The sequence below is a fragment of the Acipenser ruthenus genome, chromosome 23, assembly GCF_902713425.1.
Source record: "Acipenser ruthenus chromosome 23, fAciRut3.2 maternal haplotype, whole genome shotgun sequence".
Lineage (NCBI taxonomy): Eukaryota > Metazoa > Chordata > Actinopteri > Acipenseriformes > Acipenseridae > Acipenser > Acipenser ruthenus.
Window position 1 is genome coordinate 15,006,484 of NC_081211.1, and position 561,040 is coordinate 15,567,523.

The 561,040-nt window shown below is 41.2% G+C and overlaps 1 protein-coding gene across 4 annotated transcripts; it reads right to left on the reverse strand.

Annotated features, from left to right (window-relative positions):
• Nucleotides 1-24,746: 24,746 nt before the first annotated feature.
• LOC117413331 (pro-neuregulin-2, membrane-bound isoform-like) lies at nucleotides 24,747-424,069 on the reverse strand. 4 transcript variants are annotated; one of them, XM_058996665.1, is made up of 11 exons: nucleotides 423,047-424,069; nucleotides 110,188-110,350; nucleotides 100,087-100,205; nucleotides 71,975-72,095; nucleotides 52,004-52,062; nucleotides 44,824-44,847; nucleotides 38,688-38,790; nucleotides 36,455-36,578; nucleotides 31,098-31,225; nucleotides 30,425-30,649; nucleotides 24,747-26,374 (listed from the first exon to the last, which is right to left on the reverse strand). In XM_058996665.1, exons 1-11 carry the CDS (start codon nucleotides 423,453-423,455, stop codon nucleotides 25,717-25,719), a joined length of 2,133 nt encoding a protein of 710 aa, XP_058852648.1. In that variant the 5' UTR covers nucleotides 423,456-424,069; the 3' UTR covers nucleotides 24,747-25,716. The 4 variants fall into 4 exon arrangements, with proteins under 4 accessions (XP_058852648.1, XP_058852650.1, XP_058852649.1 ...); XM_034022369.3 differs by lacking the exon at nucleotides 423,047-424,069 and adding an exon at nucleotides 126,217-126,425 and having other exon boundaries at nucleotides 24,772-26,374; XM_058996667.1 differs by lacking the exon at nucleotides 44,824-44,847 and having other exon boundaries at nucleotides 24,748-26,374.
• Between the last annotated feature and the right edge of the window lie 136,971 nt (nucleotides 424,070-561,040).

Sequence of the window (561,040 nt, forward strand, 5' to 3'; positions counted from 1 at the left end):
ATCCAGTCTCTGTTAAGCCTCTTTCCATTAAGAATGGTTCAGTATGAATCATGAACAGTATGAATCAGTTTCAGTGGCATATCTGCACAACGCTGTACAGTACCTATAATTCCAACATGCAGCTTATTAAAGGGAAGTGCGAAACAAACACAAACAATAACATGTACAACATGTTATAATATGACTTGTTTATGGATAGATATATTGACATAACTATGTTTAGTTAAAATATTCCTTGCTTGGCTTTGTTTTAAATGTAGTGCTGGATGCTAAGGAATGTTTTTTTACGTTTTGTCATCAGACAATGCTGCGCTGAATTATCACAGCGAAACCTGCTGCTACGAGACTTTTGGAAAGTAAACACTATTGCAGGACAATGCTTGGTGCTGATAGGTTAAAACAATAAGCACCTTTCCTCACATTGCAATGCTTAGTGCTAATTGGTTGAAACACTACACGCCAGCCCTCCCACAGCCGATTCATGACAGTATTCCAGGCAGTGCAGATCAACCATACACTTCTCATACACTGACAAGAGTACAGTTGTGTTCGGCAGCACCGACCGCACTCACATCCTTTAGACACCAAAATAAATACATTTTAACATAACAATTATTATATACAGACGTGCTCAAATTTGTTGGTACCCTTACAGCTCATTGAAATAATGCTTCATTCCTCCTGAAAAGTGATGAAATTAAAAGCTATTTTATCATGTATACTTGCATGCCTTTGGTATGTCATAGAATAAAGCAAAGAAGCTGTGAAAAGAGATGAATTATTGCTTATTCTACAAAGATATTCTAAAATGGCCTGGACACATTTGTTGGTACCCCTCAGAAAAGATAATTAATAATTGGATTATAGTGATATTTCAAACTAATTAGTTTCTTTAATTAGTATCACACATGTCTCCAATCTTGTAATCAGTCATTCAGCCTATTTAAATGGAGAAAAGTAGTCACTGTGCTGTTTGGTATCATTGTGTGCACCACACTGAACATGGGCCAGAGAAAGCAAAGGAGAGAGTTGTCTGAGGAGATCAGAAAGAAAATAATAGACAAGCATGGTAAAGATAAAGGCTACAAGACCATCTCCGAGCAGCTTGATGTTCCTGTGACAACAGTTGCAAATATTATTAAGAAGTTTAAGGTCCATGGAACTGTAGCCAACCTCCCTGGGCATGTTCGCAAGAGGAAAATCGACCCCAGATTGAACAGAAGGACAGTGCGAATGGTCAAAAAAGAACCAAGGATAACTGCCAAAGAGATACAAGCTGAACTCCAAGGTGAAGGTACGTCAGTTTCTGATCGCACCATCCGTCGCTTTTTGAGCGAAAGTGGGCTCCATGGAAGAAGACCCAGGAGGACTCCAATTTTGAAAGAAAAACATAAAAAAGCCAGACTGGAATTTGCCAAAATGCATATTGACAAGCCACAATCCTTCTGGGAGAATGTCCTTTGGACAGATGAGTCAAAACTGGAGCTTTTTGGCAAGTCACATCAGCTCTATGTTCACAGACGAAAAAATGAAGCTTTCAAAGAAAAGAACACCATACCTACAGTGAAACATGGAGGAGGCTCGGCTATGTTTTGGGGCTGCTTTGCTGCGCTTGGCACAGGGTGCCTTGAATCTGTGCAGGGCACAATGAAATCTCAAGACTATCAAGGCATTCTGGAGCGAAACGTACTGCCCAGTGTCAGAAAGCTCTGTCTCAGTCGCAGGTCATGGGTCCTCCAACAGGATAATGACCCAAAACACACAGCTAAAAGCACCCAAGAATGGATAAGAACAAAACATTGGACTATTCTGAAGTGGCCTTCTATGAGTCCTGATCTGAATCCTATCAAACATCTATGGAAAGAGTTGAAACTTGCAGTCTGGAGAAGGCACCCATCAAACCTGAGACAGCTGGAGCAGTTTGCTCAGGAAGAGTGGGCCAAACTACCTGTTAACAGGTGCAGAAGTCTCATTGAGAGCTACAGAAAACGTTTGATTGCAGTGATTGCCTCTAAAGGTTGTGCAACAAAATATTAGGTTAGCGGTCCCATCATTTTTGTCCATGCCATTTTCATTTGTTTTCTTATTTACAATATTATGTTGAATAAAAAATCAAACGCAAAGTCTGATTTCTATTAAATATGGAATAAACAATGGTGGATGCCAATTACTTTTATCAGTTTCAAGTTATTTCAGAGAAAATTGTGCATTCTTCGTTTTTTGTGGAGGGGTACCAACAAATTTGAGCATGTCTGTATATATTTTATTTATCATGTAATCAAAGAAACTACAAAATTATATCGCAAAAGTCTACTGGAAAATAAGTATTTCATGTTAGATTTCAAAATGTCACATTTTAAAATTTTTGTCCGTATATGGAAAACTACAAAGCGGTATGTAATATTGTCAGCAGGTTTGTAGGTTTGTTAATTCTATAGGGTGACACAAAACTTTTGGCCATAGCTCTATGTCAGTGCCCAAGGTCTAAACGATCATAAAACCAACCAAAATGTATGTCTCCATATTAGCTTATTAAATAGCTAATATTAAAATACATTTTCATATCTCACATGAATATAGATTCATATTCATTAACCAAGGTGTATTTTAAATTTTTTTTCCTGAAAACATCCAGATAGAAAACTATAATCATTGTTTTAAATAAAGCTTAACAGTTTTGTTTATTGGCATGTGGCAGTGTTGAATAACACTGTTTGTCAGCTATTCATACCTTACAAGTTACAGGAACAAAGTTTCACGAGTTGGATGGGGCACAACGCCCATGTTAAAAACATTGATAATGCATGCGATTTCCAAAGGAATGAAATATATATTTAAATTACTGCCACCTACTGCATTTTGCCCCATCCTACCCCGTTATTTCCAAAATGTACATTTTTTTTAAACTATTAACTATTTTGAAAGCACATAATAAACAATACATTCAGTTGTATTACAGTTGCAGGCAAATGTACTGTATAGGCACTGGGTAACAAGAAGCTAGCATGGCATTTAGTCTTTAATTACAATTATTATTATTTATTTGTCAATAATGATCTTATATATATATATATATATATATATATATATATATATATATATATATATATATATATATATATATATATATATATATATTGTATAAAGTGGTAAGAAATGGGATTTGCTTGTTAATTTTAATCCCTTTGAGCAAAAAAGCAGTTCAGGATTTATTTTAGTTTGGATAGGACTGATTAAAGTCACTGAAGCTAACAAAATAGTTACATACATTTTTCTCCGCCATGAACATCCTTTAGTAAACTTGTATTTTCATTTTAAAGCATGATATCTGGTGCTACACTAGGATCAATAAATCCTAGTGTAGCTTAGACTATCTTGCTTAGACTATCTTGCACATCCTGGATCAAAGTAGAAAATGATTTGACACAGTTTACCCAAACCAATACTTTAAGTACAGCACAGAGACCAGAATCAGAGGACACAGTTGAAAATGAAGTGGAGATAGACTTAGAACAGCGGGAAGGAGACACGTCTTCATACAGAGGCCCATCTTCATAAAACTTACTGTCTCTATTAAATAGTGTTTAGCATGACAGTATTTCATATACGCTATTTACCGTCACAAAACATCACTCAACGTGACGTTAGAATAACGTGCCCTTAGAGACCTATTTTCTCATTAACATATTATTCGTCTAATTCATAAATCCTTATCGTGCCGTTAATTGACCCTTACTGGCATCATAATTAACACGTGCCTCAGACCAGGAGGAGAATGAGATGTGTCTAAACGTAATAATTTCCTGGCATTATTTCTGTGTTTAAGAACATATTTAAGCCAATAGTAATAATAACAAAAAGTCTATGTTTAATTATCCAATAATTATGTAATTTAAGTATTTTGTTATTTGTAACGCATACATTAAATTGCATTGTTAACTCGTCTGAACAGGATAGACTGCTTACTGGTTGGAAACATAAAAATCATGCTTATTGTAGCCTATTCATTGAGTAGAGAAAATGGCAGGCTTCGTGTGCTTGTGTGGGCTGTACATCAAGTTTTGTAGCCTATTCATTGAGTAGCGAAAATGGCAGGCTTCGTGTGCTTGTGTGGGCTGTACATCAAGTATTGTAGCATATGCATTGAGTAGAGACAATGGCAGGCTTAGTGTGCTTCTGTTCATCTTGAAGTCTGTAATTTACACAGTATTGATTACTAGTAAGTATGCCTATACACAGGGCTTCTGGTTTTTGGTGTTTATTCATTTTATTTTTTAGTGCTTATTTTCTAGCTATTTTCGAGTTTTATGTAAATCTTTTTTTTTTCTTTTTGGGGCTTTCGTTTTTAATATACTGTATGAAATTAGTGTTTTTGGTTACTTTCCAAAATGCTTGAGAGTTTTTTTTTCTTTCTGTCAAAATACGTATATTAGTAACTCGACAGTACTTGCACACTTAAGTTGAACCTTCTTTCCTTTGCTGTCTTCCACAACAAAATTCTTATGGTCACGTGCACATTCTTATGGAGTTTCGCCACAATTTGCAATTCTGTTTTACGTCCTCCATATCTTAACTGTAATACAGCTTTAAATCCTGTTAACAAACCTCAATTCCTAACTGTAATCTCGTTTTAAATCTCGCAAGCAGAGTCTCATTAGAAATGTAGGAATGTGCTGTGTCTCAGTAGTTGGGGCTGGTTATTCAGAACGAATCAATGATAGATACAAGTCAGGAAGGCAAGCCATTCATTGCTCCTACTTTTTTGTTTTTGTAATATGTTTTATTTTTTAGTGGGAAAGGGGTGAAGTCAATGTGCATTGATTAACCATTTCCACTTTCTTTTTTGTATTGGGAGCTAGTGGCGCAGATAAAGGGGTGGTTTTAGGGGGTTTGAAGCCCCCCCCCCCCCAAAATGAATTATTCAACTACTTGGGACAATGAAAAATATCATCCATGTGGAAAAATCTCAATCCATCACAGCATCCATCACAGCACCCCCCCCCCGGCCGCCCCCTGAGCAGGGATCCTGTGTCTAGAGCACCACAATGCTTCTAACATTTGTAATCTGTATTCTGAAAACTATGGTAGATTGTAATATAGATAGATGGGAACAAAAACAGAGAGACAGATACTCGTCCCTGATTCCTCCAAATATATAAAATCTTTGGTTTCAGTTGTATAGTTTTTTCAAACATAAATAAAGGCTAACATGTTGTAAAATAGTTTAGTATTGATGAAGGTTGTGACTTATGATACACATGTAAACTGCTATCAAGTACAGCATGCATCTTCTGTATAGTGTTCTGCAATGCTTCTGAAATGTTTAAAAGACTGACTGTAATATTCACAGAACTCTAGAGGTTAGTTAATGTCAACTGAAGGCACTGTTGGGTTTTGCTTTCTCAAGTCAGCAGTGTGTGTCAAACCCAATTAGCTGCAGCTGCTATTATCAAAGTGCAAATTCATGACTTTTATATACATAGTATATTGCATACGCTGGAAGCCGCTTGCAGCATCAGAAGAACATAAGGAGGAGACAATTTGGCACAGAACGTGGAAACCTCCCAGGCTTTGGAATAATATGGTCCACAGGACCCACTTAACAAGGGGCAAGACCTCACAAACAAGACCAGCCCACTCACGATCCGACATGCACAGTGCTTAACATAATATATAAGGTAGCAATTAATTAATATATACTGTATATGCAGTGTGATTCTTCATGCTGGACAGCATTATGGGGATTATGGGATTTTCTCATATATACAATACACACTCTATATTAATAATGTAGGTCTGTCTATCCTATTTGCAGAACTGTTCTAAAATTTCAACAGCTGGTGTTGCGTTGCAAATTTAAAAGATGTGCAGATAGTTTTTTATATATCTCTGATAAAAGCAGATGTCATAACTCACTTGACAGAGATGCATTGTGGCAATACATTTATAAAATGTGTGGGACAGAGTAAATTAAGGAATAACTTAAATGAGGGGCACTACATACTTTAGACTGCAGGGGACAGTCTTGTACTGGCTCTCACGATGACTCTATCAATGGGCCAATCAACTCTAAAACACAGTATTAGTTGTGATTTACTGAAGTTCATTTGTTATTTGTTCTGAGTCCTCAATCTGATTTTACCATACATCACAGTTACAGATGGAGGTATAACATGAACGCATTAATATCCATGGGGTCACATGATCCAAAAACAGCGGCCACCTGACGTTTATGTTGGGTGACGTCACCTGATCTTGTGTCATTCTGAAGAAGAACATAATGACAGAGCTCGGAGATCATTAAAGTAAACAATCAAATAATATTTTTTGAACAGCGCTATGACGAACAGTATCTTTTTCATGACAATCTCACTGAAGGGGTTGGCTTGGATGGATAATAAAACAAAAGAGTTATGCAACAATGGGCATTTCATAGTTAAGGGCAATTTGTGCTTCTCCATGCTTTAAATGCTTTTAGATTTCCTGTATAACATATTTGTCCTTTGGATGGTACACATTCAATAACAAGCCACATATGTTTCTATACATGATAGCAAATAAATATTCACCAGAGCTTACAAAGAAAATACATATGTTGAAGAATATGAATTCCACATCCAAATTAGAAGGCATTTAAGTATTTTAGCTAAAAAAAGGACATCATCATATGCTCTTTCATTAAGAGTATATGATGAGTTTAATTCAAGATTCAAATAGTTTACCAAATCTATTAGTCATAACACCAGTCCACTGCTGGTCCCCCCCACCCCGGATTGGCTTTCTAGACTTGAGATTGACAGACATCACTGCCCAATTGGAACCAGGAGCTAATTTGATGTAATACAGACAACGTTATGTCATACATTCGGATATGCTGGACAAAACGTAAGTCCCCCAGTAATAACCAATTACTGTAAATGTGACACTTGGTCACTGTGAATTGCATGATCCAAAGAGACACACTTAAAAAAACAGTTGTTATAATGACACCAAAGACGGGTCCGGTTTAGAGAGGCGCTGCTGTAATAGGATCTGTACTCCTGACGGGTCCGGTTTAGAGAGGTCGCTGCTGTAATAGGATCTGTACTCCTGACGGGTCCGGTTTAGAGAGGCGCTGCTGTAATAGGATCTGTACTCCTGACGGGTCCGGTTTAGAGAGGCGCTGCTGTAATAGGATCTGTACTCCAGACGGGTCCGGTTTAGAGAGGCGCTGCTGTAATAGGATCTGTACTCCAGACGGGTCCGGTTTAGAGAGGCGCTGCTGTAATAGGATCTGTACTCCAGACGGGTCCGGTTTAGAGAGGCGCTGCTGTAATAGGATCTGTACTCCTGACGGGTCCGGTTTAGAAAGGCGCTGCTGTAATAGGATCTGTACTCCAGACGGGTCCGGTTTAGAGAGGCGCTGCTGTAATAGGATCTGTACTCCTGACGGGTCCGGTTTAGAGAGGCGCTGCTGTAATAGGATCTGTACTCCAGACGGGTCCGGTTTAGAGAGGCGCTGCTGTAATAGGATCTGTACTCCTGACGGGTCCGGTTTAGAAAGGCGCTGCTGTAATAGGATCTGTACTCCTGACGGGTCCGGTTTAGAGAGGCGCTGCTGTAATAGGATCTGTACTCCAGACGGGTCCGGTTTAGAGAGGCGCTGCTGTAATAGGATCTGTACTCCTGACGGGTCCGGTTTAGAGAGGCGCTGCTGTAATAGGATCTGTACTCCTGACAGGTCCGGTTTAGAGAGGCACTGCTGTAATAGGATCTGTACTCCAGACGGGTCCGGTTTAGAGAGGCGCTGCTGTAATAGGATCTGTACTCCTGACGGGTCCGGTTTAGAGAGGCGCTGCTGTAATAGGATCTGTACTCCTGACGGGTCCGGTTTAGAGAGGCGCTGCTGTAATAGGATCTGTGCTCCAGACGGGTCCGGTTTAGAGAGGCGCTGCTGTAATAGGATCTGTACTTCCAAATAGGATCTGTACATGCCTTGTCATACTTGTTGCCAGCATTCATTTGAACTCGTTACTCAGCACAGGTCTACGTGTTAAGTCAGCAATAACACACAAGGCTCAGCCGAGTGTCTTCAAGCATCAAGCGTGTTATTGCACTTATAAAATGGCTCATTATTTTTCTGATGTTTAAGAATATTTATAAAAAAAAACTATTTGTATTTTTAAGTTATCTGCAAGTTTTATGAAATGTATACATACATCCAAGAAAATTGTTCCTAAATATTGGAAAGAATATTGCAATGAAAAAATGGTTACAAAGTATTTTATCGACGGTTAAAGTTGTTAGAGGAGGGCTAAAAATAAACAATCAACAGAAAAAATATTTTTCATCCCCATTGATGCACTTATTTGTAAACATTTTTTTTGCTGGTTTAAATGATTTTTGTCATCTCCAGTAGGTGGCGCTGCAGTGATGGATGAGCTCCCTTGTTTATGCTGGTTGGCAGTCCAGCAGCTCCTCAGGAGAGGGTGAGCTCCCTTGTTTATGCTGGTTGGCACAGTCCAGCAGCTCCTCAGGAGAGGATGAGCTCCCTTGTTTATGCTGGTTGGCAGTCCAGCAGCTCCTCAGGAGAGGGTGAGCTCCCTTGTTTATGCTGGTTGGCAGAGACAGTCCAGCAGCTCCTCAGGAGAGGGTGTGCTCCCGTGTTTATGCTGGTTGACACTGTCCAGCAGCTCCTCAGGAGAGGGTGAGCTCCCTTGTTTATGCTGGTTGGCACAGTCCAGCAGCTCCTCAAGAGAGGGTGTGCTCCCGTGTTTATGCTGGTTGACACAGTCCAGCAGCTCCTCAGGAGAGGGTGTGCTCCCGTGTTTATGCTGGTTGACACTGTCCAGCAGCTCCTCAGGAGAGGGTGTGCTCCCGTGTTTATGCTGGTTGACACAGTCCAGCAGCTCCTCAGGAGAGGGTGAGCTCCCTTGTTTATGCTGGTTGGCACAGTCCAGCAGCTCCTCAGGAGAGGGTGAGCCTTGTTTATGCTGGTTAATCTGGTTAACACATTTCTTTTTTCCCTGTTTATTTAATATATAATTTTACACAACAGTCTGGGACTGACATATTGCTGAGACAGAAAACACATTTATAAATCTTTGGAAACACTCATATTTGCTTTCTATTGGGCAAAGTCATTATAAATAATACAAAATAGTCTGCACTATAAATGTTTATCACGTTACTATTTTACTTCTCATCACAGCACAATTATGTGTGAAGTTTAAAATGTTTACTGTATTGTTATAATTAATTACTAACAATAATATACTTTTTTTTATTAAAGCCAGCATAAAAACGATCCAAAGGGACTCTGTATAACTTTCTGTCGCTTTGCACTTTCTGAATCTTGTGTTTTCCTTCGTTTTTCTATTGTAAATAAGAAATGTATCAAACAATGAAAACATATTCAACTAGCTGCTATTGATGTTAATAAAATGCAGCCGGGTTAATAAACAAAAACCGTCAAATTATTGTGATGACTATTTATGTTTACCAGAGCATTTATACTTCTAAAAAACACAGAAACACAGTGCTTCACTGATACGACATGTTGAAAACAGCAAAGATCAGAGCAGCACAAGCGATCTCCAGGAACATTCGCCAGGCGCCTGCTTCACCTGTATATCAGAGTGGAAATCCACGCATTCGAAATCGCGCGTGCGTACAGGTGGAAAATGTGGACGTGACAGATTCTCTGTGTTGTTTTTTTTGGTTGTTATTTTTTTTAAAATTAGCGGTTAACTTTGAGCTGCTAAACAAAGATTAAATAAGTATACATCGTGGTTTAGAGAATGTATAATACTGTTAAAAAAATTAAAGATCAGTATTTTTTCTTACTTTCATTTTTATTTGTGTATTTCTGCATTGCCCTGCGTACCCCGTATGACCCTTAGAAATACCCCCAGGGGTACGCGTACCCCCGGTTGAAAACCCCTGGAGTAGCAGACAGGTTTGAAATTCATTTGAGAGCCGGGATGGTGACGAGCTGTGTCCTTACTGGACTAGCAATACCGGCCTGATGGTAGACAAAAACACACTGTTACCTGCATGATCACAGCAAAACTCACGTCATAAAAGACAGAGTCAACTGGACATATTAAATTAGAGCACAAAAAATCACAAGGCATATTTATTACTGTTAGCCATGTCTTTAGAATGTTGTCAGTTGGTAGACGACTGTGCATGAGACAAAATATACCATACGGTTTTGAAATCTGACAAATAGGTCAAGCGCAGAACGGTATGTGTAAGCCATCACTAGCTGCCAGCTGCGCCTCAGAATGTTCAATGTGCATGTGGTTATTTACTGATCACAGAACTTGGAATCAGTGATCAAGCTGACTATTTAAAACATGATTCAGACCAGCTGGGATGTTCAGACATCTCTTGACCATTTGAATTACGGATACCTGCAGAAAAGTCCCTGGAGGAAGTTAAAGGAGGAAGTTAACATCAATGAAAAGGAATGGGTGGCTAAGGTAAGTAATAAAGTTAACATCAATGAAAAAGAATGGATGGCTAAGGTAAGAAAACTGGGTGGAGGAATGGAGGAAATTAACATCAATGAAAGGAATGGATGGCTAAGGGACGCTAATATCACTGTCAAGCCTTCCCGAGGTGTTGTGGGCTAGTCAACGAAACATCGAAGATGGGAGGTGCCCTCCTGATGACCCCTGCGAAGTGCTCCACACAGCCCATGCCAGACAGTTGCCATGCTGAGGCGCTAGGGAGGCAGTACTTTGGTTGATCCCTGGAATCAGCATTACACTTCAGCCATGAACACTGGGCCAATTGGAAATCCACATTACCTGGCTGAGGAAGCACTGGAGGGTCATATCTTACTTCAATTCACACAGATGCTACAGTGAAGCTACGTCTTGGTTGATCCCCACCACTTGTAAGGATTTTGTAATCATTTTTATATTTGAACAGCCAGGAATGCAAAGAGGGCCTCTGCTTGCATGGGGAGGGTGAATCTCAGAGTTAACAGATTCAAAAGGAATGTCTTTGTGCATGTTTGGCTGTGTGACTAGGAAAGTGCCACAAGTACACATGATAGAGAGAGGAGCAGGGGTCATAAATGATGTCATTACAAGGGCGTGTGTTGAAAGTTATAAAACTGTGTTGAATTATTATTATTTGTTTATTTAGCAGACGCCTTTATCCAACGCGACTTACAGAGACTAGGGTGTGTGAACTATGCATTAGCTGTAGACAACGTCTCACCCAAAAGATGGAGCACAAGGAGGTTAAGTGACTTGCTCAGAGTCACACAATGAGCCAGTGGTTGAGCCCGGATTTGAACCGGGGAACTCTTAGTTACAAGCCCTTTTCTTTAACCACTGGATCACACAGTCTCGTTGTACTGGGCTCAGATTCAATCTTATTGTAGCCCAGAGTGCACGACTGTCCATTTAAAATTATTCTCTTCTGCACTATACCAATAAACATAGATTTTACATCAGTAATATCGTTTATCAGTTTTATTTCTACAAGGGGTTGCAATCTTTTCCACAGACCAAACCCGAACATTTTTCTCAGTCAACCTAAGTCTATCAAAACTGCAGTATATTTAGTGTTCTGCGCTTTCGGTTTTTATCTTTAAATTTTTTTTTCCTGGAATTTTAATTTACATATATTAAAATATGGATAAAATCGGCAAAAAATAGTTTTTAATTGAAACATCAGTAAAAATCTCAGTATACACACTTGTGAAATATGATGCGTAGAAGTTCTGGTTTCTGATTAGCTTTAATGTCCCTGGCATGTATGATGAAGCAGAATCTGTGCAAGTCGAAGCCACATTTTCCCATGTAGCTGGTACTTTGCGAACGTTTGGGCAATCGCTGTGCTGACGGAAATAGTATCAACAGAAGGTATGAACATGACTGTAGCACAAAACAAGCCAGGTTTATTTGCGGTGAAATCATAAAAAGAAAAGAAAATTGACAGAACTGGACGGTGTAAGCCATCGGGAGACGCGTCAAAAATCACACTGGACATTTACATCAATGCATTCCATAAGTTTAGCAACTAAAGCATCACCATTTTCTGTCAAATATTTACCATTAAGATTGTCGGCGTTAGGCAATGTTTTAGCTGATGGACAGTACTGTCGCACAAAGTCACCAATACAACCTCTCTGGATTAAACAGTGGCTGTATATATATATATATATATATATATATATATATATATATATATATATACCTTTAATTAAAGTATTCTATCATAATCAAAACTGTACAGTCTTCTGGGAATACACCACTGCCACATGTATTTCAAATTCCTCCACTTCCTTCTGTCCTATCAGATTTCATTAATCCTACTGCTTTGTTTTGGGACTCAATTGACAAATGCAGCCAGACATTCCTTTCCAGTTTTGACAGCATATTATATATCTTCACTTCCAAGCTCTGTACTTTGATCTTCACTTATTAGATTACTAACAGTTTAAGTTTCTGCCTTGTCTCATACCGAGCTCTACATTTTAATTCAAAGAATCACAACACAAAAAGAACACATGACAAATAGTTCCATGCTGAAGGTTTCTCAACCTTTCAAAGCTCAAGTATTTAAAGGATTATGAGAATTCAAGTCTGGGGGACAGAACAACCCAATTTCAGAAATGAAGACGACCAAATGGATGGCATGCAAGCAGTAAATGTTATGTACCTTTAACAATTATCAGAGTTCAAACAAACTCCATACAGGTAAGACTGTTTCCATGGTATCCTTGTGTGTGAAAGTCATAATATGTGGCCCGATATCTCATACAGTAAAGCAAGCTAAATTGTAAAAATGTATGTTTGTGGCAACAATGTGTTTTAAAAAAAACAAAATACGAACACTACATAGAGAACCACTCAAAAGGTTTTCTGGATTAGTGACTTTCAAGACTGGTATCATGTAAATGTGTAGACTTGTAATTAATATTATATTATTCAAAATACTATATTTACTCTTATTTACAGAATAAGACCCTGCATGTGGAATCTAAAAACACCATAAAAAAACAAATCCTAGTCATCAGAGGTTTTAGCAAAAGCACCCATTATAACTGGTATCCGCAAGTATCCTAGAACAAACAACACACACAAATGAAACTATTTTGTATTTATTTATTTATTTATTTTAATTGAGTGCCCAATTATTTTACCTCTGATTTTGTCCCCCATTTAGAATGTCCAATTATGTTCCCTCAATGCAGCAATTCCCCACACAGCTGCTCAGGAGAACTGAAGCTTCCTCTTTTACACCCAGGAGTTCAAGAGCGGATTTCAGATACCGGCCTATGGAGGACAAAGGCCAGCTTTGCAGGAGTCTGTCTGAGCTCACTGGGCACCTGGCTGGCAGGGTCTGCTGTAGGACGATGGGGAGAAACAGTCCCTGGTGGTTTTGCCTCACAAACCCGCAGGAGCGCCAGAGCTAATTCAACGCTCCCTCCAGAATCCCCAGCGAAGACCGCTGACTTGAACTTGAAAATTGTCAAATAAATGTACTTTTTATTTGTATACTGTACATGTACAGCATACTACTGTATGTAAAAGTGTATGCTTGTGCTATATTAAGGGTTTGGGGCCTAACATTGAAAAAAGGCCTGAAAACATTCCCAGCATGCACTTGGAAGTTATAAAAGCAGCTCTTCCTCATTGTCAATAGAGTCTGTTGTGGGAAAAGCTGGAGAGAGAGGCTACTCCTAACAAAGGGCTCATATGTAGCTAGTTCTTAAACTTTAGTGAAAAGCTTAGTTTCTTCTACAGTTAGTTCTTAGTTCCTCAAGACTCACCTCTTCAAAGAGCACCTAGAACTCCTCTGTTTGTATCCTGGGACACTATCACCCTTCATGTAAATGTGCTTTATTTTGCTCTTATCTGCCCCCTATTTTACTGCATTTAATCCTGTACTTCAGAATACTGTAATCTGCCAAGTGTTTAACCTGTAGTACTTTGTATTTAATCACATCTTGATGTAACTATCACTATTTAATCATATCCTGATGTATTTGATATGTATTTGCTTACGATTGTAAGTCGCCCTGGATAAGGGCGTCTGCTTAGAAATAAATAATAATAATAATAATAATAATAACAGTGTGACTAGAAAGTACGTTTACCAGATGAGATATGGTGTGTTGATGTGGTAAACGTGGCTTACTTTCTTATCACCCTGTATATCAGGGGAAAATATTAGGGCTTTGAAGTGGGTCTTTTTGTAGAAAATCACTTTGGACATTGTTTCGTTTGTTTGTTTTGGAAAGTATATGATTACTTTGATTATAATTAACATAGCTGGGAATTGGTGCCAGAACTCCTGTATTATTGCTGCAGGCTACCGACAGCACCAGGCTTGAGCGACCACCTATAGAGTTGAAGTAAAATCTCTGAAAAAAAAAACTTGTTGGTTCCCTGAATTTGTACAAAACGACAAATCCAGACAGGGCTTAACACCATCTTGCTGCAAGCCTTACAGAACAAGGTTCTAGAAAGTCACAAAAATGTCCTGGTGGATTAGCATCTACTGAGAAAATTGTTGAACTCATATAGAATATCGGTATACTGGATCACAAATAACAAAAAAAAAAAAAAAAACCACCACACACATTCTACTGGCAAGAGCCTTGCACTGTCCCTGCAGAATTTGGATTCAGGTGTTTATCTGAGGCTTTGTGGTCCAGTGGTTAAAGAAAAGGGCTTGTAACTAGGAGGTCCCCAGTTCAAATCCCACCTCAGCCACTAACTTATTGTGTGACCCTGAGCAAGTCATTTAACCTTCTTGTGCTCTTTCTTTTGGGTGAGCCATAGTTGTAAGTGACTCTGCAGCTGATGCATAGTTCACACACCCTAGTCTCTGTAAGTCGCCTCGGATAAAGGCGTCTGCTAAATAATAATAATAATTTATTGTTATTATTATGCAGTGGGAAGTGTGGCAGAGTGGGGTAGCCTATTTACTACCAGTATTCTGAAAATCATCCCCAGTCCAGATTAGATCCAGTAGCGGGTTTGTAGTCAGTGTCTTTTATACACATACATTGTGCCTATCCGGCCAGCCAGGGTCGTTCATTATAATGTTGCACTAAACATTTTCACTTGATAATGTCATTAACCTGAAGCACTGGATTTTAGCTCCGTTCATTGACTAAAAATGTATTTGTGTAATGCTACATCTGGGTTTTAGTTTTTTAGACAGATTCACAGTTGTGCCATATTCTCTCCATTTCTTAATAATGGACTTTATTGTGCTCCGGGGGATATTAAATGCCTTGGAAATGTTCTTATATCCTACCCCTGATTGGTTCTATTGAAGAACCTTATTCCGGATTTGCTTTGAATGTTCCTTTCTCTTCATGATGTAGTTTTTGTTAAGAAATGTACTAACCAACTGCGGGACCACCCAGAGACAGGTGTATTTAACCTGAAATCATGTGAAACACCTTAATTGCACACAGGTGGACTCCATTCAACTAATTATGTGACTTCTAAAGACAATTGGTTGCACCAGAGCTTATTTAGGTGTGTCATAGCAAAGGAGGTGAATACTTATGCAATCAATTATTTTCTGTTTTATATTTGTAATTAATTTAGAACAATTTGTAGATTTTATTTGTCACTTTGACATTATGGACTTTTTTGTGTTGATCAGTGGCAAAAACTCCTAATTAAATCCATTTTGATTCCATGTTGTAACACAATAAAATGTGGAAAAGTCCAAGGGGGGTGAATACTTTTGAGAGCCACTATATATATATATATATATATATATATATATATATATATATATATATATATATATATATATATATATATATACTGTATATATATATATATATATATATATATATATATATATATATATATATATATATATATATATATATATATATATATATATATATATATATATATATATATATATACTGTATATATATATATATATATATATATATATATATATATATATATATATATATATATATATATGTCCATTAAGGGTTACAAGTGTGCAAGTGACAAGTGTGTGACAGGGAGGAGATGTGTTGAGAGAAGGAGAGAGGAGTCAAGAGTAACACCTAGGTTTTTAGCAGAAGGAGATGGAGAAAGAGTGATAGAGTCAAGGGAGACTGAGATGAGGAGGGAAAGGAAGCAGAAGGAAAGTAGAGGAGATCAGATTTAGAGAGGTTGAGTTTGAAGTGATGTGAATGTGTCCAAGTTGAGATAGCCAAGAGAGTCTGAGATATGGGAGAAGATGTGGGGGTCAAAGGAGGGAACAGAGAGGAAGATCTGGGTATCGTCAGTACAGAAGTGGTAGGAGAAGCCAAACAAGGAGTACCTTGAGAGCAGGAGTAGAGTGAGGGACCCCAGGACAGATCCTTGGGGTACACCTGTAGAGAGGGGGCGAGGAGAAGAGAGAGTGCCACGCCAGGAAACCTGGAAGGAACTGTTAGAGAGATAGGAGGAAAACCAGACAAGAGCAGTGCCTGAGATCCCCAGGTCAGAGAGATAGAGGAGAGGAGAATAGCATGATCAACAGCGTCAAAGGCAGAGGAGAGACAGGAGAGGCGTAGGTACACTGGCGCCCGCTTACAAATGCCCAGGGTAACCACGGGGGTTACACAGGCGCCCCTTTCAAAAGCTTAGGGGTCACAAGCGGGCTTAAATGGGCGACCCTGACATAAAACCCAGGACCACCTCGGTCGGCTGTTGCACCTGTCCACATCACCTGAGTCGCCTGTCACCGGTTCTCGGTCTCCAGGGAGAAGCACAGGAGTCGGGATCAACCCACAAGAATCCGGAGGGAGAAAGACTGACAATGTGGGAAGGGGGTGGTGTTTCAAGGGGGGAGGTGGCCAGTGGCGGCCATGTGTGCTGCGCACATGGGGGAGGTAAGCCCTGTCGGTGTATTACTTTGAATTAATGCTGCTGCATTTATTTTAAATTGGTAAAAACAGCTGCAGTGCTTATTCAAAGGCAGCGCTTATTCAAAGTATGGTAATTAGAATTATTATGGTTTTTGAAAGGCGTATTTTTTACGGTATTTGAGTGAGGCGTATATTGAAGTTTATTTCCGCAGATACAACTTGATCAATATGGCAAATGTTCCACAACTTTAAACTGAAAGCTGTTGAGCTCGCAGATCAGATCAGTGTTTGACTAGGTGAGGTCACATACCAGTGTAGCGTGGAGAGGGAAATAATAACAAGAGAGAATATCAATTGAACACAGAGGAGGTCGGGATATTTTTCCTTTCTTTCCTTACAGCAGGGTTGAACTCTTTAATATACGGTGCGTTTCTTTCTCTTCAACCAGCAAGACAACTAAACACTCCCGGTCTTCTGATCCAGGCAGGGCTTTGGTGAGGAAGATGAGTTGATCCCGTGGCTATCCCCTAAACAGCAACGCTACAGCAACGCTACAGCAAGAGCTACACTAGCTTCTGCATGACACTCCAAAATACCACACCCACCACTCTCCGAACTTCCTGTCTGGATCAGGATTCTGCAGCGTCTCTTATTAGCCAAAATACTGTGCATACAAACAAAACAGAAATACATTTAAGCACCTCATTTATTTATTTTAGTGCTGCTGTATTCACTCCTACACAGTGCTGTGTACCTACGGTATTCTTTGTTTGTTTGTGTTCCATAAACTTTACAGTAAAATACCAGTATGATCCAGTGTGTAATTGTATACTTTTAAATGCATTGTATTCAAGTTTATTCATTGCATTCTGTTTCTATTTGTGATGTTTTGCCATACTGTGTTTTTTACGCATTTCTTTATTAAGTGCTGCATTTATTTGAGCTGGGTTAGGGAAAGAATTGTACATGTTTCATTACTGAGAGAGGCATTTATTTGAGGGCGGCGTCTATTACAAATCTGATATCTGAGTGAGGCGCTTATTCAAGGGCAGCAGTAATACAGAAGTGGTGGAAATGCAGATTTGGCAGATCACATGTATTTAAGGAAGTAAAATCCTTTGTTTGGGGTGAGTGATGAACTGTATAGTGAAGGCGAATGTCCAGTCTATATTATTTTGTTTGAACTGTTTATTTTGGCCCCTGTGCCTTTTGTTTCATTAGTTTTTTTGTTTGTTAATAAAGTGTGCATTGCACTCAACTGCAGATGTCTCAGGGTGTCCTTCCTGCCAGGAAACAAGCCTTGGCCACTACACTACCATTTCACAGTTGCAAACACTGATGCATTTTTATCAAAAGATTTATATCAAACGGATAAGAGAAAGGCAAGACAAGTATATGGTTTTAGTTGGTTTGATCCTGGTAGACTCTAAATTAAATCACACTCTCAGATCGTTATTGATTGGTACTCAATAATTGTGTAGTGGCAGCTTTGTTTTGTGTTGTGCAATGAACACGTTGCTAGGGTTTAATTCCATTTTAATTAATACCTAAAAACTTAAACCATGCTGAATGAAATGACTTGGTAAACAAGAGTATCTGCACAGCCCTGATAAGAAGCTTGGGATGAAAGCCTCCAAACACTGTGTGGAAATGAAACATGTCTGGGCTCCGGCTGGACTGTTAAAATTCACACCAGCACTCTTATCTTGCCAGCGCTGTCACGGCACACTACTGTCTCTTCCATTTTAAATTGAACTCATTCACAATAAAAATACAGGCTGTGAAGACACAGCTGTAAGGAAATGCACACAGAGGCAGAAATTGACTGCTTATCAAGATGCAAAGAATGCCACCAAGCCTAATGCCACCTAATTCAGACTCACAGGCTGCAGGTATTGAAGAGTGGCTGGTAATTAATTAATTTAAATGATTATTTAGCTAATTGGTCATGTCCTAGTTCTATGGTTTCTGTTATATCGTGTCTATACAATCCTGCATCTTATCTATATCCTTATTCTTTCTGATACAGTTTCTATCCAAGTGGGTAGGCTAGTCCTATAGAAAGCCATCTTTAGCAGTCTCCTTGTCAGTGACACATAAACTCAGGGCTAGTCAAAACCTTGAACTTAAGAAGTTTTTTTTAGTATTTCTAAGCTCAGCAATATTGAGTGTTTAATAGTTATGGATGACATCTGAGATGCCATTACCTTTGACTGATACAAGTCTTTAGAACTGTGATGAAATCTTAAACAGTCTTTTATATATATATATATATATATATATATATATATATATATATATATATATATATATATATATATATATATATATATATCATATATCATGTTTAATATCATCTTCCTTAAACACAGCAAGTGTCGTGTGTGTTGTATTTTTTTTTTTTTAAATGTTTGCAGGAGCAAGGGATGTGTGGAGTAACGACTGGGATGGAATGACAACCGGGAATTGAAATAGGAATTATGTGCTTGTGAATGCAGAAAGAGGACAGGGTTTCCTTTTGGGTTGCGGAGAGCCTCCCTCGCGGAGGTGAGCCCAAACCGATCGGCCTCCAAGGTTAGGAAGCAAGTGTTGCTTCCCCCAAGGGGAAATGAAGGGAGGGATAGTGGATAGATTAGGGAGGTCAGTGTGGCCAGACTTCCAAGGCTGAGCCACGCGGGGAGACATGAACGCTAAAAGATCGAAATAAATAAACATGCAAAGAAGGTGTCTCCAGAGAGGGAGACTGGCACAGAAGAAAGCAGATTGTTAATAGAGTACAGGGTTTCCCCTTGGCTCACGGAGGTGAGCCACCTTCACGGAGGTGAGACCGAACCGATCGGCCTCCAAATTAAATAATTGTATTTATTTTTTATTTTGTGACTAATCTCACCGCTTGAAGAAGAGGTCCTGGCGGCCCCACTAGGCATAATAGCAATATTCTGATGGCCTGGATTCTTTACTGTAAAAACATAAGAAAATGTAACAAGGTGTAGCAGACATTAAATTAGCCCCTCCCCCCAAAAAATAAAATAAAATACAATACAGAAGTTCACCAAAATTTGAAGATCTCGATTTATGACTAGAGGGTGTTATTCCTGTAATAGGTAGGATGGCAAAAAACTGTTTTTCTAATCATCTTTCCTCTCTCATCAGCAGGTCTTCCTCTAAAGCAGGTCTGCCCCCCCCCCCAATTCTATACCCCTCATTCATTCTGTATTGGCGCAGCAACCTCATCAGCAAAAGATAATATCAACCAGTATTCAATCAAAAAAATGCGCCGCTCGTCCTGTACAACAGTAGAGTCTTGCAGCCACTCTTCACTCCAAAATATATCTCAGGCTCAACATAGCATAGCTAGTATGTCTGGAGTGGGGGCCATCTCTCTGATGGGACCACCAGAGGTTTCCTCCCAAAATGTTTTTTTTTTCCCTTCCCACTGAATGGTGAGATCAGTCTTCATTAAAAAAAATCATATTTCATAATTCATTTTCATTGTTTTGTATTGGTGGTGCAGTTGTGGGGTGCCGGGGGTCCTCTTTTGGGGTAAGTGAAGCTCACTTCCGAACCTTAGAAGCCCAGCCACGCTGGCTTTGTCCTCCACGAGGAAGGATCTCAGCGAGATAAGGGGGACCCCCGGCAAAATCTGTCTAACTCTGTCATCTTCCCACTTTCTCACCTCTAGATCCCCCTTGGGGGAAGTATCGGGTGCTTCTCAGCCTTGGAGATCGAACAGTTTGGTCTCACCTCCACGAGGGCTGCTCTCCACGAGCCAAGGGGAATCTCCTTACTCCTATCTAAGTTATAAAGCACATATCTCCTATTATCATTTCCTGAGGTCTCTTCCTCCATGTCGTTCTTGATCATGTCCAGTGAAAGGTTATTTAAATAGCCATCCTCTCACTTTTAGTATTCTTTTTTTTTTTTTTAAGCAGCCAGCTAATTTTAGTACACTCCTGAATGTATAATTTGTGGCTAATTAGTTTAAGTAGCCATATTGTGTTATACATATTGCATACTTTTATATTGAGTTCAATAATAATAATAATAATAATAATAATAATAATAATAATAATAATAATAATAATAATAATAATGAGCAATCGGAATTTAACACATTATTTAAAAATGAATAGCCTGCAGGACAGTCTGACATCATCATTTAAAAATGAATAGCCTGCAGGACAGTCTGACATCATCATTTAAAAATGAATAGCCTGCAGGACAGTCTGACATCATCATTTAAAAATGAATAGCCTGCAGGACAGTCTGACATCATCATTTAAAAATGAATAGCCTGCAGGACAGACTAACACCATCATTCTGCTGAAGCCACGTCTCGGTAATACAAAAAAAAGGAAATTATGTAATTAATGAGCAATTACTTTTTGGCTATAGACCTGGCATTTAATAATCCCACTCAGATCAGTGCGATTATGAAGAACCTCTGTATTGTGCTTGTATTGGTTATACAGGGTGCGTTAAGTAACTGCGTGGCTTAGAGCCTGCAATTTTCCGCTCACTCCGATTACTGATGAAATCAGCTCTGAGCTGCTCAGGGGGAGCGGAACTGAGCATGTCGTTAAGTGCGTTCTTTCACTGAGCTGCTCCGAGTGGCTCACTTACTTAACACAGCCACAGTATTTCAAGATGTAAGATGTAAGATTTTCATGTACAATGCTATAGATCCGAAGCTTAAAATGAAGTTGCTCCTGGAATCTACTCATTATGATGCAAGTCACTTGACGTGATTGTTTCTTAGGTTTTGTACTCTAAGAAACACTGACAAAAGGCAGTACGTGAACTGGTTATCGTCTTGATTTTGGGTCATATTTTCAACGCATTTACACCAGTTAAACATTTTTTGTTTAAAGTTTTGTCTTTAGCAGATAGGAATTTTGCATTAAAAAGACTTACCCATTTTAAGAGTATACTAGACGTTAACCGATAACAGTTGCTTTGTAATGCAGAGGAGAAGGGTTAGGGTTGGGTTAGGGTTAGGGTTAAGATTAGGGCAGCGGCACTCATATCCCCAGGTAGCACAGACCTGAACCATCTTAATTGGACAAAAGCTTTCCCAACCTGGACCTGCTTGTATTGTGGAACATCCGAGCCTCATCAACAAGCTGATCTGGGTGTCCAATAGCCTACAGGTACTACAGATTCTGTATATTAGACAGCACATTGCTCTGCATTACCATGGGAATAAGAATTATCACATCGACACAATTTTCAAGGTCATAATTCAGACACACAGTAGCTGTACCTGTCCCAAAAATTCTACTGTGTAAACTAACAGGGCAAAAACGGCTTCACTTTCAATAAACACTGGATAAAGCCCGATGGAACACCATCACAGAAGAGGGTAATGTAATAATATTATATTCATGTGATCATAGCTTTGGGTTCAGCACGTTGAAGCCAGTAATCAATTGAGCTCCCAGAATTATAGAAGTGACTCACACAGCACCGTAATAAATTACTCGCCTTTTAACGTTACATATTTGTTTTTAAGCCGACCCATCGAGTTGCAGGGGATTTGCAACTTATTTTCAATGTATTCTTTGCTTCTGACCAGCAGCTGACTAAATACGGCTGGGGAAGAGATATCCAAGCTAAGGAAAAACTGATGAAACAGGTGTCAGTCATACCTGACGCTTTCCTGCTGTTCACTTTGGATACCAGTGTCTCCGCCCCACTCAACCACAGATGTCATTGTCTCAGCTGGTCAGAAACGACTCATAAACTGAAAGTGGTGAAACCTGTGGTATAATTAACAGGGCTCATGGTGTTCCAGTGAAGAACCCAGGTCATGTGCATACTCTAAAAGGTGCGTGATACAAATAAACATTCAAAAGGAGCAAGTCTGAAAATAAACTAATACAGAAGTCAAACCAAGTTTGTGAAAAGGCTCAATTAAAATGATCAAAACCTAATGATCCCCATACCTTTAGAAACCCTGTCCTGATAGAGATGAAGAGATTATGTTAAAAATGGTATGAATAAAGATTTATTTTTTCATATGAACAGGTGGTTCAGTTTTTATTTTACAAGTATTTACCACAATCTGGCAAAATCTCCAGCAGTTTCCAGTAATGGACATGAAAAAGGCTTTATTGCTGAATGTTAAATTAAACACACTTTCATTTCTTAAGACTGGAAGTCTTTTCTGTTGCAACTTTACCATGCATCCGTCAATCTGAATTGCCAACGACATGCAGAAAGAAGGTGTTGATTTTTGTTTAGTTTTTTTTTCTGAAAAAGGTCAAGCTATGAAATAAACAAAATAACTGAAATATCCTATTGGGGCACTTTGACATGTAAACAACTAGAAACACTGTGTTCATTTGCATTACCCAAACACAAAAACAAACCAAAAAAAAAACATTGCAATTTACCAGTGACAGACTTAAAAAGGAAAGCAGATTCTACTCTAGAAAATCTTTTAATTATTATGCTAATAACACTGTGCCTTCGATAAGAAGAAGTAGTTTATATTTGTTGTAGTTCTGTTTTTCTCTCAAAGAAATGGAGAATGTTGCCTTTGTGTTAGATTCACTTTATACCAGAGCAGTGTCATCGTCTTATACTTGCATGACTCATGAGGAATATAATGTTATGCAGAATGCACAGCCGCTATATACTGTCCACCAGTCAAACAGGCCAGGGCTCACAGTGGGGCTCCATGGTAGCTGGGCCCAAGTACAACGTCACCCAACATTTCAACTACCCCAATTGTTTTGACCAGTTTAATACAAAATACAGAATTAGTGTAAATATCTCAGCCTGAACTGTGACCCAGTCATAATCTTTCTAAATCCCTTGTTAGCATTGTTGGATTGGGAAGGGGTACAGGCATTGGGGTAGGGACTAGATTTAACAATAGGGTTGAGTCAAGCCCTAGCAATATAGGGTTTACAATTCAGCTGGATCCCACATATACAGGAGGTGAGGAGAAAGTTGTGTGCCATTGGAAAAATGGATAAAGAAAAGGCTGGCCACTGGAGAGGTCACCTTTAGACTGCTTTCTCATTTCAAGAGGCAAGTACAAAGAGAATGAATGGCTGGCTCCACACATTAACCAGAGGCATCAGCAGAAAGAGACAATGGGGCTCAACACAAGCTGCCCTAAATAGACTCTGTATGGTGTGCAGCTTTTGGCCCATCCTGAATGCGTAAATATATACATGAAGAGCAAAAACGTGAAATCATCAAGTCGCATTTCTTTGATATTAAGTCCAGGTGTGAACTTGTGTTGGTGAAACAACAGGGGGCGCTGTTTCTTAGTAAGTTCTTACCTTCTCTAGTAATGCCCCATCGTGGTGTTACTATTAGGAGGTGGCGTCCTTTAAATAGAAGTTAAACTGTAGAGATCATGGATCAATCATAATCATGGCCAATACCCTGTGTACTTCTCAAAAATAAACCACCACTCCCCTCCCCTATTCCCCAGGTCCCTTATTTAAATGATCTACCACTCCCCTCCCCTATTCCCCAGGTCCCTTATTTAACCAATCTGCCACTCCCCTCCCCTATTCCCCAGGTCCCTTATTTAAATGATCCGCCACTCCCCTCCCCTATTCCCCAGGTCCCTTATTTAAATGATCTATCACTCCCCTCCCCTATTCCCCAGGTCCCTTATTTAACCAATCTGCCACTCCCCTCCCCTATTCCCCAGGTCCCTTATTTAAATGATCTGCCACTCCCCTCCCCTATTCCCCAGGTCCCTTATTTAAATGATCCACCACTCCCCTCCCCTATTCCCCAGGTCCCTTATTTAAATGATCCACCACTCCCCTCCCCTATTCCCCAGGTCCCTTATTTAAGCAATCTGCCACTCCCCTCCCCTATTCTCCAGGTCCCTTATTTAACCAATCTGCCACTCCCCTCCCCTATTCCCCAGGTCCCTTATTTAAATGATCTGCCACTCCCCTCCCCTATTCCCCAGGTCCCTTATTTAACCAATCTGCCACTCCCCTCCCCTATTCCCTAGGTCCCTTATTTAACCAATCTGCCACTCCCCTGCCCTATTCCCCAGGTCCCTTATTTAAATGATCTGCCACTCCCCTCCCCTATTCCCCAGGTCACTTATTTAACCAATCTGCCACTCCCCTCCCCTATTCCCCAGGTCCCTTATTTAAATGATCCACCACTCCCCTTCCCTATTCCTCAGGTCCCTTATTTAAATGAAAACCTACTGCTGAAATAAAGAGTTTTAACTGATTTAACAACCCAATCAAACTACAATAAATACACAAATTTAAAATGTTGCCAGAGAAGTGACTTTGATCATTTGACGTCGGCACTCTTCACAGGTTTCATGTTGTATCATTACACCTTCTGTTGACACATACTCACCTCAGAATTACAACAGCATCTTTCTGTTAAAAACTGATTAATGCATCCATGGGTTTTTAATGTAAAAATACTAACTTATATTGCATGAGAGCTTAACCAGCATGTATGATCATATTCATCAACACTGTTCAAATGGGAAAATGCCCCCCTGAAACAGAATCGGGAGAAAACGTGTCTATAAAAAATGATGAGTCTGTATAGAAAGGATACAAAAAACTCAAACCTTAGCAGGAACTCTGGCATTAGCATACAGCAAAAGGCACCACAATATTATTCTATCTTTAAGTAGTGAAAAATTGGCACGTCTTCTCTCTTTTCTGGTAAGCTGTAAATCAAATTTTACATATAAATATTTTTCCCTATAAAAAAGTCTTTGCTGTTAGCTAGTAGACAACTTTTGCTAAAATGAAAATAAAACATTTCCTTTGTTTCGAATATCTGTCTGTTATATAAAATAAAGATATTTGTGGGAGGTGCAGGTCTCGAGCGGGTTCTTTCTTTCTTCCTCATTCTTTTTAAAGAGGAGCAGAGTCTTGTTTTGCTCTTGTGTGTGTTCCTCTGGTTTGTACATTTCCACGTGCATTGTGTCTGTTAGATGAATAATAAGTCCTGCTCTCTGCCGGTCTGTATACAGTCGACGGTTCTATATTTTCCGCCATGTTCATGTTTTGCATACTTAAGAAAGGAGTGCTTTCCCCAACGTGCTCCTCCTCCGAATCACTTTCAGACATGCAGCTTCGTGAGCTGTCGTCCCTCACGGCCTCTCCCCGGTGGGAGACATGCCCGTTGAGTTTGGACTTTTTCCACCGTTTGCTGTTGCTGGCTGTTTTCTTTGGTTGCTCCAGCGAGGAAAGGTACTCCTGGGTGGTTTCGTATTCATCATCCTCCACCATGCGGAGGGGGCTGGACGGCAGGCTGCCCGTGCTGTCGTTGAGATAGCTACGCCGCTGCCGGTACGGGTCATGTCTTTGGACATCCTGCAGCGGCACCTGGTATCTGCGTAACAACGGCTGTTCCTCTTCCACGCGGTAAGTGACGGGGGCCGCAGGGGGCAGGGAAGCAGCATGCCTGGAGTTGGGAGAAGTGATTTCGAAAGTAGGCACCTGGGTAGGCAGTGAGTAATGGGGGTCCACGGGAGAGAGCCTGGCTGGTGTAGTCAGAGCCGACACGTACCTGCAAAAAGGACAAAAGAACGGTGAGTGCAGCTCCTGCAGCCTCACCCTCCTGCATGGCTTTATGGGCCGTGTAAATCGCATTTTACAACACAATCAAACAGCCAAATCCTAAATTCCACTGTAAATCTTATAATAAACTACACAAATGTTCTTGATTTCATTTCTAATACATTTTTTACGTTCAACAAAACTCAAATAATTTAAAAAGACTGGAACAGTTTTCACTGCCGCCTTAATTCTTGTTTGACTTGAACATTTAAATGAAGTGAAAGCATTTGGAAAGGCCTTGGTTGTGAAAGGCACTGTATAAGTGACATGTTGTTGAGTTTGATTGTATTGTTTAATGTATTTTCTAATGAAATGAAAGGAAAGGATCTCTTACTAATTTCTTTTTAATGATGTACAGTAAGATAACCTATATTAATAATCGGTCTACACCTTTAATTTAGGTCAGGAAAAAATCAAATGCAATTGGTATGTACAGCTATTTATAAATACAGCACTCCCAATGAAATGCTTATACTAATGTGCCCAGGTAACCTCACTTCCTTTGTTGTAGGTCACATGGTCTGACAGACTGTTGCTGGTGCTAATAAGAGGTAGAAAAAGCACTTAGTATGTAGAGTAGCTTTTAAAATGAGAGTCCCCTTTCTGAATGATTGCACTGTGGAGAGTAACTTGTAAAGAGTCCCCTTTCTGAATGAGTGCACTGTGGAGAGTAACTTGTAAAGAGTCCCCTTTCTGAATGACTTCTTTCCCGTCTAGGTTCTCTGTATATACAACAACAACATGCCACTTACAGAGTGCCTTTCACAACCAAGGCCCGTCCAAATGCTTTCATATCATTTAAATGTTCAAGTCAAACAAGAATTAAGGGTGGTAGTGAAAACTGTTCCAGTCTCAAAATCCCTAATAGGCTGCGTCAGGGTACTCAAGAGTGTAGCAGCATTGCATCTAAAAGCCCTGTCACCCTGCATACACCTCCTAGTTAATAGGCTGCATCAGAGTTGCAGCTGAAAGCTCACAGAGCAAGCCCAGATTGGAAGATGGAAGAGATTGGAGAGACTGGTAGGGACCAGCAGGTCAGAAATGCATGAAAGTGTTCTGGATTGCCTTGTAGGTCAAAAGCGTTACATTAAAATGAATTCCATAATGCACTGGACCTCAGTTCAGACCCCACGATATATATATATCCTAGGAATCAGATGAGATCTCTTAAATGAGGGCTGTTTCAAACACTGAAACTGAAACTGAAACTATTTCATGAACTGCTCTGTTTGTTCTGGTGGCAGCTTGCATATCTAACTAGCATTTAACTGACCAGCGGCCAATAACTGCTCAAATGTGCAGCAGAGGGGTACGTTCAGTTGGCCTCTTTGTGTAGCTATTGTTGTAAACATCTCCATCACATTGAAATGAAAGAAATGATGGTTATGAAGATTCTATGCGCAACCAAATTGATAGAGGGCCATGGTGAGTCATAAGAAGTGCCTAATATGGGCATCGTTTGCTATGGTTGTTTTTTATTGTCACTCTTTATACAGAAAGTGTTTCCCGAGATAAAGGGTAAAATGCCTTCATCACTGTTATGTATCGATGTTTGGTTTGTATGATACTGGAACAAAAAATGAAAAAAACCCTGACCAATATTTATTTCCTGAACTTTCCTGTTATTGGTACGTGTCTATCTGAAAAGCCGACAAAGTAACATTTCAGTTATGTGGTACAATATAAACCCAGAGCCGAACGCACTGGGATAATAACAATCACATTTACTGGCAATTGTTACCTGTAATAATCTTTACTGATTTTGCTTCCCTTACTAACAGCTCCAGATCGGGTAGCCAGGCTTCCTGTCCTGCTGGTAAATTGCACAGTACCTGCAGCTACAGTAAGCCCTGCTTTACTTGCAGTATTATTTGTTTATTTAGCAGACGCCTTTATCCAAGGTGACTTACAGAGACTAGGGTGTGTGAACTATGCATCAGTTGCAGAGTCACTTACAATTACATCTCACCCGAAAGACGGAGCACAAGGAGGTTAAGTGATTTGCTCAAGGTCACACAATAAGTCAGTGGCTGAGATGGGATTTGAACCGAGGACCTTCTGGTTACAAGGCTCTTTCTTTAACCACTGGACCATACAGCCTCCTAATGCCATTGCCATTGCCCATTGCGCAAGCTGCACTTGTAAGTCGCCCTGGATAAGGGTGTCTGCTAAGAAATAAGAAATAAATAATAATAAAGAAAACAAAATAGAGATGATATATTTTTTGTGATAAAAGCTGCTAAACTGGAAAAGACGGATATGACTTTGCTGCTGAATTTCAGAATGGTACACGTCACTGAGATAAACAGGATACCAAGGAACCACAGTGAAGATTTGGGGATGGGCTGCTAGAGCAAGCATGCAAACTGTCAGCAATTATTAAAAAAACAAAACAGTGCTGGAATATTCTTCCAAAATCTCAAACAAATATTTCAATTTTGAATTAGCTGACAAATAATTAGTACAATAAAGAGTGAAATAAAACTGGTATCATGTCACCTTCAGAACACTCTTCTGTACAGTGCAATGTGTAGGAATTGTTTAATAGTTTATATATATATTAAAACAACTATTTCTTTTAACATTTTTATTTTCTACAGCAAACACACTGAGAAACTGGCTGTGGTGTTTGGGCTCAGGAATGCAAAAGGGGCCTCTGCATGGGGGAGGGTGAAGCTCACTGATAACAGATTCAAAAAGAATGTCTCTGTGCAGCTTAAAGGAATGTCTCTGTGCAGCTTAAAGGAATGTCTGTGCTGTTTGACTGTGTTGTTACTGGCAGAATACTCAGGAAGTAGAGAGAAGAGGGGTCATGAATGATGTCACCACGAGTGCGTGTATTTAAAGTTATAAACATATATTTAACTTCAATAATATTGTTTATCAGTTTTATTTTACCCTACAAATGTGTATTATGTATTTCAGACTTCATTTATGCATGAGTTTCCTTTGCATGATATCTTTTTGATACAGTCAATTATAAATCTGTTATTTAAACAAATATAAACATGGTAATTTCATGTAACTATAAAAACAAGGTCTTTCACAGACTGTATCACCTTATTAACTTCCCTTACTGTAAACGTCATCCATAACTATAGAACACTTAATAGTGCTAAATGCATAAACACTAAACAAAACTTAATACATTCAATGACTAAACACTTAAAGACATGAAAGGTTTGCTGTTGAAGTCATTGTGTTTCTTTGGGTTTTATTAAATTCCCTACTATAGAGTGCTTTATAGTTTAGGAGAAGAGACTACAAATACCTGCATACCTCTCAAACCCTGGTTTCTTTTCTATCTGTAATGAATACAAAGTTACAAAGCAATCCGAAACTGCAGGAACCACTTTCCAGAAAAGAGATTCAAGTTGTCAACATCAAGCCGCTGGATTGCTTGTAATATAGCAATATTTGGATGAGAATGTATCTGTGATGTTTTTAAACACTTGGTCAGAGTGCAATCTTTTGATGACAATGTATTAAAGTAACTGTAGACCCATACATTTGAGCCATTTCACTTCCATTAGCTACAGAGGGGTCAAATGTGCAGTTTTGAAAGAAACACATGCGGTACTACTTTAAGTTAAAGAAAGCTCTCAGTTTCTATGTATTCTCGGGTTATCTGTTTGCACTTGCATATCCTGGGTGATTCCATCCAACAGTGTCTTCTGGGTCAAATCATGCAACTGGCTGAAAAAATGTCAGTCAAAAGGGGAAGTAGCTGATTGCTTATTGACAGGAAAGAAGCCAGTGAAGGGGTGGGGACAATTCCTCTCAAGGGAAGTGCAAGAGTCTGAAAGCATGGCTTGTAAACAGGAACATTTTTTTAACCAAGAGTAGTACCATTACCATGTTTTTAAAATGTTTACTATAACATGTGTTACTGTCACAGCTGCACATTTGAGACCTATATAATGAATAGTGTGTTGTGGAGAAATGTTCTGTCACTATTGTCATTGACCTTCTTCTCAAGGAATAGGAATGCTATTCGAACCTGTCGCTGTGTGGCGAGTCTAAGAGGGAGTCGATGGAGTCTCTGTACTGCACCATGGGCCGCGGTGGTTCGTTGATGCCGCAGTGAGCCGCGCGCCTGGTTCGAGCCTCGATACAGGCAGGGCTGTTGCATTTACTGGTCCCCACCGATGATGACATCATGCCAGAATGGGAGTCTGAAATAACGCTCTCAGTCCGGTCCAAGCTCCACGTGCGGTCTTCATGTCTGTAGAGAAACAGATATAGCACTACATCTCACAGACTTATTCATTCTAAATAGCTTCCTTACCTAACTATTAAACACTCAATAGTGCCAGCATTAGAAACATAATAAATACTCGAAGACTGGCCAATCTATAGTACTGAGATCCTGGTTAGATAACAGTGACAGGAACTATGAACCAGCCTTATGGCTCAGCTGGGGTCCTCATACCTGTAACACAGGAAATTGATTTATAGTGGTGAGGCAGGAAATCTGAAAAATAGCCAGGGACTTTTGAGAATATGTGAGGTAAGAAAATTGGGTATTTTTGCATGGCATCTGTAATTGCGTATCAATCAGATCCTTATTTTACCAAAAATGGTTGGGGCCTTAGTTATTACATCTCCAATATCCAGGATACTAACTAAGCAACTTTTCTCCAAGTGCGTTTCATTAACGATGATGTCATTACCTGTGACTGGATGTGTGGGTCACTGTCGAAGAATGATGAGACACAGATGAAGGGTGGCTGCCAGAAAATGAAGTGTCCGCGTCGTGCCGTATCACATGTTCAGTAGCTGGAACGCTTTTCGAAATGTACTGGAACGGGAAAACAGATCCCAAAGTCAATTAGAAGAGGCTCTGCACACCAGTGTCTGCTTTCCAGTCCTGCTGCAGAGAGCACCAAGCTGTGATTGTAAGTGTGTCTCGTAATGTGAACATGCACACCAAACTGCATTTCTATTTCATTTGTATGCACTTTAACTGCTATGGCAGTGCATCAGAGCCGACTCTGATGGCAACACTATAAACACTCACGCTACACTCTAGACTACCATTGGTTACTCATATTTTTATTACAATCAAATAAAAATACACTAGAGTGCATATCTCATTGTTTTACTGTTTTTACTTTAATTTGAGATGTAGGTCCCTATTCACAGGACGTTAAGAAAAGTCCATTTTTAATTAATAAAATTAAGTTTACAGTTGTTTTAGGAAGGGTTTGTTAGATAATCATCATTTTTCAAAACACTGTTGACCTAAGAATGTTTAAACACTCAAATCATGCCTTAAAAAAAAATCCTGTGAATAGGGACCTAAATATCAAACTGGTAAATTGGGTCTCACTAAAACTATTGAATATCATGAGCACAATTAATTAATCAAAATTAAAAAAAAAAAAAAAATACAAATAAAATTAAATCCCTGAACAAAATATTTTATAAAATAATATTTTAAGGACTGTTTTTTGTGTGTGGGTGTTTATAAGCATTCTCCTAGGTTAAAGAGTTTGTGCTTACATTTTTTTTTTTTTTTAATGAAAATGGGTTTAAAAACAATCCTAAACCAAACATTCCTTAAGATTCTGTGAATAATGTCTGTAGAGCCCAACCTTGAAGCAAGTGCAAACAGCTAAATCTGGGTGCAATGCATCTTATGACATGTCAAAAATGTGACATGTCCCTGTCAAATAAAAACATCAATATTTTTTTTTTTTCTGAGAGGAACAGAACTAGATATAAAACTAGCACTAATATCATCTTAGTTGCAGGAATGAGCAGGTCAGTGATTTTTCAGGGTGGTTTCTTGTTAGATTTATAGCCTTAAACACACTATATTATGACTTCCGGTACAGCTTTCATAAAGCCTGACAACACGACTCATTTAAACAATCTACTTGGGATGGATTAAATAAGTGGAACTTTTCTAGACTGAAAGAAACCCAGAACTTTCTGAAACAGATGAATGCATATCAAACTGTATTTAATCCATCTTAAATAAATCACATGTTTTGTGAAGACAGCCTTATGTTCCTAGTGCTAATTCATGTCATACAGTCTAATATAACTAGCGGTGCCAATTTTTTGTCAGTCTAAGTATATACAGTTTGAACATGTACTCTGATGATTAGCTGCTCTCACGATGAATTGAAGTCTATTTGGCCTAGCTATAACTAATGTTGAGGCAGCTGTTCACATCCATTTGATTGAAACTGGCATAGTGTTACAGGATGCTGATTAGCACAAGCACCACAGTGCTGTCCTGACATTAGGCAGGTTCTGCACAGGCAGAGATGCAGAGTCACAGTCACTGGGATTGTGAGGACAGTTGATCTGAGGTTGTACGGAGAGGCTTGCAGCCTTTCCAAGCTGCTTTTTTGTTGTTTAAAAAGCACTTTCTCTTCGTAGCAGCGCAGCCAGCTCCTAATGCACTCCAGCTGGAAACTACCTCATTATTTAGCAACCCGACTCATTACACTGATGAACGCATTTGTCTGATGTCGTCGAGTCTTATGGTTCACCACGTCTTTACGAGATGAGCCATCACCCCGCTTGCCGCATCTTCACCAGAGGAGCCATCGCCCTGTTCGCCACGTCTTCACCAGACAAGCCATCGCCCTGCTCGCCGCGTCTTCACCAGAAGAGCCATCGCCCTGCTCGCCGCGTCTTCACCAGACGAGCCATCGCCCTGCTCGCCGCGTCTTCACCAGACGAGCCATCGCCCTGCTCGCCGCGTCTTCACCAGACGAGCCATCGCCCCGCTCGTCGCGTCTTCACCAGACGAGCCATCGCCCTGCTCGCCGTGTCTTCAGCAGACGAGCCATCGCCCTGCTCGCCGCGTCTTCAGCAGACGAGCCAGACGAGCCATCGCCCTGCTCGCCGCGTCTTCACCAGACGAGCCATCGCCCCGCTCGTCGCGTCTTCACCAGACGAGCCATCGCCCTGCTCGCCGTGTCTTCACCAGACGAGCCATCGCCCTGCTCGCCGCGTCTTCACCAGACGAGCCAGACGAGCCATCGCCCTGCTCGCCGCGTCTTCACCAGACGAGCCATCGCCCGCTCGTCGCTTCTTCACCAGACGAGCCATCGCCCTGCTCGCTGCGTCTTCACCAGACGAGCCATCGCCCTGCTCGCCGCGTCTTCACCAGACGAGCCATCAAGCCATCACCCTGCTCGCCGTGTCTTCACCAGATGAGCCATCGAGCATTCACCCTGCTCGCCATGTCTTCACCAGACGAGCCATCGCCCTGCTCGCCATGTCTTCACCAGACAAGCCATCGTCCTGCTCGCCGCGTCTTCACCAGATGAGCCATCACCCTGCTCGCCGTGTCTTCACCAGATGAGCCATCGAGCATTCGCCCTGCTCGCCATGTCTTCACCAGTCAAGCCATCGCCCTGCTCGCCGCGTCTTCACCAGACGAGCCATCAAGCCATCGTCCTGCTCGCCGCGTCTTCACCAGATGAGCCATCACCCTGCTCGCCGCGTCTTCACCAGACGAGCCATCGCCCTGCTCGCCACGTCTTCACCAGACGAGCCATCAAGCCATCACACTGCTCGCCATGTCTTCATCAGATGAGCCATCGAGCATTCGCCCTGCTCGCCATGTCTTCAGATGAGCCATCGTCCTGCTCGCCGCGTCTTCACCAGACGAGCCATCAAGCCATCACCCTGCTCGCCGTGTCTTCACCAGACGAGCCATCAAGCCATCGCCCTGCTTGGACAGTTACATCACGAATGGAAATCCACAATCTGTAAGTTAATCAGCGAATCCCAAAGTAACAATGTCACACCTAGAGTTGTTCCCAGAGCATTTTTCCACTCGCCGAACCGACACACTACGAATGCCCCTCATTCTGATGAGTGTGTATGTTAGTTATATGCTCTCTCTATATTAAGACAATTGTACACAGTCTTTGATGATAAGAATAGAACAACTATAGTGTTTATGAAAGAACTGGTGCGGGTGCAGCCTTCTGTTAAAGTTCATAGCGTTAGGGTTAGCACAGAGTATCACACTAGAAAAGTGTTGGCCCACCTCAGACACTGGTAGTGGACTAATCGCAGTCAGGCACCACCATCAATATAATCTCAAAGCAGCAGCAGAGTGTGGTTTCAGAAGGAAGGACCCAACTTGACAGTCAGCTACTAGGAACCGGACAGGCTTAAACAGGCCGAATGGCCTCCTCTCGTTTTTAAATGTTCTTATATAAATTTGATTTTAGAACATTAATATATAGTTTTAAAAGATTCCAGCAATCCCTATGAATTCCCCAGTGAAGGTTATCAATTTCCCAAACCCAGGCTTCCCTGGCTGTACAACTCCACACCCTTGCCCCTGCCTTTACTAGGTGAGCCACTCAGGGACCTTTACTATGCACTTGTCTTAACAGGAAAATTAAGAAGTGGACACGGACATAAACAAACAAGATAGCTACTTCTGCATCCAGCGCTCAAAGAATATCACAGACATTTGCAGAGCTTTTTTTAGATGTTATAGTAATAAAATAATGACTTGGATCGCATTATTGAGGAGTTTGGTGATAAAATGAGTGATCAGGAGATGATTTATCGGTATGCACTACTATCAAGAGATATGTGAAAAAACAGCGAACGAGGGGTGGGGCGGGGCTGGAGATGCAGTACTGAGTGTCCTGTTGATATGCAGTGCCTTTTAAACCTGTTTTACTGTGAAAAATACTTTTAAACAGCACGTGTAAAATAAACTGCGCGTGTGAAAATAAATGTGACCTGACGCGCCTGAGACGCGCTGAATAAATGGACCGCTAAGGGTTAAAATGCCTTGGCTCACTTTTATTCACAAATAAACAAATAAATCACAGGAACAAACAAACGATTTAAACAAAAACCCTACAAAACTCTTCAAAATAAACAGAATACCTCACCCAAGCTACATCTATCACAGTGCTTTCCTTTCTCTCTTACTGTCTCTCTGCTCCAGCTCTTTCTCTAACACACTCTCCAACACACTCTCTCCAAACAAACACTCCCTTCACCAAGATGGCTGCCAGCCACCAAACTCTCACAGACACGTGCACACCCACGTGCACACACACACACACACACACACACACACGTGCACACCCACACACCCATGCACCCACGTGCATAGCCTCTGCACTGCCACAGTCCTCTTGTGCATTTTGGATAAGAGGACACAAAGTGAAACTGCTGCTCTTATACAACCAGCAACAACTTGTGTTAACGTGTTAAAAATCTCCAAGACAAGTTTTGAATTGCTAATAAACATAGAAAGGTGTTGTTTATTTTTGAATTCTGAAATGGTGCCCTACACAGGATAGGATGTGCAGTAACATGTACTGTATATTGTAGCCATATTAACGAACCATCAAATAAAACTATACCAGCTGTAAACACTGCAACTACAGACTGAATAAGAGGCTTTTAGGCACAGAAGTTTTGGGACTCCAGCTAAAACCTGCAGTTATTTATAATTGGCTTCTCAATGCCATGCAAAGAGCTGCTGCAGTGCTCTCTGGTGAGTCACACACCACTGCCCTCCCAACACAACCCCTACACACTGGGAAAGCTTCCCTTCGGAGGACAGGAAGCGGCTTTAACCTTGTAAGAATAAGCGTGCTGTGACGTGCAACATGAAAACCAAACTGCTCATGAGTAAGGAGAATTCAGTTCATTTAACCTTGTAAGAATAAGTGTGCTGTGAAGTGCAACATGAAAACAAACAGCAGAGAAATCAAACTGCACATGAGTAAGTTCATACAGCCTTGCCCCACAGACCAATATTTTGGAGGAAACTTTTAATTTCGATTTACTGTACAGAAAATGAAGCAGCTTCAAGCAGCTCACATCCAGTAAGCAGATGGGATTTTAAAGCATTTGTTGCAATTAACACTTTTTTAATAAGCAATTTTTTTTCACTGTAATAAAAGAGTTTAGATGTGTTCAATTTAATAAGTATTTTTTAACCTTTTGAAGAGAAGCAGCAAATTAGAGCCTGGACAAAACCATCATGAGAATAGGGGTGTTAAAGTACTCTGGTACTCACATCGACCATGGGGATCTCCTCGGGCCCCGGGCCAGGGTGGTTGGGTCCGTTCGCAAGGTTTCTGTTCTGATGATCGGCACACATGTTATGCCTCAGATGGTTATGCATCTTCTTTCTTTGTTTCCTGCACAGAATCACACAGAGGACAACTCTCAACTACTCGAGCAAAACAAGCTGGAATTCAGGAGCCGAACCACGCATTACTGCAGTGAATACAGTGCCACCAAAAACTATTCAGACGCTTAGTAGTTTTACTGTACGGACTGTGAGGAACAGGGCTACACTTGGCATGGAGAAGCCAACATGATTGTACCTAAAGCTATGTGTATTGGTAATGGTCATATTGCTTTACTGCAGCAAGAAGGCAATATGCTACAATGTGAGGGAGGACAGCTGTTTTTAAACAGTTACAGAGCCAACATCACGTCTATATAATACCTGTAAGATATATTAAACCTTGCAGTTGTGTTCCTGTGTTCCGTGTTCACCTGTAATAACCATGCTTTCTACAGAAGAATTGTTCAGGGCCTCCTGCAGGAGGCAGCTCTCTCTGATACGGGAAAACAAAACACAGAGCAAACACATTGGCAGGTAAGCTAAAGAAAAAAAGATTGCACGTACTATGAAGGTTTAACATGATACTTTAAACTTCAAATACCTGCTGCACAGGTCAGATAAATGAGAATAAAGGAATACTTTATATCAACTATATTCAGTGTATCCTGCCTGTCTACTTGAGTGAGCCTGTTGTGGTCATCAGATAGAAAGGACGTACTCCTATCTTTGCAAATTCACGCATGCAAGCCACTGCAAGTACTGCAGCTGGTTCCTCCAGACTTGTATCTTTCCATGCCGCGAGAAACCACAATGTATTCACTGTGGCAGATTAGCATGCTCATTTTGACATGATTTTCCCAAGCAATGCATTAACCACACTTTAAAATAGCGAGTCCCATAATATGCTTTCAATGTGCTTCTTACTGCACTTCTATTGCTTAGCCTTCTATGTTTGCTTACATTACAGCCGTCAATTATAGTTTAAAAAAAACTAAGCCAAATTTTACTTCACTATTGATAATTATGTTTTTTTACAGTCGAGCTGAACTGGTATGCTCTGGCTATTAAATTATAAAAAGATTCAATTCAAATTCAATGTTGTTTTTATCTATAACAGAGCTTCAAGGTGTCATTTATAACCTCCTACCGCTGCATATGAGGGGAGAATACTGTTTTAGTAAGCAGGTTTAAAAAATATATCTTTGGGCAATGTAAACAAACTGGGCGGCTAACTAGATAAACTACAGCTTTAAATTAGAGCCAGGAAGAACACAGGTTCTTCATGTTTGAATATTTTGTTAGAATTGAAGCTTTAATATTTGAATATTCTTTCATGTTGAAGTAAATGATCACTATCATGGAAAAACTTGGTTGTAGTTCTGGAAGGAGAATCCACCCACAAATCAACATGTCATATCCAAGCGCCATAAAAACTCTGTGTGGCTTGCATTCATGTCGCTTTTTGTTTGGCCTCTCAGTCACGCACGGTGAGGCCAAATAGGGAGACGGACGTCTTTAGAGCCTGGAGGAAGGGCTACCCTCAGCCATGGATTCCTTGAGGTTTCCTCCTAACAATTACCTGAGTGCCGAGCGGTTTGTATTTAGTTCCTGCAGGGTGTGGGGCAGGCCGGAGAGGCTTTGGGGGGCGGGCCTGTTTTTCAGCTGCTAACTTTTCACTCATTCCTATTTTGGGGGGTAGGAGGCATTGCGCCACTGCAGTTGCATTAACCATTTATCATTTTCTTTTTTCCAGTCATGGTTGGGGGGAGGTGGCCCTACGAGCCAATCCGCGGCATTAGACTAAATGATGTCATCGTGTTTTCAGCTGTCGGCCAACATTGCGGATAGCTGTCAACACCCATTCATTATCATAATTAAATCGCCTGTTCAATTGCAACTTAAATCATCCACATTGCGGATTCTCCATACTGAATATTAAAGTAGAAATAAATCTGTTACCCCATCAAATGACCTATTAAAGAAAGCTGAGAAGCACTTCTCTGTACAGTAGACTGTGTCTTATTTATTTCTGATCTCATTTATGCATCGGTTTCCTTTGCATTGGTATCTTTTTTGATATTTAAAAAAAAAAATTTTGCCACTGAATACATTCTATGCTGTGTTTGTTTGAATATGTAACTTTATTTAAATATTGAATTGCGGTAAGCACGCTTACTTTGTTTTGCAGTAGGCCACCACACACACAATTCCAACTACAAGCAGCGCGACACAGATCCCGGTAATTGTCAGGACCCTCTTCTGATAGAGCTCCTCTGCTTCTGTGAACAGCAATCGACAATGCAGGGTTTCAGCCTCACTACAAGATTACATTTGGAATACTTTGCCACATTTATATTATTTTTCTGTCTGATTGTCTGCATTTTTTATAAAGCTTTATTTTTCATTGTCAAACCTTTTAATATCACTTTAAATGGACTCTGTAACACTGAGGACAATAAATAACCTCAAACAGAAGTCGTGTTTCAAGCACTATAGACCTCACTCCATAATGCTGTTTGGTAATATCTCTTATTTTCAGCACTGTTGTACTTATGAACTATGTAAACAAAATGTAATGCTGTGCTATGGTATATGTTTCAACATTCAAATGCTGTTTGGAACAGCAAACGTACTTGTTAGTGATTCTTCAGTTTTGTTTTTACTGACTCCTATTATAATTTGAGGGAGGAGGTGTTGACAGAAGTGATATTAAAACAGGCCTGACTGTACTTGTACCCACATCACTATTTCACTATATAACATGATAGCAAATGCAGCAATTTAAACATTTCAGTTTGTAAAATACCAATACAAATAAAAAAAAAAGTGGTCAGTAAGAATTTGAGTGCCAACCAAGGCTTTAAAATCAATTTCTTACCTCGAATTAGCTTCAGGAGCATTATCACTGGTCCACTTACTGTTGAGCTGAAGATCATTTTAATCTTGTTTTTTAAACTTTAAATAGGGCTACGCATGAGTACCTCGATATAAAATGTATAGATATTGTACCTAATTCCATACATTTTCCTGCTGTGCAAATCCACTCATATATAGGTCTTAAATGTACAGTTTTAAAAGAAACACATGTTTTAGCACACAGGATATCTGGTAAACTAGGGTAAAGAAATCCGCTTGCAGGCCTTGTTTTCACATTGCCTTGCACTTCCTTAGCCATTTCACCTAGCACGTAAAATTGGTCCCCCTTCAGGGTCTTCTTACCTGTCAGTAACCAACCAGCTGCTTCTTCTAGTGACTGACATGGTTTGCAGCAAGTAAGAGGCTTTGACTCTGAATACACTGCTGGGGTGAAATGACCCAGGAAGCAGTGAAGCAGGCAAGGTAGCTGGCAACTTTATAAGTAATGTAGTAGGAGATGGCATTCACATTGAGACCTATATAGTGAATACAATTACACAACAGATAGATTTCTGAAATCATTTTTCAGCTACACCATTTGAAACTGCTGCTTCCTAGTACCCAATAACTTCCTGTGCTGCAGGTGACTTGATAACAGCCACACAGCTTAGGAAGTGATTTGGCACCAGGAAGGACCAGTTACAGTATTGTATGTAAGTCAAATCTACACATTAAAAAAACAAAAGAATGATAAGATCTTCAGCGCAAGAGAGGGGGGTGATAGTGCTACTGGGAGGTATAGAATAGATGTTACAGCCTTGTTCAGCTCTCATGTAATAATGCATAGAGAACACATCAACAGGAAATTAGGGCTAATGATATTGCAGCTAACTGACATTCATAATCAGGTGGTTAAGTCTGCTAGAGTTTCTATACTAATGCATTTATCTCACATTTCAATGTATCAAAAGGTGATCATCATTACAGTAGCTTAGCCTTAAAGCTGCTGAGAATTTGCTCACTGATGTACAAAATGTTTCCTGAGCACCAGGATGCACTGAATTGGATATAATTGGGAGCTGTTTGGATAATCAGGGTTCAGATAATTAAGGTGTTACTGTATGCTGAAGATTTGAAGTACAGCGGTAGCCCAAAATGTTATTCATTTTCACACTGAATGTTATCTTGGTAGTCACCATTGCAGAAACCAATTGTGTGAACTGAACTGAATAACAGAATCCATTTGTTTTACACTGGTAGCCAGGGGGTACAATGGGCAACTTTTCTCATCTGTCCCATTACTTTGTGGAGCTATAGAGATAATGAGGAGACAATATTGATTGTTCATCTGTGTTCTTTTATTTCTTCCTCCTCTGAATCCATTATAACATGAATATAGGCCTCTACAACAGGAGAGAATTCTGGGAAATGTAGTTCTTTGGCACAATTAATTTAAAAAATACATTCTCAGCAGTCTTAAGGAGAAGTGTTTTGCTTAAAGAATATATATATATATATATATATATATATATATATATATATATATATATATATATATATAAGAAATAAGACTGCCAGTCCTGTTTTACTATGAGCATAGTTTGACAGACCTGGGCGGTTTGTTTAATCACGCTCAGGTGGGCTGTGTTAAACACATAGTAGAACTAGACATGGCTTAGAGACTTCTTTGCCATGGGAGTCTGTATTTCCATTCCGGGTTTAATGATCGCAAACAAAGAAAAAAATCGTTATTTCTACAATCTCATGCAAATGATAATAGCATGTTTTAGATACGGCCTCTTCCAACATCCATCCAACTTGATACACTTTTCATATTCATTTTCATTTTCAACATGATAATCTGACCAAACTCTGTTGGAAAAGGGATCTCTAAAACATTAACCCTTTCACCCTTTGGAACGATAACAAGATTAAAACAGCCGTTTGCAGTTGCATAACAACAAGGAGACACTAGAGGGCGCCAGACTGGAGCAGTGGCCGTGGCTAGGAAACTGTAGCTTACTTTTTGGAAAGGGGGAAAGGGTTACATTTCTTACACAATTGAATGCTTTTGAATCACAGAAACAAGAAAACAAGAAGAACATGAAAGAACGAAAGAAAGAGAAAAGGACACAAGCATAAGATGGAAGTTATGGATGAGTTGACGAGGTGGAAGATGGTCACAGGTACTAAGTCAACTGTAGGCCTGGCATAGCATGCTTGTTAAAGAAAAAGAAAGGCAGGGGTATTAAAGGAAGAGACTTAAAGCAAACTAGAGAGAGATGTGCAAGACTTCTAATAAAGTACAGGAACCAGAGTTTAGCTATTGCGCTTTTTAGTTTTTGTTTTAGTTTTCCACTAGCAGCACTCATTTATAATGTGATTATTTTTCATTTCTCTTATGGAAATTGGAAATCCTGGAGTGTAATTTTGTAAAGGGAGCTCCAGATAATATGTTTGCAATACGTGTTGTGCAATGTGCTGGCACTCCCTCTCAAGAGAGCTGTTCACACTGAGAGAGAAGGGGCTGTGAGAGTGTGAGATGTGTCTCTTTGGGCTACTGTTTCTGAAGTCTGACTACTGTTTATACTAGGGCTGCCACCTGGACCCATTATTACAGGAGACTTTAAGACAGGTCAGGATTTTTAACTCGCCTCTAAACCTCAAATGAATTCATTTTCATGAACATATAAAGGGAGTGTGAATTTTGTGAGTTGCTTATTAAACAGATTGTTGTATTGCTGGAGGTGGGGATTCCATCCTGGAACAATATTTGTTTATTTAGCAGACGCCTTTATCCAAGGCAACTTACAGAGACTAGGGTGTGTGAATTATGCATCAGCTGCAGAGTCACTTACAACTACGTCTCACCCGAAAGACGGAGCACAAGGAGGTTATGTGACTTGCTCAAGGTCACACATGAGTCAGTGGCTGAGGTGGGATTTGAACTGGGGACCTCTTGGTTACAAACCCTTTTCTTTAACCACTGGACCACACAGCCTCCTACTGCCTGAAAATGCTGGCTCTGAGTTTAATTAATTACAGGCAGATTTCTGCTCTCTCAAAGCCGCATACACCTTTTCCATGTATTTTGTCTTTCTTTTTACAAATAGAGGCTAAAAATACATATTTGTATCTAATTATCCTCGGCTGCTCTGCTGACTTGAAGGTACATGAGGCAGCATTTCATTTTCTCAGCTTTCTGAGCTAGAGCTCAGGGGACCCCCTCAGAGGAGTGAGGCTTGACAGCGTTCATTATTTAGTGGTACATCAAAGTAGTGGTGCAGCACATGTGTACCAGTACATTATACTGTCCCTTTAAAAGACATCACGTTTCCTTAAACGTAGCAATGTGTTACTTTATAGTTAATAGAAGATCTCCACCCATTAGTGTTTGGAGCTCACGCTTAGCCTAGTTACTTGGTAAGTTTCTAGTCTCTTTGTTTATTTCAGTATTGGTAATATTGGTTATGCTGTTTATTGCTTATGGCCTGTATTGGAACTTGCACCTGTTTTGAATACACTTGTTTCCTTAATAAGAGAATATTTGAGTCTAGCATAAACTGCTTGGCTTTGGCGTCATTCATTTTGTGGATTGTATCATCCTGCATGTGGCAGCTGCTCGGGTTAGTCTCCGATATTATTGCACTTGTTTAAACATTCTCACAGAAATAGCTTAATATGTGTTATTGCCCTATAATTACATATGTGAGACATGTACAAATTCCATTGAATTGGCTCTGAGGATCAGCCTTGATTTGGCCTCCCCAGCACATCAGCATGCACAACTTTTGAATGAATATATATATATATATATATATATATATATATATATATATATATATATATATATATATATATATATAGTGCAATTGTAACATTACATTTCTGTTATTTAAAGTGTCCCATAATTATGGGGCCAAGTGCCATGTAGTTTTTCATGTAAATGACAATTAATTGAATAAGCAGCCACAATTGTTCTCAAATGTGTATTGGTGACTTATGTACAGGATTTCCATGACTGTAGAATGACAATACATGCTTTTATTGATACATTGCATTTATTTAGCAATTTGTCATTTTTAACGATGTGCTGCCTGTTTGCCATTCAGTTTCTTTTCATATAGAATATCTAATGTTAAGGGCCGGGTTTAGGAAGATGTTTGTAAAAGGAAAATTAATTACAAAATGTATGATCTGCGGCCATCGGTAAATACACACTTAAAAGTAAACTTTAGGTTAGTTTATGATTAATGATTCTCTGAAAACTACGACGCTGCAAACATCTGGTAGTAATTTGTTGTATCAAATGAAAGCTATTTCTGGAGCTCTAATCGTGTAGTTATTGTAACGGTTTGACCTTGTTCTAATAAATGCTTGAATGATGTTGACCTTTGTGGTACCTTGAGGTCATACAGGTGCATTTACTTTGTCAAATTCTAAGAACAGCATATTTTAATACTGAACTGTTTTTGTGTTTTTTCCAAGAGAGTCCTCTAAACATTCAAGTGGCAGATTTATTTTGCTTTCAAAAAGACTTTCAATGCTCTGTATTCACTGAATGATAAAAATCAATCTCTCTCCTATTTGAAAAGGCTACCTTTTTTATCCAAGACATCTTTAGAAGATGAAATGAGGAGACAGTGATAATGTTTCTTGTTGTCATCATAATACGACTACGACAGCTATCACGACATCTACATACTAGAGCAACTACTGCTTAATACATGTATTAAAATGGGACCTATTACTGAAAGAGCTGGGCTGTCTTGTATTTATTTATTAACTGTGGCTAATTACTCAACCTGAAATGGTTTACTTTTTAGAATTAAAAAAAGAGCAATCTTTTGCAATGTTTTACAGTGTTTACTTTACCTTAAAAATAAACTCCTGTTTCTTTTAATGTAGGCTTGCGTGTGCTCACAAATGGGATAACGGCCTTATTTTCTGAGCTGTTTGCCATAAAAGTTGTTTATGTCCCTGGCAGCCTTCCGAACGATATTATGATCTGTGGCTTTGGGGGTTTACAGCTGAGTGAAGCCACTTTAGCATTCAGTGTAAACCAATCTTGAACTTCAAAGAGGTCTTCAGACTAAATACCAGGCACACTCGTTTAAGGGTAACTGAATGTATTTGCCCACACACATCTGGAGCAAGATTATTACAGGCTGAAATTCAGCCAAGCTAATTTGAGCTGGAGTAAAACGTACACCACTTGTAAATGTGGAAAGAGGTTCGAAGTGTTCACTTGCAAAATGAGTGCTGCTGAACAAAAAGCAAGAGTCCTTTATGTTTCAAATAGTTTGATCAAAAAGGATCAGATAGCTGTTTTGTATTGTTTGGAATTGTTATTATTTCTGGATCAACCCTTCAAAGGAAAAAAGAGAAGAAGTTGCTACAAATTAATTGTATGCAGCTTTTGATTGTCTAGATTAAAATGAATGATTGTTCCATACCTATAAATTCTAATCCAAGATGCTCTGCCAATGCAGAAAGTTGACAAAAAAGAAAGAAAAAACAGGTTTCAGAAAAAGAGTATTTCAAACATACAAAAATATACGTGTCGTGATTAGTGTGACTCGTTGATACAGTCAAACGTGGCAGGTGTTTTCTTTACATATATATGCTAACAGAAACAGCTCTAGCTCACAGAACAGGCATCACATGGACAAGCAAGCACTGGACATGCAGAACAAAACAGGGAATCAGCAACACACTCTACATCTCTAAGCACTGGACATGCAGAACAAAACAGGGAATCAGCAACACACTACATCTCTAAGCACTCTGCTGGCCATTGGTTTAGGATTCAGCTACACTTACACATATCGGACGCAGGGTTAGCAAAACAATACATGACTTTTATTATTTAGTGGTACTGAACATTAAACTTTTGCCATAGCATGCGTTCCTTGGTTTAGTGATTACTTAGGCAGTTCAATGTTAATGAGGTAGTTAAACATTTCTCACTGAAGGCAGATTTCTGCTCTCTCAAAGCCGCATACACCTTTTCCATGTATTTTGTCTTTCTTTTTACAAATAGAGGCTAAAAATACATATTTGTATCTAATTATCCTCGGCTGCTCTGCTGACTTGAAGGTACATGAGGCAGCATTTCATTTTCTCAGCTTTCTGAGCTAGAGCTCAGGGGACCCCCTCAGAGGAGTGAGGCTTGACAGCGTTCATTATTTAGTGGTACATCAAAGTAGTGGTGCAGCACATGTGTACCAGTACATTATACTGTCCCTTTAAAAGACATCACGTTTCCTTAAACGTAGCAATGTGTTACTTTATAGTTAATAGAAGATCTCCACCCATTAGTGTTTGGAGCTCACGCTTAGCCTAGTTACTTGGTAAGTTTCTAGTCTCTTTGTTTATTTCAGTATTGGTAATATTGGTTATGCTGTTTATTGCTTATGGCCTGTATTGGAACTTGCACCTGTTTTGAATACACTTGTTTCCTTAATAAGAGAATATTTGAGTCTAGCATAAACTGCTTGGCTTGGGCGTCATTCATTTTGTGGATTGTATCATCCTGCATGTGGCAGCTGCTCGGGTTAGTCTCCGATATTATTGCACTTGTTTAAACATTCTCACAGAAATAGCTTAATATGTGTTATTGCCCTATAATTACATATGTGAGACATGTACAAATTCCATTGAATTGATTCGAATTCAATCTGTTACAGTAGACTACATAAGTCAGCACTTTCATGTAATACTTTAAATTGGTTTACACATTAAGAATGCATTTATATTTCAGAGCTTCAGAGTTCTTAATTTAAGGAGTAGGCTATTACTACAGGCTGATCGATTCAGTTTTATTAAATATGTGCTTCAGCAAATTTCTGACTGAAGTTTGGTTGAATCAGTGACGTTTAAACAGACCGGTTTTTCATATGCCCCATATCATACAGAAATAAGTGGTCAACACTGATTTATGACCACGGATTTGTCAATAAAAATATATAAACAATCATGATTAGGTTGAAAAAGATATGCTAGTGATTGGTACAACACAAAAGGCAGCAATGACAATGGGGTTTGTTAGAAGTTGTATATGTGTTCAGCAACACTGTTAATCTGGTCTTCTGAGGTGGGGTGGTGAAGTCACCGCCCGCCCCCCCCCCCCTCCCTCCCCCCACACCTCAAAGACAGAAACCGTTGCAGGTGTTGGAATTGAGAAGGAGCTAAAAACGCACAGAAAACAGGTAGAAATGATTGATTCAGATTGATAATGACAGATGCTATCACAGCCAAAAGCATAGCTAGATGAGGTTTTTGTTGCTTTTAAAAAATATATATGCTTCATTAAAAAAAAAAAGCTAATACAAATCTAAATGAAATAAAGTAGATGATGACACGTTTGGTCTGGTTTTTACTATTTATAAATGACCCATATTGTATCCTATTGATGTAGACACTCTTGGAGTTTGCTACTTCACACAGCTACATCTCTTGATGCTTCGGATCTTAATGATTTCTATGCAGGGGGCTATCTGCAGAGTAAGCACATTTATTAATAATAACTTTATCGCTGTTTGCTTGCGTATTTGAAATTTGCTACTTGCGTTTTATATCAACTGATTGTGAATATTAAAAAAAAATGGGTGCCATTGTTTAGTTCTATATTTGTACAAATTAATCAGGTACAGAATTCCGCAGTGTTTAAATACTGTTTAAATGTGTTGCTATTTTTCAGGTTCTAAAAACCCACCTAGGCTACTAATTCTCCCATGCTTGTGCTACCAAATAGAAGTGCTTGTGTATGTGTTCAATTTGGGGTTCTAATAGAGGCGGCCCCACATGGAGGAGGAAGTGCTCTAGCGTTTGCAGCTTCAAAGAGTTCTCAAAGACTGCAGTGCAGATCATTATTGATGGTTTCTTATCAGAACCTGGGACATAAGAAGTACCAAACATTGGGCTGGTAATAACACTGGTCACACTGATGTAGAGTAGATGCATCACCAGTATTGCTAGAGGTAAGGGGGTGCAGAAAATCTGAATACAAAATAATAATAGGGCAGTTATAATATTCTCCAAATGCAAAGGAACAATAAATAATCAGTAATACCAAAAGAAAAAGTGAAGGCAACAAACGCTTCAAGATGCCTTTTTAACTCATACAACAGAGTTGCCCTGCATTCTCATCTGAATTTTAGTTTTTAAAATGTGAAACACTGCTGCTATAAATAAGCCATGGAACTTTTATTGGGGCCTATCTGTCTACCAGACTGGATCTGGCATCACCTTGGAGTGGAGCTTGTTCTGGAATACCCGGGTCCCTGGAGTGGGGCTTGTTCTGGAATACACAGGTTCCGGGAATGGGGTTTGTTCTCCTGGAATACCAGGGTCCCTGGTGTGGGGCTTGTTCTCCTGGAATACCCAGGTCCCTGGAGTGGGGCTTGTTCTCCTGGAATACCCAGGTCCCTGGAGTGGGGCTTGTTCTCCTGGAATACCCAGGTCCCTGGAGTGAGGCTTGTTCTGGAATACCTGGGTCACTGGAGTGGTGCTTGTTCTGGAAATACACAGGTCCCTGGAGTGAGGCTTGTTCTGGAATACCTGCGTCCCTGGAGTGGGGCTTGTTCTGGAATACCCGGGTCCCTGGTGTGGGGCTTGTTCTCCTGGAATACCCGGATCCCTTCATTACTCTGGAAGGCTGAATGAATGTTGTACTTTACTTCATCTTCAGACCATCTGGTTTGAGGATTATGACTTCAGGCCTCTTCCACAGCCACCACACTCCCCAGATCTCACTCCTCTTGTGCATATTTGAGATGAACTTCAACAATCATCATCACAAATCTTCTGGCTACCTTTCTGCACCAGGTGTGTGAAATAATACTGACTGACTGGATTAACATCCCTCGAGACCCCCTCCAGCACTAAGTAGAGTCTATGTGTCTCGACCCGATACTGGGTACAGATCCTAATATAGTGGCTAGACAGTGTATTTAATTATACATATTAATAACTGACAAACTCCCTGCTATCTTTTATCTGCTTTTAATGCCCGCCAGTCCATCTATTACCCTATATATCAATTTAAACTCATACTCATTTCTTCAGGTGCTTTTCCTACCCCCCCCCCCCCCCCCCCATTTTGCCAGCGCTTTTTTTTAAACTGGCTGCTTATCCACCAAACACATTGGTGGGATCCTTCTTTTAAGACTCACAAATCTAACAACTTACTGTATAGATGAAGGCATTTGAAATGAAACGTTTGTCTCCTTGACACAGTTCCTTTTAAGTTTTACCTTTCATTCGCATACCAGGAACGACTAAGTCCTTGTTACTGGTAAGTGATGTCACTTGTTTTAAAGGAAGTTAATGAGCTTGGCACGGGCCTTGATTGAGTGTGGGGTTTCTCAGACAGTGGCTGAGACAATGGCAGTGCCTTGGCTGGAGCAGCTCTCGACTCTCACATTGAGCTGATTACAGTCCCAGACAGCAGTCTGCCAGGAGCCCCTATTCATGTAATGCACAGTAACAGCATTCCTCGCTATAACAGATTGGGGGTTTTGTTTGTCTCATTAACCACGTCTCCTGCCTCTTGTGTAGGAAACAAGTGCTATTAATAATGATGTTATGTTACACATTTTTTTATATACACTGTTTCATCATGCTGCCTGTTAATAAACATTGGATTTGATCTCATGCACCATGCCTCAAGCATTTCCAGTTGCCTTTTATAGTTTTCAGATTATTCTAGCTTAGTATATGCATGCTGATTTCTTTCACTCAAACTTGACATGCTGGATCTACCAAACTGACACTGGTTTTAAAATACTGTTGCGGGCAAAACCATTTTTAGAGCTAATATTCTGTTTAAAAATAAGTTCATTTTTTTATTGATAAGGTTATATAACCAACTTGATTTAAAATAAATGATTAGAAATGTCCTTATAGCTATTATTGTGGCCAACAGAATATTTCCATAACATCCCAGGTTGTGTGCATTATATTGATCTCAAAGGTACAGTTTTGAAAGAAACACGTTCTAGTAAACATGTTTCTTTTAAAACACAATGGGCTGTATTTTCAAAGCACTTCCTCCATTCTTTAATTAACTTTTATTGTTCAAAGTAATATATTACTTGGCTGTTTGGTTCAAGTTTTATAAAATTACCAGGTGTTTTACCTGTTTCCAAAAACAGGACTTTATTCAAGAATGGAGGAAACGCTTTGAAAATATGGCCCAATATCTGGTACTGTACTTGGTTAAAGAAATCTTTGTTTGCAAGCAATGTTTTCAGTTACTGCTGAGGTGAAATGACTCAGGAAATGCACATGCAAACAGAAAACCAGAGAATAAGGTAAAGACACTGAGAGCTTTTATTAACCTAAGGTAGTACCAGATATTAAGTTTTCAAATGAAAAAAAACAAACATTTGCATGTGTTTCTTTCAAAACTGCACATTTGAGAAATGTTTAGCTAATGCACCTGTAAAATCCTGAAACTCAGGGTAACTAGCTGAATCATTTCTGTTGTCACTGTACACTATGAAATATTGTTTGATGCATTTGTATTACATAGTATTGAATATTTTTTTTACTGGAGTCATTATTTATTTAAAGCGCTACATCTATATACCCCCAATAACCTTCAAGTCTTTCTTAATATTTATGAGATCACTGACTATAAAGGGCACTGTAATTACGCATTTGTCCAAAGCAACACTGTAATTATAAAAATGCTTTCACATACGTTTTAAAATATGCCTTCTAGTATCTTATTAACATTTGGGAAACTTCATAGAGAAAACAATAGAAATATATAGCAGAGATGCCATCAGTGGCATACATTACAGGCCTGACATTTATATGTATAAGAGTCCTTCAATGTATTGACTACTAGTAGCTTCTGGTGCACCAGTGATATTCTCTATTGATGAATATTCTCCATTATGCTTTGTACGGATGCATGTTATTGAATAGCCATGTTCTAGAACTGTTCTGCTTGATAAAGGAATGCTAACAAAGATGTTCTATCTTGTGTTGGGTTTGCTCTGAAGATATGTCCTCTTTTATTTAGTTTTAATACAGATATGTTCAATACAGAGATATCCCTCTTACTGGCTGTGCTGTGTGTCAGGTTCAATACAGAGATATCCCTCTTACTGGCTGTGCTGTGTGTCAGGTTCAATACAGAGATATCCCTCTTACTGGCTGTGCTGTGTGTCAGGTTCAACCCAATAGCCTGACCACAATCAAACCTTGTTACCTGCAGTACAAGTAGGGTTATTATGTATAAATCTGTTTCATTATGAAGGAAAACTCGATCTTAAAAAAACAAGTAAGGGGCATCATTTGATGGAGGCATTGATAAAGAATCTATCGAAGGAGGCATTGATAAAAAAATCTATCCAAGGGGGCACTGATAAAGCATGTATCGAAGTAGGCATTGATAAATAATCTATCGAATGGGGCTTTGATAAAGCATCTATCGAAGGGGGCATTGATAAATAATCTATCGAAGCAGGCATTGATAAATAATCTATCGAAGGGGACATTGATAAAGCATCTATCGAAGGGGACATTGATAAAGAATCTATCGAAGGGGACATTGATAAAGAATCTATCGAAGGGGAGATTGATAAAGCATCTATCGAAGGGGACATTGATAAAGAATCTATCGAAGGGGACATTGATAAAGCATGTATGGAAGGGGACATTGTTAAAGAATCTACCGAAGGGGGCATTGATTAAGTATGTATGGAAGGGGACATTGATAAAGAATCTATCAAAGGGGACATTGATAAAGAATCTATCAAAGGGGACATTGATAAAGAATCTATCAAAGGGGACATTGATAAAGAATCTATCAAAGGGGGCATTGATAAAGCATCTATCGAAGGGGGCAATGATAAAGAATCTATCGAAGGGGGCATTGATAAAGCATGTATGGAAGGAGGAATTGATAAAGCTGCTCATGCTAATAAGGTGGGTTTTACAGGCTGGGGTATCAGCCCTGTAATATTTTAATGAATCTATGATTGTGTCTTCTACACAACACTGATACGCTTTCAGGTGTTTAGAATATTGCTGTTTAAATTAAAGCAGTGCTCGAATGTGGAATTTGGTGCCACTGCCACTGTTATTGCATTAACATTATAAGAAATGGAAATAAAACAAGAATCCCTTGTTTGTACAAGTCTCAAAGCTAAAGCAAATGGCTGGGTTTCAGGGAATATATTGGTTGACTTTTTGAAAGATCTGAGTTTTAGAATTGCATTAAAGTTTCATCCAATTTAAAGGATGCCTGACTTCATCTGAACCAAACCCTTTGTGCTTATCCATGGTGCATTCCCATAACCTTAATCACTTCATTTTTACAGGTAAGCACATGCTGTTATATGTCTTTCTCTTATGTCTGTTTGCATGCTGCACTGGAGAATGTTAATTAGGATTTAATGCAGCAAGAAGCTAGATGATTTCTGGATTGGTTTTAAATGCAAGTCTACTTGATGCCTGGTTTAGAGATCTAACACTGTTAGAGGCTTCATAAGGAAGTAGCAAACAGACAGACAGACAAACAAATGGGCAACAGTTACATTATACAAACAGAAGCATGCTATATTTCAACATCACCATGCTACACCAATGAAGGGCAGACAGAAGAAGAAATGAACATACTGTAGAAACTGGCCATTACGTAGGTTTGACAGCGTTCACCTGTAAATTCATTGGGACACCTAACGGAAGAAAGAAAACAAAAACCACAGAGAAAGGAACAAGAAAGCAGAAACATCACATTAGAGCAGAGCAACCATGGAGAACAAACAGGCTTTGTGAAAGCACGGGAGGCACCGCCACAGGCTCCCTGCCACCTGATCAGGAGGGATTCAGAGATGAAAAGGGTGTTATTGAATACTCCCAAGCAGTGGGACCCCAATGAGAGCTATCATGAACATACTTTTATTAGGATTGGGCATGTATGACCTCAGAGGCTCAGTCTGCAAGCATCGCGGTCCAAAGAATCCTGCAGGACATCTGGAGAAAGAAAAGGGGACAAATCACAGAACAAATGAAGATTATAGGAACCAACGCAGGCTGGGAAACCAATGGACATGATATGAGATTAGAAACTGTTAAGATCTGGTCATGCATAAAAACTGTTAATGAAAGATGTATCCCTACAGCCAGCACTGATTGAAGCAAATGAGCCAGACCCTTTCTCTTTTCAACCTTGGTAGTAAAACTGAAGGGACATCTTTTAAGTAACTTGCTAATTTCTTTTACATTTTGACCACTTTTTTAAACTTTTAAATTGCATTCCCTGCCTCAAGATGGCTTCCCATGTACCCGCATGGACCTCTCAGAACTATATTTCCCAACATCCTCTGCTCACATATATAACTGAGATGGATTTCCCAGTGAGCAGGAGGGTGATGGGAAATGTAGTTCTGAGAAGTCCATACAGGTACATGGGAAGCCATCTTGAGAACATGTAACACAATAAAATAAAAAGGTCCTTATGTACCCTTTAATGCCTATTGTTGAAAGAAACAACTTATCACAAACATGTATTTTATTTAACAGATATTGTTGCTATTCCTTCATAACATGCTTTTACTTAAAAGACACTGGTGAGGTGAAATGGCCCAAGATGTTTCCTGAAAGTAAGGCATGGAAACTGAGGTCTTTCTTTAACCTAATGTAATACAAGATATCAGTCCATATGCATAAAACTTATCACCTCCTTTATCATGCCAGTAATAATGTTGACAGTATTTCATCAGGTGATGCATAAATGCCATTTCCCTTCAAAAACCCTTAAAGACCAATTTTCTCATTAGCATGTTATTCGTCTGATTCATAAATCTGTATTGTGCCGTTAATTGACCCTTACCGGCATCATAATTAACACATGCCTCAGACTAGGTGGAGGATGAGATGTAACGGTATAATTTCCTAGAATCATTTCTGCATTTAGGAACATGTATTTGGCCTAGTAATAATGACTTAAATCTATGTTTAATAATCCAATAATTACATCACTTAAGTATTTTATTATTTATAATGCATACATCAAATTACTTTGTTAACTCATCTGAACAGGTTAGGCTACTTACTGGTTGGAAAACACTAAGCTGAGAAAATGTCAGGCTTCGGTGTTATGTGGGCTGTACATCAAGGGGAGGGAGATAAATGATCCTCCCGGAACAGAGAGAAGACCCCGCAGATCTGAGCTGCCACTTGCTCTATATTACTCTGATGACAGGATTCGTAGCAAGTATCGACTTAACAGCAGCACAATTATTCACATTTCTGGAGCACTAACATGAACTGAAGAGTCAAACTGCTAGAAACAAGGCTGTCCCCGTATTAATGAAAGTTACAAACTAAATCTGAATTCTAAAGATAATGAGTTTTGCAGGTAAAAAACCCTAAAAACACACCCTATTTTTTGTTCCTATATTGAGCACTGTCCGTGCACAGAAAGCTAGTACTTCAGTTGATATATTTTTCATAGCGTTCCATCTACTGATAGAGGAGCTCAAGTCATTTTAAAGTAAATTATATTTTATAAGTCTCCCCGTATGTTTACTATTCACAGCTATGGCCAAAAGTTTTGCATCATTAGAATGAACTAATGTTGCTTCATAACGTCGAATGAAACCTGCTGAATAATGTTACGTTAACATATTGAATAACATACTGCTTTGTAGTTTTCCATATACTTAACTAAAAACCGACACAAATTTAAAAAATTGACATTTTGAAATCTAACATGAAATACTGTATTACTATTGTGGTTTCCGGTATTCTTTTGCAATATTGGTATCATTTTGTAGTTTATTTGATTACATGATGTTAAATAAAAGATCTGAATTATGTTTATATAGTTTTGTTTTAGCTGCCCGTATATTGAAAAATGCATATTCATCTTGAACGAGATTGTTAGTTTAAGAAGCTGTATTTACTAACTAAAAATAAAATGCCAAAAATATGTAGCGTTTTTTAATCCAATTTCGCTATGAAACTGAGCAGTATTGTGTGACAGGCAGGATCTTTCAATCTAGCTGTATTTATTAATTTATTTTAGTTTAAAAGAAGCTTTTTATATGGTAAGGTTTACTGTATGAGAAACAGATTTGAGATGTATTAGTATTGTATGTATTTGAATGAATTTGTAACCTAACCTCTCACTCGCATCCAGCACCTGTGTGTGGAATTTATTTTAATTTTTTTTTAAACCTGACATCTCGATATTTCAGGCAACCTGTCTGTCTCCAGTAGCCATAACTTGACAGTGTAAACAGACGGTATATGCCACTCATGTTTAAGCATGGGACACAGCTCATTTGCATGCCTGACAATTGGGTACATAAAATCTCTCAGCAACAATCCATGATGGTAAATCACATCTAAACCCATTACTGGCTGGTAAAATAACCATGCAGCAGTTTTATAAATCATGTGTTAAATACTGCCCAGTTAATTTCTTTAATGGATGGAAGTTTTAAAAAGAGAATACACGTTTGCTCAAACTTTCCAAGCTGCACATGTAAGTATTGTGTAGCTAATGGAAGTGCAAAAGAGATGAAACAATGAGAAGTCAGCTGGAGCCATGTTTTGCTGATGCCATGATGAAGGCATTAGCGGAACTCTCTTCCTCCGTGGCTACGGTTTTACATTACTCTAACTTGCAGACAGACTAATGTTTAGGTGGCGCTCTGATGTTTCTTGTGTGTTTGTCATTTAATGTACAGTAATGTTAAAATATACTTTCATAATAAGACCAGGTTTAATACTGATACCCACATTATAAAGCTGTGTCCAACCAGCAATCTCCTGGACACCTCACATGCTTGATTTTCAAAGATTTTCTAAATGTGGACTCACTTTTTAATTAATTGAAAGGAAGAAAACCTGTGTTAAACTATAACCTATCAACTAAGTGACACAAGAATTCACAACAAACTGGAGAAAAAAATGTTTTGAACACTAAATGTGATTACTGTATACATCACAGTAAGAAATGTCACCCAAGAAACCAACCAAATCAAAAGCACACCCTTTTCATGCTTCACTTTGCAACTCTCTCACCCAAATTGCACTGGGCAATATCTCAAGACGTATTAAGTGATTGTAGAATCGCAAACCTGAACGTCTGCTATCCAGCTTCATGATCTAATCTGTAAATCTACCTCCCGACCAGGGAGGGCGCTAAGTAAGTTTGGTGGTACACCTACACAGGGATGGTCCGACTCGATGATAGGGCTGAACCAGTAGGCCATCTTGACTGGATAGAGCTCGGTGCAGCGACTGGATAGAGCTCAGTGCAGTGACTGGATAGAGCTCAGTGCAGCGACTGGATAGAGCACGGCGCAGCGACTGGATAGAGCACACCGCAGTGACTGGATAGAGCACACTGCAGTGACTGGATAGAGCACACCGCAGTGACTGGACAGAGCACACCACAGTGACTGGATAGAGCTCAGTGCAGCGACTGGATAGAGCACACGGCAGTGACTGCATAGAGCACACTGCAGTGACTGGATAGAGCACACCGCAGTGACTGGATAGAGCACACCACAGTGACTGGATAGAGCTCGGCGCAGCGACTAGATAGAGCGCGGGCTAGGCTGATCACAGGGAGGTAGGAAGCCAGAGCGCTATGTGTTGTTGTTTTGTTTTTGTGCAAGACGGATTTGGGAGCTGAAGCTTTGGAGCCAGCATTACCCCCTGGAGCACCTGCACTGCCACATCACCTCAACCTGAGACAGCACCACGGAGCACCTGCACTGCCACATCACCTCAACCTGAGACAGAACCACAGAGCACCTGCACTGTCACATCACCTCAACCTGAGACTCGATGGTAGGATGGAACAGAGTATAATCTGCAAACACGTGTGGTATCTGCTTCTGCTCCTGGCTGGAATTCGTGTTGCTGTTTGAATCGGCGTTGAAATAGGTACGTGGATTTTAGTTGATCTGTTAGTTATAATTGTCGTCTGCTAAAGGTAACCAGCCTCCTCTCCCAGAATGAACACTGGTAAGTACCTGCTGCACATACTGTTACTAACCCTAACCCTAACCCCTACACAGCCTGCTACAAATTTGAAAATCTCCTTTTTCAATTGTCGTTCTCTGACTAACAAATCTCTGCTTCTTAGCGAACTTAGCAAACTGATACCAATCTTGATCTTCTCTATCTAGCTGAAACCTGGCTCTCTGTAAATGACATGCACTCGCTGCATCTAGCCATCCCAAAGGGCTATTCCCTCTTTGAGAAACCTCGCCTCACTGGCCGAGGCGGGGGCACTGCTGTTATTACTGATTCTGTGCTCGCTTCCTCAGTTCTTTCTTTGCCTGCCTTTTCTTCATTTGAGCATCTTGCAATCAAGCTCCCCTCTCCCATGCCCCTTACCCTTGCTGTTATCTACCATCCGTCTAAGAATAACTCTGGAACTCTGAAACCTGTCTCTCCTGGATGTCCTCTTACCTATCCAGACGCATGCAGTCTGTTTTCTATGCTGGATGCAGTGGTGTCGCAAACCCAGTCGTGTGGTGTCCCCCAAGGATCTGTTCTTGGGTCCCTTCTCATCAATATCTATGCTTCCCTTGGGTCACCTAATCCGCCAGCACAGCCTCATGTTTCACTCCTATACAGATGACACCCAGCTCTACTTAAAACTTGACCCTGGAAGCCCCTCTGCCATGGTCCGGCTCTTGGCTTGCATTCAAGACATCGAGGCTTGGATGTCTGCCAATTATCTTCAGCTGAACACTAGCAAATCTGAACTCCTTCAGTAGGATCAAAAACTCAACTTAAGAATCTCAATATAGCTGCCCTGAACCTCGGAAACTGTCTGCTGCTGCCTTCCCCCACATTACGAAGCCTTGGTGTACTTCTTGACAGTAACCTCTGCTTTGATGCCCACATCTCCTCTGTGGTCAAATCTTCCTTCTACCATCTTCGAAACCTATCCAGAGTCCGTCCCTACCTTTCCTTCACAGATGCAGAGATACTTTGTCATGCATTTGTCTCCTCTCGACTCGACTATTGCAACTCTCTTTATGGTGGTCTCCTGGCAAACAATGTGAAATCATCCCCCGTCTTGCTCAGCTGCACTGGCTATCTGTAAAGTTCAGGATTACTTTCAAAACTCTACTGCTCACCTACAATGCCCTTCATCATACAGGTCCTGAGTACCTCCTCAACCTGCTGACCCGCTTTGTCCCTGCTCGCAAGCTGAGGTCCTCCGACTGGCCTGCTTGTTATCCCCAAGCAAAAGTGCAACACACCTGGAGAACGCTTGTTTAGTTTCATGGCTCAGACTCTTTGGAACTCTCTCCCAGCTTTGGTGTGTGATGCTCCCACCGTCGCTCACTTTAAATCAACTCTCAAGATCCACTTGTTCTCTCTTGCTTTCCATGCTCTTTAAGCCTGATATCTGCTATTAGCTGCTGTGTTGTTGCTACTATTTCATGTATATTTCATGTATTATGCTACTATAGCATGTATTATGCATTTTTCACTGTATTTAATGTATTATGCATTGTTTTTTTACCGTATAGCATGTATTATGCATTTCTCTGTATTTAAAGTATTATGGATTTCCTTGCTGTTACTGCATCTTGTAAAGCGCTTTGTGATGGTGGTCCACTATGAAATGCTCTATATAAAATAAAGATTGATTGATTGATATATATATATAGTAAATATGGACTGGAGAGGAGGGCTATAGTAGAAACTTATTGATCCAAGGGAAGACTATAAAGCTATAATGCCCTGGAGGTAACAATAGTCTTCCCAAGGGGCATTTCATTTTCCACTATGGCTGAGTCTACAGTACATATTTAATACATGAATCAGTCAAGAAACTAAGAGAGACAAGGCTGCATAGTAAATACGACTTTATATATTTGTTTAAATATAGCTGATACAGCATAAGTAAATAAATAAACAACAGAAATAAATAACAGAAAATGTTTTTGAAGTTCATATTGTATAGTTAGTAAAGTTTTTCTCTGTCTGTGTCTGGTTTGCTGACTGCTGCACAGTCCAGTTTATATCCCGCCCGTCATATCTGTTTTCATCGAGTTGAATTTGTTTAAATTTCAGAAAGTCAGAAAACAGTGACAGTGACGTATTAACCACCATTTTAGAGCTTGGAGCATCTTTCTTTTGTAGAATGTTTTGTAATCCAGTGTTCAGTGTACATCGGTATTCAGCCATTTTCTCTTGTGAAGAGTGCAGGGGAGAAAGGCGTTCCTTTGAAAAGGGGCGGGACTGACAGTGATGTGAACCAATCACATGAAAGAAGGAGACTATTGACCGGAGGTGTAAGGATGTTAGGGCAATAGTTCTATCTTTTTTTCCTCCTATGATGAGATTTAAACCAATCACAGGCCAGGATTTCCAATGACTGATTCAGTCATATGATATATATATATATATATATATATATATATATATATATATATATATATATATATATATATATATATATATAACCCTTTAAAATTCATTAACAATTTGATGTGTAATAAAATCTGGTTTCATTTTTCACTTAGGAACGGAAACGGATATGAGTATGGAGAGTACTTCACAAAAGACTAGTTCAAGATCTGCAGTTAACAAAGACATGGAGCTCCAGGTTTGTGTCTGCGGCTGGAGCAAGACGACAACGGTCAGGGGTTTGAAGATTCATCAAGGGAGAATGAAATGCTTGAGGGAGAAGGGACAAGGGCCTCGCATTGATCAGTACTTCTTACGAAGTCAGTCAAGTCAGTCGAATGAAATCCAGCGACAGGAAGCAAACCACAGATCGCAGGATATCAGCACCCCTGTCATAGATGTGAGGAGGACTTGCATGGACACAGTTAGTGATGAACCTAATGATCCTTGTGAACCCGGTCAGACAAACCAGCATAAGAGAGAAAAGAACCTCAACGGGCACAAGCCTGGAGTTAAATGGCCAAGAGCTTGTGAGAAAACTGCATGGGACACAGTAAACACAGATCTCTGCGTTGCATTGGAAAGATTAAGTGGAACAGTTGAAAAGAAGCTGGATAAATTTGGGGACATCATCTACGCATATGGAAGTGAGAGGTTTGGAGTTGAAAAAAGGAAGGAAAAAGTACAAACTATTCCTGGAAAGTCTAGACGGCAGCAGGAGATTGAACGCTTAGTTAGAGAAAGGAGACAGCTGAGGAACCAATGGAGAAGAGCAGAACAAAGTCAGAAGGAGGGACTCAATCTCTTACAAAAGGTCATAAAAGATAAGCTTGCAACATTGCGCAGAGCTGAGCACCTACGGAAACGCTACAAAAAGAAGGAGCGTGCGAGAGCTAACTTTTATAAAGACCCATTCAAATTTGTAAAGAAGTTATTCACCAGTGAGAAGAATGGCACACTAAAAGCATCTAAGGTTGAGCTGGAGAGATATTTGGAGGAAACACATACAGATTCAAAAAGGCAGGAGCCTATGTCAATTCCGTCAGACATTCCACCTATCAATCCACCAGAATACCAAATGGAGGACTGTGCACCTAAGTGGAAAGAAATAGAGCAAGCTGTGAAAAAAGCAAGGGCTTCATCATCTCCAGGGCCTAATGGAGTTCCGTACAGAGTGTACAAGAGTGCTTCAGGAGTTCTACGAATTCTGTGGAAATTGATGAAAGTGGCATGGGAAAAACAGGTTGTACCAAGAGCATGGCGCCGAGCAGGTGGAGTCTTTATACCTAAAGGAAAAGATTCTACAAGCATCAGTCAGTTTCGTCCCATTTCCCTATTAAACGTAGAAGGCAAGATTTTCTTCAGCATTATTGCTCAGAGATTGTCAGCTTACCTATTAAAGAACTGCTTCATTGACACTTCAATACAAAAAGCGGGCATTCCAGGTTTCCCAGGTTGCTTAGAACACATCAATGTGATCTGGCAACAAATTCAATCAGCTAAAAAGGAGAGGAAGGAGCTCCATGTGACATTCCTGGATTTGGCTAATGTATATGGTTCAGTGCCACATGAACTACTTTGGGCAGCATTTGATTTTTTCAGTGTACCGATGACAATAACAAATTTAGTGAAAGCCTATTTTGGAGATTTGCAATTCAGTTTTTCAACTTCAGAATTCAGCACTACATGGCAATGCCTAGAGGTTGGAATAATGGCAGGATGCACCATTTCTCCACTGGCTTTTACCATGGCAATGGAAGTAATCATTAGGGCATCAAAATGGGTAGTAGGAGGAGAGCGCTTGGCTTCTGGAATGCGACTACCACCAATCCGAGCATACATGGATGACATGACAACCATGACTACAACAGTAGCCTGCACTAATCGATTATTGGGCAAATTAACCAATAACATTGAATGGGCACGAATGCAATTCAAGCCCACTAAATCAAGGAGCATCTCTATAATTAAAGGCAAAGTAGTAGATAAAACATTCTTCATTAATGGTGAGGCAATACCAACAGTGTCTGAGAAGCCAGTGAAGAGTCTTGGGAGATGGTACGACGGGGATCTAAAGGACACAGTTCGTGTGGGAGAAGTTAGACAACAAGCAGTGGAAGGGTTGAAGAGCATAGACAGCTGCACTCTACCAGGTAAACTAAAACTCTGGTGCTTTCAGTTTGGTCTACTGCCGAGGTTGCTGTGGCCACTGACTGTGTACGAGGTTTCTTTGACAACAGTAGAGAAGCTGGAAGCTTTAATCAGTTCATACATCAGGAAATGGTTGGGAGTTCCACGCTGCCTCAGCAGAGTGGGACTTTATGGTAAAGGAATACTGCAGCTACCAGTCTCTGCTCTAACCGAGGAGTTTAAGTGCGCCAAGGTCAGACTGGAAATGACATTAGTAGAGTCACGCGATAAATGCGTAAGGGAGGCAGCACCTGTGTTGAAAACTGGAAGAAAGTGAAAGCTGTGGAAGATGCAAAGGCTGCCCTTCGAATTGGTGATATCATGGGGCAAGTTCAGCATGGAAGAGGGGGTCTTGGTTTCAGTTCAGCTCCTCCTACATGGCACAAGGCAGCCCCAGCTCAAAGGAGGAAGCTGGTAGTCAACGAGGTGCAAAAGCAGGAGGAGAGCATGATGTGTATAAAGGCCATTTCCCAGGCCAAGCAGGGAGAATGGATAAGATGGGAGAGTGTGGAACAACGCAAGATTGGCTGGCAAGACCTATGGTCAATGGAACAGAGCAGGATCAGTTTCCTCATCAGGTCAACATATGATGTTCTCCCATCACCACAGAACCTAAACCTCTGGGTAGGAGAGGATCCCTCATGTCCTCTGTGTTCATCACCTGCAACATTAAGGCACATTTTGACAGGATGTAAGGTGGCTCTTAGCCAAGGACGGTTTACTTGGCGCCATGACCAGGTGCTGCGATGTTTGGCCTTAGCATTGGAAGACAAGCGTAACATGACCAATAAGTTGTCACCTGTTCCATCAAAACATTACACACAAAAGACAACATTCCTCCGCCCAGGAGAGCAACCACCAAGAAAAGGTGTTAAAACCAATCCTCGCCCAGGACAACTGGAAGCTGCTAGAGACTGGAAAATGCTGGCAGATGTTGGTCAACGGCTTATTTTTCCACCTGAGATTGCCACCACTAACCTTCGACCAGATATTGTCTTGTGGTCTGGATCAGCACGCCTTGTTCACCTGGTAGAGTTAACAGTGCCATGGGAGGATGCTGTAGATGAGGTGTATGAGAGGAAGAAACTGCGGTATGCTCAACTAGCCACTGAAGCGGAACAGCGAGGATGGAGAGTTCGGGTTTACCCAGTGGAAGTGGGTTGTCGAGGATTTGTGGCACACTCTACAACCCGGTTTCTCAGAGACGTCGGATTCAGTGGCCAAGAGTTGCGTCGCACAGTGAAGAACTTATCTGAAGCAGCAGAGAGGAACATCAACTGGCTGTGGTTGAGACGGAAAGATTCTGGCTGGGGATCTCAAGCACAATAGAAAGAATGAAACGCTGATGTACAGGTAAGTAAGCTGGGCTCAGTTGAGTGGGGTACGGAGGGGGGTGATGCTGGGACGCCAGAATCACCGTCGAGCCCTCTTGAGGTGTCGTGGGCTAGTCGACGAAACACTGAGGATGGAAGGTGCCCACTTGAAAACCCCAGAGATGTACCCTACTTAGCTCAATCCAGACGGTTGTCATGCTGATGCGCTGGGGAGACCGCACTGTGGTTGATCCCCGGAGCCAGCATCGCAGCTGTTCTGTGTGCTGATGTGCCAGGGAGGCAAAATAAGCTGATCCCTGGAGCCAGCATTACACTTCAGCCATTAACACCAGACAGAAGGATATCTACATCATCATATGGAAGGAAACGTAAATGGATGGAGACACATATGGATCACATTAGTTTACTGTAAAGCTAGTTTATGGTGCTTATCTTGGCGAGAGCCGAGTTCAAATCAGCATGAAGTTTTAACATCTACTCTCGTGTAATGGAAATCTTGTGCAATTTAAAACAAATCCAGGGGAAGTGTAAAAGCATCAGTCTCACCGATCTGTACACTGAAAAAAGCCTGCATTCCTGAGCAGGAGTCAAGCCGGGGACAACATCATTATTCAAATATTACCTTCATTTCAGCTTCATAAAACATGTGGCCTGCTTACGGCCCTTTAATTTATTGATTACAATTATTTACTGACTCTGTTAACAGCCCTTTCATAACAAAAACAGGCAACTTTATTGTAGCCACAGACAGCGTTCTGCCTAAATGAAAAACACATTTTTTTTTTTTTTTTTCTTCTGAAGCATCTGTTCTGGCCTGTTGAGAGGTGCTAATGTACAGTTCTGTCACACTACACAGTAAGTATGGCTGGGCCAAGTATTCCAATTCGCTTTGTCACCCCATTAAGAGCTTTTTAAACCAAACTGGTAGTAATTAAAACTAGGGCTGTCAAGCGATTAAAACAATTAATTGCCATTAATCTTATATATATATATATATATATATATATATATATATATATATATATATATCTTGATTTTAATCGCATATTCAGTTGATAAAATTACTACATCCATCTAATTTAAGTTTGTTTTAATACTGATGTTGTTGTTATTATTATTATTATTATTATTATTATTATTATTATTATTATTATTATTATTATTATTATTATTATTATTATCATCATCATCCAAAAAACAACCCAGTATAAACCCCCTGTTTTCCTATTTCTGGATTCTCTTTATAGTTTTATATTTATTTACAATCCAGCATTGTTGTTAAATATTTTGAACCAACTGCTAAATCCCAATGGAGTCAGTTTATTACTCACCTTACTGCATTTACAACGATCAGTTTCATTTACAGTTGCCTTTACTCATAAACTGATGTTTTTCATTGCTGTTTAAATAATAATAATAATAATAATAATAATAATAATAATAATAATAATAATAATTATGTGTCGGTGCTGAATAGCTAATGCCAAAAAGGCCTTTCTTTTCATCTTATTTAGTGGCAGCAATCTGTAAACTAATCTGACAATATTAAAATCACACTAATGCATGTGTTCATTTCATAGTTCCATAATTAAGACTGCTCAAACCTGATTAGTGCCTCCCAAATCAATGTTGGTGAAAGCAGTGAACCTGGCACCATCATGACTCAAAACAAGCAGAATTGTGTAGTAAACTGTAATGCATGCAGAGCCAGAATGGCCGATGCCAAACTGCAGTTTCACCACCTTTTCAAGTCATACAGCTTGGTTCGCTCACACAGCAAGCCAGTTTCTTTCCGTCAGTACCAAGCTCCAGGCCACACTGGTTTGTGATGAAGGATGGCAGTCAGCCTCAGCCAAGCTGAGCACCACTTCCTTTAAAGAACATTCCCCGGCACTTAATTAGCTAAAGTGTCTTTATTAAATCCACATGCCTATCTACTGTAATCGCTATTTTAAGTCTGAGGGGTCAATTCAATCAATAACTGTGCTGTTGATGGCCTGCTTAATTTCCTGTTTTATGTAGCTATTCAATCAAACTTTCAGGCATACAAGCTCAAATACTTGTGGAAATTTGATAATTTAAACCACAGATTTTATTTTAAAAAGATGATTAACTGTCTCCATGGGAAGTAACATGGCTGTTTTTGACTGAATCTTTTTTTTTATACCCCAAAGTCTAACTATGGGTCAAACCTATTTTTTTCCTGAGAAAGTGGACAGGACTCTAAGATTTGAGCTGCATCCTTAATAACCAACCCCTTTTTTGACATAGTTGTCTGTCTGGAACCAAGAAATAACACCATCAATCTGCACAACCTTCCACAGCTAGCACACCATGGTCTGCATGTGCAGATTAATGGTGGTATGCATTAGTTACAGTGCTTATCAAGGAACCGGTGTGCAGTATCGGGAACAGATGACTCCTGGCACAGAGGAACTCACTGCACATAAGGAAATACACAGTAACTAAAGTTAAAATACATGTCAAAAAAACCCATTGAGTAGTATTGAAAATTGAACTACACTGCTCTCCTACAAGGGTTGGGACAGACAAACACCTGTAAAACAACCCCACCCCACTCAATATCTTGGTATCCCTGAATAGATTCCATATTAAAATACATGTATCAGTGAACAATCTGTGCCACAAGTGCAGAGGTACCCCATATATCCCTTTTGGTCCAGGTCAGAGGTCAAACAAGGTCAAGTGATGGGAACCCCCCCCCTGTCGTTGTCTTTATAAGGATTGGTCACACCAGGATTAATAAAATAATCTCCCCTAGAATAATACCAAGCCTCTAATTTGTTGAGTGCACGTTTAATAATTTAAGACAGACTTTGAAATACAACCAAGTGCAATGAATGTCTTCATCTGGCTTGCTGCCATTATAAAAGACCATAGTCTTGGAATTAAAGGCCAAACATAGTGCCACCTACCATGGCCTTTAAGCACCCTGACTTACATGAAATGGTTGGGTTAGGTAAAGCATAGCACAGTGTCCAGACAGGAGAGTAGAAAGCAGTGGTTGAGGTATGTGTATAGCAATTTCAAAACCCATATAAAAAAAGAAATATACTGAATCGTTTCTATACAGTGAGATTATCTGAGCAGGTCCTATAACAGAGGGATATCTTGAAATGGTCACGAAGAGGCAGTCAATTGTATCAGAAATCAATCTAAAATGTATCTACTTTTGGACACTTTGATATATTTTATATATCAACATAAAATATGGCTTTAAAATATCATAGATAAGTGTGAAGAATATATTCTAGAATATTCACACCAAAAATGTACATTTAAATATGCCAGCTTGCATATTCGGAACAACAAAAACAACAAATCTACTGCATTTCAAACATAAGCTACTATACAATAAATCTTTAACATGAATCTCTAGAGTGAAGCCAATTTACACATTTCTAAAATAACCAGGGCCCATACTGTTAAATTCGCGGTTGCTTCAGACATATTTCATTTTTTATACAGGAAGAAATGTAGCATGCAAAGAAGATAGGTTTAGAAAAAAAAGGTGAATGTTTTCAGAGATTTGTTCTGTAATTTCTCCCCAGTTTCAGTTCCTGGCATTCATGCTGGGTAGCCCTGTGTGCCCTGCAAAGCCCTCTGAAGCCACGGTGCGTTAGATTAAAGTGTGTGCAGAGAAGGTTCAGGGCCCGCTCACCACCACGCTTCAACACAAGGTGCAAAACAGACATTGAAACATTAGTGAACAAACAGTCCATTTATATCAATACAACATCACAAGTCATTTAAAGATGCACTTCCCTCTTGTGTTCTGCCAGACCCAATCCAGATTCTGTCAAATTGTGTAGTGAGAGGGCCCTGGGGGGTTTAGAAGTAAACACTTTTCACTGGGACAACAGTTGTCCCTTGAGAAATTCTAATGGAATTCATTATTATGACTGTCCTGAAGTAGACCTAGCAGGACCATGAGCAAACCATGGATTGGGAACACACATTATACAGTCGCACTGATCCAGTATTACTGCTATGAAAACAACAGTGTAGATTACATTGGTGATATTTCCATAGTTTTGACACACATCCAATCAATGCACACTAACCACCCAATGGGACAATATTATACAACTTTTCTGTAAGTGTTACATAGATCATAAAATAATCCTGTTTACTTTCTGTGCTGTCGGTCACCAGACCAATTGACAGGTACTGACAAATAGCACAGGAAATGATTAGGTAATGTATCAGAAAACAACAGCAGCATGTATTAGTAGTCGATATGTCTTTATATCCCAAATTATATGCACCACATGACAAATAAAAAGGGATCAGAAAATAGATGTTAAAATCTTGGCTAGCATTGCTTTAATGGCAATTCAATTCACAACCTCCTGATTTGTCACAAGAAGAAAATCCAAAGGTTGCTCTTCTGCTAAAATTTGAGAAGCAGAGCCAAGATCCCTTGAAAAGCAGAACAGTGCGTCTGGGCAGTTTATTAAGGAGATAATACTAGGGAGTACAGAAGGACAAAGGCTGTTCTTGTGGATTATTACATTAACATGGAAGTCAACAACCTTTTATAAAATTTGAGAAAACAGTGCAAAAGCTAAGACTTCAATTATTCGGAGTGAAAACTACGTTAAGCAGACAAACGTTTCAGCCAGGGCCGGCGCCGGGGGAGGGGGGGGGGGGGGGGGGGTGCAAGGGATGCAACTGCACCCGGGCCCAGCCTTGAGGCCGCTTCTTTATTTTTCTGAGCCCACTTCAATGGCTAAATGTAAAAAATATATAGACGCCGTCTAATCGACTGGGATTCAAAAAATAAACCGTAGCAAGGTAGTATTAAAGGACTGTCAATCAAAACACAAATTTGCAAATGAGAGCACACAGATTGATTTGTAGGCGGGACGCAGAGCAAGCGCTTTGGCAATAGGTCAGTGTTAAGGTCATGTGATTGCTCTGTGGCGGATGTGATACTAACCAAAATTCAGTATTTAAAAAAAACATGCTTGTGGGATTAATTTGTTAAGTGTGTTCATAGAATGTTGTTTTCACCTGTTAAATGTGTTGAATACATTTGTACTGTGGGCTAATTTTTGAGATGCAGGCATGTAGAAATGTTTCATACTAACTTTTGTACTTGATAACATTCAGTTAAAAATCCAATTGATGCCTATGATTAATACGTTTTTGTAACTAATTTAAATATATTAACATGCTTCAATATCCTAGCGCTGGCACTGGTTTCAGCGACTGCCTTTATCAGAGTTGAACTGTTTAGTGGAAGGTTAACCATAGGCTGGGTATTTAGCCCTATGAATATCTACATGGAGACACTTTGGGGGTATTTCCAGTAACCACAATGCTCATCTTGTTGATGATTGAGTGTCTGAATTCCTTATCCTCACAGACACAAACTGCCCTCCTTGTACTCCAGCAGACCTGCAGCTCTGAGCTCCCGTAAATAATTTAGCAAAGAAACATAAAATCTTAATTGAAGATACAAATTTCTCCTGGCATAGAGGACGTGTTGTACCTTTCAAGTGTCCTCCCTTGTGGAAAGATGTTGTGTCCACATGTCCCCACTTGAGGAAACATGTTGTTTCCACACATCCTCCCTTGAGGAAAGATGTTGTGTCCACCCCTCCCTTGAGGAAAGATGTTGTTTCCACCCCTCCCTTGAAGAAAGATATTGTTTCCACCCCTCCATTGTGGAAGGATGTTGTTTCCACACATCCATTGTGGAAGGATGTTGTGTCCACCCCTCCATTGTGGAAGGATGTTGTTTCCACCCCTCCCTTGAAGAAAGATATTGTTTCCACCCCTCCATTGTGGAAGGATGTTGTTTCCACACATCCATTGTGGAAGGATGTTGTTTCCACCCCTCCATTGTGGAAGGATGTTGTTTCCACCCCTCCATTGTGGAAGGATGTTGTTTCCACACATCCATTGTGGAAGGATGTTGTTTCCACCCCTCCATTGTGGAAGGATGTTGTGTCCACCCCTCCATTGTGGAAGGATGTTGTTTCCACACATCCATTGTGGAAGGATGTTGTTTCCACCCCTCCATTGTGGAAGGATGTTGTTTCCACCCCTCCATTGTGGAAGGATGTTGTTTCCACCCCTCCATTGTGGAAGGATGTTGTTTCCACACATCCTCCCTTGAGGAAACATGTTGTTTCCACACACTCCCTATCGGTTAGCCAGGGCTCTGCTTCTATTTTGGTAACTGAACATATTTCTAGCAAAATGGAAAGGAGACAAATTAACTAGTGTAATAGAGCTTGTGGTCTGCACAGAACTAAGTGACAAACCACACATACTATACTACCTTAAAGTAAGTACATTTTCAGGGTAATGTTTCAGTTTTAACATTCTTGTCCTATTGTTACGGTTACGGTTACGGTTTACCATGCTGTCACTCTGCTAGGACACCTATTTCAGCCACAGGAAAAGTGAAATGTGTTTTATTATTATTATTATTATTATTATTATTATTATTATTATTATGACCCTTTGCCAGATTGAAAACTGTTATATTAGAATATGCTTTGTAAATTAATAGAGTCTGGATATATTTGCTAGACCATGAAATAAAATCATGTGTCGCAGGAAACTGGGCGATTGAATCTAAAACTGCGCCGGTATGTCAGATAAGAATTGCTTCTAGATCATTTGTTAACGTTGCCTCTAAACAAGTTTATATTTCAAAGTGAAAGACGTAGCCATAAATAAGGGGCAGCCTGTCGTTCCTGCTTGTAAGAGAGTGAATAATTATGTAGACAGACAGTGCTTTATTGAATGAGATAGCTTCGGGCTACAATTCCCTGCAGGCTTCAAATGCATTTTCTGCTTTTCTGAACTTGAAGCTATTGCGAGTTCCAATTTGTACACAACATATTGACCGGTTGTTACAATCCCAGCAGCATACTGTGATATAGAATAGTGTACTTGAAGGGTTTCTAACCCAGAGGACAGGGAGGTGCAGACAGGCAAGGTAGATGCTGTCTGCTACAGTGGAGCTCCTCTCTCCTGTACTGTACAGTATCTAGGACAAGGTACAGCAGACAGCGCTCAGCTAACACTGAGAGCATCTTTTCAGAAGGTTGGGTGACTCTCCACATTAATATGCCACCCAAAATTATTCAGATAGTTCTAATATGTTTCAGTATACATTGTTTTAGATACCCTCAGTTAAAAAAAAGTTCTTAGAAAAGCTTTAATTTATTAAAAAAAAACAAAAAAAAAAACACTTGACGGAGAGTAATACCATACAATTTAAAACAATTTGCGACATTGAGAAAAAAACAGAACTTGTAGTAAAGGACACTACCTCGATACTGTGTGATAATATCACTTCATAATATAGGCATCTGTACGTCTGTATGCTCTGTCCCTTACACTACCATAGCTGTGATCCCTGGCACTCAGGGAAAGTAGCTGTCTGTATGCGCTGTCCCATACACTACCATAGCTGTGATCCCTGGGACTCAGAGAAAGTAGCTGTCTGTACGCGCTGTCCCATACACTACCATAGCTGTTATCCCTGGGACTCAGAGAAAGTAGCTGTCTGTACGCGCTGTCCCTTATACTACCATAGCTGTGATCCCTGGGACTCAGAGAAAGTAGCTGTCTGTATGCTCTGTCCCATACACTACCATAGCTGTGATCCCTGGGACTCAGAGAAAGTAGCTGTCTGTACGCGCTGTCCCATACACTACCATAGCTGTGATCCCTGGGACTCAGAGAAAGTAGCTGTCTGTACGCGCTGTCCCTTATACTACCATAGCTGTGATCCCTGGGACTCAGAGAAAGTAGCTGTCTGTATGCTCTGTCCCATACACTACCATAGCTGTGATCCCTGGGACTCAGAGAAAGTAGCTGTCTGTATGCTCTGTCCCATACACTACCATAGCTGTGATCCCTGGGACTCAGAGAAAGTAGCTGTCTGTACGCTCTGTCCCTTATACTACCATAGCTGTGATCCCTGGGACTCAGAGAAAGTAGCTGTCTGTATGTTCTGTCCCATACACTACCATAGCTGTGATCCCTGGGATTCAGAGAAAGTAGCTGTCTGCATGCTCTGTCCCTTATACTACCATAGCTGTGATCCCTGGGACTCAGAGAAAGTAGCTGTCTGTATGCTCTGTCCCTTATACTACCATAGCTGTGATCCCTGGGACTCTGGGAAAGTAGCTGTCTGTACGCTCTGTCCCTTACACTACCATAGCTGTGATCCCTGGGACTCAGAGAAAGTAGCTGTCTGTACGCTCTGTCCCTTACACTACCATAGCTGTGATCCTCCTGACCAAGCCTTAATGGGCCACAATTTTTGTTTTATTTTCTTTTTTTTCTATAAAATCTGCTGCTGAACAGTATTTCTGTGCGTGATTCCTGCTTTGCCCACCTGACCATTACACGCACTTAAAATTCTTCAGAACCAAAAAGTTTGACAGCAGCTGTACTGACATGTGTAATCCCAATAGTGTGTTTTGCAAAGGACCAGGTCTAAATTTGGCAAAAAAAAGGAAAGTGCATCTTTAGGGTATACCACCATTGTTTCCATTATTCAGATTTAGTTACATTGAGATTCTTAATTGAAACCCAAGGAAACCTGTTAATTTCATATTTGAATCTGCTGTCTTTATTAAATAATGGTGCTATCCACACTACCTAAATAACAGTCATTTCACAGTCTCGGTCTACAAATCTGCATATCAGCCTAAATATCACTCACAAACTCAAGCAGCTTATGGTCTAATACTTGCACCGCAATTAAAATATGCAATAACCAAGGCTTCAGTCACATTACAATGTCCCCATTCATGTTTTGCTGTTGGTCTTTATTTTCACTCAGGCGATGTCCCTTTCCCTTGCCATTTCAATAAAGGATAACACTATCATTAAAATATATATATATATATATTTTAAGTGCCAATTATTACCCTAGTTGTGCAATTTACCCACTCACTGCAGTAATTCCCATGCGAATCGAAGGTCAGTGGACTCCTCCGATCCCCCTGCCAAGCCAATTGCCTCTTTACACCCAGGAGGATGGTGGCAGGCTGTCAGCCTCTGGAGGACAGATAGCCCTGCAGGTGTCTGCCTGAGCTCAGCAGCCCCTTGGCCAGTGGGCAGAGCCAATGCAACGCTCACTGTGGAATCCCCAGTGAAGATCTGCAGCTATATATACACATCCAGGACGAGAGCCTGCTCCCTGAATGCATGACTCACCCTGCACATCACATGGCCGTGCCTTTTCATGATGAGCACCCCTACCCACTCACTTCCTCTTACAAGGAATACTGTAGCACAGCTCAGGATGGCTCCTAATAACAGTAACACAGCAAGAGAGCAAACTGAGTGCTGCCAGTAAACAAAGTGGGCTTCCCTTCAGTCTGAGTGAAAAATGAAATATCAGCAGTAAAACAATAAGATGAACATGTGAGACCGAAACTCAACGACTGTTTTTTTAAAACCTTTCATTACACCATTAACAAGTTTCCTTCAGTTTGAATTAATACCATCTAAAAACACCTCTGAAGCAAACCTGAATAATCGATACACTCGTACATCACAGTACATAACATGACTGAAGAAAGGAAAGGAGCTGTATTCAGGAGATGTAAACGGAACTGAAAGACTTAGCACAGAGAGCAGTGAGAATAGGAAGATTACACTCACTTACTTGCATGAGAGTTGGTTTATACCATCTATGTAGTAGCACACGCCGCCGTTCACACAGAAATTCTTTTCTGTTTCATTGCACCTTCTTGCATGGCCTGACCCAGGTGACAAGGTTGTTGTGACTGTAAGAGAAAAACACACAGAGAAATGTTATACGATGGTGGAGAAACGATACAGAGAGCGTGCAGAACTGTGAATATACCATGTACTAGCATCACACCAACAGGGAGCACTGGTAATTTACAAGCTGCTTCATCAAATGAACCTGCTTAAATGTGTTTTAAAAAGAGATACTACATTCTTGAAAAACGCATTTTGTTGAATGCCTGCTTGACTCGTGATTTGATAAGCATACACCCTGAGGTGGATTTGTTTGGGCATTTTTCAACCGTGCAATCCCCTTGTGGCTTGTCACGAATACCCTCTGCCATTCAGTCTTGGGACGCTCTCAAGCAGAGACTGTTGGATTGTGTCCTAGCTTTGATACAAACTTTGTCCACTAAGGAGACCGGCAGACCCCTTTCACCGGTGACCTGACGCATCAGAGGTGAGACACAATGGGGGTGCTGAACCATATTGCCCCCTAGCTTTATTTTATTGTAAGAACAGAAATAATGATTGTGTGACAACAATAAACCATATCACACGTGCAGAGGATGAACTGTAGCTATTCCAAGACAGGATAGTCGAGCATTCTGTTTATATAACATTGTATGTTCAAGAAAAGTATGTTCATCCCTATATCAAACCGCTGAATTCAGAGAACTGCTTTCCTTAGATCAAGCTCTTCACCTAGCCAGCAATGCAGTGTCATTTGGAACAGTGCGGTTCTCCCTGTCATACTGTAGCTGGATTTGAATGAATCATGCATGACTATTAAAGATTCACTCGTGCTCAATTTAGAAATACTAAAATAAACTTAAATTCAATGACAAACGGTTTGACTACAGCGTTACAAAATGTTTGTCATTAAATGTAAGTGTCTTGGATTTGATGAAAGCAAGACTACAAAAGAAATAGTCACTCTAGTGCTGAATGTATGTATTCAACGCTAGAACTACTACAGTACATACTATTAATATTTGCTGAATGAATGTATTCAATGCTAGAACTACTACAGTACATACTATTAATATTTCTACGCTAACCTAAGTGGTATCAAACTATTTTTGTTAACAACATAACAACATAGTCTTTTTCCCAGAAAGCTTGCATTAAGGCAAATGCAATCTACAGTACTGCAGGAATGTAGAAAAAAGACAATTGTATGAAAAGCAAATGTCAGCAATTAATTTGTCCTAAGTATAGTGACTTTAAATTCCTAGTTCAATTATAGGGAGAGCCTATCCACACAAGCCCCATAATTTATAGTGATTTCATTAGGAATATATGATTAAGCAATTCATTTCTAATTAGATTAATATGAACTGAAATAACCCCTGTCCTTTTTAACTGAAATACTTAAAGTCTCCAACTAACAATCACTCTATGTATCTGAGACCAGCAAGGGAAATTAAACTGAATGACTGGTAACTAAGCAAATATCTACAAAACTATAACCAATTTGGTTTTACTAGACCAACAGATTAATTAAGTTTGCCTGTTAGAATGTTGTGATTTAAAACTCTTACACATTTTACCTATGGTGACTTGCAGCTTTTATACATTACAGAATATATAATGATTGTAAAGCGGCGGTTAGCACTAAAGGGGAGCAGTGATAATGTTGCGAGTGTTAACAGGAGGTAATATAATGATTGTAAAGCAGCGGTTAGCACTGAGGAATTACTGAGGAATGGCCAGGATATCTGTGGCTGCATTTAAATACATTGCAGACTGAATCACCATGGTTGCTATAAACAACACATTTATTTAGATTGGCTTGTGGTATTTTGTATAGCTCAGCTCAGTAACTATGACTGACTACATGAAGGTTTCAGTACCCTGGATAGCAACCTCTGCTGCTTGAGTCCCATCGTTGGAAAAGACATTTAAAAACGAGGACCATGGTGGAGAGCACAGCAGCTTATTATTTTGCATTTGTAAAACCGAGCCCTCTGACTGAGTGAGAGGCATGTCACCGCTGAGGAGTGGCCAGGTTATCTGTAAAGACGATCAAAGCTTATCTCTGAACAGCCCTGAAGAGTGCACAGGGTGCCATCTAGTGTTCTCACTACTGATAAACCACACTATTTATTCAGCTGCTTATCATTCAGATGCTTGTACATAATAAACGGACTTGAGTACCAGCCCAATCAATTCCCTTGGTTGTATTTTTATGTAATCAGGCAGCAGCTGGCTATCTGTCAATGTATTTATTTTTCAAATGCTAATAAAACAGTAGCAACATTTATATGTTACATCGTCTTGAACTGATTTAAAAAGATCTGCAAGGCCGTCTTGAAGCCTCAGTCTACAGTGTCGAACGTGGTCGTTCTACAGGTACGCAGACCCGGTGTGAATGATGTGAGTCAGCACCTTGGGGGGTGGAGTTATAGTGCACAACTGACATACTGCCCTTGTGGTGAGACAAGGCTAGGAGTCTGGCTCTGTTGTGGTGAAGCGTGTTGACTGGTTTGGAAGCAGCCCGCCCTGTTACACACAGAACAGCTATTTTATAGTGCAGTGACAGGATACGTGGGCTTCATCGAGCCCACAGTGATAATAAAGAGGTCTGAAAATGATCTCAGTTGAAGGAGTTGATATTGTAATATCGCATAAGTAACATTTTTGTATAACAGATTTATGTTCGGACACAATACAACAGCTGTTTGTGTTTATGATAGTGTGGGTTAATTCCTCCTTTAGAAGATAATGCAGTTTGGTTGCCTTGCACTATCCAGCTTGACAGTGACAGGTCTTCCTGACAGAAACACATGGGCCTAGCATCAAAGCTCTTTGCCTTCCCCTCCTCTCCTCTTCTCTAAAGTGCTGCCAGCCTGGGCTTTCCAAGTGCATAATTCAAGGCACACATGTCCTCCCTGGGAACCAGGGAGAGAGGCAGATAGATAAGTTCCTGCTTTTTGTAATTGTAACTACTACATTTGGTGACATTGTAAGGTGGTGTTTGAATTGGCTGAGTTTGTGTGTGATTAGTACCAGGTGAGTGGCTAAATTGATTAGCAGTTGATTTTGCTATTTGATTGGTTTCCACACAGTTTAGTTGGTTCTTTTGCCAAGCAGGGGTAACAACATTTATTCAAGCAGCTTATTTTAGCGCCAGCACGAAGCGCCAGCCAACAGAAGCGCCTCAACAAAAGAGCCGGGAGTCTAGCTGTGGGAGTCCAGCGAGGGGAGGCCTGCGCTGAGACGCTGTTCGACTAGATCCGAACCTAACAGCGCTCTGGAAGAAGCCATCTACTAGTCAGGTCTGTATCCTCCACCCCACTGCTCCTACTGTGCCTTTTGTCTTGCTTGTCCTGCTATGACTGTCTCTCACATCCCTGTTCTGTCCTCCCGTCCTCGTCCTCTGCCCTCCCTCCGCTGTTGCTCCTCCAACCCCTCTAACCTCATTTCTCTGCCTCTCCCCCCCTCCCGCACACTCTCTGGTGCACTCTGGAACTGTCACTCTTCTGCTAACAAAGCTGATTTCATCTCTGCCTTTGCCTCCCACCTCTCGCTCGATTTCCTTGCTCTCACTGAAACCTGGCTGTCCCCTGATAACACTGTTACTCCTGCTGCCCTGTCCTCTCTCTACGTCCTGTCCCATACCCCGCGTCTCACCGGACGGGGAGGTGGGACGGGTCTTCTCCTCTCTCCCTCCTTACTCTTTTCTGTCCCCTCCGATCTCACCTCCCTCTCTGTCACTACCTTTGAATTTCATGCAGTCCAACTAACCTCTCCCTGTCAACTCCTGCTCATTGTTCTGTACCGCCCCCCTGGGCCTCTCACTCACTTTCTGGATGAACTAGACTATCTACTCTCCTCCCTCCCCTCTCTGTCTACCCCGACTGTCCTGTTGGGTGACTTCAACATCCATCTCTCCAACCCCAGCCACTCTGCTGGATTCCTCCCTCTCCTTCACTCCTTCGACTTCTGTCTCTCTCCGTCCCCTCCTACCCACAAAGCTGGCCGTCAACTGGACCTCACCTTCTCCAGGGCCTGCTGCCCCTCCAACCTCTCTGTCACCCCCCTGGACCTCTCTGATCACTATTTCATCTCTTTTTCTCTGTCTCTCCCCCCTCTCCCTGCTCCTCCTACCCCCACTGTCACCTCTCGCCGTAACCTCCGCTCTCTCTCCCCCTCTGTACTTGCCTCCACTGCTCTCTCTCACCTCCCTCCTATCGACTCCTTTTCACAACTCTCCGTAGACTCTGCTACCTCCACCCTCTTCTCCTCGCTCACCTCCTCCCTCGACTCCCTCTGTCCCCTCACCTCCCGACCTGCTCGCCCCTCCCCTCCCCATCCCTGGCTCTCCTCTGTGCTCCGCTCGGCAAGAATCACACTGCGATCTGCTGAAAAGAAATGGAAGAGAACCAAACTCCCTGCTGCTCTAGAACTTTACCGCACTCTTCTATCCTCCTTTTCCTCTACTCTCTCCTCTGCTAAATGTGCTTATTTCCAATCTGTAATCCAAGCCTCCACTAACAACCCACGTAAACTATTCTCTACCTTCTCCTCCCTCCTAAACCCTCCCCCCCCTCCTCCTCCCTCCTCTATCTCCCCTGACGACTTTGCCTCCTTCTTCTCTTCTAAAATCTCAGATATCCGCAAACTCTTTAACACCTCTCCCTCCCCCGCACCCCCTCCTGCTCCAACCCCTACACCCACTACATCCCCTACTAACTCGCCCTCCTTCTCCACCTTCTTGCCCCTCTCAGACTCTGACCTCTCCTCCCTGCTCCAGGGTCACAAACCCACCACGTGTGCCTTGGACCCCCTCCCCACTCACCTCTTTCAAGCTGCTGCTCCTGCTCTACTCCCCTTCATCTCCTCCCTCCTCAACACCTCTCTACTTTCTGGCATCTTCCCCTCTGCCTTCAAAAAAGCCTCTATCACTCCCCTCCTCAAAAAACCTACCCTCGACCCCACCTCCCTCCAGAGCTACCGTCCTGTCTCCCTCCTACCCTTCCTCTCCAAAACCCTTGAGCGGACTGTACACCGCCAGCTCTCTGCTTTCCTGTCCAACCACTCTCTGCTTGACCCTCTCCAATCTGGCTTCCGCTCCGCTCACTCCACTGAAACCGCCCTTCTGTCTGTCACCAACTCACTTAAGTGTGCCCGAGCTGCCTCTCTCTCCTCTGTCCTAATTCTCCTCGACCTCTCTGCTGCCTTTGACACTGTTGATCACTCTATTCTACTATCATCTCTTGCTGACCTGGGGATCTCTGGCACTGCTCTGGCCTGGTTCTCCTCCTACCTCTCCAACCGCACTTACCAGGTAACCTGGCGTGGAGCAACCTCCACACCTCACCCTCTCTTAACTGGAGTCCCCCAAGGGTCAGTCTTGGGTCCTCTCCTGTTCTCTCTCTACACCCGCTCCCTGGGCCCCCTCATCGCATCCTATGGTTTCTCATACCATTTCTATGCTGATGATGCTCAGATTTTCCTCTCCTTCCCCACCTCTGACTCCACCATCTCCTCCCGTATCTCTACCTGTCTGTCTGCTATTTCCTCCTGGATGCACTCGCATCACCTCAAACTCAACCTCTCTAAATCTGACCTCCTTTTCTTTCCCTCCTCCTCCCCCTCCTCTGATCTCTCTATCTCTGTTCCTCTGGAATCTACCACACTCTCTCCCTCTTCCTCAGCTAAGAACCTTGGAGTCACCCTGGACCCCTGCCTCTCTTATTCCCAGCACATCTCCACTCTGGCACGCACTTGCCGATTCTTCCTGAGCAACATCCGAAGAATCCGACCCTTCCTCACCAACTATGCTACCCAGCTCCTGGTCCAGGCCCTGGTACTCTCCCGCCTAGACTACTGCAACTCCCTCCTGGCTGGCCTCCCTGCGTCCGCCACCCGTCCGCTCCAGCTCATCCAGAACTCTGCTGCTCGCCTGGTGTTCTCTCTACCTCGCTTCGCCCACGCTACTCCACTACTCCGCTCGCTCCACTGGATCCCGATCACCGCTCGCATCCAGTTCAAGACTCTTGTACTAGCCTACAGATGCCTTGATCAGACTGCACCCAGCTACCTCCAGACCCTCATCTCTCCCTACACCCCCACTCGACCTCTCCGCTCCGCCTGCACTAGAAGACTGGCTCTACCTCCGCTACGCTCCCCTGCCTGCCGAGCCCGCTCCTTCTCCACCCTTGCTCCGCAGTGGTGGAACGACCTTCCTACAGATGTCAGGACTGCCCAGTCCCTGACCACATTCCGGCGCCTCCTTAAGACTCACCTCTTCAAACAGCACCTGTAGAACTCCTCTGTTGTATCCTGGGACACTATCACCCTTCATTTAAATATGCTTTATTTTGCTCTTATCTGCCCCCTATTTTACTGCATTTAATCCTGTACCTCAGAATATTGTAATCTGCCAAGTGTTTAATCTGTAGTATTTTGTACTTAATCATATCCTGATGTAACTATCACTATTTAATCATATCCTGATGTAACTTTCACTATTATCTGCTGTATTATTGAATTGTGATTTGTCACACTTGAGAATTATTGTATTTCTTGTTCTTATTGTATGACTTATATTGTAACACTTGAATGTATTTGTATTTGCTTGCGATTGTAAGTCGCCCTGGATAAGGGCGTCTGCTAAGAAATAAATAATAATAATAATAATAATAATACAAAACACCCTCCTGGATTGCGGTGCATCAGAAGCTGTTTTTTACGGAACGAAAACATAATTCGGGCTGTCCGAGGTGGCAGCCCGTTGAAATGGACTCCATGACTTGCATTAATAATCGTCCAGCTGGAGGGATCCGGGGCTGGCGTGGAGCCATGCCCATGAAGCCACTGCAGGCTGTAAACACATGTTATGCAATGCTTGAAATGTCTTCAGATGTCTCCTGCTTTAACGGGACCTGCATTTTACTGGCAGGAGTGCTGACAGATGAATTGTGAGCAGCATTGTCTGCCATGGCTGTAAACACAGTGCTGTGTGTCAGAATGTGGCGTTTTATAAAATATAGTTATCATGAAAATAGATACAGCCCCTACTTAAGTAAAACGCATGGAACAAAATTGTGCTGCTGAACTATTTTGTCCTAAGAGGGTACAAGCTCACAGATCATTTATAGCAGACCTATCATTAACTATAAATACATTAACTATAAATCAATAACTACAAATCATATAACGTATGGCGTATAAGGATAGTGAGGCTTGGGTTTGGGTTGGTTTAAGATGTGTTTCTGTTGCAATCAAAATATCTGCAGGAGGAAGACAGTTATTTTACCTGATCAAGTAGAGACAAGATCACAAGTGAACAGACATGCCAGTCATTTCCTTGTATGTTAGTCAGAACTAGGGTATTTTTTATTGACTTCAGTGCAGCATCGTCGCTGATATACAACATGAAATCCGATTGGCTTGCCGGGATGTTTGCTGTAGCCCAATGGATAGGGGACTGGCCTCTGATCACTGAGATACTAGGACGGCATACTGGTCTCATTTTCTTTTTTAAGCATCTGTGACTGAGACAGAATGATTCTTGGAGATAACTCTCCCTCCCGACCTGTGAGGTTGCAGTGTAACGGGAACAGAGTGTCCTGGACTGGATGGCCTGACAATTCATTCCCAGGGTTAGGTGGAAGTCGGCCATCTAGAAAGGGGGCACAGATGCGGTACATTACGTCATTGCTCCAGAGGGAAAGCGATGTGGCAACTGCGGATTGGAGGAGAAATGGCTGCACTCGCTAACCAAGGGGGCGTGACTGAAGGTACAAATAGGGGACATGGCTAGGTGATCTGTTCCTTTGTAATGGTTAAGAGAGAACTGCTGAAGGACGAGTGTAAAATAACCGTGAGTGTTTTGTTTGTATGTATCATCTAATTGTACTGTTCGTTATTTATTAGACAGCGAAGGATGAAGTCATTGTATTTTGTATCTTGCTCTAAATTGTACTGTAATTCTTGATTTATTTTTTGTATACAACTGTAAGTCGCCCTGGGTAAGGGTGCCTGCTAAGAAATAAATAATAATAATAATAATAATAATAATAATAATAATAATAATAATAATAATAATAATAATAATAATAATAATAACAACAACAACACGATCCGGAGCTGTCGCTACAGGCCAGCACAAAACCGGACAACACTTCACCATTGTTCACAAATAAATAGTAAATCCCCACAAGCACAACACTAATCACTCTGGACTTGTGAACCTGTGTCTTGTGTGTGTACTGTGTTTATTCATTACAAACTGTGTCTTTATTATTTTGGGACTGCAACCCCTTGTGTTTTTGGAACAGTTCAATACACATTGCTGTGTATTGACTGGGATTATTCTTTGTGGTCGCCAGACCAGGATTACAAATAAAACCTGTTTGGACCGTGAACTTTGCTGTCTGTCTTCTGTGTCCTAATCACATCACCCCATACACCTGCGCTATGCAAACCACTTTGCCACAGCATCTTAAATAAAAACTATTACTTGCTTCAAGAAGTCTGTGTGTGTAACATGGAACGTGTTTTGGCTGCTATACCAAAGGTATAACCCTTGTAAAAACCATGCCTTTTATTGTGTAAGAACCAGGCTCTTTCCATCTGTCAGCCTGTCATCCCCATTCACCTATTTGGTTGCCTTATGACTGCATTTAATGCACAGTGTGATTGCATATTGTCTCCTGTTTGCTTTGCTGCCATGGTAATGGTGATACTGTAGCTCAATGTTCCATATCCTGGGTAGTTTAAATACATTTAAAACACTAAGATGTATTTCTTAGATATTAACTATCCCTTGACCCTGGATTTAACCCTTTAAAATCCTGAGGAAATCAGAAACAATACCAGCTATACCAGAGCTGTCCAATGTCTCAGGTAATAGAGCCATACGAAGTAAGACACTGCTTAAGTCAATTTTAATGATCTAAACAGTCGCACCATTTAACTAAACCCACTGGTGTTTTCAAGCAGGGATGATTTATTTAATCAGCCAGCTATTAAAATTAGATCCTTAGATGTATAAATATTAGGATGTCAGTATAGAGCTCCACAGACCTCCACATTATTAATATCTAAAGGTTTTAAAGTTAGCATTGTGTTTTGTGTGTAGTCTACGTGTGCGTTTATTTTGTAGGAAAACAATGGAGAATCGTTAGAACAGTCTGGGTCAATTGCAATGTACCACAAACTAGGCTTAAAAAAGACGGTCTATGAGCTCAATTGCAACGTACCAATTTAGACCACAAGATGTCATAAGGCTTTTTCAGCTTCAACGTACCAGCAGTGACTTAATTTGAGCCCATTTTGTGGTTTAACTGTGGGTTCTCTACCTTTGAAGGGACAGTATTTCCATCAGAAAGATACGTATCTATATACAAATATATTACAACTGCAGGAAAGGTGTTCATAAAACATATGCATATGCCATTTTTATTTTATATAAAAACAAAGAGCTGTATGTAATGACATCACGAGTTTAAACAAAATTGTTAGCGCATACATTTTCTTGATCCGAACAAAAAAAAGTTTGATGCATTTCCATCCATTTTGTTCTATTTGCTAGGTAGACTAGCGTATAGACTAGCGCACTGGTTCTCAAACTTTTTTATTCGCAGACCATCTGATTTTTTTTTTTTAATAAGCACATTCAAAAAAAAGAAAATCACTATAATACTAAGAATAACCGTAGACTTACCTTTCTTTGTTTTAATGTGATGGGTGGGCCTGCTTCTGTGAGCAAAGTTATTTTAAAATTGGAGTTTTAAGAATGGTTCTAGTTTACTTTTCATTTACCAAGAGGGGGAAAAAAATGGATTGTTTTATTTTTAAATTGATAATTACAGCAGATGTTGATTTGTGTGAATTAATAATCTGTGAAGTTGCAATACACCCAGGTACCAGCACAGTCAGAGCTATGAATCTCCAGCTATAATCTTTATTTATAAAACGGATTGTCTGGATGCTGTACGCTGATTGGCTGGAACCCTTTCACAGCAAACACAACAACGAACACCAGGAACCCTTTCACAGCAAACACAGAGAACAAACACCAGCAACCCTTTCACAGCAAACACCCAGAACGAACACCAGGAACCCTTTCACAGCAAACACAGAGAACGAACACCAGGAACCCTTTCACAGCAAACACCCAGAATGAACACCAGGAACCCTTTCACAGCAAACACCCAGAACGAACACCAGGAACCCTTTCACAGCAAACACAGAGAACGAACACCAGGAACCCTTTCACAGCAAACACCCAGAACGAACACCAGGAACCCTTTCACAGCAAACACAGAGAACGAACACCAGGAACCCTTTCACAGCAAACACCCAGAATGAACACCAGGAACCCTTTCACAGCAAACACCCAGAACGAACACCAGGAACCCTTTCACAGCAAACACAGAGAACGAACACCAGGAACCCTTTCACAGCAAACACCCAGAACGAACACCAGGAACCCTTTCACAGCAAACACCCAGAACGAACACCAGGAACCCTTTCACAGCAAACACAGAGAACGAACACCAGGAACCCTTTCACAGCAAACACCCAGAATGAACACCAGGAACCCTTTCACAGCAAACACCCAGAACGAACACCAGGAACCCTTTCACAGCAAACACCCAGAACGAACACCAGGAACCCTTTCACAGCAAACACAGAGAACAAACACCAGGAACCCTTTCACAGCAAATACAACAACGAATTCCATATTAGGTACCGTCTGTCAAAAGTTAGCACTTTGTAATTGTTTACGTGGTAGAATCCACATTTAAGACTTTTTTTAATGTGTGTCCCGGTTCTGAGTTTTGGAAATCTGGTCACCCTAGCTTCAGCACAGGAGTTATTTATTAGGAATGAAATACAATTTGCCATTCATAAAAGTGTCTTAGACTTTTGATACAATCTGTCTGTATTTACAGACCCTTATATGTTACCTTTAAGTTTTCTGTTTGTATATATGCAAGGCCATTTATTTAAGTTTTTTATTTGATATGAAATTTCCTGAGAATTCATCAGTGTATTTAAAAAAGTATAAAAATGATGACAAACTTTGAAAGGAATGAAGTTCCCAGTTTACCAGGTAGATATCGGGGGTGATATTCAGGGATGGCTGGAAAGCAGCTCTCCTGCATCTTCAGTGTGTTAAACAGAAAGCCCATATTACACTAAACTAATCTGGTATTTACATAACTGTATCTAGCACATGTAAGCATTGGTGCAGATCAGATCTACTGTATGCAGGCATTGTCTTAGTGCAGATCAGTATTCTCTTGAATGCCAGGTTTTGGGTAAATACTGCCAGGTTCTGGGTAAATACTATAGCTTTGTAAAACCTGGGCCTGGTGTATAAGATCAATTCAGATTCAGTTCAGGGATATACTGTTTCCAGTAAATAAATAAATCCAAATTTAACCATACAACTGTATAAGAGTGCAGCCTTTCACTACGCATTCTCATCACTGATGCAGTCAAACTCTTTCTAGTACAAGCTAAAGAACAGTGCGCATAACACTGAAGTACTTGTTACACAGTAATTTCTCAAATGTGATTCTGCTTGTTTGTGGCACACCGCTGTAAAGTACTCGATGAGAATCACACACAAACTGTAGGACCAGTGGAATAAGATTTCAATGAATGTATGGAATGTGAGCAGAAGAAAAAAAAACATGCCTTCTCAACATTCCGCCATGAAAGCTTTCCCAGACACTGTAACCTATAGAGTCCAGGTGGCTAAACGCAGTGCTATCTCATAACACAGTAAGCACTGCAGGGAGTAGTGCAATGAACATAAAAGGAAACACATAATAGAGTAATTGGGCTCTGTTTAAACAGCATGCAGTATGTCTTTGAGCTTTAAGAGCGTGGTAATTTAATCTTTTCAGTTCAAGCCATGCTGTCTAGTGCAGTGGTTCTCAAACTGGGGGGCGCAGAATGTATCCTGGGGGGCATGAGAAGATTCAGGATTATTTTAAAAAAAGAAATAATTACCGTGCACATCCTTTACCTACATACCTTAAAGCAAATCTTACTGCTAAGCCTCCTGACGTGTCAGCGTTTCTAGATGGCACTGGTCATATGACTGGGGCGTTTTATTTAAGCTTGCATATTATTGGATGAAGTCTGCTGCCATCTGGTGATATACGTTGTTTATTGGCTTACTACGTGGTGTGCACATTAGTAAGCATTGGGCACAATCGGCAGACTATTATTTGCTTTGTTAAGTTTGCTCTTATTAAAAAAAATATATATATATACAAAAAAGTTTGGATTGGCTGGTTCGTGCAAAAGAAAAACAACAGTGACATACAGAGAAGCCAGTGGCATGTGGATTTTAAAATGTTTATTACCGGGGTGTGGTGTGGGGGTGGTGGTGGTGGGGGATCAAGTACCACAGACAAGAAGAAGGGGGGCACGGTCCAAAAACTTTGAGAATCACCGGTCTAGTGGACAGTGCTTTGAATAGACACTGCTTTTCTATCTGGCGGCTGGCAGAAACTGGGCACCACGCATCACGCAAGAGAGCATCTTAATCACTGTGTAAAGGAAATTTGGCACCACCATCCTGTAGTTTAGTGAGCAGTGAGTTTTCAAACCCCAGCAAGAAATGTACAGCAAAACTCCAATGAAATTTGGCGCTTGTGAATGGTGTTCAGGCTGGGAGCCAAGAGAAAGTTTACAGAGATTCAATCACTGTTTACTAGAACGGGGAGCCAGTTGAGTAATTGTTCTGCTATAGAATGAATGGAAATGTACAAATACAGTCCTTTTGGCAACATTCTCTCCTGTTTACCAACATGTCCCTCTGTCTGAATCTTTTAAAAGCTGCAATACTGTTTCTTTATTATTTGTTATCATTGCTGTTAACTAAACAGAGTATATATCAATTAAATCATGCAGAATTTCAAGAGGAAATTTATTTCAAATTAAGTACAGAACATTTCCCTTTGGTGATACCTTTTAATAGAATCAACTGCAATGTATATAAAACACACCTTATAAAAGTTTACCACGGTGATTTTGCACAGTAATGTTGCAGCTGTCCCGTGCTTTTCCCATGGTTATACTATGAATTTGCCATAGTTAACAATGAAGCGAAGCACAAGCCCTGGAGTGTTATCACACTTATAAAACGGATACAATAAAAAATATTTTTTCAAAAAAACTAAGTTTTATTATATATCCTTCTGCTTTGTAGACAAAATAGTCCCCGAAACAAGGTTCTATTTGTTGCAAACATTAAACTGGAGGTTTTCAACATTTCCATTTATTGCAATTAATTCAAATTAATGAAGTCTCCATGGTGGTCTCAATCGCTCCGTAAACAGAGCTGACATAACTCCCAATGTTAGCCTTGTTAATGACCAAGCATTTAAAAATGCCAATCATGTATTTTTTTTGATAATGAAAAGATACAGAAAAGGAGGCAAAGACAAAGTTCACTATCCATGCCTTACTACTTCTGACCTGGAGAAACTAATAGAAAAATACTGTAAAATACCTCTCACACCAATGTGTATATTTAATGAGAGTTTAATATGTTGTGTATTGAATTTATTAACTGAACTGTGCTTCGGCAAAAATAAGTTCCGCTGTGCATTGTACAGTACTATAGAACTGCAGGGTAAAAAAATCCAATCAGCCAATCAGCGTGCAGCATCCAAACATTCCGTTTTATAAGATTATAGCTGGAGATTCATAGCTCTGACTGTGCTGGGACCTGGGTGTATTGTAACTTCACAGATTATTAATTCACACAAATCAACTTCTGCTGTAATTATCAATTTAAAAATAAAACAATTCCGTTTTTTTCCCCCTCTTGGTAAATGAAAAGTAAACTAGAACCATTCTTAAAACTACAATTTTAAAATAACTTTGCTCACAGAAGCAGGCCCACCCATCGCATTAAAACAAAGAAAGGTAAGTCTACGGTTATTCTTAGTATTATAGTGATTTTTTTTTTTTTGTGCTTATTCTTCAGTCAGCTATACTGTTTATTGTGTGGTCCGCCAAGATTAAAAAAAATAAATAAATCAGGTGGTCCGTGAACAAAAAAGTTTGAGAACCAGTGCCTTAGATGTTAAATTCAGTACTGGGACTCTCTCAAGCAGAGACTAACAACTGTGCTAAATTGTATAGAGACCACCAAACTCCTTTCACTTGTGATTTGAGCAGCTGGATTCAAGATGTAAACAACAATGCTGGTGAACTGGCCTGCTGTACTACGCAATAGAAAGCAATGCAGATTGAAAGTGAATATTTAGACCGGGAAGGTATTGGGCCATTGGTGCCAGATTTGGCCAGGAATAACTACCTGATTTAATATCATACTGGAGAAGCCCACAGGGTATATTAAACGCAAGGCCTACATGGTGGCATGAGGGTAATGTGAGATTTATCACCGCTTCAAATATTTGCAGCCCAGAATGAAAAGCAGAGTTCTGCTCCTTAACTAGAAAAATGTGGTGCACTGCAGATAGGGGGATTCAGAGCATGAAAAGGAAAAGGGAAGAGGCTGGATTGCAGGAGAAAGCAGGGAAAGGGAAGACACTGGATTGCAGGAGGAAGCAGATTGAGGCTGGACTGTAGGAGGAAGCAGGGAAAGGGAAGAGGCTGGATTGCAGGAGGAAGCAGATTGAGGCTGGACTGTAGGGGGAAGCAGGGAAAGGGAAGAGGCTGGATTGCAGGAGGAAGCAGATTGAGGCTGTACTGTAGGAGGAAGCAGGGAAAGGGAAGAGGCTGGATTGCAGGAGGAAGCAGATTGAGGCTGGACTGTAGGAGGAAGCAGGGAAAGGGAAGAGGCTGGATTGCAGGAGGAAGCAGATTGAGTCTGGATTGCAGGAGGAAGCAGGGAAAGAGAAGAGGCTGGATTGCAGGAGGAAGCAGATTGAGGCTGGATTGCAGGTGGAAGCAGGGAAAGGGAAGAGGCTGGATTGCAGGTGGAAGCAGGGAAAGGGAAGAGGCTGGATTGCAGGTGGAAGCAGGGAAAGGGAAGAGGCTGGATTGCAGGAGGAAGCAGGGAAAGGGAAGACACTGGATTGCATGCACCAGTAATGATTCAGACATTGAAAATGTAACTTCATCATTAGTAATTGACGTCTCACTGCGAAAATAATTCCACTAATCCCCCCTAACTGACTCAACTATGAGAGTATTCTGTAAGACTGATCGAGACGATATGGTCTTCTTATGTTCCCTAAGCAAATAATACCCATGCAGACACTGTTTACTATGGGGAAACTTTTATAAGGGAATCCACTGTACTTACGTGGTACCATATCAATACCTGACAATGTGTTATTCAAAGCCGTTGCATTCCCATTGCTGGTAATGATGTGGTCTGATAATGGTTCTATCTGGGTTTCTACAGGGTAATACCAGCATAGTATTCCCATAGGAAACATTTTCCTTCATAATACATCATTATGGGAAAATGTATGAAAATGACCCAAAATATGACAAACATGTGACCGTGACCAATCCACCCCCTCGAATCCATCGACATCGAATGTGCCAAAGAATCACAGCCCATCATGCTGCAAACAGCTTTTAAATGGCTTGTTTTTAACTGTATGTTGGTCTCATTAGAGAGCTCATTGAAAAGAGCCTATTTGATGCAGCTGGGAATGCCAGTGGGTGCCAGGGTGGTCTTAATATTGATGGTGACTGTATGTTGCTGTCAAGCTAATCAGGAGTGTAAAATGTGGCCTTTATCCTGAGGTGGCAATTAAAGAGTCCAGTGCAAATGATGAACATTGCCTCACATTATTAATAACACAAGCATGCACTGCAAGAAAATCCACAACAGACATAGCTGAAGAAATCAATTGCAGCTGTCCATGGTGGACAAATGCTGGTAATTTACAGATTACTAAAACTATGGCTCTTACACGCAAACAGGACCACTGGCAATGGAATGACAAATAACTGCTAGACTCTTCGCTACAGTGAATACAGCAATTATTAATTAACTGCTTCTGTTAACCTCACCAAAACATAACTTATTACTTGATGTACACCTGACCCACTATTAATCTTACTTCCACAGTGCCTGCTGCAGATTGTAATACTGTAACAAGGATACGAGAATATAATACAAGTGCATTACCAGGATTGCAATACTATTATTATTATTATTATTTATTTCTTAGCTGACGCCCTTATCCAGGGCGACTTACAATTGTTACAAGATATCACATTATTTTTACATACAATTACCCATTTATACAGTTGGGTTTTTACTGGAGCAATCTAGGTAAAGTACCTTGCTCAAGGGTACAGCAGCAGTGTCCCCACCGGGGATTGAACCCACGACCCTCCGGTCAAGAGTCCAGAGTCCTAACCACTACTCCACAAATATTACAATGGAATTATGCTGGAACAATTCATCTTTACACACTCAGACATGGTGCAACAAATATATTGTGGCTTAATATATTCTATATTACTTTAAACTTGCATGGCTGGTTTCACAGATCCCGTTTAACTCTTGGACTACCTTATGTAAGGTGGTCCAGTGGTTAAAGAAAAGGGCTTGTAAGTAGGAGGTCCCCGGTTCAGATCCCACCTCAGCCACTGACTCATTGTGTGACCCTAAGCAAGTCACTTAATCTCCTTGTGCTCCGTCTTTCGGGTGAGACATAATTGTAAGTTACTCTGCAGCTGATGCATAGTTCACACACCCTAGTCTCTGTAAGTCGCCTTGGATAAAGGCGCCTGCTAAATAAACAAATAATAATAATAATATTACATAGTCCAAGATTACTGATGAATCCAGGTCTGTGAAACCAGCTGTTTGTGTTTTATTTTGTATACCTGCTCTAGTGCAATGAATGTTTTGTAGAGTGTTATGAAAGTCAATCAGATTCAGAATAATACCATTTTTTTATGTTCAAAAAATTATATACCAGATTCTGCCGAGTTGTCATTAAGGTCGTATATTTCTACACCATGTTACTAAGGTGTACACTGTATTAGGGGGGTCATGGCAGAGCCAAGACATCAAAAGGGGGTCCCAGTTTGAGAACCGCTACTCTAGAGTGAACTTAATCAGCAAGCAAACCTTACTGAAGCATGTTTTATATCATGTATCTTTACAGGGATACAAGATTACGTTAAAATGTGTATACTGTCCTTAATATAAACAAGGATCAAGCTCAGGCACTTAAAACCATTTTAAAAATACTCTCTGCACTGTGTTGTGAATTTCCAGTGCGCTGTGCTCTGAAGTGGAAATGCAAACAGACCACAAGATTTAAAGCAGACTTGGAGTGCAACCAGGCTAAGGCCATAAGCTTGTAGGACCGGGTAATTTGTCTGCGATTAGCAAGACAGGCCGTGGCATCTTTCTGGCAGCTTTCACCTTAATAAATCACACAGGAATAGCACATGTGCAGGTTATCATGGCTCCACTGCAGACTAGTCTGGGTATTCACAGACCTGGAAAATACTATACCACTCATTGTGGGGCTGCTGTATATGTTATGGACCCTACAATCCCCCCTCGAAGAACACAAATATATACTGGTCCATTATTCTCAGTATAATCAGAACCTACAGTATATTTGAATCAATTACCTTCTAGAACACCTGCATCGACCTGTAGGCTGAACTACTTTAACAAAACAGGGGTACTTTTGTTCAATCCAATTGTTTGTGTTTATCAGATTTGCGTTTCATCATTTAATTATAAATGTAATAAAACTGTTCAAATCCATTAGCATTTACTGGCTTTGTTTAAAGTGTTGGGTGGCTGTCTTCAATCATGTTGAGAGTCAGTTATTTTGCTCTCTTTGTGTAACAAACCTAACAATTTGTAAGGATTTGTTTTTTTTTTAATATAAACAGTCTCATTATTGTAACTGCTATAGCACGGAACCCAGCTGAAATGAGTTATAATTCTGTACCTGTGATGCACTGTTTCACAACACCATTTGGTGGCATTAGGAGCTGCAACACTCTCTTGGTCTACCCTGTCTTGGTTTGGGTAATGCAAGTGACCAAGGGTGGTCTCCCTTTCATGATGTTGTGCTTAATTAGCGCATCATTGACAGGGAGGCCACCAGCACAGTGAAGACAGTGGCCAGACAGGAGCTCGCTGAGTTTATCAGAGCAGTGGTCCATCTACATATAAGCGCTGTTTAAATGATTATAATAGAGCTCTCCCTGCCAGTTCACAAAACACACTGAAGAGACTCGTATGAGGCTTGTTTGCATTGCGTTGGAGCACAACGCAGGCAGGGCCCTATGTTAAGGATATAACAGTGATAGTGTTTAGATTCACTGATGCTGAGGTTCCTGGGGCAGGCCCCCAGGTCTATCAATCACCTTTTTTTTCAGTGCTAGGAATGCTGGCAGCAGAGACTCAATGACCCAGCTGTCATAGGTTACTGAGAGCAAGGGGGAAATAGTCAAAATACACTCCATTACAGTTTTGCTTTGCTAATAGTCTCTGTCAAGTGGCAGCAGCTGATTTGGTGACTTTTTCCCCTTGTTATTATTTTAAAGAAACATCTGGTAGATTTCATAAGCAATTGTTAATCATTGATCTTTTTGGAGGGAAAAAAGCCGCGGCCTTGAAAACTAATGTGAACCCCTTTGCTAATGGCAATTGTAATGTAGACTGGTGTTGTCTGGTGGTATGTGTTTAATTCCTAGAGAATAACATCTAACAGACCTAAGACTTTTGCTGAGGGGGTTGGGAAGAGAAACAAAAAGACAGAAACACATATAATACTAGAAGACTGCAATTTGTTAATGATGAGGGTTATGACGCATCATACACATGGTAGGAGTCATATGCAAAAAACACTCATTATCATATAATACGCATATCCCCCTCCAACTAAACATGACACGACCATCATGACAGTAAAAATAGACATAATGAAGCGTTCTTACCTTTGTATAAGTTAGTGATCAGCAGATGTGTCAGCCACACAAAGAGCACAGCGTGTGTTTTTCACTAACTACTGTGCAGAATAAATGAATTTTTTTCTGTGGGTCAATATCGGGACTTTCTTCCTATGCATCGGGACGCGGGACATTTGCTAGGAAATCGGGACTGTCCCGACCATATAGGGACTGTTGGTATGTATGTCCGGGCCATACTCAAAAACAAATTTGATCAACTGTTTGCAGTTCCATGCTATATCGTGAAAATTAGGAGGTCATTCAAAACTGGAGTAAATGATTTAAAATATGGTCCACTAATCAAGTATTAATTAAAATTCTGCTTTCTTTGTTCCCCCATGTAAATCCAGTAACCATGTTTTTATTTTATTTTAATACACCTCTGGTCAAAAGATTAAAATAATGTATATGAACTTACTTTAGATGTTGTATTTAACATCATGTAATCAAAGAAACTACACAATTATCTTGCAAAAGTCTACTGGAAGAGATAATAGTTTTCAGTTTTCAATTTGTCCGTTTTCTAAGTTTTTTAAGTATATGGAAAACTACAAAACGGTATGTAATTCAATATGTTAAAATAACATTATCCAGCAGGTTTCATTCCACTTTATGAAGCAAAATGAGTTAATTCTATAGGGGGATGCAAAACTTTTGTCATTCTTCTTCGCTAGATCGTGTAATTCTAAAGAAAAAGAGCTTACCTAGGACATCTGTATGCAAATTCTATACCTCTATACAAAACACTGGACTCCCAATGCATTGTAGTCTTAGCTAGTCCACGTTTCATTATGCTTAATTAGCCACATGTTCACAGCATTACGTTTGTGGAAGCCTCAATGACAGTCGCTGCTATGCAATGGAAATAATAACGCAGTCGCTCAAATATCATGCATTAAACTGTGTGGACTAACCTGGCAGTGGTCTACAATTTGGAGGGCAAAAGGCCTTTTATCCAGAATGTTTTAAGCACAGCCTTGTTTCTGAATTGTAGTCGTGTGTTTATAAGGTCTATTTGCCTGCTGCCTGTTAGCATGTCCCTGCTTTATTAGTGCACATTGAACCCATTCCTCAGCTTTCACTGGCACAGGCAGCAGCTATTATTTTATAGAGGAGTCAATGACTATTACATGCATTCCGACTGATTTGTATGTTTTTCATTATCTGTGACACACTTCTATGCATAGCAAGAAAGCGCTGAATTGCAGGGACCTGTGTGAAGGTGACCCACACAGTCTCTATGGTAAAATGATCTTGTAAATTGAGTATAATGTCATTCTGAGCTATAGCAGAGCTGGAATCATGCGTAGCTCCTGTTGCTGCAGGTATGTACTGCGTGTCTCAGACTGATGTGGTTGCAAGCAGGTTTCAGGGAGTGTGGTTTAAACAAACTGGACTGTCAGTCAGGTTTGGTTCCTGATAGCGCAGAGAACGATAAACTATAGAAGCCTTTAGTAAACTCATATTTTAATCTTTAACAGAACATGATAGAACAGACGTTTATATTTTATTAGCTGTAACATTCTAAAAACGACAGCAGCACACGACTGGAAAAAATGAAAGGCTACAATACATGGAGTTAAGGTATTTCTGAGGTCTAAGGCGCTTGTTTGTTAAATATTAATTACAGACCCTTTGCCTACTTGTTACAGGTTATGTAACGTTATTTATTTATTTATTTATTTTTATTAAAAAAGGGTAAAACTGCACCATTGTATATTTGCTGGATAAGGTAGTAGTAAACCAGGATTTTCTCATGCTGATTGCACGTATGTTCGGTTCTGTAGCTTGATTAACCACGTTTTATTTACCATGCTTTACCACAGTCCCATTTATTCTCTGTGGCTTGCCTGTGCTTCACTATACATTCGCGGTTCTTTTTTTTTATCACGGTGTGTCTGCTCACAGTACAGCCATGGCTCCAGCTCAGGAGCTGCTGGTAAAAAGGATCTCTTGGGGTATTTCAAAAGTGCTGCCCTGGGGAGGCCTGCCTGCATAGAAACTGCTAATTCTGACATTTCCCTCACATAAATGTTTAGATGTCTTCAAATGCATCGTACTTTAAAAAGTTCAAGTTAAACAATAACAGAGCCAAACACATCTGGCTCGCTGACATTGTGAAGAATGCGTGACAATGTTTGTAAGCGGTTTAAACCAAGGTCCAGGAAAGGGCCAGCCAGCTAGAATATTATCTTCTAGAAGCACAGAGAAGGCCTTATAAACAAAGATATTAATGATATTACATTCCAAACCAGCCTACACGAACGGAACCCCATTATGTATGCAAACAATGTGCAATCCCCAAGGTAAACAGCCAGGCACAGTCGAAAAAGTGCAACATGAACTCTGTCTTTCTCTTCTTTTTTAATTTGTCTTTCTATTTGTCTTTCTCCTGTTACCTAAATCCCGGCCCTACTGATTTGCCTGGTCTTGTCTGAAACTTTTCTACAGAGTGGTGTCAAGAACACCTTAAAACAAATCTAAGGAACATGTTATTACACAACACAATAAACAAGAAAGGCAGGGATGCACTTACAAAACTCCTCTGCTGTGTGAATGTTTTCTGTTTGAGATGTAGGCTGTGCTTGGATCTGTGTAGCCAGAGAAAGATGGGTTCTGACCTGCTTGTCTGTATGTTCCGAGGTAAGGAAGGTCACGCTGGGAGTCGGAGATGCAGAGGAGCTAGTGCTCAAAGCACCTGGTGTCAACACATCCACAGCCCCTTTACCGAACTGTTCTGGCAGAGCTGTGGTTTGCAGGTAAGCCTCTGTCGGATACTGTTTGCCACCTTTTAGGTCCATTAGGTCTGAGGGTTTGCTTCGAAGCGATCCATGGGCCAGTACCCACTTTAAGAAAATAATACACAGCCCCAAACTGAGCAAGCAGAGTAAAAGCGGAATAAGGCAGACCTTGTCAGAAAGGAAGCACTTGGACACTTGGTTTCTCTCCACGTAGGTGCAGCAGCAGCAGCTCTTGGAGGGCCCTCCCGGGGAGTTTATCCTGCCACTTTGGACGTGTGATCTGGTCCCCCCTTCCATGTCTCTGGCGCAAAACGAGACCAGGAGAATCTGCACAGGAGCAGACGGCCTGAACTCCACCACTTTAGTCATTATCCTGCTTCGCCAGCAGCATCCAGAAACAAAAAACACAAGGCAAAATAGAAGCGTGTCCGTCCACATTCAGTATATGGGCTTCCCCATGAGACTCCCCATTTCAACCGCATTAAAACAAAACACTTGTTGTTATATTATGTTTCATGCCGCTGAAAGCTCTGAAATAGAAACCTTTTCCTTCAGTGTCCTTGCTATTAATCAAAAGTGAAGGGGTGAAAAAATGATTCTGTCTTCTGTTAAATGTGCAGAACATCTCAGACAATACCTATATTTTATCTTCCAAAGCAGTAGCTGGAGTTTATCAACTTCTTATCGGAGACAACTGCATTCCCTGTGTGGAGCTTGTGCTTCTCATGTATCTGCCACATGAAGTGTTAACAGAAAGCAGCCCTGTGAGGCAGCGCACAAATTAGCCCCTCTGATCCCTCTGTTCCTACCACTGCTGACACACCACTCCAAGGCATGCATCATAAAATTAGAGCGAATCCTCTGGACTCAAGTGCCACGGGTGTGAATATGTCTTTTCAACAAGGAGGGATGAGTAATCGATTACAGTAATACCAAAGACACTCCTGCTAGTGGGCTGGCAGCTCTGACCTAGGCTCTGGGGAATGGGTCTCTGGGGAGCAGCAATCAGAACTTGTGTACCAGCAGGGAAGAGCAAGCACAGTTCATGCTCATGCTGATCAAATTTCAGTCGACCCTGGCAGATTAGGCACAGAGAACAAGGTGAAACCTGCCGCGTCGAGGCCGTTCCTTTGATTCTTTGGCCCAGTAAGCTCCATCTGATTAGTGTGACTTAAGAGGGAGAAGTGGTTTTGATGCTCCTGTTATTAAGCTCCCCTCAATGGGTGACTACAGGGCCCTTAGGAGTTCATACTGCTTGGGTGCAGATGTAGAAACCAGGACGCACACAGCTGAGAATGCAGTTTGCAACCCCCCCCCCCCCCCCCCCCAGGTGACTTGGTGGTCCGTAATTTCAGCAGTGGAATGGATTAGGCGAAACGTATGTCTACTTCTAATACCTCAACATGACAGGTTTCTGAGACAGATCAATCATTCTTAAGCCTGGATTTATCTGAAAGGATAGTAACACTATTGCTAGACATGTTATTCTTTTTGTTTATTTCATTCCTATTCCTTGCTAAGCAGAACATATACTTACAATGTGTTTATTAATGTACGGTAGTGTTGTAAATCTACAGTTTGTCTTTATACTGCACATTTTATTATCAACCTCAGCAACACAAATGTTCTCTCCTATCTGTATTCTAGGGGCCATATTAAGGTTAATACAATCTTTTTCCAGTACCGTGACCTCGTTTATAGTACCACCCTAAATGTATTTGTTTTCTGTCTCAATTACTGAAATACATTTCTGGGCAGCAACCTCGTAGTTTGCACATATATCTACCCTGGCTGTGTTCAGAAACAGGCTGTGAGGTACTAAATCAGTCTATCGAAAGCAAGTGCTCTGCTACACAAATGGCAGGAATCAATAGAATTGATCTGGGGGGTTTTACAACCAGGCCTGACTGCACCTGCTGTCTAAGAAGATTTCTTGTAAAATCAAAACTGCATTTCAGTCACACAGTAAAAAAGAATGAGTTGTGCATGGCCTGTGGCAGCAGCAACGGGATCTCCAGCGTCCAGCTGGCTTCCACAGCTAGAAAACCAACAGGGGCTCTGAGACCACACACTGGAAGAACAAAATGCTGAAAACTGACACACTGCCCCCCAATGGCCCTGAACACGGTGTTCAGGAGCACTTACTGATGAAAAGGGCCAGGTCCACCAACAGCTAATCTACACACCAGCTGCTCCTCACAGCAACTTTCCACACTTACAAAGCACCCGAGGCAGAAGTACATCCAGTTATATTACAGTGTGATAATATATTCTGACCTATATAATATGTTTTGTACATAGTATAATATAATAAAAAAATGAAATTGGTGGATAGCCAATAAACACCGGAAAACACCGGAAAAACTGGAAATGGTTAATTAATTCACGTTGACTTTACCCTTTTTCTATTACAAAATAAAACCTACTACAAAAATAATAACACATACATTTCCCAGTGCTGTTTTCCGCCTTCCTGACTTGTATATATCATTGAGTCATTCTGAATACTTTAAACCCGCCCCAACTACTGAGTGACAGCACATTCCTACATTTCTACTGGAAACCTCATAGGGAGTTCGTTGTGGAAGACAGCAAAGAAAAGAAGATACAACTTAAGTGTGCAAGTACTGTCGAGTTACTACTATACATATTGTGACAGAAAAAAAAAAACGCTCAAGCATTTTGGAAAGTAACCAAAAACACTAATTTCATACAGTATATAAAAAACACAAAAAACGATTTACATAAAACTTAAAAATAGCTAAAAATAAGCACCAAAAAATACAATTAATAAAACCCGAAAAACAGAAGCCCTAAATATAATATATTGATACTTTTTTCAATACAAATTGTTCTATAATTCAATTTTGTAAAACTTATTCACAGAAAACTTGAAGGATTGAAATCCAACTTGGTCACTTTCCACGGGTGTTTCCCTTGGCTTGTGTTTTGAAGGTGAAGCGAGGTTCATGGGAGGTGCTGGGGCTCTAGAGGAGATGAGTGTGATTCAGTTCTAAAGAGAAGGCAGAAGGGAATCAGCAGGGATTATACATACCACAGGGGATCTGGAGAAGGGAGGTGTTTACAACCCTACTTCAGCCTGAGCAAGCCATGGGTAAAAGCTGTATTTATACACAAGAACGCCACATGAAAGGGACACATGCAGATATGTTTGTGTCTCAGCTGTAGTGTGATCCTTGTACACATCGTGTGGGTGTCTCCACCAGTGGTGGTGTGGAAACTGTGGACTTGTGGAGGGCTCTGTAAAAATAAAATGTGTTCCAATCACACATCACTATAGGCTGTTGCCATCCGTTGTAAACAAATCCTTATTTCCATTGAAAATGAAAATTTGAAACTTATTTCCAAAATGATTTCCTATATGGATAGGGTAGATTGCATTTAATTGTGAGTCGGTTGTAGTTCAGATGTGAAAACACAGAAAACACATGTGGGCATATGCTATCCTGAAGGTCCACGCCACTTCACTCCACGGTGAGAGGCGGGGCCTCCAGTTCCAGAGACAGGCCAAAGATGACATGTTGAGGTGCCACAATAATACATGCAGATAAATGTTAAACTATAGGTGAGGTTCAGGGGGCGGAGCTAGGCACCAACAACCTATCATCTGCTGTCACCAATTAAACCTACCTTATTTAAACATTAGTCACCTCTACCTCGCTGTCTTGTGTTTTTTCGTTTCCTCCTCCTCTAGCAATCTCAACCGCCTTTGCATCGGTCTCCTCTGGGGGGTTAGTGATTCCACTTTCTCCAACCCTTTGTTAAGCTCCGCTTCATTTACCTCATAGAGGAGGGTTCTCCATGAGTCAGAGGGGACCCCCGGTCAAACCCTTCCATCTGCATGTATGTTTCTTTTGGGATTCTTCTTTCAGGTCTGATGCCTCTATGTGAGGGTACCCAAGAGGTGGCATCCCTCGTGTTTGTCGGGTCTTCTCAAAGACGGTGGCCCCTCTCCTGTTTGTCGGGTCTCCTCAGCGACGGAACCCCCCTTCTATTATGTTGTGCTTTGAAGAGGCGGAACACCACGCATTATATGTTTTAACAAATACTAACTTTATGTTTTCTTTCCGGTTCGCGAGCCTCTTCGTATGTCGGGTCACCTCAAAGACGGTGGCCCCCCTCCTGTTTGTCGGGTCTCCTCAGCGACGGAACCCCCCTACTGTATATGTTGGGTCAGGAAGAGCCGGAACCTCTTTTGTGTTATCAATACTAATTCATGTTTTCTTTCCGGTTCGCGAGCCTCTTCATATGTCGAGTAACCTCAGAGACGGTGCCCCTCTCGTATGTCGAGTCACCTCAAAGACGGTGGCCCCCCTCCTGTTTATCGTGTCTATCGATCAAGTAAATGTTGGGCCTGGAAGAGGCGGAGCCCCTCTCTCCATGTGTATATGTTTACTAACTCTGTCAATAAACACTATCAGGTGGCATAGCTCCGCCCCGTGAATACAATAATACTAGGTCTGCCTTCATGGTAAATTCACCATATGCTCCAGAACATTTTTTTTTTATTTATTTAAGTTTTTGTTTGTTTTTTATGAGTCATGTTCTTACGACCACATGGAAAAAAGTTGTATTAAGCTAAAAATGGATTTAGAAAAATTACATGTGTGTGAACACCTTGAAAGGGAAGCAAGGCTATGCTGCCATCACTCCTGTTATTGTCACTCCCTCCACTTCTGTGAGGTCTTCTAGGCGTGCCCGCACTCGAGCTGAGCACAAACCTGATTGACTCCTGCCTGAACTCTACACTCCACACTTATCACTGTGGTCCCTTCTGATTGAGTCCTGCTTGAACTCTACACTCCACACTTATCACTGTGATCCCTTCTGATTGAGTCCTGCCTGAACTCCACACTCCACACTTATCACTGTGATCCCTTCTGATTGAGTCCTGCCTGAACTCCACACTCCACACTTATCACTGTGATCCCTTCCAGAGAGGGCACCAGTGCAGTGTGACTGGTCTGAGCAGCTCAATGACACACGCATGAATCATAAGCAGCAGCATCACTAATGCAGGCTGGGGTCAGTGATGACACTAATCAATGACATATGGATTAGACTTAAGCAGCTGTTAGTCTGCACTGCTATTAAGACTTTTCAGGGTTCAGAGTTAGGTGGGTCGCTGTGTATGGATCATTTTAAACAGACTTGTGACCCAGTTGGTTTATGATTATGAATCTCCGATTATATAGTCCATTTGGCAACTGAACTGCAATTAAAGTCCATTGTCATCGGTGTTTGTATTACAGCTCAGGATGTAATGGTTTAACCATTTAAACAGTAATGAAAATAAGAATTCCAAACCATGTGGTATTTTACGAATCGTTTAACCAAAAATGGCCTATTTTATCTTCTATTCAAGGTTTCCTTACATATAGTACCTCTTGATGCTTTGGAAACCACTGTATTAAATATGTGAAATGTCAATGTTTGAAAGAAAAATATGAAGATGACTAAAACACATGAAAACAAGTCTGCTTTTTCAATGAAAATGTGTACAATCGTTTACACAGAAGGTATAAATGTTTACTTTCTTAAACATAGATTTACAGCCTAATTACAAAGTCAGTACACATACACACAGTGGACCTAGAACAAAGACGCCTAGTCTTTGTGAGTAATCAGATCCAGAAATCCTGAAAACCTTTAAAACACTCAGTTTACTAGTAACAAACTATTTGGAAAATTCATAAACCATAAGCTAATACTAAGACAGTCCATCACTTATCCCTGCTACATTTTTGTATCGCGTTGCAATTGCATACTGACTCAATGGCAGTTGGATTCATTATTATACAACCTGGCTTTTTCTCTAGATGTTTTTTTTTTAAATACTTCTGTGCCAGAACCATATGCAAGCTACTGTTAAGAAACTAGAGTCCACAATGCACCTGACCAGACATCGGAGGCTGACCTGAGGAGTATAAATTGCCTTGGTGTATATCGTGATGCTGACAGTTCAGACATTTTAAAAATAATCATTTTTTGATCTCTTGTTGGAAAAGGAGACTGTATAGGTAAAAGTAGGTGAAGATCAATTAAGAGTGTTGGGTTCGATTTTGATGACAGGGCAAACCTGTAACGCAAGTAAACCGCATTTACCTAAAGTCAACCTTTTTATTTTTTAATAAGACACTTTTCATGGATCCTGGTTGCAACTCACATTGGTCAGGGTGAATTGCCTCCACTACTGTCACTCACTATCATACCGCTCACATTAGTCAGGGTAAATTGTGTACTTCTGTCACTCAGTATCATACCATATCATACCTTCAGTAACCGAAGTGTGAGTTCATTACAAGCACCATAACGACATCAAATTGCACATTGATTATGGAAGTTTTTTTTTTAAACTTACTGCTCTGGATGCTGATAGTAGTCTTCATAGTTTCTTTGCCTAAAATGTTCTCCACTTCGCAGGTATAATCCCCTCCGTCGGCTAACTTCACACTGCTGATCTGGAGCCGAGAATTTTTCCTGGTCAAAGCAAACACAACACAAGGGGTGAGAGTACAATAACAATACTCTCTTACATTCAAACCCTTTCATTTTAAAATACTCTCTTACATTCAAACTCTCATTTTAAAATACTCTTACATTCAAACTCTCATTTTAAAATACTCTCTTACATTCAAACTCTGTCATTTTAAAATACTTTAGGAGGTAAATACCCATTCGGTAATGGTTACATTTCGTACTTGAAAGGGAACACATCATTGCAATTGTTAAAGTGTGCACACACAACCAGTACAGAGGACCATCATAATCGCTCAATACCTGATGGTATATATGTATACATTGAGAGTGTATCAGATTATAACCAAATGCAATGCCAAGCATCTAGAGGAGACTCAGAGTGTGTCAGCGATCCTGTTCACCCTGTGCAGTGTGACTGAGGGACGGACACGATCTGATATACTCAGTAAGACATGATATACTCAGAACTCATTCTCTGAAGAATTTCCTTACGAGTTCATCTAAAACAAGTTGTGCCTTCTAATACCTCCAGTACTCATATACTAAAGAAAACCTTACCTCTGAAAATATAAAAGCGGTTCTCTCTCTCTCTCTCTCTCTCTCTCTCTCTCTCTCTCTCTCTCTCTCTCTCTCTCTCTCTCTCTCTCTCATATTATATGTGTGTGTTAATATATGGCTCCACCATATCCCCTTTGCTGTAATAAAGTAATGCACAGAACAATGCAGCTATTACAAACTGAGAGCACTGAGAAAGCTCCCCTTAATACTTTCTGTCTTCCCTTTAACACTGCAGCTTTCAAGATGAGAGAATATTCCTGGTCGTTTCTGCACTGTCTGGAGACAGGCAAGCCTGCTGTGAGCTGAACTCTTTACTGTTATTAATGATTGTCTGTTAATGTCGGGCAGTGCCAGGATTGATGCTGCCGTCAGACTGGACCTGGCTAGTATGGTCTCTGCCAGCAGCGGTCACTGCTGTGGAGCTGTGTTTGAAGAATCCTTTATGGGGATGAGTGGGGGGACATTAGTATCAACACTAAACATGAGAATTCAGCCTGAGACAGTTATAGTGAGTCAGCCACAATGTAATGCTTACAAAATGAATTTAAAGGATGCTATCTATCAAGAGGTGTTAGCCATTCATAATGCTCTCCTTTCCTCTGGTCTGTCATACAAGGAGTGCAAGAGACAGCACTGTCAGAATGATTAGAGGAAGCCAAGGGACACTAACAGTCATTAAAACTAAGAAAACAAACACAAACAAAAAGCTCTTATAATGAATGGGAAGTGAAACTCCCTTTTCTGTTGAAATTGTCCAGTAAAGGTCAAAGCAGGGCAGGTAGACCGGAATGTAATGAATTCATGCAGACAGTCTGGCATCCAGGACAACACTGTGCACTGTGAGTTCGGTAGGCTAATCATTTGGAAGAGCATTCAAAGTTCACTTTTTAATGATAGAAAGCTTATGGTCTCCATTTTTCATGTATCATGCCCAATGCGATAAACAACATTTGAATAATGTGTCATTGACATTCTGAGTGTGAGACACCACTCTGCAAAATACTGTCGCTGCTACTGATACATTCATCAGGGACATGACTTCTAATACGTTTTAATGCACTTCTTAAACACATGTATTACACTGGAGTAGAAGATTTGCATACAGAACCCATGTTCTGTCTCTATCTTCACTTACACAGAAACCCCATTGGATAACCATACAGTATTCCTCTAAGAAACCTTAGCAGAACCAGTTAGCAGACCACAATACTCCCAGCAACAATAGATTGTAATAAATATTGAACATCAGTCTTGAAACCCCTTATAAAAGTATAGCGCTATGCATTTTCAATGGATATACTATGCATTTACCTTACTTTACACCATAGTTTGCCATATTATATGCTTTCTTATACTTTGCTATGATTTTACTCTGAGAAACGTGTATAAGGCACAGAAGCACATTCACTGGCCCTGATTCTACTGGCTGCTGTCTGTGTATCTGGTTTGTCTTTGAGTCTGTAGTTCTTTAAATGGATGGACGATGCAGACAATACATTGTCACTACACTGCCACAGAACACATTTAGTTTGCAGGTTTTAGTCCTCGTATTTTTAATGTAAGACCTTGTTACACAAACGTAATCTTTTTAAGCACTTGCTTGGTCTGGTATATTTTTAACAAGCTTATATCACTACACACGTTGAACAGTAAGCGTGTGTTTTCATCTTTCAGATATGTCCCTGCATGTGTGTTTCAATGTGGATGCCACTGACCCTGGCTCTGTCTTCCAGAGATGTCCCTGAATGTGTGTTTCAAAGTGGATGCCACTGACCCTGGCTTTATCTTTTTATCTAAAGGTCATAATATAATAATAATACATAATAACACCTTTCATAGTGGACCACCATCATAAAGCACTTTACAGAGGTAGGCTGTGAACTGTGCATTATATGCAGAGTCACTTACAATAGGACATTGATTTAACATCTCATCCGCAGAATGGAGCACAAGAAGGTTAAATGACTTGCTCAGGGTCACACACAGTGAGTCAGTCAGTGGCAGAGGGGGGGTTTGAACCGGTGACCTTCTGGTCACAAGCCCTGGACTTTAACCACTGGACCACACTGCCTCCTAATGGAGATAATGATCTCAAAGCCCAAGAGTTGTATAATTTTGAAAAACATTGATAATATTAAATATCAGATAACAATAACCAATCATCAATAAGCTGGGAACAAATGTTGCCATTTTTATCCCATTTTAGGAGCAAATGAGGACTGTAAAAGCATAGCTTTATGTACTATGTACTATGCTAACCCCATCAATCAGTGGCGTGGCTTGTAGTACGAATATGATATACACAACCACGGCTGTACAGAATTAGAGCAACCAGTATCATGCCAAAGTCCATAGTAGTCACAGATGGACGGACAGACGCCTCCCAATATCCCTCTTAAGAAACAATGTACCCTGTTGTGACAGAGAGCGAAGGTATCTGAGCTGTAAATCTCCTTCCCTCCCAGAAATGCGCAGTGTAAGGTTGGTTGTAGGTTTTCCCCTCGACTGGTGGACTCGACGGTTGGTGGAAACCAGAAGTCGGCCATCTTGGGAAGACGCGTAGCTGCAAGTACTCCAAAACTCCATGGCGAACAGATACGGGTCAGGCAACGATTGCTTAAATCATGGCAAGGGGCTGATTGCAGGAAGGAGTTTGGTGGTACAGAGGGGATGCAGTTACGTGAGTACGGCTCCTTACGGTGACGATACTAACGCGCCGGAGCGCTGTGTTTGTTATTGTTTTTTGTATTACAGAGAAGTGAGAGACCCAGGAGTTGCAGCCACTGAGCACTTGCCTTCACTGCACAAGCACAGCACAGACACGAACACCACTTTCTCCTGGAACTACAGAGCACAGTTTTGTGCATGGAGGACTGTGGTTTTGGAGTGTCATTTTTGTTGGGGACTGAAAACCTGCCATATTGGCTTCCCCTATAGGTTTGCGTGGAGTCAAGTGACTTTCACATAGCAACCGATAGCCACTGAAAACAAACCGTTGTCAAGCTGTGTAACATTCGATCTGTGGACATGGCTAATTATGGTGACAACCTATGTGATAATAATAATAATAATAATAATAATAATAATAATAATAATAATAATAATAATAATAATAATAATAATAATAATAGCTAGGACTTAAGAAAGCCCCAAAAAATCAAATCTCTTCGTTTTATGAAATCTTACAATATTAGTCATACAGTAAACTAATCATACATCTATATATATGTTGGGTTAATTTCACTGGAGCAACGTGGGTAAAGTACACTGCCCTGCTCAAGGGTACAGCAACCGTGTCCCACGGGGATTGTTAGTGTTCATGTGTTGTTCAGTTTTTACTTTGTAATGCTCTTCATTGTATGCCCTGTCTGTGGGTGTTTCTGATGGCCTGATAACCCTAGTGTGTCCAGCTTCGGCACCACACATTGACAGGGTTGGCTTTTTACTGTTTTACTGTAATTTTTTATTTTTTATTTGGGTACGTACCTGTTAAACTAGGAACCAGGGCTGGGTTGCACCAGTTATGTGTAATGTTTGTCTGTAAGTTAACACATAAAGCCTTCACTAAGTGCTTAGTAGTTACTAGTTAGTTGATAACTAGGCGCCATCCTATTTTTGGTTGCACCACACATACTTAAGGCAGAACTTAGCTAGTTTATTACTAAGAGCAGAGACTCCAAGTCGATCACGTGTTCCCTTTACAGTAACCAATCAGCACTGAAGATATTATTACTAATAATATAATAGTGGCTGGAACGAACATAAAGATGCGCCAACATGGAGACACGCCCATATTTTCTTCAGAATACCTATACACCTCTCCACGGCATTGCAGGTTTTTGTCTGAGCTTCGTTGTAACGTTCTTGATTTGCATTTCTAGGGTTGAGAAAAGGGACCATTAACCACTTTCTTAATGGATAACCTGACTCTCAGAGTAATTTCCTTTTAAATCAACATACTTCAGATTCATCCCACATATTTCAATGCTTCAGAATAAAGCTGTCATGTTTGGATCCAGGCAACTTTACAACACAATTCGTGATTAACAAATCTGCATTGCAAACCAATTGTGTATTCAAAGAGTGGAAACCCTTTCTGTTTATGTATTCTGCTTCATGCATGGAAGGTGTTTTTATTTTTATTTGCGTTCCATAAGGAAAACCAGCGATCTGAAAAAACTTCTGATGAGTTTCGTCCAAACTTTGCTCACATCTAAATCTAAAATGGTCATAAAGGTCAATGGTCTCGCAAAACATGCTGACGCTGAAAACTTCCAACACAATCGTCTTCAAACAGAAGTTCAGGTAGTAACAGTTGCTGTGCCATCTTGGAATGTGATTCTACGAACAGCTTACACCTACCCGAAGGTATGCGTAAAATTTAAGTAACAACTAAGCCTTACGTTATAACTATCTTACCTGGTGCAACCTGTGTAAGTTTAGCAATGTGTAAAACCAAAGTTAGTAAAGACTTACGCTATAACTAGGGGTTTACCTAAATTGCGATTTTGAGGATTTTGCGGAAATCGGGAAATTGAGGAGTCAATGCGAAATTCACCTCTTTCAGGGGCCAATGCATACCAGACAAGTACGGAGAGAAAAAAAAGAAACCTTGTTTAAATGAACTACTGCACAACGCAAGCGACGCAAACTACATATCTTCCTTCAGCAGATAGACCTTTTTTAATGCTTCGCCGTCCAGTGTACATTGCACTTAGGCAAAAACATAAATAAACCTGTTTTTTACTGTTCAAATAACAATGATGTTTTAATCAGCCTATCAGTGCGTCTGTACTGGCTTTTCTGTGACCTGTACTGTACAGTAGGGGGTGGGACAAAGTCAGTGTTGCATTGGTTTGATTTAAGTTGCTAAAATTCAGTTTTCAGCATTGGAGATAAAATACCAGAAATGGACGACAAAGCAAAAAAAGCAAAGTATATTTCGGTGATTGATCGTGTCAAGATATTTCCCCAAAGAAACTGTACATGCGGATGGAGGTAATTGTTTTGCACATCTTGTAATGTGTCTTTGGAGAAAATACGATCGATCGCTATAACTTCAGAATCACACATTAAACAAAAGGCTACTACAGAGGCTGCTGATCAGGATGTAAAATAAACAGCTTTCAGAAAACAAACTGGAAAATCAGCGCAGACAAAAAGTTAAATCAGTACTACAATGATCTGGCACAGCCACCTCGCTTCAACCTGCTGCTTACTTTTTAATTGCAGTTAGAATGTTAGACTCGAATAGGCACGTTTTCTTTGTGTATGCCAGATGCCCTTGGATAACTGAGTTTTGTAACTTTCTAATAGATGTCCACATCTGTATAACTTGGCAAAGCCTTGCCTTAACTTCCAACCAATTCAGTGGATGCAGAACCTGCAGTGTCAATGTATGGGCAAGTCCACACCAGACAGAGAATGTCAGCAGCTGGGGGATGTTGCATGCTTGCCTTTAACAAATGACAGCACTCTGTTTTAGTAAGGAAGCAAGTACTACTATTTTCAGGCTTTTATGGTGCTCTGAAATATTGTCTACTTAGGTTTATTAAATGTTTAAACAGGTCTGTGAAATGTCTGCGAAATCCTAATTTTATTCCATAACCTACCAGCGAAAAATGTGTAAATTTACCGCGATTTAAGTAGACCCCTAGCTATAACTAAGCTAAGTATGAGCTTACTCATAGCTGGTGCAACCCAGCCCTGGGTGATTTCGTATGGTTTCACAGACCATGATTATCACTCATTTTGGACTGCCTAATGTTAATGTAGGTAGACTAGTACGAAGTACTAAAAAAGGCATTGAGTAAATTAATGCATAATGGCCTTACTACTAAAATTAATCTTCGCACTACTAACGTGCTACAATATCGTGCTTATTATTTGTTATGATTGTGTATTATGATTGTGTATTACAGTAATTTATACTGCAAGTACAACCATGTTTACCATGAATAAAATGTTCGCTGCAGACGGTTCTTGAGTCTGGTGGACTCCATTTTTAGACCCTTCTTCATACTGCTGATGTATTGCAGAAAGCCACTTTTCCCAAGTTCTATCTGGGCTTAAAAGCCTCTTCGGAAGTTCAAAAAAATGACAGCTGCTTGTCTTTCATGTAGCCGTGGTTGTGGCATTCAACAACCACACAACTCCTGAGCATTGTATTAAAAATAGGTGGTAACAACTCTTCAATTAATAAAGGAAACAGCATCTGTCTTGGTTTGTTTTCAGCGGCTCTGAGGTTGCTATGCGGTTACTATGTGCGTGCGCACCAATACCATTGATGGTATAGGGGTGACTGTTTATTATTTTATTTGTATTTGTATTAATAAATATGGACGTATGCATGTATCTGCCTCCACTGTATACTCATTGCTGGGTAACACAATCAATCCAGGATGTGCTTCAGCTTGCAAGCCTCAGAAACAAAAAGGCTGTTCTCATAAAAACCCAGTAACTGCCACCAGTCTGCTAACAGATCTGTATGTCACCCAATCTTCCTGGTGTTGTCTGAAAAGGCAACAGTTTACCAAGCTGACTGACAGAAGGTTGATGTGGCAGCCCAGCTGTTCTGCTGTTACAACAGTGGAAGTCATTAGGGGAAACGCAGATTGAGATTTGCTATTTGTGTGATTTATTAAGCTTCATCATTAGTTTATTTTGTGTGGTATCCATCTCATTATTGCAATATAACTAAACGAATATAATCAGAAAGGTATTACAGTATACTATATTTGTCTTTAAGGTGCTTGCACTGTCACAAAAAAATCTAGTTGGAAATAAAACAGGTTCTTCTTTTTTTCTGTTTAATTACATTTTTGGCTTTGCTTTCTTGAGCTTCCAAGTCACAGTTAATAGCCTGCCTGTTCAGTTCACAAATCAACAGTGCCAAGAAATGCTTCGAGGATAGAGCACACAGAAACACAACTGTGGAAGAGCACCCAAGAATCGGACCTTAGTTTAAAATAGAACAGGATTGCGCAACACGGCAACAAAGTGGTGAAAAACATACAGGTATTCACGAGACTGGATACCCACGAATAGCACTCTGAGTGAGTGCAAATCAGTCTGTATTTTACTATGACAGGCACAGAGGTGGAGGCCAGGGGTACCAGGGGTGCCAGGCTGAATGCAGGTTTGTCACAATTGTATTAATTATAAGATGGACACCACTAAAGAGACATTCCAGATCTAGGAGATTTTATTTTTCTTTTTTCCTTTTTTTTTTAACTGCAATGAAGATCATTTAACAGACGTGAAAAACAGAAAAAAAAAACAATAACTGTGCAAAACACTATTAAAACAAAGATGAATGTGGCTTGGTTTACATGCAATAACCACCCCACACAGCGAGTGCAGCTCTTTCCTTTACAATACTTGTTTACCTCCACTGAGCTTTCCCCAAGTACCTGCACAACAGGCTTCACCGTAACATTCATACAAGTGTTTAGTTTCAGTTTTCTCAGTCCCTCACTCTGTTCAGCACAACGCCCCAGTAATCTGTCTGACCAGGCTTTTTTATAGCATCTAACCTGATAACTGAGTCACTGAACCCTCTCCTCCATTTCCCACTGAAAGCATGGAATTCCAGGAATTTACAATGAACCAATTACCTAATTAACCTGAACACATTTTCTTAAGCTCCCTGCAGTCCTTCCTTGGGTTCTTAACAGCAGGCAGGCTTTGTTCCTGGTCCCCTTTGTTTAAATTACCATTGCCTGCCCTACTGTTACACTTACACAACACCCTATATTATCATGTTATAACATATAGCTAAATCAGAATAAATAAACAGAATAGCCAATGTTGACGTCATTTCCATCTGATGCATCTGATGCAAGCCATCTCATACAAAGACATTTCAGATGGCTCTATCACACCAATATCAGGATCGGTTTGTATTATAATGCAGTGAGCAGCTTTGGATTGACTCTGTTATGGGTGACATTCTGCATGACTGCCTCATTGAAAGATGTGCTCAGTAGTAATCAGTTCCTCCAGCAAATGTGTAGCTTCTAAAGGCAAAGTGTAGGAACTAGTTTGCATTACAATACAACTTCATTTAAAGTTTAAAAATCATCATTTTTATTTTTATTTTTTTATATACAACGCACCCAGGCGTAGTTATGAGATGTCTTACCACACGCCCTGTCACGGGTCACTGCTAATGGTATACAGCCGCAGCAATGGAAATCCCCTTTAGCGTGTAGCAGTCACGACATTCCTTGCACACAGAGTCTGTTGTTTGGGTACTCAGGGGGCTACTTGAAGAATGGAGATCTTTATGATGCTTAACAATGCACAGCATTGCATATATAATTTAAACAACAGCAAATGCAATTAAGCCTTTAGACAAAGGTATAGAAATGGGTAGATATCAATCACTGCACATCTATAGTTTAGCCCACAGGCCAATACCTATGAATACCAGCTATTCTACAGGAGACATGTTATTTGTTGAGGATGGTTAAATATACAACATTCATAGTCTGTACTGTGTAGTCCATTGTGGAGCTGCTGCATTGCTAGTGTGGTGCTCCTGCATTGCTAGTGTGGAGCTGCTGCATTGCTAGTGTGGAGCTGCTGCATTGTTAGTGTGGAGCTGCTGCATTGCTAGTGTAGTGCTCCTGCATTGCTAGTGTAGTGCTGCTGCATTGCTAGTGTAGCTGCTGCATTGCTAGTGTGGAGCTGCTGCATTGCTAGTGTTTAGCTGCTGCATTGCTAGTGTAATGCTCCTGCATTGCTAGTGTAGTGCTCCTGCATTGCTAGTGTAGTGCTGCTGCATTGCTAGTGTAGTGCTGCTGCATTGCTAGTGTAGTGCTGCTGCATTGCTAGTGTAGAGCTGCTGCATTGCTAGTGTAGTGCTGCTGCATTGCTAGTGTAGCTGCTGCATTGCTAGTGTAGTGCTGCTGCATTGCTAGTGTAGCTGCTGCATTGCTAGTGTAGTGCTGCTGCATTGCTAGTGTAGCTGCTGCATTGCTAGTGTAGTGCTGCTGCATTGCTAGTGTAGTGCTGCTGCATTGCTAGTGTGGAGCTGCTGCATTGCTAGTGTGGAGCTGCTGCATTACTAGTGTAGTGCTGCTGCATTGCTGGTGTAGCTGCTGCATTGCTAGTGTAGTGCTGCTGCATTGCAGGTGTAGCTGCTGCATTGCTAGTGTAGTGCTGCTGCATTGCTAGTGAGGAGCTCCTGCATTGCTAGTGTAGTGCTGCTGCGGTGTAGCTGCTGCATTGCTAGTGTAGTGCTGCTGCATTGCTAGTGTGGAGCTCCTGCATTGCTAGTGTGGAGCTGCTGCATTGCTAGTGTGTAGCTGCTGCATTGCTAGTGTGCAGCTGCTGCATTGCTAGTGTAGTGCTGCTGCATTGCTAGTGTAGTGCTGCTGCACTGGCAAGTGTGCTGTACAGCTACTAGACTGGTATTTACCTCCCAGACTTGATTTTGATCTCTGGGCTCTTTTTCAACTCTGTTCCATCCCGGTACCATTTGTAGGTGAGGGTGGGATTACCCGTGGCCTCACATTTCAGGGTGAGTTTTTCTCCCTCCTGAAGGACCTGGTTCTTGATCTTCTTTATCTTTGGGGGAGAGGCTGTGGTGAGAAAGAGACACACGCATTAGGACTTCAACCAGGGAAAGACTCTTGTTTAATGGCCAGCGGTACCACTGCACTTGTAAAGCACCTCTGTTAATAGTCCAAAATTCAGAAAGCCTTGAGTTTGTGAGTTGGCACCTCCCATCAGACTATGTTTTTTTGGTATCATTGTGTTCTTTAATGTCTAGATTCCATTTCTGCCTGTTGCCAAGCTGAATAATTGTCCATTTAGATGCAAACCAACCTATTTTGGACCCTTAGTGCTCTTCAGACAGTAGAACGCTGTCATTGCAGATTATCAAACCAACCTTCTCGCGTTAACTCGTTGCGCTGCTTCAATATAAATATACTCCAGGACTCCCTACAGAAAGTTGTATTGAAATATTTGTATAATTTCTTGATGTTTACTTTTTTAAAACTTATTTCTGTATTAATACACCAGGCTTTTATCAGCATCTAGTTTGTTCGTGCTCTGTGACAATTGCTTCCTGACTTCCCCTGGTAACAGAAGGGTGAAGGAAGGAAGGAAGTGTGGGCACACAAAAAAAACCCTCCTGCTTTGCAGTGAGTGTCTCTTTCTGTCACAGCTGATGTGAGGCAATGGGATGCGATGTAACCAAACGTAGCATCTCTTGTTTTACACAGAATATTCTTCTCATTTGTGAAATTCGACTCCTATTACAAATACTGAATAAAAACATTTTTGGTATATTAATGTGGTCCGTCTGTACATTACCTGCACCTGAAAACATATCAATTAATCTCAACCTGACAAATATAGTCATGTATAATAATGTACACGTATGTTTGTGTGTGTACAGTTTTTAACGTGGCTTAAATTACATTAAAACACTGAATGCTCATAACTACAGACTGATTTAAAACATATATTGATTTGTCAAAGAAAGTGTTCTATAATATGACAGCAAGCCAGCACAACAAAATGAAGTAAAGCAATGACTATGATCTGTACTACTATCATTTTTTTATAAAATTATTATTATTATTATTATTATAAACAATGACACACACACACACACACACACACACACACATATATATATATATATATATATATATATATATATATATATATATATATATTGTGAGACAGCAGGGAGGGGGTTAAAACCTCCCTGCGCAGAAAACAGGTGAAAATGCACACTGGTTTTAGTTTAATTATATTTGTTTATTAATTTAAATTGGTTAATTGTTTTATTGTTTAATTATCCCCTGCACCTGGTGGTTGTTATTAAATTAGGACCAGGTGCAGGGTATTTAAGGAGTGAAGCCAGAATGCTCCGGGCTGCTGAGTAGAAGGAAGCAGGAGAGGTGCTCTGCTTCTGAGCAGTCAGGAGAAAGAGGTACGGTTTAAACCTGTGAAGGTTTGGGGCAGGTAAACGGCGTAGCCGTCCTGCGAGTGAGTCAGGTTCCAGTGTGTATAGTAAGCGCTCCAAAAACGGAGTTAGGTTTTTGTTTTGTGTTTATTTTGTTTCTGTTTAATAAAAATAGCGCAGCCGCGCTTTAAACCTCCATTTCTCTGTCCTGGGTCGCAGTTCTTAAAGGGGCACGAACCCGAGTGAGTGGCAAGCTCGCTCACAATATATACATATATATATATATACACATACATACAGTATATATATATATATATATATATATATATATATATATATATATATATATATATATATATATGATAGATAGATGGATAGATATAGTAAATATGGACTGGAGAGGAGGGCTATAGTGGAAAATGATTGACCCGAGAGAAGACAGGGGGGACCCTGGAGGTAACAATAGTCTTCCCGAGGGGCATTTAATTTTCCACTATGAGCTGAGTCTGCAGTACATATTTAATATATGAATCAGTCAAAATAATAACAGAGGCAAGGTTGACTTTATACACTGTAAAGCCATAAATATCTGCAAGACTTTTATTAGCTGTTCTTGTATGAAAACAAACTTAAACATTTTTGGCACGAATATCTTAGTTGTAAATATAATGAAGTAATATACTGATACCAGTGCAACAGGTCACCAGCATTTCTGGAGCAAAATACGTTTTCTGGGTGTGATTCGCCAAATATTTTGGTCACAAATATTTATGGCTTTACAGTATTTTGTTTAAATATAGCTGCTACATCACAAGTAAATAAGTAAATAACATAAATAAATAAAATAACAATCCTGTAGGAATTTTGGTACATATATATATATATATATATATATATATATATATATATATATATATATATATATATATATATATATATATATATATATAATACAATGTTATTTTCTACAGCAGAAAATCTGAGAGGATGGGTGGGGTGCTTGAGCTCAGGAATGCAAGAGGGGCTTGTTTCTGTGTTGCCTATTCAGAATAGACAGTGCCACGTTGGACACAGAGGAGGGCTTGTAAATGACCTCACTGCAAGGGTGTGTGCTGAAAATGATAAAACTGCATTGAATATGTTTCTCGATGCTCAGTTTTTGATCTCGCTGTAGCCCAGATCACTGTCCATTTAAAATGATTATTTTCTGAGCTATACAAATAAACATATATTTGACTTGAATGATGTTGTTTATCAGTTTTATGTTCTCTACAATCCCTTTCTTGCTTCCCTGAGACTTTTGCTGGCCTTACAGGTCTCCAAGGATCTTCTCGAGTGGAGATTGTTGCTGATGCACACAGAGAAAACTAGTTGTCATGCTAGCAGTGGAACACTTGTGATTAAAATTAGCAACAGTACCCACACGTTTTATGCCAGCTATGGGAGGGCTTGGCATCAGGTTATAAAGGTATTGGAGTCTACACATGAGGAGGCAGATACTTGTATATTTCTTTATGCCAAACATGCAGCTGATGAGGGAAACACCACTGCAGTGATCAGGACTCCCGACACTGATGTGCTGGTCCAGGCTTGCTTTTTGCAGAAGGACATTCCAGCAACAATTCTGATACACACGGAAACAAGAATACGCAGCTGATTTTTCCATGCTGAAGCTATGTGCAAGAACTTGAGCCTATCTGTGTGTGAAGCTCTGCCTGGTATGCATGTTTTAACAGGCTGTGCAACATCCAGTGCATTCCAAGAAAAGGGGAAGAAACTCTCCTTTGACTTCATTGTCAACAATGCAGGACAATGTCAGTCAATGAACCAACTGGAGCAGCAGTTTGATATAATCAAAGATCTATTCAAGTCTTGTGAGGCTTTTGTCTGTTCCTTGTATGGTAAAGCAGGAGTTAATGAGTGCTGTTACAAGCTCTTTTGCAGCAGAAATCTTCAGAGCAACCCGTTACCATGCAGAGATGCCTTAAAGTAGCACATACAAAGGGCAAACTACCAGGCTGCCATATGGAGACGTGTACTGGAAGCTAAACAAGCTATACCAGACCCTCTCATCAGTGTTGAAACTGGAGGACAACAGTCCTTTCATCGATTGTGACTCTTTATTTATTTGGCCTTTGATTCTGCCTTAAAAGTACCAGATTGCTTAAATGAAGTTACAAGCTCTGGACTTTAACCACTGGACCACACTGCCTCCTTTTACTGTCTTCACTTATCAACCGACTACAGCACTTGACCATAAATGCAATTTATACAACATCAAAAACCTACAATCAGGATAAGTAGTATTATTATGTTTAGAAACATGATAAATAACACTTGTTTAACTAAACTGATCTTGTAGAAGTTAACATTGCGTAGCTTGGTGAAACTGAATCCATCACAGAAAATGCATTAAAAAAATAAGTATTTTCAGATATGAGAGGTAAATTTAAAATATACTGTCGCCAAGCCAAACAGACACAAACTCGCCATGGCAACAGGCACAAATGTAATCTAGACCAAAAAACCTTCGTCTGACAGGGGGTGCAGCCAACTTGAACATTTCTGGTCTTGGCCCATGGACTATGACATTTTTTGAAGAGATACCAAGATATTTAGTAAGCAAGGAGTGATTGAAATACAGACTTTATCCACTAGACTGAGAACTAGCAATATTCTGAGACAAACATTCTTACTGGCAGGTCTCTGGACACCACAACACCCCACACAAAGCCCTCTGTGTATGAAAGGCTATTGCAAAGGTGCTTCTTTTTAACACAAGGATAGAACAGTGATCATATTCAAGAAAACAGACAACTGACACCTCCAGAGAAGGCATTTAGGGCACCTGTTTCATTCAGAGGGAATTAGGTTGGTATTAGGATACAAAATATTAGGTTCCAATGGACCTAAATACACGCAAGCCAAAGTTTCTTTCTTCTATGATAACAAAGTTTCCCATTTCTTTTATTCATTTGTCATTGTTCTTCCGTAGGCTTGCCAGCCCTTCCTTTACTGCCCTTTGTGATGCTTTTCCCATAGTACACCTATGCAATCGTCATTGCTATTTCTACAGACATGTACCATATACAGTAATTATACAACAAGTGTTATTCAACGCTACAGATGGATTCTTTTTATACCTGATCTCATTTTGAAATGTATCTTGCATTCAATGAAATCCAACCCCAGAATCGCACTGTTCCAAACTGCATTGCTAAGCATGGGCAGATCTACGGAAAGCAGTGCTTGGATTGTTTTATTTAGGGTTAAACTTCTTTTCCATGCACTGCACTTGTAATAGAAACAGAACACATTGAGTGCTGTGTTTATTTCACTTGGTCGTTCTCATTTGTGGAATAACTATAGTACTCTATAGAATATCCTCTATATATCCACCAAGTGTATTTTTTTATTTAATCAAACTACATAAATAAAAAGGAGGTTTCGTTTTGTGTTTTTTTTAAATAAAAATACACAATGTTCTGTACCAATGTTAGACAACACTACAGGTATTCAAATCTGAATGTGATTGAAGAATAACATAGTCCATTTACTTTCAAGCAGGGAACCCATTCATACATAAATACATTGTGACACACCTGAGTACCTGCTGCTTTAATGCAGTTTAATAGAGGGAAATGACAATTCTGCAGATTCTACTTGACAATAAGATTTATCTTTTAACTGTTGGCAACATATTTTGAACCGTACTTGTTATCCAAATTATTGAGCCATGATAAACAATTTAGAGTCATAAAGGTGTATTAGATATGACAGCAGTATACAATGGGAGTTAACTTTCTCCATCAAAATAGGATATTAATGGCATTGGTAACATTATACCAAGTATACACACGGTAGAAACCGATACATAGTGGCCATTGGAAGCGTTTGTACATTGCAATCGGCTATGGTGCAACTGTTTGAATAGATGATATAATTCAATATAAATTCAATGCATTATTCATATACTGCTCCCCCCTTTAAGTGTACTTAGAATATAAATATTTCATTTGTTTGTTAATTCAAGATATATTATCCATAACTATTAAATACTCAATAGCACTGCATTTAGAAATAAAATACACTTAAAAGCAGTGACAAACGTTTCGACTAGAAGTCTTTTACAATGTCTTCATTTGAAACGCTTGTCACTGAATTTAAGTTTCTTTAAGTATTTCTTAATTCAAGATATACACATATTTAAAATCCAACCCTATAGATAAACTGCTGGATCCTGGTACCTGTGCTATGGGGTCACCTGGTCTGCTGCTAGCCCATTGGTGTGAGTTTGAACTGCAAGGAAGTGATAAGGAAGCAGGAGGCAGCAGCAACATTTCATCTGTAGCATAAAGCAAAATAACTGATAGAATTACTTCAGGAAAGTGACAGTAAACTGCACAATCCAATGAGAGAGGGTTTGTAAACTGCACAATCCAATGATGGAGGGGTTAGTAAACTGAACAATCCAATGAGAGAGGGGTTAGTAAACTGCACAATCCAGTGAGGGAGGGGTTAGTAAACTGCACAATCCAATGAGGGAGGGGTTAGTAAACTGAACAATCCAATGAGAGAGGGGTTAGTAAACTGCACAATCCAGTGAGGGAGGGGTTAGTAAACTGCACAATCCAATGAGGGAGGGGTTAGTAAACTACATAATCCAATGAGAGAGGGGTTAGTAAACTGCACAATCCAGTGAGGGAGGGGTTAGTAAACTGCACAATCCAATGAGGGAGGGGTTAGTAAACTGCACAATCCAGTGAGGGAGGGGTTAGTAAACTGCACAATCCAATGAGGGAGGGGTTAGTAAACTGCATAATCCATTGAGGGAGGGGTTAGTAAACTGCGTAATCCAATGAGAGAGGGGTTAGTAAACTGCACAATCCAGTGAGGGAGGGGTTAGTAAACTGCACAATCCAATGAGGGAGGGGTTAGTAAACTGCATAATCCATTGAGGGAGGGGTTAGTAAACTGCGTAATCCAATGAGGGAGGGGTTAGTAAACTGCACAATCCAATGAGGGAGGGGTTAGTAAACTGCATAATCCATTGAGGGAGGGGTTAGTAAACTGCGTAATCCAATGAGGGAGGGGTTAGTAAACTGCACAAGCCAATGAGGGAGGGGTTAGTAAATTGCACAAGCCAATGAGGGAGGGGTTAGTAAACTGCATAATCCAATGAGAGAGGGGTTAGTAAACTGAACAATCCAATGAGAGAGGGGTTAGTAAACTGCACAATCCAGTGAGGGAGGGGTTAGTAAACTGCACAATCCAATGAGGGAGGGGTTAGTAAACTGCACAATCCAATGAGGGAGGGGTTAGTAAACTGCATAATCCAATGAGAGAGGGGTTAGTAAACTGAACAATCCAATGAGAGAGGGGTTAGTAAATTGCACAATCCAGTGAGGGAGGGGTTAGTAAACTGCACAATCCATTGAGGGAGGGGTTAGTAAACTGCGTAATCCAATGAGGGAGGGGTTAGTAAACTGCACAAGCCAATGAGGGAGGGGTTAGTAAATTGCACAAGCCAATGAGGGAGGGGTTAGTAAACTGCACAATCCAATGAGGGAGGGGTTAGTAAACTGCATAATCCAATGAGGGAGGGGTTAGTAAACTGAACAATCCAATGAGAGAGGGGTTAGTAAACTGCACAATCCAGTGAGGGAGGGGTTAGTAAACTGCACAATCCATTGAGGGAGGGGTTAGTAAACTGCGTAATCCAATGAGGGAGGGGTTAGTAAACTGCACAAGCCAATGAGGGAGGGGTTAGTAAATTGCATAATCCAATGAGGGAGGGGTTAGTAAACTGCACAATCCAATGAGGGAGGGGTTAGTAAACTGCGCAATCCAATGAGGGAGGGGTTAGTAAACTACGCAATCCAATGAGGAAGGGGTTAGTAAACTGCACAATCCAATGAGGGAGGGGTTAGTAAACTGCACAATCCAATGAGGGAGGGGTTGGTAAACTGCACAATCCAATGAGGGAGGGGTTAGTAAACTGCACAATCCAATGAGGGAGGGGTTAGTAAACTGCACAATCCAATGAGGGAGGGGTTAGTAAACTGCATAATCCAATGAGAGAGGGGTTAGTAAACTGCATAATCCAATGAGAGAGGGGTTAGTAAACTGCACAATCCAGTGAGGGAGGGGTTAGTAAACTGCACAATCCATTGAGGGAGGGGTTAGTAAACTGCGTAATCCAATGAGGGAGGGGTTAGTAAACTGCACAAGCCAATGAGGGAGGGGTTAGTAAATTGCATAATCCAATGAGGGAGGGGTTAGTAAACTGCACAATCCAATGAGGGAGGGGTTAGTAAACTGCACAATCCAATGAGGGAGGGGTTAGTAAACTGCACAATCCAATGAGGGAGGGGTTAGGGTTAGGGTTAGGTTAATAATGGGAAAAGCATAGGCACACTGCAAAAGGAGTGTACAGCTATACCATGGTAAACTTTTATAAGTGCATTAGTATTATCATACTATAAATCATGTTGATTATGATAATAATGTCTACAGTTATATGCACATTTAGTACTGACAGGTAGAGTAATTTAAAAATGCATAGGATTTTATAGTGTGGTATACTGCATCTGTCAAAAGAACACAGTTCTCTCTCTGTCAAGTAAGTGTTGCTTGAGTCTGTTCACTCGATCAAGTGTAGCATCATATTACACATCGGTCTAAACCTGGCATTTACTGATTTTTTGAAAGACAACAATACTCTAAACAGATTCATATACACTGTTAAAGTAGTTGGTTTTCATAAAATCCTCGTAATAATTAAAACAGCACCAGTATTCAGATCAGCTATACTGTCTGTTGCCGGCAATGTATACTATTGTTACGACCTATCCATTATACAAGTTTACCAATGTAAATTTACACAGTACACTTGCAATCTTCCCATGCTTTTCCCATGGTTATATTGTGTATTTACCATAGTTTGCCATGTTTTTTAATATGCTGTATCATCCTTGCTGTTCTTTACAATGCTAACCTATACGTTACCATGCTTTCACTGTGCTTTATTACACTTTGCTGTGCTTTAGAGATAGAAGGACTATTAATTTGAGTGTCTTCTAGGTTAAAAATAGACAAATAGGTTGACTAATTGTCACTTAAAAAATATATCTCACGAATTTATAATGTGAAAGTACTGTTTCGTACAACTTTGTTGTTTGTGCACTATATTTTAGCTTGGGGTTTTTAAAACTATATTAATATTCTAAAATGTCCTTTAAATGTTAATGGATTGCAACGTCACTTCAGTTCCTCTAACCCGCAAGCTTCACAACTAATTCCTAATCATGTGACGTGCGATTAGTCGACTACCAGGTTTTGAGTCGACTGTTACTTTTCTATTTGACTAGTTGACTATTCGGTGCTACTATGCTTTTACTATGGGAATGTTTATTTAAGGATTCCTAATACACCCCTTGCCTTGACATATCTTGACAAACTATTCAGTTGAACTGGGGTAAGCAGCACAGCAGGCTGGATTTACTCGTGGGGTGTTTGGTAAGATTAACAGTGTGTCATATCAAGAATTAGACAATGCGTAATGGCGCTTATGCTAATCATACTGAATTTGCATTCCCAAGGTCTTGCGCGTCATTTTTGTCTAGACATGAAAGAAGTCTGGACTTGATTATTGGTCTGTATCAGTTAGACACCCATCTGAGTATATCTCAGTCTCCAATAAAACATATGTTGGGTTGTTATTATTTGTTTATTTAGCAGACGTCTTTATACAAGGCAACTTACAGAGACTAGGGTGTGTGCACAATACATCAGCTGCAGAGTCCCTTACAATTACGTCTCACTCGAAAGATGGAGCACAAGGAGATTAATTGACTTGCTCAGGGTCACACAATGAGTCAGTGGCTGAGGTGGGATTTGAACCGGGGACCTCCTGGTTACAAGCCCTTTTCTTTAACCACTGGACCACACAGCCTCCTTCATTATCAATGATAAGGTTGAAGAGCACAGAAGGCTATGGATCACTGTTAAAGTATCCTGGCCACCGACTATGTTTTTGAAATGTATACATTCAAATACATACATCTATTTAAATTACGGTGGAAACTGCTTAATAGAATCACTGGTTATTAGAATCATATTGAATGAATACACACATGGTTATGTTAAGGGGCTTTTCCTGTGATATAGGAAGCTTATACAATGGTAAGGCTATTAACTCTTTACCTGGTAGGCAGCTTTCTGTAAAAATCTTATTTAACCTTTAGCGGTCCATTTATTCAGCGTGTCTCAGGCGCGTCAGGTCCAATTTATTTTCACACGCACAGTTTATTTTAGACGTGCTGTTTAAAAGTATTTTTTTCACTGTAAAACAGGTCTAAAAGGCACTGCATATCAACAGGACACTCAGTACTACATCTCCAGCCCCGCCCCACCCCTTGTTCGCTGTATTTTTCACATACCTCTACATAGTAGTGCATACCGATAAATCATCTCCTGATCACTCGTTTTATCACCAAACTCCTCAATAATGCGATCCAAGTCATTATTTTATTACTATAACATCTAAAAAAAGCTCTGCAGATGTCTGTGATATTCTTTGAGCGCTGGATGCAGAAGCAGCTATCTTGTTTCTTTATGTCCATGTTATCTATGTGGTGTCGGGGCTATCTGTATTCATGAGATACACCCCTTTTTTTCGGCTTCTCTCGGCTCCTATCGGTCTCACTCGACCATAGAATCGTTTTTTCGGCTTTTTCCGAAGAAAAGACGACTAGAGACCTGTTTTTTACGTCTTTTTGATGATGTCGAACAGGGTCTGACATTGGACTGGAAAGGGAAAATTGCAATGTTGGACCAGGTCCGACATATGACCACAAAGGGTTAAAGCAAGAGTGCCACAGTCAGTTTTGGGGAGTAACACATTACATGTAACTCATTACAGTAATCTGATTACATTTTTCAGTAACTTGTAACTGTAATGGTTCCCTTTTCAGATAGGTAACCAAATGTAGTAACGCATTACATTTTAGGTGAAAAATAACATAGTCCCTTTTAGTTATATTTTTTTTAAAAAAGGACTGATGCATGACATGGAAATTATTTTATGTCAACTTGTTAGAAATGGCATCAGAGGAGGGAAGTGGGTTCCATAGCTGGATCTTTAAAGAATATTTTGTGCTACAGTCTGACTAATCTCTGTACAAAATATCTCTGTAAAATTCATACTGTGCCTGAGAAGTAACAGTTTGTAAATAGTTCACTTTTTTTTTTGCAAAGTAATAAGTTACTGAAACAATCCTGTTAAATGTATTGTAAAACAGGATTCCTTGCTCTCTGTTTATTCCCGTTCTTCCCATTTTAGCATTATGTGCACGCAGTGTTGAAGGGGACCCGGCCCCACAGGTAAATTCTACTGCTGACACTTGTCCTGATGCGTTCCTAGAACTTCAGACATCATATTTATAGCTCAGGGAAGCAAATCAACAAAGAAAACAACATACACAAAACATATTTTAAAATCTGTATGGGGCAACCTTAAACAAGTGCGAACAATTCACTATTAAAAATGTATTAAGCGGACCAAAAACTCATCATTGACGTTGCCATTAAAGCAGTATCTTGTAAATTGTAGCTGTTGCATTTCATTGTTATCTGCGTCTGTATGTTCTCTATGTTTTCTTGACTCTTCATCGCTAGGCACAAGTTTTGTCTACACTGTGAGCCTATTCATTTTGCTGTGTATAGCATTGCATGAACAGTGTCAGCCTTCTCAAGGTGTTGAAGAATCATACCTAGAGAATCATACAATACAACAGTGTAAAAGGTATAAAGCCAATATCTCAAACTGCACACCAGAAACTAAAAAGTGTGTTCCAAACGAAGTCGGCATCAGCAGTGAAATATGTACACAAGCAGGAGTAATTTGGTAAAGCTATTTTTCCTAAAAACTTTAAGAATCTTCGGGAAGTAAAACTCTGATTATATGATAAAACTTGCACACAAACACAGTAGGCGTCAAACATAATGGCAGGCAATGAGTGATACAACAAAGTATGTGCTGTTTGCAACACGGGCTGCCTGACTTGTCTGTTCAAGAATGGGAATTAGTGTACGAGGGTGCTGGCTAGTGTGGGATCATACACAGCTCTCTGTACCTAACTGCTTTAACAGGAGAGCGGTGTCTTTTAATGACAGCCACTGGAGTTGAATGCAACTCTTGAAGCAGTGCAGACCCCCAGCCCTCCTCTGGAGTAAGGAAGATACAGCCTCTTCAGTGGGTCATTGATCTCTCTAGTTTAAATATTTACAAAGAGACTGACAGTGCTTTGAGTTTTCTAGAGCACAGTCAAAATACTGGGATTTTAAAAATACATGCTATTCTTTTTAAAAACTACACAAGGTGATGTTATAGATCTATATTTTACAGTAAGCTAGTATTTTAATAATTACTATGTTTAAATTGTACTCATTCACCAGATAGAAGTAGTTGGTTTTTAATTAAGTTCAGTTCTAAATGTAAAAACTTAAAACATTCCTTAAGTGTAGCCTTCTATTAATGTTTACCAGCTGCACATTTAACACATCAACAGCAATGCTACTGCATCACGGATGTGTCTTCCTATAATTGACAGTTGTGAGCCAGCGCTGTAATAGATCACCTTGTGCAAGCCAGATCTCCTTTGCACTCGACTTTACTACAAAGAAACTATGACTATGGTTGGAAACTTGTTTGACAAAACATCACCCTGTGAGCCACATAGAAAAAGCAATCAATCTGTTTTGCTTACACATAGAACAATGAATCAATCTTTATTGCTTATACATAGAACAATCAATCACTCTGCATTGCTTATCCACGGAACAGAATCCCAGCCCTGCACCAGCACGTGGAGGGGATTCTGTAGCTCAGGAAACTAAACAGTATTTCTGTTGTAATCATTTTACACAAAACACCCACAGAAATGAAACATTTTCAACATACCTCTCTGTTCTTTATGATGCAGGCCTATGCTTTACCATACCTCTCTGTGTTTTACAATGCTTTACTATGCTTTACCACACCTCTCTGTGCTTCACAATGCTGGCCTATGCTTTACCATACCTCTCTGTGTTTTACAATGCTTTCCTATGCTTTACCATACCTCTCTGTGCTATGTGATGCTGGCCTATGCTTTGCCACACTTTACAATGCTTTTACTATAGTACACTTTCATAAGGGTAGTGTTATACTGTTATAACTCATTTATGGATTTGCACTTGCTTCAATATACAGCTCTGTGTCCCAATACATTGTGTTTACCAAGCTGCACCATACTTCAGTGTAGTAAATCATGTTAGCCTGTGCTTTTCCAGTCCCACCAAGGTCTCACTTTCCTCCATACTGTATTGATTGGTGTTTGCCATGGTATACTGCAGTACTGTATTAGGTTTGCACAGCCCTTATGTACAAATCAGTAAACCTGACCTTAGCGACCAAGGTTACTATGTGCTGGTATGCCTTGCATGGGTGAGTGCTGGGCAGTGCAAGGTTTAGGAAGCCCTCATAGAGTCACAATTCTAGAAGCCATTCATGCACTGAAGCGTGGAAACCTGGCAGTTCAAGGAATGGGTCTTCAGATGCACAAAATTAAAAGTCAGTATTTGGGAATCTCTTCGGAAACACGTGTATTCACTTTCTATTCTGCAAATTATAAATAATCCAAAATAGTCTGCACTGTAAATGTTTATCACGTTACCATTTACTTCCCATTCCAGCATAATTTTGTGTGCCATTTATGTTGCACTTACTGTAGACTCTTGTGTTTTCTTTCTTTGTTTTTCTTTTGCAAGTGAGAAATGTATAATTTTTTTACTCGAGAAACACAGAAAACAATTCAACCTGCTGCTATTGCTGTTACATGCAACCGTTCCTAATATTAGATTGGAAACCTGCTCAATTGAAATCCGGCATGCATACAGGTGGATGGTAATATTGAAACTAGTGCGAAACTGTAAACTTTGAGCTGCTAAACAAAAATGAAACATTCATGTAGTGGTTTAGAGATAATATAAAATACTGTTTAAGAAATCAATTCAAGACCATTATTTTCATTTATTTGTCTTGCATATCCCCCATTGCCCTTCGAAGTACCCCAGGGGTACGTGTACCCCCCATTGAAAACCCTGCCAGAACTATCAACGTGCACAATAAGGACATGCGTCCTGTGTCTCCTTGCACATTGTGCACAGCAGACCATATTGAATGACAAAAGACAACAGGAACTCAGAACTGAGAGGCAGACTCATACAGCTAGGTGAGGACAGTGACTGATCTGATAACACCAACCACACAGAGCACATTTGGTGTGAAGCATCCCAGCTCCATTAATCACATACAGTATCTCACTCTTTCTAGAAATAGGCTGTTGAGTACATTTTAAACAGCCCTGTCTTTAGCCTCACCTGGACATAGCTGTGTTCTGCACTGCTGCAGTTTAAGAAATAAAATGAAAGTGAGCTGGCAATGGTCCCCAGGATTTTGTTTCACAAAACACAATTAAATGAAATCTTTGAAAATGACGCAGCACTTCAACAGGACTATAAAAGTACTATTAACATTTGAAAACCCATTATTTATAAGGGAGATCGTGTTTAATCGTCCTCTAGTGGTTATTCTCTGTGGGGACCACATAATTCAACTTAAAAAGACCCTCAGTTTATCAACTGCTCTGCACTTATTGCTAAACTTGTGTTTTTGGGGGACGCATTGTTCAATGTATTTAATTTGTACTGATGCCTTTAAAAGTACTTTACATAGATTCGTCAGGCAACTTCTTTAGTCCTTGCTGGAGTAGTATTTCACTGAAAAATAAGACCTCACTGTATTTACAGGACACATTGCGTTACATTTGGTATATAAGCTACAGATAGTCAGGTACAGCTACCTGCTGTGTTACAAAGAACCATGCTTTTGCCAAGATTATATTATGCATTTACCATGGTTTACCACGGATATGCTGTACCATACCTTTCTGGGCTTTACAATGGTTACCTATGCTTTACCTTGCTTTCACTCTGTTTTTTTGACACTTTGCAGTGCTTTTACTATGGAAATGGATAATGCCATCAATAATGGAAAAAAAAAACAAAAAAACACATGCACTTTTGTGGGAACAACACTTTGCTTCTTCAGTATAAACACGCAGCAATTGAATTACATGTCGGTGTTTTTATAATTCCTTCACAATTGACCAAGATTTTCATAGTTAAGATGAACTCACTGTGAAATTCCTGGGAGATATACTGTACCGTATTTCGTGTACAAACAATGATAACAGTAAAGGAAGCAAGGGCCCCTTGATCTCTAATCACCCCATCATTCACATTATAATTAGCGCTTGAAACCTTAGCTGCAGGGCATATGTAGATGTCCTCAGCTGTAAAGACATTAAGGGCTTATGCTGGTTGTAATAACTTGAATCTAAAGCAGGAAAGCGTAGTCTAAAGTGCAGATAACAATCAAGCAATTCTATGAGTCCGTTTCTCACACTTCCATTCTCCACATATGGTCTATAGAAAAGCAAATCCTATGCAGAGTCGACCCTGTCTTTTATAGAAATGTGTAAGGTCCTTTATAGAACAGCACTAGTAAACTCACTGAAAAGGGTACAGTGCAGATCGAAGTAGTTCACACTCTGTCATTTCCTTCAAATTGGATCTCAATACCCTCTGAGGACCGTTTTGCTTTGAACTTTTTATTGTCAATGTATTTTATATATGTAGCAGAACTAAGGTGGTTTTAGCGCAAGTACACACACATATATATATATATATATATATATATATATATATATATATATATATATATATATATATATATAAAAGATAAGCTACTTTTGTCAGAAGAAATTAAAAGTTCAATTAAGCAAACAAATTTATCAAGAAAGTAATTCTTAGAATAGCAATCAATTCATTCAGCACAAAGCAGGCATGAGTGCAAAAACCTAATAATGACTGCACCAAGAATTATAAGCAGGGGCGCACATCTCTATCAAATAATATCAAGAGAAATAAAGTAAGCCCATTCAAAAACATTGTGTTTTTCTCTCACTACAAACTCTTCATAGGATGCAATGCCTCCTGATAGTCTGTGCAGTATGCATTGTAGACTCAGAATACTCAAGATACCTTGAAATGATTATGAGAAAAACTCTCACTATAAAGTACATTTTATTTCAGTTTACCTTTACCTAATACTATGCTGCTAGTGAGTTGAACAGCACAAATCCCTTTCTGAATCACTATGCTTACTGTGTACATTTATGACACATTGCAAACTCCTACCCCAACCATTTCACATTACATGTTACAGAAAAATAATAGGTGATTAACCAAATAGCCCTGAGGTGTGTAGCAACTTGCTTTTCTTTAAATTAAACTCTCTGTTTGTGCATGTGGGGAAAAAAAATCTACAAGCATTAACAAGGACAAGTTAAAAACTCCAGCCCAGAACCTGCCAATGCATTATTGAAATGCCGCTGGAGCAGAGAACACCACATTCTTTACCTTTTCTAGGTCTCCTGTCTTCTCCAGGTTTCCTATCTTCTTTATCTTTCTGATTCTTCTTTTTCCCTTTCCCCTTTTTCCTCCCTTCGGACATTCTGCACGCGTCAGTGCTGTGTAATCCCTAACCGTATAATCCAAAGAGATCAGCACAGTCCCAGACTGCCTGAGTCAAGACGGCTTCCACTGTGGGCTCCCCACTAGCCCTTCTGTGCTATTATATATACAGGAACACCCAGCACAGTGTGAGGATACACCTACTTTTACTAGTAGTAGGATGGGTGGAGAGAGAGAGGTATTCCCATTTAACTGTCTACTTCACTGACCTTGCATGTACAGACTAGACCTCCCCACCCTCCTTCCATCCCAGTGTATTAAACGAGGGATTCATAGGAGGTCAATAGGTTATTTCAGATGGGCGGAGAGGTGCTTAAATTAAGATCAGCTAGCTCTTGCGTCTGAGTTGCTCACTTAAAGAGACAGGAGGGATCCACTGCTGGGATCTCTTTCACAGGTTGCCCCCTTCTGAAGCATGCCGCTGTTTGAGACTCTAAACGTTCCATTTCTTTGAAAACACTGAAAAAGACTTGAAATGTTTGACATTGAATTTTAGTTTATTTTAGTATCTCTAAATATGTGAGTATCTTCCTTTAGTTTATCCACGATAGTTTTGCATTGGCCTCTGTCAGGATTCAGTAGACTTTGCGGAACACTGTTTAGGTGATGTATAGAACTGCGGAATACTGTTCAGGTGATGTGTAGAACTGTGGAATACTGTTCAGGTGATGTATAGAACTGCAGAATACTGTTCAGGTGATGTATAGAACACAGTTTTCAAGATCAATAGTAATTTATTTATTTTCCGATAAGAATGCATGCCTTTTAAATTACTGTGGAAATGTACAAATATTATGTTTGTGTGTGTCATGACATATACATATAATATTAAACAGCTCTTGGGTAACTTCTATACTTTCAATAGTGCTTGTTTTGGAAAATACAAGCAATGCGAACAGGAATATAAATAGGGTGAAGTTTTAATTGAAAATAACATGACAAATGAAGTATATTGCGCTAGTGCTGGGATGAACGCGAGTTTTTCATGTTCGAATATCCTTTAAAAATTTGAAGAAATATTCAGATTGTGAAACTCATTGCCATTTTCTATCAGAGATGCTGCGTCTGTCAACATTAAAGATTTACTTTTATGGTTGAGCCTTTTTAATCTGACTTGCAAACATCATTGTTTTTATCTTTATTATTAATTTCTTAGCAGACGCCCTTATCCAGGGCGACTTACAATTGTTACAAGATATCACATTATACATTATTTCACATTATACAGATATCACATTATTTTACATACTATTACCCATTTATACAGTTGGGTTTTTACTGGAGCAATCTAGGTAAAGTACCTTGCTCAAGGGTACAACAGCAGTGTCCCCTCCACCTGGGATTGAACCCACAACCCTCCGGTCAAGAGTCCAGTCCCCTAACCACTACTCCACACTGCTGCCCATCTATTTGATTTGCTTACTTTTGTAATCGTGTGTTTTTGTTTATTATTATAGTGTTAAATATCACCTGCACCTGGCTATTGCAGAGTATTGCACAGCCAGGTGCAGAGTATTTAAAGAAAACAGCCAGTCCCTTCAGGGCTGCTGTGTGAAAGAGTCCAATTGAAGAGGTGCTCAATCGTACTAAAAAATGTAACTTCCTTTTGTTTTGTTGTTAAACTGTGTGTTTATTTTTTAACAGGTAAACAGCTTAGCTGTCCTCTGTATTATTAGTGTTTTGTTTCGTTGTGTTTATTTTGTTTAATAAAAATAGCGCATCAGTGCTCAAAAACTCAATTTCTGTGTCCTGGGTTCATTTTTAAACGGGCAACAAACGACTGTGAGTGGAGGCCGGGTTACTATATATATATATATATATATATATATATATATATATATATATATATATATATATATATATATATTAGATAGATAGATAGATAGCGATAGATATCGATGCACAATGAAAACGTAACAGTCAAAGTTTTACATCAATAGCTTATTGGACACATACATAATGTTATTTACTTGTTAATTATTACATATAGTAGTATCCTTTTTATAAGCCAATACAAAAACTGTTGTACAAACGTGATCCCTACGTCAAAATCATCATCTCCAACTATCACGTTTGCACAACACTGCACAAGAAAGAGACATCCAGTGATAACACTGAAACAGGGTTAACTTTGTTTAAGACACTTTCATTTTTTTTTACTGTCGTAATGTTTTTCTAATGAGAACACATTTCATCCTATACATTAGTTACTCTGTACAAACTATCAACATGACATTAGCAACATGTTAATAAACTCAATATTAACATTTTCTAAACTTAAAAACACTGCCCTTATAAATAAAGCATCACCAATTTTCCTACAGCACTGTCCCAATACTTGTTGGAGAGCAGCACACTCAAGCCCTTTATTTTCGTTTTTTTTTTTTTTGTTAGCTGTGCTACAGATTTGAAGTTAACAAGTTTCAGCTTGTGTCTGATTTTGTGCTCTGATAATGCTTTTAAGCCTCCACTCTGAAGCATGTGATTCAAGTCAAACACATGGCAGAATGAAAAGCTGAGGCAGGTAAGAAATTATCTGTTTACATTTCTGAAGTCTATTTAAAACTCTTAAGAAATTGAACAACATGTTTAGAGATAAGTTTCAATATGAATAGTTATATATACTACAGTTCAATTGTGATTCCAGTACTTTGTCTACAGTAATTCCTAAAACATCTGACCCACACTGAAGAATGCTATAAAATACACGAAGGATGGACACTGAATGCTGAGTGAACATTTGTTTTCCTAACACATTTTCAAATCTATGTTGTGTTCAAAGGACAGAATGACTGGGTAAATTGTACAGTTCCAAATCATGTTGCTAAGTAGGTGCGGTGCTTGATCTGAGGCAATTAATGATCTGACATCAGTTGCTTAACTTAGGTATAAAAATACTTTCTTTTCCATACATTATACTTTAATGGAGTTCTGTGGTTAATGCACATTAATGAGAATGAAAACAAAGGGTGGATATTATCTTTTGTGGAGTAACTACAGGACTCCATGAACTCTCAATAGTTATGGCACATTTGTTCACACATTGCGAAAATTAACGGAATAATGTGTCAAACAGTTAAAAGACAAGTTTCCATCCTGTGTTATCAATGATCAATAACGATATAATATACTGCTGAAGGCCACTGCTTGAGAGAGACGGTAATCTGACTATAATATACTGTACTGAGTTTTAGTGCCACTGTTCACCAGCTCAAGTCTAAACATTGTGCCAGTAATAACCCAACAGCACAGCAATTCCTCGAACTGGGATCTCTCTCATTAATCAGTCAGTACAAACGTCACAATCCCAACTATGTATGCAAACTGGATAAAGCTTGTGAGAGAACTTGCTCGAGCTCAAGGACTCAAAGAACACTGTATTCTAAGGACAGTCCAGGCTTGAGATGGGAGCTCTTAATCACCAGAGCAGCTTTTTCGGACATCTCAGTTAAAGCACCTACCTAGTCCTTAAATGGCCATGATCTGCCTTGCACACAGGATATTGCAGTCAGTGAAAGAAATGTTGTCTCTTGAAATGAGTCCACTGTGGTGACATTTTCATACTGCTATCCTAATAGCATGAACACAGAATACACATGGGTATACACTGCAGCACAAACAGCTAAATCAGTACCAGACAAACAGTGTGCTAACCCATGAGGACCGCTGTGCTTTATTATTTCAAATCCACTGCGTTCCCCTATGAAACTGCTAGGGTTCCCTTATAAACCTTTAGCACAGTAAATGTGCACAATGATTTTGCAGTTTTACCATGCTTTTTCCATGGTTATACTATCCATTCCCATGGTTTTGCAAGTTTTTTTTTTTAAATATGCTTTACTATACCTCTGGGCTTTCCAATGCTTACCTATCATATTTTTACTATGCTTTATTACACTTTGCTGTTGTTTTACTGTGGTGCATTTTATAAGGGAATTCCTTCAAGGTATTAGATTGCCAATACAATGTGATATACAGGTAATGGGTATACACTCTGTTTCAGGCATGCACTTTCACACTGGGCAGTGGATTGCTGTGGTATACACAAGTGCTTTGTCGGCATTCTCAGACACATATAAACACAAGAAATTCCAAGATTATTAGTGAGTTGATGACACAGTTAAAGCATCAATGACACAGTCAAAGCATCAACCCCTTTGGCAGCTATGTATCTATGATTACAGAGGATCTAGGACAAAAGGTATTGTTGTATTATCACCCAAATAATCCCCCAATTTACACTAAACATCATAAGCCCAGTTGGTCTTCTTATCCCATGTACTATATATCAATGGAAGGAGCTGTCAAACTGTGTGGTTTAGGCAGGAAATAATTAAACTCATAACTTCACATAATCCTTCATTTTTAAAACTTAATGGAAGGCACGTTGAGAAACGTTTCAGCTGATGTCTTTATTAGAGTTAAAAACAGGTTCTTATATTACCTAATATAATAATAAAAACAATCTACCTTTGCAATTTTAATTCCTTGAAGCTAGAATAATTGAAATCATGAACTAAGGACTAAGTAGTTTCTTACAGTTAATGATCTGAGTGTTTAACTCCTTCAGTAACTGAAACACTACCCTGGGATAATGAATTCTTGTCTTATAATTAAAAACAAATACAAATGGTATGGATGCCAATTGATTGGTTGACTGGTCTGCAGTTTTGAATGGATTCATCTTTCCTATATACAGCTCTGCAGTGTTGAAAGACTTTAATTACGTTTCCAAACATTTTACATTTTTCTAAATATCAGTCCATTTTGAAAATAGTCTTAGCTAAATATTATAATAAAAACACTGTTTGGAAAAATGATGATCCACTTCCTGAGCGTCTGCAAATCCATGCCCTGCAGAATAGTATGTGCAGAATCAGGCCTATTCAGAATGAGTAACATAGCGACAAGGCGTGGGGAGGCTTCACTAAAGCAAAAACAAGGTCTTCCCTTGAAAGCAACACTATGGAAGAATGTATTTTACAAGGGATTATTTTCCAGTAAAATTGCGTACGACTTTTGGGAGCGGCAGCTTTACAAAAATGGAAAAATACTATTCTGCAAAAGCATAAACATGCAACCCCCACAGGTAATGTGTATTCCAGGTCAAACGCTAGCCAAGTGCTTCCATGCAATGTTTAGAAATTCACCGTCATCTGATTGGATTTATAGCCGCTCGCCAACACAGCCTCTCAGAGTGAAAATCTTTAAACGGCATATTTATTGCAGACGAACTGAAACATAAAGAAGGAGCTTCCCAATCCACTGAGAAGTGGCTTTTTGATCACACTAGGCATTTCTAGCATTGTAAATATTCTGGATGTATTCTTGTCTACTGGACCGATTATGTAACTGCCATTTAGGTGGAGGCTGGGGTTCTGGTACTGTTCCAGAGCAGTCTGTGGACAGTACTGTAGTAACAAGATATTTGCTGAGATTAGAAGAGTGTTCATGCCAATATTTCTCATTGCCCCTCACCTTTAAGAAAACAGCATTTGAGTTGTGATTCAATCAACTGTTATGTTGTTACTTCTAATTACAAAATTGATGTTTTGCACATAACCACAGATTTTTTGCACAGATTATTAAAGGTAATGCCAAATGCTTCTTTTGTCAGGCAGAAGAAATCAAACCCGAGGCTCAAAAGGTTAGTAGCTGTATAACAAAAGAGATCTCGATGATGTGGAAACACCTTAAACAATTCATTCCATCCACAGCACACCCACGTGGCCACACATACTTAATAAGTGACTAACTATCTACCTATATACAGTATACAGTATAGTAATGTTCAAATACAGTACATTTAGACGTTATAATTCTAATTTATTTTAGTATTACTACATCTATAATCTATATACTGAACAAGGTTATTCAGAAGTCACACATTTACCACAGTGCTGTGAGGCATGGCACAAGTCCTGCTGCTGTCAATAGTGTGTGTGTGTGTGTGTGTGTGTGTGTGTGTGTGTGGGAATGTAAGGGTGGCAGGGATGGGGTTAAATCTGTCCCTACCAGCTATCACAGGTGTGGCCATTCCCCAATTAGGTTACTGATGCTAATTGGGGAGTGGCCTCATGTATAAAAGGAAGCAAAATCCTTTGTTTGTGCGTGTGTGTGTTGTAATTGTTGTATTGTTTTGCAATGTGGTAGTAAAGGCTAATGCCCAGCCTACAAGTGTGTTGTTCTTTTGTTTAAACCTTTTATTTTGGCCCTCGTGTCGTGTTTTGTTTGTTCCTGTTTGGTTTTGAGTTTAATAAATATGTGCATACGCACTTAAACTGCAGCTTTCTGTCTCTGGTTGGAATTCCTGGCGGTAGCCAGCCTGGGCCATGACGCAACCCTGTGTCACAATGCTGGCTGCAAACTCCCAACCCAGCACTCTAACCGCTGCACAGTAGGACCAGGCATGTTTGTGCAAGCAGTTGCAGAGGCTGACTATTTGCTTTAATGCACTACCACATTCATCCCACAGAGGCCAGTCTTCAATACATGACTTAATTGTGACATAATTAAGGAACATATTCCAAATCCAGACTCTGTGTTCACTGTTTTAAGGACAGTTTTTATTTTTCTATAACTGGTGCTAAAATGTGCCGCCCAGCAGTATAGGCCCAGTGATGATGATTCTAGACAAAGACACTATTTGAATATTCAAGTTATTTCCTTTCATTAAGAATATGCTCCGGTTCTTTAGAACACAATGGGCTGAATTCTCAAAGACATTTACTCCAAATCGTCATTGTGACAGGGCAGAAGCCCTGCACTTGCAAATAAGGTTTGGCTTGGGGTGTTATTAAAGATGTATTATTTTGTATTTAGAATTTGGCATGGATTGAACTGCAGGGTTCTGCTTCGGGGTCTCCTTCCTGCTGGGTAACAAGCCTTGGCCAGCACGCTACACTTGCACAGTCATTAACACATTTTTTTCCGAAAGGAGAAACACACAATAAAATTACCAAAGCAGATAAAAACAACTAAGGGCTCCTGTCACAGAATGTTTTTATTGGCATTAGTACCATTTCTGGCTCAATATCAGTGCCAATAACATTCTTCAGCAAATTAGCTAACCCGCAAAGGTCAGTCTGTTTGCCTGAGTTAGTGCTATAAAAAAAACATTTTAATAGCACTTCGTGAGTGTATTTGGGGCATTCCCGTGTTAGTTATATAATCTCTGCAATCCACGCAGGTGTGGGACAGTTGTTAGCATCTTCTCAATGGAGCATTATTAAAACCAGAAAGGTCAGCTTTTACACAATGATGTCTTAACTCCATTCTTATACACGGAAGTAATAGGAAGATGTCTGTCATTCTTTGGTTATATAGAAGGTCAGAAAGCAATAATTAGGCAGGGAAATCCCATCAGCCCCAAATCTGACCCCGAAGAAATGTGACCAGATGAGATGCTTGTTACAAGGTTCCACCTCACACTGCAGCAATATCAGAGCTATGAGAACATTTTCTTTACAGTGTATGTTACTTCCTATTACAGTTATTATTTGTTTATTTAGCAGACACCTTTACCCAAGGCAACTTACAGAGACTAGGGTGTGTGAACTATGCATCAGCTGCAGGGTCACTTACAACTACGTCTCACCCGAAAGACGGAGCACAAGGAGGTTAAGTGACTTGCTCAGGGTCACACAATGAGTCAGAGACTGAGGTGGGATTTGAATTGGGGACCTCCTGGTTACAAGCCCATTTCTTTAACTACTGGACCACACAGCCTCATTATTATTATTAAAGGGTACATAAGGACCTTTTTATTTATTGTGCTACATGTTCCCATGTGTTGCTACAACTGTTCACGTAAGGTGTGTGTATTGTTTTATTTATTTATTTTTTTACATTTTGACCACTATTTTAAACTTTTAACTTGCATTCCCTGCCTCAGGATGGCTTCCCATGTACCCGCATGGACCTCTCAGAACTACATTTCCCAACATCCTCCTGCTCACTGGTAAATCCATCTCAGTTACGTATGTGAGCAGGAGGATGATAGCCATTTATTAGCGCATGGAAATGTATTTAAAGGGGATAATAAGAGTCCTACTATCATGATACAACATATGGTATTAACGCACATTAATTATTCATAAGCGTTGTTCAAATGCCATGGAAAAACTACCATTTGGACAGGGCAGCAGTGTGGCGTAGTGGTTAAGGCTCTGGACTCTTGACCAGAGGGTCGTGGGTTCAATCCCAAGTGGGCGACACTGTTGCTGTATCCTTGAGCAAGGTACTTTAACTAGATTGTTCCAGTAAAAACCCAACTGTATAAATGGGTAATTGTATACAAAAAATGTAATCATTTATAGGCATGTTTATCTATCAATTTAATAAATAAATTGTTAATTTTCATTCTTATGGTGAATGTCTCCTTTCTGAAATGTAAAACATGATATCTGGTTCTGGTTAAAGAAATCTGTTTGCAAACCATGCTTTTATACTGCCTGGTACTACCCACGTCATTTTGTCTGGTAGGTGAAATTGTCTGGCTTCACTGGCTTCTTTCCTGTCAATAACCGATCAGCTGCTTCCTCTATTGACTGGCATGCTTTGAGCCAGTAACATGCTTTGAGCCAGAAGACACAGAAGATATATGGAAATGCAAACAGATAACCAGAGATTAATGCATAACAATATTAGCTCAGTATTGACCTGTATATCAGCATTTCAAAAACACCACTTTAAATAAGGAGATTGATTTTGCTTCCCTGAGCTACAGATTATGACACGAATAACCTAATGCTGCAGAAGGTAATAGCTTTACCCCGTCTGTTAAAATGAAAGAGCGACAGAATGACAAGACTTCAGACAGGGAAGGAAATGGTGTAGCGGTTGTAAAAAAACTGGAAAGCGCTTCGTTCCAGTACAGTGCACAGAAAGGGAATTATGGAGGCATGTAGTAAACAACCACCAGTATATAATAAAACACGACTGGGTGGGACACTAGCTTTAAAGATTCCACTCATCATCACTTCCAGCCTCTAGCCAGTCAGGGAAATTACAATACAGTATGTGCTTTATTCTTTGAGCATGCTTCATAAAGGAACCCCCTTAGGCCTGGCATAGACAGAGCTGGAGATTAACACATTATTCTAATGTAAAAGCAAACACACTGCCTGATAGGTAAAGACAGAGCTGATCTGCCAGGCTAGCAGAGACATGTCATGTTGCTCTCGTCACCACATTGACAGCCTGTGATAGATGGGAATGTAGTTTTTACATCTTTAGGACGGTTGTTATCTGATAAGTCCATGTTTCCTGTAAAACAGTTGAATGGAAGTACAAAAATGAACCAAATGGTAAAGATGTGTTCCCTTTGTACACCTATACCAGAAAAAGTAACGTACAACCTCCCACTGCTGAAAGCAGTAGCAGACTCCTGCTTGGAAGACAGCTGATTTGTAATGGTATTCATGTGATGTTATGGTCCAGGATGAAACATTTGGCCTCAAGCCTCCTTCGTTTGAGGGTCCCTTGCCTGGATGTTCGAGCGAGACAATAGACCCCCTGAGGTAACCAGGGGTAACTGAAGAATGGTGGCGAATGGGGGAGTGGGGTATGTGAAGCAGAAAGGGGGTTCGGTATGACTGATAGGTGATACGTGTGTGGGGTCATTTCTATCTCCTGAATAGAAGTTACATGTAGTGGCAAGCAGGTTTGAAGGGAGTATATACGATAATTGTAGTAACAAGGTTTTACATTTTATTAGGAAATGGAAAATGATTGTGGGATATTGCATTGTAAGTACAACATATAAATATGGTCTAACGAGACAAATAACACCTGATAACGATACAGTTATCTGCTTAATACCAGAAAAAATACCTTAAACAGGCCATCAACAATATTTTTTGTTTATTACGTGCAGCAATTGTGAGCAGTCATACAAATGTATTTCCAATTTCTAACATTCAGCTGCTTCAGTCTGCTGCACTTTAAACCCCACTATACTCTAATACAAAATAAACAGAATGACAAAAAACAACAACAAAAACACCTTTTCAGTCCTGTTGTTCAGAGTTAAACAGAGGCTGGTTTATAATGCAACACAGTCTGTCTGCTGTGTGTGGTTGCCGGCTGTGGATGGTCAGCGGGTGGATGTGTTCCAGCGGGGTGTCAGGTATGAAAAGGTCATGTTCATTCACCTCAGGGCTGCTGCAAAGCCAAAGACAATGGGCTGAACGCAGCCCACGCTACCTGGACAAATAGACCTTGGTGTAATGGGTTTGTTTAAGTATTGAACAGAGAAGGTTAGATCAGGGATTGTAGATCCCACTCACGTACAGAGAGCAAGGTGAATAAGCAGGACCTACCTTGTATTAGGAGTAGCGCACACCGTTTTCACCTTTTATTTGATAGTTTTTGTACAGTGTTTTTGTTTTGTTTTTTGTACACTTGCCCATTGTTGGTAGCATCACGTGGGGTTCCTGTATGTTCTGTGTGCGTCTGTAACTTCAACGTCACAATCTCCTGCCTGTCACTCAACAGTGAATACACGCACCCACACACCAGCAGCCTGTCACATCCTTTTGTATTAAGGTGAATAGATTGCCAAATGTCGTTATATACTTCAAAAGCTTACCGCATTTTTACACTCACCAAAAGTGATTGGAAAGTGTGCTAATCAAGGCTTAAAAATCTTTTTTTTTTTTACATCATAGTAACAGTGGCAACATTTTCACGGACCCCCTTTCTTGTGGTATTTGTAGGTTATTTGTTCATTGATATATGAAAGATAAGTTGTATCACTCCAGGTGCGGTAGGTCAATTACACTCTGCAATCAGACCATGTGAGCTAACACATCATTTTTATCAATACAGTTTGCTCACCCTGATATTAAAGAAGCAAACCCATACTTTTCTAGTCCTTAAGAAGCTGGTAAACTTCTAAACTCAGTGGAGTCCCAGGAGACTGAAAGGAGTGAATATATGGCGTGATACAACAAAGATCATGTAATTCCAGACAACAAAGGACCGGATAACAGAGATAGCTTAGGAGGATTTGCAGATTAAATACCAGCGACCTTTATGTGATCTAGTTTCCAACAAGGGGCTTGAATTCTTAAGGAAAAACGGCACACCCTCACAATTTAATTATAGATAAAACCTCTTGGCGCAACCTGCAGTTGCGCCAAGAGCTGGCTGTGGAGTTATTGATACTGTCGAGCTGAATCCTACACTGTCAAGAACTGGCTGTGGAGTTATTGATACTGTCGAGCTGAATCCTAAACTGTCAAGAGCTGGCTGTGGAGTTATTGATACTGTCGAGCTGAAACCTACACTGTCAAGAGCTGGCTGTGGTGTTATTGATACTGTCGAGCTGAATCCTACACTGTCAAGAGCTGGCTGTGGAGTAATTGATACTGTCGAGCTGAATCCTACACTGTCAAGAGCTGGCTGTGGAGTTATTGATACTGTCGAGCTGAATCCTACACTGTCAAGAGCTGGCTGTGGAGTTATTGATACTGTCGAGCTGAATCCTACACTGTTCAAGAGCTGGCTGTGGAGTTATTGATACTGTCGAGCTGAATCCTAAACTGTCAAGAGCTGGCTGTGGAGTTATTGATACTGTCGAGCTGAATCCTACACTGTTCAAGAGCTGGCTGTGGTGTTATTGATACTGTCGAGCTGAATCCTACACTGTTCAAGAGCTGGCTGTGGAGTTATTGATACTGTCGAGCTGAATCCTAAACTGTCAAGAGCTGGCTGTGGAGTTATTGATACTGTCGAGCTGAATCCTACACTGTTCAAGAGCTGGCTGTGGAGTTATTGATACTGTCGAGCTGAATCCTACACTGTCAAGAGCTGGCTGTGGAGTTATTGATACTGTCGAGCTGAATCCTACACTGTCAAGAGCTGGCTGTGGAGTTATTGATACTGTCGAGCTGAATCCTACACTGTCAAGAGCTGGCTGTGGAGTTATTGATACTGTCGAGCTGAATCCTACACTGTCAAGAGCTGGCTGTGGAGTTATTGATACTGTCGAGCTGAATCCTACACTGTTCAAGAGCTGGCTGTGGAGTTATTGATACTGTCGAGCTGAATCCTACACTGTCAAGAGCTGGCTTTGGAGTTATTGATACTGTCGAGCTGAATCCTACACTGTCAAGAGCTGGCTGTGGAGTTATTGATACTGTCGAGCTGAATCCTACACTGTCAAGAGCTGGCTGTGGAGTTATTGATACTGTCGAGCTGAATCCTACACTGTCAAGAGCTGGCTGTGGAGTTATTGATACTGTCGAGCTGAATCCTACACTGTCAAGAGCTGGCTGTGGTGTTATTGATACTGTCGAGCTGAATCCTACACTGTCAAGAGCTGGCTGTGGAGTTATTGATACTGTCGAGCTGAATCCTACACTGTCAAGAGCTGGCTGTGGAGTTATTGATAATGTCGAGCTGAATCCTACACTGTCAAGAGCTGGCTGTGGAGTTATTGATAATGTCGAGCTGAATCCTACACTGTCAAGAGCTGGCTGTGGTGTTATTGATACTGTCGAGCTGAATCCTACACTGTCAAGAGCTGGCTGTGGAGTTATTGATACTGTCGAGCTGAATCCTACACTGTCAAGAGCTGGCTGTGGAGTTATTGATACTGTCGAGCTGAATCCTACACTGTCAAGAGCTGGCTGTGGAGTAATTGATACTGTCGAGCTGAATCCTACACTGTTCAAGAGCTGGCTGTGGAGTTATTGATACTGTCGAGCTGAATCCTACACTGTTCAAGAGCTGGCTGTGGAGTTATTGATACTGTCGAGCTGAATCCTACACTGTCAAGAGCTGGCTGTGGAGTTATTGATACTGTCGAGCTGAATCCTACACTGTTCAAGAGCTGGCTGTGGAGTTATTGATACTGTCGAGCTGAATCCTACACTGTCAAGAGCTGGCTGTGGAGTTATTGATACTGTTGAGCTGAATCCTACACTGTTCAAGAGCTGGCTGTGGAGTTATTGATACTGTCGAGCTGAATCCTACACTGTCAAGAGCTGGCTGTGGAGTTATTGATACTGTCGAGCTGAATCCTACACTGTCAAGAGCTGGCTGTGGAGTTATTGATACTGTCGAGCTGAATCCTACACTGTTCAAGAGCTGGCTGTGGAGTTATTGATACTGTCGAGCTGAATCCTACAGGATTCATCAATACTAATCAAACCACAAGAACATGCACATGATGGCATGTGTGGAATTTCTTTTTTTTTTTTTTTATTAGTCTCCATGCCTCAAGTCAGCCTGGACTGCAGGGTGCACCCTTTCTCTTAGTGGGCGAGGGGGGGAGCAGTTTGGTCTCCATGCCTCAAGTCAGCCTGGACTGCAGGGTGCACCCTTTCTCTTAGTGGGCGAGGGGGGGAGCAGTTTGGTCTCCATGCCTCAAGTCAGCCTGGACTGCAGGGTGCACCCTTTCTCTTAGTGGGCGAGGGGGGGAGCAGTTTGGTCTCCATGCCTCAAGCCAGCCTTGGACTGGAGGGAGCACTCTTTCTCTTAGTGGGTGAGCAGTTTGGCCTCCATGCTTCAAGCCAGCCCTGGACTGGAGGGATCCCACTTTTTTTAAATGGTTGTAGTGAAACAGATACCCATCCATACTTCCAGTATTCACAATAAGGTTTAATTACCTTGAATTAGCTTCATTTCTCTTTTCACTTGTCATAAAGGCTTGCCTGTGTGCTTTTAGTTCACCACACTTTGCTTTACTGTAAGTATATATACCTGCCTTCTGTGTTTTCCTGGAAATGCCTCTTAAACAATTCAGGTTACCTTTTCAATCCTTGAAGGGGGAGTCTTGTCATCAGATTGAGGAATTAAACTATAGTGTAGAATATTTTCTTGGACTATCCATTTGCCCAGTTAAAAATTGTTTAGGGTAAAGAAAAATACAGCAATCTAACATTTTCTGACAATAATACAATTATTTAACAGTATGAAATGTACCATATATATATTAAAAATAGGTTATAGTTACATTGTCATATTTGCTGCGTTTTATTTGTTATACAATAATACGTAAATAAAATAAAAATATATATTTATATATGTGTATATTAACAATTACCGTTTTGAAGGCAGATTGAGGTATCAGTATCTACATTTAAATCCCATTCATAATTTTTATATAGCAGCTTGATCGTGGTTGTGGGTGTCGCCGTCTTTCTGTTGAGTAGCTGTGAGAGTTGGTGAGTTCGTTGAGTCAGTGTTGAGCCAACGTTGCGCGTCACTAGCTTGCTTCTCAGCGTTGAATTTAGGAACGCAGCCTTTCTAAAGGTCGTTTTACCATAGCCACATTACAATGTGATTTACCAAAGTACTCTAAAGGGTGTTTTACCATAGCATGAATAGATGTGGACTGGCAGCAAAACATACAGAACTGCAAAACTTAAAAGAAGTCAAGCGGACAAACATTCAATCTGGAATCAGAAATTATAGCAGAAGACCTTCACAGAGGCACACAAGTGTAGATCCTGAACAGAAGCTATATGTAGGTGTATTTACCTATAATAGAAAGCCATGGTGCACACAGAAACTAACTTGTACAAGTGTCTTTTACAACAACATCCAATTTTAAGTGATTCTAGCCAACAAAATAATTCCATGCACTTCTATTCAATATATAGGTCTAAATTGTGTAGTACTGTATGTTTTAGCAAATATTTTCATATTTGGTACTACACAAGGTTAAATAAATCTCTGTTTGCAGGCCTTTCATTCAAACAGTTGCAATTCCTTGGTTACCTGGAGAGTGATTCTTAAGAGGGTTTCTTTCCTGTCATAAACGAGCCAGCTGCTTCCCCTATTGACTGACAAGATTTGCAGCCAGTTAGATGCTTTGACCCTGAAGACACTGAGGTGACATTGGAAGTGCGGGTGTAATATATTTCTTTTTTTGCTAGTGTAATACCAGATGAAAATACAGTACATGTTTGTGTTTCTTTCAAAACTGCACATTTGAGACATATATAGTCGTGAATTTACTGCCCCATTTATTAACAGAGAACACATTAATTTACATGCACAGTATTTGGCTAATTTACATACCATACCGTGCACACTACATGTATTGTGAGCGATAATTTAATGTGCACGATAATGCAACTACACGTGACCACCTTCATATAAAAAGCCCCAGCAGTCCAGGCGTATCTTTTGGTCAGTAGCGAAAGGTGGAGGTGGCTCACATTGACTGAAAATGAGCGATCAACAGACACAGCACTCAGCAGGGACAGGCAGAGGCAACGTAAAGTGAAACTGTACTGCTTACCTTTGAATTTTAACATGTATTCCTTGTCTGATATAAAAAGCCTTTTTCCTTTCCCCTTTAATGCATACGGCCCGCCCATTAGTTTCTAGAATTGCATTAATGTACTGTATCGTTTTGAAATTCTTTAAAACAACCCGCCTCTTTAATATAACACCCGTATTCAACACGTGCAGTCTGCGTTTATGAGTGACATTCCCATTAAGGCAATCACAGCTCACAGAGGTAGTAAAATAGCCAATCAAATGGCGCACAGGATCCGTTTCCTCACGCAAACGTGTAACAGCACAGCACACATAATTTGGATTAGGATAGCGAAGCGAAGGCTTGTTTAATATTTATTTTACTTTACGTAAAATTTAAAACCAGTAGCCAAAAAGTAGTTGGAGATGTCACAGGAGCGAAACACAGAAGATTAGAAAATTGTTAGCCAGATGATTCTTTTTTCACAGAATAATCTTGACAGCAAGGCAACATGTCTGACTTGCAGTGCAACGGTTGCAGTTATGAAAGATTATAAACATACAACGTCACTATGACACGCTGCACAAAGCAACATATTCTGAGTTTACTGGCTATGGAAAGTGCAGAATTACCTTGGAAGAAACTAACTGGGATTACAACAGATGGTGCACCATATATGACTGGCAAAAAGAGTGGCCTGGTTAGCAGAGTGCTGGAAAAAATTCAAGAAAGAAATGCAGAAGTACCCATTTTCTTACACTGGATTCTGCATCAACAGGCATCATGTGGAAAAGTTGCAGAATTAGAACACTAATGAGCATTGTTATCAAGTGTGCCAGAAAAGAAGTGCCAAGCGTCCGGACAGAAGTCATAAAAGGTACATTTCAAACGGTACTGTTTACTAAATCACATTTTCACAGCTTGCAGGTATCTTTTTTTTTCAGTGCTGTTAAAAATGTTATATTTGGGGCGTGGCTATGGCTTGCTGCTGAAAGGACTCAAAAATCTGCTCTGCCGTTTACCACTTCTTATCCTTTACAATCCTTCAAGAAAACACGCTAGATTCAACTCATTCTGATCTCTGTGGATATACAACTTGATTATCTTCCTAAAAATGCCTAAAAATAATAAGTCAAAAAAAGGTGATTTAATAAATGAGAGCTCGATCGAGACGGAGGCCTGTGATCCGCCCTCACCGTCGACAAGCCAGCACATCCCTAGCGATCCTGATGCCGATGCTATTCAAGGTAACGGCCAGGACCGTCTCTCTGGTAAAATACTGAATGAAATTCGTTTAAAGAAAATTGAACGGCTTGTTAGCGGCGGTGGACTATTAAAGGGGTGTGGCAAAGTGCCCCGCCCCTGTGTGCATTTGTGTGTTCTGTGTTGTATATATGCGTGCGTATGTTAATGTTGGTGTATAGATTGGTACACGGGATATAAACGGGTCTGTGTTTCACGTGTGTTAAATTGTATATTTGTATTTAGGCACGGGATTGCACATCACGCACGTGCATTTAAAATATAATATGCGAGCACGGGGTTGCACAGAATTAATTCACGTGCTGGGATTCAAGTGAATAATTAATTAGTAATTGAATCCCAGCACAACAGTATATATAGATGCACATTTTCATTCAGTCGGGGTTAGGTGTTCGGAAGAGGAGAACGGGTGAGAGAGAGAGAGAGAGGAGAGTTAAAATCATTAATCGTAAACGTAAAGTGTTTGTACTCACCGTGTTTGTTTGTCTGTCCGTGCACCGTTTGTTTAGTGTTAGTCGTTTTGTATGTCTGTTTATTTTGGCTACCAGTGCCGTGTCCTGTTTTGTGCTGTTTACAACCCTTTTATTTGTTATTAAACGCTGAGTGCAGCCATTGCACTCGGCTCATCATCACAACCACCGTCTCTGTGTATTCCTTTTCTGGTCTGACGCCACCCACTCTGGCCGTCTTTGTGACACGTGGTGTCATCGTGGGATAGCCGCGCCTCCAAGCATCAGACCAGGAGGGGTCTGGATTAAAAAAAAAAAAAAAAAAAAAAAAAGTCAATGGCAGAAGACGCCATCAAACTGCGGGGCTGGTTCCTAGAGAATGCTGGGCTGGAGGCCCAGTCTCTGCCCATAGTCGTCCGGGCCCTGTGGATGATGGACAGTGAGAGATGGGAGGCCTATCAGGAGGAACACACCCCAAACACCTTGGAGGAAGGTGTGGAGTTTGTCCTCAGCTACCTGGAGGCAACCATAAATGGAACAGCAGCCCAGGTAGCAGGACCACCAGCAGAGGAGTACCTGCTGTCCCCATCTCCACCAGCAGAGGGTGAGTACCTGCTGTCCCCATCTCCACCAGCAGAGGGTGAATGCCTGCTGGTTTTGCCTTCACAGCCCAAATGGGAGGAGCCTGAACGTCCTACGCCTGAGTGGGAGGAGCCCAAACATCCTACGCCTGAGTGGGAGGAGCCCGAACATCCTACGCCTGAGTGGGAGGAGCCCGAACGTCCTACGCCTGAGTGGGAGGAGCCCGAACGTCCTACGCCTGAGTGGGAGGAGCCCGAACGTCCTACGCCTGAGTGGGAGGAGCCCGAACGTCCTATGCCTGAGTGGGAGGAGCCCGAACGTCCTACGCCTGAGTGGGAGGAGCCCGAACGTCCACAGCCCAAGAGGGGGGAGTCGGTGCGTCCACAGCCCAAAAGGGAGGAGTCGGTGCGTCCACAGCCCAAAAGGGAGGAGTCGGTGCGTCCACAGCCCAAAAGGGAGGAGTCGGTGCGTCCACAGCCCAAAAGGGAGGAGTCGGTGCGTCCACAGCCCAAAGGGAGGCAAGTCGGGGCTTCCACAGCCCTGGGACCCAAGCCACCAGCAGAGGGAAAATGCCTGCTGGTTCAGCCCCAAGAGCCGGAAGGGGAGGGGTTACAGGCTCAACCCCCTGAAAATTTTTGGGTGGGAGAAGGGCAGGATGCTGGTGTCCCCCAGCAGCCTCTCGCTATGCTGCTGAAGGCAGCACGGCGCGCACATGCCCAGCCGCCACAGCAGAGGGAGCCAGCACCGCCAGGAGCAGAGGAGCTGGAGCTGCCTCTGCCTCCACCACCTCCAGGAGCAGAGGAGCAGGAGCTGCCTCTGCCTCCACCACCTCCAGGAGCAGAGGAGCAGGAGCTGCCTCTGCCTCCGCCACCACCACCGCAAGGAGCAGAGGAGCAGGAGCTGCCTCTGCCTCCACCACCTCCAGGAGCAGAGGAGCAGGAGCTGCCTCTGCCTCCGCCACCACCACCGCAAGGAGCAAAGGAGCAGGAGCTGCCTCTGCCTCCGCCACCACCACCGCAAGGAGCAGAGGAGCAGGAGCTGCCTCTGCCTCCACCACCGCCAGGAGCAGAGGAGCTGGAGCTGCCTCTGCCTCCACCACCACCAGGAGCAGAGGAGCTGGAGCTGCCTCTGCCTCCACCACCGCCAGGAGCAGAGGAGCTGGAGCTGCCTCTGCCTCCGCCACCGCCCGGAGCAGAGGAGCAGGAGCTGCCTCTGCTGCCCATACCTCCGCAGGGAGTACGGTGGCCGGAGCCCCACAGGAGGGAGCTGCCGGCTACGAAGAAGGGGGAGGTCGTGGGACCACCTGCCCCCGCAGCTTTTTCGCTGCAGGACGGGACCAGCATGCTGTCAGCCGTGCCACTACCGGCAGGGGAGCTGACAGCATTTCCAGACATGGGCCCACTGAAGCCTCCCTTCCCAGCCCGAGACTTTGTCCTGGACTGCTGGATTTTTAAGGGGGGAGGTGGCCGTTGAGGCCATGTGTGCTGCGCACAAGGGGGGGTATATGTGGCAAAGTGCCCCGCCCCTGTGTGCATTTGTGTGTTCTGTGTTGTATATATGCGTGCGTATGTTAATGTTGGTGTATAGATTGGTACACGGGATATAAACGGGTCTGTGTTTCACGTGTGTTAAATTGTATATTTGTATTTAGGCACGGGATTGCACATCACGCACGTGCATTTAAAATATAATATGCGAGCACGGGGTTGCACAGAATTAATTCACGTGCTGGGATTCAAGTGAATAATTAATTAGTAATTGAATCCCAGCACAACAGTATATATAGATGCACATTTTCATTCAGTCGGGGTTAGGTGTTCGGAAGAGGAGAACGGGTGAGAGAGAGAGAGAGAGGAGAGTTAAAATCATTAATCGTAAACGTAAAGTGTTTGTACTCACCGTGTTTGTTTGTCTGTCCATGCACCGTTTGTTTAGTGTTAGTCGTTTTGTATGTCTGTTTATTTTGGCTACCAGTGCCGTGTCCTGTTTTGTGCTGTTTACAACCCTTTTATTTGTTATTAAACGCTGAGTGCAGCCATTGCACTCGGCTCATCATCACAACCACCATCTCTGTGTATTCCTTTTCTGGTCTGACGCCACCCACTCTGGCCGTCTTTGTGACAAGGGGACATAAAAGACATTTCCGGGAGGCTGACACAGGCCGAAACTCGATTTAGCGATGCTGAAGACAACATAACTACTCTACAATCGAAAACAGGTTGCGTGGATAAAGACCTGACAGCTCTCATCCTAAAAGTGGACGAATTGGAAAATCATAATCGCCGATCTAACTTAAGACTAATTGGTCTCCCCGAGGGTACAGAGGGCAGGGATGCAGCACTCTTTTTGGAGACATGGCTGCCGGAGGTTCTGGGCTCGGCAAACTTTCTGTCACCTCTGATTATCGGAAGAGCGCATAGACTGACAGGACCAAAACCCGCTCCAGATGCTCGCCCAAGAGCTCTCATTATGAAGTTTCTCAACTTCAGAGATAAAGAACGAGTGCTGTACATTGCCAGGAACAAGGGCAGGGTGATATATGAAAATCATCATGTAATGTTTTTCCCAGACCTGTCCGCAGATCTACATAAACAGCGAAGACAATTCGACGGAATTAAACAAGAGCTGAGGGCCATGGATATCCGGTACGGACTTATATTCCCTGCAAGGCTACGTGTTACCTTCAAAGGCCAGACTCACATTTTTTAATCTCCTTCAGCAGCTGAGGTGTTCCTTAAGTAGATAAAGCGAATAGACGATTGAAAAATCCTATCCAACTCAACAATGAGGATTCAACATTAAACAAGAGACTTTTTTTTCTAGATAAGTATAGTAGTGAGTTATGTCTTTCCCCTTCTCCCTCTTTTTTTTATTCGTAACCTGTTGAGAATGTGTGTTTTTTTTTTTTTTTTAAATATATATTTTCTAAAATATAGAGGAAGCTACTAGCGGGGATGAAGGGGGTTATAAGGCTTTCACTGCACACTGTATAGGGGACGTGTTTGAATTATTTGCATTTTGTTTTGTTTCTTTACAGTCAGCAGAGCAGGTATTGTGGGTATAACTGTCAGCAAAGCGGGTATTGCGATACCGAACTGGCGTATAGGGTTAGACTGCTCCTCAGCAAAGTGGATCAGTTTGCATAGCTGCTTTCCCGTGTTTAGTGGGATGGGGGGGGGGGGGGGGGGGGCAGAGCTATGTGGAGACCAGTAAAAGATCTGTGTGGGTAAAAAGGTATCGTTTGGGGAGACGGACCGGGAAATTTAATAATAGACGGGGGGTTTCAACACTTGAGTGTTTCGTGCATAGTGACCATTCTTTTATTTACTATTGGACTCGTTTTCAGAACCGCGCACTTCTTATTGTGCTTAATAAAGAAACTACAACAGAAACTGAGAACAACTGTGACTCGATCCCAGTTTGGCAAAATCTTGTGCTCCCCATGCATCCACTTCAACGGTAAGGTTAATGACTGCTGCATGCATTTTAGAATGCAGTTAGATAGTATCGGCAAGGTGTGTGCCATCATGGACATCAAAAGGAGGTATATAACCGATATGGTTTTTATCTGCTTATGTCTATGACTTTTAACCTTCAAGGTGTAAAATAAGATGATGTCTCCAAATGCAGGGTTTAAAATAACCTCTTGGAACATGAGGGGCTTAAATAAACTCTCCAAAATAAAACAGGTACTTACCAGGCTTAAGCAATTAAACTCTAAGATAGTGTTTTTGCAAGAAACACACCATCATATTCTACGCATGCAAGAGGAGTAATGATTCTTATACATAAATTAAAAAAATTAAAATAAATCACTCATCACCCGATCCGGCTGGTAGATATATTATTGTTCAAGGGTCATTGCTTTCCCAAAATATTAATTTAGTAAATGTATATAGGCCTAATACAGACAACCCCAAATTTTTCAGTAATTTATTTTGATCTCTCCCATCGCTCCCAGGTCATATTATTATGGGGGGGGGGACTTTACTTGTACTCTGAATCCACTTCTTGATCATTCTGCAAACTCAAAGACATCTTATACGCAAAGTAGGAAAATATTACTGGAATCCATTTCGGATCTCAGTTTGTGCGAGGTCTGGAGAAAGATTAATCCAACAAAAAAAAGAGTACTTCTGCTATTCAATCTTATTCTTGAATAGATTATTTTTTAATCTCTAGCACACTTATTCCCGAGATCTTGGATGTAAATATGACTGTATTGTTATATCTGATCATGCACCAATTTCACAATCTTATATTGATTCTAAACTGATCGCTGACCCCTCAAAGTGGCGTGTGCACTCAGAGTGGTTTAAAGATTTAGACTTTCTAGGATTTGTAAGAGAACAAATTGATTTATATTTTGAAATTAACACAACCCAGACCACGGCCTCAATTGGATGGGAAGTCTTTAAAGCATTTAACAGAGGACAGATCATTAGTTATACTAGTTCTAAAATGAAAGCTTTTAAACTCAAAATGAGCGAATTAGAAAATAAAATTAGAGCTTTGGAAAGGGAGGTTCTTCTGAATAATACTTCAAAAGCTCAGAAAGACCTTGTTTCCTTGAGAGCACAGTACAACAAACTTTATATTAATAAAGTAATATCTAGCATGACGAGGGTAAAACAAACGTATTATGATCAGGGAGAAAAGGCTGGAAAGCTTCTGGCCGGGCGCATTAAAGCTCTACAGTCTGAAAGAGCAATGAATGGAATAGAATTAGAGAATGGCTCTGTGTCAACAGACCCTAAGGAAATTAATAATACCTTTAATCCTATTATGAAACTCTAAACAAATCAGAGACTAACAGAGACTCGGTAAACCTGCAAAACTTTCTGGGTAATCTTCAGATTCCATCTATTTCTGAAGATCAAACCATTAATTTAGATAAAAAATTGGAGACATCTGAAGTAATAAATGCCATATCTAATATGAAAGGTGGTAAAGCTGCTGGTCCTGATGGTCTCCCAATTGACCTATATAAAATATTTAAGGACAAACTAGTGGATCCTCTCTTAGCCATGTATGAGGAATCATTTGAAAATAAACTGCTCCCTGCTTCTTTGAGATGTGCTATGATCACATTAATTCCTAAATCTGGAAAAAATCCATTAATTTGCGGCTCGTATAGACCAATATCGCTCTTGAACTCAGACACTAAGGTCCTTGCAAAGGTGTTGAGTAGCAGAATGGAATCTTTACTCCCACAATTAATAGACAATGATCAAAATGGGTTTATTCAGGGCCGACAGGGATTTCACAATATTAGAAGAGTAATTAATGCTGTTTATGAAAACGCAGGGGCGCCAGACAAAGCTGTTTTGTCGCTGGAAGCAGAAAAAGCCTTTGACCGGGTTGAATGGAGTTACTTATTCCATGCACTTTCACGATTTGGATTTGGCAATAATTTTCTTCAGTGGATACGGGTTCTCTACTCTGACCCTCTGGCAGAACAAATAATATAATATCCAGCCCATTTCAACTGTCAAAAGTCACCCACCAGAGGTGTCCACTCTCACCTTTACTTTTTGTCCTAGCGATTGAACCCTTGGCTATTGCCATACGTAATCATCCGAACATAACAGGTATAACAATGGGTCACTTAGAACACTGTATAGCACATTGTGCTGATGATGTTATTTTGTTCCTGTCAAATTTATCTGATTCTATTGATGCCCTGTCAGAACTTGTATCTAATTTTGGAAAATTCTCGGGGTATAAAATAAACAATACTAAATCCTCAATACTATTTTTAAATGAGCAGGAGAGACTCAATATTTAAACTCCCCAGAGGGCTTTACCTATTTGGGTATAAGAATCACTCCTGAAATAAATAAAATTATTCTAGCCAACTTTAATCCCCTCGTTTCATCAATAACTAAATCATTAGACAAATGGTCTGAAATGCCTATCTCACTGATTGGTCGCATAAATATAATTAAGATGAGCATCCTTCCCAAATTTCTATTCCTTTTCCAATCTATTTCCCTCTCTCCCCCCTCCACTCTTTTTCTCCAAAATGAAAAGCCTATTAGTAAATTTTATTTGGAATAAAAAGCATTCTAGGATCCGCTTAACTATTATACATGCCATATGACGGGGGGGGGGGGGGGGGCTACAACTCCCTAACTTACAATGGTATTACTGGGCAGCACAGTTGAGAGCTGCTATGTGCTGGTTTTCACTTAATGAACCTTTGCCCTGGGTAATTGAAATGCACTCTGTTTCAGACATGCCTCTATATATGTATTATGTATAAATATGTCATGACAGTAGGACCTGTATGATCGCACATAACAGTTGAAGGCGAGACTACACCCTGGACGGGACGCCAGTCCATTGTAGGGCATCACACACACACACTCACAGGGCAATTTAGAGTGACCAATCAACCTGGACAGCATGTCTTTGGACTGTGGGAGGAAACCGGAGTACCTGGAGAAAACCCACGCGAACACGGGGAGAACATGCAAACGCCACACAGACAGTATAGGCTGGATTCGAACCTAGGACCCTGGAGCTGTGAGGCAGCAGCGCTAACCGCTATGCCACCGTGCTGCCCAATTTTTGTTTAAAAGCAAAAATTTAATAAACACAATTATAAACAAAAAATATATATATATATAAGTTAAATATTGAGACTTAGCATTATATACTGTGACATCTTTTTTTTTGTTTGTTTGTTTTAGTGTTTTAGAATTCCAGTAAAATACTCTTCCATTTCCTCCATGATATTACATTTGTGAGTTTTTTTTGTCAGTGTTCTAGGAAAGCTGCTTCTAGTTTTATCTGCCTATTTCTGTACTATAAAATACATTAAGTAATATGTTGATTAATTGATTGAAACCATGCCTGCATACTTACTGATGACTAGGAATCGTGCAGTGGGGGGAATGTGTTTTGTGTAAAGTAGTATATTTGAGTATATTGGCATACATTTTCAGGGACATTAGGATGTATAACTTTTATTAGTGTGCGCCATAAAATGCCAAGTATCGCACGCGATAATGAATACAATTGCAATAGTAAATACGGAAATCATTAACGTGCACAGTAATTGCAATTATCGTGCACCATAATGTTTAGCGCCCTTTCTTAAATGAGGCCCTAAAGGTAAGATTACATAGTCCTGAATGGGAGCATACTAAAGGTAGGATTGATTATATTATTTTGTTAGCTACAAACACAAACCTGGCTGCTTCATTCTTTTCGAGATCCAATTTCTTTCAAGATGCTCATTAGAGGCACGTAAAAACAAGCCTTTATAGTAAAAAAAGAAAAAAAAAAGAAAAATACAGCTCTAAAAACATGATTGGCAAGTTTCTGAGCGATCTTTTTAGAGACTGTTGAAATGTGCAAATCAAACCTACAAGGAGTTCAACCAGACCTCACTATGCCTGTAACTTCTCAACAACTCAGAGGCTCTCTTTAGTGAAAGATTGTAGGGTTAAGGCATTGTAAATTCCACAGTCGTTCATGGGTTGGAATGAGGCTGTTTATCTGAAGAAATGTTGAATTATCATCAATTAATGGTAAAAAAATTTAAATGTACAAGGAGTTTTACCGGTATTAGTCACTTTTCTTGGTTGCCCTGTTTCTCTGTTGTTGAAATTGTCTTTAGTTTCTGGTGTGGGTGTTTTGTTTTGTATTTTCATGTTGTGCTCCACCCTAAAGGTGAATTCAGTTTTGTTTTGCTAGGAGAATTTATAGACATGGGAAATTTTATTTTGAACCAAAGGATTTATGATATACATTTAGGAGTTGACTTTCTTTGATTAAATAAAAAAATCGAATTTTTTTCAGTAACCAGTAATAAAACTTAATTATATATCGTAAAAAAGATAATTATAATAATAAACTGTATAATAATAAAATAAGCAATTTAAAGACTAGTCACGTCTCATTCATTGGGATTGAGAACCATTTTGGCATCAAATTTAGTACCCTCACAATGCATTTTCATGGGGTGTAACCAAATCTCACTCCTAATTTTTTCAAATCTTACTCATTCAAATTTTCTGACATTGGAATTTATAACCCTTAGGAGACAGGGTTAAGGAATGAACTACTCTGGGGTTCTCTCATTCCTATTATTATTATTATTATTATTATTATTATTATTATTATTATAATTATTATTATTATTAAATTTGCCAGACGCTTTTATCCAAGGCAACTTACAGGTGTTACAGGGCAGTACAGGGTTACAATGCAAGATTAATATTGAAATACAGTATAGTTAGGGCTTCTGATTTTTGGTTTTAACTGATAAAAAACAATAAAACACCCCGATACAAAAAAAATGAATCTGTGTATATCCAATAAATACTGGAAAAACACTGGAAAGTGTTACTCAAGTCACGTTGACTTGACCCCTTTCCTGGTGAAAAAAATAAAATAAATAGCCCACATTTGTTTTTTTTTAAATACTTTCCCAGTGCAGTTGGACAATGTCCCTCCTTCCTAACTTGTATCTCGCATTGAATCGTTCTGAATACTTTATACCCACCCCAACTACTAAGTGGCAGTAAATTCCTCCATTGTAGGATTGTACATGCTTGCGAGATTTAAAACGAGTTTACAATTTAATACGGAGCATTGTTCCTCCTCGTGAGACTTAAACTATATTACAGTTCGATAGGATTGATGTACGCGCTCGTGGAATTTTAAAAAATGTAAAACAGAATATAAAAAAATTCCTAAACACTCAAAAACCCCAGAAGAATATGCCTGTGACCAAAAGGATTTCATTGTGGAAGACAGCAAAGGAAAGAAGATACAAGTGTGCAAGTACTGCCAAGTTACTATACATATTGTGAGAAAAGAATGCCCAAGAATTTTGGAAAGTAACCAAAAACAATAATTTCATACAGTATATAAAAAGCAAAAGCCCTGAAAAAAAACGATTTACATACAATTCGAAATAGTTAAAAATAAGCACTGAAAAATGAAATTAATAAAAACCGAAAAACAGGAGCCCTATGTCTAGTTTGCAGTAAGTGCAAATAATACAATATGAGATATGATGCAACACGTTATATCTACAATGACACATTAGTAGTGCAATAATGCAAGGACAGTGTGCATTAGCTGAGCATCCAGTAACATGGTGCATAGGTCAGGCAAGTCCAGTGCATGGTAGGAGGGTAAATCATGAGATCTACAAGTGCAGCGTGGGTAAAAGAGCACCTGGGAGACTTCACTGCATCAGCTGCTTAAAGTTACAAAACCACCTGCAGTGTTTATAAGAAACACATTTTCGTCTGCTGTAGCACGTGTTGTCCATTTCACAGCAATATAGTTTTCAACATAAAACCGATGGTTTTGATATTTTTATTCACTCATCATAGGTAAAATCAATTAGAAAATTACTTTTTTTCAACTTTTACTTGAGAACATTGTTCTTCTAAACATCACAGTGTATCCAATTCAATATATCCTCCTGCACAACACAGGGACTGACTGAAATGAGTTCAATATACCCTCCTGAACAAAACAGGGACTGACTGAAATGAGTTCAATATACCCTCCTGCACAACACAGGGACTGACTGAAATGAGTTCAATATACCCTCCTGCACAACACAGGGATTGACTGAAATGAGTTCAATATACCCTCCTGCACAACACAGGGACTGACTGAAATGAGTTCAATATACCCTCCTGCACAACACAGGGACTGACTGAAATGAGTTCAATATACTGCATAAGCAGTTGCAGCTGTGTAATTTACACCTGCTTGATGCACTCCGCCCCTGATAACCATGGGAAAACTGCTAGATTACTGTGCAAATGTACCACAATAAACTTTTCTAAGGGCTATGCTGGCTATTCTAAATGGCTGTAAAGACTGCGTCTGAAGAGTCTGATCGTATTAATGAAAGCATTTTGTTATGCCATCCTTCAAATCTGTCAGGGGCGTTTTCAATCCACATCAGCTTTTCAAAGTGTCCAAAGAGTTCAGATTTTGAAATATGCAATGGCATTAAGGCCATAGCGCCGAGTTTATGGCGGCCTTAAAATTGCCCCGTATGTATCATGACACTTTTAACAAGCTAAGGCCGTGTTAGCACCGCCAAAATGCGCTCCACCATGCAATGTGGCCGCCGCTTATTAGCCATGCATTTTAAGGCTTGTCAAGCCTTAATTATATGCATGTGCAAATTGTAGGTGTGGCTCATTTGTAAATAAAGTCTGTGATATTAAAATGAGATTCATGAAGCGGCAGAACAGCAGCGCTGGCCCTAAACGGGTCCACAAATAAATTGGTCTTATTTGGGCACAAAGAAAAAGTCAGAAAGCAGCCGATAGGAAAGAGAATTATGGCAGCAGTCATTTAGAAGCCTGGAAAATTCACGGTAAAAGAAATTAACGAATGACAATACAAAAAAAAAAATTCACAATGTCACGAAACCAGCTCCAAGCTAGTGCTATTAGAAGCCCACATTGTTACTTTTTCCTCTAGATCAATCCTCAGAGAATGCACAATTGAAGATATAGCCAGTTTGGATAGAACTATGTGGTACTTTAACCTCACCAAAGTGGCCAAAAGCAGTGCTCGAATGCATGACAAATGCAACTTCAAAAATCTGCCAAAAAAACCAAATCCCCAGGTACCAACATATTTTGCTTGATGCTTGTAGATCTCATTAATATCTATCGAAATATATCTTTGGGTGATTTTTTGGAGTCCCCCACGCAAGTTATTACAGCCTAAACTTGGTACAAATAGCAAAAATTATAATTTCAAGGGGGTTTAATGACCAGTGGTGGGACTTGAAACCAAATGTTTTTCAGAAAATTTGGAAGACTGGTTCCTAAGGTTCTTTACAGCAATACTTACATTTCAGGACCCACATCCCCTATAGGGTAAAGGGTTAGGCTGAAGTTTGAATAAAACTTGTGAGTTACCCCTTGTCTGGCAATTTGCCAGAAATGAGTTGGGTGCTCCTAGTATTTTTTTTCTGAAAAGCCCTATTCATTACGAGTAGAACGAGGTGCTACACATGGTAGCATCTAAATTGCACCCTGGTCCCTTTCTCACTTTAGGTTGACTTTTGCAAGGTCACAGGTCAAAGGGGAAATGAAAAATAATGGCTATCATTTCTGAACCCCCAAGTTGAATTTTTCTAGGAAAATCTGAGACGGACAGGCAACAGCACTGGTTGAGTTGGCATGGAATGACCCACATTGTAACTCGATTCGCTATTGAAACAATCTTTAAAAACGTAACAAACTTCTGCTGGAAACAAGACGTTTAAAATGGTCTGTGTTGGCTGCAAAAAAAAGCAACAAGCAGACAAAATAGATTTTTTAAAACAACCTTGAATGACAAATTCAGCAAAATGACTGTGTATACATCTTATTTTGCTGCCTCTAATCCCAAAATAATTGCAAACCTGAAATGACAAAACCGACGCTTTTGTGTTTTTCATGAAGCCGGTGTTACGCAGATTTCTGTATCCCCATAGGATTCTGTATCCCCTTAGATTTGATGCCTGCGTAGATCAAGATTGCGATACGTGCTCGGATATATTGTGAGAAGTGTTGAATTTAAATCAAGGGAAGTAATGTTAAAACTTTACAATGCATTAGTAAGATCTCACCTAGAATATTGTGTTCAATTCTGGTCACCTCATTACAAAAAGGATATTGCTGCTCTAGAAAGAGTACAAAGAACAGCAACCAGAATTATTCCGGGTTTAAAAGGCATGTCGTATGCAGACAGGCTAAAAGAACTGAATCTATTCAGACTTGAACAAAGAAGACTATGCGGTGATATGATTCAAGCATTCAAAATCCTAAAAGGTATAGACAATGTCGACCCAGGGGACTTTTTTGACCTGAAAAAAGAAACAAGAACTAGGGGTCACAAATGGAGATTAGATAAACGGGCATTCAGAACAGAAAATAGGAGGCACTTTTTTACACAGAGAATTGTGAGGGTCTGGAACCAACTCCCCAGTAATGTTGTTGAAGCTGACACCCTGGGATCCCTCAAGAAGCTGCTTGATGAGATTCTGGGATTAATAAGCTACTAACAACCAAACAAGCAAGATGGGCTGAATGGCCTCCTCTCATTTGTAAACTTTCTTATGTTCTTATGTTCTTAACGCTTGATGTTTCTGAACAGTATTTACATGTAATAAAATTAAAATGTGTTTTAATAGAAAAATACAGTTTTATAAGGTTACTTTTAATCAAGGGTTTTGTGTATTGAGCAACGCAGGAGGCTGAGCATGCTGCAGAAAATCAGTGGTGTTAAATGCTCTGTTTTATTTTGCTACAGAATTAGTTTGGTCTTGTTTTCAATATTTGTTGCAAACTGCAGCAGAACTCAATGGTAGTGCTTGAGAACACAGCGGGACTCGGGCACAGGAATATCGCGCATCCACGTCCAGCTTTGAAAAACTGCATCTGCACAGGCATGGAATCATGCGGGGATACAGAATTCTATGGGGCTACAGAAATCTGCGTAACACCGGTATTTCTTTGACCCTGTTGCATGCATTGAGTGAAGAGCTACTGTAGCGCTGCTTCTACTTAATAAAAGTATGAAATCAACAGTGGAGGTGAAGAGTACAGTAATGTAAAATAACTGTAAGGAAAATACAATGCATATTTTTCACGGTAGGCAGTCAAATACACGATTTCTGTGAAATTCGTGATATTGTGAATTTTCTGGGGCATTTCTTAAGACAGAGAGTGCAGGCTCCTAACCTTCCTGCAGAACCCAGGAACAGAGGGAGAGTGCTAAGAAGGGAGAGTATTTAGGGTCTGCATTACCCTTTTTGATCTCCCTGGGGATTAAATTATAGCTCGATACCAGCTATTTCATTATGTACAATTGTTTGTATTGGTCGTATAATAAACCTGGTTCATCATATCCTTTTCATTATGTATATTTGGTTTTATCCGTTGTATAAAAATAACATAATATAAAATACGTTTGGGATGAGGTAAAATTTGTGCCGCAGCAGAGCACTACTTTACACTCCGTCAATCTTGATACATGTCCCCCTATAAGTTTTAAGCATGGATGCGTGCCACTTACCTCAATGCTGGGATTCAAGAAAGTACAAAATCCATCCATCACCTCTCACCTTTTCAGTTTAGTTCTGTAAACAGTATCTGGAACCATATTGACATGTATCTCTAATATGTCAACCACTTTCTCATGTTAGCTATAAGCAGGGACATGACCCAAGACTTTGAATTCATGTTAAAAACCAATTAAAAAAATATTGATGTAGGATACAGAACAATCAGGCTGCAAACACAAAACAGAACTTGTGAAGACAGATATATTGTCAGTTAGCATTTAACTTACACAAACAAAAACAATTTTCTACATTGAGTATCTTTTACTGAATAAGCTAATAAGCTCTTTATGCTGCATGGATGTATATCACACACGAGTATTATGTTGGATATCCACAGAGAACTATGACAAGAGGAATGTTGACACTTGCCATAGGCTACTATGAGAGAATGCCAACAAACTACAGGTGTGTATGAAGATTCCTGGCAGACTTTAAACGTTTTCAGATTTGTAGGGCCAAAACAGAACTTAATGAAAAGGCTTGTTGTCTTTCATCCATTCCAGGTTTTACAATGAGGTGGCAGATCTAAATGCTGCCGCCCTTTACTCCAGCCTGGGCTTTCACCCGGGTGATTTCTAGACCCATTTAACCCTTTGCGGTCCATTTATTCAGCGCGTCTCAGGTCTTTATTTTCACACGTGCAGTTTATTTTAGACGCGCTGTTTAAAAGTATTTTTTTACACAGTAAAACAGGTTTAAAAGGCACTGCATAACAGGATACTCAGTTCTGCATCTCCAGCCCCGCCCACACCTTGTTCGCTGTATTTTTCACATACCTCTTCATAATCATGCATACCGATAAATCACCTCCTGATCACTGGTTTTATCACCAAACTCCTCAATAATGCAATCCAAGTCATTATTTTATTACTATAACATCTCAAAAAGCTCTGCAGGGTCCAACATTGGACCAGAAAGGGAAAATTGTAATGTTCGGACCTGGTCCAGCATTGGACCGTAAAGGGTTAATACAAGATGTTAGTGAGCAATCCTGTTTATAAGATAACAGACCCAGCAGTGGCAGAGGTGTGCCCTAGTAAACAGGAATCCAGGAATGACTCAAACTGTATGCAGTGGGGCTGTGTCTATTCAAACACTATTCCCTTACCATACCCTCGGAATACCTTTTTACTGTCCACTCCAACTAGATATTGCTTTGTATTGGTTTTGTATTCACCACATGTTACCAAAGCAAAGGTGAGTGGACACTTCTTTTAAAAACACTGTCTGCTTTTAAACCTCAGCATCAGTACAGCAGTCCGGCTTGGCTAATGAGGTGTGTTGGGTTGACAATCGTTCATTCAAACTGAGAAGTCAAGTGAGTGGTTTAAGGCTAGGTTGCTACATGCAGAAACACAAAACAAAGGCTGTACCAATATCACTGACCACAAAAACTAGAGACCAGGCACAAAAACTAGAGAGGGCTGACCACAAACAATAGAGGGCTGACCACAAAAACTACAGAGGACCGAGCACAAAATCTAGAGAGGACCAACCACAAAAACTAGAGAGGACCATCCACAAAAACTAGAGAGGACTGACCACAAAAACTAGAGAGGACAAACTACAAAACCTAGAGAGGACCGAGCACAAAAACTAGAGAGGACCGAGCACAAAAAATAGAGAGGACCGAGCACAAAAACTAGAGAGGACCGAGCACAAAAACTAGAGAGGACCGAGCACAAAAACTAGAGAGGACCAACCACAAAAACTAGAGAGGACCGACCACAAAAACAGATGCTTAGCTGAGGCAATCAACCACAGGAAAACAAACCCCTATGATAAAGTTGATCCTTTATGGTTTTAGATAATCTTATCTTAAAGACCTCCCTGTATGTTCCCGCATAACACTGATCTACTGGTGATTCCAAAAACCTGGTTAAGATCAGCATGGGCTTTTAGTTGTCATGCCCCCCAATATGGAATTCCGTTCCAATTGATACAAGAAAAGGCAGCATGACTGAATCCTTCAAATCTAGAATGAAGATGTTTGAGTGTGTTTTTTCATTGCTTGAACAGATAACCACAAGCTCATTAGGAATCTATTGTAATTTATCATTTTGTGTATTGTAATTTATATTAAGCTGAACTACTGTGTGTGTTACAGCATGGCATTTGCCATAAGAAGTCACTCGTGTTTTGTGGATTAGGAGGTCTGAACGGCAGGCTTGAGGGGTATTGCTTCTGTAAAGACTCACTGACACTCCTCCACTGACTGAAAGGGGGGTGAGCTGGATTAGTTTGTCAAATGAATGAATCACTTTTGCTGAAGGACTTTTCCTTTGTATCTACGCTGTGAACCCATGTCGAGGATTTAGTGGTTAGCAGTGTGTGGCTGTGTTATAACCACAGATATATATTTTTCATGCGAAATTATTTTTAAAACAACACTGTGTACAAAAGACATCTCTGTCTCACTGCAACTATATATAACAACTTTTATTTATTTAATATTTAGCTTTCTTTAGTCACAGAATGGATGTTACAGTGCTTTTTACTTTGAGACCTCAAACAAAGCTCTCATTCTTTGATACTGAAGGTATTTTAGTTGTCATTTCAACATTTGTTGATCCAAGAAAGCGATTGACAAAGAACTATAAGTGGAAGGACGGCGATGGTGAATTGCTAGCCATGGCCGTAACTGCACTACTGATAACAGGCTCAAAAATGTAATCTGTTACAATACATATTACTGATTACTTTCTTATACTGTAGAGGTCATATATTACCAATAACAATAATAATACCGCACAGCTAGATAACAGGAACAGTACAAACGCTTGTCCTTGGACATGCCAGTCAAGGCAGTCTCCAATGCAGAAGACACTCTGTATTTATTCATCCCTTAGTAGTGTATTTGACCTGCTTTGTCCAAAACAATATAACTACAGGACAATTATAAATTACACTGTATTTGCAAAGTACAGCAGCTGATTTACTTGTATAAACAAAATACTGCAAATACTGCATGGGTGTTCACAGACAGCTGTGTTTATTTCACCCATGAGAATACCTGTAAACCGAAGTTGATGAATGTTCATGAAGTCTGTACTCTTTTTACAGCAGGATAAAAACTGTTCAGGCAGCATCCACACTTCTATATAATATTACAGTTGTAGTTGTGTTTAGTAAGTTAGTCAAGCTAATATTGAAATATTCCTAAACGAATGTAAAAAGTTTGTACTAATTAAACTAATTAGTGTTACTCAAACAATCTACCCAGCTATTTATAGCTGTGTACTGCAAGCTCTGGCATCACCTAGAATTTTGGGAATGAAAAAATTTAGATATTTTATTTAACTACAAAATCATATTGCAAGTCTACCGGCAGCCATAATCGTAGTACAGCATTTCATGTCAGATTTCTAAATCTCACATTTTTCAATTTTTGTCAGCTTTTCGTTAAGTATATGGAAAACTACAAAGCGGTATGTAATTCAATATGCTAACGTAACATTGTTCAACATGTTTCATTCGACTTTATGCAGCACTTTATGAATTAGTTAATTCTATAGGGTGATGCAAAACTTTTGGCCATAGCTGTAGTATAAGCCAGTAATAATATGGCATACTACAGCAAGAACATGGTATCACCTCTTAATGGAGAGTTTTAATGCTCTCGTTTTTACTGTATTAAAAAGGGAACCTGCATGAAAAATATCTGATGCCACCATGTTTAATATGATTTAGCATTAATCTATTCAAAATGGCAACATATGATTTTGCATTACATTAGCCAGGTGGCCAGGGGTGGGGTTGAATGAATTAGTGGTGATATTAGTGGCTGGTAATGACATACTAAAATTCTGACCAGAAAAAAACAGGAAAAGTGAACATATTACCTCTGTTTTGGCCTCTTTACACTGGCTCCCTGTGCAGTATATAATTGATTTTAAGATTTTGCTGTTAACTTACAAGGCCCTGAATGGATTAGCATCTAGTTATTTGCAGGAGTTACTGACCCCGTATCTTCCAAACTGCACTCTGAGATCACAGGATGCGGGGCAGCTGGTTATTCCTAGAGTCAGCAAAAGCAACATGGGAGGAAGGGCTTTTTTCTTGTAGAACTCCTAAATTATGGAATGCTCTGCCTTCGTTTGTCAGGGAAGCTGGGACCGTTACAGTTTTCAAGTCAAGATTAAAAACACACTTTAATAAAATGGCTTTCTTATCTTAGTGGGTTTTAATGTAACTTTAAAATTGCTGATTTTGTATAATTATATGTATACTGTTATTGAAATAGTCCGACTGTGGTAGTTGTATGTGTGACATACTATACAAATATATTGTTTGTTCTTTTTTCTGCTATGTACTGTACAGTGCTTTGTGATATAAAAAGCGCTATATAAATGCAATAAATAAATAAATAAATAAATAAATAAAAATAAAATACTGTCATGACATTCAGGGAGGTGACACAAGAACGCTGTCACAGTGCTCATCATTAGTCTCCTCATACCCAATACACTGTGAAGCACATCTGTTTTGACATGCAGCACAGCAATGTGAATCTGCTTGGAATTGTCAAAGCTAGTCATCGATGAAACACAAAAGCTATCCTCTGACCTTTACTGGTGTTTGTTTACTGGAACCAAAGCCACATCAGTCGACTCCTGACATACTATCAGACACCTTATTATTACAGTAGACACCCGGACATTCTGTAAACACCATTACTGACCATGACTGTATAGCAGTGACTGGTTGTGATGTACGCCCATGTCATCAAGCTCTGATAATGACAATCTGTATTGGGTTTAGCATGGTCCTTCTGTGGTGCCATTTCCCAAGCATGGTCTGACAATGGTGACCCATGGTAAATCTGACCATGTTCATAGTTCATGGTTTAGCTATGTAAAAACATAGTGTAACCTTGTTTTATCATGATCACAGTTTCTTGGCAGGACACACTGTTAGTAAAACTATGACTGTAAACCATTGGTGGCCCTTGAGAGCCATTCCAGACTGTACCAATCAGGTCCTTCATTCAAACTCCATTCATGACCGTTATAGATGTGCAACTTTCCATCAGAACCCACATTCAAATAACACACCTTTATTGTTTCAGTAAAGAAGGGGAAATATAATTGTTTTTAAAAACTCCTGTCTGAAAAGAACTACTATCGTGGTTTCAGTCCTTTCGCGGTTCTACATAAGTTAATTGACCCTTAGTCAGTTCAACAACCTTCTTTTGGGCATCATCTTTGGCTGCAAATTGCTACCCATGTTGCGGCTGTATTTAGCTGCTCTGGTATGCTCTGGTAGGTTTGTATCACATGACACGTGCAGATGGAGCAGCAGCCTATACTCAGAGCGGTGATGTTTAAAAGTGTCCCCTCATGTGTAACCACCAGAGGAGCGGTGTGACACAGGGCAGCCAGAGCTATCCGGTACCGCTGCGCTAATGTATGTCCAGGCCTTTACAGCCGCCCTTGTGCTACCATTGCTCCATGCCATTGAAAAGGATACTTCATAGACTTCTTGGCATCTCCATGGTGTTACTTTCTAATGTTAGTTCTAATTAGTATATTCAATTATTGGGATTGTGCAGGGTTAACGATCACTGCATCACTGATCCAAGCTCTTTAGCTAAATATCAACAAAGATAAGAGCTGGGCATGAACCGAAAATGTTTCATTAGTTCACCTTTTAAACCGAAAGCCCATCCCAATCTAACACACATTTGAAATAGCAGCTAAATAAACTAGCCCCTGACAGAACTCGCTGATGACTCATCGTAAAATCCTGGTATTTGGGGCACCCCCAAACCATCTTTTCTCAGATTGTGACGTACTGTACCTAGTCCCTACAGAAACTCTCCTTGTTTGATCTCTATTATGTGATTAGCACAGTCAAAAATCATGCCCTGACTAGTATCCCTGCACCAGATGTTTTTATGATCAGCAAAGGTGCATTAACTTCTCACTTCAAAGATGAGAACATCAGTGTTAGTCAGGCAGGATATAATTAAAGAGTTAACAACCCTCAGGTTTCCCATCGATACTGCTGAACTAGAACGATGCTCTCTCTGTACGAAAGAGCAGCTCTGATGTCTTGTGTATTGAAAGTTTGTCAGTAATCGTGACAAGAAACTGTGATAAAACTAAATAAAAGAGCTGCTATTCCGTTCAGCAACGCCTACTCCCTGTTTAAACAAGCAGCAACATGTGTCCAGCAACACACGCACCTTCCAGCTGTTTATTAGCCTCTCCCATAGCTAAGCGAGGGCCTATCAGAGGCGGTTTCACCCCAGCTCCCTGTGTCTACAGACTACTGCCCTGTGTAGGTGGCTACAGAAACCTGATAATACAGTATCCGCACGAAGGTGTAGCTGCACTGACTATGAAAGTGCAACAGTGTGAGGAATTGGGTAAACAAGAGCTGTGTCATGAACTGGCCATGTGCATGAGCTGAATGTACAAGAGGGCTTTCACCCCCACCGCCCACTCCCATCATACCACTGAAACTGGGGGCTTGTTGTTACATGCAATCTCAATAGGTGACTGCAGAGAAAGAAAAAATATGAAGGAACTCTGCAGTGTAAACCGTGGAGCTGGAAGACAGCATGGCAGCACTGCCTATAGAAAGTAAACAGGGTAACACATAAGAGCTCATTCCTGTGCAGGCAGTGAGAAAGACCTGCTCTCTACATATCTGACACTAAAAAAACTGCTGTTAACTTCAATCATAAGTCTGTTATGTGTAACATATGATTTGTATAACAGTACCAGAGTTTTGCATTAGCCAGAGTTAAGAGAAAAATACCACAAACAAGGTGGATAGGTTATTTAGAAAGTGATGAGTTATAATGTATTAATATAAAACAGTAGAACAGTACTGCTGGGAATTCTAAATTAGAGCTATCAGTGTGATGAAAAAGTTAATGACCATGCCACCCTTCAACAGTATGAGCAGAATAGTCTAGAATAGGAATTAACAATGATGTTTAATCACAAATCGATCATTCTACAGATGCAGTATAGGAAGAAAAAAAAAGTGTGACATATAGATGGACGGACAGGCCCCCTATATATCACTACAATCTGCTATTCTCAGTAACTCACTGTACGCCTCATGATAACTGGATAAGTGGTTCTATAAGTGTGTGTGTGTGACAATACCATTCCCAGCATGCTACTGAATCAGGACCACATAGGTGACCACTTTTCCAACAGAACATTATAGAAGTCCATATTTGTGTATACATATAATCTGAGATACAGAGAAAGACTCCTTGCCTCTGAATGTATTTTAATATTGCTGCCTGTACATATTGTTTATATCCGATATAAGTTAGACACACAGCATTTCATTCTCTGGTGGAGCTTGGCACCCAAATGGGTGTATGGCTTTGTTTATTTTAAAAAGCTAGCATGGGAAAAGCAGACAGAAAAAGAACTACAAATTAGGAAGAAAGTCACCATTAATAGGAGTTCAACTTATGATTTAAGATAATCGTATTTTTACCTATAATTCATAACAGCATTTATTTTAAATGACATGAATTTGGAACATTCCAAATGTGTGAATGTACAACCACAAAAAATAAAAATGTACTTAAAAATGTCACAGCATGATAAATATTAACAGGCATTTCCCAGTAGTGAATTTCTTATACAAACACATACATAAGGTAACAGTTTTGTTTTTGCAGTAATTCAAATGTAAGTTTGCATGGACTAACACAACCATTTCCCATCGATTTCTTATGTATAAACAGCGGCCAGGTTTTCATGCAGGTTAGAAAGTCGATACTCTCTCTCCACCGTCATGAATCATGATTCATGTGTCACAACACTCACATACTACTAGAATATTATAGTTTGGTTGTTTTAAAAGCAAAATTATATTAAAAAAAAAAATACATAAAAAAATGAGGAAGCCCTTTGCACAGCACAGATATTTTTATACCCCCAACATGTATTCAATTAGCATAGCTGGGAATTCGCTGCCAGTGTCTTCATTATTGCTGCAGGGTTGTTGTTTTTACTTTTTTTGTATTCATGTAACTCTGTTTATTACATTTATTTGGTGGCCAAATGAGGCAGGCTGCACTTGCACTTCAACACAACCTACAAAGTGAGTAGAAACCCAGTTTAAGAAAGCTGCACAATATCAATAGTCATGCAAAGCCACACTGGAACTCAAGACAGAAATATTTAAATATACCCTCCCGTATTTTAATATTAATTAGGTTGTTTGCATTTGGAAGGAGAATTACTCTGGCTAAAAGAAAACTGCATGAAAACACACACAACCCGAAAGTACTATCAAAATAAAATGAGAAAAATTGGACTTTTTTTTCTTTTTCCATGGAAACTGCCCATTGTTATGTTCATATTAAAGTCTAATTCTAACATGTATTCATCATGAGCTGCCACTTATTTTAAAGTATAAATACCTGCCTTTGTAAATTCATTATCTAAGTACATAAAGGTGCATTACCACCACAGACAGGGTCATATGGGGGACACGAAGCAGAAGACTGGGTGAATGAAGATCAGAGTGCACTTTGTACCGGCTTGGAATCCACTTAGCAGTCATTCAAATCCAATGACTGAATGACCAGGCTAAGCTAAGCAGATACAGAGCTTGATCTAAGGAAAGTAATTCTCCAAATTCAGCTGGGAAATATAGGTTTAAACTTTATTTTCTATTCATGATATTCTTGCTCTTAATTGTACTGTAATTCTTAATATGTATTTTTTGTATACAACTGTAAGTTGCCCTGGGTAAGGGCGTCTGCTAATAAAATAATAATAATAATAATAATAATAATAATAATAATAATAATAATAATAATAGTGCTGTGGTTATTTCGTAAGGATAACCCTTGAAATGTATTTGCTTACGATTGTAAGTCGCCCTGGATAAGGGCGTCTGCTAAGAAATAAATAATAATAATAATAATAATAATAATAATAATAATAATAATAATAATAATAATATATTACCGTAGGGCAATCATTGCATGTCCCTGATAAACACCCACAGGAGCCGATGGTCGGTGTAAGGAGGAGGAGGGCAGAACTTATTAACCTCTTTGCTTACAACTACAGCCTAAGCATCCATTATCATTAAACATCTGAATTTAAAAGGTTTTCAGACTTTAGGGACTGTTTTTACCCATAAGAAGACCATGATCTATTTGCCGCACTACAATCTAGTCACCGGGGCTATCTCCGTTTTCAGAAGCCGTAGTGCTAAGGACAGATCAGCGAGCAGATTCCCCAGGTAGAAGCACGATTTCCGGTCAGTTAAAAAACAGAGCTCCGTGCTGCTGCTGGGAGTTGGGCTACGATACATTTTCTTACAGCTGCATTTCCATTAAGTCGAGTTACAAGAACACGAATCACAGCATCCCCATTTAGTTAAAAAGCCCGTCACTGACAATTACTGAAATAGTCATTGTACTGTTGTTTTATTTCTGTTTAGATTTGCCCGAATGTATAAGAGGATAAAAATAAATTGCTCAGATGAAACTGACAGAAGCCTGCGGTCACGTTAATATTTATGCAAACAAGGATTGATTTGCGTGGTTTATTTATTTAGTTTAGTAATACGTATACGGGTATAAATAAATAAATAAACAAACACATACATTAATTCAAATCTAAAACGTGTTTAGCTAAATCACAATACGTGTGTTTTAAATGCAGTTTGCCTTAGGCCTATATTACTCAAGTTTTTTTTTTCCTTAAGACAATATTTAAGAAGTTCTTAACAAGAAATTTAGGAAGATCGTAAGAAAAATTGAAGAATTGAACATAAGAACAATCTTAGGAAGAAGATCTTAACTATTTTCTTATGAACTTTCTTAAGTTTTGTCATAAGAAGACTTTCAAGATCCCCAGGTCTGCCTGAACCAAGCAGACAAAATAGATGACAGAAGCAGCAAAGGAAGCAGTTGCTGCTACTGTGAAGAACACAGCAATGTAAACACACTCAAATATGGGGTTTGCTATTATTCAGGTACCTTATTTGTGGAGTAACTGCAATGCTCTGTGCATCCTCGATTTTTGTAAAGACTGCTATGGACAATGATACATATTATATTGCAGTCCTATGGTAGCAGCAACCCAATCAATCATTACTCCACAAACCCAAGAAAAATGTTACTTGTGAGATCTCTTTCTCTTGTATACCTTTTGCATGTATTTTTTTTTTTTTTTTTTTGCTTTTGGACTCCTAGAACGGCCCGAAGTCATTTTGCAAATGGAAAAAAAATGTATCTGTCTCGCGTCTGCCCTAGTTACTGTGGGTGGATACCTTTGAAGTTTGGAAGCTGTTAACTTAACAATAGATTTTAATAGCAATCGCAATACAGGCATCAACTTGATGCATCATATTCTGTAAAGATGATGAGTATTTAATATTTGACTCATTCACTGATGGAAAGAATTAAACCAATTATTTTTGAAGATTTGAAATGTAATGCTCATGAATAACACTTGATACAGTCCGGCTCAACGCCTCAATCCTGACCTAAATACTCCCTGCCTGCACTCAGTCCTGGGCCTCTCTCTCTCTTGAGCAGTGCAGTGAACACCCCCTGCCTGCCACAGTAATCGTATCCTGGTGTAACTATCACTGACATTGTTATCTGCTCAGATATTGAATTGTATTTTGTCATATACATGTACTTACTAGAACTGAAGTCATTGTATTTTATCTTGCTCTTAATTGTATTAATACTTGTACTGTGATTCTTGAAATGTATTTTTTGTTTACGACTGTAAGTCGCCCTGGATAAGGGCATCTGCTAAGAAATAAATAATAATAATAATAATAATAATAATAATAATAATAATAATAATAATAATAATAATAATAATAAAAGAACCCTAAACAAACGGCAGGGAAAAAATATACAATTAACTGCATCAAGTCCATATTGTATTCCAGTGGCGCAGCTAGGGGGTGGTTTAGGGGTTTGAACCCCCCCCCCCCCCCTCATTCAATGACGTGGGAGAAATAAAGGTCAGCCCCCTGCAACACTGTAACCCCCCCCCCCCCGATCCGTGAGCTATTTCCTTCACTGCCCGCCTAAGCACACTTCAAAAAAATAATAACAAAAATCAGTCAACACACATATCTAGTTGTGATTGGGCAGAGTCCTGTCATGTTTACACCAGATTCAGCCTTCGACTCCCTTGATTGGACAACGCGTGTGCACGTACTGTTCAAACTGACGTGTGATGAGACATCCGAATCAAAGATTTAGAAATGATGGCCTCGGGGGACGGGCAAAAATACAAAACGTAATTGACGACTCTTAAAAAATGAATGGTTTTAACGGTGTGAGCAGTGTGGAGTAGCGGTCAGGGCTCTGGACTCTTGACTCGGAGGGTCATGGGTTCAATCCCAGGTGGGGGACACTGCTGTTGTACCCTTGAGCAAGGTACTTTACCTAGATTGCTCCAGTAAAAACCCAACTGTATAAATGGGCAATTGTATGTAAAAAATAATGTAATTGTATGTAAAAAATAATGTGATATCTTGTAACAATTGTAAGTCGCCCTGGATAAGGGCGTCTGCTAAGAAATAAATAATAATAATAATAATACAATTACTGCAGCCATCTCATTTAGTTTGTTTTATTTCTGATGCTATTGTAATGTTGGAATGTATTTTCTATTGTTTTGGCTCGGTTACAGTATCTGCACTGTTCAGATTATTTTATTAATGTTATTAGTGTAGATGTAATACAGCAAAAATGATGCTGCTGAACTGTGGTGAGTTTGGTGGTGTGTCTTGGTTAGAGGGGGAGAGATCGTTACCACCTGGGAACTTCGTGCAAGTTTCATTGAGCTCTGTATTCTAATGCTGTAACTAAAAGCAACAAACCTGTGCCAAAGAAATAATGAACATTGCTAAGAGGGACAGGAGTGTGGTTAAGGTGCATTAACAAATTAATCTCCCAGTAAATGAACGTGTAATATAAAGCAAAGGTGATGGAAGTCTAAGAAAGGATTGCATGCTGTGTAACAGGGCAGAGCAGTTTGTATCTGTGGTTATAGAGCTTTTAACATCATCTCACCCACAGGGGACAGCCCAGTTTGTTACACTCGTCCTCCCTTTAACCTCAGCGATCAGCTGCAGCCATGCTATGAGATGTGGGTCATGGCACCAATAAAACATAGGCTGGGCGCAAACCAACGACCACGCACACCACAAACGAGCATCTTAACCACTATCCAAAAGACTGTCAGCAACAGGGACTAGAATTCATAATGCCCATGGATCACAAAGCACTTACACACGTCTTGATCAATATGAAGGAATACATTACAAATTTGATCATAAAGAGGTTTTCACTTCATTAATTAACATTGCTTGCAATGGCGCCAGTCAGCTAAGGCAGAATGCTGGGCAGTAGTTAGAAATCCCAATAATTGCAGCAAACATAAACAGGAAAATAAAACAATAATTAAACAATGAAACTGGTAATTACCAGGATGCCTATGTCTCTTCCATTTCACTGAGGGTGTTTTTGCAGGGTAATTGTGTTGTGACATATATATCAGTAATTGATCCTGCTTGTGGGAAGGACGAATGACTTAGGAGCTGGCACTTTGGAATTAATTACGAGATCAACTCCAACTTCAACCACCGAGCCAGACACACTTGTCATAATATACTTTATTTTGCAGCAGGTGCTTTGTATGCATAATTAATAAAGTCACCGTGCTGATAGGTCTACACCCTGGACACGAGCTGTGCCTGTCAATATCTTTTTTTCTTCTTCTTTTTTTCTGTGCTTGAAGCAGGTTTGTGACTGAAATAAGTTATTTATCCTCCAGCAACATTCCCAGGGTCAAACGATAACTGAAAGCTGATACAAGCACAGCAACAAGGTCCCTTTGCCTACTTGCCTGCCATTAAGATGAAGAAATGCAGGTTCAGACAAGTGGTTTTCAGATACACCCTGCCAACTGAAACTTAACTGATATAAGGCTCAATTTTCAAACGATTTGTAAATTATGAGTTTCAGATACAATTTTCAGGCTGTTGACAAACATTTTCTAAATACCAATGTAATCATATGCAAGTAAAGTACATTGCACTAAAGTGTGGATTACATCTGTCATAACTTAATGCAGTATGGGTATGGTACTTCCCTATTACATTGGGAATACCTGAAAGGCATAAACAAATCTCTTATTTGTATGTATTACATGTGACTGAGTAGGGCCTGAATCCATGGTCTTGATATTAGGTATGTCCAGACGCAGGCTTGTGAGAATTGAATGTGGTGAAACTCCATAGTTTTGTCTCCCTAGCATGTATATAAACTCAAGCTTCACAACAGCTGGTACCTTTTGCTCCAAATAGGCCATGTACAGGCCCAAACCAAGCCTAGGGAGTCAATTATATTTGCAGACAACTGGAAGCCCAACTCACCCAGACAGAACTGTGTAAACAAAAAAGAAATCTTAATTTCTGTCTTGGTTCCTTTTTTCATTTTTCTTTTTTCCTCTCCTGCTTTCGCTGCATGTAAACCCCTCAGCTAATGATTTATAAGCCTGCCATAGATAATACATAGCTTATGATTCCCATACCCCAATCTGAATAAAGTGACTTCCTCATTTCTGAAAACTAAGCACTCAATTAGCAATGATGTGTCTACTAATGGTTCAGCAATATAGTTTCTTCAGGATAAGACACTGCTTGTAAAAAGGTTACCAATGGTAATATTTTCAATCACATGCATGTTATATGGATTGATTGTGTTTGTTCAGTTAAAACAATACGCTATTTTGTTGCCAGGTTCCCTGTCAGTGTTTCTTAGAATGCCTGCCAAAGCCAAATCTGCTCCTCCTAAACCGATCACTGATCTGCCCCTCTCAGCAGCTACAAGCATGGTTGTAACTACGGAAACCCATATTAAGGGTTGTCTAATTGACTTAAAGACGTTTTAAGTCATTTTGCTTCTAGCCCACAAATACGTCTCACTCTGTGCTGAAAAAACTAAGTAAAGTCATCCCTGACTGACTGGCCTAGATTGTGGTCACAGTGTGTCAAAGATTAACATACTGGCCAAGAGCCAACAGATTCAGTGGACCTGCAGTAATAGCTACAGCCAAGATACTTCCAGCTGGATTCTTAAAGCACTCAAAATATAAAAGGTAAAACTAAGAAACCAAGGGGCCCATTTGATCATCCTGTACCGTGCCAGGATAACCCACAGCTGGATTTTATTCAAGTATTTCCCTCATCACGGCAACTCCACGCAACATCTCAGGAGAGATCCCATCACCCAGCCAATTGGATGACAAAAGCCAGCCCTGCAGGTGTGCTGTACACTTAAGCTCACTAGGCTCCTGGCCAGGAGGTATGCTGTACCACGATGAGGTGGCACAGTCAGGGTTGGGATCAATTCCTTTTTCTCAATTCCAATTCCATTTCAAATTCCTTTTTAAAAACCCATTCCCAGTTCCTATGCCAATTCCCACTCTCTTTTAAACAATTATATTAGATGATTAGAAAATGGAATTGGAATTGAAAAAAGGATTTGACCCCAATTTTTGTAGATCTCCTGATTGAAACAAAAATATGATTCTGAGCTAAAAAATGTGATCAACATGTTTCATCATAATGGGAAAACTGCTCTGTACATATCAAATGTTAAAGTGACATACTTATTACAGAGATGGAGGTCCATACACAGACTGCTCCACATTTCTGATACTCAATAACTGGTGGTAAAGAATGCCATTACAAAGTTTCCCAACGATTGTGTTAGCAGATCACTAGATAAATGTAAATATATAACTGTACTGTATCCCTGTATATTTGTATCAATGATTTCCTAGAAGTCTGTAAGAGAATGTTCATTTCGCTAATGCAATGTGAGACTCGTAGCGGAGACCTTAATCTTTCGTCACAAGAATAAGGTCACAACATTTCTACCTATTTAGCTGTGATGTTAGAATAACGTGCCCTTAGAGACCTATTTTCTCATTAACATATTATTTGTCTGATTCATAAAGCTGTATTGTGCTGTTAATTGATCCTCACCAGCATCAGAATTGTGCCTCAGACCAGGCGCAGAATGAGATGTGTCTTAACGGTATCATTTCCTAGCATAATGTCTGCATTCAGGAACATGTATTTAAGCCAATAGTAATAATAATAAAAACATCTATGTTTATTTATCCAATAATTTAAGTATTTTGTTATTTGTAACGCATACATTACATTGCATTGTTGATTTGTCTGAACAGGATAGGCTACATATTGGTTAGAAAACATATCAATCAAGTTTGTAGCCTATTCTTTGCATAAAGCTGGGGAAATGTCAGGCTTCGGTGTTACGTGGGCTGTACATCAAGAGGAGGGAGATATCTTAGAAAATGATCCTCCCAGAAGAGACCCCGCAGATTTAAGCTGCGACTTGCTCTATATTACTCTGACGATGTAATTCATAGCAAGTATTGATTTAACAGCAGCACGATTACTCACCTTTGTGGAGAACTAACATGACTGAAGAGTCAAACTGCTAGAAACAAGGCTGTCCCCGTATTAATGGAAGTTACAAACTCAGTGCATGATTTGGATTGTGATGTTAGCAGACAAACAAAAAAACATACTATTTCATTCCTATATGGATCACGGTCCATGCACAGAAAGCTAGTACTTAGCTTTACATATCGTTCATAACATTCCATCTACCAGAGGCAGCTCAAGCCATTTTAAAGTATTTTATAAATTATATTTTATAAGCCCCCCAACACTTACGTGTGTTTACTATTTACAGTTCTGGCCAAAAGTTTTGCAATTTAAAATGGAATGAAACCTGCTGAATAAGGTTATGTTAACATATTACATACCGCTTTGTAGTTTTCAAGAAACTGACAAAAACTGAAAAATATGACATGAAATACTGTAGGCTCTACTACTATTATGGCTTCCGGCAGAATTTTGTGATATCATTTTATAGTTTCTTTGATTTATAGTCTCTTTGTATACATTTGACTTTTAATATACAGTATACACTGAGTGTACAAAACATTAGGAACACCTGCTCTTTCCATGAAATAGACTGACGAGGTGAATCCAGGTGAAAGCTATTGATGTATTGATGTAACCTGTTAAATCTACTTCAATCAGTGTAGATGAAGGGGCGATAGGTTAAAGAAGGATTTTTAAGCCTTGATACAATTGAGACATGGATTGTGTACTGTATGTGTGCCATTCAGAGGGTAAATGGGCAAGACAAAACTTTAAGTGCCTTTGAACGGGGTATGGTAGTAGGTGCCAGGCGCGCCGGTTTGAGTGTGTCAATAACTGAAACGCTGCTGGGTTTTTCACGCTCAACATTTTCCCGTGTGTATCAAGGATGGTCCACAACCCAAAGGACATCCAGCCAACAGCAGGCCAGTGGTCAAAAACGGCTCATTGATGAAAGAGGCCAAAGGAGGCTGACACGAATTGTGCAGAGCAACAGACGGGCTACAGTTAGTCAACTGACAGTCTGGTACAACGTTGATGCCGAAAGACCCAGAATGCACAGCTCATCGTACCTTGACACGAATAGGGTATGGCAGCCGACGACCTAACAGAGTTCCACTTCTTTCAGCAAAACACAAGAAACTGCGGTTGCAGTGGGCTAAGGAACGAAAACACTGGACACTGGAGGATTGGCTAGTCTGATGAATCTCGGTTCCTGCTGTTTCACACTGATGGGAGGACTAGGGTATGGAGAAAACCACATGAGTACATGCATCCATCATGCCGCGTGTCAACATTGCAGGCTGGTGGTGGTGGTGTGATGGGGGGTATGTTTTCATGGCACACATTGGGCCCCTTGATAAAAGTGGACCAACGTTTGAATGCCACAGGATATCTGAACATCATTGCCAATCAGGTGCATCCCTTCATGGCAGCAGTATATCCATCTGCTAATGGATTTTTTCAGCAGGATAATGCCCCATGCCACAAGGCTAGGATTGTCCAGGAATGGTTCCACGAACATGACAGTGAACTCAGCTTAATGCAGTGGCCTGCCCAGTCACCAGATCTCAATCCAATTGAGCATCTGTGGGATGAGATGGAACAAGCTATTCGGAGTAGAGATCCACTACCAGCCAACTTGACACAACTGTGGGAAGCATTGGAGTCAACATGGGCCAGCACGTGCCCCGACGAATTGAGGCTGTTTTGAGGGCAAAAGGGGGTGCAACTCAATATTAGGAAGGTGTTCCTAATGTTTTGTACACTCAGTGTATACTTCTGTATGCCAAATAAAAACAAACAAGATTGCACTAAAACATGGCACTAAAATCACCTTTACAGATTAATAAAGGTAGCAATACAGGTCTTTTTACAACACCAGAGGTGTTATTTGGCAGAGATTAAAAAACACAGTGACTCACCACTCACTAACACAAACAGAGGCACACAGGCACCTCCCCAATTTTATGGACGCACACACCTCTCAGGGTGATTTTCACTGATTAATAACAAATCACAGAAATGCTCCCAAATTAACCATAAACATGTAAAACAATAACTTGAACAATTGCCACAAAAATAGTAATCAAATATTTACAATAATCAACAAATAATCTCAGTTTTCACACAAAAAACCCAACCCCCAGCATCCTTTGCAAGCAACTCATTTACATGAGTCTGCTCCGGGAATATCCATATATTGTATGACAAATACGTACATAAAACGAGCAAGAGGGGCTGAATGGCCTCCTCTCATTTGTAACCTTTCTTATGTTCTTATGTTCTAATGCTTTGTATAATAAATATATTGATTAATATTAAATTAAAACAGGTGAATACATGTTTCAAAACAATTAAATATATAATTTATGTACTGTATGGTATATAGATTTTGTTAATGTTTAATCAATGTCTGAGGTCAACATCGCATATTAACATCATTATACAATTCAGGGAAACTTATGAATACATTCTTAACACTAGAACCGCCAAGGCTGTCAAAAAAAAAAATTGGAGGATCTGTGGTTGTCCGTTATTGACATTTCCAAAATATATCTATTAGATACCCTGACAGCGTTTTAAAGGCAGTATCACAAAAATAAAAAAATAAAATTCTAAAACACTTCTACCTAGAACTGCCTGACGCTGTCATATTGACGGTTATATAGAGCACAATAGCATTGGATTGTACAGTATAGTATTCTAATTTTAAAATGTTCTATTCATCAATCAGGGCAGTGCTGGCGAAGTATTGAATTGATTAGATCAGTCTGCAGCTCTTACATGAATGAAACTGTGAATACAGCGAAGTGTGGAGCTGGCATTTAGATCAGGTGGCATGGGGTATTTCCAAGCCACCAGGTCTAAAACATCAATTCCATACTTCATCTTGCAGGTGGATGGTACATAAGTTCATGTGTTTTACAATACATTACAGCATCATTGCTTTTATTCTTTGCAATGAAATACCGTGCATGTGTTTTACAATGTGTATCTCGCAGACACCAGTTGCAACAAATGCATAGGCAATAACTAGGAGTAACTATACTGTATATAGCCTAATGTATAGCCTATTGCAGCTAGCCAAATAATCATTTTGTACAGAAAAGTGCAAAGGAACTGTAGACGTGAGATAAAAATAATTAACAAAGTGCAATCGATCACTTTATTTTTTCCCTGTGCATCTGGCTGCCTACTGTAGCCTATACTGCATGCACTTTTTAGGACTGTATGGTATATATAAATACATTTTACTTTCAATTTCATCTTACTTATTTACAGAGTTTTCCTGGTAGTATAGAATGTCTTCAGAAATATTTTGTATAGAAGGAAAAGCAGCGCTGAAGGTATCGACCTCCGTGCCAGCTGACAAATGCAATAGTAACAAGACATTAGCTGTGCCCAAATCGTGTGGAGAAAAAAAGTGCACTGGATGCAGGTATGTGGTTTATTATTATTATTATTATTATTATTATTATTATTATTATTATTATTATTATTATTATTTATTTATTTATTAGCAGATACCCTCACCCAGGGCGACTTAGGAGAACACTTTGGCTCAGTTTTGTATAATAATATACTTGTATATAGACACATTTCTGTTCAAAAGTTTTTTTTGTTCACAGAGTGTTTGTTGAGGCTGTAAGGATAGAACAGAGGAAGCAGAAACGGGCTTGAGGATCTGAAAACACATAAAAGGGCTCTGACTCGGCAGAGGCGCCTCTCAGGCGAAGGAAAGTCCGATGAATCAGAACCTGAAAGGAGAGATAGAAAAGGGTTCCCTGACTGATCTGGTGCTGCCCTCGGATGAGGTGAGGCACAGGCCTCCGAAGCCAGGCATCCCGCCGAAGAGAGGCATCCCGCAGGGAACCTGTACTAGAGAGAGAGGGTTTAATCTGGGACTCGGCACTGAGAGCGTAAAGAGGGCCACATCCCGAGGGAAATAGAACAGAGCCTCGAGTGACGAGGTAAGATTAGCGGAGAGAACCCCCCAGAGCGAGGACGACGTTGTTGAAGCAGATCTGAGGTCGGGGAAGTGAGACTCACTTGCCCCCCCAGAGGAGACCGATGCAAAGGCACGTAGAAGAAGGAGGAGGACAAAGTGAAAACACTAGACTGGGGAAGTGCGTAAGATTGTGGCTTAAATAGACAATTAGTAATGATAGACATTAATTAGGCAGCCCCAACTCCCGCCCCCTGAATCTCGCTCAAATGCTAACATTTATTTTTATATTTTTACGCACTCGGCTGGTATATGTGCGTTTTAGTATATGAACCCAATTATTTTCAATTTCGTCTTGCTTATTTACAGTTTCGGTTGTATAGTATCGTGTATAAATAATATACCTGTATAAACACTGATTTTTTGCAGTTGCGCTTTATGTAATATGTGTGTATATTAACTAATTTCTGGTTGTGCAGATGCTTTATGTGACATGGCTGGATAAAACTATGACTTAAATCAGATTGTTTGCCCTTTCATTATTATAATGATATTGTTTTTAATACGGCCGTCAGGCTCATGGTGGTTCTAGGTATGCCTATAACGCCGGTGGTTCTAGTGTTAATGTATTTTTATTCCGTTCCAAAATATTTACACCAATTTGTTGCTAAATATATATTTTTAATATATTTAAACCGCATCCATAAATAATGTTTTTAAAATATATGACTGATGTAAGGCAAAAACATAATATATTTTAAATGTATGGTGAGTTGGTTGCAAATATATATTGATAACAATATATTGTAAAATATATTTTTAGTCAGTTCAATAAAATGAATTAGTATATACATTAAAAATAGCTGATGCATTTGGAATATATTTTAATGTTATTATTACTTGTTTATTGAGCGACTTACTAGGGTGTATGAACTATGCATCAGCTGCAGAGTCACTTACAATTACATCTCACCTGAAAGACAGAGCACAAGGAGATTAAGTGACTTGCTCAGGGTCACACAATGAGTCAGTGACTGGAGTGGGATTTGAACCGAGGACCTCCTGGTTATAAGGACGTTTCTTTAACCACTAGACCACACAGCCTCACAGTGTGTGAGCCATATATTTATTTTATATGTTGAAAATATATGGTTAGGTTATTAATAAAAAATCATATTTAACATGTTTCCCATTCATAAAAAATATATTAAAAATGTATTTTCTTTCCGTATGGGTTTGTATACTTCTGACAATTGTTTGGATAAAATCTCTCGGTAACAATCCGTGATGGTAAAAACATCTAAACCCATTACTATCCAGTAAAATAACCAGGCAGTAGTTTTATAAATCACATGTTAAATACTGCCCAGTAATTTTTGTTTGCTCGCTTTGTCTGGCAGGAAATCTGTTACACCTGTGCAGTGCTATCTTATTGCTGCATGTCAGTCATTAAGGAAAGCAGCTGGTTGGGTAATGACAAGAAATTGTTTACATCCAGGAAAGCTGAAAGTGCAGCACAATCTGAAAGCACAGGAGAGATTTCTTTATCTTAGTGTAGTACCACATATAATATTTTAAAATGCAAATACATGATAAAACTACACACTTGAGCCCTAGATAGTGAATGGATGTGCATGTGAACCATGCATGGAATTGTGTTGTTAAGTGCAATCACTTTCAAATAAAACATTAGCGCTTTATTCAACATTGTCAGAAAGGGCTTAATCAAGAACGGTCTGCAGTCCGAGCCAGTTCTGTAGCTGCCTGTATTGCCTGTCCACATGCAAGTGCCTTCTTGCAGGAGAGGAGAGAGGTGCTGCAAATGGAAATGGACCTGGGGCCTTTTTCAAAAACCTTGTCAACACACATTTTCAATGACTCATGAACTACTTTAGGTATCTTAGTACACAATCTCTATCTGGAGAAGTCATGACAACATCCTCCAGGCATTTCTTTGAAATGTATACAGGCAACATGGTCCATCCCGGAAACCATACAATTATTATTATTATTATTATTATTATTATTATTATTATTATTATTATTATTATTATTATTATTATTAATAATAATAATGTATTTATTTGGCCGACACCTTTATCCTAGGTGACTTATAAGTGTTACAGTGCAATACAGGTTACAATGCAAAACAATATTTAAATACAGTATAGTTTACAGTAAGTGCAAATTATACTAGTAAAACACAGTATACGAAAAGATGCAACCAGTTAGAATCGAAACAGTTTCTATATATAATGACGTAAGAGTGGTGCAGCAGTGCAAGGATAGTGCTTCAGCTGAGAATCCAGTAACATGGTGCTTAGGTCAGGAACATGATATTCATAATACTTTTTTCTGGAATAATCACAAACTATTAGGTTCCAGCTCAAGCGAGCCACTTTGTGGAGAGGTGTTATCTGTACCTCCATTGTGGACGACACATAAACCACATGTGATAGGGTGCCTGGGTAGGTGTTGTGCGCATTCAAAAGAAGAGCAATAGAACTCATGCCACACATGGTGGGAATATGTCTGAAGGTGGTAAAAAAAAGGCCATTTTGAGCAATGTTTCTCTATGTGGGGCTGTCCAGGACTAGAGATGCCCAATGAGTGGTCGGGCAATCAGGCTGGACAACCTGAAGTGCTGTGCAGCCCTCTTCAACCATCGCTTTTTTTGTTGTTTGTGATGTTTTGTTTCGACGAACGGAATATCTCTTTTAGCCAAAAAGGTTGGATTTACCTATTTTTTTTTAATTTATTTCTGTAGCATTTTATACAGTAGCTTATTTTAAACAGCCTTACATATACAGTGCCTTGCAAAACTATTCAGACCCCTGACCAATTCTCTCATATTACTGAATTACAAATGGTACATTAAAATTTCATTCTGTTTTCATATTTTATTTTAAAACACTGAAACGCCAAATCAATTATTGTAAGGTGACATTGGTTTTATGTTGGGAAATATTTTTAAGAAAAATAAAAAACTGAAATATCTTGCTTGCATAAATATTCAACTCCGTGCTGTGGAAGCTCCCAGTTTACACCGATGAAAGAAATTGCCCTAACGAGGACACAATTACCTTACCATTGGCCTCCACCTGTGAACCATTAAAGTTGCTGTCACATTTTCTGGATAAAAACCCCACTGTTGAAGAATCATTGGTCAGGCTGTGAATCTGAAGGAAAATGAAGACCAAAGAGCATTCTACAGAAGTTAAAGATAAAGTAATACAAATGCATAGATTAGGGAAAGGGTACAAAATAATATCCAAGTGTTTGGATATCCCAGTGAGCACAGTTGGATCAATAATCTCGAAGTGGAAGCTGCATCACACCACCCAGGCACTGCCAAGAAAAGGCTGTCCCTCAAAACTCAGTGCTCAAACAAGAAGGAGACTTGTGAGAGAAGCCACAGAGAGGCCAACAATCACTTTGAAGGAGCTACAGAGTTCAGTGGCTGGGAGTGGAGTAATGGTGCACCAGTCAACCATATCAAGAGCTCTGCATAACACTGGCCTTTATGGGAGGGTGGCAAGAAAGAAGCCATTACTCAAAAAGTACCATCTGAATGCACGTCTGGAGTTTGCCAGAAAGCATGAGAGTGACCCAACTGCGATGTGGGAAAAGGTTTTGTGGTCAGATGAGACCAAGATAGAGCTTTTTGGCCAAAACTCAAAGCGCTATGTGTGGCGCAAACCTAACACTGCCCATGCCTCAAGACACACCATCCCTACAGTGAAGTATGGTGGTGGCAGCATCATGCTGTGGGGATGCTTCTCATCAGCAGGGACTGGGCATTTTGTTAAAATTGAAGGAAGAAGGAATGGAGCAAAATACAGTGAAATACTGCAAGAGAACCTGCTTCAGTCCGCTACAAAACTGAAGCTTGGGAGGAAATTCACCTTTCAGCAGGACAATAATCCCAAGCACAAGGCCAAAGCAACATTGGAGTGGCTCAAGAACAAAAAGGTGAATGTCCTACAGTGGCCCAGTCAAAGTCCTGATCTCAATCCCATTGAGAATCTGTGGCACTATTTGAAAATTGCGGTCCACAAGCGTTGTCCAACCAACCAGAACAACCTGGAGCAAATCTGCCAAGAATAATGGGCAAAATCACTCTGTGTGCAAAGCTGGTACATACTTACCCCAAAAGACTTAAAGCTGTTATTGCAGTGAAAGGTGGCTCCACCAAATATTAATGTGTGGGGGTTGAATACTTATGCAAGCAAAATATTTCAGTTTTTTATTTTTCTTAAAAATATTTCCCAACATAAAAGCAATGTCACCTTACAATAATTGATTTTGAGTTTCAGTGTTTTAAAATAAAATATCAAACAGAATGAAATTTCAATGTACCATTTGTAATTCAGTAATATGAGAGAACTGGTCAGGGGTCTGAATACTTTTGCAAGGCACTGTATATTCTAGCTAGATACAAGTTCTAAATATGCTGTTTATTTTACCATATATATATATATATATATATATATATATATATATATATATATATATATATATATTCCAAACAATATTGAAATAATATCCCAAAATAGACTTAAAAAAAGTCTTATATATATAGTATTTATAAATATTTTTTAAATTGCCAATGTGCTACTATAAAGTAGCTCCAATTCTCCTGTACTATAATGGTTGGTATTTTGAAGTTATTATATGTCTACGATCTCACAAGGAGGGACCACCCTTGACTGAGTCCAAATGTTAATTGTGTCACCATGTTATTGAGCCCAGGGTCTCTGGAGGCCAGAGCTCTTAGCTGAGCTGCACCAGCGAGACCAGATTCAGGATAAGAAAAACTGCCTTTACCTGAGGGCAAATACACTAGGGGAGTGACATGTGGTCCTCTGCCTAGTAACAACCACTGAAATAATGTGATACTGTGATAGGGTACACCTCGTCCCTGTATTATTATTTTTATATTTCGTATTATATTTGTATTTGACGGTGGGAAAGCCGTGTTTTCTTATTGTTCGTTTTGTTTATTAATTTAAAAAAACCTGTGTGAATGTGGCTGGAGCCTCAATAAGGTAATTGTTTTATTGATAATTAATTAAGGCTCCAGCCACAGCTTAAAAGAACGAGCTCCAGGGTAATGGGGGGAAGATTTTCCTTTGAGTTAGAGACGGGAGGACGGTTTAGAACGAGATCATACATCCGAAGCAACTGCTACCGCTGTACCACTCGGTATTTGTTTCTTTATGTATTTTTGGCCATCGAGCCCTTTTGTTTGTTATAGTGTTTTGTTTATTGTTTGATTTATTATTAAAACCCGAGCGCAAACGCGTCTCGTTTCCCCTACCTACCATTGCCTTTGTTTTTGTATTGCTTCTTCCTGGTCCGGGACGTCAGTACTGCAACCGCTCTGTCACAGATACACATTACACATTATTTATGTGTACTGCATTTATTCATAAGAACATAAGAAAATACGAACATTTGGCCCATTTATGCTCATTAGCTCATTCAGATTAGCTGATCTGAAAACACTGTCGTATCGGCTCTTGAAGGATCCCAGTGATTTAGCATCAACAGCATTGCTAGGTTTTCAGACTGCAGCGGCTACAGCACTAGAAATTCCAGGAAGAAATAACCAGCGCATCAGCAGAATGACTGTAGCTCGCCATATGCATGAAAATGATTTGCATGCTCGGAGGCCATTCAGGGGTAACATGTTGACAGCTGTGAGATGAAATCTCCATCTTCTGTGGGCCAGAGAACATCTGAGGTGGCGGTAGAAAGAGTGGTGGAGTGTTTTATTCACCGTTTTGCCCTTGACAGACCTGACGGAAGACAACGTGTGTGAAGACATCGTGATAAGTATTATGTTGACTGTTGCATTGTTCAAGCCAACCGGTGGGGCAGTGGAAGTATGATGATGTGGGGAGGAATCTCCTTTAACACAAGAATGCCTTTGGTGCAGATTGAGGGCAGCCTTACTGCTCAGTGATACATTGACAAAGTCCTTGAGGCAACCGTTTTTCCGTTCCTGCAAGCCAATCTGGAAGTGTCGATTTTCCAGCAGGACAATGCAAGACCACACAGTGCTAGGATTACAATTGCACGACTTCAAGAAAACAGTGTCGAGGTCTTGCCGTGGCCAGCTTTTTCTCCTGATCTGAGTCCAATAGAACATCTGTGGGACCAAATTGCCAGTGCCATCCACAGAAAACCTTCGCCAGCTAGCTGCAGCTACACGGGAAAAGTGGTGGAACATCCCACAGCAGTCTATCCAGAAGCTGATCAGGTCTATGCGTCAACGGAGGTCATACCCAATACTAACTTTGTAATGTTTTCATTTTGACAGTGTGTCACGTTTTATACTGAAAACGTATCATGATTCTTTGATCTGTATTTTTGTTCACATTTTCTGTGATTTTGTTTGATATCTATGTTTAAAATATTTGATTAAATCCATTAGACCTGAGTGTTGCATTTCTTTTGTGCATCAGTATATATATACCATTGACGCATCCAGTTTACAAAAGACACATTTACAGTGGGGGGGAAGTGGAAAGCAACCTTCTGTTTTCTTGAGTTAAGTTTAATATTTGAAGAATAATAAAAAAAGATTGTTTGACAGTTACAAACCTGAACAGGTATTTCCATTAAAGAATGCCCCAAAGGAAATACCTTTGATATTAAAAGGTATCCCTTGGTAAATTTACCTACCCTAATTGCACTGCGATGTGATGAAGAATGTATTTCCTGTACAACGTTTACACCAGGAAAGGTGAAATGGTCTGTTCCAACACAGCCTCTGCTGCTGTCTTACAAAACGCAAAGCTCCTTCTTACCAGCGTCATAATAAATTGCTTGCTTCAGGCGGTGAGAATCTCTGACAGCTAATTCAACCCCACACGAACCTCCCTGTCAGCACTTGTATTGCTGAAAGTAAAACGCATTTCTTTTACTTTCTTTCAATGACATTCCCTCTGCTCCATTCAAAAGCAGCCCCTGAGATCTCCTGATTCAGTGTTCACCTTTGACTGGGGTCGCCCAAGCCAGGTGAATTGTTAAACAGCATGTCGTGTGTTAAACACATTCATTCCGGGCTGCAGTCCACCAGCAGTGCCAGGCCAAAATTAAGAATGAACACCTGTCCTGTCGCGGTACAGCCTTCATCCACAGCCACTGTCATACGTTGTTTTATTTATTGCAGACATCACATGTAAAATCTAGTTGTAAGAAGGACAACGGTTTACTGTATAGTCATATGTAATGTGTCTTTGGTGGTGTTTCGCATGGTGTTGGCATGGAGGCAGTGTGATGAGGTGTCCTGTCACTGCAGTATGGTGTTAGCATGGAGGCAGTGTGATGAGGTGTCCTGTCACTGCAGCATGGTGTTGGCATGGAGGCACTGTGATGAGGTGATGGTGTTGGCATGGAGGCACTGTGATGAGAGATGGTGTTACGCTGTAATTCAAGATGCCACGGCACTCTTCTGAAGAGTGGGGGAGTGAACCTCAGTGTCGTGGCCGTGTCCCTTACAGTTCAACAGACTGGCCTGAATAAACTCCATTTCCTGGTTAATTTTCAAATACAAGTCTCCTATTTCCTGGGTCAACACTGACTAACAATGAGAACCTGGTCTCAGTTATGTGGTTAAATAGGGGATTTGACTAAACAGCTACAGGGATTTGACAACACAAAAAGGAATCCCCTGCAATGTAAAAAGGGGGTATTTAAATGGAATACCGGACATATATATCAGTAAGAAATAGAGATTCCCTGCTGAAAGTGACAATGGGACTAAGAGACTACAGATGAGGTCTAAAGCAGCCTTATCAAAGACTATACACATTACTGGAGAACAGACACATTTTGAGGCAGATTTTGACGCCCAGCTTCCCTGAAGATACAAGAGGCGGTGATCACTCATGTAATTGCAGCTATAAAAAATGTCCATGCATTTTCTCTGCCATCAGCATCCATCCATTTTATACAGTGGGTCTCAGGTGTGCAATTTGGAAGAAGCACATGTTTTAACAAACATGTATTTGAGTTTTAAAACATGAAATGTGGCACTACACTAGACTAAAGAAATCAGCTGCTTGCCCTATTGAATGACATGCTTTCAGCCAGTAACATGCTGGGACCCAGAAGACACTACTGGGGTAAAATGAACTGGGAAGTAAAGCAGTCACAGACTTCTTGGAAGGCAAGAATCTTTAATTAACCCAGCATACTACCAGATGTTTAAAAATGAAAATGCATGGTTGCTATAAAATGTGTTTCTTTAACACTGTACATCTGAGACCTGTGCAGCTAATGAAGTGCTACATGGGGAAGATGTATGGAATTATTTTGTTAGCTACAATCACTTTAAGGAAGGTTCAGTATCCTTCCAGAACAACTGAAACTACTGAATCAGCAAGTTTGTCTATTTTTTGTAACCGTACATAGGCACCACACAACTATAAAGATTTTCTCTGACTTTAAAGACAGTGCACACGAGTTTGTATTCAGCATAGAGTTGTCAGTTCAAGCAATTCCTCTAAGTGCCATTGCAAAGCCTGGGTGGTAAGGCTCTGGCCAGGACAGGCAGTATATTCCACAAACTGCTGCAGAAGCAAATGCACTCACTCCAAGGTCACCTTTATATCGAGATGTTTAAAAACACACATCATGGACTGATACCGCTTTTGGTGCTTTAGGCAGACACAAAGATAACATTTCACAGATTTGCCATGGCATATATATATATATATATATATATATATATATATATATATATATATATACAGTACTGTGCAAAAGTCTTAGGCAGGTGTGAAAAAATGCTGTAAAGTAAGAATACTTTCAAAAATAGAGATGCAAAGTGAGTGAACAGAAGAGAAATCTACATCAAATCAATATTTGGTGTGACCACCCTTTGCCTTCAAAACAGCATCAATTCTTCTAGGTACACTTGCACACAGCTTTTGAAGGAACTCGGCAGGTAGGTTGGCCCAAACATCTTGGAGAACTAACCACAGTTCTTCTGTGGATTTAGGCAGCCTCAATTGCTTCTCTCTCTTCATGTAATCCCAGACAGACTCGATGATGTTGAGATCAGGGCTCTGTGGGGGCCATACCATCACTTCCAGGACTCCTTGTTCTTCTTTACACTGAAGATAGTTCTTAATGACTTTCGCTGTATGTTTGGGGTCATTGTCATGCTGCAGAATAAATTTGGGGCCAATCAGATGCCTCCCTGATGGTATTGCATGATGGATAAGTATCTGCCTGTACTTCACAGCATTGAGGAGACCATTAATTCTGACCAAATCCCCAACTCCATTTGCAGAAATGCAGCCCCAAACTTGCAAGGAACCTCCACCATGCTTCACTGTTGCCTGCAGACACTCATTTGTGTACCGCTCTCCAGCCCTTCGGCGAACAAACTGCCTTCTGCTAGAGCCAAATATTTCAAATTTTGACTCATCAGTCCAGAGCACCTGCTGCCATTTTTCTGCACCCCAGTTCCTGTGTTTTCGTGCATAGTTGAGTCGCTTGGCCTTGTTTCCACGTCGGAGGTATGGCTTTTTCCATGAAGGCCACTTCTGACCAGATTTCTCCGGACAGTAGATGGGTGTACCAGGGTCCCACTGTTTTCTGCCAATTCTGAGCTGATGGCACTGCTGGACATCTTCCGATTGCGAAGGGAAGTAAGCATGATGTGTCTTTCATCTGCTGCAGTAAGTTTCCTTGGCCGACCACTGCGTCTACAGTCCTCAACGTTGCCTGTTTCTTTGTGCTTCTTCAAAAGAGCTTGGACAGCACATCTGGAAACCCCTGTCTGCCTTCAAATTTCTGCCTGGGAGAGACCTTGCTGATGCAGTACAACTACCTTGTGTCTTGTTGCTGTGCTTAGTCTTGCCGTGGTGTATGACTTTTGACAGTAAACTGTCTTCAGCAACCTCACCTTGTTAGCTGAGTTTGGCTGTTCCTCACCCAGTTTTATTCCTCCTACACAGCTGTTTCTGTTTCAGTTAATGATTGTGTTTCAACCTACATATTGAATTGATGATCATTAGCACCTGTTTGGTATAATTGTTTAATCATACACCTGACTATATGCCTACAAAATCCCTGACTTTGTGCAAGTGTACCTAGAAGAATTGATGCTGTTTTGAAGGCAAAGGGTGGTCACACCAAATATGGATTTGATTTAGATTTTTCTTCTGTTCACTCACTTTGCATTTAATTCATTGATAAATATAATCTATTAACATGTCTATTTTTGAAAGCATTCTTACTTTACAGCATTTTTTCACACCTGCCTAAAACTTTTGCACAGTACTGTATATATATATATATATATATATATATATATATATAATTCATTTCTTAGCAGACGCCGTTATCCAGGGCGACAATTGTTACAAGATATCACATTATCTTTACATACAATTACCCATTTATTCAGTTGGGTTTTCACTGGAGCAATGTACGTAAAGTACCTTGCTCAAGGGTACAGCAGCAGTGTTCCCCACCAGGGATTGAACCCACAACCCTCCAGTCAAGAGTTCAGAGCCCTAACCACTACTCCACACTGCTGCCCATAAAGGATATATATATATATATCCTTTATGTGATCGAAATCACAAAGCTGCCATCCTTACTGGCACACACTGTATACGCAGTTCCTAAAGGTGAAAAGGGCAGGTGCTGCTAAGGCATCTTTTAAAGTACGAGCTAACACAATAATTACTGTAAATCATATATGCATTACCATCTTCTCTTAGATCTTACAGTTTCCTATATGAAAGATGTAGTCATTATGATAAAGGGGAATTTGACTGTGGAAAAGGAGCGGCCACTCTGTGCAGATACTTCAATGCTGAAGAAGAGTCCATTTACAAAACTCCCAGAAGCAACCTGTGAATTTCCAGTGCTTCATGACAGGAAGTGCAGCGTTAAGAGTGCCAACGACATTCACAATAGGTATGGAAAATAAAATACACACAGCATAATGTGTGCATCTTTGATATAAGAAAATGTAGATCTACCAAGTGATAGCAATACATATTAGGTAAGATTTTGTTTTGTTATCTCTATATAAGAATAACAGCATGGTTTTAAAAGATATTGTGGAATAGGAAGACGTGCTCTAGTTAGACCCCACTTGTACTAGGAGTAGAATCTGGCTGTCAAATTCAGGAGTAGTTAATGCGGCTTCACTCCCCGTTCTGTTCACACTAGAAACTAATCCCAGATTTGATGCAGTTTAGTTCTTCTTCAGTGCAGACACACTAAAGCTGGAGTTGACTCTGCAGTGCAGTTCTTTGATCTATGTATGTGTAAAGCACAGACACAAAAAAGTAAGTTGCATTATTGTTTTAATGTGGCTTACTTTGTTTACACACACACTAATGCGGGTAAAATGACTCAGATAGTAATTACTGCAGATTTAAAACTATTACAGGAGGTGGATTAGCAAATCCAGTAGTCAGTCACACTCAAAGACACACTAAGGCACAGTAAGTGTGAACAAAGCAGGTAGTGAGTCTTGCTTCAGTGCGGACTCAACACCGCTCTAAGAGCCAGTGTGAGAATGGTATTAGAAGCAGTTCCAGTCAACTCAATACAAAAATAATTACAATAATTACATATCTAGAAGAAAGACAGGACAAGGATGGATTTATTTGAAGTCATGAAATCCTAAAAGGAACAGATAAATACACATTATTTTTTGAGAATAAGAGGACCAGTACACTAGTACTCTCTTCATAAGGTGACCTATTGGAATTACAGACAGGCTGTATTACTCTGGGCTGATAGCAGTCAACTCTGCATTTTTAAACATCACATGGTTGTGCAGTTTAGTATCTTTCAAAACTACAAACGTATCAGTGCTACATAGTTTAACCTTTAAAAGACTTTCCTTTGTGCAGTCTGGCAAATGAATAGGCACTGGAGGTCATATCTGCTGATCCTCACACTAGCTGGCTGAGGAGGGGCTTCACTGTATTCTCATATTGAAGGCTCTGTTAATATGCCAGTTCCTATCCAATACCTTCTGTCTTGAACCAGTGCACATTTCTGCATGGGAATCGAAATCAACAAGTCCCCAGAGGACTGAAAGGCTACCCAGCAAGTGATTTCCAATAAGGCTGTAGTGCCATAATTAGTTTTCCTTTAAGAAAAGCTGCAGAACTTGTAAGTATACATTATCGAATATTGCATTGGAATTCACAGTTTTGCCTAATAAGCTAGCAAACCCTCTCTGACCGCAAATGAAGAAACTGGAATGAAAACAGATCGATTTAAGGGACTTTGTAACAATAATTGTAGCCTTCAGTGCAGTGTAATAAAATCCAGACACGAAAGTACTCTCTACTCCCTCCTGTAGAATCACTGATTGGCTCTGAAAATGACAACAGGGTTTCTCATTGGTTCAGTTACTTGCCCATCCAAGTAAGTGTTTCCGTCGTTCATGATGGAAACCAGAAAACATAAAAACAACACAGGTAAGAGATGAAACATCCAAATAAATGCACAATCCGTGTGTGAATTAGAGTTGGCTAACTGGTAAACTAAAACTGCATTTCTAAATTATAGGAGTTAGGAGACAGAGTAACACCCACCACAAGATGTGTTCTTTTTGCAGAACACATTTAAGAAAAAGTAATTGGAAACTGCAACATTTCAGTAGTTAAGATTTCATTGAGCCAGGAATATAGCAAAAATAGTGTGGGATTGTGGTGAAAGACAGACACAGAATGGGTGAGAATGTGTTCCTCCAGCATCTTCCTGCTGTACAGGCTGAAAATGGGAGTCCAAATGCGCCACCAAGTCAGGAATTATCTATGACTTTCGTAAACCAACATCACTCTGGATTCTCCCAAGGAGCATCTGGGATCGTTGACAGACAGCTCCATAGATCCCCAGACTCTGCTACTCTTCACAACTAAAGAATGTCTTACCACGTTTCATCATAACTGGATAGGCAACATACCAATATACACGTACGAAGGCTGTATATGTAATCCTACTGTGTATCGTCTCACTTTCGGTTATTAATGATTCAGGTATTGATAGGACTACCTTAAGGCAGTATAAGGATGTCACTATGGGCTACATTCTCAAATCTATTTACTCCAAATCATCATAAGCAATTTTTTTTTTCAGAGAGGAGAAACACAATCAGAAAAGTTACCAAACCAGATATAAACCACCGAGACTTTTAACACAGGAACTGAGTAGTCTGAAAATTGTTTATTATTCATTTTAGAATTGCAATGTTTTGTTTTCCCTTTCAGATAAAAATTGCACTAATGACGATTTGGAATAAATAGCTTTGAGAATCTAGCCGTATTGCGTGCATGTGTTGGGTGTGAGTACTGGATTTATAACTCAGAGTTGCTGCAGGCACTGTCTCCAGCAGGCCAGCTGTCACAGGAGGCACAGCACAGCCTAGCCCCAGGCCCTGAAACACCTACATCGGCTACATGTGTGTGAACATTGACTGGGGTGACTACATACCCTGAGCAAGACACCTAGGCCTCCTATTTATACCATGTATTGATATTTTGGGGATTTTATTGTGGTTCGATATTTAGAAATCAGTAGAAGCTGTCGTACTTTATATCTGATTACTTGTTTTTTGAAATGTAATGTGTTATTTAGCCAAACGGTTACTTTTTAAAAGTCAGGGGTTGTTTTGTTTAATTAATTTTTTAATGTAGTTTCCCTTATAAAAGCTTAATACTGAAATTGCACAGTAATGTTGAGCTTTTTTCATGCTTTTCCCATGGTTATATTATGCACCTACATAGCAAATGCATGCCTTGCGGTATTTTTTCTAAATGCTTTACCATAAATACCTGGTCTTTACAATGCTTACCTATGCCTTGCTACACATTCACTATGTTTTATAACACTTTGCTTTATTATACTTTGCATGCTTTTACTATGATAAACTTGTATACACTTTTTTGTTTGTTTTACTGGTCTTGTGGATCAGTAAAAATGTAATTACTGTATAAACTGCAAAATTGTGTGGTGGGTTATAACAAGGAATACTGGAGGCTAAGTGGAGACCAGAATGCAAACTCATTTCAATCATGCCCTGCAGCAAGCAGCTGGATTTGTACCAGGCCTTCGTGACAAACGCCATGGAAAGCTAGAGAGTCTGTTGTGCCACTTAGCCTCCAAACTGCATACAATCACATTAGAAATGTATGAGCCAAAATCTGTTGAGTTTTGCTTTGATGATTAAAAAATTCATTTAATTCAGAAATGACAGCACTCCACGGCAAGTTAATTTGCCTGCACCTGGAGGATAATTGGGGTTAATTGGGCCACTTTACCATCTAGGTGGAAGTAATTGAAGAGCAGGGGGTCTTTGTATTTCAGCTGATTATCCCAGGTGGAGAGAAGCTCGGAAAAGCTGTGCCCTGAATTGGTGAGCGAGAAATTTGAGGGTTTTCAGGTTTAGATTAATCTAATACAAAAATATGAATAGACTGAATGTTAACTATTGCAGTGATAATTCATATACTGTAGTGTCCTTTATGTAAAACAATACTAGGGTGCTTTACAAACTCAGTGGACAAAAGCAAAATGAAAATGTTTTTTAGTCTGGTTAGGCTGAACTAATGGTGACCATCCACAGCGACACTGCAAGCGAGCATCTTAAGCACTATGCACAAGAGCCAAGTGCTACCCTTTCAAGTTCTGGAAGGGTTACAAGATGCTGGTAGAACCCCAGAGTTCAGTCTCTGCTGTCCTGACTGGCCTTATTATTGTAGGACGCACTGTTTACATACATTTTCTTTTGCTTTTCTTATATCATTTTTTGCAAGCTCGAGTTTCTCTGTATATAGTTTTGTTCATTTGTCTCCTCCTGAAAATGGTATTTGTTCAAAATAAAAACAGCTGATCACAAAGGAAATAAGTGTAAATCATCTCTAAATGCTCATTCCCTCGCTGTGAAGTTCAGAAAGGTTCAGAGAGACTGGAAACGTGGCGTGCTCCTGCACCTCTCCTGACCCACTTTCATCAGCTCATCCAAAAACAATAGAAAACAGGAAGGGACATGGTGGGGAGCAAGCGCCTATGGAGGAAGCTGCTAATCTCCTGGTTAAACTGCACACATGTCGCTCGGCTGCACGCGTACACAGCCAAACGACAGGCTACATTATTCATTGGGTCTGGGAGGGTTACCAAATCTCCTATAATCCCTTTTATGTTAGGTTTACCCTGAAATCCAATAATCAATTCAAACTGATGGCATCATAAATAAGGCTCTCCTAAAGAGGTCTGCCAATAGCGTTGGCTCTACAGTGAAATGTGTAATTGATTGAGACCTGATTTAAGTGAGACTGTGATTAAAATGAAAGCATGCCCTGGTTTGGGGGGCAATCCTCTTGTCTGATTGATGTGGTGGAACACCTATCTCCTGGCTGAGACCATAGGTGTCAAGCACAGCCCCACTAGAATGGATGAGGCCCATGAGACTCATCCAATAAGAGCTGCCGGTGCTTTTCAATAAATCCCTTTGTGCGCAGTGTTGTCACCACTAAGATGAATGTTTAGGCTTTTTCTTTCTAGAACAAGACATGTCTGCTTTGACAAACGCGAGGAATCCTGCTTCAAAGAGTAAGTGCCTTCAGCTTTCATTTGATTCTTCTTTTTTACACTGTTTCTGATGTTTGAAATCCTTCTGAGTGGTTCCATTCATTTTGATGTCTGTGTTAAGAAACCTCCACCTGACTTCAGGAGCAGTTCTTCAGTTTTAGTTGCCCATCACAGATGTAACATCGTCTAGATCAGCCACAACACCTCCGCGTTTGAGAAACTGTTTCATAAGCATGCTACTCAGCTGTACTCTGTCTGAATGCAAATGCAACATAAACCTGCTCCCAAAGGTACTTCTTTATTTGAATTAAATTATGTTGACTATATTAATGCAATATATATATGAATCAAAAAGTCATTTGTGCACAAAAAGTTAATGGCGAGGTGCTTACCACAAGGAAAAAACTATTTAAAAAATAAATTTGTCTTTGAAATAGCTGATAAAGTCACTTGGTCCAACAGAAGATAGGCGTGGCAGCACTCTCATATAGATCTTTCAAAATAATGAGCAGTTTAAATAAGATGAAAGGAACAAGTTTTGAATCAAAATTGATATTTTATTCATGTTAAAAGAATTTGCATATAGCACTACGTGTTTCGACATGAACATGTCTTCATCAGGTTTGTTAGTTTTCAGTGTATATGTACACACAGTGTACACACAGTATTAGCAACCCTGATAAAGACAACTTTCGGTTATTAACAACATTTTCCCAGGAACCAATCCCGTCCCATAGACTTTAATGTTAATGAGATTCTGATATTAGCAACTGTACGCCACTTATTGACAGCTTTATTACTAGCTGCCAGTGCTAAAGAGCGCACTTGCATGATTTATGCACATACTTCATGCAGCTTTTATAACACACTGATTTCGCAACTGCGTATTTCTGGCGTACTGAGGCAGAATCATGGCTTTCGAAGCTGCATGCAAAATTGAGATGGATTTACATCGGGAGGTGGTACATTGTAAAAAGCAGACAACGATGGACAATTTCTTATTTTAAAAGTGTGTTCTTTAGAATTGATTGTAAGTACAACACATATTTTTTATGTTTGCTTTACTCATTGTAAGGACAACTGTAGTACATCGTTGTGTAGTACTATTTAAGCCTACTCCCTTTTTTGTTTACACACGTGAAGTAAACAGTTCTATGTTTGGGTATTTCGTGTTCCTCATGTTCATTTTTTAACATTGTAACATTCAAAGCACATGTATTTCAGTGCCATATTTGTACAACTGCAGTGTATATCGCTGATCCATACAAATACACTTGAAAACAGGGGGCTTTTCGCTTATTGGCACCTTTCGGTTAACGACAACTTTTTGCTAGGAACTGGGAGCATGTTAATAAGCAGCATCTACTGTATGTGTATATATATATATATATATATATATATATATATATATATATATATATATATATATATATATATATATATATATATATATATGCATTGCATTAATATAACTGCCTATTTTGCTCACCTTACAATAACCCCCTTTTGTTGTATAATGGTACCTACCGTTAGTGCAGGCACGGGCTGACGGCAGTGTTACATTCTAAATAACCCCACGCACTTAACAGCCGTTCATGGAGATGAGCTGATCCGCCCGGTCTGGGGAACATTGCTTTGTCAGGATCATTTGGGGAGATTTTATGTGTAACAACCCCTTGAAACAATCTTGCAGCATTCCAGGGGTCCCCGGCCCCCACAGTGGGAACCCTGCAGAGATATAGCACTTTGAAAGAAAGACCTTTATAAATCTGATCTAATACTGTTTAGGACACAAATCAGGGAAAAGAAGATGGAGTTACATGCTGTTGAGTTTTATACATGTTAGAAACCGTAACATGTAAATTCCCCTTTCCGAGAGAAAACGTATCATGTAGACACACATTTTGACTAAATCCTTCATCAGAAAACAACACTGACAAGTTTTGCCTCAGAAATGGATAGATGTTGTCACCTTTTCCCAGTGAGTTTTGCTCAAAGACCAGGGTATGGCTTGGGTATCTTTATGTTTATGTAGAAAATAAACACATTGTTCTGTCTCCACCATAATCATATTCAGCTGAGTCCCACAACACCTGGGACTCATTCCCAAATACTGCAGATATTATATGCTCTTTATACATACTCAGGATAAATAGGCTCATTTTTGCCCAGTGGTTAGCCTTGCAATAAATGGCCCATCAATAGATGTGTTGTTCTAATAGATAAGCAGGCCTGTGACATCTGCAAGCTCAAGCTCCATTGGCAGGGTTCGTCTGAGGATCACAAGTTAACATCCATCATTTCAATAGCTTCTGCTGTTCTATTGAGAACCTCGCAAATACTGGAACAACACAAGTATGATCTGTTTATAAATACAAAAGCTGTGTGCTTGAAAACCAGTGCCTTTAGTATCATGCATTGAAACATTAATGAGAAAGTGCAGTGGAATCACAATAGTTCACCTCTGGGGGCCTGGGCTCCAAACCAGCTTACCACAAATTAAATGAGTTTGTGGCTGTCAACCTAGCCCCCAGATCACAAAGCGAGCACAGCATGGAATCTCACTTTAAAGGGAATGTATCATTCAAATCGTATTTGTCTTGCCTTGTTCCTGATCCCCTGGTTACCCATGCACATTTGGTACGCGCCCTCGCATTTTCACTTTGCGTGAACATATAGTATGTACAGCCCACCCTGTGCTTCTCATTTCCAGAATCCTACTAGAAAATGACGCTGAAGTATGGTAGAAAGTTAAATATGTGCACAATGCAATCCAGACCCCAAACCAGGACCAACCACCATTCAGGCGGTGGATATTAAAGGAGATGATTCTGTTTGACCGACATCTCAGTTGTGAAAACAGAAACCCTATTAGGGTTGTGGCAATAGCCACACACAGTGTTGCAGGAAATGCATCACCTGCTATTCATAATTCTGAATAGCAGAGCCTGGCCAGGCAATGTCTTTTCTTTTTTATTATTAGCTCTTTTTTTTCGTTCGCCTTATAGTGTTATTCCTGTCTCTTATTTTTAGAGCTTTTCAGGACATCTATATGTTTCCATTGAATTGGTTTGTTTTACCTGTGTTTTTTTTTATTACCCTTTTACTGGGGGTTTTACGGTAATGATTTGTGCTTGCTCCTTTTTTCCCTCCACTAGTCACCTGATGGGGGAAGGCCTTGAGTTCCTGTTTCCTGTTTTAGGGGTGGGGAGTAGAAGGAAGGGGAAGAAGGGTTTGGTTGTTGCTCACCTTTGTTGGTTAGGATCTTTGGTTGTATTACTATACTTTTTTTTGTTTTTTCATTATTTTGCTAAATATAGTTTTTGTTTTTCTCTTTTCAACTATCCTAACTGCGCAGGCTGCATTTTCTTTACCACCAGGTTTTTTCCTGCATTCCTTTTTTGTTTGGGGTTCTGTTTGTTTTTGCCAGTTTTGTTGTTCAAAGGATTTACATCAACTGCATTGCAGATTCACAGAACCAGCACCGGATCAAGAGCAGCCAGGGTGAGATCTTCTTCAATTATTTCTCTACTGGATTACACTTTTTTTTCTGAATGGGCATTCATGTGCTTTATTTTTGGGATGTTTGCATAGGATTTTTCTGGGACATTGTTTGTTTTTTTGGTGATTTTTATATTGCTTTTATTGTTTTGTTTGTTTGGGACTGTTATTGTGATTTCTTTATTTTTCACTACTAGTGACATTCATTGCCTTCCAGTAGTTTGCTATAGGATGTTGAATAGACAATTAGTGTCCATTTTCCTTTGTAGTAATAAATGTATTTTTGGTAGCCTCTGTGTGGCCCCCTATTCATAATTATTTTTGCTGTAGCAATTGACTGCTGTTATTAGTCAACTTTGTTATAGAATTGGTGGCCTGTACGGGGACTCAAACAGAGGTTTATTTAAGAGTTTGTTGAAGGATAGGTCACTTTTGTCTTATTCATATTCACTGGTGTTAATGGGCATAGGTTTTAAACATGTCTCTTACCCTGTCTACTCCTGCTAGAGAGCTAGGGCCTGGTGGTGAACTATTTGATATATCACCTATTGAACATGTGACTAGGCGAAAACCCAGAGAAGCAGTGGGGGAATAAACTACTTTATTGAGTGAACTTTATGTTAGCGAGCCAGAGGAGCCTGAAGGCGTTGACATTGAAGAGCCAGTTTTGGCTGTTGATCGGCAAGTGTCTGAGGAATGGGCTAACACTGTGGAGGAGATAACGGAGCAGATTAGGAGCTTGGGGAAGAGTTTAAAATGCCACAAGATAGCAGCATTAATAGAGAGGAGTCACTGCGGCAGTATATTGATACTCGGTTTCAGAGAATTGAAAAGTATGTAGATAGCGTTGTCCTTCAGCTGGACAAGGCAGTGGTTGACTGCCTTCATAGGCGAGACAAACAGTGGGCCAATACACTGGAGAAACTGGAGAAGAAAATAAACACCTCCAAAGTTACTCTAACAACACCTCATTCTCAACGGTACAGCTCTGAGCCCTCTAGATTGGTGCTGGAGAATTTGGATGTCCCTCAAAAATCGAGTGTTCACTCTAAGTCCAAACTCCCTATAAAAATTAACTTCCCAAAGTTTGGGGGGGAGAAGGAAGACATGGATGCTGTGGGATACATAGATCTCTGTGAGGAGTTTTTAGCATTGCAACCACTGGCTGATAATGAAATAATGGCCACATTATCATCAGTTTTAAAGGGTTCTGCTAAGAGCTGGTGGATGGCAGAGTGGCAAGGAATTTGTACTTGGCTGGATTTTAAAAGTGCCTTTTAAAGGCTTTTCTCCCAGTGGATTTCCTAACCACGGTGGAAGATAAATTACGGGACCGAGTGCAAGCACCAGGGGAGAGCATAAGAGATTTTGCCTATGACTACCGCGCCCTGTGTCTCAGGTGGAAGCCTGACATTTCTGAAACAGAGGTTATACGAAGAATACTGAATAGCTGCTACCCAAAGCTAGCGAGCTGTCTGTGGGGAACAGTGATTTCGGTGTCAGAACTGGTTCGGGTCGGCACCATGATAGAGAGAGACTGGAACATGCAAAAGGATTACTGGGCCAGGGTAAACAGCAAGTCCTCCACTGATCGTGCAGAAAAGAAAGGAAGTAATGGGGATTCAATGAAACCAGCAGAGGTGAGTGTGGTGCAAAATGTCCGCCAGTTTATAACCACCTCACCTAGCCAATCCGGACTTACATTGTTGGTTGTGAAGATTGGAGTGAGAGATGTGCACATCCCTGCGTTGCTGGACACTGGCTGCACTTTTACTCTGATTAGAAACAAGCTCTGGAAAGAGATTCAAAGGCCCAGTGACTCTGTGATGCTGTGTGGCGAGCAAGCGTTTGTGTTGGCTGATGGACAGACTCACTCATCTCTGGGGAAGACCTGGCTCACATATGACTTTCACGGTGAGATTTGGGTCATAGACACCTATATCATGGCTGACGAACACCTGGCTTTCCCTTTGATACTGGGCCTTGACTTTTTAGGTATAACAAATACCCAAATTGATATGAGAGGAAAACAATATGGAGTAAAAGGACCAAAGGGGTATAGCTTTTATCCATTTGTACCTAAAGTAGAGTGGGGGGCAGTCTGGAATATTGAAAAAAAGGCTGAATCACCATCTGTTATGCTCTACATGGCTGTCCAGAAGAAGACGGTGGCTACTGCTGGTTTTTCCCCACTGATGGATGAGGAGGCTGTTGCGGATCCCAGTGTCATAGGGCTACGTCAAGATCTTCGGCAACTCATGGAGGAGTGGCCCTCTGTGTGCACCTCACAACTGGGTAAGACTACAGTGTGTACCCACAACATTTACACAACAGACGAGATGCCAGTGAGATGTAGGGCTTATCAAGCATCACCTCAAAAGAAGGCCCTGATTCAAGAACATCTTAGACAGATGGATGAGGACCGGGTTACTGAACCGTCTTCCTCGGATTGGTCAGCCCCGGTAGTCCTCATTAAGAAGCGTGATGGATCCTATCATTTCTGCGTGGACTACCAACAGCTAAACAAGAAAACCCAGTTTGACGCCTATCCCATGCCTCACATCCATGAAATTCTGGAGTCCCTCAATGGAGCTGTGGTATTTTGCTCATTAGACCTGCGCTCTGGATACTGGCAGGCTGCGATGGATGCAGATAGCAAAAGGAAGACTGCTTTTGCTACTCCCTTTGGTCTGTTCCAATTCAAAGTGATGCCATTCGGGCTCAAGAATGCGGCTGCAACATTTCAGCGGTTGATGGAGCAGGTGCTGGGAGGGTTGAGAGGACGTTGCTGTTTTGTGTATATTGATGACATCATCATTTATTCACCCACGGAAGCCCGGCATCTGGAGGACCTCAAACTGGTCTTTCAGAAATTACATCAAGCCCGCCTCACCTTGAATTTGTCCAAGTGCAAGTTTTTTAAAACCACCTTGAAGTTTCTGGGGCATGTGGTGACCAAGGATGGAGTGGCTGTTGCCTCAGAGAAGTCAAGAGCTATCCAGGAATACCCAACTCCCACCAACCTTAAGGAGATTCAGCGCTTCCTTGGAGTGGTTGGATGGTATCATAAATTTATTCCTCGGTTTGCGGATATCGCAGCACCCCTCAACCACCTGAAAAAAAAGAGGTAAAATGGGAGTGGACAACTGAGTGCCAAAACAGCCTGGAACAACTTAAGAAAGCTCTACAAGCTCCGCCTGTGCTGGCACACCCTGATCTTTCCAGAACCTTCACGGTTTACACGGATGCCAGTGAAGTCGGGCTGGGAGCTGTTCTTGCACAGATGGATGAGGAGGGGGAACACGTAATAGCATATGCTTCCAGAGTTCTCAACAAGGCCGAAAGAAATTATTCCACATCGGAGAAGGAATGTCTGGCAGTAGTGTGGGCAGTGGAGATATGGCGGCATTTTCTGGAAGGCGTCCTGTTTGACGTGGTCACTGACCATGCTGCATTAGCATGGGCTTTCAATACCCCTAAGACATCCTCTTGTTTAACTCGCTGGACATTGAGGCTTCAGCAATTCACCTTCACCGTTTTGTACAGAAAGGGTAGCCTTAATGTGGTCCCTGATGCACTGTCCCGGGCTCCAATCTCAACAGATGTGGAGGCATCGGTATGTGTGAGCCAAGGGAGGAGTTATAGCTCAGACCTGCTGGCTTCCCTTGATGAAGTGGCTGAAGCCCAATCCAGAGACCCCATGATCTCCCGTGTACTTGAAGATCTGAAGACGTCGACTCCGGTGGCAACTAACAGAATTACTTTTTTGTTACAGCAGGGTTTAGTCTATCGTAGGGTTCCCATACCAGACGAAGGTTTTAGATTTCAGTTGGTTGTGCCAACGACACTTACTACTTCTTTTCTCTATTACTACCACAACAATCCTCTGGGGAGACACCTAGGTCAGTATAAAACTCTGCTGAGGATATTGGAAGTTTCTTGGTGGCCATCCTTCCGCAAAGACACTTGGAGGCACATAAAGGAGTGTGGCATATGTCAGAGATATAAGCCCACAAACAGAAAACCTGCTGGATTGTTGCAACCCACTACTGTCCAGGAGCCAGGAGAGAAGCTGGGGGTTGACTTAATGGGCCTTTTTCCCCGAAGCAAGAAAGGACACGTCTACCTTTTAGTGGTAATAGACTACTTTTCTAAATGGGTGGAAATGTTCCCATTAAGAAACAGCAAGACACCGAGTATCGCTAGAATACTTACTCAGGAGATTTTCACTCGATGGGGTACCCCCCCAATACCTTGTGTCTGACAGAGGTCCCCAGTTCACCAGCCAGCTGAATGAGGAGATCTGCAAGTCCTGGGGGGTCATCTGTAAATTAACCACTGCTTACCACCCACAGGCAAATCTCACAGAGAGAGCGAATCGTACCATCGAAACCATGATTGCCTCCTTTGTGGGAGAGAATCATAAGCAGTGGGATGAATGGCTACCTGAGTTCCGCTTTGCCATAAATTCAGCCAGGCAGGAAACCACTGGTTTGTCTCCAGCTGAAGTGGTCATAGGGCGTACCCTTAAGGGCCCTCTGGATCGATTAATTGCAGTGGCTCCCTCTCCGGGTTCTCAGCAGTATTCCTTGTTAGAACGGCAGCACAACCTACTCAGGGAAGTTCGACATAGGGTTAGCCTTGCCCAAAAACGCCAGGCTAAAAACTATAATCTCCGTAGGAGAGATGTTCAGCTGGAAGAAGGGACATTGGTTTGGGTTCGAACACACCCATTGTCTGATGCCCTTGCCAATTTCTCTGCCAAGCTAGCACCAAAATGGTCAGGGCCTGCCAAAATTATTAAAAAGCTGGGTCCTGTCAATTACCAGGTACAGTGGACAGACCAGAAACAGAGGGTTGACACAGTGCATGTGGTCAATCTGAAGCCATATTTTGGAGCTAAACCCCTGGTACCTCCGGTTGGGGAGGGGGGGGGGGGGACTATGTGGCAATAGTCACACACAGTGTTGCAGGAAATGCATCACCTGCTATTCATAATTCTGAATAGCAGAGCCTGGCCAGGCAATGTCTTTTCTTTTTTATTATTAGCTCTTTTTTTTCATTCGCCTTATAGTGTTATTCCTGTCTCTTATTTTTAGAGCTTTTCAGGACATCTATATGTTTCCATTGAATTGGTTTGTTTTACCTGTGTTTTTTTATTACCCTTTTACTGGGGGTTTTACGGTAATGATTTGTGCTTGCTCCTTTTTTCCCTCCACTAGTCACCTGATGGGGGAAGGCCTTGAGTTCCTGTTTCCTGTTTTAGGGGTGGGGAGTAGAAGGAAGGGGAAGAAGGGTTTGGTTGTTGCTCACCTTTGTTGGTTAGGATCTTTGGTTGTATTACTATACTTTTTTTTGTTTTTTCATTATTTTGCAAAATATAGTTTTTGTTTTTCTCTTTTCAACTATCCTAACTGCGCAGGCTGCATTTTCTTTACCACCAGGTTTTTTCCTGCATTCCTTTTTTGTTTGGGGTTCTGTTTGTTTTTGCCAGTTTTGTTGTTCAAAGGATTTACATCAACTGCATTGCAGATTCACAGAACCAGCACCGGATCAAGAGCAGCCAGGGTGAGATCTTCTTCAATTATTTCTCTACTGGATTACACTTTTTTTTCTGAATGGGCATTCATGTGCTTTATTTTTGGGATGTTTGCATAGGATTTTTCTGGGACATTGTTTTTTTGGTGATTTTTATATTGCTTTTATTGTTTTGTTTGTTCGGGACTGTTATTGTGATTTCTTTATTTTTCACTACTAGTGACATTCATTGCCTTCCAGTAGTTTGCTATAGGATGTTGAATAGACAATTAGTATCCATTTTCCTTTGTAGTAATAAATGTATTTTTGGTAGCCTCTGTGTGGCCCCCTTTTCATAATAATTTTCGCTGTAGCAATTGACTGCTGTTATTAGTCAACTTTGTTATAGGGTTAACCCTTGAAAAGCATTGGACAGCCACATGGGTGCAGCAAATACATTCAACAAATGGGATATGTGGTGTGATGCGGGCTGAATTCATGAGCAGGGAACTGCATTAGATTAAACACGTTGTTTTGATCACAGTTCATGTGTCCATACAGCTTTTGGGATCAAAAGAAAAACCCTTCCAATAGTTTGTATAGTGCATGTTGTTGGTTTTGTATTATCCTCAAATCCCCAATCCCCTTTAATCATTCATATGCTCAATATGTCTTCACAATAACACATATTTGAAACTGTTCACCCCAGTATTTATTTTTGAAAGATTCCATGTTACTATTCCAAATACCTTCAGTTGTATAAGATTCCCTGGATATGCTGATATGCATAATGACTGCAGTTAATAACAGTATTCCTCTTAATAAAGCATCAAGACGCCATGAAATGTAAAGGTTAATCAGCTATGAATGAAACACATCCCAGCTTATATATTGTTCACTGTGACAAAGCCTAACAAGAATGAGTGATTCCTTAACTGGATGAGGAGACTCTCCAGGTTTGCATGTTGGTTCGTGTCTACAGTGCTTCCACAGCAAGTTCCATTTGGGATCTTGGTATGTAACTGCACAAAGAGAAGATGCATTCAGTACCCTGAGCTACTTTCTTCACATCCCTTTCCCTGAAGAAATGACCAAACATGTCTGACTACTAACTGGATACCAAGAGGGTTTGGTCTATTTCCACTTCCTAATTACACTGAGACCAGTCAGGATTATGTGTCTTGATAACTTTGGCATGCTAACTACAGCAGTTTCAACAGCTAAAAATACCCCCTTTTTCCTGGAAAACAGGGTCAGGAGTTTAGTTAAAGCCTTTGTTTACTGCATTGTCGAAATAAACAAGACAGGCTCACACTGTTCTGTGCTGTAGTATTAGAAGATGAAGCTCGATGTTGAATATACAAGAGGGCTGTATTTCTTAAGTGCTTTGTCCAGTCTTTAAATTGGTGGGTTGTTTTAACAAAAGGACTTAGTCAAGACTGAATAACAGCTTTCCTATATGCTTGTAAAATACAAACTTAACCAATAGGATCGTAAGACTTAGGATCATTATACCTGTAATACTGGCTTTCTGTTCTAGTGGAATTCCATTGGAACAAGAAGCTAATCCAATGGAATACAAATAATTGCATAAGCTGGTTAAATGAGCTGAATTTGAAGTAAAATGGGCTCTGCACTTCCACTCAACCATGCTGAGTAATAAGTTTAGGAAGTGGCTTATTCCTGCCTTACTGAGATGTCCTAACAGGGTGCTGTTTACAATGTTCTTGTTACAATTGACATGAGCACATGTTCAATCTTCAGTACAAGTTTGCTGGTGCAGAATGACAATGATGCTTCCCTTTTTGGTTTTGTGCATTACTAAACTGACTGTTTCTATGATTGCTGGATTGTATTGCCAATTGAATGTCGTGTGTTAGGTTACACCTACACCAAGTATCCATCACTGTTAGAAAAAAGGGAGACGGATTAAACATATTACTGTAATCAGGCATTGCCAATAATATTTCAAGCAGGTTACAAAGCGCTAACCCTCAAGCCAGGCATTATATACCAAGTATAAGAGCCAAGGTCCTATTTAAAGCACACACTCATTGAAATGATGTGAACTGCAGTCTGTGTGTTGACCGTTACACAATGACAGCACATACAAGTTCCTAGGAATCGGTCTCTTGTCAGGGTGAATAAAGCTAATGCAGGGTTTTCACACGTTTGCCAATTATATGTTGACTGACTTAACCTACCCTGCAACCATTAAGGTTTTTCACCCCCTCTAATGCAGTTGTACCAGTAAAGGCTACAGCTCCAGTAACATTACCCATGACTCACATCACTCTCTGAGGAAGATTTACACATTGTGACTCTGCACAGAGCTGCTGCTGAAGCACAATATACAAAAGCACAATACGCCAGAGCGCAACTGCCCCACTCAACACAACAGGCACATGGCAGAATCAAACATTAAACTGCATCTGCCTGTGTACATTACTACATTTCAATTAAGTAGAAACGTAAAACACAAATAGCATTGGATTTTCCATACTAAAACAATTAGGGCAAACATTGCACTGGTAGACCATCAAGACTGGGCTGATCATGATCATCTTTGAGGTGTTTCAATTCCATGACATACTGATCCTCTAAAGGATCTTGAAAAAGATCCCGCCAGTGCTGCAGCTGAAGCCATACAGTAACAGAGACACAAGAATTGTGCATATGACTACAACAATAAGGATACACCTTGAACATGACCACAAAGACTGATGTGATTGATACCCTGCCTAATAACCTGGCAGCTTAATTTGCATCAAACCTCACCAAGACTGGAAAAGGTCTGTTCCACAATCTCACCCATTCTCTGCTTGTGTCTCACCAATTCTCTGCTTACACAAGCCTGTCCACTCATTAGGCTCATGCTAGTTTGTGTTTTGTAATAAGATTTACAGGAAATAGAGCTGCTGGTGCTGTCATTCTATCGGAGTCCAGTTTATGTCATAATGGACTTTTGTTTTGATAAGGCAAGCTGTTTAACTCTAGGAGTCATGTAGTTCAACATACCAAGCCAGTGCAGAGATCACAGCTACATTGTGTGCATAAACCCGTTGATACTGCAGGTACCTTTGCATTTTCTTTCCTGTGATTAAGTCTGCAGTATAAAGTAAAGTCAATTAAACAAAATAAGTGTAGAAATCTTACCTGGTTTTCATTTCCATAAGATAAATAGGTCTCACATGTGCAGTTTTGAAAGAAACACATGTTCTAGCACACACATTTTCATTTTGAAATATGATATCTGGTACTACTTTAAGTAAAAGGAAGCTCTCAGTTGCTATGCCTTATTTGGGTTAGTTGCATTTACTGGGTCATTTCACCTCACCAGTGTCTACTGGTTCAAAGCACACTGTCTGAAAGAATGTCAATCAATAGGGGAAGCCATTGAAGGGGTGGGGACAATTTCACCCTCCAGGTGAAATGACCAAGTGAACGCAACACTAACAGAAAGATCGTAAACAGCAATTTCTTTAACCAAGAGTAGTACCATATATCATGTTTTTAAAAATAAACTACACATTTATAATAACATGTATTTCTTTCACAACTGGATATGTGTGACTTATTTTCGAATGGAAGTACACAACCTGTAAGCTTCATTGTATTATTTTGTTAGCTGCAATCACTTTCATGAGCAGAAAGTCTCATTTAAAATAGTTTTATTTTTCAAGAAAACCACAGGCCACGTCAGAACAATAACTGAGCTTAGACACATGGCAGTTCCTGTGTGTTCTCCAGGATCCCTTTGTGTTTTTATAAAAAGGTATTTCCTGGAAAACAAAGGCTGCAGTTATCCATGACTGATACACTTCACAAAAAGGCTTCCCAAAAATGTTGACAGTCTCACAAAGTTTGCTTAAGAATACGTATAAACAAAAGCACTGCATGTGACGATAACAGCAAACAAAAGCTATTATGCGATAGGCCCCTGTTATGGAATGTGTGCGGGTAACCAGGCAGGAAGCCTCAATCACAGCTGGCCTTTTTCATTTTAACTAACCATGGCCAACAATGGCAGGGACTGGGTGGCGCAGTGGCTAAGGCCAATCTCCTGCTGAAATGACAGCAGAACCACAAGTAGCAACACAGTGTATTTAAACAGACCCTGTACCACACAGAGCTGCTGCCAGATTACTGCAATGGATTACCCGTAGATATCGAGATATTGGTTGGTTCTACCACTCTGATTTTAGCGCCAGCCAGACGCGCCAGCCAACCGAAGAGCCTCAACAAAAGAGCCGGGAGTCTAGCTGTGGGAGTCCAGCGAGGGGAGGCCTGCGCTGTCACACTGTTCCAATAGATCCAAACCTACCGGGGCTCTAGAAGAAGCTCTCTACTAGTCAGGTCTGTACCCTCCACCCTACTGCTCCCACTGTGCCTTTTGTCCTGCTATGACTGTCTCTCACATCCCTGTTCTGTCCTCCCGTCCTCGTCCTCTGCCCTCCCTCCGCTACTGCTCCTCTAACCCCTCTAACCTCATTTCTCTGCCTCTCCCCCCCTCCCGCACACTCTCTGGTGCACTCTGGAACTGTCACTCTTCTGCTAACAAAGCTGATTTCATCTCTGCCTTTGCCTCCTACCTCTCGCTCGATTTCCTTGCTCTCACTGAAACCTGGCTGTCCCCTGATAACACTGTTACTCCTGCTGCCCTGTCCTCTCTCTACGTCCTGTCCCATACCCCGCGTCTCACTGGACGGGGAGGTGGGACGGGTCTTCTCCTCTCTCCCTCCTTACTCTTTTCTGTCCCCTCCGATCTCATCTCACTCTCTGTCAGTACCTTTGAATTTCATGCAGTCAACTAACCTTTCCCTGTCAACTCCTGCTCATTGTTCTGTACCGCCCCCCTGGGCCTCTCACTCACTTTCTGGATGAACTCGACTATCTACTCTCCTCCCTCCCCTCCCTGTCTACCCCGACTGTCCTGTTGGGTGACTTCAACATCCATCTCTCCAACCCCAGCCACTCTGCTGGATTCCTCCCTCTCCTACACTCCTTCGACTTCTGTCTCTCTCCGTCCCCTCCTACCCACAAAGCTGGCCGTCAACTGGACCTCACCTTCTCCAGGGCCTGCTGCCCCTCCACCCTCTCTGTCACCCCCCTGGACCTCTCTGATCACTATTTCATCTCTTTTTCTCTGTCTCTCCCCCCTCTCCCTGCTCCTCCTACCCCCACTGTCACCTCTCGCCGTAACCTCCGCTCTCTCTCCCCCTCTGTCCTTGCCTCCACTGCTCTCTCACCTCCCTCCTATCGACTCCTTTTCACAACTCTCCGTAGACTCTGCTACCTCCACCCTCTTCTCCTCACTCACCTCCTCCCTCGACTCCCTCTGTCCCCTCACCTCCCGTCCTGCTCGCCCCTCCCCTCCCCATCCCTGGCTCTCCTCTGCGCTCCGCTCGGCAAGAATCACACTGCGATCTGCTGAAAAGAAATGGAAGAGAACCAAACTCCCTGCTGCCCTAGACCTTTACCGCACTCTCCTCTCCTCCTTCTCCTCTACTCTCTCCTCTGCTAAATGTGCTTATTTCCAATCTGTAATCCAGGCCTCCACTAACAACCCACGTAAACTATTCTCTACCTTCTCCTCCCTCCTTAACCCTCCCCCCCTCCTCCTCCCTCCTCTATCTCCCCTGATGACTTTGCCTCCTTCTTCTCTTCTAAAATTTCAGATATCCGCAAACTCTTTAACACCTCTCCCTCCCCCGCACCCCCTCCCGCTCCAACTCTTACACCCACTGCAACCCCTACTAACTCACCCTCCTTCTCCACCTTCTTGCCCCTCTCAGACTCTGACCTCTCCTCCCTGCTCCAGGGTCACAAACCCACCACGTGTGCCTTGGACCCCCTCCCCACTCACCTCTTTCAAGCTGCTGCTCCTGCTCTACTCCCCTTCATCTCCTCCCTCCTCAACACCTCTCTACTTTCTGGTATCTTCCCCTCTGCCTTCAAAAAAGCCTCTATCACTCCCCTCCTCAAAAAACCTACCCTCGACCCCACCTCCCTCCAGAGCTACCGTCCTGTCTCCCTCCTACCCTTCCTCTCCAAAACCCTCGAGCGGACTGTACACCGCCAGCTCTCTGCTTTCCTGTCCAACCACTCTCTGCTTGACCCTCTCCAATCTGGCTTCCGCTCTGCTCACTCTACTGAAACCGCCCTCCTGTCTGTCACCAACTCACTTAAATGTGCCCGAGCTGCCTCTCTCTCCTCTGTCCTAATTCTCCTCGACCTCTCTGCTGCCTTTGACACTGTTGATCACTCTATTCTACTATCATCTCTTGCTGACCTGGGGATCTCTGGCACTGCTCTGGCCTGGTTCTCCTCCTACCTCTCCAACCGCACTTACCAGGTAACCTGGCGTGGAGCAACCTCCACACCTCACCCTCTCTTAACTGGAGTCCCCCAAGGGTCAGTCTTGGGTCCTCTCCTGTTCTCTCTCTACACCCGCTCCCTGGGCCCCCTCATTGCATCCTATGGTTTCTCATACCATTTCTATGCTGATGATGCTCAGATTTTCCTCTCCTTCCCCACCTCCTGACTCCACCATCTCCTCCCGTATCTCTACCTGTCTGTCTGCTATTTCCTCCTGGATGCACTCGCATCACCTCAAACTCAACCTCTCTAAATCTGACCTCCTTTTCTTTCCCTCCTCCTCCCCCTCCTCTGATCTCTCCATCTCTGTTCCTCTGGAATCTACCACACTCTCTCCCTCTTCCTCAGCTAAGAACCTTGGAGTCACCCTGGACCCCTGCCTCTCTTATTCCCAGCATATCTCCACTCTGGCACGCACTTGCCGATTCTTCCTGAGCAACATCCGAAGAATCCGACCCTTCCTCACCAACTATGCTACCCAGCTCCTGGTCCAGGCCCTGGTACTCTCCCGCCTAGACTACTGCAACTCCCTCCTGGCTGGCCTCCCTGCGTCCGCCACCCGTCCGCTCCAGCTCATCCAGAACTCTGCTGCCCGCCTAGTGTTCTCTCTGCCTTGCTTCGCCCACGCTACTCCACTACTCCGCTCGCTCCACTGGCTCCCGATCACCGCTCGCATCCAGTTCAAGACTCTTGTACTAGCCTACAGATGCCTTGACCAGTCTGCACCCAGCTACCTCCAGACCCTCATCTCTCCCTACACCCCCACTCGACCTCTCCGCTCCGCCTGCACTAGAAGACTAGCTCTACCACCGCTACGCTCCCCTGCCTCCAGAGCCCGCTCCTTCTCCACCCTTGCTCCGCAGTGGTGGAATGACCTTCCTACAGATGTCAGGACTGCCCAGTCCCTGACCACATTCCGGCGCCTCCTTAAGACTCACCTCTTCAAAGAGCACCTGTAGAACTACTCTGTATCCTGGGACACTATCACCCTTCATGTAAATGTGCTTTATTTTGCTCTTATCAGCCCCTATTTTACTGCATTTAATCCTGTACTTCAGAATACTGTAATCTGCCAAGTTTTTAACCTGTAGTACTTTGTATTTAATCACATCCTGATGTAACTATCACTATTTAATCATATCCTGATGTAACTATCACTATTACCTGCTGTATTATTGAATTGTGGTTTGTCAAACTTGTACTTTACTTGAACAAAAGTTATTGTATTTCTTGCTCTTATTGTATTACTTGTATTGTAACGCTTGAAATGTTTTTGCTTACGATTGTAAGTCGCCCTGGATAAGGGCGTCTGCTAAGAAATAAATAATAATAATGATAATACCACTGGTATGTGACGCCCTTACCACGGCAAACATGTGTGTTCCCATTGGTAATGTTGCTGAAGTTTACTCAGTGTAATACACTGGTGTTATAATGGTAGGTATTTTATGTCCAGTCCACTGTGTTTCCACTGTGATCCCAGTGGATCTGCTTCTAAGCTGCTGAGGGCCATGCAGGCTCAATACTGATGACTAGACTGCCATTGGAAATGCTGAACAGCCCTTCTTTCTGTGATGATAGACTCTCGCATTAACTAAAACCCTTTGTACCACATGTGTTAGCATTGATATATAACAGAGCTTCTAGAGCTACTGCACAAGAGCTTCTCTATTCATATGTCCACTTCAAGCAAACGCATACCTGTATGTACTCATAACAACTATTGTGGGAGCTACTGCACATTATGTGAAGTGGAACAAGGAGGTACCCTATTTAGGGGTGTATCCATGAATTGTGATGCTTTCTTTCATGATATATCGTATCGTAATAGAGGTACATATCGTTTGTATCATGATACGAGGCCAAAAGCACGACACAGCTCACTGTAGTTCAGCGAGTGGTTCTTTGAATGAAGAATAGGTGTGTTTTATAGTTGATATGAATACATTCTCTCCCCAGCTCCTTTAATGTGGTCTTTTAATGCAAGAGTCCATCATGAATTGATGATTTCATCTTATTATTCATCATCCAAGTAGCCCATCAGGATCACCACATGTATCATGATTCATATCGTATTGTGAACTGCATATCATGACGATTAGTGTATCGTTGCAGCCTTAAGCCTAAGGAAAGTTTCCCATAATAAAAGCTAGAAAAGTGTAATAAATCAAATAGTTACCTTGGATTTTGCTAATACACTACATGGGGGTCTTTATGAGTTGGTAAGTTGGGCCGCTCCTGAATACGAATGTCCATGCAATACATAAACTGTGTTCTTGAGCACGTACAAAGCAATACAGCTACACTGTGCACGTGTGTCAGGGGCGTGTTCCTGAATCCAGAATTCCCTTGCACTTGCAGGAGACAGAGAAGGTTCCATTGAAATCTACCCAATACACCAAGCAAAGCATTACATACTGTATGCAAAACAGGACCAGCCACAGCTGGAGTTTATATGTAAATATGGGTTTGGTTGGGGTGCGCTGCCTTCAAGAATCTTCAAACAAAAGGGCGAAAGGTATTTACACATCTGGTGTGATTCATTTTCACTTCTTTTAGTCTTTTTTTAAGAAAAGAAACACAAGCACAGCTACATTCCACACACTTAAGAAAATATTAAATGTCTGTCTCAACTGGTCAAATGATAAGACAGCACTATTTAACAATTGTGTTCTTTATTGTGATGATAAAACAGCACTATTTAACAATTGTGTTCTTTATTGTGATGATGAAACAGCACTATTTAACAATTGTGTTCTTTATTGTGATGATGAAACAGCACTATTTAACAATTGTGTTCTTGGTTCCTATCTTCTATTATTGACCACTGGTCTATTTTCACCATAATACTGTATCAATTACAAAAATGATGTATCTGAACTATATCGAAAGACACATAATTTATATTGAATAATATATATATATATATATATATATATATATATATATATATATATATATATATATATTCTATATTCAATATAAATTATGTGTGGAGTAGTGGTTAGGGCTCTGTGGGTTCAATCCCTGGTAGGGGACACTGCTGCTGTATCCTTGAGCAAGGTACTTTACCTAAATTGCTCCAGTAAGTAAAAACCCAACTGTATAAATGGGTAATTGTATGTAAAAATAATGTGATATCTTGTAACAATTGTAAGTCGCCCTGGATAAGGGCGTCTGCTAAGAAATAAATAATATATATATATTCGGTCTCGTAATTTATGATGTCACAGAAACCCTAGATGAAATTATTTTCCTATAACTCATCTATTACTCTATATATATATATATATATATATATATATATATATATATATATATATATAGGGATAACACACGTCGGGGCGTGGGTTGTGTTGCATTAACATACGGCTGTGGTTGGGTTACCAACAAAGCCGTATGTTAATGCAACACAACTCACAAGCCCTGGAGTACGTTATTCCGCTTATAAAACGGACACAATAATACAAAGAAAAAAACACTTTTTTAATATTTTTTTTAAAAAACGAACAATTTTCTTGTATATTCTTCCGTTTTGGAGAAATAATAGTCCATCAGACACGGTTAAACTGGAGGTTTTCAACATTTCCAACAATAATCTATAGTGTAGCACAGCAGGGAGGGGGTTAATATCCTCCCTGCCTAAAAACATGAGAATTGTTTTTGATTATTATTTTATTGTTAATTATCCCCTGCACCTGGCTATTACTGTAAATTAGAGCCAGGTGCAGGGTATTTAAGGAGAGCAGCCAGTCTCTTTGAGGCTGCTGCTGTGTGGAGAGCCCGATTGATGGTGTGTAAAGCCTTTTTGTGTTTTTTCAGCCGGTAAACAGCTTAGCTGTCTGGTTTATTAAATAGGTTCCTGACAAACGTTGTTAGCGCTCCGAAGGAGCCAGGTGTTTATTTTGTTTTATTAAAAGTGCGCAAAAGAGCTAACCCTCCATTTCTGTGTGCTGGGTCTCATTTTAAACGGGGCAAACGAACAACCGTGACTGCGGCCGTGTTTACAACAGTAATAATATTTTTTTGAATTTAGTGGTGAGGGGCGGGCTATTGTCATGCCTCTGGACTCAGCTAGCTCAGTCATCATAGTCGACACTATAGCACAGCACAGGTACATTACATACAGTGCAGGTAGCTGAGCGAGAGCAGAGAGACAGGGAGCACACCAGTGAGAGCCACAGCACAGGTACATTACATACAGATAGTTATAAATGCATGGACTAGCTTACTGGGTGTAGTAGTAGGATCAAAAACAGTGAAAACATTGAAAAACTGACCAGATGATGTGCTTTTACATGAAATCCCCCTAGCAGGGAAGAATGAGGTGCCAAGAAGGGACAAGTCTTAATAAGCCAAACAGCCTCTTCTAATTCCCACACCTTTTGTTTCTATAATACCTACAGTGCATTATAGTGTTTTCAAAGCTATGGATGAATACATCTTCTCAAGGAGTCTCTTTAGTGCTACAGGATAATATGAGCTGCATGTTGGCAGGTTCTTTGTAGTCCTTTGCCCCCGACACAAGCCTATCAAAAGCACACAACAGGGAAATTAAGTCAACAACTGACTGTCTCACTGTGCGTCTTAGTAAAATGTTTCTTGTTGATGTTATGAGGCTGCTTTGCCCCGGTTATCAGAAATGTACACGCATCTGCAAGCTTGCCAGACAGCTAAATGAGTGGACCAGGAAGAGCCCTGTAATACCAGTGAATAATAACAGGCTGAGGAGCACAATACCAACACCCTGAAGTGTGTTAAACTGCACTGCCTTGCTGTCTTTCCCATCATTTATCCCATCCAGCACAAACCCCAGAGCACCACTATCACTGCACAGCACAGCACAAACCCTAGAGCACTGCTATCACTGCACAGCACAGCACAGAACAAACCCCAGAGCACCACTATCACTGCACAGCACAGCACAAACCCCAGAGCACCACTATCACTGCACAGCACAGCACAGCACAAACCCCAGAGCACCACTATCACTGCACAGCACAGCACAGCACAACCCCCAGAGCACCACTATCACTGCACAGCACAGCACAGCACAAACCCCAGAGCACCACTATCACTGCACAGCACAGCACAAACCTCAGAGCACCACTATCACTGCACAGCACAGCACAGCACAAACCCCAGAGCACCACTATCACAGCACAGCACAGCACAGCACAACCCCCAGAGCACCACTATCACTGCACAGCACAGCACAGCACAAACCCCAGAGCACCACTATCACTGCACAGCACAGCACAGCACAAACCCCAGAGCACCATTATCACTGCACAGCACAGTACAAACCCCAGGGCACCACTATCATTGCACAGCACAGCACAGCACACACCCAAGAGCACTACTATCACAGCACAGCATAGCACACACCCCAGAGCACCACTATCACTGCACAGCACAGTACAAACCTTCCCATTCCTGGAGCACTGGATTACTGTTGTTGTTGTTTTTGTTTGGGACTGTAAACCCACCATATATACCCCCCGATACCATTGCTGGCAGAGGGGCGGAATTATTATTTACAATTAATAAAATACGGACGTTTGGATCACTGAACTACTGTTTGGACATTCCCACACCACTCACATCTGACTCACTTCTTGAAGAAGATAAATATAAGATAATATTGATCTTTGCACCAAAATGCAATTTCAAATGTTACTCAACTAGTAAGTGTGCCTAAATTGTTTGTTACTAGTTTTGTATAATCAACTTGTATGATTTCCCTTTAAAAAAAAAAAGCATTTTGGTGCAAAGACCTAAATCTGACTCTACATGTTTTCTTCTCAAAACACAATACATGTTCCACTGCCGTATTTTGTATCTTTTTGTTGTTGCTGTTTTTCGAGTAACTGTGCTGCCCTGTATGGACGAGAGAGAAGACCAACCTAACCCTGTGCTGTGTGCCTGTGCACCTGCCCCTATACGGTTAAATCTGCAATTCACTGACAACTGTCTGCACAGGAAACCGGGGTTATATATCTTAAACGGAAAGGCAAAGAATGTGCTTCTATTTTATTTTCCATCATTTCTTTGTATTATCTGCAGATTCTGGCACCTTTGTTCTTTTTTACCGGCATTCATTAACAGTTGTCCTCATGTCCGGGATGTTTATCGAGCAATAACACAAGTGGAACTCACCAATACAAATAATACAAGTGGAACTGGCCAATACGTAAAGTCATTGCTGTTAGCAGAGTGGTTCAGAAGCGGGTCAGAGGGATTCTGTACACACAGTACAAAGCCCTGTTTGCAGTCCCTGGGTTCAGAAGCGGGTCTGAGGGTTTCTGCACACACAGTACAAAGCCCTGTTTGCAGTCCCTGAGTTCAGGTGCGGGTCAGAGGGTTTCTGCACACACAATACAAAGCCCTGTTTGCAGAGCGGTTCAGGAGCGGGTCAGAGGGATTCTGCACACACAGTACAAAGCCCTGTTTGCAGTCCCTGGGTTCAGGAGCGGGTCAGAGGGATTTTGCACACACAGTACAAAGCCCTGTTTGCAGTCCCTGTCCTCACAGGCAATCAAGAGCATTTATCCACAACAGTAGGCCATACACTGTATTACAATAAGGTGCAGGGCAACAAGAACAGCACTGATTCAGCGAGTTAGCAAGTTCTTTAAAATGTGACCCAGTAAGTGTGTAGGGTGGAAGGTGCGACAGAGACTGCGTTGTTATCGTTATTGTCTTTCTCACTATCTTCGTTGTTTTGGTCGTAGATCACTGGTCTCTGCCAAGTATGATCAGAGGATGTTGAGATCAGAGATGGTTTTCCTGATAGTGTTGGTATTTTGCTGCTGTGCTACAAACTTCTGCCTTTCAGCCTCTGACACAACAGTAAATCGAGAGGACTTTTTTTTAACAAATAAGCTTTCTATTTGAAAATGGTCTACTTGAACTTTCAAAGCACTTCAAAGTTGTTCATTCCATCACCATTAATAATACTCAACATCATATTTCGCTATAAAATCAGTTGGGATAAAACAGCACTATTACCCCTGAATGGGGCGATGAGAAATATAATCTTGCCCTTGAACATATCGGTGGTTCAGCACTTTAAATATCTGGGTGTGGAGATACCCAGATATCTACCCCTCCTTACACTCTAATGTAGTAACTCATTTCAATAATATTTTTAAAAAGGTGGAGACAGATTTAGATAGGTGGTCTGAACTTCCTAATTCATTTCAAGCGCGTATCTCTATAGTTAAAATGAATGTGCTCCCACGTATTAATTTTATTAGCTCTATGATTCCCCTCTCACCCCCTATAGCAGGGGTGCACAATTCCGGTCCTGGAGGGCCAATGTCCCTCCTGGCTTTTGTTCCAACCTTGCCCTAAATTACTTAATTGGACCAATTATTACCAATTATTGGTCTAATTAAGTAATTTAGAACACAGTTGGAACAAAAGCCAGGAGGGATCCGGCCCTCCAGGACCGGAATTGTGCACCCCTGCCCTATAGGATACTGGGATAAATTACACTCTTTAACTTCCAAATTTATGTGGAAGGGTAAATGCCCGCACATTAAATTATCCACTTTACTGTGGGAGTGGTGTACAGGAGGTTTATCTTTCCCAAACTTTAATTTTAATTTTTGCTCATTTGTTCTGCGCCCGCTTACTATATGGTTTGACCCTAATGCTCCTGTCTCTTGGCGCTCCCTGGAAGAAAATTTGGTGTACCCATACAGACGCCAAGATTTAATCTATTCAAATATTGCTCTCAGACATTGTAAGCTACGGTTTGGCCCCATAATCACGCAGTTAGTTACTGTTTGGCGCTTAGTGGAGAAGCATACAAAAGCCCAACTTAAGCGGCACTCTCACTCTCCTATATTTCACAATTTTGTACTTCTTCTAGGGGCTGGCTCATCTCTTTTCCGCACTGGAGGGAGAGGGGGATACATACCCTCACTGATATTTCTAATGGGGGCTCTCTCCGCGCATTCCAGGATTTACAACTCCAGTACAATTTGCCAGGTATTTCTTTCTCTTTTTTTATCTCCAACTGAGGTCATCATTGCGTGCCTATGGGGTGCCTTGGGGGACAGCACTGTCAACACACCCTCTCCAGACTATGTTAGACGAAGGGGGTAAAACTAAGGGACTGGTTTCCACAATTTATGTTTCTCTCTTAAAGGCTTCTTATAAACCATTAACAATTAACACAATTTGGAGTAGGGATTTACCACCATCAGATACTGAAATTAATTGGGGGACTGTATGGTCTAATATAGGCTTTGCCTCCAGGAACCCTAATCACCATATGATTCATTATAATTTTCTTCACTGATTATACAGTGCCTTGCGAAAGTATTCGGCCCCCTTGAACTTTGCAACCTTTTGCCACATTTCAGGCTTCAAACATAAATATATGAAACTGTAATTGTTTGTGAAGAATCAACAACAAGTGGGACACAATCATGAAGTGGAACGAAATTTATTGGATATTTCAAACTTTTTTAACAAATAAAAAACTGAAAAATTGGGCGTGCAATATTATTATGCACCTTTACTTTCAGTGCAGCAAACTCTCTCCAGAAGTTCAGTGAGGATCTCTGAATGATCCAATGTTGACCTAAATGACTAATGATGATAAATAGAATCCACCTGTGTGTAATCAAGTCTCCGTATAAATGCACCTGCACTGTGATAGTCTCAGAGGTCCGTTTAAAGCGCAGAGAGCATCATGAAGAACAAGGAACACACCAGGCAGGTCCGAGATACTGTTGTGGAGAAGTTTAAAGGCGGATTTGGATACAAAAAGATTTCCCAAGCTTTAAACATCCCAAGGAGCACTGTGCAAGCGATAATATTGAAATGGAAGGAGTATCAGACCACTGCAAATCTACCAAGACCTGGCCGTCCCTCTAAACTTTCAGCTCATACAAGGAGAAGACTGATCAGAGATGCAGCCAAGAGGCCCATGATCACTCTGGATGAACTGCAGAGATCTACAGCTGAGGTGGGAGACTCTGTCCATAGGACAACAATCAGTCGTATACTGCACAAATCTGGCCTTTATGGAAGAGTGGCAAGAAGAAAGCCATTTCTTAAAGATATCCATAAAAAGTGTCGTTTACAGTTTGCCACAAGCCACCTGGGAGACACACCAAACATGTGGAAGAAGGTGCTCTGGTCAGATGAAACCAAAATCGAACTTTTTGGCAACAATGCAAAACGTTATGTTTGGCGTAAAAGCAACACAGCTCATCACCCTGTCATGGTTTGGGCCTGCTTTTCTTCAGCAGGGACAGGGAAGATGGTTAAAATTGATGGGAAGATGGATGGAGCCAAATACAGGACCATTCTGGAAGAAAACCTGATGGAGTCTGCAAAAGACCTGAGACTGGGACGGAGATTTGTCTTCCAACAAGACAATGATCCAAAACATAAAGCAAAATCTACAATGGAATGGTTCACAAATAAACATATCCAGGTGTTAGAATGGCCAAGTCAAAGTCCAGACCTGAATCCAATCGAGAATCTGTGGAAAGAACTGAAAACTGCTGTTCACAAATGCTCTCCATCCAACCTCACTGAGCTCGAGCTGTTTTGCAAGGAGGAATGGGCAAAAATTTCAGTCTCTCGATGTGCAAAACTGATAGAGACATACCCCAAGCGACTTACAGCTGTAATCGCAGCAAAAGGTGGCGCTACAAAGTATTAACTTAAGGGGGCTGAATAATTTTGCACGCCCAATTTTTCAGTTTTTTATTTGTTAAAAAAGTTTGAAATATCCAATAAATTTCATTCCACTTCATGATTGTGTCCCACTTGTTGTTGATTCTTCACAAAAAATTACAGTTTCATATCTTTATGTTTGAAGCCTGAAATGTGGCAAAAGGTCGCAAAGTTCAAGGGGGCCGAATACTTTCGCAAGGCACTGTATCTGACCCCTCGTAAACAATTTCGAATGAAACTTGTCTCTACCCCTGTCTGTTTGCTTTGCTCTCAGGGTAGCCATGGCACTTTCTTACATATGGTCTGGGAGTGTCCAGATGTAGCCAGTTTGATCAAAATTTGATCACAGAAAAAAAAAAAAAACTGTTCATTCCATTTACGTCAGATCGCTCCTGTAATCAGAAATATCAGAGCGATCTGTCGTCACAATAGGGAAAACAGTACAGTACTGTCGTCACAATAGGGAAAACAGTACAGTACTGTCGTCAGTAGTAGCCTGTAATCCTATAATTAAGAATAGAGTTTTATAGGGAAATATCAGTTACACAGGTATTATATCAACAAGTAAACGAGGTATGCATGGGTGCTTAATTCTCCATTACTAAAAACAGTTGTGGGAAGCATTCTTTAGTCTACAAAATACCATATATTGGTCAGCACCCCTTTTATAAAAAGCTTTCATGTGCACAAACGCATATTGGGTGCCATTGTCTTTTTTTCCAGATTTAACTTAAATCTTGTACTTTTTCACAGATTTAACTTTAATCTTGTACTTTTTCCCCAGATTTATAAATGTTGTGAAAATAAATATTTTTTTAAATGTGTACATTCAGATATAATTTATAAATCTAGCTACACGATTTAACATTTAGCTAAATATTTAACTAAATCTTAAATTTCTTAACAAGATTTAACATTTAACTAAATATTTAACTAAATCTTAAATCTCTTAACAAGATTTAACATTTAGCTATATATTTAACTGGCCAGCTAAATCTGGAGTTTGTATGCAAATGAGCTCTGCCCGCTTTGTGCTTTCCGGTGATTTGATTGGCTCTTGTAATGTAATTTGGACATATGCAAATTTCAGCACTACAAGAGCCAATCAAATATGTTTTGTCATTAAAGGTGAAATGACAGTTTTGCTTCTAGATTAACATTTAAGAGGCGGTATTCTTCGACTCTTAAGATCAATTGAATAGACCCCATTGCTTCTAATTATTATTATTATTATTATTATTATTATTATTATTATTATTATTATTATTATTATTATTATTTATTGTATATAAATGACGGCGAATAGCCGTGTGTGTTTTGTTATTGTTTGGCAGCATGGATGGGTTTAAAACACCCATCTTAAAAACCTTGTGCAGAAGGTGACCATCTAATTGTAGCTAATCGGGAGATGGTCACCTGCATAAAAGCCTGCAGTTTTCTGCGCTCAGGGTGGAGAGTAGTGGAGAGAACGAGAGCAAGAGAAGGAGTCTGAAACAGAAAGTAAAGTAAAGATAAGGATCAGTGAAGGCAATTGCTCAGCCTGACCTTAGTGTTTTTTTGTGTTCGTGATTTGTTTTTGTTTGATTATTTAACTTGCTCTGTGTGTTTATTTTTGTTTAAATCTTTATTTTGCATTTAATTAAAAATAGGAGCGCAGCAGCATAGCATATAGCATATTTACCCTGTAAGACATTCTTGAACCCTAATCACACAGGTCCATCGCATCACATTTTTCATACAAAAGGCCTATTCAGCATTATCTTCCAATAACAATGTCAACAGGCAACTAGCAACAAAGGAGCTGCTTGTACGGGCAGATAAATGAATCTTGTGTCGGTCAAATCCTGTAGACAAGAACAAATAATGGGACAACTGAACTCTCCATGTCAATTAAACTAGACAATTCCCAGATATTATCTTCAGATTGTAGCATTAACAAGTACTGTGGTAGCGGCACTTCCTTCAGCACTGTGAGGATGTTACCATGGTGTGTTGCCATGTGACTACAGGGGTCGCTGCTGCGCGGTGAGCTGAGGACACCCTGGCCAACCTAACCCTCCCTCCCCCCTGGCGACGCTCGGCCAATTGAGCGCCGCCCCCTGGGAGCTCCCGTCCACGGTCGGCTGTGGAATAGCCTGGACTCGAACCGGCGACGTCCAGGCTATAGAGCGCATCCTGCACTCTAGCGAGTGCTTTTACTGGATGCGCCACTCGGGAGCCCCCCCTATATTCATTTTTAAATAAAAATGTGTCTATATCTTTAGTTCTAAACTCTAGTAACCCATTTTCTAAGCACAATAAGACACTCCAGGGTGTTGGTTGTGTAGAATAACAGCAGTTCCTACAGCCTCGTGCCTTACTATGCCCGTGGGCGTGCGGTTATTCTAGCACAACCAACACCCTGTCGTGTCTTATTGCTTACATAATATATGTAGCAGATGCCGTCTTTTCTGTTCAGCAGTCACAACATCAAAGAAGTGTTTTTCTTTAACTTTTCCTAAGACCAAGCACCGCGTGTCTGATTAAATGGACTGAAACACCTCTGTAGCACTGGCATTTATTTAAACATTGAATAAACTGTGTCACATTAAACATTTTAAAAAAAATAGTGAATAAAGAGATTTCTAAACCCCTTGTGTGCTTATGTCTTTCTATTTGGTCAAATAAGCTTTCCAGGGCTACTTTCAACAGATCCCAGTTGTTAATAAAGAATTACTTGGTACTGCCTTTTTTTTCAGTAGAAAGTTGCGCAAGGTAACGTCACAAACGGGGTCTTCACTGCTGAAGTCTTGTAAACATAAGGTACGGCTTTGAAAATGTACTCACCCTTTTTAGTCGTACCATGTTTTGGTCACGCACTTTATAGCGTAAGGAAGGTGCATGATATTCTCACGACAATAGAGAGGATTTGAAGTTTCTAAACTGCATGTATAAACCAAGCCAGTACACTGACTTCCTTTGTTATAGGTAACAGGGTCAGTGTAGTCAGGGTCAGTGTTGTGTGATGTGCTGCCAGTACAGATTCTAACGTCTGTCAGTTTAAAGTTTTATACCACACCAGCCAACGAGCCTGGCTCTTATCCTGCTACACTTTCCCTTGCTTTTGGGGAGTCTTTGTGGAGTCTTGTGGGATCGCATAACCTGTAACACAGGAAGTGAATGTGATAATGTCTGTCCATCCATCTGATTTTGCACCATTCTTCACCAAACCTTTATCCTACACTTAGTCTCCTTTATCTGATAAACTCTCGATTTTATACAAAAGTTAAAAATATTTACAGTATGCATTTATTTATGTATCTATTTATTATAAATTTACAGTCCCCGATTATTTTAACCCCAATTTTTCTACCCAATTTAGAATGTCCAATTATGTTCCCTCAATGCAGCAATTCCCCACACAGCTGCTCAGGAGAACTGAAGATTCAGCTTCCTCTTTTACACCCAGGAACTCAAGAGCAGATGTCAGTGAGCTACCGGCCTCTGGAGGACAAAGGCCAGCCCTGCAGGTGTCTGGCCAGAGGTCACCAGGCGCCTGGCCAGGAGAGTCCGCTCGAGAGTGATGAGGAGAAACAGTCCCTTCCATTTTGTCTTTCTGACCCGTAGGAGCACCAGTTAATGCGACTCTGCCTCTGGAATCCCCAGCAAAGACCAGTGACTTTGTACAGCCAGGATGTGAATCTGTGCTCTACTGACTATATAACAGCCTGCATACCACACAGCCATTACCAGGTGAGCCACGGGGACCCCCAATACGCGAGTATGAGGACATAGTAAGGCATATGCACAAAGTATAAATATATATATATATATATATATATATATTTGGAAAAGGTTACAGCACAGTTTGGTATTTTGCATTTCACAATTTCATTATGTCGCTTTAAAAGAAGACTGAAGAAGCTGTCTATACTTTAATGTTGACCGAAAGAACCTTTCATTTTGTTCTTTGTTAATTTGTAAATGCTCAATCGCGATATATGTGTATATATATATATATATATATATATATATATATATATATATATACACACACACACATAAAGTCAACCTCAGTTAACTCGTGGATAACTCAACACCTTCCCTTAATTCGACAGACAGTCTTTGTCCTGAATCATTATAAAATATATGCATCCTGCCTCTTTTAATTTTTTAATTCGACACCACGCTTTACTCGTAACTTGACACTTACCAAAGGGATAAAAACTATTAAAAAGACTAGTGGATAACTCTACACTGTCGTTTCACGTGACTGACCTGTGACTGGAAATGGATCGTTCATTCATTCATTCGCAACTACCAAGTGCAGCTGGTTACAGTGTCAGTTCTTAATGAGTGAGAAGCGAAAAATGTGTTCTCGTTCAACTGGCTTTAAAGCTCAGGTTATTCGGGATAACAAGCTTGTCAGCAGAACTTTCAAAGCATGTGTGCAACTTTTTTGCATGCGAAACAATCGACAATGTTTGATTTTTGTTGTTTTTGTTCACTGAGTTAATTCTGTATAATGTACATTTGTTAACTTTTGCTATTTAAGCCGTCAAATTAGACAGTACAAGCGAATACATAAAAGTATAGTCAACAGTTTGTTCACAGTTTGTGGTTGGATTGTGGGGTGTCGAGTTAACCGAGGCTGATTGTATATAACAGTATTAAAATAGGTCAAATGAAGAGGGAACAGAATGCATTGTACAGATGACGTTTACATTTAACAAAAACAATGTGATTTTGATTATTTTAATATAGTGGGGCCCCCACCTTCACACTCAAAAAGCTTTTCATAATCATACAGTCGTCCCACGCTAAACCATCCGACATAAGGAGGTGTCGGGTTTAAAAAAATACAATAAAATCGCACACACATACATGGTCCAGGCCCTGGTACTCTCCCGCCTAGACTACTGCAACTCCCTCCTGGCTGGCCTCCCTGCGTCCGCCACCCGTCCGCTCCCCGTCCGCTCCAGCTCATCCAGAACTCTGCTGCCCGCCTGGTGATTTCTCTGCCTCGCTTCGCCCACGCTACTCCACTACTCCGCTCGCTCCACTGGCTCCCGATCACCGCTCGCATCCAGTTCAAGACTCTTGTACTAGCCTACAGATGCCTTGAACAGACTGCACCCAGCTACCTCCAGACCCATCTCTCCCTACACCCCCACTCGACCTCTCCGCTCCGCCTGCACTAGAAGACTAGCTCTACCTCCGCTACGCTCCCCTGCCTCCAGAGCCCGCTCCTTCTCCACCCTTGCTCCGCAGTGGTGGAATGACCTTCCTACAGATGTCAGGATTGCCCAGTCCCTGACCACATTCCGGCGCCTCCTTAATACTCACCTCTTCAAAGAGCACCTGTAGAACTCCTCTGTTTGTATCCTGGGTCACTATCACCCTTCATGTAAATGTGCTTTATTTTGCTCTTATCTGCCCCTATTTTACTGCATTTAATCCTGTACTTCAGAATACTGTACTCTGCCAAGTGTTTAACCTGTAGTACTTTGTATTTAATCATATCCTGATGTAACTATCACTATTTAATCATATCCTGATGTAACTATCACTATTATCTGCTGTATTATTGAATTGTGGTTTGTCACACTTGTACTTTGCTTGAACAAAAGTTATTGTATTTCTTGCTCTTATTGTATTACTTGTATTGTAACACTTGAAATGTATTTGCTTATGATTGTAAGTCGCCCTGGATAAAGGCATCTGCTAAGAAATAAATAATAATAAGAATAATAAGAATAATTTATAGTGCTCAATGTATTTTAAATGTATAAATCATTGCGCTGAAATAACACTAATGTGTTTTGGGTAGGCTACACATTACATTATGTAAACATATAAATCTGTACAGTAGGCCTATACAGTATATAGTACAGTAGTAAAATCAAATGAATACCTAGTGCACTTTCTTTTTACTTTAGCCTGTAGGCTACCGATAACACAAAATAAATCATGCTTGAAACTAAATTATTATTTTTTTAATTATTATTATTTTTAACTTGGCCTACTTAATAGCTTAGACAATTAACACAAAATAGATCATGGTCCTATACAGATGCTCAGAATGAGCTGGAGGGGTTAGTGGCACATGTGTGCAGTCTATTGCTCCCAGCACGTTGGGGGAACTAGAAAAGTCACAGAAATGTGTTTTCAAGGCTTGTAAGTAAGTACACAAGTGAAAATTAGGTGTTCCCCTCAAAAATGCATTGAGCACAACTGGCAACGCACAAGAAATGGACTGGGAAATGGTAGCAACAATTGCGACTGTTTAAAACGTGCTTTCAAAAGTTCTTAACAAATTGATGGAATTGTAAGTGTTGCAATTGCCAGCAGCTTTAGTACATCTCATTATAATTTTGAGAACACTATCTCCACCCCATTTTTGCGAATTTATATAGGAACGCCCATAATTACATATTCATCTAAGGTTGAACCACAAAGAAAAACTGCAGCCGGAAAGCATTCCCTAAAAAGTCACTAATAGGATTGCGCTTGTTTAGTACATTTCACCCAAGACTCGTTTGAAACTAGTTTGTGACATTTGACTATTGTGACAGGTGCAACACTAGTACATCTACCCCTGAGTTTCTGAGAGAGGTGGTATACATTTTATCTGTTAATGAGAGATCTTTTGGGATTTATGAAGTACAGTTGAGATGCTGTGCTATATTACAGGAGTTCATGAAGTACAGTTGAGATGCTGTGCTATATTACAGGAGTTCATGAAGTACAGTTGAGATGCTGTGCTATATTACAGGAGTTCATGTACAGTTGAGATGTGCTATATTACAGGAGTTAATGAAGTACAGTTGAGATGCTGTGCTATATTACAGGAGTTCATGAAGTACAGTTGAGATACTGTGCTATATTACAGGAGTTCATGTACAGTTGAGATGCTGTGCTATATTACAGAAGTTCATGAAGTACAGTTGAGATGCTGTGCTATATTACAGGAGTTCATGTACAGTTGAGATGCTGTGCTATATTACAGGAGTTCATGTACAGTTGAGATGTTGTGCTATATTACAGGAGTTCATGAAATACAGTTGAGATGTTGTGCTATATTACAGGAGTTCATGTACAGTTGAGATGCTGTGCTATATTACAGGAGTTCATGTACAGTTGAGATACTGTGCTATATTACAGGAGTTCATGAAGTACATTTGAGATGCTGTGCTATATTACAGGAGTTCATGAAGTACAGTTGAGATGCTATGCTATATTACAGGAGTTCATGAAGTACAGTTGAGATACTGTGCTATATTACAGGAGTTCATGAAGTACAGTTGAGATGCTGTGCTATATTACAGGAGTTCATGAAGTACAGTTGAGATGCTATGCTATATTACAGGAGTTCATGAAGTACAGTTGAGATGCTGTGCTATATTACAGGAGTTCATGAAGTACAGTTGAGATGTTGTGCTATATTACAGGAGTTCATGAAGTACAGTTGAGATGTTGTGCTATATTACAGGAGTTCATGTACAGTTGAGATGCTGTGCTATATTAAAGAAGTTCATGAAGTACAGTTGAGATGCTGTGCTATATTACAGGAGTTCATGTACAGTTGAGATGCTGTGCTATATTACAGGAGTTCATGTACAGTTGAGATACTGTGCTATATTACAGGAGTTCATGAAATACAGTTGAGATGTTGTGCTATATTACAGGAGTTCATGTACAGTTGAGATGCTGTGCTATATTACAGGAGTTCATGTACAGTTGAGATACTGTGCTATATTACAGGAGTTCATGAAGTACATTTGAGATGCTGTGCTATATTACAGGAGTTCATGAAGTACAGTTGAGATGCTATGCTATATTACAGGAGTTCATGAAGTACAGTTGAGATGCTGTGATATGTTCTGATGTGTTCAGAGAGTTAGGAAGTGTGTTCCAAGTGAGGTAAGCCCGTTAATGTAAAGTTCGGTTGTGTCATTCTCTCTAATTATATAATTAAGATGTCTAACCCAATTTCCACAAGCTTTTGTCATGTCAGTTAAGCAGCAGGAATATAGATGTCTAGAAGAAAAAAAAAGAAAATTGTATATGCCAAAGAGACAGAGGTATCTAGAGAACAATTAGCTGAACAAAGCTCAATTAGTGTCTGTGCTTGTGAGACAGAGGATTCTAGAGAACAATTAGCTGAACAAAGCTCAATTAGTGTATGTGCTTGTGAGACAGAGGATTCTAGAGAACAATTAGCTGAACAAAGCTCATTTAGTGTCTGTGCTTGTGAGACAGAGGATTCAAGAGAACAATTAGCTGAACAAAGCTCATTTAGTGTCTGTGCTTGTTCAGCGCTTCCCTGGGAGTAGAGGACCCTCCTGTATGACAAGGTCATCATTCTCAATCCCTGGAAAGCTGAGCTGTTTCACTGGGAGCTTTCTAGATCTCATTCACACAAGGGGACTACGGTGAAACAGCTGCCATTATGGATCCTGGATTTTTGAAAACAAATTAAATTAAATAAATCAGTGTCACAAAGACGGCTGGAGTGGGTGGCGTCAGACCAGAGCCAGGAAAATAAACAGAGAGAGATGTGGAGTTTGGTGAAGCTGAGCGCGTGATCGCGCTCAACATTTAATAATTACACAGAACAGAAAATAAAAAGTTTGAAACAGAAACACAAAACAGGACACGGCACTGGTAGCCAAAAAAAGAGACAAACAAAAAAACGAACACACACTAACAAACGGTGCACGGAGACAAACAAACACGGTGAGTACTAAACGCTTATTATTTTCCTTAATTTCACGTGCTCCTTCTCTCTCACCCGTTCTCCACTCTCGAACACCCAACCCCGAGTGAAAGAAACGTGCATCTATATATACTGTTGTGCTGGGATTCAATTACTAATTAATTATTCACTTGAATCCCAGCACGTGAATTAATTCTGTGCAACCCCGTGCTCACATATTATTACATACTTTAAATGCACGTGAAGTGATAGTGCAATCCCGTGCCTAAATATAATTATACAATTTTAACTCACACGTGAAACACAGACCCGTTTATATCCCGTGTACCAATGACTATACACCAACATTTACACACACAACACGCAACACACAAATGCACACAGGGGCGGGGCACATTGCCACAATCAGCCATTTAAGATGAGAAATCTACAAAAACAACCAGTAACAACCAGTGAACACACATACAAGGGGGTCCTCATAAACAAGGCTAAGACTATTTATATATAATGAAGTGTGTATCGGATTACAGCAATCTGAAACACCTACAGGAGGCTAGGAGTGGAAGTTCTTGGTGAAGATTGCTTTTGTCTTCCCATGCAGGCAGACAGCCGGATGGTCTTGTTTAGCCAATTGAAGGGTATAGTCAGAGTTATTAACACCAGGGTAAACTGCTCTCTGTTACAGCTACCAGTTACAGGACACTCAGTCTATACTCCTGTTCTTTATTCCTTCATTAGAAACTGCTCAGGATTTCTCAGCCAATCAGAGTCCACATTTCGCTTCTGTATTCCATGACACATCACAGAGAAACCCTATTCATGACATCACCGTGCCGCTTTCACTTGTTACCATGCTGTATTCTCCATAACAGCACGGCTGACGTCACCTGCTTTAAAACATAATACCAGGGGGACCTTTTTGAATTATATTCAACTGCAAAGCCATTCAAAGCAAGTCACTTAACCTCCTCGTGCTCCATCTTTAGGGTGAGACGTAATTGTAAGTGACTCTGCAGCTGATGCATAGTTCACACACCCTAGTCTCTGTAAGTCGCCTTGGATAAAGGCGTCTGCTAAATAAACAAATAATAACTACTTCTTCTTCTTCCTGTATACAACCAGCTTGTCTTGGATTTGCCCATAAAGACATTGTGGGGGTTATTAAATAAGTGGAGAGAAAATTTCATTTTTAGTTAACTCATCATTTAAGGTGTTTGCGATTTTCAGCCAATAGTTAAAAACTGAAAATGAAAACCGCACATGATTACAGTATACAGCAGCTATATGGGTGTGTGTACGCTTCACCTTATGTGCTGTGCATGAATTAAATAATAAACTGGAAAGTCTGAATAAAAGGAATTTGAAGCTTAGGTGTTGCACCTCCATAGGAAAACCGTAGTGATTAATCACAAGGAATCCCTTCCCTTGACGTCACCTTAGTAATGTGTTCCGTTCCAGACCCTGAATAGCTGCTATCTGGTTGAAACCCTGTAATCTGGATGTTAATGAGTTTGTGAGAGACTGTGTCACATGAGCTACTCCTAAAATAAAAGAGGGCTAACATGGGAAATCTTGTCTGGTACATGCCAGCTGTCATTCATATATCCTCCCAGTGTATCCATAATATGTGACAGAACCCTAAATAGCATAAAGAAAGAAAGCTTGGGAATGTCCATACAAAGTGTAATCACAATTGGATAAGCAATTCAAAAGAGATAGCCAACAAGTATTACCAGTGGCATAATAAAAAGGACTTTCAGTATGACTGTATTTCAAGGGGTTGGCTGTGCTACCTTTTCGGATTGCAAATGGCATGTTTTGTACACAAGGGACTCTAGAAATAGTTTCAAAACGCCTCAAAACATTCTTAATGTGCACCATTGAACCTACTGAAGAAGGTATTGCCAGTTTCAGATCTGTGGGAGGGCTTTATGATTAGCAGAATCTTCTTGTAGTGACTGATACCTTCCTACAGTTCTGAGGTCACTCTTCTCTTGATTTGTGATGATGTTGTAAGAACGTCTACTCTGCAATCATAATTGACATTTCTCTTAACTGTAAAATGTCAACATGAAACATTTTGAGGTTTAATTACCAACTGTCACATTTAAGTAAGCCTCTACATGCTTCAAGTCAACCGTTGTATACACATACAGTTCCCTTTCAATTCGAAGACAACTACTTTTGGGATAGGCCTGCTGCTACAAATTTCAGGCTTCCAAGGGCAGGCCCTGGGCAGAAGCTTGGCGGGGTCTTGTAGTGGTGCGCAGACAGCTTTGGCTGTCACAGGCCAGGGTCCCGGATGCGGACAAGGCGGCCCTATTAGACGTGCCTATCTCCCCAGGCCATACCGTCAGGCCAGCGGTGGAGGAGATACTGCAATGCTCCTACCGAGAGCGGGAGGCATCTCAACAGGTGGCTGCGATGCTCCGTTCCCATGCTCCGGTATGGGATAGGACGAAGTGCTGGCGTCCGAACAGTTCCGATCCCCACTGCGCCGCGTGGCGACCTGAGGCACCGTCTACAGGCCTCCACGGCAGCTAATACCCGGGGCCGCCCGCAAGGATGGGGGAATGCCGGACGTGGAGCTCCAACGCAGCAGCGCTCTGGGAGACAGTTCCCATAGAACCGTCCTAGACAGCCTCCAAGACAGGCTCCACCCCAGCCTCAGCAGATCCAGCAGGGCCCCTGAAGGCTTGCGACCCACCCCTTCTCACAACACCAGCTGCAATACTGGCGCAATTGCACCTCAGACTCTTGGGTGCTCGCCACCGTACAAACTGGTTACACATTACAGTTCCGCACAGGACCTCCTCCCTTACGAGGGATCACGGTTACATCCATGAGCAACCATCTCCATTTCTTGGCCCTCAGACAAGAAGTAAAAACATTACTTCTCAAGCAAGCCATTCATCTCGTAGAACACACCTCTCAAGAAGAGAGGTTCTACTCAAGATACTTTCTAGTGCCAAAAAAGGACGGGGGCCTTCGCCCCATCCTAGACCTGAGACACCTCAACGGGATCTTGGGGGAAAGGAGGTTCCAGATGGTCACACATCGCCACATCCTCCAGTCCATCCGGCCGGACGACTGGTTTACCACTGTGGACTTAAAGGACAGGTATTTTCACGTCCCTATTCGTCCCGCGCACAGGAAATACCTCCGCTTCGCCTTTGAGGGAAGCGTCTGTGAGTTTTCTGTGCTGCCATTCGGCCTCTCTTAGCCCCCCTGCATGTTCTCAAAGTGCGTGGATGCCATCTAGCACCCTTGCGGCTGCAAGGGATCAGGGTGTTGAATTACCTAGACAACTGGATGATCTACTGCCAGTCGCAGGAAGGAGCAGTGGCCCACACGCCGATTGTGACAGAGCATCTGGCGAGACTGACCCTCAACAAGGCCAAAAGCCAATTAATACCGGTGCAAAGTACGGTTTACTTGGGTCTCCAGCTGGATTCCCTTATAAAGTGAGCCTACCTGTCGGACGACAGAGTGGCCACCATTTACAACTGTCTAGCTCTGTTTCAACAGGGATCCACAGTACAATTGCTGTTGTGTCAGAAACTATTGGGTCTGATGGCCGCAGCTTCATCAGCCATCCAACTGGGTACTCCACATGCGCCCAATCCAAGCGTGGCTCAATGCATTCCAGCTACACCCCAAACGCGACAGACTCCGTCGGCTGACTGTGTCTTGCGTATGCTGGGAAACCCTAAGCTGTTGGAGGAAAGCTTCTCATCTACACGAAGGCGTAAGGATGGGAGTGATCCACAGCTGTCAGGTGGCAGTTCCTGTATGCGTGTTTGGGATGATAGAAACAGGGTGTCGTTACACATGAACCCCGCTTTTCTCCCTCCGGTAGTTATGGCTTTCCACTTGAATCAATCAGTAGAACTAGAAGCTTTCCATCCCCCTCCTTTTTCTTCAGAGGAGGATCGAAGATTGAATTTCCTTTGCCTGGTTCGGGCATTGAGATGTTATGTGGATAGGACGAGAGCGCTGCGTCCTATCCACATAACATATACTAATGCTGGCCTACCCCCACCTGGGAGGGTGGCTGCACACTCTACCCGAGGAGTGGCTACGTCATGGGCCCTCTTTAGAGGTGCCTCATTGACTGATATCTGTACTGCGGCTAGCTGGACTACTCCGCATACATTCACCAGGTTCTACCGACTCAATGTGGTAGGTCCCGCTATGCCTTCATTAGGCACAAGGGTCCTTGAGGTTGCACGCTCACACCACAAAGATTAGTTTGGTGGTAGCGAGACGTCCCTCATCTGCTGTCCGCACATGCTCCCTTGCGACGGCTTTGACATACTTTCACAAAAGTATTGTTGTTGGACGTCTTCGAATTGAAAGGGAGTGATTTCCCTGAAAGAGAAGATGACCAACAAACCTTACTTATTATTATTATAATTATTATTATTATTATTTATTTCTTAGCAGACGCCCTTATCCAGGGCGACTTACAATTGTTACAAGATATCACATTATATATTATTTCACATTATACAGATATCACATTATTTTACATACAATTACCCATTTATACAGTTGGGTTTTTACTGGAGCAATCTAGGTAAAGTACCTTGCTCAAGGGTACAACAGCAGTGTCCCCCACTGGGGATTGAACCCACAACCTTCCGGTCAAGAGTCCAGAGCCCTAACCACTACTCCACACTGCTGCCCAGGTCGAGGTCGCATCACTCACATTCGCGGGTTCGATGCAAAAGAGAACGTGATCTCCATGGAGTGACTACTTAATCCCTCGGTAGGCGAGACCGTGGATGTCACTCCCCGGAGGGGCCTATCGGCAGCTCTGACTTCCCTGACCTGTGGCAGGCATATCGCAAAAGTATTATTGTTGGTCGTCTTCTCTTTCAGGGAACCGGGGTTACATCCGTAACCTATCGTACTGGCCTTAGAAAAGCTTCCCATAGTAAAAGCCAAGCAAAGTGTAATAAAGCACAGAGAGGTATGGAAAACATATAAAGAAACATGGCAAAGCATGGTAAACTATGGTAAAAGCATAGTATAATCATGGGAAAACTAAAAAATGTGCTTTTCATTATAAAGTGAATACTTTTAAAATGCTCAGAGCCTTCTGTAATGGACTGTCCTGTATTAGTATTATGTATGTTTATTAGTGTTTCGTGGCTACCTCTAAACAAGTTGAAAGTGTTTTTCTCGCCCACTCTTTGCTTTGTCAGGTCTGTCAAACAAAAAGTGCAAGACAAAAGCACGCTCTCAACTTGATTAGAGAGAGCCACCCAACACTTATAAACATATGATAAGTCATTAAATCTAAATAAAAAAAAAAATACAGCGGATGCAGTATTAACATATTGAATCTGTTCGTGTATATTCTGTTGTGGCTTAAACGTCTTGAATTCTTTGTTGCTGACATTCTGACTGCAGATCTACACTCTCAGTGAAATTATAAGTGTAGTTGCTGCTAACAGGTTCCAATGGGGGCTTGATGTCTTCTTTTTCTTATACATGGTGAATGATCATTTTCCTATACACTTTGGTGTTTTACAATCGTATTACACACACTGGTAGCGTGAGACCCTTGTATAGTAAGATTAGGTGGTTGTGCAAGACCCATGTATATAGAGTATTAACTATAGGTAAGTGTGTGTAATAAGCCTGTTAGGGGCTTCGAGGGGTTATGGGACATCATAGGCTACAAGACTGTAGGCAAACTACCACCAGTACATGAATCTAACAACCGTCAATATCAAAACAAACAACAACAACGGCCTGGAGATTTAAAGTTGTATCCGCAGAAGACAGGGAGGCATTTGTGGAAGAGAAGAATAAAGTAAGAGCTTCTAAAAAAAAAAAAAAAAGTGAGATACATTTAGTAAGAAATGACCTCAGCCACATGCCCTCTGTAGCCTGATGGCCCTCGGAAAGCAGAGGAATTCATCCAACAGAAAAGCCACGGGAGTTTTCTACTGTGATTCTTAGTAATAATACATGGAGTTCTCCTGCGTGCCCGCCCAAAACACTGTTAATAAAATAAAAAATACTGCAGCTTAAAATGATTTGTTAAAATATAAACCTTTTTTATTGTTTTCCAATTATTATTATCAACACTTCTTCTTCTTCAATTGTTAAAAATGAACACTGCTACTTTTACAATTTCTGTCTGTATGTCACCATGTATTAACAAATAATATACAGCAAAAACACATATGTGGCTGTAATTGTACTGCAGGTTTCTGGTGACATTGATAAATAACTTGAGCTAGCGCTCTCATGATTATATGTAACGAGAAACCCTCAATAGAATTACAGCGTTATTATGTACAGTTGTGTGTACATTATCCCTTATATTATTATTATTATTATTATTATTATTATTATTATTATTATTATTATTATTAGTAGTAGTAGTAGTAGTAGTAGTAGTATACTGTTTTCAAGTTGCTTCCTCTTGTAGCTCCACCTGAATCTCCAGCTCCCAGTGTAGATGAAGTGATGTGGGTGCTAAGCTGAACCCACACCAAAGCCAGTTTGCCTGCTGCGCCACCGTACCACTCGTTACACTGATTTCTCAGCGGACATCAACAGCAGGCTTGATTTATTTTACAAAGAGGGTTGATGTTGTAACAGAGGGAATTGTATTATAAATAAGAGAGGGCTGGCCAATACTCTCCTAAGAGATAAGCTAAACATTCATGAAACGGGTTCTGCTTATTTTGCAATAGACCCCAGCCATTGACGACATGGTTGCATGACCAGGATTAAGTTTGTGTAAATACAGAAACCAGCAGATGTTAGCACAACAACAGACCCTGTAAACAACATTGCATCTTCAGACCAGCTTGATGGAAGAATCAGTGCCTACATGTACCATGAAGAAATGGTCTTCTCCATATGATCTGGAAACTGGAGCTCGCTCTAGCTCTGCAGAGATTCCCCTTGGTGGTTGTACTAATAGAGGATTTCAACTGCATCACATTAGCCAGGTCTGGGAAATACTCATATGACATATTACTATATATTGTTCTACACTGTTAGAATTTCTAGATATAAACAATACATGTTACCCTTGTTCTTTTAGTATAGAGACAAGCTCTATTTCATGATTTAAACTATATCATGCATTTTTTCCATTTGTCAATTTTAACAATTCAGCACGTGGTTTTAGTTCCCCTGACGTATTCTTTACTATATGTAAAGCCCTATTGTTTACTCCACATTCACCCGTGTTGTCCAGTCTGAAAGATTTAGAATCATTTTCAGACCACATTGCAAACTGTTAATTAGGCAACCGGCACAATGCCACAGAAGTGTCATTTTAAACCAGCTTAGGTCTATGGATACGGATTGTGATGACAAAACCAATACATAAAAGTTAAACTGTACAATGTTATCTACTGTGGCATTTCCAAAAATCACTGTGGCAACCAAAAACCAGGCTGCATAATACTGTATACCGTAAACTATTAATGAGTTAACATAGCTCTCTTTATGTTATGAAAATCGCTCATACAAATATTTAAATCTCTTCATAAAACACATTTCAGGATTGATATTTATATCTGCCAACCTTTATATCAATTTGATAAAATAACAGTAAACAATGTTTGTTTTGTTAGGTCCCCCAGTTTTCCTCCTCTGGAGTAGAATTGGTGCATCATTCGAAGTGCACATCTGTGAGGAGCAGATAACACTGCAGGCTGCTCACATGCACTGACTCAACACTCAGGTGACACCACTCAACCAAGCATACAAGGAGCTGAAGCCTTTGCATGGCATGCAGTGAGAAAGTGTAATTGCAGAATGTGACAAAAAAAAGATTTACCACAAAAAAATGAATCCAGTGGAGACGTACTGTATATAATGCTCCAGTACCGTTAATTAAGCTAGTGGGAGAGTGGACTGGGAACCGGGAGAAGAAGCAGTAGCTTGAAAGGTAACTGGTGTGTAAGAGACTGGATTGGAAGTCTTTAGATTTTTGAGTTGTGTAATCAGTTTGATGGCATATAATTTAGTGTGCCCAATAAGTTCTCTTCAAATAAGAATGTCCAGTTATGTTCCACAGTAATCCCTACAACAGCTCAGGAGAACTAAGCATGAGTGGGTGTCCTCTAATCCCATGACCAAGAACTCGAGAGCGGATGTCAGGGAGCTCACAATCCCTGAAGGATAAAGTCCAGCCCTGCAAGGCACCTGGCCAATAGGGGCCACTGTCACGTGGTGAGGAGAAATTCTGATTTTAACTCTCTCTTAACTCGTGGGAGTGTCACAGCTTTGCACATCCAAAACACAAACCGACGCTCCCCTGACTTACCCTGCACACCCTGACCCGCCCTGCACACCCTGGCTCGCCCTGCACACCTTGACTCACCCTGCACACCACACGCTTGTGCCATCATCAGGGCAGCTTCAAACACCGGAACAGCTCTACTGACTGAGACTGTGGGAACGAACATAGAGGTGCCTTAAATTCTCACTATCCTAGAATGAAATGGAAAGTGGAATACAGGCCGACAGTTTTCAGGTGCCAGTGTCAAGTGTGCCAAAGCGGAAAGCTCAACTATCAAAAGCATTTCTGAAATAAAATAGTGCATTATTCAAATGATCCCATTTCATCAGACAAGTGTGACCTGCTGGAGATCTGTGTAGTGTTTATATCAAGGAGAAGCACTCATGAATTTCAAATGAAAAGCCATGACCGTTATTTCAATTTGCACACTAAAAAGCCAATAAAAATAATCATCATAATAAGGATCTCAACATCACCTAAGAAAATGACAATGTTCTCTAGCTATGCTACTATTTCAAATAAATAGAAGACATTATCCAAAGCAGAACTATATATATATTTGTTTCTGTAAACAATGAGTTATTCACCAAAGTGCATGACTGCTGAGTCGTACAGTCCACAGACAAAAGAAACTACAGCTCTTGAATCCAATTATTACAGTATAAAAAGGATTGCTTTTTCTTCCCGCTGTGCTAACTCTTCAGCCCTGTATATTGTACAGCACTGGATTCAAATATTACACACTTCTGTGATAGTTTCTTTGTGACACTGGGCTCAAAGGATTGATTACAAATACAAATTGCATGGTATTCTGTAACATACAACAATCGGACACTGCTCTTATTGTTTCCTATTGAGATTAGACATTCTGTCATTACTCAATAACGGAACAGCAAAAAAGAATAATAAAGACAATTAAAAAGGCTAATCAATGACACTTGTTGCGATGGATGCTCGAGCCCTGCTCTCAAACAGTCTCTCAGTGGACTGCAATGATTACAGGTATTATAAATGAAAAGCTGTAAGAGTTAGTATAATAGTGATGATGGTATGTGATCCTGCAAACTCCAGTATGTGTTGTGTGTCTGTCTGCTGATATATTCGTGTGGTACTACTGTGAACAAGTATGCATGAACTGGCTGTTTTATACATGTAAAGAAATGTAAAAAAAATGTTTGACATGCAGACAGACCAGCAGACAGACAGTTAATTTTTCTAAAGTGACCCACCAGCTGGTAACGTTGGTAACCGATTTTACAAAGTACCCCATTTAGAATACTATTACCAAAGTATATGGTGCACCTTCTAAAAAACTAGATAAAACATGCAGAAATCATCCTTTTGTATTTGTAAAATGACAGTCTACCCCTTCCCCTTCCCATACGCACCCCTGCAGTAGATAATAAAACACATTAACACGCATAAATTTCTTAATTATCCAAATAACCACTACAGCCAAGAGTTTATTCTACAAATGTGATATTACTGTAGCTTCCCACAAGTAGCACTACTTCCTTACCTCCGAGTCAAGCTGTATTGCACACCCTCTTAGCCATTCCAAATGCACAGCAGTAAATGATGGACGACCATGTTAATGCGTAGTACATAAACCCAGGCTGGTTGACCTTCATTTTAATTTCACCTCTTGGAATAGCAAGCCCATTAAAGGTTCAGGGCCTGCCTTATTGCTTAACCTGTTCATGACACTGTATAATTATTTAGGGCTGTTTATATTGGCGATTTAGAACTGACAAATAAACTGACAAGCAAAGCCAGCATTGTTTTAGTGAAGCTTTGCTACTCCGAGTAACCACTGCAGTGACAGTAAGACACCCAGTAAATCCACCACCGGCACTCCGTTCACATGCAATATCAAAGACACACTTATTAAAGCGTTTATTTGAATAACTCAGAATGCACCATTATTTTAACCCCCATTTTCTTACCAATTTAGAATGTCCAATTCCACTCCTTCGCCACAGCAGCCCCCCACAGCAGCCCCCCACAGCTGCCTGGAGGAACCGGTCAGTATGTGTCCTCCAGTCTCATGACCAAGCTAATTGTATCTACAGCCAGTGACTGCAGAGCACATGGCTTCAAGGAGAGCAAAGGCCAGCCCTGCAGATTCTATGTGATTACAATAAAAATGCCTGTTTTAAACATCATGAAGCCCACTACCCTGGAGGCTCATCCAGCCCATGGCCAGTCAGGCCACTGCAGTGTGATGAGGCGGTCAAGTCTCTGCTGATGTCATCTCCCCAACCCATAGGCACCTCAAAGGCAATGCAACGCTTCCCATCGGATCCCAAACCTGTGCACCCCTGACTGCATCACTTATCCACACTATGCGCTTATGCCTTTACCAGGAGAGACCCTCTAGGACCAAGAGTTAACCATGGTTTTGAAACAGCTTTATCATAGTTGCTGTGAATTCCTTATGCAATGCTTTCACAGTGCTTGTACTCACTTGTGTTTGCATGACCCAGTCATTCACAAATATAGTTTATCTACATGTTTTCTACTTAAAAAAAAAAAAGAAACAGCAGCATGATTTATTTTGTGTTCCCATACTGGTAGCCTACAGGCTAAAGTAAAAAGAAAGTGCGCTAGGTATTCATTTGATTTTACTACTGTACTGTATAATGTATAGGTCTACTGTACAGATTTATATTTTTACATAATGTAATGTGTAGCTTACCCTAAACAAATTAGTGTTATTTCAGCGCAATGATTTATACATTTAAAATACATATATATATATATATATATATATATATATATATATATATATATATATATATATATATTTAAATCCGGTTTAACGAGGGGCTGTTCCTGTATGACTATGCCTTTCATTATATATATATATATATATATATATATATATATATATATATATATATATATATATGTATTTATATATATATATATATATATAATTGTATGTAAAAATAATGTGATATCTTGTAACAATTGTGGATAAGGGCGTCTGCTAAGAAATAAATAATAATAATAATAATAATAATAATAATAATAATAATAATAATATAAACAGTATTATAATAGGTAAAATGAAGATGGAACGGGGCTCCCGAGTGGCGCATCCAGTAAAGGCGCTCCACGTGAGTGCAGGATGCACTCTATAGCCTGCAAGTCACGAGTTCGAATCCAGGCTATTCCTTTGCCGATCGAGGACGGGAGCTCCCAAAGGGCGGCGCACAATTGGCCGAGTGTCGCCCGGGGGGAGATAGGGTTAGGTCGGTCAGGGTGTCCTCGGCTCACCGCGCACTAGCGACCCCTGTAGTCTGGCCGGGCGCCTGCGGGCTTGCCTGTAGCTGCACGAGAGCTGCGTTGTCCTCCGACGCTGTAGCTCTTGGGTGGCTGCATGGTGAGTCTGATGATGTTTACATTTAACAAAAACAATGTTAGCGCTGCTGCCTCACAGCGCCAGGGTCCTAGGTTCGAATCCGGCCTAGAGTACTGTCTGTGGGAAGTTTGCATGTTCTCCCCGTGTTCGCGTGGGTTTTCTCCGGGTACTCCGGTTTCCTCCCACAGTCCAAAGACATGCTGTCCAGGTTGATTGGTCACTCTAAATTGCCCTCTGTGTGAGTGAGTGTGTGTGTGGTGCCCTGCGATGGACTGGCGTCCCGTCCAGGGTGTAGTCTCGCCTTGCGCCCTGTGTATGCCAGGTTAGGCTCTAGCTCACCGCAATCCTGTAAAGGAGTAAGCGGTTAATGATAATGGATGGATGGATGGATAGAAAAACAATGTTATTTTGATTCTTGCACCCTTGCATGTATAGACGTTATCCTTCGAGTACCCTCCGCTGCAGCAAACCAACTCAACTCCCGCTAATTATTTGAACAACACGCTCAACTCTCGCAATGTATAAAGCTAGCGATCTCGCTAAGAAGACGCAACAAACATTTAAATTAGTTCATTTCAGCTGTCTTCATTAACATATTTTCTCTTAGTACATACAACAACATTTGTGTGTCGCAATGAAAATGCTAATCACGGTTTGTTTGCGCTGCCACTGGCCCCTCTTAGTACACCTAACCCTTACAGTTGAAAAGTTTGTCATTGAATTTATTAAGATTCTTTTAGTTTTTCCAAAATGTAGCACTATTGAGTGTTTAATAGTTAGGGATGATATACTTTACTGTATAAGGGCCCTTCACTTATACATTGTCTTCAATATGTAGTCAGGGAGCCCATCAACATTACTAAATTATCATTTTACTACAGGATACCACTGTATACTTTGATAAAGTGTTTCTTAACAAGTGACAAAAGCAAACTCTGTCTCCTTGCTTTGTTTCCCTTGCTGGGTACAGAGGATAGGCCTCAGCCCAGCATGAGCTGTTTATAAAATCACACCACAAACCAGACAGAAAGCAGCCTGAGATCTGAGGCTCAGTCAAAAACAGCACCTCATCAAATGGATCACCAGGCTTCAGGATCCCTGCCCTCATTAGCTGGAACTGGGTCATGCCAAAAAAATAATGATTATGATGTACCATTAATTCACTTCTGCGCATTTATATGGTCAAAGATGTGCTAAGAATATACACCCAGCAGCATATCATTTATACAATGTTAATTAGGTTTCAAGACAAAGAGTTAATTAACTATGTTACTCCACTGTAGCTGGCAGTCCAGTGGACCAGCATCTCATTAATTCTGGGGGTTCACTGAATAATAGTGGGGTTCTCTACAGTATATTATTCATTGTGACTCAGGAAGAAAATATTGGTTTTATTGGGCAACCCTCAAATGACCCTCTAGACGCATAACATTGTCCTACTTTTAACAGTATATTAAACCATGACCTACAAACAACTAAAACAACTGTACAGTAGTAAAACCTTTATACAAAAATCACAGTTTCAGAGGGGACGGAAATTACAGATGCACACAAGTGCTCATTTTTCACACTATTGTACCTCAGTTCAGATTGTAAGGTTTCTGAAGCAGACTTAGTGAATGAAGAAGGACATTCGCTAGTAAGCCTGGCCAATAATGATCTAACAAGTGTAACAAAGGCCTTCGGCCAAGGCTCATTTGCACCCTTTAAAATACAGGACGCAGACGCAGAACTGAAAGCTTAGCGTGGTTGTGCACTTTTATTAAACACAAAACAAAATAATAAAACAAAACAACAACCTAACTCCCATTGGAGTGCTAAACTAAACTTTTCTTCAAGTCTAAACTATACTGGACGGATGAGCCATTTACCGGCTCAAGAAAACACATAGGCTCAGATATTGGAAAGGTTTGCGCACTGCGCAGAGGGTTATGCGCGTCGCAAATGGCTGTTATGCGTGAATGAGCAAAATGTGCCCTATTAGAAACTTCTTTTTGCGTGCCACAATCTGTTTTGTGCTGTGCACAAATATAACGTGGCCGACAATTTGCGAGATCCTGCCATGTTCGAAAATATGCGCCAAGCACAAAACCAGTTTTGTGAGGCACAAAATAACGCTTTTAAAAAGCATGCCTTAACCCCACGCACATCACTCCAGAACTCACTCACTGAAGTGAAATGCAGGCGCTTTCCGAGGTACTACAACAATGGAAAACACCCAGCGATCACACAAGGTTCTGTCCACATCTACATAATGATTATATTCAAAAGAATGATTGTGATAGCAGCATCACTAGCTTAAAATACATATTTAAAAAATAAACAGGGAAGCTGCAATCACGATAATTCTTTCGGACTGAAACAAAACTAATCACTTTCCCAAGTACGCTTTCTTGGTGCTGAAAGAATAACTCCCAAAACAGAATCCAGAGTACAGCACGGTATCATAGTACATACCGTTGGTATGTAACATAGACCGAGCCGGCAGATACTAAACAACTACCTGTATAATGCAGGAACGCTTTACTTTAATAGACACATACAGCAGTAAATCAACCCTAGATCGATCAATCAACAGTTTGCACCTCCATACCTTGCATTGAGATAGATTTCAATATCAAAGACACTGCTTATACAGTAGTAGGCTAGGCTACTGATTACTGTATTGGTACATTTTGTCGACGTTTTGAATGTAAAATGTACGAAAGGTGCTCCTTTCTTATTCCACTGCCTGTTCATCCTGTGTTTTTGTTTTGTTTTGTTTGGCGTTGGTTTTAACAGGTAAACAGCTTAGCTGTCCTGTTTTGTAGTTAGGTTCCTGACGTGTGTAGTCAGCGCTCCAAAAACTGAGTTAGGTTTTGTTTTGTTTTGTTTGTTTTTGTTTTGCTTATTAAAAATAGCGTGTAAGCGTGGAAATTCATGTTCCTGTGTCCAGGGTCTAATTTTAAATGGGCAAATGAACCGTGGGACAGAGAGAGAGAGAGAGAGAGAATAATAGATGGGCTTCAGTGAGTTACAGGAAAATAATTTCATCTAGGGTTTCTGTGACATTACAAGACTGGAGGCGGTTCCAGGTGGATTATTTATATTATTAATTATTGTAGTTGTTAATGTATGTATGTATTTTCTTATAACAGATGTCCCTATCCAGGGCGACTTACAGTTCTTACAAAAGAACACATTACAAAAATCAGATCAGTCCAGACATGGAGTAATAGCGGTTTGATAAGCGGGATCACGGCTAATACTGAAAAAGAAAACAAAAAAACAGCTGGTACTGTAACAGAAAACAAGAAAGTCAAAACATGTAAATTAATTAAAATAGGTAACATGTACTCATATTTGTGTGACACCTGTCAAAATTATGGCAACAGAAGTAGAGAAATCATAAACTCACTTCCCAGCAAACAACACAACATAGATACATCTGTTTGAATTCTGTAGAATATGTGATGGCCTGTGGCAGGATGACAGAGGTTTGAGGCTCAGAGACAGTGGAAGAGGCAAAATAATGATCTTTATTAAACCAAAATAATCAAATAAATAGGCACAAGGGCCCAAACAAAAGGTTTAAACAAAATACAGAAATGTAGGCTGGGCATTAGCCTTCACTACAGTTTCTTTTTCAAAACTAACCAGCACAGCATACCAACAAACAAACTCACCCCAAAAAAAAAAACTCCCCTCCCGCAAAGGGTTTCACCTGCCCTTTTATAGTCTGTGGCTGGAGCCCAATTAACTAATAATTAACAATTAAACACTTAAGGCTCCAGCCACATTCTCACATGTATTTTACAGGGAGGAATTTAACCCCCTCCCTGCCAATCCAAAACAAACCAAGAATCATAAAAACATAATGAAAACAGTAAAAATAACAACAATAACAAAACACAAATTTATAGGGGCGAGCTGGCACCCCATCACATGGCCCTTTAAATATTTAGCTTATTAGTCATGCTAATGCCTGTGATAATGATACACATTAGATACAAATGTATGTATGTGCGCAAATCTCACATGCTTAAGCACAACATTATTTGAATTGCTCCGAAGCCCAAATTTGAATGAAAATGGCTAAGTTTTGCGATAAGCGTGACAGACTTGCAATGTGCAGAATGTTTCCATTACGTGCGTTTAGCTAAATGCCCTATCCTCAGCAACACTGGCAAAGGGCAGCAGTGCCCAAGGGCTCAATCCATAAAATATCCCTGTATTTTGACACCCACGATCTGCATTCCATGCTATTGACTATGCCATACAGGTGTGGTAGGAGCTGGGTGCGTGCTGAGTGGGGGGCAGTTGGTAGGGGCTTTCAGCAGGAGTATGAGTAAGGGATACACATGTGCGGGCTCGATCCACAGGCAGTGTTCTTGGCCGGCTCCATGCTGAGATTCCAGTCTTCGGGGCTTCCGAACAGAGTACTGTTTTCAGCATTGTGGGTTTGTTTTACAGTCCACACTTCTGTAAATATGTTTATGTATAGTGTAAGGATCACGGGTCGGAGCTACTCAGAACACAGGTGCGTTTCTGTAAAATAAAGAGTGGCGTTTGGTGCTACAGAGATATTTTGTCTGTCTCCTTCATGTTGACACTTATCCAGTTAGCAAGTCGCTACAATATATTTTTATTTAAGTTATATGTTGAATAGCCTACACTATCCTGTGGTCCACTGTTTAATTTCTCCATTTATTAGCTTATTTATATATTTGTGGGGGTGGGCATGCAACTTCGGGGGTGCCAATGCTACCCATGTGTGTTGAGCTTTGATTCTGCATTCCATGTGCAGGTTACATTTGAGTGTAGATTTGTCTGAGGAATAGTAGTATGTACTGTACACCTATGACAGCTGCTTGGCAGGCTATTGTTAACAGTCCATTGTCGTGTAGTATTCCAATTCTGCGCATTCCCGCGTAGCTCTTGTGCATTTGTGCTATATTGGTAACGCAGGTGGTTTTGTGAGGCACAAACACATTTTGTGAGGGGATTGTGCATCGCTTCGAATATCTGGGCCATAATATACTCTTTTTGAGGTTCACACAGTACATTTTTGTTCCGACCACACAGGTCTCTGCACAGGCTTCACACAGACAGCCCAGACCAAACATTTCTGAGCTGCTTCTATACCTGCCTGCTAATTACAGGCAGGTGATTGCTAATAAGATTAGAGCCAAGTGAAACTCCTCCTGGCTCACTCCCGTGGCATTCTGGGAAATGTAGTATTTTTTTTGAACCCCAAGACTACATTTCTTTTCTCTCCTCCCCCTACTCTGCCACACAACAAAACAGCGGTCTTTCAGATCATCTAGTTCTTTAGTGTCTGTTTTACAGCATGTCCCCTCAGATCATCTAGTTCCTTAGTGTCTTTTTACAAGATGTCTCCTCAGTTTATCTAATTATTTAGTGTTCTTTAAAATCTTGAATGACAGTATCCCCAAAGGTTTTAATTGGGAGAAAATTCTTCTAAAAATACAATATTTCAAACCAATTGCTTAATTTATAACTGCACATATTTGTGACATCCCTCCATGGACAATGAACATGCTTTTTCATGTCTCTAAGTGTTGGAGCTGAAAGATGAACAGAGCTCAGTTAACATTAGCGGTGCTGAACCCTGAAAGATGAACAGAGCTCAGTTAACATTAGCGGTGCTGAACCCTGAAAGATGAACAGAGCTCAGTTAACATTAGCGGTGCTGAACCCTGAAAGATGAACAGAGCTCAGTTAACATTAGCGGTGTTGAGCCTGATTAGCCGACAGGTCCCAGTGCTCTGAAAAAGACACTGTGCACACCGTATGTTTCAATTTAAATGAACTGCTTTGTCACATGAAAGAGCTGGGCTAAGGATTACAGATAGAGGATTTCTGGCTCCTAAGTGATTGAGGTAATTGTGCTGTAATTGGAAAATGGAACTTCTAAAAAGAAACAATTTGCAAGCTGTTTTGGAGAAACTGGAAGCACTAGGAGCTAAATCACTGCCTGCAACGCAATCACAAACACGCACACACACAGACACACACACACACACTCGCACACGCACACACACTTGCACCCGCACACACACACGCACACACACACACACACATTCTCGCACACACAAGCACAAACTCACATGCACGCACGCACTCACACACACACACACGCGTGCGCACGTGCGCACACACATGCATTTAAAAAGGCTCTGAGGCTACAACCAGAGGTCACGGTCCTGAACCTCTATCACATTTACAGATGTTGTAAACTGTACCCTTTACCCTCAAGATGCTTGATAATCAAATTTACAAAGAATAAGCACGATCTAAGGGAAATGGATAATTAAAACCCCTGTTCATGTTCATAAAGCTCTATATAGCTTGTACTCCATGTACTCCATATTGAGTTACAGAGCGTACTCCTGTTCCAGTAACAGAAAAGCAAACAACTGAATGAATTTAGTGGCCTTCTAGTGAACAGCTAATCTAAAATGAAATGTGTACATGTATAAACTTGACACCCCATCTCAAGTCTGTCACCTGTCTGGATCAAAATAAATAAATATATTCTTCTTCTCCATTATTATCAGTCCCATCAAATAAGAACAACAAACGAACAATACAGAAACGGTAAAATGAAATGTTCGTATCATTGGAACGACCCCTTCTTTCAGGGCTGCTTTTGGCCCATCACCCAATAGTGATGAAAATGATATGCATGTGCCCCACCAGCCCCCTGCGATGTGCCTCCTAACTGGGGTGCCAGACCCACATAAAGCCCTCATTCTGTTGTGGTAAAAGAGCTCCATTTGGGAGTAGGTCTTTATATTACTCAAGTCACTTATTTACTGGAGAGAGTTCATTACACATTGTGGCACACAGGGATTGGAAATGGGGTTAAAACAGTTCATTTCCAGCACACGTCTGCTTACTTCCACAACAGCTCTTCACATATAGGGTATACCAGTGCCCCACTTATTTGCAGGTTCCTTTTAGCATCAAACTAAACACATTTGCTCTTCCTAAACGCACTGCTTTCAAGATGATTGCGCTTGCTTATTCTGTAGGCTATAATTAGCCTTTCTATCTCTCGCTTTTCCCATGTCATTCTCTAAATCACATCCATTAATCACAGTAAACATGTATTTGGATAATACTAAACAAGCTTTCATCAAACAACATTAACTCGCAAAAGTTTTTCTGCTTTGTTTATTTTCTGTGGTCTTTATTTACATTTAAAAACAAGAATAGATCTCTTTCCGTGTGCCATTTTAAAAGGCTAAAAAATTATTCCTGAATACAGTATTATTTGCACTCTGAATTTGTTTCATGTCTGCCAGGGTAAATCCTGTCTATATTACAGCAGCCGCCCTCTCTCCCAGTAAAGCAAACAGAATAGACAGAATACTATAATTAGATCGTACAGATTACAACCCTTTTAAAGAAGCTTTGTTAGACAACTATAGTGCAAAACATAATTGTCAGGCCATTTCTGTCTAATTTGCTTTACAGTGAAACACCCGCAACACACATGGCTAGTTATGTGAAAAGATATTCATTTGAAGCTTATTGTGTTATTTAAAAGGTACAATGTTTGATAGTCATTTCAATGTCATACTAAAACAGGATTATTTGTCTCTTTAGGACATTCCCCAGGATTTTACCCTTCAGTGCTCTCTTTTTTTCAGAAAGCAGTCCTTGCTTAATTTGCAGTTTGTTTACATTACTCGCATGCAGTTTCAGTGACATGACATTGTATCACCTGAGAACCCTGCTGGCCTCTTTCTAAAACTTCAAGAGTCATCCTACTAGTGCTGGAAATCAAAACAACAAATAAAAAGGACCTACGTTGTTGTATGCTGTCAGCAATTTGCAGAGGATTCCTACAATATGTTTCAGCATTGGGGTCAGCTATTTTTAAAATGCTATTTTTAAAATGCTACTTGTCTCAACTCCTTTTACTTGGCAGTACTTCAACAGCGAAGACCCTTTTGTACCACATGTCAAATATAGTACAGTGTTGATGTTCCACACATCTATATTGTCTGAACAGCCCCTTGGTAATCTGTCCTGTTGTGTGTATCAGTGCTCTTCTACCCTTATAGAAAGTGTGCTCTTCAGCCCTCCACCTCTGGCATTAACAGTACAGTGCAGTACTATATGCTAGCTATTCCAGTGGTCTATTTTTAACTTTAGGTAGGAAGTGGATTGCTCTCAGTGTTGTGTGTGGTGAAGTACGTCGATGTGCAGGAATGACAAGGAAAGTAGTTATAATGCTTATATAATGATAGAGCCAGGGCCAGGTGGTGCTTGGGTTCGAGTGTGACACAAGTGGAATTAGTTTGATGGTCTCCACCTCGCCTCCACTGGTCATTAGTGCATTCCACAACACAAAACAAACAGCACTATTGCCAGTCTGTGCTTGAGAGGCCCAGAAGTAAATCCATCAGGGGAGTGTTTAGCTCAGGACTACAGAGCTGTGAGGTGAGGCTCTCATGGCTGCTGCCTGCCTGTTGTAGCCAATGCCTTATCCCTCACCTTCACTAAGCACTACATGTACAATAAAGGTAATAACACAAGCAGCAAGGCAGTAAGGAAACCACATGTTAGGTAAAAAAATAAAAAAAACTGCCTAGCAGGTCCATTCCGAAAGTGAACGATCCAGAATGAAATTATAATTCCCCATCAAACTGACAGGTAATATCCACAGAGCACCAGCCCTGCGCTTCATCATCATGCCGTGCAAGGATCTCGTCAAGGCATCAATCACCCGCTCCCAGGACAGCAAATCACCAAGCAGCAGCCTCTTGCTTGGATATACATTCCAAGCTCTGCACGTCAGACTTGTTTGTAAAAGGTTATTTGAATCTCTTGACCTGTGTTCATACATAACTAGTGCTTCTGCTGATTTTAAAAGTCAGTTCACACCAGACCTACAATGCCAATCAGTCTTCGTATGTGACAATTTCTGTCACTGATGTCCTTAATGGATGCACACAGCTCCACCTGCCCCAGCCTCCCTCTCGCTAGCAAGCAAGTGCTTCATTAAGTGTTTATTTGCAAGGGCAGCAGGTCCATGCTATTGTCTGAGACCAATTACACCCACTTAGAGGCTCCAGTCTGCTTTGTAATTGCATGCAGACTCTAGTAAAGCTGACCACATGTCTAATTTGTATTCACTTTTGTGTTCTCGGCAGCATTTCAAATGTTTTCTTTCTGAACTGTTCTTGTTACATAAACATTACTGAGAGCATGCAGTTTTGGTACTGAACTCAGTCAAGCTGTTGCAGTATTAACTGCATGCATTATAATGGGTCCATATTCTGCAGTACGTTTCTGCTTTGGTGAACAAAAAGCAATTCCAGGTAAGCAGACAGACAATGTGAACCCGATGAAGACACGGTAGTGTCGAAACGCGTTGTTTGCTTGTTTTTATAATTGTGTTTTTAAATGAATAAAGGAGTTAAATAATTAATCCTTTTGAAGCAAGATGACAAGAGTGCGACCATGAATGTCTCTACAGAAACTCTTTTGGAAAGTCATTTAAACTGAAAGTTTAGCTGAAAGAATTTTGGACTTTTACATTGCCGTAGAGACTCTGCCTTTATTACATATATATACAGACGTGCTCAAATTTGTTGGTACCCCTTCACAAAAAACGAAGAATGCACAATTTTCTCTGAAATAACTTGAAACTGACAAAAGTAATTGGCATCCACCATTGTTTATTCCATATTTAATAGAAATCAGACTTTGCTTTTGATTTTTTATTCAACATGATATTGTAAATATTACAGATGTCAGGACTGCCCAGTCCCTGACCACATTCCGGCGCCTCCTTAAGACTCACCTCTTCAAAGAGCACCTGTAGAACTCCTCTGTTTGTATCCTGGGTCACTATCACCCTTCATGTAAATGTGCTTTATTTTGCTCTTATCTGCCCCTATTTTACTGCATTTAATCCTGTACTTCAGAATACTGTACTCTGCCAAGTGTTTAACCTGTAGTACTTTGTATTTAATCATATCCTGATGTAACTATCACTATTTAATCATACCCTGATGTAACTATCACTATCTGCTGTATTATTGAATTGTGGTTTGTCACACTTATACTTTGCTTGAACAAAAGTTATTGTATTTTTTGCTCTTATTGTATTACGTGTATTGTAACACTTGAAATGTATTTGCTTACGATTGTAAGTCGCCCTGGATAAGGGCGTCTGCTAAGAAATAAATAATAATAATAATAATAATAAATAATAAAACAAATGAAAATGGCATGGACAAAAATGATGGGACCGCTTACCTAATATTTTGTTGCACAACCTTTAGAGGCAATCACTGCAATCAAACGTTTTCTGTAGCTCTCAATGAGACTTCTGCACCTGTTAACAGGTAGTTTGTCCCACTCTTCCTGAGCAAACTGCTCCAGCTGTCTCAGGTTTGATGGGTGCCTTCTCCAGACTGCAAGTTTCAGCTCTTTCCATAGATGTTCGATAGGATTCAGATCAGGACTCATAGAAGGCCACTTCAGAATAGTCCAATGTTTTGTTCTTATCCATTCTTGGGTGCTTTTAGCTGTGTGTTTTGGGTCATTATCCTGTTGGAGGACCCATGACCTGCGACTGAGACAGAGCTTTCTGACACTGGGCAGTATGTTTCGCTCCAGAATGCCTTGATAGTCTTGAGATTTCATTGTGCCCTGCACAGATTCAAGGCACCCTGTGCCAGGCGCAGCAAAGCAGCCCCAAAACATAACCGAGCCTCCTCCATGTTTCACTGTAGGTATGGTGTTCTTTTCTTTGAAAGCTTCATTTTTTCGTCTGTGAACATAGAGCTGATGTGACTTGCCAAAAAGCTCCAGTTTTGACTCATCTGTCCAAAGGACATTCTCCCAGAAGGATTGTGGCTTGTCAATATGCATTTTAGCAAATTCCAGTCTGGCTTTATGTTTTTCTTTCAAAAGTGGAGCCCTCCTGGGTCTTCTTCCATGGAGCCCACTTTCAGTCAAAAAGCGACGGATGGTGTGATCAGAAACTGACGTACCTTCACCTTGGAGTTCAGCTTGTATCTCTTTGGCAGTTATCCTTGGTTCTTTTTCTACCATTCGCACTATCCTTCTGTTCACTCTGGGGTCGATTTTCCTCTTGCGGCCGCACCCAGGGAGGTTGGCTACAGTTCCATGGACCTTAAACTTCTTAATAATATTTGCAACTGTTGTCACAGGAACATCAAGCTGCTTGGAGATGGTCTTGTAGCCTTTACCTTTACTATGCTTGTCTATTATTTTCTTTCTGATCTCCTCAGACAACTCTCTCCTTTGCTTTCTCTGGTCCATGTTCAGTGTGGTGCACACAATGATACCAAACAGCACAGTGACTACTTTTCTCCATTTAAATAGGCTGAATGACTGATTACAAGATTGGAGACATGTGTAATACTAATTAAAGAAACTAATTAGTTTGAAATATCACTATAATCCAGTTATTTATTATCTTTTCTAAGGGGTACCAACAAATGTGTCCAGGCCATTTTAGAATATCTTTGTAGAATAAGCAATAATTCATCTCTTTTCACAGCTTCTTTGCTTTATTCTATGACATACCAAAGGCATGCAAGTATACATGATAAAATAGCTTTTAATTTCATCACTTTTCAGGAGGAATGAAGCATTATTTCAATGAGCTGTAAGGGTACCAACAAATTTGAGCACGTCTGTATATATATCTGTACATCTGTGAATTAATTGAGTATCATAGTGTAGAGAGTTAGACACTAAAAGAAGCATTCTAAGAAGCGGCTGCATGGCTCCATGAATAAAGCTTCATCTCTATTCCTCACTCCCCTGCAGCGGGAGCCTTCATCTCTGATTGATGGCAGTGGCTCATACCTCAAAGTGCTGCATCAGGCTTTTTTTGCTTGCACATTCATTTTTAAAAGATAAATTCCATAATCCAACTAATTGATGTAACAGGCAACAAAACCGTCCCAACAATAAACTCCTGTGCCCTGTGACGGGAAGTTATTGGGGATGTCAGTGTAACAGATCCACAGAATCTATTAGGAGTCCGTGGAGGAACTGAAGATGCATTGTGGGTTTTTTCCAACTTCTGGTTAGCCTTCATTGTTGAGAGGTGCGGCTTTCAAACCATGTAGGAAATTCCTAGACTACAGCTCGGAAAATCCTTATCCAGCACACAATTAATAAAGGGTTTGCTTTATCTAATATCAGACACACGTAGCACCACTTCCAGTTGCACCATGAAACCAATCTGGACAATGCGGACGGATTCATCAATTTGACCTCGCTCTGCTGCTGATGGAAGCCTGATGGAAGTTTGATATAAGTCTGATGGAAGCCTCATTTCAAACAACTTTCAATTCAGTCCCAGTGGCAGGTGGAAACATGGTGTAAGTGGTGCAGCAGGTTGACTCACTTCTGAGCCTGGGTTCAAATCCATCTCAACTGAGTGTGCCGGAACCCAGTAAACACAAGCACATTCCACATCACAAAACCACCTCCCAATTCAGCACAGTCCCTGCTAGAGAGGCCCAGGACTGAAGCGCAGGCAGGGGGCGTGCAGTTCAGGAAGTACAGATGCTCACAGAGATTATGTTATGCAACTGTTTCCTGTTTTATTCCTAGTTTTGTTTGTGAAGCTGCATTCAGCTTAATCACGTGGACTTCCACTACTTTGCTGTGGCAAGAGAGAATAGAAAGAAGAAAGCAGGTGATCTGTTTTAGGTAATGGGTGCAGCAGTGATAAGGCCAGCTAGCCTTTCCCTTATAAAAATACTGCATTCATAGAAATCAAATTCAATATATCAGCAGTTTTACAGATCTAGAAAATGATTTACAGAGACAAGTCTGAAAACGATCTACAGATATACCTATAGGGAAACTGTAAACTCTATAGTAATCAACATAAGGATTATAAGAGTTTGCTACTTCTTCACTTAGTAAAGACTGAAACCACAACACTGATTATGAAATACATTAGCTCAGAACAGATTCGTTCAATTGCATGCAACTCCCTTACTTTAACAACCACAACTGCTAATAAAACAGAGAAATCCCAGAACCTAATTGAGCCCTAAACAACACTAATGAAGATTTCCAGGATTTATAGCAGTGGTGCCTAAATGCTGTGGCAGCGTTCCCAGAGGGCTTGCTGCCCGATGTGTCTGTATTGTGTTCTGTTGTAACTGAAGGAGGATGATATGCAGATAAGCTTTGGAGGAAAATTCAAATAAATGGCTGTGCTGCTCCCACGCAGATATTCAACTGAACAAGCAACAAACAAGAACAAAACAAGAACAAAACAAGAACAAAACAACAACAACAACAACAACAACAACAACAACAACAACAACAACAACAACAACAACAACGAAACAACTACAATAAAAGGTTTCAAAAGCATCATAAACCGAGGAGGCATCTCATTTTAAAGATGTCTCAAACCTAAAGCCGGGCCTGCTTCTATGCTGGTCCATTCTACACCAAGTTTAACTGATCAAACTAAGCTGCTTTACAAACCAGACTGCAGGTTTCATTGGTTTAATTAAACAATTAAGGACATGGTTGGAACAAAGAACTGGTGTAAAGGGGCGAGAGTTGTCCATTTCCTGTCTCAACCTTTTCAACGAGTCTCTTTATAAAGATTGACAGTTTTAATTCATATTGCTCTTCAAATCAGAATGGTTACTCTGCCTGGCACATGGCTCTTCATTTCTGAAGGAGCGGTACAAACAGAAATGAAAAGGGCATTCCTCACTAGTATATATAATCTAGCATGGATTTTGAAAAATAACATCTGGAAATACACTATCCATAGGGGGCAGTGTGATCTATTCAACAGTGACAGATTTAACAACCAGCACTGTTTAAAATATGAAATTAGGATCAAACCTGTTATTTTACTTACTTTTAAAGACTCACACACATGCAAAGGTTTTCTCAAATGCCCTTCTTTAAACAATGGCACTATTGGGTTCCACTGCTGAGTAGATCATATAGACCACAGTCAGTATAATAATTCTGAATACGTACAATAAGAAACGTGGCAGACAAACCGTTAAATGAAGAGGACTTTGTGGAAACCAACATCTCGAAATGCATGGGAGTCTCTTTAGTGTAGCTTTAAGGCAGTGGTGTGCCGTCTCTGTATGCAACGCATGCATTACATGCCTTGGAATAATTTCCTTCCACATCATGTTTAAGAATCTGATATTGTAATGTGCACAGGGGTAGGGGTCAGGGCTGGTAGGTGAAGCAATCTGAAAGACATAAGCCTGAGGTGCCAGGTTCGCCTCCCACCTCCACCTGTGTAAAGCCCCTGCATGCAACTTTTTGGGAGCTGAAAACAATGAAAAAGGTCTAATTAGCAAATGATTAGTTCAATTAAGGGATCAGTTAAGTAATTAAGCACTCAGTTGGAATGAAAAGCAGCAGACACAGGTGTCCCCCAGGACCAGGATTGGGACACCCTGGCCTAGGCAACGTGACCCAGCATGCACCTCACTTCCTGATGGTTGTGCTCTGGAAAACATAGGCATGAAACTGTAGAATTGAATCTTCCTTTACTGAACACTGACATGCAAACTCTTGTCATCAAAATCAAAATGGAAGACTTAGTGAAAAGCTTATTGATTAATCTGTTTAGTGCAAGGGACTTTGCATCAAAAACAGAAATGATAAAAAACAGAAGGCCAAAACCAAAATTGCAAGTAGTAAGTACTTACAGAAAAGCAGGGAAAGAGTTGAAACAGTATTTTAGCGAAGCAGAGTGTTCCTATTTTTATTATTTACACAGTGACACAATGTTGACTGTCAACAGTTTAAAACAATTTAAATGTTTTGATTTACATTTCAAACTTTAAAGCACTGTAAAAGCTGCAGTGGCCCTCAGTCCTGTTTAAATGCACACACTGTATTATTGTTCATTGGCCTCTGCTTCAAAGATTCTGTGGCACAGGGCTATCCAGCAGCAGCAGTACAGTTGCTATAGAAACCTGGCTTCAAATACATTTATAATCATTAAAGATAAAGCGCTCCTTTAACACTGCCCATGTCAAAGATAATGTAAAATCATCACAACAGCACAGCCATCAGTGTCCTACGATATTGGGAAGAGGAATGATAATTGAAATCCTAATCCTAATTATGGCTGCAGTATATGGATACACTTTCTAAAACGGTGACATCACAATCAGAATTCTCTTAATCAACCTTTTCCCTCTTATCCAGGGAAATTACACAAGACTAAAAGTGGATTGTGTAACTTGTATGTTAACAATAAATCATTCTATACTCGAGTTTTAGGACAGAAAGCATCTGTGTATGGGTTACATCAATACTTGCAAGTAAATGTACTACATTCACTTTGGCGTCCGATATTCCCTCATACACAGATGTTAGACGTTCTATAAACTCTAGACAGGAGGTGGATGAAACTTTAGTAAGCCTACAGTAAACACTGTGCAGTGCCAGCATGTGACGTCAGGATGGCACAGGTTCAACGTGACCAGTCTACAAAGAGTTTCCATTGTTCTGGATGGGTGTGTGACCACCCTGCTACACTGCATTAATTCATAGGCTGTATTATTCAGAAAACAGCACAACAACGCACCTTGAACTCAGAGGACTGAGGCATCAAATATGTATACAGAGCCAATCCCTGTTACAGCTTTACTATATGAAGTGTTCCGCAGGAGAGCAAAATTCCGACAAACTCAACATCCAAGGACAACACCTTTGTCGCTGGTTCAACCACGGTGCCAATGCTACTGTAAACTGTGGACATTTTGTAAGCAAACAAGTGCTCCCCTGAATCTAAGTCTCACTGCACCCACGCTGTAATACTTACAGGTCCTCCACTCGGGACTCCCACAAATCAACTTTTTACTTCATTTTTAGTCCCAAATACAGTTTGCTATATAGAATGATTTACAGGGACTATTTTAATGATCTAAACATAGGTGGATTATACAGAAGCCTTCCCCATTAACATCACAAAAAGCACCATTATTTTAATAACATTATTTTCAGAAATTTGTCCATTTATTTGACCACCTTTATTCCTCAATTTAACATGTTCAGTTATATTTAGGGCTTCTGTTTGCTGCCAGTCAGTAGTTGGGGTGGGTTTAAAGTAGTCAGAACAAATCAATGGGGCATACGAGTCAGGAAGGAAGGACATTGCATAACTAACTGCACTGGGAAAAGGGTGAAGCCACTGTGAAGTAAGTAACCATTTCCTGTGTTTTTCGGGTGTTTATGGGATTTCATTTTTTTGTATCGGGGGTGTTTTATCAGGACCCCACACATACACCCCCTGGTGGCTGATTATTGGAATTGCGCTGCAAAGATTGACGACGTTCACTTTCTTTGTTGTGATTTCTATTTCTTAAATGATTTACCTCCAAAGCACTGTCACAGAATGCTGTACCTTTTGTTCTTTGATGCGGTCCTGACATCCTGGAACATTCTGCAGTGACCTCATCCCACTGTGATTCCCCCAAACGTGTCTGACGCAGGTCATTTCATTACGCTAACGGGCTGCTGTCTGGTTCATTGCTTTTACTGTATGTCTGACAATATGATTTCAACAGGAAACAATAACCAACTGGAGACCTTTACCTTATATAAAGTGTCAGTAGTTCCAGGGCTGACACATTTTCCCCTGTCAAATTTGTTCAGATGATGTATGGCTTCATAACTCCTAAGGAACAACAATGTTTTTTTGTTTTTTTTTTAAAATTTAATATATATTTTTTATACAATTTACTAGAAATGCAAAAACCTAACAAGTTATAGTAAATAACACACTCACAAAAATATCAGTTCCTTCTCTTTGCAATTTTGCAAATATAATGCCTAGATTTATGTGTTGATCTTGTATTACTGCTGTTTTGATACTGTATAGCAGTTTCAGCTATATGTATTATTTTGAAAAGGAATATGTAGTAAAGAGAACGTATTAATTCTGCTTGCTTTAGAAGACCCTCCCAAGGACTTATCTCCTCAATACTCTTAACTGCCAGTTCACGATGCCTCATTCAAATCAGTCCCAAAGAGCAGTATACCCAAACCACTGCATTCCAGGTGTGTTGTTAGAATTCTCATCCCCTGTATCTAATGTAGAATAGAATCTGTGACACAAAGAGAGATCAAAGTAGCAAGATCAAATGCGATACACTGCGTAACACACAGAATGTATAATCACTCCAGCGTGGCTATCTCAGTGCTGCAGCTTTGCATGTTACTGTGTAAACAGATGTTCTCAAAAGAGCTTGCTTGAGTTCAAACTCGAATCAGAAACGCAATGAAATGTGCTAGTGTCAGAGACATACATTTCCTTTAGGTGAGAGAGATTAGATACTCATGTTTTTACAGTGTATGAATAACACTATGTAACACAATTTTTGTTCCTGGGTAGTAAGTGTTATTTCCTAATTGCTTATGCCTCAAAAGTATAGAAAATGGCTATTAATCCCCACAAACTTTGCTTTTGTGACCAGGACAGTGATATTTTGAAATTGACCTATTTCCAATGAGAAAACGGGCGAATTTGTGTCTTTTCGTTCACATAAAGTCAGAAAAAAACAACATATGAATCCAAATTAACATGTATTTATACTAAAGTAATACAAAAATGACTACAGAAGATTTAGAAGTGAGTAGTTTTTTGAGATTTACGATTATACTGTAAATCACTTTCACGAATCAGCCCCCAAATGTAGTCTCCCATCATGTTCTCATTATACTGTCCTTGGTAGCGATGTTCAAAGTCCAGTATATCCTGGTGGAAGCGCTCGCCTTGCTCCTCCGAGTACGCTCCCATGTTCTCCTTGAATTTATCAAGATGAGCTTCAAGGATATGGACTTTGAGGGACATCCTACAGCCCACTGTGCCGTAGTTCTTCACCAGAGTCTCAACCAGCTCCACATAGTTTTCGGCCTTGTGATTGCCCAGGATGCCCCGAACCACTGCGACAAAGCTGTTCCAAGCCGCTTTCTCCTTACTAGTGAGCTTCTTGGGGAATTCATTGCACTCCAGGATCTTCTTTATCTGTGGTCCGACGAAGACACCGGCTTTGACCTTTGCCTCAGACAGCTTAGGGAAGAAGTCTTGAAGGTACTTGAAGGCTGCCGACTCCTTATCTAGAGCTCTGACAAATTGTTTCATAAGGCCCAATTTGATGTGCAGTGGTGGCATCAGTACCTTCCGGGGGTCCACCAGTGGCTCCCACTTGACGTTGTTCCTCCCCACAGATAACACGGTCTGCTGTGGCCAGTCCCGCCTGTGGTAGTGCGCCTTGGTGTCCCTGCTGTCCCAAAGGCAAAGATAGCAGGGAAACTTGGTAAAACCGCCTTGGAGACCCATCAGGAATGCCACCATTGCAGCCTCTTGATGCCATCTCAGAAAAATGCAGTAGTGTATCCACTTAGGCAGCTGGAACTAAACTGAACTGGTGGGCTTAAGGCCCCTGTATTTATACTACTATTTATATTACTGGAAAGTTCTAGAAAGTTCTAGAAGTTACTCCAAGTTTACTCAACACTGACTCTAGCTGGAATGTTCTGGGAAAATAGGTCAATTTCAAAATATCACTGTCCTGGTCACAAAAGCAGTTTGTGGGGAATAATAGCCATTTTCTATACTTTTGAGGCATAAGCAATTAGGAAATAACACTTACTACCCAGGAACAAAAAAAAAAAATGTTATATGGTGTAATCCTTTTGCCAAACCTGAGTCACATTTTTCTTGCAAGTTTGCCCTCACAACAAACGCTGTTTTATGTTGGTATTATTATTTTTGCATCTCAGATAAACCCACAATGCAGTGAGGATTAATTAAACCAGGTAGACATTTATTTTAGAATTGCCCACCTGATTCAAAGCAACACGAGTTACCTTGGGATTCCAGAATTATTAGAGTGCCATCTGCCTTGATACCAAATCTGAAGTGGTAATATACGGACAGGAGGGGCATGCACTTAGACAAGCCTGCTACATGCACACTCTCCGTTAGTGTCCCATATAGCATAGGATGACATGATGTTTGTGTGGAAGAAAGATAGTTGAGTCCAACAGACTGCAGTATGGCCTCTTGTGAGCTCTACACTGGGAACGAGGCCAGGCACATTTCAGAAAAGATTCATTTGAAATGTCTTCAGATTTCCGTAGGATTGACAAGCTGACCTGCACTAAGACCACCTGCACCCCAGGAGAATAAGTGGAATGGCTTGTCGTGACGGAATGCCAAAGCCAGGGTAAATCAAGCGTGGGTATATCATCTCTTTAGCCAGCAGTTGCATGCTTCCCAATAATCTGGTTGCTAAAAATAACAGGTTGTGTAGCTCAGGTGGGTTCTGCTGCAGCACCTGCAACACCAATGCAGCATAAGAAGCTTAATTGATTGGAAGAATACCTGGCCAGGTTATTCCAATCTGTTTTAGCTATTGGCTAAATCATCTAGAGAATTTTTCTTAATTAACAGAGGGTGAATATCAGTTATATTTGGTAGAATGGGTAGGCTAATAGAACTATATTATAAGCTCCGTATGTCTCCCTATCTCTGTGCGGGCCGTCGTAATGTGTGTGTGTGGTTTATTTCTATATCAGGCAGATTCTATGACATTTCACTCAAATTAGAACAAGTGAATTGGGTGATAATCTGCAATTAGTTCTCATTGTTTAATGAATTCAAGCTGTGTCTAATTAAGATGTCTTTAAATACTTCCTGCGTCTCTGCTACAGGGTGAGTTGTTTGTTGGAAAGTGTTCTTTTTTGAAGTCCTGGTTTGCGAGGAAAGTTAGTTTTCTAGGCTATCAGATCACCACACGAACTCTGACAAGAAAATAAAGTAAGTGAATACATTCATCGTTAGCCAGGTTATTTCATTCTCAGTCAGAGCGTCATTTAAAATGTAATTCATTCCAGTCCCTATTTGAGAAGTATAATAAGCTTGTTGTATAATAAGTCAAAGAGAAGCCTACGAATCCTGTAATGGCAGACAGTGGATCAGCTTTTTTGTTTGTTTCCTGGTGGATTTAAGGGACCTGGGTTATGATTTACTGCTTTTTTGCTGGATAATTCCATTGCTATTTTCCATTGGCCGAAGATTAATGTAATCTGGGTTAAAGGAGCGCCTCGTATAGAAGTCTCAGGAGGTTTTGTTGATAGCATCATTAAATACATTGCAATACATTCACATGTTTGTCTCATGGCCATATGTGCTACCAATGGGGTTTCATTTCTCCCCATGCTACACTTAGTACATACTGATGCTGTATATTCATATACATTTGGTGCTATGTAATGTTAAATGCCAATGCTTTATCAAGCATTCACTTCTAAACTAACTCTTTTGCAGTTTTCCCAGGCTATACTATTTTACAGGTTGTGCTATGCATTGAACCCAGTTTACAATGCTTTGCCATGTTTATAACATGCTTTACCATATCAGTATTTACAGTGCCTACCTATGCTTTACTATGCTTTCACTGTGCTGTCTATCCATTTAGTATGGGGAACCTTTATAAGGGATACCACAGCGAACTTGTTCTGAGAATCTAAAACTAAATATAAAACTAAAAATGGCATGTACGATGTCTGAATGAGACAGTTACTTCGTAAAGTAGACAACTTTGAGAACAAAACACTAGAACATTTGAACAACAAAAAGATAATGAAATTACACAGATTAAGAGGTCAACTGGGATTACAAAATAGAATAGGTCTAGAAAAAATTAAAATTTCAAATCATAACAAATCAGAGAATTGGGAAAACAGTGCTGAAACACTTTCAAATAGAATGCTTGAGCAATGCGAGTATAAGAGTTATGACGACTACAACATAGTTCCAATAGAGAAGGACGGGAACTGTTTCTTTAGATGTTTAGGTGTAGTTTTATACGGTTCACAAAATGACCATCGAACAATTAGACATAATGTAATAGAACTAATGGAAAGCAATATAAAACAATATGAAATGTACATTGACTCAGTGACCCATATTGAAAAAATGAAATTAAGTGATGGGAGTATAGATTCTTGGGCTACAGAGGCAGAAGTTATGGCAGTTGTAGACCTCCTAAATAGGCCCATACACGTATACATAGACTTAAAGAATAAGGACTGTTTTAAATACGAAGGCACAATAGAATATATTAAAAATAAGAACGATCCAATTAATCTTTTATACAACAATAACCATTTCTCAGTTATTGTATTTAAAGACAATGAAACCGGAAGAAAATCTAAATACTGTGGCATAATTAAGAAAGATAATCAAAATAAATCTAAAACAGTAAAAATAAACCAGGTTAAAGTAAATAATAAAATGCAAAATAGAGAGTTAAACATGAATAGGACAGAGAATTCAAAACAGAAAGATAGGAGACCCAAAAATAGACATGGTACCAAATACACAAGAGATAAGACAGAAGACATAGTATTCAATTGATCAAGTAAAACTTTAACCACATCCCAAAAAGCGGTACTGAGTAAAGGACTTAAGTTTATACCGACTAAAAGATACATCGATAAAGATAAACTGGCCACTGAATTAAAGGAGTGGGAGAGACGCATGAGATTAGCAGAATATTTTTTCAATGAAAATATCTCTGATTCAGAGGGTAATTATGAACATGGGATTAAGGTTAATAGTACAAGCACATGGACTCCTCCGGATGGAAGAGATAAATGGTTAGATATGTATATTGAAGTAGTTAAACAAGAAATAATAGTAAGACTAAAGAAAAGATGTAAACTTAATTTAACCAATATTGAAGAACACGCTATGACTGAGTTGTTAAATGATGATGATATAATGATAAGATCAGCAGATAAAGGCTCAGAAATAGTGATAATGAACACAGATGACTATATGAAATCTGTAGAATGTGAATTAAATAATACATATACATATGAAGAAGTTAAAAGCAATAAGATCAATAAATCGATAAAAGAGGTTAAGGAAATTGCGGAGAGACTATACAATAAAGGCATTATATCAAAAGAATTTAAAAAAATACATGCAGCCACATAATGCAAGAACAGGCCTAGCAAGAGGAAATCCTAAAATGCACAAAGAAAATCACCCTATGTGAATGATAGTCAGTACAATTGATAATCTAACACACATAATAGCTGAAATAGCAGAAAAACAACTTAGGTCGCACGTTGAGAAATTACCAAGCTATGTTAAGGATACAACACAATTTTTAAAAAGACTTGAATCAATAAAACACAACCTTCCAGAGAATACAATTTTATTTTGCATGGATGTAAAATCCTTGTACCCTAGTGTCCCTCGTAAAGAAACTTTAGAAGCTTGTCAAAAAGCACTAGATAATAGACTAGATAAATCAATACCTACAGCAGAGGTACTGAACATGATCAACATAGTTTTAGAAAACAGTTATTTTACATTTGTTGATAAGAATTACAAACAAAACGATGGTACCGCAATAGGATCTAAATTAGGAATGCATTTTGCCAGTACATACATGGGGAAATGGGAAGAACAATTACTTAGAAAATCAGAAAGAGAACCTTTAGAATACATTCGGTTTGTAGATGATATTTTTGGGGTTTGGACACATGGAGAAGAATCTCTTTCCCAGTTTCATAAAATGGCAAATGAAATACACAGTAATATTAAGGTGGACCTTCGATGGACAAGGAAAGAAATAGAATTTTTAGATACCATAGTAAAACTTGAAGGTTCGATTGAGACTGACCCTTTCTGTAAACCTACTGACATGCACCAGTATTTACACATGTCCTCTGCACATCCGATACACACTAAAAGGGCAATCCCAAAGGGTCTAGGAATAAGAATACGAAGAATATGCTCAAAAGAAAGTGACTATGTAAAACAAATAAATGTATTAAAAACAAATCTTAAAAAAAGAGGATACAAAGAAAGAATTATAGAGACAGAGTTAAGAAAAGTGGATAAACTAAAAAGAGATGATCTACTAGATTATAAAAATAGAGATAAAAAGGTCAAAAGAGTCCCATTAATAATGACTTACTCTAAACTTTTGCCCAATATTTCTAAGATAGTTTGGAAACACTTGCGGATTCTACATAATTCAGAAAAATAAAAAAAAAGTATTTCTTAAGGCCCCAGTTGTAGCATTCAAAAGAGAAGCTAATTTTGGTGATATTTTAGTTCACAGTAAACATAAAAGAATAATTGACAAAATAGGTTCTACGAACATATGCACTAGTAGAGTGTGTAAATACATAGACAAATGTAAAAATATAATTAAACATAAGAACACCACATATCCACTAAAAACTAATACCTACTGTAAAAATAGCAATGTTGTTTATGGAATAGCCTGTGAAAAATGTGATGAAATCAAATATGTTGGAGAGACTGGAACTACTTTATATAAAAGAATTCAGAACCACCTTTCATTAATTAGAAATAAAAAAATGAATGAACCAATAGTACAGCACTTCACCAGTCAGGGACATGACATAAATGATGTAAAGTTTGTAGTATTAGAACAGCTCAAATTAGACAATGCGACATATAGAAGAATAAAAGAAAGTAAATGGATAAATAGACTGAACACGATTATGCCGGCGGGACTCAACAGAAAAGAATGAACTAATTAACTTCAATAAATATATAACATTTAAATAAATAAACAAAATTCATTCAAAAGTTGTGCATGCTGATGCGCTGGGGAGGCCAAATCTAGACTGATCCTCAGAGCCAGCATTGCATGATATAATAAAAATATAAGTTTATATAAAGTAGTGTTAATTAGAATTAATACAGATTCAAAGATAGAAGTAAAAATGATGTCACAATATATAGAACACCATTACATCATGTAAGAATAAATCATGAATTTGAATGTAAACAATAACAAGTAGTTGTCATGCCGTCAAAAACCTATAAATACCTCCAATGTTTGGATTCAAACACAGGCTTCCTTGAGAAAGATATGTACAACATATCGAAACGTTGGGCAGCTGGCTGTTTGAGCTATATATATATATATATATATATATATATATATATATATATATATATATATATATATATATATATATATATATATATATATAATGTATATGTATGTAGCCCGGAGTCAGCCTCCCCTGGAAGGGGGCTGGCATGTAAATGAGGTACGGAGGACGCTGGGATTGGGAAGTGATTTTGTTTTGTTTATTTACTGTTGTTCAGTGCTGTGTAAAGACCAGTGTGTCGTCCTTATGTTCCAGTTATAAAGACGTTTTCACTACTGTACAGTGTTGTTTAAATACCAGTGTGTCACCCTTGTGTTCCAGTTATAAAGACGTGTTCACTTCTGTACAGTGTTGTGTAAAGACCCGTGTGTCACCCTTGTGTTCCAGTTATAAAGACGTGTTCACTACTGTACAGTGTTGTGTAAAGACCCGTGTGTCACCCTTGTGTTCCAGTTATAAAGACGTGTTCACTACTGTACAGTGTTGTGTAAAGACCCGTGTGTCACCCTTGTGTTCCAGTTATAAAGACGTGTTCACTACTGTACAGTGTTGTGTAAAGACCCGTGTGTCACCCTTGTGTTCCAGTTATAAAGACGTGTTCACTACTGTACAGTGTTTTTTACAATGGCAACCCCATGGAAATCGAGCGCACGCACAGGACTGGCCCAACCAACCCACACATTGGCAACAGACCACGGCCAATAATATTTAAATTACTAAGATATCAAGACAAACAGATAATTATCATGTTGACAAGTCAAATGGCTCAGATCAAATTCAAGGACAAAATTATCTCCATATATCCCAACTTTTCCACGGAATTACAATGAAGAGGAGAATTCACTCCCCTCTGGATTTTTCTCAAGCAACAAGACATCTGCTACGGTCTTCTTTACCTGGCTCAACTAAAGGTCACCTACAAGAGCAGGTCCTACCTGTTTAAAACTGCATAAGAAGCCAAACACTTTGTTTAGGAAACATTCAATTACACCGTCCCTGAGAGAATGGCTAGTATTGGATTAACTTGTGTTACGTTTAGCGATGGTTTTACAATCTAATTAGATACAGAAGTTTTTTCTTCTGTACTTTTTAGATTATAGGTTTTAGTGTCCGACCACAGAGTAAGAAGTCAGAATGTGGGGTTATTATACTGTAATGACATGTGTGTTGGATATTTATATCTCAAAATGTTACAAAGATAACATTCAAGTTTTTGAAAGATAGGTGTTTATTGTTTTTTAATGTAGATGACAAGGTTCTATTTGTTTATCAAAGATATAAGGAATGTTATTGTAATGGACGTAAAACTAAATTAGTCTTCTATGCTACTTATTACACAGATATGAAAGCACCCATATCTCTCCATAATGTATGTCCTACAGTGGCTTTGATGTATTATGAAATGAATAAATTAATTTACACAAGACTACATATAGTACAAAATGTCTGTTAGATAACAGTATTTCCCTATTAAAAATAATTTCTTGGAATATAAGAGTTTTTTTTAAAAATCCCATTATCTCAGTACGAATGTGATATTGCATTATTACAAGAATCCCATTTGAAAGAGGATGAAATACAGAAACTTAAACAAAGATGGGTCGGCATGTTTTTCATTCATCCTACTCTTCCAAAGCAAGACAAGAAAAGACAAGAAAAAAGATAATGAAGGGAGATTTGTAGCACTCGGACTGAAAACTGGAACTCGGGAACTGGCAATTGCTAATGTATACGCTCCCAATATTAACCAGAAAACATTTTTTAATGAAATACTGGCTAATTTACTTAATTTCAGCAATCTACCCTTAATTCTAGCTGGAGATTTTAACACAGTTGCTGACTCTGTACTAGACAGATCAAACCAAAGTAAAAAGACAGTAGATTACAACTCTCAATCGCTTATTAATATGATGGAAGAATTGCAATTAAAAGACATTTGGAGACTGTTGAATCCTTCTGGTAAAGAGTATACTTTTTTCTCTCCAGTACACAAGTTTTTGAGAATTGATTTATTTTTAATATCTAAATCAATAACTGGGAATATTATGGATGCAAAGATCAAAACAATTCACATTTCTGATCACGCCCCTCTAACAATTACATACTCAAACACTGAAAGAGAAAATAAAATGTCATGGTGGAGGTTTAATAAAAAAAAAATGATAGAGTTTAAGGAATTTATAGATAAAGAAATGAAAGAATTCTTGGTTATTAACAAAACTCCAGTTATCTCCCCAAATGCGTTATGGGATGCTCTGAAAGCCTTTATTAGGGGACATATTTCTCATAGCACAGCAAGGAAGGGAAAACAACTTCAAGAAATACAGGATTCAGAGATTGAACTTAAAAGAGCTGAAAGGGATTTTCAAAATGATTTGTCTCAAAAACATTATACCTCTCTGATTAAATGTAACTAAATAACCTTTTAACGGCTATAGAACAGTTTAAATTGATCCAAACAAGAAGAAATGACCATGAATTGGGTGAGAGACCAGGACAAATATTGACTTATACATCCAAAAAATACAAGAACAGTCTATTTCAGCAATTAAAACAAAAGATGGGACAGTATCATTAAACCCCCTGGGCATAAATGAGACTTTTAAAAACTTATATCTAGTTTTATATGCTTCCCAAAACAAAACAAAGAAAACATGTATGATTTTTAAAGAAATATTAAACAAAAGAAAAAGAAAAATCCCCAAGATAAATCTTTTTTGGATGAACCAATTACCTTGGATGAAATTAAAACTACAACTGATAATTTACCCAGCGATAAATCGCCAGAAGAAGATGGGTTTTCCAGTGAATATTTTAAACTAAACTAAACCTTCGCTCCTGTTTTACTGGAAACTAAACAGTTACCAAAATCACTATATAATGCACCTATTACACTACTCCCAAAACCTAACAAAGATTCATTAGAATGTGCAAATTATCGTCCAATTTCTTTACTAAATAGTGACTGCAACATTTTAACCAAAGTATTGGTCATTAGTTTACAGAAAGATATTCATAAAATTATCCACCCAGATCCATACTTGCCAACATTTGGAAACTGTTTAGCGGGACGCTCACCCCCTGGGAGGAAATCGGGACTGTCCCAACCATACAGGGACTGTTGGCATGTATGCAGATCAGACTGGCTTTCTTAAAAGTAAACACTCATCAGACAACATCTGAAACCTTATCAATGTAATGCTACTGGCAAAACAAGATCCATCTCCTTCTGTTGCATTATCCCTAGATGCAGAAAAGGCATTTGATACATTAGAATGGCCCTATTTACTTAGTACATTGGAAGAGATGGGTTTTGGCTGTTCATTCCAGTCTTGGTTTCAATTCTATAGAAAGAACCTATCTCTTCTGTATCTACTGGTTTTAAAGTTTCTCAGACCTTCTCAGTTACTAGAGCAGTTAGACAAGGGTGCCCCTTATCTCCTCTTCTTTGTATCATAGCTCTAGAACCACTCACCACAGCCATTCGACAGGAAGAACGCATTCAAGGGATTAAAAGAAAGGCGTTTCATCACAAAATTAATTTATATGCGGATGACATTTTACTAACTCTTAAAAATCCAACCACATCCATCCCTATCTAATGGATATAATTGACAGATTTAGTACAATTTCAGGTTATAAAATAAACTGGCATAAATCAGAAGCAATGCCCCTTTCAATAAATTTCTTTAAATCAGAATGAAAACATTATCATTTTAAATGGACAAAAAATTGTCTTGGATATCTAGGTCTTATAGTCCACAGTGAGTTTAAACATATGATTCATATTAACCTCCAACCATTAATACAGAAACTTAAAGTGAAACTAGAAATATGGAACAAACTCCCTTTATCTTTATGGGGTAGAAGCGTTACAATTAAAATGGAAATAATGCCATTTTTAGCATACATATTGGCAATTCTACCATTTAGAATCCCCCAAATATATTTTAAAAGTGCAAATAAAATGTTTACAGAATTCCTTTGGTGTTTCAAAATGGCAAGAATTAAAATAAATACATTATTTGATGGAGGGTTGAATGTACCTAATGCTTATTGGTATTTCCCAGCAAAGTGAATTCCTTAAAGACTGGTTAGTAGAGTATAAAGATCAAACACCTTCTTGGAAACTATTTGAACAGGTCATTGCAGATCCTGTAAATACACGGTCCACTCATTGAAAGCAAAGAACACAGCGACGGAGATGAGGGTTCTGTCGCTGTCAGGCAAACCATGCCAGAGAGAGGGGAGAGAGATGCAGCTGGAACTGCGGGAGCCCTAGTCACCTACAAGCCTGCTAGTGCTGCTGCCGCCCAGTACCGTCGACATCAGAAAGCGTTCAGCCGGCGGGGAAACAGGAGCCTGCAACTCCCCCCCCTCTCCCCTCCAAAACAATGAGAGCGACACGGTGGCGATGGTGGGCCGTATCGGCCAGGGTAACAGTCTGCCAGGGTAACAACCTGCTGTGGAAAGAAGCGCACTTCCTCGGGCAAGTCGTTGGTACAGACGGCATTGCCACAGACCCTGCTCAGGTGGCTGCAATACGAGACTGGCCAGTCCTTGGGACTGTGACAGAGATGCATAGTTTTCTGGGCCTCCATATCTTCTAACAACGCATAACCCTGTCATTACAATTCCCATGACTGGAAAATAATACAAAGAAATACACAGCGGCATACACTGTACATACATCAAAACCTTTTACTTAAGAAAGCACATTTCGCCCCCTTGAACCTAAACTTTCAATACCACTGTACAGCTGTCAAAAACAATTTAGAATGATTCATTATGAAATCCCTTCAAGACAGATGTTTTTCTATCTTGTAAAGGTCCTGTATGTGTTATGCATGTGTAAAATGATCATGTGTTTAGGAAGCTTAATTAGTACCTGTAGAACCGAAACACATGTATCTATTTACTGTGCAGGAAAATGGTCATTCAATAATCATTTGTATCATAACAGTTGGAAACAGCCTCTTTTTTTCTCCTTTTAAATTCTTGTCATTGGGGGTGTACTGTTGCAAGAATTATATGTATCAGCCAATAAACTAACAGTATGAATAAACTATCCAAATTACCATATCAGTACCAGTGACAGTGTATCTAAACCAGTACTGTGCAGTATTACCAGAGAGAGGGACATATTTTCAAAAGCGTTAGTTGGCAAGGGGTCTGAGTGGGGGACAAAACAGGAACCAATGCTCTCCTACCCTATTCGTTCTCTATTTATTCATATAGTGGATGGTTTGTATTTTATTTCTTTGCTCGCTATACTACCTTTAAAAAATGTGAGTCTCCAGAAGTGACCTTCATCAGTCCTAATGTTTTATTCAGATGTTTCGAGAGAGAGAATGCAAATAGACAGGCTCTCAAGATAATAGACCTGCCTTAATTCAATTGAGCAGGTTGGGATGAGATCAGATGGGCAGATCTACTGTGAACTGCATCAAACGCTTCACAATATCTTCCAATGATGTCAAAGTGTAGGGTGATTATAATGCGCTGCTGTGGCTGCTGAAATAAAAGTAAATGTAATGTACTTTTATCATTTTAAATTCAAATCCGTTTGACTTTTGTATTTAACATATCTTTTCTTGGTCCCCGAGTGGCTCCCCTGGTAAAAGCGCGGCCGTGTGATGTGCAGGGTGAGCTATACAGTCAGGGGAGCGCAGGGGTCCCAGAGGGTCTCCCCTGGTAAAGGCATGGCCACGTGGTGTGCAGGGTGAGCTATACAGTCAGGGAAGCGCAGGGGTCCCCGAGGGTCTCCCCTGGTAAAGGCATGGCCACGTGGTGTGCAGGGTGAGCTATACAGTCAGGGGAGCGCAGGGGTCCCCGAGGGTCTCCCCTGGTAAAGGCATGGCCACGTGATGTACAGGGTGAGCTATACAGTCAGGGGTGCGCAGGGGTCCCCGAGGGTCTCCCCTGGTAAAGGCATGGCCATGTGGTGTGCAGGGTGAGTCATACAGTCAGGGGAGCGCAGGGGTCCCCGAGGTTCTCCTCTGGTAAAAGCATTACGCTCAAGCTGACACCTGCAGGGCTGGCTTTTTTCATCCACAGGCTAGTAGGTCACTTGTATCCAATATGGGTGTGAAGAGGCCAGTGCCTTGGTTGTGGGATCAGAGGATGCTCACTGACGTTTAGTATCTTAGTTAAGTGTATAAGAAATGTGCTTGTTTAGATCCATAGCATTATTAGAATATCTTTATTCAATATAGGGTACCAAGCTTCCTGGTACAGCAACACCAATAGGATTTTTTCCATTTGTATCCTGCAAATTATACAGTGCATTAATTTGACTCTGTTAAGCTATTCAAAAGTGGCCTGCTTCCTTTAATAAACCCTGCATCATGTAGCTTGCTGAGACCTGCTGAGGTGTTGTATTGCAAATACAGTTGTGTAGAAACAAGGACACTGAATATGACAGAATATATTTAATTCTAATAACATTAACAACTGTATGCCAAGTACTGTAGCCATATCTGCATAATCTGAGACGAATCAATACCTTTGTTGTTTGCAAAACTGTAAGGTTCCACATTGAAAGCAGAAAATAAGTGATATTCTGAATTGTTTGCAGTCCTCATTTTTCACAATTATTTCGCTCACAGATGTAACAGGATCTGAATAAATACCACACAGGCCCCAGCTCGGCTTTAAGTTGAGACAGTGCTTTCCAAGGCAAGGGAAGCAGTCTTCTTATATCACTGAAGATCTTTTATAGAGATTTAAGCATTTCTTGGTCTAGTTTACTCCAAACAATCAATCATACACTAAAGCTAAATGCATTTGGTATTGAATCAAGCTATTGATTGCATGCACATGATTTTTGACCTTGTACACAACTGCAATATATTACATCAGAACATGCAATCATAATGGTAAAACAGTGCTGGGTCACTGGGTTAAAATTGTACCAGGTTGAATTACAATTCATGTCCAAATACCCAACCTTTTTAACATTTGAATTAATCAACGTTTGTCAAAATGATCTGTTGGCTCATAACACACCTGTGGGAACCATACCCTTCCAAAATGCAGTGTCCAATACAGAAGTTAAACAAAACCACGCAAACCTAATTTCATCTTATGGTTCCTTCTTAACTGTGCAATGCACTGCCGTTGCAGATACTGACCCCTGTCGATCTCTATAACCGCAAATGCAGACAAGCCTTTTCTGTATAGTGGTTAAGGCACTCGTTTGCGGTGTGGGAGGTTGCTAGTTCGTGTTCAGCCCCCCAAGCTACACACTCATAAATCCTTAGATAATATGTGTCAGCTACTTCTAAAACAGAAAAAGGCATCAATCAAAACATTTAGTTCAGAACCACTGTGTTGCCATTGATGTACATTTTGTGCATTGTGCTGTGATTGATTAAAACAGCCTTGAGCATTGTTTCTCGATAGATTACAATGTTCGATTACATTTGGATAAGCAGATTAACTAACGGACGCTGGGGTTCACCCCCCAGAAAAAGATGCAATTTCTGTTAAGTGAGCACCAGTATGCTTCAGTGCTACAGAAACCAGCCCTGGTAAGGTGTACACAGCCAGAGCTGGAATAAAAGAAGAGTAGTCTATTCGTGGAGTGGTACATGTTGCATTTCATTAATTAGTACATTTTCTATTTTAATCTAATAAAACACTGAATAGCTGAGAGCAACGGTGTGTGTTTACCTCTTTAACACGGGTATTTATAAAACTGTCATCTTAGTTCTGACCTGTAATTTGTTTAGGTTTTCAAAGCCTTAAAACACAGCATCCATCTCCTTCACCTGCAGTTCCACTTCACAGTGGATTTCAACAGTACAGATTACATCCGACACTCAGAATAATGGAAACAATTTGATGACATATGACCAGGAAAGCGACACACATCAGCACATGCAGCCAATTCACCACTGTGAAACAGTTTATCTACCCAATAGGGTATCGTAGAACTTTAATATTTTATATTCACCTTGATGAAGATAGCCCTGCTTACTGATGAAGCTCTAATATACATATTCAGTCTGTGACAAAGAAATACATTCAAAAGAGAGCCACGTGTACACTGGGTTCAGCAATGCTGGTGCATTATTGTGTCAGTAGATTAATCCACATACACATTTTCAACATAACCCTTAGTTTAGCAGAAAACTACCAGGAACAGCCTGTTTGATGTCAATGATTATTAGCATGATATATTCTCACATTGCGTGACATGCTCGGAGTTATATTCTCCTCCAGTAGCAGCTTTGTTATTGTACCCACTTCTCCCCTTCGCATAACTAGAACTGGGAAGGGCCGGCGCTCTCCATTCACAAGGTATGAGAGACTGGCAGCTTTGAAAAACATGGGACTCCAATTAACCTCCTACAGTCCAAGCACGGCCAGGAGCTCAAACAGCAATCTTTACAAAGGTTACAGTACAGTATTTCTGTTAGAACCATTTTTATTAGATTAATGTGAAACATAGAACTGTTGATGGAGCTTTGTTAACAGCAGGCAAGTAGGATGTGATATTAAACCTTATTTAAAATAGACTGAGCAATTGTGATTCGTTCATCCATTCATTAATTTATGCATTTAATTCATGAATGCATTCATTAGTTTGTAATATGGAGTTGGTCATAACAAAAGAAGATATACTTTGATATTACTGCTAATAGTAATAATGGTAAAAACAAAATACTATTTTAATAATTATCTACTTAATAATAATAATAATAATAATAATAATAATAATAATAATAATAATAATAATAATAATAATAATAATAATAATAGTCAATCACAGAAGGATGTGCCATTGATAGGGTTGTGTGAAATCCAAAGCAGTGTTTTAAAACGATTCACTTAATGGAAAACAATATAGTTTTAGTTTGTAAAAGCAAAACTGACTTTTATTAAATAGTCTAGTCTTGGTAATGTGACAGTTGGTAATGAAATATTTTCTTTAAAAAAATAATTTGAATCGTCCTATTTCTTGTTGATAATTGAAGGGTTTTTTAAGAGAAAAATAAAATGTGATTGCAGAGTATAAGCTGCTGCAACGTCATCACAAATCAAGACAAGTTTCCCCCCCAGAGGACAAGCGTAGTCTCAGAACTGCAGGAAGGGATCAGTCAATACAGGATTCAATTTGTATTTATTTGAAAGCACTGGAAATGGTAAAAAGTGTCTGACATGTTTGAACTTTTTATGAATGAATTTGCTGCTGTTTCCCATTCTAAAGAAATGAATGAATCTCTCACGCTTGCTCTGGACATGCAGCAACATGACCGGCTAAACACAGATCAACCGAGAATAACTGTTTCTCAGCACACCTCTCGCTGCTGTCACGGACAAGCAAGTCTTAACACAATCTGAAAGAAAATGTTCCAATTGAAAGCGGAGATAAAGAAGGGTTTCTCGTGAGAAGCTTGCGCTAATATCTATGAAGTGGAGACTGGCTGCTCGGCATCCCCCTCATAAATAAACTGTGCTGCCCAGTGAGTTCACAGTGCACTGCTGCAAGGCAACCTCCTGAGCATTAGCAAGTGCATTTTCTTTATTTTAAGAAGCCATTAGCAATCGGAGGCAACTAATTCATTCCACTGACACCACTGTACACTTATTACACAACACTTCTCAAATAGCCAGATGTGACTGATGAGCTTTCTGTGACACCCAAGGCCTATATAATGGCTGCTGCCTGGATACTACAGTGTGTATCCAACTGCCTCATCGATGTACATAGCGATCTATCTACCTGGCAGCACCAGCACAAAAATATCAATTTAAACTTTCAAAATATTGTTTAGAAACTTCCCTCCAAGTATTGGGACAGAAACGCTGTTCATTTTTACTGGATCTTAACTGACAGAATTATAGAATGCAGATGGATATAAAAGTATACTGTCTCTTTACTCAATCCTAAAGTTATATAACCTCATTATGGCAATGATATGAGGTCAGATTTAGCAAACATGGTGTATAACATTGCAAATAAGAAGTCACTACCTCAAACTGTGTCTGGGACATCAGGCTGTGGTACTGTGTAGTGAAAGTGACTACCTCAAACTGTGTCTGGGACATGAGGCTTTGATACTGTGCACTGGTAGCATTGCATAGAATTGTTCTTGTATGACATCTACAATCAAACTTTTCACACACAGACTAAAAGGTCACATGATGCTAATATGGTAGCCATCTTTGGTCACGGGTAAAAGTGAAGAGTGCCCTTAGATTATTTAGCATTAGTATTGGGCAACTTCTTCTTAGGATGGAATGACCTCAGATTGACCTGAGTACACACAATTGAAGCTAACTTTAACTGCTGTGTTTGTGCTGCTCCGAACAGTGCAATCTAATTGGGAAAGTGCAATGTGCCGTTTCTTCCAGGGTGAGAACAGCTTGCATGCTTTTCATCAATCTGCTTAAAATGACTAACAGTTTCCCTATTAAAAATACGCATCCAGCTAGTGGAGCATCAAAAGCCCTACACTGGAAAATGAAAACGATCAAATAAAGCCGACATGCACAGAATGTGGAAAAACTTCTGCTCTAAAGATAACACTGACGTGTTAACAAATTATGCAGATGCTCCTGCTGCCATGCAGTTTGAGGTTTGTGTTTTCCCATACACACTAATAGTACTGTTTCAGAGAGGAGAAGAGTTTGGCTGACCCCTCAGGACTCTCTCATCCACAGTACACCTTTGTACCTCAGCAGCTCTCAATGGTCCTGGTGTTTACCTGCTACAAGTTCACCTGCTAAACTATTCCATGCATGTATTAATCTCTGCATAATTATAAATGGTAAAAGAGTAACCTGGGCTAACGTTTCTGTAATCTGTACTGTTTAACAAACTTGTAATAAATCCCTCTACCCTTTACTTGTCTTTTACCTGGGCCTCTGGTCTGTTTCATTCCTTTTCATCCTGCAATTACACCTATTTATCCTACTCTGTACCTTCCAACAATTAAAAAATATGAATACAGCACATTTGAGTGACAGTTCATTTTCCAGTGAAGGGAGATGTGACTGTGCCTAATGGGCTGTACCTAATGCTAGTTTTGGTGGATACAGTGTGGTGTATTTCAACACGCACATTCCGTGATGTTAAAAATCTCCTGCAGGACTCTCTCAGATTCAGTAGCATGTTCAAGATACAAGAAAGGATTATCCCCAAAAATATGTGATATACAGTACTGTAATGATGATCTGGAGCCGCCTTGCCCTTACCTACCTTCCATTGACAAACTTGTACAGCTTGTGAATACATCTTCTCTGTACAGCTTGTGAATACATCTTCTCTGTCACTGAATAGAGGGCAGGCCCAATTGTGTCTTGTTTCTGTAAGTGTTTTGATCAGATATACAATATGCAAATACATCATCCCTGACAATAGTTATTAGCTCAGTGGTGACATATGGTATTATTTTCATTATTATTTTAAAGCTTCCAGTTCAAATTGATATTTCTTTAAAAAAATGTCCCTCTTATTTGCCCCTGGACTTTCAAAAAGGGTGTGACGGGGTGGCCACCCCTTTTATTAATGTATATATTCTGTTATGATTTATTTTTGTGTTTATATATATATATATATATATATATATATATATATATATATATATATATATATATATATATATATATATAATTTGTTTCTATTATGATTTGCTATTGTGTGTTTTGGATCGGCAGAGAGGGGGTTAAATTCCTTCATGCCAGAAATACATGTGAGAATTTGGCTGGAGTCTTAATTAGGTAATTGTTAATTATTGATTAATTGAGCTCCAGCCATATATTATAAAAGCCAGGAGAAATCATTTGTCTGAGTGGAGAGTTGGAGAGTACAGAAGGCGAGGTGAGGTGAGGTGAGGTGAGGTGAGGTGAGGTGAGGTGAGGTGAGGTGAGGTGAGGTGTATTTTATTATTATTTTTTATTTTTATTTAGTGTTTAATAAATACAAGTGCAGTTGTGCCCCGCACTACTGGTGTGGATGAGTACTTCTTCCTGTTCTGACATCACCCACCTGAGCCAGCTTGTCACACAGGGCAACGACTATCTGCATTGCCTTTTACAACAGCAATCACAAAATAACACACTCACAAACAGTTACAAATGAACCTTTTGTGCTTTCGTAGTGGCAAAGTCTGCAATTCTAGCTGAATAATCCAGTTCGGCAAATCTGGAGCACATTGTTCTGCAACATTGTAGAAAGTAAATAGTTTTTGATTTATTTCATGCTCAAGTATGAAACGTTTCTCTCCACTGACACAACTGGCACAGTCAAAAGCAGACGCAAGGCAATGCTGAGGTTAGGATACAGGTCCAACACATTTCCCTTAGATGTAGTGAATAATGAATTAGTAATTGAATCCCAGCACAACAGTATATATAGAGACACGTAGCACTTACTCACTAATAGTTAAAAGTATCTGCTCACCGTGTTTGTCTGTCTAGTCCGTTTTGTTTGTCTCTTTGTTTTGTGTTCTCTTGTTTTGTTTATTAAATGCTGAGCACAACCAAGTGCTCTGCTTCACCAACCTCGCTGTCTCTGTCTGTTTCTTCCGGGCCTGCACGTATTCACCACTTTGCCACAGATGGCTATACATGTATTCCCCTCACGTTTGCAGTACTGACGCCACGCGCAAGCAAACTTTGTTTGTAGTGTGTCGAAATTAGCATATTGTTAAACCCCTACATGTTGTTTTTTTCTGTTTATGGCTTGTGGCGTATAGATAAAAAGAACGGTAAAATGGCTAATAAGTCTTTCATTTTGGTGCAATTGCATGGGCTGGATATGCATAAAACTGCTACTGTCTGCAAAATGATTTGAGTATATTAACATTATATTCAACATAAAGCCATACAGATAAATAAAATAAGGAAATGTATTAAGTTATAAAACAGTTTGTTTAATAGTTTAGGCACCTTTTTTTTGTTGCGGGTGCCTGTGTAGCTTTGAATTGTTCTTATTCTTACTGTGATTGGCTGCAAAGAGAACAGGGCTAGCCAGAGATTGGGTAATGTTTGTTGGGTTGTTTTTCTTGTGTACAGTTTCCTAGTAACTGAAGACATTGTATTCTGGGAGATGTAGCTGTTAGTGGAAGTTTTAGCGTGTCATTTTTAATGTGTAAAAAGCAGCAGGTACGCATCTTATCTCTACTGCTGCATACACCTTCGCACAAGTCCCTTTTTTGTTTGCTGTTTTGTTTCATTCTTTGGCTCCAGCCTCTTTTCCCAGCCGGAAGCTATTGCTTAGAACAGTTGAAGTCAATTTACCCTATTCTTATAGCAGGCTTTACAATTAATATCAACTCCCAAGGTGATCTAAAGCTTACAAACAAGCTCATCTAAAGAGCATTCATTAGTTCACATCACATTTCTTCTGTGCTTTTTTTCATAACTATTACTCAGCATGCAAGGTAGAAAATATTCAAACTGCTGAGGAATCAATATTTGCTGACCAAATCCTTATTGCGTTGAGCCCAATATAGGCCGTCTATTTTTAACTGTTAAGTACTGACACTCAAACTTCATTCACAATATAGTTTGAATTAAAAAAAACAGTGGTGAAGGTAAAGTCAGTTCAAAGGACGTTTGTTAAAGGAGTTTTATCTTTAGAATTGTGCTGCATATTATATAATTCCTTTAATGGGCAGTGGATGATTTCTCACACATCCCAATGAAATAAGGAACACATCTCTACAGACATGTCCTAGTGATGCATTCTTTCTCACCCATGATTTGAGATAATATTCAGTTTGCTGGTGCTGTGCACTCCAGATGCAATGCGTTGCGTCCTTCAGTTCAATAAACAAACATTTTGATGCGATGACATTGAATAAGGCACCTTGTCAATGTTTGTCTCCCGACCTCAAGTTTCTTTATTTGTTCAAGTAAAAAAGCCATGCTGTGTGTTGTGACACCTCCGCACTGCTACACAGCAGCCTCGTATACTACCTGTGTGGTTTGCACCTTCTCTCTCCACGCACTGCTACACAGCAGCCTCCTTTACCACCTGTGTGGTTTGTTAGCTTCTCCAGACCGCTGAGACCCATTGTTGTGAGCTGCAGTCATTTATCATCCTGTTTTTAACACTTATTGGGATCGCTCAAGGTCAAAGGTGGTCTCTAGCGGGCCTGAGTTTTGGATTGTTTTCTTGGGATCAATTTTTCACTCATATGTGCCAGCCCAGAACTATGGATGTTTAGTGATCCTTTGACAAGTTAGACAGCTGACTACTTCCCTTGACTGATACCCAGAGAACTCACTATCCAATTTGTATTTGAAGTGTTTGGCTAAGAATATTGAATGCTTTCTGTGAAATAAAAGTAAACCACCCGCATCTGGCATTCCCCCCTTACATTTGCATTGTGTTAAACAACAAGTGTTGAGATAGTGAATAACTGTTTTTATTCTATATTCCGTGGTCCTGAGGGAATATTTCTTACCGGAGCTCATTTTTTAAATCTATCTTGCCTTCATTCAAATCCAATGACAGAATCAATCAATATTTATTTTATATATTTTATATATAGTGCCTTTCAAAGTGGACCACCATCACAAAGCGCTCTAAAGAATGACTGTCGTGCCACACTGTTTATATTCCTCAGCAGATGCAGAGCTTTATCTAAGGTCAGTCATGTTCTCACATCAGCTATTAAATACAGGGCTAACACTCCTCTCCAAACACTGTACTTATAAAAACACAGAACTCCATGAAAGTTCATAGAGTTAGTGGTTATGTGGTTTGTTCACTGACTTGACCCCTTTTGATGACAGATGGGCTATGCAGCTATCCTCATGAGTGAAATAACCACAGCGCTCTGAACATTTCTGGAGTTTCTGTTTATAAAACAAATACAATGTTTGGAAAAGAAACTGTTTAACCCTATATAGGTAACAGCTGAATTCCTATCCTCTACACAATCTGCAGGGGTGGTAATAAACTATTTTTAAGCCTATATGTTTAACAGCTGAATTCTTATCCTCTTCTATGAAGAAACAGTAATAGAATCTGCATAAAAAAGGAAATACACCTTCACAGAAGCAATATGTAACTGCATATGAATGAACACAGTAATATTTGTTTTTCTGTGAATCAAACAGTTAAATCAGTTGCATTAAAACTCAAGGGGATGATAGTGGGGAATGCAAACAATTTAATTTTAGACCAAAAAAAAGTTTCCCGGTAAGTTCATAGAAATGAACATTGAAGAATGGAAGAATATTCTTCAACACTTTCCAGTCTGAGCTTCCTACCTGGTGCAGATACATGTAGAGTTATTAGTTGCTGTCTTGAAATGCACAGTAATACAGATATCTCTATACGCTGCTATACACTAGTACATTGGGTCATAAAAAGATCCCCACAGAGACAAGCAGGCAGTCATGACAAAGTGCAGATCACTTGTAAGAACATGTTGTTGAGTGTTAAGCAACACATGTTTTCCCTCTTAGTTAATATTCAAACTGCTTGGGCAGAGCTTCGAATTCTGAAACAGTATCCGAATACATTAAGAACCAAAACGTCTAGGGCAAACTTGCAGTTGCTTGTAAAAACAAAACAAAAAAACAAACATTTTTTTATCAGTAGCTTGCGGAATCCCAATTTCACTGATCTTATTTCCAGTCCAATTATCCATCCTATAAAATAAACTGCATCGTTCGCTCCATGACCCTGGTAATGAAACACACTGTCCCTCAACACAATGGGCCATTCTGTTTCCTGTTTCAGGGCAGCTTGTGAAGTTTTCCTTTTAAAATCCTTGTGAATAAGAAGCTTGGGACTTTCAGCTCTTTAAAAAAAGAAATGGAAATTGCACTGCTAATTTAAGAAGACGGAGGGAATATCTCAAATAAATCTCAGCCAAGAACCAAGACGTGCAAGTACTGCAATCCCACTGTAGCCAAACAAACCCTTCCTTGTAATTTTACACTTGTGTCAGCCTGTTTAAAAGATCAATTACTTAGCATTGTGTTGTGTGATGCAAGAATGCAATGAGAAGGCTTTGAAGCTTCTCAAATAGTATAACTGCTTGTATTCAGTATCACTGTAATGTAGTCTGATCTGAGGAGTAAATCCTCTAGCTGGCATGTGACTGTTAAGAGGGAAGCTCGACCTGTTTGTTCACGCCGTGAGAGTCTAGTGATACACGCTTTCTCTGAAGGGAAAAACAAAGATTCCCAAGCTGGTTCATTTCAGTATAAATCTTTTCCCTGAAGTAATTTTCTTGTGAAATGTGAATGTTCTTGTTTATCGACAGTTCTGTTAATGTCTTGCTCCTTGCTGCAGTATTTAATGTGTTACTGTCAGTCCTCATTAGTCCAGTGTCATGTTCGTTCAGTGAGTCTTTAGGGTGCTGCTTTGTTTTCACTTTAGTTTGGCATTCTTATTCAACGATCATTTTAATCCTTATTCTGACGCCATTCCCCTCTGATGCAAGCCCATTTCTAATTGTGTCACTGTGGCAACATTTGTGTGTTCTATGTTGTATGTATGCGTGCGTATGTTAATGTTGGTGTATAGATTGGTACACGGGATATAAGCAGGTCTGTGTTTCACGTGTGTTTAAATTGTATATTTGTATTTAGGCACGGGATTGCACATCACGCACGTGCATTTAAAATATAATATGCGAGCACGGGGTTGCACAGAATTAATGCACGTGCTGGGATTCAAGTGAATAATTAATTAGTAATTGAATCCCAGCACAATAGTATATATAGACGCACATTTCATTCAGTCAGGGTTAGGTGTTCGGTGAGTGGAGAACGGGAGAGAGAGGAGAAACTAAAAAGTGAAAGAAAGAAAGAACGTAAATATTGCTTTACTCACCGTGTTTGTTCGTCCCTGTTTGTTAGTGTGTGTTCGTTTTTGTTTGTCTCTTTATTTTGGCGCAAGTGCCGTGTCCTGTGTTTTGTTGCAAACCTTTTTATTTTCTGTATTAAATGCTGAGCGCAATCACGCGCTCAGCTTAACCAAACTCCACATCTCTCTGTTTATTTATTTCCTGCATCTGGTCTGACGCCACCCACTCCGGCCGTCTTTGTGACACGTGGTGTCATCGTGGGATAGCCGCGCCTCCAAGCGTCAGACCAGGAGGGGTCTGGATTTAAAAAAAAAAAAAAAAAAAAAAAAGTCAATGGCAGAAGACGCCATCAAACTACGGGGCTGGTTCCTTGAGAATGCTGGGCTGGAGGCCCAGTCTCTGCCCATAGTCGTCCGGGCCCTGTGGATGATGGACAGTGAGAGATGGGAGGCCTATCAGCAGGAACACACCCCAAACACCTTGGAGGAAGGTGTGGAGTTTGTCCTCAGCTACCTGGAGGCAACCATAAACGGAACAGCAGCCCAGGTAGCAGGACCACCAGCAGAGGAGTACCTGCTGTCCCCATCTCCACCAGCAGAGGGTGAGTACCTGCTGTCCCCATCTCCACCAGCAGAGGGTGAATGCCTGCTGATTTTGCCTTCACAGCCCAAGCGGGAGGCAGAGACGGATAAAGAGGTGAAGGACAGGGAGGAGGAGTGCCGCCTAAGGGCCAGGCATCCACGGCGATGTAACAAGCCATCGCCGGGGTGCCTCCTCTGCGACCAGGATCACCTGTTCGCCCACTGTCCCTTCCGCAGTTATGGGGAGGAGCCTGAGCGTCCACAGCCCAAGCGGGAGGAGCCTGAGCGTCCACAGCCCAAGCGGGAGGAGCCTGAGCGTCCACAGCCCAAGCGGCAGGAGCCTGAGCATCCACAGCCCAAATGGGAGGAGCCCGAACGTCCTACGCCTGAGTGGGAGGAGCCCGAATGTCCTACGCCTGAGTGGGAGGAGCCCGAACGTCCTACGCCTGAGTGGGGGGAGCCCGAACGTCCACAGCCCAAGAGGGGGGAGTCGGTGCGTCCACAGCCCAAAAGGGAGGAGTCGGTGCGTCCACAGCCCAAAAGGGAGGAGTCGGTGCGTCCACAGCCCAAAAGGAAGGAGTCGGTGCGTCCACAGCCCAAAGGGAGGCAAGTCGGGGCTTCCACAGCCCTGGGACCCAAGCCACCAGCAGAGGGAAAATGCCTGCTGGTTCAGCCCCAAGAGCCGGAAGGGGAGGGGTTACAGGCTCAACCCCCTGGAAATTTTTGGGGGGGAGAAGGGCAGGATGCTGGTGTCCCCCAGCAGCCTCTAGCTATGCTGCTGAAGGCAGCACGGCGCGCACATGCCCAGCCGCCACAGCAGAGGGAGCCAGCACCGCCACAGCCTCCCTCTGAGTGGCCAGCATCAGCCCCATCGCCTCTACCTCCGCCACCTCCACCAGCAGAGGGTGAATACCTGCTGGTTCCACCTCCACCAGCAGTGGGAGGACTGCTTGCCCCTCCCACCTCCACCAGCAGAGGGTGAATACCTGCTGGTTCCACCACTGCCAGGAGCAGAGGAGCTGGAGCTGCCTCTGCCTCCACCACCGCCAGGAGCAGAGGAGCTGGAGCTGCCTCTGCCTCCACCACCGCCAGGAGCAGAGGAGCTGGAGCTGTCTCTGCCTCCACCACCGCCAGGAGCAGAGGAGCTGGAGCTGCCTCTGCCTCCACCAGGAGCAGAGGAGCTGGAGCTGCCTCTGCCTCCACCACCGCCAGGAGCAGAGGAGCTGGAGCTACCTCTGCCTCCACCACCGCCAGGAGCAGAGGAGCTGGAGCTGCCTCTGCTTCCGCCACCGCCCGGAGCAGAGGAGCAGGAGCTGCCTCTGCTGCCCGTACCTCCGCAGGGAGTACGGTGGCCGGAGCCCCAGAAAGGGGAGCTGCCGGCCACGAAGAAGGGGGAGGAGGTCTGGAGACCACTTTCCCCAGCAGCAGTTTCGCTGCAGGAGTTCTTGTGGCCGGAGCCCCACAGGAGGGAGCTGCCGGCTACGAAGAAGGGGGAGGTCGGGGGACCACCTGCCCCCGCAGCTTTTTCGCTGCAGGACGGGACCAGCATGCTGTCAGCCGTGCCACTACCGGCAGGGGAGCTGACAGCATTGCCAGCCATGGGCCTACTGAAGCCTCCCTTCCCAGCCCGAGACTTTGTCCTGGACTGCTGGATTTTTAAGGGGGGAGGTGGCCGTTGAGGCCATGTGTGCTGCGCACAAGGGGGGGTATATGTGGCAAAGTGCCCCGCCCCTGTGTGCATTTGTGTGTTCTATGTTGTATGTATGCGTGCGTATGTTAATGTTGGTGTATAGATTGGTACACGGGATATAAGCAGGTCTGTGTTTCACGTGTGTTTAAATTGTATATTTGTATTTAGGCACGGGATTGCACATCACGCACGTGCATTTAAAATATAATATGCGAGCACGGGGTTGCACAGAATTAATGCACGTGCTGGGATTCAAGTGAATAATTAATTAGTAATTGAATCCCAGCACAATAGTATATATAGACGCACATTTCATTCAGTCAGGGTTAGGTGTTCGGTGAGTGGAGAACGGGAGAGAGAGGAGAAACTAAAAAGTGAAAGAAAGAACGTAAATATTGCTTTACTCACCGTGTTTGTTCGTCCCTGTTTGTTAGTGTGTGTTCGTTTTTGTTTGTCTCTTTATTTTGGCGCAAGTGCCGTGTCCTGTGTTTTGTTGCAAACCTTTTTATTTTCTGTATTAAATGCTGAGCGCAATCACGCGCTCAGCTTAACCAAACTCCACATCTCTCTGTTTATTTATTTCCTGCATCTGGTCTGACGCCACCCACTCCGGCCGTCTTTGTGACAGTCACACATCAGTGACATCTGTACCTTTTTATAAGAGTGATTTGTGTTGCAGATTGACATGGATTACACAGGAGCAAGATGACTGAGAGAAATGCCCTGCGTAAGAATCAAATTGAATGGTCTACAATGGATTGGATTGGAATTCATCCAGAATGTATGTAGAAGACTGAATCTCCATGTGGTAAAATGAATAAATAAAAACACGCCCTTTTGACACAAACAGGAGCAGCTATACTGAATATCATAAAAGCACCCAAGCCAGTATTATTAATTTGGACTCGCAGCACACAAAGAGCTTACTAATGTACACTGAATAACAGACCGATAATTCAGTGGTTTAATCTCTCGGTTTGAAATATGTAATATCACTACTAAATGCACTGAATGCTAATGACAGACACCAGTATTTGTGTTACCTTCTGCTGCTTGCTACTGGCATACACATGAGTAAGTTTGCCTCGTAAATGAACCTCCCTAACATTGAAACAAAACGAAAACGTGCTGCTGTTGTGTTACATATACTCCTGTCACCTCCCCTTCAAGGCATACACTTGTGCTTTTGAATGGGCCCGTATACACCAGATACTTGCATTCCTGACACAAATTCCTTCAACTCAGTGATTTAAGTTAAAAGCGCTTTTGTAGCATTGCTTTTACCTATTCTTTTTTTTTTAGCCATGTCTCTTAGTCACAACATGAAACAACTACAATTGAACATGCAAAGAGTGCTTCAGAATGGCAGGGAGGGCAATAGAGAGCTGCTGAAAGATCCCAGATGAAGGTAAATCACTGAGGGTGCCTTGTACCAGGTGGCATTTGTGTGGGATTAGGGGGTCCATAGTAAAATGTTGTACCCCACAGTGTATATCAAATCATGATATGATATGGTATGTCAATAGCATGCTTTTGTATAAATAGGGCTCACAGTTTTTAGTTTTAACTGATGATAATCTAAAACAAAAACCTGAAGACCTATTTAGAAAATGTGTGTTTTTTTGGGGGGGGTTTTAAACCGATAAACCTGGGTTTTGGTCATATATTTTAAATAATGTCAACCATGCACTACTCTCTTTCCTCATAAAGGAAAAGGCTTTTAGAAGGCGGGAAGTGTGCAAAGACATTGCTACTGACCAATCAGCAATCTTTGTGGACCTACGTAATACTAGAATATACTTGTTAGAGTGACTTGTCACTGAGGCAGGCTGAAAAGAAAACACCACCACTACAGTGTGACAGATACGCGGCCGGTAATCTGTTACTTCTCACAATTCTCTGATTCAAAATGCATCCACATGCGTTTGAGTGCTGTTTATTTTTAAGAACCAAAAATAACTGAGAAATAGAAGCCCTATGCATAAAACATATTTTTTGTAAATGCTCTCGTATATACCATGCACAGGTTATAACACACACGCACACGCACACGCACACGCACACACACACACACACACACACACTGTGTAAACAGAACCACACAGGCTCATTCGTTTCACAACCAGCCAGGGACCTGTTGCCCTCTTGCCCCCTTGTAAAATTAATCACGTGGATAATGTGCACACTCAATTTTTAGGGCCATTTTTAAATGTGGAAATGTGCACTGACTTTGATAAGTGATGGTTTAGTGACTAGTGAAACTTGCTTTCAGACCTTGTTGTGCTCATATACAAAGGGACCTTTTTTTCAAGTGGATTGTTACTAATTCTATTTTCCATTTGTGCCTTTGATTTGGATCCAGTCACACTTGAGTTTGTTGGTCTCAACTGAGCTCCCAATGGACAACAGTATAATCCACATCACAAAACACTGATCTCCCAATAGACAACAGTATAATCCAATCACAAAACACTGAGCTCCCAAAGAACAACAGTACAATCTGCAACATCGACAATGGATAATTGCAAAGTGTATGACATGGTTTATTTAGATTTCCAGGAAACTTTTGACAAAGTCCTGCATTAAAGATTAATTCTCAAACTGAACGCAGTAAGGATTCAAGGAAATGATACACATGGATTAGGGAGTGGTTAACATGTAGAAAACAGAAAGTACTGATTAGAGGAGAAACCTCAAAATGAAGCGAGGTAACCAGTGGTGTACCACAGGAATTATTATTAGGTTCTCTGCTATTCCTAATCTACATTAATGATTTAGATTCTGGTATAGTAAGCAAACTTGTTAAATTTGCAGACGACACAAAAATAGGAGGAGTGGTAAACACTGTTGCAGCAGCAAAGGTCATTCAAAATGATCTAGACAGCATTCGGAACTGGGCAGACACATGGCAAATGACATTTAATAGGGAAAAGTGTAAGGTACTGCACGCAGGCAATAAAAATGTGCATTATAAATATCATATGGGAGATACTGAAATTGAAAAAGGAATCTATGAAAAAGATCTAGGGGTTTATGCTGACTCAGAAATGTCTTCATCTGGACAATGTGGGGAAGCTATAAAAAAGGCCAACAAAATGCTCAGATATATAGTAAAAGGGTTGAATCTAAATCAAGGGAAGTAATGTTAAAACTTTACAATGCATTAGTAAGACCTCATCTAGAATATTGTCTTCAGTTCTGGTCAACTCTCTACAAAAAGGATATTGCTGCTCTAGAAAGAGTGCAAAGAAGAGCGACCAGAATTATTCCAGGTTTAAAAGGCATGTCGTATGCAGACAGACTAAACGAATTGAATCTATTCAGTCTTGAACAAAAATGACAACGCGGCGATCTGATTCAAGCATTCAAAATTCCAAAAGGTATTGACAATGTCGACCAAGGGGACTTTTTCAACTTGAAAAAAGAAACAAGTACCAGGGGTCACAAATGGAGATTAGATGGTGTACTCAAAACAGAAAATAGAAGGCACTTTTTTTACACAGAGAATTGTAGGAGTCTGGAACCAACTCCCCAGTAATGCTGTTGAAGCTGACACCCTGGGATCCTTCAAGAAGCCGCTTGATGAGATTCTGGGATCAATAAGCTACTAACAACCAAACAAGCAAGAGGGGCCGAATGGCCTTCTCTTGTTTGTAACCTTTCTTATGTTATTATAATCTACATCACAAAACACTGAGCTTCCAATGGACAACAGTCCAATCCACATCACAAAACAAACAATTGAGTACAGGTGGCAGTCACTGCTTGACAGAAGCCCAGGATTGAACAACAGGACTCAGACACTGACAAGACCATGCATTTCAGGAACATGCATTTCCCAACAAATCATATAACTAAAACATCACAGCTGTCATTATCATAGTTTACAGAATAGTAGATTGATTTAAACAGGGGTCCATCTAAATACTTTAAGTAATACTAAAACGCACCTCATAAGTTCAATGATACATTTTTGAATAAAGATAGTCTAGTTGAAACGTTTGTTGTTGAATTTAAGTTTCTTTTAGTGTTTTAGCGTTTCAGTGGGAGGAAACAATGCAAAGGGATCGGTGGCAGAGATTTTCTAATTAGGAGTGTGCAACTGAAAGCCATGTCTGCACTTCAGTTTAGTTTACTACTACTGCAGTATATGAAAGCGATTCACTAAGCCTTTCACTCCAGGATGTCGGCCACTACAAGGGCGTAGGTTTGGTTTGAACATTGGTGGGACACAATTTTTTAGGGGGGCGGAGTCACGGTCGCTAGGGGGGTTCGGGGGCATGCCCCCCCGGGAAGAAATTTTTTAGGAGACAGCTGTTAAATGGTAACTTCTGGTGGCTTGAAATGAATGCTGGACATGAATCGAGGACAATCTGATTGACATGAAGTTGGCTGGTATACACTTAAAACACTATGATAAAGTGTCCCTCCTGGAAGCTGGTTTGACATCCCTGCTATAGAATTACTAATAACCTGAATTATAACCTATCCCAGCCTTACTGTAAGCTACCAATACCCCTGGCGCTATAAGCATGAGCACATGCACGCTCACGTGCTCTGCCTGCCTCTCCTGTGTCTGTGCTGCTGCTCGTACCTGGGTGCATTGCTTCATTCACCTGATAAAATAATAAATTGATGCATGCCATATAGAGAGAAAATATATGGCTATGCTAACTTTATTTGCTGAGTATTACTATACAGCATTAGCCTACTATTATATCACAATGTGCCTCAAACAATAATATATCTCAAAACTGAGTCTAACACTTTCACTGTTATAATCACTAAGCCATTACAGATCTCATCTGCGACCCTGTTGCTCCACCTGCCTCTGTACTGCTTTTACCAGGTTGCACTGCTTCACTCGCCTGATAAAATGATAAATTGATGCATGCTGTTTAGAGAGAAAGTATGACTCTGCTAACTTCATTAGTAAATTATTTTTACATTTGCTATGAGAATCATTATCAATTGTGTTTATTACTTTAATAACATCTTCCTACTTACACTTTGACTTTTTGTAAAAAAAAAACGTCCTTATGTCCATCTTTCTTTTTTTGGTTGCTATTATGCTTGTCACCTAAAGCTAAATTGAAGTGATTAGCTAACATTAGTTGAATGACGATATCAAAACATGCTCACGCACACTCACACACACACACACACAAACACACACACACACACACACACACACACACACACAATGATTTAGTGTGAAACAAGCTAGCTAGCCACCAAGGACGTGGGGTTAGCAGCTAGCAATGGGTCGCTAACGTAATAGGTAGGTAGGTAGGTCGGTAGGTTTATTCACTCAAACTATGTTGCTGACGACCTGACAATACCTTCAGCCCCGGCACCTGGCTTTCATTCAGTCAGTGGCTCACACTCCTATCAGACTGACCAGCAAGCGGCAACATCAGATGAGCGTCTTTCCAGAGTCCAGCCTAAGCCAGCGGTTCTCAACCTTTTTTTACTCACGCCGCACTGAAATTTATTTGTATATCTGTCGTCGTCCCCCCCCCCCCCCCCCCCCCCGATTAATCTGACTTTTTATATATTTTTTATTACTGCCTATATAATATAGTGCATTTATTTAGCCGCCTGGGTAGTCACACTGTCCATTCAATCAAATACATATGTTCGTGTTCGCTTTTTACACAAACACTACAAAAATATCAAGCTAGGAGTAAGTTAGTTACAAAGGGAGGAAGGAGGAGGATTGAAATAATGTGACAACGCATTAACCAACAAACACAAACTAAATATTGAATTAAACTGATTATATTTATTCTTATTTTTTAAAATAAATGTGAAAATTGTGGCACAATATACACCGTTTAAGAATGACTAGAATTTTTTTTTTATTTTAAACCCGGAGATTTACCTTTCACTCCCGAGTCCTTGTGCACTTTCGCACTTCAATGAAAACAACACACTCTGCTGGTCCCTGACCTCAGCCACGCACTGAGTCTGTGTTATAGTGATGCATTATGGAAGGGCCTAAGCCAATCAAATTAGCGTTTTTTTTTTTGTTTGTTTTTTTGGAGGAGGGAGGAGTAACGAGAGGGGGGAGGGGGGGGATCTTGAGAGAGTTAACCCTTTGTGGAACGGATAAAATGACTTGACAAAAGACGTTTCAGATTTATCAAAATTATTGGTAGGGACAATTCAACGGTCCCTTGACATTGGTAGGGACATGTCCCTACCGTCCCTAGCTAAATCTACGCCGGTGGGCCACTACATTCATTTCCTGTACTGCCCTGATTGGAAGTATGGCTCATTTTTACCATACTAGTTAATTGCTTGTTTAGTCTTATGTGTTTGGTCTTTATATTCAACCAGTAATAACCCTTTAAATAAAAAGACACAGCTGTCAAGGTGTAATAGATTCATTGGTTTCTACAATCAGCATTTTATTATGACCAGATGGTTCAGATTAGTAATTTGGGATTAGCAAATCTGTACGTGATTTGCTTTCTTATAGCAGAAACGGTGTATGTTATTACATTCTGTATTGCTTTAACACGACACAGCACTGCTTTAGCGATGTAAGACCATATGTGCCCTTTGTTCTTTAATTAACTCCTATTTAATGAAAGGATTACAAATCATGCTAATGTTACAACATGAAAAAAGGAGGGTGCTACAGAGAACCTGAAATATAAAACATTGCTTCTAGTTGTGTAAAATGAACAGGTGGTTAGACTTTAAAACGCCTATTATAAAACCATTACCTAAGATATACATTTCAAGTTCTCTTAAGCACTTTCAAGGTGCTCTGTTTTTCATCTCCATTATATAGGAGTTAATTAACAAATAGAGGCTCGTAGAGTTTAATTACACACTTTCTGAATGGTTCATTTGTTGGTTGATTTTTAATTGTGCTCTGGTTTTTTTTTTTTAATTTGGCACAATCAAATTGTCTGTGTGTAAAGCCTATGGTTTAGTTTACAGCAGTCAGTGCTCATGTTTGCAAATATTTGTAAACCTGGAAGCTGTAGTTATGATATATCATTAAATGCACCTCCCACACATAAACACATGTGCCTTATTGCATAATTTTACTAAAAAAAAAACCACACAATTTGGTCGAGTAACATGATAGACATTCGTCTTGCTTTGAAAAACAACTTGTAGTTCAATGCTGGGCTTTTTGAATATTTTAAGCTTGCTCCAAATGTGTCAATACCTCCCTGAGAGATCTGCTCTGGAGAGTCTTGAGCTGACAGGTATTACGACAGTTGTTCGGTGTCTTTTTTTAACATGTTTTCAGAAAAAACATGGGATCTCAGGAAAAACATGCAAGATAAAAACATGTATGACATGTTATTGCCAGCTGTCAGCATCAACACCCCAGTGCCAAATCAAATCCTCAATACAGCAGATGTGTGCTGCACTCTCACTGCCACTGTGTTGAGGTTTCTACGTGCGCGGAGTACAAAAGTAATTGTAGATGCATTACAAACCAAAAGTGCAACACATAGATGTGCAGTATCAGGTATCAGTGGTCTGCAGTCAAACCAATTACTACAAACAGAAATATGATAGAAGCACTAGGCTGCAGCTAAAAGGGGAAACAAATCAGTCCTATTTAATTTCAAGTGGTCCCTAGGGCAACAGAATGGCAGACGAAAATGCAATTACCTTTGCAAAGAGAAAGGTAGAAACCTTGAGTTCGAATGGAGCTCATTGGCACGGCAGGTTAGTTCACTATCTTCTTGCGCCCATCACCTCTGGAGCCCGGGGTTCGAATCCACCTGAGTTTGGTGTAATTATTATTGCAAAGCCACCCCACCAGAATGGAATGGCATGGGGTGTTCAGATCAGGTTATGAGGCCCTCACCACTGACACCCAGCAGAACCACATGGGGAATGGGTGTGAACCTGTCTGTCTATGTGTGATCATTTAATGTGACCTGAATAAAACACCTTTAACCTGAGGAATACAAGAAAGATGAAGAAACCAGGAGAGCTGTGTTTACCTCAGGGGTTCTCAAACTGGGAGTCGCAGAGATGTCTGAAGGGGGTCGCAAAGGATTTGGTAGATTACATTATTTTTATTTTTATTTTTTTATTACCTTTATGCACATCGACTTACAAAAACAATACTCCCTCCCTATAGTACTATTAATTAGTACATTCTATTTTCTTCTCCTTCCTTCATATCTGGAGGATACATGTTAAACTGTGAAGGGTGAACGGTGATCTCTTTAGAATTGGGTATGATAATTATGTGGTCCTTTTCTTGACATTTCTCACCAATTTATTCTGGAAACCATAAAAGAGAGGAATCAGTGAAGCAAAGAAGAGTTCATCTCATATTAAAACGTAATAAACTAAGTGACCATTTTACAAAGACAAGCTTTTTTGTGGATGAGTTTCAATATTAGTGAACTACATTGTGTAATAAAATTGATTGTTTTTGAAAAAGCCTGCTTCTAAGACAGCCAGTGAGGAATGTGAGCATGGAAGTCATGTTTCAAAAATATACTGAGCTGCGGTACATGTGCTGGATCCATGACTAATCCACAGTGTGTTCTTTATGGTGAAATACGTGCTCATGAAAGTGTGAAGCCTTCAAAAATGCACCGTCATTTAGAAACCAAGCATCCTTCCCTGAAGGACAAACCAATAGAGTTTTTCCAGAGGAAGTTGGCGAATCTGAAAAAACAACAGGATGTCATTTTTCAAGCAAGCAGTGTGAATACTAAAGCTCTCCATGCGTCCTACATGGTGGCTTTAAGGATTGCAAAAGGCGGTAAGCCCCACACCATGTCTGAATCACTTATAGCACCATGTGCTGCTGGCATGGCAGCCATTATGCTGGGACCTGATTCACAAGTACATTAAAAGTTATACCCCTTTCAAATGATTCGGCTGCACGGCACATTCATGAAATGGCTGCTGACGTTCCTGAACAGCTTTACATGAAAGTGAAAAACAGTGACTTTTTTGCAATCCAACTCGATGAATCGACTGGTGTGTCAGGGGGCTTGTGACAGGGAGACAAAGAATCTGATCTGCAAGTCTCCCTCCTGACCTGAAAGGGCACTGTGTAAGGTTGGTGGTACGTTTTCCCATAGAGTTTGGCAGTACAAAGGGGACGCGGCTACGTGAGTATGGCCCCTTAAACCGAAGGGACCGGAGAGCTGTGTTTTGTTTTTGTGTTGCAGAGGAATAGGACCCAGAGAGCTGCAGCCACAGAGCAAGAACATACCCCAGAGCATCACCATCACTGCACAGCAAAGCACAAACCCCAGAGCATCACCATCACGGCACAGCAAAGCACTAACCCCAGAGCATCACCATCACTGCACAGCAAAGCACATACCCCAGAGCATCACCATCACTGTACAGCAAAGCACATACCCCAGAGCATCACCATCACTGCACAGCAAAGCACAAACCCTAGAGCATCACCATCACTGCACAGCAAAGCACAAACCCTAGAGCATCACCATCACTGCACAGCAAAGCACAAACCCCAGAGCATCACCATCACTGCACAGCAAAGCACATACCCCAGAGCATCACCATCACTGTACAGCAAAGCACTAACCCCAGAGCATCACCATCACTGCACAGCAAAGCACAAACCCCAGAGCATCACCATCACTGCACAGCAAAGCACAAACCACAGAGCATCACCATCACTGCACAGCAAAGCACAAACCCCAGAGCATCACCATCACTGCACAGCAAAGCACAAACCCCAGCTAGTTGCTTCTGACAACAAATCTCGCCAAGTCAGCCCTTAAAGTCACTAGATTTGGCAACACTGCTTGAAGACGGGACTTGATCAGTGGCTTGCTTATCTTGCGGATGTGTTTGAGCGGTTCAATAAACTAAAAAAAAAAGTCTACATGGTCGTGATACAAGATCGAAGCAAGTTTGAAGCAGGATGGTGGTTTTGAAACTTTCTCTCATGATAGCAGATTTCATGAGAGAAAATGAATTCTGTGAGTTGAAGATAAAGGACATCATCCTGTCGCACTTGCAAGGCCTACAATACCAGCTACGGCATTATATTCCTCAAGTTAAGGCTGCTACTCAACAGACGCGATGCGGCGAGTGAAACTGTGCAACGATGCGACAAAATGAATAAAACCTATACTTTTGATAAGTATCTTTCACGCGACAGGCGATGCGGGAGCGACACCGGGGCCATCCTGTTTCTTGTGATTTGTCACGCGTCAACTAGGGCATTGAGCAATCTGAGAACAGCTTCAATGCACGTGGTCCAGCAGGCCAATGAAGAAATTTCTAAAATTACAATGAAAAAAAAAACTTGCTGTGGAGAAATACCCAGGGCTTTACGACAAAGGACATCACAATTATAAAGATACAGGGATAAAAGATCATATATGGGAGTCCATTTTGGAGAATTGCCATATATGTTAAAATACCGTCAGCGAAGCCACTCACAATTTCCACATCATGTTGTCAAATGTGTACCAGTCTTGATCCTAGTTTTGTCAATAGCATTTTTTAACAGTTGTATGTATCTGGCAGTTTTCAAACCTGTCGGATCGCCTCTGTGTTGCTTCTGGTGTGTATGGTCACGTTGCTGCAAAAGTTTTTGTCATCCAATTAAACAATCGCATTGCGCCTGGTATGTGGCAGCCTCTACAGATAAGAAGCCCATTTGAAAAAGATGCTGCTAAAATACAGCCTTGCCCCCAGCAGTACAGGACAAGCTTGTTGATTTAGCATGCGATAATACCCTGAAGCTCACTTTTCCAAAACAATGACTTTGTTATTTTTGGTTATCTCTGCGCATGGAATACTCAGAAAGCGAATCCATGGCCGTGCTTGTGTTTTCTGCATCAACATACCTTTGTGAGTCAGCATTTTCGAATCTGGTTGCAATCAAAAGCACATACCGTAACTGTCTCAATGTTGAAGATGATCTGCGAATGTATATTACCAGCATAAGACCTCGTCTGAAAAGCAGACGCACCCATCACACTGAAAAGTTAGGATATATTGTGTTTTTGTATTTGAATGTGTTTTGCTTTTTTGAAGTTGAAAATGTGTAGATTACTAAATTAGTCTTTGACTGCCAATGCACCTTTTTGAAATCATAATTTTTTTTAAAAAAAAGCTGTGTATGTTTAAATTTTACTCGCATGGAAACTGGGGGTCATGAGTTGTTCACCCTCAGAAAAAGGGGATCCCAGACTGAAAAAGTCAGAACCCCTGGTTACCTGCTAGACTTCCCAGCGGCTCATCGGCCCTGTTACTGTGTTTTGCTTGCCTGGTCAGTTTGTAAGTGTGGGCTTTCTATCTTTGAGGTTCTATGGAAATACCTTACAAAGATAATTCCCTTGGTAATTTGGCAGATATTATTTTTTTGAATTAAGAAAAATATATAGCATTTATGGATTGAATTGTGCAAAAGTATGTATCTACTACATGCATGTTTAATCTGCACACAGTATGTGGTAAGCATGTCAGCATTCTTAGCAAGGATGTAAACAAGCTATGCTATAATAAAGAGAATAAAGTACAAGAATCAGATAGTAAAAGCCACCAAGGAGTCACGGAACTCCGAGGTGGCTTTACTATGTGATTTCTGTACAGTAGCTTGTGTTTTATTTTGTATAACACCAGCACAAAAAGAAAAAAGAAATGGAGATGGTTTTCCTGATAGTGTTGGTATTTTTCTGCTGTGCTACAAAGTTCTGCCTTTCAGCCTCTGACACAACGGTAAATCGAGAGGACATTTTTTTTAAACAAATAAGCTTTCTATTTGAAAATTGTCTACTTGAACTTTCAAAGCACTTTGAAACTGTCAGATCATTTAAAAAAGTTTTTAAAAAATGTTCATTCCATTTACGTCAGATCGTGCCTGTAATCAGAAATATCAGCGCAATCTGTCATCACAATAGGGATTACAAGATAGTACTGTCGTCACAATAGGGATTACAGTATAGTACTGTCGTCAGTAATAGCCTGTAGTCATAGAATTGAGAATAGGGTTTTATAGGGAAATATCAGTTACACTGGTATTATAGTATTATTACCCATGACTAGACCTTGTTTAACAGCAATGTCGTCATGCAGACCTTCTAATTATAAAAGCAACCAATCCTTCAGGAACTTCCAGGAAACTGTATGAAACAGTGTCACTCGGAACGTTCAGTGATTCTCAAGCTGTTCAGAAGCAGCTGAACAGTGTGGAACGCCACAGCAGCTGTGCTTAGAGAGAGCTACCTGAATATAGCCAACTGAATATAAACATTACAACAAGTAAGTACGTTTTACGAGGTATGAAGCGTGTGAGATCACTGCCTACAACTCGTCTAAATGTTTGAATGTGTATACTGCACAGCTGTTGGTTTTGTTTAGAGTTAAGGTAATCACCATTATTTTACATGCACATGTAGGTGTCACGCTCCAGAAACCAGGTCCTTGGGGTGACTGTATTGGACCCAGTGACCCATTAGAAGAATATATGTGCTCTCTCCCCTCTCATCTAGTATCATTTCACAGTGCTCCATAATAGAACTGGCTAATCAATACATTTAAAGTAAACTTTTATTTGTACGTGTTATTCATTTTATTAGCTGCGGTAGACAAATCACAGGACCTACTGTATTAAAAACCCTCTGGGTGGATTACATCAAGGTTGTAGACTAGACTGGTTCCTTAACAGTCTAGAAAGGTTTAATGCATAGAAAATACATGTTTTGTGACTGGCCCTATATGTCAGTCATTGAGAAAATGGGTGACAATCTGAGGTTTTATGGGTAAATATAAGGGTGTTAAAACAGAAAACACCAGATAAACAGCTCACTCGCTTCTATTTGTTGCAAACCCTTAATCCCTTAAAGGAATTGAGCGCTTGTTCAAAAGGTTTCTTCTTAAAAAACATTTAAGAGTGACTCAAGTATCACGAGGAAACTGACACTATGGATGACCGGATCCAACCTGTGAGCACATTTTATATCTGTGTGGCGCACCTCATTGCAAAAATAAGAAAGTTAGCATTTTTTGTTTTTGTGGGACCCTTGTACCTTAAAGGGTTATAACTTCCAGTAACCATGAAGAACTGGAGAAGCTGATCTGTGTCCCTAACAGACAGAAGTGTTTCATACAAACAAACAGACAGATACCTCTGCATATTCCCAGAATCTGACCCTAAATTATTAATACCAAGTTTCGTTACAGTCTGATGAGCGGTTCTCCATAAATATGCAAAATATAAGTGAATCGTAAAGATGGACTGATGTGCGGACAGACAGACACCTCCCATATATTCCCAGAATCTGATCACCTCAATAATAATAATAATAATCGCAACAACACTACCTTTTAAATGCAGGTGAAAGAATTGATTGCAATTCTTTCTATTCAGTGCTCTGATCTGATGGGCATGCAATCTGTGGCTGAGGAAGCATTAAATTGGGCAACTGAAGTGTTCAATCATGTAGCGTAGATTGCCTCTTCAGCGGGGTTTTGTTGTTTCACTATTCCAGGAACACAACAAAAGAAAGTGTTTGGGAGACTGACTTTGCAATATCAGTTGAAGTTTTTGTAAATGCAAATGTCTCCTTTGGGTTTCAGTTTGTAACCCCAACTGAATACAATGAAACTAAATCTGAATTGAACTTGGGCTTTCTGGTGTTTTTTTCTCGGTTATGGAAATGGTTATTCCAACACAGAAAAAGATGCACTGTACACTAACGCTGAACTACTTATTGTTACCTGTTGGCATCAATAAAAGAACATCAAGGCTACTCCCTTCTCAGCACACCATTTTCCCGTACAGGGAGATCATATTTATAGGCCAGAATCTATCTGATTTTTAAATTCCTAGTTTTACTGCAAATCCTACTGATTGGTAGGCTGTTCCATGCATGTATAACTCTTCTAACATGAGATTCTTTCCAAACTTCTCTACAGCAGTGTAATACTACTCCAGTGTGCTTTCTTCCTTGCTAATGAAGCTTTGCACACTTTAAAGCTACTCTGGTGCAGTGAACTCCCAGAGTGAAGTGGTTTCTCTAGGAACACATTTATTTAGAAATAAGTAAATTGATTAGACTTTAGAAAGATGTTCAGATTTAGTATAGCATGAAGTCAGCATTTAGAATGTTCCTTGTTAATCGTGGGAAAGACAGACAAATGGAGATCAGTGAGAGCTACTTTCATCAGAACTTAACCAGTTTTATGACTATTGTCTCCTGTAAGTGGTGTACTAGAGAGGTGACACCTCTGACACAATAGGTGTCTCTCATGGTGGAAACTTCAAAGAACTCCAGGAAGCTCTCTCTTTTTCCTCCCATCAGAGTTCAATTTAGGAAGAAGGACAAGACAGCATTTTAAATTAGATGCGCTGACCATGTAGGATGTGAATCTTTTGATGTAAGGATTGTAAAAACTTGGAAATGTGTTCTCTTGTGATTGGTTTTAAGGAAAAACATGATGTCACAAGAAAGCACATTTAAACTGGAAAATGCTCAATGTTCTTTGTATTCTTTTTTAACTGCTAGCAAGATGTATACCTACTAACTATCTACCATGTCTTAATAAAGGAATATACTATGTTGAATTTTGCAACGAAAGACTCTGACAAATTCTTTTCTTCCACTTGTACGGGAGGAAAAGGGACTCGAAGAAATAAATAACCCCTAATATATTCTACAGTTTCCAGGAAGTAACAGCTTTTTTTTATTCTATAGTGTTGTCATTTGAAATGTCTGCATTGTCAAACCCGAGTAAATAATATCATTTAAATATCTAATTTATCTGAGAAGAAAGACCTATGCTAATAAGAAGTAAGATTTTAAAATCTGGTGACGCAGATTACAGAGTGGAAAATGTTTTGACATTGCATAAAGTCAGTTAGATAAATGTTTTGGCTAAGCGTTCCTTGGTGACAGACACATTTGTCTATTTTATTTTCCTAAAGTTATGTCAGGAATAAACCTTAACAATAAAAAGCATGCCTAATAAGTACATCTTCTAATGAACAACAGATCTGCAATAGTATTTGCTGTGTTTAGATAACGCCGGAGGAGTCTGTGGGGGTTGTTTTCAATCCAGTCACAAATAACCCCTTTCAAATATCTCTCCTAAACCCAGTGAATGAAAAAACAGAAACACAAAGATTTACAACACAGTCAATTATCTAAATGACTATGATCTGAACAGTTGTGTTATCTCCAGAGAGTCCAATGTTAATGATATTGGAGAGTATGAAACACAGAGATAAATTGTGGTGGACGAACACATCCATTAAGTGAAGTGTCTTGTTCCTTCTCTTTTACAGCCAGTAAAAGTACAGAACCTTGTGTATGCAGCGCTTGCACACAACACTCAAAGACTTGTACTGGGGGTCCTTTAAATTGAGTTCAGGCCAGTGTGACCTCAAAGTCCATCCCTCTGTCTTTGGCAGGCAAAGTTGTACAGGCTGAAATAACAGCGACACAGCAAATTCCACCAGTGGACAGCATTCAACCACCCCTATGGTGTAAGCAGAGTACTTGGAATGGGTTTTCCAGTTTGCCACATTCAGACTGCTCTTTCTGCAATGGTGAGTGGCATTGCTGCTCCACAACAGAAGATGAAGAACAATTATACAATTGAGATATCGAGCATCACATCACTTGCCCAGTCGCTGCTGCTGAATGATTTCTTTTTTCTTCTCATTTTGGAATCTATCTTGCATTCATTCAAATCCAGCGACAGCCTGGTGAATCGCATTGTTGTTCAGCAGATGCATAGCTTGATCTAAGAAAGGCAATTCTCTGAATTCTTCTATTAAATATTGCTTTAAACAGGCTTTCTTATTAAATACATTGTGCTTGTTAATACTCCATGAATGCTCATAGAGTGCTGTGGTTCTTCCACTCAAGAGGGGCTTGTGGGTCATTCAGCTGTCCTCATTCGTAGAAAATATTAGCCTGTTTCCAATGCAATATCAAAAATAGTACTTAAAAAGAGGTAGAAAAATAATAGATTGCGGCCGCCAATAAGAAAATCCTGCTACGAGTGCTATGTAAGCTTTTGATTTGTCTCAAAAACATTTTTTCATTTAGAATAATAAACAAAAGAGGGAATGTGACACATATTTCTATTTCTTGTTGTAATTAGAATGATATTGAAATCATTAGCCAGATAAGCGCTGCTGTTGGTTCACAATCCCAGGAGTGATATTTTATTATTAGCAGCATAAGAATGAGCTCTAGTAATGAATATGTTTTTGATAGTGACTCAGCCTGCTAGGATTGCAGCATTTGTCAGAAGCACACACTGCGTGGGGAGCTGTAGCAGGGAATTATGGATCACAACAGACAACAGAGTGGCAATGTCCCTCGACTCCTGCCGCTTCTATACAATTCTGTAATGTTCCCAATCCTTCACTCACATGCCAAGAACTCTGTGTATTTTTCACATTGCAAGCAAGATGATGGTACATGAATTAATTAAGCAGTAAGACCGAACACTCTGGAACGACTGGGAACGCGGTTAATGTCATAAATAATAGAGCTGAGACCAAGCATCTTGTGGATGTGTTGTGAGCTTTAAAAACTTCAACCTTACCACTTTAGGATTATATCTGGTCCCTATTTATTGTGCAGAAGATCTTTTGTTCTTTTATTTGAATACTAAAATGTGTAATTGTAAAGCCTGAGGAAGTGATTTTGCACATGACATATGTAATGGGAGGAGGCTGGGCGTGAACCGGCGCCCCTGCAAACGAGCGTCTAAACCACAATGCAAAAGAGCTTCTACCCTCTTCTCATCTCACCAACGGGGCTCGACCCAATCTGTAACGGCAGTGTGACGGTGTATCACACTGCCCGTTACACATACCGTAAATGAAATAAACGGGGGGCAGAGGGCAGTGATGGTTCTCATGCTAATAAGAGGTAAGAAAATTATTCTAAAATCTTAGTTGGCATTTTTAATATAGGGAAAACATACGCAATTTAACCAGAAGCACATTTTCTGTTTTCTTTATATAAAAACCCAACACAGTTTTAAAGCAAATGAATTGATTAAATATGTCAATGTTGTAATCAGTGAAAACTGGCACACTACCAAGTTTGTCAAGGATAAACCAGGAGTACTAAAAAGAAAATTAGACAAACATTTCACTGAGAAATCAATGTCAATGTCATAGCAGGTACTTGTTCTGTACTTTGGCTGCCGTTGTGTTGGGTCATTTGTAGTTCATTCATTTGTAAATACAGATCTGTGGTAGGACTTGAATAAGATATTTTCTCTATCGGCTAAACAGGAGACTGCAGCTGATTTCCGAAGAACCGTATTAGTGTGCAGCCACGGTATTCAATCTGCAGATTACCTTTAGGGAAGAAACAGAAACATGTTGCCCGTGGAAGCAGCATCCCAGACAGGAATTTTTAGTTGGCCAGACGTTTGGCTTATGTCAGCAGTTTGGTTAGCCCTACGTTGGCAACTGATGGCGGACCAACGTTGGCATTTAGTCATTTTCCCCAGGTGGGCCAAAGTTTAAAGTAAATTATATTTTATTACAAGCCTCCCAACACGCATGTGTTTTTACTATTTACAGTTATGGCCAAAACGTTTTGCAATATTGAACTCATTTTGCTTCATAAAGTCGAATGAAACCTGCTGAATAATGGTTAATATATTGAATTGCATACCGCTTTGTAGTTTTCCATATACTGTACTGAACGAAAAACTGACAAAAATTTAAAGAATGTGACATGTACAACTATTATGGCTTCCAGTAGACTTATTTTGTAGTTTCTTTGATTACATGATGTTAAATAAAATATCTAAATTATATTCATATATATATATATATATGAATATAATTTAGATATTTATATATATTTAGATATTTAGATATATTTATATATATAAGTGCAAAACTTTTGACCACAGCTGTATATTGAAAAATACATATTTGTGTCAAACGGGAGTTAGTTCAAGAAGTTGTATTTTAGTAACTACAAATAAATTGCAAGAAATATGTAGCATTTTCTAATCCAATTTCGTAGTATTGTGTGACAGGCAGGTGTTTTCAACCTAGCTGTATTTATGTATTTATTTTAGTTTAAAATAAGCTTGTTGAAGGTATACTGTATGAGAAACAGATTTGAAATGTAGTATGTATTGTATTTCAATTAATTGTGGAGGTATTTGCAAACTGAGGGAATACAGTAATTTATTCTGCTATTTAACAATGAATTGTATTTTAGTGTAACTGTGGTGCTGTCTTTCTGTGCCATTTGTAATTCAAACAAGTTTTAAACATATGAGAAAAATAACCGGAACTTGCTGACGCTACAGTGCGTTCTATATTTTCTTCTGCAGTTATATTTCAGGAAGGCATGTGCATATGCTATTTAAAAATGACATCTTTTTTTAATCAAAAAGCGTACACTGCCCCTAACCTAACCTAGCCTAGCCTCTCACTATTTCGGACAACCAGTTGGCCTCCACACATGCCTGAGGGGAAATATCGTGGCTCACGTGAATAGAAAAAAAAACTGCCCTGAAGTATTTGCTCTGTGCATTGAATGATTCAGGGTTAGGGTTATGTTAGGGTTATCTTTGGTTCAGATAACAAAGACGTGGAGTTTGATGGTTTTGGATCGGATGATACAGACTCCACAGTCTGATAGATTACACTTTCCTGTTGTGATGCTATAATCCATATTTTGGATTTTATTTTATTTTTTTAGACACTGCAAGAGCTTGTAACTTAGGCACATTGTTTTGTATTGGACATTTTAATGCTATAGTGCTACTTAGGATGTTCATTTATTATTTTGTTTAGTGTTTTGTTTTCACACTGGATACTGCCATTTCTTACTTGCAAAGATTATGTAAAGCCCTTTATTTTAGAGGTCCGAAAATGTCATGTGTTTTATATATTTTTAAATGTAGCACCTTTTTTTCACCTACCAATGTGTTTTTTCATGATGTTTTGTACTAGACACTGCAACTTTAAAGTTTTTAGTGTTTGTTTTGTGAAAAGATTTTAAATGACAAAACAGAGGACATACTGCAGAAGCTTCGAATTATATTTCACCATTATATATGTTAACTGCACTTCTTTATCGTGACTGTGTGCTGTGCTCTATCTTTTGAATTTTCAAAAATCACTAAAGAATCATGCCAAAAGCTCATTGACAAATAGCCTAATCGTTTAAAAGAGGTTATTATTGCTAAAGGTACCTCAACTAGCTATTAATTTCATTTTCCTTGTCAGGGTATGAATATGTTTGAATTAGCATTTTTGGAGTTTTGCAAATAAAATTGCTGAAATAAACAAATTTCTTGTAACTTCAAAAGATTTTTCCTAAAATTATTTGTTTTCGAGAAATGTCTAGAAATTATAAATTTCCATTGGGGTATGTAAACATTTGACTACAACTGTATATATAATTTCAAAGAACACTACCACTGTGATAATCCTATTCTCTTTACAATGGACTTTAAAAGGCTCTACACTGTTATCCTCAACAGTGAAGGGTTAATAGCTTTAAAACACTTCCTTGATGAACGGATAGTGAAGGAGACCCAAACAGATATCCTTTTGAGACTAGCTGAACTTGTGCTCACTTTGAATTGTTTTTCTTTTTCTGGAAATGTTGTAAGAGGTGTCAGCATGGGAACCATCATCATATGCCTACTTTTTTGTAGGATCAGTTGAGAACACATTTTTACAGCAATCCAATGGTAACACACTGAAACTACCTCAGATACATTGATGACATCTTTGTAATTTCAACTACCTCTTGTGAAGATTTGAAACAGTTCATTTAGTCAGCATCAAATTCCCACCCAACTTTAGAATACACATGGGACATCTCAGAGACCGGCACCAGTATATTGTTTTTAGACATTTCCATCACAGCTGAGAATTCCACTATCAACACCTCTATTCACTACAAACCTACCGAGTCTTATTCATATCTACAGTATGACACCTCACACCCAAAGGCTTGCCGTGACTCAATTCCCTATTCCCAACTTTTAAGACTCAGACGTATTTGCAGTGATGATCAAGACTTTTTCATTAAAAGTGAGGAAATGTGTGGATTTTTTTGCAAATTGCAGTTTTCCAGATGAGATCATCAACAGTGCTAAATCCCATGTTTTGTTTTTAGACAGAAAGCATGCTTTATATACCACTAAAAAAAAACACAGTGAACGGAATTCCTCTAGTCCTCACTTACCACCCCACCAACAGAGAAGTACACAAAAGTGTGCAAAGAAATTTTAAAATTCTACAGCAAGATCCATCTACAGCACCTATTTTTAGCCCTTTACATGTACTTCCAAAGGAGTAGTGTACTGCATCATTTGCACAAAATGCAACCAATTATACAGTGGGGAAACTATTTGGTTTAGCAGGTCCTGAAATAAATGTTTTTTTTAACCATTTAAACTCTTTGTGTACATCAATTTTATTTTATATATATATATATATATAAGTAGTGTGGAGTAGCGGTTAGGGCTCTGGACTCTTGACCGGAGGGTTGTGGGTTCAATCCCAGGTCGGGACACTGCTGCTGTACCCTTGAGCAAGGTACTTTACCTAGATTGCTCCAGTAAAAAAACCCAACTGTATAAATGGGTAATTGTATGTTAAAAAAAACATGATAGCTTGTAACAATTGTAAGTCGCCCTGGATAAGGACGTCTGCTAAGAAATAAATTATATATATATATATATATATATATATATATATATATATATATATATATGTAAAATTAGGTCATATTAATATATCAATTATGTATTCTTATTTTCTAGTGACTGTTAAAGAAACCTTAAAGTTGGAATGTGAAACTTTTTAATTGATCAAAATTCTTAGTTTCAAAGTACTGTAGATACTTCATGCATTCTTTTTCAGTTTGGTAAATTTGATTAATTATTTTATTTTGTATTGAAATCTTTTATACCAGTAAATTAATGATTGATAAAATACATTAATTGCCCATTCACCCAAGCCTGCTTGCAAATGTAGCATCTCCTGATTTTTCAAAGTAATTCTTTTTGGCTTATTTTTGGAATCTAATTTGAATACATAAAAAAGGAAAGCAGCTTTGAATGAATGCTTTTTGCGTCTCAACAATGCTGTCTGGATTACAGCCTTGCATGTGTGTCCCATTCAATGAGCGCAGAAAAGCTCATTCAGCAGAGACTGCAAGGCATGGAGGTGGGAACCGGAACACCACACTTCCTTTCACATACACCATGTTGCAGAAATCTTTTCTTTTCCTTTTTTATTGAAACAGATGGTCCATAAAGCTTCGAACAAGGATTCCAGAGGCAGAGAGAAAAAAGAAACGCGCTTGTCTGAATCCCTGAAATCCTGGGTTTGTTCATTTGGTTTAGGAGGCTTTGTTTTCCCATGACGGGGCTGAAATTACCAGGCTAAGTCTTTGTCTTCCTGATATTCTTCCCCTTGACATCAGGCATCAACTACAGGCAGGGGGATTCATAAATCTCTGAACAAGAAAGCAAAGACAAGGCAGGCAATTCAATATATCCATTGACTTCCAGGGCTTGCGGTATCTGCTTTGATCTTTCCACAGGTTAAGATGTTTCATCATCCCATAATGTACTTTAAACTGCCTTCAGTGGCCTCCCCCAAGGGGATGTTTGCAGCTCTCACATTAGAATCCTCCAGCCTACCTGCAGACTACACAGTCTTCGATCACTCTCCCACTAACACCAACACATCTCATAACACAGCACCCTGGCAACCAGTGCCCACTAACACCATCACATCTCATAACACAGCACCCTGGTAATGAGTGCCCTCTGCGATCACTCTCCCACTAACACCATCACATCTCATAACACAGCACCCTGGTAATGAGTGCCCTCTGCGATCACTCTCCCACTAACACCATCACATCTCATAACACAGCACCCTGGCAATCAGTGCCCTCTGCGATCACTCTCCCACTAACACCATCACATCTCATAACACAGCACCCTGGCAATCAGTGCCCTCTGCGATCACTCTCCCACTAACACCAACACATCTCATAACACAGCACCCTGGCAACCAGTGCCCTCTGCGATCACTCTCCCACTAACACCTTCACATCTCATAACACAACACCCTGGCAATCAGTGCCCTCTGCGATCACTCTTCCCACTAACACCAACACATCTCATAACACAGCACCCTGGCAATCAGTGCCCTCTGCGATCACTCTCCCACTAACACCAACACATCTCATAACACAGCACCCTGGCAATCAGTGCCCTCTGCGATCGCTCTCCCACTAACACCATCACATCTCATAACACAGCACCCTGGCAACCAGTGCCCGCTAACACCATCACATCTCATAACACAGCACCCTGGCAATGAGTGCCCTCTGTGATCACTCTCCCACTAACACCAACACATCTCATAACACAGCACCCTGGCAATCAGTGCCCTCTGCGATCGCTCTCCCACTAACACCATCACATCTCATAACACAGCACCCTGGCAATCAGTGCCCTCTGCGATCACTCTCCCACTAACACCAACACATCTCATAACACAGCACCCTGGCAATCAGTGCCCTCTGCGATCGCTCTCCCACTAACACCATCACATCTCATAACACAGCACCCTGGCAATCAGTGCCCGCTAACACCATCACATCTCATAACACAGCACCCTGGCAACCAGTGCCCTCTGCGATCACTCTCCCACTAACACCAACACATCTCATAACACAGCACCCTGGCAATCAGTGCCCTCTGCGATCACTCTCCCACTAACACCATCACATCTCATAACACAGCACCCTGGCAATCAGTGCCCTCTGCGATCGCTCTCCCACTAACACCATCACATCTCATAACACAGCACCCTGGCAATCAGTGCCCTCTGCGATCACTCTCCCACTAACACCTTCACATCTCATAACACAGCACCCTGGCAATCAGTGCCCTCTGCGATCACTCTCCCACTAACACCAACACATCTCATAACACAGCACCCTGGCAATCAGTGCCCTCTGCGATCACTCTCCCACTAACACCAACACATCTCATAACACAGCACCCTGGCAATCAGTGCCCTCTGCGATCGCTCTCCCACTAACACCATCACATCTCATAACACAGCACCCTGGCAATCAGTGCCCGCTAACACCATCACATCTCATAACACAGCACCCTGGCAATCAGTGCCCTCTGCGATCGCTCTCCCACTAACACCATCACATCTCATAACACAACACCCTGGCAATCAGTGCCCTCTGCGATCACTCTCCCACTAACACCAACACATCTCATAACACAGCACCCTGGCAATCAGTGCCCTCTGCGATCACTCTCCCACTAACACCATCACATCTCATAACACAGCACCCTGGCAATCAGTGCCCTCTGCGATCGCTCTCCCACTAACACCATCACATCTCATAACACAGCACCCTGGCAATCAGTGCCCTCTGCGATCACTCTCCCACTAACACCATCACATCTCATAACACAGCACCCTGGCAATCAGTGCCCTCTGCGATCACTCTCCCACTAACACCATCACATCTCATAACACAGCACCCTGGCAATCAGTGCCCTCTGCATAAACTCTCCCACTAACACCTTCACATCTCATAACACAGCACCCTGGCAACCAGTGCCCTCTGCGATCGCTCTCCCACTAACACCAACACATCTCATAACACAGCACCCTGGCAACCAGTGCCCTCTGCGATCACTCTCCCACTAACACCATCACATCTCATAACACAGCACCCTGGCAATCAGTGCCCTCTGCGATCACTCTCCCACTAACACCATCACATCTCATAACACAGCACCCTGGCAACCAGTGCCCTCTGCGATCACTCTCCCACTAACACCATCACATCTCATAACACAGCACCCTGGCAACCAGTGTCCTCTGCGATCGCTCTCCCACTAACACCAACACATCTCATAACACAGCACCCTGGTAATGAGTGCCCTCTGCGATCACTCTCCCACTAACACCTTCACATCTCATAACACAGCACCCTGGCAATCAGTGCCCTCTGCGATCACTCTCCCACTAACACCAACACATCTCATAACACAGCACCCTGGCAATCAGTGCCCTCTGCGATCACTCTCCCACTAACACCAACACATCTCATAACACAGCACCCTGGCAATCAGTGCCCTCTGCGATCGCTCTCCCACTAACACCATCACATCTCATAACACAGCACCCTGGCAACCAGTGCCCTCTGCGATCACTCTCCCACTAACACCATCACATCTCATAACACAGCACCCTGGCAATTAGTGCCCTCTGCGATCGCTCTCCCACTAACACCATCACATCTCATAACACAGCACCCTGGCAACCAGTGCCCTCTGCGATCACTCTCCCACTAACACCTTCACATCCCATAACACAACACCCCGGCAATCAGTGCCCTCTGCGATCACTCTCCCACTAACACCATCACATCTCATTACACAGCACCCTGGCAACCAGTGCCCTCTGCGATCACTCTCCCACTAACACCTTCACATCTCATAACACAACACCCCAGCAATCAGTGCCCTCTGCGATCACTCTCCCACTAACACCATCACATCTCATAACACAGCACCCTGGCAACCAGTGCCCTCTGCAATCACTCTCCCACTAACACCATCACATCTCATAACACAGCACCCTGGCAACCAGTGCCCTCTGCGATCACTCTCCCACTAACACCAACACATCTCATAACACAGCACCCTGGCAATCAGTGCCCGCTAACACCATCACATCTCATAACACAGCACCCTGGCAACCAGTGCCCTCTGCGATCACTCTCCCACTAACACCATCACATCTCATAACACAGCACCCTGGCAACCAGTGCCCTCTGCAATCACTCTCCCACTAACACCATCACATCTCATAACACAGCACCCTGGCAATCAGTGCCCTCTGCGATCGCTCTCCCACTAACACCAACACATCTCATAACACAGCACCCTGGCAACTAGTGCCCTCTGCGATCACTCTCCCACTAACACCATCACATCTCATAACACAGCACCCTGGCAATCAGTGCCCTCTGCGATCACTCTCCCACTAACACCATCACATCTCATAACACAGCACCCTGGCAACCAGTGCCCTCTGCGATCACTCTCCCACTAACACCATCACATCTCATAACACAGCACCCTGGCAATAAGTGCCCTCTGCGATCACTCTCCCACTAACACCTTCACATCTCATAACACAGCACCCTGGCAATCAGTGCCCTCTGCGATCACTCTCCCTCTAACACCATCACATCTCATAACACAGCACCCTGGCAACCAGTGCCCTCTGCGATCACTCTCCCACTAACACCATCACATCTCATAACACAGCACCCTGGCAATAAGTGCCCTCTGCGATCACTCTCCCACTAACACCTTCACATCTCATAACACAGCACCCTGGCAACCAGTGCCCTCTGCGATCACTCTCCCTCTAACACCATCACATCTCATAACACAGCACCCTGGCAATCAGTGCCCTCTGCGATCACTCTCCCACTAACACCAACACATCTCATAACACAACACCCTGGCAATCAGTGCCCTCTGCGATCACTCTCCCACTAACACCATCACATCTCATAACACAGCACCCTGGCAATCAGTGCCCTCTGCGATCACTCTCCCACTAACACCAACACATCTCATAACACAGCACCCTGGCAATCAGTGCCCTCTGCGATCACTCTCCCACTAACACCATCACATCTCATAACACAACACCCTGGCAACCAGTGCCCTCTGCGATCACTCTCCCTCTAACACCATCACATCTCATAACACAGCACCCTGGCAACCAGTGCCCTCTGCGATCACTCTCCCACTAACACCATCACATCTCATAACACAGCACCCTGGCAATCAGTGCCCTCTGCGATCACTCTCCCACTAACACCAACACATCTCATAACACAGCACCCTGGCAACCAGTGCCCTCTGAGATCACTCTCCCACTAACACCTTCACATCCCATAACACAACACCCTGGCAATCAGTGCCCTCTGCGATCACTCTCCCACTAACACCTTCACATCTCATAACACAACACCCTGGCAACCAGTGCCCTCTGCGATCACTCTCCCTCTAACACCATCACATCTCATAACACAGCACCCTGGCAACCAGTGCCCTCTGCGATCACTCTCCCACTAACACCATCACATCTCATAACACAGCACCCTGGCAATCAGTGCCCTCTGCGATCACTCTCCCACTAACACCAACACATCTCATAACACAGCACCCTGGCAACCAGTGCCCTCTGCGATCACTCTCCCACTAACACCTTCACATCCCATAACACAACACCCTGGCAATCAGTGCCCTCTGCGATCACTCTCCCACTAACACCTTCACATCCCATAACACAACACCCCGGCAATCAGTGCCCTCTGCGATCACTCTCCCACTAACACCATCACATCTCATTACACAGCACCCTGGCAATAAGTGCCCTCTGCGATCACTCTCCCACTAACACCTTCACATCTCATAACACAACACCCTGGCAATCAGTGCCCTCTGCGATCACTCTCCCACTAACACCATCACATCTCATAACACAGCACCCTGGCAATCAGTGCCCTCTGCGATCACTCTCCCAATAACACCATCACATCCCATAACACAGCACCCTGGCAATCAGTGCCCTCTGCGATCACTCTCCCACTAACACCATCACATCTCATAACACAGCACCCTGGCAATAAGTGCCCTCTGCGATCACTCTCCCACTAACACCTTCACATCTCATAACACAACACCCTGGCAATCAGTGCCCTCTGCGATCACTCTCCCACTAACACCATCACATCTCATAACACAGCACCCTGGCAATCAGTGCCCTCTGCGATCACTCTCCCAATAACACCATCACATCCCATAACACAGCACCCTGGCAATCAGTGCCCTCTGCGATCACTCTCCCACTAACACCATCACATCTCATAACACAGCACCCTGGCAACCAGTGCCCTCTGCGATCACTCTCCCACTAACACCATCACATCTCATAACACAGCACCCTGGCAATTAGTGCCCTCTGCGATCACTCTCCCACTAACACCATCACATCTCATAACACAGCACCCTGGCAACCAGTGCCCTCTGCGATCACTCTCCCACTAACACCTTCACATCTCATAACACAACACCCCGGCAATCAGTGCCCTCTGCGATCAATCTCCCACTAACACCATCACATCTCATAACACAGCACCCTGGCAACCAGTGCCCTCTGCAATCACTCTCCCACTAACACCATCACATCTCATAACACAGCACCCTGGCAACCAGTGCCCTCTGCGATCACTCTCCCACTAACACCATCACATCTCATAACACAGCACCCTGGCAATCAGTGCCCGCTAACACCATCACATCTCATAACACAGCACCCTGGCAATGAGTGCCCTCTGCGATCACTCTCCCACTAACACCATCACATCTCATAACACAGCACCCTGGCAACCAGTGCCCTCTGCGATCACTCTCCCACTAACACCATCACATCTCAAAACACAGCACCCTGGCAACCAGTGTCCTCTGCGATCACTCTCCCACTAACACCATCACATCTCATAACACAGCACCCTGGCAACCAGTGCCCTCTGCGATCACTCTCCCACTAACACCATCACATCTCATAACACAACACCCTGGCAACCAGTGCCCTCTGCGATCACTCTCCCTCTAACACCATCACATCTCATAACACAGCACCCTGGCAATGAGTGCCCTCTGCGATCACTCTCCCACTAACACCATCACATCTCATAACACAGCACCCTGGCAACCAGTGCCCTCTGCGATCACTCTCCCACTAACACCATCACATCTCATAACACAGCACCCTGGCAACCAGTGTCCTCTGCGATCACTCTCCTACTAACACCATCACATCTCATAACACAGCACCCTGGCAATCAGTGCCCACTAACACCATCACATCTCATAACACAGCACCCTGGCAATCAGTGCCCTCTTCGTACTCTGCTCAGGTGGATTAGGTAAAGCTATAATAAATGCTTTGGCTAGTGTCTTCTTCACTGTACTACTAGGAACTGTTGGTTACTAGGAACTGTTGGATTTTTATATCAGTAAGGAGTGAGTAACTCCACACTGAAAATGTGTCCACAGAACCCATAATTATGATTGGTCTGTTGATGTGGGTGATCAGGAGTGGGGTAGATGCTTGAAAGGTGGGGTGGTGAAAAGGGTGGAGGATTTTCACTGTTTCACAAGGTTACAGTTTCTAATAATGGGCAGCAGTGTGGAGTAGTGGTTAGGGCTCTGGACTCTTGACCGGAGGGAGGGTCATGGGTTCAATCCCCGGTGGGGACACTGTTGCTGTACCCTTGAGCAAGGTACTTTACCTAGATTGCTCCAGTTAAAACCCAACTGTATAAATGGGTAATTGTATGTAAAAATAATGTGATATCTTGTAAGTCGCCCTGGATAAGGGCGTCTGCTAAGAAATAAATTATATATATATATATATATATATAATATATGAGGAATTTCTAATGATTGTCACCGATAAATTAAAGGTCAGCGTATTTTTTGTGTGTACCAACGTCATGAGTCTGCAAGGTGTTTAACATGTTCAGGAAGGGTGAACCGGGAAGCTGTACTGGAGGTGGACATGCGCACTCAGTTCTGTAATGTCAAACACTCAGAGTCTAAGATAATATTCAGAAGATACCAGGTAAGTAAACATGAGCCTTATATTCAGTTTCTTGAGTGAGTTTTACCTTGGAAGCCTGTTCTCCAATTGCAGGCAGTCACTGTTGAAAGACCAGTAATCCCAGTCTCAGACACTGGACATAATAACCTGTCAAAGTCATGGAAACAGGCTTGCAAAAGGGAGATGCAGCTTTTATATATCACACAATACATGTCAGGGGTGCTCACTCATTCAGAAGGCAGTGAGGATAATGATGTAACAGGCCTGCAATACGTTCCCTCAGTATGTTGCTGATTACACACTGAAATAGTGAATTACCAGTGTTATGTATTAAACCATTCACACTTAACATCAACTTCAATAAGCACTTAACTTGTAATATCAATGGTGTGTAACATAGTTGAAATAATGATATTGGAGGTTTAAATAAAGGGTTCACTTTCCTGCACCACTTCAATGAATACATGGGGCTCACTTGAGTTCCTCTTGAAACTCAATACCTGTTGTTTTGCTGTAATGTTTACAATGGGCCATGTTTTTCACTGGGTGGAAATGTACATGGCTTTTGATTTGGTATTTTGTGAAGTGCTCATGAAAGGTGTGGTACAATGGCACACTGTCAGGCAGGCAGAGGCCATGATAGCCTCCTCTCACAGCTGTGCACCTCGGTCTCACCTGAACACCCCCCTGCCTGCATTCACTCCTGGGCCTCTCAAGCAGACTGATTTTTGCTGTGGTTTTGTGATGCGGGCTAAACAGAGATCACCAAACACACTTAGTGTGTGAACTAAGCAGGATTTGAACTCAAGTCTTTGGTGGTAAAATGCTAATTAAATAAGTGCATATCACAAAACTACCCAACAATTCAACACACATCTCTGAACTGAATAGCAGGAAAGTGTTCAGGTCAGGACTGAGGTGTGCTTTTCTCCTGCAGAGCTATGAGGGAAATCTCTCTGAGTTCCTGACTGAGTAAATTCACAAAATAATGTTTTCAGCCAAATTGAAATGGGTGCACCATCTGTTTACCACACAAACAACCTAGGTTCCAGCCCATAGAATTATATTGTTTTTACGGCCAATAATCTATCTATGTTTGTGGTGCCGTAAGGATCAAATGAAATGATACCTAGAGTCCTTAAACAGAAACCTGGCTGAACCCACGGGCTTTCAAAGCCCTTTGAATGCAGCTGTGGCTGGCTAGCCCATCACTCCCACTATTTCTCAAAGCGCTGCTTCACAGTCCCATGCAGTGTTCTGGCTACATGAATCCCTGATTGAAACTGCAGAGCTCACTGTGGTAATAGAGAACAGGCTCTGCTGCTGTTAAGGTGACTCTGTGGATCGTTGGCAGCTGTTTAATGGGCAGAGCTGGGAAAGCACTATAATTACATCCTCTTGCAGAACTGGGTCCGCAGCGCCTCAGAGCTTGGAAAGAACAGAATTAGGAAACTGCAAATGTACTGTACAGACAGTAGCCTCAAGGTGCATTTCGATATTAGGGTTTTTTAGGGTCCTCGATTAAAAAACGGGGACCCTAATTCGCTGATCATGTCTGTCTATCTGTCACACTCGACATGGTGAATACAATAGATGCCTTGATTGTGCACCAGTGTTCACATACTTCTAGCCTCTTATTGATCCTTCAGATTGTACTCAGCTATAATACGATAAAATATGTGTAATCTTTCAGGTGCAGTGCAGTTATTACAGTGCACAAGCAGTTTCTTAAATCACGGATTTGAACCCAAGACCTCTCGCACCCGAACTGAGAATCAATCCTTTATTTGAGGTCCTTTTCACTTTGTTCTGTTTTTAGTTCTTCAGACGGTGTCACTTTGACTCAAGTCCATTTATAATGCCACCTTACTATAAAATCACTTCCCATACAGTGAATATAAGACCCAGGAGGGATCCTAATATCTGTTGAACAGGAAGTGACCTTACAGTGTTGTGGCAAGATACATTAGCTTCATTTAGTGATTTATAGTTAAAAAGCCCATGTTAAAAAGATGACCTTTGTAGTTTATCCTGTAAAATGTTATCAGCAAAAACATAAAGGTGGAAGAAAACCTGTTTGCTTCCTGAGATATAGCTGAGAATGTAGAAAGACATGCATAACCTCCTACTGCTGTAAGTAGCCCTGAGATATAGCTGAGAATGTAGAAGGACATGCATAACCTCCTACTGCTGTAAGTAGCAAATGGACAATTATTATTATGTATTTATTTAGCAGACGCCTTTATCCAAGGCGACTTACAGAGACTAGGGTGTGTGAACTATGCATCAGCAGAGTCACTTACAATCACGTCTCACCTGAAAGACGGAGCACAAGGAGGTTAAGTGACTTGCTCAGGGTCACACAATGAGTCAGTGGCTGAGGTGGGATTTGAACCGGGGACCTCCTGGTTACAAGCCCTTTTCTTTAACCACTGGACCACACAGACACTATCATTTAGACCTGGGTTGTCCAATCCAGATCCTGGAGGACCTGTCCCTCCTGGTTTTTGCTCCAACTGTGCCCTAAATTACTTAATTAGAACAATAATTGGTCCAATTAAGTAATTTAGGACACAGCTGGAACAAAAACCAGGAGGGTACATCGGCCCTCCAGGACCAGGATTGGACACCCCTGCTTTAGACCGTGCAGCTGAAATACATTTTGGGAATGTAAATTAATTGGAATACAAATAGCCATCTGCTGACTAAATAAAGGAAACATTTAGTACTTAAACCAAATAATCATATTTTAGGGTAAACATTGAAAACTGTAGTCCTGTGGGAAAATACAGGTTCAAAGTACAGCTATTAATATTTATGGACGGATCTTTCTAGAGAGCCGTACTCTCAAATTCAACTAAAAAAAGCACACTAATACTTTTAATACTTTGCCGTCCATCTTAATTGCGTGTTCTGTGACCATTTAAAAATAAAATGGAATACTCAGACACCTCAAAAGAATAACTACATTGTATTTTGTTCTGAAAGATTGTTTCTGCACTGAAATTATCTTAATACATCTCTGTGAAACGACAATGACTGTAACAACCCTTTTAGCATGACATTAACTGATCTCTGGTTTCATGATCTATGTAATCCCATGGCTGCCTTTGTTGTACTGCCCCTGTGTGGTGAATATGATACACACACACACACACACACACACACACACACACACACACACATATATACTCTGTAAAGCCATAAATATTTGCAAGCTTTTTATTATGCGTTTTTCACGTATGAAAAAACCGCAAACACCAAAGGAACTGCCAGTTTTAACTAGTACACTCTTGAGTGTTTTTCAAGACAATCGAGGCATGGACACACAGCCGGGGGAATGCTTAAAGAACAAAGAGGTTCCTCATGTTCAATCAGATACAGAATCAATCAGGAGAACAACAAATAACAAAAAGGCTTTCCTGCAACAACATCTGGAGAAGCTAAAATTAATGCTGTAAAAAAATTAAAGTTTATTTTTTTACAATTCATTTGAAATTTTCATTTTACAGCACAAAAAACTTCATTTCAGCAATTTAACAGTCATGCATCGGTAGTGAGAAGTGATTCATTATTAACATTATAATAATATATAACATTGTTATATTATTATTATTATTATTATTATTATTATTATTAAAGTGTCCCCTATCACTTAATGATACAAGAAATCCCCATGTCTCAGCCATCCTCTGAAGGCAAGCAAGCAATTGGCAACAGCAGAAAATAAGGTCGACAGCTGAGGTTGTTTACTGCACTGCACAGATTCTGATGGTTGCATCTGTCCTTCAAGCCCAATAACAGCAGCTCTTAATAAAAGCATCAAACCACCCCTCAGTAGAGCGCAGATATGCCTATAAACAAATACTACCCAGAAGAAGCAGAAATGAAGCAGTGTTTAATATAGAAACGAATACTACCCAGAAGAAGCAGAAATGAAGCAGTGTTTAATATAGAAACGAATACTACCCAGAACAGCAGAAATGAAGCAGTGTTTAATATAGAAACGAATACTACCCAGAACAGCAGAAATGAAGCAGTGTTTAATATAGAAACGAATACTACCCAGAACAGCAGAAATGAAGCAGTGTTTAATATAGAAAGGAATACTACCCAGAAGAAGCAGAAATGAAGCAGTGTTTAATATAGAAACGAATACTACCCAGAACAGCAGAAATGAAGCAGTGTTTAATATAGAAACGAATACTACCCAGAACAGCAGAAATGAAGCAGTGTTTAATATAGAAACGAATACTACCCAGAACAGCAGAAATGAAGCAGTGTTTAATATAGAAACGAATACTACCCAGAACAGCAGAAATGAAGCAGTGTTTAATATAGAAACGAATACTACCCAGAAGAAGCAGAAATGAAGCAGTGTTTAATATAGAAACGAATACTACCCAGAAGAAGCAGAAATGAAGCAGTGTTTAATATAGAAACGAATACTACCCAGAACAGCAGAAATGAAGCAGTGTTTAATATAGAAACGAATACTACCCAGAACAGCAGAAATGAAGCAGTGTTTAATATAGAAACGAATACTACCCAGAAGAAGCAGAAATGAAGCAGTGTTTAATATAGAAACGAATACTACCCAGAAGAAGCAGAAATGAAGCAGTGTTTAATATAGAAACGAATACTACCCAGAACAGCAGAAATGAAGCAGTGTTTAATATAGAAACGAATACTACCCAGAACAGCAGAAATGAAGCAGTGTTTAACATAGAAACTAATACTACCCAGAACAGCAGAAATGAAGCAGTGTTTAACATAGAAACGAATACTACCCAGAACAGCAGAAATGAAGCAGTGTTTAACATAGAAACGAATACTACCCAGAACAGCAGAAATGAAGCAGTGTTTAACATAGAAACGAATACTACCCAGAACAGCAGAAATGAAGCAGTGTTTAACATAGAAACGAATACTACCCAGAACAGCAGAAATGAAGCAGTGTTTAATATAGAAACGAATACTACCCAGAACAGCAGAAATGAAGCAGTGTTTAATATAGAAACGAATACTACCCAGAACAGCAGAAATGAAGCAGTGTTTAATATAGAAACGAATACTACCCAGAACAGCAGAAATGAAGCAGTGTTTAATATAGAAACGAATACTACCCAGAAGAAGCAGAAATGAAGCAGTGTTTAATATAGAAACGAATACTACCCAGAACAGCAGAAATGAAGCAGTGTTTAACATAGAAACGAATACTACCCAGAACAGCAGAAATGAAGCAGTGTTTAATATTTACTGTATGTTGTCTGTGAATGGATCTCACGTCCCAATAAGCACCACCACTAATGACTGCTCATAGTGCTCGTTGAAGGGGCTTTGATCAACTCAGCATGACCCAGGAATGGCTGTTCAAAAGCCTCTGTATGCATTTGAGAGCAAATGTTTTAGCATCAAAAACATTACCAACATTATTACCAAGAAAACTTAATTTTTTAACCGTAGCTGAAGAACCGCTGCAAAATTGGTTTCTCTTAGGACTGATCAGTGCATTATACAGATTAGTTGTGTATAATACGATATATTCAGCACAACTAATCTAGATATAAGTAAAACTGTAAAAAAAATACTGTAAAATAAGTCAGTGTGATATTCCAATATATCTCCAGGATTTACCCTTCTGCTGAAAAATATAACAGTCCCCACAAGTTTGTTGCTTATGCAGTATATACAGTTGTAGTCAAAAGTTTACATGCTCCAATGGAAATGTATAATTTCTAGAAATGTATCAAAAAAACAAAGAATTTTAGGAAAAATCTTTTGTAGCAAAAGTTTTGCTTTTGTGGATGAAGAAAAAAAGTTGCTAGAAATAGATGTCTACAATTATTTATTTCAGCATTTTTATTTTTGCAAAACTCAAAAAATTCAAAAGTATTCATACCCTGACAAGGAAAATTAAATGAATAGCTAGTTGAGGCACCTTTAGCAATAATAACCTCTTTTAAACGATTATCATATTTGTCAGTGAGCTTTTGGCATGATTCTTTAGTGATTTTTGACCATTTTAATGCAAAATTGCTCCGGTTCATTCAAATTCCGAGGACTTCTCTTGTGCACAGCCTTCTTCAACTCATACCAAAGATTCTCAATCGGATTTAGATTGGGACTTTGACTAGGCCATTCCAGAACCTTGATTTTATTCTTCTTTAACCATTCTGAAATAGATTTTGATGTGTGCTTTGGATCGTTGTTTTGTTGGAATGTCCCATATATTATTTATCTATCTATCTATCTATATAGATATAGATATATATACAGACATGCTCAAATTTGTTGGTACCCTTACAGCTCATTGAAATAATGCTTCATTCCTCCTGAAAAGTGATGAAATTAAAAGCTATTTTATCATGTATACTTGCATGCCTTTGGTATGTCATAGAATAAAGCAAAGAAGCTGTGAAAAGAGATGAATTATTGCTTATTCTACAAAGATATTCTAAAATGGCCTGGACACATTTGTTGGTACCCCTTAGAAAAGATCATAAATAATTGGATTATAGTGATATTTCAAACTAATTCGTTTCTTTAATTAGTATCACACATGTCTCCAATCTTGTAATCAGTCATTTAGCCTATTTAAATGGAGAAAAGTAGTCACTGTGCTGTTTGGTATCATTGTATGCACCACACTGAACATGGACCAGAGAAAGCAAAGGAGAGAGTTGTCTGAGGAGATCAGAAAGAAAATAATAGACAAGCATGGTAAAGGTAAAGGCTACAAGACCATCTCCAAGCAGCTTGATGTTCCTGTGACAACAGTTGCAAATGTTATTAAGAAGTTTAAGGTCCATGGAACTGTAGCCAACCTCCCTGGGCGCGGCCGCAAGAGGAAAATCGACCCCAGATTGAACAGAAGGATAGTGCGAATGGTAGAAAAAGAACCAAGGATAACTGCCAAAGAGATACAAGCTGAACTCCAAGGTGAAGGTACGTCAGTTTCTGATCGCACCATCCCTCGCTTTTTGAGCGAAAGTGGGCTCCATGGAAGAAGACCCAGGAGGACTCCACTTTTGAAAGAAAAACATAAAAAAGCCAGACTGGAATTTGCTAAAATGCATATTGACAAGCCACAATCCTTCTGGGAGAATGTCCTTTGGACAGATGAGTCAAAACTGGAGCTTTTTGGCAAGTCACATCAGCTCTATGTTCACAGACGAAAAAATGAAGCTTTCAAAGAAAAGAACACCATTCCTACAGTGAAACATGGAGGAGGCTCGGTTATGTTTTGGGGCTGCTTTGCTGCGCCTGGCACAGGGTGCCTTGAATCTGTGCAGGGCACAATGAAATCTCAAGACTATCAAGGCATTCTGGAGCGAAACGTACTGCCCAGTGTCAAAAAGCTCTGTCTCAGTCGCAGGTCATGGGTCCTCCAACAGGATAATGACCCAAAACACACAGCTAAAAGCACCCAAGAATGGATAAGAACAAAACATTGGACTATTCTGAAGTGGCCTTCTATGAGTCCTTATCTGAATCCTATCAAACATCTATGGAAAGAGCTGAAACTTGCAGTCTGGAGAAGGCACCTATCAAACCTGAGACAGCTGGAGAAGTTTGCTCAGGAAGAGTGGGCCAAACTACCTGTTAACAGGTGCAGAAGTCTCACTGAGAGCTACAGAAAATGTTTGATTGCAGGGATTGCCTCTAAAGGTTGTGCAACAAAATATTAGGTTAGCGGTCCCATCATTTTTGTCCATGCCATTTTCATTTGTTTTCTTATTTACAATATTATGTTGAATAAAAAATCAAAAGCAAAGTCTGATTTCTAATAAATATGGAATAAACAATGGTGGATGCCAATTACTTTTGTCACTTTCAAGTTATTTCAGAGAAACATTTTTTGTGGAGGGGTACCAACAAATTTGAGCACGTCTGTATATATATATATATATATATATATATATATATATATATATATACATATATTGTGAAAGGATTACACTCACTTGCGTTCGTTGCCCCTTTAAAAACTTGACCCAGCAGACAGAAATTGGATTTTCAGCGCGTTTGCGCTATTTTTTTAATAAACACAAACAAAATAAATACAAAATAAACACCTAGCTCTTTCTGAGCACTAACTACACACGCAGGAACCTAACTACCACAGGACGGCTAAGCCGTTTCCCTGTCCCAAAACTTAACCACACAGGTTTGCACTATACCTTTTACTTCGGGACTGCCAGGAAGCAGAGCACTCCCTTCTGCCTCCTTCTCCTTAGCAGCCCCGAGCAGACTGCCTGCTCTCCTTTTAAACCCCGCACCTGGGCCTAATTTCCAATAACGCCCAGGTGCGGATGATAATTAATAATAAAACAATTAAACAATTAAACAAACAATAAGACAATAAACTAAACTAATTAACTGAAAAAAACAGAACAATCAAACAAAAAGGTGTATTTCTTTCGCAGGGAGGTTTTAACCCCCTCCCTGCTGTCTCTCACAACCCTCTATCTCACAATATATATATATATATATATATATATATATATATATATATATATATATATATAGATAGATAGATAGATAGATAGATAGATAGATAGATAGATAGATAGATAGATAGATAGATAGATAGATAGATAGATAGATAGATAGATAGATATAATAACATATGGTTCTGAATATATTAGCATACAAAAATAGGTCTCCAATTGGTTTTGAGCTAGCAATGCACAAGTGCAATGAGAGGAATTCAATTTTAAAGCCTTGGTTATCTGCACTTTGTAAAGCCTTGGTTATCTGCACTTTTAACCACTGTTTATGCTTCAAACATGCAGACGATGCATACTGCTGTGTCAATTTTGAATAACATATATAGAAAAACAAGATCTTGGAACTGTATGGTACAAATTATTTATACCGGTAGCACTTTCATCTGGGATACGCATCTCTTTAGGCTGAATCCATTTTTCTTATTGTTCTCAAGTATTGGTCTAATTGGTGTACGGTCATTTCAGCTCCAAGTGTGCATGTGTGGGTACAGCCGAGGAGAAGCATAAGGGAAACATCAGACTTAGAAGAAGAGGTTGTCACAGGATACACAGCTAATGCTGTTTAACCTCTAGAGTTGGTGTTGATCATCATGCAGTGGATACTGTCCATGCCTGCAGAAACACAGCGAAGCTGGTCAGCACGGGGCCTCAATTAGCGTTTCAGAGGACGCGTGTATCCATCTTCGTTCCTCCCGAGTCAGCGTGGGGGTGGCAGCGGTGAGCTGGGTTCAAATAAAAATAATTGGACATTTCAAATTGGGGAGAAAATAAGAAAAATAACTGGCAATTCCAAAAAAAAAAAAAAAAAAAAAAAAAACTTAAATACAAAACAATACCACTGAAAAAGCCTCTGATTTGAAAGTAAGAGCCAGACTAGTTTTACATACACATGATAATGATGTGTCAGACAGGGGCACTCTAGAACACATCTGCAGCACGAATTATACAATACAGCTAGTGTATGTAGAGACTGCTTACACACAAACTGGTCAATATAATCACGATAATCAAAAATAGAGAAAATAGTTGCAGTCACTAACTGTAACCTGCTAGATTGCGAAAAAGCCTTCTTGTTCCTAAAAAGAAAACCTAATGTAGGTCTTATTTTTTTTTTTTTTTTCTAATTTAGTCGTTGCCATTTATTTTTATTATTTTCTACCAATTTAGAATGGCCAATTATTTTTTAAGCTCAGCTCACCGCTACCACCCCTGCGCTGTCCTCCGAAGCGTGTGGCGTCAGCCGACCGCTTTTTTTCACACTGAGGACTCACCATGCAGCCACCCAAGAACTACAGCATCGGAGGACAACGCAGCTCTCGGGCAGCTTACAGGCAAGCCCGCAGGCGCCCGGCCAGACTACAGGGGTCGCTGGTGCGCGGTGAGCCGAGGACAACCTGGCCGACCTAACCCTCCCTCCCCCCGGACGGCGCTCGGCCAATTGTGCGCCGTCCCCTGGGAGCTCCCGTCCACGGTTGGCTGTGGAATAGCCTGGACGAACTTGCGATGTCCAGACTATAGAGCGCATCCTGCACTCCACGTGGAGCGCCTTTACTGGATGCACCACTCAGGAACCCCAAGATCTTAATTTTAATACCAATTTAACAATATGGTAATAAAAAGCAAGATGCTCATCAATCCACTTTCTCTAGTAACTCTCCATGTAGTGTAACAAGAGCCCAAATCAGATTTCTAATCTGACCCCTATTAGAACAGAACAGCATTGTTTCTGTCTTATATTAAGTAATCTGTCCTGAAATAGTCTGCCCTGTACAATATTAAATGCAATCTGTAAATCCCCCTGTACTGCCTGTATGGAGTATCCGGCCATATACAAAATAGTATAATCAGCATATAGATGTTTATTAGCATTACCCAAATCAGATCCCTGGTCATTTATATAGAGGGTAAAGGATTGTTCCAGGGACTGAACCCTGAGGTACCCCCTTACACAGAGGTTCAGAGGTGGAAATAATTCAATTTTAACCTGCTGTTAATAGAATCTGGATTGGTAAACAAACACACTGCTGGTGATGAGGCCTGGTCTAGTTACTATGGCAGCCCTGGGATTATACGATCTGTGGCCCTGTGGCAATGTGCCCTGCCCCTGTGTGCATTTGTGTGTTATGTGTTGTATGTTGCGTGCGTGTGTTAAATGTTGGTGTATAGATTGGTACACGGGATATAAACGGGTCTGTGTTTCACGTGTATTTAAAAAGTGTAGATTTGTATTTAGGCACGAGGAGAGCACAAATCACTTCACGTGCTGGTTAAATGTAATATGTGAGCACGGGGTTGCACAGAATTAATTCACGTGCTGGGATTCAAGTGAATAATTAATTAGTAATTGAATCCCAGCACAATAGTATATATAGACGCACATTTCTTGCAGTCGGGGTTGGGTGTTCAGGGCGAAAGAACGGGAGAGAGAGGAGGTAAAAATAATAACAACAAGAATAATAATAAGAAGTGTTTCTCACCGTGTTTGTTCGTCCCTGTTTGTTAGTGTCTGTCCGTTTTGTCTACCTGTTTATTTTGGCTACCAGTGCCGTGTCCTGTTTTGTCCTGTGTTTTTGTCTGTTCAAACCTTTTATTTTCTGTGCTGTTTATTAAATGCTGAGCGACAGCATTCGCTCAGCTTCACCAAACCACATCTCTCTGTTTATTTATTTCCTGGCTCTGGTCTGACACCACCCACTCCGGCCGTCTTTGTGACACGTGGTGTCATCGTGGGATAATAGCGCCTCCAAGCGTCAGACCAGGAGAGGGGGTTTTGTGGAAAAAAATATATATATATATATATACATATATATATATATATATATATATATATATATATATATATATATATATAGTAAAGCGAGGATGGGAAGAAAGAGCTGCAGGAAGCAGCAGAAGCAGCAGCAACAACAACAGCTGCAACACTCATCCTGCATGCCGGGCTGGGAGGAGGACAGCCACAATGGGGCACTAGCCACCCCTCTACCCCCACTGGCACCGGGTCCCCCACCGTCCCGGGAAATATGGGACTGGCTGGTGCACCCCGAGGGGAACTTCGCCAGTGACCTCCCCTGGGTTATTCACGCACTGCAGATGCGAGATGGGAAACGATGGGAGGACTGGGAGCAACAACACAACCCGGCATCCGTTCGTGACCTCACCATGGTGGTGCTGGGGTACCTAGCTGCAGACATGGGAGGGATGCCTTCCAGTGAGCAAGAGGGAGAGGAGCAGTCGCTGCCCTCTCCAGTACCCGAGTGGGAGGAGCCTGAGCGTCCACAGCCCAAGCGGGAGGAGCCTGAGCGTCCACAGCCCAAGCGGGAGGAGCCTGAGCGTCCACAGCCCAAGCGGGAGGAGCCTGAGCGTCCACAGCCCAAGCGGGAGGAGCCTGAGTGTCCACAGCCCAAGCGGGAGGAGCCGGTGCGTCCACAGCCCAAGCGGGAGGAGCCCGAACGTCCACAGCCCAAAAGGGAGGAGGTCGGGGATGATGGCTGGGAGGTTTTTTTAAAGAACCTCGCGGCAGAGTTATGCCCTGGCTGTGGGGCTTATGGGCACACGTTAGCCATATGCCCCACCCAGTATGAAGAGGAGGAACCAGCGCCCAGACGGGGGGACCGCGAGCGTCCAGCGCCCAGACGGGGGGACTGCGAGCGTCCAGCGCCCAGACGGGGGGACCGCGGGAATCTGAAGCCTGAGAGGCAGCTGTTCCCACCTTCACCAGCAGAGCAAGAATGCCTGCTGGTTTCCCCAGCACAACCAGCAGAGGAAGAATGCCTGCTGGTTTCCCCAGCACAACCAGCAGAGGAAGAATGCCTGCCGGTTTCCCCAGCACAACCAGCAGAGGAAGAATGCCTGCTGGTTTCCCCAGCACAACCAGCGGAGGAAGAATGCCTGCTGGTTTCCCCAGCACAACCAGCGGAGGAAGAATACCTGCTGGTTTCCCCAGCACAACCAGCGGAGGAAGAATGCCTGCTGGTTTCCCCAGCACAACCAGCGGAGGAAGAATGCCTGCTGGTTTCCCCAGCACAACCAGCGGAGGAAGAATGCCTGCTGGTTTCCCCAGCACAACCAGCGGAGGAAGAATGCCTGCTGGTTTCCCCAGCACAACCAGCAGTGGAAGAATGCCTGCTAGTTTTCCCTTCAGAGGCAGAGCTGCACCAGTCCCCTGCAATAGGAGCGGAGCCGCACCAGTTCCCTGCAAGAGAGGCAGAGCAGCACCAGTCCCCTGGAAAAGGGGGAGACTACACGCTGCTCCCACCTCCATCGGCAGGAGACTACACGCTGCCTCTGCCTCCGCCACCTACACCGGCAGGAGCAGAGGAGCAGGAGCTGCCTCTGCCACTTCCAGGAGCAGAGGAGCAGGAGCTGCCTCTGCCACTTCCAGGAGCAGAGGAGCAGGAGCTGCCTCTGCCTCTGCCACTGCCAGAAGCAGAACAGCAGGAGCTGTCTCTGCTTCCCGTACCTCCACCATGGGGAGTACGGTGGCCGGAGCCCCAGAAAGGGGAGCTGTCGGCCACGAAGAAGGGGGAGGAGGTCTGGAGACCACCAACCCCAGCAGCAGTTTCGCTACCGGAGATCGTGGGGGAGGTCAGGAGACCTGCTCCCACTGCAGCAGTTTCGCTGCCGGAGATCGTGGGGGAGGTCTGGAGACCTGCTCCCACTGCAGCAGTTTCGCTGCCGGAGATCGTGGGGGAGGTCCGGAGACCTGCTCCCACTGCAGCAGTTTCGCTGCCGGAGATCGTGGGGGAGGTCCGGAGACCTGCTCCCACTGCAGCACTTGTGCTGCAGATGAGACTGTGGCCGGAGCCCCGGAAGAGGGAGCTACCGGCTACGAAGAAGAGGGGAGGTCAGGAGACCATCCCCCAAGCAGCCTTTCCGCTGCCAGGACTGCCCCGGCTGAAGGAGTCAGTCTGGGAGCTGTCAGCACGTCTGCTGACAGCATGGCCAGTAGCAGCCTGGCTACTGGCAACATTGCCACCTGTGGGCCCCTGGAAGCCTCCCTTCCCAGCCCGAGACTTTGGCCTGGACTGCTGGATTTTTAAGGGGGGAGGTGGCCGTTGAGGCCATGTGTGCTGCGCACAAGGGGGGGTATATGTGGCAATGCGCCCCGCCCCTGTGTGCATTTGTGTGTTATGTGTTGTATGTTGCGTGCGTGTGTTAAATGTTGGTGTATAGATTGGTACACGGGATATAAACGGGTCTGTGTTTCACGTGTATTTAAAAAGTGTAGATTTGTATTTAGGCACGAGGAGAGCACAAATCACTTCACGTGCTGGTTAAATGTAATATGTGAGCACGGGGTTGCACAGAATTAATTCACGTGCTGGGATTCAAGTGAATAATTAATTAGTAATTGAATCCCAGCACAATAGTATATATAGACGCACATTTCTTGCAGTCGGGGTTGGGTGTTCAGGGCGAAAGAACGGGAGAGAGAGGAGGTAAAAATAATAACAACAAGAATAATAATAAGAAGTGTTTCTCACCGTGTTTGTTCGTCCCTGTTTGTTAGTGTCTGTCCGTTTTGTCTACCTGTTTATTTTTGGCTACCAGTGCCGTGTCCTGTTTTGTCCTGTGTTTTTGTCTGTTCAAACCTTTTATTTTCTGTGCTGTTTATTAAATGCTGAGCGACAGCATTCGCTCAGCTTCACCAAACCACATCTCTCTGTTTATTTATTTCCTGGCTCTGGTCTGACACCACCCACTCCGGCCGTCTTTGTGACAGGCCCTCACTACTCAAACAGGATAATGACAGTCTTTGTTTTATTTTGTAGACTGACACAGAGAATACGGAATTGTATCCCTTTTTTGAATTATTAAAGACCTAAATACATTGTTGGAGTGAAACAGCGACATATTGGGAATAGCATAGTTGGTAAGTCAGGGAGACTTTGCTTCAGCATATAACGGATCTGAGGAGCATTTAAGGTGGAATTCAAGAAAATTAAAAATAGAACACAAAATAGTTCCCAGCTTTTAATGACAGGAGAGAGGGTGTTTGAAGTCTTCAGTATAAAGCACTTTCCGCTTTAAAATGTGCTCTGATCAAATATATCAAAACTTGGGTTTTATTATTAATTCCACAGCCTATTCTAAATCACTGAGCCGACATACAAATAATGAGCAAGCTAACCCCAGCCCTGAACATCATCCAGCTTTTGGATTAAAATGTTGGCTCAAGTCATACAAACCGCTATTAGTGTGCATTATTTTATGTGCGTGTTTGAATTTGTCTTTTGCTAGATCCGTGTTAATTGCCCAATAATAGACCTTTGTAATACTTTGTTCAAGATAAGCGCCAAGGAGAAAGACTTGCATTGGGATGGCAATGTTTAGATCCAATTGCTGGAAGATGTCTAAATTAGTGTTGGTCCAGAGTGAATATTTTGGAAGTCACATTCATTCAAATCCAACAACAGAATGAGCGTGCGAATCGCACTGTTCTGAATGACGCTGTGTGTCTCAGCAGATGTGGAGCCTGATCTATGGAAAGTACATCTCTGAATTCAGTTGTTTAATGAAGGTGTAAATATATTTTGGCTTATTTAAACAGAATAACCCCAAAACATTCATAGCGTCCTGTAGTGATTTCACTCACGAGGACAGCTGTAAACCCCTTCGTGTGGCTCGGAGGTTATTATATCCTCATTGGTGGAATAACTACAGAATATGAACATTCATGATGCATCCTCTTGTTTTATGAACCCTGTAAAGTATTGCTATAATAAATAATACCATTTAAAAATAGACTTTACATGCTGTATTTGGAAGTGCTAAGCAAGTCTTTGAAATCCACATCTCGACTACTATACAGGCAATGATATGGAACAACAGAAACCTCTTATATAACCATTTAAGATTAGACATAATTGATAAACTGAATTGATCAATGCATTCTGGGAGCTATAACAGAGCCTGAATGCACCATTTATAACCTCCAAGTAGCAGCTAGAGCCTGCCGCTGACGCAGTAAGAAAAAGGTTAGGCTGAGATGCACCAAATGGACTTCTGATAAAGCAGGTTGTAATAAAGTCAGCAAGACGTTATATTGGAGTGTAAATCTGAACCTGATTGTGAGCTTCAGCTTTCAATGTGTTTCCTGTGCTTTCATAACTAAAGCACTTCTCTGAGCCTTTTTTTCTTTTCTTTCCATCTCCACTCAATTACAAAAGTACATTGGGAATGTGCTGTTGAGCTGCAGAGAGCCAGGCACACAGTGTAATACACACTGAGCCAGGCCCAACAGCACACTCAAACTGATGGTCTGTGACCATATAAGCGCGATGCTGTCAGTCCCACACAGCCACGGCGCGTATTTCATACATTATAGAGAAAATATGACAGAAGGGCATATTCCTAGCACCCGCCTGTAAATGAATGGCATTACTTGTTATTACAACACAGCTCCTGATTTCCACACTAGGGCAGCTTATACTAGATTGTACCCCTTATTAGAGATTCAAAGTCCTGGAAACAACCTCCCTCCCAGTCAATAATGAATATGGAAATGACCCCTAATTATGCATGAGCCAAATAAGCAGCTAGCTCCGTCAATTAAAACAGACAGTTACATGTGCCAAAGCCAAGTGAGCGCGTTTGAATTTACACATTTTAAATAAGACTCTGTGTCAGGAAAAGGTGGGGTGTCACAAACAGAAGAGCTATAGCTGCAGTGTTGCCAAAGCGAGACAGATTGCCACCTGCAGCAGGGACCAGCTGTGTGTTTGGTTTCTTTCTCAGCCTGAGATACTGATGTGCTGCAGTCCTTCTGGAATGATAATCCTCAGGGCCAGGACGTGTTATTCACTGTTAAGAGAACAGTAATTGGAGTCACAGTCAAAGGGTTATAAATTGGCACTGGTATTTTGGGACAGTTACCCTAGGTCAATATCGATAGTCTTGCACCTTCACATCACACCTGTACTAGTTTTGTCTTTTTGGGCCATATGTCGTGATCATGGTGTGTCTTATAGTATAAGAGATATTATATTGTGCAGTTTGGACTGCTCATAATCTAGTCAGACACCCTATACACATCAACTTATTATAAATCACACAAAATGACTGCAGTCCTGGGGAACTGCTTTTACATATAAAAAAACTGTGTATATCATTAGAAGTGTGTATGGGATGACATCTGTATACAAGATACTAGAATCTGTTCTTCTACAGCAAGTGTAGAAAGTCCATCTTTTAGTAAAGTATAAGTGTTTTAAAAATAAAGGTGCATTGTTCAACCTGTCGTATGCTGCGTTAGGCTATGTGTTTTTTGATAGTACAACTCCAGTCCTGGTCCATCTAGATTCTGTGCTCTAGCTGTAACCCTTGCAGTGGGGTTGCCTGACCGTACCCTATACATTTCAATAGGAGTAGTCAATTGCAAACAGAATGAGTAAAATAAGAACTTTCACATTCAAATACCTGGAGAGACAGCAGCTGCTGTTAGTATCATTTTAGAAGGAAGATTTGAGTTACTTTTAACAAACAACTGATTTCAGCTATTGATAGACTGCTACATCTTTCAACCATTAAAAAGTGTATTGCTCCTGCAGGTATTCTTTATAACATTTCTTTAAAAAACAAACAAGCATATGAGCACATGGTCACTGCTGCGTGAAGTAGTCAATTAAACCCTTTAACAAATCCCAGCCTGCTTATTTTATTTGACTTCCTTGTTATTTTGGCAAAAAGCTTACTTAAAACACAAGCTATGAACAAACAGCATCTGTTGTGTGTGTAAAGCTCCCTGACACTGGCTGAGAAGACTATCTCTGTTTTCAGAAACGTATAATCTTGTTTTCAATTTACAGCTCTGTTTATGCATTGCACATTCAGCACTCTACCCCTTCAGTCAATAATCGCATCGCATGCCTGCTCTATAAATAGACCAGTACAGCCAGACCCTGTCAATTATCCATATTCTCTCAACTAAAGCAGCCCACTCATTTCCCCCTCTGCGTCTGTCCAGGAGTTCAGTTCTGACTCCGGTCACGACGCTGCCGTGTATCTCAGACGGAGTGATATTTCCTCATTATTGTGTTTGTTTGTTAAATCCCGCGCTCTGCTGGTGTATTATTAAACGAGCTTTGTTAAGCTGTCAAGTCCCTGCAATCATTACAATGCTCTGGTGTCTGTTTCAATACGTGCCGCTTTCTATGCACTCCCCCTCGTAACATCCCACTTTGTTTACACTGATATATGGTTCTTGCAACTGAAACTCAATAATAGTGTGTTGTCAACTGCAATAATACATTTTATAAGTTATGTTGCTACAAAAGAATACCGTATTTGAACCTTTAAAAAAGCCATAGAACCAGTAAATATTAAATAGTTTTTTATCAATCCACGTCATAACCTATATAAAGCCTTCAGGGGCCTGTTCTCATTCCAAACTTGATTATGTTTCACACAGAGACTTTCCCAGTAAAGCTCAACACCTGTAATGCTGTGTTTTAAAGTGTAAAGGCCTGGGAAACCCCCAGGATATAAGCGCTGTGCTGCATTATGTAAGGTGAGTTTCAAGTTGGGTCACTGTTTAGAAAGAGGATCTGCAGTTCCCTTCCCAGATTTGGGAGCCTCCTCTAATGAAACGCTTCTATCGAGCTCCTTTACTTTGTATTCATTTTCCCTCAAAGCACGGTGTCTGTAATAATCTCACGAAATCTAGTTAAGAAAGGAATTGGAATGGGAGATCAGCTTCTCAAAAAAAAAAAAAAAAAGCACAACATGTAATAAGAAATGATCCTGATATCAGTCAGTTGCATGAATTCTTCATAAGGATATACGCCTGGAATAACTGAAAACAGGCTCCACCTTAGCCAGGCCTGCTCTGAGACACACTAGTATAAAGGCACTATAGTTAACATGGGATACTGTAGAGAAGTCTTTTGTGATGCTACTTGATGAGGCTTTCTTTGCACTTGCATGATTTCTCCTGTATAAAATACTGCAACCATATGGAGAAGGTGAGGAAGGGTGTTTTACGTTGGGATGCACACATGTATGCATATTCTTTTTAGGAGGAAACAGTTGTTTGAAGTATTAAAAGACAATCTGACTGGCCCCATTTCTTTGTGCGTTATCTTTTGGTTCTTTTGTATCATTTATTTAACTGTGCAGACTAGTGCAAACAACCTGTACATGTATAACACAAGAAACAGCTGGCAATGACAATGCAGTGCTAACAACAAGTTTCAAAAAATACATTTTAAAACTCAACTCAATTTAAATAATCCATTTTTTAATCCGTTGTTAGCTGTCACAAAATATGTCTAAATTATCTGAAGAAAAACACAACATTTAGGTACGTACACACCCAAAGATAGTATTTTGGGGTTCATCTGCTGTGCTTGCGTGCATCGGTGGAATTATTGCTTTTTAAGCAGGGGCCTTAAGCTAATCCAACACAAAGAAAAGATTCAACCTGTCCTTGCATATCCACACATCAAAGGCAGCAGCAAAAACTTTCATTAACACATTTAATCCAGACTGCGAATGTGTCACAGGTTTTTCTGGTAACACGTTAATTAAAAGTTTACTGTGAAACAAAAGTGTCAAAATAATTTTAAGGAAGATAGAGCATGCACACAAGGATTTCTTTCTTGCTTTCTTCCTTATTTGTGCTTGGAAACGTATCCATGACTTCACACACCCAGATATACAGGAGCACTAAAAGTGAGTCTCTGCTTTTCTTTTTAACACCACAGCAAGTTCTGGACTAGCTGTCTACATTGAATGAAAAAGATTCTTTTCAAGTGCAGCTGCCTGTGTACTTAATACAGTGATGCTGGCTGTACAGTCAGAATCTGGTACCTTACCAGAATTTGCTACACCATAAAAACTCAGACGGGCTCCCAAGTGGCACATCCAGTAAAGGCACTATGCCTGGAGTGAAGGATGTGCTCTATAGTTTGGAGGTCGCCGGTTCGATTCCAAGCTATGCCACTGCCGACCGTGGACGGTGCACAATTGGCCAAGCACTGCCCGGGTGGGGTAGGGGTTAGGTTGGCTGGGGAGTTCTTGGCTCACTGCACACCAGTGCCCCCTGTGGCCGGCCGGGCACCTGCAGGTCGGGCTGTACACAATTCAGAACTGCGTGGTCCTCCGACACTGTAAGTTCTGAATATGGCTGTATGGCGGGCTTGCAGAGGGAAAAAAAGCAGACAGGAGTGCTCGTCTTCATCTCTCCCGAGTAAGTTCGGGGGTTGCAACGGTGAGTCAGGTCGAATAATAATTGGACATTCCAAATTGGGAGAAAATTGGAAAATGAATAAAAAATAATTTAATTAAAAAAATCTGACAAACACGAACATCAAAATGTACCTTGCCACAAATCTCAAACTTTTGTCTTAAAATATAAAATTCAGATTCCGCTTCATATTATCAAAAATACCTTTGTATTTCTGTTTTAGGCATTTAATATTACCACCATTTAAATTGCCTGAAGTTTAGGACACATGAACGTCATAAGAGCATGAACAAAAATATTTATTACAATGTTCCTTATCCTAAGGGTTATCAGTATTAAGAGTTATCACTGGGAAACTGGGAATGGTACAGTAAATTAACTTATTAATTACTATTTATGTTTCATGTCAATTATTGCTTGGTTAATTGAAACAGTAACCAAAATAGTGAACAATAATAATACATTGTCTTCTGGCACAAAGTCAGGTAGGAGCTGCTGATGGATGTGCTGTAAAGGTTGTCATGTTACAGCAGGACTGTGCAAGCCATGCTGAAGGGTTTAGGAAGTACCAGAAGTATGTTAGCAGCACACAGCCCTGCCACGGCTGCACATTCTAAATCAGTGCTATCGGTAAGACAAAGTGGCTAGTGGCTGACCATGACATATTGCAACAGTATGTACAGAATAGTATAGAAGAACACATGGCAGTAAATGGGCTCATTCGAAGGGGTTACGTGGTATTTAAGACCTAGACAATGGCTATGTGAATGAGGTGTTGTGTTCTCAAGATGTATGTAATAATGTAAGTGTTACATACAGATTAACAAATGTATGGCCAAACAGACACCCCCATATGTCCCCAGAATCTAATACTCTCAATGGCTTCTGCTAAATCATGTTTATACCGAGTTTCATCACAACTGGTTATGCGGTTTCCAGAAATATAGGAACATGTAAAGTGTGCCTTACATAGGGAAAGATATATCATAACATGTTTTTTAAGCCACCACCAAATGTGTAATTTCACTAAATAATAATAATATACCGGTACTTCATTTGAAAGCTTAGTTGTGGATGTGTAACAACTGAGAAGGCAGTTTCATGGACAGAGCTTTTTATTATAAGAATGTTCTGACTTTCCTTTAACCTGATTGGTCAATATGACGGTCCTTAAACTCTGGTAAAGGACCTTAATTGTTATCATTCAAACTATGTTTCATCTATGTTCCAAATCAATACAGTATTAATTTATGTATTAATTTATGTATTTTATCTGTTAATACTTGATGAAAGAAAATCTCTGTTCTAGCGCAAGCCATCTGAATGTTGTCTTTCAATGTTGATTAAAGTCTGCTTCCTCGCGGTCTTATACGCTCAAGCTATCAATTTAATTTTAGTATAATAAAGTGAAAATAAAATAGTGTTTACTGTCAGTGGCAACACAGTCACCACAACAGCTGTGAGAAGCCTACGGCATGAGACAGCCCTTACCAGACGGTAAAGCCCTCTTCTTCAGGTTCTAGTGCTTAATTAAGCCCCACCCAGCTGCACTCTATGGCTGCAATATCTTCCAGTGTGCTGCCTGACAACAAGAAGTGTTTCTTCAGCAGTGTCTGCGGGAACAGTACAGTCCCCTCTTTGAGAAGCACGTCTGTGAAATCAGGTTTAATCTGATGTTTATTACAATCAGACTTTCACCTTGCAAGACTGTGGTGCCTGTCACTATCCACAGCAGGAACAGCACTAAAACGAACCAACTTTTAACTCCAGCAGGAAGAAATATAATCCCCTCAGTCCAAGGAGAACCGAAACAGCGTTCTGTAGCAGCATCCAGGTGTGATCTTTACCGACACGCCCCCTTGTTAAAGCAGAGCTTTGGTGACGTGAAACCCAGCCCGCCAGAGGTAACTGGCAGTGATTTTAGCCTGTAGTGCAACCTAGTCCCCTTAAACAAATGTGATTGATCAGACCATTCATCTGTCAATTCCAAACCCGAACAAAATAGGAGGAGTTGGACCCTAAACAGCTGCCCAACCTCACTACCTCACGTTGTGTGCAGATGTATGGATTCCATCAGTACATGGAACATAAAACTCTAGGCTTATGAAAATGGCATCTGGCAATTGTAACTACATGTCAGAGTATTGCAACTGCAGACACGCAAGCCAGAACATTATGCAACAGCTTAATATGCAACTAACTGTAATGTTGACCCAGTATCGTCAGTATGTTGACTAATGTTGACTAATATTGTCAGTCAGCCCTCACGGAGGTGAGACCAAACCGATCAGCCTTCAAGGCTGGGAAGCAAGTGTTACATCTGAGAAGACTAGAAATCATCCCAACTAACAAGGAACGCCTATGCTTTGGTAGATCAGCACGGCCGCCCTCCGAGACAGAGCCCCGCGAGGCGACAGTAAATCTGAAAGAGAAAATACAATGAACATGCAAAGGGGTCTGAGAGGAACACTGGCATAGATGAAAGCAAGTGGTTTGTAAAGAATACAGGCTTTCCCCCAGGCTCAGGGAGAGCATGTATGCTGGCCCCAGGGGGAACGATAGAAAATGGGAATTTGAGGAAAGTGCAGGGTTACCCCCTGGTTCAGAGAGAGCATGTATGCTGGCCCCAGGGGGAACGATAGAAAAAGAGAATTTGAGGAAAGTGCAGGGTTACCCCCTGGTTCAGGGTTGAGGCCAGCTCGGCTGGGCCTAAGGTTGGGAAGGGACAGTCACTCGCCCCCAGAGGGAGACTGTTGCAGAGGCGGCGTTGTGTTTTGGAAGAAGGCGGGGAGGAAGGTAAAAAAATGAAAAAACAGACAGAGAATGAGTGTTCGACCCAGGGCTTACATAGGGAGGTTAATTAATTGATAGATTGCTTGGTTAACTAAGGAGAAACCCCTGCACCTGACCCCTGAACAACACCCAATGGTTAAAATTCAAAATACACATTCCTGCAACAAGTGGAGGCATTCTCTAATAAATATCATCTCTGCCACAGTAAAAGGTGAAATATATAAAATCAATAAATAATAATGAAGGATCCCATCTGTGTTAACACCTTGCAATGTAATATGTCTGCTTCTGGTGAGGGCAATATAACTTATATGTATGGGCGGTGTGAGATGCCTTTAGGAGTATATTTCTGACTTAACAAATGCAGTACATAACCAGCAAGCCTTATGACTATAAATTACAAGCACAGCGCAGGGCTGAAATGCATGCACACCTCATTGTGAAATTAATAGCCTATATACAGAAATACATAAACATAATGAAATTCTTACAAAGTGTCATATGCTCTTGAAATACACAGAAAATAACATATTATTATGGATATTTGCAGCTATTTTCCACCTTGCCACTGACTTCATTCACTGTAAATGTCAGAAAGAAAGCTTACATTTGTGTCTGTACTTTTTGTTAGAGTTATTTGTGTGGCCAAAAATATGTTAAATCATTTCAAGAAACACAGGACATGTATTGGGGGGGTATTATTGTAAGTCGATTGTAAGTCGCCCTGGATAAGGGCGTCTGCTAAGAAATAAATAATAATAATAATAATAATAATAATAATAATAATAATAATAATAATAATAATAATAATAATGGGATCTGTGTCATATGAACTCAAGGAAGAACCAGTTATTAAGCCAATTAAGTTTTCAACAATTGTGTCCTGAATCATAAGGTGTTTATTGTGTCTGTATGCCTACTGCATATCACGAGTGAAATATGTAATCCAAAGGGATTCATAAAAAGCCCTGTTTGTGCTGGAGTGATGTGTGCACTGCATTGAATTGAAAAAAAAATAAAAACTTCTTGTCTCTGACTTTAACATATCTTTTGTAAAACTTGAGCATGCTACCTGATGCAGAGTTTACAGAGAACTTGCTTTCATAAAATAAATAATTAGAAAAAAGTTTTTAGATTTCTGTAACACATTGACCATTCTGTTATAGAGGAAGCGCCAGAAATACAGCCCTTCTTTATGATTCGTGCTATGCCATTGCTGCTGCCCGTTGCAGTCAGAAAGACCTATTGTCTTGCCATTGAGGATCATGGACTGGGCTGCAGTCTATTGCCTTTCTCAAGACCTCTTAAACCTGTGTAAAATGTATCAGTTTGTGTTTGTGGGACAGATGTGTTAACAAGCATTTAGAGACATGTATTGGATCCCACATGAAATCGAAAGCAGTGTCTAGAGATGCATTTACGTTCCACCGTAACAAAAGCACTTTGCAGCTTTATTGATGGTATGCAAACGATGCACTTCTAATACAGAGAGCCCTGGTGGAAGTGGACAGAGGTGTCAGGGGGAGCACTCTGGAGGGGCTAAGGTGAAACAGAGAGCCCTGGTGGAAGTGGTCAGAGGTGTCAGGGGGAGCACTCTGGAGGGGTTGAAGGTGAAACAGAGAGCCCTGGTGGAAATGGTCAGAGGTGTCAGGGGGAGCACTCTGGAGAGGCTGAAGGTGAAACAGAGAGCCCTGGTAGAAGTGGTCAGAGGTGTCAGAGGGAGCACTGTGGAGGGGCTGAAAGTGAAACTCAAGATTGATTCCTTAATGAGCTGCTCTCAGTCAAAAGCACAAAAGTCACAAGTTACAAACCTTAAAAGGGCACAACGGCACTTTTATTAGAAAACAAAAAGACTATGTTGCCATTATGGAAAAGAAAAGATCTAAAATGAAAAATTACCTATATGGTAACAATATCCTGGGAGACAGTCAGCATGGTTTTAGGAAAGGGAGATCATGTCTAACTAATCTGCTTGATTTTTTTGAGGATGCAACACTGACAATGGATAATTGCAAAGCATACGACATGGTTTATTTAGATTTCCAGAAAGCTTTTGACAAAGTCCCGCATAAAAGATTAATTCTCAAATTGAACGCAGTAGGGATTCAAGGAAATGCATGCACATGGATTAGGGAATGGTTAACATGTAGAAAACAGAAAGTACTGATTAGAGGAGAAACCTCAAAATGGAGCGAGGTAACCAGTGGTGTACCACAGGGATCAGTATTAGGTCATCTGCTATTCCTAATCTACATTAATGATTTAGATTCTGGTATAGTAAGCAAACTTGTTACATTTGCAGACGACACAAAAATAGGAGGAGTGGCAAACACTGTTGCAGCAGCAAAGGTCATTCAAAATGATCTAGACAGCATTCAGAACTGGGCAGAAACATGGCAAATGACATTTAATAGAGAAAAGTGTAAAGTATTGCACGCAGGCAATAAAAATGTGCATTATAAATATCATATGGGAGATACTGAAATTGAAGAAGGGAACTATGAAAAAGACCTAGGAGTTTATGTTGACTCAGAAATGTCTTCATCTAGACAATGTGGGGAAGCTATAAAAAAAGCCAACAAGATGCTCGGATATATTGTGAGAAGTGTTCAAGGGAAGTAATGTTAAAACTTCACAATGCATTAGTAAGACCTCATCTAGAATATTGTGTTCAGTTCTGGTCACCTCGTTACAAAAAGGATACTGCTGCTCTAGAAAGAGTGCAAAGAAGAGCAACCAGAATTATCCTGGGTTTAAAAGGCATGTCGTATGCAGACAGGCCAAAAGAATTGAATCTATTCAGTCTTGAACAAAGAAGACTACGCGGTGATCTGATTCAAACATTCAAAATCCTAAAAGGTATAGACAGTGTCGACCCAGGGGACTTTTTTCACCTGAAAAAAGAAACAAGGACTAGGGGTCACAAATGGAGATTAGATAAAGGGGCATTCAGAACAGAAAATAGGAGGCACTTTTTTACACAGAGAATTGTGAGGGTATGGAACCAACTTCCCAGTAATGTTGTTGAAGCCGACACCCTGGGATCCTTCAAGAAGCTGCTTGATGAGATTCTGGGATCAATAAGCTAATGACAACCAAATGAGCAAAATGGGCTGAATGGCCTCCTCTCGTTTGTAAACTTTCTTATGTTCTTCTTATGTTCTTATTAAATTGTTAGAAAATGCCAGTATTTCAGCTCTGTTTTATGTGCTCCATAACCAATGCAACACAAAAGTCAATTATCACCTCCAAAATGGCTTTTTCCTTAAAAGTGAAGTGTTGCTTTCTCACTTTAAATGAATGTGTTTTTTTTTCCCAGACTTATTTTAGGAAGTGATGATAACTTTACCATGTATTTTTTATGTATGTACGTATATATAAGAAACCAAATCAAACTGACGCAAGCATTTCAGCTTCAACCTTAATAACTACAGTGCCTTGCGAAAGTATTCGGCCCCCTTGAACTTTGCGACCTTTTGCCACATTTCAGGCTTCAAACATAAAGATATGAAACTGTAATTTTTTGTGAAGAATCAACAACAAGTGGGACACAATCATGAAGTGGAACGAAATTTATTGGATATTTCAAACTTTTTTAACAAATAAAAAACTGAAAAATTGGGCGTGCAAAATTATTCAGCCCCTTTACTTTCAATGCAGCAAACTCTCTCCAGAAGTTCAGTGAGGATCTCTGAATGATCCAATGTTGACCTAAATGACTAATGATGATAAATAGAATCCACCTGTGTGTAATCAAGTCTCCGTATAAATGCACCTGCACTGTGATAGTCTCAGAGGTCCGTTTAAAGCGCAGAGAGCATCATGAAGAACAAGGAACACACCAGGCAGGTCCGAGATACTGTTGTGGAGAAGTTTAAAGCCGGATTTGGATACAAAAAGATTTCCCAAGCTTTAAACATCCCAAGGAGCACTGTGCAAGCGATAATATTGAAATGGAAGGAGTATCAGACCACTGCAAATCTACCAAGACCTGGCCGTCCCTCTAAACTTTCAGCTCATACAAGGAGAAGACTGATCAGAGATGCAGCCAAGAGGCCCATGATCACTCTGGATGAACTGCAGAGATCTACAGCTGAGGTGGGAGACTCTGTCCGTAGGACAACAATCAGTCGTATACTGCACAAATCTGGCCTTTATGGAAGAGTGGCAAGAAGAAAGCCATTTCTTAAAGATATCCATAAAAAGTGTCGTTTACAGTTTGCCACAAGCCACCTGGGAGACACACCAAACATGTGGAAGAAGGTGCTCTGGTCAGATGAAACCAAAATCGAACTTTTTGGCAACAATGCAAAACGTTATGTTTGGCGTAAAAGCAACACAGCTCATCACCCTGAACACACCATCCCCACTGTCAAACATGGTGGTGGCAGCATCATGGTTTGGGCCTGCTTTTCTTCAGCAGGGACAGGGAAGATGGTTAAAATTGATGGGAAGATGGATGGAGCCAAATACAGGACCATTCTGGAAGAAAACCTGATGGAGTCTGCAAAAGACCTGAGACTGGGACGGAGATTTGTCTTCCAACAAGACAATGATCCAAAACATAAAGCAAAATCTACAATGGAATGGTTCACAAATAAACATATCCAGGTGTTAGAATGGCCAAGTCAAAGTCCAGACCTGAATCCAATCGAGAATCTGTGGAAAGAACTGAAAACTGCTGTTCACAAATGCTCTCCATCCAACCTCACTGAGCTCGAGCTGTTTTGCAAGGAGGAATGGGCAAAAATTTCAGTCTCTCGATGTGCAAAACTGATAGAGACATACCCCAAGCGACTTACAGCTGTAATCGCAGCAAAAGGTGGCGCTACAAAGTATTAACTTAAGGGGGCTGAATAATTTTGCACGCCCAATTTTTCAGTTTTTTATTTGTTAAAAAAGTTTGAAATATCCAATAAATTTCGTTCCACTTCATGATTGTGTCCCACTTGTTGTTGATTCTTCACAAAAAATTACAGTTTCATATCTTTATGTTTGAAGCCTGAAATGTGGCAAAAGGTCGCAAAGTTCAAGGGGGCCGAATACTTTCGCAAGGCACTGTAAATGGCTAATTGTATTTAAAAATAATGTGTAAAAAACAATGTAATTGTATGTAAAAATAATGTGATATCTTGTAACAATTGTAAGTTGCCCTGAATAAGGGCGTCTGCTAATAAATAAATAATAATAATAATAATAATAATAATAATAATAATAATAATAATAATAATAATAATAATAATAATAATAGGAGTACATCTTAATTGTGCCAACATTATCCTCACAGTGGGTTTTAAAAAGTACCAAGTGCCAGAAAATCAAACAAATGTTTTTGAATATTTTGTTCTGTGTTAATTTACCATAGTTTTTATTTAGAACTAAATCAGCCATCAGTATTGCAATGTCATCTTAAAATGAAATCCTAGCCAAAGTCAATGTTTAATCATGCAATCTATCAGCCAAACTCTTTGTCTGCTTGACTTTGCTTTTACAGTTTGAATTTGTTATATGGTTATTAGTAAGAGATCAGGATTCGGCAGTGCAATTACTGAAAAATACAATGCAGACAAAAGTTAAGACAATCGCTCCAGAATATCTGAAATTGCTTAAACAGAAAGCCACATTTTTACTGTGGCTGTATGCAGAACATTCATCAGCCTTGAGGGAGTGAGCCACAAGCATCATGCAACAAGCAGCATGAGAAGAATACATACTGATACTGACACAACCTTTTAGACACCTTGCAGCCACGGATTTTGAAACAAACCTTTCCTCAATATGCCCTTTGCCAAATAGAAACAGGGGCTGAGAGACAGGGCAAAACATCCCACAGTAAAAAAAAAGTAACAGAATTATAATTAGGGCTTCTGTTTTTTTTATCAATTTCCTTTTCTGGTGCTTATTTTGAGCTATTTTCGAATTTTATATGAATCATTTTTTTTTTTTTTTTCAGGGCTTTCGCTTTTTATACACTGTATGAAATGATTGTTTTCGGTTACTTTCCAAAATGCTTGGATGTTTTTTTCGGTCACAATATGTATAGTAACTGGACAGAACTTGCACACTTAAGTTGTATCTTCTTTCCTTTGCTGTCTTCCACAATGAAATCCTTCAGGCACATTCTTCTGGCATTTTTTTTACATTTCGCAACATTTTGCAATTCTGTTTTAAATTTTCCCTATCTAACTGTAATATAGCTTTAACTCCCACGAACAAGCCTTCTAATTGTAATCTCATTTTAAATCTCACAAGCAGAGTCTCCAATAGAAATGTAGAAGGTCGAGATTGAATCATTAACATCAGGACTCTTTCAAACCCAACACTGCCATCACCAGCAGGTCCAGATTGAATCGTTTACATCAGGACTCTTTCAAACCTGACACTGCCATCACCAGCAGGTCCAGATTGAATCGTTTACATCGGGACTCTTTCAAACCCGACACTGCCATAACCAGCAATTCGAGATTGAATCGTTTACATCGGGACTCTTTCAAACCTGACACTGCCATCACCAGCAGGTCCAGATTGAATCGTTTACATCGGGACTCTTTCAAACCCGACACTGCCATCACCAGCAGGTCCAGATTGAATCATTTACATCTGGACTCTTTCAAACCCGACACTGCCATCACCAGCAGGTCCAGATTGAATCGTTTACATCGGGACCCTTTCAAACCCGACACTGCCATCACCAGCAGGTCCAGATTGAATCGTTTACATCAGGACTCTTTCAAACCCGACACTGCCATCACCAGCAGGTCCAGATTGAATCGTTTACATCGGGACTCTTTCAAACCCGACACTGCCATCACCAGCAGGTCCAGATTGAATCGTTTACATCGGGACTCTTTCAAACCCGACACTGCCATCACCAGCAGGTCCAGATTGAATCGTTTACATCAGGACTCTTTCAAACCCGACACTGCCATAACCAGCAGGTCCAGATTGAATCGTTTACATCGGGACTCTTTCAAACCCGACACTGCCATAACCAGCAGGTCCAGATTGAATCGTTTACATCGGGACTCTTTCAAACCTGACACTGCCATAACCAGCAGGTCCAGATTGAATCGTTTACATCAGGACTCTTTCAAACCCGACACTGCCATCACCAGCAGGTCCAGATTGAATCGTTTACATCGGGACTCTTTCAAACCCGACACTGCCATCACCAGCAGGTCCAGATTGAATCGTTTACATCGGGACTCTTTCAAACCCGACACTGCCATAACCAGCAGGTCCAGATTGAATCGTTTACATCGGGACTCTTTCAAACCCGACACTGCCATAACCAGCAGGTCCAGATTGAATCGTTTACATCGGGACTCTTTCAAACCCGACACTGCCATCACCAGCAGGTCCAGATTGAATCGTTTACATCAGGACTCTTTCAAACCTGACACTGCCATCACCAGCAGGTCCAGATTGAATCATTTACATCGGGACTCTTTCAAACCTGACACTGCCATCACCAGCAGGTCCAGATTGAATCGTTTACATCAGGACTCTTTCAAACCCGACACTGCCATCACCAGCAGGTCCAGATTGAATCGTTTACATCGGGACTCTTTCAAACCCGACACTGCCATCACCAGCAGGTCCAGATTGAATCGTTTACATCAGGACTCTTTCAAATCCGACACTGCCATCACCAGCAGGTCCAGATTGAATCGTTTAAATCCGGACTCTGTCAGTCAGCCAGCCCCGGTTGGGATTGCTGGCTGTGTCCTCAGTTGCAGATTGGATTGTAGACTGCAAATGGAGCTGGCTGCAGCCCCAGTTGGATTAGACTGTGTTTTACAGACTGGTTTCACGGTGCAGATGGAACCGGCTGCAGCCCCAGTTTGCTGTTGGATGAGATTGTGTTTCACAGACTGGTTTCACAGTGCAGATGGAGATAGGTTGAATGGAAAAATAACCGATACAATGTGATTGTGTTTAAGAAGAGAAGTACAGGCACATTCAGGGGGCTCTCGTAATCACACGCTAGCTGAAAGGGATTGTCTGAAACCCCACAGGGAGGTACAGTGTGGGTGGAGCTGATGTGCCGCAGCAGCAGTTTTAATGCAGGTGCAAAGGTAAGTATGTGAGGTAGTAATGTCCACATGGAAAATATTTGTGTTAAATTGGCAGTTTATTAGATTATAGCCAAATCTGAAACATCTATACAAGGCTGTAGTGTACGGTAAACGTTTGGTGCAAAATTCAAGGCAGTCATTGTGTTCACAGTGATCTTGAGGGATAATGGCATTGCTGTGGCGTGTTGCAGAGTAATGCAGTTATTGTGTTCACAGTGATCTTGAGGAATAATGGCATTGCTGTGGCGTGTTGCAGAGTAATGCAGTTATTGTGTTCACAGTGATCTTGAGGGATAATGGCATTGCTGTGGCGTGTTGCAGAGTAATGCAGTTATTGTGTTCACAGTGATCTTGAGGGATAATGGCATTGCTGTGGCGTGTTGCAGAGTAATGAAGTTATTGTGTTCACAGTGATCTTGAGGGATAATGGCATTGGTGTGGCGTGTTGCAGAGTAATGAAGTTATTGTGTTCACAGTGATCTTAAGGGATAATGGCATTGCTGTGGCGTGTTGCAGAGTAATGAAGTTATTTATTTATGTACCTCTGCTTGTCTGAAATGATCACTGTAGTCCACTGAAAGAGTCTCTGTGAAGCATTTCATCAGTAAGCAGAGGTTTGAAAACAGGCATCATTACATTTTCAGCTGTGCTTTATCTGTCGTTTTGTTACTGAGCTATTGTTTTAGTTCACATCGTACACCCTATCAGCACACATTTTGGTTTCGCCATGCTGCTAGGTTGCAGTAGAATGTTGGAAGTGGGGGTTCACATGGATACCTGACCTGCACATGTTTAATTTCCGTTTTTAAATCACCTCGCCACCCAGTGACGGACAGGACCTGACCTCCCCTGAAATGATTAACAACTGCACTGGCATTTGCCACATCATTAATGGATTGCTTTGTGCTTCCTGGGTGTGGGAGAGCACATAATGTCAAGTCTAGCCCAGGGCACAAAAAACAATAATTACAACTCTTAGCAACAGGCCTGGTGACAGGAAAACACTGCAGACGGTTGCCTGGACAATTCAGATTTTAGGGTTTTAATACGGAGCCTATTTATGGCAGATTTATATTGACGAATATACTGTGTTTCTGCATGGCACTGCAGTAAGTTCATAAGGGATATACTGTGTTTCTGCATGGCACTGCAGTAAGAGCATCAGGGATGTACTGTGTTTCTGCATGGCACTGCAGTAAGAGCATCAGGGATGTACTGTGTTTCTGCATGGCACTGCAGTAAGAGCATCAGGGATGTACTGTGTTTCTGCATGGCACTGCAGTAAGAGCATCAGGGATGTACTGTGTTTCTGCATTGCACTGCAGTAAGAGCATCAGGGATGTACTGTGTTTCTGCATGGCACTGCAGTAAGAGCATCAGGGATGTACTGTGTTTCTGCATGGCACTGCAGTAGTCAGAGGGAGTCTTGTCAGCCCCTCCCTATTCCTCCCGACACTGTCTGTGAGAGCAAGCTCAAAGAGAAGAGCGGGGGCTAAAGAATCAAGTCACGTAAAAGATAAATCCCACTCCATCTTTTCATAGGGGTTATAAATAGCCAGCCTATTTTTAGCGACTTCCATTTTCCTTGAAGGATTACAGCTTTTAATGTTTCTATTTCTGTGGCAGCCCTGTTACTCCTGAGAGCTGCAACATCAAAAATTGAACAGAAAATAGACTTCCCAAAGAAATCTTGTAGCCTAATTTTGAAAACCTTACATACAGATTTGCCAGTACTCAACACACTGTAATTCTTTATAGGAACATTTATACCCTGTTAAAGGTACCTAAATATTGCATATTTTCATTCATTTTGAAGTGAATGGCAATCATGTGGTTATGTATGTAGTGTGGCTAGGATCACACTACAGATACCAGGTTCAGTATAATTAAACCTCTACTGATAGTGTATTGGAATTCAAGAGATCTCTTCATCCCTGTGATTGGCTATGACTCATGAGTGGCACCCAATTCAAATAGTATAGGCAGCGATCATGTTCACCCACCTACACTCTTCTTAGCCATGCTTCAGACTCACACAAGCCATGAGATGCTGTAGCACAGCGCTACCAGAATTGTTTGGTGAGCAACCCTTCTGGATTATTAATACACACTGACTACACTATTGAGCGAGCTCATTTATAATGTATGCTCAATGTGGCTTGTTCTGTTACAGTCACAATCAGAAAAACAAAAACATTTACTGGCTTTAATCGTAGCGCAACACTTGCTTGCTGCAATCAAATGGGTTTCGTTGCAGTGCAATATAAAGTGATGCTGACTCCTGCTTCAGGTGGTTCCATTACTCTGCTGTCTGGGACTATAACAAACAATAGATCCTTTCACACTGATGCATTCAGTACTTGAGGTAGAGGCTACATTGTTCTTTGAGGGTTCTGAATAAAGACAGGGTGGGGAGTGTCACACCCAACTGAACAGAGGGTGGGGAGTGTCTCACCTAACTGAACAGAGGGTGGAGAGTGTCACACCCAACTGAACAGAGGGTGGGGAGGGTCACACCCAACTGAACAGAGGGTGGGGAGTGTCACAACCAACTGAACAGAGGGTGGGGAGTGTCACACCCAACTGAACAGAGGGTGGGGAGTGTCACACTCAACTGAACAGAGGGTGGGGAGGGTCACACCCAACTGAACAGAGGGTGGGGAGTGTCACACTCAACTGAACAGAGGGTGGGGAGGGTCACACCCAACTGAACAGCTTCTAAAGATGAACTCTGAGAACAGGCCGGGACTGAAGCCTGACATCCTGACATAGGTCCCAAGTTTCATCAACTGGAATGCAGGTCCAGTGGGGGGGTTCGTGGTTGCATGCAGGCAATAAAAATGTGCATTATAAATATCATATGGGAGATACTGAAATTGAAGAAGGGAACTATGAAAAAGACCTAGGAGTTTATGTTGACTCAGAAATGTCTTCATCTAGACAATGTGGGGAAGCTATAAAAAAGGCTAACAAGATGCTTGGATATATTGTGAGAAGTGTTGAATTTAAATCAAGGGAAGTAATGTTAAAACTTTACAATGCATTAGTAAGACCTCACCTAGAATATTGTGTTCAGTTCTGGTCACCTTGTTACAAAAAGGATACTGCTGCTCTAGAAAGAGTGCAAAGAAGAGCAACCAGAATTATCCCCGGTTTAAAAGGCATGTTGTATGCAGCCAGGCAAAAATAATTGAATCTATTCAGTCTTGAACAAAGAAGACTACGCGGCGATCTGATTCAATCATTCAAAATCCTAAAAAGTATAGACAATGTCGACCCAGGGGACTTTTTTGACCTGAAAAAAGAAACAAGGACCAGGGGCCACAAATGGAGATTAGATAAAGGGGCATTCAGAACAGAAAATAGGAGGCATTTTTTTACACAGAGAATTGTGAGGGTCTGGAACCAACTCCCCAGTAATGTTGTTGAAGCTGACACCCTGGGATCCCTCAAGAAGCTGCTTGATGAGATTCTGGGATCAATAAGCTAATAACGACCAAACAAGCAAGATGGGCTGAATGGCCTCCTCTCGTTTGGAAACTTTCTTATGTTCTTATGTACCCTCCTTCCTCAAAAACATTTTGGACAATGATTAATCTGACCTAAATTATTAATCAATAAAAGAAGAAGAAATCAACAACATTGGTTATTTTAAAATGATACAATTTGCAACTAATTAGGAACCCATCAATGAATGGAGTGTACATACAAACTTAAACTAGAAATGAAGAGTTTGGGGGGTCATCTTTGATTCTGATATCACTTGAGACATATTCGGGAAGTTACTAAAGTATCTTTTTACCATTTGAGAAATATAGCCAAACTTAGACCAATTATTATTATTATTATTATTATTATTATTATTATTATTATTATTATTATTATTATTATTATTATTATTTATTTATTTATTTATTTATTTATTTATTTAATTATTTCTTAGCAGACACCCTTATCCAGGGCGACTTACAGTCATAAACAAAAATACATTTCAAGAAGTACAAGTAATAATACAATTAAGAGCAAGATAAATACAATGACTTTGGTTCTAGCAAGTACAAGTATGACAAAATACGATTCAATAACGGAGCAGATAACAGTGTCAGTGATAGTTACATCAGGATATAATTAAATACAAAATACTACAGATTAAATAACACTTGACAGATTACAGTACTCTAAAGTACAGGATTAAATGCAGTAAAATAGGGGGCAGATAAGAGCAAGTAAAGCGCATTTAAGGAAGAGTGATAAGTGTCCAGAGGGAAAAAAATATATTATTTCCATATCTGATGCCGAGAGACTAATGTATGCCTTTGTTTCACCTAGAATTGATTATTGTAATGCACTTTTTTCTGGTGTCCCAAAACTTGTGGTATCCCGTTTGCAGCTTGTTCAGAATACTGCCGCTAGAATTCTGACTAAAACCAGGAAAAATGAACATATTACCCCTGTTTTGGCCTTTTTACATTGGCTCCCTGTGCAGTACAGAATTAATTTTAAGATTTTGCTGTTAACCTACAAGGCCCTGAATGGATTAGGGTCAACAAAAGCAACACGGGAGGTGTTCCGAAATTATGGAATGCTCTGCCTTCATTTGTCAGGGAAGCTGGGACCATTACAATTTTCAAGTCAAGATTAAAAATGGACTTTTATAAAATGTTTTTTTATCTTAGTGGGTTTTAATGTAACTTTAAAATTGCTGCTTTTGTATTATTATGTGTATTCTTTAAATGGTCTGACTGTGGCAGTTGTATGTGTGACATGCTATACAAATGTACTGTGGTTTGTTCTTTTTTTCTGCTATGTACTGTACAGTGCTTTGAAATACTTTTGTATAAAAAGCGCTATATAAATGCAATAAATTAAATAAATCATATGTTGCTAATTGCTCTCACACCTACGTTTGTACAGTTGTGGTGGGGCTGCGGGTTGTACAGTGACTGTCGCGGGTTGTACAGTGACTGTCGCGGGCTGTACAGTGACTGTCGCGGGTTGTACAGTGACTGTCACGGTTGCTGCGGGTTGTACAGTGACTGTTGCGGGTTGTACAGTGACTGTCACGGGGCTGTGAGTTGTACAGTGACTGACGCGGGGCTGCGGGTTGTACAGTGACTGTTGCGGGTTGTACAGTGACTGTCACGGGGCTGTGAGTTGTACAGTGACTGACGCGGGGCTGCGGGTTGTACAGTGACTGTCACGGGGCTGTGAGTTGTACAGTGACTGTCGCGGTTGCTGCGGGTTGTACAGTGATTGTTGCCGGTTGTACAGTGACTGTTGCCGGTTGTACAGTGACTGTCACAGGTTGTACAGTGACTGTCGTGAGGCTGTGAGTTGTACAGTGACTGTCACGGGGCTGTGAGTTGTACAGTGACTATCGCGGGGCTGCGGGTTGTACAGTGACTGTCGCGGGTTGTACACTGACTGTTGCGGGGCTGTGAGTTGTACAGTGACTGTCACAGGTTGTACAGTGACTGTCGCGAGGCTGTGAGTTGTACAGTGACTGTCACGGGGCTGTGAGTTGTACAGTGACTGTCGCGGGGCTGCAGGTTGTACAGTGACTGTCACAGGTTGTACAGTGACTGTCGCTAGGCTGTGAGTTGTACAGTGACTGTCACGGGTTGTACAGTGACTGTTGCGGGGCTGTGAGTTGTACAGTGACTGTCACAGGTTGTACAGTGACTGTCGCGAGGCTGTGAGTTGTACAGTGACTGTCACGGGTTGTACAGTGACTGTCACGGGGCTGTGAGTTGTACAGTGACTGTCACAGGGCTGCAGGTTGTACAGTGACTGTTGCAGGTTGTTTTAGTATCCTGAAGCTCTAACATGCATTTATATGTTATGTTTAAACTGTGATCTTAAAATGTTAAAATATTGAATTTGCATAAAATGAAAGCATGCTTTAGTTTAGTTTCACTGCAGTAGTTTTTTGTCTTTAAATGTCTTTCCTTTTCTGCAGCAGCTGTCATGTAAATGATCTAAAATGGAGATGCACCCAGCTTTAGTATTCATAAAAGGCCAACACAATTGTAGTACTTCATTTATTTGGTTCTAGTTTTATAAAAATCAGCAGCTTTTTTTCTCCTTCAAAAAAATAGGAGTTTATTAAAGACTGAAGTAAACCCTTTGAAAACATATCCCTTACAGTGTTATGCCATGGTGAAAGCATAGCCAAGTGTAGTAAAGCACCCTGAAAGCATGGTAAAGAAGCATGGTGAAAACTGTGGTCAACGGTGAACCACAGAAAAGGTGTAAACACAGATCTGCCCACATGAATGAATACAAGTAGTGATGGCTCAGAGCTCTGTGTCCAGCTGCAGTCATTCCCTTGAGTCTGCTTAAACATTTTCTAAACAAACATGAGCTCTCAAATTGCATTCACTCCACTCAGGCTGACACACACATTTCAGTCCCCTGCAACATAAAACTCTGACTAATGTGAGCATATATTTCCATAAGCATGTTTGCATTATTGTAAATCTTTGGGATAGCCAGCAGTCTCTTCTCACAGTTAAACATGTTCTCGCCCCCCAGAGCCTGTTTCTGCCCACTTCATTTGTTTTTCTCTCACAAGGCGGATTCTGAGTTCAATTACATGGATAATGGAAGTGCGGACTAATCTTTATGACAAACTGCTGCTAAAAATAGGAATCGGAGCTGTGAAAATGTGACAGAGGTGTGACAAATAGCAAAGCAGAATTCCAAACAAAGATGAGCAAACAAAAAAAATACAACCAGAGAAAGCCATTATCATTAGCATTTTGTAGCTGTGTCGTAAATGCTTTTAGTAGACGCTTGTTAAAGAATCGGCAGGGAAAGATTTTTCTTCATCAGACAGTAAGTGAGCAGGCTTCAGTTGTATAGAAATATTGTTTTGCTTACTTCCTGCTTGGGGCAGGGAGTCAAAGTTAGTGTTGCGTCTCAACCTCGAGGGTTACATTTGTCCCCACCTCTTCAATGTCTCCTTTCCTGTCATTACCAACCAACTACTTCCGAGTTCAGTTTGCTAACCTCAAGGCTGTGGGCTCCAGCTCGGTCTCTGAGGATGAGGAGGGTTTAGTACAGAGTTCAGTCTGCTAACCTCAAGGCTATGGGCTCTGGCTTGGTCTCTGAGGATGAGGAGGGTTTGGTACAGAGTTCAGTTTGCTAACCTCAAGGCTATAGGCTCTGGCTCGGTCTCTGAGGATGAGGAGGGTTTAGTAATGAGTTCAGTTTGCTAACCTCAAGGCTATGGGATCCAGCTCAGTCTCTGAGGATGAGGAGGGTTTGGTACAGAGTTCAGTCTGCTAACCTCAAGGCTATGAGCTCTGGCTCAGTCTCTGAGGATGAGGAGGGTTTGGGACAAAGGGAGGGTGGCAAAGAACGTCTGAGTAGCTCAGGCAGTCTCACACCGTGTTGGCTGTATCCAGTTTAGGCTCAATCAAGCTGAATTACACAGTGTCTACAGAAGAGGTTTGTTACTACACTGTGGGTTACAAAACCAGAAAACGTTAATGTTTGATCTGGCACATCTACTGTTACACAAACCCATTCTTACCCTTAGGTAACCTTTACATACTACCCACCACTAACTTCATGTGACTTCTTTAAGTATGCATCTTTGTATATTCTTTTCAATGTCTGATGGAACAGAATTGCATTATTCTGCATGGGCATCAGTTTCAACAGTAGAAAATCACACAGAGTCGGCAGGCCCATCTTGGTCCTGTGCCCAACGATATCCAGGTATAAAATGGCTTGCCAGTTCTTACAATACTGGCAACCCAATCGAAATCACTTCCATGGGAACTGAAGAGCGTATCAGAATGGAAACCTGAAGACATGTTCAGTTCAATAGCAAAGCAGCAGGCTTGCAGTGAAAGCTGCTCCAGAGACCGCAGTTCAGAGTTTGAGATCAACAGCATCTCTCTTCAGACACACACATCATTAACTTCCATCCTGAGGGTCCTGACAATATTTCTTCCTTTTAATTTGCTCAGCGAGGTTCAGCTATATACCCTGGATTTACCAGCAATTGTTTTATGACAAGGAAAATGCTCATGACGAAGCCCTTAACCTTCACATACAGTATTTGTCCCTCCCTTACTGCTTACTCATAATAAGGTGCATCATTCATCAAGCCTGTAATGGATGTGCTGACTGTAAATAGCTGTAACTGTGGCATTAACCTCTGTGCTCGCTATTCTATTTTGTGCACCTTATTTATCATCAGAATTGGCATGAAGGGTTGAAAAGAGTCTGGCTGCGGCAGTGAAAACCAGAGCCTAGCCCTAGTGAGTAACACTGAGTAATGCTGGCCAGCTCCTCCTCTTGAACAGTACTGTGCACCGTTAATATACACTGCGACGGCACCATCACACCAGACTACTTGTTAACTTCCCCTGCCTACCATTTCAGTCCTGGGCCTCTCTCAAGCACAGGCTGGCAATGGTGCTGAATTGTGGGGTAGTTTTGAGATGTGGTCCCCTGGGACCACCATACTGACCTCACTTGTAGATTCGAATCGAGGCCTTCAGAGGTTACAAATGTAAGGCTGAAAAACGGTCTCATCCCCCCCGCATAGCACCCTTTCATTATATAATCCGGCCCAAGATTTACAAGCACCACATTCCCTTTTCACCTTTTATTCGAAGAACAGTCCACCCTATAGACGGCCTCTCATCTTATTGTTTAATTGGTGGTAGAATTACATCCCTTATACCAGCACACTGGACCATGTGTCAATATCTGTATATAAGGGGCACCTTCAAAATAGATGATTGTGCTTAAAGATTCCTGATTGTAGTGCACATAAGACAGCAAAACTACATTTAAAAAGGAATATGGCTATGAAGCACTGTGGCAAAGTGCCCCGCCCCTGTGTGCATTTGTGTGATCTGTGTTTGTATGTATGCGTGCGTATGTTAATGTTGGTGTATAGTCGTTGGTACACGGGATATAAACGGGTCTGTGTTTCACGTGTGATTTAAAAAGGTAGATTTGTATTTAGGCACGAGGAGAGCACAAATCACTTCACGTGCTGATTAAATGTAATATGTGAGCACGGGGTTGCACAGAATTAATTCACGTGCTGGGATTCAAGTGAATAATTAATTAGTAATTGAATCCCAGCACAACAGTATAAATAGGCACATTTTTAGGCAGTCAGGGTTGGGTGTTCGGAAGAGGAGAACGGGTGAGAGAGAGAGGAGTAATTAAGAGAAGTAAAGTAAAGATAAGTTTGTTTGTACTCACCGTGTCTGTTTGTCTGTCCGTGCACCGTTTGTTTAGTGTTAGTCGTTTTGTATGTCTCTTTATTTTGGCTATAGTGCCGTGTCCCGTGTTTTTGTGCTGTTTAAACCTTTTATTTTGTTAATAAACGCTGAGTGCAGCCATTGCACTCAGCTCATCATCACCACCGTCTCTGTCTGTATTCCTTCCTGCTTCTGGTCTGACGCCACCCACTCTGGCCGTCTTTGTGACACGTGGTGTCATCGTGGGATAGCCGCGCCTCCAAGCGTCAGACCAGGAGGGGTCTGGATTTAAAAAAAAAAAAAAAAAAAAAAAAAAAAAAAGAGGCAATGGCAGAAGACGCCATCAAACTGCGGGGCTGGTTCCTGGAGAATGCTGGGCTGGAGGCCCAGTCTCTGCCCATGGTCGTCCGGGCTCTGTGGATGATGGACTGTGAGAGATGGGAGGCCTATCAGGAGGAACACACCCCAAACACCTTGGAGGAAGGTGTGGAGTTTCTCCTCAGCTACCTGGAGGCAACCATAAATGGAACAGCAGCCCAGGTAGCAGGACCACCAGCAGAGGAGTACCTGCTGTCCCCATCTCCACCAGCAGAGGGTGAGTACCTGCTGTCCCCATCTCCACCAGCAGAGGGTGAATGCCTGCTGGTTTTGCCTCCACAGCCCGAGCGGGAGGAGCCTGAGCGTCCACAGCCCGAGCGGGAGGAGCCTGAGCGTCCACAGCCCAAATGGGAGGAGCCTGAGCGTCCACAGCCCAAACGGGAGGAGCCTGAGCGTCCACAGCCCAAGCGGAAGGAGCCCGAACGTCCTACGCCTGAGTGGGAGGAGCCCGAACGTCCTACGCCTGAGTGGGAGGAGCCCGAACGTCCTACGCCTGAGTGGGAGGAGCCCGAACGTCCTACGCCTGAGTGGGAGGAGCCCGAACGTCCTACGCCTGAGTGGGAGGAGCCCGAACGTCCTACGCCTGAGTGGGAGGAGCCCGAACGTCCTACGCCTGAGTGGGAGGAGCCCGAACGTCCTACGCCTGAGTGGGAGGAGCCCGAACGTCCTACGCCTGAGTGGGAGGAGCCCGAACGTCCACAGCCCAAGAGGGGGGAGTCGGTGCGTCCACAGCCCAAAAGGGAGGAGTCGGTGCGTCCACAGCCCAAAAGGGAGGAGTCGGTGCGTCCACAGCCCAAAAGGGAGGAGTCGGTGCGTCCACAGCCCAAAAGGGAGGAGTCGGTGCGTCCACAGCCCAAAGGGAGGCAAGTCGGGGCTTCCACAGCTCTGGGACCCAAGCCACCAGCAGAGGGGAAATGCCTGCTGGTTCAGCCCCAAGAGCCGGAAGGGGAGGGGTTACAGGCTCAACCCCCTGAAAATTTTTGGGGGGGAGAAGGGCAGGATGCTGGTGTCCCCCAGCAGCCTCTCGCTATGCTGCTGAAGGCAGCACGGCGTGCACATGCCCAGCCGCCACAGCAGAGGGAGCCAGCACCGCCAGGAGCAGAGGAGCTGGAGCTGCCTCTGCCTCCACCACCTCCAGGAGCAGAGGAGCAGGAGCTGCCTCTGCCTCCGCCACCACCACCGCAAGGAGCAGAGGAGCAGGAGCTGCCTCTGCCTCCGCCACCACCACCGCAAGGAGCAGAGGAGCAGGAGCTGCCTCTGCCTCCGCCACCACCACCGCAAGGAGCAGAGGAGCAGGAGCTGCCTCTGCCTCCACCACCGCCCGGAGCAGAGGAGCAGGAGCTGCCTCTGCCTCCGCCACCACCACCGCAAGGAGCAGAGGAGCAGGAGCTGCCTCTGCCTCCACCACCGCCCGGAGCAGAGGAGCAGGAGCTGCCTCTGCTGCCCGTACCTCCGCAGGGAGTACGGTGGCCGGAGCCCCAGAAAGGGGAGCTGCCGGCCACGAAGGGGGAGGAGGTCTGGAGACCACCAACCCCAGCAGCAGTTTCGCTGCCGGAGATCGTGGGGGAGGTCCGGAGACCTGCTCCCACTGCAGCTTTTTCGCTGCAGGAGTTCTTGTGGCCGGAGCCCCACAGGAGGGAGCTGCCGGCTACGAAGAAGGGGGAGGTCGGGGGACCACCTGCCCCCGCAGCTTTTTCGCTGCAGGACGGGACCAACAGGCTGTCAGCCGTGCCACTACCGGCAGGGGTGCTGACAGCATTGCCAGCCAAGGGCCCACTGAAGCCTCCCTTCCCAGCCCGAGACTTTGTTCTGGACTGCTGGGTTTTTAAGGGGGGAGGTGGCCGTTGAGGCCATGTGTGCTGCGCACAAGGGGGGGTATATGTGGCAAAGTGCCCCGCCCCTGTGTGCATTTGTGTGATCTGTGTTTGTATGTATGCGTGCGTATGTTAATGTTGGTGTATAGTCGTTGGTACACGGGATATAAACGGGTCTGTGTTTCACGTGTGATTTAAAAAGGTAGATTTGTATTTAGGCACGAGGAGAGCACAAATCACTTCACGTGCTGATTAAATGTAATATGTGAGCACGGGGTTGCACAGAATTAATTCACGTGCTGGGATTCAAGTGAATAATTAATTAGTAATTGAATCCCAGCACAACAGTATAAATAGGCACATTTTTAGGCAGTCAGGGTTGGGTGTTCGGAAGAGGAGAACGGGTGAGAGAGAGAGGAGTAATTAAGAGAAGTAAAGTAAAGATAAGTTTGTTTGTACTCACCGTGTCTGTTTGTCTGTCCGTGCACCGTTTGTTTAGTGTTAGTCGTTTTGTATGTCTCTTTATTTTGGCTATAGTGCCGTGTCCCGTGTTTTTGTGCTGTTTAAACCTTTTATTTTGTTAATAAACGCTGAGTGCAGCCATTGCACTCAGCTCATCATCACCACCGTCTCTGTCTGTATTCCTTCCTGCTTCTGGTCTGACGCCACCCACTCTGGCCGTCTTTGTGACAAGCACATAAAACTATTTTTCAAACCGTATTACTTTAAGAACTGGATTTGAATTATTTAACTCAGTCTGCTGCGGCAGGGAAAGACAATGCATCCCCTCACTCTCAAGGTGAATATCTCCCCTCTCCACTGTTAGGCTCTTAATGGGACTCCAGAGCCAAAGGCAAATTGTAGCTTGGGTTTCATACTGCAGGTTTGTTATGGAAGAGCTGTGTTAGGAAATGAAGAACCACCACCAGGAGAGTCTTGACGTAGCCCACACAAGACACAATTTAATAGTCAAGAAATTGAGAAGTACTTTTTTTTAACCCAGAATAATTGATTAACGTGCCTGACTGTCTGGTATTGTATAAGAATGAACAGGTTCCTGCTTTGATAAGGTACCATAAACATCAACTGATGACAGGGTGTTTAAAGTGTAACCGTTTAAACACTGGCCAAGTGGAAAACAATTGCTTCCAAACATGCCCAATATGTTAGCGTTCGCATGCCCTATAGAGAGTGGGGATTCCAAACAAATCTTTGAGTGTACATTTACAAAGCACTGATTCAGAGTCCCTTATAGAGAGGAGGAGGGGGTTCCACAGCTTGGTAGCTTACGGAGACAACAGCGGGAAGAAATACACTTCCTGGGTTACTTAAGAGGAGATCAAAGGGTGGGGTCAGGATAAGGGACTTTCTGGAGAAACAAACACATGTGAAACCAATCAACATGGGGAAGCACTTTCCAATTGTATTAAACTAATGCTACATTACTTGTCTATGCAACTTATGTTTTAAGCAGACAAATCTGTTTACATAGGAACAATAGCTAATACAGTGCTATGTTAAGTGCTTTCAGTGGGTCCAGCTTCTCCGGTCCAGCACAGAAGAGTTGTTAGCAGTGGTGAGCTCACGGTTTAGCATGGTGCTGTAAATTAAAAAATGGATCTGAGATTTTCTTTAACCTGAAAAATGCGTAAATACAGTATTCTTTTATGTATTTGACGTTTTCCTGCTTGATGAAAGAAAATCTCAGTTCTAATACACACCCTCTGAATGTGTGATTTCATCACAGCATGGCACGGCCATACTGGCGGTCAAAAAGCATAGGCAAAGGCAACTTAACTAAGCGCGGTCATTAAACTTTTCATTTTACAATGCCAGATGTATTGTGCTGTTGGGTGCACCGATTAGAAGAGAACAACTTTGCCCTCCTGTCTGCTGAGCCAGACTGGAGGGCAAAGTGGATTTCAGCCATTAGCAGGGCAGCAAAAACAGATCCACGTAACCCAGTCAAAGACTATGTAGTGGGCACTTCATAAAAGGTTAGTATCAGCAATACATTGGTAGTTAGTTCTGGTTTTACGTTATTATTATTATTATTATTATTATTATTATTATTATTATTATTATTATTATTATTATTATTATTATCAAATATTGACGCAGGTTATATATTTATATCTACTGGTCATTTGAAGTTTGCAACAACAATACGACTACACTTCTACCGTGACTACGACTACTACTAATAATGAGCTTGCTATCTGAATGTGGGGTAGTGAGTGGTGTCCCACAAACACCGTTTAATTTACTGCAAAATAAATGAAATGGTTATTTTGTAAAACAAACAAAAAAAGAAAATGACCATGTACAGCATTTACATTGATAAAGAATATATTGATACTGTCTACAAGTATTTGTTTAGCTTTATGGCCTATGGAGCTATTTTTTTCTTCTGTTTTTTTTTGTTTGTTTGTTTGTTTAAGTTCTACAGGCACAAATTAGCCTACATGAAATGGTAACAAATGTATCAACATGTTTCAACAGTTCTTGAGTGTTACAAGATGACGAATGCAGCAACATTCACTGCCACACATAAACTCTGCGCTCATTCTTTCCCATAGGATCTGTTAAAAGCTTCAGTGTTCCTCTGTAGAAGCTGGTGGCACAGCGAGCGAAACATTAGGATTATTGTCTATCAACACAGTTCCGGTGTCGTCTTAATTTGTGGATTTATTTGACTTATCTGTGTCACTGTGTTTTGGAAGAACGATGAGATTCAAGGTATTCAAGGTATATATATATATTTTTTTTTTCTCGTCCTCGTTGTTAAAAGTGGGTGGGCAGGGCCCCCCCCCCCCCCGTTTAAAAAATGTGTGGGCAGTGGCCCGTTGGCCCTCCCCTCTCCGGCGCCTATGGTGCACAGTAGGGTCACAAATTCCAAGTATCTGGCACTTATCATTATATCTTTCTAATGGAGGTGAGAAGTGTGCTCTGTGGTTGCAAATACATTACATTTTGTTGTGGAAGATATCGTTTTTGCATTAGTCACCATGGTTGTTTTGACTGCCAGTATGGCGACGTAGCCTGCTGGGGTCACATGACTGCAAAACTTCTATTGTCTGTCAATGCCAGTGGCAATACAATAAGCCCAACAGGAATAGCAACTAGTCTCCGGTTTGAATAGAAATCAAACAACTCGATGCCCAACTGTAAAAACCTTCTGCATGCGTACGCAGTTCAAGTCTGGCTAAAAAGAACACTTCAATAGAAACAGAATCAGTATACATTCCCAATACCTCTCTACCCATAGAGATGCTGGGAAACAACGCGCCCCATTTTGCACATATTTCAGACTCTCTGTTTAGAAAAGCTTTCAGTAGTCTCTGTGAGTCTTTTAAACACGTCTCTGTGTGTTTGCAACTTTTAAGTGCATCCTACCACCTTGTGATACAGATGTGAGTGTTTCATTTTATATAGTTAATAACTTCTAAATCTCGATCTAGTTTTGTATTTTAAAAATAACGTTTTCCTGGAATACAGTGGGATTTCCAGTGACTGTAAAACACTCCACGTACAGTATAGGTGAGGGGTGTTTTTATTTTATTTCCTAAATGTTTCAACCTTAGTGCTTTGTAAACCTACATTAAAAACTTAGTTTGGAATCCCCCCCTCTCTCTATGGGGGGGCTCTGTTTCAGTGCTTTCTAAATCTACACTAAAGGCTTCATGTTTTTAAATGGCATTTTCTTAAGTGCCATTTTTAGTAAAAGCGCTATAAAAGTGTACATAACGTTGTTTTTGTTTTATTGTAGTGGTGTATGAAACACATAATCCAGGTGAGCAGACAATGCCCAGCTTGACACTCTGTGCTTCTGCTCTGTTGAGTCATCCTGAATTGCCCACCTTGACACACTGGGCCTGATTTTCCACTGTGGGCAAATTGCCCATGTAACAGATGTACAATGCTGAGGGCAATTTGACAGTGATTTGCCCATCGGGGAAAACACAGTCCTCTGTGTTTCTGCTTTGTTGAGTGATCCTGCATTCTGAAAACTCTCAGCTTGCTTGTGTCCTGCTTTTTCAATTAAGGGAATACAAATCTGTGGTTCACCAGCAGCATAAATATTCCAGTCAGCTCGGAGTCTGCCTCTGCATTTAGTTAGTCAGAAAAATCGTTTTATTTTCACTTTAATAAGATTGTAATTTAGAGGCAGTTTTCAGTATGGCAGTCAAGGGTTTTGTAACGCTTATTTGATGGCAGGCCAGGTTGTATAGTCCTCTTTTTTCTTTTTCTTTTTTGAATTGAGATGAAAGCTGACACAAATTTTCTGGCAATAATGGCTGATGTCATTGTAACAGACTCTGATTACTAAGCACTGGGGTAGCTCTTCACAGTCAAATAGTCAACACTGTGTACCGTTTTGACCTGTGTTACACTGAAGTATGGTGAAGGAACCCCACTGGTCTGCATTTCTTATGGTGCTATTCAATAAAACCTGGATAGCAGAAGTGCCTAAACATAACAACGGGCCCTTGATTTAAAACACATTACATACATGCTGTATTAATTTAAAATACATTGCATAGATGCTGTATTCATTTAAAACACATTGCATAGATGCTGTATTCATTTAAAACACATTGCATAGATGCTGTATTCATTTAAAATGCATTGCATAGATGCTGTATTCATTTAAAACACATTGCATAGATGCTGTATTCATTTAAAACACACTGCATAGATGCTGTATTCATTTAAAATGCATTGCATAGAAGCTGTATTCATTTAAAACACATTGCATAGATGCTGTATTCATTTAAAACACATTGCATAGATGCTGTATTCATTTAAAATGCATTGCATAGATGCTGTATTCATTTAAAACACATTGCATAGATGCTGTATTAATTTAAAACACAATGCATAGATGCTGTATTCCTTTTTGGTTGAATCCGGTTGTTGGTGTTTAAATTGAAAGATGAAAGATGTCTGTGCGTGAAGGTAAAGGAGCATTGATCTTGCTTTGAAATATTAGCCCCACCCCGTATACACAGTCAAGCAAAGTTTTTAATTGACGCCTCTTAGCCATGCATATATGGTTATTCTATATGAAATTAAGAGCAAATCCCATGTCTCCATTGCTGGATATTTCTTTTCTATTTGAATTAACTGATATGATACACACATTTTCCTCTGTTAATACTGCTTTGTTTAAAGATCCTGTACTGTGTGACAGTGAAATCAGGACTATGACTTCCCATAGTCGTACCCTATAGCACGTCAGACTCAGTGACAGTGGCGGATGTATGCTGTGTAATCATTAGGCATGCCCAGTGAGTGCTTGAAAACAGTTGCAGATTTATAGTTTGCAGATCAAATGGCATCATTAAATCAGGGTCTGAATTAATAGAAAAGGGGTTTTATTGCTCTTTAAAGTAACATTAACTCAGCATAAACAGAGTACTTTACAAGAAGTACAATAGAACATAGCAATGTTATTCAAAGGCGCACAAATGTAAGTGCACAATATAACAGAAAAGCAGCAATTTAGTAAAGACAGAAAATGCAGCACAGTAATCAAACAGCACACAGCTCCTAGTACCTCCAGGGAGTTGTGCTGAGAATCTGCTGGCTGTGTATTGCAATGCAAGTCTGTATTCTCTTTATTTCTCAGCACCCCCCAAACATTATACAGCAGATTAGCTGAATTCAATTATAACACGATAGAGTATTGTGATGCATTAACCATTTAATGTCGTGCTACGCAGGAATATTACATGATTTATAATCATAATGGGTACTCTGCTATACTGCAACCATCACACTGCAGCATTTTACAAGCCATGACAGTTAACCCACAGCAACTTTAAATACACTGTGCACATGGACAGGCAATTGCAAAGTCCCTTATAGAGGACATGTCAGCAGGCTCCCACAATCATGTTCATTTGTTTAAATATATAACTTTGGTGTCCTACAGAATGTTCCTCCATAGATGTGTTTGTGTGGCTGAGAACATGATACAACTTCAGTCAAACATTTACAGAGAGAGGAACGAATCCAAGCAGTGTACTCATTATTGAGCCTGTAGATTCAGCCTGAAATTCAGTAACCAGTTAAGTTTCAGCCATAGCTTTACACATTATAGTAAGACTGTAAATTTATCAGCTCAAACCTCAGTTCACCTTTTAACTACCAGACAGTGTCATCAGAAAGTACATTGAATTTAATATGCATACTCCTGTTTAGATGTCATTCTTTTTCAATTTGATATCACTTTCACACACTCTATTGTGGTGGTTTCTGGTGCACCAGGGATAGTAAAAATGAATGATCCTCATCGAACATTTCCACTTAAAATGTTTCATTAAATACTACACTGTATATTTATTTCCATTTCCCGTTTAAATGTTTACAGCCTTACATCGTAAGATCCTTCTCTCCACAACCTTCTCCTGCCATGTCGCATTACTACTGGAATTATGACAGACCTGAATGGCTAAACAGCTTACCCCATCGACACTCATTGAATTAGGAGGCCGTCCTTTAACAACAGTATACCTATGCATCTAAACTGTCACAATAATTTCTGCTAAATTTGTTCCAGTGTTAACAATGGTGAAACTGCTGCAGTGTTGACTCCTTGATCGCCACCTATCAATGCTGATTTCCCATGTGCTCTAAAATATATGTTGTTGCAATCCTGTGCTAATCTTTAAAACTGCGTACAGTTGAGAGCAGGCATATATTTTAAACACTGCAACAAAAACAGAGTGTTGTAGCTTAAATGAAAGGTTTTCATTAGTTTGTGAAAAGCTAATAAGTAAAATGCTGCTGACTGTGCTGCACCTGTAGAGGCCCACAGTAATGTGCATTCATTCTCCTTGATCTCTGATTTCCACATGTTTCCACAGTTTAGCATTCCCTGTTGGACAGACCTTCCCCCGCCTCTTATGATTTCCATTACACGAGAGTAGATGTTAAAACTTCATGCTGATTTGAACTCGGCTCTCGCCAAGATAAGCACCAACTAAGACGTAGCTTTACAGTAAACTAATGTGATCCATATGCGTCTCCATCCATTTACGTTTCCTTCCATATGATGATGTAGATATCCTTCTGTCTGGTGTTAATGGCTGAAGTGTAATGCTGGCTCCAGGGATCAGCTTATTTTGCCTCCCTGGCGCATCAGCACACACAACGGCTGCAATGCTGGCTCCGGGGATCAACCAAAGTGCGGCCTCCCCAGCGCATCAGCATGACAACCGTCTGGATTGAGCTAAGTAGGGTACATCTCTGGGGTTTTCAAGTGGGCACCTTCCATCCTCAGTGTTTCGTCGACTAGCCCACGACACCTCAAGAGGGCTCGACGGTGATTCTGGCGTCCCAGCATCACCCCCCTCCGTCCCCCACTCAACTCAGCCCAGCTTACTTACCTGTCCCCAGCCAGAATCTTTCCGTCTCAACCACAGCCAGTTGCTGCTCCTCTCTGCTGCTTCAGATAAGTTCTTCACTGTGCGATGCAACTCTTGGCCACTGAATCCGACGTCTCTGAGAAACCGGGTTGTAGAGTGTGCCACAAATCCTCGACAACCCACTTCCACTGGGTAAACCCGAACTCTCCATCCTCGCTGTTCCGCTTCAGTGGCTAGTTGAGCATACCGCAGTTTCTTCCTCTCATACGCCTCATCTACAGCGTCCTCCCATGGCACTGTTAACTCTACCAGGTGAACAAGGCGTGCTGATCCAGACCACAAGACAATATCTGGTCGAAGGTTAGTGGTGGCAATCTCAGGTGGAAAAATAAGCCGTTGACCAACATCTGCCAGCATATTCCAGTCTCTAGCAGCTTCCAGTTGTCCTGGGCGAGGATTGGTTTTAACACCTTTTCTTGGTGGTTGCTCTCTTAAACAACGCTACTGCAGAGTGTTAGAAATAACACCTCCAAGCTCAAAAAATAAATGAATTGAACCCTAATCAACCTATCTGGTTATCCTGGGGTTAACCCTAATCCTGTACTGTAAAATGCTCTAATTGTGTAGGCATTCACACATTTAGTGTGGCCCCCTGGCATATATGGTCTCCAGCTCAAGCTTTAGACCCCAAGTCAATTAACTAGCTGGAGAAAAAACAGGTTTAGAAAATATGAATGCAGTCTATGAACAAAGTGGAGATTATTTATTTGTTTTGTTGCTTAATATATTTGACACATTATCTCTGGTTAATGTATGAATTCATGAAATACCTTTTCCAAGCTAAAAGCTAACTGAATTGTAGGGGTTGATTTCATCAGTCTATATCCCTGCTGGATTGTATTAAATCACGTTACAGAGCAGATAACTTGGATTCCATCAATCTCCTATTCGTGGATATTCCGGGGTTATACAATCCAGCGGGATTCCACAGTGCTGTAAAATACTCCAATAAAATCCAGCTGTGGGATACAGGCTGATCAAATCGATCCCCTGGCCTCCTTGAAATAGTGACTCATAAACTGGGGTCTGAGGAATCCAGGGTGTCCAAGAAAACTGCCTGGAATCTTCTCTTTTCATCCAAGAAAAATACTGTTTTCCTGCAATCACATTCTGTATTTGTTGCCTGAGCAGACCTTACACCACTTATATTTGTAGCAGACTCAATCTGAAGCTATCATTTAGCTTTGCTAAAGTACATTTTTGTCTCGGTGGGTTTTTCATGAGGGGTCACCCAAAAAAAGGAGGTTTAGGAAATTGCTAAGCACAGGATTGTACAGCCAGGAATGAACATAGCAGCAGGTACAAGAGGAAGATAAGCCACAGCTGTGTCTGTGAACCATATGTGCTTGACATACAAATACCTCAGCCTGCTCTGTCCACACACGAGTATTACTCAGTAGCTCTTACTTGCTTACAGAGACAAAAAGCTTTCACTGTAATTCTGCTTATTCCAAGGGCAGACGACATTAAGACATCAACGTACTGCTTGGGAAGCTGGCACAGCAATTAGGAGCCCCATCATTTAAATCTAGCCGAAACAAGATAATCACTGCTGCAGAACTCAATACGAAACACAGCAAACTAAATCACTGCTGCAGAACTAAATACGAAGCACAGCAAACTAAATCACTGCTGCAGAACTCAATATGAAGAAGGGATTCGAAACAGAAATGGAACCGGAACAATAAACAAACAAACAAAAAAAAAAAAAACATGAGATTGTTGGGAAATGTCGCTGTTTTGAACTATTTAAAAAAAAAAAAGTGTAAACTTAGAATCTGTGGCAGCTCTGCTATCTGACTCCTCCCTGGACTCTGAGAAAGCTCTGCCATCTGACTCTTCCCCCTGGAATTGTGGAAGCTCTGCTATCTGACTCCTCCCCCTGGAATCTGTGGAAGCTCTGCTGACTCCTCCCTGTGGTATCTGTGGAAGCTCTGCTATCTGACTCCTCCCCCTGGAATTGTGGAAGCTCTGCTATCTGACTCCTCCCTCTGGAATCTGTGGAAGCTCTGCTATCTGACTCCTCCCTGTGATATCTGTGGAAGCTCTGCTATCTGACTCCTCCCCCTGGAGTTGTGGAAGCTCTGCTATCTGACTCCTCCCCCTGGACTCCGAGAAAGCTCTGCTATCTGACTCCTCCCCCTGGAATCTGTGGAAGCTCTGTATCTGACTCCTCCCCCCGGAATCTGTGGAAGCTCTGTATCTGACTCCTCCCCCTGGAATCTGTGGAAGCTCTGTATCTGACTCCTCCCCCTGGACTCTGTGGAAGCTCTGCTATCTGACTCCTTCCTGTGATATCTGTGGAAGCTCTGTATCTGACTCCTCCCCCTGGACTCTGTGGAAGCTCTGCTGACTCCTCCCTGTGATATCTGTGGAAGCTCTGTATCTGACTTTGCTTTTGTAATGAGACTCTGTATTGAGACTTTTCTGGAGGAACATGCAATGTCAGTGCCACAGGTTTGTGTTTATGAGGAGCTACACAGTAAATATGCTGGCTGCAGAGAGGTGGCTAATTTTCTCAGCTCAGAGGTACACACACACACAGACACACACACACACACACACACAGACACACATCCACTGCTGTGAAAAACAACCCGACTCCCTCGGCAACAAAGCAATCAATTACCACCATTTAGACCCGGCCAAACCGCACATTTTAATAAGCTTCATTTAATTAAGTGGTAGTAAATCCAAAAATACAATGTTTTTTTCAGAACATGGTGAAGTATAAAATGGATTCTTTAATAGAGCTATGCTTTTTGCTTCCTCACCATTTCATTCACATATTTTGGAGATAAGAATGATGGTAGAAAAGAAACGCAGATTAAGGCTGTTTGGAGGAGGAGCCAAACATTAGAAATTAGAAAAACAAAAAAGGTATATATTAAAATATATATATATATATATATATATATATATATATATATATATATATATATATATATTTAAATGTTGCTCAGTAGTATCTCATTTATAGGGCTGCCCTGTCGATGGCAGTAGAAAAAAGTTTGATTTACTGAAACAAAAGACATTCTACAGATTAAATCAATGCAGTGTTTCCTCTTGTAGTATTTCATGATCTGGCTTCCCCATCATAAACACTAAATATTAAAACAGTGAATTAGTGAAGTGCTCTTATACGGTTATAGTACTTGTACCATTTACTGTCAACATAGACTAACCATGATTTCCAATTCAGTGAATGACAGAATCATTAAGTAACGAGGGAGCACTGTGTTTGATTGTTAGTTTGCTGTAAAAGGCGTAAGATTTTAATAGAACAACTGCGAATGATTACCACAGCACAGCGTTCAATTGATAGTAGCAGTGAACAGGTTAAGTGACTACCATGACTCTAACAGACCAAGCATTGGATACAAGCCTAACACCAGTTCCTCACAATAAGAATGACCCGACACTGAATACAAATGACTTCAAACAACAAAAAACATTTAAAAATGATGTGTGATTCAGAACTCAAGGACTGGGGACAAGCATAGTGAATTACACATGTGTTTGGGGGTGACTCATTTACGGCATTTTCTCCATTATTTATGCATTTACGACTTCAAAGATCACGCAGCAGAAGCCCTAGCTGACAAAGGTTTTCAAGGAGCAGCTTCACTTGGGAAATCTCTGAGAAGCCATCTGAGGACCAGCCCCCTCCATCCCCTCAAAGGAGAAAAAGGAGAAGTCTCCCGTCATTCTCCAATAGCTTGTAAATGTAACGGAAAAAAACAAAACCATTGACTTGTAGTTGGAATCTTCTCTCCTCTTGTGAATCTTTTGTTGCAGCTTAGAGAGCAGGCTGCTGTAATTTAAACAAGCAGCTACAGATCCTACATACACTACAGTACAGTATATAAACAAGCAGCTACAGATCCTACATACACTACAGCACAGTATATAAACAAGCAGCTACAGATCCTACATACACTACAGTACAGTATATAAACAAGCAGCTACAGATCCTACATACACTACAGTACAGTATATAAACAAGCAGCTACAGATCCTACATACACTACAGTACAGTATATAAACAAGCAGCTACAGATCCTACATACACTACAGTACAGTATATAAACAAGCAGCTACAGATCCTACATACACTACAGTACAGTATATAAACAAGCAGCTACAGATCCTACATGCACTACAGTACAGTATATAAACAAGCAGCTACAGATCCTACATGCACTACAGTACAGTATATAAACAAGCAGCTACAGATCCTACATGCACTACAGTACAGTATATAAACAAGCAGTTACAGATCCTACATACACTACAGTACAGTATATAAACAAGCAGCTACAGATCCTACATGCACTACAGTACAGTATATAAACAAGCAGTTACAGATCCTACATACACTACAGTACAGTATATAAACAAGCAGCTACAGATCCTACATGCACTACAGTACAGTATATAAACAAGCAGCTACAGATCCTACATACACTACAGTACAGTATATAAACAAGCAGCTACAGATCCTACATACACTACAGTACAGTATATAAACAAGCAGCTACAGATCCTACATACACTACAGTACAGTATATAAACAAGCAGCTACAGATCCTACATACACTACAGTACAGTATATAAACAAGCAGCTACAGATCCTACATACACTACAGTACAGTATATAAACAAGCAGCTACAGATCCTACATACACTACAGTACAGTATATAAACAAGCAGCTACAGATCCTACATGCACTACAGTACAGTATATAAACAAGCAGCTACAGATCCTACATACACTACAGTACAGTATATAAACAAGCAGCTACAGATCCTACATACACTACAGTACAGTATATAAACAAGCAGCTACAGATCCTACATACACTACAGTACAGTATATAAACAAGCAGCTACAGATCCTACATGCACTACAGTACAGTATATAAACAAGCAGCTACAGATCCTACATACACTACAGTACAGTATATAAACAAGCAGCTACAGCTACAGCTACAGTTATCACACTGCAATGCTTAGCATACGCTAGACTCAGGAGTGCCACAACATTTAAAACGCTCCAGGCTCCCCACATTAGTATCTTGAAAAGCAGTGAAAAACTGATTTCATTAGAAATGTTTGGGGTAGTCGATTATAGTATCATCTGTTACCCTGAACAATTTAAAAGTGTTGCACAGTACCTCTGTTTCATGCTATATAACACACAAAGAGGTGGATTTCATGAGCCTATACCCTGCAGGGGTAAATCACAGCTAGATCTCTCTGCACCGGGATCCTCCTGAATTGCATCACCTAGTATACCTGCTTATTCTGTGATGACCCCACAAATAAGTGACTGATTCAATCCAGGTGGATTTTCTTGGTATACGGGTTCAACAAATCAACACCTAAAAGACTCACATACCTTTACAGTGTAAAAACTAGAAGATAAAACTACAATAGAGAAATTGAAGAGTGGATCTCTACAGCAAATGCACTTCTCATCCCTTTTTAAAACAGCTGAAACTGTCTTACCCATTGTGACTGAAACTGGCTTGAACCAGGGAGATGCAGCTTTAATATATTACAGAACCAGGAATTGCATTTATACAACAAGTGTAATATAGCAGTCATGTGAAAGACAGCCCATATACACAAGAATGCATGCAACATACTGCAGGGCTTGTGTTAATCTGTGTACTGCACCTGCATGCATTCATAATGAAGTGTCATGTCACTGTGGCTGGTGGTTTTGGCTTTGCTAGATTTCTGGGGAGTAAATTACAGTTGCAAACATTCATGCGCAATGCACCATCTAATATGGTAATTTGGATGACATTTTTAGCACTACTTATGTTGAGCAGAAAAACACCCACTCCAGGGTATTGTTTTTTTGTTTGTTTGTTTGTTCTTCAAGAATAGCTAGGTAAGTAGTAGCACATATTTAAAGCTGCTGCACCCCACAACAATGAGAATGTCTTTCTTACTTCCCTAGTCTCAACAGTCTCCATAGATTACCCTGTACACCAGACCTTGATGGCAGTCCGGTTTGTTTGAGGACTAATGGTAGTTTCAGCTGGCAGCACACAAGTTTCCCCGCTCCTCCAAGCAGCATTCTCTCTTTCAGCAAACTAAACTGGCAGTGGTGAATCTACTGATTGCAAATGTGTACACATGAATTGCGTGTTACTAATGTGTGTGTGTATACTGGTAATCGTTCAGTAAATGCAGATCTTGGCACAAAGGCATTGCAGCTCAATATATTCCTTTTTGATCAAAGTTGAAAGGCAAAACTTCAGTTTGAACATTTAGGCCTTGTGATGGCATGTGTGCCCTTTAGAAAGGTATGCTAACCACACCAGAACATTGAGCAAAATAATATTATATTTTATATATGAGGTGTAGCCGATGCTGGGCCCTTTACCAAAGTTAAGTCATACAAGCATATAATCACCCCTCTACGATTGTCCTCAAACAATTTGAAAGACTTGGAGTTGTCCGTTCTCAGATTCACTCTGCTCATGTGGACCACCAGCATCGTAACATTCTCAGATTCACTCTGCTCATGGACAGCATCGTAACATTCTCAGATTCACTCTGCTCATGGATAGCATCGTAACATTCTCAGATTCACTCTGCTCATGGACAGCATCGTAACGTTCTCAGATTCACTCTGCTCATGGATAGCATCGTAACATTCTCAGATTCACTCTGCTCATGGATAGCATCGTAACATTCTCAGATTCACTCTGCTCATGGACAGCATTGTAACATTCTCAGATTCACTCTGCTCATGGATAGCATTGTAACATTCTCAGATTCACTCTGCTCATGTGGACCACCAGCATCGTAACATTCTCAGATTCACTCTGCTCATGGATAGCATTGTAACATTCTCAGATTCACTCTGCTCATGGACAGCATCGTAACATTCTCAGATTCACTCTGCTCATGGACAGCATCGTAACATTCTCAGATTCACTCTGCTCATGGACAGCATTGTAACATTCTCAGATTCACTCTGCTCATGGATAGCATTGTAACATTCTCAGATTCACTCTGCTCATGTGGACCACCAGCATCGTAACATTCTCAGATTCACTCTGCTCATGGACAGCATCGTAACATTCTCAGATTCACTCTGCTCATGGATAGCATCGTAACATTCTCAGATTCACTCTGCTCATGGATAGCATTGTAACATTCTCAGATTCACTCTGCTCATGGATAGCATTGTAACATTCTCAGATTCACTCTGCTCATGTGGACCACCAGCATCGTAACATTCTCAGATTCACTCTGCTCATGGACAGCATCGTAACATTCTCAGATTCACTCTGCTCATGGATAGCATTGTAACATTCTCAGATTCACTCTGCTCATGGATAGCATCGTAACATTCTCAGATTCACTCTGCTCATGGACAGCATCGTAACGTTCTCAGATTCACTCTGCTCATGTGGACCACCAGCATCGTAACATTCTCAGATTCACTCTGCTCATGGACAGCATCGTAACGTTCTCAGATTCACTCTGCTCATGGATAGCATCGTAACATTCTCAGATTCACTCTGCTCATGGACAGCATCGTAACATTCTCAGATTCACTCTGCTCATGGACAGCATTGTAACATTCTCAGATTCACTCTGCTCATGGATAGCATTGTAACATTCTCAGATTCACTCTGCTCATGTGGACCACCAGCATCGTAACATTCTCAGATTCACTCTGCTCATGGATAGCATCGTAACATTCTCAGATTCACTCTGCTCATGGATAGCATCGTAACATTCTCAGATTCACTCTGCTCATGGACAGCATCGTAACATTCTCAGATTCACTCTGCTCATGGACAGCATCGTAACATTCTCAGATTCACTCTGCTCATGGATAGCATTGTAACATTCTCAGATTCACTCTGCTCATGGACAGCATCGTAACATTCTCAGATTCACTCTGCTCATGGACAGCATCGTAACATTCTCAGATTCACTCTGCTCATGGATAGCATCGTAACATTCTCAGATTCACTCTGCTCATGTGGACCACCAGCATCGTAACATTCTCAGATTCACTCTGCTCATGGATAGCATCATAACGTTCTCAGATTCACTCTGCTCATGGATAGCATCGTAACATTCTCAGATTCACTCTGCTCATGGACAGCATCGTAACATTCTCAGATTCACTCTGCTCATGGATAGCATTGTAACATTCTCAGATTCACTCTGCTCATGGATAGCATCGTAACATTCTCAGATTCACTCTGCTCATGGATAGCATTGTAACATTCTCAGATTCACTCTGCTCATGGATAGCATCGTAACATTCTCAGATTCACTCTGCTCATGGATAGCATTGTAACATTCTCAGATTCACTCTGCTCATGGACAGCATCGTAACATTCTCAGATTCACTCTGCTCATGGATAGCATTGTAACATTCTCAGATTCACTCTGCTCATGGATAGCATTGTAACATTCTCAGATTCACTCTGCTCATGTGGACCACCAGCATCGTAACATTCTCAGATTCACTCTGCTCATGGATAGCATCGTAACATTCTCAGATTCACTCTGCTCATGGATAGCATTGTAACATTCTCAGATTCACTCTGCTCATGGACAGCATCGTAACATTCTCAGATTCACTCTGCTCATGGATAGCATTGTAACATTCTCAGATTCACTCTGCTCATGTGGACCACCAGCATCGTAACATTCTCAGATTCACTCTGCTCATGGATAGCATCGTAACATTCTCAGATTCACTCTGCTCATGGATAGCATTGTAACATTCTCAGATTCACTCTGCTCATGGATAGCATTGTAACATTCTCAGATTCACTCTGCTCATGGATAGCATTGTAACATTCTCAGATTCACTCTGCTCATGTGGACCACCAGCATCGTAACATTCTCAGATTCACTCTGCTCATGGATAGCATCGTAACATTCTCAGATTCACTCTGCTCATGGACAGCATCGTAACATTCTCAGATTCACTCTGCTCATGGATAGCATCGTAACATTCTCAGATTCACTCTGCTCATGGACAGCATCGTAACATTCTCAGATTCACTCTGCTCATGGACAGCATCGTAACATTCTCAGATTCACTCTGCTCATGGATAGCATCGTAACATTCTCAGATTCACTCTGCTCATGTGGACCACCAGCATCGTAACATTCTCAGATTCACTCTGCTCATGTGGACCACCAGCATCGTAACATTCTCAGATTCACTCTGCTCATGGACAGCATCGTAACATTCTCAGATTCACTCTGCTCATGGATAGCATCGTAACATTCTCAGATTCACTCTGCTCATGGATAGCATTGTAACATTCTCAGATTCACTCTGCTCATGGATAGCATCGTAACATTCTCAGATTCACTCTGCTCATGTGGACCGACAGTATCGTAATGTATTTAATGTATTTCCTCGCTCCTTTACCAGCTGACAATTAAAGAACTTGTTCACACAAATGTTTTATCCATCACTTCATTTCAATGAAAGATAAATGCTTGGCACATGACGCTACATTATATTTAAGACCCTTTTCTTAGCAATATGTCTAGTGGCAGCTCGCAGTGAGCTTGCCAGTGCTGTATTTAAGCTGCTTTTGAGGCTGTTCCAGGACTCATTAAATGTCCAGCTCTACATAAAAATAAGACACTTATAGCAGTTCCACAGGAAAGGGGGTTTCAGAGTCTCTCGTTATAGTACCATTGATTAAAAAGTGGTTCATCAACCTGCAATACTGAAATCAGAGAATTGCCAGTTAATAATGCGGCAAGCACCAAACGCAGAATTTCTTCCAATAAATTAGCGTGCCTCAAAGGCTGAATCCAATTGAATATAGGGTCCATTTATCGTTTCAGTGACAATTAAATTGAAATGACTTCATTTCATCTGTGATAAGCTCTACCTCGTCCTTTGTACAGGACCAGGATCCCATTAAATCTTGTGCTGGCATTGATCCTGAGAGTCGACAGTCAAATTTATGTATGCAATAAAAATAAAGCAGCTTTTGCTGGCAAAAGCAAATATGTTCTAAATAAAAGATGCAATTGTTGCCACATTTAGAAGACACTGCAGAAATGCTTAAAACATTTGCCACAAATGACCCTGATTGCATCTGATGACTTCAAGGTGTTTTTCATTTTCTAAAGCACATTTACTGTGCGTGTAAAGTTGTTTTATACTTGTACAGGTTTGTTGTATCACGGTTCCAGGTATTATAGAAATATAGATATGTCAGATATGAAAATGCCCCCATCATTCTATTATTTCATTCTATTCTGCAGTATTTTAATAGCAGTCACATACCATTGTACACTGGCTGCTCTTGTGCTTCCATGTGGCTCACAGTAGAGAATCAGTACAGAAAAGCATGTGTTAAAAGTCATCACTACTAAAGCCATTCATTTCTTTAGTTACCCTGATCATTTGGGACAGTTTTGCCATGTCCTGATAAAAATAGCACTTGAGCAGCAAAACGATCATTCAGAATGACTGCCGACATCATAAGGTAACGCAGGGGTAAGCACTATGTAAATGTAGTTGGTAGCTATTTTATGAGATGCTGTTATTTTAAGACAATCATCATTTCTGAATGATTGTGTTTGTAATGCAGCAATGGTGTGCATGAACGAGAAGCTGGTTCAGTTCCATGTTGGACATAAATACTTAAAATATAAATCATAGCTTGTTCTTTAAACATCGGTTTAAAAAGCATACCGGGCTTGGAAATCATTGTAACTATTTATTGGAAACAAGAACAAATGCACAGATCAGAGGTATCTCGGCATCTTCACTTGCTTGGTTTTGGCGCTCTGCCAAGGATGGTTCACATCTCAGAGCCTGCACAGAGAGGTAGGCAGGGAGGCAGGGTGACATCACACAGCCTGCACAGAGAGGTAGGCAGGGAGGCAGGGTGACATCACACAGCCTGCACAGAGAGGTAGGCAGGGAGGCAGGGTGACATCACGCAGCCTGCACAGAGAGGTAGGCAGGGAGGCAGGGTGACATCACACACCCTGCACAGAGAGGTAGGCAGGGAGACATCACACACCCTGCACAGAGAGGTAGGCAGGGAGGCAGGGTGACATCACGCAGCCTGCAAAGAAAGTTAGGCAGAGAGGCAGGGTGACATCACACACCCTGCACAGAGAGGTAGGCAGGGAGGCTGTTTCTGAGGAGCTAAACTCAATAGCACAACACAGAGTGCAAAGAGAGGTACTTTTAAATGCCCCTGGTTTGAATGCTGTTGGAACTGACACTTTCTGAAACTTGGCATAGCTTTACATGGTGGTGGGGAGAAGAGGGAGATTGATAACAAGGACACCTTGCTGGTAACAAAGTGCAGATTATATAGCCTGCAGCGGGTGACTCTCCATCCTCGTATAACACTTTGAAATGAAACGCTTCACCAGGAGACCAAACTGGGACTGCCAAGTGGCAGATTCCCATCCTCTAAATAGCGAAATAATGATTTCATCACGTTGGTTAAGATCACTTGTATGTTTCACGTTTGGTATAATTGTAATTTATTCATTTATCAATATCCAATATTGTTCTAAAACTGGAAGCGATTCACAGCTCTCCAGCCTGTCTAGATGTGTTCATAGCAACTGTGCCGTAGAAAATGATCTCGCATTGCAAACTTGTATTGAAGCCCAAGTTCAAATCTGTTTCTGTTGCTGATGGAAACAAATGGGGCAATAACTGATCAAGTTTAATCCCAATATTGGCAGTTCTTCAGCTGTACAGTATGCAAACCCATCCGTACATGTGTGCAGGCACACGGACAGGCATTTAGATAAAGAAGGTCCTGACAAGGTTTCATTGCAGTGGTTCTTTAGATATCTTTTAAAATGTGTGTGTGTGTGACACACATACACACAGGTAGCTCCGCTATACCCTCTGCTGTGGATAATAAAGTGCAATCCTGGGTGTATTTAATCACACTGGATTTTTGATTGCTACTTGTATTATTCTCTGGAATTGCTAAAGGGTTTGTCTGACTTACAATAAAATTCAAGCAAGTGATCAGAAACGGAACCGGCATGATTTAACTAAAAGGTTGAATAAAGAAGGAAGTCATCTCTAAGCAAATCTGCAATGGCAGTCCTAATTATGATGTGACATTTCAGATCCCAAGCAAAATAGTGCCTCTGGCATTTAAGCATTTGTATGTGGACTAAGATAAAGACATTTCTACATGCCTGGTGATTAACAAACTATCCATTTATGAGCCTGCTGTGCAGTCATATTACATTATTTGCAGTCACTTACACTGTTTCTGCAGACTCTTCATTTTGAGCAATTTTCCTCGAGACCTATTAAACATTCAATAGTGCTGAATTAAGAAAGGCTAGGCTTGATAAATCTGGCCCTATGCATGTTAGTGATGAAGCGCATCCTTTTAACTTTGCACTGCATGGTTTTGAGAATGTCAGGGTCAATCAATGCGATTTTCATTTATTGCAAAATGGAATATTCAACAAGCTATTTCCAAGAAAAAGGTACCAAAATCAAGACTGTAACTCATCCCCTGATATAGCAATTTGAATACCGATGGGTAAGACCTGCTTTAGAACCGTGTCACTCTGTAACGAATGACGTACAAATATATCAGGACCTCTATGGGATATCTGTTCCAAATCCATTGTGATGCCCCTGCTGGTCAGTCTGTGGTTCTGCAAGCTAAAGTTTATTTGGGTTAATACATTGCGATTACAATGGGATTTTCAACCTTTGCTTTGGTATGCGATGAGCTCCATACTGCAGCCCCTACTACTGTATAACACAGGCCTTTTTAGTAAAGCCACTCCTATGATACAGCACACTATTTTATGTGTCATTAAAACTGCCATCTTTCACAGTGGCTCTCCAACCATGGCTATGTACTAGCTAAGGCACTAACCACTTGTCAGCATGTGACTCCTCTATCCGAATCAAGTCATACAAACCAAAAAGAGAGAGCGATTCCGCAGCAGAGGCTGTCGTCTTCAGGATTACGTCAGGGTGGCCTGTGATCACAGCTCGGCTCTGCAGCTCTGTAAGCTTGTGGCTGTGATTTTAAATCAAGCATGCAGTAAAACAGCAGTTTAATTCTACAAATGAAACATTCCCCAGTGGCATGATATCAATCCACCCACAAATTGAGATAATAGGAATAGAAACTACCCCTGCTTCTTGTATTTTCTCCAGTGACGCTTTACCCAGTGATTACCATAGGCTGACACTCCCTTTAATCATACTGCAGGAGTACACTGTGCAGAGGCTTCGCTGACTGCAGACCCAAGCACAGGGAATTCCCTGCTGCTCAAACCTGTAAACACAATGGATCCTGCACAATGGTGCACAGCTCTCTGGAGCAGAGTGGTGCAGGCTGCATGTAAACACATGTTGCTGTATGTACACTGGTGCTAAAGACTGTTTGATTAAAAGCATGATTAAAAATTAGGGGTGTAAAAGATTAAACGTTAACCAATCTTTTATCAGCAACGTTTATCAGCAATAAGCATGTGAAATGTAGGTGTCAGCTATAGTGTTTACATAGTGGTATGTGTACAGTGTAGGGTAATTTATTTCATATTCAATCATTCTTCACAGCCTGCTTATAATAGTGGCAGAGGGCTTCTTAGGATGGCTTTTCTGACAGGTTACAACATTACCAACATGGGAAAGTGTACAGGTTTAATAACAAGGTTTTTAATGTTTAGGAAATTAAAACCCCTATTTCAGACAAAGAGAGAGAGAACTGGTTTGGGAATGGTTCAGAGAGAGAGAACTGGTTTGGGAATGGTTCAAAGAGAGAGAGAACTGGTTTGGGAATGGTTCAAAGAGAGAGAGAACAGGTTTGGGAATGGTTCAAAGAGAGAGAGAACTGGTTTGGGAACGGTTCAAAGAGAGAAAGAACTGGTTTGCGAATGGTTCAAAGAGAGAGAGAACTGGTTTGGGAATGGTTCAGAGAGAGAGAACTGGTTTGGGAACGGTTCAAAGAGAGAGAGAACTGGTTTGGGAATGGTTCAAAGAGAGAGAGAACTGGTTTGGGAATGGTTCAAAGAGAGAGAGAACAGGTTTGGGAATGGTTCAAAGAGAGGGAGAACTGGTTTGGGAATGGTTCAAAGAGAGAGAGAGAACTGGTTTGGGAATGGTTCAAAGAGAGAGAGAACAGGTTTGGGAATGGTTCAAAGAGAGAGAGAGAACAGGTTTGGGAACGGTTCAAAGAGAGAGAGAACAGGTTTGGGAATGGTTCAAAGAGAGAGAGAACTGGTTTGGGAATGGTTCAAAGAGAGAGAGAACTGGTTTGCGAATGGTTCAAAGAGAGAGAGAACTGGTTAGGGAATGGTTCAGAGAGAGAGAACTGGTTTGGGAACGGTTCAAAGAGAGAGAGAACTGGTTTGGGAACAGTTCAAAGAGAGAGAGAACTGGTTTGGGAATGGTTCAAAGAGAGAGAGAGAACTGGTTTGGGAACGATTCAAAGAAAGAGAGAACTGGTTTGGGAATGGTTCAAAGAGAAAGAGAACTGGTTTGGGAATGGTTCAAAGAGAGAGAGAACTGGTTTGGGAATGGTTCAAATAGAGAGAGAACTAGTTTGGGGACGGTTCAAAGAGAGAGAACTGGTTTGGGAATGGTTCAAAGAGAGAGAGAACAGGTTTGGGAATGGTTCAAAGAGAGAAAGAACTGGTTTGGGAACGGTTCGCAACCCGATTTAGACAAGTAGAGCAAGTCGTTCAAAAAGTAAAAATAAGGCTTGAGACCCATGACTCAGATCTTATTTGACTTGTAAAAAGAATTATGTGTAAAAACATTTGATAATTTGCATGTCTTCTCTTCCATAAAAAAAATCAATTACTGCAGTTTAAAATAATGTAAAATATAAAACTGTGAAGCTAATGTTTTTAACACCTAATTTAAAAAAAAAAGATAAAATAAGCTGTTTGTGAGATTTAAGGGACAGTATACTTGAAAGTGAAATGTCTCTTTTTCTATCACAGTAAAACCTATGCTGCAGCCATCTATACTAAGATGTCACCCGCTACTACCAGCCAGCAAACACCAGCCAGGATGACCTTCCTTCATGAGAACACTACCAGCCAGCAAACACCAACCAGGATGACCTTCCTTCAAGAGAACACTACCAGCCAGCAAACACCAGCCAGGATGACCTTCCTTCAAGAGAACACTACCAGCCAGCAAACACCAGCCAGGATGACCTTCCTTCAAGAGAACACTACCAGCCAGCAAACACCAGCCAGGATGACCTTCCTTCAAGAGAACACTACCAGCCAGCAAACACCAGCCAGGATGACCTTCCTTCAAGAGAACACTACAAGCCAGCAAACACCAGCCAGGATGACCTTCCTTCAAGAGAACACTACCAGCCAGCAAACACCAGCCAGGATTACCTTCCTTCAAGAGAACACTACCAGCCAGCAAACACCAGCCAGGATGACTTTCCTTCAAGAGAACACTACCAGCCAGCAAACACCAGCCAGGATTGCCTTCCTTCAGTCTGTGAATATGCTAACTGATAATGTATTTGTCTTTGACAATGTGACACCTATGAAGGGGTGACAAAAAAATATTTACTACAATTTACAGGACTTCTTTTGTTAAGTCTGTGTGTCATTAAGCAGCCCCAAATGTTCAGATGTGTGATCACATTCTAATGAATTGGCACCTCAGCCCAGTGAATTGAATGGAAAGGCAAGTGGAGCCCTATGGTTCAAAGACTAACGTTTTGCCACTCAACTAAAGAAAAACAAGTATGTGCCTTCTGCTGATGCCAGTATTATTAACTCATCAGCTGCTCAGAGGAGATCCATTAGGTCATGCCTGATAAGGCAAAACCACAATTCAGAGTTGTTTAGTGCTTGGTTGGCAACAGCTGATATCAAACATATGTGCTTCAAGTCCTAGGATTTCCTAACAAAGTATTTGTTGTTTGTTTAGTACAAGTAAGCTACTAGAGCCATCTGCCATCCTCCACAATTTCGATGTGTTTTAGTATGCATGTGCAGGGACCTGTTTTTTTTTTAATTGAATGTGGTATCAGTTTGACAGTCAGCACTGCAAAGTCCCCACCCAGTCATTCAGCATTGGTAGTATAGACACTACTACCCTTATAAAAGTTCCCCATCGTAAAAGCATAGCAAAGTATAATAAAGCATTGTGAAAGCATGGTAAAGCAGAGGTAAGCCGTGTAAAGACCAGTGAGGTATGGTAAAGCATATTAAAAAGCATAGCAAACTATAGTACATAGTATAACCATGGGAAAGCTGCAACATTGAACATAGTATGCTTGGTACCACTGCACTTTTGACACTGCCTGTGCATTATGAATGCTGCATGCAGTACATTTGAGGAGGAGATGATTTATTCAGGGGGGAAGCAAAGATATGTAACGACTGAGGGGTCTGAGTGCTTATAATGGGCAGCTGTCCATTAAATGGAGGACTGGGTACGCAATGCTAAACAATTGAAAATGTGAATTTCAAAACCAGTTTTGAATAATATCCGTAGCTGGTTACACTGTTAGTAGAAACCCTAGTAAATGTGTTTCTTTCTTTTCAAATGGAGAGTTCAAAAGAAAATGCACGGCCTGGCTCTGTTCTTCAGCATGTTTGCAGATGGAACTTGTATTTGTTCAGAAGATTTGCTGGCCTTCAGGGATTCTAACGTGAGCAACATGAGGGCCAGTTTTCCTTTAAAAACGAACAGGAAGTGATGCTGCTTTGAGTTCATTAATGTTATTACTAGCAATTGAAAAAGAGTGTTAGCAAGCAGCAAAAGAATCAGCAACTTATTAATACAAAGCTGTGCTTTGATTGGATACTACAATGGCACCATGGATATCAACATTCTTAGACACTCACTGTGTCTTGCTGGGAGAGATGTACCCTGTTACACATACTATATTTGTTGTCCTATATACTAATTGCAATAAACTAGTGCTCCCCATTGAGTCTACAGAAAGTACTGAAATACCAGTACACTGTTCAATCATAACAAAGCAAATGTGGTTAATGTAGAGTATTGGAGTGTTACGGCTTTAAGCAACGTATGCTAGACAGGTCAAAGGGCAGAAGGTGGGAGTGGAGATGAAAAAGGTTTTGTCTGGAGAACGGGGTCTGGTGCATGGCTGGTGTAATAAAAAACCAAGAGTTCACTTATTAAACACGTCTGGCTTGAATATTTTACATTGGCGACGAGGATAAAACTGCTCCGAAGGTTTCCAAAAAAAAAAAAAACAGAATGGCGGCATACGGCAAAATTGAAGAATATAAGGCAGAAGAAGAGGACTGGATTCAGTATACGGAGAGACTGTCCCAGTATTTCATCGCAAATGAAATTAAAGAAACTGAAAAGCAACGTGCAATCTTGCTTAGTGTATGCGGGGCTAAAACGTATAGCCTTTTGAGAAGTTTAGTGGCTCCACTTAAACCTAGTGAAAAAATATTTGCCGAGCTCATGGCAGCTCTTACAGAGCATTATAATCCGAAACCATCAGCCATAGTACAGAGAAATTTGATAGCTGTTCTCGCAAGCCAGGCATATCAGTAGCTGGGTTCGTAGCGGAACTCTGCGCACTTTCAGAGTTTTGCGAGTTCGGAGACACATTGAATGACCGTTTGAGAGACAGACTAGTGTGTGGAATTAATGACGAACGCATACAATGCCGATTACTGTCAGAGTCGACGCTGGATTACAGAAAGGCACTGGATATTGCGCAAGGGATGGAAATTGCAGCAAAAAATACTTCCGATCTACAGGCTACAACAAGCGGCATTCTACTGTTAAGCACAGGTACTGTCAATGAGATTTCATACGATAAATCAGGAAGACAGACCAGTTACTCAGAGAACCAGCACAAATTGCCATGTTATAGATGTGGGGGTAAGCACTCACCTGATGTCTGTAATTTTAAAGATGCTGAGTGTTACTCCTGTAAAAAGCGTGGCCATGTTGCCAGAGTCTGTCGTAGTAAAAAGAAAGATACACGGAAACAGCCCAGGAAGGAGGAATCGATGCACGTAGTGGAGGAGGAAAGTGAAGTGTATACAATGTTCAATGTAAGAAGCAAGCAGCAGAGGGAAAAGCCAATCACTGTAGAGGTTATTATAAATGACCAAGTAACCACCATGGAGATTAATACTGGAGCTTCAGTATCAATAATTAGTGAATCAACTTACAACAGAAACTGGCCTTTGGACAATAAACCTGAACTTACCACATCTGATGTGGTTCTACGCACCTATACAGGGGAACAAGTTCCAATACTGGGGTCCATCAGCGTTTTTTATTAAATACCAAGGACAAGAGATATGTTTACGACTCACTGTAGTTAAAGGGGAAGGCCCCAGTCTACTGGGTCGGGACTGGTTAAAACAGTTGAAACTAAACTGGACAGAGCTATTTTGGACACAAGCTGCAGGATACCAAACATTGTTGGAGAAGCATAGCGAACTCTTTCAAAGTGGTTTAGGTACACTCAGGGGAATGACAGGAAAAATTCAGGTGGACCCAGCAGCTAGGCCACGTTTTTTTCAAACCGAGACCAGTCCCATACGCCATGAAAGACAAAGTGGATCAAGAACTGGACCGATTGATAGCAGAAGGGGTTATTGAACCAGTACAATTTTCTGAGTGGGCAGCCCCAATAGTACCAATCCTAAAAGCAGACGGCAGTGTACGTATATGTGGGGACTACAAGGTCACAGTTAACCAAGCGGCAAGAATAGATACATATCCCATTCCCAGGATTGAAGATCTTTATGCTACGCTCGCAGGAGGACAGAAATTTACAAAAATTGATTTGAGCAACGCTTACCTGCAAATTCTACTGGACAAAGGATCCAAACCTTATGTGATCATTAACACACATCGGGGACTGTTTTGCTATAACCGCTTGCCTTTTGGAGTGTCAGCAGCACCTGGCATTTTTCAAAGAATAATGGATTCGCTCTTACAGGGCATACAGGGTGTGTGTGTGTACCTTGATGACATTCTCATTACAGGCAGAACTGAACAGGAACATCTTGCAAATTTAGAGGAAGTGTTACACAGGCTCTCACAGTCAGGAATGCGTATAAAAAAAGACAAGTGTGTTTTCCACGCTCCTGAAGTCATCTATTTGGGACATAAGATAGACGCAGCCGGTCTACATCCCGTGGAAGAGATAGTGAGAGCCAAAATCTGTTACTGAGCTAAAATCCTTTCTCGGCCTGCTCAACTATTATGGATGTTTCTTGCCAAATCTGTCCACAGTTTTAGCACCATTGCATAAACTGTTGCAGAAACAGGTCCGGTGGCATTGGGGTTTGGAGCAGACAAAGGCGTTTACGCAGGCAAAGGCTCTGCTGCAGTCTTCAGACGTATTGGTGCACTATGATTGTAAGAAAGCCCTGGTGTTATCATGTGACGCTTCGCCTTATGGATTGGGAGCTGTGCTTGCACATAGGATGTCGGATGGTTCAGAGCGGCCCATCAGCTATGCATCACGCTCTTTGGCACCTGCCGAGAAAAAGTATTCTCAACTGGAGAAGGAAGGGCTGGCTGTTATTTTTGGCGTAAAAAGGTTCCATTGCTATCTGCTGGGCAGACATTTTACAATAAATTAGGATCACAAGCCTCTCCAGAGCTTGTTCAATGAAAATAAACCAATACCCCCAATGGCCTCGGCTAGAATTCAGCGCTGGGCTCTAACTTTGGCTGCATATGACTACAATTTCCGATATAAACCGGGGGAGGACCTTGGCAACGCAGATGCACTGAGCAGACTTCCTTTACCAGAAGGCCTACAAAAAGGGCCAATGCCAACCGAAACAGTTCTTTTATTGGAATGGCTCTCAACGTCCCCGTTAGATGCGAGACAGGTCAGCAAGGCTACCGAAAGAGACCCAGTGTTATCAAGGATACGCAGAATGGTTACAAATGGTTGGGTGGGGTTGCCAAATAGGGAAACCAAGCCTTATTTTAGCAGGAAACAAGAAATAAGCATCACAGAAGGTTGTCTCCTGTGGGGAGCACGTGTCATCATTCCACCTACAATGAGACCGCAAGTCCTAAAATTACTGCATGAGGCACACCCAGGGATAGTGTGCATGAAGTGTTTGGCACGGAGCTATGTGTGGTGGCCGAAAATGGACCAGGAATTAGAAAAGAAGGTCCAGGAATGTACCAGATGCCAAGCAAATCGGCACGCCCCTCCAGAGGCACCGCACATCCCTGGAAATGGCCACAAAAACCATGGGAAAGAATTCATGTGGATTATGCTGGTCCTGTTAATGGAAAAATGCTCCTGGTGATAGTGGATGCGCATTCCAAGTGGATCGAGGTCCACCCAATGACCTTGTCCACAGCTGAGGCTATTATTGACAGACTCAGAGTCACTTTTGCTGCTTTAGGACTGCCAGAATAAGTTGTTTCCGACAATGGACCACAGTTTGTGGGAGAACTATTCAGGCAGTTTATGGACCAAAATGGCATTAAGCACATTAAAACATCCCCTTATCACCCCTCCTCTAACGGTTTAGCAGAGAGGGCAGTTCAGACAATCAAGGAAGGATTAAAGAAAATGGAAAAGGGGAATATGGAGTCGAAACTGATCAGGTTTCTTTTCAAGTACAGGGTGACGCCCCAAGCCACCACAGGTAAATCACCAGCGGAGCTCCGATGGGACGGAAACTTCGCACCCACCTGGATTTGCTATACCCAGATGAGAGAGCCAGGGTCGAGCAGAAACAGGCACAACAGAAAGCAAATCATGATATACACGCCAGACAACGGTTCTTTAAGGTGGGGGACAGTGTGTTTGCTCGCAACTTTGGCACAGGGCCGCAGTGGTTGTCAGGCACCATAAGCAAACAGACAGGTCCAGTATCATACGTTGTATAATTGCAAGATGGTACAGCCTGCTGGAGACATGTGGACCATGTCCGTAGGGGTTTTCCTAAAGAACCTGAGACAGACATGCCGCAGCCTGGCAGTCCCCAACTAGAAGTAGAGGACACTGTGTCTGACCAGCCCAGTGTGGACCAGGGTGACTCAAGGACAAAGACACAGGATCAGCTTGCAAACTATGAAGAAGAACAGGAGATTCTAGAAGACACTTCTGAGAATCAGGACATTACAGTGGGGGACCAAACAGAAGACACAGCCCCTTTGCGTCGCTCTAGTCGTATCCCGAAGCCTCGGGTACTGATGGACGGGTAAAAGCTAAAACCAGATAGTTACAGGCAGTTACGGAAGAGAGGGCAGAATAATCCCTCATAATTGTCTGGAGGAACAGGGTAGTCCACCCCTGTCCTCATAGTGGGGTCAGGGATTGTTTGTGTTCTTGTTCTACATGTTATTATTAATAATAGTATTTTGTTTAAAAAAATAAAAATATAGGGGTTGACAAATACTTAAAGGGGGAGGAATGTAGAGTATTGGAGTGTTACGGCTTTAAGCAACGTATGCTAGACAGGTCAAAGGGCAGAAGGCGGGAGTGGAGATGAAAAAGGTTTTGTCTGGAGAATGGGGTCTGGTGCATGGCTGGTGTAATAAAAAACCAAGAGTTCACTTATTAAACACGTCTGGCTTGAATTTTTTACAGTTAATGTCTATGGGCTGTATTCTGATCACAGCGCAAACGCAAATGGCGCTTGCCCCTGATTCTGTGGCGCAAACATGGAGCGGAGACGTAAAAAAACCCCACTGCACTGAAATGTATTCTGAAGACATGTCATGACATGTCCGGGAAAAAATTGCATGGTTATATTAAAACTCTAGTACATTACAAGCTCAGAGGGAACGTGATGCGGCAAAATGAATCCGCTGCTGCTTACATGTAGTAATGTCAATGCCATGAAATAATGTACCTTGTATAATTATTATAAATAATAAACGATTGCCTTACGTGCCTCTACCTCTTCTATTAATATATCTCCTGTGTCGTGAAGCGTGGTTTACGTATTCTCTCAGCGAGTGACCTACCACTTGCAGCTCTGACTTGCGCTAGTTGTTCTTGCTCTGTGCTACTGCCGCAAGACATGATCGCCACTTCTACATTCAAAACGGAGCCTTGCTGTGACTCAATCGCATTCTGTCTCTTAAAGGGATTGTTGCCTGGCCCTGATTGGATAGCAGATTCCCCAACCTACTCAGCATTGATTGGCTGGGTGCTCTCACTGAGCCACAAAACGCACTTACGCTGGGTTTTTATTTTGATCAGAATCGCACTTTTGGAGAAGCCACACCCCACGGGGCAGATGCGTTTGACACTTTAACCACTGCGTCTGTGATTGCACTTAATAGTAAAAGCATAGTGAAAACATGGTGAAGGATAGGTAAGTATTGTTAAGCACAGAGAGGTACAGTCAAGCCTATTAAAAAGCATAGCAAACCATGGTAAGTTATAGTAAACTCGGCCAATGGGAAACTCCCAAACAATCTCTCTTTAAGAACAGTGGGGTTACGTTTTCAGAATGCATTTGTGGCCTACTGCGTAAGGTAGTACGCTTTAAAATAAAAACTGAAGCTCTATTCGGCTGTGCCTCAGCAGTTTCTCACTGTCGCATTGTTTGTGAAGAAAGCTCTTTGTTATCCTATTGTGGAAGAAAGGCGCTATATAATTGCAAGCTCTATGTCATTCCATTCTGTCACTCCCTTGTCACCGACATACAATCGGCTTGGTGATCCAAAGCAAATAGATATTGAAATGTGACGGTTATTGAGCTGTTTGCAAACACGGCCTGTGCAATCAGGGACTGGTATGCAAGACGATACTCCCAGTGCTCATCGCTGATGTGTTGTATATTTCCATGCGCGCATTGTTAATGCTGCTGCGTGGGGAACTGAAAGGGATCGTGGCAGTCTAGAACAAGCAGAGTAGTCACAGCAGATTGTATCAGAAATACAATGAGCGCTCTGCTCAGATATTATCTGGCTTTGTTTTAAGCTGGAACAGGCAACCCCTGTTTGCAAGGACAGAGAAAGAGGCCTATACCCTTTCCTGTCTGGAAAAAGCAGATTTGAAATAATTGTAGATAATAAAATTAGTCTCATAACATCCATTCAATAAACTGTAAAGATCTCAAATGTGCAGTTTTGAAAGAAACCTTTTATAGCAAACATATTTTCATTTTAAAACATGATATCTGGTACTACACTAGGTTAAAGAAATGTCTGCTTTTAGTTTGTCTTGTGCTTCCTGGGTCATTTCAGCTGGTCAGTGAAACTGCAGCTTCACCTATCTCCTGACATGCTCTCAGCCAGTAGCACACTTTCACCCAGAAGACACTGAGGTGAAATGACCCAGGAAGTACAAACAGATAACCCAAGAATAAAACGTCCTTTAACCTGAAGTAGCACCTGAAGCAGATCATATTTTTAAAATGAAAATACATGTGTACTAAAATGAAACTTCACAAAACAAAAAATGCCCTACTGTACCCGGGTGATGTGACCTCGCTCTAACCTTTCACAAGTAAAACCTCTCCCCAGTTAAACATCAGGAGCAGTCAGCCCTCCAGCCCAGCCATGGCAGCTCCCCTGGGCTTGACGAGGACGATTAAGCCAGGGCAGACAGTCCTAATTCCAAGATCTTTATTCACGTGTGCTCTGGGCCAGATAAAGCCATACGAATAATAATGTTACCCTCTGAAGAAATGCAATGTCATTCCATACTGCTGCCCTGTGCAAGTCCTTCTGGGTGTTCCAGCAAGATAACAACTGCCAGCCCCCCTTCACATTAATAAATGAATAGCCTGCACTGAACAGAGGGCCCAAAGTGACTCCTGACATGATTACATAGCTGGACCTTAACTCTGCACATCCTTTTCTAGACTCTCTGAAAACAATGACTCAAGGGTGTACTGTGCGAGATCTCTGGGACTCGCTCCGGGGTTAAGCACCCAATCAGAACAGCCATGCTGAGTGCTGCTAGCCACTTGATTGAACCCGCAGCATTACAAGGCCTGTACCAATAGTTTTTGGACAGCACTAGCTACATGCTTCACTGCGACTGCTTGAGTATTTCATAACTGTACAGCCCCACATTCAAGCACTGTTAAATCTATACTTCTAAATGATGAATGAAAGCGTCCAAGTCAGAAACATTCCAGTCCATCTTCAAACAAGGTGTGCTCTCAGCCCATTCTTCATGGCTGTGCTCGATGTGCTCACCCGGACACATTCTCTTACATTATAAGCTAGCAAGCAACAACTCACCATACAATAAAACCATGTTATCCATCTAAACTTCCTAAAAAGAGTCAACAATTCAACCTTACAGTACTGAGCTGTTCTGTAAATAGCAGAGATGGTCTGGGGAGCGCATTTTCTATGACAAATGGACAGAAGAGGACAGGTTACCAAGGGGCTGTTTGGATAACAGATGTTTGGATAATTGCTATTGTGCTGCTTTCTAACTGCTCTTCCCTGAACCCTTTTTGTTATATCCTTGCTACTAATAAATAAACGCAAACCCTTGAACATGGGCACCTTGTCTGTAGTAAATAAGAGCCAGGTAAAAAATGCATACAGATTGCAGCATGGAAAATACAGCTTTGCTCTTGAGTGTGATTGAACCAGTACAGGTAAGCATGGGAAGCTGATATAGGATACATTGTATTTTAAAAGATCCAGTGTTATGACCATTACTTTTTGAAGACAGCAAAGAGCAGATACAATAAAGCTATGAAAACTGACAGAATTAGTTCTGTGCATCCCAGTCCTGATTCCAGTAATCTCAAAAGCATGACTGGACTCAACCAACACTATAAGCACTCTGCAACGTCACTGAGAGTCAAGGATTGGAGGAGACCCAGTGAAGGACGCCCTAACCCTGTGAGTGTGGGCTCTGTGCTACACAGGGAGTCTCACTGGGTGTAACAGTGTCTCTAGAGTTAAATTAAATATAGGAGTAAATATTTTTTGTTTCAAAAACATTTAGCATTTAATGAAACATTTGTATTTGTGCAAAACTACAATTTCATATACAGTATTAAATCGATTGATAATTTAAACATTTCTTTATGGCTAATGTATGAGACACTTTAGCTTTTAATAACCAATTTTTGATTTACAAACATTTGTTTTCATATTTTAATTCAATATAACAAGTACATCTTTTCTTTGTGGTTTATTTTTTGATGTAACATAAATACAGCATCAAAAAACAAAATACATGCATGGATTTTTTTTTAATGTATCCATTTAAATTAAACAAAAAAATAATAACTTTCCTATTTGGACTTCCTGTGGTAAACACCAGCAAGTACTGTAGACATGACATTGAGCAGCATCTGAGAAGGTAATCTGTAAAGTGCATTTAGTCTATAACACATTCACCTCTATAAATCTAGAGGTACAGATAAGTAAAACTGAATCACACAGATAACTAAAGTCAATCTTACTGATTGATTCTAAAAAAAGCTCAATTTAAATAAAGCTTGTGTGCTTTGCATGAACATGATGGCCCCCTGGTGGTTAATGAATAAATCTCAAAAGCAGCCTACAGTTTAGACAATACAAATAAGCAGTGAAGCTGGTCCAGAAAAAAAAAACCCTCCTATTTGTTGAAAAGGGTGCAAAGAGCAGAATTGCTACTGCATGCCCCAAATCATTTTCAAGACATTTCAGCAAAACAGACCCACCTCAAGGATGGCAAGTCCTTCTACATCGAACCTCCTCTGAGCCGAGTATGTACATCTCCAGCATGGGATAACAAGTCAAAGGACATTCATCTTCAACTACAACTCTAAAACACTCATTTCAAGTAGTACAAGTCATTTTGGATTTTGACATTTTTCCCAATGTACATCCCAACACTTTGTAGACTCTTTACAGATGCGAAACCGGGTTCTATCTGCAGAAAAGATGTAGACATGCTTCTGCTGTCGCCTGACGGAATGGAGCTAATTCTATTTCGTTTATAGCTCAGGCAGCATACTGTACACACACAATATGTGTGTGTCTTTGTGGGTTTGTGTGTGTGTAATTCATGTCAAAAATTATTTTAAAGTTCAGTAAAAAAGCACTCAGGACTGAAAACCATCTGTTGTTTGCTCAAATGACCTTTACAAATGCAGAGGAGAAGTCAGTGGCATTGTATTGGAGCTACAAGCAGAGGTGGGGGAGTTTAAGACAACATTTATTGACAAGCCTTTACATGAAGCGGTCTTCCTCTTCTTATTTTTAGAACAGTTTTAAAAAATCTGGAAAAGCGGCCTAGCGAAGCAAAGAAAGTGCACGGTATGATTCCTGCGGGTACAAGCTTTAGCTGTGTGCTGGTGTAGTGATGCAACACTGTGAGATGACACTCTTTCTGTGCTATAACGGAAAAAAAACTCTATGTTGCCACGGAAACCATACATGAACCTGCAGCCATGACGATTCCAAAGCCATACAGGCAGACCCACAAGCAGACCAAATAGCATCTTGCATTCATAAAATCCAACTTCGCTGGCCTCTGCTGAAAGATTTCTACAGCCACAAATGTCATCTGTGTGTTCATTTCAAATCAGAATGTTTCTGTTTGGTCATTCCTTAAAAATAAGTGTCTCTATTGCAGAATCCCAGTTATGAAGAGCAAGGGCAGTCATTCTGTGTTGGTTATCAATCAACAATCATTCTGTGTTGGTTATCAATTAGCAAGAAGGACGCCTGACGCAAGATTGTTATTGTTGCTAACTTGATGCTTGCAGTTCCTTCAGTTTGGAGTACAGCGAAACCTGGCTATTAAGGCCAGTTTAGGGACCAACAAAATGTGGCCTTCATAGGGGGTGGCCTGACTACTGAAGGTACGTACAGTACAAAGTCAAAACATGTGTCTTTTATTTTGGTTTTCTTCTATGCAAACTGTTCTAATTCACTGTTTAGTTTCCAATACATACATTTGCAAATGTGAAAATGAGTTCCATCATATTGCAGGCAGGTTTTTAGAGGGTTTACAGTATAATGGCTTTATTAGGGAGATCATTTAACAGTTTGATAGTACTGATAGTGGTCTGAATACAGTACATGGGAGGCCTTAATATTGAAAATGGATTTCTTTTTAATTCCAAGAATACAGAAAGACTGGATGTTAACAGAAAATATGCATGTTGTTAATATTATTGAAGGTAATTCTGAAGATATGTATAAATATTGCTTTTAAGATATTTTATTGGGATCAGTATCGAAGAAAAGGGGCAGCACCAACTACATTAAAAATAGCATCCAAAACACAAACAGTTCCCATGATCATCACCCAGTAGTGAACCTGTACACTATGTACTCAGTGTGATAGGAATATATTAAGGAAACATAACCCGGAATAGGGGCATTACCACCCAGTAGCTGACCATGTCAGTAAGAGCCCAAGCCATAGGCTTCGGATCAGGATGGCTGCAGTTAGAAACTGGCCTTGGTTTCTAATTTAAATTACAGATGTTAGTTAGTTAGTTAGTTGGTTAGTTTTCCTATAGCTCTGTGAATTCTGTGATTGTTACTGCTAGATAATAGGGCTTTGTGCCTGTTGGCAATGCACATTATAAGTAATATGACCATGTATTTAAATACAATGCCTTTGCTATACAAACTATGCACTGAATTCCATTAGGCCCCCTAATGCAGTTTCCTTGTACAGTATTATTGAAATGGGGGTTCATTCCTCACTTTGCACCACTGTGTTTTCATTCCATGTGATTCTATGCCACCGCTCCCTTGGTTTAGACTTCATGTTTCAGTCACTGCAGGACTGATCGCCCTCGGGATAGTGTTTATCTGAATCTTTCACTGCTCCTCACAAGCAGCTTCCACATGAAACAGAAGACATATGTCTGCTGGAACTTAAAGCTGCAGTGCCTCAAATGGTTTAACGGTATATTCATATATTTCAACAATTACCATGTTGTAAAAATAGGCTTCCTTGCCACCCTGTCCCTGTATGTAATGCATTAACTGGCATGCGAAATATCAGCAGCATTACAGACTAGAACAGGATAAGAATTAGCAATGAAATCTTTAATCACAATTTAAAAGCATTTCCCCATATTCATGCAAAAATATCAGTGTGACTTACACATGGTCAAATGTACGGACAGAGAGACACACACATATATACCCGGGATCTGATGTTCTCAACAGCGTATGATAAATACTGTCAATACCAAATGTGATCACATTTGCATAAGCGGTTCTCAATATGAATGCATAAAGGTGTGAATTGTGACATGTGGAAGTACAATCTGCTTCACTAGATCTCCTCATCCCCAGTGTGGGATGCAGGGTTTCTTAATATGCTTGTAAGGTAATGTGTACAGGGTTAATTTCAATTCTGAGACATGCTGTAATTCTGGGTTGTACTGTATTATACATGACCTAAATTACAAAGCTATTTCAATATTGAAGCTGGAGACATGCTTGTGCCTCCAGTGGAGTACAGCAGCGCTTCTAGATGACAGCCATAACCTCCCGCTGCTGCGGCTAGTATCAAGAGCACGTCTGTTTGGTTCAGTGACAGAGGGGCAAGAAGGCTGCTTCAAGGAGGGAGAAAGCTGTGCGTCTGCAGCTGGAACTACCTTTAGGGAATGTAAATGTTTCTAAGTGCACAGAAAGCTAAACTACAGGAGAATCATTAAGTGTAACTCAGGAATCATTTCTGAACATGAGTGTGGGACACTGCAGGTGTTAGTGTTCAATCACTATTTCAATTAGTCTGTAGAAGGAAACCATGAACCAGAAGGGTGCTTTCCTAAGACGGTAAATGCTCATTTTTCAATAGCCAGCTGGTGGGTTTCTACAGTGCTCAGGGAGTAGGAATTGTTATAAAAAGCTCTAACTGTGTGTGTTGTGTTCCCCCATCGTTATGAAGTTGAATAGAATTGTTCAAATCAAACAGGCTTATACAATAATGTAAAAAGGAAACATGCAGTATGAGACTGAACATGAGAACCTAACAGATACCATATTAAAATGACACTTAATAATATTGTATAAACATACAAAGCAAATATAGTATAGAGCGAGTGTTAATAAATATTAGTGCTGGGACAAGTTTTCAAATATTCAACAGCTTTAAACGTATTCAGGGGTGACGAAAATGACTGTGTTTGTATTCGTTCATATAACAAAATGACTGACTGCTATCAAAAAGATGCAAAGGAAACTAAATGGTGCCTGAAATAAATAACACACATTCTACTGTTTAATAGATCATTTGATGGGGTACCCCTGAAAGACACAGTAATATGGTGTACAATAGAATATTCAAATATTTGTTTAAAATGTGAAATAATATTAAAACACGAAAACCCCATGTTTGCCCCATAGCTGATACACCTGTGCAAGTGCTCTTCTGAGACTGGTTAATACTCTACCACACTGAATTATTCCACACTCCCTTCAGAGTGTGCATCCTCTGCTGCTCTCCCTGACCCTGTGCCTGTGCTTCTCCCCCCGTCTGAATGAGGCACCGGGGAAGAGAGCATGAACACAGTCCACTGGCTCATGAAGGGTTTGTGTGCCAGGGTTCCTCCTGAGACTGCTGGGGACCGCATGGATACAGACAGTGCTAAATATAAACATGGCAAACACATTTCTGCGCCAACGCCGTTGCTGTCCCTGTCAGACTGGAGGGGGAAACTGTACATGCTAGGGATGCAGGAATCCAGTCCAGCATCTGTGCTCTTCTTTACGGTACAGAGGAGAGCATGATGAATGAAGCTTTGTGCTGGGTCCAGGGAGGAGACTGCACACTCCCCTTGGGTGGAAGCAGAACACCACCGCCTTAAAAAGTGCAAACATTTCTGTCTCAACTATAAGCCATTAGATAATTAGAAATGAGTGCTTTTGCATAGATTAATCAGAGAACAACAATTGAATCAATTAATCCCGTATCGAAAATATGATATGGGATTGCAATAATCAACACAAAGCATTCTAAAGAAGAATTTTTATATTCAAGGCAGGTTTTCAAAGATGCCTCTTTCTGTCTACATTTCTAGTTTAACTGGTCTTTAATGTATTTAGTGTTTACTTCATTATATTGTAGATTTGCTTACTCAATTACCAAGAATTGTAAAGACAGTAACTTGTGCAAGTTCGATTATCTAGCTCTATTTAAATATCTAGTAGAAATCCATTAAGAATGTCTTTTTTTAGTTTTATTGAGGAAAAATAAAATTGTTCAAGCATTTCCTTCTATTATTATTTGTTTATTTAGCAGATGCCTTTATCCAAGGCGGCTTACAGAAACTAACTAGGGTGGGCAAATTATGCATCAGCTGCAGAGTCACTTACAACAACGTTGAAAAGATGGAGCACAAGGAGGTTAAATGACTTGCTCAGGGTCACACAGCGAGTCAGTGACTGAGCTGGGATTTGAACCAGGGACCTCTTGGTTACAAGCCCTTGTCTTTAACCACTGGACCACACAGCCTCCTGCATGCTTTGTTGCTAAAATCTTAAAGGCATGTACCCATTACCTTTTTTACTGCACCCCCCTTCAGAGATTATTTTTATTGCTACGCTCCCCCCTTCTAGTAAACAGTACAATATTTAGAAAAATATGTTTTTTAAATAACATATTGTAACGCTGCATGTAAAATGAAATCAGGCTCCACACAGGCAGTAGCTTCGTGCTTGAATTCAACAGTTTATTAGCACAGGACAAATAAACAATTAAGGACCATGCCAAAGCAAAACAAAACAATAGAAACCTATCTCTCTGTGCTAAATTCCAGTGTACCTCTCCCTCTCACTGAGACAGCCTCTGTCACTCACTCGCACAACTGCACTCAGGCGTACACTGCTATTTATCTCTTCGCATTAAACCGTGCCCTCCATCCATCTTCACCAATCCCAGGCATGCCATGGCCATCATTCTGGGGGTACAAATGCATGTCCAGGATTGGTGAACCTGGGCAGACTGGCAACCAACACTCCCCCCCACCGCTAGCTAGTGGTGTGGCACAGCAAAACATCTAAATAGGTGACTAATCTTTAATAAAATTGTAATATATATTTCTAAGATGGATACACTATTACAATCACTATTCATAACTGTATTAACAGAAATACATAAGTCACTTATTCTCGTTCTTCATTCCCCATTTAAATGTAAGGACATGAAGGATTTAAAAGCCCATTTAATTGTTTCACAGCCAAACCCCGTAAATTATTATTATTACAGTTTTGTTATTACAGTATACCTTTTATTTATATCACAGTCTGGTTTTACTAGTAGAAACACCCTTCATTATTTTAATCTACAGTCATTGAAACGCATTTCAATAAGTGACCAGTCTTTATTAATGTTTATGCAATTATGAATAGTAATTGTAATGTTTATCCAGCTAAATTTTGTTATTATAACTTTATAAAAAGATGTATTTAATAAAATGTTTCACCTTTGTTTTCTACATTCTGCAGCAAAACCCATAAATTAAACTAAAAGCTAAGACCCCTCCCACTCCAATTTATAAACTGCAGGTGTATCTAAATCTATTTTTTTTTTTATTTGATTGATTTGTGAACAAGTGTATTTGATATTAAAACCCGCCGCCGCTGCACTTTCAAATCAAGGAGGGCAGGACAATGGACGCGCTGAGCTAGGATAGGTCTGAAACGACACAAGCTCTGTGGACAGGGATTGGTCAGATTTAACAGAGGGTTGGTCAGATTAAACACGACCTCTGCCTGCATCACACAACCTCTGCCTGGAGGCCCATCGACTCTGCCATTTACAGCAGAGCTTTTACAATTGCCAAGAAGTCAGAAAAAAAGTATTTTCCAGTCAGGTATTGGCGCCCCCAAATATCCTCGTCCCACAGTTTGAAAACTTCTGATAGACATGAACACAGTTTGCAGAACTGTAACAATGTTATCAAACTGGAGCGGCAACAAATCCTGCTTTCTTAGTAGAATGTACCAAAGACCAAACCAAAGAAGAATCTAGTTTGGATACAAAACTTAAATATTTTAACAAATACTGCTTAGAAGCAGACATAACTTATCATGAACAAAAAACATATATTGTGCAAATAATCAATCCTACTGCATGAAACAGCATTTCTCTCCTTTGTTTAGAAGTCCAGTTAACTCCAATTAAAAATGAAAGATTAGTCAAATATTAAATTGTAACAGGAAACCTAGTTTTATGTTGGGACATTGTGAACACACAAAATAATACTTGTTGCATGAAGAACAGATACATGAAAAATGACTTTATGGGTTGAAAGATTTTCCATCTATAGGTCCTGTTAGCTAGGGGTTCTTCAGGGTCATACACTGGGATCCAATGCTTGTTTTCAAACATTTACGAAAGGGTGGTGCTAGCAAAACACTAAATCATAAATGGGAAAATACCCCCAAATCTTCTCACAAGATCAAACAAACAGCTCTGTATGTTTAATGACGCACCCATTCAGTTACTGCATTTGCTGTGGAGCTACCCCATTTCTGACACTTAAGAAGCTATTTTTTATTTCGTAGTTCTAAATAAGGATCCATAACTAACAGCAAGTTAGATTAGCCTAAATAACTCCTGTTACATATGCTGTGTGTTATCTAAGAATTTTCTATCAAAAGAACTGTCAAATATTTGTTTTTATTATTATGATTAACAACAACTGTGCAATGAAGAATTATTCAGTCCCTGGTCTTCTGAACAAATGCAAGCCAATAATAATATTTGAATATGCACATATTGTAAAGCAGTGCCTGGGTTAATTAATAGATCCTTTTACAGTACTTTCAAACTGAAAGGAAGGAAAGTACCTGTAGAAAATACACAAGGGTTCTATGTGGGTAAAGAAAAAAAAACACAAGTGAGGGAAGAGTTGTTTATGTCTTTACTCACGATTTATTTGATTTGAGTTACCCACGAAGAACCATTGTGTTTTCTGTTTATACCACGCCTAATTAACCATTTACACATTACGATAGATTTAATTATGGATTTTATTTTTATGGATTAAACACTGCAGTTGCTGTGCGGAGGTCTGAATTCAAAGCTTGTCGAAGCCGCTATAGTGACATCACCACTACAAGCTGGCCTTTGCAGTAAATAGCTTTTGAACACCCACACATGTAATATAAATAACAAATAAGACCACCTGAGAGACTAGGCATAGCTTATATAGCTACAAGGGGGTTTGACAAATCATGCTGTGATTGCATTATAATACCAGTCTACTACCTTAAAAAAAACTTTAGCAGAAACGATAACAGGCCACCATTACAAGAAACAGCATAATAATGGATTTGGAAAAGCATTATACAGTAGTTCTGTTAGCACAGTGCCTGGTACCTTGGCACTGTGATAGGTTACCTGTCGTGTGTATTGGCTCATTGCGACACCACTGGCAGGCTGCTCTTGTGTTTACATTATCTCGTAGTAGTGACCCATTGCATTGCTGTTGTACCCACTGCTGCAATGCTACTGAAGATCTTTTGGGAAGGGATCTCCTAATGGATTTAATGGATTTGTAGCCTGAACTAAGGCAGGACTACATTGCAGTTTCCACCAGCCCCAATTAAGGCTACCAACTCCTGTTAAAATCTATTGGTTGGAGTATATGCGCCATAAATCAGAGGCAATGTACAGTACCCTCATGTTTCCATTGGGCCCAGGTTAAAATATCCTGAATGGACAGGGAAGTGTCAAAGGGAACGCTAGGCTCTAGTGTGGGGGAGGTGCTGAGAATAGCTGGTGATTACTACGGCTCCTTTGGGAGCTTTAAAGGTGGTAAAGCCATCTGGACGGCTGTAGGGATTGATTTATTTATTCATTTCACATTCTTTTACCAGGAAAAAAGCAGTACAAAATTGTATTCTATAGTGTTAGCAACCACCTTGGCTTCGTATAGCATTGTCGCTGCTTACTGTGGCAGCCTGCTGTTTAGTATTGCTGCAAGTTTATTTTTTTTTGTCTTATATTTTTGCCCACATGGAGTCATGAACCAGCTGTTCAGCGGGTCTACACCTGAGCAATCTGTTGCTTAGCTTAGTTGCGTGCAGCTGAATCACTTATATGAGGGCGTTTCTGCAACCAGTTGCAAGCAGTTGCACAACTGGATGCTTACAGTAGAACTTTCAAGAGATATTAGTGACATTTTTTATCATATGCACGGTTGCAAAATATGATTGGTTACAATCTAGCCCATACTGCTGCACTGCAAATGTCTCTGACAGATGCACCCTGGAATAAAGCCCACGAAGTTGCCATGCCCCTGGTGGAATGGGCAGTGAGCTTTTTTGGAGGGGGCAAATTGACCAGCTCATAGGCAGTCTTGACCGTGTCTGCAATCCACTTGGACAACCGCTGCTTAGCCGGGCTTGACCATGGGACCATCAGACTGCCTCCAACTTTTCGTCCTGTCAACATAGTACGCCAGGGTCTGCACAGAGCAGAGTGTATGGAGCTGCAGCTCTCCATCAGACTGGAAAGGAGGTGAATGGAAAGCCTCCAATTCTACAGACTGGTTGACATGGAATGCCAAGATGGCTGAAATAGCTGACAGATAAACTTTTAATGTAGAGGGGGATTTCCCCTTGTCAAACAGGTCCAGCAGGTCACGGTGCTTCGGCAGTCTCCATGGCTGGCCGCTCAGGAGCTGCATCAGGATTGAAAACCAGAGTCTTCTGGGCCAATATGGGGCTACTAGGAGCACCTTGGCCTGATTCTGCCTGATTTTCTACAGACACAACAATAGCAGGGCAAGCAGTGAGAAGGTGTATAACAAATGTCTCGGCCACTGGTGTGCCAAGGCATCTATTGACTGCACCCAGCTACCTCCAGACCCTCATCTCTCCCTACACCCCCACTCGACCTCTCCGCTCCACCTGCACTAGAAGACTGGCTCTACCTCCTCTACGCACCCCTGCCTTCAGAGCCTGCTCCTTCTCCACCCTCACTCCACAGTGGTGGAATGACCTTCCCACAGATGTCAGGACTGCCCAGTCCCTGACGACATTCCAGCGCCTCCTTAAGACTCACCTCTTCAGACAGCACCTGTAGAACTCCTCTGTTTTTCCCCTGGGACACTTAACACCCTTCCTTAAATGTGCTTTACTTGCTCTTATCTGCCCCCTATTTTACTGCATTTAATCCTGTACTTCAGAGTACTGTAATCTGCAAAGTGTTTAATCTGTAGTATTTTGTATTTAATCATATCCTGATGTAACTATCACTGACACTGTTCTCTGCTGTATTATTAAATTGTATTTTGTCACACTTGTACTTGCTTGAACCAAAGTCATTGTATTTATCTTGTTCTTAATTGTATTATTACTTGTACTGTGATACTTGAAATGTATTTGCTTACGATTGTAAGTCGCCCTGGATAAGGGTGTCTGCTAAGAAATAAATAATAATAATAATAATAATTGCCAGCAAATCTTCGTCTCCTATTATGGAGAACCAGAGGGAACAGTGGGTTGATTCCTGGAAGGCAAAGAGATCTATCTCTGTTCTCCCGAACCTCTCCAAGATGAGGCTCATCCCTTGGGGTGAAGCTTCCACTCTGAACTGCTGGGGACTCCCCTTTAGAGGAGGTCCACCGCCCAGCAGATGTATTGCCCGCAGTGAGAGGAGGTTCTCATATGCCCAGAGAAAAAATTTGCGGGCCACACGATGGAGACTGGGCGACCAGAGGCCACCCTGGTGGTTGATGTAGGCCACCACTGTTGTGTTGTTGGTACGGACAACCACGTGTCTCTCTCGAACCTCCTGTGCAGGAGACCCAATGCAAGGGTCTGGAAAGCTGCTGCCATCAAGCCCAGATGTTTCTGGAGCATCACTACCATGACGGCTCTGTTGAGAGGCAAAAGCTCCAAACAGGCGGCTATTCTCTGCACTCTGCCATCCAACATTTTGAGCCTCCTTCGGCTCAGATACAGGTTGACCTGTCTGAGGTCGAGGATCGGCCACCATCCCGCTTGGGCACTAGGAAGTACCTGGAGTAGAACCCTTCCTCCAACTGGAGGGGGTCTATCATGCGAATAGCCCAGTTTTGCAGCAGAGCTGCTACCTCATGAGACACCACAGCGGCGTCCTGTGGGTCTGTGGCTGATGTTGCAGTCACACCCCAATAGGTAGGGGGACCGTGCTTGAACTGCAGCAAATAGCCTGTCTGAACAGTATTAAGCACCCAGATGGTTCCCTGAGAAGGGGCCCTGGGCCTATGGCAGCAAATTCCTTGGACTGCTGCTTAGCCTGTGGCTAGGCCTATTAAAGCCTCCACGTCAAACAGCTGCAGGCAGCTTCCGAACATCACCTTTGGCAGTGGTCTTTAACATCACCTAGGGCACCAATTTGCCGTTGGTTTACGTACTGGCGGTGGTCGCTTGGGAAGCAGGTGAACCAGCTTAAAAACTGAGATTAAAAATTGCTCCTCACTGAACACGATGCTTGCATATAGACGAGTCCTCATTACCGTGACGACTGTAATAATAACACCATCATACCACCAACCTACCTCTCCTCTAATGGACAAGGCTTCAGACATAAAACTTCAAATCTAGTCTTGCATCTAGACCCTTGTGTAGATCATTGACAAGAGACTGCACTAGAAGTAATAAGGAATCAGGAAGAAACCAGCATGTTCAGATTTAAAACAACAAGTTTAAAACCAAGAAACCCAAGAAAAGGTGGGCTTTGAAACAATTGCTTTTGCTAGTAGGGGGTTATTAATTTTAAAATTTTGACAAGTAGGTTGGATATCTGTTCTTGATTTTACCCCCCAAAGAATGTGTTTTTGCAATGATGACGGCGAGGACAGCTATCACACGCAATGCTGTACTCGTCTTGGCTGTTGCAATTTCAGTCTTCAAACAAAGGACAGATATCCCAGCTAATATGTCTTTATTAGTTGCAAATTGATAACATTTGCGGTACCGCTGCACTTATGGGACATTTTGCTTATTAAAATCCCTGTTTTTGAAGAGGGTTGATTCGAAAGCCTTCTGAGTGGGGTACAATGTACAGCAAACCCCCCACTCCACAGCACCACAAACAAGCAAAGTTTTTTTCTTTGGGTCATGATAAGTGCAGACCTCATGTTTCCCAGGAACAGATAACAAGCATGAGGTCTGCACAGTAAGATCTCCAGGTCCCATAACTGCTCCCTAGGCCCTGTACTAACTGACAGTCAACGGCCTGTAGTGGGGGAACAAGCAGAAGAGCGAGGCCATTCCCCTGCTTGATTTAAACAGTAGAGTTCACAGATTTTCAAAAAAGACTAGCCAGTGTAAGTATCCTCGACATCGGAATGCCTGCATGAACATTGATGAAGCTGGCAAGCTCCTCTTACTTAAAACTGATGTTAACAGTCTCTGTGCACTGTGAGTATTACAGCATGCAGACTTCAAAAGAAATGAAACATGCCAGCATGCTACCTGTCCCTGCAGACCTAGTCACAATAGAACTGTGTTTATTGGAAATGTGGAAATGAAAAAGGGGAAGGGGGGTCCAAACCAAAGTATTGACAGGAAATCCCACATTTCAGTGTTTTACTACATCCTCTGGAGTCGTGTACTCACTGCAGTATGTCAAGGGTTTATTGCAGTTGAGAAATCAAACATTCCGACATTGTTTTCTTTGGTTTTCTTTTTCTTTTCAGTCAGTTCATTGTGAGATAACCCAACTGTTCTGCTTCAGTTTTTCCCATCTGGTCACAATGCTGTTAAAGGGTGATCTGGATCATAATCAGAGAGAGCACTTCCCTAATATACCCGTCAGCAAAGTATTATCAGAGAGGCAATCACATCTCTTAAGACTAGCTAAACCAGCAAGTGAATCCCTGGAAAAGGACGAGAAACACTGGCTTGTAATCTAAAATAATTTCTAATAGGAAGAATAATAGCCGCCAACAACTTCTCTAAAGCCCCTTCACAAACAGCATGAACAAAGCAGAGCTCAGACGTTTTAGCTTGCAAATCTTTTCCACTGAATCCTAATAAAGTGCTAATTCATTCGGTTCCTGCAATGTGTAGCGCTGATCCATCCTTTGCTAAACCCATCCCCTTCTTTTTTTTTGCATTGCTTGGTTTGGAGCAGAATAATCCCTGGATCAGACTCAGCGCAGGTCATGAACTGTTCTGTCACCAGCTGTTGGAACGCTGTGCTCAGCCTGATCACAAACGGAAGGCAGATACACCCGAGCATTCTATAAGCATCACATTGTTTTATTTATCAGGCTGCTTTCAGCAGCATAGGTACAGCGCATTCAATTGTTCCAACCAGCATCAGTGTAAATACCAACACTGTTTAGATCCTTAAAACAGGGCCCTGTTTTGTACAGAATGAACAGTGGGTTTCTTTACTTTACAAACCCCGAGGAAACGAGGAAACACTGATCAACATGATCCAAGTAACATAACATGATCTGAAAGCAGCACCACATAATTATTGAACCCAAATGCTGAACTGTTTCATTACATAGCTATATTCTGCCTCCTAACTTTAAACATTGTTCCATGACAGCACTGAATCGGTACAAAACCTGGATTTCTGATCTCTGGGCACCAGTGAAGAAGGGTTTCGAAGGGTCAAGTGTATTATTGTGCAACAACAAAGGCTGGATATTTTTAAAATGAATAGGATGATGTGTGTGAAGTGTGTATGACAAAGCTGAAAACGCTGTGAGAGACAGCATTCAGACAATCCCACCACCTTTCACAAACAGACGCTTTTTTATAGACCGTAATTTTTTATAGACAGTATTTTCTTTTGTATCGACAGTATTTTTTTCAGACTTTTTTGTACAGTGATTTTTGTATAGACAGTGTTGTTTTTGTAAAGACAGTATTTTTTTGTACAGTGTTTTTTTGTATAGACAGTGTTTTTTTGTACAGTGTTGTTTTTGTATAGACAGTGTTGTTTTTGTATAGACAGTGTTGTTTTTGTATAGACAGTGTTTTTGTATAGACAGTGTTGTTTTTGTATAGACAGTGTTGTTTTTTGTATAGACAGTGTTGTTTTTGTATAGACAGTGTTGTTTGTGTATAGACAGTGTTGTTTTTGTATAGACAGTGTTGTTTTTGTATAGACAGTGTTTTTTGTATAGACAGTGTTGTTTTTGTATAGACAGTGTTTTTGTATGACAGTGTTGTTTTTGTATAGACAGTGTTGTTTGTGTATAGACAGTGTTGTTTTTGTATAGACAGTGTGTTTTTGTATGACAGTGTTGTTTTTGTATAGACAGTGTTGTTTTTGTATAGACAGTGTTTTTGTATGACAGTGTTGTTTTTGTATAGACAGTGTTGTTTTTGTATAGACAGTGTTGTTTGTGTATAGACAGTGTTGTTTTTGTATAGACAGTATTTTTTGTATAGACAGTGTTGTTTTTGTATAGACAGTGTGTTTTTGTATAGGCAGTGTTGTTTTTGTATAGACAGTGTTGTTTTTGTATAGACAGGGTTTTTTTGTATAGACAGTGTTGTTTGTGTATAGACAGTATTTTTTTGTATAGACAGTGTTGTTTTTGTATAGACAGTGTTTTTTTGTATAGACAGTGTTGTTTTTGTATAGACAGTGTTTTTTTGTATAGACAGTGTTTTTTTTGTATAGACAGTGTTGTTTTTGTATAGGCAGTGTTGTTTGTGTATAGACAGTGTTGTTTGTGTATAGACAGTGTTGTTTTTGTATAGACAGGGTTTTTGTATGACAGTGTTGTTTTTGTATAGACAGTGTTTTTTGTATAGACAGTGTTGTTTTTGTATAGACAGTGTTGTTTTTGTATAGACAGTGTTTTTGTATGACAGTGTTGTTTTTGTATAGACAGTGTTTTTTGTATAGACAGTGTTGTTTTTGTATAGACAGTGTTTTTGTATGACAGTGTTGTTTTTGTATAGACAGTGTTGTTTTTATATAGACAGGGTTTTTTTTTGTATAGACAGCGTTTTTTGCCAACATTTTATCTGTTGTTATTCTCTGTATAGTTTGACTAAAGTTACTAAAGAAGTCTGAACTACTGTACTACATTTATTAGCAATATTGATATAGACTAGAAAAGGCGTTGCTTTTGAGACACTACACAAAGACTTACATATCAACCACATGCACCATGCTGTTTCATTAATGAATGTCCCAGTTCAGTCAAAGTAATGTTAAATCAAAATACAACGAGTGCTATCTAAAGCACCAAACACACGACCCACATGTAAAACGACATTAGCTCTTTCAGGAGTGAGATGTGATGAAAATGTCAAAAAGAACGCTTAACTGACTAACTACTTTCATACAAAAAATGCAACCCAAAATCCACAACATTGCATGAGAGTAAATTAGTGACTTTTCTTAACATTTCAGGTGGTAAACAAGTTCCAAAGCCCCTGCCTCCCTAGCAGGCCTGTATTCATTCCTGCTATTACATGCTCCTCTTAAACTACAGCTGTCTGTGCTCACCTCCAGGGATTAGACATTGGTTTCTACTTGTGATACAGAGAAAAAGAATTGATTATAATAATAATAGCATTCCAACCAGGGGCATCCAAGTAATTTATTAATGTAGGTTGATTTGCATTCGAGATACAGACAAGTAATTTGTAATAGAACATTTTTCAAAACCCAAAATGAATTTAAAAAGACTACACTGGTGGAGGGTGTATTATAAATCTGTCACCTATGAATGCATCAGGCTAAACAGAGTTTAATGCCTTGACTTACTTAAATTAGTTTCATTTGATTGCACAGTCTTGGTCATACACACAAGGCCCTGGCAGGAACTCTAGAATGTGCTGTCTGTTACCAAAGGATTGTTAAAGAGTAAAAGCTCTTTTCAAAATGTCCGCTTTAGTGCACTGGGGTTTGAGATCTGTCCTCTAAATCATTGCAGGAAGAGCAATAGAAAAAAGCAAACATAACAAGAAGTGCTCTGGCTTTTCTGTTCCGTACCACATCATGGATCGTTATTGTTTGTTACCTGTTGGACAATGTGGATAATAAAAAATTGTCAGGATGTTAACAATGAAAAGAAAAATGACAGGTACATTATTTAAACAGTTGTAGCAACACGTTGGGACGTGTAACGCTATATTTACCAGAAACGTATAACAAAATGACATACTGGCACAGACGATATTTTTAAAACGTAATAATGTTTAGTTGAAGGTCTTTAAAACAGTTTTTACACTGGTGTTCCCTTAACCCGGCGACTGTCATCTGGTGGACATGCCTCCCTAAAGGGGGTAAGATTCTGGTTGAAAGAAAATGTAATTTTTTTGTAACCTTGGTGTGTTATTCGGGGAGGCATGAGCTAGGGCTCCTCCTCCCTATTTCCTTTCCTGCCAATAACATCTGCTAAACCCTGGCCAAATCTATCTAACTCTGTCGTCTTCCCATTTTCTCACCTCTAGGTTCCCCTTGGGGGAAGTATCGGTTGCTTCCCAGCCTTGGAGACCGAACGGTTTGGTCTCACCTCCGTGAGCCAAGGGGAATCTCCTTACATTTCTCTAAGTTATAAAGCATATCTCTTCTATTATCTCGAGGTTTCTTTCTTCCTGCAGCCCACGCTCGTGTCCAGTCAATAGGATCTATGTAAAGACTATTTTTTTTTTTAAATGGCTTTTCAGGGCTCAAATTTGGCCAAAATCCTTAGGGGCATCTGGCTCCTAGATTTCAAAATGTGGTCGCCAAATAAAAATTTAGGGGCCAAGTAAATACTCTTAGTTAAAATATTTCGTGACATCAGTTTTCCCCCATTGATTAAATCTACACAAATCTAGTGTTTTTTTTATTAAGCAACATGTATTTAATAATTACTTAATAGTCACTTCAAACGGCACCTAAAACACTTTGGATTTCAGTTTAGCATTTTATGGTTGCAGAACATGATATTATAACTTACTGTATAGAATATGGATATGAGATTTCCTGTAACCTGATTGGTCAACAAGCGTGCCTTAATCCACTGTAGAGCCAGCCCGAATATACAGTATTCAAACTGTTTAATCACAGTTCCAAATCAATCTGCCTGAAAAAACATAAATACAGTACAGCATCCATTTGTTTGTGTAATTTATCTTGTTCTGGTTTATTAAAGAAAATCTCTGTTCTCGTTGTACCCTATGAACGCTATCTGTCAATGTGGTATGCGTATCCAATCGATTTAAATTTAGTAAGCAAAGAAAAAGTAAAAAAAAAGTATATAAATAATGTTTGTAATCAGCGGCAATGTCAGCTACTCTGGGTTTTTTTTTTTTTTTTTTTTTAATTTAGTCGTTGCCAATTATTTTTTATTATTTTCTCCTCAATTTGAAATGGCCAATTATTTTTAGGCTCAGCTCACCGCGACCACCCCTGCACTGACTCGGGAGGGCGAAGACTAACACACGCTGTCCTCCGAAGCGTGTGCCGTCAGCCGACCGCTTTTTTTCACACTGCAGACTCACCATGCAGCCACCCAAAAGCTACAGCGTTGGAGGACAACGCAGCTCTTGGGCAGCTTACAGGCAAGCCCGCAGACGCCCGGCCAGACTACAGGGGTCGCTGGTGAGCGGTGAGCCAAGGACACTCTGGCCGACCTAACCCTCCCTCCCCCCGGGCGGCGCCACCCCCTGGAAGCTCCCGTCCTCGGTCGGCAAAGGAATAGGAATAGGGCACATCCTGCACTCCACGTGGAGCGCCTTTACTGGATGCACCACTCGGGAGCCCTACTCTGGTTTTAATGGCAAGTTGTAAAAAATAAAACAACTTGATATCAGTAGCTCATCACAGCAGACTTTGAATAAACTTTATGAACACACTGAAGTAACTGAACAAAGCACGATTAGCAACAACATGTTGGCTGTACCAGATATTATCAATTATATTACTTTTGCTAATACATCTTATGACGTATGATGTAACTTAAAAAAGAGGATGATGAGTAAGTAGATTCAAGAAAATACACAGAGTCCTTTTCTTCACTCAGTTGTTAGGTTTATTGAAATATGCAGGGAGTCTGGTCCCAGGTACAGGACAAACAGAATACTCCTTCTTACAATCGTTGCATGACATTAAATACCCTTCTGCATAGGTGTCTCTCTCCTCCTCTTTCTCTGACACTTAACCAATAGAAAAGGTACAACTCATTATCCTGTTACCATATATTCCATTTTGTGTGAGTGTGTGTATGTGTGTGTGTGTGTGTGTGTGTGTGTGTGTGTGTGTGTGTGTGTGTGTGTGTGTGATCTAGTGTGAAGATCTCTGAACTCAGTGCATTCTTCAGACCCTGGTGCCACAAAGGTCCATACATCTGGTTTTTGTCATCTTCCTTGTTCCTATCTCTCCGATTTGCCTAAGACCCTTTGATCCCAGTGGCACTATCTCTTTGGATCTCTCTGAAGTCTTAGAGCCTGGTCTCTTCTGGTCCCCTTGAAGACTAGCTTTATGACCCCCTCATAAACCAGCTGTATTTTCTAAGCAAAAACCTGTTTAACTAGTTTTATACCCCAGTGGACTCCCCGAAGGGCAAGCTTCTTTCATGTCAGGGCTGGAGATCAAAGGACTTGTTTGTACAGCCATGTGCTGCTGGCCAGCCATTTGCTTTGACACAAAATAATCTTTTTCAGTTGTTACAACTTCAGAGTAACTTCTCTACCATATTGCAGCTTTCATCTATCACAGCAGTGCTTGCATTTTTGGAACTAACAGTTTTTTCTATCCAATGTTAAATCACTTTTCAGAAAAATAACATGAATACAGCCGTCATTCCTCATGCGTAGCAAACTGCTATTCAATACTTGTTCCATGTTTTCCAACAACGTAAGTAATAGTAACCCTGGTACCCCATCAAACGACCCAATAAAGAAATACGAGAGACACTCCTCTGTACAGTACAAATCGGGGCTATTTATGCATCAATTATGCAATGTTTTTCTTTGAAAGATATATTTTTTCCAGCATTGAATAAAAAGGAGACTGTAGTCCAAAAAATGATAAGAACATTACTGGAAAATCTACTATCATTTATAACTGTTTCTGCTGACTTAGTAGAAGAGGCATGCATGTGGGTCATTGGAGGCTACATAACCTTTTACATCAATGTATTATTATTATTATTATAATGCAGTGCACACAGGCTACAATACAGGAGATTGATCTGATAAATTATGTCGGCACCAATACCGCAGAACATACAAAGACTAGAGTTGGGTATGCCAGCGATGATGGGTGAATTAGATAAATATTGATCCTCATAGCAATCAGCTATCCTATTTTACATATTAATTTAATATGGTTAATTTTGTAGAACGCAAAGGGTTCTCTTGGATGAATTGGGAAGTGCGTTTCCCCAAAGCAGCCTCAAAAGAAGACGGAGCAAGTGGTAGGTACCTCAGTCATACAAATCAAAGTTTAATTCCATTCCCATCCCTAAACTAAAACAGTTCTCCTGCTGAGCTAGTCACTGTTTTATAATGTGGGTCTTGTTCTCTTTTATTAGATGCAATTGAATGCTAATAAGTTATGAAGCAACACAAGTGGGTATATGTATATTGATACCAGAAGTGAAACCAGAAGAAGAGTTACCAATGACAGCCTTATACAATCGCCCCCTAGTGGCTTAGTACAGGACTACTGCATTGCCACTGTGGTTGTGCTGATACCTGCCTGATTAAAAAGACAAACTCGGATTGACAGACACTTGTCACGACCGTGCATTTGTCCTTGATAGAACCTTTGGGCCACTCTAATTTATTGCGTATTCCGATTCTAACATGCTGGTGAACGATCATTTTTGGATCACAAATTACCAGAAATAATGTTTCAATAGTGACAGATGGCTTGAAATTTGCAAGCATTTATTTTTTATTTGCTTCAATTAATGTTTTGTGAGTGCCCGAAAGGCAGATACTTTCCAGTGAAAAGTCTTCCTGATTTATATAAAGCTGCTTGAATTAGCTAGGCTAACCCGAACAGCATGGACACCTGTGATCCAGGATCTTCTGCTCCACATATCAGGGTGCATTACTGCACAAGCAGGCCTCTCTTTTTCTTTGTTGTGCTTATAGGATTTATTTTTCATGCACACTGTTTTCAGGGCTTTTATTTTTATACTATAGAAACGTGGTTCTGCTCTTGCCCAGTTGTGCCCCTCAGGAGTTTTGATGGGTTGAGGCATCTCAAGAATTGCTAAAATCAAATTACAACACAGCAAGCATTGTGCCTCAATTGCAACAAAACACTATCTCATGGGAGAGTGAGCTTAACTAGCATTATGTGAGATACTGCACTATATAACCCCCAACATCATTATAAAGAGGATATAACGACCAGATGGACAAGCATGCCTTTTTCATGTTGTAACAGACCAAACTACTCCAGAAATGTCATATAATTTATAACATTCTGGCAGTCCCAGAGGTGCCCGCTTATTAGTGGTATGATACTGTGATCTTCTACACGGAACTTCAGTGGTCAGAACGCAACGCAATCTGCGTATTATTATACACCAGAGTATTGTTTCAGAAAAAGTAACAGGACTGCTTTTTTTATTGAAAATAAAATAAATCTTTTTGACTGACCAGTTTGGGCCATTAAAAGAGACACAGCTGCTTTTGGTTCTTAAATTCAAATCATTTGATATAAACCCAAAACAAACTAGTCATCAAGTTTAATAGCGCATAGTTCCATTTAATACGGTGTGTGTGTGTATCACAGACCTCTCCTATTGGTAAACCAACACTCACAAGAGCAAATGATTGTGTCTGATTAACAGCCTGCAGGAATTCCAGCTCTCAGAGTGTGGACTGGGCCCTCATGCTAGCAGGGCTACAGGACCCACAGCTGTTTCTGCTCAGGTTTCTGGTACTGGTTCTCTCATTCATGCCAACATCGCTGTGTGTTTACTAATACTCACACAGCTGGACTGGACCTGATGAAATCACATGACTTTCATGCACATACTGAAAGATAATGAAATCAGCCTTGATAAGGGGGCTCTCGGTGGCATAGCATATTCACCCTTCTGAAGACCTGGGTTCGAATCCAGCACAAGTGGAATAAAGATTTTTTTTGTTACCACTTAGCCTTCAGTGGACATTCGTTCTCTGCTTGAGAGAGGCCCAGGACTGAATGGAAGGAAGTGGGTGTTCAGCTCAGGATTGAGAGGTGCTTCCCTGCAGAGCTGTGATGGGGCTCTCATGGTGCCTGCCTAAATAAAGCCAGTGTCACTGCCCCTCACCTACCATGAGCACTAAACTACTGATTCAAAGCTGGTTAGAAAAAAAAACACAAACACAATTGACTCATTTTTAGGCGGCTATAGTGACGGGTGAGATGTGGCCATGTCTGTAATTGTAATAATATTTCAATAAACTATCCCACATACGGTAAGTACTTCCTTGGTGTTAGTTTACTACATTCCTCCATTGTTTAGGACACAAGCTTCTTCATCCTTTGAAACCTTTGAAATCCTGTTACAAGAAGACAAAAATGTGAAAACAAAATCTTCCCCCTCAATATTTGTTGTTATGTTGATAACATTTTACCGGAAACACAGCATATATCCACTACACCTGACATAATGATATGCAATCTACTTTAACAGGACCTCAAAGTTTTTTATTGTTGACAAGCAGCTACTGAAATTCCCTATCTTCAAGCCCTTGAGTTTAAAAGCTAACGATTGCCCACAGTTTTGAATGAACCTTGCTCTTGGTGTTGTATGGGCAAACCCTGCAAAGCTTGTACATGAAATGTGTGCTGGATCTGATGGAGTCTGATCCTCCATAGTCTGCAGTGCAATGGGCCCATGCAGGACCCTGTCTCCTTCTGCAGCTGCGATGTTAATGCAGATCATGTTGCGGTATCTCAGGGAAGTGACTCTGCTGCACAAGGGGTAGGAGACGGGAGCAAATACTCCTTACAGTAAAGTGTGGAAAACACCTTGGTGACGCCCAAGCAAAACCACCAGAATCTCGACTCTGCAAGTAAATAGCAAGCTAATTGTGTGCTACTGCTTCAATGTTACCACACAGACAGTGGCCACGCAAGCTGTGAATAAAAAATTAAAGGTTGAAACCTTGCTGCATTGCAGCCAACAGGCTATTGGAGACTTTGACTTGAGATCACGATGGATCTGGTAGCACACGTCCTGATCTGGTGGCACAGTGTCTGTCTGGTACTGATGTGCTTCAATGGAACAGCGGCAGCAGATTTCATTTTTATTCAACCAAGAAGTTCCCCTGTGTCCAGGACTCCAGCAACCTGTCCTAATTATAAAACACAGACAATACAACACACCATCTGTCCACAAATAACTTCTACAGTAAATGATAGAAAAGACTCCAGGTCATTACATCTGATTAACAAAAGTATGTATCATAATACAGCTGTGACCAAAGGTTTTGCATCACCCTATAGAATGAATTAATTTTGCTTTATAAAGTCGAATGAAACCAGCTAAATAATGTTACGTTAACATGTTGAATTACATACCGCTTTGTACTTCTCCAAAAATATACTTCACAAAAAACTAACAAAAATTGAAAAATGTGACATTTCAAAATCTAACTTGAAATTCTGTACTATTATTATGGCTTCTGGTAGACTTTTATATCATTTTGTAGTTTCTTTGATTACATTACGTTACATAAAAGATCTACATTGTTTCGTATAATTTCTTTTTTTTTTAAATTGTGTTTCAATGCTAAAATTCTAGGTGATGTGAAACCGTTGGCCATAGCTGTATATTCCCTAATTGAGTCTCAAATCCTTATGAATATTGTTCCATAACTGTGGGACATATTTTTTAAAAGATCTTTTTCCAAATACTGTATGCACCCTGAGACTTGAGTAAGACCAGTTCATTGTGATAAGAGCAAATGTTATTGACAGATCAACAATAAAACCAATACACAGCAGCACAAATACATCGCTCTGAATGACCTCACATGAGTTTACACAACAGTATATATAAGCCACTTGTTTTGTCCCTGTTACAATATTGCTCTTGGCTTCTGTCTATCTGTCACTGACACAAATTTACTCATACCACGAAGATTAAAACAATATGCATGCGTGTGAAGGTCTCTCTGCTCGCTCCACATCACAGTGGTGGTGTCTGACAGTGATGCGAGGTATTCATCTTGCCCAAGGCAGTCCAATTCAAGCAGGATCTTCACAGTGACCTCTACATCGGCACTCCAAAACACAAAGCAGCACTCCTGTCTGTTATTAAAGTGCCAAAGATACTGAAACAATTACTAGCTAATAAAGTAGCCAGCATACCATAATCGTAGTTCTCACAGCTGGGCTGTACATTAGTATTATAGTGATGTGTGTATGTGTGTCTGTGTTTGTGTGTATGTGTGTGTGTCGCAGTGGCTGTAGGTGTGTGTACCTGTGTGTCTGTTTGTCTGTGTCTATGTGTCTGTGTCTGCGTGCGTGTGTCTGTGTGTGTCTGTGTCTGCGTGCGTGCATGCGTGTGTGCGTGCGTGTGTGCGTGCGTGCGTGCGTGCGTGCGTGCGTGTGTGTACGATTGTATTGGGGCATTTCAATATGAAAACAGATTCATGAATGTTCTAACCAAGTTTCATCACAATGGATTAATGGTCACTATTGGCACTAGAAGACTACGCGGTGATCTGATTCAAGCATTCAGAATCCTAAAAGGTATAGACAATGTCGACCCAGGGGACTCTTTTGACCTGAAAAAAGAAACAAGGACCAGGGGTCACAAATGGAGATTAGATAAATGGGCATACAGAACAGAAAATAGAAGGCACTTTTTTACACAGAGAATTGTGAGGGTATGGAACCAACTCCCCAGTAATGTTGTTGAAGCTGACACCCTGGGATCCTTCAAGAAGCTACAAACAACCAAACGAGCAAGATGGGCAGAATGGCCTCCTCTCGTTTGTAAACTTTCTTATGTTCTTACGTTCTTATCCATGAACCCTGACCTGTATCTGTGGCAAATATGTCTTTAGAATGATAACATTTGCAAACTATGTTGGTACTTGTGGCAGGTGGAAGCCCTGCTGGTGTAATGTGTGGGTGTGTGTGGGGAATATTGGGTTGGCAAGGAGGGGGTTAAATTCCTCCCTGCCAGAACACATGGAAATGTGGCTGGGGCCATAATAGAATAATGGATGATTAATTAGAATCCAGCCACAAGTGTATAAAACGGCAAAAAACTGTTTGTTGGGTGCTTGTCAACACCTCTCATAGTCCAGAACAGACAAACTACAGTGTTTATCAACACCTCTCATAGTCCAGAACAGACAAAATACAGTGTTTATCAACACGACTCATAATCCAGAACAGACAAACTGCAGTGTTTATCAACACCACTCATAGTCCAGCACAGTCAAACTGCAGTGTTTATCAACACCACTCATAGTCCAGAACAGACAAACTGCAGTGTTTATCAACACCACTCATAGTCCAGAACAGTCAAACTGCAGTGTTTATCAACACCACTCATAGTCCAGAACAGACAAACTGCAGTGTTTATCAACACCACTCATAGTCCAGAACAGTCAAACTGCAGTGTTTATCAACACCACTCATAGTCCAGAACAGACAAACAGCAGTGTTTATCAACACCACTCATAGTCCAGCACAGACAAACTGCAGTGTTTATCAACACCACTCATAGTCCAGAACAGACAAACTGCAGTGTTTATCAACACCACTCATAGTCCAGAACAGTCAAACTGCAGCGTTTATCAACACCACTCATAGTCCAGAACAGACAAACAGCAGTGTTTATCAACACCACTCATAGTCCAGCACAGACAAACTGCAGTGTTTATCAACACCACTCATAGTCCAGCACAGACAAACTGCAGTGTTTATCAACACCACTCATAGTCCAGAACAGACAAACTGCAGTGTTTATCAACACCACTCATAGTCCAAAAGGTCACAAGTTGCCTCTTCTGGTGGGAATTCGCCAGGAATGTATGGAGATCTCCAATGGGTTTCAGGTCACAGAAACACTGGGCTTCTGGCTGTTAAAGACTAAATAAACAGGCATTACATCCCAGCCAGCTTCAATGCATGGCAACACCTAACCCACCCGCCAGAGGAGAACTGCTACATTGTGGGGGCTGGGTGGTCAAGGGTGCTTGAAGCCCAAGACAAGTGCACTTAACAGGGAAGAGCGGGGATACGCTTAATTTACATGCCATGATAATTAGAAGGGGAATCAACAGGGAAGAGTGGGATATGCTTAATTTATATGCCATGACAATTAGAAGGGTATTCAACAGGGAAGAGTGGGATATGCTTAATTTACATGCCATGACAATTAGAAGAGGAATCAACAGGGAAGAGTGGGATATGCTTAATTTACATGCCATGACAATTAGAAGGGTATTCAACAGGGAAGAGTGGGATATGCTTAATTTACATGCCATGACAATTAGAAGCGGAATTAGGTAGGGTGACACATGATTGAAGGTTGGCTCTGTGTCTTTTCATAGCTTTAAATTAAAGGGCTTGTTAACTCAAAGAGCAGTTTTGATTTGGTGTAAACAAATCAATGGTGTTTGTGTTGGGTTATAAGGTGAATGTCCAGCCATTTTGTTGTTTGTTTCAACCATTTATTTTGGTCTCTGTGCCGACTTGTTTGTTGCAAGATGAAAGCAAGCAAAAATACAAATGGCAGGAAATGCTGTTGACTATGATCCTGGGTTCTTCTGCAGTGAGTGGGGGTTTGTTTACACCAACTCAAAACTGCTCTTTGAGTTAACGAGCTGTGTTTTCTTTTGTTTTTTATTTAAAGCTATGAAGCATGCAGTCTCCAGGGATTTTGATGTGTTTGTGACAGTGGGAAAAAATCCTTTGGAGTACTGTGACAAGTGTTGATAAACACACATTGTGTTGATAAACACTGCAGTTTGTCTGTTCTGGACTACGAGTGGTGTTGATAAACACTGCAGTTTGTCTGTTCTGGACTATGAGAGGTGTTGATAAACACTGCAGTTTGTCTGTTCTGGACTATGAGTGGTGTTGATAAACACTGCAGTTTGTCTGTGCTGGACTATGAGTGGTGTTGATAAACACTGCAGTTTGTCTGTTCTGCACTATGAGTGGTGTTGATAAACACTGCAGTTTGTCTGTTCTGGACTATGAGTGGTGTTGATAAACACTGCAGTTTGTCTGTTCTGGACTGTGAGTGGTGTTGATAAACACTGCAGTTTGTCTGTTCTGGACTATGAGTGGTGTTGATAAACACTGCAGTTTGACTGTGCTGGACTATGAGTGGTGTTGATAAACACTGCAGTTTGTCTGTTATGGACTATGAGTGGTGTTGATAAACACTGCAGTTTGTCTGTTCTGGACTATGAGTGGTGTTGATAAACACTGCAGTTTGTCTGTTCTGGACTACAAGTGGTGTTGACAAACACTGCAGTTTGTCTGTTATGGACTATGAGTGGTGTTGATAAACACTGCAGTTTGTCTGTTCTGGACTATGAGTGGTGTTGATAAACACTGCAGTTTGTCTGTTCTGGACTATGAGTAGTGTTGATAAACACTGCAGTTTGTCTGTTCTGGACTATGAGTGGTGTTGATAAACACTGCAGTTTGTCTGTTCTGGATTATGAGAGGTGTTGATAAACACTGCAGTTTGTCTGTTCTGGACTATGAGAGGTGTTGATAAACACTGCAGTTTGTCTGTAGGCTTGCTGTATTTCATTAGCTTTGCAAGAAGATTGCAGTTCATTTCCAGTCAAAATCAGAAGACTGTACTGTACTGTGGAACTGTCAAGTTCAAATGTATAAAAGCTGCAGTTTAGTTTCCTTCTGTGTTTAGCCCAGTACACTGAAGAAGGAACTGGCTGAAATATTTGTCTTCTTCAGTTAGTTTTACCTTTAAGGTGAAGTCCCTTGTTAAATATGAATTTAACATATGTTGTATTCCTGTTGACATGTATGTCTCATGGTTTTCACAGATTTTGTTTAAATCTCAAATAATAACAAATAATGTTAAAAACATGGTGTTGGATACCTCCTGTTTACCTTTTACCACTGCCTATGATCCCTGAGCAGAGCCTGATTGAGACGATGATCACTGAGGTTTCTAATATATTCAGAAGGACGGCACGATGCAGTGGGTTTGCAGTTGAAATGCAGGCTGAGTTCTGACCCTAAAGCTTCCTCTCCTAATAGCTCTTTTATTCATTAGCCTCCTCATGTAACCTCCTCCGCCATCCCGGACCTGCTAATTAGCTTCATTATGTTATAGAATTGATTGGCTTTCATTTCAATAATGTTTAATTATTCGCTCATTTTAATAAAACACAAGAAGCAGTCAAATATACAGACTCCTCCAGCTCTACACAGAGGGGTTCAGGAAATCAACTTTGCATTGGATTGTGTGAAAGAATTGTTCATTCATATCCCCTAAAATAAAACAAGCTACAGAGGTGATCTTAAGAACATAAAAACGTTTACAAACGAGAGGACGCCATTCGGCCCATCTTGCTCGTTTGGTTGTTAGTAGCTCATTGATCCCAGAATCTCATCAAGCAGCTTCTTGAAGGATCCCAGGGTGTCAGCTTCAACAACATGACTGTCCCATAAGTCCAAATGAGCAAACATATGTACCATGAAACAATGAGCAAGGTTTTTATTAAGGTTTTAAAAGCACTAGCCAAGATGGATTTATGCTACATTCAGTACCAACACATTGTAACAAAATAACCTTCAAATTACTCAAAACAAAACCCAACTGGAAGAATAGCAACACCAAGACTTATTTGAACACAACTGGATTATTCTTCCGCAATGGGGCTGCAATAGGATACAGATGCTACTACAATAGTACTATTGGCAACATGAAATTTGTTCCGATAATCCAGAATATCAGATTCATGACGTTTGAATAATTGAGTGTCAGTTTTGTGTTAACTGGTTTGTTTTTAGGGTCCTCATTCAAAAGAATGGGGATTGTTATGCACTGATTGTGTCCATCTGTCTGTCTGTCTGTCACACTCAACATCATGAACAGGATAACTGCCCTGATTTTGCACCTTCATCAAACTTGCATCACACACTCCTAGCCTCCGTTTCGGATTGCATTCAGCTAGAATCTGCTCAACTTGCAAATTCAGAGAAATATTTGTAATCTTTCAGTTACTGTGCGATTATTCAGCGATTCTGAGGACTTAGTTTTTATTGTACCAGAACTGATAACACAAACTGTACAGGAAACAGCCTTAGAGATGCTAGTTCCAGCACTGGGCTCATAAGGAAACAACCTTCATTAATATGTAAAACTGGTGCTGCAGCACACTGCCAGTGTCGAGAGGAAGCTACATCACTAGGCCTGGTCTGAAAGTGGGCCACTGTATCTGAGGTCTAGCCTGTTTTGAATGTGTCAGGAATGGCTTGTCTGAGGTGTGCTGGGCTCCTCCCCTGTCACTGAGATACTTTACTGGGACGTGTGCTCCACACAGTTACTCCCTAGTACAGGTTTCTTTATAGGCATTCAATCTAGGCTGAGCCTTGAGGGACCAGCATATTTTTATCCCTATAATTGAAGCTCCAAGCGGAGCTGCCAGATTAACTGAAACATATCCAAGATTACAGACTTTATATATATATATATATATATATATATATATATATATATATATAGGTCTGGCAATGGAATGTGAAACAAGCAATGTGATTGGACGAGCAAGGTTCCAGCTGTCCGTATATAGGATGGATACGGACAGTTGGAACCTTGTCACATACTAGTAATTGCTGCGCTGCTTCACAGAATTTACAGTACCGGTAGCCATCTTGTTTACAGCAACTATAAAACTGAGTGACCAACTACCTGCAAAAAAAAAACCAAAAGTAGTAAGTAATAAGTAAACCAATTTCGATGAAGGACAATTAAATGAACTGGAAGACAGCAAAACAGAAAAAAATACCAAAAAAATCAGAAAGAAATTGTCTCAACTGGAAAATGCACATATTAAGAAAATCTTAATGAAATCTTAAAGAAAATACTAAAGGATTTCTATGTGTACTTCATCAGCATAATAACCCCTTGTAACATGAACAAATACATAAATACCCTCATCTCATTCGCTGTAGTAAGCATCCATTTGTTACTTGGCAAATGTGGCCGTCCATTTTTTACTGCATATTTATGGATGGGCCGTCTGTCAAGCACATTTCCTGCCAGTGAAAAACAAAACTGCAGAAAATTGTCCACTAGCCAGCAGAGAAAACAGTAGCCCATAATAGTTTCTTCCAATAAACTTAACTGTTACACACTGTCACCATGTGTTCCTTTCACTCTTGTCAGGTGCATCCGGGGTCATCGGTGTGGGAGAACACATGGCCAGTGATTGGCTAAAACAGGCAAAAGGGGAGGGGAGGCATGCCACCCCTATTTTTTTGGTGACTTTACTCAGTGTTCCGTGCAAGCCAGCTGAAGAAATGGAAGACTATGATTGGTTAATAGACATGCTAATTATAAATAGAAGAGACAAGGGTGTGTCTGCCTCATCCGAATGTACAGCGTTGACTGAATGGAGAATGTGGATCGGATGGCTACCTTTGCATACAAGCTATATATTTACTGTTGCATACTACATAGAAATAAATCAATACATACAAAAATCTTATTCTCGAAGGGGTCACCTAGTGGCTGACCTGGTAAAAGCACAGCCGCGTGGTGTGCAGGGAGAGTCATACAGTGCAGGTTTGCATCCTGGCTATGTGAAGCAGGGCGAGTCATACAGCGCAGGTTCACGTCCTGGCTGTGTGAAGCAGGGCGAGTCATACAGCGCAGGTTCACGTCCTGGCTGTGTAAAGCAGGGCGAGTCATACAGTGCAGGTTCACGTCCTGGCTGTGTGAAGCAGGGCGAGTCATACAGCGCAGGTTCACGTCCTGGCTGTGCAGCGTCACCGGTCTTCACTGGGGATTCTGAAGGGAGCGCTGCATTGGCACTAGCGCTCTCCTCGACTGCTTCTCCTCATCGCGCTAGAGTGAACACTGCTGGCCAGGTGCCCGGTGAGCTCAGACACCTGCAGGGCTGGCCTTTGTCCTCCAGTGGCCGGTAGCTTGCTGACATCCGCTCTCAAGTTCCTGGGTGTAAAAGAGGAAGCTGGCTTGGTCGTGGGATTGGAGGATGCCCACTGAACCTTGGGGTCTCCTGAGTGTGTGGGGAATTGCTGCGGTAGGAGAAAAAATAATTGGACATTCCAAATTGGGGAGAAAATTGGGGCTAAATAAAAATAAAAAAAATCGAGAGTGGGCAGTGCCTCTTCTGATGAGCCACCACAACTATACCTATATTACACATTGAAGTCCAGTGTTCTCTTTTTTACTATGTGTCTTACAAATAAAAAAGTGAAACATTGACTTATACTTGTGCATTTCACTAACAATATGGTCTGATTATAGAAACAGGATCATCAGTATAAAGACATGTTTCTACAAAAGAGGCAAAAATGACCACGTTCATATTCATATCTATAAAATATTTCATAATTGACTGTAAAAATATATACCATGCAAAGGAAACCAATGCAGATGGGGTCAGAAATAAATAACCCATTCCCTTTGTTTAGCCATATAAAGATGCCACATAAAAAATTGCAATTACAAGATGCCATTTTTGAATGTAGCCCATTTTAGTTACAGTATGTGTACTTGTGACAGAGAAAGAATGAATCTTGGTTATAAATCTCCCTCCCAACCTATGAGGGCACTGTGTAAAGGGAACAGTGTGCCCCGGACTGGATGGTTTGGCAGGTCATTCCAGGGTCGGCCAGGAAGGGGGCGGAGCCACAGTACACCAAGTCATCGCCCCAGACGGGAAGCGATGTGGCAATCGAGGATTGGAGGAAAAACGATTGCACTCGCTAACCAAGGGGACGTGGCTGAAGGTACAAAAGGGGATGTGGCCGAGCGAACGACTCCTTTGTTATGCTTACGGATGAACCACTGAAGTACTGTGATATACCGTGAGTGTTTAGTGTTTGTTTTCTTTGTCGTACTAATTGTAAACGTTTGTTCTTATTAGACGGCTATCACGTACCAGGAGCTGTCGCTAAAAGCCAGCACCAACCTGGACAACACCGCACCATTGTTCACAAAATAAATGTATTTCACCACTGGCACTTAAAAAGCACTCACTTTGGACTTGTGATCATGTCTGTGTTCTGTGTGTGTATTTACCATCATTATTATTTCGGGACTGAACCCCGTGGGTTTTACTGAGCAGTACACATAGCTGTGTATTGCCAGTGATTCTTATTTACAGTTCTCAAGTGACTTTGGATTATAAATAAAACATCATTGCACCGTGAACGTTGTTGTTTGTCATTACTTGAGCACCGCATCACCTCTACACCAGCGCACTGCAAACCATTTTGCCACAGTACTGTATTTCACTGACATTAAAACAGGGGGGGCAAGATTTACTCAAGAAGAGACTACAGCAGGTTCTCCAGCAAGAATGAAACAGGTAATATTTTTATAACAAAATATCTGGTGCTATTTGTTTTCCAGTAATTTCCTGGGAAGATGAATGGTGACTGCAGAGTCCTTAATGTGAGTCAGTGGTTAATCAGCATTTTTAAAAAGCCCCCCCTTTTAATCTGCAATTAAATATTCATGGAATGCTACTGTAGATTGCCTTCTGCTGGCCCCACTGTGGACCGAATCCCAAATGGCTATCTCACTGAAGGTCAAGTGAACCAAATGAAATGTGTTTCTGGACAGATCACTTGGGAAGTTGCACACGCCTATATATATGATAGCAAGCAAGTACAATGTTGAGGATACACTGGAGCCCTGGGGACATGCAACAGGGCTCATTGATTGGCTTGAACTGTTCTATTTTTAGAAGTAAAAGGATTTGTCAAAAAAAGTATTTTGGCTTCTAGCTGCCTTGAGAATTGAATTTTTTATGTCAGTTTCTGTAAGTTCTGTAGAAATGTCTGTTGGAATAGGATAAGCTGACAAAAAAAGAGGAAATGGAGGAAATATTTGAATCTCCAAGTTATGACTATTTTCCCCATATAACTGATTTTAAAGCAAGATTTCCACAGAACTGATTTTAAAGCTAGATTTCCATAGGAGTGATTTTAAATCTAGATTTCCATAGAACTGATTTTAAAGTTCAATTTCCTTCCAGGTTTCAAGTACAATGCTAAATATTTGAAAAATACTGTTGGGATTATGAGGATTAAGTAGCATGTTACAGAGTGGATGTTTACACTGGCAGTATAGACATGTAATAACAGAGTAGCATGTTACAGAGGGGATATTTACACTGGCAGTATAGACATGTAATAATAAAGTAGCATGTTACAGAGGGGATGTTTACACTGGCAGTATAGACATGTAATAACAAAGTAGCATGTTACAGAGGGGATGTTTACACTGGCAGTATAGACATGTAATAATAAAGTAGCATGTTACAGAGGGGATGTTTACACTGGCAGCATAGACCTGACATAGGGAATCTCAGCATCCATATGTGCAGTGGTTTGGAAGTCTGTAGCATTAGGTCTTAATCAGCATAAAAAAATGGTCACATGACCAAACTATGGTAGCCATCTTAGATAGGGTGACCAGATGTTCCGGTTTAGCCAGGACAGTCCCGTTTTTCTATTAAAGGTCCCGGTGTCCCGATATTTTTCTCAAAATCTTAAAAGTCTGGTTTACAGCTACTTCCTGTAGTGCGACGCACTCTAAATACCTTGTGTCAAAATAACGTAAACCACCGCTTCCTTAGTTTATGGCATATTTTATGTATTAAACTAATTAGCCACAAATTATACACCTAGGAGTGTACTGAAATTAGCTAGCTGCATAAAAAAAACAAAAGGAGTGAGAGGATGGTTGTTTAGATAACCATGACATATCCTTTATTTAAATAGTTTAATTAGTCATCAGTTATTTAACAATGTGTCCCGGTTTTGAGCTTTGAAAATCTGGTCACCCTAATGTCAAAGAAAGTTGCCATTAGACTGTGTCCACAGTTTTCACAACAATGGAAATATGAAGATGAAAATATAAAAAAGGCTCATGAGATAATAACAGTAGGTCGTCCAGTGGGCTTAACATTCAAGCTCCTTTTACCAGGATGCTTAATTATACTAAAACCTTTTAGATAGCTTACCATGGCAAGTTCTTTTGAGATGAAAGACTGCAGTCTACAAATATAGGTAAGTCAATATAATATAAGAAAACAGAATATACTTTGTTAGTAAACCAGTAAGAATAATTGAGGATATAGTGACAGGCTTGGGTTGCAATAAGATGAACTCCCTGCTACATGATAGCTTTATTATACCGTAGCTGAAAACGATGGCAATTCCTCTTATAAAAATACAGATTTAGGCTACTGCATGTAACCTTGTTATAGATACCCAAATGGTTTGAACTGCTGCAATACACATGGAATAATTCCCATGCTAGAATATAAACCCTTTGCCAATCAGGTGTTAGTCCTGTGAAAACACAGCCCAGATGCTGTTATCCTCATTAACCTCTGCTAATACATGTCCACATAACGTTTCACGACAATTGGATGAGTGTGGAACAAGATACTGGAATAACACAGCAAACAAACGGACAGCCCTCCACTATATTCATATAAGCTTTATAAAGCAATTGAAATGGAAACAGAAAATAATAAGACCCCTAGCTGGATAAGTCTCCCCAAAATAGAAATCACCTTTACATGATTTTGAAATAAAGCCTTTCTGCCATTTTGGAGGTCTTGTTTCTACAATGGCTTCTAGACAGACATTTTGAATAGGAGGTTTTAAGGGCAAGGTAACCTAACAAGGGGGGTCCTGGTGATAAGAAGGGTAAGAAAGTGTTTTTAAAAGCCGGGGTTACCAGTCCTTTAATGAAAACACGCATTATAGAAAGGGTTCAAAGCTTTGACAGTCAAAGCTCATGTAAATCAATGCACGCTGAAAAGAAAATAGTTTATGGCCTCTTCATTTAAGCAGCAAAGTGATTACCAGCTGATGTATAGCAAAGTGAGTGAGCTAATCCAATATTGAATTCAGTCGTTCCAGAGGTCATTTCCCATTACGGTCACCTGGAGCAAATGCAAGACCATTTTCTTTTCCTGAGTTTAGTTTTCTTTCGTTATTCAATGGTGGTGAAACAACAAGGTACCTTTGGGCCTGACTTATCAATTAGAAGCTATTCATTAGAACTGTTTTCTCTGCCAAGCATTCCCCTTATAAAAGTTTAAAAGTGAAAGCATGGTAAAGCATAGATAAGCACTGTAAAGCCCAGAGAGGTGTGGTAAGGCATATTAAAAACCATGATAAACTCTGGTAATGAATAGTGTAACCATGGGAAAATAATGCAAAAATACTGGTAAACGTTCATACAGACGTGCTCAAATTTGTTGGTACCCTTACAGCTCATTGAAATAATGCTTCATTCCTCCTGAAAAGTGATGAAATTAAAAGCTATTTTATCATGTATACTTGCATGCCTTTGGTATGTCATAGAATAAAGCAAAGAAGCTGTGAAAAGAGATGAATTATTGCTTATTCTACAAAGATATTCTAAAATGGCCTGGACACATTTGTTGGTACCCCTTAGAAAAGATCATAAATAATTGGATTATAGTGATATTTCAAACTAATTACTTTTATTGGTATCACACGTCTCCAATCTTGTAATCAGTCATTCAGCCTATTTAAATGGAGAAAAGTAGTCACTGTGCTGTTTGGTATCATTGTGTGCACCACACTGAACATGGACCAGAGAAAGCAAAGGAAAGAGTTGTCTGAGGAGATCAGAAAGAAAATAATAGACAAGCATGGTAAAGGTAAAGGCTACAAGACCATCTCCAAGCAGCTTGATGTTCCTGTGACAACAGTTGCAAATATTATTAAGAAGTTTAAGGTCCATGGAACTGTAGCCAACCTCCCTGGGCGCAGCCGCAAGAGGAAAATCGACCCCAGATTGAACAGAAGGATAGTGCGAATGGTAGAAAAAGAACCAAGGATAACTGCCAAAGAGATACAAGCTGAACTCCAAGGTGAAGGTACGTCAGTTTCTGATGGCACCATCCCTCGCTTTTTGAGCGAAAGTGGGCTCCATGGAAGAAGACCCAGGAGGACTCCACTTTTGAAAGAAAAACATAAAAAAGCCAGACTCGAATTTGCTAAAATGCATATTGACAAGCCACAATCCTTCTGGGAGAATGTCCTTTGGACAGATGAGTCAAAACTGGAGCTTTTTGGCAAGTCACATCAGCTGTATGTTCACAGACGAAAAAATGAAGCTTTCAAAGAAAAGAACACCATATCTACAGTGAAACATGGAGGAGGCTCGGTTATGTTTTGGGGCTGATTTGCTGCGCCTGGCACAGGGTGCCTTGAATCTGTGCAGGGCACAATGAAATCTCAAGACTATCAAGGCATTCTGGAGCGAAACGTACTGCCCAGTGTCAGAAAGCTCTGTCTCAGTCGCAGGTCATGGCTCCTCCAACAGGATAATGACCCAAAACACACAGCTAAAAGCACCCAAGAATGGATAAGAACAAAACATTGGACTAGTCTGAAGTGGCCTTCTATGAGTCCTGATCTGAATCCTATCGAACATCTATGGAAAGAGCTGAAACTTGCAGTCTGGAGAAGGCACCCATCAAACCTGAGACAGCTGGAGCAGTTTGCTCAGGAAGAGTGGGCCAAACTACCTGTTAACAGGTGCAGAAGTCTCATTGAGAGCTACAGAAAACGTTTGATTGCAGTGATTGCCGCTAAAGGTTGTGCAACAAAATATTAGGTTAGCGGTCCCATCATTTTTGTCCATGCCATTTTCATTTGTTTTATTATTTACAATATTATGTTGAATAAAAAATCAAAAGCAAAGTCTGATTTCTGTTAAATATGGAATAAACAATGGTGGATGCCAATTACTTTTGTCAGTTTCAAGTTATTTCAGAGAAAATTGTGCATTCTTCGTTTTTTGTGGAGGGGTACCAACAAATTTGAGCACGTCTGTAAGGGTAGCTGTGTCTCATTTTCTTGGTAAGAAACTAAGGGCTGGTACTGCACGAAAGGCTCTATCTAAAGATTAAATCAGTAGGAATAAATGGTAAAGTAGCAGCATGGATTCATAACGGGTTACAAGATAGAAAGCAGAGAGTTATAATTAGAGGCCAGGCATCAAACTGGAGTAACGTAACAAGTGAGGTACCACAGGGATCAGTATTGAGACCATTGCTATTCTTAATCTATATAAATCACCTGGACCAAGACATAATTAGTAAACTATGTAGATTTGCAGACAACACAAAACTGGGAGGGATAGGGTAGCCAACTCCAAATCAGCAACTTTAATAATACAAAGAGATTTAGACAAGATTCAAGCTTGGGCTGACACATGGCAGAAGAAATTTAATGTGAATAAATGCAAAGTCTTGCACATCGGGAACAAAAACATTAGAGGCAAGTATAACCTGAACAGTAATGAAATAGAGGCGGCTATGTATGAAAAGGACTTGGGGGTAGTAGTGGATGAATCTCTTAAGCCAACTAGACACCTAGCGGAGAAGCTATAAAAAAGGCAAATAGAATGTTAGGTTATATACCAAGACAGTTGAATTAAAATATAGAGAAGTTATATTAAAATTATACAATGCACTGATACGACCACACCTAGAATACTGTGTCCAGTTCTGGTCCATATAAGAAAGACATGAGAGTATAGAGGAGCGCAACATGATTAATTCCAGGATTGAAGGGTATGTCATATGAAGATAGGCGGAAATATCCTAGAAAGAAGGAGAGCCAGAGGTGACTTAATAGATGTATTTAAAATTGTCAAGGGGTTTAACAAAGTAACTGCTGAGAATTATTTTTCACAGGTCACAGAGAACAGAACCAGGGGCCCCGGGTGGAAGCTGAAGAAGGGCATATTCAGAACCGAGGGGACAAGGAGCTTTTTCACAGAAAGGGTGGGGAACTATTGGAACAGTCTGCCGAACAGAGATGTTGAAGCAGAGACTATTGGATCCTTTAAGAACAGACTGGATGCTGTCATGAACAATACTGTATAACCCTCTCTGTAACCACATTAAGACCTTTAGCTAGCTGCCTGGAGGAAGGGCGGTCCATTTAGCCATGTATTCCTAGAGGTTTCATTTCCCCTATTAACTTTGTTTTTCCTCTCCTGAGTGCTAACGGACCATGCTTTCATCAAAGCGAGCGAGCATAGGTCACTGTATTTGTACCTGGAGGTAAACACTAGCAGGGTTAAAGTTAAAGAGTGGGGGGATTAAGATGTGCTGCTGTTTAGATTAATAAAATAGTCCAGAAGTCCAGAACCACAGGAGCACACCTAGAACAGTGTTTTCAATGGAGCAGTCCAGAACTACAGGCGCACACCTAGAAAAGTGTTTTCAATGGAGCAGTCCAGAACTACAGCAGATTCAGTAATACTGTTTGCCTGCAGTCCTTCTTCATTCGTTCTAAAGCACACCTGCTATTCAACACTGTTTTCCATGAGAACAGTCTCTAAGGAGAACAAACCTGTGACATTCAATTCACTGAGCCAGTAGTCTGCTGCAGCTCCATCCAATAGCTCCATCATTAGTTACATTGTTCACTTCTGATACTCAAGAATAGATGTTTTATATGACCACAAACTATGTAGGAATATTATTAAAAATCATCACAACAGCCTTTATTTTAACTGTAGATGTTGTACATAGAACGCTGCTTTAGTTACAAGGCATCGGAGGTTTGAGATGGAATTGTATTTACATATATTCTGCTTTTGAACATGATTTAAACACACATCAGATTGAATACATTGTCCTTGCTGGGTGACCTGCATTTGATACCCCTATATCTTGCAGTATATGTATGCAATAACACAGTACAAAATACCACTGGATTAGATGAATTAGTATTATATAATAATAATACAAATTATATTTGCTAGTTAGTCAGAGAATATATGTACACTGTTATTTTTTTTTATTTTTTTTAAAACATTAGGCCATTGCTGTATTAAGGCACACAATAACACAGCATTCTGCACACCAAGATGCTGTTTTAACATTCAAATAAATAATGTGGCCACAAACTAAGAATACATCGGGCAGTTATATTAATCCAACTGTCTTCTATGATTGGCTATACTTCGATCCATTTGAGTCATGTGTACAATATCTGTTGAAATACCACCCTATACAATAATAATATAAAATAATGAATGACATGTCCCAATTACCTGTAGCACAATGATACCAACGGGTTTAATGTATTGAGCTAGTGAAACGCTTCAAATGTTTGTTTTAAGAATGCACTGTGTGTAAACTACAGCAGTAGCACTCTGCTCCTACGTGCTTATAAGTAGTTATACAATTGGAATATTATGTAAAGCGTGTACAATTCATGTGCAATAAAATGGAACCACTATAAAACAGGTTGGTGTAAAGAACGCCAACCTTGCCTTCTGTTTCAAACGTTACTGTACATTACTACCTCTCCAAGAGCAGGTGTACCGTTGTTCTTATATGCAGCCCTGTAGGAAATCCTACCGAAAACAGAATTATAGCTGGCCACTTTAGTCTAATTCGCCTGCAAAAGTGTATACAGTCTTCTGATGTGATGCATTCTCCTGTTTTCAGCTTCACTCGAATGCAAACGCTTTCGCCATGGGGGTAAGGGAAGGCACCGCATGCATTGCAAAATAATGAAACTAAAACCCCAAATATACCTCCTATTTAACAACTTTGGTGTCGACACATAATGCATATATTTCACGCAGATGAAAGCGAGAAAGCTGCATGTTAAAAGTCAGTATCCAGTACCAGGTAACATGTAAATGTATTATCGATATAATTTTCCTTTCGACGTGAATCCGGTGTTATGTGCGGGTCTGATATGACCACCTACCCAAGAGGAAAACTGGCTCGTGAAACCACAAACAAAGGTTACAGTCCTTTATGTTCCGTGTTCTCGGCAACGTCACAGTATCTTCTAGATAATCTGTTAAAAGAAGCCCTGTTGTGTCTGCCTGTGCCCTGGATACAGTGACAGACACAGGAACCTTGTATAGCGCATTCCAGTATGAACAAAACACATTCAACATGTAAAACAGCAAAAACAAACACAATCATATTGCAACCACAACTTCAGCTTTTGGACTTCTGCAAAGGTGTTACTTTGGTCTTGCTGTATTCTGCAACCGCTACACTATCACTACTGTATGACGCCGTAAGCATAACATTTCAAAAACTCAAGTTCTTTGCTTTTTGCAGTATCCCTAACAAAACCACAATACACTGAACAAAAGTTTATCACATAGCGGCAACCTGTCAATGTAACTAATGGCACCGCACATAATGTACATATTTATATCTACTGTCTGTGTGTGTGTATATATATATATATATATATATATATATATATATATATATATATATATATATATATATATATATATATATGACCAAACCAATGCTGCAAAGATATAATTATGAAAGAAGAGACGCCCCATCTGTTAGTTAGTTTAATAATCGTTTAATCTTATTAGTGTAATTAAAACGCAATTCACTCAAACAGTGCAATCTGCAGTAACGTCCGGGTCCTAGTGTAGTGTAAGAAAGAATAAACTTACCGCAGTCTTCGCACAAGATCCTCCCAACATCTTTTTTTAGATTCTTCCCGCTGGTGTCCAGAGGAGCGAACGATGCCTTGAATACCAAGGGCTTGTCAGTTAGGTCCATGAAAAACACGTATTTGTGGTTATTTTTCACTTTGATGCACGGAGGCTCCGAACCAAAATCCCCGATGGTCACAAGCTGGTCCCTTTGAAGCCCCCCGCTGTTAAGGGGCCACACGTCCAGCACTATGACATTCACACTGTAGGGCTCCTTGGTAACATTAGTGGGTAGAGACTGGACCTTTCCTTCAATGACTACCGCCGATCTGTAAGCCTGGTCCTGCAGAGAATTTAAACTCGGGGAGTAGCAGGCGAAGGATACCCCGATGACCAGCATAGAGAAATGGACTGGATCAAGCCTCATGCCGTCTGCTTGGGCTCGGTAGTCGCTCTTGCTGCTGCAGTGCTTTCGATGCTGCTGGTTGATGATGATGGAGTTGAGTTGAAATAGGAGACTGCAAATAGACCCCAGCAGAACGGCAGAGCAGCAGACCTTGCGTAAATGTCCATGCCATTTGGATCTGCTGTTTTTCCAATACTTTGTAATGGGGAAACACCAGCTAGGAACCGGAAACGGCGTAATGCTACTGGATTAAAAACCCTGTCTCTGCATTCTGCTACTAAGTAATTCTAAAAAAAAAAAAAAAAAAAAAAAATGCAGAAAGATTTTGTATTATTATTATTAATTTGTCAGGCAACCGCTAGCGATGCCAAGCCCAGGCTTTCATGTTCGCCCTTCTGTTTTTTTATTTTTTCACACACAAACGAAGGAATCAAGCAAGCGCTACAGCGCTACAGTCAGATCTAAAATAATGCAAACCACAAAGTCTCACACACAACTGATGCGCATAAGAGCTGCAGAATATATCCTTTTAGGTGTCTCTTTGCTGTGTGCATGTCCACCTGCACGATAATGTCATTCTGCCAGAGGAGACTGAAGCTATTCGGTTCTGTCTTTATAAAAGCACGTAGCTTTCGCTTGGGTTTGATGCCCTTCTCGCCCTGCACAAGCGTCTCTGCTTGCCGTGTGCACACAGCACCTGTCTGCCTGCAGTTTCGTCTGGTGGAAGTTATTACATAAAAAAATCTATATATTTTAGTTTGATGTTACAGTATGAATGATATCATGCACCTATCTGAATAATGTATTAACCTGACAACATCATTTTAAACTGTTGCAATACATTCAGATCAACCGGTTGTATGAACCCCGCACATTAAACGTTTCACCTGAAGCATCGCCTCCTTATCTATGATACCGATATTCTCTAAAGAGTTACAAATATCACTGCTTCAGAACGAACACACGCGCGCGCGCCCACACGCACACACAAAACCTGTTTGCATTGCTTGATACGCTGGCTAACGTAAATGTAATGCCAAGATGTTGCTTCGGTTCTCAAAAAATGGATTTAAAATGAGTTGTGCGTCTCATTCTATTATTAAATCATACATTGCATTCAGGTCACATCCAGTCCTCTGCTTCAGCTAAACAGATATCTAGACGTCAGTGCTGCATTCGATCCATATTTGAAGACAACAGCACAGTGTTACACTGTACTCGAGGATAGCACTGAAATGGTCTGATTACAAATAAGCATTTATTTTAAAAAAGAAAAACGCAATGAACACTTGAAAACGCCCGGTTTATTAAATGGATGCATACCGATAACAACCTGTTATTTCTCCCCTCCCCCCCCCCACTTGTGTCTTTATACTGCAATGCCATTTACACGAACAAACAGTTTTGTTTCACGGTAGCAGTCAGTCAGTTAACATACGTCAATTTAAGCGCCAAATAAATAAGAGCAATATTTTATACATCAGTGGTAAATTAGCTTTGCTGTGGGAATTGTCCAGCGTGTGGAACTGTGCGAATGTAAAAACCTGCCAAGGACTTACACACAGCGCCCCCTACTGTTTCAAACAAGCTTACCTCTGCAGGTAAGGAAAAATGCTGCATTCAGCCTCACCTCTCCAGCATCCTCAATTCAAAACACACGCGCGCGCGCACACACACACACACACACACACACACACACACACACACACACACACACACACACACACACAGAGAGAGAGAGTCGAGAACTGAACGGACATATTCCCAGTAATGTTACAAATTAATGTACACAGTGTTTGCACAGGAGTAATAGCAGAGTCTCAGCAGACATGCATACATTAACCATACTGTTACCATATATAATGCTAATCAATATTCCTGCTGGGTTTTGTAACATATATTGTCAGCAGCAGCATTCCACACTCGTTCTGTTTGGCAAGAAGCAGTAGGTTATGATTCTGTAAAAAAAAAAAAAAGATAAGCTTTTCTGTCCCACTTATAATATTTAACATCTTCTTTAAAAAAAAAACAGGAGTTAAACACTGTAGGTACTGAAGTAAATATAATCCACTTTATCTTAAAGTGGTACTAGCCTATCACCAGTTATACATTGAATATACAGCCAGATATTGTATTTTAAAATTAAAATACATGGTTTCTATAACCTGTAAACATGTTTGCTAAAACTCCACATTTCAGATCTATGTAGCTAAAGTAAGTGAAAAGGTAAGAGCTTTAAGCATTGGCGCTACTGTGCAGCCCAGGTCAGCTACCATGTAATGCCCTATAATCAGTTTTATTAGAAACTGGTACACAGTTAATGTTATTTTAAAAATGTTAAATCTTTCAATTACAGGTTTATTTACCCTTTTATTGTTTTGCTTTTGTAATAATGGACTCGAGATAATTGACTTGTTCACTGCTTTCAGTTCTCCATTGCTTTCTTTTTTTTTGTAATAACGTGTGGCACAAGATTTAAACTATTTGTTCTTAATGTATTGTATTTAGTTTTTATTTACACATTAATATTTTCTTATTTTTATGTAAATCTATCTATCACTATTAATTGATGTAGTCTAATTACTAAGTGTCTCATATAGCGTGTGTCGTCATTCATTTCAATCGTGGAAAGCTCACTCAGTAATTAACCAGGTGGTTTATATGAAGATGGACCTGTGTAGGCACACTGAAATGAGAACATGGACACATTAAAATTCCTCTGGGGAACAAAGAAAAAATTGGCAGGAAACATGGGAGACAGGGATGGTTCTTTTAGAATAAATTGTAGACAATAACAATGCTTACAGGCAATAACAATGCCTACAGAGAACAACAATGCTTACAGACAATAGCAATGCTTACAGACAATAACAATACTTACAGGCAATAACAATGCTTACAAACAAAAACAATGCTTACAGGCACAGACAATAACAATGCTTACAGACAATAACAATGCTTACAGACAATAGCAATGCTTACAGACAATAACAATACTTACAGGCACAGACAATAACAATGCTTACAGACAATAACAATGCTTACAGAAAATAGCAATGCTTACAGACAATAACAATGTTTACAGGCAATAACAACGCTTACAGACAATAACAATGCTTACAGGCACAGACAATGACAATGCTTACAGACAATAGCAATGCTTACAGACAATAGCAATGCTTACAGACAATAGCAATGCTTACAGACAATAATAATGCTTACAAACAATAACAATGCTTACAGGCAATAACAATGCTTACAAACAAAAACAATGCTTACAGGCACAGACAATAACAATGCTTACAGACAATAACAATGCTTACAGACAATAGCAATGCTTACAGACAATAACAATACTTACAGGCACAGACAATAACAATGCTTACAGACAATAACAATGCTTACAGAAAATAGCAATGCTTACAGACAATAACAATGTTTACAGGCAATAACAACGCTTACAGACAATAACAATGCTTACAGGCACAGACAATGACAATGCTTACAGACAATAGCAATGCTTACAGACAATAGCAATGCTTACAGACAATAGCAATGCTTACAGACAATAATAATGCTTACAGGCACAGACAATAACAATGCTTACAGACAATAACAATGCTTACAGGCACAGACAATGACAATGCTTACAGACAATAGCAATACTTACAGACAATAACAATGCTTACAGACAATAATAATGCTTACAGGCACAGGCAATAACAATGTTTACAGACAATAGCAATGCTTACAGACAATAACAATGCTTACAGACAATGACAATGTTTACAAACAATAACAATGCTTACAGGCAATAGCAATGCTTACAGACAATAACAATGCTTACAGGCAGACAATGACAATGCTTACAGACAATAGCAATACTTACAGACAATAACAATGCTTACAGACAATAATAATGCTTACAGGCACAGGCAATAACAATGTTTACAGACAATAGCAATGCTTACAGACAATAACAATGCTTACATGCAATAGCAATGCTTACAGGCAATAACAATGCTTACAGGCACAGACAATGACAATCTTACAGACAATAGCAATGCTTACAGACAATAATACATCTTACAGGCACAGACAATAACAATTTTTACAGACAATAGCAATGCTTACAGACAATAACAATGCTTACAGACAATAACAATGCTTACAGACAATAAGAATGCTTACAGGCAATAACAATGCTTACAGACAATAACAATGCTTACAAACAAAAACAATGCTTACAGACAATAAGAATGCTTACAGGCAATAACAATGCTTACAGACAATAACAATGCTTACAAACAAAAACAATGCTTACAGACAATAACAATGCTTACATACAATAGCAATGCTTACAGACAATAACAATGCTTACAGACAATAGCAATGCTTACAGACAATAGCAATGCTTACAGATAATAACAATGCTTACAGGCAATAACAATGCTTACAGACACAGACAATGACAATGCTTACAGACAATAGCAATACTTACAGACAATAACAATGCTTACAGACAATAATAATACTTACAGGCACAGGCAATAACAATGTTTACAGACAATAGCAATACTTACAGACAATAACAATGCTTACAGGCAATAACAATGCTTACAAACAATAACAATGCTTACAGGCAATAGCAATGCTTACAGACAATAACAATGCTTACAGGCAATAGCAATGCTTACAGACAATAACAATGCTTACAGACAATAACAATGCTTACAGGCAATAGCAATGCTTACAGGCAATAGCAATGCTTACAAACAATAATAATGCTTACAGGCAATAACAATGCTTACAGCCACAGACAATTACAATGCTTACAGAAAATAGCAATGCTTACAGACAATAACAATGTTTACAGGCAATAACAACGCTTACAGACAATAACAATGCTTACAGGCACAGACAATGACAATGCTTACAGACAATAGCAATGCTTACAGACAATAGCAATGCTTACAGACAATAGCAATGCTTACAGACAATAATAATGCTTACAGGCACAGACAATAACAATGCTTACAGACAATAACAATGCTTACAGGCACAGACAATGACAATGCTTACAGACAATAGCAATGCTTACATGCAATAGCAATGCTTACAGACAATAATAATGCTTACAGGCACAGGCAATAACAATGTTTACAGACAATAGCAATGCTTACAGACAATAACAATGCTTACAGGCAATGACAATGCTTACAAACAATAACAATGCTTACAGGCAATAGCAATGCTTACAGGCAATAACAATGCTTACAGGCAGACAATGACAATGCTTACAGACAATAGCAATACTTACAGACAATAACAATGCTTACAGACAATAATAATGCTTACAGGCACAGGCAATAACAATGTTTACAGACAATAGCAATGCTTACAGACAATAACAATGCTTACATGCAATAGCAATGCTTACATGCAATAACAATGCTTACAGGCACAGACAATGACAATGCTTACAGACAATAGCATTGCTTACAGGCAATAACAATGCTTACAGACAATAACAATGCTTACAGACAATAATAATGCTTACAGACAATAGCAATGCTTACAAACAATAACAATGCTTACAGGCAATAACAATGCTTACAGCCACAGACAATGACAATGCTTACAGAAAATAGCAATGCTTACAGACAATAACAATGTTTACAGGCAATAACAATGCTTACAGGCAATAACAATGCTTACAGGCACAGACAATAACAATGTTTACAGACAATAGCAATGCTTACAGACAATAACAATGCTTACATGCAATAGCAATGCTTACATGCAATAACAATGCTTACAGGCACAGACAATGACAATGCTTACAGACAATAGCATTGCTTACAGGCAATAACAATGCTTACAGACAATAACAATGCTTACAGACAATAATAATGCTTACAGACAATAGCAATGCTTACAAACAATAACAATGCTTACAGGCAATAACAATGCTTACAGCCACAGACAATGACAATGCTTACAGAAAATAGCAATGCTTACAGACAATAACAATGTTTACAGGCAATAACAATGCTTACAGGCAATAACAATGCTTACAGGCACAGACAATGACAATCTTACAGACAATAGCAATGCTTACAGACAATAATAAATCTTACAGGCACAGACAATAACAATGTTTACAGACAATAACAATGCTTTCAAACAATAACAATGTTTACAGACAATAGCAATGCTTACAGACAATAACAATGCTTACAGGCAATAACAATGCTTACAGGCACAGACAATGACAATCTTACAGACAATAGCAATGCTTACAGACAATAATACATCTTACAGGCACAGACAATAACAATTTTTACAGACAATAGCAATGCTTACAGACAATAACAATGCTTACAGACAATAACAATGCTTACAGACAATAAGAATGCTTACAGGCAATAACAATGCTTACAGACAATAACAATGCTTACAAACAATAACAATGCTTACAGACAATAACAATGCTTACATACAATAGCAATGCTTACAGACAATGACAATGTTTACAGGCACAGACAATGACAATGCTTACAGACAATAACAATGCTTACAGACAATAACAATGCTTACAGACAATGACAATGTTTACAAACAATAACAATGCTTACAGGCAATAGCAATGCTTACAGGCAATAACAATGCTTACAGGCAGACAATGACAATGCTTACAGACAATAGCAATACTTACAGACAATAACAATGCTTACAGACAATAATAATGATTACAGGCACAGGCAATAACAATGTTTACAGACAATAGCAATGCTTACAGACAATAACAATGCTTACATGCAATAGCAATGCTTACATGCAATAACAATGCTTACAGCCACAGACAATAACAATGCTTACAGACAATAGCATTGCTTACAGGCAATAACAATGCTTACAGACAATAACAATGCTTAGAGACAATAATAATGCTTACAGACAATAGCAATGCTTACAGGCAATAACAATGCTTACAGGCACAGACAATGACAATGCTTACAGACAATAGCATTGCTTACAGGCAATAACAATGCTTACAGACAATAAGAATGCTTACAGACAATAATAATGCTTACAGACAATAGCAATGCTTACAAACAATAACAATGCTTACAGGCAATAACAATGCTTACAGGCAATAACAATGCTTACAGCCACAGACAATGACAATGCTTACAGAAAATAGCAATGCTTACAGACAATAACAATGTTTACAGGCAATAACAATGCTTACAGGCAATAACAATGCTTACAGGCACAGACAATGACAATCTTACAGACAATAGCAATGCTTACAGACAATAATAAATCTTACAGGCACAGACAATAACAATGTTTACAGACAATAGCAATGCTTACAGACAATAACAATGCTTACAGACAATAACAATGCTTTCAAACAATAACAATGTTTACAGACAATAGCAATGCTTACAGACAATAACAATGCTTACAGGCAATAACAATGCTTACAGGCACAGACAATGACAATCTTACAGACAATAGCAATGCTTACAGACAATAATACATCTTACAGGCACAGACAATAACAATGTTTACAGACAATAGCAATGCTTACAGACAATAACAATGCTTACAGACAATAACAATGCTTACAGACAATAAGAATGCTTACAGGCAATAACAATGCTTACAGACAATGACAATGCTTACAAACAATAACAATGCTTACAGACAATAACAATGCTTACAGACAATAATAATGCTTACAGGCACAGACAATAACAATGCTTACAGACAATAACAATGCTTACAGACAATAGCAATGCTTACAGACAATAATAATGCTTACAGGCAATAACAATGCTTACAAACAATAACGATAGGTTGCGGATGCAACCCCGGTTCCCTGAAAGAGAAAATAACCATCAAGGTATGGGATATTGCCGTCAGGCAGTAGCGATTGGCTGAGCTTTTATAGCAAAGCTGCCGATAGGCCTCTGCGCGAGCCGCCACGTAAGCCCGCCCCCTTGGGAGCTTACTATACGCAGCGCGCAGAGACTCACTTCCTCTTTTGCTCTTCAGGCCGTGAAGGCTTCTGAAGCGACCACGCGGCTTGATGGTTATTTTCTCTTTCAGGGAACCGGGGTTGCATCCGCAACCTATCGTTCCCTTTCAAGTCGAAAATAACCATCAAGGTATGGGAACAGTGTACCCAAGCCGTCGCGAGGGAGGATTCTCGGCAGTAGGACAGACTTACGTCATAACGCAACTGCGTAGGCAGTACATCTAGGCATATGCGGAGCTGCGCCTCAGCGTCTATGCTCGTAATGACACCTGTCTTAAAGGTGGAACAGTCAACACCATGCTATCAACCACTCTATACGTCCGCATCCTGAGGCGTCATAGAGTGCAAAACAGATGCTCCAAAAAGTGGAGCAGAGGAATCCAGTACATTTAACCTGTAAAACCTCATGAAAGAATGCGGCGTAGCCCAACTGGCTGCCGCGCAAATATCAGACACCGGCACCCCTCGAAAGAGGGCCCAGGATGTCGCCATACCCCTGGTAGAATGCGCCTTCAACTGCCCTGGTGGTGGAAGGCCTGCAGATTCATACGCTAATCTAATAGCATCCACTATCCAGTGGGAAAGGCGCTGTTTAGACAGCGGCTGACCCAAAGGTCTAGAACCATGGCATATGAACAACTGTTCTGTCTGCCTCACAGTCCTTGTACGGTCCATATAACACCTCAATGCCCTCACGGGGCAGAGCCTGTGTAACCGCTCTTCCTCTGGGGAAGAAAAAGGAGGAGGATGGAACGCCATCAACTCGACTGACTGGTTCATGTGGAACGGGGATATAACCTTTGGTAAAAAGGCCGGATTAGGGCGCATGGAGACCTTAGAACCGTCTCCTGCAAAACGAGTACAAGAAGGATGCACTGAAAGTGCATGTAACTCGCTCACGCGTTTTGCTGATACCACAGCCAGCAAAAATGCAGTCTTAATAGATATGAGCTTCATATCCACGCTGTGGAGAGGCTCAAACGGTGCCTTGGTAAGGGCTTCTAGCACCACATCAAGGCTCCACGACGGTAAACTGGTCGTTCTTGGAGGCCGCAAGCGTCTTGCGCCTTTCAGAAACTGAGATGCCAAAAAATGGCAACCAGGTGATAAACCGTCAATGCGTACATGACAAGCCGAAATGGCGGCTAAATACACTTTAAGTGTAGAAGGAGATTTCCCTTCATCCAGCAGTTTCTGCAGAAACTGCAATATTACTGCCATAGGACAGGAGACTGGGTCATGGCTCTCAGCCAGACACCAACTCTGAAACAACTGCCACTTATATGCATACTGCGACCTAGTAGAGGGCGCTCTCGCACTCTGGATGGTCGATATAACTGCAGTCGAAAGCCCTAAGGCTGACAGGCGCTCCCGCTCAGGGGCCAAGCCCACAACTGCATGAGTTTGGGGTTCGGATGCCAAAGCTCTCCTTGAGCTTGGGACAACAAGTCCGCTCGCAGAGGGAGCTCCCTCGGGCGACCGTGCAGTAATTGCACTAGACTCGGGAACCATATTCTCCGAGGCCACCGAGGAGCGATCAGAATCACTGTCGCTCGCTCTACCCTGACCTTCTCCAAGAAGGCGGGGAGCATCGGAATCGGTGGAAAGGCATACAGGAGCCCTGGCGGCCATTCGTGAGCCAGTGCATCCACCCCCAGGGGGCTGTCGAGGTCCTTCACCGAGAACCATAGGGGACAGTGCGTGGTCTCTCGCGAAGCGAAGAGATCGACCTGCGCTGTGCCGGACCATTCCCAGATGCTCTCCACCACTTGAGGGTGGAGACGCCATTCGCCCGCAAGAGGACCTCCTCTGGACAGGAGATCCGCTGCGTAATTGACTCTGCCCGGCAGATGAACTGCACGCAGAGAGGCTAAACGCGGTTGAGCCCAGAGCAACAGCCGCGTTACCATCTGGTGAAGACTGGGGGACCGCAATCCGCCCTGGCGATTGATATACGCCACTACTGTGGTGTTGTCTGACCGCACTAACACGTGCTTGTCTAGAAGCACTGGCAAGAAGTGCCGGAGGGCGAGGTCCACCGCTCTGAGCTCCAGAGCGTTGATGTGGGCTGACCTCCAGGGTCCTGACCACACTCCACGGGTCCCTGTCCCGTTCCAGACTGCTCCCCAACCGTGGTTGGAAGCGTCGGTCGTGATGACCTGCCTTCTGAAAATGGGACCCAAGCGTACGCCTTGGCGGAGGTTTGACGGAACTCTCCACCAGCGTAGCGCTTCCCAGCAGGCTTGGGATACCCTTAGCCTGCGGTGTTTGTCTCTCCGCGGATGCAACGCGAAGGCATTGAACCAGGCCTGCAGAGGTCTCTGGTGTAGTAAGCCCAAAGGAAGGGCTTGTGAGGCGGCAGCCATCAACCCCAGCATGCGCTGACACAGCTCCATGCTGACTGTTTGTCTCAAGCTGAATAGGGCAAGACACTGCTCTATTGAGGCAACTCTTTGTGTCGACAGGGTCGCTTCCATGGACACTGAGTCCAGATGTAGACCCAAGAATTCGGTCTGTTGGCTCGGCACTAGGCGGCTCTTTTCTGAATTGATCTTCAGACCTAGCCGCCGAAGATGGTCTGTAACCATCACTGTGTGCTGTGCCACCTGCTCCTTCGACTGCGCGCAGACGAGCCAGTCGTCCAGATAATTCAGCAGTCGGACACCTTGAGCCCGCAAGGGAGCTAGAATGGCATCCATACATTTCGAAAAGGTTCGAGGAGCTAGTGACAGGCCGAATGGAAGGACACAAAACTCGTATACCCTGCTCTGGAATGCGAAACGCAGATACTTCCTGCGACCCGGGCAGATGGGAACGTGAAAGTACGCATCTGTCAGGTCCACGGTGGTGAACCAGTCGCCGTGTCGGACTGACTGGATGATGTGCCTGTGCGTAAGCATCCTGAACGATAACACCCGCAGGTATTTGTTCAGTACTCGCAGATCTAAAATAGGACGGAGCCCGCCGTCCTTCTTGGGCACCAGGAAGTATTTGGAATAGAACCCCTGGTCGATCAGAGCAGGGTCTACTTGTTGAATGGCATGCTTGCTGAGCAATGCTTGTATTTCCACATTCAGAGCTGAGGACTGAACCGAGTCCTTCACTGCAGTTACGACCACTCCCCGAAAGGGGGGAGGTTTTAACTGGAACTGAAGGGTGTACCCGGTGGATATAGTTTTGTGCACCCAGATGTCGTTGGTGCATTGTTGCCAGAACTGGAGCTGGGAGACAGTGTAGGGGAGGGTTAACAGCTGCCTGGTGTTCTCAGGGCTGTTTGGGCTGGGCTCGTTCGCGAGGGGCCTGGCCAGAGCCCCGAGGGCGTGGCTTGGCACCACCTCTAGGGCGCCACCCTCCGCGCTGCGGTCTTGAAAAAGGAGGTTGACCGCGCGCTGCTGTGCTTGAGGGAGAGGTCTTAGTACCCCCTGGCCGTGGCTGGTGCTGCGGTGGTGCCCTGCGCCACTGATGTTCCTGAGGCCGCTTTGGCTGGAACGACGGTTTTGGCCACATTTTCGCCATTTGCTGTGACGCCTCCCGCGCCTTGGCGGAGCGTTGCAGCATCTCCTCCACCGCTGGACCAAATGTGTGTCCCGGTGTAATTGGGGCATCCAGCAACGGGGCCTTATCAGGTTCCTGCACTCTCGCCTGCGAGAGCCAGAGCTGCCTTCTGGCCACCACCAGAGACGCGATGCTCCTGCCCTGAGCCCGCGCGTTGAGCTGGGCCAGCTTCACCAGCAGTTGACTGACGGTCCCCAACTCGCTTCTGAGGGCCGCCGAAGGGCACTCAGGCAGGTCTTTGATTAATGCCGCTTGGTAGACCGTCAGCAAGCTGGCCACATTAGAGAGCTTGACCGCCTCTGTGGCCGCAGCGTACCCCTTCTTGAGGTGTACCTCAGTGGTCCTGCACTGCTTATTGGGGCATGCAGGATCTTTCGTCAGCCCCGATAATGTTGGCGTCTTCACCAACGCGGCGAACGCAGCGTCCACAGGTGGGAAGGACGCCAACCCAGCCTCACTTGCCCCTTGCATGTTAAAGGCCGAGGCCTTGCGAGAAGTCGCCGGGGCAGAGGCCGGAGCCCCCCAAGTGGACTGTACCTCCTTAATAAAGTCTGGGAATGCCGGAAGCATCCTGGACTGACTGGACTGGGCTGAAGGCGACTCAAACAAGGAGCGCCGAGGTGGTTCCACCATCGGCCACTCGACGCCCAAGTGGCGGGTTGCTCTGTCCACCACAGACCACGTAGGGTCATTGGTGTCCAGCACGTGGAGCTCGTCCTCAGAGTGCTGGGAGGCTACCTCAGCCTCTGTACTGTCCCCCTCTAGGATGTCAGATGCGTCTCTAGACAGCGCATCGATATCCCACTCCCCTTGAGACTGCACTGGAGGAGCGACGACCGGTGCAGGTTGTGGAGGGGCCACTGGCTGACTAGCAATGGGCCCAGTCGGTTGTCCTGGCCACATTTGTTAAGGACATGAGGATGGACTGCTGCCCCATCATAACCTCCATGAATTGAGACATTTTGGAGGTTAGCTCTGCCACCCCCGACCTGTCTCTGTATCGCCTGTCCCGACGAGGGGAACGAGAGCGTGCTCTCCGTCGAGGCGATCTGGAGTGCGACCTAGACTCCCGACGGGGGCGTACCCTACGAGGGGAGGGGCTGCGCTCCCGAGCGCGTCTGGTGGGGGACCTCTGACCAGCCGTTAGCTGGGAGGACGGGCTCCTGGAGAGCTGCAGCCGCCCTGGCGGCGTCGCCGTAGATGACGGCGGGGCAGAAATGGTGTGGGACGATCCAGTGGAAGGAGAGCGCCCACCCACTGCTTTCTTCGCCCTTTGGCGGAGGGTGCGTGTCTGGAAACCAGCACAAAGATGGCAAAAAGCCCTATCCGCCAACGCGGATGCGGCGTGCTCTGGCCCCAGACACGCCACACAGTCCTCATGGGGATCGCTCGCTGGCAATTTTGCCTGGCAGGTGACGCAACGGTGGAACCCGGACATGGTTGCCGAAGCGTGGACGTGCACTGATGGTAAAGGCGTCGATGCGCCAAGCGTCGAGCGCCGAAGCGTCGAGCGTTGAGGTGCGTGCACCGAGCGTCAAGGCGTCGAAGCGCCGAGCGTCGAGGTGCGTGCACCGAGCGAGCCCCGAAGTGCGTGCACCGAGCGTCGAGGTGCGTGCACCGAGCGTCAAGGCGTCGAAGCGCCGAGCGTCGAGGTGCGTGCACCGAGCGTCGAGGTGCGTGCACCGAGCGTCGAGCGTCGAGCGTCGAGGTGCGTGCACCGAGCGTCGACGCATCGAAGCGCCGAGCGTCGAGGTGCGTGCACCGAGCGTCAAGGCGTCGATGCGCCGAGCGTCGAGCGCCGAAGCGTCGAGCGTCGAGGTGCGTGCACCGAGCGTCGAGCGTCGAGGTGCGTGCACCGAGCGTCGAGGCGCCGACGCGCCGAGCGTCGAGCGCCGAAGCGTCGAGCGTCGAGGTGCGTGCACCGAGCGTCGAGCGTCGAGGTGCGTGCACCGAGCGTCGAGCGCCGAAGCGTCGAGCGTCGAGGTGCGTGCACCGAGCGTCGAGGCGTCGACGCGCCGAGCGTCGAGCGCCGAAGCGTCGAGCGTCGAGGTGCGTGCACCGAGCGTCGAGCGCCGAAGCGTCGAGCGTCGAGGTGCGTGCACCGAGCGTCGAGGCGTCGACGCGCCGAGCGTCGAGCGCCGAAGCGTCGAGCGTCGAGGTGCGTGCACCGAGCGTCGAGCGCCGAAGCGTCGAGCGTCGAGGTGCGTGCACCGAGCGTCGAGGCGTCGACGCGCCGAGCGTCGAGCGCCGAAGCGTCGAGCGTCGAGGTGCGTGCACCGAGCGTCGAGCGCCGAAGCGTCGAGCGTCGAGGTGCGTGCACCGAGCGTCGATGCGCCGAAGTCCCCAAGCGCAGACGCGCTAGCACCAAGCGCTGATGCGCTGCACAAAGCGCCGAAGCGCTGCACCAAGTGGCAAAGTGCCGACACCAAGCGCCTAAGCGCAGCACGCCGGAGCGTGAGTACCGAGCGTAGAACGCTAGCACAGACGCCTAAGCGTCAGCTGACCCGCAGAGCGGAGACGCTATGTGCTGGTACAGTGTCTGATGCTGTGCACTACTTACCTGCTGGTGCTGGGGATTGAGGCTTAGTGGTCGTCTTCCTCTGTGTAGTGAATGGGATTTTATTTATTTATTTTTTTTTTTTGCTGCAGCAGTACTGCTGGTGGTGATTAAGTGACTGGGACACAGTATATGTGGGCACAGTACAACTACCACGCGGTTTTTTTTATTTTTTATTTTTTTCACCGCAGGCAGTACGTGGGAGACAGCAGAGCAGGCTCCACACACACGCGGTCTAGCCAAGGCAAGACCGGGGCTGCAGACACGCGCGCGGCCAAGGCCAACGCAACGTGCGTCACAAATATATAAAAATACACACAGAAAAATATATATTTTAATACAACCCAAAACACAACACAATAATCAAAATTAATTAATAAAGGAAAGACGGGAGACCACGAGACAACGCGATGCAAGCAAAGCGTGAAGGAAATATATAAAATATATAAAAATATACACAATATATAAAATCCTTAAATAATAATAACGACTCCGAAGAGTGTAACTGAAATAAACTCTGAGAAGGGGCAAAAACCAGCTTCTCAAGCTTTAAGCTTATTGAGTACAATCAGCTACGGGCTCTAATACCTACCGCTACCAATGCTGAAGACAAAAGAGGAAGTGAGTCTCTGCGCGCTGCGTATAGTAAGCTCCCAAGGGGGCGGGCTTACGTGGCGGCTCGCGCAGAGGCCTATCGGCAGCTTTGCTATAAAAGCTCAGCCAATCGCTACTGCCTGACGGCAATATCCCATACCTTGATGGTTATTTTCGACTTGAAAGGGAACAATGCTTACAGGCAATAACAATGCTTACAACAATAACAATGCTTACAGGCAATAACAATGCTTACAAACAATAACAATGCTTACAGGCAATAACAATGCTTACAGACAATAACAATGCTTACAGGCAATAACAATGCTTCTTCCAAACAGTCGTCTTTAAACAGCTGGGGCCAGAGCTTTTTGCTGTTGTGCTCCTAGGTTGCAGAACTCTATACTGATTACCATTAGACAGGCTGAAACACTGGATTATTTTAAATCTAAATTGAAAACATGCTCACATGGGATAGTAATGCTTACAGGGAATAATACTGTACCTGACTGTGTGAGTGTTGTCACTGCACTGCTAGGAGTCTGAGAGAGTTCTTAATAACACTGTACCTGATTGAGTGAGTGTTGCTGCTGCACTGCTAGGAGTCTGAGAGAGTTCTTAATAACACTGTACCTGATTGTGTGAGTGTTGCTACTGCACTGCTAGTAGTCTGAGAGAGTTCTTAATAACACTGTACCTGATTGTGTGAGTGTTGCTACTGCACTGCTCGGAGTCTGAGAGAGTTCTTAATAACACTGTACCTGATTGTGTGAGTGTTGCTGCTGCACTGCTAGGAGTCTGAGAGAGTTCTTAATAACACTGTACCTGATTGTGTGAGTGTTGCTGCTGCACTGCTAGGAGTCTGAGAGAGTTCTTAATAACACTGTACCTGATTGTGTGAGTGTTGCTACTGCACTGCTAGGAGTCTGAGAGAGTTCTTAATAACACTGTACCTGATTGTGTGAGTGTTGCTGCTGCACTGCTAGGAGTCTGAGAGAGTTCTTAATGACACTGTACCTGATTGTGTGAGTGTTGCTACTGCACTGCTAGGAGTCTGAGAGAGTTCTTAATAACACTGTACCTGATTGTGTGAGTGTTGCTACTGCACTGCTAGGAGTCTGAGAGAGTTCTTAATAACACTGTACCTGATTGTGTGAGTGTTGCTACTGCACTGCTAGGAGTCTGAGAGAGTTCTTAATAACACTGTACCTGATTGTGTGAGTGTTGCTACTGCACTGCTAGGAGTCTGAGAGAGTTCTTAATAACACTGTACCTGATTGTGTGAGTGTTGCTACTGCACTGCTAGGAGTCTGAGAGAGTTCTTAATAACACTGTACCTGATTGTGTGAGTGTTGCTACTGCACTGCTAGGAGTCTGAGAGAGTTCTTAATAACACTGTACCTGATTGTGTGAGTGTTGCTACTGCACTGCTAGGAGTCTGAGAGAGTTCTTAATAACACTGTACCTGATTGTGTGACTGTTGCTACTGCACTGCTAGGAGTCTGAGAGATTTCTTAATAACACTGTACCTGATTGTGTGACTGTTACTACTACACTGATAGGAGACACACAGCGAACCCAGCTATCTATTGTTTTTACCTTTAACCGGGCTTATATACAGCATTCACTGAGTCATCAGGCACTGTGACAGACTCAGTTAGGAGGTTAGCAACAGCATCTGCACTGAACTGCCTTCTTACCATTTTCTCTGCAAATATAAGGTGACCAAATTTTTAAGCCCGTAAACTGGGACAGTATGTAAATATTGTCAATAATTTACGACTTCCAAGCTACAGGGAAGCTCTGGGAAGCTCAGAGTGGAACAGTTTTGCCAGAGCAGGAACCGCAGTTTCTCAGAGTCACAAAAAAAAAAAAAAAAAAAAAAAAAAAAACGAGGATGGGAAGAAAGAGCTGCAGGAAGCAGCAGAAGCAGCAGCAGCAACAACAACAGCTGCAGCCCTCATCCTACATGCCGGGCTGGGAGGAGGACAGCCACAACGGGGCAGTAGCCACCCCTCTACCCCCACTGCCACCGGGTTCCCCACCGTCCCGGGAAATATGGGACTGGCTGGTGCACCCCGAGGGGAACTTCGCCAGTGACCTCCCCTGGGTTATTAACACACTGCAGATGCAAGATGGAGAACGATGGGAGGACTGGGAGCAACAGCACAACCCGGCATCAGTTCGTGACCTCACCATGGTGGTGTTGGGGAACCTAGTGGCAGACATGGGAGGGATGCCTTCCAGTGAGCAAGAGGGAGAGGAGGAGGTACAGTCTCTGCCCTCTCCAGTACCTGAGCAGGAGGAGCCTGAGCGTCCACAGCCCGAGTGGGAGGAGACTGAGCGTCCACAGCCCGAGCGGGAGGAGCCCGAGCGTCCACAGCCTGAGCGGGAGGAGCCCGAGCGTCCACAGCCCGAGCGGGAGGAGCCCGAGCGTCCACAGCCCGAGCGGGAGGAGCCCGAGCGTCCACAGCCCGAGCGGGAGGAGCCCGAGCGTCCACAGCCCGAGCGGGAGGAGCCCGAGCGTCCACAGCCCGAGCGGGAGGAGCCCGAGTGTCCAACGCCTGAGCAGGAGGAGCCCGAGCGTCCTACGCCTGAGCGGGAGGAGCCCGAGCGTCCAACGCCTGAGCGGGAGGAGCCCGAGCATCCTACGCCTGAGCAGGAGGAGCCCGAGCATCCTACGCCTGAGCGGGAGGAGGCCGAGCGTCCTACGCCTGAGCGGGAGGAGCCCGAGCGTCCTACGCCTGAGCGGGAGGAGCCCGAGCGTCCACAGCCCAAGAGGGAGGAGTCGGTGCGTCCACAGCCCAAGAGGGAGGAGTCGGTGCGTCCACGGCCCAAGAGGGAGGAGTCGGTGCGTCCACGGCCCAAGAGGGAGGAGTCAGTGCGTCCACGGCCCAAGAAGAGGAAGGTAGAGCGTTCACAGTCTCCACCAGCAGAGGGTGAATGCCTGCTGGGTCCCTGTCCACCAGCAGAGAGTGAATGCCTGCTGGTCTCCCCTTCCGAGGCAGAGCTGCACCAGTCCCCTGCGAGAGAGGGAGGGCCGCACCAGTCCCCTGAAACAAGGGTAGACTACACGCCGCTCCCACCTCCGCCGGCAGGAGACTACACGCCACCGCCACCTCCACCGGCAGGAGCAGAGCAGCAGGAGCTGCCTCTGCCTCCGCCAACCCCACCAGCAGAGGAGGAATGCCTGCTGGTATCAGTTCCCCCACCAGCAGAGGATGAATGCCTGCTGGTAACACTTCCCCAACCAGCAGAGGATGAATGCCTGCTGGTATTACTTTCCCCACCGTCACGAGGAGAGGAGCAGGGGCTGCCTCTCCCTTCACCAGAAAAACCAGGACTAGATGCTGGCGGTCCTCAGCAGCCCTTGCATAGGCTGCTGAGGGAAGCACGGGGAAGAACCGCCAGGCCGCAGAGGTCGAGAAGCGGGCCAACACCCGCACCCCAGTTTGTCCTGACTCCCTGCCTCGCTTCGCCCAAGGATGCCCGCCTCGCTTCGCCCAAGGATGCCCGCCTCGCTTCGCCCAAGGATGCTCTCCACGCTTCGCCCAAGGATGTCTGTCTGTCATCGCCTGGGGTTGCCAGCCGCTCCGCATCGCCTGGGGTTGCCAGCCGCTCCGCATCGCCTGGGGTTGCCAGCCGCTCCGCATCGCCAGGGGTTGCCAGCCGCTCCGCATCGCCTGGGGCTGCCTGTTCCGCATCGCCTGGGGCTGCCTTTTGCTCCACACAGGGTGCAGGGTGCGGGGGAGAAGTGGAGCTCCCGCTGCCGCCTCTATGGCCAGGGGCTCCCCTCCCAAGTTCGCCTCCCGAGGGTCCGCTGCTGCTGCCGTCGCCTCCTGAGGGTCCGCTGCTGCTGCCGTCGCCTCCCGAGGGTCCGCTGCTGCTGCCGTCGCCTCCCGAGGGTCCGCTGCTGCTGCCGTCGCCTCCCGAGGGTCCGCTGCTGCTGCCGTCACCTCCCGAGGGTCCGCTGCTGCTGCCGTCGCCTCCCGAGGGGCCGCTGCTGCTGCCGTCTCCTCCCGAGGGGCAGCTGCCGTCGCCTGGGGTCGCCAGGGATCCTGCTTCGCCTGGTGTCGTCGAGGGTCCTGTGTTGCCTGGGGTCGCCGGGGCCTCTGCTTTGCCTCGGGTCGCTACACTGTGGCCGGAGCTCCATGAAGGGGAGCTGGCGGCCACAAAGAAGGGGGGGGGAGGTCAGGAGACCAGCTCCCCCCGCAGCAGTTTCGCTGCTGGAAATTGGGTGGCCGGAGCCCCACGGAGGGGAACTGCCGGCCATGAAGAAGGGGGGGAGGTCAGGAGACCAGCTCCCCCAGCTGCTCTTTCGCGGCAGGAGATAGTGTGGCTGAAGCCCCGGAAGAGGGAGCTGCCAGCCACGAAGAATTGGGGGGTGCCAGACATTCCACCATGGCCACCCCCAGAAACAACTTGCTTCCCCCTCTTCCGGGACTTTGGGACTGAGGGTGGAGGTGGCCCATTGAGGCCATGTGTGCGTTGCACAAGGGGGGGGTATATGTGGCAAAGTGCCCCCCCCCTGTGTATGTTATATGTTACGTGTTGTGTGTAAATGTTGGTGTATAAGCATTGGTACACGGGATAAGCGGGTCTGTGTTTCACGTGTGTGTAAATTGTATATTTGTATTTAGGCACGGGGATAGCACATCACATCACGTGCAAGTAAAAAGTAATAATATGTGAGCACGGGGAATTGCACTTTAATTAATTCACGTGCAGTTGTACCGAGATTCCAATTGAATGATTGACTAGCAATCGAATCTCGGTACAACTGCATAAAAGCTGCATGTTTTCACTCACTGGGGGTTGGTGTTCGGTGAGTGGAGAACGGGTTAGGAGACGGAGGGAATTGTAAAAGTAAAATAAGTAGTAAAAGAAGCTCACCGTGTTTGTCTGTGTAGTTCTTTTTGTTTGTCTGTTTATTTTGGCTCAAGTGCCGTGTCCTGTGTTTTTGTTGCAAACCTTTTTATTTTCTGTGCTGTTAATTATTAAATGCTGAGCGCGATCACACGCTCAGCTTAACCAAAATCCAAGTCTCTGTGTGTTACTTCCTGGCTCTGGTCTGACACCACCCACTCCGGCCGTCTTTGTGACAAGCTATCACACTTATGTAACAGATTAATCTTAAATACGAGTACTCCATTTTATATTTTTTTTTCTTAAACTTTTCAGGATAAAATACTTTACTTCTATAATACATTTAAACACAGAAATTAAAATAAGGGGTCACCATATTAAAAATAGATGTATCCTGCCTCTAAGGCTTATTTCGATCTTTCTAAAGAAGAAAGATAGAATTAAATGAGGATGTGATTTTTTTTTTATTGTTTTAAACTATGTGGTTCAGTGGTTAAAGAAAAGGGCTTGTAATCAGCAGGTCCCCAGTTCAAATCCCACCTCAGCCACTGACTCATTGTGTGACCCTGAGCAAGTCATTTAATCTCTTTGTGTTCCGTCTTTCCGGTGAGATGTAATTGTAAGTGACTCTGCAGCTGATGCATAGTTAACACACCCTAGTCTCTGTAAGTCACCTTGGAGAAAGGCGTCTGCTAAATAAACAATTAATAATACAGTACTGAACTATGAATGGGCACATGTAGACCTGAAACTATTCTATTTAAATATTGCTTGAAACAAAATGTATACTTACAGAAAGAACAAATGTTGTGAAACACATGTGAAAATTATTTTGTATTATTCACTAACATACATTTCTTAGAGGGTACCTGTGGTGAAAGTGACACTTCCCTTCAGTTTTATGTTTTTAAAGCCAGGCATTCTGTCAGAATGATCCGTGGTCATCTATCGTATGGTAGGGCCCTGTAATGGCGTTTTCAGTTTCTTGTATTTCTGAAGCCCAGTTGATAACAAGTGAATTGCAGTTTCATGAATTCACTCGGCACTCTAATGAATTAATCTTTGTGCTGCAGCACCCATACTGAACCCTCCGGATGAAAGGGCAACCTAATTCACCATCCGCTGCTGGGGTCAACAATCAATTCAATAAAGGTGTACTACAATTTTACCAAGTGTAAGACACATGCTCTTCAGAAATTAAAATGACTTAAAGCTAATTTCTTCAATCGCACAGTACATTGCACGCAGTTCTGTTGCTGTGCTTTTACCATATTCCTGGTTTGTGAAAGTACCACACAACTAGAATGGAATATTTTAAAAAGAACCCCAAAACACTGTAGCAACCCCACCCCCAACCCGCCTCCACCACCCTGTCACCTGCCCTGAACCGTCAGAGAAAGAAGGAGAACAAAGACGCTAAAACCGCAGATGACCGTGCGTGTAACCAGGGTTGAGGCTATTTATTTACCAGAGGTAATAATAACTGTTTGAATAAAATGTGCGTGTCTGTGCGGCGTGTCAAGGGCAATGTACTGTGTCCGGCTCCTTAATAAGAGTAGAAAAATGCAGCATGTCTAAGACTTTTGCACAGCAGTGTATACATTATATACACACACACATATACACACATATATATATAGATATAAATTGCATTGACATTATTTTCTTTTCAGTGCCGATATGTACAGCTGGGGGAATCATTTCAGACTGATAATCAAGGCTCCATCGGCATGTTTACTGTAAAAAAGAAACCTTTTATCATGAAGCCAGAATATTGAGCAGAGCAAATATAATTACAGGGATTAGATGAAGTGTGTTGATGGAAATTATACAACTTGTAAAAAATACATTTACAAAAGCATTTAAGAAAACAATGATCCATCGTTTTCTAGCCTGCTATAGTACAATCTTCTCTATGTTGATAATATTATAAAGAAGAGGATTTCTCTATTTATCTTGCAGTAGGCCAATCAGTGGCAGCACTACTACAAGCTAAAAAGTATACCACATAGTGGAACGAATCGACATCTCAGCCCATTGCATCGAATGGAGAGGCGAGGGCTGCACGTGAACTGCAAGCCTGACGCTTCAAAGACAAAAGTCTTTGCATTCAACTAGGGAGCAAGCTCTGCATCTGAGAGCATTCAACTAGAGAGCAAGCTGTGCATCTGAGAGAGCATTCAACTAGAGAGCAAGCTGTGCATCTGAGAGCATTCAACTAGAGAGCAAGCTCTGCATCTGAGAACATTCAACTAGAGAGCAAGCTCTGCATCTGAGAGCATTCAACTAGAGAGCAAGCTGTGCATCTGAAAGAGCATTCAACTAGAGAGCAAGCTGTGCATCTGAGAGAATTCAACTAGAGAGCAAGCACTGCATCTGAGAACATTCAACTAGACAGCAAGCTCTCTATCTGAGAGAGCATTCAACTAGAGAGCAAGCTGTGCATCTGAGAGAGCATTCAACTAGAGAGAAAGCTCTGCATCTAAGAGAGCATTCAACTAGAGAGCACGCTCTGTATCTGAGAGCATTCAACTAGAGAGCAAGCTCTGCATCTGAGAGAGCATTCAACTAGAGAGCAAGCTGTGCATCTGAGAGAGCATTCAACTAGAGAGCAAGCTCTGCATCTGAGAGAGCATTCAACTAGAGAGCAAGCTCTGCATCTGAGAGAGCATTCAACTAGAGAGCAAGCACTGCATCTGAGAACATTCAACTAGACAGCAAGCTCTGTATCTGAGAAAGCATTCAACTAGAGAGCAAGCTCTGTATCTGAGAGAGCATTCAACTAGAGAGCAAGCTCTGCATCTGAGAGAGCATTCAACTAGAGAGCAAGCTCTGCATCTGAGAGAGCATTCAACTAGAGAGCAAGCACTGCATCTGAGAGCATTCAACTAGAGAGCAAGCTCTGCATCTGAGAGAGCATTCAACTAGAGAGCAAGCGCTGCATCTGAGAGAGCATTCAACTAGAGAGCAAGCTCTGTATCTGAGAGCAATCAACTAGAGAGCAAGCTCTGCGTCTGAGAGAGCATTCAACTAGAGAGCAAGCTCTGCATCTGAGAGAGCATTCAACTAGACAGCAAGCTCTGCATCTGAGAGAGCATTCAAATAGAGAGCAAGCTCTGCATCTGAGGGAATTCAACTAGAGAGCAAGCTCTGCATATGAGAGCATTCAACTAGAGAGCAAGCTCTGCATCTGAAGGAGCATTCAACTAGAGAGCAAGCTCTGCATCTGAGAGAGCATTCAACTAGAGAGCAAGCTCTGTATCTGAGAGCATTCAACTAGAGAGCAAGCTCTGTATCTGAGAGAGCATTCAACTAGAGAGCAAGCTCTGCATCTGAGAGAGCTTTAAACTAGAGCGCAAGATGTGCATCTGAGAGCATTCAAATAGAGAGCAAGCTCTGTATCTGAGGGAATTCAACTAGAGAGCAAGCTCTGCATCTGAGGGAATTCAACTAGAGAGCAAGCTCTGCATCTGAGAGAGCATTCAACTAGAGAGCAAGCTCTGCATCTGAAGGAGCATTCAACTAGAGAGCAAGCTCTGCATCTGAGAGAGCATTCAACTAGGGAGCAAGCTCTGTATCTGAGAGCATTCAACTAGAGAGCAAGCTCTGTATCTGAGAGAGCATTCAACTAGAGAGCAAGCTCTGCATCTGAGAGAGCTTTAAACTAGAGCGCAAGATGTGCATCTGAGAGCATTCAACTAGACAGCAAGCTCTGTATCTGAGAGAGCATTCAACTAGAGAGCAAGCTGTGCATCTGAGAGAGCATTCAACTAGAGAGCAAGCGCTGTATCTGAGAGAGCATTCAACTAGAGAGCAAGCGATGCATCTGAGAGAGCATTCAACTAGAGATCAAGCACTGCATCTGAGAGAGCATTCAACTAGAGAGCAAGCGCTGCATCTGAGAGAGCATTCAACTAGAGAGCAAGCGCTGCATCTGAGAGAGCATTCAACTAGACAGCAAGCTCTGAATCTGAGAGGTAAGTACATGTCTGATGCTGATGTCAGCTGCTTGGAGGAGATCCATTACAACAATACATTAAAATGAGCTACAGACACTACAATTAATTGATTTATCTATTATTGATCACCATCGTTGATTGATTAATTGCCCTGGTGCCCTACTTTGAGCATCACATCGCACATATTAGTCTAAGTGCAAATGGTAAAAGGTGCCACGCTCAGCGATTCTGTGACCCACCCCATGTAGAAAAATTCAGCTTGCGTAGTGTGTCTGTCCACTTCTCTACAACGTGTAATGCTGTGCAGCAGTCTGTCCTTTACAATTCCCTTTTCTACGTCATGCAACAAATGTGCACATGTTTGGTTTCAGAACGGGAATTTCAATGGTAACTATTCATTCAGACATGTGTAACTGCTGAGCACTGGCATAGCCAGGACATTTTTCAACTGGGGCAAAAATACAAATATCTCTAGAAACCTTCCATTTTTTGACAGTGCCAAATGGTCCTGTTTAATCTGATTCAGTTTTAAGTACAGCTATGGCCAAAAGTTTTGCAGCACCTAGAATTTTAGGATTGAGACATAATTAAATTAAAAAAATAAAACATAAATATATGAACATGATTCAGATATTTTATTTAACATCATGTAATCAAAGAAAATACTAAATGATACCACAGAAGTCTACCGGAAGCCATAATATAGTACAGAATTTCATGTTAGATTTCAAAATGTCACATTTTTCAATTTTTGTCAATTTTTTGTTAAGTATATGGAAAACTACAAAGTGGTATGTAATCAATATGTTAACATAACATTATTCAGCAGGTTTCATTCGACTTTATGTGTTAATTCTGTAGGGTGATGCAAAAGTTTTGGCCAGAGCTGTATGTCAACATAGGGTTTAAAGGGTTTCATAAAACTTAACCAAAATGCATGTCGCTATAGCTTATTAAATAGCTAAATATTAAAATAGGTTTTTATATCTTACATGAATATAGATTCATTTTTGTTAGCCAAGGTGTATTCTTTCTTTTTTTCCTGAAAACATCCAGATTGAAAACTATAATCATTAGTTTAAATAAAACTTAACAGTTGTATTTATTAGAGTGTGGCAGTGTTGAATAATGCTTAGAATAGAAACACTATTTGCCAGCTATTCATACCTTACAAGTTACAAGAACACAGTTTCACAAGTTGGATGGGGCACAACGCCCATGTTAAAAACATTGATAATGCATGCGATTTCCAAAGGAATTAAATATATTTTTAAACTACTGCCACCTGTGCGTATACAAGGCAGTAGTAATTTAAAAATAAATAATAGTAATCTGTTGGAAACTGTATTAATCATATTTTAATCAACTCTGGAAGTCACGCTCACCAGTATTACTTTTCTGGTCAACTGTCTGAATGGGTCCATGTTTAATATAATGCTCTCGAATGAGATGATCTTTTGGCACTGAATCACATAAAAAAAATTCTAAACATGCACATTTAACCTCATCCATACTGTACTGTGTGTAAAGATTTTTTTAAACTGTGTGGAGTTGGCGGTTAACATATATCCAGTGTATATCCAGTGTCTATCCAGCCAATCAGAATAGCTTAATAGGCAAGCGGCTGGAACTTTCTGTAAGAAAGTGTATTTTCGAGTGTATGGTTTCCCTGGCTGAGACGGGGATATCCAGCCAATGGGATCACTGCTATCCTGACACCTCCCCAAGAACAAATCTCAGCGGTCCCTGGCCAAAGATAATTATCACATAAATGCATTAAAAAAAATTAAAAATGGCATGACCCATCCTGACGTGGCGACCCCGCAGACTCTTTTAAAACAGTATTTATCATTTGTGTATGGTCAGGTGTACAGGAAAATACTAAGTAACATGTCCTGCTAAAGGATATGGGATTGTAGAACGCAGGCTGCCCCCAATGTTCACCAAAGCTAGTGTAATGGGCAGTGTTGTGTGATGCAGGGCTAGTACGGATTCTGCCCCTTGTAGGTGAGATGATAATAAAAGCTCTTTAGCCTTTTTTGAATAAAATAGAGCAACACAAGTGAGAAATATAAAAAAATAAATATTAAAATGGCATGTTATGCTTTTCCCCTGAAAGTGAAAACTGTGGAATTGCTGTCCTGTATTGTTAGTTCCTGTGATTGATTCCTGGACCTGCTTCTTCCTGTCTATCCCAGGCGGTCCAGTCGTTTAGCAGTAATCTTTTGAGGTGACCTGATTGTGCCTGTAAATACTGAACCATTAAACTGATGCGTGCATTCCACTGAATTATTAATATTTGGAAAGTCTGACCACTTCTCTGTATTGTGTAATGTTGTGCAGCAGGCTGTGTCCTTTGTAATTCCCTTTTCTGCGTCACACAATAAATGTCCACATGTTTGGTGCCAAGCAGCTGGACTCTCGTTAGTCCCCTGTTTGATCCCATTGCTCCTTCTTGAAGGTTATTTTATTTTCCAGCTGAGTAACATTTTGCAAAGTGACTTAAAGCAATGGTTAGAAAAGCTGTACTGCTCTCCTCAATTCATTTAACCTGGATAAAATAATCATCAAAATCAAAGGTCACATTTATTATATTGTACAGCGTGGTCTGGCAACAACACAATCACCCCGACTCCGAGAGAAACGATGCACAAGTCCAGCAAAACATCCTTTTATAGATAGTCACATGACTCAGAGAGAAACGATGCACAAGTCCAGCAACACATCCCTTTATAGATAGTCACATGACTCAGAGAAACGATGCACAAGTCCAGCAACACATCCCTTTATAGATAGTCACATGACTCAGAGAAACGATGCACAAGTCCAGCAACACATCCCTTTATAGATAGTCACATGACTCAGAGAAACGATGCACAAGTCCAGCAACACATCCCTTTATAGATAGTCACATGACTCAGAGAAACGATGCACAAGTCCAGCAACACATCCCTTTATAGATAGTCACATGACTCGGAGAAATGATGCACAAGTCCAGCAACACATCCCTTTATAGATAGTCACATGACTCGGAGAAACGATGCACAAGTCCAGCAACACATTCCTTTATAGATAGTCACATGACTCAGAGAAACAATACACAAGTCCAGCAACACATCCCTTTATAGATAGTCACATGACTCGGAGAAATGATGTACAAGTCCAGCAACACATTCCTTTATAGATAGTCACATGACTCGGAGAAATGATGTACAAGTCCAGCAACACATTCCTTTATAGATAGTCACATGACTCGGAGAAATGATGCACAAGTCCAGCAACACATCCCTTTATAGATAGTCACATGACTCGGAGAAACGATGCACAAGTCCAGCAACACATCCCTTTATAGATAGTCACATGACTCGGAAAGAAACGATGCACAAGTCCAGCAACACATCCTTTTATAGATAGTCACATGACTCAGAGAAACAATACACAAGTCCAGCAACACATCCCTTTATAGATCGTCACATGACTCGGAAAGAAACGATGCACAAGTCCAGCAACACATCCCTTTATAGATAGTCACATGACTCGGAGAAACGATGCACAAGTCCAGCAACACATCCCTTTCTAGACAATCACCGCGACTCAAGTCCAGCAACTATGATGTAAAAACATGTACAGGGCTCAAGCATCCGTGGGAAGAGTTGCATCAGTAAGCTTTGGTTTTAGAACAGCCGTCATTAGTGTCATCTCTCATCTGTGCTTTATTTGCAGTTCCTTAACTGAGTAATAACAGAACGGCTGACTTCCATAGAAAACAATGGGAGTACAGGGTCCACTTGTATAATTTAACAGAATGCAAGGCGCGCATGATGTAATGCGGTCCCAGTTTCATAGGGCATGTCTATACCTACATCACCCCTTAGTATTCAATTATATGACGAGTTGAAAAGTGCAAAGTTCATGAGCAGCGCAGAACGATCTGAGCAGAGCTCTCCATACAGAATCACCAGATGCCTGTTTCACTCACCCTAATAGCAGCGTGGCAATCCGCTCAATCGGAATCACACATGCGTACACGTGGATGTTCATTTTGAAACTATACTATAGATTTAATTCAGGATCATTATTTTCTTTCACTTTAATTTTTATTTTTGCATTTCCCCCTATGACCCTTAGACGTAACTCAGGAGTACATGTACACCCTGTTGAAAACCCTGCTCTTCAGAAACAGTGGCTTGGTTTCCATGGAAAAATAAAAATAAGTTATAAGTTAAATAATAATATTTCTCACGCTATTTTGGTAGTGCCTTTCGGGTAATTTGTGTTTCCATGTAGTTTTCTTTTTGGGAGAGAAGTTCTCATTCCACATGCAAACGACCTAATTAATATTAAGATATGTGAGGGTATATATAAATGCTTCTGTCTGCATTCCAGTTTGTCCTTGCGTGACGACTGATATCGTGCAGGAGCTTGTAGGTTGTGTTAAAGAACTGCAAGTGGCTTTCTATATGACTGTAGCTTAAGCAATTCTGATCCTCATTGTCTACGAACAGAGGTCAAATCCAGCACTTTAACTTAATGTTATAAAAATGATCCAGTCAAAATATTTCAATATTCAAAAAAACTGATAGTAAATCTACAAAAGGCTACCCTACCCGCCCACATTTCCCACTACACAATATTCTTACAATAATAATACTATAAATACTGATAATAATAAATACCTATTTGTCTTTTTGAACAAAATTGTGGAACCAACAGTTTTTTTTCTTGTTTTCGTTCTTCTAAACAAATTTTGCTGAATGAATTAGGTTTAATAGATTTTACTTCAACTCTATGGGTGTTCGCTCAAGCCTGGTGCTGTCAGTAGCCTGCAGCAGTAATACAGGAGACCACTGCCACAAATTCCCAGCTGTGCCAAATGCATAGACTTTGGGGTGCAAGCCTGACTTTTTTTGTCCTGTGCCCATGCTAGATGCTACTTAAGGCTAGTGTACAATGGGTTCTATTCATCATTGCTGGTTTTCATATTACGCCAACGTTCATTTTCTAACAAGGAGATTTACGATCTAAAATGATTCATTATCATGTTTTTTTGTTTGCAGCTTTGTGCTAATGTGGAACTTTAGTTACCTCACGTTTTCCTCCAACAACTAACATGTTCTTAATTTAAATCTGTGCCACAGCCTGCTGTGATTGTTTCAGATTGATTTGGAATCCACCACTTAATTACCCCTGTGCCTATCATTTTCTGTACATGTATTTGATTGAAATATTTGGCTACCTTGAAAAAGGGCTGTGACTAATTGCTGCTATAATGAACGATGAGGAACAAGAACTAAGGTAGAAAAAAGAATCTATGGATAGGAAATATATTTTATGACTATACCAGATGAAGAGATAAAACAGAGGGTCAGATTAATAAAAAGGCACACACAAACATACTTCTCTGGTGTTTTATTTTCCAGACAAGACACTACTGTTTATTCACACATCCTTCCAAAATGCAGCCGAGGGAAAAACACCTTTTAAACTTCTATTACAGCCTATGTGTCTACAATGTTATAGTTTACATAATGTTCCAGTATTGTGTATACATGCCTGCCTTTTTTTGTTTCTGTTCTACGTTTTACACCCGTATATTTAATTGGCATTTTCTTTACTCACTGTTTGTCAAATTGAGTCGACATATACCGTTCTGTTTGGGTTACCTGCGATATTTTGATGAGTGTTTTTTTTTATTATTATTATTTTATTGACAGCTTTTTGCAAATAAAAAAATATATATTGTTGGAGAGTTATTCACCTCAAACTGTCTTGACAAGATGACAATGTAAAGAAAATAATGAGTTGTTATGACGTGCAATAAGTTCACCCGATGTTTAATTTGTAAACCAGCATTGTGTTATTACAGGAGTTTTCAAAGGTTTTAGCTCAAGTGCCCCTTTATAGTTTTCGCTCAACTGAATGTTAACACAGTTGCAATGTTAGAGCGTTAATCATGTTCTCAAACTGATTTCTGTGGTTAGATTTGTGTGATTCATTTTAGAAAGGAACAGGTTCCTTCAGATATGTGTGATTCATTTTAGACAGTAACAGGTTTCTTCAGATACGTGTGATTCATTTTAGACAGTAACAAGTTACTTTCAGACAGTCTGGATTTGATGGCTCAATGCGTAACCTTTTTCATTTTTAGCTGGGGAATTTCTAGCATAATGATTGTTACACTGCAGTGGCTCTAATAAATATGGACATAGTGCATTTTATAAGATCACATAGCCTACTTAAATAAATAAACAGACAAATACAAAATAATAACTTGATAAATATGAACCCCTTTTTTACAGAGCCTCTCAAGTCCTGCCAGCGCACATCAGCGACACTACGATGGTATAGTCCTCAAGTACAGTGTGTTTGTTATTGATTCTTATATTGTTATTGATTTCTATATTGTTATTGATTCATATATTGTTTATCTTCCCGAAGGTGATAAAGCTTTTGATCCAAATAAAGAGGAACATTGTTTAACCACCTCCTTTATTAAAAGACCATTTTCATTTGATCTGACCTTAGGTGTTCTGTGGCAGATTTCATGTGTGTATCACTATGTGAACAATCGTTTTCATCCATCTCGAGAGTGACCGACGAAAGAGCAGATTAACTTTTATAAAGGTGTGCGATCAACAACATTACCAGAATGCAACGTTAATTACAACATTAATACCAATGAGGGGGCATTCCCATGAAGAGATATACTATTCATTAAAAGCCATTCTCAAATGCGTGAACTGCCTATTTCTTTCATGAATGCATAGTAAAAGCATGTGCGATGGGGTATCGCAAAAAAATGACAACTATTAATGAATAGAGCCCAATGAATTGCATCTTATTGCTAACGGACAGAAAAGTCTAGGCTTAAACAATCAGCGATCTGATGACTAAAAATTAAGATACCAAAAGTGTAAGGCAAAGAATATCTGTCTGGGCATTGCAAAGGGCTTTATTATTATATGATATTTATGTATTTATTTATTGCAAATGGTTGCATTTTTCAACTTGTAGTAACTTCAGTATGTTTTATAATTTAATTATAAAACAACTAAACTGTAAAGCACTATAATTTTATGAGTCAGTCGGAGATAGTACAAATGAGGGTTCTCAAATATTATAATGAGATGTACTAAAGCTGCTGGCAATTGCAACAATTACAATTGCATCAATTTGTTAAGAACTTTTGAAAGCACGTTTTAAAAGTCGCAATTGTTGCCGGCATTTCCCAGTCCGCTTTTTTTCGTGTGTTGCCAGTTGTGTTCAATGCATTTTTGAGGAGAACGCCCAAGTACCTAATGCAGAACAGATTGCATTGTACAGATTACATTTACATTTAACAAAAGCTATGTTATTTTGATTCTTGCACCCTTGCATGTGTAGACATTATCCTTCGGGCACCCTCTGCTGCAGCAAACCACAACTCAACTCCCACTATTTATTTGAAGAATGTCGCACGACACACAAGCTCACTAAGAAGACACAACAAATATTTAAAGTAGTATATTGCAGCTCTTTTCATAAACGTATTTTCTCTTCGTACATACGACAAAATGTATACTTCATACGAATTGTTGCAAGGAAAATACAGATTGTGGTATGTTTGCGCTGTGACTGGCCCATCTTAGTACATCTAACCCTGAGTTCTCTAATCCCCTCGTACTGTATGTTTATTGTTTCCTATTTGGTCAAAGAAGCTGCCAGGGCTACTTCCAGCAGACATCAGTTATTAATAAGGAATTACTTGGTACGGTCTTTAGATGTAGTAGAAAGTTGCATGAGATTACGTCACAAACGGGATCTTCACTGCTGAAGTCTCATGAGCATAAGGTAAGGCTTTCTGACATGTTTCCATGCAAAAAGAAAAGGCTACGTTTTTTTGTCAATTTGCGCTTTTGTTTTTAGCGTCAGAAGGCGATTTGCCCACCCTTTTAAGTGGTATCATGTTTTGGAGTCACACTTCCTATAGCGTGAGGGATGTGCGTGATATGTACGTGCTACATCACATTCTCACAACAATGGAGAGAGGATTTGGAGTTTCCAAACTGCATGGAAACGCTGCCATTGTTCATTGTAAGGAGTGAATGCTCCTTAATGCATCAGCTGATCCACTAACTGAGCATCTTAGTTAGCATGATCTTGTGTTAGAAACAGTGTTGACTTTCCATAAATGTATTAATTCCTGGAGTATAGTGAAATAAGCGAATATAATATATATGAGATACTCAGGTGCAATGTTCACACAATTCATATTGTCTCTACAAAAACTAAATAAAATACAATTTTCAATAAGGTTGCAGAAGAGATGCATTATTCAGCAGATACAGTATGAAAGCTATTTAAATGAATGCAGTAAGCTTAAACAGGCCCATTCACTGGGGCTACAGAACAACTGAACAGAAGTAAAAAAAGACAACTTTACAGAGGAAAAGACTGATATAACTCCAGAAATCACTCCAAATGACTCTGTTTATTTGGAAAAGGTATAAAAACATTTCTTTGACGACCGAGAACACGTCTACTCTTCTCTAAAACAGTTTTTAAAAGGTTTTGTAAGCTGAACCTGGTTTTAATCAATCAAAATGGACTTACTAAAACATCCCTTAAAACAGTCCTTAAGGTTGTGTGCCTCTTAAAGGAGTGTGTGATGAAATATTCTTTAATAACTTGAAGTCCACTGGGTGCCAAGATATTAAATGTTTTCAATAAGGGACAGGCGAGTTGTACATGATGTAATGGTAAAGCCGTACTAGTCCTGAGACAATCAATGCATTAGATTAAGTTTCAACGCTGGGTATTAATAGCGAACACCTGCACACTTATCACCTGCCCTCAAAACATGCAATACTGATTCCTGACCTTCAGTGTTGCACTCTGTGTACTTGCACACATGGAGCTCGTTAGTACCCCTTACTGTGAGTGGTCACTTTACAGTATAAATAAAGTGTGTTAGTCTTCAGCCCCAAGCCATTCATTGCTGGTGCTGGAAAGTAGAAGCATTTCCACATATGTCATGCTGTAAACTTTATGGGTCTAGATGGCGTTGTTTGCCTGTGTTTGGCTGTGTTTACCTCTGGGGAAATTAGCACACCAGTCCTGCTTTTGGGGTCTCTATGGCTGCCTGGTGCACAATATGAGCATTAGTCCAATAGACAACAATGGTATATTAGTCCATGTCACCTGCTGGTCAACAGACACCTGTATTCTAAATGAGTCCTTGACGCGGGCTGGACAATTACCACTTTACTGGTTCACTATCCATGTGTCAAGAATTGGTCGCTGTATCCAATCCTATTGACGCCTGCATCGTTCCTTCAAGTTCCATTAGATTTAAAAGGTATTACAATGTTACACTGCAGTAAATGCTTAATAGATGCATCAGGGGATTACAATCCTGGACGATTCTTGTGACCCACACATCTTGGGATATAATAATACCAGTGAAAGTCCAGGGCCCGAGCCCAGATTTGCCCCATGAGGAATAACATTTACCACATGTTGCTTTGACAGAGGGACCCCTGTGGATCCCAGTGAGGTTGTGAGACAATGATAGATCAGTGGCAGGGCCAAGATATCACATGATTTGTAGAAGCATAATATTACCACTGTTTTCAGGCTTCTGGTCATTTAATAATGGGGGTAGGACAATATATTCCACAATCGTGTTCAATTTTTTTATTTCTGGTGACCCTGATAATGGTCCCTTTGCTAATGAAAGTGGAACCAAGGTCAAAACAAATGTATGCTCTTATTAGTTACTAGCTCATTAATTTTTACTGCTGATAATAGTACTACTGTATTAAACTGCTGCTCCACAGAAAAAATGCTTCTAAATGTGAAATATAGTTATAATTACCCGGAACACTCCTCTGACCTTGTACTGGCCCCATGTTAGATGAAATAAAGATGCAATAAGGCATGGCATAATTTTCACAAGGTTCCTGTACTAGACATCCAGTTTAAAGCTGTCGTACAACTGTTGCCATTGCCTTTACACTATACCACTAATATTTCTTTGTTTCATATTCATTAAAACACAAATCTTTACATGTAACATTATTGGCCAATTGCTGTACAGCGCAGTACAAGCAAAGGAGAAATCTTTTTAGGGTATGTATGATAATTTGTAGAATTTTTAAGGCAGATGTGGATTTCAGTGAATTACTAATACGTATTTAATGTCTGCATCAGATTCACACATTATCAATAATTTGGCAGCTATCTCCATTCATGCATTCACATGCCTCCCTGCAGGCTCGGCTGTTCTGATTCCTGTATCCACATGAGACTGATTGCAGCACACATCAGGGGCTGCTTTAATGTGGCATTGTGACGGTGCAGTGGGTGTGGAGGTGGAACACACGTCAGAGTCACTTTATAGAGGTGAAAAACCTCTACCACAATGGTAGAGGGTGAATTTTATTAAAAGGGAATCAGTCCAAAACAAAAGTACAAATAATAAGTCCCAATAAAGCACGTCCCTCTCGGCTCTTTGGGTGCACTTGTGGGGTGGTGAAAAGTGCAGGTGCTCAGGTGCTGAAGTGTCCAGTTCAGTTGTGCGGGCCGTGTGATGTCCAAGGTGACGAGTGCTGGCAGTAGTGCGGCAGCTCCTTGGCGTGTGACCCCGGTCCTGACGATAAATAAATCACAAACACATAGACCACCAACAAACACAACAAACAAAACAAACACACAGCTCAGCAACACAGGCTTACTATTACCTCAAAGGCCCCACACTTACAGAATGACAGCCCTTATATACTAGGAGACTCCACCCCATGATCAGCGCGACTCAGCACACCTGCCAGTTGTCTAATGCAGCACAGCTGATCACAGTAATCTTGTCCCCTAATATGGTCATTCCGCCCTGCACCAAGATGGCCGACTTCCTTTTCCGCCCCTCTCTCCAAGCCGGCCCATCTCTGAACAGGCGTGCAAGTACCTCTCCTTCGCGCCCTCTTGGGTCGGGAGGGAGATTTGCAGCTCAGATCCTCATGTTCCCTGTCACAGGCATCAATAGGGGTGTAACGAAGGGTACACTTTGACCTTCGGAACAGATTACCCAAGGAAGGTTTGAACATTAGCTGGTACTCATTTGCATACTTTACTAGTGATGTCACCATAGCTACTAGTTTATCTTACAGGTAATTCATATAAACTGAATAAAACATTCACATGTACATTAAAAATATTCTGCATTACTGTAAGCTCATTAATGATTATTTTGTTAATGGAAAATGTGTATGCAGAAATACATATATTGTTCAACATCAATGCTGTTTGTTAGTGGAAAATGTGAATGCAGGAATAAATTCATTCTTCGATGAAAAACCTGCATTTACCAATAAGCTTAACCGGTAAATGTCTGAAAAGCAATAATATTTCTTCATAATTTCATACATTTACCAATAGGTTTTGGTAAATCATAAGATTAACTGGTAAATGTCCCAAAAGCAAACTATTTCTTCACAATCTGGTTGTGGATTTTAATACAACTTTTGTTTAAGTAATAGACATTATACAAATCAAAAGATCGAAGTTTGCATGTGAGTGAAACTTAAAGTATGATTTACTGACGAACCTTGGAAGGCTCAGAAGTACCTTTGGATTCCTGGCTATTGAAGGAACCTTTGCCCCTTCGAACACAGCCCTAGACATCAATGTGGGCACCATGGCACCACTGGCTTCACCCGCAGCCAACCATGACCAGTGGGTGAAGCACTTCAGGGTTTGCCACTGAATCAGATTTTGCTGGTTGATAGGTTGCCCACATTGTATGTTGTCAAAGGAAATTGTTCATTCTTCTTCTTGTAGTATAGAAGAATCACAGCATCATTAACCTCACCTCCATACATTGTATGCACCAGACTCTCCACAACATTAGTGGGGTTTCCATGCAGTTCAGAAACTGCAACGCCTCTCTCCATTGCTGTGAGAATGTGACGTAGTACTCACATATCACACACATCCCTCACGCTATAGGAAGTGCGCAGCCAAAACATGGCATGGCTAAAAAGAGTGGGCAAATTGCCTCTCACGCTGAAAAGGCTTGCAAATTGACCAAGTTTTTTTTTGTATGGAAACATGTCTGAAAGCCATACTGTATGTTCACGAGACTTCAGCAGTGAAGATCCCGTTTGTGGCGTAACCTTGCGCAACTTTCTACTAAAACTAAAGACCACACCAAGCAATTCCTTATTGGCTGGAAGTAACCCAGGCAGCTTCTTTGACCAAAGAGGGAAAACTGATTGCCATTTGTCTCATAAAAGGATAGTGCTTTATAGTTCAGTTGTTATATAAGCAAGGTTATAAAAAAATACAGATATTTGTGCTTGTTCATCGGATAGCTGATTGCTTTATATGACCTAGACCTTTCTGTCCCTTAGAAGTAGGATGCAATTCATTGTACACTAGCCTTAAGTAGCATATATCATGGCATATACCAAGGACAAAAAAGTCAAGTATGTACCTTAAAATGTATTACATTAGCACAGCTGGGAATTCGTGCCAGTGGACTCCTGTATTACTGCTGCAGGCTACCAACAGCACCAGGCTTGAGCGACCACCCATAGAGTTGAAGTAAAATCTCTTAAACCTAATTCATTAAGCAACATTTGTTTAGAAGAATAAAAGCACGAAAAAGAAAAATAATTAAAAACTGTTGGTTGCATGATTTTGTTCAAAAAGACAAATACAGGGCTTAACTTCAAGCTGCAAGACTTACAGAACTAATTATTATTATTTATTTCTTAGCAGATGCCCTTATCCAGGATGACTTGCAATTGTTACACTATATCACATTATACATTATTTCCCATTATACAGATATCACATTATTTTTTATTTTTTTTTACATACAATTACCCATTTATACAGTTGGGTTTTTACTGAAGCAATCTAGGTAAAGTACCTTGCTCAAGGGTACAGCAGCAGTGTCCCCCACCTGGGATTGAACCAACAACCCTCCCGTCAAGAGTCCAGAGCCCTAACTGCTACTCCACACTGCTGCCCACTAAATTCCAGAAAGTTACAAAAAATGCCTGGGTTGATTAGAATGTACTGAGAAATGTGTTGAATTCGTATGGAATACCAGTATACTGGATCACCAATAACAACAACACCACCACAAATATATACAACCTCATTCAATAACAAAAAAAGAGAATATATATGTATATATTTATATATATATATGTATATATATATATATATATATATATATATATATATATATATATATATATATATATATATATATATATATATATATATATATATTATATATCTCTCTCTCTCTCTATATATATATATATATATATATATATATATTGTAAAAGAACTTCACCCACTCGTTGCCCCTTTAAAAACACGACCCAACACACTGGAATGGATTTTTACGGTGCTGGTGCACTATTTTTTTAATGAACACAAAACAAAACACAAAATAAACACCTAGCTCTTATGGAGCGCTTAACTAAAACTTCCAGGAACACCCTGTCTAACACGGGACAGCTAAGCTGTTTCCCCGTCCTTACACAAAACACAGGTTTAATACCACACTTACTTTTTATTCACTTTGGCTACTCGGAGACAGAGCACCTCTTCTGCCTCCTTCTCCTCAGCAGCCTCTAGCAAAATGACTGCCCTCCTTTAATACCCTGCACCTGGTTTTAATTTAACAATAGCTACCAGGTGCAGGGGATAATTAATAATAAAACAATTAACAAACTAAATTAAACAATAAAGCAAAACAATTAAACTAAACAAATGTGCATTCGCACATGTTTTCTTCCATGCAGGGAGGATTAACCCCCTCCCTGCTGTGTTACATTTCCCCCCCCTTAAGTGCACAGCACTGATCGGCCATTCCAAGGCCACATTCCTCCCCCCCCCTTTGAAGTCCGGTGCCCAGAGGAAGGGACTGCAATCCGTCGAGGAGGGACCCAAACGGCTTGCCAGGGGCGACCGACGCATAGGCCGGTAACCTGGACGGTGCAGCAACAGGCAGAGGTGTGAGCCACGGGACCGGTGCAGCGACATCTGAGCCTCCAGGGGGGAACAGAGCGGGAGGAAGGGGGAACACAGCGGGAGGAAGGGGGAACACCAGTGACATCTGAGGTTTCGGGGGAGCGTAGCAAGGGACCAGGTGAGCAACTGTGCCTGGCGGTGCCCCGACCTGGGCACGAGGTCGAGCACAGGGAGGTCCATGCATTCCGGCAGGGTGTCAACGAGCACGGGGCAAAGGACAGTACCCATCAGCGCCGGACTGCTTTGCAGGGGTGGAGGTTGGGGCAGTGGTGGAGCTGGGCACTTTAGCTCCTCTTCCTCAGACAGCTGCAGCTCCTGCAGTGGCGGCTCCTCCCCTCTGGGCTCCGGAAGCGGCGGCTCCACCCCGTTGGGCTCCGGAAGCGGCAGCTCTTCCCCTCTGGGCTATGGAGCTGGAGTCAGCGAGGCACCTCTTGCTTGCTCCCACTTTTGGAGTAGCAGGTCTAGCTCCGTTGGCTCCGGATCCGGTAGCCCCCACTCCTGTCTCCACTTCTTTGTCTGCTCTTTCTGAGCAGCGGTGTTACGATTGATCATTGCGATCAATTCTTTAAAATCCATTTTCTGGGTCGTAGGGGCGCCCACACTTTCTGACACCATATGTAAAAGAACTTCACCCACTCAGGTTCGTTGCCCCTTTAAAAACACGACCCAACACACTGGAATGGATTTTTACAGTGCTGGTGCACTATTTTTTTAATGAACACAAAACAAAACACAAAATAAACACCTAGCTCTTTTGGAGCGCTGTGGCAAAGTGCCCCCCCTGTGTATGTTATATGTTACGTGTTGTGTGTAAATGTTGGTGTATAGGCATTGGTACACGGGATATAAGCGGTCTGTGTTTCACGTGTGTGTAAATTGTATATTTGTATTTAGGCACGGGGATGGCACATCACATCACGTGCAAGTAAAAAGTAATATGTGAGCACGGGGAATTGCACTTTAATTAATTCACGTGCAGTTGTACCGAGATTCCAATTGAATGATTGACTAGCAATCGAATCTCGGTACAACTGCATAAAAGCTGCATGTTTTCACTCACTGGGGGTTGGTGTTCGGTGAGTGGAGAACGGGTTAGGAGACGGAGGGTATTGTAAAGCAAAATAAGTAGTAAAAGAAGCTCACCGTGTTTGTCTGTGTAGTCCGTTTTGTTTGTCTGTTTATTTTGGCTCAAGTGCCGTGTCCTGTTTTGTGTTCTGTTTGTTAAACCTTTTTATTTATTTGTTATTAAACGCTGAGTGCAACCATCGCACTCAGTTTCTCTCATCATCACCGTCTGTCTGTGTGTTTCTCTCTCTGGTCTGAGTTCCTCCCTGCAGCCGTCTTTGTCACACGTGGTGTCAGAAGTGGGATGACAGCGCCTCCAGGGCTCAGGCCAGAGCGGGAACCGCAGTTTTTTTGGGGGGAAAAAAAAAAAAAAAAAAAAGGAGAAGAAATGGGGAGAAGAGGCTGGAGAAGAGCACAGGAGGGCAAAGGGAGAAAGGCGGAAGCAGGGCTGTGGTGTTTCGACTGTGGCCAAACTAGCCACACCACCATACCCTGCTCCGTCCACAGGACCCTACAGGCAATGGCCCAAAGACTGGGATGGGGGGAGTGGTGCCCTGGCTGTGGGGCATATGGGCACACGTTGGCCCTATGCCCCATGCAGGATGAAGAAGAGGAGCCCTTGCTGCCACGTCCTATGCCTGAGCGGGAGGAGCCTGAGCGTCCACAGCCCGAGTGGGAGGAGCCCGAACGTCCACAGCCCGAGTGGGAGGAGCCCGAACGTCCACAGCCCGAGTGGGAGGAGCCCGAACGTCCACAGCCCGAGTGGGAGGAGCCCGAACGTCCACAGCCCGAGTGGGAGGAGTCGGTGCGTCCACGGCCCGAGAGGGAGGAGTCGGTGCGTCCACGGCCCGAGAGGGAGGAGTCGGTGCGTCCACGGCCCGAGAGGGAGGAGTCGGTGCGTCCACGGCCCGAGAGGGAGGAGTCGGTGCGTCCACGGCCCGAGAGGGAGGAGTTGGTGCGTCCACGGCCCGAGGGAGGAGCCGGTGCGTTCTAGGTCCGGAGGGGAGGAGCCAGTGCGTCCTGTGTCCGGAGGGGAGGAGCTGAAGGCCCAAACCCCTATTTTTTTTTGGGAGGGACGAGGGCGTGAAGCTCAGGCTCCACAGCAGCCGCTGTTTTTGCTGCTGAAGGGAGCCCAGCGGAGACGCCTGCCACCAGCTCTACCCCCGCTGTCGGAGGAGCCGGCAGCGCCTCCACCACCAGAGGGAGAGGAGCAGGAGCTGCCTCTGCCTCCACCACCACCGCCTGAGGGAGAGGAGCAGGAGCTGCCTCTGCCTCCACCACCACCACCTGAGGGAGAGGAGCAGGAGCTGCCTCTGCCTCCACCACCTGAGGGAGAGGAGCAGGAGCTGCCTCTGCCTCCACCACCACCACCTGAGGGAGAGGAGCAGGAGCTGCCTCTGCCTCCACCACCACCACCCGAGGGAGAGGAGCAGGAGCTGCCTCTGCCTCCACCACCACCACCTGAGGGAGAGGAGCAGGAGCTGCCTCTGCCTCCACCACCTGAGGCAGAGGAGCAGGAGCTGCCTCTGCCTCCACCACCACCACCTGAGGGAGAGGAGCAGGAGCTGCCTCTGTCTCCACCACCACCCGAGGGAGAGGAGCAGGAGCTGCCTCTGCCTCCACCACCACCACCACCACCACCCGAGGGAGAGGAGCAGGAGCTGCCTCTGCCTCCACCTCCCGAGGGTCCGCTGCTGCTGCCGTCGCCTGGGGTCGCCAGGGATCCTGCTTCGCCTGGGGTCGCCAGGGATCCTGCTTCGCCTGAAGTCATCGAGGGTCCTGCTTCGCCTGGGGTCGCCGGGGCCTCTGCTTTGCCTCGGGTCGCTACACTGTTGCCGGAGCTCCATGAAGGGGAGCTGCCGGCCATAAAGAAAGAGGGGGAGGTCAGGAGACCAGCTCCCCCAGCTGCACTTTCGCGGCAGCAGATAGTGTGGCTGAAGCCCCGGAAGAGGGAGCTGCCAGCCACGAAGAATTGGGGGGTGCCAGACATTCCACCATGGCCACCCCCAGAAACAACTTGCTTCCCCCTCTTCCGGGACTTTGGGACTGAGGGGGGAGGTGGCCATTGAGGCCATGTGTGCGTTGCACAAGGGGGGGTATATGTGGCAAAGTGCCCCCCCTGTGTATGTTATATGTTACGTGTTGTGTGTAAATGTTGGTGTATAGGCATTGGTACACGGGATATAAGCGGTCTGTGTTTCACGTGTGTGTAAATTGTATATTTGTATTTAGGCACGGGGATGGCACATCACATCACGTGCAAGTAAAAAGTAATATGTGAGCACGGGGAATTGCACTTTAATTAATTCACGTGCAGTTGTACCGAGATTCCAATTGAATGATTGACTAGCAATCGAATCTCGGTACAACTGCATAAAAGCTGCATGTTTTCACTCACTGGGGGTTGGTGTTCGGTGAGTGGAGAACGGGTTAGGAGACGGAGGGTATTGTAAAGCAAAATAAGTAGTAAAAGAAGCTCACCGTGTTTGTCTGTGTAGTCCGTTTTGTTTGTCTGTTTATTTTGGCTCAAGTGCCGTGTCCTGTTTTGTGTTCTGTTTGTTAAACCTTTTTATTTATTTGTTATTAAACGCTGAGTGCAACCATCGCACTCAGTTTCTCTCATCATCACTGTCTGTCTGTGTGTTTCTCTCTCTGGTCTGAGTTCCTCCCTGCAGCCGTCTTTGTCACAAGCGCTTAACTAAAACTTCCAGGAACACCCTGTCTAACACGGGACAGCTAAGCTGTTTCCCCGTCCTTACACAAAACACAGGTTTAATACCGCACTTACTTTTTATTCACTTTGGCTACTCGGAGACAGAGCACCTCTTCTGCCTCCTTCTCCTCAGCAGCCTCTAGCAAAATGACTGCCCTCCTTTAATACCCTGCACCTGGTTTTAATTTAACAATAGCTACCAGGTGCAGGGGATAATTAATAATAAAACAATTAACAAACTAAATTAAACAATAAAGCAAAACAATTAAACTAAACAAATGTGCATTCGCACATGTTTTTTCCCCCATGCAGAGAGGATGAACCCCCTCCCTGCTGTGTTACACTATATATATATATATATATATATATATATATATATATATATATATATATATATATATATAGGAATGGAGGAATGGAGGCTATTCGTAACTCTGAAATGCCTGTAACTCTGAAAATGAGTTTTCAATGGTTTTAATAAATATGTACACCTGCTATACACCCTCAATCTGAAGAATAATACAAGGATACAGCACAATGATCCAATTGTAATGGTTCTAAAGTCTTTAAAATGGTAATATAAAATAGAAAAAGGCAACATTTAAAGTTGAATCATAACTGTAGCAAATACAGAGATTTAAACAGCTAAGAAAACATTGGTACACAGTGCTTTTTATTTTATTATAAACAAAATGCATTTGTTCAGTCATTCAGTCTCCTGTGGCTTGAAAAAAAAAACTGTGCTTTGTTTAAAACTAAAATGTTCCAAGTAAAATTGCCCGTACTTGCTTTGGAATCTGCCTCACCTTTGTCTGGATACATTTTGCCTGACCATCACACCACTTATAGGATCACCTATCTGGTTGCATTTCATGCATTGTTGAGTGACTGCATACATCTAGCTGCAAGTGGGTTGACCAGTCAGTTTGTAAGTTTGGTGTTTGTAACTCAGCTTTTATGTATATGTATATAACCACATTCAACTGGCGAGAGCCTTTCACTGTCCCTGCAGAATTCAGATCCAGGTATTTATTGTTATTATTATTATTAGTATATTATGTAGTGGCAGAGCAGGGTAACCTATTGCAGAATTGCTAGTACAGTATTTTGCAAATATACTGTACAGAACATGAGAAACCCCATTGACACTTGTGTAGTACCATCGGCAACAGCCAGATAGGAATCAAGATATATTTATAAAATCTATGTCACAGTTCAGAACAATATCACCTGCAACTTCGGAACAAGGAACATCGGAAAAGAAATTTACATGAAAAAGCCCATTGACACTTGCATATAAAAAGGACAGTATTATTAATAACTGTCCAATCAGAGGCTGTGTGTTCCAGTGGTTAAAGAAATGGGCTTGTAACCAGGAGGTCCCCAGTTCAAATCCCAGCTCAGCCACTGACTCATTGTGTGACCCTGAGCAAGTCACTTAACCTCCTCTGCAGCTGATGCATAGTTCACACACCCTAGTCTCTATAAGTCGCCTTGGATAAAGGCATCTGCTAAATAAACAAATAATACTAATAATAATCAGAGAGGTGGATGCAGTTACTGGATGGAACATGAATGATTAGCTGATTCACGTCTGACAGTGTTTATGACAAGCGATCTAAGAGTTCGAGAGTGTGGCTGAGAGTGTAAGTTAAGTATGTAATACATATCTAGAGTGTGGCTGAGAGTGTAAGTTAAGTATGTAATACATATCTAGAGTTTAATCATTTGTTTAAAATAAATTAGTCATATATCTCACTAAATATTTTATATAGTCATGTCATCAATATATGCCTATTTTCTGAAACCGGACTTCCTGTGAAGTTTTTATGAATGACGCTACGCAGGTAGGCGGGTCAATCAAGTTCTTCAATCGTAGCTCTGTCTCTGTCCCCTGAAAACCTGTAATGAAAGATCTTTATGATTCATGTGGAACTTTTCCCTGGCAATTCGCGAATCACCCGGGCAATCCGCAAATTGCCCAGTTTCACGGTATGCCCATAACATACATATGATATACAATGCTCCAGATAATGTTTTGGGTCAATGAGTAATTTACTCTCCAATATAGACACTATGGCCCATATGCATAAAAAATGGCATACACCATTATGGCTACAGGACATGTCTGGAGACTGACAGGTTGTCCGAAACATCAAGATGTCAAGTTTTAAAAAAAATAATAATAATTGCACTCACAGGTGCTGGAGGCGAGTGAGAGGTTAGGTTAGGGGCAGTGTACGCGTTTAGATTTAAAAAACGATTACATTTTGATATAGCTAATATGCACATGCCTTAATGAAAAAGAACTGTAACCACCAGAAATGTATTTTTTGTCACAGTTCATATTTTACGTTTGGTTGTATAAAAAGGGTCCTCTAATGTGAGCGCACGTTTCCTTTCCAGCGCACAAGAAGGTATAGAAGCACTGGAGCGTCTGCAAGCGCCGGTTATTTTTCTCATATGTTTAAAACTTTAGTTTGAATGATAAAGGGCACAGAAAGACAGCACCGCACAGTTACACTAAAATGTAATTAATTGTTTAATGGAGTGTGAACAGGCTGGCTGCTGGTTACGTCAGGCCTGGAAATGCAGGACACAGACAGGACTGGTGAGTGAGTGCACTGTTGCGCTGGTTTATTGCAAAATAAAAGGTTTAAACAGAAAACAAAACACTGGAACAAACGAAATGGCACGTTGGCCAAAACAAACAGACATACTAAAAACAATGACACAAACAAGTACTGTGCTGAGCCTTTTCAGCACGAGTAGCAATTGTTGTTATATTTTAATTATTTTCCTCCTCCTCCTTTTAAATCACCTGTGTTACATAACCTACACTCCGTGAAGCAATACATACACACCACATAAAACGTAAAACACAAAAATATGCACAGGGGTGGGGCACTCTGTCATATGGAGGAGAAAATCGCATATGCTTTTATTTGTTACTGTATTCTCTCAGTTTGCAAATACCTGCACAATTCATTCAAATACAATACATGCAATAATAATACATCTCAAATCTGTTTAAATAGCTTCTTTTAAACTAGAAGAAACTAGATTGAACAATCCTGCCTGTCACACAATACTACTCAGTAAAACCATTGGGTTTTATTCTGGGAGCAGGTGCAGGGGCTCCTCCCTAGGTAATCAAGCCAATCTATTAATTAAGCCAATCTATCAATTAACCTCCCTATTTAAGCCCTGTGTCAAACACTCATTCTGTTTTTCGCATTTGCTTGTTGTCACACAGCGCTGCAGAACCCACTTGTCGTTTTCATTTCTGCAGTCTATGCTTCCCTGTGCGTCGCCAGGCTTTCGATTACATTGTTACATTTTCAGTGCTTTAGTTGTGAGAACATGTAATAGAAGCGGCTTGCCAAGCTTGTTTAAATTTGTATGCGTTTTGTTTGATGGCCGCTGCGCCTCTTATGCTCTGCCGCGCCTCTTATGTTTCACCATGCTCTGTGTTTCGTTGTGCTCTTTCTTGTTTGTACAATCCTGAGCCTGCCGCCTTGGTCCCGCTGACCCATTCAGGCTCCACAATTACTAGCAACACATTCATTCATACTCAAATATTTCATTACTGCCATGCCCCTTACACTCACGACTGTGGTCATTCTGTCTACATTAATGATGGAGCGGCAAAAACCCACACCTCTGGGGAATTCATTGCACTCCAGGATCTTCTTTATCTGTGGTCCGACGAAGACACTGGCTTTGACCTTTGCCTCAGACAGCTTAGGGAAGAAACTTGAAGGCTGCCGACTCCTTATCTAGAGCTCTGACAAATTGTTTCATAAGGCCCAATTTGGTGTGCAGTGGTGGCATCAGCACCTTCCAGGGGTCCCAGCCGTACTCATCATACTTCAAGGCGTCCAGTAAGGTCTTGATGCTGTTGTAATCCTCTTTGAGGTGCACCGAGTGAGCCAGGGGAAGAGACGGGTACTTGTTACCATTATGGAGCAGCACGGCTTTGAGGCTCCTGGATGAGCTGTCAGTGAAGGACAGTATAACGAGAACATGATGGGAGACTACATTTGGGGGCTGATTTGTGAAAGTGATTTACAGTATAATCGTAAATCTCGAAAAACTACTCACTTCTAAATCTTTTGTAGTCATTTTTGTATTACTTTAGTATAAATACATGTTAATTTGGATTCATATGTTGTTTTTTTCTGACTTTATGTGAACGAAAAGACACAGATTCGCCCGTTTTCTCATTGGAAATAGGTAAATTTCAAAATATCACTCCTGGTCCCAAAAGCAAAGTTTGTGGGGAATAATAGCCATTTTCTATACTTTTGAGGCATAAGCAATTAGGAAATAACACTTACTACCCAGGAACAAAAATTGTGTTACATACTGTAATAAAATGTTTCCTACGTGAGACAATTTCTGCAAATGTCTGTGCAGAATTGTGAATTCTGTAATAATGTCAGCGATCACAGAATTGCGGAATCCTGGTAGGATTGGTGATTAAGATTAAAAAAAAATAGTGTAGTGCTGGATGTAAAGACATATGCAAAATAAAATTAAAGTAGGCAAATAGAAAACGTTCTTATTACGTACTGTTTCATACATGCTAACATTCTGACAATTAAATATAGTTAATTATTGAACACTTGATTTGGTATGTTTGATGTTTATAAATAAGGGTAAATTAAAGTTTGGGTAGGGGGGGCCCACAATATTGTCCTGCACTGGGGCCCATATTTCTCTTCCTCCGCCACTGGTTCGAGAGCCAGAGGGGACCCTCAGCCAAATCTCTTAACAATCTCTCTATCATTCCAGGTTCCCCTGGGGGCAGCATACATGCTCCCCTGCCTTGGAGGCTGTTCCATTCAGTCTCACCTCTGAGAGGGGTCTCTCCTCTGAGAGGGCAGCTCTCCCTGTGCCAGGGGAAACCCTGTATTCTTTACTAACACCTTCCTTTCATCTATGCCAGTGTTCCTCTCCGGCCTCTTTGCATGTTCATTTCCTTCTCTCTTTCAGAATTCCTGTCGCCCTGCATGGCTCTGTCTCGGAGGTCTGGTCGTGTCGATCTCCCTAAGCATAGGCATTCCTTGTTAGTTGGGGCGACTTCTAGTCTTCTCAAATTTATTTTATATCCTTCTCTTCATTTTCCCCTTGGGGGAAGTAACACTTGCTTCCCAGCCTTCTGTCTCACCTCCGCATGGACAGCTCTCTGCGAGTCAAGGGGAAAGCAATGTCATCTTCCAAAGCATGTCATCTTCCTAAAGTCACGAGCACATCATTCCTATTTCAAGTCCCAGGACTTACTCTTCACAGCCCTTGCTACTGTTCAGTGAATAGCAAAATTGCAACATATTTCTTGCAATTTATTAGTAGTTACTAACTTCTAGAACAAACTAACAATCCCGTTTGACACAAATATGTTTGTTTTTTTTGCATCACCTAGAAATTTAACATTAAGACCTAATTAAAGAAAATAACTACATGAACATAATTTAGATATTTTATTTAGCATCATGTAAACTAAGAAACTACAAAATGATGTTGCAGAAGTCTAATTCAATATGTTAATGTAACATTATTGAACAGGTTTCATTCGACTTTATGAAGCATCATTAGTTCATTCTATAGAGTGATGCACAACTTTTAGCCATGGCTATAAATAGTAAAGCTGGGGTAGCGCTAGCCGTATTGACGGCACCTTTACTTTCTTAGCTGTGTTTTACATTTTCAATCAGATTTCTGTGTGTGTCTACTGGAGGTCAGGTTTCCCATCCCATTTTCACTGTAGTATTTGTCTGAGCAAAACCCCAAAAATACTTTTTTGAAATCCACTGAATGAAAAAACCCTCTTAACCCCCCCACCCCTCCCCAGGACTTCAATCCCACAATTCACTGCAGAGATGAAGCATTTTTAAAGAAAAGAAAAATCATATCAAATGCGTAAAGGAAAGCGCTTATAAATGCTTATAAATAAAATTGATGACAACAGGTTCTATATAAAATAACACTTATTGAGTGATACTCAATAATTGTGTAAACAAGGAGAACCGAGGGACTGCATTGTTTTGCGTGAGTAATTAACACATTTTATTCCATTTAAATAAAATTCTAAAAGGTAATTACTTGGAAAATGTGTGTTTCAGCACACCCCTAGTTAAAAATACCGTTGGAAACCACTCAGCTAAGAGCCGTGTTTGGAGTGAAAGTCATTGGTCTATCTGGTTGTTGCATTTCATAAAATACATTAGACCGACAGCTCCATGCCATGATAACTAAATGAATGCCAAGATTCTTTTTTCAATGAATATTGTGAATGCTATTTAGAGGCACAGGCATTTCAGCAGAAAATAACAATTGATCTTGGAGTAGCAAATCTAGTTCTGTGAGCCAAGAAAAAACTATTATCACAGCATGAATTGAAGCAGGGGACACCTTTTCACAGCCACAGCAAAACCTAAAGTCTTTAACTGCTAAGTGACTGCTTGATAGCTGCCTCCCTGTACCATCTTCGAGGTTAGTCCTACACAATTTTCTCACAGTCAAGATCGACAAGAAGTGGTGCACGTCGGCCTACAAATCCCCGTCGTCAGATCACTACCGAAGCCCTGCTGGAACCTTCAATCTGCAGATTGGTCTGGTTATACGACAACTGTCAAGAAAACCATTTGCCAGATCCCACCAACACCGGCCAACTAAAACAACCGCCAGTACCAGTTTTACACCCCTTACTGGTCACTTCAAAGCGAAGCACTGTTCCAGCAGTACAAAACCAACAACAATCCAGACCTGGCAGACCTTTTTACCAACATTCACAGTTCTGGCAAAATACACAAAGAATGGAAGATTACAGGACTACCAATGTAGTTGACGACCCCAAAATCTACTGGTCAATATCCCGTCTCAGCACTTGCTACAAGCTGATGGCGCGACTTCTCTGAGAAAACATAAGCTGATCCTGGAGCAAGTGATCCCCAAAGAGCAAGCAGGTTTCAGTGCCGGTCGTAACTGTTGCGATCAGGTTCTGGCCTTGACAGGCTATATAGACTGGTTAGACTGCACTCTCTTGATCTACCCCTCCTAGTATGCACTGAATTTGTCTGACCTAAGAACCATATTACTGGATCCTCAGATAATGTATTATTGCACCACTTTGTCATTGTAGATATAACATGTTGTAGTCCTAACTTGTTGCATCCTATTTCATATTGTATTCTACTGGGATTATTGCACTTACAGTAAACTATACTGTATTTAAATATATCATCTTGCATTGTAACCCTGTACTGCCCTGTAATACCTGGAAGTCGCCTTGGATAAAGACGTCTGCCAAATAAATTAATAATAAAAATAATAATATAGAAGCCAGCTTCCAACGTAACTTGAAAACAGCAATTGTTTTCGTTGACCTTTCTTCTGCTTATGATGCTGTTTGGAGCAGAGGCTTGTTGCTGAAGCTGTCAACAGTCCTCAAGTGCCGAACTACCATCAGGTTCATCAACAGCATGCTGAGCAACCGAAAACTCCCTGTTAACTGTGGTGACCTAACCAGCCACACATGAACTTTGAACAACAGACCCTCACAAGGATCCGTTCTCAAACCGGTACTCCTCAATCAACTACAGCGACATTCCACCCACCTCTCAGATTCCTCTGTGCGGACAATTGCTTGTATTAATCAGCTGCTAATATAAATAGTATCCTGCTTGGATTGACCCTCCTACCTTCTGGAGTCTGTGTTCAAATAAACATGTTGACTTTTATTGTGTCTGTGTCATTTCTTCACTGGTTATTCCTCCATTTCTTACCACTGAAATAAACTATTTAACAAGACTGTGTGCATTGTTAATTAATAGCATTGGCATAGTAGAGCTACTGGTCTGAACCCCACGATGTTTACTGTAGGCTGCTGTACCTAGGAGGCGCTACGCTAGGATAAAATGTACATTTAAGTATAGGTAAGGATAGCCTTGCCATTTCTTGTGCAAGGCATGCATGAAATCATTCCATATACCTGCACAGTTGTTGTTTTAAACTTTATGGTTTTGCTTGATCCTAGAATGATTCTTGCAGGTTTCTTTTTGGTATGGGCATTGATAAATGTGTATTTCTGTATCAAAATGTTTTCTTTTACAATAATTTTACCAGTACAAAACCACTCAAAACAATAATTTAACAGTTACTTTCTACTTTTTTTTGTAGTTTGCTTTAATAATTTTACAGTCGTTGTATTCCCTTTTGGATACGTGCCCGGGGAGGCTGCGTGCAGCTCAAAAGGTGTCTGCACCACAGCTGGAGGCGACTGCACCGCAATGCTACACAGAGGGGAGCTTTGTTTACATCAAGGAGGAGAGCACCCACGCCGCAGGATTAATTACTGCAGAACCCTTCAACTGCAAGACGGTGCCTGTGAAGGCTCTGCTCAGCCAGGACCGTCACAACGACCCGGAGTCGCTGGAAGGCCGGGACTTCGGGAGCATCAGCAGAAGGTCAGTTTAGGGGATGTTGATCCCAAACAGTATAGAGAGGGTTTGCGTAGTGTAGTAGGTTCCTGGAGTGGGACGTCTCGTTTAGTGAGGCTAGCACTCGCCGTGTGTGGTAAAACTATTTTTAGCTTCAAATGTGACACTAGGGCTACCATTGTTTGTACCCTAGTGTCAGCACTTGTATTGAATTAAATCTGCATGCCTGTGTGGTGTGTCAACACCCAATACTGTGTGTTTGCCTCATTATTATTCAGTGATGACCCACATATGTAATATCACCCTGTTACAACCTCTGACAGGATTCTAACCTCAATCCCAAGATTTACCATCCATGATAACTAAACAAAGAAGAACACATACATGAACCAGAGAGAAACAGCCCGCGTGTAACATCCCACCAGGCTTACTAAACAAAGAAGCACACATACATTAACCAGAGAGAAACAGCCAGTGTGTAACATCCCACCAGGCTTACTAAACAAAGAAGCACACATACATTAACCAGTGTCGCGGCCCGCCCACAAATCAGGTGATGCGGCCCAATACCCTTGAGCGCTATAAATTGTAGTCCGACTACGCCAGTCCTGTGCCCATGGCAACAGGACCTTATTTAAAATCTTGTTTTACTTCTGTATCTTTGGTCACACAGGTCTGAGGCATCCACAGTGAGGGGACAGCAGCAGGACACACCAGACAGGACAACCAGGTAAGTATTGAATAAAATGTTTATTGCACAAGCCCTACTATTTTTATTACAGAAAAATATTAAATCTAACTATTAAAATAGGTTTACAAATATGCTAACATTCGGTTTTCACGTTTCCCCTGGCCAAGTCATCAGTAGCAGAAGTGGTTGCCCTATCCACCCCCAATTTAGTAATAGTAGCCTAATTCACCTCACCCACAGCCGAGGGAGCCACTCTGCCACTGAGCCAAACCGACAGACTATGGCGGATCAGCCGTGTACACTTTCCGATTTGTGCTGCAAAAAGTCCACTCAAACTGAGCTCTGGTTCCAGGAATGGCACTTCCAGTCATGTAGCACACCAGCAGGAGTCACAGCACCGCCCGCCCCGTGTTCAAGAGGCTGGAGTGTTCTGGTTCAAAAGAGTCAAGGCAAGATAATGCAGTTAAAATCCTAATTACTGTTATTCATTGTGATTAATTCCCAACAACTATGTCTATTTATTTAAGCAATCCCTTCTATTTGGCAAATAACTAAAACTGTTGTATTCTCTATAGATCACACATATTATGCAATTACTGTAAGGGTGCTAAAGTACCTCAGTTTCCAGAACAACTATAGTAGACAATTTAAAAGCACCTGAAATCTTCAGTTAGTCAACTACTGTAATAAAATAACTAAAACAGTCACTAATACAATCAGTAGCAAAATCGATACAAAAAAAGGCAAAGTGCAGCAAACAGTCAGTCTTATAATACTTTTTCTAATACAAAGTTAAACTACATATATATAATCTTTCCCTCCAGTAAAAATGCGACAAGCAAAAATTACTATGCTGTATTTAATACAGTATGATCAGAGCATATGCTATATAGGAAAATGCAGCAGTAAAAAGCTTGGTCTAATACTAAATTTAAGCAGGATATTTCTTTGTACAAACACAATACGGCAAGCAGAATGCAGAGTTTAGTACCATATACCCGGAACGTATGCTTCTATATATATATATATATATATATATATATATATATATATATATATATATATATATATATATATATATATATATATATATACATATACTGTATGTGGCTCCTTTGAGAAAGATATGTACAACATATCGAAACGTTGGGCAGCTGGCTCTTTGAGCTAATATATATATATATATATATATATATATATATATATACTGTATATGCAGCAAGCAAGCAAGCAGTGTAGGCTAATTTTTCTAATACAACAAGTGCAATATAAATTCTCTTTACATAACTCACAAGCACTTGGTGTTCCAGTAGTTCTCGGACAATCCAAAACACCTGCTTTCCACCGGCGCTCAGGTTGTTATAATATCAGCTGCTCAAGTCTCTCTCGCCCTCCGAGTACTGCTGCCGTCTTCCCAACTCCATTGCAAACCCCGGCTTCACGTCTTCGGTATTGGCTCCCCTTTCGGTCGATGTATGCAGGTTCATTGTTGTTTTCTCTTTCTCTTTCTCCTTCTCCTTCTCCTTCTCCTTCTCCTTCTCCTTCTCCTTCTCCTTCTCCTTCTCCTTCTCCTTCTCCTTCTCCTTCTCCTCAACCGCCGCCGCTGCTGCTCTCCACCTCTCTTTTGAAGCCTGACTTACATACGATGGCTCTATTGGGCACACCTGTGGACAATCTTGGACAGGTCAGTAGTGTCTGTTGCTAAGCAATTCTCCTGCGGACGTGCTCTGAGTGAAAACAAAACAGTGACATTCCAAAGAAATCATAATGTGTGCACACAATCAAACAAATATCCTTTTACAAAAACAGTGAAATAATAAATACATAATACCAAAAAAACACAACTAATAATCCACACAAAGGAATACAAAACATCATTTTAGTCACCCGTGGCAAGAGAGAAAGAGCCTGTGTGTAACATTCCATCAGAAATGTAGACGATGTATTGCTGAAATAATAACCATGGTGAATGTCATTTTAAAGCATGAAATGTTTTGCAGAACCTCTTGGTCTGACAGTTTCATTCTTCGCTGTTTATACTCATCAGAGAAAAGCATGTTTTCAGTAATGAGATAATGAGACACAGCGATGCAAAGTAATTACACACTCTGCTTAATTGACTAAAGGAAGAAAGAAACCCATCTGTGCTTTCCAATGGAAGACACTTTATTGTACATGACAATTCTCACACACCAGTGTCAGGGAGAGTCAGTTTGCATCATCGTGTGTTCATGATGCCCCCATCCCATTGTAACTGAAGGTGCGAGATTGTAACCCTTATATGCTCTTTACTTGTCGGTTGTTGTAGTCACCCCCAGAAAGAAATCTAGTAAATTAGTTAAATAAGATCTGCCCTTCCTATAATGTTGTTATTATAATATACAGTATAAATATTATTCTTGCTGTTTCCATGATTTTACCTGTGATTGATTGATGTTAAACTTCTAGGTCTTAAGTTCCCTGGGTTACATTGATCTCCTTTTTAAATACAGGAACACTATTGCAAATTCTCCAGTCCAATGGAATGGCTCCTTTTATTTATAAATGCTTTTACACAATACAGATATATGCATATAGTCATCGAAGTACCTGTATTTATCAAAAAATAATGTGTTAATATTAAACACAAAATGGACACAGAGCAAATAAAAATAAAAAAACAATAAAAAGCCTGGAATGGCTAGGCTCATTGCAGACCAGACATTTGCATTTTTTGCCATGAAGATGTTAACCTTTATACAAAAACACATTAATACAAAAACAATGTATAGTAACATTTCAAAATAATATTATTAACCAGTCTTGCAGCCTAACACTGTTTCAATAAGATTTACACCCAATCAGAGCCAATGGTAGAATCCCAAATGTTTTCTTTATTACACAATAAAGTAAAAGACTCAAAGGGTCAGGATTTAAAGCAAAAGTACTCCTTTACATGTATCCCCCGTTCCACTGGCAAGCTCTGTGCTTCACATGTCACTTATTAAATAAATATGAAACTTAATAGCCTGGAGTCAAGTTATCCTATACCAGCGTACTGCTTCCAGAAACTGTAAACAACGCTTGTATTTTTATATATTTAAACACTTTAAATCTCGAACAGGTTTATTTACATTTAACTTGTTTTGCCCTCCTGTTTGTTTGTTTTTTTCAAAGCTAGACATTATATCTGAAAGTTATGCTGTCAACCTCTGTGTGTCAGTGTCCTGCAATGCTGCTTCCTGATTGGTGGATGAAAGTTCTGAGATTTCTGAACCCAATGGGAGGACATCTTCAAATCTTCGCTCAAAGTTACCGTTTGCAGTTTTTTCAAAAGAACTAATGTGAAAGCAAGAGAGTCTTGCCAAAATGGAAGAATAAGCTACATAAAGAGTGGCAGAAAAAGGATTACTTTCTGTGAAAGACATGATGTCAACGATCAACAAGAGTGTTTCAGAAACTGGGGACTTAAAATGTGGCAAATAATAAATACATTTTTAATTTACATTTATTATTTGCCACATAATAAATACATTTATTATTTGCCACATCCTTTGGGACTTAAAATGTGGCAAATAATAAATACATTTCTTATTTTGTAAAAATAAAACAAACACATTAGCAGATTATATTTGTCCCAACTGGTTACCATATACGACTGCAACAAGTGATGAAAAGTAAAAGCTGTATTTTACTTCATTTGAACCAAACTCTGGTTAAGAGCCAAACTCTAAGAACATGGTTCACTGTTCCAAATCCTGTCTAGCAATGTCTGTCAGAACACCCACCTAACAGCATTTTAGTAAATGTCATGGAAGTAATCATATATAGAGGTGCCATCAATTATGTGGGTGTATTTATCTAAATAAAATGAAGAAAAATAATGTTTAACAAGCTGTTGCAGTAACTTAATATGTCAGCAGCCTCTGTATCTCTCTGAAGCGTGTGTGTGAATGTACAGAAACCAGGAGCAGAGGTCCGCGGGAAAATAAGTGGAGATATACTTAGGACAGAGGGAAGGAGACACAGCTTCACACAGGGTATGGTGAGGGGATGGGAATGGGCTGCCTGGTCATGTTGTTGAAGCAGAATCACTTGGATCCTCCAAGATCCAACTTGACAAAGTTCTGAGATAAATCAGCTACTTGGAACCAGGTGAGCTTAGATGGGCCGAATGGCCTCCCCTCATTTGCAAATGCTATGTTCTTAAAGGTTTATAGGGACATTGTACTTTAGGTGTTGGAAATTGACTTATTTGCTTATTATCCAGGTGTCAGTTATTTATCCTTTACCTCAACATGAAGCGGCACAAACATATTAAGAACTAAAATGGTGCCGTCAGCATTTGTCTGAGATTGTACCCCTCACCGGACCAATTACACAGAAACACACTTCTCTTCTCTATTTACTTCTGGCACATGTAATCAACCAAACCTCTGGTATGGTTTCACTGTGCTTCCACCATTCTAGCTGTCTGCTACACTGAGCAGACATTCTGTAGAAGGGGCTGAACACATGAAATATACATATACCCCAATAACCCTCAAATACCTTCATATACCCCAATACCCCTCCAATACCTTCATATTCCCCAATAACCCTCCAATACCTTCATACACCCCAATAACCCTCCAATACCTTCATATAACTCAATAACCCTCCAATACCTTCATACACCCAATAACTCTCCAATACCTTCATATACCCCAATACCCCTCCAATACCTTCATATAACCCAATAACCCTCCAATACCTTCATACACCCCAATAACCCTCCAATACCTTCATATAACTCAATAACCCTCCAATACCTTCATACACCCCAATAACCCTCCAATACCTTCATATACCCCAATACCCCTCCAATAACTTCATATAACCCAATAACCCTCCAATACCCCTCCAATACCTTCATATACCCCAATAAACCTCTAATACCTTCATACACCCCAATAACCCTCCAATACCTTCATATAACCCAATAACCCTCCAATACCTTCATATAACCCAATAACCCTCCAATACCTTCATATACCCCAATAACCCTTCAATACCTTCATATAACCCAATAATCCTCCAATACCTTCATATAACCCAATAACCCTCCAATACCTTCATATACCCCAATAACCCTCCAATACCTTCATATACCCCAATAACCCTCCAATACCCCTCCAATACCTTCATATAACCCAATAAACCTCCAATACCTTCATATACCCCAATAACCCTCCAATACCCCTCCAATAACCCTCCAATACCCCTCCAATACCTTCATATAACCCAATAAACCTCCAATACTTTCATATACCCCAATAACCCTCCAATACCCCTCCAATACCTTCATATACCCCAATAACCCTCCAATACCATCATATACCCCCATAACCCTCCAATACCCCCCCAATACCTTCATATACCCAAATAACCCTCCAATACCCCTCCAATACCTTCATATAACCCAATAACCCTCCAATACCTTCATATACCCCAATACCCCTCCAATACCTTCATATAACCCAATAACCATCCAATACCCCTCCAATACCTTCATATAACCCAATAACACTCCAATACCCCTCCAATACCTTCATATAACCCAATAACCCTCCAATACCTTCATACACCCCAATAACCCTCCAATACCTTCATATAACCCAATAACCCTCCAATACCTTCATATACCCCAATAACCCTCCAATACCTTCATACAGACGTGCTCAAATTTGTTGGTACCCTTACAGCTCATTGAAATAATGCTTCATTCCTCCTGAAAAGTGATGCCTTTGGTAAGCCTTTGGTATGTCATAGAATAAAGCAAAGAAGCTGTGAAAAGAGATGAATTATTGCTTATTCTACAAAGATATTCTAAAATGGCCTGGACACATTTGTTGGTACCCCTTAGAAAAGATAATAAATAATTGGATTATAGTGATATTTCAAACTAATTAGTTTCTTTAATTAGTATCACACATGTCTCCAATCTTGTAATCAGTCATTCAGCCTATTTAAATGGAGAAAAGTAGTCAATGTGCTGTTTGGTATCATTGTGTGCACCACACTGAACATGGACCAGAGAAAGCAAAGGAGAGAGTTGTCTGAGGAGATCAGAAAGAAAATAATAGACAAGCATGGTAAAGGTAAAGGCTACAAGACCATCTCCAAGCAGCTTGATGTTCCTGTGACAACAGTTGCAAATATTATTAAGAGGTTTAAGGTCCATGGAACTGTAGGCAACCTCCCTGGGCGCGGCCGCAAGAGGAAAATCGACCCCAGATTGAACAGAAGGATAGTGCGAATGGTAGAAAAAGAACCAAGGATAACTGCCAAAGAGATACAAGCTGAACTCCAAGGTGAAGGTACGTCAGTTTCTGATCGCATCATCCGTTGCTTTTTGAGCGAAAGTGGGCTCCATGGAAGAAGACCCAGGGAGACTCCACTTTTGAAAGAAAAACATAAAAAAGTTGACAAGCCACAATCCTTCTGGGAGAATGTCCTTTGGACAGATGAGTCAAAACTGGAGCTTTTTGGCAAGTCACATCAGCTCTATGTTCACAGACAAAAAAATGAAGCTTTCAAAGAAAAGAACACCATACCTACAGTGAAACATGGAGGAGGCTCGGTTATGTTTTGGGGTTGCTTTGCTGCTCCTGGCACAGGGTGCCTTGAATCTGTGCAGGGCACAATGAAATCTCAAGACTATCAAGGCATTCTGCAGCGAAACGTACTGCCCAGTGTCAGAAAGCTCTGTCTCAGTCGCAGGTCATGGCTCCTCCAACAGGATAATGACCCAAAACACACAGCTAAAAGCACCCAAGAATGGATAAGAACAAAACATTGGACTATTCTGAAGTGGCCTTCTATGAGTCCTGATTTGAATCCTATCGAACATCTATGGAAAGAGCTGAAACTTGCAGTCTGGAGAAGGCACCCATCAAACCTGAGACAGCCGGAACAGTTTGCTCAGGAAGAGTGGGCCAAACTACCTGTTAACAGGTGCAGAAGTCTCATTGAGAGCTACAGAAAACGTTTGATTGCAGTGATTGCCTCTAAAGGTTGTGCAACAAAATATTAGGTTAGCGGTCCCATCATTTTTGTCCATGCTATTTTCATTTGTTTTCTTATTTACAATATTATGTTGAATAAAAAATCAAAAGCAAAGTCTGATTTCTATTAAATATGGAATAAACAATGGTGGATGCCAATTACTTTTGTCAGTTTCAAGTTATTTCTGAGAAAATTGTGCATTCTTTGTTTTTTGTGGAGGGGTAACAACAAATTTGAGCACGTCTGTATAGTCCAATAACCCTCCAATACCCCTCCAATACCTTCATATAACCCAATAACCCTCCAATACCTTCATATAACCCAATAATCCTCCAATACCTCTCCAATACCTTCATATAACCCAATAACCCTCCAATACCTTCATATACCCCAATAACCCTCCAATACCTTCATATAACCCAATAATCCTCCAAAACCCTCATATAACCCAATAACCCTCCAATACCTTCATATACCCCAATAACCCTCCAATACCTTCATATAACCCAATAATCCTCCAATACCTTCATATAACCCAATAACCCTCCAATACCCCTCCAATACCTTCATATAACCCAATAACCCTCCAATACCTTCATATACCCCAATAACCCTCCAATACCTTTATCATGGATTTCATCCTTATTGACTGGTTCACCTTGACTAAATTAAAGGAGAAAAGACTTGACACATCCATCTTTTATGATACTGGCAATACACATTGATTCATCAATTCAACATCTGCACAACTGGGTTTGAATGGATATTATATTTGCAAACTAGGGCTGGCCTGTAAAGTGACACTGACTGGAGCATAATCTAGGAGTGCCAAGGCACAAACCTGGACAATGTGCTGTCAGATACAGCATGTGAAGAGTGGAGTACCTTTTATTATAGAAAGCCCTACGTATACAACAAGGTGGCACAGACCTCCAGTGCCAAGCTGCCTTCCTACTTACCCTGGGCAGGGAGTTAGCACTATAGTGGGTTATAATAGAGATGTGCGAAGTGAGTTATCAGTCTGGTGGTTTATAATAGGGATGTGCAAAGTGAGTTATCAGTCTGGTGGGTTAAATGCTATGCAGTGTCAGCGTTTAAATGTTTAAACCATATCTACATACACACACACTCTTTTATATTACACGTGGTCAGTATTTTCAAAGCAAAGAAAATGTAAATAAGCAAATAACTAACACAAAGTAAAAAAATAAGTAAACACGTACTCACCAAAGTATATATTGAAACGTTTATATTTAAATGTCCTCTTCTGTAACCTCTTCCATTTAAAAAATAAAATTATAAGTAACTTTTTCAATTTTAGCAATTTTGTTTGTCTCGTTCCTCTGTTTAGAGATGCCATTTTATTAAAAAAAAAAAAGTGTCAATCTATCTGTTGCACCAATTAGAAAAGCTACTTGGAGGCAATTGCCAAACCCCTTCCTTTTTATAATATCCACCCTTACTCTGGCACCACCGCAGTCGGATACGCGACAGACTACTGTATGTGATAAATTACAAAAATGAATACTTTAAAAAAAATATGTGTTTGGTGAAATTTGTCATGTGACTGGTTATATGTCTTGCATATTAAACATTTGACCACTTCTTTAGAGTTTATAAGTTTAAAATTCCCATCCCTACTAAAATAGTATGAGGTACTGAATGGGGGAAGCTAATAGAATAACCAGCCTCTCTCCACCCACTGAGACAGGGGAAGCCCATTGTTACTGTATATTTGATGCACTATGAATTATGTATTTAAAGTTTTACCTTTGACATGTAACATCTCATTTTGAAAAGTGCCCTGGAACAGACGGAAGCACATTCAGGAGATCTCAAGACTGAGTTGATGAACAGGGAACTAGGGAGATAGCAGGATATACATGACCATTGCTTAAGGATTGCCATCTCCTTAGCTCCAAGGAAATCAGCAGAGAAATCTCCAAAAGGGTCCATTGAGTTTCATGTGAAGCCTCAGTAGTTGGTGCAGTCTCCAATACAGATGCACCTGCTAACTGAGCGACTACCATCACCCCTCTTATCAAAGTCTGTCAGGTCTGCTGTTTAGCCCATTGTGAATGTCTGACCTGTGCAAATAGTCCAGACCTTGTCCTCAGTATGTTCCTTTATGTGGTCCAGTGAAGGCGCACCGCTCTGGTTGAAGGTTCAGATGTGCTGAGGATCTGAAAGCTTGTGTCTTGAGCAGGTGCTCAATGTCCTCACATCCCTTTAGGCACCAGGAATCCAGGCTCTGTAGACCAGCAGAAGCAGAGATGGAAGGAAATAATAATAATCACTGTTAATTGGCTGTGTACTCTGTGGATTCAAAACCAGTCCCAGCACCTTAGTTTGGTATTGGCTATCTCATTCTTGACATGCGTCCTTCTTTATTTGTAGCAGTCCCAACCCCTCAGTGCCACATCCAATCAGAGTCATGGCCGGAATTGTGGGAGCCAATAAAACCACATGAGTGGTTATTGAGGAGCAAGTCAGTTCAGATCTGAACCACACTCCACCCCAGTTATAGACTACAGTACAATACTAAGGACTGTCCTGCCTTCAGTGTCTGTGTGGAACAGGTAATATGTTCACCCTGGTTTGGAAATGTCCATCCAACAAATGATTTCCCAATGGAGAGGTAGCTCGGACGAATAATCTTTTTAAATCCCAGGGTAAAACAGGAACAGCTTGGTGAGACAATGAACAGTAATCCAGAGGGTGGACATAATGACTTCGATAAATCTCTATTAATTTGCTAAAGCAAAGGTCAAACTCAGCTAAAGAAGTTAATTGTAGCATCGATTCTGTTTTTTGATATAAACTTATTTCCTAAGTGTTTTTTTATTCTTCAAAAGCAGTAGATTAGAAAATACTTCTTCTAACAAACACAAACACAAACACAAACACACACACACACACACACACACACACACAGCCACCACATTCTTCTCTCCCCTCTCTACACAAAACTGACTCTCTTAACCAGTCAGGTTCCTGTAACAAAGAAATTGCCAAGTGGCTTAATGAGACAAAGATAATCAATTAAAGTAGAACCAGTCCATTGCTATAAGGACACTTAAAAACAATGAACTAGATAAACAGGAGAACAGATGCAGGGATAATTACTAATATGTTATGTATGGAAAACAGAATATGTAAAGATTAATAACTTTCAGCATTTACCGGGAAGCCTCCGAAAAAATAATATTTCTGGCTTTAATATATAAATGCTTAATAAGCTTTCAATTAAACTTTGATAACCTGGCCAGGTTTTCTGCCATTCAATTAAGTACAGCAGGCAGCAAACTTCTCATGCTGCACAAGTGTAGCTAATGCTACACCTAAATCCAAGGTAATAACTCCAAGGACGCCATATCAGATTTGCCTCTGTCTTTATTAAACTTTAATTGCATTTGCCTGTTTTGCAAACGCTTCTATTTTGTTGAGAAAATCACTTGAAAAAACATGTTCTGGCAACTTAGGAAAAGCACAGATGAGTATTGATTGAGGAACAGGAGGTCAATTACTACACCTAAATATACTGCTCCTTAACCTCTATGACCTTAACCTTAATCAAGCCCACCCAGTACCTGACAGTAAATATTTCAATTCAATTGTCCACATCAAAAATGAAGGAGCACTGACCCTCGTTGCTGAGTATCCTTTACTGAGCAGGCAATGAAGGAGCACTGACCCTCCTCTAATGTTTGATTTCTTCTTAAAAATAATAAATTATTCTTCAGGTAATTTCAATCAAAGGAGTTTTATTCAGGGACAAAGCAAATCCAAAGATAGTACACAACGCAATCACAACAGTACTGTAAGCAAACTTACAGGCCTCAGCAGATGGAATCTTGAGCCCCGCGCCGGCCTCAAGACATTGTCTGAGCTGCCATGGTGACAGAGGTGGTATGTCTGAGCTGCCATGGTGACAGAGGTGATATGTCTGAGCTGCCATGGTGACAGAGGTGGTATGTCTGAGTTGCCATGGTGACAGAGGTGGTATGTCTGAGCTGCCATGGTGACAGAGGTGGTATGTCTGAGCTGCAATGGTGACAGAGGTGATATGTCTGAGCTGCCATGGTGACAGAGGTGGTATGTCTGAGTTGCCATGGTGACAGAGGTGGTATGTCTGAGCTGCAATGGTGACAGAGGTGATATGTCTGAGCTGCCATGGTGACAGAGGTGGTATGTCTGAGTTGCCATGGTGACAGAGGTGGTATGTCTGAGTTGCCATGGTGACAGAGGTGGTATGTCTGAGTTGCCATGGTGACAGAGGTGGTATGTCTGAGCTGCCATGGTGACAGAGGTGGTATGTCTGAGCTGCAATGGTGACAGAGGTGGTATGTCTGAGCTGCCCAAGGCATCAGAGAGTTCATTTCTGAGCTGGCACCTGGCAGGCACCGAAGAGATTAAGTTGTTCTGAATTGTGTTAGAGGTACCCGAGAGTACTGTAGCTATTGAGAAAGTAATTCCACATAATTACCTCTATTTGAGGAATTGGTGCCTTCATCGTGACTTCTGAAAGCCAGTTCTTGCTTGCCAAGATAAACAACAGAATCAATCAAGTGTTTAAGAACATCACGATTTTTGATTGTGAAGTATTGTATCCCTACGCTTCTGCTCATCCAGTTGAACATCAATCCTGGTTTGTCCAAAAGTTTAGAGTGTTACAGAGGCTCGCAAGGGAATGCTCATTTTTTTGTGCTGACTTTGACATCCTAGATTGCTGTAGCCAGTGCTGTTCCATATCACCTTTTCTGTACTGAGCAAAAGATGGTTCCAGCAGTATAATTTTTTTTAATTGACAGCTACCGGTAAGCCACAGATTCCTTTAATAATTTAATTGTTGGAAGTGGTGAATATATCCTTTCCCTTCCTGTGCCAGTTCGGGTGGTGTATACCTCCCTTTTTTAACAATCTCTGCAGTCCATTATAACCAAATTGACTACAATGTCTCTGTTGTCTGATTACATTTTTTTTTAAATGTGTGAAAAATAATCTGAAATATTACTTCGAAGTTCTCAACATAATTCTCAGTAATGGTTTCTATAATTAGCAATATCGCACTAAATTCAGCCATTACTTTTACCGCTTACCCCATCATATTTATGTCCTGCCTCTGCTCACCAATGATTGGACAGCTGCAAAACTAGGGCAGATTTTTGACTCTCCCATTGGTTAAACTTACTCAAGACCTTCAGCCCAGGCAGAGAATAGCTTCAACTGTTTATGTCCTGCCTCCTCTCACTTATGATTGGACTGCCACAGAGAAAATGCAGATCTCCTATTGGTTGATTTTATTTTATATAAAAAATTTAATTCTACACAATTAAATTGTAAAAAAAAAAAATCTGCAATCAGTTCTTTAGTTGATTCATTGGTCCGATTTAATCTGTTAATTGGAACAGCCATAGTTTATTCTAACAAAGAAAAAAAACACCTGAAATTTAAAAAAAAACGTTTAATTTATAGAGCTTGTATTGTTTCTGTTTCATTTTGCATGATTTTCTATCTCAGTCATCAAATCCTGGTAACATTTTAAAAACACACCAGTTGCCTCAATAGAGCTCTCAGAATCATGTCTAATCTCCTAGTTCTTTCACAAATGAAAATATTTAAGCATCAGCTGTAAAACAAAATATAATTCATACAGATACTCTTGTAGTAAAATAACCCTGGTGCGGCACCGAAAGGAGAGAAACACTCTTCTGCACAGTGGAATGTGTGGTATTCATTTGACATAATTTATGCATTGATTTCAAGGCATCATTTGTGACCGGAAAATTGTGCCTGTTTATACAGTGTTTATACAGTGTGCTGGTTAAAACTATTACAGTACATGCAGTCGAAGTACTGTCCAGGTATACCCTGTAATTCAAGGACTGCACAGTCAGATTTACATTGGTTTTAGGCAGACAAGACTTACAAATCATGCATATCATATAGAAGGCTGTGTGGTCCGGTGGTTAAATAAAAGGGCTTGTAACCAGGCGGTCCCCAGCTTGAGCAAGTCACTTAACCTCCTTGTGCTCCGTCTTTCAGGTGAGACGTTGTTGTAAGTGACTCTGCAGCTATTGCATAGTTCACACACCCTAGTCTCTGTAAGTCGCCTTGGATAAAGGTGTCTGCTAAATAAACAAATAATAATAATGCTGGATTCCAGAACAAATAGGTTCCTGATTATAGTGGGCACCACACCATTCATTTCAATAGGGATGATGTTGAATTCTACAGAGGGACTGGTGCAGTGTGTGGAACGGCTAGATTTGACAGGTTTTACTGTATGATATCTTTTTCATACAGTCAGTTATAAATTCTGTTATATGAATGAATACGATCATGGACATTTTTTATACCATTTCCATTTAAAGTAGTGTTAGCTCAAATATTCAAATACTAGTTCCTGCACTATTTCGAGTCAATAACTCACAATGCAAATAGACGAGGCTCCATGACATTATACACTCTGGGTTTTGCATATATAGGTTACATCAATCATGTCTCTCTAGAGTGTTGACCTTTGCGAAAATAGCATAAGCAGCAATTAACATGAACAGAGGTACTTATTCAAATGACTGAAATATATCATGTAACACAAAGCCACATCCTGGGACATCAAGACAGCAGGTGTAACAGAAGACAGGGGCTCCCTCCTCATCCCAGACTACATACATTTGTGCTCAACACTGGTGAGATCCCTGGTAGGAATTCAGGTGGTAATCCTTGAGGAATGCTCACCTGCCATTTCAGAATTATTCAAACGCCTTGCAGGCACGTCCAATCAGTGTTGTCTTAGCTGCCCGTGGGGACTTTATACCCGATTGACTAGTTACTTATAATTAGTCAAATGTTCTAAAATGCTTTCTAGTGAAACCTGGCTATCAAGGTCATTTTAGGGACAAACAAAACGTGGCTCTGTGACAGGCTGCTGCCGTGTGGGTGCGTGCATTCGCTGTTGAATGACAGGCAGGAGATCGAGACGGAGGTTGTGATTGATACGCCCAGCAGACGAACAGGTTTCATTTATATAGACAACACGCTGCACACATGACACTACTAGCAATTGTAGCGCCCGGAGTACATACGAAAAGCTAAATAAATGGAGGTCCCACTTCTTCACCTCGCTATACTTTTAAGGGAATCTAACATCCCTGAACTCACCCTGCCGTTGGTTTTACACATACAGCTGTCGGTGAATTTCCGCGGGAACACACCTACCTGCTGATTATAATTCCACACCTGGCAATCACACACGGCAGGCAGGCTCTGTACACACATTTTACACACATATACACACAAAACCCACCCTTCATGTTCAGGGCTCCTGCTCTGCCGCAGGCTCTAACAGCAGCTTGTCCTTACTACTGAAGGTATAGTCCGAACGTTATTGTCAAAGAATTTTACTGAGATGTGATTTATTTTTCTATACAAACTGTTTTACTAATTTACTGTTTTAGTTTCTACGTAAAAAAAAATTAAATTTTTAAAAAAAAAATATATATATATACACACACACACAGTGGAACTCCGTTTATCTGCGTGCTTGGGGGGTCATAGGTCCACAGATAAATGGGGTGTCATTGCGTGTGACTAGAATGCATGAATAAAATACAGAAACTAGTAATGTAAACCAAATTAGTGTTTACTGGAGATGTATGCAATACAATATATTACAAAGACAGAAGAATGTTTTAAAATGAGTTTACTTTGACAGTGTTACTCCTAGCAAAATCAAAGTGTGATACACCTCCAACCCCGTTTCCCTAGCTTTTTCTGTTACCAAAATAAATAAATAATAAATAATAAATAAATACTACAAAGCTATAAGAATATAAGACATTTTATGATGGGAATAAGCTATTCAGCCCATCAGAGCTCACACCTTTCTTATAAATTGTTTTTCTAAGTTGTGTGTCTAGCAATTAGAAATATCACATGGTATTATTGCTAATTTATTCCATGCATTAATATTAAATAACAGTAGCTAAGTGTTGCTAGTTTTCTAGGATTTCAAACAAAAAATGCAATTCTATTATTATTTATTTTACTTTAAAAGTAAATAAAGCCTGCTGTGTAATTTTAACAATTCACTGCTGAACCTTTAGAAAGTCCATCACTGTCTTTTGTTTCAGTGAGGCTAAATATATTTGCTGGTATTCACTAAGTAACTGCCTCAGGAGAACTCATTTTACAGAATCGGCATCCTTAATAATAATAATAATCCTTCTGCTGTTCATACCAAGAAATGAATCCTCCCATCTGTAGTGCTGCTGTCTTCATGTCTTTGCCACAGGTTTCAGACTGAAGCATGCGTCGTTATGTGTGTGTATGTATTGTATTTCAGATATATATATATATATATATATATATATATATATATATATATATATATATATATATATATATATATATATATATTGTAAGACAGCAGGGAGGGGGTTAATTTCCTCCCTGCAGAAAAACATGTGAAAATGCACTCCCAGGGCAATTGTTAATTGATTTATTGTTTAATTATCCCCTGCACCTGGGCGGCAATTGTAAATTAGTACCAGGTGCAGGGTATAAGAGAAGAACAGTTAGTTAGTTCGAGGCTGCTGAGTAGAAGGAGGCAGAAGAGGTGCTCTGCTTCTGAGCAGTCGAGAGAAAGGTGGCTGCAGTTTACACCAGTGAGGTTTTGTTTGGTTGTTCTGTGTTTGGTGGGGAAATGGCTTCGCCGTCCCACTTATAGTCAGGGTGTTCCGGAGAGTTTAGTTAGTGCTCGTAAAGAGCTAGGTGTTTGTTTTGTGTTTGTTTCATTTTTGTGAATTAAAAATAGAGCGTAAGCGCATAAAAATCCATTCCTGTGTGTGTTGGGTCAGTTTTTAAAGGGGCAACGAACCCGAGTGGAAGCAGCTCGGTTACATTATATATATATATATATATATATATATATATATATATATATATATATATATATACACTGAGTGTACAAACCATCAGGAACACCTTCCTAATATTGAGTTGCACCCCCTTTTCCCCCAGAACAGCCTCAATTCTTCGGGGCATGGACTCTACAAGGTGTCGAAAGCGTTCCACAGGGATGCTGGCCCATGTTGATTCCAATGCTTCCCACAGTTGTGTCAAGTTGGCTGGTAGTGGATCTCTACTCTGAATAGCTCCATCTCATCCCACAGATGCTCAGTTGGATTGAGATCTGGTGCCTGGGCAGGCCACTGCAGTAAGCTGAATTCACTGTCATGTTCGTGGAACCATTCCTGGACAATCCTAGCCTTGTGGCATGGGGCATTATCCTGCTGAAAAATCCATTAGCAGATGGATACACTGCTGCCATGAAGGGATGCACCTGATTGGCAATGGTGTTCAGATATCCTGTGGCATTCAAACGTTGGTCCACTTTTATCAAGGTGCCCAATGTGTGCCATGAAAACACACCCCACACCATCACACCACCCCCACCAGCCTGCAATGTTGACACGCGGCATGATGGATGCATGTACGCATGTGGTTTTCTCCATGCCCTAGTCCTCCCATCAGCGTGAAACAGCAGGAACCGGGATTCATCAGACCAGGCAATGTTTTTCCAATCCTCCAGTGTCCAGTATTTTCGTTCCTTAGCCCACTGGAACCGCAGTTTCTAGTGTTTTGCTGCCATACCCATTTCGTGTCAAGGTACGATGAGTTGTGCATTCTTTTATGGGTCTTTCGGCACCAATGTTGTACTGGACTGTCAGTTGACTAACTGTAGTCCGTCTGTTGCTCTGCACAATTCGTGTCAGCCTCCTTTGGCCTCTTTCATCAATGAGCCGTTTTCGACCACTGGCCTGCCGTTGGCTGGATGTCCTTTGGGTTGTGGACCATCCTTGATACACACGGGAAACTGTTTAGCGTGAAAAACCCAGCAGCATTTCAGTTCTTGACACACTCAAACCGGCGCGCCTGGCACCTACTACCATACCCTGTTCAAAGGAACTTAAATCTTTTGTCTTGCCCATTTACTCTCTGAATGACACACATACACAATCCATGTCTCAATTGTGTCAAGGCTTAAAAATCCTTCCTTAACCAATCTACACTGATTGAAGTGGATTTAACAGCTTACATCAATAAGGGATCATAGCTTTCACCTGGATTCAATTCGTCAGTCTATTTCATGGAAAGAGCAGGTGTTTCTAATGTTTTGTACACTCAGTGTATATATATATATATATATATATATATATATATATATATATATATATATATATATATATATCACATGAGTTACATTCTCCATGTTTTCATTGGGAGGTAATGAACAGAAATGGGACAGCATATGCTGGCCTCAATACTGAATACAGCGTGGTCTTCATATTGAAGGTGGTTTTATAATGACGTCAGAAGGAGCAAATCAGGACTTTACTGCATTTCTGTTAGTTTCCTCAATTGCTAAAGCACAATTACTGAAACTATTACCACAGTCACCAAAACCGTCTTTTCATTTTCAGAACCGCACAGGCATTTGCAAAATGAAGTATCCATTTCAAATGTTATTATACATCTTGCAAAACCAAATACTTGCATGAAATCTTCAAATACAGAGATATGTTGCATTTAAGTTTTGCAAAAGTAATGCACATGGATATTACTGCAAAATGATAATGTGAAACAAAATTCTATTAATTACAAATTGGTACGTTCTGCAATGTGCACTTCCCAATTCTCATCTTGAAATGTACGAATGATAGATGTACAAATGATAGCTGATGGCTTCAGATTTAGATGCACTACGAGCCCAGCTTCTCTCATCGTCAAATCTCTGTTAATGACATGGTCGACAATCATTGCCCGGATTTAATTTGAATCATCTGAGGAGCCAACAGCACTCACCTTTTCTTTTGAGCTGACTGTACTTGTACTATTGAAGACAGAGCTGTGTTAGTCTTCATGTAGTATGTATGTGTAATAAAATAATTACATAGAAAGAATACACAATGGTTACATTCAAAATTGATAGATATGTTTTCCATCCAACTATTTCCAAATTTGCTTTCCTATTTCTTATATCTGTCATTGTGACAGAGATCGAATGAGTCTTAGTGTTAGATCTCCCTCTCGACCTGTGAGAGCACGGTATACGAGGAACAGAGTACCCTTAATGAAATGGCACGACAATTTATTCCGTAGGGTAGATGGAAGTCGGTCAGTTCGGAAGGGGGCGGAGCCATGGCACCCGAGCTCAGTGACCCAGACGGTAAGCGGCGTGGCATCCGAGGACTGGAGGAGCGGATGCGCTCGTTAACCTCGGGGTCATGGGCGAGGGTATAAATAGGGGGCATGGCTTGAGTGATCTGTTCCTTTGCAGATGGTTAAACCAAATAACCTAGAAGGAGCCCGTCTTGTTTGTGCTAAAACCGTGAGTGATTGCTTGTCTGTGTATTTACACTGTTTGTCTTGTGTGTCGTTTCTCACAAAGATTACTGAGCATGATCCGGAGCTGCAGCCGCCGGCCAGCGAAAAACCCGGACTTCACCACGCACCTTTGCACTACAGGAACTGTCTTTTGTTTGCACCTATAGCACTTTAATCACGCACTGTCTTTGTGTTTGTGTTTAGTGTGGGTGTCTGAACGGGACTTTGGGGTTGCGGGTCAAACCCGTGGATTACAAATAGAAGTGATACACGCCGCTGTATCACTTCCAGCACTATTATTATTTGCAGGTTTGCCTTAAGGCTCTGGACATTTATTAAATTAAATAAACACCCTTGCACCTGTACCAACGTTGTCTGTGTGATTCTTCTGCACTGCACTCACCTGCACGTCATTACCACTTTGCCACAGTCATTCATTGTATTAAGTGGCGAACCAAGAAAATGTTTCAATGAATGACCCCAGTCTGCTAAAAACAATTACTCTAAAAGGTGAGTGATTTATGCTGGTATTTATGCTCAAATATCATCAAAGGAGAACCCAAATTACAGAAAATACACAAACCCCCACCATTATATGGATTTGTCTTTCTGCAAAAATCTTCACAATCAGTAATGTGGAAAACTAAATATCATATAATCGTGCTGAGAGCTCTGAAATTCATTCTGAACCAGGGGAATTCTAAAAGTATGGTTGTTTTAGCCTTTGTTTAATAGCACTTACTGGGAGAGTTAACCCCTGAATTGAAAATCAATAGCCAACTGAAGGTTAGGTTTAGGTTAAACCCTTTGTGCCCCTTAGGGAGCATAGGTCATCCACTTTGATCCTCCATCTGGCTCTGTTTGGGGCTGGTTTCTCCAGTTCTTTCCAGGAGTAACCAATCTCTTTCAGTTCTGCCTCTGTGGACCTCCCCCAGCTGTTTCTTGGTCTTACAGGTTTTCTTTTCCCTTGTGGTTTCCAAGTCAGTGATTGTCTGGTTATGTTTATTGTTGGTTTTCTGCTTGTATGTCCAATCTAGCACCACTTTCTTCTCCTGATTTGTGTTTCTGGTAGGTAAAGGAACGTACCTCTTCTGGCTTCTCCCCCTCCAGAATCATACAGTCTTCTTTTGAATTATTGATGTGCATCACCTTAGTTTTGTCTTTGTTAATGGTGAGCCCCATTTTGACTGCTGTTCTTGCCAACTCAGTGACTTTGTGCTGCATTTGTTGGTGTGTGTGTGTGATATTAGGGCAATATCATCTGCATAATCCAAGTCATCCAGTTGTGACCAGAGTGACCATTGTACCCCCAGTCTTTGGCCTTCTGTGGTCTGTCACATTAACCAGTCTATTGCAAGTAAAAACAATAGGGGGGATAGTAGGCAGCCCTGCTTGACTGCTGTGTTGATGGTAAAGGGCTCTGTAAGATGACCATTGTGCACCACCCTGCATGAGGATTGTAGGTACAACTGCTGAATGATGGTAATGAATTTCTCTGGTATGCCATTGTGTCTCATGAGCCAACTGAAGCTGTAACTTAATCAATGCTGTCCCTTAGTCTCAATGCCCGGTCCCACAGGGGGCTTCACCAAAACTCCAAGGGTTGGTAAAAGTAATCAAAGGAAATAAAGCATTCATTTCTGTCTTTCACAAAGAGTATGAAAGACTAACATACATTTGTGTTCAGAAACAAAATTAAACATAAAAAGGTGTATTTTTATAGCTGTTTCCAGAGCGATATCTCCTTCCCCCACTCAGCTGTTTAAATGCTGGAAGGCGAAACAACTGCAGGACCATGCATAATGCATTCTGTGAACAACTGATTTGGTGTTTCTTACATTTACAATAAACAACCTAACAGCCAGTATCCTGAGGAGCCTCTCCAGTGGTAGAACATGACTTGCTGAAAGAAAATGGATTTGAATGGATTTCTCCTAGTTGTTTATTGCAGGTGGTTCATACTCAAATTGCCTGTTCTGTATTACACAGAGACCTATCACGTAAGATTTTCCAAAAGCAGTTTAAAACCCTTTAGGGTCTGAGCTATTTTCGCCTGTTTTTTACTGTTGTTGGATTTGTGGCTATAACTCTTTAACTATAAAGGTTACAGGTACATCTCATACATGAAATGAATGTGAAAACACTAGGCTTCCATAAAAGAAAGTTAAATACTTTGAGACTCACCTGTTCAATACAGATAACAAAACCCACAGAAAAAAGAAATGGAAGAAAACCAATCTCCCTGCTGCCTTGGACCTCTATCGCTTGCTCCTCTTCTACACTCATCAAAGCCAAACGATCCTACTTCCATTCTATTATTCAGTCCTCCACTAACAATCCTCGTAAACTTTTCTCTACCTTCTCATCCCTCCTTAGCACCTCCCTCTTCCACCCTCCTCCATCTCAGCTGATGACTTTGCCTCCTTTTTCTCCTCCAAAATCGCAGACATCCGCAAACTCTTCACTACCTTGCATCCTTCCCCACCCATACCTTGTTCTCTGCTCACTCCCACCCCACCACCCTCAGCAACCCCTACTATTCTACCCTCCTCCGCCTCCTGTCCCCTCTCAGACTCCGGTCTGTGCTCACTGCTCCAGAATCATAAACCCACCACGTGTGCTCTGGATCCCTTCCCCTCTCACTTCTTCCAGGCTGCTGCCCCTGTCTTACTCCCTTTTATTTCCTCTCTCCTCAACACCTCTCTGCTCTCTGGCTGTTTCCCCTCTGCCTTCAAACAAGCCTGCATCACCCCCATCCTAAAAAACCCTCTTTGGATCCCTCATTCCTCCATAACTACCAACCTGTCTCCCTCCTCCCGTTGCTCTCTAAAACCTTGAGCGAGTGGTACAATAGCTTTCTGCTTTCCTGTCAACATTCTTTGCTCGACCCCGCCAGTCTGGTTTTTGCCCGGCACACTCCACTGAAACTGCTCTTCTCTCCATCACAAACTCTCTACTCTGTTCGTACCGCCTCCCTCTCTCCTGTCCTAATTGCCTTTGACACAGTTGACCACTCTATTCTCCTGTCCTCCCTTGCTGACCTGGGACTCTCTGGCACTGCTCTTGCCTGGTTCTCCTCCTTCCTCTCCGAGCGCACATACCTGGTGTCCTGGCATGGCTTATCTCTGACCCTTGCCCTCTTTTGATTGATGTACCCCAAGGCTCAGTCCTGGGATCGCTCCTGTTTTCTCTCTACACCCGCTCTCTGGGTCCCCTCATCTCCTCCCATGGCTTCTCGTCTTACTTCTATGCTGATGATGCCCAGATCTTCCTCTCCTTTCCCACCTCCGACATTCCCTCCCGTATCTCTATCTGTCTCTCGGCCATCTCCTCCTGGATGCACTCGCATCATCTCGAACTTAATCCCAGGTATCAGCAACATGACTAGGTAGCCCCTTCCATAGCGACACCACTCTGTGTGAAGAAGTGTCTCCTACCCTCTGTCCTGTCTCCACTTTATTTTCAGCTTTGTCCTCTGGTCCTGGGTTCTGTGCTGCTCTTAAAGTATTGCTTAGGGTTAACTTTGTCAACTTCTTTAAGATTTTAAAGACTTCTATCGAGTCTGCCCTTTATTTTTTGTTCTAGGCTAAACTCTGACAATGTGAAGCACATACTGTGACCTATCAGATGTTGGTGCTTTTTCTGCGTGTGATTAATACCTTTAATTCGCTGTCGCTGTTTTGTGTCCAACTTGTGTCCAACCACCATGCCTAACATCATAAAAGTAAACAAAAATGCCCAGAGCTCTGAGCTGCTGAAAGCTGCCATTGATTTACATGTTCCTGCTAGGTGTCTCACACAACAGCTGTGCTTTCCAACACTTTGTGCAAGGTATTCAACATTGACAGGGGCCCAAAAGGGAGTTATAGCATGACTTGTTTTCACCACATAATGAACTCATAATAAGAACATGCTTGAAAAGACAGGGATTATGGACTAATATTCTGTCACACTTTATGTATCAAAATAACACCTTCGAAGTGTGTTTCTTGGCAAGGGCATGAGGCAAAAAGAACAAAGTTAACTTGCTAGAAAGGTACAAAAAGAACTTTAGGATATGTACGTTCTAAAAAAGAGTGATTTGTGGGCTCTTAAAGCAAACCCTTTGTATAACCATTGGGAGACAACAGCATTATCAGCAATGGCAACATAATGGAGTCAGAACAAATATTGCAATATTGTGGACAGTAGCACAGTGACCGTGTATATTGGGTCATACAATTGTGAAACCGTTGTCATCTCAACATAATGTAATGACTTGGCATGTCAGCCCATTTCATTGAATGAACCACTAACCTCACGGTTCAAAGACTAACATCTTACCATTCCACTAAAGAGCAAACTCGCTAGTCGAGACAGAAGTACGTGTTTTATGCTGTCAGTATTATTATTATCTCATCAGCCTCTAGGAGGAGACAGTATGGGAATGTTTCCACTGTGGTAGCATGTGACAGCTTCATCTCATGGTAGCTGTCCTTGCTAACATAGCCCATTAATACAGAATCATCATTGTAGTGTCGCTGTCTGTTTCATTGCCTTTGAACATCATTCTGTTGATATTTCAGTTTGGGAGCAGTTTTGAAAATGGCAGTGCAGATAGAGCAGTGTACTAATATTGTGCCAGTGTGTGCAGCAGAGCTGGGAATCACAGTGTGTGCAGCAGAGCTGGGAATCACAGTGTGTGCAGCAGAGCTGGGAATCACAGTGTGTGCAGCAGAGTTGGGAATCACAGTGTGTCAGTGTGTGCAGCAGAGCTGGGAATCACAGTGTGTGCAGCAGAGCTGGGAATCACAGTGTGTGCAGCAGAGCTGGGAATCACAGTGTGTGCAGCAGAGCTGGGAATCACAGTGTGTCAGTGTGTGCAGCAGAGCTGGGAATCACAGTGTGTGCAGCAGAGCTGGGAATCACAGTGTGTGCAGCAGAGCTGGGAATCACAGTGTGTCAGTGTGTGCAGCAGAGCTGGGAATCACAGTGTGTGCAGCGGAGTTGGGAATCACAGTGTGTGCAGCAGAGCTGGGGATCACAGTGTGTCAGTGTGTGCAGCAGAGCTGGAAATCACAGTGTGTGCAGCAGAGCTGGGAATCACAGTGTGTGCAGCAGAGCTGGGAATCACAGTGTGTGCAGCAGAGCTGGGAATCACAGTGTGTCAGTGTGTGCAGCAGAGCTGGGAATCACAGTGTGTGCAGCAGAGCTGGGAATCACAGTGTGTGCAGCAGAGCTGGGAATCACAGTGTGTGCAGCAGAGCTGGGAATCACAGTGTGTCAGTGTGTGCAGCAGAGCTGGGAATCACAGTGTGTGCAGCAGAGCTGGGAATCACAGTGTGTGCAGCAGAGCTGGGAATCACAGTGTGTGCAGCAGAGCTGGGAATCACAGTGTGTCAGTGTGTGCAGCAGAGCTGGGAATCACAGTGTGTGCAGCAGAGCTGGGAATCACAGTGTGTGCAGCGGAGTTGGGAATCACAGTGTGTGCAGCAGAGCTGGGAATCACAGTGTGTCAGTGTGTGCAGCAGAGCTGGGAATCACAGTGTGTGCAGCAGAGCTGGGAATCACAGTGTGTGCAGCAGAGTTGGGAATCACAGTGTGTGCAGCAGAGCTGGGAATCACAGTGTGTCAGTGTGTGCAGCAGAGCTGGGAATCACAGTGTGTGCAGCAGAGCTGGGAATCACAGTGTGTGCAGCAGAGCTGGGAATCACAGTGTGTGCAGCAGAGTTGGGAATCACAGTGTGTCAGTGTGTGCAGCAGAGCTGGGAATCACAGTGTGTGAAGCAGAGCTGGGAATCACAGTGTGTCAGTGTGTGCAGCAGAGCTGGGAATCACAGTGTGTCAGTGTGTGCAGCAGAGCTGGGAATCATAGTGTGTGCAGCAGAGTTGGGAATCACAGTGTGTGCAGCAGAGCCGGGAATCATAGTGTGTGCAGCAGAGCTGGGAATCACAGTATGTGCAGCAGAGCTGGTAATCACAGTGTGTGCAGCAGAGCTGGGAATCACAGTATGTCAGTGTGTGCAGCTACAGATAAACTGCTGCATCCTGGTTCCTGTGCTGTGGGTCACCTGGTCTGATTGCTGCTAGCCCATTAGTGTGAGTTTGCACTGCAACACAGGAAGTGATCAGGTAGCAGGAAGCAGCAGCAACATTTTGTCTACAGCGTAGTCATTGAAATATTAGCATATTCCAAATTGAAGTATTGAATTCAAGCAAGTAGCTTGGGCTTAGAAGAAGTAAGACATTGGATTTTAAAAAGCTTACTTTGGGGGATTATAAACAAACTCTAAATTAATTGACCTGACTTGTGATTATTATTATTTTATTATTATTTATTTCTTAGCAGACGCCCTTATCCAGGGCGACTTACAGTCGTAAACAAAAATACATTTCAAGAATCACAGAACAAGTATTAATACAATTAAGAGCAAGATAAAAAATACAATGACTTTGGTTCGAGCAAGTACAAGTATATGACAAAATACGATTCAATAACGGAGCAGATAACAGTGTCAGTGACAGTTACATCAGGATATAATTAAATACAAAATACTACAGATTAAATAACACTTGTGACAGATTACAGTACTCTAAAGTACAGGATTAAATGCAGTAAAATAGGGGGCAGATAAGAGCAAGTAAAGCGCATTTAAGGAAGAGTGATAAGTGGAAAAGAGGAGTTCTACAGATGCTGTCTGAAGAGGTGAGTCTTGAGGAGGTGCTGAAAGGTGGTCAGGGACTGGTCAGTCCTGACATCTGTAGGAAGGTCATTCCACCACTGCGGGGCGAGGGTGGAGAAGGAGCAGGCTCTGGAGGCAGAGGAGCGTGGAGGAGGTAGAGCCAGTCTTCTAGTGCAGGAGGAGCGGAGAGGTCGAGTGGGGGTGTAGGGAGAGATGAGGGTCTGGAGGTAGCTGGGTGCAGGCTGGTCAAGGCATCTGTAGGCTAGTACAAGAGTCTTGAACTGGATGCGAGCGGTGATCGGGAGCCAGTGGAGTGAGCGGAGCAGTGGATTTGCGTGGGAGAAGCGAGGCAGAGAGAACACCAGGCGAGCAGCGGAGTTCTGGATGAGCTGGAGTGGAGTTTACTGCACTTTCACCGTGCTTTCTTTTGCTATGCTTTACCACAGGACACCACAGTAAACTTTAATAAAGTTCTGCATTCTGTTAAATTGTTCTGTTATATTTTCAGAAAAAGCACAGTACAAGAATATACGAGTCAAAACAAATGTCAAAGAATATGAGACTACTAAAGGGCAGGCTAAACAGACACAACATATATTGTTTCAGCTTTATCTTTCTGTACTCCCTCACAATGCACAAGCAGATCTTGTTCCTGATCTCTAAGTAACCCACAACTCTGTAATACAAGGCCTATAGATTCCTATTAATGGGACATGTCCTGTTTGTATGGGATTGTCAATCAGGAATGCTCCTCCGTGTTGATAGAGCAATGGAGGCATGTGTCTCAAATAAACAAACTGAGCCCCTTTGAACTGGGATTCCTGTAGCATTTAAAGGAGTTTAGTGGTCTTAACGTCAGTGGTCTCAACCGCCAATGCACACCACAAAGCTCACACCACACAATCCAGGACAATAGCCAGTCTGTGCTTGAGAGAGGCCCAGGCCTCAATGGTCACTCTCTCTCTTGCACAGAGGCTTGCATGGCACCTAACTGCTCTATACTACTCCTAAGCACTAAAATCAGGAATTTTGTTTCAATAAAAGCTGAATTCATATCCTATAAGCTGTTGTCTACAGCTCATACCTATAGTTCTGTGCTTGCAATCTGCTGGCTAGGCAATGTGATTTTACCATTCACTCTGGGAGGTGTTGTTAAAGGATAGAAGACCCTGTAGATTTTCTGGTGGCATGTTCCCCAGCCCACCACAGACTTCCCAGTGTCCCTCACAGTTAGGACCACTGTCACAAAGACGGCCGGAGTGGGTGGCGTCAGACCAGAATCAGGAAGTAACACACAGAGATTTGGGGTTTTGGTTAAGCTGAGCGCGTGATCGCGCTCAGGATTTAATCAACAGAACAGAAAATAAAAGGTTTGAAACACAAAAACACTGGACACAGCACTTGCGCCAAAATAAATAGACAAACAAAACGGACTAGACAGTGCACAACAGACAGACAAACAAACACGGTGAGTGAAAACACTTTATAACTATTATTATTCTTATTATTATTATTACCTCCGTCTCCAATCCCGTTCTCCACTCACTGAACACCTAACCCCGACTGCATGCTACGTGTCTCTATATATACTGTTGTGCTGGGATTCAATTACTAATTAATTATTCACTTGAATCCCAGCACGTGAATTAATTCTGTGCAACCCCGTGCTCACATATTACATTTAACCAGCACATGAAGTGATTTGTGCTCTCCTCGTGCCTAAATACAAATCTACACTTTTTAAATATACGTGAAACACAGACCCGTTTATATCCCGTGTACCAATCTCTATACACCAACATTAACACACGCACGCAACATACAACACATAACACACAAATGCACACAGGGGCGGGGCACATTGCCACATATACCCCCCCTTGTGCGCAGCACACATGGCCTCAACGGCCACCTCCCCCCTTAAGAATCCAGCAGTCCAGGCCAAAGTCTCGGGCTGGGAAGGGAGGCTTCCAGGGGCCCACAGGTGGCAATGTTGCCAGTAGCCAGGCTGCTACTGGCCATGCTGTCAGCAGACGTGCTGACAGCTCCCAGACTGACTCCTTCAGCAGGGGCAGTCCTGGCAGCGGAAAGGCTGCTTGGGGGATGGTCTCCTGACCTCCCCTCTTCTTCGTAGCCGGCAGCTCCCTCTTCCGGGGCTCCGGCCACAGTCTCTTCTGCAGCACAAGTGCTGCAGTGGGAGCAGGTCTCCGGACCTCCCCCACGATCTCCGGCAGCGAAACTGCTGCAGTGGGAGCAGGTCTCCGGACCTCCCCCACGATCTCCGGCAGCGAAACTGCTGCTGGGGAAAGTGGTCTCCAGACCTCGTCCCCCTTCTTCGTGGCCGGCAGCTCCCCTTTCTGGGGCTCCGGCCACCGTACTCCCTGTGGAGGTACGGGCAGCAGAGGCAGCTCCTGCTCCTCTGCTCCGGGCGGTGGCGGAAGCAGAGGCAGCTCCAGCTCCTCTGCTCCTGGTGGTGGTGGAGGCAGAGGCAGCTCCTGCTCCTCTGCTCCTAGTGGAGGAAGCGGTGGAGGTGGCGGAGGCAGAGGCAGCTCCTGCTCCTCTGCTCCTGGTGGTGGTGGAGGCAGAGGCAGCTCCTGCTCCTCTGCTCCTAGTGGAGGAAGCAGTGGAGGTGGCGGAGGCAGAGGCAGCTCCTCTGCTCCTGGCGGTGCTGGCTCCCTCCGCTGTGGCGGCTGGGCTGGTGCGCGCCGTGCTGCCTTCAGCAGCATGAATAGAGGCTGCTGGGGGACACCAGCCTCCTGCCCCTCTCCCCCCCAAAAATTTCCAGGGGGTTGGGCCTGTAACTCCTCCCCTTCCGGCTCTTGGGGCTGAACAAGCAGGCATTTTCCCTCTGCTGGTGGCTTGGGTCCCAGAGCTGTGGAAGCCCCGACTTGCCTCCCTTTGGGCTGTGGACGCACTGACTCCTCCCTTTTGGGCTGTGGACGCACCGACTCCTCCCTTTTGGGCTGTGGACGCACCGACTCCTCCCTTTTGGGCTGTGGACGCACCGACTCCCCCCTCTTGGGCTGTGGACGTTCGGGCTCCCCCCACTCAGGCGTAGGACGTTCGGGCTCCTCCCACTCAGGCGTAGGACGTTCGGGCTCCTCCCACTCAGGCGTAGGATGTTCGGGCTCCTCCCACTCAGGCGTAGGATGTTCGGGCTCCTCCCACTCAGGCGTAGGACGTTCAGGCTCCTTCCGCTTGGGCTGTGGACGCTCAGGCTCCTCCCGTTTGGGCTGTGGACGCTCAGGCTCCTCCCATTTGGGCTGTGGACGCTCAGGCTCCTCCCATTTGGGCTGTGGACGCTCAGGCTCCTCCCGCTCGGGCTGTGGACGCTCAGGCTCCTCCCGCTCGGGCTGTGGACGCTCAGGCTCCTCCCATTTGGGCTGTGGACGCTCAGGCTCCTCCCGCTTGGGCACTGGCGAGCTGGCATAGGGGCATCCTGACCAGTCATGTCCCCCTTCCTCACATCGCCCGCACCAGCTCGGTGGCACCTCGGAGCAGTCCCTCCAGCGGTGATCCACCTCTCCGCACCAGGTGCACCAGGGGAACAGGTTCTCTGGCTCCTCTGGCCGCTGTTGCAGTTGTGGTTGAGGCGGTGGGAGCAGCAGTCTACCCCCCCCTGCTGGTCGTGGAGACTGAGGCGACCCCTGCTCCTCCCTCTCCTGATGGACAGGGCAGTGGGCCACGAAGTGCTCACCTCTGCAGATGGGGCATAGTTGGGGTAGCTGTCCGAGGGGGTACCAGGGGCAGTTGGTGCTGGAATGCCCAGGCTCAGCACAGCAGTAACACCCGGGCTGCTGTTCCTCCGGCTGGTGTTGTGGTTGCTGTTGCTGCTGCAGCTTTCCTTTCCCCCTTCTCTTCTTACTCCTCCTCCCCACCTTCATCTCCTGGGCCGGTTCCTCCTCCTCCTCCCCTCTCCTGGTCTGACGCTTGGAGGCGCTGTTATCCCACGATGACACCACGTGTCACAAAGACGGCCAGAGTGGGTGGCGTCAGACCAGAATCAGGAAGTAACACACAGAGATTTGGGGTTTTGGTTAAGCTGAGCGCGTGATCGCGCTCAGGATTTAATCAACAGAACAGAAAATAAAAGGTTTGAAACACAAAAACACTGGACACGGCACTTGCGCCAAAATAAATAGACAAACAAAATGGACTAGACAGTGCACAACAGACAGACGAACAAACACGGTGAGTGAAAACACTTTATAACTATTATTATTCTTCTTCTTATTATTACCTCCATCTCCAATCCCGTTCTCCACTCACTGAACACCTAACCCCGACTGCATGCTACGTGTCTCTATATATACTGTTGTGCTGGGATTCAATTACTAATTAATTATTCACTTGAATCCCAGCACGTGAATTAATTCTGTGCAACCCCGTGCTCACATATTACATTTAACCAGCACGTGAAGTGATTTGTGCTCTCCTCGTGCCTAAATACAAATCTACACTTTTTAAATATACGTGAAACACAGACCCGTTTATATCCCGTGTACCAATCTCTATACACCAACATTAACACACGCACGCAACATACAACACATAACACACAAATGCACACAGGGGCGGGGCACATTGCCACAACCACACATTCAGATCTAGCTTCACTGGAGCATCTCCCAATAGAAATACATCTGTCAGTTCAGAATAGCTGGATTTGTCAGCCCCACCCCTTTCTGACAGATATCCATGATCCTTGTCTTCTTCTTCTCAGACCACTGGATGCCAGCAATTGCCATAAATCTCATTTATCGGAGCTCTACCTAAAATTCTTCCTATTCCTGTGGTCTATCAGCTGATGTTGGGCTCTGTGTGACAAGCCTTCATATTTTGCATTAGAGGCTGGCACGAGTACCCATAAGCCTGAGCACCCACCTGTGGTAAAAGTACCCAAACATGTCATTCATACCTTGTATTACAAAGCGCAGAATTTTAATTTTTAGGCATTTGAATTCCTGCTGCAGCGCTGGTTAGGACAAATCCTCATAGTTCACAATACTAAATTGGCTGCAACAATAGGCAAGCTAATTCCAGATCTCCAGAGGAAAGGTTTTCACAGAGCATTGCAAAGGCTTTAAATCATGTGAATTCCAGGGGAGAGTCCATATTGATAGACCCAGGTGTGCAATACTATCAAACCTGCAAGGGAGATCAATAAAGCTACAGTGCCTGTGGGTTTTAATGTACTGTACATTCAAGTGAACTTTGTGTAGAATAATATTTCACTGAACAAGGAGTCCAGACAAGTTACTTCTAAAAAGCCTTTTATATCGCTGTGCATTTACAGAGTTCAGTGTCTGATATACAGTGCCAGCTCCGAAATACATTCTGATTATATTAACTTAAAGTTAGCGATATTACAAACTATAAACTGCTTTTCTTACTGCGCATCCAATGCCAGTCACTGTAATCCTGTGCACCCACAATGCATCTCCTCCATTAGGAGGTGAGGATAGACGTTAATCACACACACACAATGAACACCCCCCAAATACACCCCCGAACACCCCCGAACACCCCCGAACACCCCCTGAACACCCACGAACACCCCACAAACACCCACCAAACACCCCCCGAACACCCCCCTGAACACCCCCGAACACCCCCTGAACACCCCCCTGAACATCCCCTGAACACCCCCCTGAAAACCCCCCAAACACCCCCGAACACCCTCTGAACACCCCCCTGAACACCCCTGAACACCCCCCTGAACACCCCTGAACACCCCCCTGAACACCCCCGAACACCCCCTGAACACCCCCCAAGGACATGCATTCATATGGAATATTGAGACGGATTCCCCAAGGACATGAATTCATATGGAATATTGAGACGGATTCCCCATGGACATGCATTCATATGGAATATTGAGACGGATTCCCCATGGACATGCATTCATATGGAATATTGAGACGGATTCCCCATGGACATGCATTCATATGGATTTTTTTTAATGAAAATGTCATCTGCATATTTTATCAGCTAAAAGAAACGATGGCTCATTTAAAATGCACAGACAACCCTCTTTCAAGAAGGATTCTACAAGCAGTAATTAGTGTTTAATGCATGCATGGAAAACAGCTTGTTTTGTTTGGTAGCAGAAATGTGTTTAATTACCACTTTCTTTCATCCCCACTTTGGGAAGTGATCATTTAAAAATGGGAAAAGCTGAAGATTTCACAGTCAGAGAATGGTGAAAGAGGGAAGCAGTTTCCACACTCTTATCTTTGCGTAGCAGAACACCGATGGCTTCAAGTTTCATAGGCCCAGTGAAGTTTGCACCTTTCTGGTAAATTAAAATGTTACAAACATGCAATTCAGGCACTCTTTAGACCACACATTAACCTTCTGGAATAGCTTCTGATTTGGCAACATTAACATGAGCTTTTGTGCTTTATTGATAAATCTGTCCTGCTGTGGAAATTGCAGTGCAGGTTATATTTACAGGGCGCTCTACTCAACAGAATCACAGGTATTTCAATGACCTACCTATTGTAATCATGCATTTATATTAATTCCAGTAGAATTGTGTATGAACTGACATATTTCCTATTGTTATTTGAAGCATTACGCTATATTAAATCAACCGTTTTATGTGATTAAACTGCAGATGCACAAACATGATCATATTAATAGGTTTTCACACTTATATGCAGTAATTATATCACTGATGTCCCCCTTCTATTATTTGTTGTATATATATATATACTATATATATATATATATATATATATATATATATATATATATATATATATATATTTTAAATAAATGGTTTTTTTTTTTCTTCTCTCAAGACTTGTGATTTCTACAGCACCTGATTCTAGTAACGGCTCCAGATTATTTGTGGGCCTGTGTTCAATGTATTTCTATTGTATGGTTTAACAAATGGGTCTATAAATCAAGCCAGGGGAAAACATATTTTGAATGGCCTACCATGCTGGTTTGTGGTTTCAGTTATTTCTCAACTGTTTGATCCCATTAAGACCACTTTTTCCATATATTGTGTAGGTACACTTAAAAAAAATGAAACTTTTCCTCAAATAATGTGGATTTATGAAATATTTATTTTATTCAGGGATACATTTCCACAGCAGATGTTTCCCATTGTCAGAGTAACCTGCCCTTCCCCTGTGAAACCAACACGCTTCCCACTAAACAGGAAACCTGCCCTTCCCCTGTGAAACCAACACGGTTCCCACTAAACAGGTAACCTGCCCTTCCCCTGTGAAACCAACACACTTCCCACTACACAGGAAACCTGCCCTTCCCCTGTGAAACCAACACACTTACCACTAAACAGGAAACCTGCCCTTCCCCTGTGAAACCAACACGCTTCCCACTAAACAGGAAACCTGCCCTTCCCCTGTGAAACCAACTCACTTCCCACTACACAGGAAACCTGCCCTTCCCCTGTGAAACCAACACACTTCTCACTACACAGGAAACCTGCCCTTACCCTGTGAAACCGACACGCTTCCCACTACACAGGTAACCTGCCCTTCCCCTGTGAAACCAACACGCTTCCCACTACACAGGTAACCTGAACTTTCACAAAACTTTTTTAACAAATCAAAGGCTAACGTTGTATAACCTTTGTATAAACCAAACAAATAGTTTTTTACATCTTTTCATGCAGACTGCCAGGCTGCTCCTTTATATTCTGTATTTAACATGCATGATACATTAAAAAAAAACCCTAGTTGTACACCTCCTGGTGTCATCCTACCATTCCAAAAACTGCAGGAAAAGCAAGAAAATGGAGGTTCGTTTCTGTATTTTATTAATAGTGTAGGGGTTAACTGGTAGTACCCCGGTTTCCTAGGAATGGTGCTTTATTTTTAACCTTTTGTATTCGTTTATAAACAATAGAGAAACAGCATACTGACTTTTTTTTAAACTTTAACATGTACGCGCTGTTCACAAGCCCGGTAAAAGATACACACTGGATTACTAATGAATCTGTGTATAGCTCATTTATTGCAAATTCATTGTTGTGTATTTTGAGTTTGCAGGAGGTCACCATTGCCTTTTTCCTTTGCCTTTGTTTGCATACTTGCACATAACATTATCCAGGCTTGTATTTCCTTTAATTGTACCCATGTACCTTACAGATAGCTTGCTTAAGACAGTACAGTCCTGTCTGTCTATAAATGTGAATTTATAACTGGATTACTATGTTGCATCTAAATAAACTGGACTTTTTCAAGTGTTGTACTTCAATGATTATGTTGAAGCAAGTTACCCCTCAACAAACGAACATTTTGGTTAGCCAGTGAGTAGGTGCTTGCTTCAGAGTGGCGTTTGTCTTACCTCTCACCTCCTCACTTGAGTCATGTGTGTCTAGGGATCAAACACGAGACAATCCGCTTTGAGCACTAAGCTACTTGATTGGCACATCCTAATAATCAATAGACACTTCATCTGAAAGAAAGAAAAGAAAGAGCTATCCCCACGACTCCTGATTCCTCAGGCTGTTGTTTACGAGACAGGAAGTCATTACAGATCGTGCGGCTCCGTATTAAAGAATGAATGAGTCTCAATCACAAGGCAGAGAAGCTCTGTTTTGGGGATGCTGCACTTTCGTATCTTATGAATGGAGAGAAAGCAGGTCAATCGAACTGTGCACAAAGGAAAGATCCATTAGGCTTTACATGGCACGCCAGCCCCCTCTTTCTGTAGAGGCATTGTCAGGGGTCATTTGTAATACTGCACTTTCAAAACTTTACTTATTCAGTCGTTTGTTTTAACCCTTTGAACCATTACATTATTCATTATATATTTTTAACCTGTCCTTTCCACAAATTCAGTTTTGAAATACAGGTTAAGGCTGTGCTCCCTTATAAACATTTGCATAAAGGAACACTGACAGGTTTGATTGACAGTATGCCCTTTATGGAATATATATATATATATATGTATATATAATGAAATCTATGTTTTAGTTAACATGAATGTTCATTTTAAAGCAATATATCTGGCACTACTCTAGATTAATAAAATCTCTGTTTGCAAGCCCTGCTTTCAAATAGTATTTCACTTTCCTGGTAATTTCACCTGGAGGAGCCTTCGTTCCTGTCAGTAACCAACCAGATGAGTTCCTGAGTGCCTGAGTGCTTTGAAGCCAGTAATATGCGTGACCCGAAAGTCCTAAGATTAAATGACCTAGGCAACTGAAAACGCTATTTTACCTTGCTGGAGAAACATTTCCTATTACCCAGGTAACCTGCACGTCCCCTATGCTGGAGTAACATTTCCTATTACCCAGGTAACCTGCACGTCCCCTATGCTGGAGTAACATTTCCTATTACCCAGGTAACCTGCACGTCTCCTATGCTGGAGTAACATTTCCTATTACCCAGGTAACCTGCACGTCCCCTATGCTGGAGTAACATTTCCTATTACCCAGGTAACCTGCACGTCCCCTATGCTGGAGTAACATTTCCTATTACCCAGGTAACCTGCACGTCCCCTATGCTGGAGTAACATTTCCTATTACCCAGGTAACCTGCACGTCCCCTATGCTGGAGTAACATTTCCTATTACCCAGGTAACCTGCATGTCCCCTATGCTGGAGTAACATTCCTATTACCCAGGTAACCTGCACGTCCCCTATGCTGGAGTAACATTCCTATTACCCAGGTAACCTGCACGTCCCCTATGCTGGAGTAACATTTCCTATTACCCAGGTAACCTGCACGTCTCCTGTGCTGGAGTAACATTCCTATTACCCAGGTAACCTGCACGTCCCCTATGCTGGAGTAACATTTCCTATTACCCAGGTAACCTGCACGTCCCCTATGCTGGAGTAACATTTCCTATTACCCAGGTAACCTGCATGTCCCCTATGCTGGAGTAACATTCCTATTACCCAGGTAACCTGCATGTCCCCTATGCTGGAGTAACATTCCTATTACCCAGGTAACCTGCACGTCCCCTATGCTGGAGTAACATTTCCTATTACCCAGGTAACCTGCACGTCCCCTATGCTGGAGTAACATTTCCTATTACCCAGGTAACCTGCATGTCCCCTATGCTGGAGTAACATTTCCTATTACCCAGGTAACCTGCACATCTCCTGTGCTGGAGTAACATTCCTATTACCCAGGTAACCTGCACGTCCCCTATGCTGGAGTAACATTTCCTATTACCCAGGTAACCTACACGTCCCCTATATAAGTCGACTACCAGTTTGTAAGCTCAGCGGTCTCCTTTCTATTTGAATATGCGCATACCAACTCGCTACTGCCTTTGTGAGCTATACCCACATTATCTCTTTCCTGGACATAATCATTGCAGGGAACACCCCAAATGTGAACAAAGCTGCATCTCCTTGTTGCAAGATTAGAAGGGCAGTACACAATCCTACCTGACTCCTGGAAGACCTTGCTGCTGCTCCTTCCGATGATGGGCTGACACCTCAACCCTGCTGATCATGAGTCTTGCACATATTGTAGATAACAGACTTGAAGCGAGATAATCTCATTGTGAACAGAAAGCTCTCGACAAACACTTCTATTGATTGCCTTGTACAAAAGAGCGCTTGAACATTCTTGAATGAAAAGGTAGAAAATGAGTTTCTATCATCCTCTTTTTAGAAGCACTTTTTGATGAGACCTCAAGGTTGTAATTGATAGGAATAGACAAAGAAATATTTTGAATGCATTCATCTTACAAAAAGCTGCTGAGAGATTTAGCCTTCCAAGAACTCCACTTGCCAGCAGCCTCTGTGACTTCCAATATCACTGTCTGTTAGGGAAGCTGATGATAAGAGGGGCACACTGTCCCCAATGATCTGTAGCAACCTCAGGAAACACAGCTAGAAAAAGGCTGTCACTGTGATGCTTTTAAAACGTAAATGTCTCAACGTTTGTATCATATATAATGAGGTACAATGAAGCGTTTCTGTGAAACCGTAAAATGCAAGGCCTGCAGTAAGCTCATACGCCCTACTATCATGCAACATTTACATTCTGATACAGCTTTGCTTCTATCTATTTTAGGACCAACTATCTAACTGATCTAGGACTTATATATTGCATAGCCAACCATGTAATGCATTCATTCTATGGTTTAACATTGTTTCTTGATGGGCCCATATATATATATATATATTGTAATGGTTCCACATCCTGTTAACCTGTTCCTCCCTATGGTGCTACCCCTCAACCACATTTGTTTTAAAAAGCATGACCTTTTGTACAGATTATTTACAGCTGTGTACAGGCATGTTTCCACAGCAATCAGGTTAACATTCAAGAAACAGAAAAGCAACCCAAAACAGCACACATGCATATAGTGCACATGAATACTTAAAGATGACCTTCCTAAAGTCTGCCAAGCCTGAAGTGGCCATCAAATTACAGTTTTTGTGGTTTAATTGACATGAACCTTTAGTTGTAGTAATAGTCAATATTAGTAAAATGAGTTGCTGTCCCTTACCTTTATGGTGTTTGTCATTATTCCGAGTTCTGTAGCTCAGATATTGAGATTTCGATATTGAATGCCTCTGTATTGATCTGTATAACTGTTTTGCTTGCAGCACTGTGCCTTGTGATAGTCTCACTTTTCCACTTCATCCTATACTTTACCCAATGAAGTGTACAGATTTGAAAAGTTAAAATATATTTAAAAAAAAAAGGAAACCACACAGGTCTTCAAGCAAGGTGTCAGCCAGGTAGACAGCAACAGAGAAAAGAGACACAAATCTCAAGATTATAGCAACACAGGCTGGTACTATTCAGAGTGATGTAAACCAGAGAGAGGAAACAAAGCTGTGTGTCCTTTGAGCCGTATTGAGGAGGAATCAGGAAGCATGAGGAGCAGTTACTTTCTAAACCTAGTTTCCTCTTTTCATTGTATTATTTATTGCATGTAGTCAATAAGTGGGTCATTACAACAGCCTTGAAGGAAATCACTAGACAGATCTTGAGTAAAAGAGCAGAGGTATTAGAACATTGTTTGTTCATTAAAATATCTGCATACCCCAAATTAGTAGTATAAATTTAATTAACAAATGGTCAGCCAGTCTAGTCTGGCACTGCCATGGAACCGGCCAATTCCTTCAGCTTTTTGCATTTAGTCTCTAGCCATAGTAAAAGCATGGTAAAGCACAGAGAGATACAATAAAGAGTATTAAAAAACATGGGAAACCACAGTAACTATAGTAAAGGCATAGTATAACCATGAGAAAAGCCATGAGGGAAAACTGAAAAGTTACCGTGCAAATTTAGAGTGTAAACTTTTCTAATGGAAGCATCGATGAAGGACAGGAGACTTCCTTCAATGCACAGAGCAACTGCTTCTAGGCAGATTTTTCTATTCACATGAGCAATGATATTTTCCTTAAGAAATTATTTGCACGTGGTTATTAAAAAACGGAAATTAATGGTGAAAATATGACTTTCAGTTAAAACTAGTTTTTGTTGCTTCAGGTTCAGAAACAGGCTGCCAAGGCTTCTTTTTCCATGTTTTTATTCCAGGGACTCACAAAATACCGTAACAAATCACCTGCCTTATGAACTAGACTGGGGGTTCTTCACTGGAACACAATGAACCCTGTTAATTATACCACAGGTTTCACCACTTTCAGTTTATGAGTCGTTTCTTCCCACCTGAGACAACGACATGATGTGGTTGAGTGGGGCGGAGCCAGGTATGATTGACACCTGTTTCATTTGCTGTGATTTTTCCTTAGCTTGGATATCTCCGCCCCAGCAGCATTTGGTCATTTACTGGTCAGAAGCAAAATAATACATTGAAAAATATATATTACGTACTCACAAGTAACATGCTTAATGATTGCTGATGTTTCAATAAAGCGCCTGAGTCGGCAAAAAAAAAAATACATTCCTCTAAAAGGTGAGTGATTATTACAGTATTTTGTGAGCCCCTGAAAAATAAACATTGAAAAGGAGCATGTCTGTATATAACAATTTGTATTGTACCATAACAAAGCTGTTTGCTACAATGTTCTGTAACCATATAAATGGATTACCACCGACATCTCACAGGATAACAATTACCCAACAAGATAAAACATGGCCCCCATTGTTATTGTTGCATGTACAATAAAGTGAGTAGATGTCAGATGCACTGAAATTTTTACTGTGGCACACTCCAGGCATATTTTAGACAAGAAGAAAATGTTACAGATTGCATATGTGGTCCTCAGGATGGCTTGGTTTTGAGGCTGGCTCTAGCTATAGCAAGAGGAATATGTTGTGATTTTATTTGAATGTCATTAGAGGAAGCCATCAACCCCTTCAAGAAGTAAATCATGTGGTCATCATTAACCATCATGTAGTCATCATTAACCATCATGTAGTCATCATTAACCGTCATGTCGTCATCATTAAACATCATGTAGGCATCATTAATCATCATGTGGTCATCATTAACCATCATGTGGTCATCATTAACCATCATGTGGTCATCATTAACCATCATGTAGTGATCATTAACCATCATGAAGTCATCATTAACCATCATGTATCATCACGTGAGCCAGAGTGGTGCTTCCCATGCACAAGAACACTTAGACTTCATTGTACAGCTGCTGTGTCGGGAGTTTAGCAATGAATTGTGTTCAAGAAGTGATCAGTACATATAGTTAGGGTGGAGTAGGCAGTTTAATGTTAAACCCCAATTTCTGTACTTTGATAACTTTGACCCTGCTCAATGGATTTGCACGAAAATTTGGATGTGTGGTTCCTTTGGTTAGATCTCTTTTTTTAAATTTGGAATCATCAATAGTTTTTTTCCCCCCATTTTCTCCTCAATTTGAAATGGCCAATTTTAAATTTGGCTCACTGCTGCAACCCCCACGCTGACACGGGAGAGATGAAGACGGACACACGCATCCTACGAAACGTGTGCCATCAGCCGTCCTCTTCTTTTCACTCTGCAGCACCACCATGCAGCCACCTCAGAGGACCATGCAGCTCTGGAATGCTAACAGGCAGGTTCACAGGCACCCGGCTAGTCTACAGGGGTCACTGGTGCACGGTGAGCTGAGGCCCTCCCCACCCTGGCAGACGCTCGGCCAATTGTGCGCTGCCCCCTGGGAACTCCCGTCCACCGACTGCAGTGGACTAGCCTGGACTTGAACCGGTGATCTCCAGGCTATAGGGCGCATCCTGCACTCTACGTGGAGTGCCTTTACTGGATGCACCACTTGGGATCCCTCTTGGTTAGATCTCTTGATGTGGGCCATTTCGTTCTCCCTGGATATGCAGATTCAGAGATCCAGATAGTGAAACCAATTTTTTTTTTTTTTGTTGGTCTCCAGCTCCAAAACGGTTTTGAATTTTTGTTTGACAATTTTACAAGGGGTACAGGGGATTGGACCAGAATAGTGCTCAGTACAGCTCTTGCAGTTAGATATTTCCTCTCGATAAAGGAATTGACCTTCTTTCGTCGTTAAAAAATCTTTGTTCGTGAGGTTTAAAAAATAAATGAAACTGCCTGAAAATCATGTATCTTTAGTAAACCATGACATGTCTGTGTATAATTGGGACTCCATAAGATTGACTGTAACATTGACTGTAACATAATTGTATGTTGTTCGTCTTAACTGATGATGGCTGTCTGTGGTTGCTTGTGTTGCCTTGCCCCTTCCACTGCTTGTAAGGGGGTGGGAGGGGATGCAGAGTTAGAGTTAAAAACATCTAACATCCCATTTCCCTACTCTTGTCGTTTTAATATCAACCCTAACTGATGCATTAACTAATGTAGTTTTTTTGCTAAGAATATATATATATATATATATATATATATAGAGAGAGAGAGAGAGAGAGAGAGAGAGAGAGAGAGAGAGAGAGAGAGAGAGCTCTGAAAAATACTATACACACTTACCACAACTTGTGCACCTTTTATATAGGAAAGTGTGAGAGCTACAAAATGACGTAATCAATATTAAGTGAGATTTACTGGACTTGTTGTGTTAGTGCGATTGACTTTAATTCGAAGCACTGATGAGTGTTTCAAGGTGACCAGTGATACAGGGCTGTGTTCAGAGCTGCAATTCAATGAAAAGATGCAATTATATTACAAGACAGATCTATCTTATGAAGATATACCAGCCCTGCAAGCCTGTAAATGCAGACTGCGTGGTCACTCCTGGAAGCAGAGATTGCTGAGCTTTGCAGCTTCTATCTGTCAAACTGGAACAGGAAAAGTGCCCTCCTGGATGTGACTCATTTATCCGAGACTTCTTAGTTCTTTTTTTTTTTAATTTAGAGTGCCCAATTATTTTATCTCTGATTTGATCTGCAATTTAGAATGACCAATTACATTGGCAGCAATTCTCCACACAGCTCAGGAGAACTGAAAATGCCTTTATCCAAGGTGACTTACAGGTGTTACAGGACAATACACGGTTACAGTGCAAAAACAATATTTAAATACCATGCAAATACTTCTAGAATACAATATTAGATAAGAAGTAACAACTTAGAATTAAGACCATTTGTATCTACAATGGCATAATAGTAGTGCAATCGGGCAAGGATAGTGCATCAGCTGAGCATCCAGTAACATGGTGCTGAGGTCAGGCAAGTCCAGTGCATAGTAGAAGGGTAGATCATGAGATCTACAAGTGCAGTCTGAACACTTGAGGAGGCGGCAGAAGGCGGTGAGAGACGGAGCAGTCCTGGAGTTCTCCGGTAGCAGGTTCCACCACATGTTTGCTATACTGTGTTTCTGCAAAACTGCACATTTGAGATCCATTAAATGAATAGATGTGCAATGCAGAGACATTTTATAGAACTATTTTGTTAGCTGCAATTACTTTAAGGTTTCTATATAAAACCAGTGCAGACACATACAGAGGGTCCTGATAATATTTGTATAAAACCGAGAGTGTATCGGATTATAGTCAAATGCAATATCTATAGGGGGGTAGGAGTGTTTGATCAAAATCAAGAAAGTTATATTACCCATAAAGAGTGTGACAGACAGACAGACAGACAGACACACAGAAATCTATTGTGAAGGATAGTATGTTGTTGCTTCAATCACAGCTTTTTAAGATAAAATGCAAACCAATGACTGTGATATCGAAAAGCCCAGGTGCAATCTGACAATGGGTGCTGATGAAAGTGCTGTGGGACAGCAAGTTATTGCTATTAATAACTCAAGTTTAATGAAAAGGAATGTGGATTACCATTATCATGCCTGAGCCTTTTGTTTTCTCTTTCTTTTCTTGTTTCTTGTATATTTTTTTAATTCAATGGCATATGACAAAGATTAAACATTTGCTTCCTGGTAGTTAATCACTTCCTCTGCTGTAGGTCATGTTGATTGTGCTTAGGACATTCAGTTAACCAAAGCACAAAAAGGGAGTCAGTACAAGGAAGAAACAATTCTGAATCCATTGGGCCATATTTTCAAAATGTTTACTCCAGTCTTTAATTCACTCCATTTTCTTGAAAGAGGTAAAATGCATGTTCATTTTACAAAACAAAAACCAAACAACTAGGTAACAGAATCCAAGTTTCTCATTTTGTAACATTAAGACGAACTTCTCCATTTAAAAACAATTTGAGTTAATTAAAGACTGGAGGAAACGCTTTGAAAATATGACCCATTGTGTTGTACTTGAAAGGTCTGCTTATAATGGTGCTAATAAGAAGTAACACACTGTTGTTAAACCTCTCAGCTGACCTTGTTAAACAAACCATACATTCCTAGATACACACTTAACAGATAACTGGAAGTAAGTGGCGTGCTGGCAAGCCACCTGGAGGCCCAGTCAGGCCAGTGGAGAATGAACTCAAATTAACGGAAAGGCTTGGCTTCTATTCCAAACCATTCCCTGCTGCTCCCAGCTCCCACAGTCCGGAAGCCTCCCCACCAGACCCAGCTTGCTTTGTGCTTTTGACATTTTTTTGGTTAATCTGCAAATAGCAAACAGAGACACATCTGCACCCCTGGAACAAAAAACAACCCAGCAATAAAGTGAACCTTACAGCAAAGTTTAAATCATCTCATCTCATTAAAATCCTAAATCCCATTGTATAACCTTGAAGAAGTCCCAGTAGACTCATAACCGAGACCTGACAGATTAGCTTTTGAAGGCTATATCTTTGAGACCACTTCTCTAGTTTTGATTAATTCCTGCATGGCTGCTACATCCTGTGGATGAATGTTGCGGTGCCGGATTTCATTTTGTTTTTTTTAATTTAGAGTGCCCAGTTATTTTACCCCCAATTTTCTCCCCAATTTAGAATGTCCAAGTACATTCCCTCACCGCAGTAATTCCCCAATCAGCTCAGGAGAACCGAAGGTTCAGTGGGCGTCCTCTGATCCCACGACCAAGCCAATTTCCTCTTTCAAAATGAGAGCGGATGTCAGCGAGCTACCGGCCTCTGGAGGACAAAGGCCCGCCCTGCAGGTGTCCTCTAGAGTTCACGGGGGCGCCTGGCCAGTATGTTCGCTGTAGCATGAGGAGGAGAAACAGACCCTGCTAGTTTTACCTCCTTAACATATGGGAGCTCCAGAGCCAATGTAACGGTCCTGCTGGAATATCCAGTGAAGACCAGCGACTTTGCACAGCCAGGATACAAACCTTTTGTTGGTACAGTATGTCTTCTGGTACAGTGTTGATGTGTCTCTTCATTCTATTAAGATCCTGTTTATTTTGTATTAAAAATCTGTCTTTTTTTCTTAATGAGCATATGGGTTGCCATGGTAATGTCAGCTCTGTCCAGTCCACAGTAGATATACTCTGAATGGACACATTCTCAGAATAATAATTCTTTGATCGTCTTAGTGTTCTTCATGGACCTTTAGGTATTATTGATTTGTTCATTTAGTTTTCATATGGGATGTATTTGATGGCGGGTGAAAGGGAAGAGAAGGTGAGGGACAGTGAGAGTTTATTATTTTCTGGCCTACAAAAACATGAAAAACCTGTTCTGGTGTGTGGTGTGAGGACAGTGAGGAAACTGTTACCTATTCACCTCATTCTGTCTAACTTGCTTATTAAGAGATATTTAAATAGAAGCCTTTCATTCAGTCTTTAATTCTGATTTCTTTAAAACACCTTTTTTTTTTTAAAGGGAACTAAACAACTAAGTAATACAACAGAAGCTCTCTAAAACTGTTACAGAACTCCCACATTACTATACCTTTGCTATATCCCAATGTAATCTCCATCTAGAGGCTGATGAGTTAACAATACTGACATCAGCAGGAGAACCGCACTTACCTCTCAGATGCAGAGCTTGCTCTCTAGTTGAATGCTCTCTTAGATGCATTGCTTGCTCTCTAGTTGAATGCTCTCTCAGATGCAGAGCTTGCTCTCTAGTTGAATGCTCTCTCAGATACAGAGCTTGCTCTCTAGTTGAATGCTCTCAGATGCACAGCTTGATCTCTAGTTGAATGCTCTCTCAGATGCAGAGCTTGCTCTCTAGTTGAATGCTCTCTAAGATGCAGAGCTTGCTCTCTAGTTGAATGCTCTCTCAGATGCAGAGCTTGCTCTCTAGTTGAATGCTCTCTCAGATGCAGAGCTTGCTCTCTAGTTGAATGCTCTCTCAGATGCAGAGCTTGCTCTCTAGTTGAATGCTAAGACTTTTGTCTTTGAAGCGTCTGGCTTGCGGTTCACGTGCAGCCCTCGCCTCTCCATTCGATGCAATGGGCTGGGATTACACAATTGTGATTGTTTTCATATTTGTATCTTACAGGGCATAAATCAGCTGGAAATACATTTCTCAACTTTCCCTCGGGAGCGTTCTCATATGAGTGTATCCAGGTTATAAGCACTTGCTGAGGTTATATCATTAATGTTGTAGCTCACAAAATAACTAAACCTGCTGTGCACTTCTATTCGTTATATAGGTCTCTCATGTCCAGTTTGGAAGAAACCGATGTTATAGTAAACAAACATGCATTCTTATTTGAAAACATGATAGGTAGCACTTAAAGAAATCTCTGTCTGCAATCTTTCAGTTAGTGTTGCACTTCCTTGGTCATTTCAGCTGGAGGGTAAAATTGTCCCCACCCCTTCAATGGCCTTTTTCCCATCAAGAACCAGCCATCTGCTTCCCCCATTGACTTTCAGCCAGTAAGATGCTCTGACCCAGAAGACACTGCTGAAATACATGTTTGCTGTAATGGAAGGCAGCTAATGGAAGGAACTTCCGAACAGGTAAGCCTCAGAACAGCATTGTGAGCCGGCCGTACAGGGGTTCTTGAGCTTTGCTGACAGGGTCACCTCTTCTATAGCACCGGTTAGAATTAAAAGAAGTACATTGGGTCTTGGCTATTTTCTCAGACCAGCCTCTGTCTCTTCACTATCAGAATTCCACTGTTTTACCACGATATATAGATACTTTGAAAATACATTATTAAACCAATTACGGTTCAGTACAGAAAAAAAAATGTCATAAATTAATTACATTAGTAGGAGTAGAAAAAAACAAAAACAGCAATATATAATCATCATAAATACACAGTAAGCTCACCTTCTTCAACAGCACAGAGGACATCTTGCACACACCAGGTCTGATCAAATCATTCTAGATTATGTGTTGCTTTGTAAAAGTTAAAATCCAATTTAACACGACTTCAAACAAGCAGTCTAAAAATAAACCACAGTATTCTGATTTAAAAAGTCTTTCGTCTTCCTGCTCTTTAAAAGGGCTAACTTGGCTTGTTCAAAAATAAAAATTAATTAGCTGGACTGTGTACTTTTTCTTTTTACAGTATTTAATAAAAAAAAATGCCTTTGTGAACTTAACAACCTTTAACAGTCTTTAAAAAAGTAAAAAGGGGGTTTAATCTGGTACAGTTAATAAAACAATGAAAGACAGTTTCTATCTGCAAGCAGAAGGGGCATGTGTCTGTCACCCCTTGGTTTATTATACTTACAAAGGAATTCATGGCAACGATGGTATGTAGGATCCTCCACTGTAGATCCCCCTGACCTTTTTGCCAAGGGTGGCTTATACAGTGTTCCCCAGGCTGGTTCTTTGTCCTCCCCTGCCCTTAACCTCTTTCTCCAGTGGGTGTCTGGTAGATGGTGCAACTGCTTCTCATGACAGACTTTCACACAGGCCACATAGAGCTGGTTTCCTTCTAAGGTGGACAGAGGGACGTCACTCAAACTAGAAATCTTAGAAGTTGTCCTGATTGATCAGAGGTATGACTGACTGCCAGGGACATCAATAGGGAGGGGAATATGGGGTCAGGCTGTGGGACTCTCTTTTCTGTGTAAAGTTGAGCCAACAGCTCCAGCCCCTCTCTGGGCAAAGCAGCACGGACCTGAGTAATGGACTGCTCAGTAATACGAACAGACCGCACTTTTAAAACAGAGGCTAAAGATTCAGGACTCATCCACCTGTCGTTATTAAAATCAAGAATCTCTCTCATTAAAATTCCTCCAAACATCTACTAGTTCAAATCATCTTAAACGCTCTCTGGCAGACTGAGGATGTTGTTCTAAGTTATTCCTGTCCATTATATGATTAACAGAACAGTTAAAATCACCACCTAAAAATAACAACTACTTTACAGTCTGATAAAAAGTTTTCCAACTCTTGGAGGAATTTCACTGTTTCTTTGCGTTCAGTTGGAGCGTACACATTAATGCAAACACCTACCCTTCAATGACTGCCCCTTTATAAAACCACTCATTATTACAGAAACAGGTTTAAACTTTTCAGAAAATAAAATAGATACCCCTGCACTGAAATTTGTGCAGTTACTAAAAAAGATATCACCTTTCCAGTCTTTTTCCCAGTCTGACTGATTTGCCACATCTATATGGGTCTGTGACAGGGCGGCTGAGTGGTGTTGTCCTCAGATCAAGACATTGACGCTCACACAAATACTGCAGATTGAAACACTGTGCACGTATTTATTAAAATTAAATAAGCAAACACTTTTACACAAAACACAGCTCACAGAGCAAATAAAAAAGCTTAAACAGAAACTCACACACAAATAATTTTAACCAAAACAAGTACCATGCTGGTCCTTCCAGCATGAGTAGCATTTGTTACTATTCTTTTAATTTCTTTCTCTCTCTCTCACCCGTTCCTTCTCTCTGAACACCCTCCCACTATGAGTGTCTGCTGTGCTTTTATACATGTGGTAATCATTCAATCCGGAGGTGGCTGCATTCTGCATGAGATTTTTAACATGTGTGGTCGACAGCCAATTTGTAATAACTCATTAACTGATGACCACGCATTCTCACGGGATGTAGTCTGACAGAGACGAGATGCAAACATCGCCCCTGTCAAACTACATTAAACTACAACAATACATTTAATCATAACAATACCCCATTCTTTTTCAAATCGCAAATGCATTTCCCAGCAGGGCTCTGCCCTGCCGCATATTTACGTGAAGGGCTCTGAAGGTCTCTTGCAGAAGCGTAATATCTAATTGTTTCTGTTTAATAAATTAAATAATGGCAGCCCTCTTAGGGGTGCTTCTGCAGCCATTAATATTTAAGCTCCCAATTTTAAACAGGCTCATTGGAAAATTGGAAAAGGAAAAACAATGACACAGAAAAACAAACCAGCAGACAGAAAAAAATAAATTACTGAGGGGACTAAACATCCGTACTCTTTGTATTCTACAGTTTACTGGTAATGTTCTTCCGACGCACATACTCCTGTGTACTGAAGACTTCCAGAGCGGACAGGTTTTGCCTTAAGAGCCGTACAGAATTTAGAAATAAATCAATGTTAGGAAAAAAATCTTTCACAATAATTCCTCTCCTTCCTTTCGTCTGATTTAGGAAGTACTTTGCTCACTGTACCCTTCGCAGGCTTTGTGCGACTCTGTAATCTCAGAAGCGAGACTGGAGTCTGAGACACTGCCTTCCCCTTCACTGTCTCACAGCGCTGCTGCCTGCCTCCTGTGTCAAGGGAGCTCTGCTATCAGAAGCTCCGCTAACAGCAGCTGTTTCAGTGCTAACATTAGTGGAGGGACCCAATGCAACTCAGTATTTTCTGCAGCCTGATCCTCAAAACCCCCTGCTGCCTCTAACACCACTACTTCTAGGCTGACTTGGGCCTGCTGTATTGCCCTCTCCTCCTCACTTTCTTTCCGAGAGTTTTTTACTATGTGCCCTTCACGCTCGCATTTGAAACACTTCAATGACTCTGACAATGCAAAAAATGATGTCATCGTTTACATCATTTACACACACCCTTCTCCTTCCCATCCACACCCAGCATTCACTGTGTGAGACAGACAAGGTAGATAGATAGACAGATAGATATATTCAATTTTATTCCTTTACTGGTTTTAATTGTTTCACTAATGTTTCTGTCAGTATATAAGGATTTCTTCCGCTTATTCCCTACATTCACCACTGAAACTGAAGTCACCTTTTTCAGTCAGCCCGCCTTTCACAGACAGCGCGCTCATAGCAACAGGGAATCCTGTTTAGAACAGTTCAATTAATCCTACCGTGTCATGAATCTGCAACAGCCTTTGAGGAAAAACCTGTCTTGGAAAATGGGAAAATATAAGTCAATTCATTTCCACGTAGCCCCAGTAATGTTTCCTTCCATTCCTTTGCCGTTAATGATGTATGAAGAAAGCGTCTTGGGCAGCTGCTGGGTAACGAAGCTTGAAGTTTCCTCCTGTTCTGTAGCACACTCAATTCTTTTTATGCAAATGTAGCGCTCAGACTTATTTAGGAAAACATGTATTTATTTCACAGTAGTGGAAAAGGGGAGAAAACAAACTGGAGTGGTCACCAAGGTCAGTTTTTTTTTTTCTAAAGTGGTCCAGTGGTTAAAGAAACGAGCTTGTAACCAGAAGGTCCCTGGTTCAAATCCCACCTCAGTCACTGACTCATTGTGTGACCCTGAGCAAGTCACTTAACCTCCTTGTGCTCCGTCTTTCAGGTGAGACGTAATTGTAAGTGACTCTGCAGCTGATGCATAGTTCACACACCCTAGTCTCTGTAAGTCGCCTTGGATAAAGGCGTCTGCTAAATAAACAAATAATAATAATAATAATAATAATAATAATAATAATAAAAAAAGCCTGTATGTTATTGGAGATCAGCAGTTCTCAATAGAGAATGGCAAATAAATGAGAGAGATGTCACTAACTAATGCCACCTGTTCTGAAACCTCTGCTTACTGATGAAGCGCTTCACAGGGACTCTCCAGTCCTGCTCTCAGACACTGAACTCTTTCACTGGACTACAGTGATATTTTCAGACAAAGGGAAATAAACACACTCTTAGAGGTTGTAGTATAATAGTGATAATGGCACGGCAGTAGTGTATTCCTGTGTTATAATGAAATGTCCAGTCTCTGGCTTTGTTATTATAATAATAATAATAATAATAATAATAATAATAATAATAATAATAATAATAATAATAAAATCTGAGACGGCATTGTATTTCTCTTCTGCTCAATCAACAGCGTCTTGCACCGAGAGGGAAAAAAATGAATTCAGTGCTGTCTCACCTCCACCTCCTGGTGGATCTTAAACACATATCAAAAATAAAGATGTACTTACTTTTGCACAACGCCCCGAGGGGTCCATATATTGGATGTATACGGACAACCTGTCGGGCCTCATTGCATACCTAACAATATGCTGGCTCCTGGTGACTACCGACTACCGGCAAGACAGTTCCCATTACCTGTCTGGTTCTCTTTTTGAACTACCCGGCAACAAGCAAAGGGAAAGAGAGCACCGCCCCCAACCAAGGATAGCAGAAGGGGTAAAATGCAAAAAATGCGTATGTCAGGATGTGAGAAGTGTGGGGAATAATCCAAAGTCAAAACAGTTCATTAGTACTCAGAATGTCTGTGTTTATTAACAAAACCCAAATAATAATTGCCCACCCCTATACCAGCAACGGTATAGGAGAAGTAAACACCTTTTTTGAGTGAAAGGTGTATGCGGCAGAGATGCATGGCGGTTTGATAGAAACAGCTTCATTTCTTTGAAGTTTTTGCAGGTATCAGGCTTTTAAAGACTGTCACTGGTGGTTTTGACAGACTCACTGAGAGCAGAAACTGACCCAAGACTGTCACAGTTACTGGAAGCAGGCTGATCTTTGGGATACAAATTGAACATTTGTGAAACTGCATGTGTGTTAAAATGTTGTAATAACTGTACTGTGTTTTAAAGAATATAAAGCCAGCAGAAATACTAAACAAACTGTTCAGAAAAAAAAATATGATGATCTATGAGAATAATGTAGGATTCTATATTCCTGTTTATTCTAGTATAACAGTAGAAATTATTATTATAAAAATCATTGTAAGTCTGAGTAAAGAAGGGGCTGGGTTGGGGTCGTGCTGACCAGAAATATCTAAATAGCTAAACTATTAACTGAGAGCTACCAGTGCCAAAAGTGTGAACCAAAAACATGCATTACAAAAGAAAAAGCAACTGTTGGACAGAATTACATTTAAAACTAAAAAGAAGTGCTGCATTGAATTAAGTTTTGCTGTGATATATGTGTCTAACAGGTTTTTAGTAATAATTAACTGGATATAGCAAATAGTACATTATAATCATTACAATACATGCAACTTTGCGCGTGTCATGTGAAGATAACCTTAAGTTATATAAAGGCTTTTTATAAGAGAATAACTGACATAATGTATATAAAGGAGGCTGTGTGGTCCAGTGGTTAAAGAAAAGGGCTTGTAAACAGGAAGTCCCCAGTTCAAATCCCAGCTCAGCCACTGACTCATTGTGTGACCCTGAGCAAGTCACTTAACCTCCTTGTGCTCCATCTTTCAGGTGAGACGTAATTGTAAACTAATAATAAAACTTTGTGTTACATAAATTACTTGATGTAACAGATACACATGTATTTTGTAGATACATACTTATGCATCAATTATTTTTCGTATACATGCAGTTTGAGTTCTTCTAAGCGTACATTCAGTCAAACTATTGTAAACGTCCTGTTTATAAATCTAAATAGTCCTTGTATCACATCAAAAGTAGCTCAGGTTACTGAAGAAGAAGCTGTTATGCCTTTATTAAACTCTGTACTCAAGCCAGTTAATCCTGATTGTGCGCAGGCATGCAATGAAAGCTGTGTTCAGGGCTTCCATGTGTTCAATAAAAACAGCAGTTACGTCTTTAGGGACTGGCATAAGCTGGGTTGTTAGTGTTTCCAGTTTGATGGCGTGTGGTGCTGACTGTAAATACAATAAAGGACAGTTCACATTACTGAACTGAAATGTACTTTGACTTTAAAAAAAGAAAAGACCACCAATGTAGGTGTATAACAGAGTAAAGGTAACGAGACAAGATTCTTTATTTTTTGCGGAAAGTAAGTAATATTATTAATCCCATTTAAACTCTAACACGTTATATTACCTCATTATTACCTTGTCACGTGGTGATTTGCCCTTAGCAACCACTTGCTTTTCCTTCCCAGAATCCTCCTGGAAAATTACATTAGTTGAGAGTTTACAGCTAAATATGTGTGTAAGAAACAGCAGCACTACAAACCGGGAAAGACCACCAGCCTAAAGCAAGAAAGGGATATTAAACTATGAAACTAGTTGTTTGACCTTTTGTTCTTTTATTTTACGTAAATATGGTGATGAATATCTTAAAAGTAATAGCATTTTCCATTTTTAATAACTTTTAGCATATCAATAAGTGAGATACAGACAACTCAAAAATCAACTGCAAAAAAAAAAGAGCATTTGGAAAGGATTCTTAAGCATGAATTGCTCTCCTATGCCTTGTCCTTATTAGCAGGTGTCCCTATATTTTATTGAAGGACACGAAAATAAGACATCTCAGCAATGTTTCATTAAGCGAGAAGGTAGATGGCATGACCATGACCCTCAATAAAAAGCTGGGTAAGCATAAAGAATTTGCTTCCAGCAAAAAGTAAGCCTTTGCACCATCTGCCCTTCATGCTCTGATAGTTCATTACCCCATGATTTCCAGTATGATATGGGGCTCATGGTGTGCTGTACGAATGCTGTGATGCAGTACAGACAGTGGGGAGAGAGAAGCCTGTCATGGAATGGCACTCGACATTCATTCTACAGCAACCAATATCCATGTCGTCTACAATCCTCTCAATTATACTTAGTGCAGTTTTAGTGTGCAGCAGGGTTAGAATGACAACTTATTTGCCAGAGTCGAATAGTCAAGGGAAAACTAGTAGTCGCCATTTAAAAAAATAAATATTCATAAATCATATATTTGAAAATGTCTGGTTCTCCAGTTTTGTATGTAGAGTTTTGAAACTTTTCTATCTGAGCACAATATTTTAAAACCGGATTTAAAAAAATGATTTATTAATGTTCTAAAATGTAATTTATATGTTAATGTATTGCAACCGCAACTGCACTCACAATTACAGTTGAATTGGAACAGCTGAATACAATTAAAATATTGGCATTGCTAGTTTGTTACGAGTATACATTTTAAATACACAAAAACATCACTATGTTGCTGCTGCTGGTTTGAAATTGAAGTGTGTGATTAGTGAATTAGTGTGTTTAAATAAGTAGGTAAGGACACAGTGAGGTAACACTGTTCTTGTCTAATGTCCTGGGCAAGGGCGTAGGTTTGGTTTGAACATTGGTGGGGACACAATTTTTTAGGGGGGCGGAGTCACAGTCACTAGGGGGGTTCGATGCATGCCCCCCCGGGAAGAAATTTTTTAGGAGACAGCTGTTAAATGGTAACTTCTGGTGGCTTGAAATGAATGCTGGACATGAATCGAGGACAATCTGATTGACATGAAGTTGGCTGGTATACACTTAAAACACTATGATAAAGTGTCCCTCCTGGAAGCTGGTTTGACATCCCTGCTATAGAATTACTAATAACCTGAATTATAACCTATCCCAGCCTTACTGTAAGCTACCAATACCCCTGGCGCTACAAGCATGAGCACATGCATGCTTACGTGCTCTGCCTGCCTCTCCTGTGTCTGTGCTGCTGCTCGTACCTGGGTGCATTGCTTCATTCACCTGATAAAATAATAAATTGATGCATGCCATATAGAGAGAAAATATATGGCTATGCTAACTATTTGCTGAGTATTACTGTACAGCATTAGCCTACTATCATATCACAATGTGCCTCAAACAATAATATATCTCAAAACTGAGTCTAACACTTTCACTGTTATAATCACTAAGCCATTACAGACCTCACCTGAGACCCTGTTGCTCCACCTGCCTCTGTACTGCTTTTACCAGGTTGCACTGCTTCACTCGCCTGATAAAATGATAAATTGATGCATGCTGTTTAGAGAGAAAGTATGACTCTGCTAACTTCATTAGTAAATTATTTTTTCATTTGCTATGAGAATCATTATCAATTGTGTTTATTACTTTAATAACATCTTCCTACTTACACTTTGACTTTTTGTAAAAAAAAACTTCCTTATGTCCATCTTTCTTTTTTTGGTTGCTATTATGCTTTAGTCACCTAAAGCCAAATTGAAGTGATTAGCTAACGTTAGTTGGATCACGAGATCAAAACATGCTCACGCACACTCTCACTCACACACACTCTCTCTCTCTCTCTCTCACACACACACACACACACACACACACACACACAATGATTTAGCTGTGAAACAAGCTAGCTAGCCACCAAGGACGTGGGGTTAGCAGCTAGCAATGGGTCGATAACGTAATAGGTAGGTAGGTAGGTCGGTAGGTTTATTCACTCAAACTATGTTGCTGACGAGCTGACAATACCTTCAGCCCCGGCACCTGGCTTTCATTCAGTCAGTGGCTCACACTCCTATCAGACTGACCGGCAAGCGGCAACATCAGATGAGCGTCTTTCCAGAGTCCAGCCTAAGCCAGCGGTTCTCAACCTTTTTTTACTCACGCCCCACTGAAATTTATTTGTATATCTGTCGTCATCGTCCCCCCCTCCCCCGTTTAATTTGACTTTTTAATATATATTTTTTTATTACTGCCTACATAATATAGTGCATTTATTTAGCCGCCTGGATAGTCACACTGTCCATTCAATCAAATACATATGTTCGTGTTTGCTTTTTACACACACGATACAAAAATATCAAGCAAGGAGTAAGTTAGTTACAAAGGGAGGAAGGAGGAGGATAGAAATAATGTGACAACGCATTAACCAACAAACACAAACTAAATATCGAATTAAACTGATTATATTTATTCTTATTTTTTAAAATAAATGTGAAAATTGTGGCACAATATACACCGTTTAAGAATAACTAGAATTTTAATTAATTTTAAACCCGCAGATTTACCTTTCACTCCCGAGTCCTTGTGCACTTTCGCACTTCAATGAAAACAACACACTCTGCTGGTCCCTGACCTCAGCCACGCACTGAGTCCGTGTTATAGTTATGCATTATGGAAGGGCCTAAGCCAATCAAATTAGCGTTTTTTTTTGTTTGTTTTTTTGGAGGAGGGAGAAGAAACGAGGGGGGGCTTGAGAGAGTTAACCCTTTGTGGAGCAGATAAAATGACTTGACAAAAGACGTTTCAGATTTATCAAAATTATTGGTAGGGACAATTCAACGGTCCCTTGACATTGGTAGGGACATGTCCCTACCGTCCCTAGCTAAATCTACGCCGGTGGTCCTGGGACTGCTTTGAGGCCACAGTTGTATTGCACTTGTAGAATGGCTCTATGCTTTCAGATAAAGCTTTCAGTAGAGCTCCAGGGTGGCACATCCAGTAAAGGCACTCCGTGTGGAGTGCAGGATGCGCCCTATAGCCTGAAGGTCACTGGTTCAGGTCCAGGCTATTCCACTGCTGACCGTGGATGGGAATTCCAGGGGGTGCCGCACACTTGGCCAAGCACCATCACAATTAAAGGTAATGACGTGTGATCAGCCTCAAACTATGGGCTTCTACATTAGAGACGTGCTAACCAATGCTTTCACATCAATGTCTTGCTTCATTAGTATTGTTATTGGGCTTTTTTGATAATGTGCTGTACTTTTTTAAGCTTCTTAAAATGATCTGTAATAAGTCACACAATCCTATAACTTGGTCTGTAAAAAATAGCCCTGGTGAGAAAATGAGACATCTGTTTCTGTTGAATTCATTAACAAGATGCTATATTGGGTGGGATCTACTATCCCCAAATTAACTCCCTGCCCCTTGGGCAGTTCACCCGACTCCAACCTTGGATATACACAAGATTGTTGGTGCGTTGCAGCTTCCTTCTCCCTGGACAAACCCCTGACCACCTCCCTCACTGAATGCAAATATGACATTTGTGAACCTGTTTTTTTTCGAATTGTCCATATCTTTGTTTTGAATGTACCCTGTTATTGTTATTTACAGTGCTTGTTGTAATTTGTGATAAATATGTTGGTTGTTGGTATCAAGCGGCACTGACAGAGCATTGTGAGGGTCTGGAACCAACTCCCCAGTAATGTTGTTGAAGCTGACACCCTGGGATCCTTTAAGAAGCTGCTTGATGAGATTCTGGGATCAATAAGCTACTAACAACTAAACGAGCAAGATGGGCCAAATGGCCTCCTCTCGTTTGTAAACTTTCTTATGTTCTTATATTCTTATGACTGCATACTAAAGAAGGTGATGACATAGGAAGTAGTTTATGTTTATGTACGTAATTAATGTAAAGATTTATTTTGTCCAGTTTAGGGGGTCTGTTGCCATGGTAATATATATATATATATATATATATATATATATATATATATATATGGACTGCCGTGCATTACGAGAAATTTTCATCAAGTGTTTCTGTGACATCACATAAAATGGCATAGAAACCCGAGATTATATATTTTCTCCTAATGCACGGCAGCCCATGTTATTTTTTATATTACATGGATTTTAATAATATGATAACATATGTTGTTGTTCAAGATATCTATAAATAAAACTTTTCCGGGTTCTCAGTCACTGACATCTTTTCATAATGTAACACAAGAACAAATGTAGAATACAGATTAGTATCATTGTGATCTTTAAAAAGATGCCACCTACCGGGTCTATAAAGAAGAGACCAGGCACATCCCAATCCCCAGTTTCACAGTCTGATCAGAGCCTCTGTAGAAAGGCCTGCCCGTACAGCAATGTTGCTAGGAGACAGCAACGCAAGGAGAGAGGGTGGCTTCCACAGCAATAGGCCTTAGGGAGCTCTGTCCATACACACAGTGCCAGGTTTGAACTCACTGCCGTCTTTTTTCGATACCGCTAAGATTTAGATAAGATTTTACCAGAGCCAAGTCCAATCTGGTTTTCGTGGACGTGTTTACATTTTTTTGTTGACTTTTTTTGAGCATCGGTGTCAGCTGGTTGTTGAAAACAGGATAACACGTTGAGTTTGTGACAAATGTTTTTTACTCAAGCTAAACTGGATTGACAGAGAAAGAAAATTACTTATTGAAGTCACAAAGGTGCAATACGTGCATGGGCCAAAGTGTAAATATAGCTACTGCCCATATACGTATGCAATAAGACCTGTATATTCAACGTATTGGGCAGCAGTGTGGAGTAGTGGTTAGGACTCTTGACCGGAGGGTCATGGGTTCAATCCCAGGTTGGGGGCACTGCTACTGTATCCTTGAGCAAGGTACTTTACCTAGATTACTCCAGTAAAAACCCAACTGTATAAATGGGTAATTGTATGTAAAAAAAATAAATAATGTGAAATAATGTATAATCTTAAATAATGTGCTATCTTGTAACAATTGATAAGGGCGTCTGCTAAGAAATAAATAATAATATACGGACGCCCTTAAGGGCCTTATTGCATTTATAATCCGGGTCAAATCATGTTTAAGGGCAAAAAATTATTCTTTTTTTTTTAGTTAAATATCCTTACGCCAATAAAGTAGTCCCATTTATAACTTTGAACTACACACTACATGTTAAGCTGAGTAAATTAATTTTATTGGAACATTTTTTTTGCCATTTGAAAGATACACCAGGGGGTGGAGTTGAGACAGCACTGAGTTATTTATTTTCCCTGTCACTGACAGTGCAGACACACTGCTTGAGCAGAACAGACGGGAGGAATAAAAACAAATACAACAACGTCTTGGATCTTTATTACACCACGAGTATTGGCTCATCAGGATTTTTGCATCTCCATTTATCTATAATATCTAAACTTGAACTCAAATAATTAATTTCAGCAGGTTCAGATTTGGTGTGTCTCCCAGGTGGCTTGTGGCAAACTGTAAACGACACTTTTTATGGATATCTTTAAGAAATGGCTTTCTTCTTGCCACTCTTCCATAAAGGCCAGATTTGTGCAGTATACGACTGATTGTTGTCCTATGGACAGAGTCTCCCACCTCAGCTGTAGATCTCTGCAGTTCATCCAGAGTGATCATGGGCCTCTTGGCTGCATCTCTGATCAGTCTTCTCCTTGTATGAGCTGAAAGTTTAGAGGGACGGACAGGTCTTGGTAGATTTGCAGTGGTCTGATACTCCTTCCATTTCAATATTATTGCTTGCACAGTGCTCCTTGGGATGTTTAAAGCTTGGGAAATCTTTTTGTATCCAAATCCGGCTTTAAACTTCTCCACAACAGTATCTCGGACCTGCCTGGTGTGTTCCTTGTTCCTTCTCTGCGCTTTAAACGGACCTCTGAGACTATCACAGTGCAGGTGCATTTATACAGAGACTTGATTACACACAGGTGGATTCTATTTATCATCATTAGTCATTTAGGTCAACATTGGATCATTCAGAGATCCTCACTGAACTTCTGGAGAGAGTTTGCTGCACTGAAAGTAAAGGGGCTGAATAATTTTGCACGCCCAATTTTTCAGTTTTTTATTTGTTAAAAAAGTTTGAAATATCCAATAAATTTCGTTCCACTTCATGATTGTGTCCCACTTGTTGTTGATTCTTCACAAAAAATTACAGTTTCATATCTTTATGTTTGAAGCCTGAAATGTGGCAAAAGGTCGCAAAGTTCAAGGGGGCCGAATACTTTCGCAAGGCACTGTATACAATTATTAACTGCAGTAAATATGGTAGTAAAGGCTGCAGTAAATATTGCTGCGTGTCCATTGACATCTGTTTATTGAATGCTTAGGAGTTCTTTCAAAGCCATGAAGTACTGACTTGACATTCATTAGGAATGTTAGAAGGACGGCTGTATTTCTATGGTGCAGTGAAGCTGCTTGCTGTCTGGCCTGCAGAGCTGAGTATTGTACCATCCTTGGGAATGCTGCTGGCACTTCATCTGACATCTGGAGTTCACAGCTGGGACAGCGTGTTCTATTTACTCTTCTGAAGGAGAAAATATAAATGACTGTGATAGCAGGGTGTTAATGTTCTCTAAACAGAGGAGAGCACAGGCACATTGTAAAAATAGCCAAACCTGCCCTAGGCCAGTCTAGGGAGTTCAAGGTCTCTTGAACTGGATAATAATAAACCAGGTCACACACACATACGGAGGGTCCACATCATCTAGAGATACCTTCATTTAGTGATTAACAATTTATCAAAATCCTTGGTCTTTGATGGCCTCACAAAAGGAGTAGATACGATTATCCTGTTTTTGCCTTTTTTTTCTATAAATGTAGAGTGTCTGTGGCAGTATGAGGCCCTGCCTATTAGTTTTAGTTTAGATCGGCAGGGACAGGGTTAATCCCCTGCCCTACCTACAAATTGTTTCAGGTGGTTGGGATTGAGCTAATTGCTGCAATCAGTCCCAGCCACCTGGTATATAAGGAGGCCTCAGCCTCACAGCTGGGGCAGAGGGAGAGTTCCAGAACCAGGAGAGAAAGCAGGAAAGAGGGCTGCTTTTTTTTTGTTTGAAGAGCCAGGAAGGATTGAAGCCTAATTTGAGAGTTTTGTTTTATTTATGTTTAAAACCTTTTGTTTGGACCTCGTGCCAGTTTGTTTTGTGTGTTTTGTTGAATTAAAGCTTTATTTTTGAACTTTTAAAACGGTCTCTGATCCTCACCCTCTGTCATCCAGTGTCCCATTATTTTTCATGTTTTTCTCACCAATTTAGAACATCCAGTTATGTCCCCTTACCGCAGCAATTTCCCACACCAGCTCAGGAGAAGGAAAGGTCAGTGGGAGTACTCCGACCCCACATTCAAGCCAGGTGCCTCTTTACAGCCAGGAGCTTGACTGCAGACGTCAGAGATTTAATAGCCAGCCCTGCAGGTGTCCGCTTGAGCTCACTGGGCACCTGGCTAGTAGGGTCCATCGTAGCACAATGAGGAGCAACAGTTCCTGACAGTCTTGCCTCCCCAACCTGTGGCCGCACCAAAGCCAAAGCAATGCTTCTTCTGGAATCCCTAGCAAAGACCTACAAATATGCACAGCCAGGATGTAAACCTGCACTCCCCTGACTGTATGAATTACCCTGCACGCCGCGTGGCCGGACCTTAACCAGGTTAGGCACACATGTTGTCACCTTTCTAAAAGTACCAATAGGACCAGTGATCATATTTGGACCCAGTTTTGAACACTGACACAGTGATGTACTGGCTTGGTTCCTGTTGATTTTTAAGGTGATCCGTTAAACAGAAGTAGGTTATGCCCACCATCTTTCCCAGGAGCAGCGCAGCACTATGACAATGCTGTCTGTGCAAGGTACTGATATACAGGATTCCAGTTACTGTGCCAGGAATGGCCAAACTTACTGACCCTAATATGGCAGACAGCTACAAGACACATACTAGCATGGTTTTAAACATTAGTTTTAATTCAATTTAACATAGAATGGAATCGTGCACTTATTCTGTGCAGTACAGTAGTTGTTATCTCTTGATGGCAGCAAAATACACAAGAACAAGGGAGAACATTGCAGAGCCTTACAGTTTCTGTGTAATTTGTATTGATCTACAGTGTATTCAATTTGAAATCTAACACTATGGTGTTTTTCCATTATTTCTGTTTATACTGTATGCATTATGCACTTTAAATAAAATATACTGATGCACAACGAAAACACAAGTTATACATTAATAGCTCATTGGGCACATACATAATGTTATTTACATTTTAAATAGTGAGCAGATAGGTCTGTCGATTGATTGAGCAGTACTGTTCCTTGGGATAAAAAAATACTGAGCTCAAGTCATGTGATTTCATAAAAACGTCAGATGCTCAGTGTGTGGTATTTGAGTTGAGTTCAAATTGCCAAAATGAGTTGATTAAGAATCTGTATAAATAGCCATTCGAAAAGACATGATTTTAATTAATGCAAGAACAGCAAAAGATAAGACCATGTCCTGCTTGAGTAATGAAGATCGCCTGGTTGCTATCATTATGATTGAAGGTGGTCCGGAGAATGAGATGTTCTGCTCCAACAATCAGCAGACAAGTCCACAGAGAAACCAGGAAACCGGCTCTGTGAGGGACAGGCCACGTCCTGGAAGGCAGAGGGTCACCACACCGGCCCAGGACCGCCACAACTGACTGCTCCATCTGTGTAATCATTTTCAGACTGCAGTGGCTACAGCATGAGAAATCCCATGAAGAAATAACCAGCGCATCAGCAGAATGACTGTAGCGCGTCGTCTGCATGAAAATGATTTGCATGCTCGGAGGTCGTTCAGGGGTAACATGTTGACAGCTGAGAGACAAAATCGCCATCTTCTGTGGGCCAGAGAACATCTGAGGTGGCAGCAGAAAGAGTGGTGGAGTGTTTTATTCACCGATGAATACCGTTTTGCCCTTGACAGACCTGACGGAAGACAACGTGTGTGGAGACGTCGTGGTGAGCGTTATGCTGACTGTTGTGTTGTTCAAGCCAACTGGTGGGGGCGGTGGAAGTATGATGATGTGGGTAGGAATCTTCTTTAACATGCCTTTGGTGCAGATTGAGGGCAACCTTACTGCTCAGCGATACATTGACAAAGTCCTTAAGGCAACAATTTTTCCATTCCTGCAAGCCAATCTGGAAGTGTCGATTTTCCAGCAGGACAATGCAAGACCACACAGTGCTAGGATTACAATTGCGCGACTTCTAGAAAACAATGTCGAGGTCTTGCCGTTGCCAGCTTTTTCTCTTGACCTGAGTCCAATAGAACACAGGGCAGCAGTGTTGAGTAGTGGTTACGGCTCTGGACTCTTGACTGGAGGGTTGTGGGTTCAATCCCAGGTGGGGGACACTGCTGCTGTACCCTTGAGCTAGAACTTTGAACTTTACCTAGATTGCTCCAGTAAAAAAAAAAAAACTGTATAAATGGGAAATTGTAAGTAAAAATAATGTGATATCTTGTAACAATTGTAAGTCGCCCTGGATAAGGGCGTCAGCTAAGAAATAAATAATAATAATAATAACATCTGTGGGACCAAATCGCCAGTGCCATCCACAGGAGACAACCGCGACCAGTCAACCTTCGCCAGCTAGCTGCAGCTGCACAGGAAGAGTGGCTGAACATCCCACAGCAGTCTATCCAGAGGCTGATTAGGTCTATGCATCAACACTGCCAGGATTATGTTAATGCTCAGAGAGGTCATACCCGATAGTAATTTTGTGATGTTTTCATTTTGACATACTGAAAACTTACGATTCTTTGATCTGTATTTTTGTTCACATGTTCTGTGATTTTGTTTGATATCTATGTTTAAAATATTTGATTAAATCCATTAGACCTGAGTATTGCATTTCTTTTGTGCATCGGTATATATTCCGTAATTGTTGAATGATATGTCCAGAGAAGAGAAGTTTGGTTCAGTTATTATTTCACCGGGTGCCGCACTTGAACTGCCCGGGAGCCGCGGTTTGGTCACCTCTGTGCTATGCAATCTGGGAGCAGTGCAGACGCTATGACAATGCTATCTTTGCAAGGTAATGATATACAGGATCCGAGTTACTATGCAATCTGGGCTGTGTAATTGAAAGTGTAATCCATTTATTTGTTGTACTAGGACAACTCCAAATTATAAAAGACTTCAGCCCCTCAATAAAGTCACTTAATCTCCATAGCAAACATTTAAGGAATGTATCGGTGCATATATATTGTGTATTAAAGGGCATTGTGTGGGATTTTGTGTCAGCAGTTTCTACAACTGGTCATCTAAAGCTGACTGGCTGAATGCAGGCATTGTTCAGCTTAATCTACAATACAGAGAGCTGTAAAGGGCATTGTGAAGGTACTGTTTGTGTCCCGTTATCTTGCCAAAGTGTGAGAAGCATCAGAACAGTGCAGGTGATTCACAGGACAGGATTGTATCTGGAGAGGAGAGAGGAAGTGTGAGAAGCATCAGCACAGTGCAGGTGATTCACAGGACAGGATTGTATCTGGAGAGGAGAGAGGAAGTGTGAGAAGCATCAGCACAGTGCAGGTGATTCACAGGACAGGATTGTATCTGGAGAGGAGAGAGGAAGTGTGAGAAGCATCAGCACAGTGCAGGTGATTCACAGGACAGGATTGTATCTGGAGAGGAGAGAGGAAGTGTGAGAAGCATCAGCACAGTGCAGGTGATTCACAGGACAGGATTGTATCTGGAGAGGAGAGGAGAGGAGAGGAGAGAGGAAGTGTGAGAAGCATCAGCACAGTGCAGGTGATTCACAGGACATGATTGTATCTGGAGAGGAGAGAGGGAGTGTGAGAAGTGTAACCCCACCTTGGTGCTCTGAGTAGTCAGTGCAGACAAACTACTTGGAAGTAGTAGATAGTTTAAATGTCTCTGGGTCAATGTCCAATGAGGTTAACACTTCAAGCAAGCAGTCAAGAAATAATCAATTACAGGAGATTCCAGGGTTCCTAGTGGATGATGGTGGACTGACTAGCATACCTTACTTTACCTGCAGCATCCTTAAACGAGATAATATAATTAGTTATAAAGTAGGGCCACCATTTAAATAATACTAAACACATCAGTAACTAATATGTCAGTGTAATTATTCTGTATGTAATATCATATAATACAAACAAACACAATACTACAGTTACATTCAATAATGCTAATTATGTTATACTATGATGCAGTACTTCAAGAAATGGTTATTTACTTTTACGATTCACCTAAATTAAATGACCAGTATAATTGGTATAACATTTCAATCCCTTACTCTAAATCAAACACAGCATATTCACAAAAACAAAATGTATTTATTATTCCGGAAAAGTACCTAAATTCAAAAGCTGTTAACATATACTTTCACTGTGTGTTCAAAATGTGCATGCAGTAATATTTCACTTTAAACATATAGAAAACATTATATATATATATATATATATATATATATATATATATATATATATATATATATATATATATATATATCCCTGAAATCACCATTGCTGAAAGCAGTACTTCAGTAGATATACAGTATATTTTAACTTCAACCTTCAAACGCTATTTTCAAATTTAAACACTGCTTTCAATCTGGTACTAACATGCTATAGTATAGGCATACAGGTTTTACAACAACAATTGTTCAAACACTTTCTTTTTTTATTATTATTATTTAAGTATGTCCTTTATATCAACTTCAGTGTCCCAAAATAAAAATATAAATATATTCGTTGTATGTTAATAAGCGCTACGTTGGATGTCAGCTGGTGCACATGAAAATCCTGTTGATACCGGTTTTGTTTCTTTATGAACGACAATTTCAATCCTTAATCATGGTTCCCAATGGTATTTATTGTAACGTTAATTCACAGTCTCGCAAACAAAAAATTCTCTCACATGTACTCGCGTCCCTGTCGTTTTTTTTTTTTTTTTCACCGTTAGGAAGCCATATTCTCCAGTTTTCTTCAGTATTTGTCGTGTATAGCAGGTAGAGGGGAATCATTCGGTTGTCTTTTGTCCACTTCCTTCCATCCACACAGCGCGAAACTGAGGATCATGGGAAATCCACCTGAGCACATGAAACAATAACCACGTTGGCATTTCCTTCAGACATTTCACTCTTCTCTGTTGAATCTCTGCCAGCTTGTTTTTTAAGTATCTGTATATTGTGTGCATGCAGAAGTTATTTACACAGCTAAAACCACTGGAGTGCTTTTTTTGATTTGCATACCAGGTGGTTTAATCCTGTAATGACAAACAATGTTTACAGGAAACACTATTGTTTCTGAGCAGCAGCTTAATTGTGTTTGTATTTTGTTTATTTTCTCCCCAATTAAGAAAGGTCCAATTACATTCCCTCACCTCAGCAATTACACTGAAGCACAATTAAGAGAAACAGCCCTTGACGATTTTACCTCCCTAACCTGCATGATTGCTAGAGCCAATGCAACGATATCTGTAATCTCCAGCGAACAGCGGCAAGTCAACCATGCTACAGTATAACAGCAAAACAAATTCTGTCTTAAAAAAGTGATTGTCAGTAAAAGGCTCTTCCCATGCTTATACTATTTATTTAAGCACAATCTCTGTCATGCAAAAGCACACTTCTCTGTGCATTACCATATAGGACAACGTGTACCGTTTACTGCAATGATGCTTTCCATTCATGCTGTCTTCACACTCTGTTTCTCACAAACTTAGTAGGTTATGAAGGATACAGTTACTCCCACCTAACCCTCACACTTCAGAATACAGTTACTCCCACCTAACCCTCACACTTCAGAATACAGTTACTCCCATCTAAGCCTCTCAAATTACACTGTATTACACTGCAATTGTAGGTGTAGTTACGTAGTTACATTGTAAATACACAACCACATGCTGTATTAAACACGGTGCAATTACAAAAGCCGTAAGCAACTGCCGACATTTTGAAACTAAAAAAAGCTGCTGCACCACACAATCACATGTGTAAATGGTACTGTGTTACTACAGTGTAACTACAGTGTAGTTAGAGACACTTAATGTAAAGTGTTTACTTTGCTCTTTGAATGGTTTCCTCATCCCCTTCACCCCCTGTGTTACAGGTAAAGGGACCTGAAGGAAACATTAACTGCACCCAAGTTAATGAGGAAAACAAACAGCAAAACAAGACCATAACAATAACATGTTAAAAAATAATGTTTTTTTTAACCCTTGGTGCAACGGGCTGTGTTATGTGATACACTGCCGTTACGGATCTGTCTCCTGTCAGTGAGATGAGATAAGGTTCAAATCTCTATAAGCATGAATGCAGGTGAGCTTGGCTGTTTTGCATAGTGTTAAGACACCCTCTTGCATTGTGCATGCTGATTGGCCAATGGACAGGCTCCGCCTTGTTACACTGGTTAACATCTTTTAAAGTTGGATGAAGAAGCCTCTTTGAAGCACAAGCTAAGGCACAGACTTTGATCAGAAAGTAATGCAGTGAGTGTGTGATTCGTCTCAGAGGCATTGTTAGATTTAATTTACTGCTGGAGTTAACAGCCCTGCCTCTGGATTAGAAGGCTTGGCGCTTAGTACCAGTCCAGAGCTCCATTAGCCTTAATATATATATATATATATATATATATATATATATATATATATATATATATATATATATATATATATATATATATATATCTACACAGTGCCTATAGTAATTCACCCCCCTTGGACGTTTTCAGTTTGTTGGGTTACAACCTGAAATCTTGATGCATTTAAATGGGATTTTTTTCCCTTTGATTTACACAACCTACTCAACACTTTCAATGTGTGAAAAAAGGGGGGTGAAAAAACAAATCAATTAAATATAAAAACCTGAAAAGTCTTCATTAGATAAGTATTCACCCCCTTTACTATGACACTCCTAAATAAGCTCAGGTGCAACCAATTGACTTCAGAATTCACACAATAAGTTAAATGGAGTCCATCTGTGTGCAATAAAAGTGGTTCACATGATTTCAGATTAAATACACCTGTCTCTGTAAGGTCCCACAGTTGGGTAGTGCATGCAAAGCAAAGATACTACCATGAAGACCAAGGAGCTTTCAAAACAACTCCGGGATAAAGTTGTGGAAAGGCACAAATCAGGGGAGGGGTAGAAAAAGATTTCAAAGGCATTGAATGTCCCTTGGAGAACAGTCAAGTCAATCATTAAGAAGTGGAAGGTATACGGCACCACCCAGAATCTGCTTAGAGCAGACCGTCCTCCTAAACTGAGCAGCCGGGTAAGAAAGGCATTGGTCAGAGAAGCCAGCAATGACAACTCTGAAAGACCTACAGCGTTCCATGGCTGAGATGGAAGAAACTGTCCATGTGTCAACAATAGCTCAGGTACTCTGGCAAAAAGGAAGCCATTTCTAAAAAAAGCCCATGTAAAATCCTGCTTGGAATTTGCAAAAAGGCACGTGGGAGACTCTGAAAAGATGTGGCAAAAGATTCTGTGGTCCAATGAAACAAAACTATGAACTATTTGGCCTAAATGCAAAGTGTTATGACTGGCGCAAACCCAACACAGCACATCACCCAGGTAACACCATCCCTACTGTGAAGCATGGTGGTGGCAGCATCATGCTATGGGGATGCTTTTCATCGGCAGGGACTGGGAAGCTTGTCCGGGTCGAGGGCAAAATGGATGGAGCGAAATAAGGGGAAATCCATGAGGAAAACCAGGAGACAAGGGTTTTAATTGAACAATAATGGTTATAAAAATACACTCAGATGTAAGGCAGCTACCCTGGCAACAAACCCAAAAATCACATTTGGGGAAAACACCAAGTGACTCCTAGAGGCAGCTAGTTGTAACGACCACAGTGCCCATAAGAACCACATGCAATCAAAACTACACACCCCAAAACATTGACACACTAACACAATCAAGTGAAACTTATACTGAAGTGCAAACCAATACAATTAAACCAATATTAAACAAGAATTAAAAAAGAAACAATAATGTGAAAAAACCTGAAGCCCTCTTTAAACAAGTAGCTGTGTAAGCAAATTAGCTGGGTTTTATTATTACTATGTTGCAGGAATTGCACACTATTGACAATACCCGGAAAAACACAAACACGTGGGAATGTGGCTGGAGCCGTAAATTGAATAAATGATTCATTCTAATATTAACACCCGTGATCACCCTTCTATACACCTGTGACTGGAACCTAATTAATCATCAATCATTTATTCAGTTTACGCCCTGTGACTGGCAGGGGGTGTTCAGGACAGGATTGAGGGGTGCTCTGTGACTGGCAGGGGGTGTTCAGGACAGGATTGAGGGGTGCTCTGTGACTGGCAGGGGGTGTTCAGGACAGGAATGAGGGGTGCTCTGTGACTGGCAGGGGGTGTTCAGGATAGGATTGAGGGGCGCTCTGTCACTGGCAGGGGGTGTTCAGGACAAGATTGAAGGGCGCTCTGTGACTGGCAGGGGGTGTTCAGGGCAGAATTGAGGGGCGCTCTGTGACTGGCAGGGGGTGTTCAGGACAGGAATGAGGGGTGCTCTGTGACTGGCAGGGGGTGTTCAGGATAGGATTGAGGGGCGCTCTGTCACTGGCAGGGGGTGTTCAGGACAAGATTGAAGGGCGCTCTGTGACTGGCAGGGGGTGTTCAGGACAGAATTGAGGGGCGCTCTGTCACTGGCAGGGGGTGTTCAGGACAAGATTGAGGGGCGCTCTGTGACTGGCAGGGTGTGTTCAGGACAGGATTGAGGGGTGCTCTGTGACTGGCAGGGGGTGTTCAGGACAGGATTGAGGGGTGCTCTGGCAGGCAGGGTGTGTTCAGGACAGGATTGAGGGGCGCTCTGTGACTGGCAGGGGGTGTTCAGGACAGGATTGAGGGGCGCTCTGTGACTGGCAGGGGGTGTTCAGGACAGGATTGAGGGGCGCTCTGTGACTGGCAGGGGGTGTTCAGGACAGGAATGAGGGGTGCTCAGTGACTGGCAGGGGGTGTTCAGGACAGGATTGAGGGGCGCTCTGTGACTGGCAGGGGGTGTTCAGGACAGGAATGAGGGGTGCTCTGTGACTGGCAGGGGGTGTTCAGGATAGGATTGAGGGGTGCTCAGTGACTGGCAGGGGGTGTTCAGGACAGGATTGAGGGGCGCTCTGTGACTGGCAGGGGATGTTCAGGACAGGATTGAAGGGCGCTCTGTGACTGGCAGGGGGTGTTCAGGACAGGATTGAGGGGGGCTCTGTGACTGGCAGGGGGTGTTCAGGACAGGAATGAGGGGTGCTCTGTGACTGGCAGGGGGTGTTCAGGACAGGAATGAGGGGTGCTCTGTGACTGGCAGGGGGTGTTCAGGATAGGATTGAGGGGCGCTCTGTCACTGGCAGGGGGTGTTCAGGACAAGATTGAAGGGCGCTCTGTGACTGGCAGGGGGTGTTCAGGACAGAATTGAGGGGCGCTCTGTCACTGGCAGGGGGTGTTCAGGACAAGATTGAGGGGCGCTCTGTGACTGGCAGGGGGTGTTCAGGACAAGATTGAGGGGCGCTCTGTGACTGGCAGGGGGTGTTCAGGACAGGATTGAGGGGCGCTCTGTGACTGGCAGGCAGGGGGTGTTCAGGACAGGATTGAGGGGGGCTCTGTGACTGGCAGGGGGTGTTCAGGACAGGATTGAGGGGTGCTCTGTGACTGGCAGGGGGTGTTCAGGACAGGATTGAGGGGTGCTCTGGCAGGCAGGGTGTGTTCAGGACAGGATTGAGGGGCGCTCTGTGACTGGCAGGGGGTGTTCAGGACAGGATTGAGGGGCGCTCTGTGACTGGCAGGGGGTGTTCAGGACAGGATTGAGGGGCGCTCTGTGACTGGCAGGGGATGTTCAGGACAGGATTGAAGGGCGCTCTGTGACTGGCAGGGGGTGTTCAGGACAGGATTGAGGGGGGCTCTGTGACTGGCAGGGGGTGTTCAGGACAGGATTGAGGGGTGCTCTGTGACTGGCAGGGGGTGTTCAGGACAGGATTGAGGGGCGCTCTGTGACTGGCAGGGGGTGTTCAGGATAGGATTGAGGGGCGCTCTGTGACTGGCAGGGGGTGTTCAGGACAGGATTGAGGGGCGCTCTGTGACTGGCAGGGGGTGTTCAGGACAGGATTGAGGGGGGCTCTGTGACTGGCAGGGGGTGTTCAGGACAGGATTGAGGGGTGCTCTGGCAGGCAGGGTGTGTTCAGGACAGGATTGAGGGGCGCTCTGTGACTGGCAGGGGGTGTTCAGGACAGGATTGAGGGGTGCTCTGGCAGGCAGGGTGTGTTCAGGACAGGATTGAGGGGCGCTCTGTGACTGGCAGGGGGTGTTCAGGATAGGATTGAGGGGTGCTCTGGCAGGCAGGGTGTGTTCAGGACAGGATTGAGGGGGGCTCTGTGACTGGCAGGGTGTGTTCAGGACAGGATTGTGGCTGGAGCCGTAAATTGAATAAATGATTGATGATTAATTAGGCTCCAGTCACAGGTGTATAAAAGGGTGATCACGGGTGTTAATATTAGAAGTTTGTGTTTGTCCCGTCCCCCTGCTTTGAGCTTGTCTGTACAGTCCTGAGCACTGACCAGCCTTCCCCAGTCTATTTAAACCCTGTGACAATATGACTATGTTCACCTGCCCCTCCTACTCTGCAGAAGCCTCAGAATGACTTTAAACACTGCATGGTGAGGGAAATAAGAAAAAGCAATTCAAACACCATCTGAAACTACTTACATCATCTCAGTGAATTACCAACAATTGATATTTGAACTTGTAAAGACATTGTAGAACAGTACTTTATTAAAACAGAGCAAGGATAACAATAGTAGTTGTGACACTGTTGTATTATGCGAGAATGATACTCCCATGCATGTACAGAATCACTGCATTGCAGCTGCTCCTGCACATGTATAGAATCACTGCATCGTAGCTCTGAAGCTCCTTTGAAGAGGGACTGCAGGCCTGCTGGGCTTTTTCTGTTTTTAAAGCGTTCAAATGAATTACAGTTACTGCAGAGGCTATTAAAAATGTAAATCCCAATTATTGAATTGGGTCTATTAAAAGCATACACTGACTCTGCTCCTTTTATCAATGTATTGAAAATATCCAATGTAGTTAACATGCTAATGAAGTGGGAGAATACCTCGAAGCACTAACACATGGAAGAGAAAGAACGAGGTGGCAAGGAGTCCCTCTGCTGCCACAACTGGGAACTTACAAAGTGGTGGGGACACTTTATTAGGAACAATTAGGAAACAAAGAGTGTGATTATTTAATACGACGGTAAATTCAAAGCATTATTTCCCTATAACTTTGAATAATAAAAAACAAAGTGCTATTGTAACAGGCATGTATATTATTGGGGATATTTTAAAATCTTAAAAGGAGCTGATAAAGTTAACCCTACCCAGCACACAGAGAGGGGATGGAATGGGTTACTTAGGCATGTTTTGAGATCGGTCAGCTGCTACCGAATGGCCTCCTCTTGTTGAGAAATGTTCTTCTGTTCTTTTGAGACACAGTAAGTGAAGGAGGTGTGCAGATCAAAGGGATCACAAGTCTCGCTCGTGTTTCTCTCTCTCTCACTTCCTACAAAGCCATCAACCTCAGCTCTGTACAGGAACCCCAAGAGTCAAAATGCAAGTGTGCATGCATGCACACCTGTAACTTACAGGTGTAGACACCACCTTTCACTCTTAATAGTAACACTAACCAATAACAACTGCACTGGGAAAGGTAGTTTGTTTTTGTTTTTTTGTAGTAAGTTTTTAATTTAATGGGAAAAGGGGTGAAGTCAACATGAACTAAGTAACCATTTCCAGCATTTTTCCGGTGTTCATTGGCTATACACCAATTACATTTATTTTGTATCAGGTGTGTTTTTTGGGGTTTTGTCATTTAAAACCGAAAATCAGAAGCCCTACAGTTCATTGTGAGTAGCCAAACGCCTCTGTATCCCAAACTGGTGTCACTCCTTTAAGGGGGAAGATGATGGCTGCAGAGGATGGTATCAACATGAATTACCTGATACTCACGGGAATAACAACAAAATAATGGGCAATACTTATGGAAACCACTGTATGTTTAATACAAATCCACCCCTATATCACATGCCTGTATGAAAGGGGAGACTGTGATACAAGTCTATATACAACTAATACACGGTTTCTATGCATTTCACATACACTGCATTGAGACATCCTGCCTTGTGTACTGTACGTGTCATTTCAGCTTACTGTAGATTGCATTTTGAAATGAAACCAGTTAAAATTGAATGAATCCTGAGTCATGTGTGCGGTACTGCAGCAGAGCCCCCTTGTACTATCTGACCCTTGCATCTGTCATGTTGTTAGATTGCCATCTACTGGCCAAAACCAGAACTACGTAAAATCACCTGAAACCATCAATTATTTAGGAGATGGCTCTAAAATTTGAAGAAATCTCTTTGGTTGTGTTTTGCAGAAATTTGGATTAATATGAGATTCTTATTACTAGTGATTTGGTTGCAATGCCCCCCATCCTCCATGCCATATTAATATGTTAGTCACTGATGCTCTCTGACTGTGTAATGAATTTTCACATATACTTTATTATTTATTTCTTAGCAGACACCCTTATCCAGGGCGACTTACAATTGTTACAAGATATCACATTATTTTTACATACAATTACAATATTTTTTACACATTATTTTTACGTACAATTACCCAATTATACAGTTGGGTTTTTACTGGAGCAATCTAGGTAAATTACCTTGCTCAAGGGTACAGCAGCAGTGTCCCCCACCTGGAATTGAACCCACGACCCTCCAGTCAAGAGTCCAGAGCCCTAACCACTACTCCACATGGCTGCCCATATACTGTGTGAGAATGGAGAAGTGAGATGAAATGTAACAGCTCCCATAGTAGACATCTAAGGTGTTGGGTATATATAGTCATCAACTTTCATCATATAGTTAATTTTGTAGTTTTCTCATGTTTTTCCCATGGTTATACTATGCATTTACCATAGATTACCATAGTTTTCCATGTGTTTAATATGCTTTACCATCTCTGTGCTTCGCAATGCTTACCTGTAATGTGTCATGATCTCACTATGCTGTATTACACTATGCCATGCTTTTACTAATGAACTGTTCCGCGGAACAGCACGCAGAGATCAGTCTTGTTGGTACAACACCCAAGGGCATTTACTAGGCATAGCTTTTAACTTGGTCATATAGTTCAGTGCTGTTGTCCCCAGACCCCAACACTGCTTGGTGTGCAGGGTGGGTCATGCAATTCTGTTGTCGTGGCTACGGACCCCCAGGGGGCAAGCTCTAGAGAACCTTTCATATGTGATGAAGCCTTGAATAGACATTCCTTCAGTACATATTGTTGACTCACGTTAATTAGGCTATCATACATTTCCCATGGTAAAATCACAGCAAAGTGTATTACAGCCCAGTGAAAACATGGCAAACACTGTGGTAAATGCACAGTATAACCATGGGAGAGCATGTTCAGCAGCTTCAGTGCCAATCACAAATCCACACATGTGTCTTTCCGTTCTAATCCACTTCATTAAGAGACGGGTTGGATGTAATTAGCGCTGATTCGTATACTGCTCCTGGAAACAGCTGATTCCCGGATTCCCTGCATGCTGGGCTGGGCTCCAGCTAGTCTGGGCTAATTAAATCCACTAATGTGTTGACACAATAAAAAAAGAAATGTTTGTGTCTTTGATAAGGAAGGGTAAACATCTTTCCTTGTCAACGCTTTCCACGCTGAACCTTTGCTTTTCAACTGGGCACTGCTGTCTCCTCTGCAATTGATGTGGTTAGAAGGTGAAGCAGAGGTGGGACCTGTGAATTAAAAAGAACACGCTGGTTAGGAACCTGGGGTAAACCAGACTTAGTTGCTACACTGACCAAATGATCCTCAATGACTATTCAGTTCTCTGATACTGTGCAGCTGTAACAGGTGCAGAGACTGGGTGCAAACCATCAACCACACACAGCACAAGCAAGCCACTCTGCTCGTCTGCATTCATGGTTATAGAGCTCTTAACCTCGTCTCATCTCACTGACGGGACCGAATCTGTAAGAGCAGTGCATCATGCAACACAGTCACTTACACTGGCAGAGTACGGCTAAGGTCCTCATCTATTTTCTTTTTGTATAAACGTCAAATTCTACTTTTCAAATGCAGTGCTCAATTGCAGTGGTTTCCAATGCATCAGTGTAGAGTAGTGGTTAGGGCTTTGGACTCTTGACCAGAGGGTCATGGGTTCAATCCCAGGTGGGGGACTCTGCTGCTGTACCCTTCAGTAAGGTACTTTACCTAGATTGCTCCAGTAAAAACCCAACTGTATAAATGGGTAATTGTATGTAAAAATAATGTGATATCTTGTAACAATTGTAAGTCGCCCTGGATAAGGGCGTCTGCTAAGAAAAAAATTATAATAATAATCAAGACGCAACTGGATGTGAAAATCAATGCAAGATCCTAATCATTTTCAGTTTAGCATTCAGTAAAATACTCTGAGGTCAGGGGGTGTAATGATTCCCAGTGAATCGTTGAATCTGAGAACCCCTCCAAATACACCCACTATAGAGAACCCCTCCAAATGCACACACTATAGAGAACCCCTCCGAATGAAAGCACACTATAGAGAACCCCTCCGAATGCACACACTATAGAGAACCCCTCTGAATGCACACACTATAGAGAACCCCTCCGAATGCACACACTATAGAGAACCCCTCTGAATGCACACACTATAGAGAACCCCTCTGAATGCACACACTACAGAGAACCAACTGGATGAGATAATATATTCAAAACCCCAATTCCGACAGTATGAGGAATGTTATGCAATGTGGGTACCTTAAAAGGTTGATGTGGTTGGATTGAGTATTTTCCGTCTGAAGTGGTTCCGCCTGTTTCAAAGAGTCCTAATGGAGATGGGAACCTATTTCAAACAGGCTCTGTGTAAAACAAAAAGGGTCTGAATTGGGTGCAGTGACTCTGACTATAGTGATGGACCCTAATGTGCTGCTAGAGATTGCTGCGATTTTACAGGATGAACGGGATAATGTAGCTACATAAATGAATAAATTAGCAAATATAGAAATACATAAATAAACGTCTATATATTTATGTATTCAATTATTGATGTATTTATATATTTATACATTTTTCATGCTGGCATAAAATATCCTGCATAACCGAGTACATGAAACTATAATTTAATACAGCACATACATTTTTTTAAAAAAACCGGCTACGTTAAAATGAGCTCTCTAACTTTATTTTTTTCCTCTTTGTCCTGATGATGTACTTGTTTTATAATTATGTTCTATTAAATGCATCTTTCTCCATATCTAAAAAAAAACGCGTATGTTTTGCTTTTCTCCTCCTTACTATCTTTCAATCCCAACTGTTCATTGATTGAAATCCTGAAATGATGTCAAACCTGTCATTTGCTTCATTAACATATAGGTTTTTCATTTAAATACTGAATAGTTATTCCGCCACCTTTATGGAAATTGCACCCACTCCACCTGTCGGAAAACGGCAGACAAGTTTTTCATAATGGAAGAGTCGGGTTAAACAGACGGAGACAGCGAGTTTCAGACTGTCGGAAGACACTTTTGATATTCAGGGTCAATGTGTTTAACCTGTCATGTAAGATTCTGTCTCCTTTACACTGAATCATTTAAGATAAGGGGTTAACATTTATCCCTACTTCCAAAATGAATGATTTTGAGTCTAAAGTTGATTTGTTTAAATTTATTTTTAACCGAACAACTGTAGTTTATGATTGATTAGTTCATGCACCATGCAGTTAGTACTAAATAAAAGTATATTTCAAGTTAGAAGAAAAAATAAGTTTTCTTTTTATTATAAAAATAATGAAGGTTACACCGCTATATTATCAATCAATCAATCAATCAATCAATCAATCAATGTATTTTTATATAGCTCCTTTCAATGATGACGTCAGACTCGAAACACCGGGCCTTTAGTGACTCCCTGATAGTTTAAGGCATTCGGCGAGACTGTGATGGCCTGACTCTGTTTCTTCTCAGCTGTAGAGAGGTTGTCAGCTAAATGTGTTGGCTGACAGAAAGACTGTTGAATAAACTCAATCAAAACTAATTAGACATCATTATATATTTGCTTTACACTAAATAATGCATATTATAAAAATATGATGGACACATTTATTATGATCCGTTTAGATTTGTATTTAAACAGATACTGACAGTTTGTGCATTCCCCTGTTGACCAGAGGACCGTGTCGTTAAATTACTTGAGTGTCCAAATAATAATTACATATTATACAATGTTGACCTGTACTTTCCACTTTTTTCGACAGATGGCAGTAGCGCACCGTTACTGGGATCCGCTTAGACAGCCTTGTTTGTAAGAAGATTGATAATTATGGCATTACAATAAAGTCATTTTTAATGTTCCATTACTTATGTAGTATAACTCAAAGAAATCTCCATCTTGTTATTTATAACTGGGGTTAGTACGTTTCGGTCTTATGCTGGAAAAAACAAACATATAATTTTATAAACAGCATGCCTACAGATGAGTGTTTTACTGGTCTGTTTTGAGTGGAATTCCATACAGCATCCTATACTGCAATAGCAGTCTACAGTTCTTAGTGGAGTTGTCTTCTTTACCGTATTCCATTATAGAAGTTGAGTGTGTTTGTAGCGATACTAGTAGTTTCGTTCTCCAATATATATTTAAGGCATAAAACATTATGTATTACATTTTGGAATAATACTGAGATTTTGTTGCTTTCATGTGGTTAAATCTGCCTATCGCATATCTATTGGCTCTCCATTAACCTGTAACTGAACTTAAAAATAAATAGAATCGCATATCAATTAAATACTTAATTTTGGAGCTTGGAATAAAGTCTTAACCATAAGGTTCAAGTAGAGATCCCTTCCTTTCAATAAACTGGATTGCATCACTTGTTCAAAAATCGTAACTGTCACATAGTTAACGCGTGTGACTTTAAAAGTGCCTGCGTTGTAAAATAATGAAATACATTTTGATTCATCGTTTCCTAATTGTTTGTGACTACGTATTGTTTGACGTCGACTTAAATTACAATAACATCTATGCATAGTAGTATAGCAGTGTGAAAAAAAAAACTGCATTTGAAATCGCTTTCATATTCTGCAGCTCCACAAATTAAACAATAAGCACAATTCTAAAGTCATAAGCCTATTCACTCATAATAATGTGCAAAAGATCAATGGAAATACAGTATGCAATATCAAAGAATAAACAATGTGCGTGTTTAAAGCATGTGCACAAGTCTGGACCCTGTTATAAACAGTGGAGTTGTGTGTGGATACCAGGCTGGACCCTGTTATAAACGATGGAGTTGTGCGTGGATACCAGGCTGGACCCTGTTATAAACGATGGAGTTGTGCGTGGATACCAGGCTGGACCCTGTTATAAACGATGGAGTTGTGCGTGGATACCAGGCTGGACCCTGTTATAAACGATGGAGTTGTGCGTGGATACCAGGCTGGACCCTGTTATAAACGATGGAGTTGTGCGTGGATACCAGGCTGGACCCTGTTATAAACGATGGAGTTGTGCGTGGATACCAGGCTGGACCCTGTTATAAACAATGGAGTTGTGCGTGGATACCAGGCTGGACCCTGTTATAAACGGTGGAGTTGTGCGTGGATACCAGGCTGGACCCTGTTATAAACGATGGAGTTGTGCGTGGATACCAGGCTGGACCCTGTTATAAACGGTGGAGTTGGGTGTTCTGTGAACCCACTAACATAACCTCTGTTTTATCTGAATTCAACATAAGAAAATTCTGTGACATCCAATGCTTGATGTCTGTAAGGCAAGTAGCTAATAACACCCAGACAGAAGAAATTCCTGGGTTTAGGGACAGAATTAATACTGATGGAAAGCCTGTCAGAACTTATCAGCAGATCATTCACAACTCTGACAAGGGTCATCTCGGTGCTATGTGCAGCACGAAAACCAGACTGAAGCTTCTCGAATTTACCATTAAGAGTTAGAAATGTTTGTAATTGAATTGCAACAACTCTCTCTAGAACCTTATCTAAGAATGGTAGGTTGGAGATTGGCCTAAAGTTATTGAAGACTTTAGGGTCCAAATTGTGTTTCTTAAGCATAGGCTTTACCACAGCTACCTTAAGTGCTGAGGGAACTATACCGGAGGAAAGTGAACCATTTATAATTTTTAAAATGTGGGTTAATAACACCAAGAACATTTTAATAGTTTTGTAGGAATAGGATCAAGAGATCATTTGGTAGCTCTCATATGTTGAACTAGCTCTGTCAGTTCCTGTAAGGTAATCAAAGAAAAAGCCCTCCTTAATAGAAGGTGTCTGTGGAATCTAATTTCTGATGTATAGTATTTATTTTTAAAGAAATGTAAGAAGTCATTGCAGCTGTGAGAGGAGCCAATGTCAAGGGTAGGACTATTAGGGGAAGGATTAATTAATTTATCTTGGGTAGCAAAAAGAAATCCAGGATTATTTTTATTTGTTTCAATTAAATTAGTATAATATGATGATCTAGCCAACGTCAGAGCCTTCCTATATTTAACCAGGTGGCCTTTCCATGCGATGTAATGAACATGGCATTTAGATTCCCTCTATCTCCATTCTAGTTTACAACCCTCATATTTCATCTTACGAGTGAGCTTTCTTTAAAAGACACTCTCCAAGTTTTGATTGGCACTACAGTATCTAAGATACCAGTCCAGATGGTGTTGCAGGTATTAACCAGCTCATCCACTGATGAGGACTCAGAGAGTGGTAATGAGCTCAAGACATCAGAAAGATTAACAGCAGTTGAAGAATTAATTACGCAGGATTTAAATGTACGGTCCACAGTCTTTGTACATACTGGCAGATTCACCTCAAAAAGAATGTCAAGATGATCTGAAAAAGTAAGATCTAGGTTTGTGACGTTCTTGACAGCTAAACCACGTGAAATTACCAGATTTAAAGTATGGCCACGATTATGCGTAGGACCTCTGACATGCAGGATACAATGTAAGGAATCCAGTAGCCTCGAATATTCCAATTTAGATAGCAGATCCCCAAATTCAGTCAGAAATAACAGGTTTGACTGAGGTGGTCGATAAATAATTACAATATGAAGAGGTAATGGACTGATTAATGTCAAAGTTAAAACTTCAATGAATAACCTCCAACAATTTCCTGTTTGATTGTAAGTTCACTACGGAAAACAGTAGCAAGTCCACCTCCCTGCCCAGTAGAGCGAGATTTCTGGAAAAAAAATAGTTAGGTGGAGAAGCCTCAATCAGGGAAACATTGTCATTCGTTCCAAGCCATGTTTCTGTTAAAGAGAGAATATCAATGTTGTAATCCTGAATAAAACCACCAATTAACAGAGCTTTATTAGACAGAGACCTGACATTAAATAAACCTAGGTGTAAATTGGTCCAATCAATAGCATGTGATTGAGCAGGGGTAATAGGAATTTGACAAAGGTTACTGTAGCACACACCTCTGTGTTTACTCAGCGGGTAGCGGGAATGGCAGGATATTTTAACCTGAATTTGACATGCCTCTTTAGATTCCCTCTCCAGGTCCTAGTTTGAATAACTTGCTAATGAACATCCATTTTAGTCTTTTAAGATGAAGTTGTGTGTAGAGGCTAGAGGACAATGCTTGTCATATTACAGTAGATTCTTGTTAATTACATAGCATGTGTACCTAAAAGTTTTATTTTAATTAAGTATGCAATTATGAGTAACATATACAGTGTATAATAGGTACATTTAAAATGTACATATATGCTCCTTATAATAACAGGAATCTACTGCATGTGTAGGTGTTTAATTGTTAAACCTCTAAATGAACCTGGGCACACCATGGCTAAATTGTAAAATAATTTGGCACAAAAACAAGCTAGAAAACAATACTGAAAAAATACCTCTCATCAGCAAAATAACATTCAGGTTTTTTCAATAATTTTTTATTCTTTTATTTTCCAGAATGTCTTATTCACTGACTGTCACAACACTCTGTCATTTCAACTAAATTATCTTTCTCTGCAGCAAGCAGTAGAGCCCCACCTGTGCCCCTCACTCAAATTCTATGCAGCACAGATGCTACGTGGGCTTATTTTTTGTGTTCTGTTTTACAGTGAAGTGCAATCCATCACTCACATCACTGATCACTGCCCAACACACTTCTGCAGTGAAGTGCAATCCATCACTGATCACTGCCCAACACGCTTCTACAGTGAAGTGCAATCCATCACTCACATCACTGATCACTGCCAAAACACTTCTCCAGTGAAGTGCAATCCATCACTGATCACTGCCCAACACGCTTCTACAGTGAAGTGCAATCCACCACTGATCACTGCCCAACACACTTCTACAGTGAAGTGCAATCCATCACTGATCACTGCCCAACACGCTTCTACAGTGAAGTGCAATCCACCACTGATCACTGCCCAACACACTTCTACAGTGAAGTGCAATCCATCACTCACATCACTGATCACTGCCCAACACGCTTCTACAGTGAAGTGCAATCCATCACTGATCACTGCCCAACACGCTTCTACAGTGAAGTGCAATCCATCACTCACATCACTGTTCACTGCCCAACAAGCTTCTGCAGTGAAGTGCAATCCATCACTCACATCACTGATCACTGCCCAACACACTTCTACAGTGAAGTGCAATCCATCACTCACATCACTGATCACTGCCCAACACACTTCTGCAGTGAAGTGCAATCCATCATTCACATCACTGATCACTGCTCAACATGCTTCTGCAGAGAAGTGCAATCCATCACTCACATCACTGATCACTGCCCAACACGCTTCTACAGGAGGTACACATGGAATCCATCTGGTGACCCCAGATGCCCTTGTAAAGTAAAACGGTTTGTTTATTTCTCAAAAATAATAATACTTCCAGTCCTCTTGATGTTATTACAGTTTAATTCCAAGACAAAAAGGAAAACCCATTGAAACACAGTACAGAACGTAACCACAGATACAGACTGCACGCACAGATCTTGAAACTAAATAATATTGTAGGTTTAATCCTACAGGACCCTTCGGTGCTGTCAGGTGAGCTTGGTGAAGGGTGCTGCACTGCAGTAATACAGAGGTTTAAATAGAAGACAAAAGCAGCCCCCCTTCTTCCACCAGCCCAGCCGACACTTTATCTGTGGGAACCGGTCTCTGTCGGGTAACACCTGCGTTCAACAAAATTTAGGAAACAAAGGGTCCTTTGAACTTTCAAAAGAACCCGATCTTATCCTGTCTCACAGGACAGACCTTTTGACGGTGTGTGAGGTTACAGGGAGAGAGATTATTAAGGATTTATTATTTCCTGCTATTAACAAGAGAATTGTAAAATGGTCATAATTAATACAATCTTTAAAATACACCCCCATCAAATGGCTTTCCAAACTCAACACACAGCTAGAAACTCGGGCTGCTGCTTTCCAAATGCCATACGAAATGCTTTCCATTTGCTATGCAGGGCTTCACATGTGCCGTTTAAAGAAAAGGTTATTAATGTGAAGCATGCCTTACAAGGTAAGAATAAGATAAGATAAAAGAGTAAAGAAAAGTAATTAGAAGTAAACAACTTCTTAAACTGGGTTATATTAAATCCCTGCTGGGTTTATTTCTAGTTGTGTAATTTAAATAGGTGTAAAGTGGTGTAAAGGTAAACTGTATGCAAATTAGCCATGCGTAGCGTTCTCCTACTGTTTTCACAGACAGCTCTGGGAAATGTAGTTTCCATACACAGAGAACAGGTACACAAGAGAATCTCACCTGGAAATCCATGGTTGTCAGGTGACATCTTGTTTAAGAGAAACTTTAAAGCACAGTGTTAAGCTCATGTAATAAAGCTCTGATTTGTAAATGTCTCGAGTCTGGTTGTTTAATAATATATTTTACTGCTCTTGCCCAAATTGTTTTTCAAATGTCCATTGGTGGGGTGGAATATCGTTAGTAGTGAATAATATTTCAACTAATTTATCACTTATTAATTAAAGGAAAAATAAAATAATTAACCCGGAGGTATATAATGTAACTGTCCAACCCAGCTATTGCTGATCACCATGGCTGAAACACAGCGGAGACGTAGTTCTTCAGAACTTCTTCGTATGCTCCCAGGGCTGTCTGCATTGGGAGCAGTGGATGTTTTCACATGAAATACAGGTTTCCATGTGAAAATGGACATGGATTTCTCATGTTTTACCTCATGTTAACGAGTAGATGAGATTTACCCTGTCCCTCTCTGTGGCCGTTATTTTCAGCCACAAACCTGATCCTCTCGAGTTGTTAACTCAAACGTGCACACGCATCACCACTTTACGTGTAAATAACCACACATGGAAACTCTCCCAATGCGACCCTGGAGAGAGCCCAAAGAAGAGCAATCAGACTACTCCCAGGACTTAGAGGAGTGAGATACGAAGAGAGCAATCAGACTACTCCCAGGACTTAGAGGAGTGAGATACAAAGAGAGCAATCAGACTACTCCCAGGACTTAGAGGAGTGAGATACGAAGAGAGCAATCAGACTACTCCCAGAACTTAAAGGACTGAGATACAAAGAAAGGCTGAAGAACTGAATCTATTTAGCTTGGAACAAAGAAGAATTAGAGAGGACATGACGTCATTAAAATCGTATTATTTATTTTATTTGTTTGCATTTTTATAGCGCTTTTTATACAATAGTATCTCCGAGCACTGTACAGTATATAGCAGAAAATCAAGCCACAATACATTTGTATAACATATTACACATCTACCACAATCATACTATTGAAATATATATATATCACACACATACATACATACATACACACAGTATTACACCATCCAGGGTTATTGCAGGCAGCCGTTTATATCGGGCAAATAGGACCTGAGATAGAGCCCTGCGGAACACCACAGGCAACTTCTGAAAAATCTGACTTCATCTCCCCAATAGAGACAAACTGGAACCTATCAGAGAGATAAGACCAAGATAGAACACCTCCTGACAAACCCACTAAACTTCCAAGATGATTCAGTAGCGTGGAATGGACCAGGGTATCAAAAGCAGCATTAAGATCTAGGAGAATTAAAATTGAAGGAAAGCCAGAGTCAGAGCTTATCAACAGAACATTAACCTAACAAGGGCCGTCTCGGTGCTATGTGCAGCATGAAATCCAGACTGATGTTACAGTGACAGGAGTTAGGTGTCATTTTTGACCCAGACCTTTCATTTGAGGCACAGATTTAAAATGCTACAAAAGCTTATTTTTTTTCATTTGAGAAACATTGCCAGATTGAGAGGTAGTTTTTCCAGACAGAATGCTAAGAGATTGCTGCATGCTTTTATATCGTCACCGTGTAACAATTATTATTTTTTTTTTGGTTCCTGGGTAGTAAGTGTTATTTCCTAATTGCTTATGCCTCAAAAGTATAGAAAATGGCTATTATTCCCCACAAACTTTGCTTTTGTGACCAGAACAGAGGTAAATTTCAAAATATCAATTTTCCAGAACATTCCAGATAGATTCAGTGCTGAGTAAACTTGGAGTAACTTCTAGAACTTTCTGGAACTTTCCAGTAATATAAATAGTAGTATAAATACAGGGGCCTTAAGCCCACCAGTTCAGTTTAGTTCCAGCTGCCTAAGTGGATACATATCTGCATTTTTCTGAGATGGCATCAATCTGACCAGTCTGTTTGAGGCAATCGGAATCGCCTGTAACCAGAATGAGTGGCGCCTCTTCATTGACAGCTCATCCAGGAGCCTCAAAGCCGTGCTGCTCCATAATGGTAACAAGTACCCGTCTCTTCCCCCTGGCTCACTCGGTGCACCTCAAAGAGGATTACAACAGCATCAAGACCTTGCTGGACGCCTTGAAGTATGATGAGTACGGCTGGGAGGTCATAGGAGACTTCAAAATGGTGGCATTCCTGATGGGTCTCCAAGGCGGTTTTACCAAGTTTCCCTGCTATCTTTGCCTTTGGGACAGCAGGGACACCAAGGCGCACTACCACAGGCGGGACTGGCCACAGCGGACCGAGTTCTCTGTGGGGAGGAACAACGTCAAGTGGGAGCCACTGGTGGACCCCCGGAAGGTGCTGATGCCACCACTGCACATCAAATTGGGCCTTATGAAACAATTTGTCAGAGCTCTAGATAAGGAGTCGGCAGCCTTCAAGTACCTTCAAGACTTCTTCCCTAAGCTGTCTGAGGCAAAGGTCAAAGCCGATGTCTTCGTCGGACCACAGATAAAGAAGATCCTGGAGTGCAATGAATTCCCCAAGAAGCTCACTAGTAAGGAGAAAGCGGCTTGGAACAGCTTTGTCGCAGTGGTTTGGGGCTTCCTGGGCAATCACAAGGCCGAAAACTATGTGGAGCTGGTTGAGACTCTGGTGAAGAACTACGGCACAATGGGCTGTAGGATGTCCCTCAAAGTCCATATCCTTGATGCTCATCTTGATAAATTCAAGGAGAACATGGGAGCGTACTCGGAGGAGCAAGGCGAGCGCTTCCACCAGGATATACAGTGCCTTGCGAAAGTATTCGGCCCCCTTGAACTTTGCGACCTTTTGCCACATTTCAGGCTTCAAACATAAAGATATGAAACTGTAATTTTTTGTGAAGAATCAACAACAAGTGGGACACAATCATGAAGTGGAACGAAATTTATTGGATATTTCAAACTTTTTTAACAAATAAAAAACTGAAAAATTGGGCGTGCAAAATTATTCAGCCCCCTTAAGTTAATACTTTGTAGCGCCACCTTTTGCTGCGATTACAGCTGTAAGTCACTTGGGGTATGTCTCTATCAGTTTTGCACATCGAGAGACTGACATTTTTGCCCATTCCTCCTTGCAAAACAGCTCGAGCTCAGTGAGGTTGGATGGAGAGCATTTGTGAACAGCAGTTTTCAGTTCTTTCCACAGATTCTCGATTGGATTCAGGTCTGGACTTTGACTTGGCCATTCTAACACCTGGATATGTTTATTTGTGAACCATTCCATTGTAGATTTTGCTTTATGTTTTGGATCATTGTCTTGTTGGAAGACAAATCTCCGTCCCAGTCTCAGGTCTTTTGCAGACTCCATCAGGTTTTCTTCCAGAATGGTCCTGTATTTGGCTCCATCCATCTTCCCATCAATTTTAACCATCTTCCCTGTCCCTGCTGAAGAAAAGCAGGCCCAAACCATGATGCTGCCACCACCATGTTTGACAGTGGGGATGGTGTGTTCAGGGTGATGAGCTGTGTTGCTTTTACGCCAAACATAACGTTTTGCATTGTTGCCAAAAAGTTCGATTTTGGTTTCATCTGACCAGAGCACCTTCTTCCACATGTTTGATGTGTCTCCCAGGTGGCTTGTGGCAAACTGTAAACCACACTTTTTATGGATATCTTTAAGAAATGGCTTTCTTCTTGCCACTCTTCCATAAAGGCCAGATTTGTGCAGTATACAACTGATTGTTGTCCTATGGACAGAGTCTCCCACCTCAGCTGTAGATCTCTGCAGTTCATCCAGAGTGATCATGGGCCTCTTGGCTGCATCTCTGATCAGTCTTCTCCTTGTATGAGCTGAAAGTTTAGAGGGACGGCCAGGTCTTGGTAGATTTGCAGTGGTCTGATACTCCTTCCATTTCAATATTATCGCTTGCACAGTGCTCCTTGGGATGTTTAAAGCTTGGGAAATCTTTTTGTATCCAAATCCGCCTTTAAACTTCTCCACAACAAACTTCTCGGACCTGCCTGGTGTGTTCCTTGTTCTTCATGATGCTCTCTGCGCTTTAAACGGACCTCTGAGACTATCACAGTGCAGGTGCATTTATACAGAGACTTGATTACACACAGGTGGATTCTATTTATCATCATTGGTCATTTAGGTCAACATTGGATCATTCAGAGATCCTCACTGAACTTCTGGAGAGAGTTTGCTGCACTGAAAGTAAAGGTGCTGAATAATTTTGCACGCCCAATTTTTCAGTTTTTTATTTGTTAAAAAAGTTTGAAATATCCAATAAATCTCGTTCCACTTCATGATTGTGTCCCACTTGTTGTTGATTCTTCACAAAAAATTACAGTTTCATATCTTTATGTTTGAAGCCTGAAATGTGGCAAAAGGTCGCAAAGTTCAAGGGGGCCGAATACTTTCGCAAGGCACTGTACTGGACTTTGAACGCCGCTACCAAGGACAGTATAACGAGAACATGATGGGAGACTACATTTGGGGGCTGATTCGTGAAAGTGATTTACAGTATAATCGTAAATCTCGAAAAACTACTCACTTCTAAATCTTTTGTAGTCATTTCTGTATTACTTTAGTATAAATACATGTTAATTTGGATTCATATGTTGTTTTTTTCTGACTTTATGTGAACGAAAAGACACAAATTTGCCCGTTTTCTCATTGGAAATAGGTAAATTTAAAAATATCATAGTGCTGGTCACAAAAGCAAAGTTTGTGGGGAATAATAGCCATTTTCTATACTTTTGAGGCATAAGCAATTAGGAAATAACACTTACTACCCAGGAACAAAAATTGTGTTACATAGTGTTATTCTAATGGTCTTTTAACTGGTATTGGTAGCAATGTGATATCTCGTCTGCAACTTGTACAAAGTGCTGCTGCAAGAGTTTTAACTGGGATCTACTCCAATTCTGCGTAACAATAGGCCTACAATGTGTTTTGTTGCCCTTTTCTTTAACCACTGGACCACACAGTCTGGTTTGCATTATCAATGAGATTGCCTTTCGTTCCTTTCTCTTTGTGCTATGTGCTGAACGGTGATTGTGTTCCTTTCTCTTGTGCTATGTGCTGAACGGTGCTTGTGTTCCTTTCTCTTGCAGTGTGTGCAGAACGGTGCTTGTGTTCCTATCTCTTGCAGTGTGTGCAGAACGGTGCTTGTGTTCCTTTCTCTTGCAGTGTGTGCTGAACGGTGCTTGTGTTCCTTTCTCTTGCAGTGTGTGCAGAACGGTGCTTGTGTTCCTTTCTCTTGCAGTGTGTGCAGAATGGTGCTTGTGTTCCTTTCTCTTGCAGTGTGTGCTGAATGGTGCTTGTGTTCCTTTCTCTTGTGCTATGTGCTGAACGGTGCTTGTGTTCCTTTCTCTTGCAGTGTGTGCAGAACGGTGCTTGTGTTCCTTTCTCTTGCAGTGTGTGCAGAACGGTGCTTGTGTTCCTTTCTCTTGCAGTGTGTGCTGAATGGTGCTTGTGTTCCTTTCTCTTGTGCTATGTGCTGAACGGTGCTTGTGTTCCTTTCTCTTGTGCTATGTGCTGAACGGTGCTTGTGTTCCTTTCTCTTGCAGTGTGTGCTGAACGGTGCTTGTGTTCCTTTCTCTTGCAGTGTGTGCTGAACGGTGCTTGTGTTCCTTTCTCATGCATTGTGTGCTGAACGGTGCTTGTGTTCCTTTCTCTTGTGCTATGTGCTGAACGGTGCTTGTGTTCCTTTCTCTTGTGCTATGTGCTGAACAGTGCTTGTGTTCCTTTCTCTTGCAGTGTGTGATGAACGGTGCTTGTGTTCCTTTCTCTTGCAGTGTGTGCTGAATGGTGCTTGTGTTCCTTTCTCTTGCAGTGTGTGCTGAACGGAGCTTGTGTTATGCTACATTCAGAGCTGCCAGGTACTTTTCATCTTTCCATTGTTATGATGGAAAAATCCCCTCAATGCCCACCTGGCTGCTGGGAGACACATCCAGCTGTGGGAGTCATCATTCACAGGTATTTTTAACATATTTGTGTTAAAATATCCACAAGTTTTATAACCTCAATGAGACTGACTGCTGCAAAGATAAAGGTAAGAAATGGCAGGAGACCGGAGGAACCCAAGTCCTCTGATTCCATGTCAAGAGTGATCTTGACCAAAGGCAGACCCTCCAAACTGGCTGGAGTAAACTGATTGGGATATATTATTATGGTCAAATTTACATCATCATCAGAGAAATATTCAAGAACAAGTCGCATCAAATTCAAAATTTCAAATCTCTTTTTACTGTCCCATTACTATTTTACAAGTCAGTGTAAAGATGCTGTTCAGTTCCACTTGCCTGCCATAAGAAATAGAAAGTGTTTATGTTTTCATGCTGTGCACGTTAGGCTCATTCAGTCTAAATATATGTTTTGGTGGACTTATGACCAGCGCTGTACACCCAGAAAAAATCTCCTCACACAATTAGATTGTTACATAACATTGTAATATCCCCAGAGTGCAGCTGCAGCACACATCCACACTGTGAGCGTTGCAGGATGAAACCTCTTCATCTTCATTGCAGTCCGCTCCAGAAAGTGATGTGAAGATCAAAGCCAAGATACAGCAAGCCTGAGGGGTCTGGAACGAATCCGGAAGACAAGCTATTATTGTGTGTTGCTGCGATGCCAGCGAGAAGGATTGTTAGACCAGCTGCTCCTCTGTCTGGCTCTTCTGGTGCAGAGCTCTGGGTGAAGGTTTGTTGTGTCCCAGAATTCACTTTCCAAAAAGAGCATTTCTGATCCAGCGAGAACAAATTACCTCCAGAAGTGCTGAGTGTCACAGAGCAGCAATGCAGCCTTCTGCTATAAAATATAACCATTACACTGTGCCCACAGCACCCTGCTATAAAATATAACCATTACACTGTGCCCACAGCACCCTGCTGTAAAATATAACCATTACACTGTGCCCACAGCACCCTGCTGTAAAATATAACCATTACACTGTGCCCACAGCACCCTGCTATAAAATATAACCATTACACTGTGCCACAGCACCCTGCTATAAAATATAACAATTACGCTGTACGTTCAGAGGAGGCAGGGTCCGATCCAGATCCTCCACTCAGTCACGCTGTACGTTCAGAGGAGGCAGGGTCCAATCCAGATCTTCCACTCAGTTACTGTACGTTCAGGGGAGGCAGTGTCCGATCCAGATCCTCCACTCAGTTACTGTACGTTCATAGGAGGCAGGGTCCGATCCAGATCCTCCACTCAGTTACTGTACGTTCAGAGGAAGCAGTGTCCGATCCATATCCTCCACTCAGTCACGCTGTACGTTCAGAGGAGACAGGGTCCCATCCAGATCCTCTACTCAGTCACGCTGTACGTTCAGAGGAGGCAGGGTCCGATCCAGATCCTCCACTCAGTACCTGTACGTTCAGAGGAGGCAGTGTCCGATCCAGATCCTCCACTCAGTCACTGTACGTTCAGAGGAGGCAGTGTCCGATCCAGATCCTCCACTCAGTCACGCTGTACGTTCAGAGGAGACAGGGTCCCATCCAGATCCTCCACTCAGTTACTGTACGTTCAGAGGAGGCAGTGTCCAATCCAGATCCTC

Coding starts and splice junctions, on each gene's coding strand:
- LOC117413331 (XM_058996665.1), bottom strand. CDS start 423,455: ATGAGGCTTGATCCAGTCCATTTCTCTATGCTGGTCATCGGGGTATCC. Junction 100,206..110,187: donor ATCAAAATCAAGTCTGGGAG/GTAAATACCAGT, acceptor TGCTTTGACCAG/GAAAAATTCTCGGCTCCAGA. Junction 72,096..100,086: donor TACTATCAGCATCCAGAGCA/GTAAGTTTAAAA, acceptor TTTCTCTTACAG/TCACAACAACCTTGTCACCT.